General features: G+C 41.0%; 32 protein-coding genes and 5 long non-coding RNA genes across 61 annotated transcripts; 19 read left to right on the plus strand and 18 right to left on the minus strand.

Annotated features, from left to right (window-relative positions):
- Nucleotides 1–12122: 12122 nt before the first annotated feature.
- Nucleotides 12123–18515, minus strand: ackr3a (atypical chemokine receptor 3a). The gene is made up of 2 exons (XM_071475796.1): nucleotides 18376–18515; nucleotides 12123–15380 (listed from the first exon to the last, which is right to left on the minus strand). The coding sequence occupies exon 2, from the start codon at nucleotides 15304–15306 to the stop codon at nucleotides 14170–14172; it is 1137 nt and encodes a 378-aa protein (XP_071331897.1). The 5' UTR covers nucleotides 15307–15380; nucleotides 18376–18515; the 3' UTR covers nucleotides 12123–14169.
- Nucleotides 18516–30718: 12203 nt separating this feature from the next.
- LOC139620405 (NAD(P)H dehydrogenase [quinone] 1-like) lies at nucleotides 30719–32189 on the minus strand. Its single transcript, XM_071475907.1, has 6 exons — nucleotides 32031–32189; nucleotides 31749–31913; nucleotides 31528–31658; nucleotides 31330–31443; nucleotides 31157–31258; nucleotides 30719–31083 (listed from the first exon to the last, which is right to left on the minus strand). The coding sequence occupies exons 1-6, from the start codon at nucleotides 32032–32034 to the stop codon at nucleotides 30784–30786; spliced, it is 816 nt and encodes a 271-aa protein (XP_071332008.1). The 5' UTR covers nucleotides 32035–32189; the 3' UTR covers nucleotides 30719–30783.
- Nucleotides 32190–40619: 8430 nt separating this feature from the next.
- On the plus strand, nucleotides 40620–44402 carry LOC139620372 (helix-loop-helix protein 1-like). Its single transcript, XM_071475811.1, has 2 exons — nucleotides 40620–40908; nucleotides 41718–44402. Exon 2 carries the CDS (start codon nucleotides 41747–41749, stop codon nucleotides 42086–42088), a length of 342 nt encoding a protein of 113 aa, XP_071331912.1. The 5' UTR covers nucleotides 40620–40908; nucleotides 41718–41746; the 3' UTR covers nucleotides 42089–44402.
- Nucleotides 44403–45530: 1128 nt separating this feature from the next.
- LOC139620375 (vang-like protein 1) lies at nucleotides 45531–64770 on the plus strand. The gene is made up of 9 exons (XM_071475825.1): nucleotides 45531–45712; nucleotides 50725–50976; nucleotides 51739–51910; nucleotides 57323–57751; nucleotides 58452–58627; nucleotides 59687–59820; nucleotides 61668–61818; nucleotides 62673–62907; nucleotides 64367–64770. Exons 2-9 carry the CDS (start codon nucleotides 50906–50908, stop codon nucleotides 64625–64627), a joined length of 1629 nt encoding a protein of 542 aa, XP_071331926.1. The 5' UTR covers nucleotides 45531–45712; nucleotides 50725–50905; the 3' UTR covers nucleotides 64628–64770.
- A 3176-nt stretch (nucleotides 64771–67946) lies between these two features.
- casq2 (calsequestrin 2) lies at nucleotides 67947–73938 on the minus strand. The gene is made up of 11 exons (XM_071475892.1): nucleotides 73392–73938; nucleotides 71731–71815; nucleotides 71474–71574; nucleotides 71259–71370; nucleotides 70701–70774; nucleotides 70490–70620; nucleotides 70332–70377; nucleotides 70196–70250; nucleotides 69582–69682; nucleotides 69383–69457; nucleotides 67947–69286 (listed from the first exon to the last, which is right to left on the minus strand). Exons 1-11 carry the CDS (start codon nucleotides 73626–73628, stop codon nucleotides 68990–68992), a joined length of 1314 nt encoding a protein of 437 aa, XP_071331993.1. The 5' UTR covers nucleotides 73629–73938; the 3' UTR covers nucleotides 67947–68989.
- Nucleotides 73939–75042: 1104 nt separating this feature from the next.
- LOC139620408 (potassium voltage-gated channel subfamily E member 2-like) lies at nucleotides 75043–77104 on the minus strand. Its single transcript, XM_071475921.1, has 2 exons — nucleotides 76900–77104; nucleotides 75043–75495 (listed from the first exon to the last, which is right to left on the minus strand). Exons 1-2 carry the CDS (start codon nucleotides 76927–76929, stop codon nucleotides 75166–75168), a joined length of 360 nt encoding a protein of 119 aa, XP_071332022.1. The 5' UTR covers nucleotides 76930–77104; the 3' UTR covers nucleotides 75043–75165.
- Nucleotides 77105–93321: 16217 nt separating this feature from the next.
- On the minus strand, nucleotides 93322–100358 carry slc5a3b (solute carrier family 5 member 3b). 5 transcript variants are annotated; one of them, XM_071475838.1, is made up of 3 exons: nucleotides 100219–100320; nucleotides 99500–99595; nucleotides 93322–99009 (listed from the first exon to the last, which is right to left on the minus strand). In XM_071475838.1, exon 3 carries the CDS (start codon nucleotides 97555–97557, stop codon nucleotides 95425–95427), a length of 2133 nt encoding a protein of 710 aa, XP_071331939.1. In that variant the 5' UTR covers nucleotides 97558–99009; nucleotides 99500–99595; nucleotides 100219–100320; the 3' UTR covers nucleotides 93322–95424. The 5 variants fall into 5 exon arrangements, with proteins under 5 accessions (XP_071331939.1, XP_071331979.1, XP_071331948.1 ...); XM_071475878.1 differs by lacking the exon at nucleotides 99500–99595 and having other exon boundaries at nucleotides 93322–97851; nucleotides 98832–98915; nucleotides 100219–100269; XM_071475847.1 differs by lacking the exon at nucleotides 99500–99595 and having other exon boundaries at nucleotides 100219–100358.
- An 8594-nt stretch (nucleotides 100359–108952) lies between these two features.
- dop1b (DOP1 leucine zipper like protein B) lies at nucleotides 108953–130562 on the plus strand. 3 transcript variants are annotated; one of them, XM_071475934.1, is made up of 38 exons: nucleotides 108953–109177; nucleotides 112439–112616; nucleotides 113084–113265; nucleotides 113368–113538; nucleotides 114596–114785; nucleotides 114959–115057; nucleotides 115513–115636; nucleotides 115735–115844; nucleotides 116458–116569; nucleotides 116660–116780; nucleotides 116917–117036; nucleotides 117305–117413; nucleotides 117862–118098; nucleotides 118191–118501; nucleotides 118601–119001; nucleotides 119107–119378; nucleotides 119465–119617; nucleotides 119778–119878; nucleotides 120237–120427; nucleotides 120547–122143; nucleotides 122945–123041; nucleotides 123134–123325; nucleotides 123509–123631; nucleotides 123734–123868; nucleotides 123965–124020; nucleotides 124121–124225; nucleotides 124476–124542; nucleotides 125191–125350; nucleotides 126023–126105; nucleotides 126197–126306; nucleotides 126401–126550; nucleotides 127486–127547; nucleotides 127795–127923; nucleotides 128035–128171; nucleotides 128275–128330; nucleotides 128440–128583; nucleotides 128702–128834; nucleotides 129279–130562. In XM_071475934.1, the coding sequence occupies exons 2-38, from the start codon at nucleotides 112479–112481 to the stop codon at nucleotides 129534–129536; spliced, it is 6936 nt and encodes a 2311-aa protein (XP_071332035.1). In that variant the 5' UTR covers nucleotides 108953–109177; nucleotides 112439–112478; the 3' UTR covers nucleotides 129537–130562. The 3 variants fall into 3 exon arrangements, with proteins under 3 accessions (XP_071332035.1, XP_071332054.1, XP_071332044.1); XM_071475953.1 differs by having other exon boundaries at nucleotides 127834–127923; XM_071475943.1 differs by having other exon boundaries at nucleotides 125191–125338.
- A 1073-nt stretch (nucleotides 130563–131635) lies between these two features.
- On the plus strand, nucleotides 131636–141569 carry morc3a (MORC family CW-type zinc finger 3a). Its single transcript, XM_071475966.1, has 19 exons — nucleotides 131636–131830; nucleotides 133018–133090; nucleotides 133653–133785; nucleotides 134130–134356; nucleotides 134688–134844; nucleotides 135077–135215; nucleotides 135749–135877; nucleotides 136003–136122; nucleotides 136229–136326; nucleotides 136457–136564; nucleotides 136676–136804; nucleotides 137833–137907; nucleotides 138079–138121; nucleotides 138282–138371; nucleotides 138558–138666; nucleotides 138748–138814; nucleotides 138898–139990; nucleotides 140578–140780; nucleotides 140940–141569. Exons 1-19 carry the CDS (start codon nucleotides 131789–131791, stop codon nucleotides 141103–141105), a joined length of 3201 nt encoding a protein of 1066 aa, XP_071332067.1. The 5' UTR covers nucleotides 131636–131788; the 3' UTR covers nucleotides 141106–141569.
- A 1084-nt stretch (nucleotides 141570–142653) lies between these two features.
- Nucleotides 142654–152461, plus strand: chaf1b (chromatin assembly factor 1, subunit B). The gene is made up of 14 exons (XM_071475977.1): nucleotides 142654–142791; nucleotides 143191–143319; nucleotides 145256–145388; nucleotides 145511–145631; nucleotides 146505–146608; nucleotides 146754–146850; nucleotides 146940–147024; nucleotides 147401–147494; nucleotides 147605–147674; nucleotides 147759–147850; nucleotides 147969–148128; nucleotides 148470–149036; nucleotides 150791–150876; nucleotides 151814–152461. The coding sequence occupies exons 2-14, from the start codon at nucleotides 143194–143196 to the stop codon at nucleotides 151912–151914; spliced, it is 1836 nt and encodes a 611-aa protein (XP_071332078.1). The 5' UTR covers nucleotides 142654–142791; nucleotides 143191–143193; the 3' UTR covers nucleotides 151915–152461.
- Nucleotides 152462–155446: 2985 nt separating this feature from the next.
- LOC139620440 (uncharacterized) lies at nucleotides 155447–164655 on the plus strand. Its single transcript, XM_071475989.1, has 7 exons — nucleotides 155447–156893; nucleotides 157279–157352; nucleotides 157561–157789; nucleotides 159936–161947; nucleotides 162192–162410; nucleotides 163248–163388; nucleotides 163667–164655. Exons 1-6 carry the CDS (start codon nucleotides 156548–156550, stop codon nucleotides 163350–163352), a joined length of 2985 nt encoding a protein of 994 aa, XP_071332090.1. The 5' UTR covers nucleotides 155447–156547; the 3' UTR covers nucleotides 163353–163388; nucleotides 163667–164655.
- Nucleotides 164656–181859: 17204 nt separating this feature from the next.
- bcl9 (BCL9 transcription coactivator) lies at nucleotides 181860–209086 on the plus strand. Of its 2 annotated transcripts, none has more exons than XM_071476002.1 (10): nucleotides 181860–182026; nucleotides 184074–184243; nucleotides 198394–198876; nucleotides 201223–201536; nucleotides 202190–202297; nucleotides 202444–202630; nucleotides 203377–203473; nucleotides 203577–205758; nucleotides 206282–206554; nucleotides 206692–209086. In XM_071476002.1, the coding sequence occupies exons 3-10, from the start codon at nucleotides 198590–198592 to the stop codon at nucleotides 207729–207731; spliced, it is 4488 nt and encodes a 1495-aa protein (XP_071332103.1). In that variant the 5' UTR covers nucleotides 181860–182026; nucleotides 184074–184243; nucleotides 198394–198589; the 3' UTR covers nucleotides 207732–209086. The 2 variants fall into 2 exon arrangements, with proteins under 2 accessions (XP_071332103.1, XP_071332113.1); XM_071476012.1 differs by lacking the exon at nucleotides 181860–182026 and adding an exon at nucleotides 182061–182441.
- Nucleotides 209087–209422: 336 nt separating this feature from the next.
- acp6 (acid phosphatase 6, lysophosphatidic) lies at nucleotides 209423–216009 on the minus strand. Of its 3 annotated transcripts, none has more exons than XM_071476026.1 (11): nucleotides 215841–216009; nucleotides 214444–214669; nucleotides 214205–214333; nucleotides 213020–213150; nucleotides 212781–212860; nucleotides 212603–212690; nucleotides 212294–212426; nucleotides 211343–211443; nucleotides 211095–211187; nucleotides 210835–211000; nucleotides 209423–210738 (listed from the first exon to the last, which is right to left on the minus strand). In XM_071476026.1, the coding sequence occupies exons 2-11, from the start codon at nucleotides 214660–214662 to the stop codon at nucleotides 210604–210606; spliced, it is 1275 nt and encodes a 424-aa protein (XP_071332127.1). In that variant the 5' UTR covers nucleotides 214663–214669; nucleotides 215841–216009; the 3' UTR covers nucleotides 209423–210603. The 3 variants fall into 3 exon arrangements, with proteins under 3 accessions (XP_071332127.1, XP_071332137.1, XP_071332146.1); XM_071476036.1 differs by having other exon boundaries at nucleotides 215733–215848; XM_071476045.1 differs by lacking the exon at nucleotides 215841–216009 and adding an exon at nucleotides 215513–215675.
- Nucleotides 216010–216924: 915 nt separating this feature from the next.
- Nucleotides 216925–227351, minus strand: gja5a (gap junction protein, alpha 5a). Of its 4 annotated transcripts, none has more exons than XM_071476058.1 (2): nucleotides 227125–227351; nucleotides 216925–219947 (listed from the first exon to the last, which is right to left on the minus strand). In XM_071476058.1, exon 2 carries the CDS (start codon nucleotides 219845–219847, stop codon nucleotides 218690–218692), a length of 1158 nt encoding a protein of 385 aa, XP_071332159.1. In that variant the 5' UTR covers nucleotides 219848–219947; nucleotides 227125–227351; the 3' UTR covers nucleotides 216925–218689. The 4 variants fall into 4 exon arrangements, with proteins under 4 accessions (XP_071332159.1, XP_071332185.1, XP_071332177.1 ...); XM_071476084.1 differs by having other exon boundaries at nucleotides 216925–219886; nucleotides 227125–227345; XM_071476076.1 differs by lacking the exon at nucleotides 227125–227351 and adding an exon at nucleotides 221093–221576 and having other exon boundaries at nucleotides 216925–219886.
- Nucleotides 227352–243022: 15671 nt separating this feature from the next.
- LOC139620490 (nectin-1) lies at nucleotides 243023–279392 on the minus strand. 5 transcript variants are annotated; one of them, XR_011690827.1, is made up of 9 exons: nucleotides 278569–279392; nucleotides 275182–275523; nucleotides 274701–275003; nucleotides 267330–267423; nucleotides 262978–263132; nucleotides 262106–262205; nucleotides 261917–262034; nucleotides 254601–254653; nucleotides 243023–247811 (listed from the first exon to the last, which is right to left on the minus strand). XR_011690827.1 is itself a non-coding variant. In XM_071476109.1 (8 exons), exons 1-7 carry the CDS (start codon nucleotides 278699–278701, stop codon nucleotides 261938–261940), a joined length of 1224 nt encoding a protein of 407 aa, XP_071332210.1. In that variant the 5' UTR covers nucleotides 278702–279392; the 3' UTR covers nucleotides 243023–247811; nucleotides 261917–261937. The 5 variants fall into 5 exon arrangements, 4 of the variants coding, with proteins under 4 accessions (XP_071332210.1, XP_071332219.1, XP_071332197.1 ...); XM_071476109.1 differs by lacking the exon at nucleotides 254601–254653; XM_071476118.1 differs by lacking the exon at nucleotides 243023–247811 and having other exon boundaries at nucleotides 253841–254653.
- Nucleotides 246531–255622, plus strand: gja8a (gap junction protein alpha 8 paralog a). Its single transcript, XM_071476171.1, has 8 exons — nucleotides 246531–247803; nucleotides 248202–248210; nucleotides 248401–248449; nucleotides 252975–253061; nucleotides 253462–253767; nucleotides 254356–254482; nucleotides 255174–255204; nucleotides 255426–255622. The coding sequence occupies exons 1-8, from the start codon at nucleotides 246541–246543 to the stop codon at nucleotides 255528–255530; spliced, it is 1977 nt and encodes a 658-aa protein (XP_071332272.1). The 5' UTR covers nucleotides 246531–246540; the 3' UTR covers nucleotides 255531–255622.
- LOC139620536 (uncharacterized) lies at nucleotides 278752–295552 on the plus strand. The gene is made up of 3 exons (XR_011690831.1): nucleotides 278752–278885; nucleotides 294904–294951; nucleotides 295358–295552. It is a non-coding gene; the product is annotated as an uncharacterized lncRNA (long non-coding RNA).
- LOC139620516 (nectin-1-like) lies at nucleotides 279530–282683 on the minus strand (the record flags this gene model as incomplete). Its single annotated transcript, XM_071476156.1, has 2 exons — nucleotides 279530–282203; nucleotides 282404–282683. Coding segments are annotated over 2 exons (648 nt in total), but the record flags the coding sequence as incomplete, so codon positions are not given.
- Nucleotides 284014–288010, minus strand: LOC139620530 (uncharacterized). Its single transcript, XR_011690830.1, has 5 exons — nucleotides 287346–288010; nucleotides 286933–287250; nucleotides 286730–286826; nucleotides 284818–284905; nucleotides 284014–284668 (listed from the first exon to the last, which is right to left on the minus strand). It is a non-coding gene; the product is annotated as an uncharacterized lncRNA (long non-coding RNA).
- Nucleotides 288632–292677, minus strand: LOC139620525 (uncharacterized). The gene is made up of 5 exons (XR_011690829.1): nucleotides 292544–292677; nucleotides 292131–292448; nucleotides 291934–292030; nucleotides 289220–289289; nucleotides 288632–289118 (listed from the first exon to the last, which is right to left on the minus strand). It is a non-coding gene; the product is annotated as an uncharacterized lncRNA (long non-coding RNA).
- Nucleotides 293514–298546, minus strand: LOC139620513 (uncharacterized). The gene is made up of 6 exons (XM_071476141.1): nucleotides 298383–298546; nucleotides 295508–295619; nucleotides 295101–295418; nucleotides 294898–294994; nucleotides 293973–294042; nucleotides 293514–293871 (listed from the first exon to the last, which is right to left on the minus strand). The coding sequence occupies exons 2-6, from the start codon at nucleotides 295581–295583 to the stop codon at nucleotides 293770–293772; spliced, it is 663 nt and encodes a 220-aa protein (XP_071332242.1). The 5' UTR covers nucleotides 295584–295619; nucleotides 298383–298546; the 3' UTR covers nucleotides 293514–293769.
- A 4450-nt stretch (nucleotides 298547–302996) lies between these two features.
- Nucleotides 302997–323973, plus strand: fstl1b (follistatin-like 1b). Its single transcript, XM_071476222.1, has 11 exons — nucleotides 302997–303167; nucleotides 303314–303370; nucleotides 316082–316183; nucleotides 316377–316506; nucleotides 317741–317773; nucleotides 318239–318369; nucleotides 318892–319010; nucleotides 319442–319554; nucleotides 320238–320348; nucleotides 320489–320583; nucleotides 322456–323973. The coding sequence occupies exons 1-11, from the start codon at nucleotides 303165–303167 to the stop codon at nucleotides 322495–322497; spliced, it is 936 nt and encodes a 311-aa protein (XP_071332323.1). The 5' UTR covers nucleotides 302997–303164; the 3' UTR covers nucleotides 322498–323973.
- Nucleotides 323974–325058: 1085 nt separating this feature from the next.
- Nucleotides 325059–333869, plus strand: lrrc58b (leucine rich repeat containing 58b). Its single transcript, XM_071476208.1, has 4 exons — nucleotides 325059–325748; nucleotides 330863–330991; nucleotides 331132–331409; nucleotides 331978–333869. The coding sequence occupies exons 1-4, from the start codon at nucleotides 325291–325293 to the stop codon at nucleotides 332169–332171; spliced, it is 1059 nt and encodes a 352-aa protein (XP_071332309.1). The 5' UTR covers nucleotides 325059–325290; the 3' UTR covers nucleotides 332172–333869.
- A 5243-nt stretch (nucleotides 333870–339112) lies between these two features.
- Nucleotides 339113–350371, plus strand: gpr156 (G protein-coupled receptor 156). 3 transcript variants are annotated; one of them, XM_071476233.1, is made up of 10 exons: nucleotides 339113–339367; nucleotides 341729–341881; nucleotides 344626–344753; nucleotides 344838–344973; nucleotides 345058–345168; nucleotides 345735–345860; nucleotides 346154–346249; nucleotides 346705–346941; nucleotides 347569–347772; nucleotides 348836–350371. In XM_071476233.1, the coding sequence occupies exons 2-10, from the start codon at nucleotides 341765–341767 to the stop codon at nucleotides 350177–350179; spliced, it is 2499 nt and encodes an 832-aa protein (XP_071332334.1). In that variant the 5' UTR covers nucleotides 339113–339367; nucleotides 341729–341764; the 3' UTR covers nucleotides 350180–350371. The 3 variants fall into 3 exon arrangements, with proteins under 3 accessions (XP_071332334.1, XP_071332342.1, XP_071332351.1); XM_071476241.1 differs by having other exon boundaries at nucleotides 347614–347772; XM_071476250.1 differs by lacking the exons at nucleotides 339113–339367; nucleotides 341729–341881 and adding an exon at nucleotides 341923–342288.
- Nucleotides 342340–344472, plus strand: LOC139620577 (E3 ubiquitin-protein ligase TRIM68-like). Its single transcript, XM_071476270.1, has one exon. The coding sequence runs from the start codon at nucleotides 342725–342727 to the stop codon at nucleotides 344375–344377; it is 1653 nt and encodes a 550-aa protein (XP_071332371.1). The 5' UTR covers nucleotides 342340–342724; the 3' UTR covers nucleotides 344378–344472.
- Nucleotides 350372–352433: 2062 nt separating the features above from the next.
- gsk3ba (glycogen synthase kinase 3 beta, genome duplicate a) lies at nucleotides 352434–385653 on the plus strand. 2 transcript variants are annotated; one of them, XM_071476345.1, is made up of 11 exons: nucleotides 352434–354020; nucleotides 362599–362792; nucleotides 369771–369854; nucleotides 376962–377072; nucleotides 378660–378790; nucleotides 379511–379617; nucleotides 379873–379970; nucleotides 380110–380217; nucleotides 381110–381296; nucleotides 381928–382026; nucleotides 382375–385653. In XM_071476345.1, the coding sequence occupies exons 1-11, from the start codon at nucleotides 353933–353935 to the stop codon at nucleotides 382443–382445; spliced, it is 1278 nt and encodes a 425-aa protein (XP_071332446.1). In that variant the 5' UTR covers nucleotides 352434–353932; the 3' UTR covers nucleotides 382446–385653. The 2 variants fall into 2 exon arrangements, with proteins under 2 accessions (XP_071332446.1, XP_071332454.1); XM_071476353.1 differs by having other exon boundaries at nucleotides 380110–380205.
- On the minus strand, nucleotides 362145–372466 carry LOC139620672 (uncharacterized). Its single transcript, XR_011690860.1, has 3 exons — nucleotides 371878–372466; nucleotides 365856–365921; nucleotides 362145–362771 (listed from the first exon to the last, which is right to left on the minus strand). It is a non-coding gene; the product is annotated as an uncharacterized lncRNA (long non-coding RNA).
- Nucleotides 385654–386286: 633 nt separating the features above from the next.
- On the minus strand, nucleotides 386287–394644 carry nr1i2 (nuclear receptor subfamily 1, group I, member 2). Of its 3 annotated transcripts, none has more exons than XM_071476316.1 (9): nucleotides 394492–394644; nucleotides 392166–392362; nucleotides 390766–390896; nucleotides 390132–390301; nucleotides 389720–390051; nucleotides 389490–389635; nucleotides 387327–387443; nucleotides 387061–387166; nucleotides 386287–386972 (listed from the first exon to the last, which is right to left on the minus strand). In XM_071476316.1, the coding sequence occupies exons 1-9, from the start codon at nucleotides 394504–394506 to the stop codon at nucleotides 386819–386821; spliced, it is 1368 nt and encodes a 455-aa protein (XP_071332417.1). In that variant the 5' UTR covers nucleotides 394507–394644; the 3' UTR covers nucleotides 386287–386818. The 3 variants fall into 3 exon arrangements, with proteins under 3 accessions (XP_071332417.1, XP_071332426.1, XP_071332435.1); XM_071476325.1 differs by lacking the exon at nucleotides 394492–394644 and adding an exon at nucleotides 393444–393876; XM_071476334.1 differs by lacking the exon at nucleotides 394492–394644 and adding an exon at nucleotides 393392–393876.
- Nucleotides 394645–394789: 145 nt separating this feature from the next.
- Nucleotides 394790–398442, plus strand: LOC139620669 (uncharacterized). Its single transcript, XR_011690859.1, has 6 exons — nucleotides 394790–394923; nucleotides 395064–395296; nucleotides 395693–395849; nucleotides 396012–396184; nucleotides 396286–396449; nucleotides 397566–398442. It is a non-coding gene; the product is annotated as an uncharacterized lncRNA (long non-coding RNA).
- cfap91 (cilia and flagella associated protein 91) lies at nucleotides 394973–400866 on the minus strand. The gene is made up of 17 exons (XM_071476260.1): nucleotides 400513–400866; nucleotides 400357–400433; nucleotides 399520–399677; nucleotides 399309–399371; nucleotides 399081–399137; nucleotides 398803–398981; nucleotides 398438–398615; nucleotides 397445–397602; nucleotides 397146–397319; nucleotides 396895–397034; nucleotides 396704–396814; nucleotides 396535–396606; nucleotides 396253–396399; nucleotides 395944–396165; nucleotides 395674–395822; nucleotides 395485–395576; nucleotides 394973–395268 (listed from the first exon to the last, which is right to left on the minus strand). Exons 1-17 carry the CDS (start codon nucleotides 400745–400747, stop codon nucleotides 395072–395074), a joined length of 2409 nt encoding a protein of 802 aa, XP_071332361.1. The 5' UTR covers nucleotides 400748–400866; the 3' UTR covers nucleotides 394973–395071.
- Nucleotides 400867–400961: 95 nt separating this feature from the next.
- LOC139620653 (cell surface glycoprotein CD200 receptor 1) lies at nucleotides 400962–408190 on the plus strand. The gene is made up of 6 exons (XM_071476411.1): nucleotides 400962–403840; nucleotides 405751–406059; nucleotides 406543–406821; nucleotides 407167–407266; nucleotides 407361–407412; nucleotides 407503–408190. Exons 1-6 carry the CDS (start codon nucleotides 403771–403773, stop codon nucleotides 407569–407571), a joined length of 879 nt encoding a protein of 292 aa, XP_071332512.1. The 5' UTR covers nucleotides 400962–403770; the 3' UTR covers nucleotides 407572–408190.
- Nucleotides 408191–408322: 132 nt separating this feature from the next.
- On the plus strand, nucleotides 408323–417930 carry LOC139620644 (uncharacterized). Of its 3 annotated transcripts, XM_071476398.1 has the most exons (7): nucleotides 408323–409026; nucleotides 409151–409344; nucleotides 415471–415794; nucleotides 415890–415937; nucleotides 416020–416148; nucleotides 416247–416287; nucleotides 416544–417927. In XM_071476398.1, the coding sequence occupies exons 2-7, from the start codon at nucleotides 409263–409265 to the stop codon at nucleotides 416847–416849; spliced, it is 930 nt and encodes a 309-aa protein (XP_071332499.1). In that variant the 5' UTR covers nucleotides 408323–409026; nucleotides 409151–409262; the 3' UTR covers nucleotides 416850–417927. The 3 variants fall into 3 exon arrangements, with proteins under 3 accessions (XP_071332499.1, XP_071332489.1, XP_071332479.1); XM_071476388.1 differs by having other exon boundaries at nucleotides 408323–409344; XM_071476378.1 differs by lacking the exons at nucleotides 408323–409026; nucleotides 409151–409344 and adding an exon at nucleotides 412831–414617 and having other exon boundaries at nucleotides 416544–417930.
- LOC139620661 (uncharacterized) lies at nucleotides 409491–412662 on the minus strand. The gene is made up of 4 exons (XM_071476422.1): nucleotides 412540–412662; nucleotides 411799–411818; nucleotides 411677–411717; nucleotides 409491–411334 (listed from the first exon to the last, which is right to left on the minus strand). The coding sequence occupies exons 1-4, from the start codon at nucleotides 412557–412559 to the stop codon at nucleotides 411146–411148; spliced, it is 270 nt and encodes an 89-aa protein (XP_071332523.1). The 5' UTR covers nucleotides 412560–412662; the 3' UTR covers nucleotides 409491–411145.
- A 3540-nt stretch (nucleotides 417931–421470) lies between the features above and the next one.
- LOC139620635 (OX-2 membrane glycoprotein) lies at nucleotides 421471–431244 on the minus strand. The gene is made up of 7 exons (XM_071476364.1): nucleotides 430998–431244; nucleotides 430284–430397; nucleotides 429847–430167; nucleotides 428593–428922; nucleotides 424621–424905; nucleotides 423360–423461; nucleotides 421471–421861 (listed from the first exon to the last, which is right to left on the minus strand). The coding sequence occupies exons 2-7, from the start codon at nucleotides 430363–430365 to the stop codon at nucleotides 421854–421856; spliced, it is 1128 nt and encodes a 375-aa protein (XP_071332465.1). The 5' UTR covers nucleotides 430366–430397; nucleotides 430998–431244; the 3' UTR covers nucleotides 421471–421853.
- A 640-nt stretch (nucleotides 431245–431884) lies between these two features.
- Nucleotides 431885–437691, plus strand: LOC139620601 (Golgi pH regulator). Its single transcript, XM_071476300.1, has 14 exons — nucleotides 431885–432155; nucleotides 432715–432774; nucleotides 432955–433058; nucleotides 433145–433251; nucleotides 433372–433473; nucleotides 433666–433786; nucleotides 433966–434046; nucleotides 434170–434279; nucleotides 434871–434959; nucleotides 435807–435899; nucleotides 436080–436175; nucleotides 436557–436646; nucleotides 436759–436824; nucleotides 436947–437691. The coding sequence occupies exons 1-14, from the start codon at nucleotides 432114–432116 to the stop codon at nucleotides 437151–437153; spliced, it is 1368 nt and encodes a 455-aa protein (XP_071332401.1). The 5' UTR covers nucleotides 431885–432113; the 3' UTR covers nucleotides 437154–437691.
- pdzk1 (PDZ domain containing 1) lies at nucleotides 437688–443621 on the minus strand. 2 transcript variants are annotated; one of them, XM_071476290.1, is made up of 8 exons: nucleotides 443422–443621; nucleotides 441292–441501; nucleotides 440959–441172; nucleotides 439887–440219; nucleotides 439574–439770; nucleotides 439272–439496; nucleotides 438884–439195; nucleotides 437688–438135 (listed from the first exon to the last, which is right to left on the minus strand). In XM_071476290.1, exons 2-8 carry the CDS (start codon nucleotides 441496–441498, stop codon nucleotides 438082–438084), a joined length of 1542 nt encoding a protein of 513 aa, XP_071332391.1. In that variant the 5' UTR covers nucleotides 441499–441501; nucleotides 443422–443621; the 3' UTR covers nucleotides 437688–438081. The 2 variants fall into 2 exon arrangements, with proteins under 2 accessions (XP_071332391.1, XP_071332383.1); XM_071476282.1 differs by having other exon boundaries at nucleotides 443386–443601.
- Nucleotides 443622–449296: 5675 nt separating this feature from the next.
- Nucleotides 449297–471097, plus strand: cckbrb (cholecystokinin B receptor b). Its single transcript, XM_071476452.1, has 5 exons — nucleotides 449297–449759; nucleotides 459697–459948; nucleotides 463468–463729; nucleotides 466385–466512; nucleotides 469448–471097. Exons 1-5 carry the CDS (start codon nucleotides 449597–449599, stop codon nucleotides 469987–469989), a joined length of 1347 nt encoding a protein of 448 aa, XP_071332553.1. The 5' UTR covers nucleotides 449297–449596; the 3' UTR covers nucleotides 469990–471097.
- Nucleotides 471098–508986: the final 37889 nt, after the last annotated feature.

Here is a 508986-nt window from a genome sequence, read left to right on the forward strand (position 1 = left end):
ACAATCACCATACCAACTTAAAAGGTAAATGTCAGTGTTATGTTTACAGATTGTTTCCACTGCTCCCAAGTGGACAAAAAACTGTTATAGGTATAAAGGTCTAAAAGGCCACAGCTGTCCAGGTACTGTCAGATGTTAAAAATCAACAAATAAAAATTTCACATATGAAATGCTCTGTGAGGCCTGCACGTGTGTGACCAATGTTGTGACTCTCCTTGGACTGTAGTAGTATCTTTTTACTTTGAAAACTTTAACTTTATCATGTTCCAGAGACTGATTTTTGGGTTGTATGCACACCTCTGCTTCTCTTTTACAAGTCAGTATTGTGTCCCAGCAGAGAAACACCCCACCACCACTGTACAACACCACTTTCATCACCATATGAGAACATTCAAGTTACGACATTTAAAGCTGCAGTTGTCACTCCCTGGTTTGACTGTGAGTCAATGCTGCAGGACAAGACAAAAACTAAATGTGAAAACATGATGTAACCAGGCAAAAGTTTACACCTCACAAACTGTGACATTTATATGACTACTCATGATACTCAGTACTCCTGATACACTCATTGCTTGGAGGAGTGACTTTTTTCAGTCAGCACATGGCAGCTATGTGAGGACTGCCTTCACTCTCTGACAGTAAAAGAAATGAGGTAATGCTGAGGACCACTACTTCCACAGCAGTTAGTTCCTCACTCCTGAACCCAAACTGTCAACCTCTATATCTCACCTTCATCATGATAACAGGCACACACCCAAATACAAGGTCATACCCCCATCAATCATTTTTCACCAAAGAAGAATTAGAGCCCTCCACAAGCCCTGGTGCTAAGGTAGGAAACAGGACTGTAAAACAGACTGTTGCTCGCTGGAGAGGTGAGAGGTGAGAGGTGAGTGTCACATTTTGACCGACTTTACCCTTGTTTTGGGCTGAAGGGCTTTAATAGCACCTAGAACGCTCTATAACTGCCTCCTTGGTGAAACTAACTCATGTATTCTTATTGAAGCTCAACTATTGTTCACACAGCTGCTACAGCTCTACGCTGCAGAACACAGACCAGAACATGATTAAACCCACAAGAATACATCGTTAATATCAGGGCTTAATTAATGCTGGATCTTGCCAGGACATGATCCATGACCTCCTTTGTGACTTTCTAAATGTTGTGTATCATTTAATGTTATCTGTTCTGTCATTCTTTCATCTCCCACTGAGGTTACTCTTTAATTGCCTATTTTGGATGTAAAAGACAGAGAGAGAGACGTCAGTAACTCGGGTAACGTCTGAGGCTTGTGGAGCCCTGTTTGTGTGGGTGCTGCGCTGTGAGAGGAGATCGATAGACAGAGAAACAGAACATGTCACTTAGTATGGTTTCTTAGCCTGCCTGCTTGCTTTTTGTGGTTGTAAACACAACTTTTGGCTGCAATTCCATTTCCCCCCTATTATAGTGATCCACAGACAGAAGGGAAATGACAGGGAAGTGAAGGCACAGTCAACTAGAGAGAGAAAGAGAGAGAGACAGCTAACAGCTGTTTCTACGCACCTCCCCCCTGCTGATTCTGTGAGTGCTCTGATTTTTTTGTTTGTGATGACAGTTTTGTTTAGTTTTGTTTAGTTTCAAAGGCTATAACTATATAGCTATAGCTATATAGCTGTAGATGTCCAATTACTACAGGCACCAGAGTTGGGAGCACTGCATCAGTGTGCACATGGATTGTTAAAAAATCCATAAAGTTTTCCCGGCCCTGCCAGTGTCTTTACCAGCGCCCCCTCTGTCTTCTGGGACCACAGATCTACTTAGTAGCCACTATAGAATGATCCTCAAGTTTGTCCTTCACAGAAAACCTAATTCTTATAACTAAGACTTTTCATAATGCTATTGACCCTAAATAAAGCTGTTCTCTCAGCAAAATAAGACAATGCACTCTGCCATTTGAGAAGAACCAGGTCATGGGAATAGAATCAGGGAAGGGGGACCTGTATGTACACTAAAGTATACTAAAAGTCCCATGACTGACACTAATGGAAGAGCAGACTTGATAAAGTTACTGAGGATTGCATGTCATGAACACCTCAACCACTGTACTGAGTTACATTCTCATCTCTTTAAGTCGTTACCCCTCAGCTTGTGAATGAAACACGCTGACATTGTTGGATGGAAGCACAAATCCATGACAGAGCTATTTGTCTAAATATCCTCAAGCCCACCTGAAGCTTTTTTTTTATGAGAAAGTGTAAACTGTGCCTCCATATGTTCTGAGCTAGCATGACATGCATGCACATTTCCAGACGGGCTTGCATGGTGCACATACGCAGAAAACAGCACACATGTGCTCAGACGCATCTGTGAAACACAAGTCATGATTAATGTGAAGAGAATTCGAAAGAAAGAGGTTGAGCCTTTGATATCTGTATATCTGTGTTTCCATTACAAGGCCACCTACTCAGCACTATTTATACACTGTACTGCAAACATAATCCACATAGCGGGAGATGCAGGAGGAGGGGAAGGGTCTGGTGAGAATGGGGGGAAAGCAGAGGGAAAATGTACAAGGATTTAATTAAGAATGTGGATTAGGGACTGAAAATGATTGCACAGTGTAATGACAGAGAGGGAGGTGAAATATTTTTAAAGCTTGGAGCAATGAAAAAGGGCACCTGTGTGTCCCTCTAGGTGAACTGTGTTTTATGTGTGTTTGTATTTGTCCACCCTTAGAGGTGGTCTGTGTGTGTGTCCAGTCTGTGGCCTGGTGTGGATCAGGTTTGCTGCCTATGTGTGTGTCCCAGGCATGGACCCCCTCTGGTGGGCCAGAGGTGATGGATGATGCCTGGAAGCTCTGGAGCTGGAGTGTGTTCATGTGAGTGCTGTCTGAGCAGCTACCAGACAGTTATGGATAATGGATGGTTTTGAGTTTGTGTGCATGTGTGGGTAAGTTCGAGTGTGAATGAATGACAGCTCACTGATGGCTGTTGTGTTTCAGGTGTTATTCTAGCATTATTGATTACAAGGTGACAGGCATGTGAAGGAAAGCAATTTAATACTGAGAGAGTGGTGAAACACACGCCTACACACACCTCCTCCCTTAAACTTGTGTTTGTTCAACCCCCCCATTTCACCTATAGAATTACAAACCATATACTAAGTGTAAGAGCAAGATGGAAAGCCCGGTTTGGGTTGCAGCTTTTACTTGTGACATATCGACCTCGATGAAAATGTTCATCCATCAATCTAAAACACAGAAAGGTATGAGTTTACAGTCCAGAGGAAAAAAACCAGAGAACTTTATCACTTTTCAGTTAGTGAAATGTTTGACGCTTGGACAGCAAAAATGTGATTCTTGACAAAACTTGTCTGTCTTTTGAGAATACTTCTGCATAAAGTAAAACAACGAGTCGCTGTTTTGTGCAGGTGAGTGCTATAACATAAATCTTGACTTCATCTTTGCCTCCCACCCCCACTCCCCCAGTAAGATCAGACCTAAAACATGACTGAGTCTCTGAGGCTGTACTTAGGCACAGTGGCGGATTGAGCTAAATGCTAACATCAGTATGCTAACACTAACTAACATGCTTACAGCATTGACATTGGATTGTGTACAAATAACAACAACAAGCCAACATTGAATTTTAGTCACCCAACATTACAACCTACATTTGACCAAATATAGACATGTAATAACGTTGGTGGTCAGCTGTGTGCCTGCTGAGTCAATTTAGCATTTTAGCATGCTAACATCAGCTAAGTACAGCTAAAGCTGATGGTAACGTCATAGCTTTGCAGGTGTTTGGTCATGGACCAAAGCATTAAACAAATTAAAACTTTTCATCTAAAACAATTCATCCTGATGGGGACATGAATGTGTGGACCTAATTTATCACAATTCATCCAACAGTTGTTGAGGCATTCCACACAAAATCACATATGTTGACCTCGTGGTGGCGCTAGAGGAAACGTCAGGAGATCACCATGAATGTGCAAAATATCATTCACCCATAGTTGTGTAGATATTTAAGTCTGAGCCAAAATGATGACCAACCATCAGACTATTGTTACTAAGTAGAGCCATGTCAGTGGCATGGCTAAAACAAATAAGTAATGGGTAAGGTATTACCTTAGTTTGTACATGTATGTACGTTTTAGTGTAAGGTTTAGTTTGAAATTGAATCTTAATTTGGATGTTTGCTTTTCACATGAAGTCCAGTGTAAGAATGACAAGCTTCATGTCTGTGACAAGTAAATCAAAAGACCACAAAATGAAAGTGCAAAAAAAATATGTTCCTCAGTAATTATTTGTTTTCCCTTTCCTCTTTTTTCACTAAGGGAGTTTCCACTCAAATTAGACAATCAGACACAAAAGACTTACATTCCCTCTAGTCCTCATTCCCCTCCATCTTTCCTGTCATCTTTCTGGCATCATTTTAGCTTCAAGTCTCAAATTAGGGCCTTTGATGTTTCATGTTACTATGGTAACTTAATTGGACAATGCTGTAACTTATGAAGACCATATATTTTGAATAGATGAGATGACATGTCACAAAAGAAACTCTGCCAGCAGGGTCATTTTCCCCACATCTTCTTGTTGAATAGACCTTTCTCCTGTACTTGGCTAATGGCATTGATTTTCTCTTATCTTTCAGCTAATAAAATACCTTGAATTTGTTGATCCACTGCACATTAGTTTAGAAACATAATTGTGAAATAAACTTACATAATGAAAGATAGTTTTTGCTTAGTTCTCTGTAATGGTCAAGGACGAGTGATTCATCACATCTCTGCCACAGATCTCAGACCTCAGATAAACGGCCTTCTATAGTGATACTAGGTGATGTTTATTGCTACATTAGTCATTTTAATGTTTCTCCTACAGCTCTCTATTTCAAAATCTTTGTTTTGGAACAATGAAATAGCTGCAGCTGTGACAACAATGATGTCCTGAAGCAAATAAAACTAGTAATTGATACAAGGGGGTGACTCAAAACCACTGCAGAGGTGAAAAGGGGACAGGGGAGGACAAACCCAGTTCAGCTTCTGAAAATCTTCTATTCATAACTCAAGGCCAGAGGGGGAATACAATCCGTCGCATGTTTTCATTTGGTCAATTGCGTGAGTGAATGCTGAGATTTGGTGTCACACACACAGACGTTAGGCGGGTCAGCTCTCAGTTTCCCCACCCTAAACCGCCCTCAACCCCACCCGGAAACTACAACTTCCTCCCCTATTCATCTCACTATGATTTTGTTTTATTTCTCAGGAGCTGTTTTACAAACTCATTTGTCAAACCACACAAAAGTTTATTGAGCTCTGTGAAACCAAGCTTAGGAAAACAGTGACGAGGAAACTCTTTTTTATACAGAGATTACAGGATTACAATAACAGTTAGGTTGTGGGGTTATTGTATCGAAGCCAACTGCAGCAAGCCTTGGTCACAATGAGATACAGAAGTTTCAGTTTCAGAATTGAAATTACTCAGTCAGATGTTGTTGGTGTTGTTTGTGTGGGTGTGTACAAAATATGCATGTTCATTTTGAATTCCTTTTTATCACAGCAGCATGCATGGCGTGCTTGAGTTACAGCGAACCTGCAACTAAAACAAAATAATGGAGGAAGACTTGTGTGAGCTCCAGAGAAGCAGGGGAACTTTCACTCCTCTGGGAGGGGAGTAACTGGGGTGATATGGAGGAGGATGAGAGCCAAGACACTATGAGGTGGTTGTTGAATGATATACAGACATTCGTTTTCACCTCAGGGTGTGAATTGTGAGTGTGTGTGTGTCATTGATGATGAGTGAAACTCCCTGTAAACTGATACCATGAAGAGTCTCTCTGCCCTGCTATGCGGAGAAGAGGAACAAGGAAGGAGAGAAGGTAAAAGACAGAGATGTGTTCTTTTCTTTTTGGTGACAGACAAACATAAACACAATGACACATCATTAGTGACAATAACTGTTGCACAAAGTATCTGTATATACAATAGAGCGCTTGTGATAGACAACGTGAGTAGCTGATGGGAAAAGATAAAGAAATACATTTATACAAAATGAATGTAAAGTATTTGCAAAGTAAAAGAAAAGTCAAAAATGTCTTGATGCAAGAGACACATGGTTTTTCACCAACTTTAGTAAATAATCTTTTCTAACTTGAACAAAAGTGCTTCTCTTACCTAAGGTAAATGTAACGCTTCTTAAACTAGAAAAAAAAAGGAGAACATGAAAAGTATCAACTACTTTTCTGAAAAAACAAAATTAATTGTATATAAAAGTGTATATGAGACTGTTGGCAGGAGAGCGCAGGGTTTGATTCCGGTTGCTTTTTCTTTTTGTATGAAATGAAAAACATCATAGGCTTCCACAAAGCATGACACATGAATCACATATGCTCACCCCCATGTGTCTGTAATGGAATCTGCAGGTGTAGAGAATGAGCATAGGCAGTCACATTGCAATTATTTCATCCCACCTCTTTTTCTTTGTCTCCCCCATGATTTCTGTAGGAGAAGGCTCACTTGGGGATATTGCCTTACAAGGTGTATGTTCAAGAATTCAGGTGTTCTAATGACATTTAATAATTCCCATGCAAAACTCAAATGAGACAAATCACATTTTTGGCAACACGCAGTACAATATGCAGTTTTGTATTCTGTGGTGAATAAGTGGGTATTGGCATATGCTCAAATATTACATGTCATTTTAGGTTAGAAATGTTCAGTGATTGTAATGAGAATATCAGAGCGCAGGAAAACAGAATTGCTATTGTGTGAGCTGTATTAATTTGCGAAGGCAAAAGGTGCAAGCTCTAGCTCTGGGGATTTCCATGTTTTTATCTAAGTTGTCGAATTCCATGCTCCAGTGTTGTACAAAAAAATAACATAGAGGAGGGTAATATTTTCAGTTAAGTCTCACAAAGCCTGTTTTTCAGATAAAAGCTCATGAATTTAGCATTCCTTACAAAATAGAAAGAATAAGGAGGCAACTGCAAGTTTATGACGCTTATTAAACTGGGTTCTGGTGCAGGGATGTCATGTTGACTTAACTGAGACGCCCTGCTTTTGTCTGAATAAACAGGCTTGTTTTTCCAGCGGAATGCCAGAGTCTGACCCCAGACAGGAACCAAAGGAGGACATTTGTCTGCTCAAACATCATCACAGACAAAACATCACCCGCAGCCAGGAGCTGGTATTTTTTTTGTCACTTCCCAGAGGCACGTAAATCCTACTTTTGATTTAAGCTGTCACTGTTAACACATTCTGTCATATAGAGATTAAAGTGTCTCGACACCTCTATTCTGTCATTCTCTCTTTGGAGTCAAAATAAGCTATTATTACCTGCAGTCAGTCTCAAAGTGCTCTGGGTAAGTCAGTCATTATCCATCCAGGAAAAAGGGTGATTTGATGGAGTGAAGCACTATAATAAACATAACTATTCTGCGCACTAAAGCAAGATTTTTGAGCATCACACATTGTGGCTCTTTGGGTGTAGCTTTGTTCTTTGTGTTATATTGTTATGTTGGAAAACACTCGTGTCACACTATATGAAAAATAAGAACACAGAATAGTTAACTTTAACACAAAGTTATGATCAACTTCCCCCTGTCCCCAAACACATTACTGGGTGCTTATAAAATGTATGACAGATTCGTATATAATAACAGCCAAATGGTTTGTATGGATTTGTGTGCCTCTGTAAGCCTTAAAGCAGCTGCCTTCTCTACTCTGCCACGTCTTTGAAGTTTCATCATCGGCTCTGACACGAGTGTGCTGCTGAGCTGATCGAGTGGTGGCGGATGAACTTTAAAGTTGCACGTCAGGCTTGAGCTCTTAAAGCTGATGGGATGTTGGATGAATTAGGTGATGTCTAAACACCGGATCCATAGCTTGGGCACGAAGTGTGGTATAAATCAGCCCCCAGCCCACCTCCCCAAAAATCAAGCCTTCACAGAATATGTGTCCAGCCTACACAGTTACATTTGTGGATCTGGAAGAGATTATAGCTTTCACACTAACAATAAACCATGGGATGGCTTATGAGGGGTAAAAGATTATCAGACATGATGTGACAGGCAACAGCAAAGAACATCACAACCGATTATTCAGGGTACATAATTTTTTGGAACACTCAGTGTCTAATCTGTGTTTGGACCATAAATAAGAGTAAAAGGTTCAGTCCAAAGCAATCTGACTCTCTGGGTCTTTAACAGCCAGAGACCTAGTCTTCAAAGTCTTTTAACACTTTATTGTTTTGATTTGGTCTCACCGGTCTTATCAACCTGCTCTCATTTATCACGTGGCAAGAAACACGACTCCAAATTAACCCTCCTGTTGCTGCATGTCTGGTGGTTGAGTAAATTGGGAACCATTGGCAGGCACATTTGCCATATCATGATTAAAAAGTGATAATATGTCAGTGTTGTGTTTATTATACCTTCAAAAATAAATCATCTCAGTTTAAAAGCAGCTAAAGAATTTTAAGTTTTGCTATTGCTACATAGACAGCATTGACACTAACAGCTGTTTATTAGGAAAACCCCTGCAAGTTCATCATCAAACTTCATTCCTTTACTCACCATGATCTGGCTCCAGTGGTGGAAAGCAACAATGTTAACTCTTGTCTTGTAAATGTAATAATGGCCAAAGCTCTTGACAATCACCACTACCCACTCACAAAACCACATTCAGCAATAGCCCCTTTAAAGATATTCACTATTGTGATTGTTTTCTGCTAAAGAATGCTCTCTTCAATGTGATTTACCTTATAATTCTGTAAAGTCATGTAATGGACATGAAAAGAATTATGTTTGTGTTGATAAGAGCACAAAAAAAGGTAACTTCTCTTTCCAAAGACAATGTCCCAGATAACTCTGGATTACCCACAGAACCCACTGTATCTACACTGAAATTTGATTAACTTCTATTATGTGGGGGTGGAGTCAGACATTTCTGGATAGATATCGCACAACCTGGACAAACAAAAAGGTAAATTCCAAAGCTGCAGGACTTCTTGCTCTGTTTCCCTTGTCTGAAACAAAGTATATCAGGTGCGTGGGCCATCTGCTCTCAAAGACCTGTTCAGTATCATAATTACTCCTGAATGCAGCAACATAAATTCCAGCTTAGACCTCAGTTTCTGTTGATGTATTCCAGCGCTCAAAAAGAATCTGCCCTCAACTTGAAGTTATCAGGCCTGCTCTTGGAAGGTTAAATAAGCCGTGACTTTGTAAATTGACGTGTGCCATTGGTGTTGTTTGATCGGAATTCAGGCCGGCTATTTTAACTATTTTAACTTTTTCTTCGCCTGTTGACTGAACATCTGTCCAACATCTGGGCATAGCACTTGTCCTCCTCTCCTGATAGGAGTGGAGTCATGGAGTGCTAAACTAACTCTATCCTTTGACTTTATATTCACACCAAAAACTCCCTGGGAGCACAAGCAGCTGCTGCTTTCCCATTCGACGTCATTAATAATTCAAGAGCCTTTATCCACCATAAGTCCGCATGTGGAATTCCTGACAAACCAAGCAAAGCAAGCACAGACTTGATTAGGAATTGAACTAATTCAAAATGCTTGGAAATGGGCCAGAAATAATCTAACTTACATTTGCAACTACAAGGCCCTGCAGTGCCTGGGTGAATATATCCAACTATAAAATGAGTGTGCTCAGTAAAATTAAACAGTGTTCTTGTCCTGTAGAAAACATTTTGAAAAATCAGGTTGAGTTAAATTGTTCTCCATCTCTGTACCTCCTCCCTGTTTCATGATTCATTTACGTTATCTTTCCTCAACATAAGGTATAGAGTAACATCATGCTGGATAGCAACACTCCCTTAATCTAGTTCTTCTCTGGTCCATTACCTATGCTTATTAAATCAAACTATAATAAATTTCCCCATTAAGAATGTACTGTAACTCACATACAAACCAGCTGTAAGAAAAACCAGGACTGAGCTGGACATCACATGATTTAATCTCCCAGTTTTGGCCACTTTTAATCTCACAAATTTTGTTGTAAATCTCTCCTTTGGTTTGGAGAAAACAGATTTACAGTAGGCCTACTGTATGCATTCCAGCTAATGACAGCAGCAAACTGCAAACAGCTGAGACTGTCTCCTAGAAGTCGAGTGTCATGAGTGACAGAGCTCCTGTTTTGCTGGTTTTACATTTTATTAACAGTAGAGTGTTTGGGTTTGTGCTTGGCTCAGTGGTATGTTTGACACGTACTGTATGACTTCTAATGGGGAGAGAAGGGAATCAAAAGGGAATCATAACTGGCAAACTGTAAAAGGAACTTCACAGCATATGTGCCTGCCAAGTAAAACACAGGCAACCGAGCAGGCAGCAGCAGCGTTTTCATACTCTGTTCACTCTGAGTGTATTCAGACATGACTGCAGCACCTGGGTGGGATAGTCTGGGATATTGCAATGGGATTTGGTCTGAAATACAGTCTAGCACCTCATCTGGAATTATAATTAAAACTTACTTCTATAAGCAAGAAACTGCCTCGAGTGTCCAGATTTCTGAGGGCCCCAAAGACCCCAGGTGCAACGTGGTAATTTGTTTTATTGATTAATATATTGCCTGTTTTTACACCTAATATTTAGGCTTTGTAATTGGAATATTATGATTACATGGTTCATATTCTTGAATTTTTATTCTATCAACTTATAGTCATGTTAATATGGAGAAACACACAGGGCCCACAGTGCAATTTTTGGCTCTCATATTGTCAAAAGCAAAAGTAAATAAATAAATAAATCTGTCTTCCAGCTTCCAGCCACTATAAACCTGTCTAATTTCTCAGCATCTTGTTTAGTAAGTGAGTTAGTGGAGGTTCACTGACCTGCAGAAAGCCATCAGCAGGCTACAACACTGGAAGATAATGACAGGGCTCAGGTCAGATGAGTGGGTGTGAAAATCATTCACACAAGAAAGAAGAGGGATGCCCTGGTTGTGGCAGAGGTGACCACCACACACCAGCAGGAGTGCTAGAAGATCAAGGCAGAGTCATAGGAAAGAAGGGAGCTGGGAGGGCGTCATTAGCAGATCACTCACTTGGTTTGACCTTTGGAAATCCCTGTGCCATTTCCTCATCAGAGTAACCTCTGAAACCCTGGCAGCAAAGAGGTGCCGAGCTGCCCCTCACTCACCAATACAAACCTTCAAAACATTCCTGTGCTGTCTCAAGGGCGCATGAGACAGCTGTTGAAATTAGCAGATGTTGAAGGAGGCCAAAACACCACAAATCTGTAGGCAAGAGGTGAAAAACTAGAAAAAGTGGAAGGTCTCGTAGTGGCAAAGTAATGTGCATGTCCAAAATTATTTTCAGATGTTAGACAGAGGAGGCATACAAACAAGAAAAATTGAAAATTGTCACTGAGGTCCTGAATGTACTCCAGGCAACACTGGAAAGAGCTGCATCATCACTTCTGTTCTCAGTAAGTATGAGGGTTGACCTTGAAATGGAGGGGGAGATCACCACATCCCTCCACCCAGACATAGTGGCGTGGTGCCTTGGCCGCCAACACGGTCTTCCCCGTTTAATTCATCATCTCATGGGAAAAAGGGGAAGAGGCTGCGGAAGACACTGATGTACTCACATCTGGCAGTTGACTGCAAGAAGGCAGGGTGGGGGGTTGTCACATATCCTGAAGATAACAGTGGCAGGGTGTTGTCCTTCCCTTGGGAGAGCAGGTCACGGGCTGGGTTAAAGGCACAAAACACTCATGAGCTGCCATCTCCATGTGATAGTTCTGCAAGTCGAGGGTGCAACAAGCAGCAACGCCACACACCTATTACTATCAGCCTTTTTCTGTAATGAATTCAACAAACTGTTCAATCAATCAATCTCCTCGTCTTATTTTAATTGTCTAATGTCCTCCTAATTTCTCTGTTGTCTAAAAGAAAAGAAGTGTGGCAATAATTGAAAAATGTGTGTTTTCTTCCACACTAAAGGCTTACCCCATATTCCGTAACTGAACCATACTTGTCTAGAGTTCATAGTAGTCACGACAGCTGGGATAGACCACAGGAAGTTATGTCCATCCATCTATCCATCCATCCATCCATTTTTAGCTCATTCTTGATGTGTTTGTTTGTTGTGCATGCATTCAGTTCAAATCACAGAGGCAAAACATTTTCTCTGTATTTAATATATAGCAAAACACATGTTACACATTACAATACCGAAGGAATGCTTCTGTTCTTGTCAGCACATGTTCATGTCTCCAGTCCTCTCGAATCGCAACATGAAATATTTTCAGTGTAAAAACACCCATGTGTAACCAATCACATGACACAATGCGCTCAACGTCAACATATCAAAACATTATGTTGCTTCCTACAACAGACAGTGAGTAAACTCTACAGCTCTATGTTTATAACCCATAAAACATCATCTCTGGGTATCAAGCTTTGGTATACACCCACACCCACACACAGTGATGCGGTGATGTTTTCTGTTATTTGGTCCTTAATAAACACTTGGTTGTAGCACACCACAGCTGCTGCCTACAAGAGAGGAGTAAAGTTATCCATTCATGTTATTAGGTCATAAAAGTTTTAGCCCCCATGGCCTGTGTGCTGACGCAGCAGGATTATATGGACATATGTATCTTTTTACTGTTAGCACAGATGTAAAACAAAGAGAGTGCACGGTATATTGCATAAAATTGTGCATTACAGAAAGGATGGGAGCTACATGTATCTGCTCTTCAAGCTCAGTAGTCCCAGCTGAAGCCCTCAGACAATGTTTGGAAATATTTACAACCAAAAGAAAGTTAATCTGCAGTTTGGATGTTGTTATTCATTTGAAAGGGCAACATCATGTTTTTTTTTTTAACCAGTTTGACATTTTAGGAAATATACTTACTTGCTTTCTTGCATAAAGTTGGATGAGGAGGTTGAAACCACTCTCATGTCTGTATGCTAAATATGAAGCTAAAGTAGGCAGGTAATTAGCCTAGCTTATTTTATCTTTACTTCGCTTAGCTTAGCGCAAAGAACCAGCTAGCCTGACTCTCTCCAGAGGCAAAAAAATCCACCAACCAGCACGTCTAAATTTCACAAATTAACATGGCATGTCTTATTTGCTTAATTCGTACAAAAAACTAAGCTTAAATCGGACAATTTTAGACAACAGCTAACGTCACTGCCTCTGGCTAATCAATGGTTTAGCAAATAATCCTTGTATTTCATACAAATTAAACAAACAAGATATAATGTTTATATTAGAGATGCTGCTGGGTGGATTTCATCCTACCAGTCTTTTTGCTAAGCTAAGCTAATCAGCGGCTGGCTGTTACGTCATATTCAGTGTACAGACATTACAGTGGTATTATTTTCTCATTTAACTCCCTGTAATAAATGCAAACTGTATTTCCAAAAAACTCTTAACTATATTTCTTTCGAAATGATGCCCAGAACACAGTCACTAGCTAATTTACAAACCATAGTAGCATGAAAGAACTCAAAATTGATTTATATTATTTGCCTAAAGGATTCAGCTGGTGTGACATGAGGTTACCATCAATTAGTAATGAGACAGCAGGACTACAACATTGAGCCGGTCAGTTGCTCAACTAAAATGATGAGGCAGCATTGTATGAAGTGAAGCACTGAGCAGACATCAGTGTGTGAAGACTTTCTATTACAACTTGAAAGAGGCAACAGTTCAAAAGTTTATAAATACAACCTGATACAAAAAAGACTAACAATATTACTCTGCTGATACTGACAATATTCAATGCCCAACAGATTATGCACATCACTCACACAAACATACACACACAACACAATCCTATATACACAGTAAGGCCATGATTGTACACATTTACAGTCACTGTTTTACAAATGAGTGACAATATTCATATGATTTCAGTATCAGCTGTTATAATTAAACTGCTTTCTAAGTGCTTTGAATATGTCCATTAAACTGATATTAGCCTGTCTTCTAGCTTTTCTACAGGAAATCAAGCAGATATCTGTAAAAAAAAAAAAAAAAAAAAAAAAAAATTGCTGGATTGTTTTTTTCTCTTTCACTGTCATCTAATCACTGTCAAACATAATGCTGATGTCAGATTCTGATACAAAGAAATCAGTTGTAACATTAGTTTACTTTGTATTATTGTCAGTTAGATTTAGAAACAGCGTTCAAGAAATGTTCAGTGGGTTTTGTAAGTTTCAGATCTGTGGTGGGTTTTCTACAGCTACAGGAGAGTACTCAGTCTCAGACATGTTGGGAGCCTCGATGAGGCGCGCTAAGCCCGTCCTCGTGGAGTATTTAAAGATGAAGGCCTTCATGAGGTCATAGCGGTAGTTTCGATTGATGAAGTTGTAGAGAATGGGGTTGAAGCAGCAGTGGAGCAAGGACAGGCACTGGGTGAGGTGTAAGGCCACGTAAATCACATTCTCCAGGCCACAGGTCAGCGGCAGCAGGCCCAGCTGGGACAGGGCATCAGCCAGGAGGACAGCATGGTAGGGCCCCCAGCAGCCAAGGAACACAACGATGTAAGCCAAGATCATCCTGCGGCTCACACGACGCTCCTGCTCTACTGTGGAAGATGATGAAGAAGTAGAGGAGCGGGCGAAAGCGCTGGCTAGCAGGGCGTAAAACACTGCAATGATAGGAAAGGGGAGAACAAAGCCCAGCAGGATGAAGCTCAGCTGCACTCCCACCATCCACTCCCTGGGGTTGTCCCCTGGGTACACAGGCCTGCACATCATGGTGTCCCCATGTGCTGACTTCACAGTATGCAGGAAGTAGGTGTCTGGCAAGGAGGCCACCAGAGCCAGAAGCCACACCCCGACACACACTCCGCGGCGGATCAGCTTCCTGCGCACGCCTCCCTCGTTGTCTCTGTGCTGTGTCACACTTAGGTAGCGGTCTACGCTCATGCAGGCCAGGAAGAAGATGCTGCTGAAGAGGTTGACGGAGAACAGCAGGTGTGTGAGTTTACACGCCACCTCACCAAAGGGCCAGTGGCCATGCTGGGCCAGCGAGCTCACCCACACGGGCAGAGTGGCACACACACACAGATCTGCAACTGCCAGATGGGCGATGTACATGTGTGTCTCATGGCGGGGGGTGGAGTCTCTCTGCGCACGGATGTTGACCCAGAGGACCAGAGCGTTAGCAGCCAGACCGACGATGAAGATAAAAGTGTAGAGGACACACATGGAGTAGAGCAGAGCGCTGCGGTTGAACGCCGTGGCACACACCATTGCATCCACACTCGATATGTTGCTGAAGGTTTCGGAGAAGTTGAGCTCCCCAAACGACTCCCAGAGGTCCTCCAGCTCACTGGTGCTCAGACTCATTTTTCAGTGCTGCGAGAAGACTACAGATCACTGGGAGGTAACACACCACACACCACCTCTGGCTGGGAAAGATCCTGCAAAAAAAAAGACATTAACTCATCATTTCTTGCAACATAGATGGAAAAAGACCCAACATCTAAATGCTACCACATGTTTTTTTATTTCTGGTATAATACTTTAAAAAGTAATTTTCTGTTGCATAAAGCATGGTTTATTTTACCCATGTGGACTCAAACTGCACAAGCTAATAGAACTAAAGCTACTTGTGGCCTGCCACCAGATCCTGAGGAATCTTAATGTGGTTAACTGTTAAAACACCACGTTCATGAGTTAATAAAGGTTCCCTGTTGTGGTGCCACAAACGCAGGAGCTGTCTGTGACTGATGTGCAGCCAGGGAGCAGTGCGATAATGTTTACATTAGCTCCACTAGCAAATAGTGCAGATTAGACATAAGGAAGTGGGATTGAGAAGTCCAAACAGGGTGTATTTCCGGAGCGTTCCGGGCATTCCAAGATAAAGCGTTGGTCAGGGTGGGAAACCTGATGCCACTTTAAACACTGTTTTTCCTTAACATGCTTGTTATGGTAAAAAAATCCCATGTTTCCCTTCTTCTCTTGAGGCAGGCAAGGAGAGGGTGAGAGCGGAGCTGTCACCACCCAGATGATCAAAGAAAGTGCTGCTCATAACCTTGAATACGTCATTTTAGAACATCTGAATCTAATAAGACTTGAACACACGCACACAGTTTAAAATACCGGCTACAAGGGGTAGCAGTCAAGAGCAGCTTGGGATGCCAGTAACCTTTTGAGCCGAGAGCCACTGATAGGTCCGGCCCTGCATGGTGGTATCTGCCTTGTCTTCACTTTTCTTTTCTTTTTTTTCTGCTGTGATGTCTCTCTCAGCTCCTTTAAATGGCAGTGTAAAAGCTCAGAGGTGAAAGGTGATAGATCAAAACCAGAACACAAGTGTCTTAACCCCGCTCTTGCCCCTGACTGATTTGTACGCCCACAGAGTGAATTGTGCGCAGAGATCAGCGGGAGGCTTGACGCCTGCAAAATGGTCAGACCACGATTAAAACGAGGGTCACTGACCACTGGGTGACACAGCACGCCAGAAAGCAGTGAAATGTGACCACAGCAGACATCTGTCTGTGTAGGAGGCTTGTGCTGCACACAGGATAATTGGCACAAAGTCACAGATGATGATGAAAGAAAAAGGCAAAGTGAGAATAAGCATATACAAGGACACCTGGACCATATTAAGATGTGCAGCTCTCTAGTGTGTCTTATATCTGCCTTTCATCTACCTATATTCACTACTTGAATATTCCCATTTCATACTGCTCTATACTTCTGCTCCACCACATTTCAGGGGGAAATATTGTGTTTTATTGAACAGGTACAGTTAGACATTACTTTGCAGGTTCAGATTTATATATTAGTTATAGTTAACAGGGGCCAGGGTTGGGCAATATAACAATATATTCTGAGACAATATCTATTTTACGTCCACCAGATATTATGCCATACAGGTTATATCTTAATATTTCTGAGTGAACTAGGCCACTGTGGGCAATGTTGCACCTTATTAACGAAAATTTATTTATGGAAAGTCTTTTTTTCTATAAATGTGATGTAGGACCTTGACTTTTCCAGCTATTTAATACACTAGATTAGCCAAAAGCAGACATTCCCATTTGGTTATTTTATCGTGTAACTGTTCATTACAAAATAAAGTTCCATATGCAGTGATGGGAGATTTTGTTCTTACAGAAGCAAATGAGTAGCTTTACACTTTATATATATATATATATATATATATATATATATATATATATATATATATATATATATATATATATATATATATTTGGCTGATGAATATTTATGCTCATTTACTTGATTTTAAACCCAGGATTTGCAGTGGAGTATTTTTTACATCTCTACACTGGTTCTTCTACTTGGTAATGGCTATATCTCTTCCACCAATGCCAGTGATGAAGCTCTTTACAGAGATGTCAGATACCTCACATTTAATTTAACTTTCGATTATTTTGGCCCACTGGGGAGTGCTATTCATTCTGATGGAGGGATTTTCTATGCTGAGATAATCCCTCACAATGGTCTCTGTCTAATTCCCTTATATTATATGGAAAATACCTGGAGGTGCCAGGTAGCCCCACAGGCTTCAAGCTAATTAACCTTTTAACACCCACACCATCAGATAACAGAAAGAGCACATGTAGCTCATCCATCTCTCTCTCTCTCTCTTTCTCTCTCTCTCTCTCTCTGTACCTCTGTTTCTCCCCTTTTCAACCCGCTGGTATCCAGTTACAAATTGGCTGAAAACGTCTTTTGTTTCTCAATACACACAAAATAAAAGCAATGGAAGGCCATTTTCATGTGCTAATGCTGCCGACAAGAATGGTGCAGGTGCGGTATGTTTGTCACAAGTGTCCCCTGCCTGTCTCTATCTACGGGCTTTATTAGCTTGGGGATAAAATCTTTGCCCTGCAGGACAGGACGTCATGTTTCCGCGTAGATTAACAGCAAAAGTGTTGCCTTGTGCGTCATGACGCACAAGTCCCGAACCCAGGGAAAGATCCCAGACTGCAAACACATAGAGTGTCATTGTTGTCATTGTTGATTTATATCAGGCTGGAAACAAACCTCTCTTATCAGATGTCAGCTTGGTATACAGTAGCCTGATTCCGTATTTGAATGGGGAGGCAAATAAATAGCGCAGGGGCACGCTGGGAAGCTGGAGATCACTATAATATTGGAGAAGCACTCCTACAAAAACTCTGTTTCTGTTTGTGTGACACCAGTAACATATAGAATAGATTACAAGTAGCTGCAGATTTCATCCCGGTTTTATATCTGTAATTAATAATTGTTAACAAAGCTGTAAAATGTGACGCATTTCAATAAAATATTTTTTCGTATAGGACGTAAGCAGTTTAAATGAAACCGCGGGTATCGAGCATCTTATGCAGTGTGTTACTAGTAAGACGAGAAACTACGCTTTTCATGCACATGCATCCACATGAGCTCATTCGATCATCTTACCTGGTTTTGATTCTTCCTCTCTGAAGTCTCTTCTTGTAAAAGACCAGATGCGTTTTCGCTTAGTTTTACTGATGGATAACTTCGACTCCACTGTAGGAAACTTGTGCGCTGGTTTCCCTCCGACTCCGTAAATGAATCTGAGCCTGCTCCTTTTCCTGCACTTGCTGATAGCGTCCTCTCAAGAGTTACGCCTCCAAGGTTGGTCCCAACAGCAATGCGTATTGACATGGCATCCCCTCAGGCATTCAATAAATAGCGAGTAGCCCAACGAGTTTCGGCCAAGCAGGAAAAAAAACAAGAAGACGCTGTAATTCCAGCTTTCCATGCACCATATGCAAATGTAACACATAATAGCCACATCATAATAAAATATACAGCATATTGCTTCATTCAATATTTTGTATGGCATACACAGGTGTGTACATATCTATGACATGGCATGCACTGCAGTGTAAATATTGTTATTATATATATATATATATATGTGTGTGTGTGTGTGTGTGTGTGTGTATATATACTATATAGTAGTATATAAGAAAACTTAAGATATGATTTAGTCACTGCTATACATAGGCCAGTACTTATAGAATAATGATTCATACTACATGATAAAACATTCAATATCCTTCAACATTAAACTGTATGTTACCTCGTTAAGTTATATGGCATGCAGGTCTATACATGTACATAACCTATCATCCTGTAAAGTACCAGTCACAAGTCTAGTACTCTATGTATAGATTCTTATCATTCTTATTCTTATTGTTATTCTCATTCTCATTCTCATTCTTGTTCTTATTCTTATTCTTATCATTAACTTTCCAGAAAGTGGCTATCAAACTTAAGAAACTTAAGAAAGCACTTCCTTTAGATACTGCACACATGTTCTGTAACACTGATTTGTGTTTTTTTTTTTTTTTGTTGTTGTTGTTATTATTTAGTGCCTGCTATATATTGTCTGATAATACATAATAAATAATATAACACAATTATACATTTTACATCAAATCTCAGCTTTTTATGTGGCATTAGAATTTCATCATGATTTAGTGACTAGCGTGACTAATGCCAACCTTAAAACCACAATACATGGGGTAAATGCGTAATTAACGTAATACACAATACACATTAACCACATGAAATGATCTTACAAGGGCACCTCCTTGTACTCCCCCGCAGCACCCTGCCCCAGCTACCTCAATATGAAACCAGAGCTGCAGACAGTCAGTAAACCACATCTACAGTCTGCTTCCACCCAAAACTGAAAAATAGGGTTAAACCCGACAACCAGTGCCACACAGGTAACTGAATAATGAAAAAACAGGATATTTTCATGATTCAGTTAACATTTTAGTCTGGTGCCAGTTCCTGTTATCTAGAATCAGTCAGAACAATCTCAGGTGCAAAGTTTTGTTTTTTTTTTAAAACTATTATTAATGTAGTGTTTGTCCTGAAACTATGAACAACAACGTCAGCTGCATGAACCTTGCTGTTTCATTGTCGTTTGAGCGTTAGTCAGTCTCATTTCAGGCACATCCTCTGGAAGCAGCACAAAACTGTGTGGGAGGCTCATGTGTTTGCTGAAAGCAGCTGAAAGCTCACCTGCAACTCTGGTGGCCTCACAGCTGCTCCCACCAGGGCAATTAACCCTGAGTTCAATACAAAGACAGGATCATACAAAGAAGCAGAAACTGTAGAATATCCTTTTAAAACCCACTGACAGTCCTTTTGCGAATTGTAAAATATGTGATAATATACTTTGATTGAGCTCAAGTGAAAGTAATTCCTTTGATGTCAAGTTAAGTGATTGAAGTACTGACTAAACCAGGTACAGTGAGTCCAGCATGTTTGCTCAGGAGGAAGATATCGCCGACAGGTCACCTCACTGAAGTTTATTATGCTTGTACGCCCTGTTTTTAGTGATGAAATACAACCAGCAGGCTACTCTGACCTCATTAAAGAGCAGAGTAGTGAAGTCGGTTTCAATGAGGCTTTAAAGTGAGCTCCCACTACGCACGCATACCCATTGTCCTCCATATCAGGAGCATCAGGAGGGATTTGTAAGCCTTTCTGATAAGCATCCGTAGCCCTGCAGACTGCTGCCAACCTCTGTTCTGCAGTCCTCATTCACAGGGAAGCCAGACTGGGAACTGCAGGGGTGTACGTGCGTGTGTGTGTGTGGGTGTGGGTGTGGGTGTGTGTGCATGTGCGTGGTCTTGTTTGAGAAAACGCCATCAGCATTTAATGTGTAAAAAAAATCGAATGAAATGTAATTAAGTTACACAGTTGTATGACATTTTCTTTGTGATCCACAGTCGTCACTTCACACACTTTGCCCGAGTCTCATCAGTTTTTACTTCATATTATAGATCATGGCTTCATTTATTCAATAGTTTAAAATGTATAAATCAAGAATTATTACCTAACTCTGCGGATCCGCTCCGCTCAAGAGTATTTCAGCATCTTTCAACTCATTGTTGTGGTTTTCCGGCCCACAGCTTTACTGTTTTGGCTCGCTCTCAATACTCTCGTCAGAGACGCAGCCGAAAGCTGTTTTCATCAAAATGTTCTGATAAACCCACTGCGCACTACATCCCCAGCACCAAACAATGGACAAACAAAGTAAGCAACTAGCTGGTGAACATAGTGGAGGATGTAGTTGCTAAAAAGCAAAATATTTCCCTCTGGAGTTGGTGGAGACCAAAAGAGAGAGAAAAAAAGAGACTGAACACAGGACTCTTTTCTTCAGGGTCAGAAACAGGACTCAGAAGGAATGCTAATGTTTCTCTGTCTCTGCTGGATGTGTAAATGAGTAAACTGTATGGAAACAGGATTTCCATATCAGCTCAAAAGAATGAAATGTCAGTGGTGTGTTGACAGCTTGTTTCTGCTGCTCCCTCGCCAAAAAAAATGACGGCAGATTAACACCTATACAACACGTAATGCATGTGTGCCTGTACTGAAAGTGGAGTTCCTGCTCTGTTACTCTTGTATAGGTTTCTCCCCATCTCCCCCCTGCTTTTACTGAGTTCTTCCTTATCTGAACTGAAGATTTAAAAGTATGAGGGTCTTATATTGTACTCACTGTAAAGCCCAGTGAGACAAATTTGTGAATTTGGGTGAAAGAAATCAAATTGACTTGATCTGGTACAAGGTTTGACGAGTGCCATGTTTCTGAGGTGCAGGGTTTTTTCTTTTGTTGTATGTTTATGTGTGAGTTTTTATTTGTCCACTATTCAAACACATTCCCACACAGTATAGGCTGCTCTCATCTATTCTTGTGCTATTTCAAACAAGCTCCATCACACATGCTGTCACCGACAGGATAAACAGAATGATCAAGAGATAAGGAATTGGAAAATGGTAGGCGGCTGCAGAAGGAGAGGAGGGTAGCGGTGACGTAAAAGAAAGAGGAGGGTGGATGGTGGTGTGGGAGAGAAAAAGTTGAGGGAAACAGAGGAAGACAGATTGAGAGAGTTATTCCTAATGACTGCCGTTTCTATTGTCGTCTAGCCCTATGTCACGGTGGGGGGTCTGACAGACACAGGCCTATTTTCGTGCAAATCTCCATTCAGAGGGTCCCTCTCAAACTCATTCTCAACCACATCTTTACCATCAACTGTAAACCTCCATCCTGCCCTGAGGTTCCCTCCTGCATGTCTCCACTCCCTCACATTCCTCCGTGCCCCCCCCCCCCCCCCTCCGCTCCACTAACCTCAAACATCTTTCACTTAATTACTTATTCATTTACAATTATCTTTCAAGAGGAGAAGGGTCTGTGTGAGTGAAACTGAAAGCAGTGAGCAGAAGGAGTGGATGGAGCTTGCGAGGGAGTGTGTGAACATGAGGGACTGCAATGGACCTTTCAGAGAACAAAAGGCTGCGTTTTTGAGGCAGTTTTTTTTTTTTTTTTTTTTGTCACTGCAGATATTCTTAATGCTTGCGATGAGGTGATCTTTTGTGTCTCTCGGGGATCTGTTCATGCAGGTGCATGTTTGGCAGAAAGAGTGCGTCCTTGTTAGGAAATGTAGCAATCAAGGCATTCCTCACACTGACAGAGCATCCCTTACACCAGGCCATGAATGCGAGGGAAATCTGAGAGCTGCTCCGATGTCGAATTTGCAACAAAAAAAAAAAGTGAGAATACACTAAGAGGCTTTGTGTTGAAGAGGTATGTGAAATAGATTTATCAAACCTGCATTTTGGCCACTTGGAGGCAGCGAAAACAAGCTGTACTGACATATCAACAACCTTGAAGTTGATGTGGCAAACTTGTTAAAAAACAACAACTTATTTACACATCCAGGAGATATGGAGCACCAGGGTCATTCATAAGGAGATGTGTTTGTGGCCATGAAGCAAATGTAAGTTAAATATTTACTCTCTTTTAAATTCCAGGTTGTTTGCGCTGCACCAACTCCTGAGGGAAATATCCGGCTCTTAAAGCTGCTAAATGCTCCCCTATGCTCATCAGCTAGAAGTCTTCATTTTTGTGTGTCTGTCATTTGGAGCAGGGCAGGTAGCTTACAGTGGGCTTATTAGAGCTTTTGTGCTGAAAGCAGCTGCCTGGTGCAGCTGAAAACATCGCTGACAAGTGACGGTGAGAGTGAACCAAAACACTAAAGTTGTGGGCTGTAAAACCCAAACAATGGGCTGAAAGACGTTTAGAAAGCTCTGTAAACCCGGGGAGAACTGCAGGGTTGGGTGACAATTCTCTATGGGTTCATCAGCAGGAATGAGAGCTTTCAAATTACATTTAGAAATTTGATCTGTTGTTATTATAAAGATATTGAATGTAGTAGTTTTAAAATCTTGTCTCTTACGTTGTTTTTCTCCTGCTGTCTCCAAGAGCTTTCTCTTTGCTCTTTTTTCTCCCTGTCTCTTTATGACCTCACTGAATCTGTCAGTGCCTTCATGCTTAGTTGTTGACCATGACCGGCTGTGGTTCATACAGTCCATTAACTTTGTCTGTCATCTCTATACGCAGCAGTAAGTAAAACAAAATGCAAGTTCTGCTTTCTCCAAGCGTTACAGGTTGCTGTTCACCCCCACCCTCTCTGCATTCTTGCACACACGCACACACACTCACACCATGTTCATTAATATGAGTCAGGTCATGGGGACCATGAAGAAGATGGGTGATAGCTGAGGAAAAGTCTTGCTCCAGGGGACAGTGAGTGTCCACTATGGATTAGTGAATGACAGAATCTGTCCACAGGCTGCATGAGATGGTGTCTGTCTCACTGCGTTCCCTAGGGGCTGCAGCTCTAATCTAGAAATCCTATCCTGACAATCCTAACGTGTGCTTTACAACACAGTGCCTCACCATGCCGACGACATAGAGTTCACAGATAAGGTGGTTAACTTTCACCCCTATTGTCCTGTCACACTAAATGAAAAATGGACCATCAGTGCTGCTGGAATGCGCTGTGTTTTGGGGAAGCCTGCAGCAATAGTTTTACCAGCTATGTTACTTGTAGGTGTTGCCTTGTCCTGACAATCCATGAAAGCCTCAGAGCTGACGTATAGTCACTTGGATCAAGTTCATGGTTTGACTTATGTTTGAAACTTTTAAGTTGTATCAGTGGTAAACAGTCTGATTTTTTAGATGAAACAGTGTGATGTTTCAATTGAAAAAGTTTGAGTCTGAACACTGCAAACCAAACACTGCAGGATTTTTTGGATATAAACACAACTCCACACCACTCGAACAAGATGATGGAATAAGTAATGTAGATAAACATGCTAGAAAAATGGGCCCTGAGCCATTTCAATGGAAACAGATCTAACTGGCGATATACTGTAAATATCGTGTTTAAAAGTGACCCTGCAGCACAAAACTATTGATCAAAATCACCAGAGCAACATGTGACGGAAAATGACCTAGAGCCATATTTCTCTGTCCCAGGTGGTTCCCATTCATGGTCTCCCCACCGATCACATACACACAAGCGCAGCACTGCAGAGGGATTACGGCTAGGATGTGGCAACCCAGGCAGCATCTGGAGTTGAGCCCTCCGCGCCTGGAGCTCCTAGTGAGGGGCACTAGCACCAGTACTCCCATTCATCTAGTCTTTCCTCATAGTCTCATCTATAACTCTGAATGTCTACTTACATCTGTTACTCACAGACCAAAACATATGAGGCCATTTGTATCCTTTCATTGTTTATGCTGATGTATGACAGTGGGAATACATCGGTATTATATCAAGGGAAATATCCAAGTGAGATGCATGAAACAAGAGCCAGAGAGGAGATTGAATCAAAGATAGAAAGAAAGAGGAGTCAACATTAGAGCAAAGGATCAAACAGGAGTGAGGGACGGGATGTGCTGTGTTCACCATGTGTCTGTTTCTCCCGTCACTCTGCAGCCCATAGTGGAGATAGTAGGTATCTGCTTCTCATTACAGTATAGAAAAGGATTTAGAGAGGAGCGTAATGGCTGACTGCAGTCTTAACCCTGTCACACTGATGCACCAAACCACCAAAGGCCTTCCCTGAACCTCCCAGTCACATTCAACCACTGCTTGTAAATATGAAACAGCTTTGCTGCCTCACGTCAGCCTCCCACTACCAGGCACCCTATACATCAGAGCCTGAACGGAGGCCAATAGCTTTCTGTCCATCCATTTGTCAAAACCACAATGGCAGGCCTTCCGTGCAAGAGTTTCAAAGTTGCAAAGTGCAGGCTCGCCTGGGCCCTATCACTGCCATCCGAGCTGAGTGAAGTGCCTGTCAGGAACCTGATTTGTGAAAGTGTTTGCTTATATGTGGTAAACTACAGTCTGATCCCTTCAGGAATACGTCTCCAATGAACATTCAAATCCCCATTGAGTAAAAGATGTGTGAAAAGTCCCATTGTGGCAAATGTTTCCTGTGTATTTTCACACTGGTGAGAGGACAGGACCAACACAAAAGAAGGATGGAGATGAGGATGAAAAGAGCAAGGCATGAAAGACACATCCTGTAAAAGTTTGTGAAAGGAGGAAGGAGGTAGTGATTGTTATTATTTTTTCCCCCCATGTTTTTTTCTCCCCTTTTTTCGGACCTCGTAAAGAGCTCCTTGACTCTATTTGTGATCGTGTTCCTCCACAGCTGTTAGTCCACCCTTTTTATAATGTTTCTTTCCAGCTGTTCAGGCTGTGATCACCAACATAGTACCGTGAGAGATTTATCATACACACACACACACACACACACACACACGTACGCACAAGCATGCACACACACGTTCAATAAAGATACTCGCACAAGTGGTTTACACCCTGTATTTATGAGAAAATAAAACCATAAAAATATTTTATTTCCTGTCATGCTAAAGGCAGATCAACCTGGAATACTTTGTCTGCTGTATCAGGTATGCCATCAGTTAACAGCAGGATTTTCCCAGAGGTAAAACTACTTTAACAATGTTGTATGTTTGAGTCAATTGTGAGTAAAGAATTGTTTTGTTGAACTATCAATCTCTGAATTCCTCTCTTTAACAAGGAGTGTGGGAACCTATGGACTCACCACAAGAAAGGCTTGATTTAAGAGGCTACTGTGATTGGTCTAGTTTTGGGGGGGGATGATTGTGCTCAGATGTCAGAGTGAATTCCTCAGTTTCATAATGATGGGGAACATACAATGGACACTCTGTGATACGAAGGTAAAGAGGGCAGTTGGAACTTAAGCTATAGCATAAAAGTAAACGCCGGTAGTTCTTCATTACAAACCTTTCCTGCTGCCAATCTTAATATAACTGACCTGAACTGTGCCTCACTTTCCTCATGTATATGCACACATGGAGTTAGTAGCACACACACGCCAAGTTCGACAAGCTGTGGTTTGCGTTGAGATGTAATTGATTGGATTTTAATGAAGCTCCTGAAAGAGTGAGAGGATGGATGATATAAATAATTTGCCTCATTTCTCAGACGGCCTCTTTTTCTCCTGCATTTTACCAGCTCTCCCTCTCTCTTTCCCTGCCTGTTTGGGGTCATAGTGTTTAATAGCAGGCCTGCTGTTAACCCTGTGACATCTGGTGGAAACACAAGAACCCATTTACAGCCTAATCAAAACACTCAAAAGTCAACAAAGAACAATCAGTCACATCTGGCTCAGCCCCGATTCTCAACTCAAATCTCACCTCAGGTTTGATGAATAAAGACCTTTATAGGTACATGTAAGGTACAGGTATATGTAAGCTTTTCTCTGCTGTGGTTTTTTTTTTGCCAGGTGGTGGTGATAATGGTCACATGCCAAGAGCTTCAGCCATCTTTACGTTTACAAGACAAGAGGTTATATGTTACCTGATCAGCAATACTTCTTCATCCTCTCATGCTGATCTGACGGCATCCTGGATGCTGCAGGGATGCTAAGCTCAGTAGAAGAAAAGAGGTGATAGAAACAGAGACAAAACAAGAGTTTACATTGGTGTTGATTGCACTGCTGGAGACAAGGAATGAAGAATAATGCTGAACTTGCAACATTTCTTCTAGATTGGTAAGTAAACAGCTGTTAATGCTAACACTGGCTTTGTAGCGATATCAAAAACTTAAATATAGCACCTTTAAGGGAAACATGTTTATTGACACGTTACACAAGAAGATCAATAATACCACTCTTATGTCTGTACATTGGATATTAAGCTACTGCTAGCAGCCAGTTAGCATAGCTTAGCATAAACGCTGGAAACAGAAACAGAAACCCTGGCTCTTTATGAAGGTAAAAAAAAAAAAATCTGGCAAAAAGTAGGTTATGATTTGCAGTGTGGAGTTACATGCAGACACAGACTTTGGATTAAGATAAAAGAAGAGGATTTATTAAAAAGGTAGGGAGGAATGGAGGTGGAATGAGTGTGGAGGTAGCTGGCTGAAGCAGAGGGCGGGAGGGCTGGGCAGGGTGGGTGGATGAATGAGGGAGAACGGTGTGGGCCGGCTGGAGGTAGCACATGGTTGTGGGTTGGAGAGCATGCAAGCAGACAGGCAGGGAGGTGTGATCCCAGAGCACAGGACAGAGAGATAGAGATGAGCTAAGGATACAACACGAGGAAACAGTTGACTAAGAACACTAGAGAGCTCTGAAGCATTAACTACCACTGTAGCAGACACAATAATCCGGAGTGGGTGAAGAGTCGGAGTGGATATACAGCAGGATGATGAGCTTGATGGAAGGCAGGTGGTGCAATCAGCAGGGAATCAGGAGCCAGGAGAGTCAGGCAGGGGAGGGTCACGCCCACAACACACATACACAGACACAGAGAGACAGACAAGGGAGCACAGGAAACACAGAGGAGGGGGGGGGGACACAAGGAAACACAAAGGAAAACCAGAAGCATGGCAGTAGCCGTGACACAGCACATCTACAGAGTAAAGTTTCTTCAATGTGTGAGAAAACCAAAATGTGAAAACATAATTTTACAGAGGATTATGTGCCTGACTGTTTACTGGCTTGAAGGAGTTGGCAGGTACCCAGCAAAGACTCCAGGAAGTTAGACAAAGGATAGTTCCACACATAACCACCTGGAATAACACAGTGTTTCATTTTTTTCCTTTTGGGTTTTGTTCAGATTAAAAAAACAAGATGTAGCGTGTTAATTAATAAGCCTCACAGGTGGATGTTGTTGGCTGAACAGAGCTGTTTCCGTCTGTTTCCATTCATTATGCTAAGCCAAGCAAAACTTCTTCTCCCAAACAGACATGAGGCTGGTATCAATCCTATATAATTTTTGGCAAGAAAGTAAATGCATGTCTCAAAATGTCAAAGTATTCCTTTAATCCAATCTTAGCTGTGTGTTTGATGAAAAGCTGGGATTCACTCAAACTTCAGTCTTCCTCTAAACATTTTGTTGCTATTTTGTATCTGAATAAATGGGTCTATGTGAGCCTAAAACAGGACTGCTTTTCCGGATACTCTGTTCCCTGCCTGGTATAAGACGGTGCCCACTTCCGCCCATTGAACCAGCCAAAAATGGATTTCCCTACAGCCAGGGTGGGAGAACTGGGATTGACAATGGTAGAGCAGGATGGACACCAGATCAGATACTGTGGTATAACCCTTACATACATAAACACTGAATGCCCACAACTGCAGCAATTCTAACTTCAACACTATAGTGTATTCTGTCTGAGACAATGATGCATAAAAGTACTCCTTAAAACCTTCAAACTTATAATAGTAAGATTTAATCATGTTGTTGTGTAGACCTATTGATGCAGAATTGGTGTAAATACAAGGATGAAGCGAAAAAGAAAAAAAACAAATCACACATTTCACACACTTCACACTTCTGTAGTTTCTCGAGGCAGAATTTAATCACACTGTCATCTATGACTCCTCTCATGTTGTAAGAGAGCTGTGAGGTGTTTAGCTGTGAGGCCCAAAGTCATATTAGACTACAGAAATGAGATGGCTTAACCAGCTCAGTGGGTAACTCACTAAGCTTCTTCTGTTTTATGACAGCAAGAAAAGGAAATGATCTGAACATGTTCTGGCTGCAGAGACAGGTGATTATGAAACTGGACCTGACTCAACACAAACAAACACACTTGTGACCTTGTGAAACCTCAGCTGTGAAATATGCACACTGTCAAGTTCCTACATGTCACAGACTGTGGTCTGGACATCAGAGTGCAAGGCCATTTCCTTAAGTGTGCCCCCCTACCCCCCACCCCAGCCTCCATCTCATTTCCTCCATACCCAAACAAAAGCTGCTTCTCTGGGAAAAGTGCTTGGCCACTTGTGTTTCTGTGTAGAGCACAAACCTGCATGTGAGCAGAGTCTTTGGTCGCCAGCATGTCTGTATACAAAGTGGAGAAGGCTCCAGCTTAAACCAGGCAGCATGTGGTACATTTGTTTGATTTGCTCAAAATCACATGTCCAAAACAAAGTACTCACGAGAATATTAACTCAGCTCACCCTAACACGAAGGTCAAAACTTCCACCAGAATCAGCAAGAGATGAGGCTTTTATTGCAAGGGCCAAGCCAAAAGAGTAGTGTTCATCACCCCCCTCCAGCTTTGATGTGGCTGCTGGGTTGGAGCGGTTTACCCAGGTGGGTTCCCACTGTCAGAACAAGCTCCTTGTTTAACATGTTTCTCATAGACCTCAGGCTTCAGCTAGAATCCCCTCTCCCCATCAAAGCAGTGAGAGGGAGTGAAGGAAAGGGGCGTTTCTCCCAAGAGGCCCAGTAGATCTGAGGAGTCAGAAGCAAATTGGAGGATATCACTGAATATTGGACAAAAACATGTGCTTTGTACCTGCAATAAATGTTTAATTTTTTTTTTTTTTTTTAGTGGAAGCAAGATGTGAACAGAGAATTTACTTTTCACCTTTCAGTTGGTTGTTTACACAGCCTGTAGTTTGGAACACTTAGTACTCATCTGGGATTGTTTCTCACACCAACTGGCAAATTTGAGCTGTTTTTGGTCTCTACCAACTCCTTCGGGAAAAACAATATTTTTTTAGTTTCTAAATGCTCCACTATTTTCCACCAGTTAGTCACTTTCTTTGGTGCTGAGCAGGTCGTGTACAGTGGGTTTTCTCTTAACACTGAGGAGTGAGAGCGAACCAAAACAGTGTGCCACCACACAGCTAAACAATGAGCTGAAACTCACCCACAGGAGCTGAATATTTGGGTGATAAGTCTCTGCAGGAGCATCACTAAGAGCAACTACACTGATAGTGTCATGTTACATTATAGATGGTTCAATTTAGTTATGAATGCACCACACAAAAAGATTAATGTGCAGATTTGTTAAGATAGCCCATTAAAGTCTGAGTAACTTGTAGAGGCAGGAATTTAAGGTCAGAATTGGACCCAAAGGCTATAAAATAAAGCTGACATCCGAGGAGCACCTGGAAAGTGTTCACTTTAAACCAGGCTGAATATTTTAATCTGCCCAGCATGGGGTTTTGTTTCTTTTTAAAAAAAAAAAAAAAAAAAAAAAAAAAAAAAAATGAATATAAAATATCCCAATTTGTGGATTTAGAAAAGTTTTGGCTCTCAGTTTTGTAAAGACAATGTTGTAGTGTTGTATATCAGTGAAGTCTTTCCTAATAAGATCCCAGCAGAAGCTTGAAAATGGACAACATGTGGTGTAATACTTAATGCTTGTGGAGAAAATTCCCCATAATATATTTCTGTTGCCAGGGTGCTATAGTCCGTCAGTTCAATTTAAGCTGAACATGAGTCAACAACCCAGTGGTGAATGCTTTACACCCAAGACTGTAGAATGAGTGAAATATTGCACAAAGGATAATAAGTGCCTCTACAAGGAATACCTGGCTGTATGTGTAAAACTCAGGAACCATCAGGCCAGTTCTTCATGATGGAAGAGCAAGAATTGAAGTCTAGACAGTGTTACAAGAAGTTGTAATTTTATCATACAATTGATAGGTATGACACTAAATAAAGCCCTGCCATCTTCAGACTCCAGCTTTCATCTGGTTGTTTGGTGGCAGTGGTTTTCCGATGTGGATCCCCACCGTCAGTCCAAACTCCTTGGTGGCATGTTTCTCATGGACCTCAGGCTTCAGCTGGAACCCCTTCTCCACGTCAAAGCAGTCCAAGGGAGTAAAGCTAAGCGGCTCTTCTCCCAGGAGGCCTGGCAGTCGTTTACGCCAGGCCTCCAGCATGGTGCTGCAGGCTTCAGCGGGAACATGAGATGGAGCCCAGAAGATCTGAGGGGCCAGAACCTGGAAGCCACAGTAGTGCAGAATACCGTTCTGCAGAGAGATGTGTTAGTCATTTGTCAAAATGTTAAACCTTTGATTCAGCCGATTCATGCTAATATTATACCTGTAGTGGCCACAGTGTGACATTCATGTCTCCATTGATGCCATTTGCACTGAACATTGACTCATGAGAACCAGTGGTGAAGGACAGTATGGTTTTCTTGTCCTGTGCAGAAAGTCAAATTAAGAGTTGGAGGCTTTAGACTAGTAATGCAGATCTTTTGCTTGATCCCTCACCTTGAAGATCCCGTTGCTGTATCGCTTATCTTTCGAGTAGGCAAATCCCAGGGTGAGAACCCGGTCAAACCAGCCCTTCATGATTGCAGGAACAGAGAACCAGTACATGGGGAACTGAGGAAAGCAGGGGGTTAAAGTTAGTTTTATGTGAAGAACTTAGGGCTTAGCACAAACCCATTACTGCCACTCAGGCTCTACCTGAAAGATGATTAGGTCTGCCTCTGTGACTTTGCGTTGTTCTTCAGTGATGTCAGGAGACAGTTTCCCTTCCTCCCATGCCAGTTTGGTCTCCTCTGCGTAACGAAAGTTTTTTGCATTCTTAACCTCCCCTGCAGAGACAAAGTAAAGCGTTTCCTGTAGTGCTGAAGAGCAATCAAAAAAAGTATGACATTTTTAATGCCACTAGGAAATTTATCTACCGGTGATGTCTTCAGCAGTAGCAGTGGCTTTAAACTTCATAGCATACAGGTCAGATACTTCCACAGCACACCCCTGGGCAGTTAAAACCTCCACTGCAGCATCTTTGGCCGCAGCATTAAATGAGCCATCGCTCTGATGGGCGTACACAATCAACACTTTCTTTGCTGCCAAGAAAGAATTAAACACAAGTGAAACGGATACATATGTATGACATCCAACCTTAATCAGAGCATTAAATAAACACTCACATTTTTCAACGACTCCAAAAAAACAAAACTCACCCATTTTCAAACAAACTGCGGCTGATGGGCTCAGAAATTAGCTCATAAGTCAGCGAGAAGATCAATTCAACCATCTGCAGAACTCGAGATGCTGTTTTTATACACCAAGCCTTGTGGCTCATTTGCACTCTCATAGGTGCTGTCAATCAGTAATCAAGATCCTCAAACAATCAGCTGGCACTGTGGGGTTCTCTCCCGGGACTCTCGTCCACAAATCTTTCACTGGAACTGGAAAGCATTTTTAAACAGGGAGTGAGATTTATGCACTACTACTAAAAGCCAAGAATATGTAGGTTTTATCGGTGATGCAGCTGCAGATTTAGCCCACTCTAAACTTACTCTTGCGCATGCATCTCCTGCTTCAAGGTAATGTATCTCTTTTCCTATTTTAGCCTGCCCAGAAAGAGACTGTGTTTGTCTGGCCCTGTATTGTCTTTTCTATAGTATCAGTGTGTGGGTATTCGAGAGCGTGCGTGTCTGTCTTCTTCCCTGTCTACAGGATGTTTAAAAATTGTGTGCCACTCCTTGTGTCTTCAAACCATATCCAAGCAAATGTGGTTGAGTGATCCTCTCACTCTTGTATTACTGGTTTCCATCTCTGTTTTCCTTTACATTACTTTCCTCTAAAGAAACAGTTGCCTGCGGTCGAGTCTGCTCACGAATGTTGCCCTGTAAAAGAAAATAGTCTCAGCAATGGGCATCAAAGGCAGACATGAGCTGGCACACATCTGGGACCAAAATCACTCCCAAGTACCATCTCTGCAGCCACTGTGAGGGAGGGGTGTGGGTGATGGGTGGTGGTGGTTGGAGGGGTGGGGGGGAACAACTGCTACACATTAGCACATGGGCACACATGCATGGAGAGACACCGCATGAGTGAGACATATGGATACGCTTTGTCAGCTATCTTTCCTCCCACTGTCGTCTCACTTATTGAGACTGATTTGAGTTTTAAGGGTTTTTGCAGGTATTTGTCGAGTCACCACATGGATTGTTCAAATTGAAAATCATGAGGCATTCTGGTGTTTATGAGGCAGACTCTTTTCATCTCCTGGGCCTCTCTAAATTTTTTTTTATTTTTACGCCATCATCATCCCCACACACACACACACACGTATTTTCACTGTGTCTCATACTACATTCCCTCTGTTCTGACTGGAAGGGATCCTGTGTTTTGCTGGGAGGTACATTTTCATGGTTTGTGATGTATTGAGCTACATGACCCCAGACTGTTTTGTTGCAACAATGTTTGCTGTATGCTCACAACTATGTTTCCCACTGTCCTCCACATGTGTCAGATATTTGGTGCGTGCCTCTCAAGGCCTGGTTCACAAGCTTCATTTAGGCCTCCAGGTTTTTTGACACACAACATAAAAGGAACATCTGCAGCCCACTTTTAGGATCCCCTTTACATTACCACTAACAGGCAAATAATAGTTTACATAGGGGTATTAAAAGGTACAGACTCACATTAACAGAGGACTTCAGGATGTTTTACTTTATGGTAATGGCTGGATTGTGAGTTTTGAATCCATTTAAATATAGCCTACAGTGCCATCATGTGGCCGAGCTGAGAAAATGCTAGAAAAGTAAAATAAGAATTTTTTTTTTTCTCCTACAGCTGCACATTGCATATTATGGCTGCAGGAACACCTGCAATAAAATTGGTAAATAATAAAAATGGCAAAGAATTTTAAACAATTTTTGGCAACAGCAGTAATAAATAGTTTTGCCTTTAAGAAAATACCTGCATCACGGGTGTCCTCTGATGATTTACTATCATATGTTTATCCCATAATGTGTGGTGTAGCGTCTCTTCAGAGGGGTGTGCTGTGGCAGGAATCTTGGAGCAGGATTTAGACAACACCCTTTTCATCTATCACATAAACAGAGTAGTGAAGTTCACATCCTGTATAAAATGTTAAAATATCAAGACTGCAATGGAGTGGCCTGGCGCTGCATTTTTTTTTTTTTTTTGCATTTGTGCATCGCAACTCATTGTCCCATGCTCCAGACCTCATCCTTCCAATAACCACTAGATGGCAATAGTAGATGGTTGTCCTCCAGTCAAGAGATTAATTTGATGCAGTTTATGGTTTAATCACAGTTTGTGTATATCTGCCAGAGTGCTAGGAGGTTAAGGCCAAAGTGAGTAATAGCCATCCAGATGGTGAGTCGTGAATTGTGGCTATATACTGGCAGAACAGAGTCATTGTAAAGCATGCAAACTGCAACCTTTAACAGATTAATGTCACCGAACGAATCACTGGGATGTCTATAAGTAAACAGGGCACCAGAGTTTACTGTATTTCTTGATACTTTTGGCAGACTCTCAGCACTGCTGCTTGGCAGAGATACAAATTATAAGTAATTGAAATCATGGCAGCTGGAGGAAGTTTAAGTCTTGCAGAGGCCTCTTTCAAAATTGTGAGTATCTTTGCTGAGCAGGGGCCTTTCCTCTTCTTTTGCAGTATCATAAAGTGATCAAACACATAAGCATTCCCTGATTAAAGGAGCAAAAATACAAATATGATAACATGAGATGTTATCACTACATGATGGTGAATTTATTATCAGCATTGGACAAGGTAAATCACGTGTGACTGAGATTAAATTCTAAGAAATAACCTGTGTATTATGAGTCTTTCCTTGACTAAGTAGCTACAGTACATAGTTAGTCCATTAGAGAGCAGCTTACACTACATTCACTTTCAGCGAGGAAATCACCATCTGTCATCATTGTGGCAGCTGCACCATTGTTGGATATTCAGACAGCATTTGGAGTTGGAGGATGCAATAAAAGTTTGTTATTGGTTAAACATTATATTCATATCAGACAAGAGCTCAGTTTTCTTAGGTTATATCAAACAGCTGCCTCTGTGCTTTCCAATCTTAATCCAAAAGCTGATGTTATGGTTTTCTAATGAAACAGAAGTGGCCACAAGAAGGAACATCTGGTGTTTCCTTTAAGACTGAGGGTGTTGTTGAGTGAATGTTGACAGTGCTACAGAGAGCGCTAACAAGCAAGAGTCTGTCACTTGTCCACATATTCATTCCAAGTGTTGATTTAAACAAAACGTATCTAATCATTTTCTACATTTGAAATCAGATGCGTTCATTATCACCTGAAAAGCTGACAGATTCGTCTTCCTTCATCTCTTTTATCCTCTGACTCTTTTAACTTTTTCAAAAACCATGTAAACCTGAATAAATAATGTTTTATATACCGTATGTCACAACAGGCATGGCAGACATCATGCTCATTTTCTGTTCATTGTCATAATGTGGAAAAGTCTGAAAACATCCACCATGACACAATATTTCCATACCATAGATTCTTATTCTGATATACTATAATGATGGAGAGGCTCAAAATCTCTCACTTTCATTCCCTCATTCTACACAGTATGTGATTGTCTCCATTTGTATTAATATTAACATCTCATAAAACCTTGTGTATTACTGTGGTCAGTGCGTATTACATTTTATCATGGCCTCTGACAGGTGTTTTCATCAGTTTGCATTCCTGGTTGGTGTCATATCAGACCAATAAAGATGCAATAAGGGTTTGCTATTGTTATCAACTGATTCTGAGTTTCCTGGCAGCAGGTGGTCCTCAAATAAGGAGAGGTACACGCCTCTTGTCACAAGTAACAAAAAAAGGAAATTGAACTAAATAAATGCTCCCTGCCAACGAGGGTCCTATTGCCCTTTTCTGATGTCTCTTTTTACAATTTATAACTTCAGTTTGAAAATTGATATTTTACCTCAATGGACCAACAAATGCAAAACCTTCTCATTCTTTTCTCTTCTCTTCTCTTCTCTTCTGTCGTCATTGTGATAACAAGTCACTTATCATACGTTTGTCAGCCAAGTAGGACTTCCTGAGTCTTAATCCCCGAAGGCAACATCATAAAGTGATGTTCGCTGAACTCTGATTGTATCTGGCACTGTATTATTAATAGAGTGAATGACAGAAAGACCTTGTGCATATTTATTTAATGTTACAGCACAAGCATGAACTGAGATAAGAGTCACTGCTTCCATACTAAAAGCTCTGAATGAAGTGAAAATCTCCGTCTTTACCTCTGTCACATTAACATGTCTTACAGCTCTCCACTGTCCATTAACTGCCCCTGAGGACCTAGAACAGGTGTCCTCTGTAATGTCTGTCTCACTGAAGTGATTGAAAAGAAGTCCTATTTAGGTAAACAACAACGTGAAGTTGCTGCTTTTAAGTTTGAAGGAGACATTCTTGAATTTTAACTCACATTAAACATCACACAGGCATTTCCCCAGTGTAATTCTCAGGTGTGCAGCAAATCCATCCACTCTGCTTTTCCATTTAAGCTTCTCTGTACCAATTATATTTAGTTAAGGGCCCGTTTACTGCCTTGTCCTCCTCCTCAGAGTTGTTCTTTCAGTTTCAGACAGTTGGGAATTTTGTGCACGGGCCTGAAAGCAAAACTGAGCCAAGTACCAGATTGGAATGAAAGCTGTATAAAAAAAAACTCCTGTGAATTAAATCACGACACTTGGTAACACTTCTTCCTTGGACCCAAAAAGTTTCCCTCTAATTTCTTAAAACTTTCCTAACAAGCAATAAGTACATGGACAGAACTGTTAGCTCTTTTCTGATGAGTTTAAAGGCAGTTGTTGGTTTTAAGCAGAATATCTTTGGAAGAGCTGCTCAATTTAAAAAGTAAATATGTATAATCATTCATTTGTAGTTGCTTTATTCCTTCATATACAGTATGTTATGAAATTGTCTTGCCAGTAGATACACTGTATAATTTGGTGTGTTAAACTCACCTGCTGCACGCAGACAAAAAGATCCCGGGTTATGTTAGCTGGAAGAAATTAATTAGAAACGTAACGACAAGTCCGTCAAATAAAGTTACTACAAACTTTATTATTTCTGTGACCTGCAGTGAAATGGATAGTTGACCAAACTGAAGCGAATACATGAATGACAGGAATGTGAAACATGCTATACACAACTGGTTGATGTTGAGGTGTCGACAGCAGTAAGGTAAAGGTAGTGTGAGACCACAGCTTTCATAACAAACCAGTTCACGGTTTGGTAATTCTGTCATACGCTCTAAATCTTCATATGTAACCCTCATGCCACTCTAAAATCACACTCTGCAAATGCAAATGCAGAAGTAGTTTAACTATAATTTAATCCATCATCCCTCAGTTTTCCTCTCTGTCCGGTTACCATCTGCTGTCATATTTTGTTTCTGCTGATTTGGAATCAGATATCTAATCAATCAGCTTTGTCACCATGGTTACGGCGGTGAGGAGGAAGAGGGGAATGGAGGAGGGGAGGTGAGGTGAGACCATACAACAGCTGCATTTCTAAAGGTTTTTGGCACAACTTCTAAAAGAAGAGGAAGAGAGAAGCAAGAATCCACTTTATCCTCTTTAATTCATTATTGAAGGAAGATGAGGCACTTCAGAGAAATAATATCAATAACAAAGGCCTTTATCACAAATTACATTGTCATGGATAATGCATTTGTTGAAAAAAAAAATGTGCAAGAATTGAGTGATTGTATCAGGGCTGCAATGATTATATTTCATTGTTTATTTATCTGGTGAATTTTTTTTTTTTTTTTTTTTTTTTTTTGATCAATCAACCAGTGAATCTTTAAAATGAAAAGAAAATACAAACGAAATACAGAGCCCCAGTCCCTTGTTTTCTCAAATCAAGGGTCCAAAAACCAAAAGGAATTCAATTTGAAATGATATAAACGGAGAAAAACAGCAATGCTTATCTTTTTTTAATGTTAAATCATTAAACGAAATTGAAGAATTTCTGTTGATTGACTAATAGATAAGCAAATGTTTCAGCCCCTGTCAGCTAAGAAAGATGGGTTCAAAATTAAAGGCATCTTATTTAACACACACAAGTGCACATGTGCATGCATGAACTGACAAGGAGGAGATGAAAATGTGAGGCTTGTGGCTCTGGCCTTTAAACAGATGGTGTCCAGACTGAGACAGCTGAGGAAAAGAGGGAGGAGAGGGAGGAGAGGACACAAGAGAGACTATGTGGAGAGTAGCACAAGACATAGAACTGAAATTAGAGATTCTGCTGAAATCACATGGCTGTTGCTGTTCACCAGAGGTCCAATTTTACTCACACAGCTAAGACAGTGTGTTTTTTGTATAACTTATTTTGAATACAGGTGGGGAAAGAAACCATTAGATCATTTGGTTAATCTTTAAATCATCTTGGCAAGAGTTAAAGTTCTGACAGATGCGAATCATCATCTGTTCATTAGGCCTCTTTTGGAGGTGGGCTACAGTCAAATGAAAGGTAGATAGATGAAGTAGAAAAAGAGGAATACATACCATGTGTATTTCTTACCCTTTGTTGCCATGGTGAGTTGTTGTTTTTGAAAGGTTTTGTTACTTTTTTGATCCATTTATCAGAGACACAATCAGCACTGATTAAAATAACAATGTGTCCGAGGTAGCCATGCTTGACTTTCTGGAGTGCCTTCCTAAAATGTCTAAAAAATGAAGATTGGACCCATGAGATAAAAATCTCTTTCAGTGAAATAAAGAACAAGGAAAATTGTGTTTGGATTAAAGACTTAACATTAACACTTAACACTGTTTACTTTAAATAAAGTTTTCATCTGGACTCATTTTAGCTCCAAGAGCTGTCCCTACGCTGTCGTTTCAAAACGCCTTCTTCTTACTCATAGTTGGATTATAGAATGTGTATGATTATAATAAATATGTATACAGAGGATGTGTTAATGAGCCAGAGAAGGACATTTTCAAATCTCATGATATTTGCAGCAGAGGGCCAGAATTGTCATCTTATAGATGATATACTTCTTATATATGAGCTATTTAATGATTTATGTGATCTGTGTGATAAAACCACCCGACAGAAAACAACACCACAAAGATAATTGCTGACTGTAACAGTACAACCCTCTGTCATGGTCTCATGGTCTGGTCTGCTCTTGTTTTTGATTTCGATTTTTTTTTTTTTTTTTTTTGTCTCTTCTGCAATTACTGCAGACAGCTGGGTTACAGCAAAACACACACTGCATCCACTACACACACACTCCTGATCGTGTCAACATCACACCAGCCGACACTGACACAGACTGACAGTGTCCTTTCATTATATACCACAGAGCAACGCTTTTCTCAGCAGCTCTCCCCTGAGCCTGTTTTAAAGAGGGATGTGTCTCTTTTTCATAATTGTTGCACCAACCTTTTTTTTTTTTTCCAAAATTAAAATATACAGGATGATGTTGATAATTTAAGAGTAAATATGACTTCAGTGCTGCAGGCAATTTATATTGCTGACATATCCAAATCAATCAAACAGCTACATTAAGTCTAAACAGACTGAGGAAAGGCAAAGTAAAGGAAGCATTTCCTGTCCTCAAATCCATCAGGTCATCACTTAGAAGGACACGCAAATATTAATGTTTAATAACATAACAAGCATAACCAACATAACTGAGGAGTCATCTCCATCACATTACGTATCTTTTCTCCAGTGATGAGCAGCGTATCCAGGCCATTTCCCAGCTGACAGCCAGAAATGGTCACAATGATAATGATGTTAGCCATATGCCGAGGCCTTCTCAATAATCACACGTGATCCCGGCTGAGCATTTATGGTGCCATTTCTGACAGCGTCTGAGGAAACATTCTCCACCAGCGGCACAGAGGTGGAGGCCCATTGGTGATTTACTCACAATGATTATGTTAGTAATGATTAGCACTGACATTTCCCTCTCAGAGATGAGCAGATCAAAATGCCAGAGCCAAACGGCTACTCCCACCACATTTGATTGTACACAACAGACTACAAACACACAAACTAATCCACAATATTGCTTTGTGTGCTTTTTTATATTTTACATAGCTTCCATGGCAAAGGATGGAGTAACCTTTATTAAAGTTGGTGTCCATTTTTTTTTTTTTTCTAGTTTGGATAAATGAGCTGTTTTATGGCTCAGCTCTCAATTCATTTCCAACACAGACTGTCTATCTCTTACCAGTCTCCTAACCCGGTGCCTCTATCAGCACCGGGCCTATTAAAGCTCTGCAAATGGCAGAGCATGTGGTGAAATTTTTTTTTTTTTTTTACAGCTAATGACCAAACCAAGTGCTATCCACAGGCCCACTGCCCTTTTAAAAGCCTGTCTTGTCACCAGCCCCAGCTTGGCTTGTAGAGATACGATCTTCCTTCCCAGGCTACAGTGAGCTTCTTCTGCTGTGTTTGTGTTGTCTACTCCAGACACTGCTGTTTACCTCTTCTTTCTGTTTAGACACAGGTGCGCACTTGACCTTATACGCCAGCGAAACCTTGGGAAATGCGGCGTCAGTGGAGGTAGTTTCACGTCAAGTCGACTTTACTGAATTTAGTTAAAAAAAACAATAATAATAATAAAAACGTCCGCACAAACAAATGTGACTGTCAACGTCCCTCCTGGAAGTAAAAGTGAAAGAAGGGAGAGGTTCGGTCAAATAAACACCAGCTCATTATCCCGCCTTTTATGGAGAGACTGGGGGGGGGTCTTATCTTACGCGCATCCAGGAGAGGGCTTGACGGGAGAAACAGACAGAGCAAAAAGCCAGAGTGCCTCTCTCACCGAGGGAAGAGATGCGCACTAGACACCATGATGGACAGGGAGGAGGACGAGCCGGACCGCATGTCTACTACACCCGCTGCGTCCTGTTCGCAGCTCTTTAACTCGGCTTAAACGAATCAAACCCGAGGCAGCATGGAGGCTGACGGGGAGAAAACTTCACCCACCCGCGCCGACGCTTTGCTGACGCGGCTTTAATACATGGCATTTTCAATGAGCTGGATCTGGTTCTTTGAATGTGCAAGGTAAGTTCAAGTCGAAAGTTGTTGTATTACTTATCCCGCACACCGCGGCGATTTTACGCATGCTCGGCTGGTCGCACGGCTGGGGTGGTTTAAAACTTTTGTTAAGATGAAGCATAGTGAAGTTCAAACGCAAAGAGAATACAGAGAAGAGACTTCGAGCCATTCCTCGTAAATAACAAGTCTCACACGGAAAAGAAACACACAGAGAGTCGATGACCTACATGTGTTATAAACACGTTTTCCTTGAAACAAATTCAATTCGATCCAATCAACCTCCAGTGTAGATTATGCCGTTTTAAAAGGCAGAATATAATGTTCACTGTACGGACACTGTACACTGGTGATTCAACAGTTTTAACTGAACAAAACCACATTTTTAAATTTTCCTTATTCTACTGAATGACTTAACAGCGGACGAGCTGTCTGATTTGCGGTGGTGGTTTTGTTTCAGGACCCCGGACAGCGCCGGTGGCCGAGCAACAGTCACAAAGCACCGTCACGGGGGGGCAGCACCAGTCTCTAGTATTTCAGGGCTCTTTGTCCCATGGATGAAGTTTTTCAACTTGGCCGACAAAGAGTATAAATGAGATGTAACGAACAGAAAGAATCGCAAAAAAAACTTTAAAATGTTAAAACCTGCGTAAGATGTATGAGTTTGCTTGTATGAAATGTGCTGTAAAAACTGTAATTGCCTTATGAGCCATTATTTGTGTCCCAGTTCCCGCCACCTGATCATCAAGTTAGAGCAGAGGTCAAAGCAAATAAAGAAAAAAACGAACAGTATTTCAACTGATGTCGCTGTTCCTCAGGACGTTTGCAGCGTGAGGACAGGAGCACGATGCTCAGTCCTGACCAGCCCGAGCTGCCGTGGGGACACACGGACACGGAGACCCCTCAGGAGCCTCAGGAGCCTGTTGAGCGTGGCCCCGCGTCGGCCGAGCCCGTGCGCGTGCCCGCCCTCAGCAGGGAGGAGAAGCGGCGGCGGAGGCGCGCGACCGCTAAGTATCGATCCGCGCACGCCACCAGGGAGCGCGTCCGCGTCGTGGCCTTCAACGTGGCCTTCGCAGAGCTGAGGAAACTGCTCCCAACGATCCCGCCGGACAAAAAGTTGTCCAAGATCGAGATCCTGCGACTCGCCATTTGTTACATCTCCTACCTCCACCATGTGCTGGATGTTTAGGCCCGAGACACTGAGCTGATGATCCGCCACGACAGCTGAGTGATTTCAGCTGGAAAGGATACTGATACAGGATTTGAGGAGTACTCGTATGTGTGGGGTTAAAAAGGTTATATTAAACAAATGGAGTCGCCCCAAACACAGACGCCCTGCAGCCTACTGTGCATCCTATATGATTGAAGTCAATGCTGATATGGGAACATCAACGTTGAAACAGCTGTAGCCTGCAGGACTGTTACAGGTTTGCTGTCATGAAAAAGATGCAAAGAATGGAAATATTTCTGTATGATAGTTGTGTAGCTAAACTACTAAAACATTGCAATGCTTGACCTTGTATGCCTTGTCTTTAGTCTGCTGGCCTCTCTGTTGTGACTGGTCCCTGTTTGCACCAATTTGTAAATATATTTATTTCAAATGGCCTAGTTGACTGGTCTTATGTGTGCTTTCGCTATGTGGGCTTAAGCTGCAGCTGAAATTGCATTTGAAATCCGTATGTTGAAAATAAACAGTGACAGATGAAAATGTTAAAGAACCTCCTTGTTGCTGTTGTACTACAATATCTCTGAAGCCGTAAGGTTTGGCAGAGGCTTATTTCAAGGCCTTTTTGGATTTCATCTGAAAATGTCTTTTCTGAAAACATTAAGCAAGTATTTGAGTATATATATATATATATATATTTTTTTTTTTTTTTGAGTAGCATGTTACCAAGCTGTTCCTCTAACATGAGTGAGGTCTTTGTACTTGTTGGGGTTTCTCTCCCTCTGGATGGGGCAGGTGTTTCACCAGACGAACCACAACATTGGCCATCCATCTGCTACCTCTCTAGGGACACACACACACACACACACACACACACACACACACACACACACAAATGCATGTAAATACAAATTAGACAGTAATGTGAACGTATACAAGAGGCTCTCTTAGAGCCAAGGGACATTATACTATAGGTGCTGTGGTTGTTAGGGCTTTACGAAGGCAGCTGGACTTGCTTGAGGTTGACTTTATAAAGCCCTAGGAGATGAAGCAGATGTGGCAGTAACAGGCCAAATACATTTGAATTTTTTTTTTTTCCAACATTGGGTATGCAGCAGCCAACAGTAAAAGTCTAAATTTTTCTGTAGTAGGAATTCCTATTTCTAAAGACAACTCACCCATGACAGAGAAGTCATGTTTTGGTTCCATGTTTTTGGATTAAGATGTGAATGTATACATCCCCACAACAAATTATAGCAGAACCTGCTGTCCTTTATCATTTCATTTAATCAAATCAGATCATACGTAATTTATAGTAACATAAATAAATTTGAGGTTTTCCTCAGTGTTTTGACACACTGCCCTGTCTTTCCACATCACCAAAAGATGTCTTTTCTATCACATGAGATCAGACTCTGAATGTGAGCTCCTGCTTGTCCCTTTGCCTTCTCTCTCCATTAGTCAGAGGCTGTATGCGTTCCTTCTCTCTTCCCTTTATGTGAGTCTCCGCAGTGTAATGTGGCCCAGGGGGCTCTGGGTATTGTTCATGTCCACTCCAGCAGTAAGAGTGACAGCCCTTTGTCTACACACTGCACATTACACGCACTACGCACTGGTCTACACACTGGGAATGTTGGGAACTAGAGGGAGAGAGGCAATAACCTAACATCATAGTTTAAGATAAATGGGCCAGGGGATGTTATTAAGCCCCAACACAGAATATCATTTTTTAAGCCAATATGGGTAAAATACTAAAACTACACTGGAACTATGGACTATGTAAGTCTACCTGCAGCTCTGTCGTACAACACAGTGTCTGGAAATTATTGATCGTTTTCTTTAAGTTAAATCTACTTTCATGTGTGAAGAAGTTGTGGTTTGATGTTATTCTGGACATTCCCTCTCTAAACACCCTTCCTGCAGATGTGTTCTTCAGTTTAAAGACTTGTCAGACAGTGTTTGGAAGGAGCAACACTGCCCTCTGATGGAGTTTCACAGAGGGAACTCTAACTGTAAAAAGTTCGTGTCCACTTTTTTATATCCTTGGTATATATTTTGAAGGTATTCTTGCTTGTATGGGCATGTGTATCTGTATCATGACAGCATGCGCTGTCTCTTTTTTTTTTTTTTGCACATGATCATTATTTGATTTCACCTGGTGTTGCAGGTGCCCATAACTTAAAAAGTCAAGTTATAGCTTAATGTATTTTTGTGTGTGCCTTGATTCACTGAGAACATTGCTTTATTTGCATTTAGTAGCTGTTCGTCAATCATGTCACGTGAGCTTTATCGGCAAATGTACTTTGGTGAATTGTCACTGAATTCCAGGTGTTCGAATTCAGAAAGAAGTGCTCAGACAGAACAGCTTTACAACTCAACACTGCTATATTGTGAATTGCTGATCTCATTGTTGCTGTTTTTGTCGTTGCACTTGATGCAGACAGTAAATAAAACGTGGCAAACATTTCTTAAGCTTTTTTTCTTGCAGCCTATTAAAACTATGGCCTTTCTTGTATTATCTTCTTATATTATTATGCTGATATGTGTGGCCCTATTGTATGTGTGGAAACACAGTTACACAGAAATTAATTCAGCAATGTTGACCTTTCGAGCATAGTATCAGCTGAAATAATGAAGATCTTCAAACTAGATTTTAACATAGAAGACAGATGATCAGATATTTAGACAAGGACTCTAAGTCCTGTTTTTTTTTTTGGGCCCCTAGGGGTGGAGGGGCCCAGGTAGTTGCCAGCTTTACCTGGTTGGTAATCCAGCCTTGCAAGTGCTCAATAGTTTTTTTCCAAGACTCCCTGATGATTTCATTTTAGGTTACTGTAATGGTTCTGGGTGGAAGTTTCTTTGATCTTGATATGTTATCAAAGTATTATTGCATGATAATTTGACATAATATTTCAGCAAAAGAAGCTCAATAAGGTTCAAATTATTAAAAAAAAAAAAACACATGTACCCCTTCTCCCTTGTTGAAAAATTGAATAAGTCAGTCAAATATTTTTCATGTCAGAAGTTTAAATACTGGACACAAGATAACTGCTGAAAAGTGTATTCCCAGTGTGGGGTCATGGGAGGCTCCAGGTTTCCGCATCACATCCTCTGTAAGTGGCAAACTGGACCAGGATTGGCTTCAAAACTCCTGATGTACTGACACAAGAATCAAAGTCAGATTTAAGGTGTGCCTCTTTCTGCAGATGAACGCGAAACCAGCCCTCTATACACTTCCACCAGTTTGCACAGCGAAGGTTAAAACATGCCAGTGAAGTACCAGGCAAAAACACATGTTTATTGAACGGACAGGTATTTCAAACTTCAGGCACATTCAGGCTATCGGCTTCACGACTCGTCGCACCTTATCGCAGCTCTAAAGCACGACCTCTTGTGGGCTGGGGCTGAAAATAATCTTTTTAGCGCACTTGGAGCGAATTGTACCTCCGTGCTTCCTTCCTCTCCTCTCCGTGGTCCTGCTTATCACAATGGCCAGGCTCGTATGAGGGAGCTGCCTCACCGTGCGGTCCAGACGCGCCTCGCAGCAGCAGCAGCAGCAGCAGCAGCAGCAGCAGCAGCAGCAGCAGCAGCCTCGCACCGAGACGCAAGTGCAGGAATATGACAAACATCTGAGGGGGGAAAAAAAAGGTAGGTTTGATGAAATGTAATCGCGACGCTGGGTTCATTACATCCTGGCCAAAAGCCTGAGACACAACCCCACAGAAGAATTACTGATGAAGTTCAATGCTGTCGTCGTGGGGGGGTGGGGGGGTGGGGGGTTGGGGGGCGATGGTTTCCTTCAAACCAGACACCTTCCTTCTAACCCGCATTTATGTGGAGGTTAACCTTGTAGTTTCGTTTCATATCTGCCCCAGTGCCTCTCATGCGCGGATGAACTGACTGAACCAACAGAACGCACGCATTATTTGAGGTGATGGTCGCGGTGGTTCATTGGCTTCCGGATGAGACTGAAACGAGATCTATTGTAACCGAAGCTGCGAGCTGCGTGCCGGAGAAGTCGCACCGCTTGCCCTGCTATCTCTCGGACTCTGGAGCCTATGAAATAAAGGGCGTTTCAGATGAGGCTGCGGGGTGACGGCGTGTGTCGCCATCAGCAGCAGCAGCAGCAGCAGCAGCTGTGGACAGCTGTGGGCAGCTGGATGAGGTGTTACTATGGCTAAAGATGTTTCACGTGTTTCTACGCGACACGGTCGGCGCCGCCACCTTCTCAGTATCCCTCAGTCAGAGGCATGATGCTGCGGTGAAACTGTGCAGCACCCACAACCATGTATTATTAAAGGGTGCTGATAGGTGCTGTGAAGAGAGGCTACGGGATAGCCTTCAATAGGGCTAGATTAGTCAGCCCCTGGAAGCCAATCTTGCCATGAATGATCAAAAGAAAGTGATGCTGGTGATCATTGTTCTCTTTTAAACTGTGCTCTCTGGCTGGAAGGGCCGTGTGTGAGAGGTGTAATGAGAAATGGAGCCACCTTTTCAGCTCCCTCCAGGCTACAGAAGAGCATTAGGATCCTGTAAAGCTGGGGTAGAGCGTGTGTACAGCATGATGCATTGTGGAGTAGTGTACAGTAGTGACATAAAAGCACTGCTCTTACAGTAGGAATGTACCGAGGTATCTCTTCCACAACCCTCCCACCCGGTATCACCTTGCCCCTTCTCCCTGCTCTACTCTACTTTTACTTAGTTCCACATGAGCGGCTCAGAGGGGACTAAGTTTGCATTCCAGAGAACTGTGTCAGGTCTTAACTTTCTCCTCTTACTCTGTGGGTGTGTATGAGTGTGTGTGTGTGTGTGTGTGTGTGTGTGTGTGTGTGTGTGTGTGTGTGTGTGAAAGGGCAGCAGGGCGGGAATGATTGTGAGTCTATCCAGTCACTCAAAGGTCACAGGTTTAGCTCTCTGCACATATCTAACAAATATGTTTGTGCCAGGAATCAAATGTCAGATTGTCACAGTGAACAATGAAAGGAAAATACACAGGAAACAAGTGTATAATTACATCATGTGTCCTGGTGGTGAGGTCAATGAAATAAGTTTTATAAAGAAGGTCTGGCTCAGTTTTTGTTATTTGATTTAGACAGTGATGCTATAATATGTTAATCAGCATCTGCTCCTCTGGGTTATCCATGACGGGACTGGAGATTACTATCACATTTAATAACAGTGGGTGGCAAACGCTGTGTCAGTCTTTTTTTTTCAGAGGGGTTTCACCCAGCTCATTGGACTGTATTACTTGTGTGTGTGTGTGTGTGTGCACGTGTGTGTGTGAGTGTGTGTTATGTTGGGATTGCACAAATTTGATATACAGCTGAAATAATAGCTAAATGAATCGATTACTCAATCAATGGAACATGAATTGGAAACAATTTTGATAAATGAGTAATTTTTTGTGGGTATTTTTGGGCATTGCTTGGAGAAAACAAATAATTTGAAGAGGACTGTGTCCATTTTGACATTTTATAGACCAAAATAGAGAATATCAGTTTAATCGATAATGAAAATACTCATTCAGGTGCTACCTTAAAATACTATTTATATACTATGTTTTATATATATATATTTATATATTGTGCAGTACATGCAAAATGTGTAGACTGTGTTTAGATTGTGAAACAACTGATAAAGGAAATAACACAGCAGACAGACAGCTGCTGCATCTGGCAGATTTTGGCATGTTGCCACCAGGGCAGGGCACACATGAAGGAGGGAAGGGAAGGCATGAGGGCTAATGGGTGTGAGGGCGGGCACAGATGCCATGGTAACCAGGCCCCAGCATGTTCTCTCTAGATCAGCTATGAGACTGATTTGTGCCATTTAGGGTGCCAACTCTGCATCGCACTTTGATGGAATCTCAAATTCCACACCTCTCTTTCTCTGCCCAGTTTGGAGGTCACATGCCCCTGCAGGACACTGCACTACAATCCCACATTCTCAGGTTCATTATTAATTGATGAGCTGGATCAGCAGGGAGAAAATTCTGCAAAGAATCTGACCTATCAGATGTTGCAGCTCTCCTTACAGAGACTTACATATATTTGTTGCAATAGTTCGTCTTTCTTTGGAGTCAAACTAAAACAATGAATCCATACTGTTACATGAGCCTGTATTTTTGTGTCTGACCGTGGTGTAATTACAGTAGCTCCCGCTGCGACACAACCTCCATCCATTAAACAAACACATTAATGAGTGTTTGTTTTACATTAGTGTCACTTTCTGCCCTCGTGAATCTCTTCCCGGTGCAGCCAACCAGAACGGTCCACAGCGATGCAACTACGCTTCACCAGAGAATATATTTCTGACACAGATTCCCTCACGGAGGACGACTGAATTTTTTGGATGGGCCAGCTTCACAGTAAAAAGGGGGCATCAACACATCTCTGATGTACGTTGTTATTCCCGCATGCTTTATTCATAGTTATCCGTTGGTTTGTAACTGATAGTTTTTCTTACCCCGTGGCTGCGATTTTCCACATGGCCTGGTTCACTATGCCTCTTCATGCTCGTCTCGTGGATGAGTGGCTTCTCAGGGGGATCATCTTGGCCCACATACCACTGCCACGCGTCCGGAGATCAGCACTCAGGGGGTTAACAGCTTTTATTCAAATCATAGGCTCATTCATTTAACCATACTGGTGCTGGGTGTGATGAGAAGTCATTGTTTGCTCTTGTGCCCCCTCCCTGTGCCCCCCTGCTCACTCACTCACTCTCACACACGCACACACACACAAGAGTATAACACAAATTTACTCTCAGCGGGGGTGATTGATTATTGCTGCTAGATGGGGCCTCCTGCCTCTGGTGTTGCCAAGGCAACAGTGGACGCTCTAGATGTGGGTTAGAGATGAGAGATATGACTGTCCTCTGTCAAAACTCTGGTATGTGTTTAAAATTTGATGCTGCAACATCAGCTTTGATGCTGTGAGTGCTATGTTCTTCTGTGTTCAAGTGCATTATTCATTGACGTCCTGCGTATCTGCAGCTCCGTCTTCTTTGGCATTATGCTCCCCTGCTTTTAATAGCACAAGCAACTGCATCAGTGGAGAATGATGCCATATTCACTCTCAGAGAAAGTAGGCTTTCTGTCACCACAGCATCTTTTTATGCCATGATGCTGCAGGTCTGTGAGATAATGCAAACGCTAGCATTTGTCTGACATGATACTACAGGTAGTGGCAGTGTAACTACATAATTGATATGCATTATATGAAAACCCTAATGGAAAATCTGTGGTTTCTCATATGTACCCAGTCACATTCCCCTCCATGGGTAATGGAGGGAAAGTAAAACACTCATATCATCTTAATGGAAATCAGCTACATTGCAGTGTCTTCTTGCAACCATCACTCCCAGAGAAGGATCTCTATGCTGTTGTGTGGATTCACATCCTAATATGCTGAATGGGCTGATTTAGTATTTGTATGCACCACTGGCTGCAGAGATAACAAATAGCCTGTAAACAATGAGGGGAGTGTAATCCCAGTTAGGGAAAGGAGACTGGGCTGGGGTTTGGTGATTGGCAGGTGGACAGGGTGTAGATTAAGGTCTAAATGAATGGTCATGCATGGTGAAGCACTAAGGCATCCTCGTGCATCACACAGCATACATTAAGGCGCAGGAAGTGAGTCGGGTGTTCCCAGTCTGAACACATAATAACATACAATGTATGCATACAAACCTGAGAATTCATCTGAACCACATTTTGTTGAAGTTTTTATGCTATGAACTGAACTGAATGTTGTGATAGCTATGTCACAGATTATTTTCTATCTATTTCATTTTATTTTATTTTACTTTACTTTTTTGTGAATTAGTAGGTTTTAGCAAACTGGAGGGAAGTATCTTGCGGTCAAAAATGTACAGTTGGTGGGTGTATTATACAGTGAGTTCACTGGAAAAATCCAAATCATAAAAAGGCATTTGAAGACTTCCTTTACAGTAGATTTCTAAAATCCAGACATCTTGTAAAGGTAGATGCAATATTGTTTCAAATATGGCATTTCCTGTGCTTGTTGAAACTGGTTGCACTGGCCTCTGTTTTCTCCCTGAAGCTCCTGCCTCTGCATTGCTCGTAGGCTTCTCCACTAAGAATTTTATGTTTTATTTTTTATACCCTGTAGCTATAATTAACCAGGAAGTCTGCTGAGATGTATTATTCTTTTTACAAGAGAGACCTGGTCAATGTGGCAGCATTAAGACAAAGAAACAGACATGTGTACTTGGTGGCATGAAGCGAGTGTTTCCAAAGAAATCTGTCTTATATAGAACAGATATGTAGTTTTGTCAAGTTCAGAACCGACTCTGGGGATACTGAAGATTATCCACCCATTCTCAGTCTTGCAGCTGTTAGAGACAGGAAGGAGCATTATACAGAGGTAGACAAGAATAAACCTGCCCAGTACATACATTAATATTTGATCATGTCATGTATCTACCAACAGCCCTACAGTACAGAGATGATACAGCATATATTTTGATCACTGGTCACTCTGTTCTTCTTGGAAATGTAATTGAATGGTAAGAATCAGGAAACTCTTGTAGAGCCTGGTAGCCTGGCTGGTATACTGCATCTGATGCTTTATTTGTGAGGCGTTAGCAAGCTTTGAAGCAAACCACCCTCTCATCACCTCTATCTCTCCATCTCTCAGGTCAATGTGGCTACTAAAGCAGCTCTCTGGGGTAGAAGTCAGCCATCGTGGATTCCTGAGGCTCGTCTCTATAGCAACCCATTCCTCCTCCTGAGCATTGCTGCCAACCTACCCTCTCTGCCACACGACGAGTCTCTTCTCATCCCCCCTGCCCAATCACCGCCTCTGACCCGCGTTTGGAATGGACACTGAGTCCACCCACTCGGGCTACTCCTATCACTCAAGCCGCTCCGGGAGATCAAACCGACATGGGTATGTTTCCTGTCTGTCTGCCTTTCCATCTGATTATCTGCTCCTCCACTGTACCTGTCTATCCCTCCCTCTTTGTTGTTTTTGCTGGATCATCCCTCACCCCAGCCCCTTGCTGTGGTGATTTTTTTGACTGGAATGTCTGCGGTGTACGTTGAGTTTGTTGTGTTTGCCTTCTGTATGGGTGGGCCGCATGTTGGTCGTAGCCAAATAAATGAGACTAAGAGAGAGACAGAGCGGGAGCAAGCTAGAGGTTGAGACAGACAGAGCTCATGGATTAGGGTCGTCACAGATGAGTGGCTCTAACCTATTTCAGTGATTTACTCTGTCTATTCTGCAGATGAGACAACCATTTGATTCCCGTCCTGTCCATTCCTCATTGGAATATTCATACTCTTCCTTTTCTGCCAGCTTTTTGCCTTGAAGGCCAACAACAATTATTTTCATGTCCTTTATTTTCTTGATTTCTTTCTGTAGTCATAAGAACTATAAAATTTTGTGAAATAATAAAAACTTGAACATTTGAGATGCTGGGTCCAGCAATTAATCAAATATCAAAATTGCTACATTGAATTTTTGGTCAGTCAACTAGTAGACTTACTGTTTCAGCTCTAGTTTTGTATGTGAATTTGCTTGTTTGCATGAGTATATATACCTGAAGCATTTGACAGACCAAACAATTAATCAAGAAAATGATCAATAGTGAGCATGTTAGTACATTAGGTTTTCTGATCTTATGTTTATGTGTCCGTGTTTGTTTTCCAGGGATCGAAGCCGTGAGCGGCACAAGGCCAGTAGCAGTAAAGACAGCAGTCGCTCTGAGAGGTCTGTCGTCATCAACCCCCCTGACACGCCATCTCAGGACTCCCCTGTTCACAACGGAGAGCCGCTGCCTGGAGAACCCACACCAGCGGCAGATAATGGAGATGAAGTCCAGGTATTGATACTGAAGTTAGTTAAAATGCAGACTGGAGTGCCCTGTGAATTAATGTTTTTGAGAAGGATACTTTCAAACAGTCTCTGCAGTAATTACATTCCTGTAGAGGAAATCAGAAGGCCCAGTAATCCAGCAATGATCCACACCATGACCTTATAAACTCGTCCTCACACAGCTGGCTACACATTGCCATAGCGCCTGGCACATAATAACAATAGTAACGAGGGATCAAATAGGTCATAGGATTAGCATCCCTCTTGTATGGCCGGACGGATTTGTATGGACAATCCTGTGTTACAGTGTGTGTGTGTGAGAGAGATACAGGGTATAACTGTCATGCCCGATAGCTTTAAAGCAGAGCAAAATGGTACCAGTCATCCCATAAAGCTGATTTTGCTGAGCTCTGCAAGTAAAATAGGTTTTAAGTGGGCACAGGGAGGCAAAATGCTGTGATAATGCAGCTGAAAGACTGAGTGGATCTTTAGCTAAGTCATCTTCACAGGGATTAAAGATGCAGTCCGATGTTGTGATCACTGTTTAAAGAAACAGAAGTAGCGATAGGTAGATGAAAAGATCAGTACCGCTTTCACTCTCTTACGCTAAGCTAAGCTAATTCTCTTCTGGTTCCAGGTTCATATTCAACAGACAGAAATGAGAGTGGCATCAATCTCCAAGAAAGTGAAGAGGTGTATTTTCTAAAATATTCTTTTCAATGCAAAGGGCCAGGGAAATTGCAATGAAAGTTAACGAAAGCTAAGTTACACACAAAAAGACATCTAGAGGAGGAAAAAAAAGAGTTGTAGATATTCTTCTTTAGAAAGAACTCTGCCCGAGGCTGCCTTCGCAGGCTCTCTGACCTACTTGAAATCTATAGCAAGAGCAGAACGTTTCATCTTTGTGTACGTACTGTTAGTTTGTGTGTCAGAGAGAGAGAGAGGGAAGAAGTGTGTGTATGTGAAGTGGCTGAGTACAAGTCGCCTGCAAAAGGTGGACTTCCTCATACTGATAGTATTATTTAATGTGATTAGGATTTGGCCATGTTTTCAGCCAGACTTGCCAACACTCTGAGGCCTGACCTATTTTGCCGTCTCTGCTCAGCATCCCCTTCTGTCTGGGCAGCCACATTCCACGCTGTCATGTGATTGTCAGCTTGTAGCTTACGTCCATTGTCGGCAGCGTAAGGTAATCTGCCATTGTGTTGCATTAGCCCTCCAGACAAATGTTTCCAAATGGCACATCAGCACCACTGTTACCATCACTGCCATCACCATACTCCAGTATTCCCAGTGCTTTTTTTTTTTTTTTTTTTTTTTTGGGAGCAGCTCTGTTTGAAACATGCAGACAGACGTTCTTACAGACTGAGATTAGCCTTAGCATCCAGCCAAACGCCTCTTTGAGGAAAGCTAATATGAATAATCCTCCATGTTTACACGCATGCCTATGACATAAGGATACACTCTTGGACCACAGCTTCTGAGCATGTGTGTGTGTGTGTGCGTGTGTGAGTCATGCAGCGAGTGCCAAATCTGTTAGTGAGACTGTCCACACTGCTTTGTGAGACTTGGACGCTGTGACTTTGTGCCAGAGGGCAGTGGCTTCAATTTCCTCACAATGTTAGCTCCAGCAACACCGAAGCGTGTGGTGAGCAGCACATATCCTTGTTTTAGCGTTTCACACTTTACTTCTTTGCTCTTTTCTTTATATAGAGGTGGAGATACACCTACTCACAGCTACAACACCAATTTCATGTAAAAACTAACCACCACAATCAAAGGAATGGATTAAATTGAAAGAAATCTGTCTTGTCTCACAGGTCCTATGACTCAGTTTCACACAAATACACACACACACACACACACACACACACACACTCTGTGACACTAATACCCTCACCAACATCAGTGCAAACAAACCAACATGTTTGTGTCATTCTAACCTCCACCCAGGCCAGTGGGGCTTAGCCATTGCGTTTTCTGGTTGGCAGAGCGTTTGCTGTGTGTATGTGTGAGTCTCTGTGAGCAGTGCTAATCAGTATGTTGTTGTATTGTTGGGCTTTGTGAGGGTGGAACAGGCCTAACCATAATCCATATTCACCCTCTGCCAGATGAAAAGACTGCCAAGCAAGCAGGCAGCAGACGTGCTTCTCTCTCTCTCTCTCTCTCTCTCCCTCTCCCTCTCTCCCTCTGCTGTAACCCTTCTCTGTGTCATTCTCTCTCAGTTATTTACACTTTCCCTTCACTGCTGTATGTAGATTTCAGATCTGATTAGTGTAGCATTAATCTTTGGGATTAATCCACCAAGACTTAATGGCTGCTTTTAACAGTGTATTAGCTCAGTCAATGAAACACTGTCTTCCTCCACTCAAGGAGACATTAGTATGAAACCTTGTCTGTATAAGAGTCTGGCTGTATAAACACCTTGGCACAGAGATTGCGTGGGAGACTGAAATATTCAGATTGCGCATCCATGGAGGTTGATGTAGCATATGAGTTATTAGAGTGCATATGTTTAAGTGAACTGTAAAAAAAAAAAAATGTAGTTGAAACTTATTTAAGACTAAGACACAATAGGGCTAGTTGGAAGATGGCCTTTACATGGGAACAGGACAAGCATCCACAGGAGTGTTTTGAGGTTGTTACCGCACTAAAACAACAGGAAAATAACATAAAGTAAATCTCTTCATCTTCCTCCTCTTTCAGGCCAAAAGCAATAAAACTGTGCCTCATAGCCAACATCTGGTGAGGAGTGGCACAGACAGTCTGCTTTCTGTGCTGAGTCTGAGCCAGTTAATCCTGTGATGTGTCCCCTTCTGCTCTCTGTGAAGTGTTTTAAGGGAATAATTCAACATTTCGGGAAACACGCTCAGAGGCTTTCTTGCCGAGCGCTAGATGAGTAGATTGTCTCATACCGTGTCTGTCTATTCAATATGAAGCTACAACCAGCAGCTGCTTAACTCAGGATTGTTAAGTCGCCAGACAACCAGCAGGGACTCACACACCCACACAGCACCACCCATAAAAACACAAATTGTCGTTTTTTTTTTCACACTTTGATTTTTGTGCGAATGAAACAAAGGGGATCTAAAGTGTTAAACAGAGAGAGGAGCTGGAGGTGCCAAGCTGTTCTCCAGTCTTGCGAAGCTAAGCTAACAGGCTGCTGGCTCCAGCTTCGTATTTATCGCACAGTCACAAGTGTGGTATCAGTCCGCTCATCTAGATCTCACCAGTGAGGCGAGGAGGCGTATTTCACAAAATGCTGAGCTGTTTGTTATATGCTGCCAAACTCAATTTGTTTGCACCGCACAATTGCATCTTTTACTGTTTGTGTTCATGAATGCAAGTGCAATCACTATACCTCTACTTTGTGATTGGCAAAATTCATTGACATTTAAAATGAGTGATCATGGAGGGACATAGAGGCTACTGAATTTTGTCTTGTTATTTTTACTGCAAAACTGTGCCCAGCTGAGTCTGAGCAGGCTTAGATCCTAATTTTCCTAAAGCTTCATTATTTCCAGTCCACACAAAAAACGCAGGAGAGCATTTCCAGATTTATTCAAATTTTGAGTGTGAAAAACAAGATTTTCGGTGTGGAGGGGAAAGGAAGCATTTCACATTTTTCCAGCCTAGGACTAATCAGCGTCTGTTGAGGTGTGGAAAGCACAGGTCACACTGCAGTTTACAGATCCTCCTCTAAAGGTTGGGACCCTGTTAAAGAGATTTGGCTTCAGAGAGAAAAGGAGCAAAAGAGGAGAGATGTGAGCTGAATGAAAATGAGACTGGACAGTAAATGGAGCTGACATTACACTTAACACTTCATATATTAGTCTGACAGACAGATACCCCCACTGCTATCTTACACCTTCACCGCTGGCACCCCCCCTCACTTTCCCTGTGTCTCCTCCTCTCATTCATCTTCTGGCTCCTGTTGGCATCTGCTCCTCCTACATGGCTCAGTTAATTGTCTGTGAACAGTGATGGGGGGGCAGAATTCATATTTATGTTGAATTTTCCAGATTGGAAATATGCAAATGCAATGTTGATTTCATATTTCACATTTCACAAATAGCAGCAGGATCAACTTTATCTGTAGATGTTTATAGTAACTTCTAAATAGCCTGAGATGGCACAGTTTAGAGTGGGATACAGGCAGGAGAAAAATAACGTGGCAGTCGTTGCCCTGTAGGTTCATTTCAGGTTGCTTAGGTTTATGCGTATGTGTGTGTGTGTGTGTGTGTGCGCGCACAGGTTTGTCAAGCAATAAAGGCTTATTCTGTTCAGCTTGTCATTTTTTTTTTTTATCCCCCATCCCTCTCACTGCAGCTGCTGCTCCCGTCATTGGCTGCAGTTAGAAATATGCACAATACAGTGACACTCTGGGAGACAATGAATGGCTAATTACATGAATTAATGGCAGTCACACAAAAAATAAATTCCTCTTTAGAACAGACTTGTCATTAATTTATTCTCCCTGTGCCTCTTTGTCGGAAAGATGTATGCTTAAAATTACCCTGCTGGCAAGGAAGAAAAAAATGTGACTCTAATTTGCAATGATGGGCCTGGAAAGCTTCAGCTTTTGTTGTTGTGTTTCAGTTCGTGTGTGTGTGTATGTGTGTGTACTTTCGTATGTCTGCATTTTTAGCACATCCTATTCTGTCATCCTATATTACTTAAATGTTACTCTGAAGGCTTGTCATAATGAGGCAAAACTCCAAGAAAATCAAAGCTCTCTAAATAGCATGAAGAATGTGCATCCTGCTTTAATAAGGGAGTAAAATAGGAAAATAGAAGAATTGTTGTCCATGTGATTCAGGTTTAAATTTACTGGCTAATTTGCTAATTTCTCGTGAATTTAACCAGGTTTGGTTATTTTTCCGATATTTTAAAGGGCTATATTTGTCCAGGTTTTGAGACGTCTTTCTCAGGTATTTCCTTCTCTACCCCAAAACAACAGAGATGAACAGCATTTTGTTTTAGGGTGCTCAGAGCATTATAAACAAAAAAGGCAAAGCTGCGCTAAGCAGTAATTTTGTATCAGCAAAGGACCAAAAGACTGTGTAAAATGTGAAAGGTGTCACCCATAGAATCAAATCCACAGAAAATTGTCATCCAAATCTGCAGTTCTCCAGATCTCAATCTCCAGAGCATTTTAGCATCTTTCAGCTCACTGTTTTGGTATTCCGAACCACTAAAAAAACTTCTGATAAGCCCACCATATTCTGCCTGTCCAGCACCAAAAGACATACAGACAACTTTATCAAAAATATCTGTTGATGAAACTTTGAAAAAATCAAAAATCTTTTTTTTTTTTATTTGTTTGTTGTTTTTTTGTTTGGATTTTAAATTTCGGTGAACTGACCCTTTAAGCTCCGACATAGACAATCATAAAAACACACCTTTCTTTCCCTTTCAGGATGATAACTGGGGCGAAACCACCACCGCAGTGACAGGCACCTCAGAGCTGAGTGTTTCCCAGGAGGAAGTGGTTGGACTGGGGAAGGGGTTACAGGACCGGACCCAAGGCTTCCGTCGCTATCTTCCCCTAGCTGTGGGCTCATGTGTGGGGCTGCTGGTGCTGGCCACGCCCCTGGTCTTCCTGCTTCTTCCAGCTGTGATGTGGCCTGACAGACTGCAGGCCTGTGGTGCAGCCTGCGAGGGCCTCTTCCTCTCCATCTCCTTCAAGCTCCTCATCCTCCTGGTGGCCATTTGGGCCTTGTTTCTGCGACCGGGCCGTGCCAGCCTGCCCAGAGTGTGCGTGTACCGTGCCTTCCTCACTACACTCACACTCCTGCTCACCATGTCTTATTGGCTCTTCTACGGGGTCCGGATCCTCGATGCACAGGTGGGTTTGAGAGTGGGCTATTAGAGCATTAAAACGTTTTTTATGGTTATAAAGATTATATTCCTATCTCTCATTATTTACACAACATTTGTTTTATATTACTGCCATTCAAGCTTATTGATATTTTTTGTAATTGAGGACAATCAAGAGATTAAGGGATTCATTTTAAACAATGGTGAGGCCGATGTGTCAGAGCTGTGTGTTTGGAATTTGAAATTAATGCACAACCAAGGAGAATTAATCACTTTCTTGGGTGATTGTATGATTATTTTTCATGTTATATCTCATTAATTGCCCTAAGAAATGGCTGAGTTGACTGAATTTGGTTTTCATTAAGCTAATCCTGACTTTTATTCGCACATACAAGCACACATCCATTCATTGTATATTGTACATAAAAAGGACTTGGTGATACAAATTGAAGTTTAATTGTTTTAGATAGTTTGGGTTGTTTTACAATGTACACCTTTATGTTTGATCTATTGCAGTTGTGTTTTGGTTTAATTCTGATTTTGTGACATATTTCATGTCATCTGTGTTGTTTGTACGTAACTATCTCACTCATGACTGCCTTGAAAATGTTTCATCTCAGTGACACTTCCGTGGTTAAATTCAGGTTAGATAAAATTAAAGAAAAGGTCTGCTGTTTCATCCAACAGCAGTGAATGTTTCCATTAAACACGTGATATGGTCTAAGCAGGATGAGGACTACCATGGTATCGTCCAGTTTGCCGTGTCCCTCGTGGACTCCCAGCTGTTTGTCCATTATCTGGCCGTGGTGCTGCTGGAGCTCCGCCAGCTCCAGCCCTGCTACAGTGTGTGTGTTATCCGCTCCACAGACGGGGAGACACGTCACTACAACATAGGACAGCTCAGGTATGCATGCTCACTCACTGTAATTACCTGGTCTATGTGCATTCTGTGTGTGCAGTTCCTGAAGAAACCAATGAGGATATAAAATAAGCCTCTATAATTTTACATGTGAATATGACCTCTCTGTACAGTGCACACTGAGATACACACAGTGGCTCTACCATGTTGAAGTATGTGTGTAATTGGAGGCCCATGTCCGCAGGGAAGACTGACACAGGCAGTAATTGAGTTACTCATCAGTCTCTTCATCTAGTTTGCTCAAGGCGGGTTATTCTAAGAATCTGGGGGGAGGGATGAGAATGTGCCGGACACAGGCACTTGTCCTATGGCTGTCTTACTTTGTTTCTGCCCTGGACAAGTGTGTTAGAATGACAGGACGAGGAGACAACAGCGGTAATTAGATTAGGTTTGTTAAAAACATAATGGGTTTATAATTGACTGTCTTCTTCTTGGCGATGGTAAACAGGAAGTTAAGATCTGTACATGAAACAGAAACTATACACATTGTAATAACAGCTTCCAATAATCACCTTTTTTGCTTCAAGAGGAACCTTGTGAAATCTGATAAACTGGGGACTGCAAGTTTGAAACTGAAAAAAAAAATCTAGGGGTGTGGAGGTACAAAGAAGAGCACTTCCCAAACCTCTGTAGCCTGCTCCTCATCTCTGCTTGAGGCTACATTCACAGCTTCTAACATAATACACCCAAATCTCCAACCGAACATTGGAGTTGGATTTTGGGTAATGTAGCTGCCAGGTTTTGATGAGGAAGAAGAATGTGTGGAATGATAAAGACAATATCTCTGTCCAGTAAAAAAGTGCAATAGGCGAGCAATGCATTTTAGATGAAGAAACATTTTAATCACACAGAAATTTTCATCAGGCTTCATCAGGCAACGAACAAAACCAAGTCAAGAGAATGAACAGAACCGTTTGTTTGTCTAAAAAGTCACAATTTACCAGATTCAAGTGCATTATTCAGCGATTTAAATCAGCCATAATGTAAATCTTACTCCTGCTGTCTCTTGGTTTTCACTTTCTATCTCTGTCTCATCTTGCACAGCATCCAGAGGGCTGCTCTGTCCATTTTGGAATATTACTACAGAGATTTTCCACTCCATAACCCAGCACTCCTCTCTGCCTCGAAGCACCGGGCTGCCAAACACCTGGCTGGGTTAAAGGTCTACAACGTAGACGGTTAGTCGCCTCATCTCTATATTATATAATATTTCAGTCAATGTCTCTCACACTGCTTCACTGGTTCCCAGGGGCCAGTTTCACAAAGATGCTTTAGACTGGTCTGTAGTGTTAGACTAGTTTTAAGTTTGTGTTAAGTTAGTTAATTTAGACACATAACTGAGGTCCGATTATTGGTTAGATCTAAGCCATAGTCAGAATGTGTCTTTGTGATCCCAGCCCCTGGTTTACTATGTCTTCTGCTTTCTTAGTGTGATGTTTTTTTCTCCATCTCCATCCTCTCCACGAGCAGCTTTTAAAAACAAACTGAGAACATACCTTTTGGACAGTGAGTACAGATAAAAGTCTTCAACATCACTCTGCACAGCACTTGATCACAGGAAGCTGCTAATTTCACGGTTCAGTGGACTCCATCTTTACTGCACTCTAAAGCCACCATCCCAGACGTAATGTATATATTGCACCTGCAGAAAGCACTCTCCTGTACACACGTACAAAAACTGTGGCGCTACAATGCTTTTGATGTATTGCCTCCCTGCATTCTCTTCCCATCCTGTAATGCCACATATTGCACCCTATCCTGCAGTGAAATGGGTCCTCCACTAACCGCCCATCAATCCCCAACCTACACAGCACAGTGGGTTTGATGATCTATGGCAGGGATGCAGTAGAGGATATGATGTCCTCATAGCCCCTCCCACCCACCCCACCCCCTTCACTATCAAAGCGGAAAGCCCTCTAGAGGGCTGTGGAATTTCAAGCCTTAAATAATTCATCAGAGTAACGCTCATTTCACACATACTCCCACATCTCTCCTTCCTCTCGCTCAGCACCGTCTCCAGCTCGGCTCGCTCTTGCTTTCTTTTTCTTTTTTTCCCCCCCTTCTTTATTTCATTTTTTCACTCACTTCAAACCTCACCCACCCCCTCCATCTTTCTCATTCATAGTCATTCACAGATGCTTTTCTCATGGCATGAATATGTAGGCCAGGAAGTTAAAGAGGCTACTGTTTTCCTATATCTTCAGTGGAAAATATTTACAATGCTCCCTGTGCAAATGATCTGACATTCTTTCCACAGTATATATTAAGATGGCTTTCATCCATGTTTTATTACTACACTAAATGTCTCCATCTCACCTGCGCACACGCACAAACATGCAGATTAGATTATTAATGATTTATATCCTTACCTGACCTGCAGCGTTAACTCTCTGTAACCTCCCCCAAACTGTGCTGATCTTCATGAATATGGACCAGATCTTACAATGAAACCCCAGGAACTGTAATATACTGCTGTACAAGCTCCATTAGCTTTATGGGTTTGTCACACAAATCAGTAAATTCACAGATCAGACAAGAACTATGGCCTTTGAAGTGCAAAATGATGAATATCTAATCCATCCCCCACCCCCCCACCCCCACCCCCACTCCCCCAACATAGCCAGTGAAAAGGTTTTTGCATCACGGTCTGTGGAAAAATGTGGATGCTTCCAGTGGAAATTACCTCTTTTCTCAGTGCTATAATTAACATTCTCTGTGACTGAGACACATGATCTGGCAGGATGCCCCAGATAACTTACAAAGATTAGCACACAGAGTCCTTAAATCTTTCTCAAAAGTCTGTGGAGCACAAAATGGGCAAAATACTGACCAAGCTGGTTGATTTACAGTTGTTATACACCTCCTGTGATGTATAAGAGCTTAGCTCTCCTCCAATGTGACCTTTTGTTTCCATGCTTCAGATTGAGAAACAGCCCATTAATCAGAGCCTAGTGGGGTCAGGGACCACTTCTTCCAGCTCAAAGTGATATAACCAATTTGCCTCTGTCCTCTCCTTTCGGTGCAGCCCCAGGGAACGCGGCAGGGGCTCAGCCTGGTAATGGGAATCAGTCACGGGCGATGGTTACAGCTGCCGCCAAACGCAAAGACAGTGCCCACAATGAGCTGTACTACGAGGAGGCTGACTACGAGAGAAGAGTCCGCAAACGTAGGGCCAGGTGAGTCGCACGGAAGAAATTACAGCATGTGAGAGGGTGAATTATTGATCTATAGGCTCTGTCAGATGTGCTTCAGGACATACTGTGAATATGATTGTAATTTAACATGTCAGTCTATTCTATGTCGGATTAAACCCCGGAGTTGCTTTCAGCTTCACGTAGGAACGACAGTCTTTCTAGCATTTCTGTGATTCTTCCAGTTTGACACAAGTGCAAATTAAATGCAGAAGCTCCAGCAGCATAATTAGAAATGCAGTGAGAGACTAAATGCAGTCTCTGTTTCGCCTTCAGACCACTGTAAGTTTATCATCTAATTATCATCTTTTGTGCACAAAGCAAATGAAATTGGTTTAATAAACCATGAATTAATATAAATAACCCAATGTTTATGTCAGAATGTGTTATTTTTCGCCTCAAAGTACTGAAAAAAACCCTTGTACAAAATTAATTCCCTATAATTTTCATTTTTATTTGTGCCCAGTTTTATTGTGCTTTAGTTTAAATTTTAAAAAAGAGTTTTGACTTAACATGAAGTAATTCTATGTTTGTACACTTATAAAATAGCTAGCGGAATTCACTATCTAATATATGATTAAACTGATTAGAATTTATCTGGGGATTTACAAGTGAGAAACAGGGGCAAGCATAAGAATATGAGTGGACACTTTCAGTATGTCTGAATGACAAGAAGCCATTACTTTAACAGATGATGGGCAAAGCCATCTACTTTATGTTTTCTACGTCTGAAAAGGGCTTAATGGTTGCACTGGTACATGTGGTACGTGTTGCTGATTGAACAGTATGGATTAAAAGCAGTAAGCTCAACAGCTGACAGTAAGCTCCTTCTTTGGCAGGCTGGTGGTGGCTGTAGAAGAGGCCTTCACTCATGTCCGGCGGATGAAGAAAGAGGATGAGCGTGCGGCCCCCTCTGATATTATGGATGTCCGTGAAGCAGCTCTGGCCATATTTCCCTCCATGGCACGTGCCCTGCAGAAGTACCTCCGCACCACCAGGAGGCAGCACTGCCACAGCATGGAGAGCATCCAGAAGCACCTGGCCTTCTGCCTCGTCAATAACATGAGCCCTAAGGTCAGTTTGGGTTTTAATGTTTTACTATGGTCATAACTGAAATTCAGAAATTCAGGAGGAGTGCAGGAGGAAACCTTGGTGGAAGTACCACATCTATTCAATAAGTGCAAGGATATCAGGTTGAGAAGTGCATTGAAAGTGCATAGTCAGTGCTAGTCAGGCATGTTAGGGTGTTAAAGGTATTAGGAGAGGAGATGCTCATGGAAGAGATGAGTCTTCAAGAGATTCTTGAAGATATAGAGGGACGCCCACGCTTTGATAGCGTGTGGTAGCTTGTTCCACCACAGACAAGACAACAGCCTGGACTGCGATCGCCTTGTGTGCAGGGGTGGCAGTGCCAGACAACATTCCTTGGAAGAACCCAGGCTTATACTCTACAAGAAGGAGCATAAACCTGTATGATTGAGTTGAAGTAGATGGGTAGAGATCCAAAAGTCACACTGGAGGCAAGTATTAGTGACTGGGATTTGATTCAGGCAGCCATAGGTAGCCAGTGTGGGTCAATGAGTAGCGGAGTGACGTGCCCTTTTAGGCTGATCGAAGAACAGGCGAGTTGCTGCGTTCTGGACCATCTGTAAGGGTTTCACTGTGCGTGAAGGGAGGCTAATTCCAGTTAATTACACCTTGGGTCATTCTAGCCATCATCTCATCTCATCAGTTGTGAAAACAGTGCACTCCCCAGTGTTACTGAGACCAGGGAACACAATGACAGTGCTTCAACTAAGTCCAACAGGACAACAAACATGAGTGGTTTGAGATCAAACAGGTTGCATACAAGCCAGCACTTTGGTCTGATTATCCAAATTCCAAAAACACAATTAACCTCAGTTCACAGTTCAAGTTCACAGTTTTTGTCACTTCAGCAAAGAGTTCAGTTGACTTGCTGGAGCACACCTGCCTTAAACTGTATGTAAGCCACTTTATTTGAAATAAAAATAGGACTTCACCAAAATGTCACTTATAATGGTGGTCTGCAATGATGTCTGCAAAATTGTTTGGTGAAATCATTTTTGACTAACTTGGGGGTTGCAAGAAAAAAAAACTGGGAGCTGTCACATACAGAAAGGTGAGAAACTTTTATATGCTACATATTTTGAACAAACAATGGTAGACGGTCGCAGGGGGAACGCACAAAAGGCTTGGATTTGCCTGCAACACTCTTCCTCAGGCAACATCAGCATCTGGCCGCCTGTGTGTCTTACCTCGTCTAATTGTTGCTTAGTGCCGTTGCTATATACTCCAGATCTCAACAATTCAAGTAGTATTTAATAATGTTGTTTTTGCAATGAGGAGTTGTGGCCAAAACTAAGCAAATAAAACCAACCCAAGATGCAATGAACTGGGAATGTCCTGCAAACCATCTAACATGATTAAAACAAACTTCTGAACATCATGCTGTTAAATAATTATTGTGTCAGTGAATATTGTGGAATCACTGATTGTTTGTGTGTGTGTCCAGGCTTTCCTCGAGGCCTACCTGGCCCCTGGTCCCACCCTGCAGTACGGCCCTGAGCGCTGGATGGCTGATCAGTGGACTTTGGTCAGCGAGGCCTCTGTCACCAGTGGCGTAAAGGAGGGGACAGAGTTCCTGCTGAGGTGTCTCGACTTCAACTTAGCTGTTACCGTCAAGGGCATCCCTTACATCCGACTGACTGAGGAGTACATCGACCCCAAGTCTCACAAGTTTATACTGCTGCTTCAATCAGAAACCTCAGTTTAACAGACCCAGCTGACGAGTGCTGCTGATCTGGACTTGCAGGGCTGTTACAATTATCTGACTGAATTTTTCAAAAAAAAAAAAAAAAAAAAGCTTTTTGTACTGTTTTTTGTACTTAAGTTTATGTTATTTTCTCACATGGAGTATCTTTGTGTCCTTGTCATTGTCCCAGGAGACACGAAAGACAATAAAAGACAGAAAATAGGTGGGAATATGCTTGGATTTCTCTGTCCTGACATTTGCAGAACACAGTTCAGGTATTCCTCTATGCACCTGAGATGACCCTCACAGATGTTCCTCTTCCTTTATCTGCATGTGCCAGTGTGTGCCGGCATGGGAGAGATCATGATTTAGGAGTGTGTGATTTAGGATGCAAAAGTGTGCGTGCGTGTGTGTTAGTGTGTGTGTTGAGAGTAATATACACCCGGGATCTGTCTCAGCCTGTCTCCCCCTTTCTCCTTCGTGTTCCTGTAGTGACCAGGACATTTGATATACACTGAACCCTTTTAACCAAACTGCTCTTTTTCAGTCTTAGCAATGATTATTTAACCGTCCTGTATTACAGATGTATGTACAGTATTTATATGTGAATATACTGTAACCCTCCACACTTTTATATCAAAATTGTGTTTGGTTTGAATGATTTTCTTAACCTTGTCTGTCTGTGCTGTATTTGTGGAGGTAAGTGGACTGTAAATAGCTGAGGACGTGTGTAAATGTCAGACAAATCACTGGAGTATCTGGAAGTAAATGCCAAACACAGTGCAACTGAATACAGACGGTCCATCCAATAGGTTGTGAGCAAACACATCTGACTAGTCATTATGTTTGCGTTTGTACAGTGAGGTGCGTGCAGTGTACACTGATCTGTTTGTTGGCCAGCAGAGGGACTTAATGTTTGGATGGCTTTGTGGTTCATGTGACTGAAATTTAACTGTAGCCTGTTTAGTTTCAGAACATATGCCCCTGATTTTGGTCTTAATTCACCCTGAAAAGGGCACATTACTACGGCACCGCTCTTCATTCCTGTCAGCCAAGTGAAACATACTGAGCCATGAGGTTCTCAGCTGCATAAGACAATGCATTAAACATATGAATGAATAGTTAAACCCAGATTTCAGGAGCTGATTGGAAAGATTTTCTCTCTGAAATAAAATCCCTATCTAAAATTAATGGGCACTTAAATCATGCCGGCAAGTGTTTAAACATGTGTTGAGAAAATGAATAATTTAGTGTAAAGTAGCTCAACCCAGTGTCAGTATTTCTGCTGTCAGTGTTCTGTCTGTGGGAACTCAAGCGTCACAGTACTGCCACCTATCTACCACCACCGGAACAGGAGCTGCCCTGTGCGTCTGTCAAATTATTAATTTCTATGAATATTTGATCTGTATTTTTAGATCTTCTGTACATGGGAGGCATGTCATGTTGTAAATATATATTTACACAAGTGTTGCTGTGGTTACTGGCAGTGTAGTTTTCTTTAGGACTGTTTAGGAGTGTTGATGGTTGTAAATACTTATTGACTACACATGTGCCTCAGTTATACATATTTAGGATCTGCTCCGCATACATGTGAAGTTTTCAAGTGTGTGTGTGTGCGTGTGTGTGTGTGTAACAGAGAGAGAGAGAGGAGAAAAGAAAGAAAGGGAATATAATGAAGAAAAGATATGTCCGCCAGCTGAAAAGTCTTACATTGTCCCTGTCTTCTTTTATACTATAACTGAAAATGTAAAAACACAGCAGCTGTGTCAAAGTCACATTTGTAAAAAAAAAATAAAAAATAAATATTTGTATTGACCTTTTAAAGGTATTTGATTATTGTTGTATTTTTATGCAATGTAATTGATAAGCATGCCAACCTATACCTTTTATCAGTGCAGTGAATGGTCACTTTGGTAGTTTCAATATGAAAAACTAGCACTGTAGCTTCTACTACATTTTACAGTGGCTTGGTGAGGATAACTACTACTACTACTACTTGGAGGGGAGTTTGTCTTATATTGATTTAATATTATACGGATCATATAGAAATAGGAATTACATTTCCTTTTATTTCTTTATATGTTTTATTCTGATTAGATTTTTTTGAAATCTATTTTGTATTTTTTACACAACAAGAAAGTGAGTCTTTTTGTATATTTTGTCTGTGAATAAATCAAATTGAAGTAATTGGGTTTTCAGACAGGACAAGCATGTGAGTGCAAATGTGATGACATTAACAGTGAAAAGAGCATTGGTATTTATTACGCTACACTTTGTGTAATGCAGCCATCAGCTACAATGTTTGGCATAATTAACACAATTCACTTTTACGTCACTTGCACTTTCTTTTAAATAAAATGTTTTTGATAGTATTATGAGCAATGTTGTTCCTACAGTTGTGACTCTATAACACGGTGGCTCTTTAACTTTTGCACAGTGACACAAATTAGACCATGGATCCCCACTTCATTAGATTTTTTCCCCGGGTCCCCCATCTGATAAGATTTTTGGTTTCAGACGTTTTAATACAGGGAAGGTTTGAAACCTATTACCAAAATAGTCATGCATTCTTCCAATGTGTTATTTATGGATAGATGAATTATGGTGAAAATGAATTATTTCCCTTTTTGCTGGGAGCCCCCAGGAACCCCATCAAAGATCCTTGGGGGTCACTGGACCCCACTTTAAGAACCTACGCTCAAACAGATATACAGACGGTTATATCGAAAAATTTTTCAAAGCTGGAGTTATAAATAAAAATTGGGCCCGGTGTAGATTTGTGTTGAGGCTTATTCTGCTGCTTTGAAATACTGTGATACATTTTCAAAGCAGTTAACTCAACACAGAGTTAGTTGGAGGTCTGTGCGAATGCATATGTAAAACCTACCACCTACAAATGGATCAGGAAACCTCCCCTTGTGAACGCAGATTGTGTTTTCTCTGACTATGAGAGACGAGGAGCAAACAATGAGTCACAGCAGAGAGGAGAAAGAAACCAAGCAAAGCGCAAGTGCAGGAATGTAAAGAGGAAGAGAAACATGAGGAATTAGCATTCAAATGAGCTTTTCCGCTTCAATCAAATAGTTTGATGACAATATTATCTCCCTGTGCAGCTGCTGCTGTTGATTCAGGTGAGAATTAAACCTGATGAAGAAAGACAAAGTAGTCAGAGAGGAGAAGAAGAGATTAGAGGTTTGCTGTTGAAAATGGAGAGTGTCAGCATGTGGCTTTACAATTTAGAAGCTGTAACACCCCTGGGCAGAAAATGTACCTTTACTCCAAACATTACATTACTGAAGTCAGTTGTATTACCTGAAAGGAGGATGGAGAATCAGAAACACACATTTACCACCCAGTTTGGTTTATTGACATTAAGGGCAATGGGCCACAACTTATTTGATTGAACAGGTAATAACATTTCAAAAGTGCCACTGAGAGGTGGAAAGGCCTACTCAGATCCTTTACTTCAGTAAAATTACCAACACAACGATGTTCATTGATATTGACACTTGATATTCCCAAAATAAAAGTCCTGAATTTAACATTGTATATGTAAGTAAGATTACAAAGGTAAGCTACTTGTTCTGACAGATATGACATAGAGGGGTTGTGAGATGATTAATAGGATAGGAGAGAAGAAAAAAAAAGTTGGGCAACACAAATTTGTTTTTTTATTTTGGACCTTTCTCTTGTTTTTGCTCTGAAAAACAACACGAAACACAAATTAGACATTGGTTTTTGTTTTTTTGTTTTTGTAAAGGCTCCAAGTCACAAATACTGGAAACTACTGATTCAGTTATTAAATTATATTTTATTTTATCGATATGTTTTGTGTATGTCAAATCTTAATCTGAAAAGTAACCAATAAATACATGCAGAGGAGTAAAAAGTGCAATATTTCCTACTGAAATGGAAGTGGAGTAGGGGTATGGAAATACTCAAATAAAGGGCCTCAAACTTGTACAGTACAAATACAGTGTTGGAATAAATATACTTTTCACCACTTGGTGCTGCTTTTAGTATGAAAGTTTGAATCCACTGGAGAAATGAAGTGGTGTTTCTAATTGAGGACTGAAGCCTCACAGTGTACTGGATTAAAAGAAAAAGAAATTGTTGACAGTGCTTTATTATGAACAGTCATTTATAGCTGTATGAATGAATGTCACATAGGTCTGGTCCAAGCATTTAAATATATTTGTTTTATTTTTAATCCCAAAACCTGTTCCAGGCTTATTTACACTGTCAGGCACCTATTCATTACAAATTTGGAAATATTTCTAAATATATATATTTAAGTATTTAAGTTTACAGTCGTTTGAAGTTCAGGTTCAACTTGGCCTGAAGAGTAAAGACAGAGGAGTCTCAATTTATTATTCTCATAAATTACTCATCATCATCATCATCGTCATCGTCGTCGTCGTCGTCATCATCGTCATCGTCGTCATCGTCGTCATCCTCATCATTATCATTGTCGTCGTCATCGTCCTCATCATTATCTTCATCACCATCATCATCATCATCATCATCATCGTCATCATCATCATCGTCGTTGTCGTCGTCATCATCATCATCATCCTCGGTGTTGACTTTTCCAGACAGCACATCTTCAATCCAGTCCTCCAGCTCCTGAGCGCTGGGCAGATCCTCCTCGTCTTCCATGTCCATCCACACGCTGTCGGCCTGCTCACAAACGTACAGCGGTCACACAGTGTCAGGACAAACACCGCACAACATTCACGTCACGTCAAACAGGTTGTCAGGTTGTCGCGGACTTACGTCTGTAACGTTGACCACTCCAATCTGTGGTCTGAAAAGGTCCACCTTGAAGGTCTTCTCCCAGTAGGGGATCAGCTGAAGGGGAAAAAAAAAACAGATTGCATCAGAACTGCAGCTTGTGAGCTTTGGTCTGATGTTTCGCCGCTTTCTCGTCTGCCTGCCTCTGTGCCTGTCTAAGCCTCGAGGTGTCACAGCTCACCAGGGGAAAGTCATCAGGGTCAATCCAGACGATGCTGAGGTCGGGTAGGTGGGTGTTGTCCCTGGCCACCTCCTTCAGGATCTCCAAGAACTCATAGCCATCTGGAGGAAACACAACATCAATCATTTCAAAACTCCCTGATTAATATGTTACATTAAAAAAAGAAGGAAGACTGTCTCTTGGCCAGGAGCAGATAGTTCCTGAGCTAAGCACCACACTGACTGTACAGACATTAGAGTGGTATCGATCGGTATCTTATCTAACTCTCAGCTACAAAGTGAATGAGCACACTGCATGGTCTTGCACCAGACCTTTCAACTGATAATTCAACTGATAAAGCTCTGAGGCTCTGAGAGCAGTCGAAAGTCTTAATATGTTTTATTTTAGCTTTTGATTAGGATATTTTATGGGTATTTGGTTCTATTTAAAATGTTCAAATGTTTTAATTGTAACCTTTTAATGTCTTTCATCTATTCAATGTGTTTCATTATTTCATTTTTGTCATTTTTACGTATGCCATTAGCCTCTAAATGTTTTACTGTTTAATTGTATTGTCAGCCCTATTTCTGTGTGAAATGGTGTACAAAGCTTGGTTGATGTTCATGTTTTCTTACCAGGATCCTCCTCCTCTGCAAAAGCCACAATGTGAATTCCCTCGATATCATCCTCCTGAAAAACAAAAGAGAAACAGAAATGTAGGTTTGCTGTCAGGTGTTTAGGGAAAAAAATGAAGTTTAAGTTATCACTCACCCAGGTCTCAAACATATCTTCTGCACGCAGCTTTCTCAGAGTTGGCCTGTTGGCACAGAAAAGACAGTATGTGTTTTTTACAATAGACCTCAATCCACAGAAGTGTCACTTTTAAATACACATTTGAGTATTTAGCTCAATGTTTGGTCTTTGTTTACCGTCTGTGTGCGGTTATGAATTCCACCAGATCCTCCTCAGAGTGAGGTTTGCCTGGGATGGTGACAGGTTCCTCCATGAAGGGTTCATAGAAATCCACCTCGTTCAGCTTCAGAGTCAGCTCCTTGGCCACCTGAGACAGAGACAAAAGCTCACTCAGCAGTAATGATGTGTCTTTTGAATTGTTTGTTTGTTTGTTTGTTTGTTACTTACAGATTTCTCAAAAGTGGCAAAGAACTTAATGTAGGGCTGGAACTGCTCTGCGGCTTCTTTAAATGCTTCGTAGTCTGAGAATAAAAGCGAACAGGGAGGGAAAAGGAGTTATGTAGAGTACACAGTGTTGTGTTATCTTATGTGCGACAGGGTTTTGTTGTACTCCTGCTTTCTTGATCACACATCTGTTTATGCTTTCTTTGGCCGTTGTATACGTGACATTTGCACATCAGGGAGCGGAAATAGCTGAACTTTGACCTCCACTTAATGCTCCCACAGTTGGTCAGATGGGATGAAGCTGTGGCTCATCACCACAAGTAAACTACTCTAGACTCAGTTCTCCCAATGCATGTGAAAGGGGACCAGGCAGTGGCAGCTGTGTGTGCAGCAGTGGTAAAAATGGATCTGTAAATCCATGGAGATGAGGGGGTTAAAATGCACTCAGGTTTTAATGAAGGCCATGAGCCACGGACAGCCAATCACAGAGCAGTCTAACAAAGCAAAAAAAATACACATTTTACAAACATATCATTCATGCCGACAGCCTCGCACACTCACGCTCAGAGTCTTCGCTCTTGAAGTAACCAATGAGGCGGATTTCTTCCTCCATCCTATCAAAGGCTCTCAGCTCCAGAGCATTTCCTATCACCTCCACTGGCTCCTCTAGTAGCTAGAGGCAGAGAGAAAGTGGAGAGAGAAGTTCTGGGGTAAGCCTGTAACTCTGTTGATCAGCCCTGGCAGCTGGGAATCTGCCCTTAAATTAGTCTACTCACATCCAACAAAAACTCCACCAGGGTGTTAGCAGAGAGCAAGCCATCAAACTCGATCACTCGATCGGCCTTAAAAACATATACACTGCCTTCCTCTTCCAACCCTGTAATTGAAGGAAATCACACATCATTATATACATTTAAAGTTAGTCGTCCCTTGGCTAAATGTCTGTGATTAATGGCATTTCTCTTTCAAGATGTGCTAATCCCACTCAAATAGGTTATGCTAAATTAAGTTTATGCTGTATTCGAGTGCTCACCCAGTTTCTTTGCCACCTTTGCATCTTTGTGGGAGTCGACCATTCCAAAACCAATCTCCTTCTCTTCCATGACCTGAGCTGCAAGCTGCAGCCAAAAGTAAAAGATAATTTGGGAGCAAATGGTAAGAACAGGACTGAACATAAAAGATATAAAGAAACAACACAGAAGGAAAATTATTCATTTTAGGTTCAAAGTTCTGTAAATCTTGTCAGATATAAAACTCTCAGTTCAGTACAAATGTTAACTGAAGCTGCATTTGTGGGAGAAGAAAAAATGAATGGGAGCTTGACAGCAGTGTTAGGTAAGTTCTTAGGGGGAAAAATATTACCAAAGTTGGCAATCTGACAGAGGTGCCCAAGCTGCCCAGGGGCCATAAAAAACAGTTACATAATCATCCAGACTGCCTTGTTCTAAATATAACCAAAGAGTATAAGAGTATAATTATTCTGGCAGTTGTTCTGTGAAGTACAGTAGGTGAGGTGATTGAAAGTGGGACTCACAAATGATTCTCACACAAGTTTGTTTATCTTGTCGTCTTCAGTACATGAGGAGAAGCTGTGGACCAATACAGTTAAAGGTACCCAGTGGAATTTTTGACCACTGGCAGCGCTATGGATTTACGTTTGGTTTGTATTGTGTATGGGGAAGATCATGCACACCTGTGAACATGCAAACGGCGCAATTCACATCCTGCCACGAGTTTCGCGCTATTCCACTGATCTACAGTGGGGGGCAATAACGTGCCAACAAATGTAGCAGTGGCATTGAAGAAGAACACTGTCAATAAGCAAACATGGATGTAAACGATGCACGAAATATCCGAATTACATTGTTAATGTTTACAGAGCATATTTAAGTTTTTTCCACCAATTAACAAAAAGAAAGAAAACAGGTTGTAAGCAGGTTGCAAAAACACCTGCAAGCTGTTATATTTTGGACAAAGTAGCAAATGTATATTGTAGCAGTTACTAATGTGCAATAGACTATTCTTTGCACATGGTGACTGTCCATTGGTGCCTGACTCCATAGTAATATGGCCCACCTGTGCTGTGTAAAATAAGTAAAGCTTATATCAGGACAGTACGACTGGGCTCAGATTACTTCAACAGATCAAAGAGCAACTCACCCTCAGCCATGTGTAACACGAGACAGGGCACACTTTTACCCACTGTATGGGATTCATACAAAGAGGTTCATCTAATCTATCAATTACGTGCATATCCTGCTGCTTAGCTGTGCTTGAATGCAATATACCCCCAGCTCTCTCTTATTTTGGGTTTGACATGTCCACAAAAAGCCACAGTAGAGGAGAAGGCAGCTGTGCCCTTCACATATATGGCTCAAAAACATAAAACAAATGAGCTCTTGGCCTACTTCTGCCAAAACAGTAGAGCCACAGGGAGAATTAGTCTCATACATTTCTACAGGACTGAAGCACACATTGAATTAGGCTGAAATAACCTTAAGTGACAGCACTGCATCTCATTGGACAACAGTGCATGCATAGATTGCATACACTTACACACTGACCTTGAGGAAACCTCTGCCACCAAACCAATTCTTTTTTATCCCTGCTGTATCCCTCCCGTTCTCCTTTTTCCTGACCCTGCACCTTTCTCTACCTCTTGCCATCCTTGTTTGTCTCTTCTAAATACTTTACCTCCAGCACCAGCTCAGTCATCTGGTGTTGTTTTTGTAGCTCCTTGCTGTCTGGTATAGGCTCATGGTAGAGCAGACAAAGCATGCTGTACTTCTTCAAGGCTTTCTTGTAATTCTTGTCATTGATGTCTAGGACACGGTCCTTCCCGTCATACTGTGGGAACTCCAGGCCCTTCTCGGCCGGCACCAGAGGCACGAGGCTCAGGCAAGGAAGTAGGAACAACCACAGGGAGAGCATGGTCCAGCACCACCACACACCCCCAGAAGTCAAAGAATGGTTTGGTTTAACAATATAAAACTAGACAACCAGAAAGGTCACCTAAGCCCTGTGGAAGAGGAGGGAAGGGTAGAAATAGGCTGCAAAAAGTTTTAGATGTAAAAAGTGGTCCTTGAGTGGCAGTTTTCAAGCATCCCAAGCTGTCCACAGAAATCCAGTTTCTAAAGCATCTTCAGGACCCAGCAACTCCCTGCCCCAGTGTGATCAGCCCTTCACGCCTTCTCTCTGCAGACACAAAGGCGAAAGAAGAGTACTGTCGGTCCGTGCGAGGTACTGGGGGGTGGATACCATACATAGCAGTGCTCCTCTCCCCCTGCCCGTGCAGGACAGGCCCATTTTTAGGAGACCAGTTGTTTGAATGCTAAAAATAAAATGGCAAGTGAGAAAGAGAGATAGTAGAGGACAACAGTAGGGTTGTTTAATAGTACGTACTCTCTCCCTGTGATGTCCCTGAGGAAGTCAGTGATGTGGGATAAGAGAGTTGAACTCCAGAGATTTGGGGGTGCAGTTTTTTTTTCAAGTGAGGGCCAAGAGTACAGTGGATCTGTGGTTTGTTGCTAGAGAAGAAATCATGGAGATTTTTAAGCAGCAGCTCAGGAGACAATCTGTCAACAGGTGTGCAAAGGGCAACTTAAATAGCCTGTCTATAGTGGTTGTTCTGCAGATGTGGTTCTGTCTGACCATATATAAGAACATTTTGCTTTGATTTGGGTGTGATTTGCTTTTGCCTGTCGAAAAGCTTTGTCATAACTTAATCTTAACCACATACATTCTGCAGTACTGACAAAACAGCAGCAGCTGCACCTCTATTTTTACCTCCCTCTTTAGTCTTCTTCATCTCCACGCTTGTCTCAAGTACAATAGTTCTGTGGCTGCTTTCAATAGAGTCTCTGCTGCCCTCTGCAGGTAGAATCATATATGAGCTGCTGAGTCACAACACCAGGGTCCTGAAACTGGCTTCAGCCGTTATTATTAATTTTAATATTCACACATGTGCACATGTGTCCTATAACCAATGAACTACAGGCTATGATGGTCAATTGCACAGGACAAGACAACTGTGACAGCTGAACAGCAATGTTGGGATTGAAATGCATGAAAACTAGCTGCAAGTGAGCAGAGAAGTAAAATAGAAAACTGGTTGAAAGTAAAAAGTAGTAGTAGTACAAATTTAAATGTAATCCCTACTGAAAATGAAGAAAACAATACACTTACATAATTAATCACGTGTTACAGTTGTTACATGCAGTTTAGAACCAACTCCAATGAACAAATTGGAACATGATGGGTGGTATTGATGAGTTGTAACGGAACAATGGTCATAAAAGGTTTGGAGCAGGACAGTAATGGATTGAAGATTAAGTTAAACCACAAGTTGGATAATCAATTAGACTTTATTATTCTGATGCAATAGAAACAACATACAGTGTGTTATCCTGCTGTTTCAGTAACTGACAACAACAATGATTCGCTGTTAGTTAAGTATCCATGTGCATTATCAAGCTCCAAAATTAGTTATAACTCCACCCTGCTGTAACTGAGCAGTCCAGTCCTCCTTGATATATTGGTGGTAGGGGTCATTGGAGTGCTCCCCCCTCTTGGATTTGACTGTGTTCACAAGCATGGCCACAATGATGAAGGCAAATAAGCCAATCATCACTGCCAGGTACCAGATGACGTCCCTGAAGTTCTCCTCAGCCAGTGTCTTGTCTAAGGCGTTGGCTGCAGCAGTCTCATTACGCCTCCAGTTGTCAAGGTAGTGACCAAAAGCGCTGGTCAGGGATTCTTCCAGGTGAAGGGTCAGGTTTGACCAATCAGTGGCACTTATCTAGTTGGAGGAAAAACAGAGGATGATTTTAAAAGTTTAACACTGCTTGTCTCTCGTCTATGAAGTAAACTGAGTGTATTGTATCGAAATTCTTTTCATACAACTCAAGAACTTCAAATTGTCCAAATTCAGTTCCACAGCTATGCAAGAATAAAAGATGAGAAAGTAGATCTAAACAAAAGTAATACAATAGTCTACAAATGTTTTTTAAAAAAGTAATTTCACCAAATAGACTACTCATAATGAAAATGGCAATTTTAAAGAAATAAGCTCCATTAGTATGGATAAACAAATATGTAAACATTTTACAGGGACAAGTCTTAAAGCCCCTGAAAACTAAATGAGTAACAATCACATTTAAAATCAGGCAAACATCCTTAAAGCATCCTTTATTTATTATTTATTAAGAGTTTAACACTGAAAACTCAGCTAATTTGCTTCATCAGTGAGTGGGTGTAGTTTCACCAGATTTAAAAGACAGTGGGTTAAAATAATACATAATAATAATAAAAACATTTCACCATTTTTGTCATATTTGCTGTGTGAATTCTTGAGTAATTAGTATTTTGTAAGGTCACTGTGACCTTGACCTTTGACCTTTGACGAATATAATCTAATCAGTTCATCCTTGAGTTGAAGTGGACATTTGTTCCAAGAAGAAGTTCCTTGAAGTTGTTACCGAGACATTGCATTCACAAGGCCAAAAAGATGTTTTGTGAAGTTGCCATGACCTTGACCTTTGACCTTTGACCACCAAAATCTAAACAGTTCATCCTTAAGTCCAAGTGAATGGGCTGTCATCAGCACAAAGGCATAAAAACACACAACTGTCTGATCCTGATTCAAATGTTGCTAAAATGTGATGGGTGCAGTGAAATACAGTGATCTCTCCCTTTTAAAAGAAAATCCCACCCCCTCAAAGTCAACGAGAAAAGCACAGGGAAAAAATTCTCATGTGGAATAAACAAAACTGTGCTATTTTGTGTAGCCTATATGTTGGACCCAATCAGTCACAGTTAAAAAAAAAAACACATTGAGAAAATAGGCTTTAGGGCCTTAGTGCCTGCAGCAAACACAGCTACAAAGGTAGGTCATACTGGTCCAAATACAGATTGAAAATTCAAATTCAAAAGAGGCCTGATGCCCATCAGAACTGTGACATGCAAGATATTCAAGCAACATGTAATGAATAATAGACCAAATTATCATTGCCCACATTGATTTTATTATCATTAACTATCATTACACCCTTGTCATTTAGTTTGTTTTGCCTTATTCAAGCACATTTCTACAACAAACCATATGAAGAACAAGAGAAAAATGTTCAGTGGCCTTAAAATCATATTACAATTGAAGAAAATTGAGACACATACTATATTTTCAGTTTTTCCTCACTGCACCAACCTTCTGCCAGGTTTTCAAAGACCACATCATGAAATGAGTCAGGAGATGAAGAGTCCTCAGAGTGAGAAAAGACCAAAACAAAAATGACCAGTTAGAATAAGCTGCAAAGTCATTTAGCTCACTGCCTCACAGAAACACAGTCAACCACTGCTCATATTTTGTTGACTTTTTTAATCTTTTCAGCCTGGCTGAACAGTCGGTTTTGAATTTGTGTGTATGTGTGAGAGATACTGCAGCGTGACCTTCAAAATGTTAGGCACACAAAATGCTGATATCTCCTCCAGTTGATAAAGAAAAGGGAGTGCAGGCAGGAAGTCTTTCCACCCCTACTCACGCGCACGCACACACACACACACACACACACACACACACACACACACAAATACATTAACATCCAAATAACTGCTACAAATACATTGCAAGAAAGGGAATTACTACAGAATGACCTGACTGGTTTGAGAGTGGTTAGTTTGTGTGTTTGTTACGATTTGTAATTGTGAACCCCTGAGCAGATTCAGACATGAAACAAATAGCGTGGGTATTTAAAGAGTTTACTGGCACAAGAGTGGATGTTACTGAGTTAGTAAGAGTGTTTTTGTGGGGAAGCAATGAAGGGGAAGAGTTCCAGCAGGTAATGGAGGTGATCCACAGGTGAGTGTTGTGGTTGGTGATGGCGGAGCCGCGTGGCAGAGGCAGGTGTGTGGCGTGGCAGGTAATGCTGGCGTTTTCCCAACATGAGCTGGCTGCAGCACAGGAGCTGGAAATAATCCAGATAATGGAGGGAAGCGATTAATGAGACTTGCAAGAAACACTAGAAGAGTTAAGAGGCCTGGAGAGTCACCACATGGAGAGCAGACAAAAATCTGGCAATGAGTGAGAGAGAAGCTGGGGTTTTTCTACTGAGCTTGATTGTGAGATACATTGCAGGTGTGTCAGGGTAGCCAGCGCTGCGCCACACCCCTGTTGGAAAGCACACACACACACACACACACACAGAGAGAGAGAGAGAGAGAGAGCGAGAGAGAGAGAGAGGAGGAGACAGGGCAAAAGACACAGGAGAATACTGAGGAAAAACCCGATGCTGTGACAGTGTTTATTCACATGTACTTTCTAATCTGCTCTCACAGAGGGATGACAATGTAAGGGGACATTTACAACCTGCTCTTAGTGATTTTACTGTCGCTCTCACTAGATGGCAGTATAATGCTACACATTCACAGGTCATATTCACATGCACTCACATTTTTTTCAATGAAATACAGTGGGGTCCAAAAGCCTGAGACCACTGAAACTGTATGTCAGTGATTGCTTCATTATCAAGTTATCAAATTAACATTTTTTCTTCAGTAAAAAAAGCAAATGTGTGATATTTGGTGCAGTGAGGAATTGAAACGGGGTTTTCATTGAAGGTAATGAAAGGTATCAGTTTCAGCATCCTGCAGTCATTCGAGATCTGTTTCCTTGCTCAAGGACACTTCAGCGTGGTGTCTGTTTGCTGACAGGAATGTTTGAAACTGTGTTTGAAGAGGCGGCATTTCTCCCCCTCAGAGCCACGCTGCTGGAGTGGATGACTCCCACCACCAAGATCATTTATGTTTTGCTATGCAGTGCCAGCGGGTGGAGGCTTTTTTTTCTTCTGTTTTTTTCTCTGTAAAGTGAAACAAGAGAAAAATGGAACAGTAAGTACAAAGAGCACAGACACACAGAAACAGATGCACACATACGTACATACACAGAGAAAACTGGAACTGAGAAAAGAGTTGTAATAGGGAAGATTCCACAGCCTAAGAAGCAAGAGACAGATGACAAAAGTAGGGGAGAGGGAAACAATAACACCAAGACTCTAATCTGATAAAAATGTATGTGCAATATGTCCTGCAAATTGTGCACATCGTTCTATGTAAATATATACAGTGGGGTCCGAAAGTCTGAGTCAAGACCACTTTCCGATTTGGACCCCTCTCTGTTGTAAAGTGAAAAAGGGAATTATATCTGCATTGTAAATACAGGGCTCCCCTCATGCAAAACCTACAAGTTGGTGTCTTATGCAAATGGATTTTCCATGTGCAAATATTGTGAAGGGAGTATTTGCACAGTAAAATAGTCAAAGCGTATTAACAGTCTCCTCCACTGACACTGGATTTTTGGTTTGCCTTGGTCCCCATTTTCAGTATCTGCACATCTTGACGATATGGCATCTCAGTGATCTGATGTTTCACAATTTAATGTTTCTTTAAAACATCAGGACTTTCACTGTTGGCTCAGTGTGATGAAAGCATGTTACAACACAATGTGTGTTGAAATGAACTGACAGCAGGGGACCAGAACATCTGATGCTTTTCACAATAAAGAGAGGGATATTGCATCAACCAAAACAGCTCTGCTTTGTTCCACATATTATTTATGAAGTAAAATCATACTCCTAGGTATAGCAGACAACACTTTTGTTATGTGGCTAAAGCGGAAATACCCTGGTACAGTGTAAACATATATGTACGTACTATCTACTACAATTAATTTCACAAAAGTTAAAGTGGTTACTTGGGAGTTTTCTCTGTCACTGAACATGATTTCTTTCCAGGAGCAGGTGGTGGTGATGACCACTTGCCAAGAGCTTCACCCATCACTGTGTTTACAATACAAGAGGTTATAATACACCCCATGAGCAGTGCTACTTCTTCAGGGCAGACTGGAATCTACAGTGACTCTTTGTTGGAAGGCAGGCTGGTTAGCTTAGCCATAAACATCAGGAAAAGAAAAGAAGTGGTAGAAGCAAAACAAGAGTCAACAGTGACATTGTATTCCACTGCTGGAGACAGCGCCTGGTGAGTAAAAGAATGAAGTTTGATGCTGAACTCGCAACATGTCCTTTGAACTGGTAAGTGAGCAGCTTAGTTTCCCCCAGGAAGCGGAAATGGCAGCAGGTGGAACAACCAGAGTAACTGTGGAAACTTAGCCAAGCAAAAGAAAAAGAGCCCTGGACCAGGCTTTGTCTTGGTAGTCCCTATGGCTAGTCCGACCATAGAGAGAGAATTTGAGATCTGAGAAGGTTCGAAATCAAATTCAACTGGCGGTATTTGCCAGTATTTCTACTAGATCCCGCTAACCTAAATTCAATTGAGTACATTTAATTTATCTAAATCGATTTCAAAATAATCTAACTACATTTTTATTTATCTTACTTAAATTCATATTTATTATGAGTCTGCATTGATGTGGATGTGAACTGCAACTTGATGGGTTCTACTAAGATCGTAATATGAACTCAAATGTAGTAATAGTAAGAACAATAGCTACTTATCAGAATTTTATGCAGACGAACGCTAGAGGGCAGCAAATTCAAAAGGAGCATTCATACCCAATACAAACATGTGGACAAGCCCGGACAAGTTACTATTATCATCCTGTCAGTTGACAGCTGAGTGAATTCAAAACACGTCAAATGTTGTGAAGTACAGCTTTCCCAGGGTGTAAACAAGCTAAGGACAACAAAGCAATGTACGAAATAACCAGAGGTCATCTGACTTCATCACAAGCCTGGCTGGAGCACACGTCAAGGGTCAGATCAGACCAGCAACGGAAACCCCAAGACAAGGCTGGCATATGCAAAACAGAGGGCAGTGCCACCGGAGCCAGTGATCCATAAACCCCCTGCCGGGCTCAAATGTTACATAAAGTCTGAAATGCAAATTCACATACGGATACACACACACAGACTCAAACACCATATACTATGCCTACTTATTTATACAAACATAGGCAGGAGCACACTATACAAAGCATGTTCTGTTAATTCACAGTATTGTCGGTGTGTGTGTATGTGTGTTCGTGGCACAGTGAGGTTATGTTAACATAAATCAGTGTTCTGTGAGACACAGGAGTCAGCCTTCTTGATTACATAAGTAAATACAATCACAACATGTTGGTTGGCCACAATAGTCGCCTTGCATTAAATTAAAAAAAAAAAACCTGTCCATGTCTTCCAGCTTCAACAGTTCCGATGTTTAGAAATTATTAATCCACTTTCCAATACTCAATGTCATGTAGTGACTTGCTTCTGATATGAATCATCTCTCCTCTGTTTTCTTTGACCTTAGGTGACAGTACAGCAGTACTTTTCCACACATAAGGCTTCTTTACCACTCCCTACTCCTAGTGAAGATAAGATCACTCTCTCTGTTGTTTAAGTCTGAACTGACAAAGGCAGCAATAAATGCAGACTAGTATTAAGTATATAAAGTTCAAAAATAAAGTTAGGGTTAGACTCAAAACTATCACTTCATAATGGAACAGACGTCCACATGTACTATGACAGTTACATGCTCAAATCACACAATTGTTGTTTGGCAATGCAGCTGTAAGTTACGATTCATTTGACATGTCTGCATTGACAAACTTGGATGAATCTGTTATGCATGTTCTCAACAGAGATTGCAAAAGAGTTAATCAGCACTCATTGTGATACTTCCAACTTTCCTTCGTGAGAGGCCATTTTGTGAGTGGCCACAGCAACACATCTACATCGAAACCCACTTCATGTTTTGACTAACAGGCTCAAGACAAAGCACTTCTTGGCATTTGCAGTGCCAGTTGTTTGTTGATTTTCACTATCTTAATTATGCTATGCATAGACATTTTTTTCCCATGCTCCACCTCTGCAAATTCCTCCAGCCATGCTAAAGGCACAAAACAGGGGCCAACTGCATGATAGATGGGTCCCAAAGATGCAATTTTTCTAGTTTTCTTAACAGATAATTACTTTAATTTTTAAGACTATAATTCAAAATTTCATTCTACAAAGACAGGTCACGTTAGGCTGAACTGCTGATCAGCAGTTCATCGTGAATTGTTAAAGCTGTGTACAGTTTTGAAAGGTTAGACATGGGTGTGCCTAGTAGTAGTGTCAAAGAAAATGTGGTGGACAGCAGCTAAAAATGAGGTTGTCACGTCCCTGGATGACGACGGAGCTGCCCACTCTGAGCAGAATCACTCTTCAGAAACCTGTGGGTCACAGAGGCTACGTCCATCTTTATTTACAGTCGATGCATTTTATATACATCTCTCAACGACATGGACAGTCAGTCGTCATGGTAAGAAGGGAAGGAAAGGGGGATCAGAGAGCAGCAGAATAAAAAAGAGAAAGGCCTCAGGCGCAGCTGCAAAGTAAGCAATATGTTTGTCTGTAAGGGACCAGGTCAGTCTAAAACATGAGCTAAAACTGTTGATGAAATAGTTATGACTATCTTAATGAAAGATGAATGACTGAATGTGATGAATGAATGAATGTAATTAGGTTAAGTGCTAGTACTACCACTAATAATAATAATAATTATTATTATTATTATTATAACAAATACTCTACTAAACTAATCTCAACTGCTACAAACTCTGCTACACTGAGGACACACAAATCAAACTACCACCAACAAAAAACCCACTTAGTGCTGGGTGTTTGACACTTTCATTCAGAAACCGATACTCAAGAAGAAATAGTGACGTGTCCCAGGCAATGTGAGGCCTTGTTTGTCACATGGTTTTCTGCAAAACGATCAAGCCCCGAAGCGAGGCTTCATTTAGCCCAACCCATCATTCTCAGTACATGCCTCAGAGCAATCATTAATTAAAACACACACACATACACACACACACAACATACCCAGCTTAGGTTCTTGCTACAGTGAGTGTGTGTCAGGTTTTTTGGTACTTTTGATGTTTGAATATTAAGATTATCATTTTAATGGAGCATTTTTCGCTTCTTGGGAACCACCATCACACAGGATCTCAAATGGGAGCTAAACATCAGCTCCCTCATCAAAAAAGCTCAGCAGAGGATGTATTTCCTGAGGCAATTGAAGAAGTTCAACCTGCCAAGGACTATGATGGTGAACTTCTACACCTCCATCATCGAGTCCATCCTCACCTCCTCCATCACCATCTGGTACGCTGCTGCCACGGAGAGGGACAATAACAGACTGCAGCGTATCATCCACTCTGCTGAGAAGGTGATTGGCTGCAATCTTCCGTCCCTCCAGGACCTGTACGCCTCAAGGGCTCTGAGGCGTGCAGGGAAGATTGTAGCTGACTCCTCCCACCCTGGACACAAACTCTTTGAGACACTCCCCTCTGGCAGGAGGCTGCGGTCCTTCAGGACCAAAACCTCTCGCCACAAAAATAGCTTCTTCCCATCTGCTATTAGCCTCATCAACAAGGCTAGAGAGCCCCACTGTTGCTGATCAATTGCACCAATCACCAGAAAAAATTCCTTGTATGTGAAAACATACTTGGCAATAAAACTGATTCTGATTCTGATTCTGATTCTGATTTAACAATCCTGAAAAAACCCTGTATCACATTTGCTTTTTAAAAACATGAAGGCTAATAGTTTTGTGCCTTAACTTGTACACTTGTATGTGCTTTGATTGGTGTATTCCTAGTGAGTTTTTGAGGGTTCATCCATAGTCATAGCATACCATGAATACCCAGTATTCAGCTACTTGTTGGTCAGTCCCAAATGTTTGTATTTTGTAATCTGAATATTATTCCTCCCAGATGAACATAGTGGGTAGCCTACAAAATTAGAGGTCTGGTGGTTTGAGGGGTAGGCTGGGGTGGAGTCAAAATCCCAGTCTGAATTATTGTTTCAGTCTGTCCCTGGCATGACAGTCCATACCACAATGTTGATGATGCTGTCTTCACTTTTATGTTCAATCTGTTATTGGGTCAGACTAATTCTTTCAGTTCAGTACAAAACTAGGCCTCTACAAGCACTGTTTGTGAGGTTAATAACTTAGCAGCCAACCGTTTGTGTGTAATGACACTATGATTTTTGCTGTGGCTTTCACTGTCATTTATAAACTTGTAGCCAGGAAGTAACATAGTGTGACCAGAGAGGGTAACTATGGTAAAATAAAAGCTAAAAGCTATAGATTCAGTCCTTAACAATGGAGTGTAGCCAATTTGTGAAATGCCACAACTCAGCAGGAATAGAGATGCATTATTTAGTAACAAGGTAGTGACAATATCAAATTATAGTGGTATAGAGAGCAGACAATATTTTGATCTTTATCTTCACCAGGTCAAATACATTGTCGATTTCAACTTGACGAAGACCACCATGGCATGCTCAAGTTTGAACCTGAGCTGTTACTGTTTCCCTCTTTCTTAAATTCCTCCACTTTCACCTATTTTCTGGCAATGAGTTCATCGTCCTGTTTTATTACAGAAACATGTGAGAAGAGTGATAAGGATTGTTTTTGCTTACTTAACATTATGATTTACAAGAATGAGAACTGTTGATAAAGGTCGCTTCTTTGCATATAAACTAACCTCCTATTTTTTCTGAATCATATCAATAACTCACTATTTCCATATCACCAGACTCTATCAGCAGTTTACACTTGACACTCCAGCTGCCATGCTGTTGATTTGACACTGATCAAGAATGTTGTTGTCAATGGTCAGTGTGACCCAGAAAGACAGGAAGAGGCCTCACTGGCATATGCCTCATTGATTCACATTCATCATGTCGCGGCACTAGACAGTATTCTCCCTGCTGTTATTACTAAAGGAAGTAAATATTTCTTTTTGCCATTGAAGCCCTATTCAGTGGATTAATGCCAGAATACCTGGCATGCCGCCATAGTTTAGTCGGGGCCACGGATGGGGAATGACAGGAATGCATTGACTATGTGTTTGCTGTATATTTGAAAGGACACATCAAATTCCCTACATGGCTGCTTTCGTTGCCACCCCAACAAGAATGAATAACAGTGATGTTTTTAAAGTTTAAGAATGGTTGAACAGCCAGCGGCCCTTAGGCTGGGCTCAGAAAATCCCCAAAAGTGATTAGCTATGACTGGAAAACAAACAAAAACAGAAATATAAAGAGATTTTTATGTGCAATATGTATTTTGTTACGACACACTAATAACAGACACAGCTAGTTCATCAGAAATCAAATGCATCACTTTCATTACAGTTGCAGTATGGTCTTAACAATGATGCAATGCTTTAATTGCTATGATATTTGTAAGATAATTCATAGATGATAGGAATATACAAAAGGAGACATCCAAACTTGTACATATATGCATACATCAATATTCACTGATCATTCTGATCTTTAATAAGTTTCCTATAGATGCAAGGTGCTGAGGTGATGGACAGTTTTTGAGGATATTCTCTGCACTCCCCTTACAGGCAAAAGATTGGCATACATCTAACATGATAATGAAAAGCTATGCAGGTTATGCTTTTAAACAAAGACTTTTGTGAGCTGATTGACCAACTCCTTTAAGTGTAAGTATGATTATTAATTGTGGTTGAAATCAAGCAATCTGTTTAGTTTTCATGGTTCCACATCACAGGAAGAATGGTAGCGGATGACTTGTGTTGACATAGTCGCATGTCAGATCACCATGCATTATGACATGTCAAACCCTAAAAGATGGCTGGTTTCAACAGCATAGTTAACTGAATTTAACTGATAAGGTGGGCTGCAAAAGTTGCCTACAAGTTGCAGCAAAGGCAACAAGTTGCAGCAAAGGCAACAGCAAAGGATTTCAAAAAGTAACATCCTAATTTCTTTGAAATCCCCACACCCAAAAAAGGTGTGTTCAATAACAGCCTTTATAGCATAGCAAGTGCCACTGTCAGGAACTCAAGAGAACTAAATTCATGGGCATTAAAAAAGTCTGGCTTGACAAGACTGTGTTGACAGTTGTAATTGTTTGGTATGTTGAAACTGTTTGAGGTTTTATTGTTTGTTAGACTGGAACATTCATAGGACTGCATTCCAAAATAATATATACTTTTAAGAGCGTGTACCTCACCTCCACATTTGTGAAGTCTCATAGTAAGTACTAAACTCACACCAGGTAATGCAGCTACCTCAGTCTTTACATGTAAATGTATTATGGTAACAATTCATACCTGTTTTTATTCCCCTAATCCTTCACACCACCAGCCTAAAGACAGCCACTCTAAAATGCATCTGTTTTTTTATGTGCTGGGTGATATTTTGAGACCATTAAAAAAAAAAAAAAAAAATACAAGTGTATGAAAATGTATGAAGATAGAGCTGGGAAGAACTGTGCTTTCCAAAATGTGGAACTATTCTTTAACGTAAAGAGCACACAGACAATAAGATTCATAAATGTCTAAATGGGGCAGTAACAGGTTGCTACAACTCCTACAAGGATTTTTAACAAAACAGCAGTCCAACATAACCAAAGGAGTCTGTTTGTTGCAGCAAATAAAAAAAGCCTCTGTTTATTACTAGACAAAGAATAAGAGGAAATTACCATAATCAACAGCAGGAAAAAAAGAACAAAAGGCTTGATGGGCCACTCAGACCAAACCACAAAGGGTCATAGGATCTGGTGTCTTCCCCCTAAACTAAACCGAGCACCAACACTAACCTAACAGAAATAAAGCCATGAAAACAGGACTACAAGACCCATCACTAAAAACAAAAGGAACAGGAAAACAGAACCCTAACAAACGAGGACAACTGCTGCTGCAGATGGAGGACAGAGAGGCTTCCTCCCAATCAGGTCAGACTAAATCCACCTGACAAGAGGAGACAAAACATCATGAGACAAATCATTTTCACATCATAACTAGTATTTTCATCTACTGCAGGCTAACTAGCTAACTAGCTAAGGGTTACCTTAAAGATTTCCTGTGGTATTGGAGACATTTCTCGTGGTATTCATGTGGTATGACCTTAGTATGGTATGATCTATATCACAGAACCTGTGGTACTGTTCCATAGATTTACCACAAACAACATTTTCTAAAGTAACTAACCCACAGTACCACAGAGCCTGCAATACAGTCCTGTGATAAAAATCCTCAAATACCACACAGCAATTTACCACATAAGCAGGACAGTAACACAGGACATATAGTGCAGTACCACAGAACCCATGGTACAATACCACAGAATATATGATTCCAAATCACAGAATGGATGGTACAATCATAGACAGCGGAGCTAATAGGGCCTGTGTGCTCCAGCCTATTAGAAAGCAATAAACTCTGGTATCTAAACTTGTATTAGCTGATTGTGTCATGCAACGTGAATTGGAACACACCAACAATTCTCCCTTTGTACATTTAACATTAAACTGTGCTACTTCATTTTTGCACAGAAAAATGAAACGCAGAAAATTTAAAGATTTTTTCCCAACAAAAGTTGGAAAGGCCGATTGCTGTCACTCTAGCCAACCATGAGCTCTTTGACAAAACTTCAGAACAAAGCTCAATACCTGCTGCTGCTCCAGCAAACATTACCTCCTCCGACTTGGCTCCAGCCAACATTAGCCTTTGATGGACCTGACTAATTCTAAATGCATACCGCAGTCCATGGGTACAATAGGCCAACCACAAAGCCTGAGGTACAATGTCCCAAAATACTATACAAGCCTCTGTGTACCACAGGAATCAATCACAGGAGCATGAGGTACAGCACCACAGGAGCTTACGGGAGTAGTACCACAGACATTTTGTGTTTTTTTCACCACAGAAGATTTTTGAAAGACACTACTAAGTAATGTTATAGCTAATATTTAACTGTATTTTTCGCTTTATATAGGGTGTGTTAGTTAGTAGTTGCTAGTATCACTGCTCTTCTCATAAGTTTCAAGTATTGTTGATATTAGTATGTTTGTAAGCTCATGAAAACCTAAATGGTTTTCATTTCCTGAGTTTAACATCTCAGGCAGTCCTACCTGTTTTCAAGTGTGCTGCCCAAAGGTCATATTCTAACCTCTTGTCAACAGCTATTATCTGCTATTATATGCTGCCCACCACCACCACCACCAGCAGCTCCTGGGTGATAGCAACCCTGAATTCCAGCCATAAGGGTTATCTTAACCATACATCTAACCTGGACCATTTTATTAGTAGAGCTTGTTGCAGGCAGCATATGGACAGCATGCCAGGAATCACTACCTCAGGGGATCTGCTCAGGGCATTAATGAACTTATTGTGCATTTTATATCCTCTATCAAAAGATTAACACCATTAAAAAGATCCACTGATAATAAGAAGAGAAAATATAGACAGAAGGCTGGGACACTGCAAACACTGACAGTCTATTAACAGGCTGTAAATGAAGACTAACTAGATTATGTTTGCTTTATGGTTTAATTTGGGAAAGTCCTGTTCAGTAGGCCTTTAGGCAAATGAAATGGTTTCTCTTCACACAGTTCAGCTAGCACTGAGTGTTGTTATGCTAGAGAAGGCTGTATATACTAAGATATGTAAATTTACTCTTTAATCTTTGAGTAGAACTTATGCAGTGTTTATATTTAGGCTGAATTTACAAGCTATTGACAAATTGGGATGCATGAAGCCTTATTCATCATATATAATAAACTCACCATTCCAATGCTTTTAAGCCATGTGGCGCATTTGGTTCAGACTATTGTTCATGTTTTCACTGTCCAAAATAGACAATGAACAAAACATGGCCTGGATGCCAGTAGTTTTCCACAAGGACAATATCATTAGTTTTCTCTTGGGAAAGAGTGAGGGCATGAGTTGACTGGGGGTTGGTGGAGGAGAAAACTAAATGTGTAAGAGAGTTGAAATGATACATGACAAAGAAAATTCCAACTAGTTTGAATTACAGCACTGTCAAACTCAAAGTGTGTGTTTACAGCAGTGATGTAAAATTACACTAACACAAAAGAGATGAAGTCCTGACCTGCAGCTTTAATACAATTAGAAAGGAAAGACAACAGGTGGTGTATCCATTGGATGAACAATATTACATAATACCTATAGATTCACTACGACTTAATACACAGTTGTGGCATATTCAGATCATTTACTTAAGTTAAACTGGCAAAATCACACTGTAGATTACTCTATTACTAGTCCTGTATTCAAGGTCTTACTAAGGTAAAAGCACAGAACTATTTGCAACAAAATGCTTTTAAAATATAAAAGTTAAACGCACATTATGTAATTTGGTGACGTCATGAAAAAACGTGGGCTCATGGGAGCTGTTGTCTGTTGCTATCATTGCCATAAGCTTGTTCAAGTTTGGAATCCTTCAGGAAATTTCACCATAAGCCCAATTATTAAAGATTCTGTAAAGCAGAAAAACATATGAGTTCTGAGTTTGCCACACCACAGAAAAATGGCATATTAAACCCCCTGCCGAATTTGAATGAATAAAAATATTGCCAAAGATATAAAATTAGGTTTCAAACTTGTGAAAAAATATTATCAACTCTGGAACGTTGGGGGCGTGTCCGCTGAGGCACTGAAACCACGCCCACTGTCGGGAGAGCTTCTGCATCTCTTAAAGGTCTCACAAATTTATGCTGAAAAGAAACATGACTGCATCCAACAGCTACACTGATTTTACACACACCCACAAGCGTTGTATATATTTTCACATTACAAATTGCTCTAAATTGTCCGATGCCCTGGACCTTTTCTATTTCGATGCATTCACAGCCGGGTTAAATGAAACCCGCTAATTTTTCCCGCTGTAACGTCTCTCAGAGGACACAGACACGCACCTGTCACCTGTCCAACATGGCGCCGTTACACCAGAACCCCTGCAGCTACACTGATCGTAGGGATGAAAGCCTGAGCTGCAGCTCTGAAAGTTTTAAAAACACACAATCACAGACCGAAACATCTCATACAGAGGCTCCGACACTTTGACAGACTTTCACCAGATTACAGGGCGGCTAGCAGCTCGACTGGCGGTGGAAAAGGAGTGTATCAGCTTTTAAAAGCGGATTTACCCGTGTTTAAAAAAAACACTTATACCTGCTAATTTTAGTGGAAAAAGGGTATTTGATGAGAGGATGAAGCGGAACTATCCTTCTGGTCATGAAAAGAAGGGAAATGTCATGAGTGAATAACAATGATTATCTATTCATACATTATTCTCTAATTACTAATAACACCACACCGTTGGTATTGCAGCCTCTAGGAAAAATACATTTTGGGAAGCAAGGCTTAGCCAACCAGCAATAACGCGACACTGAGTGGGAGAACCACTGATGCTGGTACTCTCCATATTTTTATACCATTACCGCTTTAGGGGCGGGGTATGCTAAGGTGGGGTCCAAGTGCATCACCAGTACCCCATTTAGGGCCCGCCCAAAAAAACACAAAAATCATGAAACACAGTTTAACGGTATAACTGTACAATTCAGTACCACACAAGTTTCATGTTTCACACGTTTTCAGAAATAGTTAACATATATACTGATTTCATAAACAAATCTGTGAATTTGTTATTTATTATTATTATAACAAACGGACCAGGTGCTTAAAACCAGTAGCAAGTGAAACCAGTTTCACTTCAAAAATCAATGATTTGCCCGCACTATTTGGCAGACACAGGATGTCTCATAATGGCTAGAAACTTTAACTGCTTACTGTTGTTTCTTATGAACCAGACGTTCAGCAGATTTTTTACTGGAAGCTGAATTATCCACAGAGGTGTCCTTGTCTCCATAACATACGGACCAGCGGATTAAAACCCGTAGAAACAACAAATAAAGCAGTGTCGCTTTAAAATTAATGATTCCCTGACTTCTTTGGTTGAAGCAGGGCGTCTCTGAGTGGCTGGAAACTGAGACTGCTTACCTTTGTTTCTTTGATAAAGTGTGAACCAGATGTTCAGGAGGTTTCTACCAGCAGCTGAATTATCCACAGAGATCACCTCCTCTATGTAACTAATGGACCTGCAGAAATACCGTAGAAACAACATCAGTTTTATTTTAGAATGAATGATTCGCCAATGCTCTTAGGCTGACACAGAATGTCTCCTGGGAGCTGAAGTGGGTAACATTTGCCTGCTTTTTCTCTCTGATAATTTAAGATCCAGCTCTCCAACGACTAAAATCCTCCATTTGGTAAAAATATATAGTTGAAAATGGCCAAGGTGTAAAAATAATGTTTAAAATTGGATGGTTTTAAGAAGTAAAATTTGAGCAAATCTTAACCAATATTAAGATTATGTATTTCTTTAGGTTTGACAATAGCTGGAAACATTTGGGCTACTATAAATACACAACTCAAAAAAATATATAACCTAGGTCTAGTCATTTTTAGACATTTTAATGTGGAAAAGTTACATATTATAACTTTCAAAGTACGCGTTACTTTCATTACATCCCTCGTTTCAGTATTATATTATTATATTTTTGATATATTAAAATGCAAGTGGCACTCTATTGTTGTAGGTCGAGATGGAGCTAATTATGATTAATTTACTCATCATTGGGAGTTTTACCTTTGAAAATGCAACATATTTTATGAACTGAGAACAAATTTGTATGTAAAATCCTATTCAGTAGAGAAGCTACTGGCTGCAGCTTTTAAATGAATGTAGTGGAGAGAAGTGTACAATATTTTAAACTGGTTGTAAAGGAAAAAATGCGAATTGCTAATGGCATGGCTCAGACGGTCTGTCTGTGAGTCAGTTCACCACCTTAATCCAAGCTGAAATATCCTTACATCTACTCAACAAATCAAGGTGAAATTTTGTACAGATACTCATGGTTGCTAGAAGATGAGTCCTACTGACTTGGTGGTCTCTTGAGTTTTCCTGTTCTGCCACCAGAAGGGTTACACTTTTTGGCAAAACTTTCAAAAACATTCATGCTCCCCACAAAAGGTATCCTCATGGCTTTAGTGATTCCCTGACTTTTCCTCTAATGCCACCACAAGTTTCACATTTCTGTTTTTCAGTGATCTCAACAACAATTCAATGTATTGCCATGAAATATGGGACAAATCTAGTATTTAGCTTAAAAACCCATGACTGAGTAGAATTTGTTTTAGGGCTCCATATAAAAGTACAGTTCTTAAGTAAATGTTCTTGATTATTTTATACCACATAAAATAAATGCACTGATACCACAGTAGCAAAAAATAGAAGCAATTTTTTGATTTGTTCAGTAGCAACAATGTAAGGTGTTTCATCTTCAATAAATTTGTGACAACTGCATGTCTGAAGGACGTAATGGGGCATAGTGCTCTTCAAGCAGAGGTGAATTAACCTTCATGCATGTTGTCATGTCCTTCAATTGTTTATCACATCTTCCTGAACAGGTCAACATCACATTATCATGAGAGAAATGTTCTCCTCCTTGAATCAGGTAAGAAGCTGAAGGTCAGGCTTTCAAGGTGACACTATCAGAGAGGTTTCCATTTAGCAAATTACTAATAAAGTTAACTATTTACATTCCTGGGTCAAGTCACCTGCTAAAAACCTGTCAGGAAAGGTAGGTAATTTTCACAGTTTATTTCCAACTGCTACCCACACACTCCCCTTTGGAGTATGCATGCTACATTTGAACTTGTTGCTATGGCAAGTCATAGGACAGAACTGATATGAGTCACTGTCTCACCACTAATACAAATCGTGGCCTCTAAGTGCCACCCTCGGACTAAAACAGATTAATTCAACTGTCACTCTGATTGTGTCACTCTTAAAAACAGTGTATTAGTCAACACATTACCTAACCATATAAAAAATTATGGTACGGTTTAGTTTTGCATTTTGGCATCTGTGCATCTTAAACAATAGTGTGATGTGTTGAAAGTGTATTTTTATGTGGTAACCTATAATAATCGCATTCTCAGTTACAGAAGTTTGGTGAACAGGATAAATGGATGGTAAGAAGTGGTGATTTGAGCCACCGATCCTGGCTATTTGATTGGATGAATTTTGTGTTAAGATGCATGGAATCATCCAATTGTCTACAGACGATGAGCAGATTAATAAGGCCTTGCTGGGGTTTATGTAATCCTGGTCAGCAATAACAGAAAGCCCACAAATATATGGAAAACACACTGAATCGATTTTGATACTGTGCGACCCAGTATAAATTCTTTAGAGCTCTGTAAACAGCATCTTAATCACTGGTCCGCATACAGGTCAATAGGCCTGATGTTAAGCAACTACAAGTTGCTAAATGCCACTGACAAACAATGTGGTTAACCAGAAGTCATAAGAGTGTCGATAACAACATGACCATAAGATAAAATGACATGATTAGAGTCCACATCTAATATGCATGACTTCCTACAACTTCGATCCAGCTATTGCAATATTCTTAAGTACACCACAATTCAACAAATCACCAAAGCACATTAAAATGACACAAAAATTACCAGTAATGTTTCGCAAAACTAACTTTATGTTTGCCAGTTTGCTTCTTAGGTTTTTCTCTGTCACAACATAAAAAAATGAGTACACATTTGTCTTTTTTTGTTTCCATGGAAACTTTATTATCAGTCTCTAAAAATAAAATCCATAAAAATAACAATGTATAATCTCCCAGAAAGAAAGAAAGTTTTTAAAGCTCTTTCCCATACAGCAACCGTCACTTATCAATCCTCTTAACGTTATACATCATTTATGCTTAACATGGAGGATTGGCCTGTCACATTATGACATTGACTTTTTGCACTGAGGTCATTCAATACTGCTCCCAAATTACAAAATACAATATGAACACATTTTTTTTTTTTCCTTTTTGTTTTTTGAATTCAGATGTTGGGGGTGTGTTCATATCTGGACACCTTACACTGAGGAAATAAAGAGCACATTCAAGGTGGCTAGTAATTTTGTTTACCTGGTTGAATTACCCTTGATGTAATGTCATGAATAAACTCCAGTGATGTTCTAATCCTGCAACAAATGTCTGAAATGTCATTTATGCCTTGAATTATCATTCTCTGCTGATATGTAGCTAACTCAATAAGGAACTATCTATATGACAAAACTGATTTATTACATGGCTTTAAACAAATGTGGTATTCACTGCACAAAAATTAGGATGTAACACTTAACACTTTATTTTTTGTTTCCTTTGTCTGACCTTTTATGTTTTGTCACTTTAGCATTGCACACTAAGACACGTTTGGTAGGATGCTTATAAAAGATGCAGTTGAAACAAGATTAAATGATATTTCAGCACTGCAGTGCACTAAAAGTACATTGACACACAGTAGATACACAAGAGATAACCCACTAAAGAAGAAATGTATACTGTTTGTGATCCAGTGAGCAATGTATTATGTTGTACACAATGTTAACATAATGCAACAGACTTCACACATTTTTCAACAATGTAACAATAAAACATAAAACCAGATATGCATAAAATGTAAATTGATACAGAATAATGAGCCTTGGTACTTGTGGCTTTTTGTTATAGTTCTGTATAACAGTATAGTGCATAAAAAGCTGTATGTTGGTAATGCAGTGTAAGCGAATATAGCCACATAAAAGTCATAAACAACACAATAATAGAAATATAAATACCAGAAATATCAGTACAGCTCCAGATGTAACTGGAATGTGGTCAGTGACAACACATAACAGCCAATCAAAATTAATATGTACCACATAATAGGAAGTTTGGCTATTTCTTCTCTTCCAATGGAAAAAAAAAAAAAAAAAAAAAAAAAAAAAAAATCTTAAAAGGCTGACAATTCCTAATCTCCAATCTCTCTCTAGTTTCTGTGCCACAAAATATTTACATATTCTAAATACCAGGTATTAACTGTAAGCTTGACAAAAATGATTTTTGATACAATACCTCAAGTAGGCTAAATAAAACCAGTGGATATAATCATCACCGTAAACTTAATGTTCATATGCAACACCAGCAGAGAAACAATGCTTCTTAGGACTTAATATTAATTCTTGTTTTATAAACATCATAATGATCCCCTCATAAAAGATAGGCTTGGTTATCATACTCTCTACAGCATAACATTTGGGACATTTATCAGATGATATCCTTGAAAGGACTGTCCAGGGCATAATAATTAAATTATATTGTACTAACATACTTGAAATTCTACTGATATTAATGTAGTAATAACCAAAGTCTTCAGAGGCAGAAACTTGTACAAAACTCTCATGGGCTATGACCTTAAATTAGTTTTTTGAGTTACCATAGACATATGTATGCTACACCAGGAACTGAACCTACAGTCACTGTCAACAAGAATGGAAAAATAGCTCAAAATCACAGAATACATGTTTTTGTGTTTTGTTTTTGTTTTTTTCACAATACAAAAAAATAAAATAAAATAAAAAAGAAAGGAAAAAAATAGAAAAAAGAAGACAGACAGACAAGTGCATATGTCAAATAAGGCAGATATTAAATTTGTTTAGGAGTACCACAATTCTAAAAATCCCAGTTTATATTTTGAATGTAGGATTAACAACAAGCATTGTACAAAATGGACACACTGGTGCCAAATAGGCTTCATAGTCATAAATGAGTGCTGTTTTTTTTTCTTGTTTTTTTCACATGAATAAGCTTTAATCATTTAAAAAATGATTGGCATAAGCTTAGATCCCTGTTAGAGAGCTACAAAAGACAACTGTAAATATTACAGACACGGCTTCTCAAATCTCTGAAAATTCAACTGCTTGTTTGTAACGGCCCCCAGGCCCCCACATACCTTCAATCTTCATGAAAGCCCCCACACCAGTCCCCATTAGTTCAGTGCAGGGTTCAACTAAAGTGAAAAATAAACAAACAGGAGGATACCCACAGAGCAGACGCATAACAGACCCAAGTTGAGGAGAAGTTTCACTCTAGGTGGCTCGTACAGCATCTCTGCAATGGCTCTTGCATCATCTTGTGCCACTTTTTGCTGAGTGCTCTGTGCTCCCTGCTTAAATCCACAAAGCCAGTTCAGTAAACGTATGCACCTGCTACTCTCCCCATTCCCATGGCAGCCTTCCTCTGCTCTGATCATCTCCATCCTTCTATTACCAAATTGTTCTGAAGGGGTGGTTGTGGGGGATGTTTCTAGACTAGGGGTTGCTGGGTCATGGTCAGTGGATGGGACCAGGAGTTTGACATCCGCTCCATCCAAACACCTCTCCTTTCTGACATCTACGGGCATTTCTTTATGGAGGCTTGCATCACCATTACAATTCTTGTCAGTCAGCCTGTACATTTCTTTGCGGGCCTTTGCGGGAGCCATTTCAATATTGCGTAGCCCCCAGAATGTGGTGGTGCGAACCTGCTCCTTATCGGGCGGAGAGGTGCACAGGCTGACCACTACTGCCACCAGCCCTGAAATCCAGAACAGCCCAGCAGCAAAATACATGTAATGAACATGAATGATGAAGGCAGGCCTATTATCAGGCTGGTCACAGCGAGGCTGGCGGTAGATAAAAGCTAAGATTAGTCGTGTGGTACCTAGTGTGAAACCTGTCATTCCTCCCCAAAATGCACCCTTCTCATTACACCGTTCCCAGAACACACCTAGCAGGAAAAGGGCAGCAATTGGTGGAGTGAGGTAACCAGCAACTTCCTGGATGTACAGGTATGTCTGTCCACCTTGCATTTCAATGATAACAGGGACCCAAGCGATGCTGATGACCACCATGAGCACAACAAACAAGCGGCCCACAATAAGCAGCTCACGCTGTGATGCCGTCTTCCGAAAATTTTGGTAGATGTCCAATGTGAAGATGGTGCTTGCACTGTTGAAGATCGAGTCAAGATCACTCATCAGGGCAGCGATCATGACCGCCATCATCAGACCCCTGAGTCCCACAGGCATCACAGCCATGACCAGGCGGGGGTAGGCAATGTTTGAGCAGCCGGCCTGAGAACCACACACAGCCATGCAGTGCTCTGGCCCAATGCAGGCGATCTCGTCCGCAAACAAGATGCGGGAGATCATTCCTGGAATGACTATGACAAACATGGGCAGAATCTTGAGAAATCCAGCCATGAGTGTTGAGCACTTAGCGTGAGCAATGTTCTTTGCTGCTAGAACTCTCTGAACAATGACCTGGTCTGCACACCAGTACCAAATAGATGCAGGGGTCTGGCCAAGAATGAAGCCTGGCCAAGGGATGTCTTCATCCAGAGGGCCTCGAAGGATGCGTAGCGAGTTTGGTTTAGGCTCAATACGACAGGAAGGAGAATAGGTGAAATTTCCAGTAGCCATTATCGCAGAAACATTGGGAACTGCTTCCATGTACTTAGTTCTGACACCCTCCAGCCCACCAACTTTTACTAGGCTGATGATGGTTAAGGTTAGGGCTCCACCAATCATCAACACTGCCTGAAGGGCATCCGTATACAATACTGCCACCAGTCCACCGGTGACAGTGAGCATTGCAGTCATACTGATAAGCAGGACGATAGACAGATAAAGGTTCCACCCCAGGGACTCCTGAATAAAGAGAGCTCCAGCATACAAGTCCACAGACAGCCTGGTAAAAATGTAAAGTAACACAGACAAGAAAGCAAAGTAAACCTTTAGCCTGTTGCCACCGTAGCGTTTCGACAGGTACGCAGGCATAGTGTAGACTCCTGAGTGGATATACACAGGGATAAATACCCAGCCAAGCAGCTGCAGAAGTAGAAGTGCATTAAATTCCCATGCTCCAACAGCAAAGCCACTTGCTGCTCCTGATCCAGCCAGGCCTATGAAATGTTCACTGCCAATGTTACTCACAAAGAGTGATGCACCTATGACTATCCATGTCATGGAGCGTCCAGCCAGGAAGTAGTCACTCACAGTGTTGCGACTGGCTTTCCACATGGCAAAAAACCCGATGACTAGCACGAGGACAAAATACAGTGCTACCACCGCTATGTCTGCGGCTTCCATTCCAGGACCCATTTTTACAGATTACTTTTAAAAAAGACTGTCTTAGAAGTAAAGCTCACAGCTATAGGAATCCTTCCAAAAAATGGAATATAAATAGTCAAAGTTATGGATTTAATTAATAAAAATGGAGCAATGGAAATGCTCTGCTTTGGTTTGCTGTCTGGATGGAAGCTGTAGTATCCACCGTCAGTTCAAATTCGCTATAGGTGTGCTTCGGAGGGGGTTATCCACCAGCACTAAGGTCGTTCTACTTTTAGAGGGGGATGTTGTAGGCTTCTGGTCTCAAAAAACCTAGAGTTAACATTCCTGCAAGACAGCAAAGACAAAGAAAAACACCTCATTAGAGCTTTGATTTGAGAGGGAAAAACAGCGAACACAATGCTTCAAAGTTTACAACAGCCTGTCTGATAATAGGATATAAACAAAGTCATGTGTGAAAAAAATCAAGTCAATCTGAACATCATATCACAATCCATGACATAAAATCACAAATAAAATACATTGTGAAATATCACTCTAAACAAACTGAATTGTTGATTGTAATTATTTCAGTTTTACAACTACAGTATTTTTCCAGTGCTGGTCATTGGGTTTAGCCTGCCTATGACTTTCCTCCTAAATCTTTTAAAGACCAAGGACTCAAGCCGTTCCACTGTAAAAACATCAAAGAAAGCTTAATAACATTATATAATAAGTCAAGAAGAGTCAAGAGGCAATGTGTAGCCAAACACTATGTAGTTCCTGCTTTGCCTAATAATAATCCTGACTTATTTTATTTGGAAAATTTAGCACAATTTCAAACATGCCTGCATAGTCCCATGCATTTCTGGAAAATGCTAAAGGCAGACTTTCTGTGCTGGCACAAAATTGTGGCATTCCATTTTATGGTTTTGACCATAGATGAATAAAGAGTACAAGCCAATAGAACAATTCCCAATCACACAAAATAACCATGTCCAACTTAAAATGTCAGTTTAATATTTTATAATGCCATACCCCTTACACACACCTAATTTAGTTACATTAACAAATGTAAACCTAAACCCTTGCCTCAAATTGAAAACACCAACATTTAGTTGTATGCTAGGGTATATACACTTAACATGCTAGACAAATGGAATTCAACAGATACTTAAAGATAATAGTGAGATGGATCAAATTAAATCCCTATGTCAGCAAATAATACTATGCATGGCAATGCATGAGCACATCTGTTTTGTGTCAATGACACACACAAACAAACAAACACACACACACACACACAAACACACACTTGGATGTCTTGCCTCTCTTGAGGTTTCAGCCTGCCATGCATTGTAGAAAATACCCCACGCCTTCCATTTTCACAACCAGGCTTTATGCGTCTTTCTCTATAAAAGAAGTCTTTGTTTTTAATTTTATCTTCACACCATCCATGTCCATGTCTTCATGTGCTCACCATAAACTGGCCAAGAGTCCCTGGCTCTGAAAGACAGTAATGTCATTCACTAGAGTCATAAAATTGTATTTTCAAGTTATATAATAGGGGATTCAAACATAATCACTACCATCCCATTATGCCAGAAGCTACTTATAGAGCCCTCACCCAGATTCCCACAGGGACACTACCTTAAGCCCATTCATATAATTGTACTAAACAAAAACAGTAGGTTTAATTCTTTTAATCGTCCTCTTCTTGCAGCACACACCCATAATTAACTTCCACCAATGGTGATGAAACTGAAGCTATGCTATAAGAAGTGTAAGGGTCTGCTCCAAGTATTTCAAAGCCAAGAGAAATGCCAAAGGAAACCAGCACTGACATGCATGAAGCACAAGGAAGTCCATTAACTAACCCTTGAGATTTAACAGCATAAAGTACCAATTGCCAAAAACTAAAATTAAATTATAAAAATAAAAAACTTTTTTTTTTTTTTTTTTTAAATCAAAGCCAAACTTATGTTGACTAACTTACTTTCTACAGCTGAGATGAAATGCAGATGAATGGTACTCTTGCACAGGTCCACACAGTTTAAAAAGGTACAAGACCTCAATTCTGCACCTTTGTTTTCTGTTACAATAAAGAATACAACATGAAATCCACACTGAGTTCGCCTGCATGTAAGACCAACCGAAGCCATGATGGAGCAGTGGCCTAATGGATAGATGGTGTACAGAACAATGCCACTTTCATTGGTGGGCAGATGTATCTGACAGCTTGAGACTGCCTTTGTGAAGAGGCTCCACCAGTCCACAGCCGGGCGTGTAGAGCACAGACGCACCTACCAGGCGGTGGGAAATTTCTAGAACAGTCACTCATTCATCCGGCTGCTGGCGCATCTCAAGGTGCTTGTGTTTGTCTTATTAGCTACCTTAAATAGCCTACACTACAGGACAGACATGTGGATATTAAACACCACAGGCTCACACGCAGTGTTACTCGGATATTTGAAGCATTTCTGCCTGGCTGACGTCGGTGTTCAGAAATATAGGCCAGTCACAGGCTTTTGAGACAGATATCTGACAGAGATCTTCCATGATACATCAGCTGCCATAACCCGAAAACACAGTTTCTCCGGCTTTAACACTGACAAATGACCGAGTATTTTTTTTAAATATGGAAAGAGTGCCCAGGTAGTCACCACACGTACCGACTCACCGGCTTAAAAACACCAATGAACACTAAACATGTACCTTTTGTTTGCTCATGTCAGCGTTAAAGATGCTAAGCTCCCCACGCTCCAGAGGGGAGATGTGGATGAGGATGAGGATGAGGAAGAAGTGCCCCCCCTCTCCTCCTCCTCCTCCTCCTCCCCACGGTCACTGCCTCCTGGTACCACACACACGGTGCTCCCTGCGGATGCGATGGTCGGACGTGAGCGGCACCTCGTCCTCTCTTGCGCCTCCACTCTCGCAGGAACCGCGGACTCCGGCGGACCCTGCGCGCTCCCCTCCTCCTTATAGGCACCGGTTCAAGTCCACGCCCCCACACGTGTAGCACACCCGTGACGCGTTTCTGTGCTAAATACTTACGAAATACCCACTAGAAATCACTCTAGCTAATCATACCTGCACCGATTAACCCCACATGTTTATGTAAAGTTAAGAATAAGAAGGGGGGGGGCGTATATTTTTAAGTGATTGTCATTCAAAGGGGGAAACCAGCGACCATAAAACACACCCACTTTCTTCGGCGTGTTGTAACTGCGGAAGGGTTCTTTGTTTTTGTTTTTGTTTTGTTTTTTTTGCGTCTTTTAACTTCAAATAACAAATCGATGGCACCTATAAATTATATCGAACTGATCAGAATGAAGTAGTGACATCTCTTTTAAGCATCCTAATACGTAACAGACAATGAAGATGAGTTTTGGATATAGATATTTGTTTGGTGATCAACTGGAGAGAATTAACCACGATTAAGAGTCCTGTAATGTCTCTAAGCTGCTGCAAATGCAAGAAACTTCTAGAAACCCCTACTCTGATTTACAAGAGGATTAACTTCCAATCAGACTTTCAGTGAAGTTTATTGTTTACAAACAGTTGAGGATTAAACTTTTTTTTTTTTTTTTTGACTGAATGGAATTCCATGTCAATAGTATAAGAGATACTGAGTTATACTTTACTGTAGGAACAACACATGTTTTCATTTTACAAGCGATCTGGCACAGATAAAAATATTCATTGGAAAGCATCAGACTAGTGATCAAGAGGAAATGGTTTTAGTGGGAGGGAACTAATCCCTCACAGTCAACTACCACCAGCAAATAAGCTATAGTGCCATATTTGTATGAGGTTTCAACATAATGCTGTCTCTCAGGGTTAAGCCATATTAGGGTGACTCTCTAATATGATAAGATAAAAAAAGACAAGATAATATAATGTGAGATAGTCCTTTATTAGTCCCACACTAGGGAAGTTTGCTGTGCATTTGCAGCAGCGAAGTGGCAAAGTGGACAGTACAAAAAAAATGCAAAATGATAATATCAAATACTAAAAGTTTAAAAATTAAAAACAAATGAAAAAAGATAAACATTAGATACATAATATAGTTTAGAAACATAGCATGCACAAATAGATATTATATGAAATATGGGAGTAAATGCGTATCTCCAGACTGGGCTGCTGAAACACATGCATGGATAAACTACATATGCAGGTCTGGTGCGGGGCTTCACACTGAGACCCCCAACTAAATATTTCAACTTGCTTTCGTGTGCGTGTGTGCTACATAGGCTATTGTAATTACACACTTTGAAGTGCAACATTTTCTACCAGCTCTTTACTGCATGGACCCATTGTGCATGTGTAGGTCAACCTGACCATGGGAGCCCTCCAGTTCATTTGAATTTGACTCTGTGTGTGTTTGTTTGTGTGTGTGTGTGTGTCATGTAGGCTACATAATGACTGACACTGTTGTATTATTCCTCCTCCTAATAATACATACCTAGCCCACACACCTAATAATAACTGCCAGCGACCTCAGCAGTGAGATTAGCATTGTTATCACGGTTGTTTTTCAACAAAACATCTTGTGAGGCAGACACGACTGTGCATAATACAGAGGGAGGGAGGCAGAGTAAATTTCCACTCACTCTTCTGGACTGATATCTCGGAATTTTCCATTTCCATTTATAAAACCACATTTCCCAGCAAACCCTGCGTGTTTTTTGACGCGTATTTGTTACGCGACGGCGACCTGGAGAAAAATGGCAGCTGCCGCCCCAGAAAGCAGGAAGTAGGAATTAATGCCCTCGCTGTTTTCACTCGTATCGCTTCGCACTCGCCTGTTGTTTTCGCCTGGAAAACGATTGTAGTTTCACATAACTTTAGATCATCGTGCTCTCAAATTATGTATTGAATTATAATACTACATTGTATAATTGCATTGCTATAACGTTAGCCTCATACACAGTAGAGAGGAAATTAGACATATTTACAGTCACGTCTTTTGTACACAAACAAAAGACATCGCCTCTGCACTAATTTATCCCAGGTAAGACGGGTTAAACCAGATGCTATAAATAAATATTGTCTAGCTATAAAAGTCGGATGATTCAGTTTACCGTGTTATTTTCCCCACCTATTCCCAGCTTTAGGAAAATATTCTGAAAACACAAGGATATTATCAAAAAGTGAGCAAAACAATTAAAGCTCCAGCCTCACATCAAATCTGAAAATGTAAAGTGAACTTAACAGTGTTTGTCACAAGCCAAGACAAAGTAGAGAATGAGATGAATAAATAAAATAAATGTATTTTAAATTATGTTTTTTTATTACAGGGTCTATTAGAATCACATATAGGTAACATAAGGGGGGAAATGTTTTAATTCACTGATTTGTCAAATGTAAATATTACAAAATATCCATTACATGCTAATTTTCCAACAATCATAGAAAAAAAATGTAAAAGTGTATAATAAATGTACACTTTCAACAAGTATCTGGAATATTTGGAGTAAGTTTTGGCCTATGTAACACAGCGTTGTTGATCATGCATCTGAGTCAATGAGCTTTTAGGGGAAAGCCGGTGGTTTCCCATCATGTATTAAGGTTTTGTAGTTAGTGGAGAGCAACTGCAGCACTTGGATATAAAAACTGCTGCCACTTTGGTCTTGAGAGATAATGTTTCAAATAACTGCTGTGCATTGTGCAGGGAGTGAGTTGATCCTGTGCAGGCCTGGCCTCATCTCCAGAGAGCCTGATGATTGTCAAAGACACAGTTTCCGCATCCTGTTTAATTTGGTTATCCTTTGCCTCATCCCCCCAGTCATAAGACCCGTGGTGTCGATTAGCATCAAAGCTCAACAGCTGTCTTTTATGGTGGGTTGCACTGAGAATTCATGACAAACTGCCAGTCTGGTTTAAGCCTGCAGCAAAGAAGGCTATTTATAAGCAGGGCAAATGTAAGCTGTGGAGATGTTGGTTGATATCAAATGTACCTAGGCTATTTATTTTAAATTTTGAAAACAACGATTAATTGTGAATAAATGTAAAAAGTAGACTGAAGGAATTTTGAACACTTATATGAAGGGTCTGTGCACTTTGCTTGAGTCAAGCATCAGCAAGTGATGCCATTTCCTTCATGGAAAGTTTCTTAAGGTTCTTATGCAGTGGTATTTAACAATGACAGTCACACATTAACCAGCTCAGTTTGCTTGGTTAAATCCTTTTAAGATTTTTTTTTTTTTCATGACAACAAAATCATCAGATTTCTCAAACAGCCCACTACCACAAAGTGTTGTGAAGTCAAGAAACAGCATGTGTTCAGTACAAATTTAATGTGCAGCTTATTTCATGTATTGGTGTGCTTTTTTGTTTGTTGATTGGCGACATTTTTTTTTACTGTATATCAGTGGGAGTGTTCCCTCATTAGCATCTCAGCCAAGCTTATGGGGTGGAAAGTCACAAAGCCACAGCTCTCTTCTCTGCTGGCAGCAAACAGAATAAACTAGATCCAGTGGAACAGGAGCTGGCTTCACTGTGTTATTTTCAGCTGCCTTTTTTATTGTCTGATGTATTAACCTGTCAATCTTCAACCCTGTGTTTGTTTCAGCCATTTCATAAACTACCCAACGGAACTTAACACCCACATCTGTGATGACATTTAATGCATTTTTATAAAAGGGGTGGCCACTTAACATCATAAACAAAAGAATCATTTTTCCCCTAACTAGAAAACTAAGTTCATGATTGCTGTAGTCTTGATCATTGCGCTTCAACACTGCAAATATACACAGATTTTCTCCTTTTCGAGGACCAGGATAAAGGAGAAATGGGGAAAGGGAAAAGTGGAGTGCACGATAACTTTGAGTTAATGTTTACCATAACCTTCTTTTCCCAGTGAGGTGGGCTTGATTATCATTAGTGATAAATACTACTATTTGGAATCTTGGTACATAGGAGAGTTATGGCTGTGACTACTATTCAGTATGAATCCTCACAAGACTATTTGAGGGCAAACTTCAGAATAATAGGGGCTTATGTACAGGAAAGCACCTTTATGCTTTGAGTGATGTCACCCAACTTTGTTGTTAGTGCCAACAATCATGTGTAAGAGTCATATGAGACATAATACCCAGTGAAAAGCTCTGCCACTGGCTGTCATCTGCAGCTAGTAGAAATATAATAACATCTGTAAATTATTTTCTGGCCATATTCTACCAATTTAAGATGTTGTCCCCTCTGTTTAAAGTTAGGCTGTTGTTTTTGGTGTTTTTTTATAATCTGTGAACTCTTTTGTGATTAAAAACCACTGGGTAGCACCAATAAGTTTCTCAATAAATCTATACTGTCAACTTAGACACTGAGTAAGAAAATCAGAAAGCACTCAGAGTGTATTCTGCATAGTCCTCTAAAGCTGTATTTCAGAACATCCATCCATCCATTATCTATGCTGCTGTATGTCTGAATTTGTAATGTTGCCTCCCTAGGCGCCACCTACAGGCATAATGGCACAGAATTTTGTAGGATCACCTGAAGTTGCAGACGTCATACAATTTTGGTTAAAAGTGCTGAGTACGTTTAAGAACTATGGCACAAGGCAATGCTTACATGAATTTAGCAATGAGTTGTAGGTAAATGGTATATAGTATCAAAAATCAAAAGCAGAACTTTAATTTGCAAAAGTCTAACTTTCCACTAAATGTCACTGAAATCTGTGACAGAAAAATTACAATCTCTTTAACTGACAAACAGACAAACAGGGGAGAAACCACCCCCTAGGCCGAGGCAACAATAAACCCATTGTTTCCCCCTCCCTCATGTCCAACGTAGTTGTGGCTGATTAGAAACACCAGTGTCCTGTTACACAGCACTCTTCATGTGGAAAGTAGACACACATCACCAGAGCCCCCCGCTTGTGTCACATGGTACTGGCTATCATTGAGTTAGCTGACTTCACAAACACTAAACCTTTAGATAGTTATCTAGTGTTTGTGTTACATGTTAACCTGAATTTCCCAAACCAGAAATGGGCTTGTTTAAAAGATGTGGTATTTGTAACAAGTAGTCCGGTCAGTTTAGGTGAAGTGCAAATAACTGATCAAATAGCTAGAAAACACGAAAAGGCTGCACAGTCCAACAAAAAAAACCTAACCTTAATCTGCATCTGCATGCATATCCATGGTTAATGACAATTTTTCCAAGAATACTGAAAATTCTGGGAAGGCTATAGCTTTGTACAAGGATGAAAATGTTCGATTGAGTCAGGCACATAACCTTTCACAATTTTCATGTTGCAATACCAGGTTTCTGTCTATATAAATCATTTCTATTATTAGACATTCTTTCCATTGGTAAATACTGTATTATCTCATTGGGTCTATAAATAGATTTTCTCTTCTAAAAGTGAGCCCTTGTCTTCTGGTGTTGCATGGATGAAATGAGCAAAGGCCAAATCGATTAAATCCCTGTAAGAAATCCTAGAGCATAAAATAATATAGAAAATATCACTACAACTGATACAGGCAAGTCCAGCCATCACTGAAAAATTTGTTTTTAGGTCCAGTACCAGTAATTATGGTGGAAAATAACAACTTCAAAAAGACAAACCAACTTTGAGGCCAAACATAAATGGCAAATGCTGTTCACTACTAAGCATTTTACATGTCCTTACATGAAACATTCAGGAAAACATGGATAATAACTTGTTTAACTCAAACTCTGTTTGACTTCAATCCTGACTCACAAGGTATTTTTCCAACTGTCACAATACACAATGGCCAGTAACCTGTTTGTCACTTCATAAATGCCTTTGTTGTACAAACATTAATATTAGTTGGAAATTGTGCCGTCTGTTAATTAGAAATGCTTAGGTCCCTTTATCCCAAAAGACCCTTTGAGTTGAATTTTGCTAAAAACTTGGCAAATGATGTGACCACTGTAAACATGTCCCATCACTTAGGATGTGTGTCAGGACACTGCACTCTGTAGATTTATTCATTTGTAGTGATGCCTTAACCACTGCCACTGGCCACATTATTGTAGTATGGACAGTCTCAGAAATGTTTGCAAATGCAGGAGCTCCATCTACTGACATAAACCTGCACATACAAGCCACTACTGGATATAACCAGAGAAGTTATAGCTAATCAAGACTTAAAGGTTAAAAATACACAATTTTCACAATTATTACGGTACAATGGAGTTTTGTCACAATGTCAATGATAGAAAGTATCTACTATCAACAATCAAACAGGAAAATAGTACAAAACTGAAAGCGCATAGTATGTGACAGGTATTAGAAGGACTTACAATCAGCCTGAGAGGGTAATGCAGGACTTAATGTGGAACAATGTGGAGACAGTCTTTGAGTGTCCTACACATCTTTCATTGTCTCAGGAACTGGACTATGAAGAAGAACACTCATCATGTTGTATTTCAGTGAAAGTCTCTGCTAAATTGGATCTGCAGCACACGGACATTAATTTGAAGCAGAGAGTGGGTTCAGACGCAGATACTGGTGGTACTTGTGTTATATTATAAGTATAAGTCAGAGATCTGAGCATAGGAATATACCTTTACAGTAGACGTTTGGACTCTTTTTAAATATAACTATGACGACAGCTTGACATATATGTATATTTCAAATAGTGAAGAAAGGAACTTGTCAAAATGGATAAAATACACAAGAATATCAGCATGTAAGCAAAAGCAACAAAACCTCTTTTCACAGAAGACATTTTGATTTGCCTTTGCAGGAAAAACAAATCTTTGTTTCATTTCTTTGTCCTGGTACAGGCCAATAAGCAGCAGGGTCCTGACAGCAGAGCAGCCAAATGGATGAATCACCATTAATTAGTGCTTTTATTAATTAACTCTGTACTTTTCCTGCTGTGACATGTTCAAATATCCACCATGAGAATACTAAGAATTCAGACAAGTAACAAGAAACAAGGGATAAAAGTATCTATTCTCAAGGTGCAGAAAGAACAAAGTTCTTATTCAGGTCTCTGTTGCTAAGAAGAAAAAAAAAAAGAAATCTAGTAGAATAAATAGATGTTTAAGTAAAATGCAATACTCCAACACTGGAGACCACTGTAAATAATAAAGGTTGTTGTATAAATAGGTTTAACCCATACTACATTTCAACCTCATAAGTTCCAAAATTATTCTTATTGATAACACCCCGATTTAGTGTGTAATAAATACAAATAATTTACCTTAGGGATGTGTCCAAAAGTGGGTCTATACCTTTGAAGACCTTAAAGACCCCACATACTCATTGTAAACCAACACATTTGTTTTGGACCTCTTCTCAGACTACACTGACATATCCTGGACTCTCCTATTTGCTTTATTTCATAAAAATTACTTCTCTTCTACATTAATTTTTTATTTATTACAATTTCATGGTGCTTCACATCCTGCTTATTTCGAATGTCATTTAGGCTTGTCACAGCCTGTAACACTGGAAGTCACAGGTGTAATATTGTTAAGGATGACTCCATTCTGCTTGTGCGTCCCTGTCAGTTAGTCCAGTAAGCACGCATACAGGCAAATCACAGATATAGACCATTTAAAAGTCGACTGTTAAATAACCCACTCAGTACATCTTGGTCAGAATTCATTAATAATCAACTACAAGTGATATCTTTTTTTTTTTTTATCTATCTATATATATTCTATATTTATATATATCTATATATTATTATATTTTATTTGATTTTTTTTTACAGTGGTGGAATGTAACAATGTAGATTTACTCAGGTACTGGACTTAAATACATTTTGCAAGCACTTCTCTCAATTTTGTGCTGCTTTATACATTTCAGAAAGAAAATTTGAATATTTTTACATTAACTCAAATTTGGTATCTCGGCAATTCTTCCAATATTTATTTATTTTTAAACCCTCAGATATTGATACCAGCATCAGCCCCAAGAGCCAGTATGAGTGGAGCTTTATTATTTATGCACCTGTGCTTTTCAGGACATGAACATCAAAATGTGTGCTGTGAAAAGGGCGATATGGGTCTGTTAACTATGCCTGTTTTCAGAAATGATCATGGCCTGGTTGTATATCATATAACAATAACCACTTAAATACATATATTTCGTCTGATGTCTGAATTCAGTAATAATAAAAACTGCACGGACTGTATGGCAGCAGTACAGTGAGCTCATTGTCAAAAAAAAAAAAATATCTGACAGTGAGGTGTGAGGTTTGTAAACACTGCACATCCTGGACTGCACCAAGGCCGGAGGGCGGTGAGTCCACAGCAAAGTGGTGCATCTCCATTATGAAGCGGCTCGGAGAGAAACTGGTTTCTTTTTTTTTTTTTTTTTTTTTTTTGCTCCGGGTCAGAATTAGGTAAAACCCCGTCGTGTGTTGACTTTTTTTTAAGTGACAGTTTAAAGACAAACATCTCCTTTGCTGTCCAAAGTACCCCTGCCCCACCCCCTTTCTCCGGGCGGAAGTCAGCTCTGAATCAGCTGAGCTTTGCGGGTCCCGCCCCGTGAGTTGTGACTGTCATCTGGCGACGTTTGCGGACCGCACGCATACACACGCATCCTCGGGACAAATTGCGGGCTTGCTGCCGCTTTTCTTTGGGCCACATTTAGCGAGGGATACACACCATGAGGACCGGGCTGGCTCCGGTCGTGCTGCTCTGAAGCGACCGTGTTCCGGTTCGTCCCCGGTTCGTTTCTCAGCTGGTGAGTCATTGATGCACCTGATATCTGGCTAATGTTGTTGACGGCGGTTCATTTAACCGGAGGACCCTGTTATTCCCCCTGACAAGGTAACAATTAAACCTTGTTGTTTAAATATGTGTAACGTTACGTTTTTTAAAGCTAGCTATATCTTACTAGAGTCCAATTGCAGTATTGGTGAGATATGTATAAGCTAGCTGCACACAACCGTGTATGACTACAGTAAAAAAAAAAAAAAGATCCGGTCTTTCAGGGAGAGATGTTATCATCTAGTCTGTGGTCTGAGGTCGTGCAGTTACATAATCTTGACCAGCAGACACTGATGCTACAGTATGATCACAAGCTGTTTAAAAGTTGCAGCTGCCAACTGGTTATTTGGCCACTGCTCATCTCGAGTGCAAAGTCTGCTCATGTGCAATCTCACAGCTGAACACCGCCTCATTAAAGCCTGTTGTAGTGGTGGTGTCAGTCAGGTGACACAGTCCACAGCGGGGCTTGTTGTGTGCCATGGCGTCCACCCTCAAAGCACACACTCCTCTGCTCAACAACACCCTGCAGAAATGCATAGATTTTTTTTTTTTTTTATTGCACTTGCTGTTTTGCTGAAGCATCCAATGAGGAAGTGTGAGTGTACACTCACTTCTGCTTGGCCCTCATAATTTGATTATCAAGCTGTCACCTGCAACTAAGCAGGGTTTTTAAGATCCTCATTTGCTCGATGGTTGCGAACATTGGTTTTACTTTTTGCAGGAAGAATTATGGCCTGTGTGCACGGAAACATCTGAGCAAGATCTATGCAGGGTAGGATCAAGGGATAGTTGCTATTTAGACAGATTCATCTTTCACATGCTGTCCTCAGGTACTTGAATATTGATATCAAAGCTGTCAGAGGGGGGAAAAGCACGATGGAAAGTCTGATCCACCAGGAATGGGGTTGTAGCCAGGGTTTTACAAATGCCGAGGTCACAAGTCTTGCATGTGGCTTTCATTGGTAAGGATGGCTTATATTTCAACAATTTAATCATTTGTAGGCACGGTTTGTGAACGTGATGAAAGGCCTTATTTTTTTATGTAAATGGTACCAAAACTGGGTGCATGTAAGCGAAGGAAATCGACCTCTTTAAACAAAGTTGATGGTGAGACATATCACATGTTATTACATACTGTTAAATTATTTTATTAATCAAATATGGCACCAGTCACATTTTTAAACCACAAAAAAAAACCAAAAAACACATAATAATACAGCAGACTATTTTCAAACCTGCGTTCCCCCAAGATTAAAAGCACAAAGTCACAAAGCAAAGACAAAAAGAGTGCATGACCTCAGTGAACTCTAGACTCTGACAAGATATTCTTGGTCATTAACTCATCACATGTTTATCAATATCCATATTCACCAGTAAGTACCAAGGAATTGCAGTGTACCAATGATAGGTTTCCACCATTACGTGAAAGAGGCAAATGTATTTTGAACTGTAAAATGTCTTTGTTAATAACCACATTGAAGGAACCCTTATTGAGAACTGTTTTCAATGTTATGTAATTATGTAAAATCAGTGTTGACTGATATATCATTAGGGTTGGTTGGACTTCATGGTGGCAGAACTGGCTGATGAGTGACACATTTGAACATTTGCATCTTTAACACGGTACTCCAGTGTAATTGGTTGGTTAATGGAAGGAGTTTAAAGATCACTGATGAGGTTTACCTGCTGACAGTGTCGGGGCCAAGTCAGGAGATGCTCACTCCATCACGCTTCATCATTTGGCAGTTTAATTGTTCTCTCATTCTACTGGTTATGTCCACAGTTTTCTCCCACTCGCTTACTGTCTCACTATGCTGTCTTTTCGTAACAAGAAACAAAGCACCAAACTACCTCTTTCTCCCTCTTACTCCCATGGGTCTAGAACTGGGTTAGCCTCTTTTTGTTTTATTATTGCTCAGCGGGTCTGCCCATCACAAGTTTTCAGAGGCTAAACTTGTGCCCTTAAACTGCTTATCTTGATTGTGCAGCAAAGAACCCACATTATTTAGTTTGCAAAGATTTTAATCAGCAAATCCTCGCATTTTCAAAGCTTTAACCAGCAGTTTTTGTATTTTGCAAATGACCCGAAAGAGTGATTAAATTATCATTGATCATTTCTCCGTCAGTCACCTGTTTGTTGCATCACGCCATCCTGAGCATGTGTTGTTGTGCTTGTCCGCGATGGTAAAGCTCCTCTCAGCTCAGCCACAGGGAGACCAGATGTCTGTGCTCTTCTAATCCTGCCATCCTACTCCCCCACCCATCTCTCTGTTTAGCTATATTCAAATACACTACGTGCACACACACACACACACACACACACACACACAAACACACACCACTGCCTTTGCCATGTGCATGAAAGCAGGAAAGCTACTCTTTCTAGATCATTAAATGTATTTAGCTGTCAGGTACTTTGTAGCAAATTAAGGTGTATTTTTTGCCAATGTAGCCTAAAATAAGACTCTTCTCATATTTTAGTTTTTCCTCAAGACCCTTTTAAAGCTACATTAATCAGCATTACTATATAAACAAAGGATCAAATGACTGCATTTAATGTGCAAGTGGTTGCTTTTAGGGATAAACCCCCAGAATTAGCACAGAGTCGGTACAGAGCTTTTAAGCATCCAGACATTTCCTGCAGGAAGAGTCTGTATGAGTGGAGAGTGAATATTGGAATCAGCAAATGGGAGGAAACACAACTCCAAACAAATGGTAACGTTGGTCTGTGTCTGCTGAATGTCTAAGAAGGCCACCATTGAGTGACATCTTTGCAACAACAGCTTTGTAAGGTGATAATTTGTGGATGTTGCCCCAGTTTGGCCCCGAGAGGCCAAAAAACTCAATTAATGTGGCTTCAAATTTCACTGGGTAGACAAGGGAAACAAACTGTATCCAAGTGTATGTTTGTACCCAGTCCATAACTTGTTTTTCTCCAGAAGTACATACAGAGTTTGTGTTGGGACTCCTCCCTCCTCAGACTGAGAGACAGGTCAATCACACAAACACTGACCAGTCATGAATGAGGACATTTGTCTTCTTTGCCTCGGAGCTTGTGTATGTCAGTGAGCAGAGCTAAATTGGCTAATTTTATTTGCTATAAACAAGCCTCAGAGGCAGAGGGATATCCAGCAGGTTGTAGACAGATACTTTCGCAGAGCTGATTTTCTTTTGAGCTTGATAAACTCACCGTTTGTTTCCTCAAAACCTCTCATTTGTCTCGCCTCTTCTCCAGACACGTTGTGCTGAACATGCTGGGATCAGACTGATGTGATATGGATCCTGAGGAGTTAGAGCTGCAGAATGACTACCGGTACCGTAGCTACGCGGCAGTCATTGAGAAAGCGCTGCGAAACTTTGAGTCTTCGAGTGAGTGGGCAGATCTCATCTCCTCACTGGGAAAACTCAATAAGGTACAGTATGGTGCACTAAGATAACCAGAAACACTGTGGCTGCTAATGACGTAAAGGAATGACCTGTGCACATTAGTATTTTCTATTTCTGTCTCCACACTTTGCGGGTGTCAGCTTCACAGCTGCTGAATGTGTTTCAGTTCTCTGCAGTAATGAGGAAGTTCTACTGTCTCATCTTGACTCTCTGTGTTATACAACCTTATTGTCCTCTGGCCATTTATTTGGGGCAGGTATTTACTTTGGAGTGTCTGTGTGTGTTAATGCACAAAAATTGGTCCTTAAAGTACACAGAGAATTTGAGCGAGAGAGCTTTTTTATGTTATGAACAAAATCCTGTTCATCCAGTGTGTGTGTGTGTTTGGGTTGCTTTATTTTCTTTATTTTATGTCTTTGCCAAATTCTCTCTTAGTGCATTGACTCTTAATGACCAATCCAGCATCTCCTGATTTTCTCTCTCTTTCTATCAGGCCCTGCAGAGTAACCTCCGCTACTCACTCTTACCCAAGAGGCTGATCATAGGGAAACGTTTGGCACAGTGCCTCCACCCAGCCCTGCCCAGCGGCGTACACCTCAAGGCTCTGGAGACATATGAAGTCATCTTCAAAATCATTGGAACAAAATGGCTGGCCAAGGATCTGTTCATTTACAGGTGGAAATAAAAGCAGCCTAAATGTTTTACTGCTTCAAGGAGAGTGCTGGCCTGATTGTGAGTGCAGTGTTTTTATAACTTGTGTGTCTGTCTGGTTTTTAGCTCAGGGTTATTCCCGCTGCTGGGCCATGCAGCCATGGCAGTGAAGCCTGTGCTGCTGGCACTGTATGAGCGTTACTATCTCCCGCTGCAGAGGGCTTTGCTGCCCAGTCTTCAGGCCTTCATAACAGGACTCCTGCCAGGCCTGGAGGAGGGGCTGGAGGTCTACGACAGGTACACAGCACATACTGCTTTTGTCAGATGAAAGAATCTGCTGCTGAAAATAGTCCCCAAAAGATAGGCTATTGTACTCCCATTTGAATAAGGTTAGCTAGAAACTGCAGTGCCCAGACATTTAAGGAAATTACTGAACCTTTTTGTAATGAAAGTATACATTAGTGACTTGAAGGAACAATTGGGCTTGTTGCTGAGTATGACAGGGTAGGAAAGTCAGAAAGTATCAAGAGATGGACAGTTTTGGTTTTCTTATGGAAAAGCCTTGTTTTCTGAACAATATAATCCTATACTAACAGTGTAAATTAAATATTTATCATACTTCAAAATGTTCTAAAGATGAATTCTTTCATCTTTATGAATGATTCAGTTAGTGTCATGCAACTGGAGTGAACCTGAGTTAAGCCTAACTTTAGCCTGGAACTAAATTCATTAAATTCATTTTTACCTATACTGAGTCGTTGCAGGAGAGTAAGTTGTGTCTCACTTTGCCTTGTCCTCCTTGCTTATTCAGATTTGCACTATTAGCATTTCAATTTACAGGTGATTGCAAAAGTTAGGTCTCAAACATTTGCACGTGCCATAAAAAGTAAAAGTAACATAATAATAATAAAAAGTAACAGTGCATTAACATTTGAAGAAAGGCTCATTTCTAATGTCTGTTTGCTGCAGGCCTTGTATTTGCGTCTTTCCATTTCAAAACCCAGCAAAATATGTAATTTGCCCACATTTTTACATACAACTGTAACTATGATCTGACAACTTTCACTGTTTATTTTTGCACTTCTGTATACAGTAATGCATGTGAACAGGCAGTTTGGTAACAAATAGTAAACCAGTGACAAAGGTATCATCCAAACTGTACGAAGAAGTCACAGATTTACAACTATGCATCTGTATCTTTACAACTTTCAGCAGATGTGTCTTTAACAGGACGGCCTGCTAATTCACTTAAAGACTTGCTCTAGTTCTCTAAATTTTGTGCTCTCTCTCTCTCTCTCCCTTCTCTCTCTCTCTCTCTCTCTCTCTCTCTCTCTCTCTCTCTCTCTCTGTCCAGGACTGATGCGTTGCTGCTTAAGTTGTCACTGCTGGTGGGTCAGCAGGTCTTTTATGGTGCCCTGTGGGGCAGTATGGTGGTCAGCCCCATGGTGCGGCTCCCCGCCTCTGTCTTCATAGTCACACATTTTGACCGTACGACGTCCCTGCACCAGCAAACACACATGTTAGGCTACGACCATCGCCTAGTGGTGAGTGCGTGTTTGTCTTACTGCACGCACGTGACATGAGACACATTTAATGATAAAGATCTACAGATATTTTCGCGTTATGGACATATTTCAGTTTCAGTTTAGTTCTACAGTTTGCTCCATCACCACCTTCTGTCATCTGTATGAACTTCTCGGCTTCTGTGTGTGTCCAGGTGAAGTCAGTGTGTCTTTCTCTGCAAGATTCAAACGTCCTGGTGCAGAGGAACATGCTTGAAATCCTACTCTACTTTTTCCCCTTTGCCACATGCCTGGTAGGTTCGCACAGACACGCTTCCCTCCTGTTTTTCTGGACAGGTGTGAAAGGTGAAGGATTCTGGGGAACCAAGTTGAACTGGCCCTCTTTTGTCTGTGAAACAAAAGAACATTTAGTCTGAACCATTTGAATGGACTGAGGCCCAACAAACAACAACAAAATGCTGCTACATAAATCATTTGGAAACCCAAGGATTTTCCTGGAAAAGTTTTGGGATTTAGGGATGGGTGCTTAGAACAGCAAATGTGAAAACTTTTTTTTAACTGAGTCTTAGTTCAGAAACAGACAATAGCAAAACATATTTAATGAAAATATTGCGCACAACAGTTAGGAGTTGTCTGTAACATATCTCTTTTCCATTGAACATTGCAAGTGTTGTACCATTATGCTGCCTGTATTCTTTCCTGTTGTGCCTCAGCTTACTGTCAGTCACTGTGTGTGTTGTTGGTTTAGGACCCAGCGGAGACTTGTATTGCTTTGAGCGTGGAGGACATGATCACTGTGGTGTCTGCAGCTTCACTCACACTGCTCCGCAGAGACATGTCCCTTAACAGACGCCTCTACGCCTGGCTCCTAGGTGCTCACTTCAGTGATGAATCATATGTATCACATTACTGTTATTGGTTCTCTCAGTTCACTTGCTAATGTTTTCCTTGTGTATGTATGTGTTTTCAGGAACAGACACAAAAGGAGAAATGGTGGCACCACATCCCACCCTCTCCACCACCACGGAGGAACATACATCGTTCTACTTCAACACCTACTCCAGAGATTTCCTTGTACAGGTAACTCACTCAAATGTTAGCTCACAGGCACATGCCACACCCTCACAAAAAACATAAATATATCTATATTTTTATTATAAGCTGATTTGTCAATGTTGACATTTTTGGAAATATGATTATTCTTTTTTTTTTTTTTGTTTAGAATTAGATGAGAAGATAAATACCATTCTCATGTCTGTACGGTAATTGTAAAGCTACAGTTAGCCGGTTAGGTTACCTTATCTTAGCTTAGCATAGCATAGCAAGGACTGGAAAACGGGGCAAACAGCTAGCCTGGCTCTGTCCTGAGGTAACAGAATCTAGAAGCACCTCTAAAGCTTAGTACCTAGTGGTTTTACAAGGTTTATGTGTGGGACTATTTCTTGGCAGGGAGCAGTAACTTTTCACAGCGGATCACATAAGAAGACAATGAAAAAAGTAAATAAGCATATTTTGCCAAACTAATAGCTATACTAGACAATTCCTTTTAAAGAAAAGAGCACATTTCAGCTTGTACAGTAAATGCTAGGAGCCATAATTCATGTCACATCTAGCTCAGGGGTGTCTGTTTGAACTAATGTAAGTTTGTTGCCTGTTTCTCTTATTATCATCCGTCCATTTTCTGTGACTTCAGGCTCTGATTAACATCCTCAAACAGAAGGATGTGGAGAGTGACCCAGAGAATGTGATTGGATACCTCAGGCCCTTTCGCATCATCATCAGCCTGCTGGATAAACCAGAGATTGGTAGGCATTACTTGATCCACCTCGCTTTGTCAATGTCTCAGCCTTACTCTTGGCTTGTTTTACAGTTACAATAAAGATGTTTCTGCTCAGGTCCGGTTGTCTTGAGCAGCGTGTTGTTGGAGGTGGTCCGAGCCTTCTACAGCTACTGTCGAGAGATGCTGGGGGAGGACACCATCACTAGCTCAGGGCTCTCTGGCAACCAGCTAGCCAGGTGAGAGGCATGGATGGTGGCACAGATGCAAGGATGTTCACTGTGGAATGTATATTTAACTGAACATGTGACAAAATTGCAACCAACAAAGTGAACACAGACACGGATGGTGATGTTGCTTTGTTTTCTCAAACAGCAAGATAAAAGAGAACAAGAATGCATCAGAGATCATAAAGACGGTGAATATGCTTGTGAGCTCCATGAACAGTGAATACCTATGGGAATACATGACACGACGCTTCTGCACTTCTCTCAGGTACGGCACGGGTTGATTCTGACAGAAGGATTGACCACATGTTAACGTCTGAAGTGTAAGCCTATCAGGTGGTGACTATTCAAGTATATAGAGGTGACACAGAACGTGCGAGACCATAAGAAAAATTCAGCATTAGTAAAATATGATATAGTGCATTAACATTAGTAACATTAAAGAAGGCTAGAGGCTGAAAGAGTTTAGTTAAAGTATGTTGAATATATCCAACATATGTCTGGAGGGGTCATTTTATTCTATTCTTTCTCTGTAGTGGCAAAGATGATCCACCAACACCTCCTCGGCAGGACCGCAGTCATCCTGCTCCCTCTGTCACAGAGATGTCCAGTCTCATCATTTTCCTGCTTGATGTTCTTCCTCTGGTAAACAACACACACACACACACACACACACACACACACCTGCACCTCTGTTCGTCATCAAACAAAACTGGTGTAGGTGAAACTGACACCAGAAAAAGGGCAGAAGGGGTGTGTATTTCAGAGCCAGACCCCGAACAACAGGTGTCAGACCAACACCATGGTCACGTGGCAGCAGTGTGTGTGTGAGAGGCAGAAGTATAAAAGTGCTTTGGATAAAAGAATCATATAAATGCAGCCATTTTTTATGAGTAGAAATTTTCTTTGATTGTTTTCTCTTACTAAGCAAAACTGTTTCCCTCTGGTCATCAGTTGCAGTTCATTTTAAACAAATATTGACAGTTATTCAGCACTGTGTGTGACCCAAGTCTGACTCATACAAACAAATACAAACCTGAAGAAATGTTTATATGCAAACATGTATGTTCTATATGTTTGTTTTGATCCTCAGGAGCTCCATGCTGACATCCAGTTCCAGTTCCTCCCTGAGATGCTGGGCATCATGCTGCGGACCTTGCGCAGCCACATGGACTCTGTTAGCCTGGAAGATGTCACACACAGCCTGCGTGCCTGCTTCAAGGTCCTCAGTAAGATCCAGATGCCTGTGGCTTATTTAGACGTTGAAGCAGGGGCTCACACCGAGGAGATCGAGTTACAGACACCAGAGCAGGAAGGCAAAGAAGTGCAGGTTAGACATCTTACAATTTGTGCCAATGTGGTTTCTTTTTAATATTTTTGATGATTGGCTGTGCCTCACTGTAAAAATTGTGCTTAATTTAGGATGGAGAGAAGGAGGGAGAGAAAGATGTCGGTGTCGGTCAAGTCAATGGTCACCGTGGAGATGAAGAGCTGAACAGAGATGGAGGAGATGAGGCAGAGTCTGCAAATGGTATTTACCCAGCACTCAGGTCTGAGGACAGCGGATTGGGGATCAGTGCTTCACCGTCAGAGCAGCATCTCCCACCAGGGATGGGGATTGGGGCCGAAGGGAATGGAATTTGCAAAGAAGGTGAAGGAGTGTGGAGGAGGGGAGGCAGTGTAGACACAATGACCCTGTGTTTGCAGGATATACTGTCCTCCATAACCACAAGGTAAACTACAGTATCACAGTCAAATTAGTTGCAATATAAACTGACATCTCAATGGCCCAACTGTGATCTCTAAATATGTTCACCCCTGTGATGTTTCAGATACCTGCTCGTGCAGGTGGAGGATGTCAGGGGACCTGAGGGAGGACCCCAGCCTGACCTTACTGTTCCCTTTGTGGAACAGAAGCCTTTGTTGAGCATAGGGGGACGTGAAATTAAAGACAAACTGACCGGACTGTTCACTCCAAACAAACTTAAACCTCGCCCTACAGCTGACGCCCAGCTCTCAGCAGCTCCCGTTGAAAAGAAAAAGGAACGTGGCAATTTAGGATGTGTGGACTGGGCAGCAGGCTACATGCCGCGGGGCAGGGCAGAGATCTCTGAGGCCTGTCGACAGGCCTTCACCGCCACCTGCCACCTGCTGCTGGAGTGCACCACCTTCCCTGTCTACCTAAGTGAAGAGGAGACTCTGGCTCTCCACACAGACATGTTTGGCCACACAGGTCAGCTCACAGGTGTATTGCATTTATGGAGCTGAGTTAATATGACTGTCATGTACATGCTTTAACCAAAAAAAGAAGTAATTAATACATTTTTGTTTACCTTAGGCTGTGACGTGGACAGCCTGCCAGTATGGTTGAGGTCCTTGATGACGCTGTGCTGCCTGTCCAGGGACTACAACATCCAACACACAGCTGTGGCCTCCCTGTTGGAACTTATCAACCACTCCCAGTCCTTAGCACTGGTCATCCAGGACAAGCACAAACGCTATCAGACCTCTGACTCTAACCCTCTGAGTGGGCGACTGCAGATGGTCACTGTGCCACCCATCTACCCGGCTCTGCTGCAGGCCATAGAGGAGGGCACAGATTTCTATCAAGTAAGATAATCAAAATGTCAGAATAACTCAGAGTTGTGGTATAAATGTGGTTTTTAAAGATTCCGTGATTCTGTGTTGTGATCCAGAGGGTGTCCCAAGTACTGTGGAGCCAGCTGGACATGGACCGAAGAGAGCAGCACATTTCCTGTGTTGAACTCTTTTACAGGCTTCACTGTTTGGCTCCATCATCATCAATCTGTGAGGACATCATATGTCAGGCTCTGTTGCACAAAGACAAGGTGTGTGCGCCTGCACTCACTGAACTACAATTTGTTCTCACATTTGAATTTTCTCCCAGCATCTTTGAGATGTGTCAGTTTAACTGTGACACACAAACACACCTACTAGAAAATGTAATGAGTTGAGCATATATATTTGTCTTGTGTTTGTTTGCCCCAGGCTGTTAGGCTGGAAGCTCTGCACCGCTTCACAGTGCTATGGCACCTGACCCGGGAGATCCAGACAAATAGGACGATGTCTCTCAATCGCTCCTTTGACCGGTTAGTATGTAGTTGAAAAGTGCAGTTAAGACAAATGGAGGGTAGTGTCTATTTATGTATATAATGGATCTCTTTGTCATTCCTGAATACATTTATATTTTGTCTTAGCACTTGTGTTATGTTGTTTATGTACTTTACATCTTCTACATGTGGGTCAGTGCTGCTCTGATAGTGGATTAACCTGCTACACAAGAAGGCGAAGTGGGAACTAGCACAACAAAGTTGAGAAAACTTTATGCAAATGTCCTGTCGTGCGCGGAGTGAAACCTTCAGTGAAGCAGTCGCACTTTCAGTTGATTCCAACAGAGAACAAATATGCAACTGTTAACAAGTGTGTGTGTGTGTGTGTCTCTCTCAGCTCTCTGTGTGTTGTGGTGGACAGCCTGAGCTGCACTGATGGCTCAATAAGTGCAGCAGCTCAGTGCTGGCTCGTCAGGGCTCTGTCCCTCAGTGACGTGATTCGAATCTTGGAGCCTATTCTGTTGTTGCTGCTTCACCCCTCCACTCAGCGCTGCTCCATTCACAGCGTCAAACAAAATCTCACTGCTGGTAAGTGTGTATGTCTGCAGTACATATGTTGCATGAATAAATTAAATGTGAGTTTGAGAGTCAAGTTTTTGGGAGTGGGCTGTATGCATTATTAAACTGATATACCCTTTGCTTTAAAGGTAACCTAAAGGTTCTAAGCAGTAGAAGTCGAAGCTCCACCAAAACGTCTGGGACATCTGCGGATGCCATGGTGACAGAGGTCACCACCCTAGATCTCTCCAACATTGTGGACCGGGAATCACTGTGGACAGAGTTAGACAGTGGTCCAGAGCTGGTCAAACCACAGGACTCTTTAGTGCTGTCAAGGAGTGAGAGTGAGGCGACAGAGGAGGAGGAAGACAGAGCGGAGGAGGAGGAGGAGGAGGCTGAAAGTGAACATACAGAGTCAGCTGACACCAGTGGTGCCCAGGTATCCACGGAGAACTCCAGCTCTGGCTCCGTACCATACCGCAGCACGGAGGAAGGAGGCTTGGTGAATGGCCTGCGGAGGGCAGAGTCTGAGCGTACACAGGCGTCTGATTCACTGTCAAGTGAGGATGAGGAGGATTTAGAGCTGGAGGCCATGGCCAGGTCTCGTCTGTTAAAACAGGAGCGTGAGAAGAGAGAGGCTATCGACTCTCTGTTCCGACATGTGCTGCTGTATCCTGTGTCGGGCGGCTGGCGCCATCTGCTCCAAGGCCTGGCACTGTTAGACAGCCTGCTGAGGAGCAGTGCTGAGTGCCCTCTGGTGGATGCTCTCTCCTCCACCTCTCTTGACACAAGCTCTGCTGCACATTTAAACCTGGTTTCTAACCTTTTACAGCGACATCAACAGGCTCAGGATGGCAAAGGCTTCTATGGCTGCCTGCTTTCCCCCTCCTCCTCCCCCTCCGTGCCCCCATCCCTTCTCATTGAACTGCTGGTGTCCCTGTGCCTGCGATTCCTGCGCTCTCATTACCCTTCCTACCTGAGCCTTGGTCCTCTTGACCTGCAGGGGAACAGGGAGGTTCAGGTGAAGAGTGTGGAGGTGCTCACCCGGATTGTGAACCAGCTTACCTGCATGGCGCGAGGACAAGAGGGCAATGGGGCCAGTCTGGAGCCCATCCGCAGACTCCTCTCAGGATGTAAAGTGCAGCAATATGCTCTGCTAACACTCTCTGCATCCATGTATGTCAGCCAGAGGGGAACTGACAAGGGACCACCCAGAAATATGGAGCTCCTGGATGAACAGGGAGGCCTGTCAGAGGAGAGCCTGGTGAATCTTGGATCAGGAGTGGGGCAGGAACAGTACCCCTTACAAATGGAATTACTTAAACTCCTTCAGGCTCTCATAGTCCTGGAGTACCATGTGTGGCTTGGTGGGGCTGCCTCAACAGCTTGGTCTGGCGGAGCATCTGGGCAGCCAGCGGAGCCTCGTGAATCCCCAACTGCCAGCACCCCCCTTGCTCGTGAGTGGCAAACCGCAGTCCTTTTCCAACAGTCCATCAAGGCAGCCCAGTACGTCCAAAGTCACCCCATCACAGCCCAAGGGATGTTTGTCTCTGCTGCAGCCAGGGCTCTGCAGCCACAGTACGGCTATGCCATGCACCCCCACTGGGTGTCACTACTGTGCTCCTCTCTGCCCTACCTGGGACGCTCATTAGGCATCATCGTGGCTCCGCTCATCAGTCAGATCTGCAGGAACTTGGACGAGCTGGTAAAACTGTACGAGCATGATGGAGGCAAGACAAATCAGAGGTAAATTGCACCACTTAAAAACGAAGGCTCTTGCTTACATAGATTTTATACACTTGATACACATGATGATTTGACAGTTTTAAGTTTGTCCTGTTTAATGTTTAGGGGTTCCAGTCAGGTCTTAAGTATCAAGTAAACCACCAGTCAAACCCAAAAGGACCCATGACCAAAACCAAAGTACATTTTTGTAATTTGGGTTGATGATTTTGAGGATGATTAGGTTTTTTGTGCTGTATCATGATAAATGTCCAAGAAACAGGAGCAGCTATTCATTTATTAATCACCAAAGAAGAAAAAAAACATAAGTACCAAAATTCAGTCCTGTGTGTTGTAGAATTCTCCAACTTTTTTTTTTTTTTTACCTTCGTGACTAGAAGCTAATGAGATGATCAAAAATTTACAGTGAAGACATTAATGTGCTTTAACACTTTCAGAAACACCTTCCCACTTGTGGGATGCTTTTGCCTTGGAAGCACCACTTTAGGTGTGATTTGGTCTGTACCAGACTCAATCTTGAGACAACCTTGACAAATTGTATGGAAGTCACCAGAAAAGTTGTTTGAAGAGAATTAAATGACATGTCTTAAAAGCAGGACACCATTTTTTTACCACGAGATACCAATGAGCAAAATGCACCCAAGCTTTAGTCCAATGTGTTGTCATGGAGAAAAAGTCCAAAAGCTTGAGACCAGGGTTATGACTGTAATCTTTTGGATGCATTCTTTTTGGGCTTGTGCACTGTTGCGTGTCTGGTAACAGTTTACATCACACATTTGATTCATGTTTGTGTCTTCTGATCAGCCTGAGTGGTAGGAGGGAGAACATCGCCCCCGACTACCCTCTGACTCTGCTAGAAGGCCTCACCACCATTACACACTATTGTCTACTGGACAAGAGGGTGAGATGTGAGCATACACTCTCAGATTTTTTTACCTCTCATATCATGATAATGTCAATACTCATTTTCTCCTCTCTTTCTCTCTGTGTCAGTCCTTGGTTGCCTGTGATCCTGTGGATGTTCGTAATGCACGCAGCGCTGTAATTGAGGCTCTACCGGACATGCTCAGTAGTATGGCGTTGTTATGGGGCGTGGTCATGAGAGAAGAGTTTCAGAGACGGGCATCTGACTCTGGCCAGAGCAGCAGACACACTTCTACCTCTGTCTATTTTAAAAGCACCAAGGTGTGTGCTACAAACATGCAGGTTTTCTGCATGCTTTTATGCCAGCACAAATATGTAATGAGAGACCTTTGTTGTTTATGCTGTATGTGTTGAACCTGTAATATGCTCACATTTCTCCTGTTTAGCCATCCGCATGTATTATTATGGAAAAATGTTATCCATTCACTGCGTGTGCATATTTAGATCCTACGGCAGCGAATACTGGAGTTCCTGGTCCCTCTGACTGCACAGTATGGGGTTCAGCTGATGGCTTCACTGGGAGCAGTATGGAGCAGCAGGAAGGGTAAAAGGAGACATAAAAACAAAGTAAGACCTGCAGTGTGTCTACAAAAAAAGAAAGGACACAGTCACAGTCAAGGATTGGCTTTAGAGTACTTGTTTGCATCTTTACGGTCTTGTCTTCTTTAGGTCTTACCTGTGGCCAGTGAGGCTCGTCTAACCATTGTGGATCTGGTGAAATCACTGAACACCTTGCATACGGACACCATCCTACAGTTAGTCAAAGAGGTGGTGAAAAAACCACATCAGATCAAAGGAGACCAGGTACACAAACACACACGCACAGATGCTTGAACCTTGTAGTTTCTGAAGTTCTGTTTCACTCATTTTCAAAACATTCTCTGCGTTTCTCTCCATTAGAAGTCAACCCTGGTAGATATCCCCATGTTGCAATTCAGCTACGCCTACATCCAGAGGTAACTAGTAGAATAAAGTGTCAAAAGTCCAAACCTCAGGGTTTGATACAGCTGCTCTTCAAATGCTCACTAATGTAATAATCTCTGTTTCTGTCTGTAGTATTTCAGCTCAGGCTCTGCAGGAAAACATTGCTCCTCTTCTTAGTCTGTTGCGGGAGTCTGTTCAGCTCAACCTGGCACCACCTGGGCATTTCTTACTGCTGGGGTCAGTTTGTACACATTCAGTGCTTCTTCCACACTGATGCCTCTACATTGCAGAATAAGCTTAGGCACTGCTTACTCATACAGTATCAGGGCACACACATCCAAACAGCTCATAAGTGCGCTGCAAGCCCACTCAACAGTCAGACAGTCTTAATCATCAAAATATATTTTTATGACAACGACAAAATATTTCTCCCTGTATGCATTTGTTAATTACTTTTTGGAAAATAGTAATCGTTCCCATCTTGCAGAATCCTCAATGACTTCGTCAATAGGCTCCCCAACCTGGACAATAAGAAGGATACTCGAGACCTGCAGGTATGATCCATGTTCAGTTGCTACAGCTATGATTGAGATGCAGTTACGTGCACTTAAGAAACCAGGTTACGTCGGTAATCAGAGAATGCATTTCGCTGCACAGTAGTAAATGTAGTGGGTCAGGTCAATAACCAGATTCCTCCGCATCCTCTGACTTATCCTGGAAGCATGGCTTATGATTAGAGTTGAAAAAAACTGCTTCCAGACAGTTTTTTCTTTGTCTGTCTGTGTCAGAACAGACTGTGGTGAGAGAGACAGCAGGCAGACAGAAAGAACAGAGCTCCCCTTCACAGCATAAAGTGTTTGTATTCAACAAATTTGGTGGAAACTCACTTCTTTTGGCCACTTTGAGTTATTCTCAGTTTTAGTCTGATTCCTATTTTAAATACAAGGACGCATCACCCCGTGTAATGACCTCTCCTTTCTTTCAGCCAGTCTACTCTGCTACTTTCTTTGTCTGCTGTGTTGTATCTTGCACATGCACACTTGTAAAAAGCCAATTAGAAACCTTTCTCCAAGAGAAATCAACAGGGGTAATCAGGTTTCTTAATCCCCTACCCCAGTTACAGAAACCAGTTTTCTCATTTACATGACAGTTAAGAAATTACAGATCAAAACGCAGTCATTGATGGTGACGTTATCATGCAGGAAGTGACTCAGCGGATCCTCGAGGCAGTAGGTGGGATCGCAGGGTCATCTCTGGAGCAGACCAGTTGGCTCAGCCGCAGCCTTGAGGTCAAAGTTCAGCCGCAGGTGTGCCCTGAAGCAGCGGAACCTGAAGACGCAGACATGGATGGTGAACATTGCGGTAACTTTAGATACCTCTCACAAATACATGCATGCGTGACCTCAGCTGCAATTCCTGACCGCTGTTGAGAAAATGAACACAGGGGATCAATACAGCCCTCTGCCGGAATGGACCGAGTGGAGCTTACAAATCACTACTGTTGCCATGGAAACACTGCGCTGTCATTGGTGCACTTAACCTTAGTATTACATGGATGGACTTGATATTTTTTTTACTTTCTCTTCGAATAAGAGTAGACAGCTGTCCCCATGGTTGCAAAAGGCCCAGGTACCATCTGAAAGTTGCGCTTATAAGTTGTAATACTGGTTATTACAGGTTAAACTACTAATATTTGAAACATGCCAATGGTTTGTTATATACAGACAGTGATGGGTGACAAAAGATAAAACCTGAATAACTTAGGTAGAAATGTAGACGCTTCCACACAGGGGCACATCTAACTTGTTATGTGTAATGAATGCTGAGCTTGATTTTTGATCAAAATGGAAAAGAGGAAATGATCAATGATATCCTGAGTGATCACTGATATTCTATTATGAAACATCTCTATCCTGATTTTCGCATTCACAGCCCCAGGGTGCATCAAGCAGAAAGAAAATATTAGAATAATTAAATGTTTGGTAACACTCACAGGTGAACTCACTGTTCTTTCACTCCTTGTCTCCTTGACAGAGTCAGTGGCTCAAGCTAGCACCATGGTTTCCTCCTCAGCTCCCTCAGTTTACAGCGTGCAAGCTCTTGTGCTCCTGGCTGAGGTAGGATTCTGTGGTTTTATTTATGTTGAGTGAATTAATGGCTAAATATTAGTGTTTTTTTTAGTGTTTAACACATTTTCCCACTGTGTAGATCCTGGCACCACTTCTGGACATGGTGTACCGCAGTGATGAGAAGGAGAAAGCTGTTCCTCTCATTTCTCGGCTCATGTACTATGTTTTTCCATACCTGAAGAACCACAGGTAACTGCTGTTGTAGGTGTCTGATTTATCTCAAGCAGCTTTGGACCCTTCAGTCTTAACAGAGTTCCTCTAACTATGGCTTTCTCTCATCTAGTGCCTACAACATGCCCAGCTTTGAAGCAGGTGCTCAGCTGCTGAGCAGTCTGAGTGGGTACGCCTATACCAAAAGGGCCTGGAGGAAGGAGGTCTTTGAGCTCTTCATGGACCCCCTCTTCTTCACCATGGATGCTTCCTGTGCACCCAGGTTAGTTTGTTTGTCTGTTGGATGGGAATTTATTTCACAGCAGTTATTCACCACTCTTCTACAGCTAGGAACTTCAGGAATGTCAAAAGACATACACACACAGAAGAGTCATAATAACTTATATAGACAGAGGTTAACACAGTATTTACTTTTGGAATGCCCAGTTAGCATAATATGATTGATTTATGGCACCTATGGCAGCATACAGTGACATACAGTACTTGGGGCTTACTGCACAGGAAAGTAGAAGAGAGCCTCCTAGTCAGTCTGCTGCAGCAGATTGAAATGTCTGCTGGTTTGTTAAACAAATCCAGGAGTTGACAAGTTCAAGGTTGTTCTTCCTTCTTTTTTCGTGTCAGAAAATCACATGACCCTTGACAAATATGGTCAAACCAGTAATAGAGAAGGTTATGACCTTTATTTATAATTTGTGGACAGACCTGCTTTATATGACCGGTGATGATTTTAAGATTTTTTCTCCAGACACAAATTTGATGTGAAATATATGATGGCGTGTGTAGAACAGGATAGTTGAACTTGTGATTCCTTCTGTAATAAATGTGATGCTATCCATTCAAACTCACAGCTGGAGTATTGTGATCAAACACACATAACTGAACATAACACAAAGTGTGGTAGAGTGTTTGACTTTAGATTTTACAAATGATAATAAAAGAATGTTTTTGATTGGCTGCCTAAATGGATTAGGTCTTCTCATTTAGTATTTAGAGTGAGTTCTGGTTGATCCTACAGATGTGTATTATTATGCTTTTCAGAATAACAGTCTAAAACCAAAGCTAAGAGTATAGACCCTGCATCTTCATAAGAAAATTTAAGTATTTTGTCTGTCAGGTGTATTTAATTTTATCACACAAATGAACTGAAAAACACTCAATTTCTAATGTCCTCTGTTGACTTCCCTGTGTTCTCTATAGTTGGAAATCCATTATTGATCATCTGCTGACTCATGAGAAGACGATGTTTAAAGACCTCATGAGTGAGTACAGCCTCTGGGATATGTTTGCAATGCAGTAACGATGCAATTGTCTTCTAAAGGCAAGAGCACATCTGTGACACAGAACGTTCATTTGTTACTTTGAATTAATATGAAACATGTTAGGAAAGGGATATACAGGGGTGGACAGAGCCCATGATATCGCTTAAGGATGTGATGTGTCAAGGTCAAATTGCAAAGATGATTTTTATTTTTTGCCGTTACAAACCATGATTTATCTGTGATGTAGGCATGCAGAGTGGCTCCTTGAAACTGTTTGCTAATGTAGATCAGAAACCCATGCTGCTGAAGCGCCAGGCGTTTGCCATGTTCAGCGGAGAACTCGACCAGTATCATCTCTACCTGCCCCTCATCCAAGGTGTGGTACTGGTACTGTTACTGAATAATTATTGAGTTTTTTATGTAGCTAAAAACAGACATTAAATTTGACGATTTAACGATTATAAAACTTCAATCCTCCTCCTTTCAGAGCGTCTCACGGAGGCTTTGCGTATGAACCCCAGTCCTTCTGTTTTAGCCCAGATGTTCTTGATGTTTCGTGTTCTCCTGTTGCGGATTTCATCCCAGCACCTGACATCTCTTTGGCCAATCATGGTCACAGAACTGGTAAGATTTGAGAAACTGGGTTTAAACACAGGGCCAATACTGTACAAGTGTCTCTTTTAGTTATTGTAATGGATTTTTTTTTTTTTTTTTACTTGTTCTTCAGATTCGCATATTTGCACGTCTAGAGAAAGCTGTGCAGGCAGATAAAGATGTCTCAAAGTGAGTTCATTCTTTTGTTTTGTCTTTTGAATTCCTGTTTCATTAACATTTTGTTGATACTCTCACTCGAAATACTTTGGCCTTTTTTGCATTCTTGTGTACCACCTAGGCTGACTAAAGTGGTGCGTGGGGCCCTTGAAAGAAATGGACCAGTGAATTTCTCTCAAGGAGAGTTGGACATGTACCTGTCAGCCTGCAAGTTTCTCGACACCTCCCTGGCTTTTCCACCTGAAAGGATACCACTCTTTCAGATGTAAGAGCCCAATTTAAAAACATGACAATTTTTTTTTTGTTTTAGTTTTGGTGTTAAAAGTTATTTTGTCTGAGTGTTATTTTGTGTCTTAATTGTCTGTGTCGTTGTCCACGTGCAGGTATCGCTGGGCATTTGTCCCTGAGGTGGATGTGACCCGCTACAATGGCCCAGAGACTGCGCTGATGGAGGGCGAGCAGGATTGCATACCCCACGTTGTCAGAGTACTGGAAGGGATACAGCACAGATATGGGGTAAGATCATAAGTAAAATGGTAAAGTAAAATTCAGACTCACAGTCATTTCCATTTAAGACTACACTCTTCAATGGTCATTCTGATGAGATGCTTAAAATTACTGTCAGTGTACTAAGTTTAGTACTTAGTAGTAATGAATCTAAATACACATCACATGTTTATATCTGGTGTAAATGGGGCCGAGGTCATGCATTGTCACTTGGTGTTTGGTGTTTAGACATGCGTATTATTTGGTGTATTAGACTCCAAGAACTAACGTGTTTTCATGGAAGTGACATCATGTGATTTCATTTTCCAGGGTCGGTTGTGATGAACATGAACTGAAACAGATGTTTTTTGTGTTCATTTATAAGAAAAAATTAAAATCACTTAAGTTGTTTATTCAGGTTTTGTTTTGTGAAATGACCACATTTTGCTCTGATGTCCTGACCTGTCATTGCAGACACAGAATGGACTGAGTGAGGAATCGTCCACAGAGCACTTGGAGTTTCCCCTCCTCACACAACGCTCCCTGCACACCATCACCCAGCTGTTGCCTTTCCTTCGCACCCTTTGCTGTTCCTTCCAGGGCCCTCCCCCTTATGGTGACCCTGTGCCCCATTGCCCAATAGCAGACTACCCAGCAGCCAGTTCAGACACAGTCCTGAGGAAGCTGGAGCACATCACTGAAGAAGAGTTCCTGGACTCCATGGAAAGTTAAAAACTCAAGCATGAAGCTTTCATGAACTAAGTCCTCTTATTAAGCTTTTTGACCTGCAGCCAAGTGGAATACCTAAAATAGGCACAACCAGTGATAATGTTGTATGTGAACTAGGAAAAAAGGAAATGTTTTTTAATGTTTTAACTTGTCTGATTTCCACATAAATACACGTACCTCTGAGGTGCTCTCACACTGAATCTGTGCTGAAAAAGTCAAGGGACTTTGTTGTAGGTAATTCAATTGGCTTTTTGGATATCTGTTTTAAAAAAATGGTATTAATTACCAGTTCCTTAGGAATGCTTCTTTCTCTCTCAGTGATGTGTGTCATCTCAACTGAAGAGTGTCATAATGTCTACTTTCTGCACTTTGTATGATTTTAGACTAAAAGACTTTACCACAAAAAATAGTGTCATAATGTAAACCTCAAATTATTACCTTTTGTTATTGTAAGGCATACACCTTATAATAGAGATACATTCAATAGCAATTTTGTGTTTTACACCAAATAGCAGATTCACTGTGAAGAACCGTCTTAAGTACTGTTTTTGTTCTTTGTCCTTTGACTTTTTCATAACTCTGGTTAGCCACACTCTCTAGTACAAACGTACATACTGTATGTCTGTCTGACTCTGAGAATGTAAAGTCTATATGTCTACAAGACCCTGCTAAGTACATTCTCTTTGATTGTTATTGGAGTCATTATGGGACCTCACATATTTACATTGTTAAGAGTTTTATTAGTAAATTACTGAATGTGATTTGTGTACACCAGAAAAAACCCTGTGTAATATTATTGGGTGTGCCTCAGTAATATACATGGTTGCTATTGTTGGTGTTTAAGGGAACATCGGCCTTTCTTTGCAGTTAATCATGGATTGTTTTTACAACTGCCTGTTGACTTTGTTTTCCACAGTGCTAAATGTTAATGGTTAATCCTTTAATGATTGTTTATTTTTTATGTTTAAAGGGCCATGTCAAGTTTTGAATTAACAAGAAAAAGCTCCATTAAATTAAATATTAAGCTTTGGTACTGTGTTTTCTCTTTGCAGCTTCAGTTGCTTCTTTTCCTGCATTTTCATGTGAGGGACCCAGACCCACAGAAGCCATGAAAAATAACTGTACAAAAAAAGTAGAAAGTGATGGATATTATGCAGCTGTACAACACTGCACAAATGCCTATTTTCAATATCATTCAATTCAATCTTTGCATATAGAGTGATCCAAAAATGATGAAAAATGAAAAACACAAAACTGATAGGAACCAGTAATGCACTCTAAACAGATTGGGAAAAGCTTTTTTTTTCAGCTGCACTGTACAGGCCATTTGTCTTTTACATAAAGCTACAGGCAGAAACCCCTGAGATAAAAGTTACAATGCAGCCCTTTTTATCCCATGATCCCTGTAGTCCTATTTATACTAAACACAGCCTTCCAGTGCCAGCATCATTCCTGTCTGACATTTGGTTATTCAAATAAAAAAAAAAATCTGCTCTAAATAATTATTGTAGTTGGCAGCAACCAAAAGATTTCTTATCCTTACCATGATGTGAGATCTACTGCTTTAACTGACAAGCACACAAGGTTCAAACTTGGTATGTGATCATGATTGTGGTTATACTATTTATTTTATCATAGATATTGTCTGGGACGTCACATCCCGTGTGACTGGGAAATGTATTACGAAATCATTTACAGAAATGCAAACTTTCCAGATAAATGCAAACACTGGGGTTTACTTCTGGACTGTGATTAGTAGTGAGATAATGGGGCACTTTCAACATATGGTTAAACAGTTGGTATAGTATAGAAAACACAGTAAAGAATTCAAATAACTTATTGTACAGTAACTTTACATCAGTGATAAGTATTGTGATTTGTAACAACTTTTTTCTTTAAAATGTCGAACCGGAACTGATTATAGCAGAGTTTAGATTTAGGTTATTATGGACATCTACAGCATTAATACTGCATTATTGTGATAAAAATGACAATAAATATCAGTGACAATCCGGTGAAAACTGAGCTCACAGGGTGAAAGGAATCGACGCACTTGAACATTGGGAGGTTGCATTTTTCTGCGACAGCTGTCCAATCACCGCTTGAGTCACATGTTTCCGCATTGCAGGGTATAAATTCGACAACAAAGCGGGGAACGTGCAAAAGTTAAAGAGGTTCGTCCGACATTGTTTCCCGCTATCAGTGTTGACGTGCGCGTTTGGTTTTGACCGCACCGCGATCCGTACTTGTGAAACATGGCGGCGGCGCAGACGGACCGCGGCGTGCCTCTGAGCACTGTGAGTAGCGCTCCTGTTGTTTCACTCTGTCCACTGTTTCCCCGGCGTGTCAGCTGCTGTTCACGGCCACAAACAGACCAGCTCTGCCCGTGCGGGCAGTAGGGTTGAATATGTGCAATAATGTGCAGTATGTCGGCTGTAGGTACAGACTCTGCCACCCTCTACGGGGCTCTGTGGTCGCGTCTACTCTGTGTTTACTAACAAGTGGGTTATTGATGAACTATCGATAAATAAAGTAAAATCACTATTTACTCAAATCGCTATATCACCGGTGGCCCTGGCTGCCTGTAAATCACTCCTAGTGAATCCCATGTAAAAGGTTAAAGTTGACTTCCGGCTCGCTAGTTGACTGTCTCTCAAACTGATAATGGACTGGTTAAACCCGCAGTTGTGTCCCAATAACTATACAATTTATACACTTAATCTTCCCGGGACAAAAAGTCTAACCACATCTCAGAAGTGTCAGCGCCACACATCTGTGCAGATGGGCTGCTTAGAATAAAATGTTCACCTCCTCCATTTCCCGTCTGTCTTCATCATCAAATGTCAAATGACAGCAAAACACCCCAAAAACAAGAAGACAGTAGTTCCAAGCATGAACACAAGTGTTAAGATTCAGCTTGGTATGAAATAGAAGTTAATTGGTTTAAAGAACAGCCAAAAAAAAAAAAAAGCTTATTCTGAATACATAGACTTGTAAGTATAAACTTTTGGAAGAATTTATTTTGATTTTAAGGCTGTTCCCATATCCTCACATTCTCTATTTAAGAACACCAGATACAATTAAACATGTATTTTATTTGCACACAGAAAGATTAAAAACACCTTTTCATTGTTGTAAATCTCAAAGCCTCTACCTCTGTGTATTGATGACTCATAACTGGATAAGGAAACTTCAGGAGCTCTCTTGGATAACCTGTTTGTTGAGGCCGAAGTCTCAACAGTTAAGAATATTTACGTGTGGCATCTGCTCTTAATCCAGCGGTAACTAAACACATAAGGATCTGCTCTCTCTCTCTCTCTCTCTCTCCCTCTCTCTCTCTCTCTCTATGTATGTACCGCAATTAAATTAATCTCCCGAGAGTAAAGAAAGACTAATAAGCCACTTCATTAAGGTTACAGTGAGGACACGTTGACTGGTTGATTTGAACAGACTGATGGATGTGAATAATTCGCTTCACTTGCAGCTTTGCCCCAAGTTTCTTCATACCAACTCCACCAGCCACACAGGGCCCTTCAGCGCCATAGCCGAGCTGATAGGTGAGTCATACTCACAAGGCAGCATGTTCAAGTGAAACTGAATGTAGGTTTCGTTTGTCTTTTACTTACTTGACTGAGACTCTTGGATGATATAATGATGATCTTGTGCTTATGTTCTATACAGTTTTGTGACATAAATATGCTATGTTTAAATGCATTCAAATGCAAATGGGACTCACCAGGGCAGATTTCTGTCAAGTTGAAAAGAATGTCTGAAATATAAGGTATCTGTTGATGTTTATGTGGTTCAGTCACTCTCTGTCTGATATCATTCAGATGTCTGTTCACATTTCTTTTCCACACAGTTTTGTCTCGCTTAAATTATTGTGTGACCTAAGTAAACCCAGTCAAACGCATAATCAACCTGATGTCATATCGTCATCTATTATTTGCATGGTCATCCTTCGAATGCATATGCAGTAAGGAGAAAGGGTCACTTTACCAACGGTCACTAAAATGGAACAAAACCTGTGTCATCTGCACACTGCTTGCACCTGGGGAAGAGTGCACCTGAGAAACTGCCCCAAAATGCCTCAGCAACTCTTTTTTTTTTTTCTTACAGACAATGCCTATGATCCAGATGTCAGTGCAAAACAGTTCTGGATTGATAAAACGGTGGTCAAAGGAGAGGAATGTCTGAGCTTTATGGATAATGGAAATGGACTGGACCATGAAACTATGCACAAGATGCTCAGGTACAGATACGGCTGCTTGGTATTTCTGGAAGATTTTTCAGAATTCATGCACTTTTAATACAGGAATTGGAGAAGAATATATATCTTTGAAAACTCGTCATTCTTATTGTTGACATTTGTTCTTTTTTTTTTATTCACTGTAGAGTGACTGTAGACGGTAGAGTGTCATGGCTACTTGATAGTCTCATTGCACTTCCATTATTGACATACATGATAATGACCACTTCCTAAAACCTTTAAATACAAACTATAATATCACTATAATTTATCAGTGATAAATGTGATCTAATCATGATGCAGTTCAAATACTTGTTAAAGAATATTGAATTTTTTTCCCCCTTCAGCTTTGGATACAGTGATAAGACTGCTGTCAATGGTGTAGCGCCAATAGGTATCTATGGCAACGGCTTCAAGTCTGGATCCATGCGTCTTGGGAAAGATGCCATCGTCTTCTCCAAGTCAAGGAGCGCCTCATGCGTTGGGATGCTCTCTCAGACCTACTTAAAAGAAATTGAAGCTCAGCAAATAATTGTACCAATTGTCTGCTTCGAATACACAAAAGCAAACAAGTATATCCTTTATCTAATGCATTAATTCACATCTCATACTGATGGATAAAGTGTTAATATCTTATTGATGTATGGGCATCATTAAAATAATGTGTACTTAACTGAATTGGGTCCAGGAGAACTGTACAAAACCCTGATCTGACACATTTTTAATTTTGTCTGTTAATGTGAAAAGTTATTCATTTTCTGAGAGGATTCTATATAGGTTGGATAAAAATCTACATGTATCTTTTGAGAGTTTTGGAGAAGTATATTTTCTCTCAATCATATATTAGTCGTATTTGCGTTTGTCCTAATTTTTCATTTGAAGTTGTCCTTAACTTATACTTTTACTGACTGTAAAAGAGGAGCACAAAGCCAGTCTGCAGGACATCCTGCGTTATTCCCCTTTCAAAACGCAGGACGAGCTTTTTACTGAGCTCGATACTATCAACCCTCCCTTGTCCCCAGGAAAAACTGGCACACGGATCATCATCTGGAATCTCCGCAGGTCTGTCTATAGTCCACACACACACTACAGTCCAAACACATCAGTAAACAGAAACAGATATAGTATAGAAGCACATACACACACGTATGATTTATTTCAGAAGCTAAGGTGTGGTAAGTTTTAGTAGGTAATTTACACTGTGTTGTTCTCTAGTCAAAGTCTCAGATTTATAGAGTTGAACAGTGATAGATGCCCATATATGCTCGTCTTGTTTATGTTATGTTCTTAACAGGACATCTACATCAACACTAGAGTTTGATTTTGAGGCGGACCGCTATGATATCCGAATTCCATCTGATGTCTATGAGGCAATGAGTGACACTCCTCAACAGGTCACATCATACATCCCTGAGAGTGTTTACTCACTGCGGGTAAGGCGCAATAATGTGCATTTCCTAAAAAGAGTCATATGACTCTGTTATGCCTATATTATGACCCAATCTAATGCATCATTTTTCTGCCTTACCCTCACACACCGAAATGACATTACATTATATTACTTACAAGTCCCCTCCACTGAAAAATGTGTTTTACTTATTGTTATGTCATGTTAATGAGGAAGAAGGAGTAAATGTGGTCAGTGTAGTAAATCAATCAAAATCAATTTTATTGCTGAAAAACCATGTCAGTCACAATTTAATATTCAAAGCAGAGTATTTTTATGCATCTTTAAACATCTCTGGAGGTGGCCTGTAATAACTACAAATAAGTTGTTTGTTTGTTTTTTTCTTAATTGGTGAAGCTGAGCTAGTTGTTATTTAATAGAATACATTGTATGTAATCTCTTGTTTGTGTCTATCTAAGTGAAAATGTCATAAACATTATTTTTTTGTCTCTTAACTTTTAACTCTACCACTTTTCCTTTGCTTGTTGAAAAAATTAATAATTGTGTTTTGGGGCGTAGGCATATTGTAGTGTTCTGTACCTGAAGCCGCGGATGCAGGTCATCATACGTGGTCAAAAGGTGAAATCCCAGCTCATCGCCAAAAGTCTGGCCTGCATCGAAAAGGACCACTACAAGCCCAGTTTCCTGGTATCCTTTCATCACAAGTTCTCTAAAGCTGTGCTTTTTTAAAAAATAAATGTGTTGGGACAAATGCCTGTGGTCTCGAAGTGTTTATATCTCTGCTCTTGGGTTTTCCTTAAATGTGATTTTAGACTGAACGCGTTCCTATCATTTTTGGGTATAACACCAAAAACAAAGATCAGTATGGAATAATGATGTATCACAAGAATCGGCTCATCAAAGCCTATGAACGTGTGGGCTGCCAGCTTAAGGTGAGTTTCTGATGTTTACCATCAGTGTGTGTTGATTGCACATTTTCAAGCGTTTCTAAATGTTATTATCTGGTGTCTTTCTCTTATGAATCTTTGCCGTATATAGGCCAACAACCAAGGCGTTGGGGTCATTGGGATAATAGAGTGTGACTTTTTGGATCCTACCCACAACAAACAGAGCTTTAATGAGACAGATAAGTACAGGTAATAGCATCGATTCTGCATTCAGTTTTAATTAGTTGCATTATTTATATAATCTTCCTCATATTCCTGGTTTATTTGTCAACAGGCGTCAGAAATGTAGAGGTGTAAAGTGCCTAATTTCTTTGTACAGGAGAACTATGAACAGTTTGGGGATCAAACTGGAGGAGTACTGGAAAGAAATCCGCTACAGGTGGAGCAAAGACAAACCAAACAGCACCACACCAGTGGAAGATGCCATGTTAGTACCTTTACAGTGACTGCCAATTTGTTTTCCACATGGAAATTTGTCTAACAATGCTGACCCCCTACATGCTCTGATACTTGTCTCTATGTACGTCTATGTCCACAGGAAGCGACCAGATCAAAACTGGGTGCAGTGTGATGACTGTTTGCGCTGGCGCAAACTTCCTGACGGAATCGACTGCAGCAAGCTGCCAGAGAAATGGTTCTGTCGTATAAACCCTGATCCTCAGTTCAGGTAACCAGAACTTTATCAGGACACCTGTGGTTTCATAATCTAATGTCATAAAATAAACAAATATATATGTATAAACAAACCTAATAAACAGGCAAATGAGTGATAAATTCTCACAAGGCCCTTTTGTTCAGGCTGAGCTTGCATAGAACTAGCAAACAAGCTACAGATCAATATCTTGTTTTTTAAGTTAGCGGATAAATGACTGAAAAATACACAAGAAAGCTTTCAAGCAACTTTTACTTTAACAAGTAATATATATATCTATATATAGATATATTTGGCAAATGATGCTATTTGTAAGTATAGGATAGGTATCAGGGCACAAAAAACATGTCACGGGTTGAAACTAGATATTATCTGGAATTGTACTGTTGTGAGCTGAAACTGAAACTGTCTGTTTCCTTCATCTTTAAGGCTCCATTACAGTTTTCTTCTCTTGTTAAACTTTTCTACCTGAGTGAACTCCACCTGCTTGACCACCATCATATTCACATTACTGCTGAACATTTCTCAAAATGTTATTGTGTATGATCTTGGTCAAGGGACATGATTCATGAAAAGGTTTTCATTTGCTAACAAGTGGCTATTGGTAAGACTAGGGCAACTAGTCAGACAGTGATTGTGGACAGCTGAGCGGCCCATGGCATGTAGTTTTAATCTGAGCCGATAAAATGTACAAGGCCAGGTTAAGCTGCCAAGTGTCTACTTTTTGCTTGGTGGAGAGAAAGATTAAAAGACAGCCTGAAGGTATTTTAGGTCAGGGGTAGAGAATGGTGTTGCCTTTCAGAGGGCCCAGCAGATGAAGGCATGGTCTGATACCCACTGTACAGTCTAATGATTGGCCAAAACTTAATTTAGCATTAATACTGGATACTTCTACTACTACAGTAATACTTCTATAAGAATTCTCAACCACGAAACATTATTGACATCAAGGTGTTTGGTCAGAACTAGCCTAACCCACTCATCGCTCGGACTTAATGGATGTTTGCTGATGTTTTCCATCTCCCTCCAATTTGCTCTCCCAGGAGTTGCCAGGTAGAGGAGGAGCCTGAGGACTCTGATGATGACCAACCTTCATACTGCAAGACCTATAAACAACAGTGAGTCTAAAATTTCCATTAAAACACTGCCACACCTTTTGCCCAAAAATGTAATTCAGTATATTATTATTTTTTTATATTTTTTATATCAAACTGCTAAAATTAGACCTCACATGTTAATGGGCTCCTGTTGGGAGTTCTTACCTTTGTGATTCTTTTTTTTTTTAACAGAGAGAAGGAGAATAAAAAGCAACTAAAGAAGAAAAGAGAAAAGGTAAGTACACATGTTATCACCTGCCATCTTTCTCCCTGCTATTGCTAGTTCCTCCACGTAGTACCTGTAACACCCGATTAAATAGTTCTTTTACTGGTAATATTGAATTGTAATTCCAGTGGAAGTTAAGACATCATTAAAGTGGAATTTGTTTGTCTAGGATGAAGAGGATCGAAGGCGTCAGGAAGAGCAGCGTCTGGCTAATCTTGCCAGGCAAAACGAAGACCTGAAACGGCAGCTGCTTCAAACAGTGAGCTTTCCATTTGACACTAAAGGGGCAGGGGGTCCTGAATGAAGTTGTTTTTTATGATTTCAAATAAAGATTGTGCCTCCAGTCTCATCATTTTTATAAATATAGAAAATGGATATGGTTTAGGAATATGAACAATTGTAAATTAAAGAAATGTATCTGTTTTCTTATTATTCTTGTTGATAGACTGCCCGTTCTCCTGCCACTCCCACTACCCCAAGAAGGAGTTTTAACACTGAGTCACTACAAGGAGGTGCTGCAAGGGCTGAATCTTCCTCCACTATTTCACAGGCTGGTAAGAAAAAATGGTACTTGTGCTTGAGTGAAACCAAAAAAGTTTGGAAGATTAAAGTATGTCTGTTTTCTTTCTCTGTAGCTTGCAGCCCCTCCAGTAGCAAGGGTCTTCCAATTATTACTAATGTATGCTCTCTGTCAGCTGTGAGGTATGATTTTGTGTTGTGAGCCTAAATATGTCATTGTCACTTTATTGAAGAAGTATATTAACTGTGCGTTGTATGCACTGCAGGGGGAAAAGAACACAGGCTGCTACTCCCCAAACAACACCCAAAAGACCTCGAGTAAATGGCTTCAACAGGCGCATCTCAAATACACCCTCATCAGTGGATATGAGCCCACTGCGCTCCCCATCAGCTCCTGTTGTTGATGATGATGATGATACTGATGACGACATTGTCATCTTGGAGAATGCCAGCACGCCCAAGCCAAAAAAGCCAAGCTTTGATGTGACTAAAGTGAAGACAGAGAAAGAGCCGAGTGATCCTAATATCTGCATGGTGTTGGAGTGTAGCGACGGTGCTGCTGTGGACGTGGCCTCAGCAGGAACTAGCTCTACAGGCTTGGCAGCTGTGGGAACCAGTCCCTCCCCAGGACCTCCTCTAGAGATGACCAGCACCACCACCCAGACAGAAGTACCCAAAGTGAAGAAGGAAGAGGAGAGCCAATATGAAATAGAAGGGAAGGGCAGAGCAGAGCACAGCACATCTGATACAAACAATAATGAACAGAGATCACATGCGGACGTGGATGTCTGCAACGCCGAGCAAAGAGTAATTAAGCAAGAGGGAGAGGAAAACACTCATAGAGACACTTTGCAGAAGGGAGTGACACATATGGGAAGTGACGAAGCTGCGGGACCTTCCTGTGCAGGTGCCGGTGATAGACAATACTCTCCACATCACTACCCCAGTATTACCGAGGTACAGGAGCAACAGGACCAGCTCCTGGAGCTCATGCAGGTGACAGCTCAGGAGAGAGACAGCTTTAAAGAGCAGGTCCGTGAACTAACCTGCCAGCTGCAAGACATGCAAAGCAAACTGCAGGAGCTGTCTCAGATTAATGTAAAGAAGGAGTGCTCTCACCAGGCCAGCCAGACAGAGGAAACACTGGGGGGGAATGACTACAAAAGTCTGTTTGAGAAAGCCAAACAGAAAGTCGATGAATTGATTAAGGACAAAGAGGCTTTACTGGCAGCTACTGAGACCAAGCACTGTAATGGTCAAGGTGAGGCAGAAGACACTGACGAGATCGCACTGCAAGTTGACAGTTTGATCCGGGAAGTGGATCAAAGAAAGAAGGAGAACGATGAACTGCGCGCACAGGTCAGTGTTCCAATAAATCTGTCAGTGTACACATGGGCATGTGAGTATTGTTTTAACGTACTCAGAAAAATATGTAAACTTATCCTTTAATGTGGATAATATATTTAATTCTATTACCTAAATCATAGTTACAAACAGAAAATACTACTTGACATCTAAAAAAAACCTATTTCCAAGTCTTTATTAAATGTAACAAAATAATCTAAATTCGAAGGTTTTGGTTTTTGAAGCTTTGAAACAAGTAGGTCCTCTTCAGCTAATGGAGCTGGCTTATTTATCATCATGTGACGTAAGTGTGGACTTTGGAGATTGGAAGACCATGAGACGCACTTGATAGCTCCGAAAAACTAGCAAGATGACTTTTTGTTACACAGGCATCTAAGTGTGCCTCAAACACTGGTTAGAATTATGATTCATTTGTAGCCCACAATGATGCTCATGCTACGAATACAAGCACGCATACGTCACTGCACTCTTGAGTTTGTATGTTTGTACATTATGTATAATCCGTCATGTATCATTCATGATGAATATCATCATGTGTCATTTTCTTTCCTCTTGGGGTTCACTGCGTGCTGCACCGTCAGTTGGACCATCTGACAGAGGAAAGGACAAACCTGGCAGCCCAGTGTGAGGAGCTCAAGTTGAACCTGCAGCAGCAGAGGGACAATGCACAAGAAGGAGGCTCAACCGCACAAAGAGCCAGTGAATCTACTGTACGAACAGACAGAGGGGAGGCAGAGGGGACAGCAGTCTCTGGCACAGACTCAAGCTCGGACACATTCGGAAGGTGAGGTTGTCTGAAAAGTGCTCTCTTTACATGTTGTATGAACCGTCACAGTAACATCATATTCATGTATCACTCTTTCAACGACATTTATGGCAACACAGCACTACAACAATGTAAATCTGAGTTCCCCCTCTCTGTTTTTCTCTCCCTTACTCTCAGTTTGATTGCACTTCGGCAGAACATTGGCCGCCTTCTTGTCACCTACGTGCCTGCTCTGGAACTGGGCCAAGTGAATTATGAGTGTAATGTAATTGATGAGATCCTCGAACAGTATCTGTCTGGTATGGAGTCTGTCGAGGCAGAGGGGCAGAGGGACGAAGCATGAAATGAGTTCACTGCACTGCAATATACTTGTAAATATTTAATACAAACTCATGTGAGTGTGGGAAAATAAGTCATATTTATTAGAGGGTATGTACATGTTTACAGATTTTATATGAATGTACAATATTGAACTGCTTTTGAATTGCTTTGCATTATTTCTTTAAATAAAGAAAAAAAAGCAATAGAAACACAGCAAATACAGCATCAATCGAAGAATGTTATAGGCCACACATTATGATCTTAATTTTTGGGTAAGATTGGAAAAGTTATTAGTTCATCAGTGAAATATTAGATGATGTTGATCTGTTCATTGTAGCATAAAAAAGTCACTTTATTGCCCTGTGTTAACATCCTAACAAAATGCAAACAATCTTGTTGAAAAGACCATGGCTCTGCATCTGATTCTGTTGCACAATGACAGCCGATTGCTTTCTCTATGATTTGTATTAAATCATGTTTTGTTTACACTGTGTCAGATATATTTTTGTATTCCCTGTCTTTGGTCATAAAATGCTCTGTGGCACAATATCATTGGTATCCTTGTCAACATTTCTGAATGCATAAGATAAGGCTGGCAATGAGCACTTCAGTGTGTTTCTGAGTGATACAAACTGAAATGTAACTGAAAGAGTTATCACAAACTTCCCACTTGAACAGGCTGTGCTTGCTTGAATAATGTCCAGTAGGCAAGCGTAATAGAGAACTGAATTTGCATGTCCTACCTGCTGGCAAATAGTTCTTCCTCTCTGGGCCGAAAGGATGGTGAGCGGACTTTGCCATGACCATACAGCTCTCCATATTGCAGCGCTTCAGATGGGAGGGTTATATTTTTTTTTAAAACATCTGGGGACAGTTGCACCACTGGTCCTTAGTAAGCCTGGTCTTAACTTCTTAGTGGGTCTTCGTTAAGATTAGTCTTTAGAGCTGACTTTACATTGTTTGTACCAACTAGTCCTAACTGCAACAAGTCTTAGCAATGGGCGTTCATGTGACTGTGCTGCTAGGATACATTGTTAATGTCAGCTGTTTTGCTCATTTTTATTATTTCTGATTTTTTGTAAATTATGGAAATCAAAGAATAAAACAGGGATTTCACTCATTTACAAATGAAAACTGATTGTACAGTTAGGACAAGAAAACAGTGACTGTTTTGTTAATGAAACCTACCAAAAAGGGTGCCTTCCTATCCACACCACATCAGACCAGGCCTTGACTGGAAAATAAAGGTTTGACAAATCTGAAACTGTGTTGCTGGAAACTATGGTAAATAGGCCTAGGTTTGATAAGTCTATCATTGTCCATTTTTTATTTATTTTTTTATTTTTTTAACTTTCATTAAATGGGTTGCAATAAGATATATTGTTAATAATCTCAGCATTGTAAATTAAGTTTCCCTTAATTTTTCCCTTAACTGCCGAATCCGAGCCTGACTTAAGGTTTTCTCAGTAATTAGACAAATTCAATGCATTTAAATGTGTACTACACGTACTGAGCCGTGTCATTAGGAAAACTTCTGACTATAGACATATTCTTCGCATTTTGTGCAGAGCTGCATAAAGTCAAGGGTTACCCATCAGGCCCTTCCGTTTCCGCTTTTTCGTCCAATCACTGCAGCCCGGCCCCCCGGAAGTTTTGAACGAATAGTACGCGGGAAATTACTGCAGTCTTCAGCTGGACAACAGAGGAGGTAAAATACTACAAGACTTGCTTTGAGATAGCTAAAGTCCAAAGAATAAACAGCCAGAACTCGTGTGTATTCGTAACTAAAACGCTTCAGCTATCAATAACTTATGTTTACATGTATCTGTTTGTGCGAATCGTTAGCCACAAATCATCCAACAAACCACTTCAACTCGCTAAGTTTGTTGCTAGCTGCGTTAGCTCGTTGTAGCATTTGTTTCCAGTGACTGGCTAGCTTAGCTGTTTAAATCATTGTGTTATCATATGTTGTCCGTAATACAGCGTCTATATTTGTTAAAATAACTACAGCTCGTCTGTTGTAGTTACAGAATCAGTATCGGTGCAGTTGATACGACGTACAAAATTTACTTGTTTCTGTCCCTCCTGATTTCTGTGTTGATTTAAGGAAATGAAGGTAGTAACGTGTGAGATTGCTTGGCACAATAAGGAGCCAGTCTACAGTCTGGACTTCCAGCACAGCTCTGATGGACGCATTCATCGACTGGCCACAGCTGGAGTGGACACCACAGTCAGGGTGAGTGGAGGGCGAGGAGTGAATGCATCTGGTTGTGGGTGTGATGGACCAACTGTCTTGTAAAAGCAAATATAGATATCATCAGGCCAAGAATCACTTTAATAAAGCAACAGTGTTACACACATGGAAAAGCGCCAGTATCACTAAACCTGTGTGTATGAACTTGACCATTGGTCGCAGCTGTAAGGACAAATGTGCAGGACCAAAGAAGTGGTCTTCACAATATATAACATCAGCAGTGGTTTCTTAAGACATTAAATGTGTCAAACGCAGGATCCACCAAACTGTACCGATTTCAAGAATTTTACGTATTTAACCAATTAGTCCTACAAACTTTGTCCTTCTGAAATACAGCAATGGGCATGATGGCATGCGATAAAATGTTTTTAATAAATTTGTAATCAAAATATAGTATACTATATACTTCAGAGCTTTGTGGTTTCAAATGTTATTACACACCTCAATGTAAAGAGAAAAGCACAGCACTATTACTGCTGCAACTTTTGTTTTAAATGACATTATTACAACACTGGATAATAGGAAACACTGCGCAGCTCTTTTTATCGACCTCTCAAAGGCTTTCGACACAGTCGATCATGCATTTCCCTTGGAAAAACTGAAAAAAATCTCATCTGTGAGTATTGGTTTCGATGAAGTTACATATAACTGGTTCCAGTGTTGTCTTGTGGACAGACAGCAGTGTGTAGCAACAGGAACTGTTAAATGCAAATTTGCTCAAACTGCAAAAGGTGTCCCACAAGGCTCAGTCCTAGGACCTATAGTATTTTTTCTTTATTTAAATGATCTTGTCTCTGCTGTAACTGGCTGTAATATTAATTTCTATGCTGATGATACCATTTTGTATTGTACTGCAGACACCATACACTCTGCTGTAGAATCCCAGCGCTGCTTTGCTGATTTAGAGGTTGCACTCAATAATCATAGGTTAGTTCTAAACGCTGATAAAACTAAACTTATGATCATCTCCAGAGCCAAAAACACTAATTTGGATAACTTCATCATCACCACAAAAAGTGGTACCAATATTGAGTCTTGGTTTACAAATATCTTGGCTTTTATGTTGATGAGAAAATTTCTTTTAAAATTCATGTATCAAATTTGGTGAGTAAACAAAGACAAAAGGCTTTTTCTTTAGGAATAAATCATGTTTTCCTTTACATTGTAGAAAAACCCTTGTTGAAGCAATTTTTTTGTATCAGTATTGGATTATGGTGATATCTTGTACAGGCATGCTTTGACTGTGACTCTAAAGCCCCTAGATGCTGTCTGCCATTCTGCACTCAGGTTCATTACTGATGATGCTTACAACACTCACTGTTGCGTCCTGTACAACAAGGTTGGGTGGTCCTCTCTCAGAGACGTGACTTGCATATGCATTTGTTCATTTACAAGGCCCTTATTGGAAAGCTGCCCCCATATATTACATCCATCCACATTACACTAGGACCAATGACTGGCATACTCTCCATGTCCCAAGAGTTCATACTGAACTTGGAAGAACTGCTTTTAGCTTTTTAGCACCATCCATTCGTACTCACCACAAAACACTTTAGAAATTAATGCATTGGTAACTTTTGCTCATTTTAAATCCATAATTTCTAACCTTTTAACTTCTGTTTGTACCTGTTTTAATTGATTTCATGTACATTAATCATTAATTTTATTTATGTGTTTGTTTTAATTGATTGTTTCTCTTTTACCTTGTATCTTTTTATTATTTGGATTTGCTTGACATTGTAAATGAAGGCCTCGCCCTCAATGACCCTTGAGTTTAAATAAAGATAAAGAAAGGTGGTTTGCAACATATTAGTTTGAGTGGTAAGATTGATTTTATATACTGTTTAGAATTACCTGCAACATTGGTATATGTTGTCAATCCTGTTGTTTAATGACTTTTGTTTCCGTGATGATGCAGCTGTGGCGAGTAGACATGGGTGCAGATGGGAAGGCAGCGGTGGAGTTTCTGTCTAATCTGGCTAGACACACCAAGGCTGTCAATGTAGTTCGCTTTAGCCCTAATGGAGAACTGCTCGCCTCAGGAGGAGATGGTATGTCTACACATTACACAAATGCTATGTAAAATCTTAAGGGTTATTATTTAAAGGCACTGGTGATGTTCTCAAAACAGAACAGGAACCTTAAGTAATTCTATGTTTTTTATTTGATACAGATGCAGCAATTCTGCTGTGGAAGCTCAATGACTCTAAGGAGCCTGAGCAGGCGCCTGTGTTTCAGGAGGAGGAAGATGCTCAGCTCAACAAGGAGAGCTGGTCTGTGGTCAAGACACTAAGGTATGCAGCTTTGATCCCATCAACTTAGAATGTTTTAATGACAGTTTCCACCTCCTTTCCTGTAATCGAAAGACTCTTAGGCTGTGTTCTGACTGACAGTATACAAATACACAGCCGAGCCGAATGCGACCACATTGATGCCACAGTGTAGGGTCCCATCTAAACAGTTAAACCTGGTGAACCTTTGCTGTAATGGAATGACAACTTGTCTGGCAGTACACTGCATTGGCCAATTAATAGTGCACATTCCTGGTACATTCATTTATAAGAGAACTGTGTAATACTACAGTTCACCTCGCAGTTATCCAGACAAGACAGAATCCTCCCATAATAATAGTATTATACAGTTGTAAAAATCTTGCCCTGTGATATTATAAATCACTGTTCATTTTGTACCTTCACACTGGTGACTGCCTTGCCCAAATTTGCTTATCAGTTTGCAGCTGAAAAACTGAAAAATTATCATACGCTATATGTCAGACATTTCTCAGTATCTTTCCCTGCACTTAAATTACTAATGTTGAGAGAGACAGTTCACAGTTTTAGGCTTACAAGAGAACCATTACTTTGTTATGAGCAATCCTGTATGTAATTAGTTTATTTTTTTTACCTGCACAGATACAGCAGCATAAAACCAGATAAGAGATAAGACAGATGTGACAGGACAGGTGCAGACACCACAGCCTCATTATTTATTATATAACAACTACGCTAATTATACCACTTTAGATTCATCTGGGCATTGAAACCCATTTGTTCTGTGCAGTTTGCTGTCTGATGTGTTTTTATGGCTCAATTGACAGATGGTACAACCATTGTTTTGTAGCAATAGTACGGTTGTACACAGAAATATCTTATTTGATCTGTTCTCAGGGGACACATAGAAGATGTGTATGACATCTCCTGGACACGCGATGGAAACTTCATGGTGTCTGGGTCTGTCGACAACACTGCTATTATGTGGGACATCAACAAAGGTTTGTTTGTAATCATAGCTACAAAATATGCAGGTATTTGTATGAGTACTTCAGTGATGCATAGCATACTGTAAAACATGTGAGGATATATCTTATCTCTGCTTTGTATTTATTGTGTTGGTTGTGACTATTTTTGTGTTTTTAGGACAGAAGCTGTGTATCTTGAATGACCATAAGAGCTACGTGCAGGGGGTGACCTGGGATCCTTTGGGGCAATATGTTGCTACTCTCAGCTGTGACAGGTACAACAACACACTCTTTAGACTTCCTGTTTCAAACTAGTCTTGGCCTGTTATTCATTAAATCATTGTATTTATTTCCTCCTCTTCAGGGTGATGCGTGTTTACAGCACTCACACCAAAAAGAAGGCTTTCTGTATCAGTAAAATGAGCTCTGGGCCACTTGCAGAGGGAGAGGTCAGTATAAATTTTCTTTTGATGATACTCAAATGACTCAGATGTGACTAATGTCTTAAGTATAACAATTTTATTTCAATCTGTTTTTTGTTTGTTTTTTTTTTTGTCAGAATTAACCAGGTTTCTCTGCAGCCTGTAAATCCTTCAGCCAACCTAATACTTACCTGTACAGTGAACTCACCCATGCTTCTGTCTTGGCCACATGTTGACTAAAAATGTTTATAATGTCCCCAGATATGTCTTACAGTTCCTTATATTTGGTTTTAAAATTATGAGATTGAACTACATAATATCTTCTAGAGACTTGCTCTTCTGCCCCCAAATGAGTGAGACATGTTACATACATGTTCTCAGCCCCACACTTGTATCTTTGCAGGTTAAGCAGTACAGAATCTTCCATGATGATAGTATGAGGTCGTTCTTCCGACGTCTTTCATTCACACCAGATGGGTCTTTCCTGCTCGCCCCAGGTACATAATCAAAACAACATTCTGTCATAATGTGGCCTTTATGTGGTATTTTTCTGGTGAAACTTAGTGTTGGAATATCCCTCTTCTGCTGTCACCTTTTTTAACCTCAGCTGGATGCGTGGAGATTGGAGAAAACATCATAAATACCACCTACATCTTTTCCAGGAAGAGTCTCAAGAGGTAACTTTTCTGTGCTACTCAGAGTCAGTGTTGGCTACATTAACGCTGGCAATTCATGTACAAATCTCTGTTTGTGTCTTTTAGGCCTATTGCCCACTTGCCATGTCCAACTAAAGCTACACTGGCTGTGCGTTGCTGCCCTGTCTACTTTGAACTGAGAACCAAGAAAGGAGAAGGCAAGGACTTATGTCCCATTGGTTAACGGACAAAACGAATAAAGTTGTTTTTGATTGTCTGCACTCTTTATCTCTTCTTTTCCTGTTTTCTTCATTCTGCTGCATCTCTGTTCCACAGATGGTTCTGTCCAGCCTCTTCCCAGCGTCTTCCAGTTGCCGTACCGCATGGTGTTTGCAGTGGCATCAGAGGACTCCATCTTCTTGTATGATACTCAGCAGACCCTTCCTTTCGGCCTGGTGTCAAACATTCACTACCACACGCTCAGTGATCTTACATGGTAAGCTAACACTTCCCTCCATTAGCTTTGTTTGTAGTTGTGTTTTTGAATAGCAGAACACCCTTTTGAATAGTCATTGTTGGCAGAAATGAAATGAGATGTGACGTGTGTCCTGGACTCAATTGCCACTTCTTTTCACTTTTCACAGTCAGTCTGACATTTTGCTCATGTTAGCTGATTTCTTGTTGTGAGGGGAAAAGCGTGTTGTGCCTATTCAGATGATTTGAGATTTACACCCACAACAGCATTAAAGAATAAGTTTCATTCTTACAATGTCAGAGGGATGTGTCTCAATTATGTTTTACAATTCCACTGACATGTTTCTGTAATATCCTGTTTAGGTCTCGCGATGGTTCCTTCCTGGCAGTGTCCTCCACAGACGGCTACTGTTCCTTCCTGTCCTTCTCTCCTGGAGAGCTGGGCACTCCACTGAAGGAGCCCCCCACATTGGAGGTCTTTGTCCCAAACAGTGGTGTTGAGAAAAAGGGCAAGAAATCATCAGCAGGCAGGACATCGTCTCCTGTGTCAGCCCCGACTCTCACATCCCAAACCAGCCAAAGCAAAGATGCCCCCTCTGTCACCCCCCCAGAGGAGAAGAAGAGCACCCCTACTGCCAAGTCTAAACCTCAGCCCCGTAGGATCACTCTCAACACCCTGGAGGGCTGGGGGAAGCCCACAACCCCCAAAACCACCGCTCCTTCAGCACCTCAGACACCGACAACTGGAAGCACAAGTGCTCCATCAACTCCCCAACCACATGTTGTCCCCCTCACCCCCACCAGCTCCTCCAAAACACAGCTACGCATCACCCCCCTCACTCCCTCCACCCCTAAAGTCCTCAACAGTGCTAATACTGCTGGGGCTACTACTCCTAAGGGTCCAACCACCCCAAAGGGGCCCACCCCAAGGTAAATATAAGAGGAGCTGCCATGTGTGATTCTGTCAGGGTGAGTGAGAGGCAAACAGGGAATCAATCTCTTACTATACCACTGAAACATAGGAGCACACCTACATTTTGATGAGACATTTACATGTTCATTTGTCTCATCACGTGGGTGGGGGTGTTTGTGTGAGTTTTGCAGCCGCAGCTCGTGCTCATGTTATTGATTTAATAATTCAGTCTACAATTTTTCAGGAAATATTGAAACAAAATACCCATCACATTTTCCCAGACCCCCGAAGTGGCATCTTTGAACTGCTTGTTTTGTCTAAAATGCAGATACTTGATCCACAATTATTGAGGAAAGTCACAAATCCTCATGTTTGAGAGACTAGAAACAGAATATTAGACATATTTGCTTGTCAATCGACGAATTGAGATCAGCGCTGTCTCTGTGTACAGTTTGTGGATGTATTTTTCATTAATTATACCCACATTCAGCCTTTTGGATGTTTGTTTGTAAACAAGTGGTCCACACTGCAAAAATCACCCTTGTTATCTATGTGATTTCATATGATTTATATGAGCTGTTTCCTGTGTTTAAAACATGATATTTAATTACATAATTGTGTAAGTAATTAAGTTAAAAGGTTTGTTAATACAGCCAATCTAAATATTTAAATCAAAGACAAACAACAGCTCAAATAATGAGAACAAATCAGGGTAAAGAAGCATCAATAAAACTCCTTTGAGAATAAATAGGTTATTCTCAGAGATAAAAACTGTACTGTGTTTTAGATTTAAAACATAGTACAAACCCAGAAGGAGAGGGGCCAGGGAAGCAAAAGACTGGTCACCATGCGTCTTTAACTTTGATATCCTCACTGATATACAGTGGAGCTGCACTGTGTAACACCTTAAAGATAATTTAAAGAATTTTGACTTCAATCCCAACTTTGTCTAGAAGCCCTTATAGTGAAGCCTGCACCAATGTGATATGGTTAAGTTCTGCTCAGCAATTGTGCAGCAGAATTAATTTAATTTCTGTAGTAGTAGCAGTAGTAAGATTATTTTAAACTTTATAGTTCACTAAGGGTACTCAAAGTTCTGTTTAGATGACCTGCAGATGACGAATGCAGGTCTGCCTCGTAGTAGAGTACGTATGGTAATTTATGGAAATACATGAACTATTCAAATGAGTGTTGACTGCAGTCAGACTGAGGAAGTAACTCCACACATCCACCACCCAATTCTCAAAAGAAACTAAGCTCATTATCTCTACAGATGCAGTTTACAGAGATAGGTACTAAGAGCAAGTAAGCACTCTGCATAAATGTGTAAACTATTGAGTTTTGTTTTTAAAGGTCTTTAAAACATTCTACTAAAAATACCTTACAATTATAAGTGGCTGCAATGGGCTTGTGATGTTTTTGTTGGTTACCATGTGCGCAGTACTAGCAGTTAGAACAAAGCCCTGTCTGGTCTGAGGGATTCGTTGGACCCCCCACTGACTATAAAATAATCTCTCTGCCAGACTGTTTGTAGAACAATGGCAGGTCTGCACATGCATTTGTGTTTGGCTTGTATCTCTACTGTGGAGCGTTCGCCTTAACTAGTTGTGACAACTTTTGCTAGTAGGCAGCAACTGAATCAAACACGAGGATGAATGAAGTGGAACAGTGATTAACTTGGTTCACTGTGGAAGAGTACATTTTATTTTAATGTGCTTGTGTGTTTTCCATTGCTCTCTTCGCCATTCATGCTTTTTCTGTTTGTTTTCAGGAGAGTATCTTTGACTCCTGTTGCATCCCGATCTCCAGCTGTTAGTTCACTCTTCACTCCCTCCTCCACTGAGAAGGCCAAACATGGTTAGTGAGGGCAATTGTTTTTCGCCATTGTCTTTTTTTATTGTAAATGTTACAAGAGAAGTTTGACAATTTACAAGGAATGCATCAATCCAACTTTATCTCTCCCGGGATTGATTTGGATACGTCAACACTGGTATCTAATAATACAGAGTATCTCTCAAACCTGTTTAAATTGAATTCATTTGTATCATAGTTATGTGAGGTAACATGTGGCCAGGTGTAGCTGTGGCAATAAAAAAATGAGTCAGTGGCTCTCTAGGAGTGAATAAAACTGAAAGCAGAAAAGATTACATTTTTAATTCATTGACAAAGAAACTGTATTGAATGTGGATTGGTCACAACATGTGCCAGTCAAGTGTGGATGCTGCAGATCAGATCTGTGCACCCATAGTTGGGACAGGTGTGCATTCGCAGAACTCGTTGGTGTTGTGCTCCAATATAAGATTATTTCAACAAAAAAAAAAAAAAAAACATTCAGCACTTAAATGACATCTTCTGTACGTGTACTTTCTATAGCTTAGCAGAAAAGCTTAAAGACTCTTAACCTACACAATATTACCATTTACATTTTGTAGTTTTTACCATCATTTGTTTTGGCTATAATGAACTTGTTCTCAGCAAAGTAAAGGCAGAGATCTGGGAACACGGCCATATCACTACAAGACAAAAAAAATGTTTGCCTTTGTTTTCTTTTAATTACATTTGGCTTCCAGGTTGGTTTGTTTGAGGCCTGTATAATCATCTGACTGTCAGTACATGAAGAATGACCAAAACTATCAAAATAAGACCCAATAGTTGCAATGAAGTGGGATTAGTCTGTAATTTCAATGAAACAAACAACTTGACCTTAAAATGTTTGGAATACCACTGCGCCCTGTCTTGATGCTTGTCATGTGTAAGCCATCTGGTACTGAGTTCTTCACTTGTATTTCTCCAGAACGTCCTTCTCCTCCCACTGATCCAGTGTGCCAGCCTCCAGAGTCCAAACGGCCCAAGACCAGTGACCCCCCAGCAAAGACCAGTGTCACCCAGGCTTAGTGTTTCCTCAGAACAGTGTGTTGCTATATCAGAAAACAGTACATTCAACAGAGAGCAAAGACGCTTCAGGACAAAACCACTGAGGCTCCCCATGGATCTAATTCCATCGTGCAATAGCATAGTGTTTGGCTTTGATGGGTCTGTACTTGATCTAACCAGATGAGGCTTGCACCTCACATAATGTATTGTTATAAAACAAACTGCATTGCAGTAGGTGCCCTTGTTAATTCTTCTTTTAATTTTGTGTGTTTTATATCTTACAGTAAACAAGTTATGATTTAACTATATTGTAATTTGATTTGACTGACTTAGATTTAGATGCTGTTGTAAAAAGAAAAATTGTCTCGCTTCTTATCAAGAGCATGTGATTGTGAAACTACAAACCTGAAGAACAAAAAAAAAAACCACACACTTCGAGGTTTAGTGCTTTGTGTTTAGTGAGTAATGCGGAGTCTTAAATTGATGAAGACTTGAGTAAAAAGCTGAACTGTCAGGCATTCCAGAGGCATTTTCTTACTGTCTAATAAAGGACGTTTGGTATACAGTACATGTTAAAGTGGTTTGTGTTGAATTACTGTGGGATCTGTGGGATGATTCATACTTTCTTAATAACAAGCAGCTGACGGTTACGTAAAACGTTCATTTCTGTTAGGAAAATTATTCATAGGCTGATTTAAACTCAATTCATCTCTACAGTTATAGTGAGCACCAGGCTGAAGTAGCATTTATGCTACTAAGTTTGCTACGTAGATGTGCATCGATGATGTCAGGATGTATTCAGGGCTGTAGCCAAGATTTTAGAAAGTGTGAGGTCAGACAATTTTGACAGTAAACCAAAGAGGTGTGGATTAGTTTTCATATTGATTCGTTCAGGCAACCCTTACAATGACGTGATATTTTCTATAGATTTTAATGAATTATATGAAGGGCTAATGGGAATCCTTTATTTCTCCTCCTAAAAGAGGTTGAATTTAAACTGAGTCTTAAAAAATACAGTTCATTGTTCAGCACAAGTAGAGTGGCAAGAAAATTTAAGTGAACCCTTTGAAATCACCTCCATTTATGTATAACCCTGTCATAAAACATGGTCCGATCTTCATCCAAGTTCCAGTTATGAATAAACACAGTCCATATTACTTAATAAAACACCACATTGTTCTTGTCCACATTGACAACATGATTCAAATTCACAGAGTAGCCTGGAAAAAATATGTGAACCCCTCAACTAGTGGCATCAACGAAAGTTAATTGGAGTTCGTGAACTTGAGTCCAATGAAATGAGTGTGTCAGAGCTACTTTGACTAAAAGAAAAAAAAAACTTTAAACAATTTGAGTTTGCTGTTCACAAGAAGTATCTGATGATGTGAACCATGCCTTTCTTGATTTGAAACTGAAAGGGTAAAAAAGTCAAACCAAAGAGTTTAGGTATTCATCAGTGCACAGTCAGTCTATAAATGGAGATAATTTAGTTCTGTAGTTACTCTCTTTAAAAGTGGGCGCTCAGCTGGGATGACTCCAGAAGCACAACATGGAATGATCAGTAACGTACCAAAAGAACCTCAGAGTAACAGGTAAAGGCTCAAAGGAATCATCAGAGCTGGTTAACATCTCTGTTCATGAGTCTACCATACACAAATCACGGTGCATGGTGTCTTGGAGCATAGTGTCCTGCCATGGACACCACAGAGGAAGCTGCTGCTCCCCAAAAACACATCACTGTTGTGCCCCTGAAATTCGCCAAAGAGCAGCATGACACTCCACAACAAATGTATGATGGACTGATGAATCTGGGGTTTTGGGGGGGACATGCAGCACTATGTATGGAGTAAAAAGGGAGTTATCCCAAAGGCAAAGTACAGTGGAGGGAGCATCACAATTTGGGGCTTTGCTGCCTCTGGGCCTGGACAGCTCACCATCATCGAGGGGAAAATGAGTTCCCGGGTTTATCGAGGTGTCTCACAGGATAATGTCAGGGTGGCTGTCCACCTGCTGAAGCTCAGTTGAAGCTGAGTGATGCAGCAGGACAACGACCCTAAAGATCGACGTAAATCCACTACAGAGTGACTTCAAACAAAGAAAATCCACCTTTAAGATAAAACATTTACTGGATGAGGATTTGTTTTTTGTTTTTTTCAGTGCTTGTTAATGAATTCAAATGCAGGTCAAATTTGCCCTGAAACACTAAAAGGTGTAAACCCTAGGGTTACATTCAAGGGTTCACTTACTTTTTCCACCAGCACTGTCAGTGTTTAGTGGGTGTGTCCGATAAAGACACAAAATATTATAACTGTTTAGGCACATTGCGATCAGATCACATTTTATGACCGATCAATTCAGAAAACCAGGTCATTCCTAAGGGCTCACATACATTTTTTTTCTTGAAAAATGTAAACTACTCCACGGTTGATCAACTAAACTACACACATCTCATATTATATTAGCACCAATGTCAATGTTTATAACTAAGATTACAGATTACCAAATCAATGCTACATGTCTGCAACCATTTCTCCTTTTTTTTTTTTACATTATCCTGGTCATTCCTAATGTCTTCACCTGCCTCATGTGCATGGCCAAGTGATGGAAACGAAGAAAAGGGAAATATTGGGTGTCTACGCAGTGGTGTAAATTGTGTGGATTGGGGTTTAATGTATGTGCTCTCCATCATTACAGTGCAGCTTGCCGTTTTCTAACCTTGAAAGCGATTGAAATGCATAAGGTTTGGTTTCATGAGAAACTTGATGGTTGATATGATATGAAACTGAGTCACTGAACTGATGCAGTGAAGTACCATCATAACCATCATTTTGTTTTGTATCAATATTGGATTTAAAGGTTTTCAAACACCTTTGCTTTGTAACTGTCTTTCCAGTGTCTTTTGCATAAATTAAAATTATTTCTCATTAATATTTGTATTGTATATGTTGAGGAAATTACCACTGGCTTGTTTTGATGAGAGTTAGCCACTGTTTGGCAGCATCATTGAATAATGATCATTTTATTTCAAAATGCAGCAATGAAGATATAATGTTGAATGATGGGTGATGTATTCATTTGATGCGTATCTTCTCATTTCATGGTGACAAAATTCGGCTTCTAGCAGATTGTGTCAAGACTTTTGACATTTTAAACTCCTTTGTGAAAACTGAGCCAAAGCCATTGCAAAATCAACAATGCATTGCGATATTTGTGGCTGACATTGAGAAGACGGACGCAGCTAACATTTTAAAAATAATTTTAGTCCAATTTGTTCCGGCTGAATAACGTCATCTTATTTTTAAAAAAGATGGGACAAAAATATGACAATCTTTGCTTACACTGCGCCCTGAATGTGAATATGGAGACAGTCCACTGGGTGTATCATATTTAACTTGGCTGTGCAACTGAAGCAAACACTAGTACACTGGCATCGTGTGCGAGCAACCTACCTTGACAGCGATGGGGACGAAAACTAAATGAGTGGCAGCTCCATCAGCCAATCAGCTTTCGTCTGGCCAAAGCTCTTTAAAGCTTCTGCTAATGGCTTTTGTCTGAAGGCGGGGAGGAGGAGGCTCAGTTAGGCTGCTGATTAGCAACAAACAGAAGGTTACGAGTTTGAAAAAAACGGATTCTTTGACCACCGGACGGGCTTCGCGGTAACGGGAGCGGTGTGAGCCATGTCGGGTCTCTGACCGGAGCTTGTTGGCTCGCTTTTGAGAGGACCCGGCGGTGATTTACAACATTTTCGGACAGATCGCAGAGACAGCCTCGCTTTTAGGTCGTTGAAGTGGCGATGCTGAGCTGATAGCTGCGTCATCATGTTGCTTCCGACTCGAGTTGGCGAAAAGAAATCTCAAGTTAACGCCGGAGGTGAGGCTACCCGCCGTCATCCAGCCCCGGAGGCCACTCCCGACCTCTGAAGTGGATGCAAGCCGGACTGCTGGTGAGGGGTCGGCGGCGAAGCTTGTGTGCTCGGTCGCTGTGAAAACTGGTGACTTTACATCACTTGGCTCGGCGGCGTTGGCGCCTTACTCTCCTGGCTGAATTTATTATCTGCACTTGGATGGACAGTTAAACATTTCTGTTGACGTTGCGTAACGTTAGAAAACCACTAAATTGCACATTAAAAAAAAAAAAAAGGACCGAGCGTCTGCCAAACAGAAAGTGCAACTGTGGTCAAAATTTTAGGGATGTTGGTCACTTATGTTTTGGTAGTTAGGAAGTGATGCCCGCATTGACAGCCAGGGTACAAAAGCAGGACCCTCCAGTGAAATGCCGCTGACCCCCTTCTGACTTTCCCCCGAAGCCCCATATTCCTTTTGTGAGCCATGATGAGAGGCGGTACGGTTAATTGTAGCTAACTGACATAAACAAGGGGAGGGGGCTGCGGAGCCAGGCTGTGAGCGGGGTGTCGGGGGTGTTTGCCGGGGCTCATTGTTGGGTCTGGGGGCTGTTGTTTGCTGTCACCGTATCCACGTGGACTTTGTCCCTGGACGGTGGGTAAAGTTTGGCCGTGACGCACAAGGGGCGACCCGGCCGAGCAAAGGAGGGAGTGTTTTTTTTTTTTTTTTTTTATAACTATTCCGCCGAGGCTGTGGTTCCTCCTAGACTGGATAAAGTTGCATTTTTACATCAGAATATAAAACCGGTTAAAATGGCCGGCGATTGCACCCACACCAACACTCCCTACGCGAACTCCGGGACGTTTCGTGCGTCCAAACCCTGGTCGGATGGAGACAGAGACAGACCCGGGGATGTGGAGTCAGCCGGGGACTCAGACGGGCGTGCGCTCCCCGCCCGCTGGTCGCCCAACTTTGAGGTGATAGACGGACTGCTGTACCGCAAGAAGCTGGAGAGGGGCTTCATCAACTACCGGGAGGTTTTGGATGAGGACCGGAGACATGAGGCCATCTCCACCTTTCACCGGCGGCGGCATGGCCAGCACCACCTCTCCCTGGAGGAGACTTACAAATGCGTGGCTGAAAACTACTGGTGGGAGGGTAAGAACATCGCTGCCTGCCTTACATCTGACCAGTCCCTGACTTCTTACTAGTTATCTTATCTACATCTAGCTAGAGTTCATTTATTTATTATTGCTTGGAAGTATAGGCATATTTAAAGCAGTCACACACCCCTGATTGAATCAGTCAAAGATCAAGAAGCTTACTCAGACATGAATGATGGTTGTCGTGGACATGGCTTTTGTTGTTTTTGAGACAATATATTTCATCTTGTGTCTTTCATCAGGATCAAAAGTTAATTCTACAAGTGTTGCTGGAGCATTGAGCCTTTAAGATTATTGTGCTCCTCTGTCTATCTTTGAAGTTGTACTACCTGTCTTTTTTGTCTCCTATTCTCATCTTTGCATTACTGTTTTCTTCACAGGGATGTACTTCCAAATCAGAGATTTTGTCCTGGGCTGTCCAGAGTGTCAGAGCCAGCGCACCAAAAAAACCAAGGTAAGGGCAGGTCAAAGTCACAGAGGCTGATCTGACAAGTAATAAAACAAGTTTTCATCAGTGCCTAGTTTTTCTGCATCCCACACATTTTAAATTCACACTTTCTCACGCTCACTCTCACTTAATCTTGCTCTCACACTTGTCTCCTACAAGTGCTTTGTCCCGCATTATATTCCTGTAATGATGAACTTCTATCTACGTCTGCCAGAGGTTCCATGGCAGAGGATGTGTCACAAAGACGATGGCATCACACAGCGCTGACATGCTGAGCAAGCTGAGGAGTCAGCGGGAGGCGGGGCTGTTCTGCGACATCACCCTGCGGACAAACGGCCGATCCTACTCGGCCCACAGAGCCGTTCTGGCAGCTGTCAGCGATCACTTTCAGGAAATCTTCACAGAGATGGACTCTAGTGTGAAAGCAGACATAGATCTCACTGGTAAGAGCACTTACCTGGATCTAAAGGCTGCATTGAGCCTGTGCTCTTTGCCCAGATGAGTCAGTCAAGCCCCAAAGGCAACAAAACAATGCATTTTGGCATTAAACTGTTTCTTTTTAACTTCTAAGTCGATATTTCCGACCTGAACTCCGGGAAATGATTAGCGCCACCAAATTCTAAACTGAGGGAAGGTTAATGGTGCTTATGTTAGAGTTGTAACGTTTTACCTAAATGAATACTCCATCAGAAGTGCTTGTTAGATGGTTGAAATGCTTTGAACCCCCTCCCTCCCACACACCTTTACGTCGGTGGTGGTTCTCCCCATTCTGTAATCTCATTTCAGTCTTTTCTGTAACTGGAATCCTTATCTTGTTACTCAACACAGAAACATAGGACTCCCCTAAATAATGTGAGGATCATAATGGCTGATTTTAATTTCATTAAAAAAAAAAAAAGGCAGTTTTAATTATTTCAGCTTTGTTAATAACAAATCATGTTTTGTCCGACACTTTGTGTTGGTAATACAGCAGTACCCATGACCCTCTGGCATGGCTGTTGTGACAAAGCCAGTCAGAGCACGAGTTGAAGCAATAGGGAATTCAAAACGCTGTGTTGTTGCAGTTGCCACAGCTTGTGATTTTTATCAAAACTGAGACAATTTAAAAGTGAACTGATTAAGCTGTATAGTGTTTTCACTTTTCTAAACATTGTAATCTTGAGCTCTCACCCCTACATTGGATTATGTGACAGAATTTTATGCTCAATAATGGGATGTTTCTTGCCAAAACACACCTTGGAAGTCATAGTTAACTACACCCTGGCTGTTTTATGTACACAAGCTTGTACCTTTAACTTTTTATCACGGAATCTGATAATTTGTAATGCTGTTGTTATCCGTTTGGACTGATAATTGAAACGGAGGTGTTTCACACCAATCTAAGTCACAGAAATGTTTCAGTTGTCAGTCGCGAAACATTGTTTGCAGGAAAAATGAATGCAACTTTTACTTCTAGAATCAGGGGCACCCCAAAATAGTTCCTCCCACTTCACAACTCTATTTCTGTCCATTTTTGTGTGTACAAACGAGCGCAACTCTATGAACATCCCCCTGGAGAGACTGTCAGCAAATGTGCACTATTATCACAGTATTTAAACAATGTTGTGTCTCTTTCTGACTCTCAGGTTGTAGTGTAGTGTGAGTGTAGCCATTCAGATCTACTATAAACCCACTTGCCTTCCGACACACTCAGACGTAACCTAATTGTAATTTTTGTTATTGATTAGTCTCCAAATTATACAATTAAACTTTTTCTCTGTAAAATGTCAGGGAAAAAAAATGCAGAATGCCCACTATAATTTGTCGGAGCCCAGGTAACACATTCACATAGCTTACTTTATCTGCTCTACAGTGGAAAATGCAGATATTTGAAACAATTAATGGATTATTTCAATAGTTGCTGCAACAACTGTTTGACAACAATTAATTGACTACTTGTTGCATCTCTAGTTAATTATAAATTTAATTTTGGTCAATAATGTTTCAGTAATGTCCTGTGATAAACACAAAACAAACCGAGCTTCCATTATTTACCTTCTGCAGGGGCTTTTCCATTGGTCCAGTTGTTCATACATTTTCATATTAAACAGTGACCGCCTGAGTTCGAAAATCCAGTAAATAAGCAGTCGTGATATTTTTGGCCTTTACAAATTAAGGCTCATTTCATTATCCTTCAGACAATAACTTGTATGAAACTTAAAGCTGCATAGGATAGCGTGATGATGTCAGGCAGTTCAGGCCAAAAGGAGGCTGCCTTTCTCAGCTGCATTTAAAAGACATTTTGAAACGGGTTCAAATTGTGACGTTTTCAGTCTAGAAGTCTGTGGCTGGGGACTCCAGACCCTGAATTGGGACACAGCCATAGTCTGTTTTCTCATTTACTTGTGTCTTTGATGTAGGAGCAGAAGTGTCCCTGATTAAAGCAGTTGTTATATTGTCTCTGTCTCCACCGTCATGTTTACACTTTGCTGCCACTCTTGCTGTTTCTCTCTGATCCTCTATGCACCGAGTTGCTTTCATCTCACTCATCTCACTCACTGATTGACCAGGGTTCAGCATATCTAATTAAAGCCCCCTTTTCCCCCTCAGGTTTCAGTGAGGACAGCCTTCTGTCACTGCTGGATTTCTCCTACTCCTCCACTCTGTGTGTTCGCCAGGAGGACCTACCTGAAGTCATCGCCATGGCCCGCCACCTGGGCATGTGGCCTGCAGTGGAAGCCTGCTCTGCTCTCATGAAGGAGCAGGAACAGCAACTCCATCCCAGCAAGGGCTTTACCTCATCCTGTGCTGGTGCATGCCATGAGCGTCATCACCAGCAAAGGGAGAACAAGAGGAAAAAGGTTTTGGGACTAGGGGACAACATGAACAACAGCTTCAGTCTAATGCTGGATGCATCAGATAAGTCTTTAGCAGGGAGTCCCAGGCGCATTCTGCGCCGAACAGCAAAACCCCAAGGTCATAACGGCCTCCCTCTGAGTCCCTCGCACAGGATGAAGCTCATGGACTTCAAATCTCCCTCTTCTAAGAAAGCTGCTATACCTCGACACGCCATAGCCAACCTTCAGTCACAGAGTTACTCACCCATATCTCCATCAAACACCCGTCTTCTCCGCTCCACTCCTGGAGCTGCCAAGGAGGTTCAGAGATTGCTGCCCATGCCAGAGAGCCCCCGACGAAACAGAAAGCCTCACTCCATCTCTCGGCTCTCATGCACCTCTAGATCAAGGCCCAACGCAGCGTGCAGCCCTGTTAGGGTGAAGCAGGAAGTAGAGGAGGTCGGAGAGGATGAAGAAGATTATGCGAGAGCCCAGGAGAAGTACAAGTTAATGAATGTTCTGGGGCTACAGAGGACCGCTCTCCTCCCTAGACCAGAAGATCTGATTGGCTGGAGACAAAAGAAACGACTTAGGAAGCTGAAGGCCAACAACTATTCACTGACAAAGCGGCGGAAACCACGCTCCACCTCCCCAGGGCTACCATATGAGGACGTGACATTGTCACTTCCCCTCTGTACCCCTGTTAACACTCGCCTCCTCAACAAGTCAGGGAAGGCCAAGCCTGTGGGCCCAGCGAGCGCGGCGCAGATTACTGCAAAGAGGCCAAAGACCATCCTGCGACACGTCCCTCCAAGCGACAGGAGCATGCGGAGTAAAGGTGTGTTACCAGACATGTTCCAATCTGCATCCAGGCCTTCCTTCGGGGGGAGAGAACTCAGACGGTCAGTGAGAATGGGTGACAGTGCCCACCTACCTGCCCAGCAGCCTTTGCGACGGAACACCAACAAACCTCTCGTGAGAAACACAGTCAGGATCAAATCAGAACCAACTGAATTCTCTATCTCAGGTCTCTCTCTTTCATCAAGCGGTCGTCGTGGCCACACAACTCAGAGATCCCCACCATCACAGAGGACACAGGCCAGAAGTAAGGTCCCTGTAGAGACAGTCAAAACGCTGCGTTATAACAGCAGCCGACCAGCAACAAAGACCAAGCTGAAGCGGGGCTCCAAAAGAGAGGTTGAGAAGACCAAATGTAACCCCAGGGAGGAAGGGAGGAAAGTGGGGGGCCAGGGGCTGAGGGGGGTCATGGACACTAGACTGAGAGAGAAGGATAATGAATCTGGTGGGCTCCAGTTATCAGAGCATGGACCTCCACCCTCTATCTACAACCACCCTCTGTACAAAGTCATTAAAGAGGAGCCAGGAGAACCAGTGCCTGTTGGTGTACCTTTCCCCGATCCTCCCTCACCAGACCTGGGCAAGCGCCAGAGCAAACCTCCCATTAAATTACTGGATTCAGGCTTTCTGTTCAGCTTCTGTCGGCCAGCAGGGGGTGCCATGGCAGGACTGAAGAAAGAGGAGGAGAGTGTGGATATCTGCTTAACACGCTCTGTGTCACAAGTTGGGGAGAAATTTGTAGCCGAGGAACCCCCCCACCGGGCGCTGAGGGCCAGAGGGCCACCCACCCTGCCCGTGGTGAAGAGAGAGAGGGAGGAGAGGAAGGTGAGCCAAAACAGGGTTCAGAGACCCAGGGGAAACTCCAGAAACAACAGTCTTCATCTGGCCAAATCTGCTGGGCCCAAGGCCACACGGACCAAGCCAAAGGTAGATAATAAGGCGGATAGTGATGTATGATGATGACTGTGAGTTCTTTAGGGACCTTGAATGGGCAATAAAGAAACAACTCTAATGTCACCTCCCTGTACAGGTTTGCTTTAGAGTATCGCCCTAGGAATCAGAGTATTGTAATTGAGGAAACAGAATCTGTAATTGCAGTGCATTATTTGTAACTACGGAATTTGAGTCAACTCATCTATAATCTTCTTTCCCCCACTGTTCTTCTTTCCAGCAACAAGCTAAACTCCTCGCTCTGAGCAGCAAGAACTGTGTCAAGCTGGATGCCGTCCGACGTGCACGGCTAAAGCAGCTTCGAGGGCCTCGTAGTCAAGCCCCTAAAGTCCCAAAGGCGGCCCACGCCTGTCTGCAGTGCTCAGCCACCTACAGGGACTGTGATGCTCTAATCATGCATCGCCTCAGGCACATCGAGGGCAAGCACTGGCCCTGTCCGGTAAGCACTGGCTTTCATAAACAACCTAGAACAGAACTCTCGTGTGGAGTTGAGACAGTGGATAGACAACCCTGACATGGAACGCCAAAAACATGTACATTTCTTTTTCCCATCAAACATTTTACCAGCCAGTTTGACTTAAATATTGAAGGGTGCTTTCACGTCTCTAGTTTGGTTCAGTTACTTATGCATTGTCGTCTTTTAGCTCAGATCGAGTTTGTATTCTTTGACTAAGTTTGTACAAACAAACCATGAACTGTACACACAAAGTTATATGGATGGACTGGTAGCTGATGACTGTCATGCTGTTTCATTAATGCATGGACCAATGTGGGGAAATCAAATTCCTATGACTGACTTTACTGGACCTGGTCATGGTTTATTTATCTTCTCAGGTGTCAAAGAACTCACAAAGAAATAACTTGTGAGCAGTGTGACTCAAGACTGTAACTGGACTTTGTATATCATGAGTAAATAGACGAACAGACAAACGTCACAAAAAGAGTTATTATATCATAATATAAAGTGAGGAAGTGATTGTGTGATCCCTGTGTTGCATTCATTTCAGTCACTTTTTTTTCAGGAACTGCTAAAATCCACAGAGTAGGACACAAGCTCAGCACACCTGTTTTAATTCCTTTTTACTGTAGTTACTTCAAGTTGATTGACTGTCATGAACACAGCGCTGAATCTTAACACTCAGCACGTGGTTACAACTGATCTAAACACGATGGCATCACAGCTGTATCATCAGCACAGATCAAAGCTTCTGCCTTGTCATTGTCTGGTCATTTCGATGCTGTTAACTCTCCATCTTACCAACTCTACCCTCTGCAGCTCTGCAGTAAGACGTTCTTTCGACTAAGGAATGTACGGAACCACATCCGCACCCATGAACCGAAATTGTACAAATGCCGGAGCTGCATTGTTGCTGGTTCCTGAGGAGGCTGGAGGATCTGCTCAGCCAGTGAAACTCGGGTAGGTGAAAGTGACACCTTACAAGCCCGAGCTACACTCACTACACAACTGAATAGCTAATGTGCTTAATGTTTAGTTTTCCCATCGTATTCCTCCTTAGTGGTGCTGGCTAAACTTGTAAAAGGAGCAGATGACACATTCTACTTTCACTCTATAAACCTTTTGCTGAAGGGGCTATTAATATACTACAGTGCAATGTGATCACGTGTGTTCAATATCTGCATAGATTTTTCCTAGAATAGCTTGTCTGTTTCTTAACAGAAATTTGTGTTTTGCAGGATGAAGGCTGTCAGTGTCTGACACCAGCGAACAGAACTGAAACCAGAGGCACATGATCGATCAGCAGCTTGTACATAATGCATCTGTCTCACACAAGCACAACGGTCTGTGGAAAGGCATAATTACTCTGATTCTAATCATTGCTGTTGTCAGTGATTGCTAATGTTATTTAAATAACCAAACCAAGGTTGCTGTTCCTGTTTGTGTTTCCATAGCTACAGAAGGTTAAACTTGAACATTACACTCAGGGGGCGGGGAATGTGATGCCACGGTATAAAGTGATATAACATCACGGTTGTGTATAAAATGAAATGTAAAGTGATTGTTATAACTATTGCCGCTATCTATTGTTATCATTATTTTTCTATGTATAGATGAATTTCGAGTGCACTTATATCATAGCTTATGTTGTAAACCTAAGAAGTGGTAATAAAATTGAAGGTTTGGAGTCCTCGGCAGGAATACTTGAAGTGTTGCAGAAGTTAGAGGGAATACTTGAAGTTAGAGGCGATCATAGGAGTGAGATTGTCCTTTGGGTGTTTCCAGCGGGTCTTTGTCCTTTGGTGTGCTAACTTTTAAACGATTTGACTAGTCTCTCCCTCCTTTCGTATCGATCTGCTAGTTTCACACAGTCCACGAGTCGGGGTTTTGACTCGGGGCTTGTATGATGACATCACTGCATGTGTATTTGCAGGCCATTTGTTGTCCACTGTCTTTTCTAAGGCTGCCAACTTTAAAAAGGGAAATGTGTCTCGTTTTTAATGTGAATTTCTGAATAGTAATCAACACAACTGTGTCGTTTCTGACGTTTTATTGATCTTTTCTCCCACTTCAATCCAGGACACTCTTGTTCTACTTCAAATCCCCCTCCTACTGAGTAAATGCAATGTGTGCACATAAAGAGATGTTTCTTTCACGGACTGATTTTAGAAATAATTGAGCTGTCTCTTGCTGTCTGTTAAAAGACTGAATAAATTTTTGCCTTTTATATCCTGTTATTCTTGCTTTAATTACACATATTTGCTAGTGACAAATATTTTAACTATTAAATGAGCATTGTTTTCATGGTACCTAACTACACAATGTATGGAGAGTTGGAGGAGGTGAAAATGTGTCCAACCTAAACATCAAAAGCTTCTTCTCTGGATTTGTCTTGTTAAAAAAGTGTAATTTTCTTCCTAACTTATCTTTGTTTTTTACTAGTAATTACCTACTGCAGCAGGTGTCACCTTTTTCAAAAAACAGTTGTCATGCTTGAGTTTATATAGATAATCGTTTGCCATATCAAATTGAATTTTTTTAACATTTTATAGACTGTAAATGCACAGGAGATATTTGTCTGGAGTAGGGCTGCAACTAACAACTATTTTCTTTATGGATTAATCTGCCAATTATTTGCTGAATCAGTTGATTATTTATTCTGTCCTTTTAAAAGTTTGAAAATTGTAAAAATTATATTTCAGTTTTCCAGAGCTGAAGGTGACATCCTCAGATATCTTGTTTTGTTTGATCAGCACTGGAAGATATTCAGTTTACAGTTATATAAGACAGAGAAGCAGTAAATCCTCACATATAAGGAACTGGAACCAGCAAATCTTGATATTTCCGCATAAAAAGTAAATTAAACAATTATTTGATTATCGAAGCAGTTGCTGATTAAGTTTCTGTCATTTGACAAATCAATTCATTGAATAATCTTTTCAGCTCTTATCTGGAGAGAAGATTTCGATGCAGATTATGAACCTTTTGATTCTCTATTGATGTGGGGAATGATGGGAGAGACTGGACTGTTTGATGCATCTGAGGTTTGTTCAGCACTGCATCAATCCAGTCAGGATGAGGACTTCTGTCTGAGATGTCGTCATCCAAGAGGAATGAGGAAGAGCTTTACTCATGAATCCAGTTTTACATCCTTTGTAACTGACTCATCTGCAGCATGAATGGAGGTCTTTGTGTTTGTAACATGCTGTGCAGTGAGACCAGATCATTTACAGATACAACTCTTGATGATCAATTTGGGGTGAATTGGCCACTAAGGCAATAAATTAGACAGTTGTTCAGAAAATTGAATAACTAATAGTATTAGGATACAACATAGACAAAACAATAATAACACAAATTACAAAAGCAAAATGATTTACAAATTAGTTCAACTAAATGTCATTGTGTGAAGTGTCAAACAGCGATGGTATTAGTTCAGTGAAATAATTCAAACTTTTTGATGTATGAAATTAAAAATATTTGTATTTGAGGCAACGTGTGCAGGTGTGACTATGAAATTCGAATTTCAGATGTACGTCACGTGTACAGGACAGCAAGAGGCAGAGAAACAGAGCTCATATTTTTATCTTCTCTCATTAAAATCAGCATAAGAAAATACTGAGGCTGGAAGGGGCACATGCAGACAAATTGCACTGCTCAGCAAAAAGTGTAATGCAGACACGAAAGGGTCCAAAATGGTGCAAATATGTAGTTCAAACATGGATGGATAGTACAGAATGCAGACACCCAGAGCCAACAGAGACAGGATGTTTGGAGGGGGTTCAGGGTGCTGTCAGAATAAAAGCATGTAACGTAGGGGTGAACTGGAGGCTGAAGGTGCTGCATGGAGTAATAGCTGATTATAGCAGGTGGGAGGTGTTGTCTCAGATAGAGTTCGATTTAAATCTCATCTTCCCTCAGTGACTGTCTCTGCACGGTGCAGTCTTACCTTCTTCTTGAAGATAAATGGGTCTCACTGCTTGAGATGGATGAGTGATCGGAATCAGAATCCTTTATTGATTCCCAGGGGGAAATTAGGTTACGTTACAGTCGCTCCCTCAAGAAAAGAAAAACAAAAAACAGAACAGCTAAAGATTAAGAGGTAAAGATAAAAAGATAAAGATAAATATAAGTATAAACATAAAATGTAAAAATGTTTCCTTATGATATACAAACATACAATATAAATATAAATGCAACAATATATTGGGTAATTGATTCAAGAACAAATAATTAAATTAATGAAAATATTCCACATATACATTTTTTCAATTTCAAGTTCATTGTTCTAACATTTCCTTTAAAAAGTTTCTTGTGTATTTAAATAGTCAAAGACAAGTTTCATGGCAAAAATAAAATTTGCACACTGTTCTTTGCTACCATAATAAATGGTATTGGTGTATAGTGAGTGGACTTTTAACCTCATATCTACAAGTGCATGTTGCATTTAGGTTCGGGCGGCTCTGCTCTGTAAATAAATGAAAACAAAACTTAAAGAGCTTTTCAGACAGATTTATATGCACACAAAAAAATGTAAGATTTATTGTTTGTACATGTGTTGAATACTTGACATTTATATAAGTTGGGTTGTATTTGTTTATGGATTGGAGAATAAATTCACAAATTGTCTTACACGTTTTACAAAAGCCTTTTTCACTAGTATTTACACTAATTTACTTCTGTTTTCAGCAGAGAGATCTCACTGTTGTGTTTGCTGTAATTTGTACGCTCATCAGACCAGACAGACACAGGAAACAAGGACTTCTGTGTTCAGTCTGTGTTACAGCAAAAGCTACCGTGATTTACCTTCACATTTCTCACTACTTTCACGGCTTCTACAACTTTCGCTACCAGTGTGTCCATCACCAAAGCAAAAACAAATGATTCTTTCTTCTTTTTATCATTCCTTCCCTTTTTTTCTTTCTTTTGCTGGTGTTTCACTTGAATAAACAACGCTGTGCAAGTTGTGAAGCAGTGCTTATCCAAATTCAAGTTTTCTACGGAGCCCCCCCTGGGGAAAAAAAAAAAAAAAATGTGGTGCTTCATGAAACCAACAGTACCTAAACTCAACACTAGATGACAGCCTACTCTAGTCAATAACAATGGCTGCTCGATAACAATAAGACTAATGCAAAATGGTTCCAGCCATATCAAACCCTACCTCTGGAAACCTCAAGACACCCCTAATGTGTAGCACCTTAGAGCGAGGGGGGGAAAATGAGAAGGATGTGGTCATTTCGCGAGTGGAAACCTATCTGTGACTTCTACCTAGGCATAAAAATACTAATCACTTTCATGTTCGTACATTTAATCATCCCTTAAAGCAGACGAAATGATTTAAAAAACTGCAAAAAAAAAAAAAAAAAAAAAAAGGTTAATGATTGGTTCAAACTCTCACTCTCGGCTAACACCGAGTGACCCCATTTGTGAGTTGTGGTTGCTGCGCACAACAGCCATGTTACATGTGTGACACTGCTTATATATGTGCATATAATGAAGACTCAGACTAACAATAGTGTGTTGGTGTTTGCATTACTGAATTAAAAAAGGCCAAAAAGAGCGGGCATGTTTATGTTAACCTTGCAATACCATTAGCCTTAGTATCTGTTGCAGCTTATTATAGAGTAAAACTCCCGGTGCCTTCACACTGCAGCATTATTCGGGGGCCTTGGTATACTTTTTCAGACTCATAACCAACAGGGCTTACTTGGGTTACCCTTGTCCCACCAGCGACTGCATATGGAGGCTTATGTGAGTTTAGGGAGCCATGGAGAGTACGCCCAGGAACAGCTGACAATTTATGCTAGTGGGGCCCCCACATTCTCAGAGAGAGAGAGAGAGAGAGAGAGAGAGAGGGAGAGAGAGAGAGAGAAAGATGCGGGGGGAGGGAAGAGGGAGGAATGGGGGAGAAGGAGAGAGGAGGGAAAAGAAGGGGGGATGGAGAGGGTGGAAAGGGTAAGGAGTGAGGACGAGTGAGTGCAGAGCAGACCCGGGTTGAAGGGGTAAGAGAAGAAAGAGAGACAGTGAGAGAGAGAGGAAAAAAGGGGGGAGAGAGGGAATGGGAGGCTGTCTTGTTTGTAGCTTGTCAGCAATTGCTTGAGACAAGCTTCCCCTCCATGTGTGAAAGCTACTTGGCAGGAATGCTTGGGCTGTACCAAGTGCGGCCAGAAGAGAGGGGGGTTCCACAAGAGGAACAGACCCGGATTGAGGGGCCAGTGTGTGGCTGAAGTAATCCTTCGTCGGTGTCGGCTCTTTGATGTTGTATCTTTGTGGATGTGTGCGTGTGTGTGTGTGTGGAGAGAGAGAGAGAGAGAGGAGGGAGGGAGCAGTGTGTGGGTGTGAATGGGGCTGGAGAGAGCGTTCTGTATGGATATGTGCTCTCTCTCTCCCCAGCAGCAACAAAAGAGAGGGAATGAGACACCCCCCCCTCCCCCCCTTCCCTCCACCCCTCTCCCCGACTCTCAAGAGAAAGAAAGCGAAGAAAAAAAAAGAAGATGATGAAACCTGAAGTGGTCCTGCAGTGTGAATTGTGTGTGTGCGTGCATACACACACACACACACAGATGCTCATATGTGCATCTGCATATTTGTCTGTGTGCGTCTCCGCATGCCAGTGTGAATAGCTTCTCCAATTTAATCTGTTTACTAACAATCTGTGTGTATCCTGTTTGTGCTATTTATGTGTGTCTATTTCGAGCTCCGTCTGTGGGTGGGTTTCTGCATGCAATTGTCCCTGTGTGTTTCAGTGTGGTCATGTTATGTGTTTTCTCCCCAGTAGGGGCTGTTATTGTCTTAAGAATGTGTGTGTGTGTGTGTGTGTGTGTGTGTGTGTGTGTGTGTGTGTGTGCACGTGTGCATGGGGGTCAATCTCCAGTAGCCTGTTGCTTTCTGCTTCTGACTGCTCTCAGCTCTACATCAGGAGGAATGCAGACTGAAATGGATTCCTGCAGGATTCCTCTTCTCTGTTTTCACTATTCCCACTGCTGCTGCTGAGCAAACACACAGAAACACACACACACACACACACACACACATTGACTGGTTTGCTGACACAAAGGAGAAGATCCTGCAATTTAAACTCACCCCGATCTCAATGATGAACACACGACGAGCAGTTTACTCCTTTTCTCCCAAAACTCCCAAAACTTTCTACTCTAAATAACTGGACTTTATCTCCTCCCATTTCTTCCCTTTCACTCACTCCCTTATCTCTCTCACAAATGCACACACTCACACACTCTGCTGTTGGCAGTCACAGGCTTTTATTTCCCCACTCATCCTTTGTATTTGCGTGTGTGTGTGGAGGTAAGGCAGTAAAGTTTGAGAACGTCCAGTCAGCAGCTACCAAAGAGCAGCAGCCTCTACATTACACAAGGAACTGAAAGCTCCTCTCATCCCCTCACCCCCGCTCATCATCTGTTTCCAGCCCTGGTGGTAAAAAAAAAAAAAAACTGAAGGCAAGGCCAAGAAATGGGATGCAATTTTAAAATGAATTAGGCCGTGAATAATTTTCAGGATGTCAAAATGTATTGGGGTGAAGGCGTTTATGTAATTGGAGCACTTGGTTCACTGGTATACAGCTTAAGAGAGGAAATTCTTTATTAGGACTGGAATGCACCACACACACACACACACACACACACACACACACAACCCATAATGAATACACACACACTCACAAATTCATTAATTCAAATGTTTATTTTGTGCATGTGTGTGTCGGCGCACACCTACACCGACACCTGAATGATGTGGTTGATGTACTCGACTGTTCTGACCTCATTTACATGTCCTCTTGAGGTTGTATACTGTAAAGAGGAGAGGAGAGGAGAGAAGGAGGAGGAAAGGTAAGGAAAGGGAATAGGAGAGGAGAGGGAGAAATGAGGAGATGAAAGGAGAAGTGAGAAGAGGAGAGGGGATAAGGGGAGAGGGAGGAAAGGAAAGAAAGAAGAGAGGAGAGGAAAGGGTAGAGGCGGAAAGGAGTGGACAAGGAAGGAGGGGGTAGTGATGAAAGAGAGAAGAGGAAAGGAGAGGAAAAAGAGAAGGAAAGGAGAGGAGATGAGAGGTAAGAGGAGAAGAGAGGAGGAGTTAAAAGAAAGAGAAGAGGGTGAACGTTTAGCGAAGAGGTGATGATGAAAAGAAAACAAGCTGTGCACATTAGGTTAAAATGAAGGCGAGGAAAGGCTTAAGGAAGAGTGAGGGAAGGATGAAGAAATAAGACAGAGAAAAAAGAGAGAGGAGAAGTTAGGAGAGGAGAAGAGAAGGGAGGATGAAAAGAAGAAGAGGTAAAAATGAAGGGGAGGAAAGGCTAAAGGAAGAGGGAGGGAAGGATGAGGAAACAAGGCAGGGAAAGAGGAAGCGAGGGAGGGCGTTTGGGGCGGAGAAAAAGATGGGGTGCAAAAGGGTAGATGAAAGAGAGGGAAAGTTGAAAGGTAAAAAGGGGCGGAGAAATGAATGAAAACTGTGGCGAAGCAAGGCAGGGATGGAGAGAGGGAGGGAGGCTGATGGAAGAGGGAGGGAGGGAGGGGAGGGAAGGGAAGGGAAAGGGAGGAGGGTTGATCTCTGGGGTTTGAAGCACATTAGTATTCATGGGGAAGAGGAGGCCACAGACAGCAGAGAAACAGAGGGACCAGACTGAGAGCAGCGCACCACAAACACACACACACACACACACACACACACACACACACATACATATATAAATACACTCACACTGCATGTAAGCAAGGGCTCACACATCTCTCTGTATACGTGCCCACACACACATTGCTTGTGTGTTGTGTGGATTTAGATGCTACAGAGGGCCTAGCCACTCTTTGTGCAGATACACACACACACACACACACAAAGCATGAGACAATTGCGCTCCATCTTGTCTAATATCTCCAGGTTGCACACATTAATGTGCAAACAGGCCCCGAAAATCCTCCCAGGAGATGGTTTAGTGGTTGAGGCCTCTGAAACCCCATGCACCCCTGCTGGCCTCAGATCGAATCCCGCTTCAGAAGCGTCTCTCCTGTGTTTTCACCGCTTCGCATCCCTTTCCCTCCCACCTACTCTGTCAATAAAAGAAGAACATACTGGAGGGCTGTAGATGACGCCTGCCTGCTTTGCTTCTCCTTTTTAAAAAAGAAGACCTTAAGCTACTGTGTACCTACAGACGCGGAGAGGAGCGGTGGAGTGCAGGTGACTCATTTCACTGTGGGAGAGGAGGGCTGGGCTGAGCTCTGGGGAGAGGGTGGAAGACAGAAAAGATTCCTATCGTGTTGGAGGCCACTTGCAAAACACCGCTGACGGTGGCAGGAGGAGAGCAGAGAGAGGGAAGAGGAGGTGGAGGGAGAAGCGGCAACACTCTCCGGGTGTTCTATTCTTAGTCACTCTCTCCTCAGACTTTGGGTGTACGTGTACGTGTGTGTGTGTGTGTGTGAGTGTGTGTGAGCATGTGTGGGCGGGCAGGTGGTGTACAGCTGACAGTTGATTTGCTGTGACACCAGACACACTGGCTGCCTTGGACTCCCGTGGCCTAGATATCAGAGTCTCCTGGAAGCCCCTCACACTCGATTTCACACACACACATGCATGGTCACACACAAACACAAACACACACACACACACTCTTAATCACATGCACATGCTCATCTGTGTCATTTTCTTTTTCTTTCCTTCTCTCTTTTCCCCCTCTCTTTCTCTTAGACCTACATATTATTTTCTGATTGGCAAGCAGGTGGTCTCTACTGAACGTTCTTACGGGTTCTGGGGGGAAAAAACAAAACAAAAAACATGGCCTGGTAGAGATAACACCAACAGCAAAGCAGCAGGCGAGAGGAGCCAGGGACAGAAAAAGGGAGCTGGAGAAAGAGAAGAGAAATTGTGACAAGAGGGATAAATAGAGGGAGAAACAAGGAAAAGGGAGAAAAAAAAGGAGAGGACTGATAGAGTGCAGGAAGCTGATGGAGAGAGATGGAGTGAGAGGGAAGAAAAGAGTGAGATCCCATCATGTAAACAGTCTGAAGCACCGCATAGAGATGGAGGAGGCTGTTGCCATGGCGGCAGAGGCTGCATCCTTTTGTTAAAGATGTCACTCAGGGGGAATCAGGGCTAATGAGGAAGGACTTTGCGCCTGCGTGTGCGTGCGTGCGCGCACGGGTGTTCAGTCAATGTGTATCTGAGCAACACGGTCTACTGGTATTCTGGAGTGTTGGTGCTATAATGGTTTTCACTTCAGGAAATAAAAATGAGAAAGGAAAGGATGATAGTGGAAAATGGAGCCGAGAGCGGAAGAATGAGAGGGGAATTAAGAATAGAGGAGAGCTGAAGTCAAGCTGGGGTTACACAGTCCATATAGAGAAATGTCAATGTCATTGGCAAGGCAGTGAACTACAGATGAATGTGAGCGTGTGTGTGTGTGTGTGTGTGTGTGTGTCTGTGTGTGTCAGTGTGCCCGAGTGAACTCCATTGAGACTTGAGCAAGTGATGTGCACGTGCGGTTTTGGTGTGGCGCTGTGCTGCGTAGGTGGTTTGTTTTCTGTGTGCTCCTCATCTCGCTGCAAATTAGTGAAGAATCAAAGGGAAACAGGTTTCATTTAATCCCACCCTCTCCGCCTCTCTCCGTCTCTCTCCGTCTCCCTTTCTTTTTCTCTTTCTCCTCTCTTGTCTCTCCGTCCTCTGCAAACAGCCTTGAGCCTCCCACAGAGTGAATGCAGACATCTGCCTGCACTTTCTCTCTCTCTTTCTGTCTCTCCTTCTTTTCTGTCTTCAAACCAACACACAAGCAGGCACACACACACACACACACACACACATGGAGCATTTGTTTCGCTGTCAGCACCGTCATCAAAGAGAGTGAGAGAGGTCTTCGTGCCATTCTTCCATTCTACTCCATTTCCCCTCTCCTCACTCGCCCCCCCCCCCCCCCCCCCTTTTTTTTTCCCCCTGATCTTCCTCTCTACCCCTCTCTTCCTCTGCCTTTATAGACAGGGATAAATAATTTGATCTGGAGGGTTTTGAAATTCCACCACTCTGAGAGGCGTGACGTTAATCTTTTATTATCTGCTCTCTCATTCTTCCTCTCCCTTTCTCCTCCATTCCTTTTTCCTCCTTATCTCCCTAACAGACCCTCCCTCCCCTCTCCTGCCGTTCCCCCAGCCCCGTCCTTGCAGTATTCTAATGATTCATATTTCACATCCACTGCCTTTTCATTTAGCCTGTCTACACCGCTTCAGGGACAGCTACTCACGATCTTAATTGACTGAGGAGATAGACGGGCTGGGTAGGTGGCAGAGGCAGAGCCACCATCCAACCTCCCCCCAGTGTACACAAACAAATGTATGCATGTGTGAGGGTGAAAGAGAGAAAGACGTGCACTCTCTCTCCAGCATCCTCACATTTGAACAAAAACGCATCAGTGCCCGGGCACAGGCACGCAGATTTGCACACTGTGGTAATTAAGCTGTCGATTTTTCTTGGGGTCAAGGGAGTGACGCAGGAGAGCAGAGAAGAAATGATGATGTGAAGGAAAGGATGCTCAGATGAGGAGAAATGACTCCCTCCCTTTCTCACCTCTCTCTCTCTCTCTCTCTCTCTCTCCATCTCTGCCTCTCTCCTCCTCTCTCTGTCTCTGTATCTCCCCCGCCACCACCACCCACCACCCACCACCTCTCAATGCACCCTCCCACAACCCATCTCTCTGTCTGTCTGTGCCTGTCTTTGATCTCAGCCTCTGTCCCACACTGCATATTAAGATGCCCGGGCCCCTGTTTGGTATTCTGAGGCGGGCACTAGGATGCCAGTCTCCATATCCTCTCCTCGCTTCTCTCTGAAAGAGAGCAAAAACCCCTCTGTCTGTCTCAAGATGCTTATCCCGCTAAATGGGTCTGAAATAGCTGGAGAACAGGGCGGGGGAGCGGTGGTGGCGGCAGGGTAGAGAAGAAGAGAGATGCATGGAGGGGGAGAGGGCGGTAGGGGGAAGTATTAGACACACCACAGACGGGTGGTGGGAGAGGAGAGGAGGGGAGTGGGAATGGAAGAAAAGCGGGGTAAGAGAAGCAGAGTGATGGGGCTGATTTTTAGCTGAGAGGATAATTAAACGCTATTATCACAATGGGCCAGTAATACAGCCAGCTTGTACATAGAGAAGCCAGCCCTCCCATGTTTGCCTCACTAAAAGGAGGGAGGAAGGAATGAGGGAGGAGGGGGAGGAGAGGGAAGCACAGATTAATAGGCGGAGGAAGAGCAAGAGAAACAGAGGGATGGAGGGGAGAGAGGGAGAGATGGTAAAATAGTCAAACAGAATTAGAATGGGAGAGTAAGTGGGAGAGTTTCGTGGTGGGGTGAAACGCTCAGTGTTTGGGATTAGCATGACTCTCTCTCTCTCTCTCTCCCTCTCCCTCTCTCTCTCTCTCTCTCTCTCTCTCCATATATCGCCCTCTTTCTTTCTTTCTCTCCCTCTCCTTCTATAAGCCCTGGGGATGGCACAGCTTTAGTTAAACTGCTCTATTAAACGGCGCCTGCTGAGAAAATCAAATTATAACTTCCTTTAATCAGCGAGTATCAGTGGCCCACACAGGAGCAGCCAGCTCTGACAGCACACACAGAGAGAGAGAGTAAGAGAGAGAGAGAGAGAGAGAGAGAGGGAGAGAGAGAGAGAGGGAAGGAGACTGTGACTGTGAGACCTGAGGGAGGCCGATATGAACCTGTCTCCCGTCTGCTTTGGTTCCCATGGCAACAAGATAGAGTGAGGGTGAATATGGGTTGTGGAATGTCTGCATCTATCGTTTCCTCTCGGTAAGCATTCATACACAAAGATAGGAGAGGGGAAGAGAAAACACTCACTGAGTGAGGATGTTCTTCTTCTGTGTGGAAGTAGGCTACACATTCACTACTATTGTCGTTTACATCTGCCCCCTCCAAGACACCTAAACACGGGTGGAAAGTAACTAAGCGCATTTACTCAAATACTGTGCTTCAGTGTAATTTTGACCCAGGAGTTACTGCTACTTTACTGAAGGAGTCGCCACATTTATTCATCAGCTTCAGTAAGAAGTTACCTGTCAAATTTAGATGTTTCATTAAAAGATATGGTAGTATTATAAAATACAATGCGCTTTTTTTAATAGACAAGCCATGGATCCCAACCCAAAAAGCAATGTTTACTTGGGGCCCCTTGTTATGTTTCCAACCCTTTCTCCCAGAAATTACCTCTACATAATACCGAACTGTTTTCCTGCTTACATTGTGCTGACAAATGTGATCACTGCCTCAGTGTTCACAGGCAACCTTTTGTGTTTGAGTGAATGAAGCACTATATTTTTGAACCGCACCAGAGTCACAGGGAGGTGGTTGGGGTGGATGTAGGGCGTTAAAAAGCGCAGGGCTGTAATGCCAGAGATCAGGACTCACATCCCGAGTCCCATCTGTGGTTTGGCTTAGGCAATAAAAGCACTTTGGTTGAGGCCAGAGAAATATTGCGGTGTTGGTTAAATGTTAACAGTGTTGTGTCTCGTGAGTCAAGTCACTGCGGACTTTTTCTGTATTGAACCAGACCATAATCTCTCCATAACCTTAACATAGTGCTGTGAGCACCTAAACATAACCATAAATAAGTTTAGTCATGCTGCTGTCAGTTACAAGCATTCGACATTTTACTTCAGTGTCAACATTTTTGCAACTTGCCAGATATGTTAATTAAGAACTGTAATGTGGTCGGCATTACGCTTCCTTCAAAATGTAATTTCTAGTTAACAGGGTTTCATGTTTCAGACGTCTATGAGTTATTAGCAGTTCCACCGAAGAGACATTTCCCCTGTAAGCTTCTCAAATGGTGTAATTTAACTAAGTGTCTGAGGCCTAAAGAGATTATATTATTCAATATTTCACAAAACAGAAAAGTAGAAAAAATAAACTTGTGTACCAGACTTTCTTTTCTCCTCTCCTGCCCCATTAATCATCTCAGGACCCCTCAGATTTGTCCTGCGGCCCTGTGATGGAGTCTGACCCTTAGGTTAGGAACCACCATAATTAATTACCACACCATACATATATTTGTTAAAACTACCTCGAGCAGCTACATCTGCATCAGTATTAATAAATCAGTCTGTGTATTTTTACTTTGTCGTTTTGAATATATTTAACTCACAATACTTGTGTACTTTTTTGCATAAGCAAAGAACCAGAACACTTCTTACCACTGGACCTGAGCTCAGCCTCTGTGATCACTGTAAGGGCCTCAGCCATATGTGCATAATGGACTCTTGCAATCATAAATCCTTCTCGTTAGGAGGCGATCTAATCGCTCCTGCCTCTGATTAGCCATTAACAGTCCAGTTAGTGAAATGGTGAGATGCAGGTGGGTGGGCAACCGCTTAGATCTCTGGGGTCTGCCTCGACTCGTTAATGATCGGTTAATTAACATTGTTTCAGTCCTCCAGCTTGTTTACACTCACCTGCCACAGGGAAGAGTCAGAAAACACTGCTGCAGGGGACAGTAAACAAGAGGAGGAGGGGGAGAGACGACTGGGCACAAGGGAGGAAACAAGGTGGAATGATGTTGAAACTTCTCATTTATTTCATTACAGTCTTAATGTTTGAAATCTAACACAGGAAGAGGTGTTCAGAAGAGCAGGGCTGTTGGAGTAAGTGTAGAATAGGATAGATTTTGAATGGAATAGGCTAAGTGGTAGCATCTCGGTGCATGAGCCATCATTAGGGATCTGTGAGGCAGTGCTTGTCGCTGTTACTCATAGCAACACTGCATACCATGATAATAGGCTGACTGATGATTGGTCAGGCTGCCACACTCTGGCAAGTGACCTCACTGCTGTGTGAGTGAGCTCACTGTCTCAGTATTTTGATAACCCAGCCAGTCCTGGTGTTCTTCTCAGCATCGCCAACATACCTGTTAATGAACAAACCCTAACACCACCAGCCTCTACCGCTGCAGGACAACACAGGAGCCCTGATAATACACAGCCCCATTACCCTAACCCACAGCCACTGGTGTGAGACTAGCTGTGCGTCTGTTTTATAGTATTTTGTTAATATTCTGCCTGTTACTTTGCCAGAGTTACTGTCTTTATTCATAAAATGTATCACGCCTCCAACCCACCACCTCATCCTTCCTCTCCTTCGTCTACAGTGTCTCCCCACCATAAGACTGTTATCGAAGCTTTAAATAATGCAGATGGTAATATGATAAGTGAACAGTCAGTGTTGGTGTCCTGCTTAAACAAGCGCTCACACATTGATGATGCACGCACACCCACGCATGCAGGAGGCAGATGGGCGAAGGCATACACACACATAGCATACACAGCGCAATAAATATAACTCAGTTTTTCCAGTTGTTTTAATGTAACATCGGGCAGAGTCTGGATTTTGTTTTCCCATTTCCAAAGTATTCTGGGTTAGTCATGCCCGAGAGTTGCAGTGCTGGGGAGCCAGAACATCGACCTGAAGAGCTTTGCTAGTGTGCATGTCTAATGCAACCCAGTCTGGGAATACTGCCAGTCTACTGTTACTCCACCAGTGGGGTTTATCATACACACATGCACACACCCACACACTTACACGCACATACACAGATCTAGAGAGGGAGGGAGTGTATGCGTGTGTGTGTGTGTGTCTGTGTGTGAGAGAGAGAAAGAGAGAGAGAGAGAGAGCTTTGTGGCGTGTCACTGATCTCTGCTAGCATGCACAAACATGCCCAACGTAGCCATGGCCTGCTTGTCAAAAGTCACAAATATGCAGCTCTCATCCCGTGATTTCGTGTCCTGTGTACAGTGTGTCATCTCACACAGCTCATAGACGTAAAAAAGAAAGAAAGACAGGAGGAGTCTCTAATTAGGTTCATAAAGATATAGATTCTGGTGACTTCACATTTCAGTGTACAGACACAAGTGGAAACTCGAGTGGACGTTATTGGTTAACTAATAAACTAGTTGACCACAATTTAGCTGGTTGATTAATTTTTCAAATTCACTGGTTCTAGCTTCTAAAACATCAGTATTTGCTGTTCTTCTTAGTCCTCTGTGATAGCAAACTGAATATCTTTTGGTTTTTGGACTATTGATCTGATTAAGTGATTTAAATATGTGAACTTTGGCTTTGGGAAATTGTGATGGACAGTTTACTCTATTTCAGAAATTTTATAGACCAAATGATTAATCAAGAGAAAATAATTGGCATGTTTAATCAGAAATGAAAATAATAGTTACTGTCACAGCCCTAGATGTTACAAGTATTGAGCACAAAACATGCAACCAAATCTTTTGAGTATGTCATCGCGAGTTCAGTTCCAAATCTGCTGTTGTGATGGGTCTTTTGTTGCCATTGCCATCAAAGGAGGCCCTGTTGCTAACTCAAATCTAGTGACAAAACTCCTCATATAAAAGCTCAATAGATATAACACACTCATGATTCTATCCTTGTACATTTAAACTGTTATATGCACATAAAACTGTGCTCTCACCCTCAATACTGTTCTCAGTTTGCAAAAACATCTTTGAGAGTCTAAATCAGCTCTCAATGAGAAAGAAGCACAAAACACATACACATACACACACGCTTACACACACACACACACACACACACACACACACACACACACACACAACCAGGCCAACTAATGATGTGTGCACTTAAACACCAATTCATTCAATCCCCAGTTGTCCTGATTATACATTTGGGTTAGAATTGAAATGTATCTTGATTAAATATTGAGAAGGACCACTCTCACATTGCATGTCCTTAATGTTTCACTCTTCCTCTGAGGCTTATGATAGTCACTCTCTGAGCAGTGTGTGTGTTTGTATGTTTGTGTGTGTGTGTGTGTGTGTGTGTGTGTGCTGTAGCAGAACATAATTCTATTTATTTAGTGGCATCGGTCTATTTCTTTGGTGTCATTAGCTACATTGCTCACCATGAACACTGTTAAAACACTGGACTGAATGACCTTGGCTTAAATTTCTGTAACTTTCCAAAACCGTCGATCCGACATTCGTACCAACTTCACATCATGACTGGCCATCTGTGTTGAGGTGAGAAGTTACGCTGGGTTTGAACTTCTCTCTCTAGCTCTCTGTTTTCATTTGTCACAATTTGTGTGAACAACAGAGTGCAACACTATGAATGTCTTCCAGGGGGGACTGTCTGAAATTGTGTGCATGAACTGACCCTCGTGCACTATTCATTTGTGCTATTCACCCTCTGCAACAGTGCCAACTGTTGTATGTCCTCTGACGCTCTGAAAGGGACTTTGTAAAGTCTGAGAAAATAACTACTACTGATGTCAGCAGGGTTATTTTGGGTTGTGCTTGAAGATTACAGATTTACAACAGAAAATTTGTTATAAACTGGAAACATTGATTTTAAAAAACATGTGCATTTGCCAGGAACAAAAAATCTGTTATAAACATGGAAACATGGATTTTAAAAAACACATAGGCATTTGGCAGGCACAGAGGATCTGATGAAAATTCTCTATTGGTTTTTTATGGGAAATGTAGGATATATGAGGAGTATGTGGAACTTCACCCATAACATGAACAAAGAAATCAGAATATAATAACCTTTGCTGCCTTGGTTTTTACTGTTCTTTATCCAAATCTTTCTCTCATAACTTACATTGACTTTACAGAAGAGCAGTACTAAATTGCTCTAGTACCTCTTACAATTACATATAAATACAGGTAAGTACTTCTTTTAAAAAAAATGACCACCCACTTTAATGCGGCCATGGCTAAACTGACAGCTTTGTTGAGGGAGAAAAACATCTGGACAAAAAATAACCAGTATGGTAATTCTACAAATGGCTATGTATCAGCAGTGACTGTAACACCAAGCTGGCACTAACAATAATTTTCATTATTTATGAATCAGCCAATGGTTTTCTTAATTAATTCATTAATAGTTTGAGCTATGTTTTCAGAAGATACTGATAAATACCCATCACAAATTCCTAATGCCCAGTGTGGCACTGTTAAATGAATAAATGTTTTGTCTAACAGTCCAAAACCTTGAAAATGTAACTGCTGGGCCTGAGATATCTTTGTTCACTGAAAAGTCCGTTCTTGGTGCATGTGTGTCTGAGCAAGTTGCATATATAATTTAAGGTGAAGAAACTTTCCCCGTTCAGACAATAAAAACAGTGAAAACAGTTTTCTAGTATCAAACTCAGCACAAGAAAGGTCAAACATCCTATTAAGGTAACAATAAGCTTAACACAGTTTTGAATGGAGAGGGTTGACTTTGAAGTAGTCACTTCACTATCCCTAACAGAGAAGCTGGAAGCACAGATAACCAACATTTTTGGTTGAAAAATGACTTCAAGTGATTGACTGATAATCAAAATACTTATCAGCTGACTTATCAATTAACCAATCAACCAGCTCTAAACACCTATAATGCTATTTTAACATGATTGGACTGATTCCATAGATGCATTATGGGAAAATGGGCCCCTGGGCAGAGACAGGAAACAGCCACCTCTCCTTGTGATCACCAGACTGAAAGACATAGAGACGCATATATTTGTGTTTTTGCAGTTATTTTGTTTCTTTAGGGTGTCTCTTGTGTCTCTTTGTGGTAGTTTTGCATCTTTTGTGGTTGTTCTGTGTCTCTCCTCCTTTGCTTTGCGTTTCTCTGTGGCCTCCTGGTGTCCCTTTATGTCTCATAGTAATCACTTTGTGTCCCTTTGTGGTAGTTTTGCATAATGTCTGTAGTTAAGTCGTGTCCCTTTTGGTCACTGTGTCTTTTTGTAGTTGATTGTTTGTGGTTGTTGTGAGTCTATTTATGGTGGTATTGAGTCTCTTTATTATCCCTTTGTGGTTGTTTTGTGTGTCTGTAGTTGTTCACATTGTGCCTCTTTGTAGTTGTTTTATGTGTCTTTATGGTCGTTTTGAGTGGCAAGGCCTCTTAAAAAAAAATCCTTCTGTGGTCTCTTGTGGACATTTTGAGTCCCATTTTGGACTCTCACTTCATACAGATGCCGTGGCCCAGGGGCCCTGTGGCCTCTCAGACCCCCAGACCTGGGCCTGTGCCCGGTAGGCCGGTTCGGTGGCCCATCCATGACTGATGCCGACGTACATCCTGTGAGAACTTGCACAAGTTTGATGCTTAACTACTCCCGGGTTCTTTCACATGGGGAAGTCCGATGTCATCAAAAAAAAAAAAAAAAAAAAAAAAAAAAAGATTTCTTTTAAACCGCAGTTTTAGTGTGTTTTCATGTAATGCACAGTGTTTGCCGGGTCACACGGAGGAGGACGGCGGCGTCTCCCGGGCCGGCTGTCCGACAGTACCGCGCTCACTGGCACACAGACCTGACCTAGAATTGCTACTTAGAATTCGGGCTAAACCATCGCGCTGAAACGGAGGGGGGTGCGGGGGGGTGGGTGGTGGTGGTGCTGGTGGTGGTGTGGGGGGGGGGGGGGACGACAGGAAATCTTAACTGGGATGTAATGGAGTAGGACCACTGGAAAGCTCGGGCGAAAGGGGGGGAGACACATTTCTATTTTACAATGTTACCGTGATAATGTTGTGATTTGACAGACGCGCGGTATATATCCGTGGCTTGGGGGAGAGCGGAAACCGAGCCGACATCCCAGGTGAGTCCTCTTTTTTTCAGATCCAGGTGGAAAGTGTCGGAACCGCAGCTCGCCTCCTGGCAACGGGCACACGCGGGTCCTCCTCCCGGGGACATCTCACTCCGGTATCCGTCCTCCTCTGCCTCTGTCCCCGAAGGGCTGGCTAGCAGACCCACGTCGTGTCTGGCCTGGCAGACAGCGAGCACCCTTTCAACCGCGAATGCCGATTTTTCTTTTTTTTTTTTTTTTTTTTTTTTTTTTTTTCCAGCGCAACAAAAGCGGATTATTCACGATGTTTTCGGCATGGTGTAAAACCCGCGGAGAAATACTGGTTTTTACCCCATTATACTGGAGGACCGCCCGTGCTTCGTGAAAATGAAAAAAGGATACAATGCAGCATGCATGTTTTGCATTCTTCGGGAGTACCACACCGTCGGTATTGTATTTCCTTTATTAAAAATGTGCTTGATGTGAATTATAAACGCGTAGCGAGATTATAGGCCTCGGCTGCTGATTGTGTCGGCCAGCCCTATCATCTGCCGAGCGATTTAATTGTTACATTGTTAACGGAGCTAGCAGAACTTGAAAATGAGCGTTTGCCTAAGGAGGGCCTGAAATGTTTTATTAACAGACAAAACCTTGAAATGAATCTAATTTTCTATGTGTTTTTTGTGTGTGTGTGTGTGTGTGTGTGCTTGTGACCGACGTCGTTGTTCTCGCTCTCAGCCGCCGTCCAGTGCCTCCCTCTTCGGGGAAGACTTTGTTTGCGCTGGCCGAGGCTCCATGAATGCAAGTGCTGAAGTCCTCCCTTCCCCCCCAGTTCTCTGGCGAAACAGGAACAACTTCTTTTAGGAAAAAGAAAAAAAAAAAAAAAAAAAGTTCCTGGAGTTTCAAGCGCCATGGAATTACTTTGTCCGCCAAGAGTTGTCCAGTGAGGCGCTGAGATTTCAGGGGGGAAGTCTAGTCTGTGTAGTTGTTGAGTGCTTTACCTTTATTTGCAGAGTTTTAGCTTTGTAGATGTCTATTTTAGGACGACTTCCTCGAGTAGGCCCGTTTGAGAGAAACTTGTGTGGCATTGTGCTGTGTTACCTTGGCAAGACCAGAGAGCTAAACATGGCAAAGAATGTGTTCAGGCTTTTTTAGTAGTCTTGTATAACTTTACTTGTCCGTGGAAAAAAAAAAAAAAAAAAAATCCACAGGTCCTGTAGTGTAAAATATGTTAAGTAAAAGACATGATAGTTGGGAATTTTGTGAATTTACTTCCCTAATGAATAAAGCCTTATCCTGTTGCCTTCCATGACTTTTATTTAGCAAGTGGCCCTAAGTCATTTATTTTACTTCATTCAACATTTTGCAAGGACTCCTCAAATTTACAATAAATGTGTGTCCAGCATTACATTGGCTGGATGTTACATTGTCTCCCTCATAATTGTGAAGGGGGAATCTCAGCAGCTTTGGTGCTTGGTTGCAGTTTTCCTTTTAGTCCTAGCTGATGCTGTTATTGAGAGCGACTTGAGAGTAAGCAGGTAGAGGTTCGCTTTCTTGTCCAGGGACAGTTTCGTACGCATACATGCCAGTTGCTGAGATTGAACTGCAGACCTTCCTGTTACAGGACTTTGGTCTCTTCAATTGCTAGGCAACACTGCTGTCTGCCATGAACGTGCATCTGTTGCACAGTCTTGAGGCAGTTTCACATTTATCTTTTCTATGCTAACTGCTTCTGCCTTATTTCCTTTGCATTGTTGTTTAAAAAAGTCACTTTTTAGCTCCCACAGCTGATAATTAGTGGATGGAGGAAGTCCTCTAGGATAAGAAACAAGGAAGCTCTTGACAGAGTATCATACACTGTCTTGTAGTCCCCTGTGTGCACATTGGTCAATAACTGAAGTATGAATGAGTATCTGGGTTAAAAAGGCCAGTGTACACTGCTACTGTAGCCCCTAATGACACTGGTTACATGTGTTTGCTACATGTTGGTCTTGTCAATATGAGAAACTGAGTGCTTTTTCTTGCCTTTTGCTTGTTTTTTTTCACCCAATGAGCAAAGTTCTCTCTCTCCCTTATCCAGGTGTGAATGACTTGTGGCTGTAGGTAGGGTGTCGTGAGTGGGCCAGGATCCTGCACAGCCTCTGTGGCTGACTGGGAGGAGTCGAGTGGAGAGCAGACATCAGTGCCCAGGGGACCTGAGGCCTGGTTCTCCATATGAGGCCCTGCTGAAAGGGCAGGGGGGCTTCTGAGGTAACCAAGCTCAACTCTGGCTCTTTCTTTTTTGTTTCACACTTTATCACCCAGTATATTTCATGCTTGCACCCAAGACACACTGAAAGTAAATGCAGTTTGGTTGTCCGAATTTCTTTCATTGTTTCACTTCTCTGTAAATATAACTGTAGAAATGATAACTCACAAGTACCATGATGTGGCAGGAACTTTTGAGCTTTGTCCCTACTTACTAGTGCACTTATTTTTTTATGTTTGTGTGAAATTTATGCATCTTATAGTGCCCTTAAAAATTCCCACAATTCTCAGTCATGTGACAATATACCTGCCATAGATTATGAAAAATGCCGATGATTCATGAGTGTCAGAAATCTTGATTTTTTTTTTTTTTTTTTTTTTTTTTTTTTTTAAACTGCTCACTGTAGAGTAAACTACTGAGTTTCTACTTTTTAGGGAGTGGTGAATGTGTGAACAAAGGAGTGATTGGGACATAGACATTGTGCAGTAAAGTAATTCCCATACTTGGGAATGAAAAAAGCCAAATAAAAAGGAACGAGACACCTGTGTTTTCCAGCTTTTCCTTGCTAGCATTTCATGCTTTTTCAACTTTTTTTTTTTACAATATCAAGCGTGGCAGTAAACACTTCATTCTTGCACTCAAAGACACACTGGTCTGGTGCCCTAACGGGATAGCTTAACACTGCTATGATGCAACAGTATCAAGCCGAGCGCCGGCTCTTCCTAACATTGGTCACTATCTCTTTGACATTTATCTGTAGAGGTGTCTATGTTGATAGCTGCATTTTGATGAGAGAGGCCTTGAATTGTAGAGCAGCTACGCTGTACAACTGCTCTTGATGCTCAGGGAATCGGCTTTAGGGAAAGGACCTCAGAGCCGCGATGCTCTGGACTATCAGTGCAATGTTTGGTCTTATTCTCTGATCTGCACATGCTGGGGACACAACACGGTCAGGGCGCTCTTCCTGAGAACGCTGTGCACACTGTTTATTTATCTGCCATCTAATCCGAAGCGTGTTAACCAAAAACCACAGTGAGGTGAAGGATGCAGGGAAATGGATATTGATGTAAAGCGGCAAAGGATTTATTTTCTCCTCTGTGTATTAGCCTCTCATGTTTCCGTTCATTTGTTTGCTTCATGGGTTTTCTAATTAAAACTCTCAAGGCTTGCGTTGTGTATGACATGGAGGGATGTAATGGAGGGGCGGTTTGTCTCATCGTCTGTGTAGTGGGTGGCAGGGAGCTCCCCTCCCCATTCATGCAGTACATTATTTTTTCTGTTGCTTTAAATGTTCATTTTTTTCACTTTGTTGACTCATTTTGATATATTTTGTGATGGTTTGCTAATAAACTAACTAATTTCCCATTTACCTATTGTAGTGATTAAGAGATCCTTTCAAAATTAATTAAGGAAATTAATTTGTCCCCCGAATGACTCCCACAATAGTCAGGCCCCCAAAGTACAGTAATTATTTAGTATTCCCCAGGGAGCAAGAAAATACTACTTTGTTTTTAACATGTTTATTTGTGCAATTTTGTTGCCTTGATCTACCATCGTAGGTCTGCAAGATTACGAGACTTGTTTGAAAATGTAAGTGATTTTGAATTATTTCTGTTGTGCAATACAGCCGTTATCCAGCTACTCGATGAACCAGTACTGAGGCCTTCAGGGGAATTGAAACACTTTAACATTACTGAGTTACTGAACATAAAATTGTGATTTACAGTTATGTACAGTCCATTTTGACATTCCCCATATATATATATATATATATATATATATATATAAAAAGTATTTATAGAAAATATTTTGTCCCCTTTGTTGAAAAAAAAAAAAAAAAGATTTGTTACTAAATTCCAGGACAATATAGTTTGATAGAAGACACTTTTAAATTCTTCAGCTTATGAACTTTAGTTCAAAACTACAAGATTTTAACTCCTTGACAAAATAGGACTGTAGAAGTGTGACTATTGATTAATTGATTGCTGCAAATATTTTTCTCTCCATTTTCCCCTCTAGCAATCATAACGGGCAGCTGTTATATCTTCCTTGTCATTAGAAATAAGTGCTGATGTGATTTGATACATTGGATCAGTATTGGCGCCTATAGTGACTGATCCACATTACATACTGGCTATGCTGCAGAGTGATTTACAAGGCAGAAGCAAGTTAGGACCAATAACAAATGAAATGGGAGACAGTAACACAGTTAAGTATAAGACATGGGTGGATGGATAACAGTATGGTGGCAATAAAATAATACAAATATGTTCAATAGTGTAAGGCTCTTTTGTTACAGGAGCACAACACCAATTATATAAAACCAAAACTAGTGTTAAGTGCTTTAACTACGTTAAATGACTGAAGTAATCTATTAGTCTTACTTTTATCTGTTTCTCATTTTAAAGTCATTCATGCCACAGAGTGTCTTCAGCAAGCATAAGAACAATTGCTTCGGTTGTATTCAGTTTATTATTCATTTGATCAGTTTCTGTGCTGTTCCTTATAGACTAGTCCTCACTTAGAAACATGTTACAGACAAACTTAAGATAGGAGGACATCATTTCAAAATAAATCTCTCAGGACTCAAAGGACCAGGTCTGAGTAGTAAGTCTCTACAGCCTTTTGTGCCTTTCCAGACAGTTACAGCTGTAAATATGAATATGTTTTTCTAATAGCTGCATTTCATATCTTTTTAGTGTAGGAGGTCTTGGTCTCATATGTGTTGATCTGTGGTGGGATTGTTGCCCACACAGGATCCTAAGGGATGTGTCTGGCTGAGTCAGAATGTACCTATCAATCTGCTTTCATGTTTCTCTGCTGTGATTGACAGTTATGGCACAGACGGGCTGCTCCTCCTGCTCCGAGGGGAGGGGTCCTTGCAAACAGAGCTGCTCTCAGGTGGTACCTGGGGGCCACTGTGACCTGCAGTCACCTCAACTATTTTTGCTAAAAGCCGCCAGCGAGGCTGCAATGCTCTTCAGCAAGTTGTTATTAGTTAGCCTAGTTTAACAATGCACCATGACACAATGCTAACTAGCAAAGGTTAAAGAGAATAACATATTTTAAAGTTTGAAAGGTCTTCACAGGCGCAAACTAAACTAGATGCAAAAACTGGACAATCTGTCCACTCCATTGTGGCCATTTCAACTCCTGGAATTTAATTTTTTTATTTTATTTTATTGATTTATCTTTGTCCATGTGATTTTATTTTTTTTTCCAACAGGAAGAAAAGCAGATTCCTGATATTCTCCACTTTGTCAATTTACCATATAACTTGTGCATGTGACACAACTCAAAGAGCATGGTTTTAATTTGAAATCAGTCTGCTAATTTGATGAGCCAGTGATAAGCATCAACCAACTGTGTCAAATCTTCATTATCAAGTGTTCTTTGACTCAAATGTCAGTGTAAATGAGAGGAAGCTTCTGGTATGTTAAATCCTTTATGTTCTTTGGTTGAGCTTGTGATTAGTTATGGTGTGTATGTGTCAGTGCTTTGTAGAACATCTTCTGTCATCTTTCACAATAGTTTGTGAGAAAATTGGAAAAGTTTTACAGAGCTGACTATTATTCGTAGAACTGAAGTTACTAGTCTACTAATCAATTAGTCAGTATTCGTAAAGTGTTAATTGTTTTAAGCAAAAAAACCCAAAAAACCATAACCTCCCTAATTTAAGATAAGATGAACTTTATTAATCCCACGAGGGGGGGGTTTAGCATTGTAACAGCAGCAGCAGGATGTAGATGAGGGCATGAGAGGAAAACAGAAGTTTCTTGTTAAAGATGAGCTGCTTTTCTTTTCTTCTCTGATAATAAACTAAATATCTTTGTCTTTTGCAATGTTGGTCTAATGAAACAAGACATTCAAAGATGTCACCTTTAGGAAATTGTAATAAGCAAATGATTAACTCAGCCAGAAAATAAACAGATTAATCAATAATGAAAATAATAATGCATTGTAGTCCTATTTGATCGTACACTGTCTGTTAAATATAAAGTTTTACTCTTTTAAGAGTGTAGAGTGAGTTCAAGTCTCAGGTGGAATTTTGAAATGTTAATGTTGTAATGATCCATTCAAATGTGGTGGGCAATTCAACCGAGGCGCGGTTTCAAACTTGGGAAACAGATTTTTGTAATAGCCCAGTGTTGTTGGGAAAAACTGAATAACCTCTCACATTTCTAACTGAATGCTTTATTCCATGATAGTCCCTCCCATGGCTAGTCTTGTTGTCACATCATATAAACAGCCAAAATCAACAAATTTTATTTTCATGTATTTCTAGTGGTTTGATAACGAGTGAAACCAGATACAAACAGGCGAATTCAACATTGTTTAGTTAGAATTGTGTTAAATTTAGGTGTAACTGCAACCATTTTGCCACCAGTTTGTTGGCACTTCTGTAGTTCTTTTCACTAAGAAAACTACAAAACTATGGGAGGCTGATGTGAAATCTTTTTTCCACACTTGGCTGCTCGTAACTTTGGTCTGAACAATATCACATGAACACATCACAAATTACATGTAGTGGTATACGTCAGGACATTACAAAGGGTGGGACTCATCAGGGACCTCCTAATGAAATATTTGTTTTCTAATGTGCTGGAATTGGGATTCTTTGAGTACTGCAGATCTGTTGTGATTAGAAATTGAGGAATTCTGGTGTTTTCTGGTTGCTTTTACAAATATTGGATTAAGTAGGACAGTTGATGTAGGTAGTGGTATTCTATGTTTTATGTGGAAGGATAAGAGATGAGAAAAGAAATGCATTTCCACAATTATGTCACAACAATGAATACTACCATGTGTCTGGAGTCTGTTGAAGAGGTAAATCAACAGGTTCCTTCCCTTCTGTTTCTGCAGTATTAGTTCTAGTGGTTTTGAGCTGGATGCACTCTTGTGTTTGTTGTACTGCTATAGTTTTTGTTTACAAACCACTGTGGTCTTATGAAGATTCACGTCATTTATAAAAAATGGGGACGTCCAAAGTACTGCCACACCTCGGATTTGAACTCAACTTACCTCATCTGCCGCCCTCCCCCCCTCACTATATGGTAATTTGAGCTGCTGCCTGTGCTCATAAACAAAGGAGGTGAATGTTTTTTCTTTGTGCCTCAACTGATCAGTTTTGCCTTGAATGTAAAAAAACTATACCTCAGATATTCAGTGTAATAAATGTAAAATTAAGTCATTTGAAAGCAGCTACTAGAGCTATACAACTATACTGAGGTGTGACAGTGGGGTGTGTAACAACATTATCGTCTCCTCCTTCCTGAAAAGATAAGGTGTTAAGAGTAAGGGAGGAAGTTCACTGTGTCTCTAACATCAGGATTAATTGGCAGAATACATTTTACATGGGTTACACGAGCAATATGCTGTATGCTTTCAACATATTGCCCTGGGGGTAATCACAGGGTCAGAACATCTTGTGTAAAGCATTCACAGTTTCAGAGGAACCTGAAAGGAGGCTCAGACAAAAATACGTAACCTCTGACTCATGGGAACAGTAGATGCCATGAAGTAGTGCAGTTTTCAGTGCATCTTGGACATTATTGAAACAGCTAAGTACTGCCACACGTGGTTATTTCTATATATGATTGCATGTGTGTATATAATGCTCTGTGCCTGTATATTTAATTGGGCAGGTCTTAGCCAGTGTGTTTAAAATTCCATGGAAATGACACACCAGTGCGTGCTGGGGTAATTCAGGGACACAATCTGGCTCGTATTCTCTCCAGAGTGCTAATTTTGTTGTTTGATAGCAGAGAGGAGTCGGCACATGTATTGTATACTCTGTGAGTGTTCTGCTCGGAGTTAAATATATTTTTGTCTGTTGTTATGCCAGGTCAGTAGAGATGCCTGAGCTGTGTCACATGGTTTGACAGGTTGAGAAGCCAGTTGTTTCTGTTGCTTAGTGATTTTTAATGTACAAGAAGAATCTTATGGGAAGCACACGTTCACATTTCATTCCTTTCCTGCCTAATGTTTTAACAACTCTAAATTGAGGTTTTGCACAGCGTGGACTGCTGCTTGAAATGTGCATATGTAGTGTTTCTGTGCTGTTTGCTGTGAGGTTCAGTTTGGAGACATTGATGACATATGTTAGTTTTTTAATTGTGGCAAGTGGGTAGTGTATTGGCAAGTGGTTTGAATAAACCTTTTGACCAGAAAGCCAGTAACGCAAGTTTCCTTTACACTTTTCCTCAGTGGTCTGCATGGCCTCTGAAGGGCCTGGCCGTTGGGATTTCCCACAATGCTTTTGGCTACAGGGAGACGTCCTCCCAGCATGAGCAAGGGAGGAATGTGGCCCGAGTGTGGGAGCGACCGTCTGGATGGAAGGAGGGAGTCACGGACCAGAGAGCACGGTCAAGGGAAGGGAGGAAAGAAGGGGTCTGCAGAGAGGGCAAGAGTTTCTCTTAAGCAAATGGTGTTTCTGTTTGGTCTGTCATTTGATCCACCAACGAGAGAAACCTACTGTATGGAAAATCTTTGCATATTTGCTTTGCGTCTATGCATTTACACTAGGAGTGTGTTTTACTATATACTGGTAATATCACTGAAACTGCTGTTTATTACAGTGGACACAAGTAACACAACACAGCACTGCCTTTTTAGCAGTTTTATTTTGCTTAGCCACAAAGAAGCACTGTTCCAGATGTTGTCTGTTCATTTTGGTGCTGTGGATAAAGTAATATTAAGAAAAGACCCAATACAAAAGGGATCTGAAACGCTTCAGACCCAGACCTGTGGATAATTAGGACTGGATTTGAAATAAAGTTTATCTGAACAGACCCAAATAGAGACCACCAGCAGTTAATTGGTGGTGCAACATAATGTCCCCCAATTATAAAAACAGCCATATTCCAAAACAGGAGCAATATATAATTTGGCCCTGTGCTTCAGTTTTCTCTTGCATCTGAAACACTTTTTGCTGTGTAGAGTGAAACACACCATAATCAGAGCTGATGGCAAATTTGCCAAGATCCGTTCGTGTATAAGACATAGCCATTCATAGAACCAAGACCCGACCCAGACCAGGGAGAATAAGTATAAGTTGGGCCTGGCCCAACTTGGGTCTATGATCTGGTCTCTATTATTAGTGTCTGAGTTGACCTATAAAGACCTCTGCTTTCTACTGGTCTACCGTGGCATGGCTTGCTATGCTAACATTTGCTAGTGGACCTACTGAAGTGCAAGCTGTTTGTTGGTGCAAAGTTGCATTGTCACCCAAAAGAGAGCATGATTTTATGTGCCTGACGAGGGAGAAGAAATCTTACTGCCTCACGATGGCACACATTGATTAAGTGTTTGTCCTCACTGCTCGCACTAGCCCTGCTAGCGGAGGAGCGCAAGACCAATAACTTACTTGTTGCATGGTTCTAGTGGCAGAAATGTGGGCAGTGTGAATGTCTTGTAAGAGCCCAGTGTAACTGTGCCATTGTCTGTCACAATTGCATTTTGTGTAGTTTAACTTGTTTTATTATTATTATTTTTTTTTTGATGATATTGATTAGTTAACACGCAAAAGAAATTAGAACACACTTGGAGCATGAATGGATGTGTAAAGAAAAACGGATACTTTGCTTAATTTAAAGTAACTTCAGTAATAAGTCAGTCAGATGTTGCAATATACGGTCTAATATCAAGTTTCACATCTCATAAAATCCAAGGTAAAAAGTGTGAAATAATTGTACTGTATTTGGCACTAATAGCAGTATTTCAGTAAAGTGTGAAATGTTATGAAATACGATTATATTTTTGGTCACAATAATCGTAGCATTTGATACTGGCACACCCCTAATTTTCACCCACGCTTGCTGTGTCAGAAATAATGGCACATTGTTACCAGTTACCCGGTCTCTTTGTCTGTTATTGAGTGGCAAGGTGTGTATGTGTTTGTCCGTGCGCACATGTAAACAAGACACACCCACTTAACCAGAGATGCAGAGACAGGGGGCAGATGGACAGAGATGGAAGTGTGGGGTGAAGTGTGTGAGACGGAGATCAGAGCAGGCTGGAGTGCTGAGTGCCAGTCCTGCTGCTGGAGCTGGCCGCCACACATGGCACTGTGCCCAGGCTACGCCAGCAGATGTGTCACTAGTGAGTCAGCTGTGTGTGTGTGTGTGTGTGTGTGTCTGAGACACAGACACTCACCCATACTCTTTGTGGAGAGATCAACTTGTGTAGTAACCCCCCTTCCTCCTACGGGTATATCTATATCACACCCCTTTCCCATCCTTCTGTTTTCATTGCCTCTTCCATCATTGTGATGGACATGGCAAGGCTTCTGTCACCACGACATGATGTGACAAAATGTGACATTACACACATGTTGCCTCCCCAGGGATGGAGGGGCATCGTCTGCCGACCAGGGGAAAGGATGAACCAAGGATGGTGGAGTGGTGACGGTTGTTATAGAAATGCAGGACAGACAAACCAGTGGAGAGACAGCTGAGTCTGGGGGTAACAGAGGAAGTGAGAGAGAAAGGCTAATACAGTGAACAGAACAGAGAAGCTGGGTGGAGAAGGATAGAGATATGTAGCTATTGTACTTTGGGAGTAGTTTGGAGAATGCGGAAAGGTTTAAATGTTCATTGTAAATATTTGTGCTGCTCAGTTTCAGTACAAATAGCAGCTCAGTCATACTTGTGTGAGTATCCTTCCTGTCCACAGTAGATGTATTATGTCAAATGTTACGTCCATAGCGTCACAGCTCTATCTTTAGTGACACTCGGCATTCCTCACATTCTGTGTGTGCCAAGCGAGTCATGAGTGCTATCTGCAGGGTGTGGCAAGTTGGGATAGTGCTCTCAGGAAGTCACCTTGGCAGGTGAGCACGCAGATGTCTCCTTAGCCACGGTACTGTGAGATATCAAAGAGATATATATTTGAATTGGAGGGCAGTGAAAGTCTGGCTGCTTAAAGTAGAGTTAATATTGTTTGCTGTGTTTGCAGTTAGCTTATTCTTCACTAGCAGCCTGGCATGTATGTGAAGGAACTAGTTGTATAAGGAAACCTGTTGTGTTCAGGGAAGTGTTCTGCTTTTGTACTTGGTTTAATACTACAGAATAAACACTGGATCATATTAGCCTTTCAGTGATTAATTATGTACTGAAATGTAGAGCAGCAAAGATTTGTTGATTAATTAATTGATCGACAGAAAATTAGCCAACAGCTATTTTAACAAGTAACTATAATAGTCATTTTTTCCAAGTGAACATGGTTCCAGCCTCTCAGATGTGAGGATTTGATTCTTTTTAGTCATATGATAATAAAGTGATTATTCATGGGTTTTTTTAATGTTTCAAAATAAAACAAATGAAATGAATACATTACCTCAGGCTGTTAGAAACCTTTCACTACTGACATTTTATAGACCATGCTTAATTGATTTAATGAAAAAATAATTGGCAGATTAATTGATAACGAAAATAATGGTTAGTTGTAGTGCAACTAAAGTTTAACCTGTTGTAAGTTTTCAGTGTTGATTTAGGTTCATTAGTTTTCATACATATTGGGGCTTATCTTTGTGATTTTTTTAAACAACAAAATGCACCAGTCCACTATGCAATACACTGTTGGTTTCTTTGTGTTTTTTTTGTGTACAACCACTAATGTTTTCTGACTGCAGCTTGATGTTGCTGCATAACTGATGTCCAAAAGGCAGTTTCATTTGTTCAATCATAAGAAGTTCTTGCACACCAGAAAGTTTTATATGCATTAGATCAAAACCTCCCGCACACTGTCGATCATCTGTACTCACTTTATTTTCAATGCTTTGGTCCTCAGGCCCTCATCAAGTAAAATTCATAATTCATATAACAGGAGTAAACAGAAGTAAACACACACAGTACCTCGCCTGAAGACCTGATTGTTGTTTTCATCTTTTGGTCCCGTTATACTTGCTCTCAGGACACTGATGGCGGCATTAAAGCATACGCTCAGAAGGATTTTTGAGAAGTGTGGAATTTCATTGTCCGATTTATCCCATAATTACCACCTGTGGCTTCTTTTCAAGAAAAGTTACTTGGCTTGCCTCAAGATTTGTAATTATTCCCATCTTTTGAAAGCAATTTTTTGAAATAGTTTGACTCACCCTTCATAAGGCAACCGAGGATTTCAGTGTTAAAAATTACCTCAGTGTTGCATTTTCACAGCAGAATTTGAGGCATAATTTGAGACTAGAAGCCCATCCCAGACCTTTGAGATTATAAAATGCTTTCATTGGGTTTCTGTTGCAAAGGTTTGACTTTAGATTTCATACATGTTGATTTGATTTGAATGAATATTGGGTACATGTAAATTGTATCCTTGTGTAAGGCGATGGAAAGGCTTTTCTGTTTGAGAGAGCACGCTGCAGCTTCTTCAGACTGAACGGTTCCTTGCTGATGGCGCTGAGTTTTTGTATATTCGTGCAGAAAACTGCAAAGAGGGGTGGAAATAATGCTTCTGATATTGCCCTAAACAAATAATGGGCTAAAGAAATTCTTGAGATGGAGGCCGAGCAGACGGAGAGCGGGTAGGGGAGCTAGAGAGCGAGGAAGAGAGAGCAATACTCCATTGTGACTGAACTGCAAAATGGGATTTGCATAAATAAGACTGAAACATCAGCAGGCCCTTTTACAGCCAACAGCAGGGCTGAGATGAGGGAAGAGAGATGGTGTGTGTGTGTGTGTGTGTGTGTGTGCGCACTTGTGAGCTCCCCCCCATTTTCTTTTTTTTTTTTTTTTTATGTTTTTTGTAGCAGTGTTGCATTAAAATTTTAATCAAGTGGACTAGGTTGGCAGAAAGGTGAAGGTTCCTCTCTTGTTGATCCCACTCCTTACCAGTGGAGTATATCAGTGGATACTACACTAGTATAAATCCTCCCATCTCCCCCTCAGAGGAATTTGGGTGACGTAGCTGGGAAGGGTCTACTCTCTACCCTGCACTCAGCCCGCGTACGATGACTGTTACATAAGCATGAAATGAAACGCTCCCTTTTAGTGCCACCCGCATTGGAAAAACCCAAATCTAATTGAATTGAACTATTTTCTGCCCTCTTTTCATGTGGAACCTCATATTTATATCAGAGGCAAAAAGCTCAATTTTCAGAGCCTCATTATACTGTTTTCCCATTAACTTGCATGCACTGCAGCTCCTTGTGTGTGCTGTGATAGACAGTTCAACGTCTCTACTGGAGATAGAGGAAGAGAAATCTCTGAATACCTCTACGTTGGTTTGTTGTGTGTGCGTGGCTGGCTGCAGCGTGCACGCCTGATGTGTGCATGTGTGTCAGTGCATTCCTTATGACAGTCATGTCAGCAAGGTACCCAATTAGTGTCTCATTAGCGTGTGATTGGAGGGAACAGTTGATTGACAGGTCCTGCTGTTAGTTTCTGTGTGCATGCACATACAGGCATTACATGCATTTGCGTGTGATTGGGGTTTAGGTTTAGCTAACACCCCTTTGGGGAATACATGCCAGCTGGGGCCCAATGAGGTTGGAGGCTGGTTCTTTGATATAGAGCAAACAAAGTTCAGCAAACTGAACAGATTTTCTAATGGATTCTACCGGTGTCCGTGGACAGTTGTCCGCCACGTCGCTCATCTCAGTCAAGGCTCTTCTGTCCTCACCTAACAGTGGAGCAATCATCTCTCCATCTCAGTGAGGACAGCAGAGTGTGTGCCCTTACACATCTGTCCACAGCAGGCCAGAAAACTAACTTTTGGAATACACCTAGACACCCGATGCTAAAGGGGGGACTATGCTTCAAGCAAAGTGCGTGCTGAACTCTCAACTGAAGAGGCTGCATTAGACTATTTTTGTAACATTTCAATCAAAACCATTTCACGCAAGAACTGGTAGGGGTGCGCAGAGCTGAGGTGGTTTTTATTTATTTTTCACTGCTACAGCTACTTCCGTCATTTACATTTGCACAAATGTGACTTTGAGGAAAGATTTTTCTTAAAGTATACATCCTTCTCCCCATTTGAACAGCAACTGGGGTCTCTGTGACAAGTGACTTTTAATCCCGCCTTGAGTTTGGCCATTCGGAGACTTTGGCCTTCAGATGTGGTCGGACAACATGTATGAACTAACACTAGCACTTACTTATGTCTCATTTAAACAAAGACAGCAAAACTCTAAGCATGTGCACTGTAGCACTAAAGACTCTCTTAGTTTGTTTGGGAGAGAGCTACGCAGTTTTTGATGACATCTTTGTATTGCACTCATGGAGATTAATTGCATTTGATTGTAAGTCACTTTGGACAAAAGCTTCCCCCAAATGAATATAATGTAGATGTAATATATGATGATGATGTCAGCGTGCCACTTAGTCTGCACTTCTCAAATGTGTGTTGTAAGGAGTGAGGAGTTTTGTCCACACTGTCCATTTTTGTTCCATTGTCTGTGGCAGAAGCTTCAAACCCTGCATGCTCTCATTGACAGGGACTTGGTTCAGAGCGGCTCTCTGGCAGGTCTCTCGCATTGTGACTTACACGAGCCAGTGTTCACTTTGATGAGCAAATAACAGTCAACAGCAAAATCAGACTGCATCTTTGTTTTTGACACTCTTTCATCTCGACCTCCCTCATACATTGTCTTCCTTCCATAATCCAAACTCAGCACTAAGAAAAATCCAGACTCTAGAAACAACAGAAAGGGTGGTGGTGGTAGTAGTAGTAGCAGTAGTATTAGTTGTAGAAAATGTGTGAAAGCTGTTGTGTGAAATTTAAGTTCATCTCTGTGTGCTGTATATCACGGTGGCAGAGTTCCTTATGTATAATTGTGCGTTGCAGTTCTTCTTTCCACAGTTCTTTATCAAAGCGTCTTGTATCGTAAAATAGAAATATGTCATTTCACTAAGAATGGAGTTTCTTTTAAGCACTTCTGTTGTAAATGAATATGCAGCCAAATCACTAGTTCAGCAATCAATAATCGGCACGCTACAGCCTCCTCTCGTGACACAAAGTGTGTGTTTTGTTTTTTTTTTTGTTTGTTTTTTTATGTATTCAAAGGTTAGGCTAATCAGTGTAATGTGGATACACAAAGCTCTTCGCCCCTCTCTATTCTTGTGTGGAAGCCAGCTTCTGCTCGTGAGCAGTAGTGATCTGTGGCCCTGAGAGTTGTAAATCACTTCTCCTGTAGACCAGTGAGAGAGACGAAAGTGACACCCCTCACACCCCCCCCAATAGCCCCCCGAACTCTCCACCTCCCTCTCCCCAGGGGAACTCTGGAGCCAGTTACAATGTTGAGTGTTTTTGGAAGAGCTCCTAAATATTTTCAGGATGACAATGTAATCTGACTGACTGGGCCGCTCTCTCCAACAGGATTCTCATGCAAGTTTTGTGCTCACTCACCAAAAACACACAAAAACAGAAACACACAGCGGTTGGTTGGTTTGGACCAGAATACTACCTATCCCTCTCCACCATCACACTTCAATGTTTGCCACACTTACAATGTAGTCCTGGTATTTGTGTAGTTAATATGATACCCCACCCAAAATCTTTATGGTTTCAGTGACTAACCTGACTCACTGGTAATTTTGTTTTTGGGCTAATACCAACTTTTAAATGTGAGAGACTAAATAGTCATTATTTTACAGAAACACATGAAAAATATACATATTTTTGACAAGACATTCCTTTTTTTTGTTGGAAAAACAAAGATATTTCTTGTTACTTTTTGGCTGGCATAGACACTGATATGGCAAATCTGCAATAAGCTACTATCGGCCAGTTTATAGCTCTAGCTCCATCAGATTCAGAAGATTCAATGGAGGATTGAATGGTAGCTTTTGTAATTGTCACTTTTGCGTTCTTAGTATTTTTTAAACACAAAATGTGGTTCAATACACTGCTGCAGGAGAGTTTTAGAAGTTCATGTGAACATTTGAAAACTTATCATAGGTGTTTTTCACAGGAGATATTTTGACCGATCATAGCAGAAAAATCAGGCGTTAATATTAACATAAAAATTGGCTGCACTTTATTGAAGTGCCAAGTTTTTTATTCTATTATGACCAACTGTGCCACGTGTCAAGCCTACGCTGGTAGATTGGTACTGAAAACATTTTGGGTGGGGTGTTGTTTTAAGTTTGGTCAGACTATGGCTCTCTTTTTCAGTTTTGTTAACTGTCCTTTTTCCTCTCTTCTCTCTCAACAGTGTGCCCAAGGGCCGTTGAAAGCCCCCTTGGGGGAGTTTCGTAAATATACACTGAACAAGAAAAGATTCCTGGACTATTGTTATTGTTTTTACACACTTTCTCACACACACACACACACACACACACACACACACACACGCATTCACGCACGCACGCACACACACACACACCCACACAGACAAGGACATAGAGAGAATGTTGGAGGTCCAAGAGGAGAGGCCAGCGGCGGCAGGTACAGCAGCGACACATTTCACCAAGAAGGAGCGAGGGAAGAAAGAGCGAGAGGAGGCCAAGGACGGTCGGGGAAACCTCTCGAACATCGGGAATCCTGTTCCTGGGTCAAGGAACGTGCGCGCAAAAGCGCCGCTCACGCACACAGGCAGTCCTCACCAGCTCATCACTCCACCCTGTTCCGTAGTCCTAGGAGCCCCATCAATGCACTCCAATAGGCTAAAGAACTCCCCGTCCACCAACACACAGAGGTGAGGTGAAAACATGTGGGTCTAATGCAGCGATACTGTTGTACAGTGAGATAGTAATAATAAGCTTGTGTGTGTATGATTGTTTTAATCAGTTTAGCCTAATCAGCATATACTGATCTGAATGTTGATTAAAATTGTGCGTTTCTCTGAACAGCAGCACGGCATTTCTAACTGCACAGCAAGCAGAAGTAAAATTTCACCCGCATTATGTTTTAACAGATTGTTCTTATTGTTCTGCACAGCATTGTTATTACCTGTAAGTGACAGTAAATCAAGTTTTTATCCTTCATTGTTTTTATGTACTACTAACAGCTGATGACTGAACCACTTAGCCGCATCGTTTCATATCAATAAAATATAAACAGACTGGGGAAACACAAGCTTCTGTCCAGTACATCAACCCGTTTCAAGCAATTAAAAAAAAATCACATCACACAATATAAAAAATGAAGAAACATTAGCTGCCAGTGTTTATTAACAGTTGGGAAGAGAGAAATGCTAACACTCAACCCTTTGTTCAAAATAGAATGAAGTGAAATAATCATGTCTCACTCAGAAATCAGAAACACTGAGGCTACTTTGAAAAATGCATGTGCCCATTTTCTGGAAAAAAAAAAAGCTCTTATGCAGTTCAGCCAAGTATAGATGCCAATTTAAGCCATCTTGTGACTGATGCGATTGGTTTCAGTGTGATCAGTGCATCCCTCATTTTAATGTTTGGTATGTTGTGAAAACTCTCGTATCTTAGCAGTTGCAAGGTGCATAATGTGCTGAGTTTTGAATTTTGAAAAAGCTGATCAGGAGCGAGTTTACAAAAAACCTCCAACCACGGCCCTTATACAGCATTTTTTTTTTTTTTTTTTGTCATATTTTATTAATCCCTGTGGGGATTGGTAAAAACCCATCCTAACTATTTAAATACAGTGAGCAACCATCTCTAAGGCCGGTGGTTTGGTCAGTAGCAGAAGGCTGTATATTACCCAACATGCATGTTTTTAATGTGGGGTGAAAATCAGATGACCTGGAGGAAACCCATGTAAATTAAAGGAGAACGTGTAATCTCCACACTAAGGACCAAGGCTGAGACCTGCTTGTGCTGGTGCTGGTGCTAGTTTTCTATCTCTAGCCACAGAAAGTTTTTACGCAGTGTGTGTAGATGGTTTGTGATCAATAGTGAAAGTGAGTCTTGATGATGTGATTGAAAGGACACAAACCTGAGCTTGTTGCTTTGGCCTTATCGGAGTGTTTTGAAAAGCAAGTGTTGGTTGGGGGTAATGCAGATCTAAGATCAGCTCCTCTGCTCCATTATTTTACCTGGAAGGTCTTGATGTGCGATCCAGAGCTGTTCTAGGGTCAGGGAGTACACTGTGCTTGGAAGTTTTCCCTGCTGACTCATGGTTCTGGAGCCTCGGGAAACGGCTGTCTGGACTGCCAAAATTTTGGCTTTGCCTTCTTTTTCTACTAGCTGTGTTTCTGTGTGTACGTACATACAGTGTGTTAGGTTGCGGCTCTGCTTTTTGGACATGTTGGCATTTGTTTAATGCTACTTGTATGTGTGTGTGTGAGGGGAGAGAGAGAGGGAGAGGGAGAGAGAGACAGAGAGACAGAAAGAGATTAGGGTGTGGTAAGGGAGTCCTCTGCCAGTTGGATGTGTCCTGCTTGCATGAACTGAACTGCTCTCATAACTAGTAAGCAGCAGTTATTTGTTGATGGCCTCTGTCTCTGCAGTCTGTTCCTTAATGTTTAACTGTGTGCATTGAATTCCCAGTACTGGTAACCTGATCTTATGTTCATAGACATCTATGCTAACTGTTGGATGTTATAATGATATTGCATTTAGTGGCTGCAAAGAAAAAAATGCAAAAAGAACAATAACATTGTCCTTTTGGTCCTCTCCCCACCACTTCTACGACATTGGGTAACAAGGGTACATGTTATAGTGGGGAGCTGGGAGATATCAGACTTCATGGATAGCCAGCTGCAGGAGCACCCCACCCCCAGCCCCCCATATCTGGCTTATGCCCAATTCCAGAGCATGATTACTGGGTAACCTAACTTCAAGCCCCAGGCTTTTTGCTTGATATGCCCCATTTCCTCCTGGTTGTGTGTGTGTTTCATAAGTGGAAACAAGGTCACAAATACATGTAGGAAGACAAAACATAACATTTTGGAAGTGTGCAGAATGTCATGTTCCATTTGAGGCTTTTTTAAATGGACAATTATATTAAAATTTGTAATTTGTTAGTGGTTTAGCACTATATTAATGAAAAAGACTATATTTTTTGTTGTTCATTGTAAATGTATTAAGTATACCAGTAACCCTTTTTTCTATCCTTTGTCTGTTAGCCCTAAACCTAAGACGGAGGCCATGGTACGATCACCTCCCGTCATGTCCCCCTCCACTGCCGCCCAGATGGACTCTAAAATGCCCAATCAGGGGAAACCAGGGAGCACTGGCAGCCAATCACAGCCCTCACCCTGTGATCCCAAGACCCTGGGCACTAAAGGGGCTCAGAATGTGGCAGGGGGCATGGGGCTGAAGAATGGCCAGGGCTTGACCTCTGGCCCAAGCTCCAAGGTTAAAGTCAAAAGGGAGAGAAGCACCTCAGTGGAGTCATTTGAACAGCCAGAGAGTGGCACGCCCACCAGTGAAGAAAAAGGTAAGAACCACTATAGCCAGTACTAATTATTGTCAGGCTAAATAATTGCAACCGGTAGCTGTGGTCAGAAATTGTCAAATAGTTTTTGTCAAGTGCTAGTTTGACAGTATGAATTTAAATCCTTAGACTAGACTAAATCTCCAGAGACTATTATAAATGTTTTTTTTTAATATTCCTGTCACACTTATTGAAATAGTTGAACTAAGGTAGTTGGGCAAGGTGCACAAGTTTCTTTATTATGTTTTTAGGAGGGTATTTAGTATCTGTGCTCTCATAGTTTGTTACTTTGTTACTCACATAGTTTGTTACAGCACGTAAACAGTGTCATGTCTATAGGGCTTATGTTGTATTTGTTCTATGAATCTAGTAGTTATACATATACAACTTCTTGCAGAGGCAGCTCCTGCCCTGATTAATGAAGGAAAAAGCACAGATAATTTCTGATTGCAGACTGGTTGTGTTCTCTTTGTGGTGTGCCACTTCTTAAAAAAGTACTGTACATATAGTTATTTATTGTCTCTTTGGTATACAACACAAGCTGCCGAGAGAAGGCAACAGCTGGCCATGTGGCAAAATATACTTTGTAGTTCCTCATTGTCACTCACAGCGAAAGACCCAAGCTCACTGATGGCTGTGTGTGTGTGTCTGTACAGACAGTAGCAGGGTGAAGAGGATGTGTGTGGCTGAGAGGAGGCAGCCGTATAGTGGAGCTGACTGGTGCTCTGGGGGAGAAAGTGACGAAGATGACAAAGGATTCTTCAGTAAGTGTGTTAACGTGTGCATCCAAGCATGTGTAGCAGTCGCTCCACTGATCAACTTGACTTGTGACAGCTTCTCAGTAAAACTACATTGCCCATAAGCCTGTGCTGGTCCTAAAGCCACACTTATTCCTGTTGTCTTCCTGTAGACTGTAACTCCACTGATGTGAAGCCCCAGGACTCAGTCACACATTCTACCTCCAATGCTGGACTCAGTCGCTCCTCCACACCCTCCCACAATACACTGGGAGGCCAGGGCTCCACAACAGAACCTGCTAGTGGCCAGAAACCAGGCTCAAAACTTGTTTATGTCTTCACCACGGAGATGGCCAACAAGTAAGAAAGCTGGGAGTTACCATTTGTATTTGTTGTGGCTAGGATCTTCTAACTATTGTAGCTGAGCCATGAAATGACATCTAAATCCTAAATTTGTAGTACATATACACACACTACATAATGATTAGTATTTACTGTTTAAGTTTATCACTACAAGTTTTAAATATTAATGTATTCAGGCAGGCTAATTAAATCATCATTTTTTAACAAGCAAAACATACACCCACAGAGAAACCCTATGTGTAAATGCAGTTCAAAATTTAATGGAATTACTAACAATATCAATTGCCTTAAGTATAACTCCTGTCATCAGCGGTCGTTGTTAAGATACCCGCTCCCCATCTCTTCTCTTCCTTGCCCCAACTTTCCCAGTTATAGCCTAAATCAATTTTGTGTGTCTACACAAGCATGGGTGTTTCTCAGTGGGAGCATACACTTGGGTTAGATTAACACTCTCCTTTGGGAATTAGAGATCAAAGATGTGGATGCTCAGGGAAGGTGTGTGTGTGTGTGTGTGTGTGTGTGTGTGTGTGTGTGTGTGTGTGTGTGTGCACGCACAACAGTTTCCAGAATCTGTTGACCTTGGGATTTCCTTCATGGTCCCATCTAGTACTCATTCATCTGGCCCACTCTGTGTACGCACATGCACACGCACACGCACACACACACACACACACATGCACGCATGTACACGTACTTATTGTGTCTGATGACTGATATCTGACTGTCTGCCTTCTTGTCCTCAGGGCAGCTGATGCAGTCCTAACTGGCCATACAGAAAATATCATTGCCTTCCACATGAAAAACATCTCCAACAGCAAGGACAAAGCTCACCTCCTCCTGGTAAAGACACACAGAAGCTTTTTTCACTGCACACATAGGCTTACATGCAACATCACATGAGCAGGTCACAACTTAATCTTATTTCTGTTACTCTCTGTTAAAGAATAATGCAGCAAACGCCCTCCGAAATGACTCCAAGCCTCCCCAGCAGCCCCCATCCCATGCCCAAGATCAGAGCCACCAGCCTGGATCCAAGCCGTCCTTACCTGGCATGTCAGAGCCAGCCCCACCCCAGCCTTCAAACCAAGGGAGCCAATCGGGTGTTCTTCCACAGGAAGGGTCATCTGCAGCAGGCATGGAATCCAAAAATCTTCCTGGCAGTAGTCCCAGTAACACTACAGCTACAGTTGACCAAGCCCCTGTCACCCAACCTGAGGCAGGCCTCAACCCTCCAACAGCAGGTGAAGGAGGGCAGGGTGGAGGCTCTGGTGGAGCGGGTCTGACACCCCAGCAGCAGCAACAACAGCAGCAGCTGGCCCAGGAGCTATTGAACATGGAGGCCAACACAGAGGGTCTGTCCCAAGAACAGTTGGAGCATCGGCAGCGCTCCCTGCAGACCTTGCGGGATATCCAGCGCATGCTTTTCCCTGATGACCGTGATGCCCCACCAACTGGGCCCCCACAGTCCCATGGTGGACCCCATGATGGAGGCCCTGATGGTGCACCCCGGAGGCCTGAACAGGGCCCCCTACAGGCTATGATGGCGCAGTCACAGAGCCTCGGACCACCAGGTGGGCCAGGAGGCCCCCGTCCACAGGGTCCACCCTTTGGCCCACCCCATGGTCCCAGGGACATGCCTCCATTTCCACAAGATGAAATGGGTCCACATATGGGAGGTCCAGGGGGCTGTGGAGAAGGAGATCAGATGACCCCAGAACAGGTGGCTTGGTTGAAGTTACAGCAGGAGTTTTATGAAGAGAAGAGGAAGAAACAAGAAATGCAACACCGGCCACTTCCTCCAGACATGATGATGCACCCACATGGTCCACGTGGCATGATGCGAGGGCCCCCACCTCCTTACCAGATGGGCCCGGGAGAGATGTGGGGAGGACCAGGTGGTCCACCAGAGCACTATCAGGAACGCATGGGCATGGGCCCTGGCCCCAGAGGTATGCCGCCACATATGCAGAGGATGCCTGGCTTCTCTGGAATGATGAACCCTGAGATGGAGGGACCCCCAAGACCTGGAATGGGCTGGCCTGACGACATGCCTCCCCGGATGGGAGATGCACGGGGCTTCCCTGGAGGACCTGGGGGAATGTTTGCTGGTCCGGGGGGTCGTGGTGAGCGTTTCCCAAATCCTCAGTCAGTCCAAGAGGCAATGTTCCACCAAGGAATGGGTGGAGAGAAAGGCCTCCCTCCTGGGATGATGATGGACATGCAAAGGATGATGGGGCATCAAAGAGGTGGAATGGAACCTGGTAACGGCATGGGTATGTTTCCCAGAATGCCTGGTGACGGTCCTATGAGTCCATCATCTAGACTCCAGGGAATGGGGGGCAGGGAAATGGGTCCTGAGTTTGGTATGGGTCCTGGCCCTGGGCCAGGACCTCATATGCACCCCTCTAAAATACGAGATCCTTCCATGAATATGAGTCCAGACGAGATGATGAGAATGAGAGGGGGTGGAGGACCTCCAATGGAGAACATGGGTCCACAAGGCAGGCCCATGCAAGGTCCTGTCTTCTCTGAGCAGACACAGCCAGGAGACTTTCCTATGGGGCCTGGGCGGCCCTTCCCAGGGGGTCCTGGAGGAATGAGGGGTCCACATGCAGACCAAGCCTTTGGTCCAGAGCACAGATCTACACCAACAGGAGGTAATGGCCGTATTAACCACCTCCCCTCTGCTGGTGGCCCTTCACAAGGTCAGAGGGGCCGGAAGCCAGCAGATCTGAATGTCCAGGCAGGAGGGGGGAACTCTCCTAGTGTAAATCCACTTAAGTCCCCACCTCTGAGGCAAGTGCAGTCCCCCATGATGGGCTCTCCCTCGGGAAACCTTAAATCCCCTCAGACACCGTCCCAGCTGGCTGGCATGCTCACTGGTCCCACAGGCCCCAATGCCCCCCCAGCTCCTCCAACTTCAGCACCAATGAAGTCCCCACACTCCATGATGGGATCAGCAGGTGCCTCTCCTGTTCATATGCGATCTCCTTCTCTTCCCAATCCTTCCCCAGGATGGGCCTCCTCACCAAAACCACCCATGCAGAGTCCTGGAGTACCACCTCAGGGTGGCAAGCCTCCCCTCAGTATCACCTCACCAAATATGATGGGGAATATGGAGCAAGGTACAACAAGCTTTCTTGTCTTCTCTATGTTTTTCAGCATGTGTCTCTGCTTTTTCTTTCAATATTTAATTCTCCATTTTTTATTTTTTTTTGCAGTGCATGTTGATTACATTTCACTCAGTTAATATTGGGAAGTCTTTTGAAAATGGGTTGGTGTTGAATTTTTGGTCTTGGTGAAAAGTTTAATGTTTGTCTTGGTTATTTTTAATATATCTAGTAAAATATTGGACTTGTTCTACCCAACTACTACCTTTGAAAACAGAACAGAAAGCTGAAAATAAGATAGATGTGGAGGCTGTCTATCATGTGCATCACTGGAGTGTTACCACATCTGTATGAGGGGTGGGGTTGGGTGGGTAATGGTCCAGTGGCTCCCTCTTGTGGCTACTGGACAATAACCCAGTGGGTTAAATAACACGTATTGCAAAGGGTCTCACTTTTGCTCACATCATCAGAGAATGAAGTCTCGACTTCTCAGTTTCATCATCTCATCACATATCTTTCTCAACATTTCATCCTCTAGGTGGTAATGGTCCTCCTTCAGCCCCTCCTTCATCAGGGGCTCCATCTGGCTCCATGTCCCTCCCAGGCAACGTCCCGTCTGGCAGTCCATACACCATACCCCCTGAGCCAACACTATCCCAGAACCCTCTCTCCATCATGATGTCACGTATGTCCAAGTTTGCAATGCCCAGCTCTACCCCACTCTACCATGATGCCATAAAGACTGTTGCCAGCTCTGATGACGACTCGCCTCCGGCTCGCTCCCCTAACCTGCCTTCAGTAAATAATAATGGTAAGACTTCTGAAGTGTTTTTGTTGTTGTAGTTTCAATTCAACCTAACTTTGGCCATATTTATAATAATCTTCTTTTGATATGCTTTACAAGGGCTTGTGCTGAATATATTGTTTTTTTTCTCTCTTGCAAAACAGGTATGGCAATGAACCACCAAGGAAATCCACGTATGATGGGACCTGGAAACGCAGGACCCATGCCTGCCCTCAGCCCTCTGGGTATGAATCCAATGGGATCCCAGCCCCTCTCGCATGGCATGCCTCCACAGATGCCCTCTCCCAATGCCCCTAATATGGGCCCAGGAATGATGCCTCATGGCATGATGATACCACCAAATCCCCAAGACCCTGGTATGGCAAACCCTCAAATGATGCCCCAGGGACGCATGGGTTACCCTCACCGAAGCCAGGGATACCCCCTTACCCAGTCCCCGTCGCAGCAAGGCCCCTTCTCACCACACAACGGTCCTGGTCCTCAAGGTTTCCCTGGCCATTCCATGGGCTTCCAGGGAGAAGGAGGACCTATGGGAGGACGGATGGGGAACATGCCTCATGGGGGAGGGGGCGATGGGGGTATGTGCAAGCCCAATACCCCTGGAGGACCAGAGTTCAACAACATGCAAGGTGGATTCAGTGATGCAGACCTTCATGAGGTGATGCGGCCGGGAGCCTCTGGCATTCCTGAGTTTGACCTGTCCAGGATAATCCCATCAGAGAAGCCCAGCCAGACTCTATCGTACTTCCCCCGAGGAGGAGGAGACAACCCTGGGGGGAAGCCACCACACCCCTCTGGCTTCCCCATGCAGGGCATGATGGGTGATGGCCCACCAAGGATGGGTATGTCCATGCAGGGGATGGGGGGAATGCCAGGGGGGCCTGGTGGGGGAATGGGCCCCCAAGACATGCCAATGGGCAACCCTGGCCACAACTCAATGCGGCCACCAGGATTCATGGGCCAAGGCATGATGGGCCCCCAGCATCGGATGATGTCCCCTGGGGGTCCAGGAGGGATGATGCAGGGGAGACAAATGGCCCACCCAGGCCCTGGTGGCTCACCTAACATGATGATGTCACTGCAGGGCATGGGCGGCCCTCCACAGCAGACAATGATGATGGGGGGTCAGATGAGGCCACGTGACATGGACATGGGATTCAGTCCGGGCCCTGGAATGTTCTAATCCAACAGAAACCTTGTATCTAGAATGTTCTTGGACAAACTGCAAGGATGGAGTAAAGACCATGGCATTTAGAGAGTGTTCAGAAAACTCTGATGGACTCAAAGAAAGGAAGTATAATACGAAACAGTCATGTCCTGTGGGAACTATTCCAATGGAGACTCGGACAGGCCCAGATTGGAGTACTTTTGCCACAAGAACATTTAATTTTGACTCATGAACTTCAGAATGTATGGGATTGTTGTGCATCAATTTCGCAAAACTGTTCTTGTGTTTTTTGATTATCTGACTATAAAGATGACTTCATCGTCAAAGAGGAATCAACCTAATTAAAAGTCAGCGTGGAGATGCTACAGTATATGTCTACTTTTTTCAAATTAAAAAAACAAATTTGTCATGAAAGTGGTATGGAACAAGAGAAAGGAATAAGAAGAATTTGTGCTTTGTGAAGACTTTAGTGGAACTCCATCTTGTCTCTCGCTCCATTGTTTTGACTGTTTCTGTACAGTATATACGTGTGAGAGTGTGTATGCGTGCTTGACAGACTGTATGTTTGTGTGGTATGTATGTATGTGTCTGTATGTATAGGCATTCTATCAGTGACCTCTCAACTCCTCTTACCCAACTTTCATTGGGGGAGGAATGCCCCCTAAAAATACTGTACTGTTTACCATTGGTGGGCTATTCGAATTTTAGTCTATTTTAATTTCCTTTGTAACTCCAGTGTATAACAAACCAAACTATGACCTCATTAAGATAATAGTATTATTAAAAAAGCACAAACATGGACTGTCTGCAGAAAGCGTCTTCTTTCTCTATTTTTACCATTGAGAGCAACACATTAAGTGTGAGGATCCTGGGAGCTTTGCAGCACAATGATAATCTCCAGTCCATTTCAAGTTGTGGATGATATTTGATTTCGTGCTCCAAAACTTTCAGGACTCAACTTTCGCCAGCGTGAATAATACTGCTAATACCCAGATGTGCTGTGTGTTCTTCTTGTTCCTGTTGTGTTCTTGTTTTGCTTTGACTCTCTTGTTGACTCTGGGTAATAATCATTCCCACAGCAATAAACCCCCAATGGTCAGCAGAATGGGACAGGAGTGGCCGAATGCCACAGCAGGTATGCCAGGTATTATAGAACTAGAGTTAGGTAGATCTGGTAAAATTTAGTAAGGCAGGTGTGGTGTCCAGAGTGAGACACAGAAATGTAAACACGTACTGCTTACCATCCAGTTGACTTCCTCTTTTCTCTATTGTATAAGCTTGTCATGTGTTTCTCCATTGGCTTTGGTGCAGAATAGCCTACCAGGGCTGTGGTGATGGACTACAAATAAAAGATATTGTTTTGGTATATACATGTTGTCCATGTAGTGTGTGCGTGTGCATGTGTCCATGTGGCTCTTGGCTATTCACATCTGGTCAGCTATGTGGACCAGGTGACGTCTTTGTCATTATACACATCAGACCAGCTTACCAACGTTCAGCTAGAACAAGTCGTACCAAGAGGCAGCATGGCCAAGTTGACATTTTATCAGGAGGCACTTAAGTGAGAGCTATTTTCAGAGGACACCACACTTTCAAAATAGATGCAAGCATGTTCATGCATTTGAACTCTGCTAAACTAGTTTACTTTGCTGGTAGGAATATTGAAGCACCTTAATGTGACATGAGCCAAAAAAAGAAGACTTAACATTGATCAACTTATTTATTTATGCCTCAGCAATCCAAACCAAACTTAACATTTTAAGCAGCAGGTCATGGGAAAATCTGCCGATGAGGTATGTGTGTTATTGTAACACAGTAACACTCAGTTCTATGTAATGGGCATGTATTCATACATAAATTATACTGTGGTCTGGTACTACCATCAAATCCCCACAAGAAGGCAACCTAAAAACACTCAAACATACAGTTGCATCATAATTCTCCCTCTGCAGGTTCTACATGATTAGTAAGACGTCTATCGACACACTAATATACAATCCACTTACTGCAACCCTTTGTTAATAAACATCAGATACAGTACATGAAATGCTTGGCATTCTCCTGAGGAATGAAATGACTGAATTGCATCAGCAATTACATACAGACTGTTACAATGCCACGTTGTCCATATGGTCCAGTGTGAGATTAAAATGCAGAAATTAACTGTGACAAAAAAAGGCTGGTAATATTCTGTACTTTTCTTGTCAACAAATCACAAAAAGACCAAAACCAACAATCACCTGTGCTGGCAAAGCATGATTTAGTTCCCTCTGTGCCATACATAACCATTGCCATCTAAAAACTGTTAAAACACATACAGAAATCACACAACTTCAATGGGTGACATGTTCCTTCATTACAGTGAAGATGGGCAAAATTTACTCTTCCCTATGTCTGAGTAGCAAAAAGTAGTCCAGTCGTTTTAAAATCTGAAGGTAATGAGAGATGGGCAAACATTATTGGTTTTAAGTCTTTCGGGATTTGTTGACAGTAAGAGAAACAGAGTAATGCCACACTTCATCACTAAACAAAACTAAATTAGGCGCATCCAAAGGAAACCTACGCTTTAAGCATCTGATTATCAGGCATACACTGCACAGCAAAATCGTTATGCACATGCGCTTGTCAATGTGCCATTACCGTTAAATTATTCAGCTATAGGGAACGATTGACTGCAATGGGTACATGGTGATGACAAATCATGAAATGAAAAGTCTGATGTAAAGTAAAAGATCTCCAGAAGAGGCTCTGACAGTGAGGTATAATGACGGTGGTGGCTGGATGGAGTGAAAACTGAGGACGTTAAAAAGAAAAAACATGATGCTTGAGTGTCAGAGTGAATTGTCCTCGGTAGCACTGTGTTCAGATGTGAAGGTCTGTTGAGGGTTCAGGGCTCGGTTAAACCCTCTGTGCTGTTACAAAGTGACTGGTAGAGTTCAGAGCTCAGTGAGTATGCTGAGAGGGCCTGTTTAAACTCCTGCAGGGGGCAGTAGACTCCACTACAACCCGGAATAAGTTGATCCTATAGAAAGACAGAAAACTGTAGTAAAAAAAAAAAAAAAAAAGCAGAAACTGCAACAGCTTATCAAATTAAAGTAAACATAATCTCACCCCCTACCTGGCCTATGTATGACACTTTGACGAAGGCTTCATTGGTCTGCCGGTGTTGGTGCAGCTCCAGAGTGATATCAGCTGCATACGGTGGCCATCGCATGTCAAAAATCCCCATGGCCATCAGACAGGGAATCAAAGAGGTGTCGTGTGCAGAGTACAAAAACAACTTCCTGTTTGAGAGAGGATTTTAACAGCGGGCCATTTAAAGACCAAACATTATCGCGTATCTGTAAGAATGGGTGTGTTCACCCTGAGGTGTCCAACCTTTTTGACTCTGGTGATGTGCCCTGTAGTTTCTCCTCAAAGTTGGCTAACAATATGTGCAGAAGAGGTCCCACAGACAGCTGCAAGTTCTCCCTGCACAAAACAGAGCAAAAGAATTAAAGGTGGCCTGTTGAACTCGATACATAACTGGTAAACTCTCCTTATCAACACTGATAGAGGGTTATTGTTAAACCCTGAATCAACCATTTCCAAACTCTCTGCCCTCTGCTGACTTTTTTTTATCTCACCTCTTGCTGGGTTCATAGATATGGCAGATCATGTCGACAGCTCTCTGTTCTACTTTATTCCTCCAGGCGTCCAGCACTGGTGGGCAGGGCAGGCCATGTGTCTGTTAAGGTACAGAAATAAGACAGTATCAGCTGTGAAGTGCTGAAGTGAAGTTTCCGCTCACTCTTTTCCAGTGCTGTCGTCACATTTTGAGCTAATTGACATTTTCCCCCTCATCATAATTATTTTCCAAAAGCTTGTCTAGTAAACAGCGTCAATATTAAATCATTTAAAATCTTCAAGTGGCATTTATTCTGTTTAAGTGAAATACGGCTTTACTGAGAAATGTGGTGTTTTTAATCTGTCTGGTAATTTGAACGAGTTTTAACTGGTACCAGGTGGATCTGTATATAATTAGCAAGAATGTTAGGCATGTTTTCAGTGGTAGGCTTTGGAAAGGAAAATGGAAATGGTGGAAAAAAAAACAACAACAACAACAACAAAGATCTGTAAATTCAGTAAGGCTCAATAATAACACCCCTTGTGTCTTGTTTCACATCTTGCAGGGGTCCCATTGTAAACATTTATGAGGTATTTATTTGAGCATCTAGAAAGATGCCCCTCTCAAGTCTGATATCACCCTACTCATTCATGAATTTCTTTCACTGACTGAATTAGAAGTCTTTAGATTTGACATCTATTTTAAGATATCTTTAATTATGGCGCAAGTAAATACTCAGTGTTTAACGTCAAATTCTGCTGGATCAGCTTTTTTTTTTTTTTTTTTTTTTTAATTGTTCAAATCTCTAGAAACTTAGTGAACTCTGATATGGAGTTTCATCTTGCATAACAAGCAGCTTGCTAGGTTGCAGCCTAGGGTAAAGCTGAGTCTTAATAATAATCATATGTATTCTGATAGCTAGTGGTGAGACCTAATAAAAGTCATATGAGTCATGACATGGCAGTGTCACCTCTCTGGCAACCATGTCGTCCCTAATGAGGATGAAGTCGACGTGCTGGTGAGCAGCGATGCCCAACGCGTCCTGGATGCTCTGCAGGTCTGCTGCAATGTCTGGCAGAGTGGACGACTCTGCCCAGCGGTGGCTGCACACAACACACTCCGTGTCAGCCACAAAACACAGATAGACCACGACAACCTGTCAGAGGCATCTCAACTCTGCTTATAATTTTGCACAACACATTATTCAAGATTCCAGTTTTGGGTAGCATTGCACAGGACGGTCTGGGTCTGACTCGGTATGAAAATTTACTCTACGTACCTGCCGAGGATTTTGAGCAGCTTGCATCCATGATAGTTTGGATAGAGGATCTCAGATTCTGCCTCCGTTGTTAATATATGTACAATTTCTTCAAGTAGAACAGAAAATTACACAAACAGATGAGATGAGGAACAGAACAGAATAAACAGCATCGTGTACATACGGGTTTCTATCCTACCTTTTTGTTTTTGCTGGAAGAGCCCCGCTATCAGGCACTTGGCAGATTCAATGGTCCTCACAATGTTTGTGGAGCGCACACTAAAAATGGAAAAAAAGAGGTCTTGGAAGGCAGCCAACTTAAAAGTGGGGAAGCATTTCGGCTGATATCTTTTGTCCCGCACTCATAAACCCAATGTGTCAAAACTGTAGAGTACAGAAAAGTGTTTGTTGCTACCCATCATGATGTGCGACACTTACTAGACCTCAGCCGGGCTAAAGCTGGGGCCGAGGAAGGGAATCTCCTCAATGTATCTCCTCCTCAGCCTCTTGCCCAGCTCATACAGCTGCTGCATCCCCACTGTGGTCAGCTGACCGGGGAAGGTGCCACCCTGCCAAACGTGAAAAACAGGATCAAGTTTTACTCACAGGTGTGGCTTAGCAGACACAGACACACACCCACATGCGATTGCACGCAGCAATCCACAGTGAATGTGGTACAAGCATGGCAGGAGTCCAAACTGTGGGATTTAGTTTGCAAAGCTGAATCCAGTGCGGTTAAACCTCTTTAGCAAAAGCAGCTAACTCAGCACAGGAAACTAAGATTTCCACGGACACAGTGGCTGGCAAATGGGACACAATATCTCACAAGCTCCACACACTGTTCAGCTGTAATACAGAGAGAAGGTGAATGAACGAACCCGGTTTGGTGCCATATGTCAACTTTGTAGTGAATCTTAAAGGCCACTAGAGGGGGAAAGGCTAACAGAATGGGGCGCAGACCTCCACTAAGCCTGATGTCAAACAACACACACCAGACTTTAGAGAAAGAAATTCATATTAAATGATCCAGTCTTTGTTGTTTCAAACTTTTTCCATTTCAGAATTATGGAGGCCACTGTGCTCTTGGGAACTTCCAACAGTAGATTTTTTTTTTTTTTCAGCCCTCCCCAGATCTATGATTCAATTCTCTGAGCTCTGCGGGCTGTTTCTTCGATCTCAAGGCTTGGTTTTTTTTTTTTTTGCTGTGATATTGCTATGATATGACACGATTGCTCATAGCTGCTGAAGAGAAATGGGAGGAACCTGAGCTAAATTTGAAGTGTCATAGCAAAGGGTCTGAATACTTATGTCAATGTGATATTTTCAGTTTTTTCCTTTTTAATTAACTGCGAAAATTCAGTTTTCCCTTTCTCATTGTTGGGCATTGAGAGAGGATTGATGAGGGAGCATTTTATCTATTTATATATTTTATTTTAGCTGGCTGCAACATAACAAAGTGTGAGAAACGGAGGGGTCTGAACACTTTCTGAATGCACTGCACCTATTACCTTCTCACAAAGCCTCTTACCAGGAAGCAGCTACACACGTTTCTACATCTGAATCTGTTCCGTCGTCGCTTTTGCTGTCTGCTTCAATTCAACAACAGAAAACACACCTACTCACAGTCAGTATGTTTCTCCGATAGCTGTCTTCTACAGGAGCAGAGGGTCTGGGGCCACCATGTAGATCTGTCACTACATAGTTGATTTGGGTGTGTGCTGGAGGCTCCAAGAGTGTTGGCACCCACTGGACCTTTGAGACAAACGAGGAATTGCACAGTTGTTATTTACAGATACTATGTGGCACTACTTCTTTTCAAGACACAAGCAGTTGATGAAACGCAGAGAGTCAAAAAGTTTTACCTCCATCACATCAGGTATTGACTTAAGCGGGGTTCGAGCACCATGTCGGAACAGGACTTGGACCAGTTTGAGTTCGTAGGGGGAACTGGGGTTTGTGTCAGCAGGGGTGCTACTCGAAGCAACCTGGTCTGAATCTGTCTTTTTCTGTGACCACAGCAGTGAGCCAAAGGCTACAGACGCTGAACCTAAAACACCTGCTTTGGTCCAAAGACTCTTCATGGCTGTGCTGTGAACAAAAAACGAAGATTGTCCTGGTTTGTATGAATTAACTGAACAAGCCTTTAATAATCTGCTAATATTAAGAGGATGATAAAGACATACTTTTATCATAATGACAGTACTTTTAGCAAAATAATAACTTTTCTGGTGGTGTTAATAAAGGCTCAGTCGGCCTCACTTTTACCCAACACTCTTGACACATCAGCTTAAGCTTCCTCTGTGCTATGTAGTAAGAGACTGCAACCAACGATTAATTTCATTATCATTTCCGTACCAAATACGTTGACCTATTCAAATGGCTTGTTTTGTCTGACCAACAGTAACTATGGTAGTTCAGTAAGGCAGTAAGAGTTAGCACTTGTGCAAGGTAGATAATAATCTACCTTATAATAATAAAATAGGACATTTTGCATGTTGCAAGTCGTTGTGATGGGTTTAAACCCAAGAGCATATGCTGCCAAACAACAATACCGACAGTTTTGGTATTAAACATGACAGACAGAGCTGTAAAACCACTCAGTCAGTGTGGTGTACAATACTGATAAGAGCAAAGCTTCTGATTACCTCAAAGACCCACTGTTTTTAAAGGTCACTGGTGCCAGAAATTAGAATAATCTGCCTTGACACATGAAAAATATGTTGCAACCACAATTTAATAATAAATAAATAATAAGGTCAAACAATGGCTAATAGGAAAACTAAAGTGTAAGCCTATCCTATAACTTTGGTTATAGTTTGTTTGTAGTGTTTGATTTGGAGTGTTTTTTTCTGATATTGTCAAAATACCTACACAGCTTCATATTGCTTTACTGCTTTTATTATCATTTTTTTTTTAACTTTAAGTAATCACCTATCTGCAGCCCTGCGGTTGGCGTAACGTTTCCTCAGTCGGTAAATATAATAGGTTCATAAAAACTTAGCTGTGCCAAACACTGCGACATTAGGACCAGGCCCTGCTCACACTGCGGAGGGTTTTGACCAACACACACCGCTAAACTCTCTCCAACACAAACACAAACACAAACTCGTCGCTAACCTAAGCACATTAAAAACAACGCTATTCGGCTCACTCTTTCGAAACTGGCACAGCATGAAAACATGAGGTTGACCCATCATCAGCAGTCAACCCGGGCTAACTGCACCACGACGCCTTCCTGACACATGTATCCGCGACTTACTTTTTCTTATCGGGAATTTAATTGAAGTTCTTCGGCTGCTCTCAATGAAGACACAATTTTTTTTTTTTTTTTTTTTTTTTTTTTTACGTTAAAAGATAAATTCACTCGTCATTCACATCCAGCAGCTTTCACAACCGGTTAAAACCGACAGGCGTGTCGGGAAATGTAGGGCAACAGATGCCGCTCTGCAATAAAGGTAAACGTGAGCGCTACAAATGTAAAAACTACATTTCCCGACAGTCACATTGGACGCCGACGTTGTCCTTCTTCTTCGTTTATAAGATTTGCCGTGGAGCTGTATCAAAGTGTATTTCTGCCCTCTAGAGGACGTAAGTATATTTGCATGTCAAAAAAATTATTGGTTGCAGTTTCTTTATGTAAAATATATTTTGTTTTTGGATTGTTGGTCAGATTAAATAAGAATCTTTAAATAAGTTACTTTACCCTCCTGGAGCGAGTAAGTGGTATTTTTTGTTTTTCTATTTTTGGCACTGTCCAAAAGTCATGATATGTTTATGTGTACTGGCAGCATATAAAGTACTTAGAAATAGCTCCTACTTGACCTGCTGCAACATCTCTCCATTTCATTGTACTGATACTTGTCTTTGAGTAGTGACAATATAGGTGGGTTAAATATAAATGAATCTAAATGCTTCTCATATGTTAATGCATAATAATAATAATGCACTGATAATGATATATAATAGTCTACCACACTCTGAAATGAGTCATTCTGCATACTGAGTAGTTTTATTTGTGATATTGTAATAGATTTTGCCACTTATACTTATAATGATTATAACATAACTACAATAATTTTTTGATTCACTTTTGATTTAGTAAATGATCTTAATACTTCTTCCATCATATGAGGAAATATACTCACCATGCAAGTTCTTCTAATTACCCCTGCTGTCAGTCAGTTTAAATGAATCTTATACACTTTTGTGCAGCATTGTACAAACTGAGAGAGCCAGAGAACGCGAGAAATCAATGTCCATCTCAGTGTTCAAATAAATAAGGAGAACAGACAACAAGAACCCCTACCAGGGCGTGAACACATCACCTCAGCTTTGTCTCTTCATAGAGAATAGAAATGTATTTTATTGAACGGTAACACAGATGTACCACTCTGGCAACTGCTGCTGGTTAATCAGTGATGAAATGAGGGTAACTTTGCAGAGGAGGAAAAAAAAAAAAACCCCAATAAGAAAACACACAAAAAGAACAAAATGGCAGCGTCTACTGTAGCTTCCAATTCAGTTTCAGCTTGTGGAGGATCAAGTTGGATACCAGCGCTCAGCTTCCTGGCAGAGTTTTTGTTTTATGTAAATACTCCACATCTTCCCCAGTCTGTCTTTTGCGGGCTCTTGCTGAGGACAACAGGCTGGAAAATCAAAGTATGGATGGGATATAGATTTTTTTTTTTTTTTTAAATGCAGGAAACCTTACCACATTATTTTGTCTAAAATATACATATTTATATGTTGACATAGAAAACAGTGAAATCCAAGAACAATGACAAATTACTTAAAGTACTTGAATTAATCACACACCTTGAGAACAACAGAGCAGAATGTTCAGTTGATGATTTATTGATTTGTGATGGGTTAGTGATGACATTTATTGCATAAAGGTCTGTGTGACAGAACCAACAACTGCAGTGAAAGTACAGTAGGCAGAACAAGGTGGCTGTTTTCTTCAGAGAATATTTGTTGTGTGGGTTTGTAGGATATAACTTCAAAGATCCATTTGCAAGAATGTTCATTCACAATTTTTTTTTTGTACATCTTTCTACATACAATAAGAACAGACAAAAGAAATAAAACAAAATACATTCAAAGACCTCAGCTAAAACATACATTGCATAGGGACAAATTCAGTATTTACACAATGGCTCCAGGAGTAAAACTGAAAAACATAAGTGCAATGTTGCCACCAAGTGGCTGGATCTCCTCATAACCAACATCCAAGCATAAACCTCTTCCTTTGTCTTTTCGCCGTCATCGGGAAAAGCCTCAAACAGGCTGCAGTCTGTCACCACCTCTGTACACTATGGCTCCTGTCAAATATATGAAGAGTTTTACTCACATTGTTTCAGATTGAGTTATTGTTCTTGAGTTAGATTTTATGTTTGTTGACCTGCAGTACTGTGTAGTGCAATCAGGTTAACAAGTCAACAAGTGGCTTTGTTTTAAGTTACTTTACTGTGGCTTTTGGAAAAAAATGATACAAAAACATGTTATATGGAAATAGATGTTTTTTTTTTCTTGATAAGGCACTTCACCTTGATTCACTGCAAATGTGCAGCGAGCTTCACAGTTTATTGTATCTCTTAATTTTTGCAGTGGAGAGTTGAGCTATTTAATGTCATAGGCTAATCCATAATTAGTTCAATAGTTGAGATATGAGGAATATTTTGCTTTATAATGAATAATTCCCCAAGTCAGCTCACACCAAACAACATGTGTCACATCATTCTCGTCCCTTTCCCTCAGTTAGTTTCTGTCTTTTTAAGTAGAAAATAAAATGTGCAATAGTCAGGTATCACACCTGTTACCCTGTTCGCATTTCCTTTTGCAGTTTTGTTGTAAGAGTTCACACATATCAAGTTTACATGGTCCACTCACATATGTTAGTGTATCTTTCTAATGTGGACATTTAGTCCATCTCCTATAGTCAGGCCTAAATGCCAGAGTTTGCATAATTAGCCTGTGCTCACGCTCTGAAATTGTCACTCAGATATTGCATTTGTCTCTTGCTAAACTGATGTTTCCGTCACTTCTCTTTGGTTCTAAAGGTCTAGCCCTTCCTCCTCTCCTGCTTGTCAGCCCTTCTTTCTGCAGAGCCTATACTGCTAGGTCGTCTTGGCGAGCACGGCTGCTGGTCCCGCTGGTCTTGCTCAGGCGGCGTTTGTCCTTCATGTAGCCAGAGTGCAGCAGAGGCGATGGGGCACAGCTGTTAGGCAGCTCCGTGGGTGCCTGGTCGTATCTCATCCTCAGGAAGTCTTCCTCATCCTCCAGGTTGTCGCAGCTCTGGTGCAGCTCAGTGGCCAAGTTGACTGAGTTCTGCTGCAGCGCCATCCTTGTATTGAAGGGGTGAGAGGCCATAGAGGTCATGGGGGTCATGGTGTTCGGGGCCGCCAAGCACTGGCTGAAGTCGGGAGGTGGGGTGCAGGCGGCTGAGGGCCGTGGTGGGCTGCTGGGTTCCAAGGCAGCAGACACAGACACTGTTACCGCTCTGTTGTTGTTCCTCTGCATCATCTTTTTGTGGACACACTTTCTGACACTCTTCCAGCCAAGGTGGTAGAGCTCCAACACGGAGAGCAGTAGAGACACACCAGCCACCACCAGCATGAAGATGATGAAAACATTTTTCTCAGTGGGCCGAGACATGTAGCAGTTGACTGGGTTGGGGCAGGGCCATGCCTTGCACAGGTACAGCGCTTTGAGGAACACCCCATAGATCAGGTACTGCACTACGATGAACGTCACCTCCATCGCTGTGCGGATCAAGATGCTCAGGATGTAAGTCTGCAGCAGTGCCCCTTTTAGGCGAACACGGCCAATCCCATCAGATCCAGATCCCATCTCCTTCCCGCTCTCCTTCTGCTGGAGGTACTCCTTCTCCTGCTCCAGGTCTTCCCCGCCCTCATCTCCTACCTCCTTCTCTTCCTGCCCCCTCCTTCGCCGCTTCTCCTCCCTGCGCACTATGTGCATTGCGTGGCCCATGTAGATGAGGGACGGCGTGGAGACAAAAACAATCTGCAGCACCCAGTAACGGATGTGGGCGATGGGAAAGGCGCTGTCATAACACACGTTGGTGCAACCAGGTTGCTGGGTGTCACAGAGGAAATCGCTCTGCTCGTCACCCCACGAGGACTCAGCCGCTGTTCCCAGCACCAGGATGCGAAAGATGAAGAGGATGGTGAGCCACACCTTCCCGACCGAGGTGGAGTGTTCCTGAACCTCTTCTAGGAAATTCCCCAGGAGACTCCAGTCCCCCATCACTGCTCACAGGCCGGACGCACACCTGAGACACAAAGACTGGAGAGGGCGGAGGGAAAGAGTGAAAAGAGGGTGTAGTAGAGGTGAAAAGGTGAAGTCACTGAGGTGGAGAGGATGGACAGAGCAGGAGAGAAGGACATGAAGGGAAAATAAAAATACAGACAATCAGTCACAGACAGTCCTCTATATTCCTGCCGATGGAATGACCTCGGCGTGTTTGTGTGTGGCATCATATGTATAAAAATAGCTTCTCTGCCTGTGAATTGCTTGAGGACTGGACACCGTGGCATGAGAACGACTGTTTTCCCATGAGAGAGAGACAGAGAGAGAGAGAGAGACTGAGAGAGAGAGAGGAAGAGGAAGTTCAGGAGTCATGTAAAAGTAAATAATGAGGTTGTCTTAAGAAATATTATGTTATGTGTGTTTGTATTCCCTCTTGTCTTATTCCAGATTATATGTGACAGCGAGACAGAGAGTAACCTGCTATTACAGGGCAAATCAAAGCTGGGAGACTTTGTCCTTTTAATGCTGTGACCCGGCATGAGCTGCATTGTCTCCATCTTGCCTGTGGCACAACCAGCGGACATCACTCACAACAATGGAGCAGCGGCTTTGATGTCCACTGCCCTGCCTCTCTGCAATGATGAAACCCTCTCACATTCTGCAATCCCAAACTATCTTGAAGCGTCAATCACGTTTCTTCATTTGCCCACTGTTTGTGTGTGTGTGTCTACGTATGAGTGTGTGCTGTCACTTTTTGACTCCACCATTAGTGAGAATTTGGAAAAGACCCAAACATGGCAGTGACAGGCTGGCGAGTCTCAGCCGAGAATGCCCCTATAAGGCAGTTCACCAGGCAGCTTTATGGGTGCTGTAAATGACCCCCATCATCGAGGGGTTAAGAAAACCCATGAAACCCCATTGAGGGGTGACCTACGACATCTACATGCACTATGTTGGTATGCCTGCTTCCAGCTTTTACTGTGCAATTAGAGATCAAAGACACGATGACATAAGGAAGGAGGACTGAAAGTAACAGTTTGACAGGTTTTTCCAACACGTCACACGTCTGAAATGATCGCCCTACTTGGCATGGTTATAGAAAACATATACATTCCTAAATAGCTGTGTGTTAAGACAAACTGTTACTTTAATGGTGTGCCAGGTAGGAAAGGACATACAGTATAATCACTACAATCACAGAGAGTGAAAACAGCCAAACAGGGACTTGATGTTCTCTCTTACCACCCCTCATCTCCCTCCAAGTGTAATCCATAAGCGGTTGCTTCCATTTCCCCACAGAGAAAAGTTACTTCTACTGCTTAGTCCACTGTGCAGGGCTCTGTATTTCCTGGCTGACACTGGTTATGCGCGAGAGAGATGGTCTAAATGATCATGACCATCTGTCTCTCCCCCTCCCTCAGTGTCTCTATGAAGTGTATATATATGGCAATAAGATGGAAAATCAGAGCGTTGTGCTCTTTATCTGTAGAGCATGAAGAGGCAGGAAGCAAAACACCCCCATGAGAACACGTGGGAGAGGAAATGTTCAGACTCTCCACGCCCAAGGCTGATACGCATAGCATAGGAAAGTCTGTGCTCTGACACTTGTTTTCCAGCATGCACCTAATACCCGCTGACGCAAGACTGGTCACAGTTGGAGACCACTTGGATCATCAGTTAGTGAAGCGGGTCCCCGTCCCACCGAGGGAACTGGCTTAAAGCCATGACTAGATAAAGATGATGATCTTTACTGGAAGTAAATCGAAAACAGACTGGGAGATGGAGGAGGAAGAGTGAGAATCCTGCCAGCACAATAGCAGGAGATACACATTCAAACGGCCATGTTTTTACCGACAACAGACCTTCCTCACCTGTGCAGATCCTGGTAACCATACATGTCCCTCTGGACTAATTTAAAGTTAACATAAATATAAATTAAATACAATCAAAGTTATCTAGATGGGAGATGGTCGAGGGTTAGTTTAATCTATAAACAATATAACATAGTGGATGTAAAGTATAAGGTGATATATATCATTATTTTTATTTATATTAATAATGTGGTCATGGAAGAAAACATACAATACACACACCTCTGTTTATACCCAGTGGTGGGAGTGGAAGCTTTCCTTTTTGGAGGAAAACAAATAAACTGGAATTCAGATCTGCCAGGGGAAGACGTCGGTTTAGTCTCTGTCTCCTTCCCTCAACTACATCCTCCTATTCGCAGAGGAAGCAATCTCAAACTATGATTTCCGAAGGACAAAAGGAGCAAGGTACTAAAAGGAGTGGGAGGGAGGGAGCCGGGTCAAAGAGGATACAGCCGAGCTATAGCAGTCAACTTCTCTGCTCTAAAAGCACCTTTTGCCACTGTTGGCTCTCTGTGATACCTGTGCTCCTGTTGGTTTTTCTGGAAGCCTGGCAATAACCAGGGATTAACTGAGACACATTGTGCCCTTTGCTGAGCGGTCTGGTTTGCCTGTAGACCATCATGGCTGTCATTTTTGTTTATAATCTCTGTGGCAGAGTAAAGGAGAAGTAATGGACAATCTGGTTATGAGGTATTCAGAACGGGGAACTGCGCAAATGGAATATAATGCAACTCTGAATTATTTCTCTTGACGTTGATCAAAGCGTCAGGGATGAGCTCATTAGTGTCTGTGTCTGTGTGTGTGTGTGTGTGTGTTTGCATGTCCGCGTGTGTGTGTATGCGCGTGTGTGTGTCGCTGAGTTATAATTTCCATAGAAACAAAGTCTGCGATTGGTGTTGCAGATATATTAAGATAAACTAAGTGAGAAAGTAGACTCTATGTGGACTATAGCCAAGAACTGCAGTCATTTCCCCACTTCAGGGTCAACTCAAACTTAAACTGGACTATCTGGACGTGGCTGTATTGGAATCTCCAGTCCGATCTGCATGTACCGACACTGAGCTGGTCTGGACAGCAGCCAGGCAGCTCAGAGAGGTAAAGAGAGAAAGAGCAGCTTCTAAACTGCATCAGTGTGAAGTGACGGCCGCTGCTGTGACTTGCTGCAGAGCAACAGGGATAAAGGCTGCGTGTTTTCTCTACCCTGTAACACAACAATAAATCCTCGGGCCTGTTGGACCAGCCTCAGTTTTACCTTAGAGGGCAGTGACTCTAGTCCAAGAATCAGAATCAGATGAGACAGCATCTAAGGCCAGAGAAAACCCAGCCTGAAGCTTTATAGGACTATGAAGCTATGTTTTTATTGCTGTACGGTGTCACATGAAGCAGCGGTTTCGGATTTATGAATCAAATAATCCCTGAATGTAATTTTTAATTGTCATAACAATAATAGTTTGATTTTAAATTCTCAGAATAGAAAGAACAGAAAATAAAAAGCTGCTGATGAGTTTAAAAACGTAATTGTCTCGTCCCGTCTTTGCCTCCATTCCCCAACAGCGGCTGCTTCCTCGCAGCCTGCAGTGTATCCACAGACCAGCAACAACAGGGGGCAGGGTTGATTTAAACATTCCTTCAGTCGTCTTCACCTTTCAGCACTAAACCATGTTTGACAGACCCCGGATCCTCATAGAGGACCAGGATACACTGCCTGGTCCGTGCTGTCCTCATAAACATACAGGTAATTAGGTGGCGGGGTATACATTTTCTTGGCCTGGTTCCCTTTAAAGGGGTGTGTTTAGACTAACATCAGTGAAAGGAAAAAGTATTTACACTGTGTTGTGCATTAAGTACAATTGTGTTATTATGTGTGCCTGAGAGGATTTGCTGGAGATGAAGTAGATTTTTCTGCAATCTCACATATGATCTCAACATGCCGCCTTAAAAACCACATTACCTGACAAACTAATGTATTGTTTTCATTAGAAAGAAAAACATAGTAAGGAAACTAATTTGTTTCCTAGAAAAAGGTCTACGGTATTTGACATATTCTAGAGGGAAATATTTGGCCACACTGGAGGGGCCTGAAGTTGGATTCTTAAAATATTGTACAGAGCCAAATTTGGCTTCAGGAGATGTTAGTGTAGACCACCTTTACTTGTTCCTATTATTGGCTTTGGTTCAGAGAAACCTAATTTTTGCTGCATTTTTGCTAATTTCATTTTTGTGTATTGACAAATGACTAATGCAATGCCTGACAAATTTCTAAATCATCCGTGCTGACCTGCAGGTTTGTTAATCATTGCCAATGACGCAGTATTTGATTACTGCAAATGTTCTACTGGTGTTTTTTTGGTTGTTCAAAATAAAAGTAAAATCACCCATTAAAGTTTTACTGCATCTCTGCTGATTTAAACACATTAAAAGACACCTTAGTGCTTATCTGGCTGCGCTAGAAAAATATAAAAAAGACACATATTCATATTTTGTATTCAGCAATAACAATGACAACAATTGTACATTTTAACCTGAATCTAAAGTCTGAGTGAGTGTTTTAATAAATGGGAAAAAATGGCAGTAATTTTGTCAGTAATGACAAATTTCCCAACCATCTTCACTCTCCATATCATAATGGTGGATTGACTTTCTTACAGATGAGAAGGGATAACAATCTCATGACATTCATCTATAAAACTCTACTGTTAATACCTCCAAACTACCTAATGTCTTTTCTCTCACCAATAACACCACCAATAACTACATGATCCAATAACTACTTAACTTCTGATCAAATGTTTAATATTTGATGCTTTCATTACTCTTGAAATTGTTTTCATTAATTCTATTGGTTTCTTGATTGTTGGTTGTCTGAATTAGTGAGTTGTTTCTTGTATGCTGATTGTGAAGAGTTACTAAGATAGAAAAACTGAACGTTACAGCTCATATTGAATGACCCCAAACAAGTATGCCAGGACCTGTATAACAAAAATATATTTGCCATTAACAGTTAATGTTGCAGTGTTGGGACAGCTCAGCAACGTCTCAGTGGAACAGCAGCACGAGGAAAATGTCAAACTAAACCACACAACTGCTCTGCGCTTACACATTTATACACAGGTTTCATCAGTCGCAGTTGAAATCAACAGACCTGCACACAAGATGCCAAACATACCCCGGCTGCAGTTGTTCAGTTCACTGATGGCTATTTTTACTTTCTGGTGGATTCGTGCTGTTTTATGAGAGGATTGAGATATAATAGAGAGAAATAATGCATATTAATTCCTTTAGAATAACCACTTGCACATATGTGTCAAAGTTCAAGCGTTATATTTGAAGCATGGCTTTTGAACTTGAACTTTAACGTGTGGAGAGTCAATCCCAGTATGCACCGCAGCAGCTGTTTAGCTGCAGGGGTCGAGTGCGCGTCACTCCCACGAGTGCCGGGATTACGATCAAGGATGAGTATGTTTAAGTTTAGCTGTATTGGCTTGGTTGTGGGGTGAGGTAGGGATAGTGTGACCTACAAAGTGGATCTGATGCGGGATGAGGGGGAGAAAACTTCCCACTCATGTGAGTCACCTGTTGTCAGCACTTACAGGCCAGCATAGATCTAGGCTGCCATGTATCAGTCACACCAGCAGAAGCCAGCGGGCCGATGTGCTGCCTGCTACCTTACATGGCTGTCTGGCTCTTCATCTGCCCACTACTGTACACAGACCCACAGCCCTGTTATGATCTATTGTTTATCTGCATAGGGCATTACATTGGAACTGTCAGGGCAGACAGCTGCAAGGTGTTTCATAGAGGAAAATTCTCACTAACATACTCCCGACTGAAATCCCTGGATTGTTGCTATTTCTTCATGGTGACAGATTAGATGTTTGGCATTTTTTTAGTTTTCATTTATTTATTTTCTATCTATCTAAATAGTTACCTAAACGCATTCTTGGCAGTGGATTGGATTTGTGATTGTAATCTCATCTGTTGTCTGGCTTGTTATATTTTACTCCACTGAGATATAAAGTCGTTTCTTTATGACTGTGCAGGGAGTTTATTTTCACCCTAATGTAACAGTGCTGGTTACTTTCAGTGTTGACGTGTCTTCAGTGTCAAATAGAAAAAAATCTGACTCAGGTTGAATAACTTATTACCTTGATATTAGATATTAGATCGATATTATAAGCTATTACCTTGTCTATGGGTTTAACACATTTGCTGACAACTCATTTTTTGGCACTTTTTTGACTTTTTTTAATGTTGTCTTGAATCACATCAAGTTATAAATCAGCTTTCTGGAGAAGGCATGATGATTTATACTTTCCTATACTTTACTGTATTCTAATTTTTTTTCTGCTTTCATTACATTTCTGAGAGAAATATTTTGCTTTTGATTCCACTACATTTACATGATGACTACAGTCAGTTGTTTTATTGTTAGTCAGTAAATTAAACCACTCAATAAGTGGGCAAAGGTGAAATAGGTTGAATCACCTCCACCACAGCCAGTCATAACATTAAGTTTCTCTTTCTCAATGAACCAGCAATATAGTATATAATCATGTTTTACCTACGTATAGGGTATGCTTTTACTTTTATACTTGCAGTAGACTACATACTGCAGATAAAACTTCTTCTGTTACCGCTTCTTTACTTTTAGAGAAGTAACATTATGAAGGCAAGTTTTTACACTGTGATATTGATTCTTCTTCACCTCCTTTGTTTTGTACACCCCTCTACAACAAAAGTGTTTTTTTAATCAGTGTTCTAACATTTTTCAGTCAATCAATAGGATTTTAGCAGTGCATTTTGTCGATTGAGATTAATGAACAACAGCATTGGCTCTGCCTTTGTCAGAGCCAAAAGAAGGCTCAATATTTACCCCACCTCATCAAAAAACAATAGAAACTCCTTATGTGTCTTTTTTTTTTTTTTTTTAGATATGGTTACTTAACAGTTAAGTAGCTTCAACTTTCCTTGTAGAGACAGGAAACAATGTCTCAAAGTTTTCATTCAGTACATACACGTTGCTGGTGGCTCTGTGTTTTACGGTCTCCAGTGCTGCACTTTGTTTGAATGTATTGTCTCTCCTGAGAGTTATGAGGAGAGAAGAGAGAGTGAGAGGTAGACAGACAGAGCGAGATGAAAGAAGTGAGAGCGAGGAGTGTGACAGCTGTACCTGCCCGGGACGACAGGGACAATGCTAACACACACCAGGCCTCCCACGCCATCGTCCCAGCTCTCGGAGAAATCCTCTCCTCCTTAGAAACTGCAGCCTGAGTCCACTACTGTGGTTTTGAAGTAGGATGCTCACACTGTTTACCCAAATGTCTACATCCATTTAGTTTTTCATCTTAAATAAGAGCTGTTTTGTGACAACCTGTCATATCTGATGTTCATTTGGTGGCTTACCTGCTGTTCTGCTTGAGGACAGTTTCTGGAGGGCTGCTTCAAAAGAAGTAGAGGCTCCTTGCCTGAGCCCTGCTGAGACGGGTCTTCCTCTGGACAAGTGGCAGGTGAAGATGAGCACACGACTAGAGGCTCTGTGTGATGGTGGGGCTACCTTCTTCTCTTGTACGTCAGTACCTCTCAGTTACTGCATTTGAGCTCAGTGTTGTCCCAACACCACTGTTAGTCCACAATGGGGGCACGAGAAGAAAAAGCAGGGGCATCACGAGAGCCCCCCCCCCTCCATGGCCCTCCCTTCTGTCTCTCCTCCTCCATCTCCTCCTCCTCTTCCTCCCCCCCTCACCTCCCCTTTCTTCTTACATCCCTGGTGCTCTATTTTTTGCTAGGAAGCATTCTCCAGCAACAGGAGGGGAAGTGGAATTGTTTTCTGGGATCAATGGCAAATCCACTCAGAGTAAACTTCCACAGTGCTCGTATAGCTCCCTCACTCTGTTGTCTCTGCTGTGCTCCAGCCACGGTCAAATTCCTACAAAGACAGATTTAAAAAGAAAGTTTACCAAATATTAAGTTCAGTAACTGATTTTCTTTCTCCCTGTATGATTTTTCAAAAAGTTGATGTATTTACTGAGGTTATGATCATTTAATTCTGAAGTAAGTTAAAGCAAAGTCAAACTGATAAGTGAATTAAAAAGGTGATTTCAACATTACTTCGACGACTCATAATTGCTTAAAATGTTCAAAAGCTAAAATTAAAGACCAGCAAAGACAAAAGAAGAAGTGATATAGTAAGATACTACATAAAAGCCGTTGGTGGAAATGATGTACCTACTTTGTTCATGATTTCTTCTCTCTGGTTTCACTCCTTCTCCTCTCAGAGCTCGTGCTGGTCTGAAAGCCACTTGCTGAAGTTTGGGAGACGCAAACAAAAGTAAAAGAGATCATCCTTCTTCTCTTTCCTTCCTTCCGCCTCCTTTCCTCTCCCGCTGTATGTGGTGTGAGTTTCAGCCCAGGATTATCTCCCAGCTCCCGCAGCCTGCCTGCAGAGACACGCTATCATTATATAATGGGAATCTTTTGGGTTTGATTCCCCCTTGCTGAAGGCTGTAATTATACGGTGAGGGCACACTGACATACAGATATATTTTCACAAACAAATGTGACTTAACTCCTCCATTATCATCATTCCTTGACTTGGCCAGCATCATATTTTCCTTGTCCTCAAGGTGTGTCAAACTCTCTCCCTAGAAGAACGATACCACTCTCATGTCGTTATGGTAATGTAACATGAAGCTACCACCAGGGGAGGGTTAGCTTATCTTAACTTGTTTTTGTATGCATCAAACAAATGGGATAGAAAATGTTACTCAGTGAGCTTGTAGAGGTGTTGGTGGGTGGATTTTTGTTACTTTTGGACAAAGCCAGGTTTACTGTTTCTCCATCTTTGTGCTAAGCTACCAGGCTACCGGCTTCAGCTTCATTTTCACTATACAGACGCGAGAGCGGTGTCAATCTTCTCTTGTAACTCTTGGCAAATGTCAAACCACTCCTCTAAAGAGTTATTTCCATTTGTCATTTCAGAGATGATAACTTTTTTGTTTTGTGAAAGAGATGTCCACCATTTTGCTGCTGTTCACTGACTCAATTTCCTCCGTCCTGCTAATGTCACGGCCTAATCTGTGATCTAAATGGCTAAATTCTCCTCTCAAACAACTGCGCCTTTGACCACGAAGAAGAGACAATGTTTTTGCATGTATGAGTATCAGTGGAGGCCAAGTAATAAAGATCTCATGACAAACCCTGCTATATCTCTGGCCTGGAGGAATGACCTTGCATCCTCATCTCTGCTGCATCCCTTCCAAAACATTTAATCTTTCTATGTCTTGGAGTTTCATTAATTAATTTTGTCCTTTCTTGCTCTTACAAGACAAAACAAAACCTTCTTCTCATGTAAAGCCTCTTTGCGTGGATTGTGTCGGTGTGCTTTGTGTTATTGCTACCTCAAGTTGGACTAATGCTAAGAATAAAACGCGTTTTTCCCTCCGGATCTTGAAATATTTTTTGCTGGTCATGAGTTCACTGTGATTTCTGTGGTTCCTTAAACAAAAGCCCATGGAGCATCTAACATCCCCTCAGGCCTCATTCAGTCATTTGAAGGGATGGAAAAGCTGTTGCAAATTCCTAATTACAGAGCCTTCCTGAGTTTAAAGGCTACTCTGACGTTTCCATTGTGCTGCTCATCAGGATGGATTTAGAAGTGGAACAACATTTACACAGAATAACAGAGAAGAAGTGATGTTGCACGGCTTCACTTAATCTCATCACTTACAGCTTCTCAGCAGTGCCAGGATGAGGTCTGAGTGTGTGTGTGTGTGTGTGTGTGTGTGTGTTACAGAGAGATCAAGAGCAACAGAAGGGGGACAGCAACTGCATGTGTTTATGTGTGCCTCTGCGTATGAATGTAATATATGTGTACTTGAATGTTGGATGAAAAAAGCCCTCACTGCCAGGATATATTAGTGTAACCCCCCCCCCCCCCCCAATCCACCCACCGGCCTGACCCTTGCCTGCTTGTGACATGAACCCATTTCAGCCCTGCCTCACCCAAGTCCGAGGGAAGCCAGGCTTGATGGACATGTGCTCTTGAACGGCCATCACAACCTCACATACACCCTGCAACTCATCGCTGTAATCCACAGGCCTGAACCACGGACAGAGAATGTGACAAAAAATGTTGCAGTGAACTTCAGAGTGGGGAGAACTGAAAATAGAAACTTAAAGGTTGTTTCAGTTGAGTTCACGTATGTTACGTGCACAAACTGTAGCTCACTTGTATGCGTCAACACGAACCTTGCCTTAAGTTACTGACAATAGTGATCCATTGCACTGGCATGTCATTTTGTCACAGACTTCCTGTCAATCAGACCCATTTACCGCACTTTGTGCTGAATGGTGACATGTGGTTGTCAGTCAAAAACATCCTGTAGCTGCATTTGAACCATTCTCAGGCTTCATTGAGACCTTCTTTGGGTTTTATTCAATTATTTTGCCATTTTTTCATGTTCTTTGCTCCTCTTCATTTCCCCCTTTTTAATTTCTCTTTAAAAATATAATATATATATATTTATATATACAGGAGTAAATTGTGCATCTATTGCGGACTATTTTAGGATGAGGATTAGGGATTAGCATACATTCTGTGCATTAGTGAGTATTTACAGCAGCAGAATGGTGTATATTGCTTTCACTCATCTAAACTACAGTGCCCATGTTCATTGATATGAAGTAACATGCCATCCACTGCACCCACTGTGAATCTTTTATGTGTTTTTAGTCATTTTTGGAAAACTGTGGTACATATAACTATATCAGGTTTTAACTACATAAGTAATGCTTTAATTTGCTGTTGTTTTTTAAAGGATTTTTTTTTTTGTCAAAGATGAGAAAAACACAGAATATCACCTATCTTATTCATAACATTTAATATAGAAGTGATTGATTTAACAGTTGATAAAGCCATTAGTTTAATTTCTTAACCCGAGATGTTTTTGTCAGGCAAGCGACATACTGTAGAAGTGTTTACCACTTTGGTCTTAGTGTAAAAGAACACACAACAAGACCATCAATCCTCACTCGCAACTCATCAACATCGTGCAGGTTATTATTAAATGAGTGCTGCTCTGCTGACAAGTCGACTCAGAGAGGAGAGCACGTGGTTACAGGCAGTAAGTGATTAGCTGTGCTGTTTGCTCATTATAGGGTGACAAGGCCTTGAGCCAACAGGTGAGGGTCTGTGAAAAGCCAACATGGCAGACAGTGAGTCAGTTCTCATGTATTTTAGACCTCTCACGACTCCATCTGTTCCCAACACTGTTTATGTCTGCACTTTTAGACTGATGCTATTCTTGCCAGCTGCACTCTGACCCTGACTGAAATGCTGCCCCAGACTGGAGGCATTGACGATGACTAGGTTATGGATGCATACACTATCTGGGTCATACATGCATTATTATGTGTGTCATGGATGGCTGTTTCCATGTGTTTTTCCTTGTATAGGCCTTTTTTTCCCCAAATGAAATGAAATGTAACTTACATTACGAAGCAGCCACTGTGGCTACAAGAGACTAATTACATTTATCTTAGATTTTCAAGATTGTTTTGATTCCATAACTTTAAAGACATCATCAACCTGACTGACACTGAGTGGAAAGACCAAAACAAGGAAAACAACAAACACGTCTCCTGGAGAACATAAATACCTGTATAAAGTTTGCTAACATCAGCCAGCATTGGCCACCAAAATAAACTGGCCATGGCAGAGCAAGTAAAACAGTAGTAGCAAAACCTCTCAATGTACATAGTCGAGCAAAGATGTGTTTTATGGACATGAATTCAACTTTATTAATTTGAATTGAATTGATTTGAATTAATTAACTTTAATTAATTTAAGGGATTATCATCAGAATTATATGTTGAAAAGAAACAGTGGGTGATAATATATATATATATATATATATATATATATTTATACACACACACACACACACACACACACACATACATACATATACATATACATATATACACATATTTATTTACATATACATTTTTTAAGCTTTCCAATATAAATAAAGGCTTTTTCCATGGAAGACATTTTGACACGTCACAGTAGGACAAGCAGGGTGTAAATGATAAAAATGTATGATGATTCAAGTCCAAATTGGTTGTTGAGTCAAAATGTCTGCTGTGAAAAAGGCCTCAAATACACCGGCGGGGGCGCTGTTATGACCCTCTATCAGTGTTTTTATTCTAAAAGGTTTTCATAAGATAACTGTCTGTTCCTTTGTGCAGAGTCATTAACTGATGGTTTAACAAAATGAAAGCAAACAAAACTCATACAGTTGACCTTGTCAGTTCCTCCTCCGCCCTACTAAGAACAAGGTTATCAAGATGTGGACAGAGTTAGAGGAAACATGGACCCTTAATGCCATATTTGTCCCCCCGTCACTGCTGTGGAGTTACAGCATCCCACTGAGCAGCCGCGGAGAAGGAGCAGTCAAACAAACACAGGAAGGGGGAGACCCCTCAACCAAGACAACCCCCTAACTCAGACATGAGGACAGACAGGTGCTGTGTGTGTGTGTGTGTGTGTGTGTGTGTGTGTGTGTGTGTGTGTGAAAAGATTGACTTTGTCCAGTGTATATGTTTTATGTGTGTATGATGACTGAAGACAGACGAGGGGTGTATGTACGTTCATATGCGCACCATACATCCCTGAAAACAAACAATGAATGAAAGGACGGTATTGTTCATCAGGTTCAGTAGATGTGCGACATGCAGTCACCAGCCAAGGGCAACGACAAAGCCATTCAGGCTTTCAATTCAGCCTCTTCCTCTCTGCTGAAGCCTTATCTGGGATTATTTTAAATCAAATAAATAAAATCAAGCAGCAATTTTGCAGCCGATTTCACAAATTAAGTAAAATCATGAATGGTTGTTTTGTAATACTTTGGACGGGGGGGGGGGGGGGGCTAAGCATGGTTTCTGTCTTACACACTTTACTGCGGCAATGTTTTATGACTTCCTGTTTGTCCTGGTCATTGTTGAGGTGACTCTGTTTCATTTGAGGAAACATCATTAAATCATAAGTCATTTCTCTTACCCTCTCAGCGTGTGTGAGAAACTCTTGTGGGTGTTTGGCAGTAGATGGTTGACCGTGTGTGCCGGCACTCCTATCCGTAGATAACATTGTGTTGGGCGGCTGGCTGACTGAGGGGACCTGGAGGCATGAAATCATCCTGTGTCGGGCCATGTGTTCCTCTGATAGAGACACAGAGGGTGCCAGCCCTTCAGACAGCTCTTCCTGCCCTGAGCGATACGTACACCCAATGTTCCCTCTTACACTGCATTTCTCAGCACCTTAGTCACCCTTAATGAACTTTTATCTAAAATCTCCCTATTCCTTTCATCCTCTGTTTGTTTTGTTTCCTTAGGAGTTTATAACATTAACATCTGGCTGACTCCCAGTGTTCTGAGCACCATCAAGTAATTCAATTTAACATATTAAAGCAGCCGAAAACTTCCTCTCAAATCTTACAGCTGCTCTAATCTAATACTCTAATGTTAAAAAACACTAGATTACCGTACTCGTATGAGAAAGGTGTAGCCAGTAACAATAAACACACTAGCTGTATGTATTTTAGCACACTTTGTAAGTAGTGCATTTGAAAGGATTGATGAGAAATGGGACAATTTGCAAAAACTTCCTCAGTTGCTCAAAAAACGTTTATGCTCACTTGAGGGTTTTTTTTTTTCAATTTTTCAAAAAGGGTTAGCTCTGCAGACTGTTTTAGTGCCTTTTGGCTCCTTGTTTTAGTTTTACAACACATCAGCATTACTGCCCTGGTTTACTCTCATTGTTCTGATCAATGTCACCTCCAGTAAAAAAGCTCTAAAAACCCACTGTACATGACCTGCACATAGACTATAAATAAAGATGTGACATGACCCATAACTTTCTGAAGTGCAGTTTTGAAGCTCAGAGTGAGCTGCTCCCCTGACGCCATCTTGCCAGTGTCTGACTTCGGTGAACTCCCAGCTAATCCAAAAATGGGTGGGGCGCATGTGGAGCCGAGACTTTGGTGCATATCGCTTTGTGGCGTACGCTCTCTCACCTGTCACTCAAAGCGGCCTGCAGAACTTTAAGCCTTCATAAAGTTGAAACAGATGAGATTTAATGTATATATGCAAATGTATTTAAACAACACATATACAAATTCAATATGCTGTGTTTTCTAAATTCTAATTTCTTATCACTTCAGTGCCCAGGAAAGTTGTCTCAGACTTTTGGATCCCATTGTATACAAACATACACATACATATCTGTATGGACTAAACATATGTCACTATACAAATTTGTTCTAATTTCTAATAAGTTTCATGTATAATTTTTACTTATGTGCTTTTATTTTATATGTACATATATTCCATATATGAAAATGGAATATATGTACATATATTCCATTTGCATATGTGAAATTGCTTACAGTCCTTCAATCTTATCAATCTGACTGAAACAAGATGATGGTAATGTGAGGCCTTAAGAAAAGCATCCAAACTCCTGATGCGTAAGCAAGAAATACTAGCTCCAGTGGTGATAACTGAATTAGCCTGAACTAAAGCAAATAACTTTGCTAAATTGTTTGCTATCTTAATTGCTAACACTTAATAAGCCTCTCTATTGCCTTAGTTAACATACGCAGAATTAAGCACTCGGTAACTGAAAAATGAAGTACTAAAAATACAGATCGGTTGGTCCACTTACTCTCCGTCAGCTATGCACACAACAGGTATGGTTTGTTTTGATAAGGTTCTCTCACAACGACCGACAACTGCGTGACATGGGGGATTTCTCCAGGCTGTCAGCTCTGGCTCTGACTGGAGCCGTTACTACACATCCACTGGGCTCACGTTAAGACAAGTGAGTGCAGTTTTGTATCATTAATGCTGCATGTTGACAGAATGGGAAGAACAGAAAAAAAACCACCCCTCTTCCCTACTTTGGGGCTTTCATGCATTTGTCTGAAGTGGTCACGCTAGTGCTAACCTTGTAGCCACACCAGATTAACAAGGTAAATGATCATATAACAGTATGTGAAACCAGATACGAACAGTGACTATCTGATTTGCTTGATGCACTGGTGTTAATATTGGATTTTATTTTGATGTTACTGGAAGTGGTGGTGGAGTAGTTCTTTTCAACAAGCAGGAGATATCATCAGCTTCAGAAATTTCTGATATCTCATACTCGGTATTACAAGTCAAAGGCTGATATTTATGCTTTTTTGCACTAAGCTGAAAGTAACTATGCTTCAAATGATATGGCATGAGCTCAGCATTAGACTAGTTACTGGTTTGGTGTCACTGTTTGTCAGAAACACCCTGTTGAGGGTAAATATGCAGATACACATTTGTGTATATTTAGAATATATATAACCCCTTTACTTATTATTTGTTCATAACATCCACTTTGGTAGTTTTTCATCTGAATTATGAGTCAGGTTCTAGTTAAACTCAGCTCGGTGTGTGGAAATAAGTATAATGACGTGATGTGTTCATTTAGGACTCAGTCATATTCAGAAACTGACTGAGACTTTATTTTCATGGACTTTAACACTCAATCTAATTATTCTGTAATTAGTTAATGAACTCTGAAAATTATTAATAAAAAATATAGTGGTTGGCTAAATATAGTATCAGTTATGTAGCTTCAGAAATAAAGTATGCCTTCTTCAATCACGATTTCATATTGATTTCCAATCATTTTAAAGGGAGAAACGACCCAGTCTCTCATCGAGGAGAATGATGAGAATGCAAATCAGTCATAAGGCATGATGCATTTCAGGAAGGTCATAGTCAGACTGTGGGAACGTGGGTTCACCAAAGAAGACAAAATAATGCAACACATACACAGCAGTCTGACTGGATTTTTTTTTTTTTTTTCTCCAGCGTCATCTCAGTGTTGCAAAAGTCATCCAAAACTTCAGTCTCTCTCATCCAGTCACACACAGCACTTACATCCTCTCTCCATTAACGCCTCCTGTCTGCCCTCGACCCACCCCTTCTCCATTGTGTGCATGTCGATTCTCCTTTCCCTCCCCTGGTGCCCAGCGTTACACAGAGGGGAAGCTGCCCTTCCACTTCCTTCTTCAATAGTGAGAACAATTCATGCCTCGTCTCTCACCTCCGTCTCTCCCTGTCTCTCTCTCACAGGCCCAGACTTCATGAAGCTGCCAGGTTAGCTGGTTTCCTGATACAGGGCCTGGTCCTATAAAACACACATACATACACAAACTAATAAATAAATGAATAATTATGATAAACTCTATCTAAAAAATACTTTTCTGAACAGAGGTTACAAAGAAAATTATGCTCTTTTATATCATAAAAACATAAAAACATGCAACAGAAGTATGATGAAAAACATAATTATAAAAACCAAAGGCTGTTAGAAACAGCTGGCTAAAATGTATAAAATATGTGAATTCAAATTGAAATAAGGATAAGTTATACAATGAAAAGTGTGGTTTCTGAAGTTATCAAAAAGGTAACTGTTCCAGCATCTTAGGGTCAGTCACTCCTGGTCTTGAGCAGTGACTCTAGGTTCATAGTGACTAGTAACAGTTTGGTATTGAACAGGCAGCCAGCGTACAGTGTCTAATACAGGTGTTAAGTGAGTGGTTAGTGAGGGCCCCTCATATCCACCAAACTAATAATAATGTGCTTTGCACGAGTGCTAGAGCCTCAAAAACTGACAAATCAAAATGCTGCACACCATGACTTGTAGCACTGAGTCCTTCTCCAGCACAACCCATGTCAGACATCAGACCACACACAGGTGGCAGCAATACACAAGCACTGAGTCCATTAGTCAACAGGATACATCTGGTGGTATATAAACAACAGACATACAATATACCAATGAGTTTAACTAATGACCCCTATAGGCTGGCAGTGCCCACTGATGAACACTTGTCACATGTTGTATAGTAAACAAACAGAGCAGATTTGTTGTTTACAGGATAAGAGTCTCCAGTTGCATCATTCATTTCATTTTTAAGTTGACCCTGACAAGCAATTCATTATATGTCACCAGCTATTGGCTGGTGCATGTATTACTGAATGTGTCAATGAGACAAAAAAAACATTACACCATTAGAAATAAATATACCATATATTTATTAGTTGTGCGCACTTCAACCCAAGAGTCCTAAATAGGTCAAACTCCCCAGAGTTTCACAAGACAAATGTAAAACTCCACTTGGTTGTGGGATTTCTTTTCACATTATTTCCTAACTTGTTAATAATTTCCTAAACTTATCTTTATTTATCTTGTGACCCTGCTGTGGGTCCTCACTCCAGGTTGGGAACTGATATATACTGTATACAGTAATTTTCTAGACCCTTTGTTGATCTTTAAGAAATAAATGTCAATAAAAAAAATTAAACATGAATTCAAACTATTTGGTGTGGGAGTAATCAGTGATTTCAAAAGGCTTCTCTCTTCTCTCATTTTCTCTGCTCTCCCCTTGATTTTATGTCTGAGTTTGTGAGGACCACACTTACACCCATTAATCCCTGTTTTTACGCTTTCTAAGTTTCACCAACAAAAATAAAAATACTTTACATTTTTTTGTAAACTGGAGTTAAGGGGTGTTTCATAAATTTTAGGGTTAATATACTGAATGTATATGTAGTAATATATACTACTTTGAGATCTGAACACCAGAGTCATCCACCCAAACATATACGCAAGACAATAAATGTCCCTTTAACAATTCCCTCACAGACACAGGAGGGTGTGCGCTGGTGTTGTAACAGGACATGGAAGGGGAAGCCCTGGTCACAAATGCAGGTAGTGACTCCAAACAGTTTAATCTTCTCACCATTTAAACACACTGCTCTCTTTTGTAATCTTACCAACCATCAATCTGTATTTACCTCTTCAACAAACTGTCATACAATAGCCGGTAAAAAATATTTACGGAGGAACATACTATAATTTTTAAGTGCTACTTTTCCTTCGTAGTGACGCATTTTACTTTCTTAGCTCTCAAAATTTTTATGTATGTGAGTGTTTTTCAGCGCCAGTTCCTGCAGTAAAGTGTATTTAACAGGCCTGGATATACACTTCCAGGCTCTACATGACCCTGTCCCGTGAGATTGTCGTCTGTGTGAGCAGTTGAGCACATGAAGGACAGCGGGCTGGTCCAAATTCAACAAATCTGACCTCCCAAACACAATGGTCAAAGTCCAAGTCCAGCTGGGCAACAAGAACTCAGCCCTCAAAAACACAATGCTATGGCCCCGGCCCAGATGTAACACATGTTGTAGGGCCTGTGGGTGTGTGTGCATTCATGTAGCTTATGTATGTATGTGTCTTCATAAGTATATATTCAAATTTATTCTGTCTGACTGGCATACATTTCTGTCTCAGTTTTAAGATCACTGGGTCAAGCTTTTAGACAGCAGCTTTTATCAGTCCTCTCATCAGTTTCCACTGGCTAATACTAAAGCGAGTGGCTGCAGTGTCACCGTTGTTTACTCAGTGAAGTTCGGATGCCTTTGTCAATGGTTTCAAACTTTCTCACCATTTCAGGAAAGAAACGACTGCTTGGTTCTCAGAGGAAATGAGAAATTGCTGGAAGTGCAGAGAAAAATGTCTGTGTAAAAGTGGCGACAAAACAAAGAAAGCTTCAGTTGAATTACTGGAATTTCGATGTCTAATACCTCCATTCAAAGCAGAAGAAGTGGCTCTAAACAGATGACTCATGAAAAAAAACAAAAAAACATACAAAGACGAACTGAGGCTTTGTCACTGAGGCAATAGGTCACAAAAACACAAAACAAATTGATGAAACTCACACATGTGCACAAATATGTATGGACTTAGGTTTGCACACTAAACAAACAAGTGTGTAGACACAAGTGTATCTCTGTCTTTAAGCATAAGCCTTGTGCCATTGAGGTCTTAGTGTCGTGCTATGTCATGGGACTCAGCTCTGTCCCCAGGTCATGTTATATCAGTGAAGAGCATCGCTGATACCATCTCTTTAAACCCACTGTGAACGCCTCCTTTCTGTGTGTGTGAAACTATGACACAGGCGATTCACGTGACGTGATTAAAAAAGTGAGAGAGAAAAATATGACTTAAAGTCATAAAATAAAAATAGCAATACCTCAATGTAAAAGCACTGGATAAAAAATGTAAGTATAGAATAAGTTACTAACAATGACTTATCTTTGCAAGCAAATCCAGGGAGGTGATTGCGTTAATTTTAGGCTTGCACATTGTTGGACTGTGAGTTCAGTTCAGTTTAGGAGCTGTATGTAAGTTTACCATTTACAGCCGTTTCCTTACCAGTCTAGAAGAAAAGTTGTGAGTTCAGCCTCAAACTTTATTCCTTTACTCACCAAGAGCTGTTTCCAGTGGTAGAATGCAATAGCAATTTTAATTCTTGTTTTTCTTCTATTTCTGTCACTTCTTTTATTTGCCACCCTTTGGGCAGCGCTACCACAGTAACTCACTATGGCCTTTTGAGGTAGCCTACAAAATGGTATTACCATGGCTAGCTGGTTAGCATGCTAACTTCAGTAGATATCTCTATGAGACATTTTTGACATGTCAAAACTGTTGTTTTCTGCACATTCTGTTGACATTTTTAGTTAGTTTTTGAATATTTTAAACTAAAAAACTTTCATATATACCTTTTATGGCTTTTTATGACTGAAGTTTAGATTTGTCTTCCTGTGCATATGTAGACTACTTCTTTGTTTTGTTCAACTCAAGTATCCTTATTACAGTGATTGTAATTTTTACAATGTAGTTATCATAGTCATGCCTGGAAGAATCTTGTAATAACATATATAATGTATAATATAATAATATAATAATTTCAGACACCCCTAAAGTGGGCCATACCATTTCTTAACCTTGATGTTAGTAGGACGTCTAATCTCTCGTCTTTTTAAGTCTATGCTCCTGTGCATTGCACAAGGAAGTTGTTTTAATAGTCTTTCTGACATATTACAAAAATCAATGTTTAATCTGGCTCAGATTTTGTATGTATGAGTTCCAACAAATATCTTACATGGTTGCAATTTGGTTAATGTTCAAATGATCCAGTATCTAACCCAAAATCCAAGATCATCAGCCACAAACTGCAGACATTACGTTAAACAACTGAGATACTGTTAGGATTGTAACACTTCAGATCACTGAAACATGTGCCTACACTGTACTGAGTTCCCCTTCGGCCTGGTTTACCTGGTGTTGAAGTGGACTACACTGTATTGAGATATGTTCCTAATGTTTTGCCCACAAACACGATGGGGGCAGAAATCAGAAACACATTTATTTTTGGTGTCAATAAAAAAACATAGGATTTTGTTGAATTAACACTTCTCAGAAAGTTTTAACTAAACCTGGCTATTTTAAATTTTGTAAAGGTAGTATATGTGGAAGAAGTGGATTACATGGCCAGAGTGTGTGAGTATCCTGGTCTAATACAGTCTTATATAAAATATCTCTAATATTTCATAAAATGCAAAACCTTTACTTTGCAAAGTTACTGGAAGAGTAAGACTAAGATAAATAAGAAAGTAAAATTATATTTGTTGGATCATGTGTTTGGCATATCACTCCTATGCTGCAGCTCTAACCTCTGCTTAGAGGATGAAAGCACATGCAAACTTAAATGAAGGGCGAGGAATCACTTCGACTTCGGTAATCTCAGTCTTTGTCATCTTATGTTTACAACTTATATTAACTCTCATTCTGAGAGGGCTCAAAATAACTGAAGTGTCTGAACCTCCTTTGCTTGTGTGCACAGGCTGAAATCCGCTGGTTGAACGTCCTCTTCTGAGTAAAGGTTGCCCCCTATCAGCTTCAGGAGATTATTCAAATAAAGTGTGTAATACATGAAGACTGTTACATCTTATGACCCCAGCATTTGCAGCTGTCAGCAAAAGCTCCTTCACTCTACACCCTCAAAAACAAGTAGAGCAGAATTGAACATTAAAGAATAAGACTGGCATTACTCTGTAGTTTCAGTTCACAATATGTAGCTTCATGTTTAAGAAGGTTTAAGTAATTCCCTAAAACATCTTGTGGGCTGACAAATGAAAACAATGAATGAAAACAATGGTGCTATAAAGTTGCATAGAGCTGAGGCGAACAACAGAGTCAGGTGATCATTTTCTGTGTGGTCATTTCTACAAACTATGGAGCCTCAAAGTCCTGAAAGATTGGAAGTCTTTTTTTCCTGCGCACACAAGTTATTATCTTGTTCCCAAAAGTTATTAGTTTGTGTGCACAAGATAATTACTTGAGCAGTTATCAAAATGCTACGTATTAGCATTTTATTCAAAATGTCTCATTCGGCAATACTGAGAATTTCTTTTTTTTTTTTTTTTTTGCTCTCTGTCCTTTTGCTTACCTGAAAACTAAAGGTGATCGGGCTTTTGCTGGTGTTGCTCCTTCAACCCTCAGAGAAGCCAAATTTTACACCAAAGTATTTTAAAACCTGCATGTTTTCTTTCTTTTAGCTTTCTCTTTTATGACTTAATAATAATTCTATACCTTGTTGTTGGTACTTGTTTTTACAAATTGTCTTTCCAGTCTCTTTTATCACCCTCTTTACCCTCTTCTTCTTTTTCTTGTAAAGCACTTCATTGCCTCTGCTTCAGAAGGTGCTGTGTGAATAAAGCTTGCATGCTTGCTTGCAGTTCGGAACGTCCAGCTCCCCCTGTGCTGCAGTCCTTGTTGTTAATAACTCCCGCTGTCGTCCTGAGGAGGCACAGTGTAGTCAGACCAGCCATGTGCTGTGACAAGGACATGAGCCCTTCATGGGGCCAAACCAAGGACCCAGAACCTCTAAACTATCAGAAACTTCTTTCCGGTGGATCTAGTGGATCAAAATGTATGCCTCCAGTTCATACAAGCACCCATTATGGTACATCAGCAAGAAAAAAGGTTGTTTGAGTACAATAACATACTGTTTTTTCTCAGGGAGTGGTGGGAGATGTTCATTGTATGAAAGGTAACCATGAGGCCAAATCAAACCAACCCCCTGCCAACGTGTTAGAATCACATAATACATATTGTTAGATGAAATATGTGTCTTCAATTGCATCACATTGATAAGGTCGTTACAAAAGTAAGATTTCAGTTACTTCCTGTCTTTCAAAGGCCCTGCGAGCAGGAAGCGCGTGGCACCACCGCGCCGTAGGCAGATCGCCGTACGATATGTTTGTTAGCGTGTTAGCATTCTGATTAACGGGCCAGTTGGTGCCCTGCTTCAGGGGTCTAATCTGGCCTCACGCCTCACTGCATGTGCTCAATAGAGTCCGCACCCTGCATCATGACATCATGTCTTTGTGCGAAATCCCGGTGCCATTCACGGGCCCACCGTGGGGCTTAGCATGCAAGCGTCCTCTATACCAACACACAGCTCTTTAAAGGGAGTCCCCTGGTCCCCCAGCTCAGTGGATACACCCTGATGCCTCCACAGAGATCTGAACATGGCTTCTATCCTCCGACACAACGGGCTGAGCCCATGTGCCATCCAAGGCCCAGAGGAGAGACAGTGTTTGGGCTTTTTGTTGGGGGACATTTTTATATGAGAAGATGTCATTGCTTCTGGATATAATGGAGACTAGTTCTAGCTATCCAGTAGACGTAATGTCATTCAGAGGGAAACTGTAGCAAATGATTTGGGGACACTCAACACGGCAAGATAATGCCACACTCTGGCTTTTGCTCTAAGATTACATCATCCATTTTAAAAAGCTGCGGGATCAGTGGTGCTCAGTTTTGAGGCCAAATCTGCCACTAACCAACAGATCAGAGAGCAGACATCAAGAGGTGGGCTTTCTAGTTTACCAGCCCAGTGATGTCACCTAGGACTGTGAACGCTATTGGTTGAGAGACAGTGAGGGAGTGCTGTAACGAGATGGGCAGAGTGGAGATACATCCATAAAAGGAGCGATGACTTCTATTGATATGATGATTGTTCATTTTGACCACTGATATTTCTGTTACATGTGGCCTGGTAGTATGAAGTCACGTCAATTGTCCATCTAGGAAATTGAAAATAATTAATTGAAAAAATAAATAAATAAAAAATAATGTGCGTCTTTATTCCTCCTTCCTATTTATAAATTGAAATGGCCACTATTATCTGTAAGTTAATTCATACTATAAGGGCTGTAATTAATCACAGTTTCACAAACACTCAATTGATGCAGTGGCTCACTCGGCCTTAAAAAGCAGCAAAACCTTCAAAACTTTCAAGTTTCCCCTTCAGATTAAAGAAAAAAATTTGAATGAATAATGACATAGGTATAAATACATATTGTTACTTTTTAATGAAAGATTAAACATGAATATATTTAACACGAGCATTATATATGAGTTTACAGACATAGCAATATCAACATATTAGCCTTCAAAGAAAAAGCCATCTTTCAAATCTTTTTCACTACGTGGTAAAATCCTAGTACTGGGAACACAAAACAATTGTGGAACCTGGAAACTAGACTGTGCAAAGGGAAACAAGTTGTGTAACTATAAATAAACTGTTTCTGTCTGTTTCTGACCGCCATGTAATTGTTGTGTTCTTTCCTTAAAATTGGTGCTTCAGTGTTTTACTAGCAGAACAAGTTTTCAACAGTTTAGATGACAGACTAACAAAAGCTTTGTTCAAATAAACATTTATTTATAAGTCCAAGAATGGTTTGTGATAAAAGTGTTAAATGTTGCCACAGAGAAATCACATTGCTGATACACAGTGGTCAGTTTTTCATGATGGTGAAGTTGCGATGCGTTTCAGCACAGTGTACTTTTGAGACAGACTAACACAGGAGCATGTGGACATAGGACCTCTCTCTCTCTTTTAACATTTTTCGTGTCAAAACATGAAAATATTTAGCTTAAAAATGAGACTGCAAGTTGTCGGTCCCATTTTCCCAGTTTGACAAACAAGTCACAATGACCGCCTGTACTCCAACACATGTCTGAACTATTTTCAAATATGACAAGCAGTGGTTTGTTTTATTTGTAACATTATTCTGTTTTACCTGGGGGAAATACTTTTATGTGCAAATTATATTGTATATATTAGATAAAAAAAACACTAATGTATAATTTCAGTCATCTTTTAAGTTTGTTACACTTATATTCAGGTATTTAATGATTTAAAAAAATATTTTAAGTTAAACTTACAGAAAACCATATACAAGTAAACAAAATCTAAAAAAAGGGAAACGTAAAACAGTAGCAATCATTACTCATGACAAGTTAATTAGAGCTTATTAATCTAACTAAAACACCTTATTAAAATATGAATTGCATTATTTTCGCAATATTAAATTCAAATCATTACTTATTGTTATCATTATAATAGAATAATTATAATAAGACAAATAAATTGTAACATCATAAAAAATGAAAATCATTGAGTAATATAAGGTAATATAAGAATAATATTGCTGAGCTTGTATGTGTTCATAGCCTCAGACACTCGCACAATATGTATTTAAATTATATATTTAAACATATCTATCAGGTGATGAATCACTCAGTTTATTGTGAAGTTATTTAATGGAGTTGTGCAAACCTGGATTATTATTATTATTATTTCCTAATGAGAATTCAAGAGTTGTGGAAACAAGCCTCTCTGGGCACTGCGGTGACTTTCCTTCTCTTCAAACATCTGTGGAATGATTCAGTGATCAAAGATTGCTGCTGAATGTTTTTCTTTCCTGAGCCAGGAAAACGTCCCTAATAGAGACATTTCAGTAGGCTAGGTGTCTGGTTCACATTCTTCACATTCCAGCTAAGTGACACAGATATGATGATATATACACACACAAACGGACACAAAGCGTTGGACAGTTATCTACTATGTGAAAACATTTGATAGCACTGATCTTTAAGCAAAGCCTTACTGAGGAATTTGCGCTGCATATAAAGCACTGCCACGAACAGAATGCGTGTATTTATTTATTTTTATTTGTCTACACCGGTGAAAGTTAATAATAAATAAAATAGTAAAACTGAAATGATTTTATATATTCTTCTTTTGGCCATTGAGGTTTGCAGATTCAAAAACATTCATGAGGAAAACAGAATATGTGAGCTGTGTGATTTGAGGCAATTGGAGAATGAGACCCATTTTCTTTTGCACCGCACATACTATCAAGAATGTAAATTCTTCATGAAACGGCTAAATAACACCCTGAACTATTCAGGTATACAGGTAATCAGAAATATTAATTGTAAATTGTTTAATTTTGCAGTAGTATTTAGTTTAATTAATTTTGTCTGAAAACCTGGGACAGACGGTGAGATGGTCTGTTTCTGGGTATTTACCCTGATTTCTCCAGTATGGTGTTGTGAATGTCTTCAGTTAGTTAGTAATTTATGAGTTTTGTTGTAGAAAGGAGCATTTTATTGTGAAAGTTATTCAAACTGGATTAGACTTTGTATGAAAATGAACACATGGCCTTCTGGATGCAGCATATGTTAATTAATGATGTCCTGTAAAGCCCTAGCTGTATATATGACAGTATAATAACAAAATATTTATTTATTAATTTATTTTAAAATAAAAAAATAAAAAAAACTGTGAAAGAGCAGGCCATCCACTCCTCAGGACAAAATAAAAACAAATATTTCCATGGTTTGACATCAGAGGATTTATCTTATTTAAATACTTAATGGTTGTTTAAATAAAGTTACTGCTGCCTCCACTGAATAGATGTATGAACAACAATGTCCAGTGTTAATGTATGAGGACATAAACTCTCCTTGATCCCTGCCTGAGCTGATGGTTCATCACTGACCTGCCTCTCTGCTCTAATGTTGGCTATGGCAGTGCTAGCTAGAGGCATATCAGCTGTTGTTGTCTCATCTATTGTATCTGTGCTTCTACATACAGTATACATGTGTGAGGAAGTTGCACGCATGGAGCTGGACTTGGTCTGCTGTGGACCCGGTGCCCCAGCTGTACAGTGTCCATGCTGGTGTGGGAGCCTGAGGCCTGCTCCCATACATCCCCGCTCTGGCTCCGTTGATCCTATTGTCTCCTGCGTCACCACACGTCGCCCGGCAAATAAAGGCCGTCTGGCTCCAAGCTTAAATGTTGCAGCAAACTAAAAACCAACCATCAGAGCCGATTCATTCACATCTGCTCAGTGGGGCGACAAGGACAGGGCTTTAGGTGGGAAAGAGGGCAGAGAAAAGTTCACTATTCCCTGCCGGGTGCCAAGAGAACGGGACAGGACTCAACTTCGCCGGAGCCGCAGCTGTGGCAAGTTGCCCATTTGATTACATTTAACCTATATTATACCTTATAGAAGAGGGGACTAGATATTACTTATTGATCTCTTTTTATTGGCTTTTTTTCATGAGTTGTTGTGGGAAATATTTTTAGAGCTAGAACAGGAGATTTTTTGGTTTGCACTTTTGTTGATGTTCCACAGTTAATAATCTTTACATTGAGAGCCAGCAGCCTTTACAAGAGCTAAGTCAATGTGTCGTTAAAAGTTTTAATTTAATATTGGAGAGAATGTTTTTTATCTTCTTACAGTGGAAACAGAATAGACTCAAAAGCCTGGATTTCAGATCTTAAAAAGTTTCACATTCTCCATGTTTTCTAATAGAAACGTGCGATAGCATGAAATTAGGGCTTTGGTTTGGTTTTTGACTTTTTCGAGTTTTCCTCTCCTGCATTTCTTACTTTTTGGCACTCTCTATTCCCCTCCCCCTGTCTGTCCTGCCTACCCCACCCTCCCTGTCCATCTGCACCCTCCATGTCCCTCCCTACCCCACCCTTCATTCTGCAGTGCTACGGACCGATCATGGGTGACTGGAGCTTTCTGGGTAATATTTTAGAGGAAGTTAACGAGCACTCTACGGTGATCGGCCGGGTGTGGCTCACGGTGCTCTTCATCTTCCGTATCCTCATCCTGGGCACGGCGGCTGAGTTTGTGTGGGGCGATGAGCAGTCCGACTATGTCTGCAACACACAGCAGCCCGGATGTGAGAACGTGTGCTACGACGAGGCCTTCCCCATCTCCCACATCCGCCTGTGGGTGCTGCAGATCATCTTTGTGTCCACACCTTCTCTGGTGTACGTGGGTCACGCTGTCCACCATGTCCACATGGAGGAGAAACGTAAAGAGCGTGAGGAGGCAGAACTTAGCCGGCAGCAGGAGCTGAGTGAGGAGCGTCTCCCTCTGGCACCAGACCAGGGAAGCGTCCGCACCACTAAGGAGACCAGCACAAAGGGAAGCAAGAAGTTCCGGCTCGAGGGCACCCTGCTGAGGACCTACATCTGCCACATCATCTTCAAGACACTGTTTGAGGTGGGCTTTGTGGTTGGCCAGTACTTCCTGTATGGCTTCCGCATCCTGCCGCTGTACAAATGCAGCCGCTGGCCCTGCCCCAACACGGTGGACTGCTTTGTGTCTCGCCCCACGGAGAAGACCGTCTTCATCATCTTCATGTTGGCTGTGGCCTGCGTCTCACTCTTCCTCAACTTTGTGGAGATCAGTCACCTGGGCCTGAAGAAGATCCGCTTTGTCTTTCGTAAGCCAGCCCCAGCCCCAGCCCAAGGTGAGGGGTCGGCCCCCCTGCCGCTACAAGGGAAGAGCCTGCCCCCCCTAGCTGTGCCTTCCCTGCAGAGAGCGAAAGGTTACAGGCTGCTGGAGGAGGAGAAAGCTCCTCCCGTAACTCACCTCTACCCGCTGGCTGAGGTTGGCATGGAGGCTGGCAGAGGGGCCCCACCCTTCCAGGCGCTGGAGGAGAAGGCAGAGGAGGTGCTGCCCATGGAGGACATCTCTAAGGTGTATGACGAGACTCTGCCCTCTTACGCCCAGACCACCGAGACAGGGGGGGTGACATTACACGAGGAGGAGGCAGAGGAGGTGCAGCCGGCAGAGGTGGAGGCAGAGAAGGTGGAGGAGGCTGTGGATGAGGATGTGGAGGTAGAGGAGGCAGTGAACAGGGAGGGGGTGACTCCAGCCGAGGCAGGGTTGGAGGCCACGGATACGATAGAAGACACCAGACCGCTGAGCCGACTGAGCAAAGCCAGCAGCAGGGCCAGGTCAGACGATCTCACCGTATGAACCTGTGAGAGAGAGAGCACATGTACACCTGCACACACAAAATGTTCACCATAAGAGAGCGCACACACACACGCACATGCACACACATGCACACACACACACACACACACACACACACACACACACACACACACACACACCTAACTCAACAACAATGCACAATCTTGAAAAGGCAGGTCAAAAACCAAGTGGATGAAAAACAGAATCAACAGGGATAGATTAAAACCTTATAAAACCTTGAAGACACGGGCAACCAATCTACCAAACGACAAAAAAATCTGAGTGTTTGTGATAAAAATAAATACCATAAAATGTAGAAGTTAAAGAGGGGAGGAATAGGTTTTTTATTAAGCGTGTTCTTATATTTAAAAATGTGGAAAGGACACATGCAGGTGGGAAATGTTTTTACTTGATGAAAATCCATGTTCAATTTTTAGAAACATCTTTTTCTATTGAAAGAGTTTTAATCATATACAATGGAGGACATTTTTACATGGGGTTTGAGTGGATGGGGAAAAGAGAGTAACAATATACTCGTGTGTCTGCAAATCAGTAATTTCGCTGTGGTTAGGCACTGACTTTCATTCCCAGTCAGACAGTGACATACTCCAAATGCACCATGTGGCTGCAAAGGTTGTGGGTGAGATGGCCGGTACATTTACAGGTATAAAGCTCTTTGAGAAGAAGAAGAAGAAGAAAAGTCCATTTTCAGGTTGAGAAGAGCATACCTTTTTTTTTTTTTTTTTTTTTTTTGCACATTCAGAGATTTAGACTCTGTGCAAGGCCTTTAACCCTCATAACACCTCATCTATGCATCCATTTACACAGGATTCTTTCAAGTGAAGAGAGATGTGCATGAATTTCAGAGCATTTCTCTCCTTTTCATGTTTATATACCAGGTAGCACAGCCAGAGCTGAGTTAGTGAGGAAAAAAACATACAAACAAAAAAAAAAAAGACCACATGTTGAATGTCTTTTTCAATGTGAATCTGCATCTCTTCATTTTAGATTTGCTTATGTGTTGTAGCTTTTATGTAGAACGGTGTACTGTGATATCAGTTGTCCATGGAAGAGAGCAGGGCTTATTTTGCCCTATCAGAGAATGAACTATAGTAGCGACCTCAGGCCAAATCCTCTCTTTTCGTGCTGTACAAACAGGCGTCCGGGCGATAAAGATCATGCACCATCAGCACAAAGTATTGTTGGAGGCGAGACAATAAAAGAAACCGCCCTCATCAATGAAAACAAGCATCCTTGACCTGGCTGTGAAAAAATCTTTTTACTTGATTTTATGTGACCATAGCAGGTCCTTACCCTGCAAGAAAACACCATAGTTGTGACATGCTTTCAAATTCAGAGAGAAACAAACAACTAGGGGCGGCTCCCCCTGTACATAATGCCCTATCTGATGTCTAATAATGTACATAACGTGCAGAACAGCTGTTTTTAGTTATTTCACTGTCTAGAGGAATCACAAAAGTTATAACTGTGATCACAAGATTGATTTAATCTCACGAACCCAATAGAGTAAAGACAGAAAATGCCTATGCTGTGGTATCGTGCATCAATTGGAGTAAAGAAGATTAATTTCTTTGCAAATCATTAACAAGTATTTTATAACACAAAGTGCATTAAGCCTTAAAATATGCCTTAGGTTTATCACAACTCTTCCCCTCACATTCTCTGGCTTGTTTATTCATATAGCTGCCACTGTATGATTTCCTGTGTGCCTTATCTGTAAATGTAACTTCTCAAATGTTGTAAGATTGTAGCAAGAGCTGTTGTTGCTCTGGGACCTATGTGAATTTGATGTTTTATTTTCTATTTTTTAAATCTGAGTTTCATTTCTGTATGCAGCCCCTCAACACACACGCACACCCACACACTCACACACACACACACACACACACACTCACCCACACCCACACCCACACATAGGAACATGCCTTTATGCAGCTCAAATATTCTACTAGTGCATAGGGCTGCATGAACACATAGAGTGCAAGCTTACGTTCATCCATGTGCCTTTGAGTGCACGCGCACGCGCGCGCGCGCACACACACACACACCTCACAGTGTCGGTTTTGGGGATATGATCAAATGGTTCTAGAGAAACTCTGAGAGAGAAGGCAGCTTTGACCCTTTTGTGACCCCCAGCCATCCCTTTGCCTCCCATAATCCAATGCTGTGAAATCGGAATCAAAGAGCGCCTTCAATGAATCACCAAACAATTGAATACATTAAAGCATTTAACAGTGTTTCAATCAAAGCATGATGCTGGTCCTTGTGTACATCAATATGACTGGTGATGTATAATTTTTTGTATTTTAAGAATATTGCATTGCCTGTATGTTTGTAAGAAGACACGATTAATCTTTGGAAAGAAAACAAATCCTTTTTACTAACTTGTAGTCTTCTTTGCTGATAGATGTGTGGCAGTATCTTCTTTTGGGATGTGAACCAACGCAATAAAAAGTCACACGTGGTCTAGAAGTATTGTGCCAGTGTTTCTCTGCAAAACTCACATGTGCACCCACAAACACAGATCCATGCACACACACACAAACACACACTCAAAAATCATTAAGGTTAACAATCCCTGTATGTTTAGATAACTGAAAGACAGATATGTTCTGTATAAACACATTAAATTAAAGATTTTAAAGGGGTCTTGAACAGTGGCTACACCTGTGGTAGAGAGGGTAAGGAATTTTCATACAACTCGACAGACACACACACACACGGGAGGAAGATGCATGGTACATATAGTGCTGTGCAAGTCTGGCAAAGGCCTAACACACATTCACATCTATAGGCAACACATTTACATTTGACCAAGTATGCATTTCTTTGGACTGAGGAGGCAACATCAGCTTACAAACACTCATGCATAAGGGTTTACGCAGTTAACTTTAATGAAACATTTATTCACAGTGTATAATGACTGACTCCTGAGGAATAATGAAAGGTTGAGTGGACTGTGATCAAATCACCACTAAGGGGCAGTATTGTAAAAAGTATTTTCACTCCTGGAACCACGCGGCATTACTGTCATTGTTTATAAAAATGCTTCTAACAAGGTGTCAAGGGGTGGTTTTGACATTGAAAAGTGCCAACCGCAGAGGCAAAGTAAGAACTAAGCAGAAATCTATTTGAGTGGCTGGGTCAGTTTATCATATCATATAATTTATAGAAAGGAGAAATGAGCTGTGTATGTGTGACTCTGACATCATTTTCCATACAACAAAAGCTCACTGGTGGAAGAAGTACTCAGATCCTTCACTTAAGTAAAAGTACCAATACAGTCATACAAATATACATCCAAAGTAAAAGTCCTGCATGAAAAATCCCATTTAAGCAAAGGGACATAAGTATTAGCATCAAAATGTAGTTAAAGTAGGCTCTTTAATTAAAGGTACTGGTTTGGTTCTTTTGAATAATATATTACTGTACAGTATATGACATAATTAGACCATTAATACTCACACATTAATGTGTTACAGCAGCATGTTACTGCTATAGCAAGTATATATAACAAGTTTTACTTATAGGGACACCAATTAACATGAGGAGTCGAGAGATGATTAATGGATAGTTTGAACTTTTATTGAAATAAAACCATGTGAGAAGCTTAGAGGGGAAAACCACGATTTGGTGGAGCTATTAATAGATCAGATATCTGAGATAAACACCGCTTTATGAACGATGTCAGAGGCCTAAAATTTAAAAGCTTGTTATTCTAGCCATTGCGTAGAACCATGTGTGTAAAATGGAAGTGTAAAGTAGCATGAAATACATGAAAGTACCGTACGCGAGTGAGTAAACTTTCAACTACTGAAAGAGATGCTTCATGTTTCAACTGACAACTGCAAGTCAGGCCTTCAAAAGACATGTAATTCAAGAAAACCCAATGAGACAGATGCACTCTAAAAAAAAAAAAAAAAGACAACACCCACAGAAAATATGTATTGTCATTTCATTTTATGAAACTGGGCATGTGTTCATAAGAATGTTGTGATGTAGCACTTGGAAACAGTACGTCTACTGTGTGCCTGGGCTTTGTTTGACTACTTGGCCATAACTCAAACTAACCAGACAGGGCAACCTTGACAAACAATGGAACAGCAGTTACATTATAACCTCCAGATCCGGTAGATGACATGTAAAACAAACCCGTTTTGTTACCATGTTACCACTGTCTGAAGGCAAACAGACATCTATAGTTCATGTTTATGGGATATGGGCTGATACCATGATCTCAATTTCATTTGCAAATGCCTCAGTTTGCATTTTCATTTCAGGGCACACAGTGTTAACGCGATGAAGTGACAAAGTTCATTCTATTTTCAATTACAGGTTTATATACCTGGTAGCAGAATGAAAACCATTTGTCAGTAGATTTTTTTGGTGCATTTTTTTAAATATGAAAAAGAAATTCAAAACATTTAATTTGATCTAAGGCCTCTTGCACTCTGGAGGTCATATGACTTGGTAAGCGCTGTAAGCAAGTAATGGCTCTCAACATATTCTTCAACAACCAAGACGCAAACAAACAAACAAAAGAAAAAAACCCACTTACTTATATGGCCACTAAGATCATCACTTCCTGTATGGAAACAGTTCGTGTCGTGTGGGTATGAGGGGTCTAGCCAGGTTTAGTCTTAACACTTGTCAGTACACCACCAGAGACGTAAGATTTAATCATTATGTTAATTTCACTTTTATGTTGGCGTAGTAACATAAATAAATAAATAAAATAAATCTGAGTAGCTGAGAAACTGAGAACTAAGAACAGGGGAAGAAGATCAAACAGCTCATACACTCACTACCGGTAAGTAAGCGGTTACTATGATTATCACATGCTATGTGGGTCAAGAAAAGAAGTGCTCTTCTTTTACTTTTGTTTTTGGAATTTTTAGTTATGATTCTATAATCACGTTTGTTTAGTTCTGATCTTGTGACAGATTTTGTGTCATAGCTTATATTATGTTAGTGTTTGACTCTCAGTGGGGCTTTCATGGATAAATGAGTTAACTGAAAATAAAATATTTGGGAATAGAATCACTTGTAACTACAATATTTTCATTCAAACTCTACTTTCTGGTTGACCACAGTGTAAACCCACATGGCAATAATGTTTATAGTAAAATGATCTTTGTTTTAAGGTGCAATGGAAGATTTTTGTAGGTATTTGGGCGTCAACAGGATATTGTCTCTGATATGCTGCATGCTCTGGATTTTCTCACCAGCAGGTAAAACTAATTTTCAACACTGACAATGAGTATGAACTGCAAGAACAGGCTAACGTGTTGGGAAATATGCTAACTCGCTTTTCTCTGAGTATGAACTGCAAATTAGAAATTCTTGTTTTAAGACCTTGGTTTCGCTTTTTTATTAAATAAATGAAATATAACATGTTCAATGGTGAGCATCAGAAGTGGCTGTAGCTGGATACTATCATGTCTAGACAGAACCAGGGTGGCAGTTCCCTCTTTTCCAGTCTTCATGCTGAGCTAAGCTAAGCGGCTGCTAGCAGTGGCTTCATATTTACAGAGCACGTACCAGCAGTATGATCCATCTGACTCTCAGACAGAAAGCAAGTAGATATGTTTCCCAAAATGTCATAAAAAAAGCTTTCTGTTCTGCTCTCAGGGGGGAATACCATCTCAGAGGTGGTTGATAGCAGAGTGATCCTGCACTGTAACAACAAGTCAAACTACACGCTCCACCAGCTGACATGGAAAATGAATGGAGATTTCCTGATCAGCTTCAAACCACCGAAAGACATACACGTCACTGAAAAAGCTGCCAGTCTGAAGATGAATATATCTTTGTCAGAGAACCAACTGTATACACTGGTCATAGAAAGGGCCGAGAAGTCTCATACAGGAAACTACACCTGTGACACAACCACATCTGAAGGAGTGCGGGAGCAGAAGTGGGAGCTGATAATAACAGGTGTGAGAGTCAGTCTTTAAAAGATCAGACTAAATATAAGCAACGTGTGTGGCACAGCAAAGGCAACAGGATGTAAAGAACAGAGTGAATGTGAGTTTATTGAAGACACATGACAGGGTCAATAATTACTATGCTAAACTGCACCTCTACAAACAACGCACACCTAGATAATCCAGTGAACACAACACAAAAACACTCATCTATCTTCTAGAAGACACACACAACAGCTACAGGTATTAAAGCACTGGCATTGACTTCTTATCTCTGAAGGTGGTTCATGCAATATACCAATTACTAAGACCCCAGAGGAGCCTGCTCAAACCTAATGTTCGTTTAAAAGAAAGCGTCTTTAGTTTTCTGCTTAGACAACATAGTACAACTACACATAATTACATTGTGACATGCAATGTTAGTGCTCGGGGTATTTTCAGAGACCACAATCCATGACTGCACCACCATGGCATCCTTTATGAAACAGTCAACCCACATACACAAAGTTTCAATGGTCTTTACATGACTGTAATCGTAACTCAACTGCATATTTCACCTGTAGTGAAATGCATTGTAACTTTTTTTTTTCCCTCCCAGGGCATAAGGAAGCAGAAAACTCGAATAAGCTAGTGATTCCTGTGGCAGTTATAGTTCCTTGTGTGTGTTGCATTGTTTTTATAATTGCTTTGACCATCCTGCGAAGAATCTACAATCGGCATGCAGAGTAAGATGTTTTTGATGTTGTATTTTGATTTTAATTCTTTCATTTGATTCTATTCCTTGAATTGTGAAGCACTTTGTGACTAGTGTCTGTGCTATATAAATAAACTTTAATCACTTACTTTTCTTCCAGTCTTTCTTTTACAGTGGCCCTGAGAGCTCAACGCACTGCAACCTAAGAAAACACATGCAAGCAGACAAAACAAAAGCAAATTCACAAAACATAATCAATCATCAACAAACAACACGAGCTAATCCACAAATGCGCTGCAAGTAGCAGAGATGACAACAGAGGTGTTCACAGAGGACACAAATAAGTAACGAACCTGCCTGGGGCCCTGCTGTTGTTTCCAAGGGACATAAAGAAGTGATAAACCTTTGTTGAACAACTGTTGTTGAACAACAAGTGCATCCCAGCTGGGTTTGTCACTTTTTTTTATGTTCCCTGGAAACACTTCCCTTGTTGTCCATGCTATTTGCAGCGCGTTTCTGCATTTGGCTGCATTGTGAGTATTTGTTGCACATGAGTGTGCATCTGTTTTCTCTATTTGCATCCGTTTTCCTGAGTTGCAGTGCGCTGAGCTCTCAGGGCCACCATATTCTTTAACACTTGACATGACTCTGTGCTCATGAAGATGTATGGTTTATGGCATTATACTGCAAGAATATAAACAAAATGTCCCTCTCCTTCACAGAAATAGAAATCGGTCTCCCACTGCAGAAATGGTAAATACAAAAATTATCATCTTATCGTTATCATAATTTGAGAAATTACAATGTCTGTAGCTTTATAAGGAGTTTTCAATCGGACTCCATTACCAAAGAAGTAAAATAAAAACAAATTCTGTTAGGATCTGTTCAGACTGAGCTGACTGCAGTAACTGTAAGCTGTGATGCTCACTGTTTAATTTTCCTCTATTCCTGTTTTTCTTTTTTTCCAATGGCAGGACCAATCAGAGGATATTTATGAGAACTGCCTGGAAGCTAATGTTAGAGAACAACAAAACTATCATCAGCCTCACCATCACAGGCCCAGAGCTCACAGATATTAAGATAAGTGCCAAAAGGGAAGTAAACTGAAAAAAGGAAATGGGTGGTGAAATACATCCATACCACAACCGTCTACAAACACATCACAAAAGAAAACTTGTTACACAGTCAGACTTAGAATTAACAGTTGTTTTCCTACCACTTTTATCAAGAGCTTCAGCCATTGTTGCGTTTCCAACACAAGAGGACATAATATGCCCTCTGAGCACTACATCTTCAGGGCAGGCTGCACTCTTCAGAAAGTGGCAAGACAGTTTGGCTGGACCATGGCTTGCTCATTAGCATGTTAACTTCAGTAGAAGAAAAGAAGCGATAGAAATACAGGAGAAACATGAGGGTTGCTTTCTACTGCTGGGGACAGGGCTTAACAAGTAAAGGAATGAAGGTACAAAATGTACGGTAATTGTAAACAAACAGTTGCCTATTTCCACTGTAATGTGAGTGACATGATTCCCTGTGGATCTGTCTCCCTTTCAAGTCACACAGTAATTAGATCTATTTTAAGATAAACTTGATTATAGTACAGATTTACTCTCTTATTTTGAAACAGACCAGTTTGGTAACAAACGACCCGCTATGGGAAAACTAAACATTGACAGTAGCTTTTTCTTTTTTTTTTCTATTTACAGTTTTACTGGCAGCAGCTTTAGCAGCTTTTAAAGAAATACTGCAAGGGGCTGTATATAGTTCCAGTATCAACCTCAAGACTTTTAGTTCAGTTTCGGTCTACTGATTTAGATTGTGAAATGTATATTCTCTGTTTGTTATTTGCTATGTCCAAAGTTATTAATATTTGGAGTGGAATGCATAATAACAATGGTATGTAAACTTACTGTATGTAAGGAAGGTAAACTGGGGTATTTCCGTCATTTAGTATCACACTTCCATAAAGTTGAGGGACTCCCAGAAGACGGATGATTAAACAGATGAGTTGTAGTCTGGTATGGGTTAAGCTCCGAAACACTTAATTCTACACTTCTCTTAATGGTTTTATTTGACCGTCCTTGAATAATAAATGTCCATTTTTTTCAAGTACCACAGCTCAAGGTACCAATTGGACTTTTTGACCGATAGCAGCATGATGGAGCAAGAAACCCTCCACAGCTTTGCTAGTGGCCTAAACTGACCTTGATCAGGACAGTTCTTATTCACGAGATTTTGACAGTTGCAGCAACAGCTTATTTTTGATTCCACAAGACTGATCTTGTGACAACTGCTTCTTCTGTTCACATGGTCAGATCTATGTCATGAAATTCGGATCCCCTTTTTTGTCAATTTGTCCTTGCTGTGGCTGTTTTTGCTCAGCCAATAAAGTGCAAATAGAGTCCTGAATCTCTGACATACTGTGTGTGATGTGGGGGGGAAACTGTACTAGAGCAGATCAGATATCAAGGGTGTGTGTGTAGACACTGTAAAGACATAAATATTTGAGTGCAGCGAGCCTGAGGCATTTGTAATGTTTATCATGTTTTAATTAGAATAAAATGGAAAGGAAAAGCAAATAAGTTTACACAAGATATAATTCAAAACAAGCAATGGACATATTTAAAATGAAAAGGCATGAAACAATCAAAAATATTTTTCATAGCAGTAAAACTACTGCTATTCTAAACACTTAAATAAAAGAAAATGAACATAAATGGCTAAACACACAAGAAACTAGATTAAATATATGCGTATAAAAAAATGTGGGTAATGAACCTACATTACCCACTACTCAACTGAACTCAACTGAACTCAACTGAACTCAACAGTTCAGTCAGAAATTTTGGGTGTATCACGCTTATAGCAGCTAATGTAGCCTCAAGCGGAGATGAGGAGCAGGCTAAACGGGTAGAGTCACTTTTTTCTAACTAATTGTCAAAACTGAGTCCAATTTATTGTTTTATGCACATTTACTTTTATTCTGGATATAATTTATTTATTGAAATATCTTCAGATATAGCTTCTATATCTTCTATATCTGTGTTCCATAAAAATCCCTTTGAGTTGCCGATATGAAATGCAGTATATAAATAAACTGGCTTTGAATAGCTTTGCATCCACAACAGAAAGTAGTTTGGCACTCATTATCTTACTTTATATTTTCTCATTAGCTTATTTTATATCCACCAAATCCAAAATTTGGTGGATATAAAATTTTGCCGCAAAATTTTATGGGTTCTTTTTCCCAGCCAATGCCAAACCAACCAACCAACAAACAGACATGGGTGAAAACATAACCTCCTTGGTGGAGGTAAGCACACATACCATTTTGGAGTTATCAAAATAAAAGATTTATATGATAATATGATAACTAAATTTTGTCCCGTGTCCAACTCTTTCATCTTGATCTTGCCCATTATCTCAGTTTCAGTTTCTTTTGTTGATTTATATTTTGAAATTAAAGGCTCCTTGTAGAGTTTTTGAGCACAAGTAGTCTTACAGTGTTGCAACTCTAACAAATTGAAAAAGAGGAGTCTAATGTGAACTCCGAGAGAGTGAAGTCAGTTAGTTAGTTAGTTAAACGTTTGTGTTAAAGGTGGAGTAAGCAATTCTGATCAATAACAGTTTTTGTCAAATTCAGTGAGCATCTCCTCATGGTCCGCTAACTGTCCATTTAGCGCTCCTACACAGCCCTGGCTCTGTAAATGGGAAATAAACAAAGTGGCTAAGACCAAGTTACAGAACACTACTCTAGTCAATCACCAACAGGGGGTGTTCCTGCCTGTGCACAGGACAAGGAGAAGTGGGGAGATGGAGGAAAGGATTCACTGGGAGCAAGAGATGGTAAATCTGGCCCTTGCTACTGGATAGTACTGATTTAAGGTCTACCAGGGAAGGAGAAGGAGAAGTCTCCCTTTCTGTCATCCTCAGACAATGTGAAGTTTTGAATGGGATTGATTAGGACTGCAGAAGAGAGAATGGTGGACATGTTAAGGTGAGTCCATGAAAGGAATTTCAACTGGTGCCGGCATGATGGTGGTGTTTACTCCGCAACATAATCGCATTGTCAAGAAGGAGCGATGGTCGAGGAACCGCCACAGAAGGCTGGACTGTGCTATCAGACCAGAAAGTCTGCCCTTGACTTCTCTGCGTGGAACAGCCTGCAACGCAAACCTCTGTCACTGTAGCTGTGTAAAAACAATCTAAACATGTTGTTTGTCTGATGGCATTTTGTATGCTCTGGTTTGTTTTGCTTCAGGTATAAGAAAGAGGATCCACCTCCACGTTGTATACAATTTTCTGGGTTCCACCTTTGTGTCTTTGCCTCGGCAATGCGCGTCCATGAATTTAGGAGGCGGAGCTTCTGAAGGAGCACTGAAGGGAGGGGTGTATTTGTTTTGCTGTTGAGCTAAATATCAACAGTCTTCCTCCAGAATTGCTTACTCCACCTTTAAATGTCATGTTGGTGTTAATTAAAGGATAAAAATGAAAAAGAATCACTAGTCTAATCATGAGCCACACCCAAAACTGACTGAAGAATAAATAAACACATAAACACAAAAACCTACCTACCTATTTCAGGTTTACAGGCGTAAAAATATACATTTTGTGTGTAACTAAAGCTAAGGATGACGAAATATGACTAAAACTTAATGGTCCCCAGAGGATGAATCCCACTTTCTCTAGTGATTCTCTGATTCTGGATGAGTTGCAATGAAATTTGGTTTAGTCATCCAAGGTTGTCTTTTCAGCAGGTCTGCTTCATGGATGGTCCCTAGATGATATATCCTAATAACTGTAGTGGTACCTTAATATTTCCTCTAGTGCTATTAGCAGATTGGTATTTTTAATTTACAATGAATTGTCTAAACAGCAGTTAGATTGATTGCAAATATATTATAACTTCTTTCATAGTAACAACTAATTTTTGCCATGCTCACAGTGTGGGCATTGTCAAACACTTCATGCTTTGTGAATCCTGGTAATTATCAAATTTTAGCATGCTAACCTACAGTGGCATTTGCAGCATGTTTGCTGTTAAAGTATTTGTTATTTTTGTGTATTTGTCTGAGATTGAGACTGTGAGCATGTTAGCATGCTGATTGCCAAAGTTTAACAGTAACAAGACAGGTTGTAACACAGAACTTTTTTAAATAAATAATTTTTTTTAAAGTTTTTTTTTGGGGGGTTGGGTGGGGGGCTTTTTAGGCCTTTTTTTTTTAGGTACAGTGAGAGGGACAGGAAAGTTGGGGAGAAGGAGAGGGAGGATGACATGCAGGTAAGGGCCTTGTGTCAGATTTGAACCCTGGGTCGCTGTGGTTAGGACTAAGCCTTAATGAACATGTCATAAAATCGTATTTTTGCTGACTTCAGTCTGTTCAGTGTGTATACTAATAACTGAGGAGTTAAAAATACAACAGCCGACACACTTAACGGACACACCCTCTTACAATGCGTGTCTGTTAAGTAACAAATAACCATGAGTAGAGAGAGAATACATACTGTATGCAGCAGTAAAAGAAATTTCAAGACATACTTCTTTTTGCCATTTTTGACGAAAACTGTTTCAGCAGTTTAGACGCTCGTAACACTGATTGTATATGTTCAGTATTATCGTATCTTCAGAGTAGACAATGACATTTACTTAAATACATAATTAAAGACATTTAAGTTGAGTTTTGGTTTACATACAAGCAGTTGGTGACCTGGCAAATGAATATGTTCTGCTGTAGCTAATCAACAGTGACATAATGACATTTTAATCTCAAACATGTATGCTGACAGTAAAAATATTACATTGACAAATACACATCATGTCCAGACACACCTCAGGCTACAGGAAATGTGTCTGCCAGCTGTCAGACTAGTATTGACTTGAGAAGCAGCAGCTGAATATTTCTACAATTACACACCCATATCAGTATCCTCATACCACTTCAAATGTGATGGTGTAGACAAGTGTAAAAGCAGCATTGTGTTTTATATATGAAACATGTGGATCTGAAAGTTAAGCTGCACCAACTTAATGGAAATTTATATTGTGTATAGTGTATGTTTGTTTTATGGCTTATATAGCCTTGTGTGTTATTTATTTGTTTTTGCATTTCAGAAACTGGAATTAAAATCCGAGGATCTCATAAAGCACTTGGGACTAAATGCAGCACTAAAGGGTTTCATTTTGAAAGATAATATTACATCTAATTTATGCAAATGCAAAAAAGAAAACCAATTCGATGTTCATTTTAAGAGACATGTTTTCTTTTCTCTTTTTTATATTATTTATTGCTCTTTAATAAGGCATAAGTATTTCTTATTACTCCAGTGATCGATGGAGTATCGGTATACTACTTGATTACTAAAGTAATCGATAGGTGCAGCCCTAATATATAGCATCCAAATGTGCAATAGTTAAGCAAAACAAGGATATTAAAAAAACAAATTTTTCTTAGTATGGGAAATTTATGTCATGCTGAACAAAATAGCGTTTCTGTTTTTGTTTGTGTTTTCTATATTTGCAGTGCATTTCTTATGCTGTGCCAACGGTTGAATCAGCACGTTCTCGTAGACTTCAGCATGCTGAGACTCCCCAACCACAATATTGTCAGGCTTTAATTCCATAGTATAGATTTTTCTATCCAAATTTCTCATGAATCACTTCTTGGTCCTCACTGCGTTTAAATGCACTTAAAGAACAAGGTTATACTCAGCTTTTTGTAATCTGATTTTGTAAAGAGTCTTTAGAGAGAGATAGATTTAGCTAATTGAGGCAGGGATTAGAGATACTTCATTTTCATAACCCGAAGCTTATTGGACAACTGTGTTTTTTGCTGTGTACATTATATATATATATATATATATATATATATATATATACACACTCTGACTTACACAGTACCACAGTGTGTATTAAACTAATATACTAATCTATTTCTATATCACCTAATTTCTTGTCTATGTGTAAACATGCCGAATGAGTCACTGCTAATACTGTTGTTGGAAATACCTACAGAAGTTAAGTACTGTTAGCTTGTGGGTCACAAAATGTAGCCACATCCTACATAAAAAAAAACGCACAGGCACTAAACATTTACTGTTTACACAGTGCCTGTCAAAATAGACAAGAACATGCAGTATAAATCTGGGGTAGTACACACCACCTGGAATTTTAACCAACAGATGCAGATTTCTGAGGGACCATTTAAAAAGACAATTAAAAAAAAAAATCACAAATTGAACACTTTAACTGTCCAACCTTTCCAGAAAAGCAAATCCAATTAAATTTGTTGTACCTCAACATAAATAAAATTACATCTGCAAAATACATCTAATAACTGTATTAGGGATAGTTGTACTTTTAAATAAGTCATTAATGCAAAAAAGAAGGCACCCAGATTTAACTTAAGGTGAATTAAAGAGCAAAATAGTATTTTACTAAATTAAGTACTGCATGTGTTTTTTGTACCTATGTCAGTTGTCCCACAACTTATAATTCGGCTTCATTTGGTTCTTCTTGTACTCTGTCAGATTCACTGGAAGCTGTTCGGACCTTCTGCCTCTTCCCACGTGTGTCCTCTTTTGTCCTGAACAATGAACCATCAGTTAATATACCAAAAAAGACTTATATAATATGCAGTACTACTGTACTTGGTACCTTGGACATTTCCCAGATTTATAAAGGTACCATGCTGAAACACCAATGACAATCAGGAAGAGCAAAAGACCAAATATGGTCCAACAAGCAGTGCAGGTTCCTGTAGAGAGAACAGAAGAAGAATACAGTAAGAGAAAATACTGATCTCCAGTGCTAGTTTATTAAACCAAATCCAATGCATACAACAGTAAGACAACATAAAAAGGGGTTGCCTGTTTTCAGTGAGCCTAAAGAGTACTGTCACCTGAATGTGAACCTGGTAAAAAAAATCATTTTCTTGTCCTGGCAGGCCTGGCAGTTACAAAAGAAACTGAGACATGAAAGACCATGACCGGTACACAAGATTTTACAAGACAGGATATGCAGCATGTAAGTTTTAGGCAGTTTGCACACTTATTTCCTGTGATACAGATGGTGTAGTATTGCATGTGAAGAAAGACATCCATTCATGCATTTCTTCCACTTGAAAAGAAGGAGCCTGCTGAACAAGCCTTGCCTTTCAGCTCCTAGCGTGGATGCGCCCCAAGCCATTTCATAGGCCTAATGGGATATATAATTCTCCTGTGTGTTTCGAGTGTGTCCTTGATTGGGCTTTCAGTTGGACGTGGCTGGAATACCTCTACAGACAGCAAGTACATGCAGCAGTTACACTCTAGTCCAAACTTATCATCTCCTTAAGAATCAATCTATATTATTTGCTACAGAAATTCATTTTGACTCCAATTTCTTTCTTTTTTTTTTATGAAGAAACACACACACATACACCTACACACAAAAAAAAACACACACAGAACAGGATTACAGTAAATGCACAATAACTATCAACATAACTTTTCGACAGAAACCCACAACCACATCAAGCCTGACCTCACCTGATGTCAAATGCACGTAGAGGTAACCATGGCCTGTTCCATAGCGATTAGATGCTTCACACTGGTAGAGGCCATTCAGGGCAGAGCCCATGCTCAGAAACTGCAGTGTTGCACCATCCACTCTGACAGCAGACTGAGGCAATGACTGTCCAGATCTGAGGCAGACAAACAAGACAATGCAGGAACAGGCCTTAAATAAGAGATGGGCTCCCCTGAAATTTTGGGGGGGGGGGTGTCTCTAAAAATATTAACAGTGCTATTTTGCCATGCATGTTCTATTTTTTTGTATCTTCATCAGCATGGATCTTGCATAAAGTGAATGTAACATTCATGCATGATGCTGATTTATCATAATTTCACTTTAATATAGATAAGGTTATGTGTGGTGTGGCTCCTTAAACACCGGGGAGATGCACTGGATGCGTGGTGTGTGCGATGTGGCTGCTGTTATGCTGATGCACAGAAGACTCCAGTTAAAGCTAAAAGTATCAATTAGACATGAATTAACATCAATTAGAACAATGTTGAAGTTAAAGTTGAAGCGATATCTCTCCTTACATCTAATCTCAGAACAGCATTCTGGCCCATAAAGGATCTGAAGCCTGTTTGGAGGTTTGCACATTGAGGATAATCAATGGGTCTTTCCCTGGTGGTTAGCTACAGCTAAGTGTGTTCTGAGATCAGTTATGATATTGCATGCATCATGCTTTAAGTGTTAAGAGGCAGCAGTAGCAAGAAAATGAGCAAATTAGCAGTTAGTAGTGCAGCTGTGAACATAATGTATGTGCACTTCAGGTTGTTTGGCAGTAAATAAATGCTACAACTCCTCAAGACCAAAGTTCCTTTATCTGAGGTTCAACTACAGTCCAGAGGATGAGCCAGGAAAGATGAACAAGACTTAGACTGGAAAATACAGGATTCTACATTGTCACTGTGTCACTGTCAGGTAATGGTAAATATGTTGAAGATTACCATAGAAGTGATTTTAGATTTATTTCCCTCTATACTACACATTTTATGTGTTTAGTGTCAGTTCACAAAATTAATCCTAAAACTTGTTCTTACAGGAAGGAGAAAGGTGAAGATGTCCAGGCAGAGAGCAAGATACAGGGGAAACAGGCAGCACAAAATCATGAGACAGAGCAGGCCCTGAATTTAAGAGAGATTTGATTTGCTACTGTCATGTAAAGGTTTATTTTAGACTGTTACACATATTTGGGGTTAGTGTAGTACACAGCTGAACTCTGCTTCCTCAGAAGGATCTTGAAAAGCAATGGAAAACCCCTTTGTCCACGTATTTCCAACTGAGGGATGGTATTTCTGGGAGTTTCCTAAATCAACAAACTAGCACTTTCACTGACTTCATGTCCTGATTTTGAAGCTGTGCGAAAGAAGCGACAGTTTGAAATACTCTCACTCTCACTCTCATTATATATATTTTCTTATATATTTTTTTTCTTTTTTTTTTTTTGAGTTATTTTTTTCAGGCTTTTTATGTCTTTATTATAGTTACAGTGAGAGTGAGGGACGGGGGATTCAGGGGATAACATGCAGCAAAGGGCCACAGATTGGATTCTAACCCCGGGCCACTGCGGTCAATGGTATGTGCTCTACCTGTCAGGTCCCACAAAGTGGCAGGCAAGAAACCAATAGCACGACACAGAAACACTTCAGGTGAAGGAACAGTGTTTAATAAAAAGCCAAGGTCAAACCAGGTAGTCAATCCGTGTAGCAAACAAATCCAGTAGGAGCAGGCAAAAGGGAAGGTCCAAAGTCCAAAAAGGCAGGCCAAGACACAAACAGGCAGGATCAGGATCAGGATCAGGATCAGAATCAGAATCAGAATCAGAATCAGAACCAGAACCAGAACCAGAACCAGAATCAGAATAACAGGATGCTGGAGAGCTAGGTAAACACACTAGACAATCTGGCAAAGAACTGAGGGAAATGGACCGGTACATATACTAAGGGCTGATTAGCTGATGAGGAGCAGGTGAGTGAGGGGGCGGGGCAGGCCGGGTGAATGAAATCAGCAGGTAATGCAGAGCAGGAGGGAGTGACAGAGTCTGAAATCACATGAGAGTTAGTGTGGCAAAACAGGAAACAGACAAATGAAAAACTAAAGCCTGGCTGAAGTTGTGACACTACCAGGTGAGCTACCGAGGCACCCCCCACATATTTTTTCCATTCTGTAGCTGTCTATCGCATCTCCATCTCTCCAAAATTCCCATTTTATGGTACTTTTTACTTCTACTCCACTCCAATTAAACTGAAAAACAATTTAATTTAGCCTGTGGTACAGCTGGAGTTAGAAGTTAATTACGAATTAGGCTTATACATACAACACGGATGACCTTACAAAATATAATGCATTTTCTGCATGCACATTAATGCATCAGCAATAAAACTTTATATGGTATAACACTGTTTCTGCATTAAATACTTTTACTTTTGGTACCTCATGTACATATTCCTAACAATACTTATGTCCTTTTACTTTTATTTGTAAGTATTTTTATGTTGTGGTGCTGAATACTAATGGTTCCACTGGCTATTAACAGCTTTATGATTGACAAATATGATTTTATAATATAAAATATATAATATAATCTTTGATTTTGAGTTTAAATATTACTTGTGAACTATAGAAATGTTATGAAAATAACCTACTCTAATGAATCATTCATTCTGCCAAATCTCACCTGACCAGAAGATCATCTTTACTGAGTGGCCACAACTTATACAGCTCTAAAGCAGCCCCAGTGGTCAAATGCACTCTGAAGGTGTTTTCTACATACTTGTATAAGATTTTTTAACACCACACAATCAGCCACCACAGTTTCCAGAAAACCGACAAGCAAGTATTGACCAACACTCCTTGTGTTTAAGGCAAGTTGTGAAGTTCTAAAAATTACACCTGTGCCTTCAAAAAGTGGTGCAGTGGTAATTCCCTCTTTTGAAAAAGAAGGCTATCAGTCTGTTTGAACGTTAAACAATAAAAGGAGGATCAGAGACCAAGCTACCTACTTATATTTTATGGTACTGTTTCTAATAGCAACACCTAATGCACAAGTCAACAGAACCTCATAAATAGTGGGATTAAACTGTCTTAACTAGACTGTAAATCTAGTCAGACAGGTGCCTTTGGGGTGGGTATAAGCTATAAATTAGAAATGACTGTAAACATTTTGATGAGGTCTGAACTGAAAGGCAGAAAGGCCCTTTCTTTCAAGCTCTATGTGATGCCATTTTCATACTCAAAGATTTACTTTTAATACTTTTAATACACACCAGCATGTAACACAACTTCACATCTCCACATTAAGCTAGCTAATACTGAAAATGCATATTTTTTTCCTCTGTCTTGTCCTTCTGTCCACACAAAGCTGCTGTTTTCAACATACAAATATCAGTACAACAGGGTCATGTCATACGCACCACTCTGCTGCTCTTTTTTTTTTTTGGGCATTTTTGCCTTTATTATACAGGACAGTAGAGAGTGACAGGAAAGGGGGATGACGGGCCAGTCTGGAGATGAACCGGCACTCACCTGCTAAGAGCATCAGCTCATGCGGTACGCGCCCTAACCACTCCGCCATCAGGCCACTCCCTTGGTTTTTCTTCTTTAACAGTCATACTGCTCTCATTCATCAGTTAATTCCAGTTCAATAAGTGACATCAGTTTTTCCTGACCAAAGTTAAGCTTCTGTGAATACATTCTTTAAATTTAGCACATTTTTCACATTAAAAGCTTCAAATGTGAAAAATATACTAGGTGTTCAGTTTCATTGAAAGTAGAACTTAACATAAGTAGAATTAATAGATGCATGAAGCAGGTAAGGTACACTACAGGTAATTTCACCAAGCCTTTATTTGATCATGCTGGCAGAGTCAAGCTGTGCATGTATCTATGTGCTAAGCACAGCACAGCTGTTGTCGTTAACCTGTGCTGACTTTATCACTTCACGATCATAAAACAAACACCTATAACCGGTTTAACAGTTTTTATGAATCTGACACTAAATCATCATTGGATCATGGGACAGGTCTCTCAACATAAGAAAGAAAAATACGTGAATGAAAAGAACTTAATAATCAGTTTGGTTGTATTTCAACCAAATTAAATTATTATCTCATTAGTTGTGAAAATGAAAAAACCAACCAGGCTAAATTTGAATTTAAAATTCTACACTAAACTTGAGAAAACAAGTGAAAGACAACAACTGCCAAGAGCAACATTGGAGCAAACTCAAGCTAATTCAAATTCATGTGGCTTCAAAGTGAATGATAAAACTAATCTTGTTTGGTTAAGAAAATTTGACTATGAAACCGGTTCACTGTAACAATCTCACCTTCTCCAGGTAAATTTTGCAGTTGGGTTGGCTTCAGTCACACACTGAAATGAGTCTTTGGATGTCGCACTAATGTTCACTTCCATAGGTGAAACTGAAAGAAACAGAGAAAGAGAATTCGGCTGTGTTACTGCAGTCACTGAGAAAGTACTAGCGGTACTAAAATAATAATGAACACAATGTTTGGATCCCTGATACAGGGTTATCTGTATCAAGCTTTTTTGTTTCAAGGTCATTTTGGATTAAAAAAAACTTGAACTGTTGTTTTTGATTGCATCTTGACACTGCTAAGTAATGGACATTACAGATGTCTTGTTTTTTACTCACGATCTTGTAAAATCATGATGAATTCACTGATTTCTTAATGGCTGCTATAGAAATAACCCATTTGTGTACTGCAACTGATGAATGTATATCCAAGATCCATTCATTTAAAAATCTTCTAAAGCAATTATTTCTCGAATTCAAAAACATCTACCATTCAGAGGGACCTTTAACATTAAAGCCATGTACACTCACTGACCACTTCATTACTTCATTATTGTCAGCTGCACATCCATGATGCAACTCTCCCATTCCACCACATCTCAAAAGGTGCTCCATTGGATTAAGATCTAGTGGCTGTGGAGGGATGGTCAGCAACAATACCCAGGTACCTAAAGCATCCCAAGAAAATACCCCCCACACCATTACACCACCACCACCAGCCTGAACCGTTGATACAAGGAAGGATGGATCTATGCTTTCATGTTATTGACGCCAAATTCTCGTCAAATTCAATTCCGAATGTCGCAGCAGAAATCAAGACTCATCAGACCAGGCAACGTTTTTCCAGTCTTCTATTGGCCAATTTTGGTGAGCCCGTGTGAATTGTAGCCTCAGTTTCCTGTTCTTAGATGAAAGGAGTGGCACCCGGTGTGGTCTTCTGCTGCTGTAGCCAATCTGCTTCAAGGTTTGACATGTTTTGCATTCAAAGATGCTCTTCTGCATACCTTGGTTGTAACGAGTGGTTATTTGAGTTAACGTTGCCCTCCTATCAGCTCGAAGCAGTCCGGCCATTCTCCACTGACCTCTGGCATCAACAAGGCATTTTTGAGAGCTGGTACCACATTCAAAGTCACTTAGATCACCTTTCTTCCCCATTCTGTTGCTCAGTTTGAACTTCAGGAGGTTGTCTTGACCATGTCTACATGCCTAAATGCTTTGAGTTGCTGCCATGTGATTGGCTTATTAGATATTTGCGTTAAGGAGCAGTTGAACAGGTGTATCTAATAAAGTGGCTGGTGAGTGTACATGTACATACATACAGTCCATGCATTTACAGCAAAATAGCTGCATTTGAAAGGTAGATGTTTTCAGAGTTTTTAATCCAGGCTCCTCTTTCTCAGAACACTGAAAGAGAGTAAGTCAATTAAGGTCAAGGTTACACATCACACAGGCATGTTTCAATAGCCAACAACAGGTGGGTGATACTGTATGACTCAGCTTCTTCACAATGTCATAGAAAAATTCAGTGTTCAATGTGTAATGTGAGTGGATGAGAAAGTTGACAAAGCAGCTCTCCCTGGAATATGATATGATATGCCTATTTTGGTTGCTAGACGGTTGTTGTGTGGGTTGTTCCCAAAATGGTAAATGGACGTCAGTTATAAAGCAACCACTCAAAGTGCTTTACAGTGGAAGCCACATTCACTTATCCACACACACATTTATACAGCACTTTTCCACTTATTAGCTTCCAGAACAAAGTGTGATGCTTTGGTCATGTGAAGAAAGGTTGAGTAAAATTAACTTTAATATCCTTAAATTACAACAATAATAATATATTACAAATGTCAGTCCCCTCAAGGTCGCCATTGGTTGTCTAACCTAGGGCACCAAAGTATCCAGAAACAGCCCTTGGCCTCTTGCTCTTTCTCCCAGCATCCTCTTACCCCTGGTTGATGACTTTGATCACTCAGTTGAACATGTAACTGGTTACTTGTTATTACTTAGGTTGCATAATGACACCTCAGCTCAACTGAATGAAGCTCGTGTGAGGCAGTTGAAAGCTCTAAAAGATAGGAATTGGACCTCTGAGTAGACAACTTTGTTACCTTTACTGTACTATTTCCAAATGTCAAGAAGGAACCTTGAATCTGTAATTCCTGGTCTTCAGGCATTTCCACACATGGGTGGATTAGGGAAGATTCCAGACTGTTTGTGTCAACACAGTGTGGGTGTGTTTTCAACTTAACTTAACACTGTGGCTTTTGGTTGACTTTAGTCAGCTCTGGTATGTGCAGTTCCCAACAGTACACAAACCAAAGCATCGTGTTTTTTAAAATGTACGTTTGTATGGAGCGTTTATTTCCGTTTGTTTTGTATGTGTGTTCATGAGTCAAAGACAATTTTCCACTCTGGAAGATTTATTCTATTCTATTCTATTGTATTCTAAAGCAGACTAACATGATTGGTTGAACAAGAGACAAAAATTCTGTAATATGACATGCCAGATCCCATATTATGTAACATTAATGAGAGAAGCAACTAAATTTGATCACTTTTACAAAAACTACACATTTCACAGTTGTGTTGTAGATGGCATACAGCAGTCACAACCTTTCCTCCAAAATGAGTGAAGAAACACGTGCATCTGGACTGAAGGGCAGTACTTGATTCTAGACTCAAAATACCAAAAACCAATACCAAAAATCTTAGACAGCAAAAAACAAAAAAAAAGCATCCATGCAGATACTAGTGGAACAGTGCAGTGTATACCAGCCTCTTATGTGGTTGAGTTTGTCTGGTGGGTGTGGCAGTGAAGTTCTGCACTGCGACTTAACAGTGCCATTGTCTGGAGGGCAAGATGATGAACCTAATTTCTTACACTTCCTCGCTGGAAAGCAGCCGGTAACCGGCATAGCTACATCTATGTAATTACCACAGCAAACCATGCAGATAGGTTGCTGATGTCTAGACACACAAATCCAATCTGATCTCTTGCACATAACAGTGTGGGCTGATCTGACTTGAGAAACAAATCAAATTTTCCTACAGTCTGAACAAGAAGCACACAGTACACAACATTGCATAACATCATGGCGACTGAAAAGGTGAAAGACGAGGCTATTTATGCATTTGACTAACTGACTCCAGACCAGGATGGATGTCAGAGGTGCATGTCTGAAAGTGTCTGTAGCCACTTTCAGACCTGCACCTCTTTATACATATGTGATGGCAATTCAACATGTTGGTGTCACGTCTGAGTAAGTAACCAAGCCAGTCATTGCCATGTCTGAAAAGTCACGACAATCTCACAAGATTGGACCATAACACTTTTCAGCAGAGCGAAAGTTTAATCCGAATGCCATCACGTTAACATTAAGACCATGATAGCAAGAGGTCAAATACACACACACACACACACACACACACACACACACACACACACACACACACACACACACACACACACACAGTTCTGCCTCCAAGATCACTGCTCAAAGAAAATGCAAGTAATCAGTTAAATAAACAGGGAAACACCATAAAAGAGATGGTTGAATTTACATGTGTCTTTAATAGTCCAGACTGCAATTATTAAAATGAATGTCTTTCCTCACTTACTGTATCAAATAGAGATGCTACCTACCTGCCTTAAACAAATACAGGTAGGTAGCATCATTTAATGGTGTAATTCATAGATTTGTTTGGAAAAGTGAGTGCTCCAGCAGGAAATGACAACAGCTCCAATCTCTCATAAAAACGCGTGGCTTAACTAATTTGATGTATTTTCACTGGGCCTCACAACTGAGATTTATCACTGAACGGTTTAAAGACGGTCACTTCTCTTTTTCAGATTTGGAAAGTATAGGTTTAGATCACTGTTAGACCTTCCTTTTGTATGTTCCGCAGAGTTGCAAGCTAAGATAAAAGATAATTTTATATTAGAAACATATGCAAGTCTTTGAATTGCATATGTAAATACTTTGGACTAAGCCAATATTCATTCATCTATTCCTAATGACCCTGCCTTGAATACACTTGTATAGATATGGAAGAATTTAACGCTTATCAAACACTCTTTTATCAAAACCTACACATCAGGAGTGATTTGAATTCAATTACTTATTATAAAAGTGGCAGAAAGCTGAATATTCTTAATACTTTTATTGTTTTTAGTAAGACAATAATGATACATATGACCAGTTGATAAGAATACAATGAATATTAAACATGGCTGGGAAAAGGACTTTGATGTTCACTTATGATCAGACCAGTCAAGAAAAGTTACTAAATCAGATAAATCACACAAAAACACAATATCAGAAAATTAATAAACTGATTGTGATTCCATTATAAATATGCTGATTCATGTTCAGTAGTAGTCAGTCTGAATCCAGAGATTTTATACTGCCATTTCATTTGAGAAAAATGCAGGAGGTTTTAAATTAGATGCACCTTTCAGCATCACACTGCTTTTTTGCATATTATTTGCATACCCATCCTGATGTCAATGTAGAAACCACTGTTTTTCTTCCTTCATATGTAAAATAGGACACCTCTAAATGCGATGAGCAACGCCAGAGACACACTTAATGCCTGGCATGTGCATTGTGGCTGCTGTTGCTGATCTGCTGCAGAAAAACACGCATGTGTGTTCACAGACACTGCATCTGTTTACATCTGTACATCTGTTTACATAAAGTTTGCAGGACTTGGATGATGGATTTCTCTTCATTTTCAATCCATTTCTGATTTATTTTTGACAGAAAATATCTCTAAAATGCCACTGTCTCCACATGCAGCTGCTAAAATGGTTTTTAAAAATATATTTAATTATTTTCATGTCTTTGACATGTTCAGATTCAGTCTAGACATAGAGACTATGGTGGAAGGTGTTAGTTTTGTGTAATATTGCTGTTACGATGTAGAAATCACTGTCATGTCTCATCTTTGTCAATTTTTGCTGCAAGATGCACACGTCAAGCGTAAAAAATAGGTGAGACGCCAAACTTCTAGATTCCACTACACAAGAGACGTGCGTCTCTCACAGGCAGTGTCCACTCTAATCTGTTAACACAGGCGTCGAGGTGAAAACCTATATGTTCTGCACACACAACGCATCAAGTGTGTATCCAGCCTTAGACTACAGACATTTTGAACTATGCATTATTCAGTAAAGCTGAATCATCTTGCATAGCCCTGGTATGATGCTTGTTAGGGACATACTTGGAACATGTACAGCATTTCACTGCAGATGTCAAAAGACCTGAGCTTCTTGAGCAAAAAGAGCCTTTGCCCCTTCCAGTAGATGGTATCTGTGTTCAGGTATTTGTACCGTATTTTCCGCACTATAGGGCGCACTGGATTATAAGGCGCACTGTCAATGAATGGTCTATTTTCGAACTTTTTTCATATATAAAGCGCACCGGACTATAAGGCGCATTACGCGAAACAAAACAGTCAGATAAGTCAAACTTTATGAAACGCGTTCACAATAACTCTCAACATTGTTCAAACGTTAATGAGCGTATTCACAATAACTCCCAACCTTGTTCAGTTGTAACACGTAAAAAAAACACAGTCTGATACCGCTAAATCAACCGTTAGCGTATTCACAATAACTCCTTATAGGTCCTTATACACACACTGTAATATTATGGCGAAGCACAGTATGTATTACTCCGCGACGCTCCTGACTACGGTAGCCGTAATGCTTCAAGCGGTGCGGCTTTGCAGTTTACCAAAGTCGTACTAAAACATTTTGACAGAGCGCCGTGAGCGCCGTGTACCACACTAAATCGCTTCGAGGTCAGTAAACACAACCAGAATTAATCCATATATAAAGCGCTCCGGATTATAAGGCGCACTGTCGTTTTTTGAGAAAATTAAAGGCTTTTAAGTGCGCCTTATAGTCCGGAAAATACGGTAAGTGTGCACCACCCCAATTTCCTTCCCCTGAACACTAACTGGCTGAAGGGTGGGCCTAGACCTGCGAAGGTCAATGACCATCTCCTTGATTTTGGAGGTGTTCAGAAGGAGGCAGTTCTTGTTGCTCCATTCACTGAAGGCCACTGTCAGATCCCTGTGCTCTGCTTCCTGCCCATTCCTGATAAATGCCACAATAGCTGTGTCATCGGAGTATTTCTGGATGTGGCAAGACTCAGAGTTGTTTTTAATGTCCGCCCTATACAGGGTGAACAAGAACGGAGCCAGAGGAGTCCCCTGTGGAGCCCCAGCGCTGCTTGCCTCTGTCCCTGACAGACAGTTACTGCCAGATATTGTGCAAACCACAATACAGGATGTGAAAGAGGGATCCTGCCCCATATCATTGTAGATCTATTTCACAACACTCAGGGGGCACATTTTCTCATTCAAAAGTAAAACGTTTGCACAACACTATGTGTGTAATATACAAATTTTTTTTCCCAAAGTGATGTTTCTTTGTCTCCTGGAAAAAAAAAGTACTATAAATAAATACACAGTGCATTGAACACAATTCAAAGTTAAAATGTGTGCTAAAGCAAAACCGTGATGTTTGTGTCACATAATGAATAAGGTTACTAGATGCTCCATGCTAACAAACACAATCTCAACAGTATAGGCTAATGTTACAAGCTACAGGGCAGCACTGCCTTAACATGCTTTTCCGTATAGAATTATCATAAATGTGCAATGTAACAAATAGAGCTCATCAACATCAGCCTACTACGTAATGCATCTTCCCCTTCCTGCTGACATTTGTGCTGTGCATGTTGCAGATAAGTTAAGCAGCATTTGCAGTCAGTAAAAGTGGCGAAAAACATGTCAGCCATTTAGCTAAAAATAAAACTTTTTTGCAAACCATAAAAATTATCATAAATTCCAGGTGAAAATAAAATAAGGTTCCTTACCTTAGTCGACCAGCCAACTTGAGTATTCGCGAGATGCCCTCTGCAGTCAGCGGTCGCTTTTCAAATGTCTTGCTGTAAGATGATGCGCTGGTGCAAGCACGCTTACACAGCAAGTGCTTTTCAATTAATAACTACCTGATTACATTAGGTTTGATTCACTCAATGCTCTCTGTATTTGGAATTACATGAACTGAATACTTATGTCTTATTTAACTGGAATAACTGGATTTAATAAAGGCTATCTTATCTTATCTTTATTTAATATTGACTTAAATAATTGACACAAATCAAAAACACAATTATACTGAATATATACTACATTACTTAAAATCTACGTGACCACAGAATCATTTATTACAGTGAAAGGTTTGTATTTAATTTGACCATATGTGTATGTTGCTCTCCTGACATGCTGTTTCAGGGATTCAGAATGAAAAAAGTGAAAAAAAAAGATTCTTCATCAGTAACTGATATAGAAAAGTATTTGTATACTCACAGTAGACCTGTGTAATGAAGGGGATCGTTTCCTCTTTCGACAGGGCTGGACTGGTGATGACACACTGGACCGAGCGTTGGTTGATATCTCTGGTAGGGACTCCCAGCAGCAAGCTGACGGTGGTAGTTGTACCATTGGCATGTTGGGTGGAGTTTGTTGTTGCCCTCACTTTTTCTGCCAAAGTCCCGGTGAGCCACCTCACCCCTGCAGGAGGCCTGGAACCGGCAGCTGTGCAGGTAGCGAGGGAAACTTCTTCATCACCCAGAACAGGAACATTATCCTTCACATACGTAACCGGAGGCACTAGGAGAGTTAACATATTGTAAAAAATGAAAGTGTGAGCAGTAGAGGGGTAAAAACAAGGCACTATTCTCTCTCTCTTTCACACTCACTCACTCACTCTCTCTCTCTCTCTCACACACACACACACACACACACACAAAATCCAGAGCAATTTTTAAAATAAAATGTTGCATTATACCAAGCACATTTAGAGGTATCTCAGTCTTGTAATTTCCAGTGGGGAACAAAGTGAAGATGCATGTGTAGACGCCTTCATCCACCAATGTGACATCAGATAACTGGAGAGATCCATTCTTCTCATTCAAGCTTCCAATAAATTCAAATCGTTTATCATATCCGTTAACGAACTTTGGTCCATCTTTGGGCAGGATTGTAAAGAAATTGTCATTGTGAGGTTTTCCTCTGGTCGTCCTCTGCCATGAGATCTGGGTGAGGGCTTCAGTGGTGTCAGTGAGTTTGCAGGGTAAGACGATGGTCCCTCCCTGCACCACGGTCACGTTTCCTCCAATCACCTGGGGAGCTGTAAGATGCATAAAATCTCATCAGGCTATTAGAAAGCAAAAACATGCCTGGAAGACTTCACACCAGGTCTGAGCGCAGTTTCCGGAACAACCCTTGGCGATCTTCTGATCAGATCTCACTTTCCCGCTTCATATGCAAATAAATAGTTATGCGGTGTCCATTGTCATGCGCTTCTGTGGAATTTACGGTGGAATATGGTTTTATCCATTAGAAATAGTAAAATATTTTCGATTCATTATGCAACTGTGACAGGACTAATGAGACCACCGAATGTGGTCTGAGTGATCGGATCTCAAAGGACGTCCTGGGTGCGTTCACACCTGTACTTAGAGCTTTCCACTTGTGATCGGATCACTCAGGATGGATTTTAATACCAGGTCTGAACAGGGCCTTAGTGTCCTTGTGGGAACAAAGCCTGGAAAAATTTGAATTTCACAGCCGCTAATCATAGTACTCCAGCATTAAAAATTGGGAGTGAAGGGTTTCAGCAAAGCAAACATTTAGAAGGTAGAAGAGGTTTAATTGATGATTACTGTGTAGCATCTTTGGCATCATACTGCGTTGGCCAGTTACATATGTGCAAGTATACATTTCTGGTCAGTGTAATGCTTGTCAGTTCAATTTTTCATATAAAAAAAACGAATTTTGAAAGCATAATTCAAAATTAAATAATAATACTGATAGTGACAGAAGACAAATTTTATAAATCTGAAAGAATTACTTGGTGAACTGATAAACAAAAATTAGATAGATTAACAGATACAATTCAAAAGAGAAACTATATTGTAAATTTAATTGTTTGAGTCATTTTTTAAGCAAAAAAATGGCAACCGAATAAAGATAGTAAAGATAAACGATCTAGGGCAAATGTAGCAACTTTCTGGGACAAATCTTACTTTGCGTAGATGCGAGTCACCATTATTGACCATGCACACCTCTCTATGCTGCACAGTGTGGAAGCAAATCTGTCACTTTAGATTTTGAAATTGTAAAGCCTGTGAATTTCTAGCACATTGAAATTGTGCATCTGAATTTGAATGACTGGGGACTCAACTTGTAGATTTTTCAAGAGGTATTTTTTCAATGTTCACAAATTCAGAATATAAAATTCAAGCATTAAAATGAATTTAGACCATATATAATAATTCAAATTTGACAGGCTAAATTCAGATCCCAAAATTCGAGTTACAAAATTCAGGTTGAACATGCAGGACACCAAGGATAAGCAATCGATTCTGTCTCTAATCAAATCAACATCAGGCCAATCAAGTTACCCTCCATTGGTTGGGTGACGTCCGCCTGTGATGTGAGGTGGGTATCTATGGCAACTAACAATCACGCAGAGATGCCAGGACCGAAAAGCGTGGATGTATTTTTAGAAGGTCCTTTAATATCTCCATGTCGAAGACTGGCTAATGGTATGCTGCTAGTGGAGCTAGTGGAGCAGTTTATGCCGATCTCTGCTCGTATGCTGCTGATGATCCACCGGCACCCACCGTTTCCCAAAGGCAGGTGCCACTTGACAGTGGTCGGATAGCTCTGGGTTTGGTGGTGATCATACATTACATCAAATAAAACTCCACAATGCTGAACATTAACCAGGCATACAAATGACATATTATCCGCCATGACTTTGAAGGGTAACCGGTTGTTATCATCATAGCACAAACCATTCTTTACCGGGCCAGACATGATTGGCTTAGACCTCAGGGTATTTTCTCATGAAACCTATCTTTGGATAGTCTGAAAGGGTTATGTATATAATGATCACACCTGATATGGTTATACTGTAAATGCCAATTCAACAATAGAGCATTCGAGACAAACTTATCGGTGTCAGTCTGATAGTGGCCGACCACTGCCAAGTGACACCTGCAATTCCCAGGCTTTACAATTTCAAAATCTTGTGAGACAGATTTGGTTCCATACACAGAAAATGACATGAATGAATTTCTAACTTTCTCTCTGAGTGATCTTTTTACAAATGAATATAGCTGAAAACACAGCCATTGTCTTTAACTTGTGTGTGTGGTGACCTCTCAGTGACTGCTGGTTAACATGTAGCTTTAATGGGCTACATTTCAGCCACTATTTCATACTTACTCTGTTCTCTGAAAACAAACAATACATTTACATTTACTCATCTGGCAGAAGCTTTTATCCAAAGGGACTTACAAGTGAAGGACATTAGTAAAGCATGTAAGTGTTGCAGTGGTCAGCCACTGTCAAGCTGCACTGTCTGGAAATGGTATGTGGCCTTAAAACACGTGTGGCATAGCACTACAGATCAGCATAAGCCGCAACACTTGCAACATACCACCGGCCACTTTTGTCTCTTCAGTCTTGCAGCTGTTGCAAATTATTCAACAGTGGTATGAGAGCTATTTAGATCTTTTAGGTGAAAAAATTAAAAAGTAGTGTGAGCTAGATTTTTTCTAGGTAAATGTAAGTGTAGAAAAATGTGCATTTTCATTGTTTCAGTGTTACGTATTACATCCTTTATTATCATTAATTACTATTATTGTTACAAGTTAGCAGCATAAAGCACCTGGTAGAGAGGCTGACGTGAACTGCTGTACTTTGGGTACTTTCCATGGATGGATTGGGCCCCACCCCCGTGTAAATTAAACAAAGGCGGAGTGACATGTGGAAGGTGCGAGTACAGTCTATAGTGCGCTCAATAACAGTTGTATCTTCTTTCAATTTAAGTCCCTGGATCTTCATCCTATGTTGCAACACAAGGTGCAAAACGACCAAAACAAAACATGATCACAAACTAAACAGTTAAACATCGGCCCTGAGATTCATCTGCTTTGTTTTTGTTACGTTTCTATAAATACCGTTAACCTGTGAGCGTCTGGTGCCGCACAAAACGTCGGCTCTCGCATTATTTCTGCTCATGTTGTCTTTGTTAAATAGGAAATTTCCGCCTGCTGCGCTTAAAATGCGGTTTTCGATACGTGGCCCGTCGCTGCTTCCGACACGACACCGAAAGCGACATAAAACCAGCGTCTTTACAAATGAGAGCGTGGACGCGTCTTACCGTGTGAACATCTGCTCTGGATCAGCACCAGCACCGACATCACCGTCAGTCTACGGCAGAAGCGGAGAAACGGATGCGATGGCCGGACTTGAGGCCTGTCCCTGAGGGACACAAACACCATGTGTGGCTCCATCCATCCATTCGTTTCGCTTCCCAGCGAGCGGTCACGTCTTCAAACACAGCCCCGACAAGTACAAGTGGAGAGAGCCGCTTGCACACATGGATGTTAGGCTGTAGTCGCCATTTCAGGAATACAGCTGCTCCTCCTCCTCCCTGCTACGTTTTTGGTGAGAAAGACCAATCGGCTGACGATGACAGTAAGATTTAGGTTATTGATTTTCACTCTAGGGTTAATTAATGGACAAATTAATTGATAGAGTTGTTTTTTTTTTTTAATGCAGTATTTGCACAGCTAACAGCATGGGTTTCAAGGGGCAAAAGCTGTATGAGCGAAAAGATTCTATTAAAACCAGCTGGAGCCAATATTACAAACAATTAATTAGCCAACACATATTTGGGATTAAACTCTGACTTAAATCTTGCGCTGAAAAATTAAGGTCGTCTTTTTAACCTTTCATTAATCTTTTAATCTTGCCTAATGTCAGTATAACAAAAACTTCATTTTCAAACCGAATGCATGTGTGTGGTTGGCCTCCAGAATCTCTTCATATCATAAAAACAGCCATCACAATTAATGCAGTACCTGACAAATGAAACATATCTGCGGTTCAAAGGTCAAAGAAGAACTGAAGAAAATACTACAATAGATTTGCTGATTTCCTCTCAACACAATGTGAATTAGACCCATTCCTACCACTACGAAGCTCCATGGTGCCAAAACAGTAAGAAAAAATAAGAGTAACTTCAAGTAGCTGGTCCTCATGCTTTCTCATATCAAATATGAAAAACACTGCGGCTGTGCGGTCAAGGAGGGCAGAAGATGATAGAAGAAGAAGACAGATCCAATTGACAGTTTATTGCCAAATTTGAACACTGGTGATGGTTGTTTGTTGACTGTTTGTGGACTGGTTTTATATCTAAATAAAGGGGACACATCTTACATTGCTTCCATATAATATAAACAACTCAATATACATAATTAACTAAATATGCATGTGATAGTATAAATATATACTCAATGTAGTGTAAAATGGACGTTTCTAAAAAAACTGAGTACATTACTTTAAATGCATAAAAGGAACAAAGGGAACTCATAATGAAAGTAGCCAAACTACTATCAAGCAAAGGAGCTCAGTGCTCTACTGCTGAAGGTTGCAGAAAAGGAGACATGATAAATTTTCCCACATCAGCTGCCTTGACCAATAACAACGTCCTCTTCTTTCCTTCACAAGCAAGTCAGTCATTTCAGTTCCACTCCTCACAGCAATTTTAAAGCAACCTCACTGTAACTCAGCAAATCACTTCACTAATTAGAGGACAGAATCGTACGATGTTGTTATGCAATGTCTGGCCTTAAAAAGACTGAGTGCCAACCAGAGTGACTGATGTTGAAGGTTGCATGGCAGTGACTGCCAATGGCCCGACCTCAGACACAGGAATGTGCAAGGCTCTCATACAAAGACACATTGTAGTGGAGCTGCTGTAGAAACAAAGCTGAGCTTTCTCACACAGTGCGGGAAGTTCAGCCCCATCTGGGGGCAACTGTTCATTGTTAAGATAATGAAGAAAAGCAGGTCCTACGAGCGGGACTCAAAAATTAGCCACTGCAGTTAGGTTTTTATGCATGAAAAGCTATTTGTTTGAATCTGCGTGGTTAGACATTACACATCATGGGACTGGGCTGGTGAAATATTTCTAAGGAGGGCTGGACTCACAACCACAGTATTTCTAGTTGTTGTCAGTTTTTTTCTATCCACTTATCAATGGAAAGACTGTTTGTATTCCTTTTTAGGTCTGGTCAGTTTGTCTGAATTCGTTACCAGTCTTGATTTTAACCACCATTGCATATTTCCTTCTTTTCGTGACCAATAGCCACAATGACCTTATAGTATAGCATGGCATCATACATGAGATATCCATCTCAAACATGTAAAGCATAAAAACAGGTCTAGCCTCTGTCTTTAAAAACGCACATCATCCACACTGCGGATTCTCATAACATTCATAACAAAACTTTGCCACCACCTGCTGCTGACTTGCCACACTTACATGTATTAAATTTATTATACATTATATAATAGAACAGAATCTCAGTTTAATTTCAGCCAAAATTCAAATCAAATATAATTAACGTGTCCAATCGGAACAGGACCATGACTGCTCTATAACACCTTAGGTCCACTCAGCAACACTCAGCTCAAGATGTGACTAGTTTCTTGTTATCACTGAGCTGAGCTGAAATAAAGCTGTTCCCAAAGGTCAACAAAAAACTTTCAAGATCTAATTTTTTTCCTCCTTTTTTTTCCTATGTAAAATCTTGTTATTCTATGTTTGTGCAGGATGATCATTTAAAATAGACAATAGACCATATTCACACGGCGGCCATTTTCCTCTGACGTCACGGTCTGGGTGGGAAGCTCAAATTCTGTCACTGAAAGGATAATGTGGTACTGCTGAGCTTCTTCTTACTGCTAACTTAACTAATTACCTGTGCCCTGCAGGGAAGCTTGTTTTTAGGTATACTGAGGTACTCTTTTGCCAAAAATAAAACTGTTTGTAGAACGTCACTTGCTTCCTGGCTCTGTCATTAAATTTTACCTCGCAACATGAAACCTGGCAGAAACAAGTGGAATAATGCTCATTCATTTCACAACCAACATAGAAATGAAAGGTTAAATCAACAGAGATGCTCTTGTTCTGCTGTCATAATATTACTGTATCATTGATGCAGGTTAATCATGAAACTCTATTACATTAGTTACTGTTTATTGTTTGCACAAGTCAGTGGATTGATTTGTCATCGGACAACTTTAGTAGCTCTAACGTTGACTTTTATGTTGTTGTTTTGGAGATTCTGACAGATTCATCCGCCCATTTATCAGAAGTGATGGTAAACAGGTCAAGTTTTTCCACTGTCTCACTATTCTCACACGGGATTTATTCAGAGACATTAAAGTGTTGAAGGCTTCCCACCCTCAGCGTGAGGTCAGAGGAAAACAGCCAACCAGTGAATATGGTCTATAGAGTTCGCTCATGGATTGCATGGAGTCACCTTAAAGTAATCTGCAGCACAACCTTGATCACCTTCAACCTGAGCAGAGATGAGGCTTAAATAGCCAGCTGGAAAGACCCCAGTGTGCGGGGCCTTTAGAGGTGGGATAGGAGGATCAGGGTTAGGGTTATGGTACTAGTAAAAGTATTTGTATAGCCAGAGGAGACCTGTATACTGAAGGGTATCGTTTCCTCTTTCAACAGGGCTGGACTGGTGATGACACACTGGACCGAGCGTTGGTTGATATCTCTGGTAGGGACTCCCAGCAGCGAGCTGACGGTGGTAGTTGTACCATTGGCATGTCGGGTGGAGTTTGTTGTTGCCCTCACTTTTTCTGCCAAAGTCCCGGTGAGCCACCTCACCCCTGCAGGAGGCCTGGAACCGGCAGCTGTGCAGGTAGCGAGGGAAACTTCTTCATCACCCAGAACAGGAACATTATCCTTCACATACGTAACCGGAGGCACTAGGAGAGTTAACATATTGTAAAAAATGAACGTGTGAGCAGTAGAGGGGTAAAAACAAGGCACTATTCTCTCTCTCTTTCACACTCACTCACTCTCTCTCTCTCTCTCTCTCTCACACACACACACACACACACACACACACACACACACACACACACTAAATCCAGAGCAATTTTTAAAATAAAATGTTGCATTATACCAAGCACATTTAGAGGTATCTCAGTCTTGTAATTTCCAGTGGGGAACAAAGTGAAGATGCATGTGTAGACGCCTTCATCCACCAATGTGACATCAGATAACTGGAGAGATCCATTCTTCCCATTCAAGCTTCCAATAAATTCAAATCGATCACTGTTTCCATTATCAAACTTTGGTCCATCTGTGGGCAGGATTGTAAAGAAATTGTCATTCTGAGGTTTTCCTCTGGTCGTCCTCTGCCATGAGATCTGGGTGAGGGCTTCAGTGGTGTCAGTGAGTTTGCACCACGGTCACCTTTCCTCCAATCACCTGGGGAGCTGTGGGATGAATAAAATCTCATCAGACTGCTAGAAAGCAAAAACAGGTCTGAGCACAGTATCTGCAGGTCACTCTCGAAACGTTTCCACGTCAAAGTCTGGACTGTGACCATGTGTCAATAAGTGGGTGCTGCTCAGGAAAGTTGGCGTTCAGTGGAAACATCTTCGCAGGTTGTCAGAGGTCTCTGTCTGCTGTCAAAATGCCGCTCACACTAAGTTCGACATAAAACCAGCGTCTATAAGAAAGATTCAACAATTTAACCATCTTACCAGAGGTTCAGTCTTCAAGGACAGCTCGACATAGTGCAAACAGTAAAAACAGACGTCGTGCTTTGCCTACAGTAGTCGCCATATTCTGGCTTGCAGCTGCTCCTCCTCCTCCTCCCAGCTACGTTTCAGTGAGAAAAGCTAAAAGGCTAAAGCCTCACCCGTTTGTTGAGTTGGACTTCAAAGGGATAGTTCATGGGTAAAAACTGTGAGTGGATAGACTCTATTAAAAACAGCTTTAGCCTTTATTACAAAAAATTGGGATTAAACCCCAACTTTGCCCTCGCACTGAAAAATTAAGATGATCTGTGGATGTATTTGACTGAGAGGAAAAAAAATCGACATATTTGCCCCCAAACAGCTACTTTTTCAACCCTTAAAATCAGGTGACAACATGCTATTTTTGAATGGGACTTAAAAAGGGATAGTTCACGGATAAATGAATAGAGTGTAAGGTATTTTAATGCATTATATAGAAAAAACTGGTTAATCATTAAATATCTTACCTATGGTCAGGATAACAAAAATTACATTTCTATCTATTTTGCAATTTTTCATTCTGCACAACTTTAGGGCTGAGGAGAAGCCATTTTCCTACTATTAACAACACAAATGCAGGATGATGTCAAAGTGATGTCTGTGGTTGATTTCCAGAATCTCTTCATATAGAGTTATTTACATAGTGATCACAATTATCACAGTACCAGACAATTATTAATATCCTCAGTTCAAAGGTCTCAATCAAACAACTGCAAAACAGAAGACAAATATCATGACAATTTTTAATCAATTATAATTAACATGTGAACAAGTCCATCAGAAAGAGAAGCATGGCTATCACCTTTAGTACCAGTATCTAAGCAAAATGATTCTGAATGAGAAGGAAATGGTAGCTGACTGCTGGACACCTGACTGTAAGTCAAAGTAGAATATGTGAAATCCATGAGTAGTATATCCCAGCATCCATAGATCAATCTGAACTGTAGGAATCAGGTTTACTTTAAGCTTGGCCTTTTAAAAAACTAAACCAAACTAAACTAAACTAAAAAAACCAACAACAGTACAACAGGGATCAGCTGGGCAGCTGTAAACAACAGTTGTGATCTTCTTGTGACAAACTCTTCATCAGATTATCCACAAACTTAACCAATCATCATCTGGTGCATGATTAACAGACCTATAAAATATTTCTTCATTCCACAGACACTGTTCTGCCTGCACAAAAAGCAAAACTTAACAAAACAAAGCAAAGCAAAGCAAAGAAATGAAAGAAACACCAACAAAACAATAGGCTTTAAACTTTTCAAGATTAAATGTATTTAACATGCATGTTATGTTCATATACCCAACCATGTACAGTAAGATAATATGAGGTGTCTGGTTCCAAGAAATTAAAATCTACACATTGCCTTGTGTTATTTTTATAACAACAAATATTTACATTTTTATTTATTTATTATATAAGACTTTCATTCTACTGACTGGATTTATTTATTTTTCAAATATATCCTCTCTCTTGTACTTTCTGTCCCAAAAATATCTCTTGTTTCTTACTGAGCTTTAATCTGAAGGTCATACTCGTCAGCTCAGTAGAGGCCATGCATTTAACTCTCAAAGTGCTGACTGCATCTGTTTGTGATTTGTCTGTATTCTGCACAACTTCGGGGGTGAGGAGGAGCCACCTGTGGGGATCAGAGAGAAAACAGACTTGCTTTAACTCCAGAAGAGAAAAACAAAGAATCAGATGGGCAGGAAATAGTAGAGACTGCAGAAATTTGCTTAATTTAACTTGAGAGTGTGATAGTTTGAGTAATGACAAAGTTCTTCTGACCTCTCCTCCCAGCTGAACATGAAACTGGGTGTAACTCAGCGTCCTGCTGTCATATTGTTTCTTTTCTGGGGTCTCAGTCCAGCATTTTCTGCAGCGATAGAGTTGAGACACCACACAGCTCATTGCAGTTGTTTCAGACATTAATATATGAGATCAGGTTGATACTGTTTACTGGGAACCAGTGGTGGGTCTAAAACTTTTTACACTGGTGATGTTACAAGTAAAAGTCCTGCATTTAAAATCCTACAGAAGTAAACGTACAGAAGTATTATCAGATACTATCAAATGTAAAAATAATTCTTCTGCAAAAAAGTGGGTGTTATATTTTTTTATATGTTTTTATATTAAGAAAGATTTCTTGTCAAAATGTATGCAACAGTAATTCATTTTTTTTATTGGACAGAGGAATGTAGCCTACAATGTCAAATATATTCAGTAATTGTAGAAAATACATTTAATTTAACCCGTTTTGCCCCCTTGCAACAATTGTTGCCAAACTGTATCACTGTCACTTTCGACTCACAATAAAAAATCTCAAAGGTACTAATGCAACTTTTTCCACTTATATGCTAGTAGATAACTTAGACAAAGGTTTTGATTTTTAAAAAATTGTTTCCAAGTGCTTCCTATCGCATGACATCATCTACTTCCTGCTCCTTCCGGCTGAAGACATGGCGGATGCAAATCTTCCTGGAAAGAGGTAATTTTCATAAATTTCTTATGATTTTCCCCCCAAACATATTTATAATTATTTAATCATTCAAGTCTCTAGAGTAACCCTCCCCCCAAAAATTGTACCAAGGATAAATATTTTTTTGTTCATGGGCTTATTTCTGTGAGTGGCAACAAAAGTTGCCAGTGGGCACAATGGCTCATTTTAGTCCTCTTAGAATACTCTTCCTAGCTAAATAAATTCACAGGTACACAAGGCTGTATGTTATTTAGCGATATCACAATCGAGTTTGTGATGTTTGACTCGAGGTCATCGCTAGTGCTCTTCGGTCGACAAGAGCAACAGTGATGATATCCAGACCAACATCACAAACTCAAGTGTGATATTGCTTTTACAGAACATTCTACATGTGGGGCATGATGCTGTAGAAAGGATGATATTGATGATTCATCAATAGCATCATATGCAAACAAAAACATGGCCCATTCATGCATCTATCATGCTTGTTTTGTCATTCATTTAGGTCCTGGAAAAGCGGGCAGAAGGATCTCCTCTCCTTCCAGAGGCTGGTAGCCCAGACCCTCCTTCTGCGCCATGGAACAAAGCCAAGTAGGCAGGGCAGAAGATCTTCAATGGCGGTGGCGATAACTGATGCCACCAGGTTTTTAGAGGTTCTAAGAAAAAACTGTTTGTTGAGGTTTTGAGTATAAAAAAAATTGAGAATAAAGAAACCAGTTCAAATTGTTTGTTGTTTTGAATTTTATACAGGGGGAACCTGAGGCGCCACCTTTTTGTTATCATTTATTATGACCATATTATTATTTTGTTATGACTATATTATTATTATTATTTCTCTATTATTATTAGGTGACATTTGACCTAGTGACAAGCTGTGTGTCAAAAAATGCTATTTTCTTCAAAACTAAGTACAAAATGGAAAAAATAAATACATAACATGATTCAGAGGGACTCAACTGATAAAATGATATGCCTTACAACTCTGAAAAAAATCTGGGCATAAACGGGTTAATACATACAAACACATAATTTAACAATGCAACAAGCTCACACCACGGTCACACCTTGACAAATGGGGGAAGGTAAAGGAAGTCATTGTAGGCAATGATGAAGACAAGGCACAGTTTTAAACCGTAGTTTGAACGGTTTAAAACTAAAGCACATGCAAGATGTAACTTTTGCAATGATAACAACTTTCACACAATGAAAATTTTTACTCACATGCCGAGGCAGACAGCTGCAGTGATGCTGCCGAGAAGAAATGCATACACAGTTGTAAGAATGTATAGAAAATACCACGAATGGAAGCCGATGATTCCTGCAAAGAATCAGACGTGAATTAATTCAGGAAGTCTGCAGTTTGAGCTCTGAAATGCACTACGCCTGGTGTAGAAACGATTAGCCCTGCTTTGTTCTCTACCTACCTTCAGGTTTCTCAGACACTGATAAATTCCACATAGCAGTCCTTGTGCCATTTCCACCTGATACTTCACATCTATAGAGTCCTGCATCGTCATGCTGAGCATTGAAAATATTTAGATTTGAAGGAAAGCCAGGGTCTATTTTCAATCTGTCAGATGTGAAATTTGAAAAAGTCAGATTGAGTGAAATTGTATGAGCAAAAAGAAATTTGTCTTTGATCCAGTTGATTTGTGTTACATTTATTATGGATATGTTGCAGGTGAACATGACGGGATCTCCCCTGGACACCGGTATATTACTGTGCTCCAGCAGATGAAGCTCTAACATGGAAGGAAACAATCAGTCAATATAAAATGAAATCCGTAATTACATCTACAGAATAAACATGCATCAAACACACAAATCTTCACTGTACCTGCAAAACCATGGTACACAAGCAGTAGCTGAATGGAGAACAGAGCTGCTTGGTCTCGCCTGTACATGATAGCCATCTGACAGAGAAAGACAGAACTTCACCATCACGTTTAAATGTATTTGTGGAGGAGGGGCAGAGAAAAGGAAGTGGTTAGTTGCTCTTAAGCTACCCGTAACACTAAGATGTCTCACACTTTTCATGGAACATAATGTTATGTAGGAATCATAAACACAATTATTTAATGAAAGCTAGAATATTGAGAATTCAAGCTCAGTCCTTCTTGGAAATAAGTTAAAAATGACCTAAATTTTATTAGTAATGTGATAAACTGAAATCTAAAATGAACATAATACACACTGCAGGAACACCACATCTGCATGATGATGACGACACTTTACCCACATAGTGTGACCATACTGCTGAGTTTGGTTTCAGAAGATGTCAGAAACGTGTCTTTGGTCCAGTTGATTTGTGTTATGTTTATCATGGATATGTTGCAGGTGAACATGACTGGGTCTCCCCTGGACACCAGTATATTCTGTCTGATGACCATCAGACAGAAAAGACTGAGAAGACCTCTAAATGTATTCTTGTAGGAGTGGAAGAGGAAAGGAAGTGGTTAGTTCAACTTTTGTTGAGCTTCAACAAGTCAGATCTTTCATGGAACAATGTTATACAATTATTTAATTCAAATCAGGATATTGAGAATTCAAGCTCAGTCCTTCTTGAAAATAAACTAAAAATGATTTCATTAGTAGTAATGTGATAAACTGAAATCTAAACTGAACATGATGGACATGCTCAACTACAGGAAAAGCACATCTACTTGATGATGAGGACACTTTACCCACAGTGTGACTGTACAGCTGAGTTTGTTTTCACAGCAGTTCAGAAACATTCTGATGCTTATAAGAAACATGATAACCAGGTCTTAAATCACTCTGTTGTGGTACTCAGTGAATTTCATATGTGTTTCCTATGACGAGTCAACAGCTTCTATTTTGGAATAGTTCACTTTTCATCACATGACACTTTGGCTCTGTTAACACAACCAAATCTGTTGACCTACATTCACTAAACCACCCACCTCTCTGTGGGGGTCCACAACATGAGTCCCCTGGTGACAGACAGTGCATAACCCCAGCCCTGTACTGCAGACTTACACTATGGAGACATCCTCACTGTCTCATTTTATACAGTTTTGCATGTCAGCATAGTTAGACTATAAATCTGATGTGTCCATTGAGTAATTGTGGAATAAGTGAAAATAAAACTTTGCTTGATTTTAGTCTTTAAAACATAGATTATTTTTATTGAAGGGACCCCATGTAATTCCATCACAGATCACTAGAGGGCACACACCTCCAGTTAAAGACTGTTGAGTTGAATTAACAACATTACAACAAACATTATTAGGAACTTGCCTTGGTGAGCTCATAATGCAGAACAGACAGGACAACATTCAACACAACATACTGTTGATAAAAGCACTGTATACATGAAAAATACATATTGAAATACACAGTTTGATGAATATAAAAGATAAGATAAAAACTAAGTTTTTCTTAAAGTGAAGGCTGTGGTTTCGTTGTATTAATGGTAGATAAGTCAGAGTCACTTGAACCAGCTGGTTTGTCTCAGTTGTCAGTTTCATGTGAATGGCCTGTCAGCTCAGTAGAGACCATAGACTGAATTGAGCCTCTCCATGTACTGACTCCTCCTCTTGTTATTTCTCCTACTGTCTGTGTCAGCCTGCGGTTGAGAGAGAACCACCTACAAAGACAAAAAGTGAAAGTAAAGTTCATTGATTTCTCAGAGAAAGAAAAGAAAAGCAAAGAAACGTGACAGTGTGAAAATGACAAAGTTCCTCCGACCTCTCCTCCTGGCTGAAGATGAAACTGGTCCTGGACTGGATCCTGATTTGGTGTCCTGGTCCTTCGTATTCTGTACAGATCAAGCCGTGGCACACAATGATAATCATCCCATTCCAGGTGTTGCAGGTATTTTGTTTTATGAGAGTTCATACATGGGACAATGGAGAATAAAAAAATGAAATAAAAGTACTATATAAAAGAAAGCAGTTAAAAATAAAGCACACACAAGTCTTGTAATAACTGAAGAGCTGGAACAAATAGCTGATTAATCAATTAGTTCATTGACAGAAAATTAATTGGTAACTGTTTTTGATAATTGATTAATCATTTTGATCATTTTTCAAGCAAAAAGACAAAAGGCTCTGTAGTTCCAGCCTTTCAATGTGATGACCTGTTGCTTTCTTCTGTCTTAAATCATTGTAAACTGAATATTTTTTGGTGTTGGGCGAACAAAACAAGATGTCAGAAGACATCACCGTCTACTGTGGGAAACTGTGAAGAATATTTTTGACTGTTTTCTGACATTTCACAGACTTAACAAGAAATCAATTAATTGAAAATGTAATCAGATAATCAGTCATTAGTAATAATCAGTCATCAGTTGTTTATTAAAATGGCACAAAGAAGCTATTGTTACCTTTACAAAGACATTCTGGACAGCTTTTTTTCATTTAAATTTTATTCTTTTTCAAATTTTATATCACAGTGACCCGCCTAATTTATTTGAGAGCAGTTACTGAAGTCTGTAAATGTTGTAAAGTATTTTTTGGTTTGTTTGTTTGTTTTGTGTGTTTGTTTGTTTTTCTACTATTTTTTGGTTACTTTTTTTAATGACAGAGATGCATTTGCTGGCGAAACTAAAACTTAAACATCAGTTTGTCTGAGCTCATTGCATGAACGGTCATGACCTTTACAGTCAATCTGTTTACATGATGTTACAGTTACACCAAAGCATCCACCCATTCTCTGTGCACAACGCTGTAGCTGCCTAAGTCACAAGCTCATGCTTGTAACCACATTGTTGCTATGTGCATTAGCTCTGTAGCAACAACAGCCAGGGCCAAAGCCAGGACTTCAGTGAGTGCCCTGTCTACCAAAGCCAATAAGAACTTCAAAATGTTTAGAGCATTAACTTTTTTCATATCTTGTTCCATTACATTCACATTTCATGTTGAATTATTTTGTGTGTAATTTTTATGTCCCAGCCTAAATGCCTAAATACTGCTACAAGTCCTGCTTCACACTGCCAGGTATAGAAATAATGATGGAGAAGTAGCTGATAGATCTGTTGACTCTCCTGGTTTCAGGAAGCCTATTTCCTGAAAAGGTTTTCCTGTTGAATTTTTTAAATGTCATTTTTCAGTTGATGAAACAATCTCACAACTATATGGGATCAAAAATCTCATAAGTCTGAATAAATAAATCAATGAATACATAAATATACAATTAAACACATGAATAAATACAAAATAAAAAAATTGCAAATGAAGGATGTTTGTCTGCTCACATCCACTCTGCTGTCTTCTGTTTACAAACTGTGTCACAATCAATCACATTTTTTTCTAAGTTCATACGGAGTATTTGTTTGCACAGCGCTGGTATTTATGAGGGGATGTATGGAAGTGTTTTGGAAGTCACTAGAGTTGTTGTTCAGTGCTTTATGAGAAAAACGCCACCAAAGAGGTTTGAAGAGTCACTAACTCTAGTGTCAAAGTGGCTGAGTTAACAACACTGGAGAGGCAAAGCTCCTATGTATCAGTCGAGGCAGTAAAAGAGCTGATCCATCCAATCACTATAACCAACCTAATTAACATACGGTCACTGAAATACATAAATGAATAAATGTAGAAATATAGAAATGCAGAAATAAATAAATGTAGAAATATAGAAATAAATGCACAAATAAATAAATGAATGAATGAATAAATAAATAAATGAATAAATGTGGAAATCCTGAAATAAATAGATTTAGAAATTTAGAAAGAAAGAAAGAAAGAAAGAAAGAAATACAGAAATAGCATTTTTTTCATTACAGTTCTTTTAAATTTTGCATTCATTTATGTATTTAATTATTTATTTCTGCATTTATTTATTTATTTATACTTATGTCATTTTTGGTCCCTCATACACAACAGTGTCCATTCAGTAACTGTTCTGGAGCTTGAAGTGAGAATTATAACTTTGGAAAGATAAAATAACTTTTTCTTCTTCAGACTCGACCCTCCTGGTTTCAGGGAACCTTTTTCTTAAAAAGTCTTGCTGTTGAAGTCGTGCTTTTCTTTCCCTACTGTTACAATACATTATCTCATAATGGTAACCTTTCTGCCATTACTGGCTGCTATTCAGCGCAAGTTAAACAGTCTTGCTCTGAAGACTTCAGAAAAATGACAATGTGAAAATCTTCATTTCCGAGACAACTGGGGAACTCAGTCCACAGCTACGAAACATCTACTGAGCAGGCCTTGTGGTGAGATTGTATTGTTCATTGTTTTCAAGTTCAAGGAGGAACCTTCAATTCTAATAAAAACCTTGATGGCAAAATATCCCGTTGGGGTAAATCCTTTTGGGTAAACTGACCCTTTAAATGTGGACATACACAATATCTGTCAATGAGCTTTATAGTCACATCAGCCTTAGTTCCCAGTATTGACAACTGCTCTGCAGCAGAACTGAAAAGAGTAAAACAAATCTGACAGCTAAAAGGTGTCACTCACCTGCAGAGGTAGACAGCTGAAGTGATACCACATAGGAGCAGTCCAGTTACAGCTGTGAGTATGTATAGAAAATACCACGAGTGGAAGCCGATGATTCCTGCAGAGACGTGAATTAATTCAGGAAGTCCGCAGTTTGAGCTCTGAAATACACTACGCCTGGTGTAGAAATGATTAGCCCTGCTTTGTTCTCTACCTACCTTCAGGTTTCTCAGACACTGTTAAATTCCACATAGCAGTCCTTGTGCCATTTCCACCTGATACATTACATTTATAGAGTCCTACATCATCATGCTGAGCATTGAAAATATTTAGATTTGAAGGAAAGCCAGGGTCTATTTTCAATCTGTCAGATGTGAAATTTGAAAAAGTCAGATTGAGTGAAATTGTATGAGCAAAAAGAAATTTGTCTTTGATCCAGTTGATTTGTGTTACATTTATTATGGATATGTTGCAGGTGAACATGACGGGATCTCCCCTGGACACCGGTATATTACTGTGCTCCAGCAGATGAAGCTCTAACATGGAAGGAAACAATCAGTCAATATAAAATGAAATCTGTAATTACATCTACAGAATAAACATGCATCAAACACACAAATCTTCACTGTACCTGCAAAACCATGGTACACAAGCAGTAGCTGAATGGAGAACAGAGCTGCTTGGTCTCGCCTGTACATGATAGCCATCTGACAGAGAAAGACAGAACTTCACCATCACGTTTAAATGTATTTGTGGAGGAGGGGCAGAGAAAAGGAAGTGGTTAGTTGCTCTTAAGCTAACCGTAACACTAAGTTGTCTCAGACTTTTCATGGAACATAATGTTATGTAGGAATCATAAACACAATTAGTTCATGAAATCTAGAATATTGAGAATTCAAGCTCAGTCCTTCTTGGAAATAAGTTAAGAATGATCTAAATTTTATTAGTAATGTGATAAACTGAAATCTAAAATGAACATAATATACACTGCAGGAACACCACATCTGCACGATGATGAGGACGCTTTACCCACATAGTGTGACCATACTGCTGAGTTTGGTTTCAGAAGATGTCGGAAAGTTACTGATACTTATAAGAAACATGATAACCAGGTCTTGAATCACTCTGTTGTGGTACTCAGTGAATTTCATATGTGAAACCTATGACGAGTCAACAGCTTCTGTTTTGGAATAGTTCACTTTTCATCACATGACACTTTGGCTCTGTTAACACAACCAAATCTGTTGACTTACATTCACTAAACCACCCACCTCTCTGTGGGGGTCCACAACATGAGTCCCCTGGTGACAGACAGTGCATAACCCCAACCCTGCACTGCAGACTTACACTATGAAGACATCCTCACTGTCTCATTTTATACAGTTTTGCATGTCTGCATAGTTAGACTATAAATCTGATGTGTCCATTGAGTAATTGTGGAATAAGTGAAAATAAAACTTTGCTTGATTTTAGTCTTTGAAACATAGATTATTTTTATTGAAGGGACCCCATGTAATTCCATCACAGATCACTAGAGGGCACACACCTCCAGTTAAAGACTGTTGAGTTGAATTAACAACATAACACAACAAACATTATTAGGAACTTGCCTTGGTGAGCTCATAATGCAGGACAGACAGGACAACATTCAACACAACATACTGTTGATAAAAGCACTGCATACATGAAAAATACATATTGAAATACACAGTTTGATGAATATAAAAGATAAGATAAAAACTAAGTTTTTCTTAAAGTGAAGGCTGTGGTTTCATTGTATTAATGGTAGATAAGTCAGAGTCACTTGAACCAGCTGGTTTGTCTCATGTGTCAGTTTCATGTGAATGGCCTGTCAGCTCAGTAGAGACCATAGACTGAATTGAACCTCTCCATGTACTGACTCCTCCTCTTGTGATTTCTCCTACTGTCTGTGTCAGCCTGCGGTTGAGGGAGAACCACCTACAAAGACAAAAAGTGAAAGTAAAGTTCATTGATTTCTCAGAGAAAGAAAAGAAAAGCAAAGAAACGTGACAGTGTGAAAATGACAAAGTTCCTCTGACCTCTCCTCCTGGCTGAATATGAAACTGGTTCTGGACTGGGTCTTGATTTGGTGTCCTGGTCCTTCGTATTCTGTGGAGATCAAGCCGTGGCACACAATGATAATCATCCCATTCCAGGTGTTGCAGAGAATGTGACTAACTTTGGATTTAATTTTCACAATGGATTGAGCAGTTTGATGTTTTGTAAAATGAAAAACAAAGAGTCAAAACATGTTTATAGTCCTGATAGTAACATAGTGCATTTGGACCCTTGTTTTTCCATTCATAATTTCCTGGCATAAAGTTGTGCTGGACTACAAGTAGTTGTAATTAAGAAGTCTAAACATACAGACTGGAAAATAACCACCAGGTTTACGTTTTTAATTGTAGGACAGCACATTGTCACATATACCAAACAAAAATACAAACACCATGACCCCTATGATAGCCCCTATGAAAAATTTCCAGAGTCCTGGCTGAGTCCTGGCTGGTCTCAAGAGAAACTTTTTCCTGAAAAGGTGTTGCTGTTGAAGTTGTGCTTTTCTTTTGCTATTGTTAAAATACAGTATAACTTCTCCAAATACTGGCCGCAATTCAGAAATGTTAAGTCTTGCTCTTAAGACGTCAGAAAAAATTGACAATGTGGATATTTTAATTTCCAGGATGCCTGAGGAACTCAGTCCACAGCTACAAAACGTCTACCGAGCAGGACACATGGTGAGATTGTATTTTTCATTGTTTTCAAGTTCAAAAAGGAAACCTTCAATTCTAATAAAAACCTAGATGGTAAAACATCCCTCCTGTAAGTCAGATATCCTTTTGGGTAAACTGACCCTTTAAACGTGCACATACAAAATATCTGTGAATAAGCTTTATAGTCACATCAGCTGCTCTGCACCAGAACTGAAGAGTAAAACAAATCTGACAGCTAAAAGGTGTCACTCACCTGCAGAGGCAGACAGCTGCAGTGATGCCACATAGGAGCAGTCCAGTTACAGCTGTGAGTATGTATAGAAAATACCACGAATGGAAGCCGATGATTTCTGCAAAGAATCAGACGTGAATTAATTCAGGAAGTCCGCAGTTTGAGCTCTGAAATGCACTACGCCTGGTGTAGAAATGATTAGCCCTGCTTTGTTCTCTACCTACTTTCAGGTTTCTTAGGCACTGTTAAATTCCACGTAGCAGTCCTTTTGCCATTTCCACCAGTTACTTCACATCTATAGAGTCCTGCATCGTCATGCTGAGCATTGAAAATATTCAGATTTGAAGGAAAGCCAGGGTCTATTTTCAATCGGTCAGATGTGAAATTTGAAAAAGTCTTATTGAGTGAAATGCTATGAGCAAAAAGAAATTTGTCTTTGATCCAGTTGATTTGTGTTATGTTTTTCATGGATATGTTGCAGGTGAACATGACGGGGTCTCCCCTGGACACCAGTATATTCCTGTGCTCCACTGGATAATGTTCTAACATGGAAGGAAACAATCAGTCAATATAAAATGAAATCTGTAATTACATTTAAAACACGCATCAAACACACAAATCTTCACTGTACCTGCAAAGACATGGTACACAAGCAGTAGCTGAATGGAGAACAGAGCTGCTTGGTCTCGCCTGAAGATGACAGCCATCAGACAGAGGAAGACAGATGGAACTTCACCATCAACCTTTAAATGTATTTGTGTAGGAGGGACAGAGAAAAGGAAGTGGTTGGTTGCTCTTTAGCTAAGCTCAAACCTGTCTCACTGCATCAATCCTCCGTGTTATTTGGGAATCACATACACAATAGATCTTTATTGAAAATAACCTGGGAATGTAATCATATTACAAATAATTTTTCCAGTTCATTTTTGTTAATCATGTGATCAATTGCTGTTTAAAACGCACAAATGAAATGTATAGTGTTCAACTGCAGGAAAAACCCCTCTTCATAAAACCCATCACACTTTACCCACACAGTGTGAACCTATATTCCTACAGTTGACTAACATTATACCATTGCTCAACATGTTGCATGCTTTATGATGCTTACAACCAACCACAAGAACTAGGTCTTGACAATAATTCTCTTCTGTTTCTCAGTGCACAATAAAAAATGTTCAACCACTACAGTGATCCTGATTCATGGCTTTCCTTAACAAAAGCTTTTATGTCAGTTGAGCATGATATGATAAATGACACGTGCACAGACTTGAACCCTCAATAAAACCTTACATTTTTTAATCTGAGTCATGATGATCAGCTGTGAGTAGCCTCATGTAACCAGCTTTAAGGTCCTAAATTCCACCATTTAAAGAAATTTAGTTCTGCCATTATGCACTGTGTAATTAAAATGTTCAGCCACTTGCCTCTGAGTTTCATACTTTACTACTCCTACTTTGGAAAAGTTCACCACTTTGATAACAAGACAGTTTAACATGATTTACAAGTATGAAATCTGCTTAAATTTACAGAAAACAGGGTCCCATATAGCGCAAATACTATATCTATATCTATATATCTGTCTCATTCTCTTTTCAGTCCTAGATCTGGAGACTTGGTTCTGTTCTCCTGTGAAGGTCTGATTGGAAACATTCTGATGATCTGATATTATTTTAGTAAACTGAAGTTGTTGAATATGTATTACTTTGATTGAAAAGACCTCCTGAAATTCCATCATAGTACTTAAGGGGATGAGAGGTGGTGAGGGTCACACAGACCTCTAGTTGAAGCCTGTTAAAGACCCTGCATCAATGTATTAGTGTTAGATAGAACAGTTAGGATACCAATCAATCATGTTTTGAATGTCACAGCCTCAATCTGAGTATTCTTACTGACCCTGTGCGTCCTTTCTTGGCCACAATCTACCATCTTCTAATGCTTATTTCCAACATGATAGTCCATAATGTCACAAAGCAAAAGTTTAAAGAACATGACAATGAAGCCAGTGTATTTCAGTGGCTTCCCCCTGTCACCAGGTCTGAATCCAGTAGACTACTCAGTGTATACAAAATAGAATTGACATGTATGTATATTTATTTTAAATAATTTTGACCTCCTAAATGGCAACTGATTATTTCAGAGGGTATTTAAGATAAGTGTTGTACAACTGAATTGAACACAAATCAAAATTAAAATTAAATGTATAATTCAAAGTGGAAAGGGTCTGATATTAAGATATTTTTAGAATATAAAACAGAACATTTATCAAAAATGACATCCCCTATCTCATAGATAGATGAGGGAGAGGATGATGACCAGCAAAATGTGCTCTATAATTTACTTGAAATGTCACAGTCTGATAACCTGTAGATCCCATAAGCATTCATCTTAACAATTAAGAAAGTTGTGTTGTGAGCTAGGCCATAGCTTAGCTTTGATACTATTATACATGGATTGTATATATATCCAGCGCACACATACGGAAAGTCGCTAACACAATACAAGATGACTCTCATTTCCTTAATTTCTGCTTGCAAACACACTGCGCAACTCACAGACTCAAATGTTACAAAGGAAGAGGAACAGGAAATTCACACTTTTCAAAAGTGTTAAAGACAAAAGGGCATCAAATGATAATCAATATTCTACAAGCAGATCCAGGAACGTGTGCTCAGGCTTTTTTTCAGAATGTTGTACATTTTACAGCCTCTTTAATAAAGAGCTGATTATGTGTGGGGAGTAGGTAGCAGTATTGAAGGTGCATAAAGGGTAAAAATTGAGATGGCTTGAAAACAAGGAGTGGTGAGGGAGTGCGGTAATTGTATTGTACACCAGCAGGGGCTGCTGTAATCGACTTGTTCACACTTCTAACTACTCCTGGCATCAGCAAAGCAGTAAGCAAAGTAAGTGTGTTTGTTTGCATTGCATTGCTAAAGAAGCATAGAAATCTGTCAAGCAGACAATAAAGTGCCGATTGCTGTGAGTATGGATGCTTCATAATATATCCCACAATATGAAGTTTGTTAGAATTAAAATAGTCTAATTTTTATTGTTTGGTGTAGCTATCTTGTGACCCGACATAAAAGGTGGTCGGGATCAACTCTATAAACAACCTAAAACCTAAAAATGGAATCAACCCCTCTCAACAAAAATGAACATTATTGCAAGGTTGTTGAACCATGTTAGTTTTAACTAATGCCCAATTGTTACAACCTTGTTCCCCCCATTGTTTCGAGTTCATCCACAGTCCACTGATTTGGGGTTGGTTCATACAAGAAAATGACACCGTAAATTGTGGGTTGTATTATGAAATGCTATCATGGAAGCTTCTTTGTTGTCATTCCTTCCTCTCTCTCTCTCTCTCTCTCTCTCTCTCTCGCTTCTTTAATGCTGGGCTGACGGAGCAGAATTTGATTATAGGCTGAAGATCTGTTTAAAGAGTACAGGTTGACAAAAGGTCTGCAGAAGGCTGGAACTGCCAGAAAGAAAAACAATTCATTTATACTCACGCTTGTTTGGGCACACACCTTCTCCCACTCTGTATGAGGTGTTGAGCATATTTCCTTGTTGCTATCATATGCATTTGTATGTGCACGTGTTTGTGTGTGTGTGTGTGTGTGTATGTGCAGCTCTGAAGATTTTTTTTTTTTCCAAATGCCAGGTTAATGAATGAGGTCTTTGGTAATGGCAGTCCTCAGGCGCCCTTGGCCATATTCACCAAAGATTGAGTGAGAAGAGGCTGGACTAACAAGCAAGAAAAAGGAACATTGCTTTTCACCATCAATGTGTGAATCCTTCCATCTGTCTTAACACAGCCATGATGAGCACTGATTAGCTGTTTTGACCGCATTCATTATGCCTTCTTCCCTCTCTTCAGTACATGCAACTGCGAAATTATGAGGGCAGACTGATGCAGTACACAACACAGTGAAACAAGAGACCTGATTATATTATCAGAGTGTACAGGACACAAATGCACCTACAGCAGGAAGCCTCAACCCTCAACCCTTAACCACACAGTTTCACATGCACAGTGTGTGTACTAGAGGGCATTTCGTATCAAGACACTAAGAGTGCTTGAGGTGTAAACACATACTTGCACACATGCACACACACAGTCATGTCTTCATGACTTTAGAGGACATTACATTCATTTACGTTAATTTCCTGGAGATTTATGCTAAAATGAAACATAACTACATACTACTTACCCTAACCTTGAATTTAATCTAACCCTAACCCTGTCCCTTATCTTAACCTAAACCTAACCTTGAAACATGTCTACACCTTAGGATTTAATTATTTATATAATGAGGACCTAAATGTTTTTATATAAACACAATATGGGGACTTGCCTCCCTTATGGGGACTATGGTCCCCACATTGTGTTTATGTAAAAACATGTGGGCCCTCACAACATATGTAATATCTGGAACAAACATACACACACAAGCATACACACAAGCACACACACAAGCACGCGCACACGCACACACACACACACACACACACACACACAAACATACTTCAGCAGGCCTCAGAGAAAGACATGATAGAAAAACTGTGATTAAAGAAAACTCCAGGAGCAAAAAATGGAGCTAATTGAATGTGTATCCTACATTTGAGTGTGTGTGTGTGTGTGTGTGTGTGTGTTTCTTTCCTGCGAGTGTGCCTGTAAGAGCAGTTCTGTGTGACCGTGGCTAGTCTGACCCTTTCAGGCATTGATGGATGTTTGTGAATATTTGAGATGCCTCTCAGAAAGCCCCTGGCAGAACACAGAGAGACATCAGAGGAGCTAATACTTCTGTTCTCCATCCTGAATACTGCATGGTTCGCTCGTACATACGCGCACAGTGCATGAATTTAAATCAGTGGTAGCTGAGCTCTGCCTTTTGCACTGACGGCTTGGAGAGGGAGCATGTATTGTTTGTTGGACGTTGCAGCAAGAAGAGAGATTAAACAGTTTGTCTGATTAAGTATTCATCTTCTCCCAGCTGCCTGCAGAACATGGTGAAAGCAAGTCTACCGTAAATGTGGGCTCTTTTCTGAGTCAGAGTTTAATATTTCACACATATCTGTGTGTATGTATATGTGCATGTGTGTATATGGCACAGGCAACGTATAATACGAAACCTAAACTAGTGGATGATAGGATCAACTGTCTATCAGCGTTTGCAGCAGAAACTGCTCTTAGAAACATTCTGTTTGCATTTTTATCATTATTTGTTTTAGCAGGTGGACATAAACGGGGTAAAAAAAATACATATACTGTATATTAAAGGCCTGTGACACTGAAAAAGGTGTATCAGTGGGATAGGAACAAAGATGTCGATTGTTAATCAATTCAATTTTTGTATGAAAAAAAGCATACTCTATGTCAATACAGTTTATGTACAACTAATTTCCTCTGACAAAAATGTTGAGGCCAGGGTTTCAGATCTTGAATTGTACTTGTGGTTGAGCTTTTTCCTGCCTTTAACCAAGTGCTGTGACCATCTGACCAAAACCATGAGAAATATTGCACACACTTTATTTACCACAAGCATTGCATTGCAGGAGAGGAGATTGGTGGGAAAACAGATAATTTCCTATAAAATCATCAGATATGATCAAAACAGATGCAGCCGAACCAGAAATATTGTCTCCTTTTTATTCCATGCATTCTTTTCCAAGTCAAAACTGGGTGCCTACATTACTCACAATTTGTCAGGTTCCTTGTCGATCTCCTCTGAAGCAACAAAAGGCTTTATATAAAATTTGCATATGCAGTTGTATTCCCCAAGACGTCTAAACAGTCTTTGATAAAATCAGCAGTGTTCCCATTTAAGTATTAACATTTAGCATTGTAGCAAATATGTTCTAAAAATGTTTCCTAGTCTAAATTTGATTTGTAAGAGTCCAGGTTGGTTGTCAACAAGTTCTTACATTTAACCTACATTTTAGTTCAGTCGTCTCACCAAAGCGCTAAATTAAGTTTGTCTGTGTTGCAGTGTTGCCTCGCTTCACAGTTGAAAAATTGTATTGTAACTCCCAAAGGGAAGCACAAGAAACAGAAAGAAAGAAGAGAGAGAAGAAAACGCTGTTACTCTCCTTTGATACAGCTTCTTTCATGCCAGCAAAACAGGGAGGCAAAGCTAAGGTTGACTGAGACAATTTGGCAAAATATATACATCAGCAGTAAAACAAAAACAAAAAGCAGCAATTTCTTCATGTTTTCCACTGCTTGTTCTTCAACTTTGGTGCAGGTAAAATGAGAAACGCCAGAACACACATTCTCAAGTAGCGTACACACACATTCAACAAAGAATAATCAAATAATCACAGCATCTATTTAAACAGATAGATTCCCTTAGAGGGGATAAAGTTATATATAATTGATAGCTTGCAGTGGGAAAAAAAATCCTTCATCCTCCTCTTTCTATTCAAAATTCAGCGCGCTGTGGTGTTCGGTGCCTTAGACCGTCCTTCTTAATCACTCTTTAATTACTCCTCGCTGGAGCATGCACACCAGTGGTGGTTTGTAATCCTGAAATACTGAAATCATAAGAACCTTTGAACATTAATCTTTCAACGCATGGTTGAAAGAAAAAAAGTCTTTGTGTACAGGGCTTCTGTGGATGAACTGTAGGTCTGAATGAAGGACACAGCAAGAAAGTGACATTGTATGATCTAGCTTGAATTGCCTTGTAGATCAACGATTTGACATTGCATATCACATGGAAATTATAAGAAGCATGATGGGTATAGGCTACAACCAAAAACTTGCAGTACCACAAATTTGATCCTCCCATCCCTTTTGGTGTTGATGAGTCAGTTCAGACAAAAAAGCCATGTTGTATTTCTTTATACAGTAATGCCATCTAACTGCATACATTTTAGGTAGAAGCTATTCAAGTGTCACAGTAGGCATTGTTGCTTGATTATATCCATGCAACAATTCCCTTTCTTTAGTATTTTTGTCAGCAATACAAATACTTTACAAATTCTAACCTCCATTAAACTTCCCATGGAACTATATACATACTTGTTGAGGCTTTCAACTGAGAAATTTGACCATACTCTCCCTATATTTGCTTGTGCATAATCAGAAAATGGTGAATATATTTTATTTTCAGTCAAGTAATGAATAGCAACTTGTGGTCAAGGTACTTTGTCAAAAAGAAATGTCATCTATGGTCAAAAAGAAATGTTTTATTATGTTCAACAGCACATAACCACTGTGGATATTAAGGTCTGCTTATGTAGCTTTTGATGTTCCACATTATATTAATCAAAATTCAAACATTATACAAATGTATATGACCAAGTTAAATCACTATAAATGGCTGCCTGAATGATTTTTTTTTTTTTTTTTAAATCAGTTGGTGTCAGTTTCTGCATAAACTGAACTTATCAGCTGACAAAAACTCAGGTCAGAAAAGGACACTTTATTCAATCCCACATGATTAACAATTGCATCATAATGCCCAGATGAGAACAAATATTTACAAGCTTTGATTTCTACACAAGAGTTCCAGCTGATAAAGTATTACAGAAGATGAAGTAGATCTAACGTGAATATTTGTTTGTTTTTTTTTCCCCCGGAAATCTAATGTTACACCATGTCCACGTAAAACGCTTAAACTCCACACATAACAAATGTATTTAAGAAGCTAAGTCTGTCAGCTCGGTTTGAAGTTCTTCAGCCCCCTAGTGGCCGAAAATCAATATCATACAGCTTTAACTAGCTGGTTAAACCAACTTCACCAGTGGTGACCTAAACTGAAAACAACCATTTAATGATGATGATGATGATGATAACAAGTGCTGCTAGATCCGTTGGGTCCAACAACAGAAATAGATGTTATAATAGATAAAGCTGGAACCCCCCCACCCCCCACCCCAAACAAACACACACACACACACACACACACGGTGGTGGTGAACATAATCCAGGCAGCAATAACGCTGCTTTATGAAAAAAAAAAAAACACTTAATAATATAGAGAGGTAATTTTGTTTTAGGAGACTGTGGTTGCACACACACTTTCCACGGTTCCTCCTCCTCTACCCCTTTGTGAACGTCCTCGGAGGACTCCAGACATTTTCATTGGCCGCGGCGGTGAGAGAGGAAAGGAAGGAGGAGGAGGAGGAGGAGGAGAGGCTGACGGACTGGCAAGAATTCCTCAGCGCTCCTCAGATTTCTTGAAATCACGGACCTCCTGCTCGACTCCGTCCCGACAAACATCCAGACCAGCTCCCACCCTCCGAGCAGATTTCCGAGCCGAGCAGCTTTTTTTTTTTTCCACAAAATGGTAACGTAGAACACGGAAAGTAGGAAATTTCCCCCAAGTTTTCTCAACCTCCGAAGGAACCGGTGTGGAAGCGGATGGAGACGTCCTTTCTTCCTTCACTAAACATTACTTTCTCTCTCTCTCTCTCCCTTTTCCTTTATGTCCAGATGTTGCGAAGCGTGGCTGCGATCCTTCTGCTCTCCGCGGCTCTCTGCAGCGCTGAGGTAAGTTCAGCTTTCTGTTCCTGCTCTGAACTTCACGTTATTTTCGTTGTGGGGTTTTGAAATTGGCACCAAATGTTGCCTCACTCTTGTACTGTACGTCTGGAGTCACATTAACATACAGCGAGCCTTGTTCACAAAGATACAACCAGCTGCACATCTGGAGTCAGTCGGTCCATTGTCCGACTCTGCGCGGGGCTGTGGTGAAAACGAGCCATTTCCATCCGTGTTTCCAGGGCTTGTTATGGTATTTGTCTTCTGAAGGAAGAACCAATCATCATGTCATTATTGTTGAGACCCTGCCCAATTATGAGCTTCATTATGGAAGCAATCAGACTCACAGTTTATTTACATTTTCCAGCAGGGAGATTATCCTCATTCCTAAAAAATCATGGCACATATGAGAGGCTGGTTGTGTTGTCTCTGAACTGAAACAAACACTAATATTTTTGTATCTTGCTGGACCGCACACACACACACACACACACACAGAAATACTCTTCCTATTCTCAGTTTTTTGTTATGTTTTTTTTTTTGTGGAGTTGTGAAGTTAACAGCACGGCAAAAGCTGCCACAAGGGAACAATAGTGACACAGGGGTGACAGACAACTGTGAAAAGAGAAGGAGGGAGGGGGCGAGTGTTTGTGTTCATCTCACAAGCCCTGCTCGCCTTGGGGTTTGACGGCCCTTGTCATCAGTATTGTAGCATGCCTAGGTGCAAAACGCTCCGCCAACTGGCAGCTGCTCTAATGGCATACAAACACCATGTTTGGGTGGTCGGCCAGAGAACATGTGTGTTTGTCTGGGTGCTCAGGGGTGGTGAGTGTGCTCAGGGGTTGGGAGAATACTCACCTTTTGGGTCTCACACTGCGGCGCTAAGTAGTCCTGCCTCTGAGTAAACACAGAGATAATGTGCTGTTAGATTAGCTGCTCTCGCACAGGGAGGACCAACTCAAAAAAAACCAAAAAAAAAAAACCCACAAAGAATAAATTTGTGGGTAATAAATAAAGTTTCAGCGCAGGAATAGTTCAGCATGTTAAGAAATTTGTTTACTCCCTTAGCTAATGAAACTTAGATGAAAAGATTGACCCCCCCCCCCCCCCCCCCCCCATGAGGGTAAGGTAAATATAAAGCTACAGCCAGCAGCCTGTTAGCTTAGCTTAGCAAAAAGACTGGAAACAGCAGTTTCATATTGAGTGTACAGACATCAGAGTGGTATGAATCTCGTCATCTGGCCCCTGGTTAGAAAGAGGTTACGTCTTGTTCCTGAAAATGTGAAGCTATTCCTTTAAGAGACAGAAACCAACATAAACACAGCAGGTGGTGTTTGATGGTCTTAACCTCACCGGACACAGCTGTTGAACACCTGGCTTTGTGTTGACTCCTCTGTTGACCTGCACAACAGTTACAGGCTGAGGAAATAAACAGGGAACCGACTTCCTTTCATTTATTCTTCCAGATTAGCTGTAATTAGAGGAGAAGTTTTTCAAACACTCAGCGCTATGGCAGCCTTGTCTATCTTTACAGCTTCATATAGGCGGCCATTAGCGTCTCAACTGCCACAACATTGCTCACAGCCCGGCACGCAGGCCCCTCCCAGCTGACCTTCCACTGTTTGTTCCTACCTTTGCTGGCTGGTAAATGTGCTATTGTGTGCGTCTCTGTTGGATTCGTGGCCATGATGTGTGAGGTATGGCATGGTGAGGACAGAGCACACAGCTGAGCCTTGAGTGTACCCATGAAGTTAATGGGAAGGTATTAGAAAGGCATCTATTCTCCGAAGGTAATTACCCTGATAATATATGGCCTGTTGACTGGCCGTGGGAAGGGCCTGAACTGGCATACCAGTGTGCTGTCTCAGGGAGGTCAACAAGTTGGAGCAAAACCCTCACAAGAGTGAATCTGATGAGGCTTCAGGGTAGGTGTTTAGGTTATGTTTGGGTGGGATGCGTTAAAATGACTGTATACACAACATAAAAGAGGCTGATGAAAACAGGATTCTTTGTGTCTGACTTGATGTTTTTATTTTCTGGTATGAGTGTGGGCTATTAAAATCTGGACGCCAGCTCTTGATTTAATATGAAGCAGAATGTCTGTGTGCTTCCTGAGGTGAGAAATTGCAGTGTTTGAAGATAAGCGGCTCAGAGATGTAGTGTGGCGGGGGGGGGGGGGGTTCTGAGGTCGAGGCTCCGTGTGGAAAACTCTGCGTTCATGTGTGCAAGCTGGAAACGAGATATGCATCTTGTGAATAAAATGTTGATGTTTTACTCAAACACACCGGGAGCTTGATATGCAAAGGAGGTCGAGATGCAGGCATAGTGAAAGTCATAGGAGTTTGCAGCCTCGGGGGACATGTGTGCGCGCACACTTGCATATAAACAAAGAGAGGAGAGTCTTTATTACTGTGTTTTACGGCATGCAGTGTTTATCGTGCTATCCTGCATCATCTGTGGCGACGGGGCGGAATGACACAGTGGTTAATTTATCTATGGGCAGATGTCAAGAGGAGGCCACCAGGACCACCAGACAAGCTCTACTCTTTGCTAAGACAGTACAAGAGCTGAGAGGATAAATAGGAAGATGACGATGATGTTTCCCTTGTTGAGACCTTGGATCTGTAGCAGGCCCTGATTGAGCCACAGCCGCTCAAGCACCCCACCGTATCACCATGTTCATGCCTGTGCTCTCTCATTCAAGGTGGGCTAAAAATATCTGCCCAGGTGGAGGGAACATGAGCATGAGGGGGACGCTGTGTCCTCTGTCTGTATCAGCCTGCTCTAATTACTGTGGCTCCACTGACATCCAGTCATGGATCCTGCGCACGTATTATAGAGGGTGGCGAGATAGAGTGATGTAAAACAGAGAGGAGATGGAGCCACAATCATGCAATTACAGCAGGGGAGACTGGGGTTTAGGTAAGACTTGGCTGTGTAGTGAGGGGGTAGAGAGAAGGAGGGAGGAGGAGGGGGCTGCACTGTGTTTCATGTCCCTGCAGTGTGTTTTCTTCACTCTTGGCTTGGCTTAAAAGGAGTCCTCATTTAGCTTACCAGCTGTACTGGTATCTTATCATTAACGGCACTCTGCACTTGAAGGCACTACACATAAATTAACTACACACACACACACACACACACAATGACAAAGAGCAGTACTAAAGGCTACTCACAGGGTTTGTGAGTAAGAGATAATTAATATGTAACATACTAACATGCACACTAGTAGTTAGGCAGTTAAAAACATAAAGGTGGCCGAAATTACAATTTCCCCATTGTTTTCCTCTTTTCTGCTCCCTGCCAGAGGCAATAAATCAACAGATAGGTCACTTTACTTTAGTTCACCCTGACCCAAACATGTCACGGAGATTTCTGATAAGGTTAACTGACAATGAAACTTTATATCAGCCATTTACTTCTGCCAGAGATCATCCTTTGTCCAGCTGCCTGTGGAGAGGGGGGACGCACCAGGAGATCAGGTCCTGCCTGTAAAATGCAGTTTGCTAGGTGTAAAAAGGATCACTGTGAGATGAATGAATAACTAGCAACAAGTGAGCTCTCTGATGGTCATTATAAATCCTTCTGCTCTTAAGCAGAATGCCTTTACCTCGACTCAAGCCTTAAAGTGGCTCATTTACACTTTTGTAAGTTGTGTTTCAGTAATTTTGCCTGTCAATAAGTCTGTCTTTTTTAGAGCTGGTTAGTCAATTGTCAGAAAAAGAATCTGCAGCTATTTTGCTTTTCACGCTGAAATGCCAAACATGTCCTTGTTTCAGCCTCTGTGTTGTTAGGATTTGCTGCTTTTGTTTGTCCAGTGATACTAAACTGAAGAGTGAGCCTGTGTATTTGCTATTAAAAAAAGTGTAACACCCATTTATGTGAGGCATTGGCTGATCTTACCTGTGTCTAGTGTAAATGACTTGACACGGGATAGTAAAAGAGTTTGACAGAGGTCAGGCCTCGCATTGGGCAAAACGTCTTTAACACAAGTCCCCAGGGGAACATTACTCAGTTTAATTTGATCAGCACACTGAGCGAAACAGCCACTCCCATTAAACTATTTTAATTCCTGACCTTTGGGTGTAGTAACGAAACGATCTAAGCTTAAACGTCCACTTACTGGCATTTCTAAACTTTCAGCCACACATTATTGTCTTCATTTAGCAAACAGAACATGTCGTTCCCGGAAATGAGGTTCTTTTCTTGAATTTTATTATCTATTTAGTGTGTGTGATGAAAGATATAAAGCAGAACAAACTATGTGACTGTGATTATCCGAGACCTCAAGGATAAACAGTTACAACAACAAGGTCCATGAATTAATTAGTTCTTATGCACAAGAGACACTGAATTACAAGTAACAATAATCTGCTGATTATTTCTCATTTAATCAATACATTTTTTTGTCTGTAAATGTCAACAATAGAAAGTATAATAGAACAGACATTCTAATTTCCCACAGCCAATAGTTAGAAATTCTGAGAAATAAAATAAAATATATATATATATATATATTATATATTACAAAAAAAGTCATCACTTCAGTCAATTTAAGTTTCAGTAAATATTTGGCATTTTTGCTTGAAAAAATAACAAAATATTTATTATTAAAATAGTTGGTCAGTGACTAAATGACGGATCTCAGCTCTAATTGAATCATGCCTTATTATAAATAGTTTGTCTATGAGCTGTGTGGAAAAAATAAGACACTGTTGTTTTTAGTCAGCACTTATTAGACCTGGTCTGCGTCCCAGAATAAGGTGTGTGGGTGTACCGTCAGCGTACCCTGTCTGAGACGATAGAGGTTGTGGAAACATGCATGTTCGCAGTTCAACAGACTTTAAACTGCTGCACGCCCAAATCACATCCTGCTGTCTGTAAGTTGGCCTTTTTCTTCTACAAACGTGCTCCAGCCATTAGCCCCAATACTGGCCTCAAAGAGGGAACAGAGAAGAGGGCAGGGAATATACTCATTCCCCTGGCCTGAGCTTAGCATGGGCCCTCCCTCCCTCTTTCTCTCCCTCCCTCTCTCTCTGGCAGTGGAAAATGCCCAGAACAGACCAGAGGTGGGAGACAGGGGGAGAGAAAAGTGACCAAGTGGGCAGAGAGAGACAGTTAGCACGGGGAAAATGTGGGGGGCAATATCAAGGTTATTGGGTCAAGAAGGAGTGAGAGACGGAGAGAGAAATCTAAGTTGTACAAGGTGACAAAGTGTGCACTTCATACAGGAAAGGCTGACAAGACAGGAATGTGGAATAGAGGACTGGACGGATGGAGGTGGGACTAATCTTGCATTGATGTGGGACGGATGTAGGCAAGGTGACAGGGGACAGTTTTGTCTCAGTGGTGTCACCACATGGTGAACGGGGGGGAGGGGAGGCCAGGGGTGGTGCTGCGTTCATAGCATTTTATGTTCGCTGGTGACGTTTTTAACTGCTAGCAGATGTGGCTCTGCTCAGTCCAGGACCTGTTTCCTGCTTTTCTCTCTCTCTCTTTCTTTCTCTCCCTCGCTCTTTGTGTTCTCCTCTCTCACTTTCTCTCTCTTCCTTCCGTCCTTTCTTTCCGTCTTTTTCCTCCCTGTCTGTCCTACTTTTGTTTCTTCTACTTTCAGGGTGTAGTTGCTATATTTCAGCTCTTGAACGACGAGGCTGGTGGGTGTAAAACAAGAGGCTGCAGACTGGGGGTGACATCATCCCGTCCGTTGGTGCATTCCTTTCACACTGAATAAGAAACAGGGAGAAGAATAACAGGCAGATCAGTGTAAACTGGTCATTACCCAGGGTCCTTTGTTTCTGCAGGTTTAATCTCAGACCTGGCCCCCCTAGAGAGTGTGTGAGACCACCCGTAGAGCTTTTACAAAGCGCTCATAACTTTATAACACACTCACATTAGTCTTACTTGGGCCTCATTACTCCAAGGACACATCCTGCCAGTTCCACTATCAGCTCGCTGTCATATAAGTCCATGAAACGCTAACCAGGCATTTCATCTCAAAGGAAGCATGTCGGTAGATTGTGTCATTTTGGGGGCTGAATGTGTGTTTCTCAGTGGAGTGCTTTACTGTATGTCTGATCTCAAGAGGCTGTCGAGTACAGAGGAAATGAGACTGAACCTGATTTGGTATGTATGAAGATACAGTCAAACAGATTCAGAGGGAAGAAAAGGCTAGATAGTTTGAGAATGGAGGGACGTGAATTATTGAGGGCGAACGCTACAGCTTTCTGTAATGACTCAAAATCAGAGACGACGAGGGTCTGTGATGTTTCTCCCCTGTGCGATGGATTTAGCCACAAACTCGCATTAATTCCATAAAGGAGGAAACTGGCTTATAGTTAAGTTACAGTGTGCGGAGTGCGAGTGGTTCTCATTCCTCTCTGGCTGAGCTCCACTTCTCTTCTGGTAAGGCCCGGCGAGAGGGAAAGAGAAGTGAGAGGGAGGCGAAGGAGATGAGCTGTTCAGTTTGTGTTCTCCTCGCCCTCTTTGCTCCTGGCATGAGTCCACATCTCATGGTGCTGAAGAGTGTTGGACAATCTGGAGTTGGAGCGACAACACGGCGGAAAAACGGGAATTGCTTGGGGAGGGAGGGAGCAGGGGCACCTCTCTGACCTAGATACTGAGGAGATTTTGGCTCAAGACGAGTTCTGTCAGACCCCAGCTGAGGCACAACATGGCTCAGGAATGTACCCCTACCCCACCTTCCCATTCTCCCGATTCTGTCTCTTGTCTGCGTCTCTGCCTTCACTTCTAGTTTGGCGTCCATTATTTCACCTCATTATCATTAAAAACATGCTTGTAAAACACCTTAAGGTTGAGAGGGTGAAGTCGCCGTGCTGTGTGTGTGTCAGCCTGAGTGTAGAGTCACTGTGGGTAAGAAAAGCAGCCACAGTGTCGTTCTGCTTTTAGTGACATGATGTTTCACACATTCAAGATAGGCTTAGACGTGTATATAAAGATGAATACCTCCCTCATGTCTGTAAAGTAGATATGAAGCTACTCCAGCAGCTTAGCTTAGCATTAGCACTAGAAACAGGGGATACAGTTAGCCTGGCTTTGTCTAAAGCAGGGGTTTTCCACTGATGGTCCGTGCCCCCCCTAGTGGTCCATGAAGGCACTGCAGGTGGTCCCTGACCATACATTCAATCACATAGTTTAACTGCTGGGATCATTATTTTTTTTTCTACACATTTCCATGTATTAATTATTGTTGGTGAATAATCAGATTTCATTCAAATGCATGAAATTTAGACATGAAAAGCCAAGTTGACTTGGCTTAAAATTAAAATGGTACTCATCCTAGGTAGCCTGTGCTTTGCCACTGTTGGAATGCGTCCCTAATGTCATATGTGTATACGTAACATACACAAGCACCTGAAAATATTAGTATACTGACCCGTATCTAAAAAGAGTTAGTGCTTGATTTTGCCCATAAAAAGTTCTTGTTGCAAGTTCCAGTGAAAAATAAAAATAGTTTCTAAAGCATCTAACAGGTGAGAAAAAATCTTATTTCAACCCCTTTCCTCCCAATATGTCACACCCTACAATAGTAGTCCTCAGGTTGCTTCTTTGTCAGAATAGTGGTCTCTTGGTCACAATCAGTGGAAAACCCTGGGCCAAAAGGGAAACAAAATCCACCTCTCACGCACAGACAAAATGTCAAACTATCCCTTCAATACTTAAAGTACAAATAGTATCTCAACAACTGTAGAGACAACCGCATGCAGTTATATGTTGAGTATTATCCATCTGTTTCAAGCTGATTTTGAGGTTTAAGTTGATCATAAATGCCAGCTGCAAAATCTCTAAATGGAGACGGATTGATGCCTTCAGGCCGCAGCTGGGGGCTTTAACGCCTGCCTTGTCTTGGCTGCTTCATCTGCTCATGTCCGCGTCGTTGTTGTAACCCCCTAATGAGTTCTGAAATGTAATTTCTTCGATGAATAACTTTGAGTTTTTTGAGGGGTTAGCTGCCAAATTAAGTTTTTCAACTCTCATAATCGTTAACGCTTTTTGTTTTTCTCAATTCAAAAGTCATTATTTGGCAGTGTTTCAGTCATAACAAATAAAAAAATAAACACAATTAACTGCTTTCATTCCAATTGTCATTGTTTTATTCCAATTTATTGTCTTTTGCTGTGACAAATCTAAAGGAGAAGCACTTTTGAGAATAGAATTCAGAGCCTTTTTTCTTGGTTGACACAAACTGTAAATGTTATATTAGCCAGTAGAACGAATAGAAACATCATTACTTCCATCTCCCTCCACCCTACTGAGATATTTTATAACATTTCAACTTGTTAAATATCACAATATTTTATTCATGAATACACACAGACTTACTGTACCTCAGGGGGAAGAAAAAAAATGTTTTGTCAAATGTTTGTATCTTTTACGGTGAGGTGCGAGCTTACCAGACACATCTAATAAACCTGACACAACAACCTATAAATCCTAAATTTATGAACCTTGTCACGTTCATTGTCATAGAGATGTTCATGCAACTCAACTTGAACCACCTTTCACCTTTTTCTAATGCAGCACCATTCAGCAACGCTGGAAAGTACAGGCTCCGCAATGAGCATATTGCTGAATCAACACCTCTCTAACACCGACTGAAGAAAAGCTCAATATGAACAGGATTTGCTGTAGGGCTCTTGTATTGGATTGCATGAAATGAAGCTTGTTATGCCAGATAAGCTAATCAAGCTGATTAAAGTGATTGTGATTGCGACAGAAATTCATATTGCTTCAAAACTCATTAACAGAAAGGTTACATTCGGTGTTTAAATGCACTTGTTTTTTAAGCATCTTCCAATCAATGTTTTCTATTCTAATGATCAGCAGAGTGCATTGTGGGAATGGATCCACGGTGGCTATAAAGTGACACGTACAGCAAGGAGAAGCATCGATTGGTCTGCTAGATCAGTGGAGCGTCTCCAACACACACAAACACGTACATGCACAAAACACAAAACATGCGCATGTTAGCAGACAGGCTCCATTACTCATACTGTTTTGTGTGTGTGTGTGTGCGTGCCTTCAGCCTTGCTGCTTTTTCTTATCAAAAGCAAGAGTATGTTCGCCTTTGATTCTAGTCTGCCTCAGCACTGAGCCGTTCAACATGTGGCAGGGGAGGAATCGACTTCAGCACACACACAGCCCCACCCCTCCTCTTGTATCTTCACCATCTACCTCATTTACAGTAATAATCGGTCTGTCTTCAAGGCTTCCTCCTCTTATTCTCCCTCTCACTGCTGCTCTCAACTTCCACCTACCTCTGCAAGGCTGGTCTCGGTTCACTGGCACATCTCTTGCAGCCATAAAAGGGCATGGCGCTGAGGATAAAATGACAAGACAGAATTACAGCACTGGGGAAATCAAAGGACAGTAGACTTGAATTTTCAGGCACCACGCAGAGATAGAAAGACGAAAATGATGCATTGGGTGTCATGAGAACAATACCTTAAATCTTTAAACCCTTTAAACTCACAACACAAATTTATTGAAATTGAATTTACGGGGTAATAAAAGGACAGGAGTCGAGGATAATGAGCTGTGAAATGTGTATATGCAATAAGTAGTGTGTTTGAGGCAGCTTTTTGTACGAAAAGGCTGTGTTTAATCTGTTAGGATTCACCGGTCACTTATCAGAACTCTGGCTTCTGTGATTGGTTTCAAATGGGAGAGAAGGAAAACAAGGCAGCGTTTGTTTGGCTGCAATGACAAACTGATGTCATTTAAGTAGGACACCCACAGTGGGTGTGTTTGTTTTTGTTAGTGCTGAGTTTGCACATTTTTTCTCGTGTCTGCACTGTTGGTGATTGATGATTAATGAGCATGTTTACACACACTGTACTGTCTCCGTTATGGTGAGGCCTTTGGAGAGACCTGGTTATGTGTTTGAGCATGTTGACATTATGTCTTGGTTTTTTTATGCTAAGCTAACCTGCCGCTGGCTTCGGCTTCCTGTTTAGCATACAGATCTGAGGACAGTATTGATTCTAACTCTCACAAAGAAAGCCTCTCAAAATGTCAAACAGACCCTTTCAGCTTATATTTGATTGCTTTTTGTTCTCATCTTACACTGGTGAAAATATGTCAAACCCATCAGAGAGGGGTGCAGATACAGATGATCCACAACCTGGATGATGCTACATTCATATGAATAACAAGCGTTCTCTATAGTGCATCTAAACACCATGTTCTGAATTATGACCAAAAACCAAACGTTCTCAGTGATGGTACATGTAATGGTGCATGTCTGCCCACTCACGTTCATTTTAACAATGAAGGCTCCAGGCTAAACACAGACATGATTTATGACCACATAAGGTGAATGGGCTACTGCTGCAATATTTAGCTTTTGGTCGGGTCACATTACAGTCGCTTTGCCCGTTGTTTTCTACAATCTTGTGTTGTGTGGCTGTGTAAATCATGAAGTCTGAACAACACACTCTGCTCTGATCTCATTATGGGACTTGGTTCCTTGGTTTGCCTCATTTGATTGACACGTCTGTGATCTTGCCACAACAGGAGCCTGTACATGCTCTCACCATAGCAACAATCCACTTGAATCAGCTGAGAAAAAAAAGGGGGCCTTGTGCCTCTGTATTTATTAGCTAAATGTCAGGGATCCTCCGCTGGTTCTATAGTCGAAGAGAAATGGACAGACAGAGCTGTTCGATTATACCAGAGTCATGTAAGGAGCCCATCCATTATTCATGTTCTCACTGGAGGTTTCTACAGGTTTCAGCGGCCCCTAGCCCATCTGTGTCTAACAAACTGAATTGTCCAACACGCTCAAGGCCACAGGGATGGCTTTGAAGATTTACCATGACCTCAGCTTTGCATGTGTGTGCATGTGTGTCTTTAACTTATGCATAGAAATGAACTGAAACCTACAATCCCTCTCCTCTCACCAGTTCTCAGTTAAAGCTGCTACACTGCAATGCTTGCATGTGACTGCCCGCACCCCCATCCCGCCCCCCTCCATCCATCTTGTTATATTCTATCATTAGTGAGCTTATGAGAGATCAGTCACGAGAATCCACCTTCATTTTAACCTACATACCAGACTCGGCGCTCACAAACACACACACACACACGCAGAAGCCCGGAAGCCAACTCACGTGCAGTCGTACACAGAAGGCCAACTTTCTGTCTCACTCTTAACAGGAAACAGTGACTTAGGGAGGAGGAGGGGAGTCTGGAGAAACAGGGAGGAGAAAAGATTTCACGGAGCATGGGAATGGACCCAAAGGAAAACACAGCTCAGACTCCAGATGTGGAAACACCCTGTACACACACGCAAGCTCAAATACACACAAACAAACCCACACATATACAAAGACGCACAGATATGCGAAGGAGGGGGTAATGAGGGTCATAAAACAGCTCTTGGAGCTCCGCTTGGCGTCTTGTGATTGGTTGGTTTCTAGTTCCAGTGGACTCATTTTTTGGCAAGTCCACTGTTGATCTTCCACAACAAACAAAGATAAAGAGGCACAGGCATGGAAATGTAAACAAGAGAAAATGAGACTGATTAAATGAACTAAAAAAGAAACTAACTCAGACAGAAACACTTGAGACATTTGAATATAAAGAATGAGGATTTTTAAGATGTGAGATGTAATTTAGAAAGGTATCACACACAGAGAGAGAGTATCGTTTTTATCCTTCCAATTTTTAATCTGCAGTATTGTCTTGTTTAAATGAAAAGACGTCAGGTCCACTATTTCAATTCTTTTCTAAGTGGAGTATGGTCAGCTGTCACTTCTGGAGCTGAGGTTGGTTGTCGTTGACATGGCAACTACTGGCAAACATAAATGGATCTCCAGAGACTTCAGTGGAAGTGCAGACACTATAGCATGAACTAGGTATTAAAGAGGGGATAAGGCTATAGTACAATCATGCAAAGTAGTTGTTTTAATAATAGAAATGTTTGGATTTTTTTCTGTAAATCTGCCAAACACACATAGTGACAGACAGCCAGGCTGTCACTGTAAATAAGAATCTGTTCTTAATGTCTTGCGTGGTAAAATAAGGGTTAGATTAATAAAAGAATAAATAGACAATCCCACTGACTAAGAAATTACAGTCATAATTTTTGGAGAGTACTTGAATTCTGCCTCCTCCGTTTGTATAAGGGTGAAATGTGCAATACTGCGAGTGAGTCAAAATCATTACCACAAAATTAGGACTATTTAAATTCATCATGTTGCTGGAAGTTGTGGAAATTCATGGCGTAGCACCACCTGGAGGAGAAATGCCATGCCATCAAATCTTGAAGGACTGCCATGATGTTTCCTTTACATTTGCCTCCAATTACACAGTGTTTTTAAGAAGCAGTTCATGTCAAATAGGCCACATTTAGTGCTGGATTTTGATTTCATGCAAAATGTCAAGTTATGTCTTGGTATTTTTCAAAATAAAGGGAATATCTGTGTAGGCAGAATATGTATAGATTGAATACATAGCATACATAACCTCTTGTGGGAGTTTAAATCAGTGAGCTTTCTATTTGAGTATCATCAGGAGGAAGTGAAATGTTTGGGGTTTGAGCCTGTTCTGCAAATTTGTGATTGTTATGTCTTATTTGGTCAGCGCCATCACAGTGCTTTCAGATGGGCCTGTTATTAATGCAACAGTGCCGCCCTGTGCGTGAAATCAGTAGAAGTCAATGGTATTTCTAAAGCAGCAGCCATGTGTTTTCTTTTCTTTCAGGAGCTGCAGAGCAAGAGCAAAGTGTGTGCCAATGTGTTCTGTGGGGCAGGCAGAGAGTGTGCTGTCACTGAGAAGGGGGAGCCCAGCTGTCTGTGTATAGAGGTGAGTGTTAAATGGTTGGTAATCCTGCCTTGACTTTAGTCGAGGTTTTTTTTTTTTTTTTTTTTTTTTTTTAACATAGGACATAGGAGTTGACAAGGAAAACACAAAGAAAATTAAAACCACTTTTGAAATTAAATTTTCCTCTACTGATCACTTCATTCTCCTCGATCTCTCTTTCACTCTGTGTGTCCAGAGCTGTAAGCCCCACAAGAGGTCAGTGTGTGGCAGCAATGGAAAGACCTACAGGAATCACTGTGAGCTCCACAGAGATGCTTGTCTGACTGGCTTGAAGATCCAGGTGGCCCATGATGGACACTGCCAGGGTACCAGCATCAGCACGTAGCACCACGACACAGAATAAAACTGCTGAACAAAACTCTCCAACCACAAAGTCCACTAGTATCACACAATCTTCCTCCGCAAATGAATCGACGATTTTTAAGCCTTGCGAAGCTTTAAAGCTTGGTTATTTTGGTAATAATCTTATCAGATGCTGTTTTCAAGTTCACTTTTACAATCCCAGTAAATTACACCTTAAGTGTGGTTATCATTAATAATCTATAGTTAATAGTCTTATCAAGGGCAACAAAGTTTTCTGATAGACCTGAGTACTTTGTCTAGGAGAGGTGCCAAATCTGAACAGACTTGACTTTAGTTCAGTGGCATCGTGTTTATGTGCGGTAGCATGAGACTAGAAACTGAGTTGTGGGCCTGTGATGACTGAATTAATGTTTCTGGTGGAAACAATTTATTGCCATTTCCCAGGAAACTGTATTTACGATAGACTGATCAAAGGTCAGTCAGGTCAGTAGCGACACCAATACCAAAGCATCAGTGCATCCCTATTCCCAAATGCTCTGTTACGGGTTGTCAGTTGTCAAGTGCAGGATGGAAACTCATATATCTTAGTCTAACTTTGTTTATCTCAGCATCTTTCTACTTTACATTCTCTACTGGCCTTGAGCCGTAACATCATTACATTACATCATCATTACAAGCATTGCACTGAGGATATCAAAGTCTCACTAAACTCATGATTTGTAAAAGGTGTGAGGTGGAGAGGCAAAGAGCCAGTTTGGCCCTCTTCTAGTGGGATGGCATTGGCTCACCTAACAAGTGCTGATAACTGTATATAGTAAATTGAAGTCATATCTGGAACTGATATGTGAGGTGACCGGGTTGATAGGCAGCCATATAAGGCCAATCACATGTCACTGCACTGAACCAAGCTGACCTTACATTCACACTCCTGGCCTTGACTTATCTATAAATACATCTAATATTAAGCTCATATCTTGACTGAACTTGCTCACACTTGGCGATGTTGCACTCTTTGTGTCCCCGCTGGCCTGAACATTGATCAGAGCTGTGGCAGAAAAGTTAGTCAAGGAGAATAGTTATCTCACACTGTCATCTTCACAGACCTTTGGCCAAGTGTGCTGTCACAGCCAAGTTTAGCTCCATTAATCTGAATCAAGTCCACACTGTTCAATTGATCTGGCTCAAATGTTGTAATCTTTCCCTCTTTTTTTTTTTTTTTTTCTAAATCACCTTTAGAGAAGAAAACAGAGCAGGCAGCTGCCAGCCCAGGTGAGCTTGTGTGTGTGAGTGAGTGTGTGTGTGCGTGTGTGCGTGCATGCATATATTGTATGTATATATGAAACTATATTCTGAGGATTTAACAATGTGTATACAATTTTAGCGGGAAAAGGAAAAAATCCAAGTGAATGGTTTCACTGAATTGTTTTTATTGGTGTTCACTTCAAGAAGGTCAACTCAGGGATATTTTGATTATTTTTGGATTAAGGTCACAGATGGGTAAACTCTGGGTCTTGCATATTAAGATTTGGCTTTTATCTGTCTATCTTATCTATTTATATATCTGTGCAATAACTCTAATTTATGGTCTAATGGAAAGAGCACAATGAGCATTGTACTAGTGACGTACGCACAGAAGGACAGGGGTCAGTGTTGAAATAGCTTTCAAGATAGATTTTTTTCCATTGGATTCTTCATTAATGTTGTTGACCTATGGAAATGTTCCCACCCCTCAAGTGGTATGTTATGCTGCTGACCGCAACGAGCTGAGGAGCCGTGTGATCCAGTGGCTGCAGACTGAGGTTGTCCCCGATGGCTGGTTTGTCAAAGGATCCAACTTCTCTGACATCCTGCTCAGATACTTCAAGGTGGGCTGCTTTCCTCTGTTAGGGTGCAGGAACACAAAAAGGACCCTGGTCTCAGTTACTGCACCATGGCTCCTACACAATTCTTTTCATCAAATACCCAAATCCACCATGTGATTTTTTCATGTGATCTTACACCTATTTCTGCTTCAGGTCCATTTTAAAATATTGAAAAACCAATATGACTGTAATTAGAGCTGGTGCTTGAGGTGCTCATGCTAAATTGAAATCACTTAACATCAGGGCTACAAGGTGGTTGTCACGGCAACTGGTGCGCTCTTGTACATGTACTTAAGACGGTGACTGCAAATTTGCTGGCTGCCTGGACTGACCTGTCTATAAAAAACAAAATGATTACTTTCAGAAGAATATCTGCAGTACACACGTGCACAACACGAACTGACAAATGTGTAATGCGACCCCCCCCTGATTGTGTAATGTTTGCATCAGACAGTCTGAAAGTCTGTAATCCAGCGTACATAAATGTTTGCTGTGCCTCTCCTATGTCTTTCTGTGTTTCTGTAGTCTTATGACAACGGTGACTCTCAGCTGGACTCCTCAGAGCTCCTCAAGTTCATCCAGCACAACGAGTCGGTTGTGGAGTTGCAGTCCTACGCGGACCAGGAGAGCAACAAGCTGCTCAGGTCAGTGTGTTTGTGTGTGGATTTGCCTGCTTATGTGAGTGTGCACGAGAGACGACAAAAATGACTACTGTTTGCATTTCCTTGTTTTGTTTTGTCAGTATTTCACTTCCCCTCAAACTACGTGAACATTTTCTTCTGAGGTACATACAGGCCCTTATCTGTGTCCTGCGGTGCTATTTTAAGGTACACAGTGTAAGTCGTTGAACCCTATCTGGGTCAGGGCAAACTTTACTGAAGGCCTCCTGTGGGAAGCCAACACAGGCATAAACACCTGCGCTTTCTAAAATGGAACACTCTAAATGAAAGATCATTTCTAGAGTCGGCTTATTAGTTTCTGTAATGTTTTGTTCTCACTATACAGAGTAGCTGATATTTATTCTGTCTTTGCATGTGTATGTGTGTGTGTGTCTGTCTGTGTGTGTGCTTCCCAGGAGCCTGTGTGTTGATGCCCTCATTGAGCTCTCTGATGAGAACGCTGACTGGAAGCTGAGCTTTGATGAGTTCCTCAACTGCCTGAAACCTGGCTTCAATCCACCAGAGAAGAGTGAGCTTAAACTGATACTTTGGCATAATGCAGCATAAAGTTACACATCAGTTGATATAGTATAGGGATGCACTGACATAAACCCAGCTGGGCAGTTCTGGTGTTCAGTTAATTGTGCACATGAGCATATTTGTGGTCGTCACTTCAGTCTGTTCAGTCATCTGACACTGACATATCTGCATTAAAGTTCACCGGATGCAGGGGCATTGCTCCATTTCTGAGAACTAACATTCACCATGGAGCACTGCACCCTGGAGCTTCACTAGACTCAAGGACACACAAACACACACATTTGGCTGACCTACTGGGGATTTTTTTTTAAACTCTGGGTTCAGTGCGCTTGCAGGGTTTAGAAATCATGGCTTTGAAGCCTGGAGATTTGAGGAGAATGATAGACATATTAAATGTTTGGAAAAGTCCAGATTTAAAAAAAAAAACTTGTTTCTCCAACACACATGCTTAGCAGGAATGTTGGCAGATTTGTTGACTTTTCACTAGCAAGCCAAAACTAGTCAGCAAGCAAGGCATGGTGTTTTAAAATGAAGATACTGGAAAAATGATGTGGCATTTTGAGATGCTGACAAGTCTTGGTCATGGAAATTGATATCATTAACACTGCTTCTGTTATCATTCTGCTACAGTCTGTTATCTTGGCCGAATCATTTTGTTGTGTGTTTCTGCAGAATGTGCCTTGGAGGACGAGACATATGAGGACGGAGCAGAGACCCAGGTGGAGTGTAACCGCTGTGTTTGTGCATGTGGCAACTGGGTCTGCACTGCGATGACCTGCACTGGTAAGATAAAATACTGGAGATGATCTTTGCTCCTCTTCAGACTTTAATCATTTTACACACTAAGACAAATACCCCATCCTCATTGCCATTTTTGTGTATTTATTTATTTTATCTTTATTTATTTTATTTTATCTGTCCAGACAAAATGGCGGCTGTGGATGAGTCAGCAGATGCTGGGGCAGAGATGACTGAGGAGGAGTGGAACGTCCGTGTGGCTGAGCTCAACAAGCACCAGGTCTGTCTTTGCAATCTGGAAACATTTAAAAAAAATGAATGTAATCAAACATATTAATATCATAATAAAACAGAACTGTACCTGAGAATTTCTCTACAGCAAAGGACAAAAAAAGCTCCATCACTGTCCACTGGACATAGGATTCCACTTGGTTATAAGGTCCATAAAATATCACTGACAGGAACCCTGACCCATGTGTCTGCTGTTAGATTCCTGCAGGATATAACTTTGATTACTAGCAATATGTTTCTGGACAAAGAGTATTGGGACCAAACGGCTTAACCATCACAATACAATTCACTGAGGAACTGCAAATTGTGAATTTTTATGTGATTGTTTACCACAGCTCAGTGAGCCAGGGTATCAGCAGCTTTATGACTCCTGGCATGAAAAGTGAAACAACAAATCAAACACTGTGAAATAAAGAAATGTTTTCTTAATTAGATCAATAAAACTATGAAATGACCATGGATATGACATAGATGGTAGATGGCAGAGAAAAACAGCCAAATGAGCACCAACATTTTCCTTCTTACTCTCTATTGTAGAAGGGTAGGGACACCTTGAACTAAAGACTTGGTGTGGTGCGGTTATCAGGTTATACAGTGTATTATACAGTTTATTCCGAAGAGTGAATATTTCGGAAAAAAAGGGAGCTTACTGGACCTCTGTAGCTTCTCATCTCTATTTGAGGCTAGCTGCATGTAGCCAATGTAGCCTACATTAGCCACTACAAGCATAGCACACTGGAAACTCTGACTGAAATGCTGGCAGTTGAGTTGCACTGTGGATAATGTAGAAGCCAGGTTTTGACAATGAGGACAGATGCACTGAATGAAAAAACTGATATCTCTATTTCTGCTGCATTCATTTTGATACTTCTTGTTAAAGGAGTGCATTGTTAAATTGGTAAAGTACTATTAATTCCGTAGTCTGTTGTGAGGTCGATAAATGATAGAAAGACAAAAATGCCAAACAAAATGCCTGTCAGTTCACCAAGAAAATAATGGAAAGATGCCACTAGTATGAAAAGACAAAAGAAAGTACTTGAGATAAATATTTTAGTAATAATGAGTAATTTACATAGATTCCTCAAGACCTAAACACTATAGAATTAAATTCTAAAATCTACCAGACTGATGGACAGTCTTGAAATGAGAGGCACATGGTACTGCAGACTAATGTTTGAGCTGGGACGGTACAAATTCCTCTTTGTGATGCAGTGGATGGCCACGTAAGACAGTCACTGCAGTCCAAGAACCTCTCCAGACTGCCAGCACAATGCTGCAGTCTCTGCTATCACACAATAGTTGTATAGTCTCTCCAGGCAAACACTAGCAATAGTAACAGCTCAGATAGGACAACTGCCACAGCCTCTTCTGAAACTCTAGAACCTCCCCAGACAAAGAATAAAGATGTGCAACCTCTCTAGATGTTCAGTACCATTCTAGAACCTCTGTAGAGCATGAATAGAGTTCTAGAACCTCCCTGTCCCAAGAATTAGGCTCTAGAACCTAGTTCTAAAACCTTTCTTGAAATTCAACATAGTTCTAGAACCTGTGCATTCAAAGTGTGAGAAGTGTGAGTGTGTGTTTGCTTGCTTATATCTGTATGAGAGTAAGAGGCTCACAATGTAGTACTAGGGCTCTGGCTTGAGGCCATGGCTGAGTCAGCAAGGTCATGTACTCTGTCCTCCAGAACGGCAGCTTATAATTCCACTGCAAACAAATGCAGCTCTGTGGATAAAGTTTAGTGGCTTCAGAATACAGTGCTGCTTTTGATGGATAACGCATTCAAATGATGTGTTTACTTGCAAAGATGTTAAAAGAAACTGATCTCATTTCTCAACTTTCGTCATCATTTTAAACACAGGAAACAGTTGAGAAGATGAAGGCCAGCACAAAGGAGGCCTAAATAAGGGCACCATGAAGAAGAGGATGCGCGCCATCACCCTTCTTCCATACTTGATTTACCTTGCGGCCGTGCGTTGTTGTTAAACTGACTTTTTCATGTTTCTCTGCTATGTTAATTATTATACATTTTTTACATTGTTTAAGTGTTTGTGTTGATGTTTGTTAGATTCAGGGGCTATCAAAGAGTATTATAGGATTCCCTTGTGTTCAGTACTGTCATGTTTGATTGTGTTACTGTGCCCCTACACTAGCCCTGGGGCTATTTTTACTACAATCCTTATATTTTTACAGTTATTCTTAAACAAACTGTCAAGTTGTCACTGTTTTGGAATGTGGAAGTCACTGTTTGAGAAGGTAATGAATTTAGGAACCTGGAGAATCCACCTGTTGAAAAGAGGTAACTGCTGGAGTACGGAGAAAGCTGACCACTTGTCATCTGGTGCGGCATGTTTCTCAACACCCTCAAAGGTTTTACAGTCCGGGGGGTTGGTTGAAGAAGCTGGGGAAAGAGGGTAAAGTTATAAGTGATTTTGTTGCCAATTTAACTGCCACAGTAGGCCACTACTTGACCAATGCACTTCTCTTTCTTTCTCTCTAGCTTTCTTAGGCTTTAGTTTATCACAAGCCTGAAATTTGTTTGTATCTTAGTGCTAAAGTAATCATTCTTTCTACAAAAGTGTTTGCTTCTATGTACAGTATGTTATTGGCTTGAGTTGGAACTCATCTTGTTCCCATGTTATGCTCAGGCAAGTCTCTCTGGTGCTTTTCGGGTCAAACATTTTTCTATCTGTGTCGTACATCTCTGAGACAAAAACATAGTGGTCCAGCTTTCAGGGTGAAGCAGCACAACTGCACCCAGGTGAGACCTGATCTGAATATAGCATGGTGAAATCTGAAACCAAAGTCTTGATGATGTGTTTGAATGATGTACAAAATTCTCCAGGTAAAACATTACTCTGGACCCAGCAACAACACTATACCTGTGCTTTCAAAGTCACTCTAACAGCAGGACTAGCCTCACTGTCAACTAAAGTAGCTTAGACGCATCAATAATTGGGTGCATATAAAGCGCTTGTGTGTGTATGTGTGTGTGCGTGTGTGTGTGTGTGTGTGTATGTGTGTGTGCATGATTGTGTGCGTGCTATTACGTGTGATGCTGAGAGTAGTTTGGTTTGTTAAATGTGTTTATTTGTTAAAATCCTGTATCTAAATTGGGAGATATGACAATAAAAATCAGTGCCTTAGACCTGCAAACAGTACCTTTGCCTGCACAAAGGCTATTATGCCACATGGCATAATGAGAATGAGTGTGCTTTGCTGAAGTTTAGCAGTAAACTAGTGCTTTGTGACTCTATCCCTGATAAATGGCTGTGTGAATGTTGCATTACTAGGTTTCAAGCTAAACCTTTATATTTCACTACAAGTGCAGAGACTGTAAGGAACATGTATGTATGCCAATAAAGCCCATACACCACAACACAGCTTTCTCATTTTGTCTTTGGGAGTGTGTGTGCACTTGGAGAACAATAAATAACTATCTGACTTAGAAGGTCTGTCTGAATTAGAGGGTAATTTGTAACATTATTACCATTAGAATCGTTACTTAAGGTCTCTCAGTTCAGCTAAGCAGTGTCTACTGGCTGTTCCCAGGCATAGTTTAACAGCTCATTTCCTGTCCTTCCTAGTAAACCGTGGAGCAGTTCACCTCACACAAATAGACTATTTAATCTAAACAACCATTTTTTAAGAGCTCTCTCACTTTTAACTGATGTTTTACTACTTGTTAGGTTATTTCAGTTATTTCTTAATTTTATTTTGTTGCCTTTGAGTGCATGATAATCCTTACTGTTTGATATTTTGCACTAAGTGCTATTTATTGTGCTACCTTAATAAACCTTCACATACTTGACACCATTAAAATACTTTGTAGGGGTAAAAGGCCAGTGGTATAATACATTTCCAGGCTTATCATGTAAGCAACATTCGTGTTTTAGCTTTCATATACTGTTAAGTTGTTTTAACAGTCACATGTTATGTTGTGAATACATGTCATGTTTTGACTCTAATATCTCAGTATGCACTTTAAGTTTCTCGAAACGGTACAGTACACATAATGTAACGCTGGCAGAACAGAGCTGTCCAGTTTTACTGATAGGTCTGAATACAGTGGGTGGAAACCAATTATCCTGTACCTCTTTCCCATTCTGTGCACATCTAAGTCAGCAGTGCATTGCATAATGTAACAGAAGGGGTACGTTGCATAATGGCATATGGAGCTGGGCAGCTGGCATTACGCATCATCGGGCACCACTCACCCGCTGACGCAATACTTAAAAATAATTAATCAACGCGACTACACCCAACAACAAGGTAGTGTGAATGCTATAAATGTAAATAAACTGTGCAATAAACCTGCTACAAATCCCTTAATTAGAAGTTTAGTATTATGACAGATTGGGAGACTAACCAATCAGTGGTTGGGTGGGCGGGGCTTGTCACAAGAATTAGCCAATCTCTAAACATGGAAGCAGATATTTCCCTCAAAGACGGCATACGTCCATGGACTGCTGTATTCTGTGTAGTTACGTGTAGCTGGTGTTTAGTACTAAATTAGTGACCTAGATTTTCACGAGAGATGCGGCTAAATGTTTCGGGCGAGTGTAGAGAAGTATTTCCCCTCTCCACGTTGAAGGCAGAGTCCTGGAGCTAACTCGCGGGTTACGGGGGCGTTCAGCCTACAGCAAAACTTCTGCGAGGACTTTGTTCGGTTTAAATTCACGCTAAAATAGCTAAAATGGAGATTCACGAAGGAGCAGCGATGGTAGGCGACGGCGTCCTCGATTTTTCACGCTTGAGTTTAAACACGTTTAACGCCGACGGTATCAGCGACGAGAGGAAGAGGGACACCAAGCAGCTCTACTTGAACTACAACCGGTTAGCCTCGCTGCCCTCGTCGGTCAGCGTTTTCTGCAACCTCGAGTTTTTGGACATCAGCAACAACGGACTGACGACCATCTGTGAGGGCATTACGCGGCTGACCAGGCTGAAGACGCTGATAGCCAAGAACAACCGCCTGGACGAGTTCTCGCTGCCCAAGGAGTTCGGCTCCCTGCAGCTGGAAGTGCTGAACTTCAGCGGGAACCGATTCGAGGAGATCCCTCTTCAGTGTATGAAACTGCTGCGTCTGCAGTCGCTTTCACTCGGCGGAAACAGACTGAAAAACATACCCGCAGAGATAGAAAACCTAACCAGGTAGGTAATACCACAACGATTGATGATCAGCTAACAGGATTAGCTAACGTAGCGGCACCACTAAGTGTCAGAATAAGCACAGTGAAATGTCCGTTAACTTAACGTACATTCACACAACTGACCTCCATGTGTAGCTAGCTCAGTGATCCACAACCACGTATCCTGATGCACCACAGTGATGGTTTGTGTAGAGACGAAGGAGCCGCTTAATTTCCCCATTGAGTCCATTATCCCACACTACCACTGTATTGTCCTGTTTATTTTAATATCAGTTTATGGTAAATATATCGGTTGCGGTTGAATTAGCATGTGGTTCCGTACTAGCATAGTATGGAACCCAAGTGTTGTTGTCATGGTTACCCACTGTTAAATGTCAATTTAGCACGGAAAGTTTATGTGGAGCTGTTTTGATTATCAATTGGTCTGTTCGAGTCATTTAGTCGATCATCATCTCATAATCAATCATTTCTAAGTCATACAGGCAATGATTAATCAATAGTGCCGAGTTCCATCCACATATTTTGGGGGTTTGGGGCCGTTTGTCAAACAAAAGAGGCAATTTGAAGACCTTCAGCTCTGGGGAACTGTGAATGAACATTTAAACATTTTTAGACATGAAACTATTCAGTGTTTTGTTTTTTTTTCTTCTTTATTTAATCACCAGGACACCTCTTCGGATAATTTAGCACCCAGTAATGACACTGACACTGAATGAACCCTAACCGTGAGACAACTCCCATCATACTACACTACATCATGACATCGTCAATCTACACCTATTGTTATCGTTTTGATTGAGAGACCCCTGGTCAGAGAAAATTACATATTGTGATTGTTGACAAAAAGATTAGTAACATAACTGAGAATATAATCAGCAGAATAATAAGTTGTGAAAAAAGGTTTTAATTGCAGAGCTTCATCAGATGTATTTGGAGTCATATTAAGTATCGTCTTCTGAGCATACACCCACATCATGAGCAAAGTTCATCCTGACATTTAACATGTTTGGCGCTGTCTTGGTGGGCATGTACCAGAGTCGGCTTTTATCTCTTGCAGTTGCTATCTGTATGCTGCATCTGCTTTGAATCCCTTTTTATCAGTTGTGTTAGAGAGAGTACTGTAAACCCACTTTAGTCACACTTAAAAAGCTGTTGACATGAGTCAGAGGAGCCGACCCACCTGTTTAACCTGGCAAGAATCTTTTATTCAAGTGTTTACAATGTCCATAATCTTCACCCTGAGACAACATGTGTAATGAAAGGGTGGGGGGGTTGGGGCTGGTGCTGTGGTTTTTATGTGTTTCCCGATGTGTTGTGTTCATTTCCAGTCAGTTTATCATCGTCATTCATTGTGTGTGTGTATGTGTGTGTGTGTGTAAGATAATTGTGTACTTGAAGTGTTCCAGTAACTATCCGGAAGTGGTTCTGGCAATATACGAGCTCACAGGAGTTACTAATTGCAGGAGTGAAGAAAACATTTGAAAGTTTATTATTATAGTAAAACGTATTCAAAGTTAGTAAACAAAACCACACAGGTGAGTAAAATAGACACTCAGTATGTCTAACAATCTTCTGTAAAGAAAATAGCATGAGCCATGACTAAACAGACTAGAGAACAAAGACGCAGTCAGTTTAAAGCTTTCAGAAGATCAATGTTTGAAGAAATTGACCAAGAAAGAAGGTCAGCTATGGGCTATATAATCTCCTGAGTTTAACAGTAGCAAGTCACCGTGACATTTGACAGGCCAAAGGTCAACATCCAACCCTCTTCATTTGATTATACACTCAGACTAGTGTGACTCATTCCGTAGTGACGTGAAGAAGAGGCAGAGGATTAAAGGAATTTTAAAAAATCTATACATGGATATTTATTTAAGTATCAATTTAACACATAAATTAATTCATTAGCATAAGTATTCACTCAGCCTGAAGTCATTACTTAGGCTGGGAACTCACTGGCTGTGTGGCACGGCAGCTGCAGAATGTCTTAGTTTTCATTTTGGGTTAACGGGTTAGGGTACACCTCACAGCTGCCCCGTGTGATCTACAGTCTCACCTGTTTTTTTTTTTTTTTGTTTGTTTTTTTAAACATGTGTTCCCGTTGGTTCTTACCATTATTATTGTTAAGGTACCTCTAGCAACATTTACAGTCTGGTGATTATGTGGATAGGTCTATACCAGCAGTGTTCCCTCATTCCTCTTTGCAAAACTGCTCAGGTTATGTCAGGTTGTGTGGTGACTGAGTCAACAGCCGCAGGTGACTGAGTTCTGCCCCTGATTTGTCAAATATTTTGAGGTCTAGAGTCAAATTTTGCCACTGGGATGTTTATCAAGCAAACTAAAACTGATAGGCTTTATTGCGAAAAGCCTGGCTTGGTCAACCTAAATAAACTCTTGATGTCCTCAGTATTGCTGAGCTCTCCTTTTTGCTCGTGTTTAATTTCAGTCTCCTGGTATGGTGTAACATTTGTCAAGCAGGAGGTGAAACTTGTTTAATAAAAGAGGATTTCCTAAAATGAAGAACAATTTATAGATGTAAGCCAGACCTTACTTGTAATGCTGCATAATGATATATCTTAAGAACATTAACATTGTTTTTTTTAAGCCATTGTTGTGTGTCTTAGGCTTTGTGTTTGGGGTACTTATCATGCAGTTGTAGCAGAAGGATCCACATTTCTCTTTCTGTGCTGTTTAGTATCATAGCATTCATCAAGATGGCCAGAAAGTTCAACTTTGGCCTTATTAGACCTAAGAACCTTGTTCTGCTTTGTTTCATTAACCATGGTTTTCCTTTGCCACTATATTACTACTACTATATTTAAAGCTAAAACCGGTGCTGAGGCATTTGGGCAACAGCTGTTGTATACACACATTGTTTCTCAGGACAGTAACTTAATCCTGTTGCTTCTTCAAAGGGTCCTTAGGTGTCATCATTGCAGATGTTTTGTCAGGAAAGTCATAATAATTAAATAAATGACAGGGTCTGGTTCAGGGTCCTGGCATTGAGCATGCTGACATTCAACAGTTTTCCTTTTGGTCAGTGTTAGAAGACATACATACTCAATTTGAACCAAAAATATTAATAAGTCCATGCATGTAGAAATACTTCATAACAGTATAAGCTCAAAATGAACAGAGAATACACTTTGACCTTTTTTTTTTTTTTTTTTTTTTTATGAAAATAGGCTATAATTTTGTTTACTAAAGTTTTTCGATTGGTGTATTGTCCTTGGTAGAACCCAGAACCAACCATTCTTAATCTCCGGTGGCTGATTTGTGTCACAGTGTCAGTGAGGGCAGTTAGCGAACTCTGAATGTCTCCATTCCCACCACAGAGGGGCTTGCTCAGTGCTCAGCCACCAAGGACAGCATAATGGCTTCCTGTCTCGCAGTAGCTGTGTCATCAGTTCCAGCCTGATGGCTTACTTTCACTGACCAGCCATCCATGGCTCTCTTCCTCTCTCACTGGTTCACTCCCTAATACCCTCCTGCGTACCCCCTACCTCCACTAACCTACCACGTTCCTTTATTGTCTTAATACAAACATTAACATCAGTTTTGCTGTTTACCAAAATTTGATGCAGGTCATCACATAAATCTCAAAATTCATTTCATGTGTACACTTTTCCTGTGAGTGGGTGATGCATAAATCCATGTGTAATACAAACCACAGACCATCTTGCATTGGTGTCAATCCAGCCACAATGCCCGTCAATATGTAGACGTTCTAATCCAGGAATGGTCGATAGTCATTACTACATTATTACATGAGTAGTCGTTACCTATGGGTATCCATTTTTGAACTCAGACTTCATTTTGATGTCAGCTACACACCTGTAAAATATTGTGACCGTATCTTTCACGGTTGTGATGTTACTGTGGTGACAAATTCTGTCCGCAAACAGACATGCATATAAACTCCTGCCAATGTCCTCCACACTGCCTCTGTGAAAGTTCCAGCTATAGTAAGTGTCTCCTGGACTAAGTTTCCCATGATGACACACAGACACACACGGGCTCCAATTTGAAAACAATACCAGGCCCACTGTCGCGGCTGGTGAAAATGTCCTGATGATCTGAGAGAATTCTGTTGCTTCTGTTCAACCCTGTCTTTTGTCTTTTTGTTACTTTCTTTGTGTACACACAGAAACACAAGCACAGCCACATGAACTCTGAAGCATGTAGCCATGCATCTTTAGCTCCCTCTTGTGGTTTGTATTAACGTTTAACTGGTTGTCACTCAACTTTGTTGGCTAGAGCAAATTTCCTTTTATAGCTTCTTAGCCCCCTGAAATAGAACCACATCTACCACAATATTGACAGTGCAGCAAATGTAAGTTACAAACTGCAGATGTTGAAGTTTAACCTCTAAAAACCACACATTGGTAAATCACAACCACAACTTGTCTTAGACAATATATAGGTTTACATTGTATACCATTTTCTCTGGTAATAAAAAATAAATGTTCAGTTGTCTGTCTTCTCGCTCCTAATGTACATTTGCTTTCAGTGTCTTGGCATCTGTTTAAGCTTCAATGAATTATAAATATTCACACATTTATGTTTAGAAGTAGAATAAACACATTGCTAGCAACTTGGACATAGGACCCACAGCTCCCACCTTTCTCAGTCAGCTGTACCATTAAACAACATATTCTGCAATTGTGTGTGTCAAAGCTCTTCAGCAAGCAGAAAAGTTGAAATAGATAACTAAAAAAAAATGGATAAATGGTTGTAGACAGCATCTGCCGCTCCAACAGGAAGTGGTACAGATGCAAACTTGACCAACCCTGTAAAGGAAAGTGAAAAAGAGACCCACCCTAAACATCATCAATTGTGTTTTATAAGACATATTGTAACAATACTCACTCCATATGATTAGTAGTGTAAGGAAAAACATAGTTTAACAGGAATTTGAATTCAGACATTTGGAACATGAAGAGTGGGTACATGGGGGTTCACCAGACAAAAAAGGCTGGGAATCCCTGATTAGGAGCATTTACGAGCAAAGCAAACTTTAATGGTGTATGAAATCGGTGTTAAATTGTACTTTAATATTCAGTACTTTTTAAACACATATGTTGATTTATAATGAATCCCTCTCTTTTTTTTCAGTCTGGAGCTGTTGTATCTGGGTGGAAACCTCATCTCAGCCATTCCTCCTGAAGTGGCTAACCTGCCCTACCTCAGCTACCTGGTCTTATGTGACAACCGCATCCAAAGTGTCCCCCCACAGCTCACCAGGTAATTGCAGCCCTTCACTACTGTCCCACCAGTCTGCAGTCAGAGCAGTAATAGTTGGACTTGTATTTGCTGTTTCCCTTGCACATTCCTGTAGTCAGATTTTGCAGATGGAAGCAAAGTCCCTCTCTGTCTCTCTCCAGGCTCCACTCGCTGCGATCTTTAAGTCTCCACAACAACTTGCTCACTTACCTGCCTAGAGAGATCCTCAGCCTGGTGCACCTGCAGGAGCTCAGTCTCCGAGGCAACCCACTGGTGGTGCGCTTTGTTAAGGAGATGACCTATGACCCCCCATCACTGCTAGAGTTGGCAGGACGTACAGTTAAGAGCCGAAATATTCCCTATTCCCCCTGTGACCTGCCGTCAAATCTGCTGCTCTACCTGGAACTGGCCAGCAAGTGCCCCAACCCCAAGTGTGCTGGTAAGACAATATGTTTGAGAAAAATGCAGATTTACACTGAGTGGTTTTAATGTATGAGATGTAAGTGAGGGTTCATCTTTTTGTATTGCAGCTCTGCCATTTTTCCATCAGTATGTGATAACTTTTAGATACAGACTTTCAGAAACACCAAGATGTAAAATCAAAAAATTAAAAAAAAATTTAAAAATAATCTAGTGATTCACAAGAAAAAGGCAAATATGTGAGGAAAACCCATAAGTCCAGTCTTTTTTTTTTTTAACATAAATGTTCTTTTTTCTGTTTTCCCCCTCTGGTAATGATCTGGCAGCCACTCAGTTTTTTCTTGTAACCTTTTGTGGGCATCCTAATCCCCAGGTTCAGAACCACTGTAATAACAATTCCTGTACTTTCCCTTTCCTGTTTCCTGGCTGCTTCTATAGTCTGTCTTACATCTGAGTTTATGGCAGTGACTTGATGTATTAATAATGTTATATAAAGCTGATGTATATACATCTGTCACGCAGAACAATACAAGTCACTGACCTGCCACTTGACCCTGACTTGGTTTTTCACTCTCAACTGTCTGCAGGCGTCTACTTTGATTCATGTGTGCGCCAGATCAAATTTGTGGACTTCTGTGGGAAGTACCGGCTGCCCCTCATGCACTACCTGTGCTCTCCAGAGTGCACCTCTCCCTGTAGCTCCAACCCCCAGAGCGACGCGGAGTCGGAAGACGAGAGCAGCGTACCCGCTGACCGCCTGCAGAGGGTGCTTCTGGGATAGCATGGCACGGAGGAGAACCTCTGACCTTCTGGCCAAGCCCAGCCTCGTCAGTCCATCACTGTGTCCAGCATTTAAACAGACATGAACTTTGGCTGTCAGACTTTGCTTTACATAAACACACATACTCATACACAATTGTGCACACACACATACATGAGACTTTTCTATAGAGCCACTTCAACACACAAAATGTGAGTGAGTGGTCCTGACTGCTGTGGCCCTGAAAACATGTTAACTCTACTTTCTGGAGAAGAAATCTGTTCCCTCTCTCATCACATGTTGCTCCACATAACATGAGTAAAGGAATTACTACCTTTGTAGCCACCTAAACCCACAGTCTGCCACTCATGACTCCATCAAAGTGCTGGTCTCATGGTGGAGCATAGGAGGGCAGTAAAACTCCAGTTTGGACTGTGAACACTGAAGAAGCAGCAGGCTTCTTTTCATCTCCAGGGAAGCATACTTTATCTATAGTACTACACCGGGTACTCTTTTGTAACAACATCACATTATTCTGTATTTTCTTCAAGTTTGGATATGAACGAAGTGGTTTTGTCCTGCTACTGGAAACACACAGTAAGCTTTCACTTGTAGTTCTGTGACCAAGTTAGCATCAAAGCTGCTGTGCTAAAAAAGAAAAAAAGGTCTGTGGCTTTCCTTAAGTCAACAGAAACAGTAACACTAGTTTTACACTACAGTACTCTAACTTGAATGAGTACAATGTGTGAGGTGACCTTATTTACACTGTGTGTGGTGTAGTTAGGCTGACCCACACAATATTAAAAGATCAAGGTTAATCCATTTTTTTCAGCACAGTGGTCAATGCACACCAGCCTTGAAAATCTTTGCCATGATGGCATAGTAGTTATAAATTAACCCAGAATGAGGGTTATGCGCAAATATGGAAGAATGCTTGTCCAGGCTGGCTCACAGGAAGTGGATGTGGGGTGGACCAGGGAAAACGATTCAGTGTGTTAGCTCAGAAACAATAGCTATTCAACAAAACACATTGGCAGCCTTCATGTTTATGTTCATGGCCGTCGGTTTTCTCTGGGCATAAACATATAGATGTGTCTGACTGGAGCCTACAGTCAGAGAGTTATTTTTGGGGCAGAAACTCATCTTCATTGCTAAACAGAGAAGATGGTGTTTCTGTTCGTGGTTACATCACTGCTGCGTCTTTCAGCTTGTGTGGAAGGCTGGGAGGTTTTACAGCCTCCCAGATGGTTTGTGTCCATTAGTGAAGAGGAAAAGCGTCTTCACATTAGAGCTTTAGTGTTTAGAAAACAGAACGCTCCTCTATGTTACAGTAGCTTCTATATGCGAGCATTTAAGTGCCTTACTAATGGTGGCTTCTAACACAGTGAAACAAAGTATGAAGAAATGTGATATATGCACCCTTCAATGTGACAAGATTAACACTCTGGACTATAAAGTCCTTTATAAGTGATTTTCTACTCATCATCTTAACCATAACAAAGAGAAGTAACCTTTCATAACAAAATGAACAGTTTTTATACAAATCCCTTTTCAAATGTTTCAAAACGCATATTTGAATGACCTGCAGAATAGATGGCACTTCAAACAGAAAATATATTGATATATATTAATTGTATCTACTTTCACCCCATTCAGATAATGTATGTAGACTGTACAGTATATATAACATTAATAAAGACTGATTGTAATATCTTTAAACTGTTGGTATTGTGTGTTTATATGTGGAGCAATATAGCATCACTGAGCATCACTTGGACTCAAGGATGAGTTTGTGATCAAAGGTCAAAGTCACTGTGACCTCACAGAACACATTTTTGGCCTTAGCTCAAGAATTAATACACCAATTGTGACAAAAGTTCACAAAAATGTCCAAAAGGATAAACTGATGAAGTGCTGACATTTTTTTATCCTCAAGGTCAAAAGTCAACTTCACGGTGACATCATAATGTTCTGCAAAAACACTTCTGGCCATTGTTCAACACTCAGGAACAGACGGAGAGACTGACCATATTTCACATTTGGTTGAACACTGAACTGGTGACACTAAGCCTGGATGCCCACCTGGGGTGAAGATGTACATGATGCATCCACGTTATAGGATCTGTAGCTTCTTTGCAGCAACATGTATATTTGAATTATGTACTTTCATGGCTAAAACTTTGTGTTCTATCAGAATCCACTCTATTGACCAAGCATGTGAACACATACAAGGAGTGTGACTGTTTTTTTTTTTTTGTTTCTCTCATTGAACTTACACACCAGACACACAGCAGAACAAGAACAACAAAGCTTAACAAAGTCAAGTCAAATCAGTTTCATTTACAAGTCCCTATATCGCAAATAAAAAATAAATTTGAATACATTTTATCAAATTCCTTCAAAGTCTTCACTACATATCTGAGTCTGGACAGACATGGATGCCAACTGCAACTTGACTGGCTGGTGGAGGCATACAACTGTGAGGCGGTAATTCTGTTTTTGTGCACAGAAGATGCACAACAACTGCTGGAGAGTTTCAAGTGTGTGTTTTTGTGTGTGTGTTGACACGAACCAGTCCAACCATTTTGTAGTTTCAATGTGTCCAGGTTTCATTTGCATATGAAGGTGACTTCATTCGCGGGAGTGAATACTGAGAGACCTTTTCTGCAACCCAGACCCAAGAGATGCCAGGGTGAGTGCATTCTGCCTCACACAATCTGCTAATCCGCTAACGTCACCTGCCAAGAGCCACTATTTTGTTCCTCTTCTCTCGTCTCTTTTCACACTCTCTGCTCCTATCTCATTCAGCCTCATTCAGTTTCTTTCAGCCTGGCTGGCAAGAATGATGCTTTGGGTTTCACATATTTTGTTTGTTTTGAATGGTCTTTAACCAAGTCACAGCTGGGTTCCTGTGTTTTTGCAGTGTGTCTCCTCTCTTTCTTCACTCTCCTTCAAACTTGTGTGCACGGGACCTTGCTAGCAACAGCAGGCATCTAGGAAACACTGCGGCACATGGTGTTGATATGTAGATTGTGTAGATTATGTTACATCTAAGGCTGAGCATGCACACACACACACACACACACAGAGTGCTTTGTTAAACAAATGTCACAAATGGAACCTGAGATGCAACTCTGATGCAACCATGATGAACTGGAAGAAATGAGTTGTGACTGGCAGATGGGGAGAGTAGCTGTCACCAACACTCAGGAGTCAAATCAGCTTCAGCTGAGCTTCCTCTTAGTACTACAAAATAAAATCAGTCTGAATTTGGCCCTTTGAAACCAGGATTTGAAAATCGATTGATCTCCACAAAGAGAGATGATGATGTTTCAGTCGTGTGCAACTCTGCAAGGTAAATGCGTCTCTGTGTGATTACGTTGCACACACATGTAGTCATCATCTGAGTCTTAAATCCATGTAAAATGTGCTTTGGTTACTGATTTTCATCAGTGTGCCAGTCTCTCTACCTTCACAGTAACTGTTAACAATACGTACAGTGTCCTGGCTGATCAGTGGATCAAAGAGCAAAGTGCTTTGACATAAGGGTTTTTTGATACTCTAAGCCTCTTATCACCCTAAGTCAGAGACATACCAGCCCGAATCAGCTCACAGTATGGCCAGTGTGTGCTAACATGCATGCCAGACCTCACACATGACAAGTTTCAAATTTACACTTGGCTGAGCCTTTGCATATGACAGCCACACATTGCAACAATCAAACCTTGTCTTTGCACTGCTAATCCCACATGGAGAAAGTCTGGTTGGAGCACACAGCAGGGGAGGAGGTGGAGGTGGAGGTGAGGTGCTTAGAGGGGAAAGGAAATAAGTGGTGAATAATCATCCATTGCAGTGTAACCATGTTTGATTAACATGGTGAATAACTTACAGTACTTACCTTTTCCATTCTTTTTCTCCATAACTTAAGCTATTTCACAGTCAGTCTTGACCACAGCCACATTATTCTCTTACTCACTAATCAACACAGACTCTTAGTCTATTTGACACTGTAATAATATGAAAATGTAGGAAAATGTTCCCCCAGCTGGACAGCGTATTGAAAAAAACATAGTGTTACAGTGTAATAGCATCAGATTGTCAAATGAACCTGAGATTGTGGTTTCATGCATTATTTTCTGAACATTTTTGCCTTTAGCTGATGGTGTAGAGTGGCAGTCAAGAAATGCAGGGAGACCAATAGAGGGCCAACTAACTGCAATGAGCTCGAATCAAACCGCAGTTCATGTGGTACATGTCTTAGCCTCTACACCTCTGTGGGTGTTAACAGTTCTAACCTTCAACCACATCTCTTGGTCTTGCTCAACTGCAGAGCTTTCAAATGCATCTCTAGGTCTTCCCCCATTACAGCTGAGCAAGATATGGTTGAAAGTGCTGATAAAAGTTATTATTATTATCATTTATTTATTTATTTGTTCATTTATTTATTATTTCCTTTTTTTTTCTTTTTTTTTTAAATCAAACTACTGTTCAAAGCTCCAGAAAAAGCAAGTAAGTGGAACTTGAGTTAATTTTTTCTTCAAACTACAGTTGGAAGTTCTCCAGGAGGCTAGAAAACTCAAACTGCTGTTTAAGGTCCAGAAAATGCTCATCCATGAATTGTGTTTGTTTTTTTCTTTTGTTTTTGGTCAAACTGGTGTTGAAAGCTCTGTAAAAAGTGGGTCTCATCAGTGAAAGCTCTGGAAAACACCGGAAAGTTGACTTTGAGTTACTACTCTTGAAATTAAAAAAAGTATACATTAGTAGCAATAATTATTACAACCTCAGTAAATCATTGATTGATGTAATATATCTTGATATATAATGTTACATCAACATCGACAGTCTTTAAAACTGAAACTCATTCATGGGGTCACCTATCAAACTGGCTGGCAGTTATTGCATCATCGGTTGCTATGCTTCTTTTCAGCACCTAACCTGGTAAATCATTTTTGAAAATAGCTGTTGCTGATGCTACGCCCCTGCATTTGTCATAATCACTGCCTTCAGTAGAAACGCCATGACTGGAGCCTGCTGGGGATCCAGCGCTGCTAATCCAGGTCCATGGCAACACTGCAGGAGGAGCTGCAGCGTTCCAAAGAGGGATTTGTCTCTGGGTATGTTAGTGGGCAAACCTGGGCATGCCACAGGGGAGCGTCCAGGCTCTGGCAAGGATTGCGTTGGGCTGGAAGTGGTTGGAGATGCTTCGCACACAGAACAATGCTTTTCCACCCACACAGTCTCAAACACTACAGAATGGTTGGACTCGCTGGCACTGTGGTCAGATGTTGAGTCACAGCTGCAGATGCCTCCATGTCAGGAAACGCTGGTGCTGCCTGTCAGGAGTGGTTCAACAGGAAGTTATGTGTCACTGGCTTAAAAACTTTGCTTGTTTTTTATTTGGATTGGTCAACTTCCAGCTGATACATGTGCACAATATGCTAGTCCAGAAAAAAGACACCTGTATTTGGTAATTATAACATCCTAATGTTCAAATTGATCCCTGGTAACCTCAGTAGAAAGATGAGTGTCCTGTTTCATCCAGTTTACCCTCATAGGCAGCTTCTCCTCTTTGACTCCTGCTTTTTGAATAACGGCCCCGTGCACCCAGATAAAATATTCAGGCTCCCAGTAATATGAGCATCGGTGCAGTCCACCTGCTGCTGGTGCAGTCTGTCTTGAACCTGATCTTGAAAGAAACCTGAGAGTGACTGCCACGCTTTGGGTGTAACAGAGCTGGCAACAGTGAAACAGTTCGTCAATGGCGTGCTTACGTGGTGTCATTTGACCTCAACGCACGAGTGAAAATAGTGAGTTTACAGAGCTCTTCTGCGCCTCTGAGCTTTTTATATTCGATATGCTGACAGATAGTTTGGTTTGGACTAAAAGATCCTATCAGTTAAAAGAGAAAGTTGGCATCAGTTTTATATTAGATTTTAACACCAATGTTGGTAGTTATCAATACACATAATGACGTGTCAAAAGTTGGGTAAGCATTCAGAAATCTGAAATAAAGTCTGATAGAAAGCACTGGTGCTGGTTTCACCTGGTCCCCCTTTTCCCCTCAGGGACAATGACGTTAAGTTGAGGTTGAAAATGAAACTTTTGGGTGACTATACTGTGAGCTTTCCTGTCCTCATAATTCTGTGTTTAAGCCCATGGAGAAGACAAGAAGGTTCTTTAGACAGGTCTTAATGATAGGAACCAGCATTTTTGATGTGGTGAACATCCAGGAGGAGACAGAAAAGAGTGTGCATGTGTGTGTGACTGAATAGGGAGTTGACAAGCACATTGAATGAGTATCTTTAATAAACTCTGCCTATGTCTCTGTTCCCCCACATACATCTGTCAGCAGTGGTGACACTCCCTCATCAGGAATGACCCGCTGTGTAGGCTCACACTGTAAATCTCTGTGACGTCTTAATAACACCTTCATGCCTCTTATGGCTGGCGGAACAAATGCAGAAATATCTCTGCTGGCTCCGCTGCACTCAAAGAGAAGCTGCTCTTGTCTTATAATGTGATTTACCAGCCTGCAGAACTATTGTGCCAGTCTCTCTGCCAGCCCTGCAGTGGAAATCTGCTTTTGAAAAGCAAAATATGATGAGATGATGTGTATTTCTGTTTCTCTTTCCATTCCAGCAAGTGCTGTTATTCAGTGTATTTATTTGCTCTGTGCACACAGAGTGTGCCGCCCTGTCCCATATGCCACCCAGTCCCCTGGGGGCCCCGGCAACACCATGCACCCACACTGTCACAGACCTTATGCACATGTACTACATGGGCCACATCGCACTCTGAGACCCATTTGTGGAGCAGTTGGAGTTGGAAAGCTTATAAAACACAGAGAGAGAGAGAGAGAGAGAGAGAGAGAGAGAGAGAGAGAGAGAGAGAGCGCACACACACCTACCTCCTCTGACACACACACACACACACACGCCTCCCTCCCTCCCTCCATGCTCAGATGAAAACTCTGGCAGTCTGGTGAACTGAAATCTCTGAGTGACAGGATCTTCTCGGCTGACAGTTTGATGGACGGATCAGTGTGTGGAAATCATTCTAAGTAGCTATGCAGCTATGGGAACTTTGCAGCTAGTTAAATAACACGTTATTGTTCAGTCATTTGCTTCCTACTTCAATCAAACTGTTACTGAGTCTTGCGCGATGGAGTCTGGAGCGGGACGAGGCGATGGGATCCACTCTGCGCTTTGGAGACCGAGGTTTGCTCTTTTAGACTTTTCTTTCTTTTCTTTTTTTTTACGTCTTAATTTCTTCTCAAACAGTCGTATTGATTATTTTGATTTTTTTTTTTTTTTTTTTTTTTACCGTGCACACATTGCAACGCACAGATGCAGCTGTCAGTGGGCGCATCTTTTTTTTTTTTCCACCCAATTTCTACCCAAAGTCCGTTACGGGTGGAGATCATGCAAGATGTCAAACGTGTTTTGTTTTTTTTTTTGTTTTTTGTTTTTTTTTTTTTAGAATGAATATTCATATTAGTGGCGTTTTTTTTTTTTTAATTTATTTATCTATTTATTATGTCCCAGAGCATATCGTCTGTTGTTTGGTTTGAACGGGACGCGCCAGGCTCCTCACCTGAGACCAAATATGTCTTGATGAAATTCATACATATGTAGATGACCAGTTTCTGTTGACCCAGGCTGTAAAATGGACATGCGGCGGGCCTGAGGCGGGATTTCATTGTCAGTAAATTGCATTCTAACTCGGCTTAAAGAATAAATCTATAAACGGATTACCGGCTGAGGAGGAATGTTTCAATATTGGCCCCTGTCTTTACATGTGGCAGCGCCCGTTGGTTCGCTGCCCTAATCTTGAAAGAGAAACAGAGAGATTGACAGGACAATAAATGGGTTTAACTCAATTTTTTTGTTAAAAGTTTTATGGGGGCCATGCACAGCTCAGGTCTGTCTGGCTGAGCTCAGAGGCCTGTGAGGAAAGGCTGATAGTTAATATTATTGATAAAAGGGACATTACCTCACTGTAAACTGAAAGTAAAGTACACTCAGGTTTTACCCGCCCTACATTTAGACTTCCAAGGCCACAGGTTGCTCAGGTATTACTTGCGGTTTACTTCAATTCTTAAGAAGACACTCCTGTCAAAACATGTCCATAAAACCTAACTCAGCCTGCGGACGGGCACTGTGCTCCTTGCTTACACACTGACCAACACGCTAGATGCTGGCCGACCTTTGTTGACCTCTGCAGGGTGGCGGGTTTTCTCCCAAGCTGAAATCTACAGAGGCAGGATTTTGAAAAACTGGAGGAAATGCCTCTCTCAGCCGGCTTTTCCTGCGGGAAGCAGCAGAACTGTGATCTAAAATTGGAAAGTGACGAAAGGACATGAACAGGAACTCCAGACATTTCCCAGATATGCTGTCCAGAGAGCTTCATTGTTCTGTTGACACCATTAAATTTTGGAAATAGGTCACTTTGGATTTCACTTAAGAAGTTAGACCTGCAACACGTATCAAATGGAATATCTTCATGTCACATTGGGTGGATTATTGTAGGCTGTTGTATGTTTCTCTATCATTTCCAAGTCCAGTTTAGTTTGCGATTACAGTTTTCCCACACATTTTATGATGGATCCTATAATCTAACTATGACAAAGCCCTTCAGGTTATTTTAGTCATCAGACACAATGACGAGACATGATACCTAGTAAACCCTCAGCTGTCTGCCAATTTGTATCAATACAAGTGATCTTACACAGTAACTTGCGTCATTGCAGCATTTAGATTGATCAGACTCTCAGTCTGCACTAGTTACAGAGAGTCAGAGTATCAGGTGATATCATGCCGCATAATTGAATCTGTAACATGTCAGTGCAGCACAGTTAGCCTCATAAAAATGCCTGTGGCCAAGAGTGACAAACAGTAGTTCGGTGATACATCCCAAAGTTTACATCTTCTGTCTCAGATGCTTTAAATAACCGGGCTGATTGCAGATTATGTGGCCCTCGGTGAAACTGTAAATGATAGCTCAGGTATATTTCAGTTGCAGTATTTTTTCCTATAGTCTCGCTCTGTCTTGTGCACAGATGTGTGAGACAGCAGAGTGTGATCCTGTGTTGGCTGTTCACCTCTGTGATGACGCAGTGCTTGTGGAAACTGAGGACGAGCAGAAACACACTAGCTTCCTGTCACACAGGCCAAGTCCTGGTGTCTCAGTTTGTTTTGTGGTGGGAAATAATTAACTTTATTAATACATTTTTATTCTGACCTTAACTTAATTCTAATTTTAGTGTCTGTTGGGTTTATTTGTGCCTCTGGTCTTTTTCTTTGTTGGTTTAATATTAGTGCAGTCCAAAATGACTATTTCTCCTCTCAGAGGTCTCTGTGAGAGCACCACACAGTGGTGGTCACAAGTCCTACAGCAGTTCAGTGAATTAAAGACCTGGAAATAGAAGCAGACTCCACATAAAACGTGTTTCCCTGGTCACCAGTGTCTTCTGTTTTGGGGTTCAGTGGGTGCTCTCGTTCTGTTTTATTTACAAAGAAATGTGTGTTTAAATTTCAAATGTCATCACACCCATCATATCTTTTTTTTTTGCTCCTCAGGATGTGTGTGTAAAAGCGGACAGACTGGAGCCAGTCATGGAGCCTGAGCTGAACTGCAGCTCCCACTGTGATTCCCCACTTTGCTTCATCCACTCAGGAGTCGACAGGCAGGAGGGCCTCGACATTCTGCAGAGGCTATGCCATCTCAGCACGGTAATCTCTTTCAGTCCCTCGTGCACATGCACCCTCACGAGTTTTGTGTCCACTTTTCTATTGATGGTGGTGAATTTTGGGAAATGGTGTCTTATATCACTAAAAACACCCACTGAAATAAGTTGCATCAAAAAAAAAAAACATACTAGAAGCGTGGTATTAAATTAACCCAAGAAGTCAGTTCAGTGGCAGAGAACCCGTAATGGGGAAGGACTTGTGAAGCTATGTTTAGTATCGTTGCAGTCAGTGCAGTGGTGCCTTTAAGAGAAGAGTGAGTAGAGATCAGCAACATGATGCCGACACAAGAGAGTGTAATGCGACTTTCCAAATAGAAACTAAAGTAGCAGAGACTCTGTGTCAGGGAACACAAACACTTTCCTCTCCGTGCTACAACACACAGGAACGAGGTGAGTTATCTCTTTGATTTCCTTCATGCTTTATGATGTTAATTCATGCGTGCATCGGTCTCAGAGTGTAGATATCTTCTTCACCCAAAGGGAGTTGAACAGTGAGAAGCGCCGTGTTTGCTTTGTTATGGTAATAGATTAAGTGACAAGATAGCATTTCAATGTACTATTTTATTTTAATATCCAAATAATCCCTCTTTATTATTGTCTGTTTAACTCAGCTGACACGAAAACTGTCAGTTGAAATGAAACATCCTTTGATGTAATGTAACACCATACATTTGTTACTATTCATGGACGCAGACAGCTCACCAGGCGCAACTGTTTCTAGCCCTAATAGTAGAGTGGAAAGAAAGGAAAAAAAAAAAATCACGGAATGTAGCCGACGTATTCCCTAAAGTCCCACCTGGTTTTCTTTCTGGATGTGTTTCCAGATATGGCTACTGTTGGCAGTGTGCTGTCCAAGGAGCAGCTTCTTTGCCCCATCTGTCTGGATTTGCTCAACCTGCCAGTCTCCACTCCTTGTGGGCACAACTTCTGCAGGGACTGCATACAAGGATACTGGCAGAGCGCTAATCTGTCGCAGTGCCCCATGTGCAAGCAGAAGTTCTACAGGAGGCCTGAGCTCAAAGTTAACACCTTTATTTCAGAGGTGGCCTCTCAGTTCAAGAAGTCATTGGAAAAAAAAGAAAACGACGCCAGTACTGTGGACCAACATTCAGGTCATGAAGGAGAAGTTTCATGTGATGTGTGTGTGGGAAAAAGAGTCAAGGCTCTTAAATCCTGCCTGGACTGTTTGGCGTCCTTCTGTGAGACTCATCTGGAGCCCCATCATGTTCTAGGCACCTTCAAAAAGCACCAGCTGATTAATCCCACGATGAACATGCAGGACAGAGTGTGTAAGAAGCACGAGAAACTTCTAGACCTGTTCTGCAACACTGACCAGACATATGTGTGCCAGATCTGCATCAAGAGAGACCACATGGCTCATCACACTGTTCCTATAGAGGACAAGAGCAGAGACCTGAGAGCTGAAATTGGAAGGATAAACGAAGGGGTGGAAAAAATGATCCCTGGTCGACTGCAGAAAATCAGAGATACCAATGAAACCGTTAAGCGCAGCAGAGGGCACACTGAAAGAGAGATAGAGGAGAGTTTGCATGTCTTCACCAAGCTGCTCCACCTTATCCAGAGAGGCCAAGCTGAGGTTGTGGAGGTGATTGGTGCAAAGCAGAGGCAAGTTGAAAGCAGGGCTGCCGGACTCATCGCGGAGCTGGAGCAGGAGGTCGATGAGCTGAAGCAAAGGCGCACAGAGCTGGAGCAGCTCTCGCGCACTGAAGACGACCTTTATCTTCTCCAGAGCTTTCCAGCTTTCTGCACACTACTAGCCACCAAAGACTGGTCTGACACGCATGTAGAAAGTGCTGTATATGTGGGCATGGTGAGGAGAGCAGTCAGGAGAATGGTGTGCCAGCTGGAGGAGACGGTCAAGGCTGAGATGAAGAGGCTCTGTGAGATCGAACTTCAGAGGGCTCAGCAGTGTGCTGTGGATATAACTCTGGACCCTGATACAGCCCATCCCAAACTGGTGCTGTCTGAAAACAAGAAACAGGTCTATCATAGTGATGTTGCGATGAGCCTCCCTGACAACCCAGAGCGATTTTACCCTGGCGTTAGCGTTCTGGGAAAGGAAGGTTTCTCCTCTGGCAGGTTCTACTTCGAGGTCCAGGTGAATGAGAAGACAGAGTGGGATATTGGAGTCGGGCTTGAATCTATCACCAGAAAAGGAGGGAATATGCTGAACCCCGAAAGAGGCTACTGGACCCTGGGGATGAGAAAGGACAAGAGCTACTGGGCGCTCAGCAGCACTCCTATCTGTTTGCCACTGGTGGAGGAACCCCAGCGAGTCGGGGTGTATGTGGATCTGGAGTGGGGGCAGGTTTCTTTCTACAACGTGGACTCTGCTTCTCATATTTACTCATTCACTGGATACTCATTCAATGAAAGACTTTTCCCCTACTTTAACCCCCGGCGTAATCATGGTGGCATCAACTCTGCACCCCTGATCATCTCGCCTGTCAATGTCTAAAATCAGCTTGAATGCTTTCATCAGATTAAAGTCAGCAAAGCTCTGGCATGATGTTTGTTGCTCTGTTTGCCTTAATAAAGTTTTGGTTACTCAGATGCACCCTGTGTACTCTGTTACTTTTACCTCAAAGTGAGAGTTTAGAATACTTATACACATTTATTAAACAATGTAGCTGTCTAAAGGCTACATCTGCAATATCTCAGATGTGATTTTAAGGGGTTTGCATTTGCATGTGTGTGTGTGTGCAGATGGGAGTGAAGCTTCCAAAGCGGTCCCTCTCCCCGGTGCTGAGGGGTGTGGTGTGGACGCTGCTCTCCTGTGGCATCCTGCTGGCAATCTGTTTCCTCCTCTTTACCCTGCGCTTCAAAAACAACAGGTATTGTGCAAAGTGAAATACATACAGTATGTAAACACAAAGGTATGAATTATGGATTCATTGTTGCACTTGTTTTATCCTCAGAATAGTGAAGATGTCCAGTCCAAATCTGAATGTCCTGACTCTCTTTGGAAGTCTCCTCACTTATAGCAGTGGCTTCCTGTTTGCCGTTGATGAACGAACACACTCACATGGTGGACCATCCACAGCCGTGCTACAGGTAAGCACCCACGTCACCATCAGCGCTCTATTATATTGTTGGATAAATCATTGTGAGATAATAACCCGGTACTTTCTCCCACAGGCTCGAATGTGGACTCTTTGTATCGGCAGTACCCTGCTGTTTGGCCCGATTTTGGGGAAGACATGGAGACTGTACAGAGTGTTCACCCAGCGAGTGCCTGATAAGAGAGTGGTAGGCATGCAAGTCTAGGACCTTGTTTATTTTTGTTATCCAGTCACTTCAGAATGCACTAATTGGATTAGTTATTATTGTGCTCCACATTTTATTCTTATTGTATTTTTAAAGGTTATTTTAACCTTTTTAGAAGTTATTTTAATGTGTTTAATGAACCTTTTTAAATGACTAGTATTCATGGTGTAGAAGCAAAGCAGACACAGGTTGAAAGGGGTTAAAAGACACACTGGTATAAAAAAGAAAGAATAAAGATTTGAATAAAGACAGCAAAAAAAATGCATGAGAGACATTTTCAGGCCAAGGGTGCGTTGATATCATCTAGTTTTTATTGCTATCTTTCATAGCTTCCTTAGTCAACATAAGTTATGTAATTTTCATGTCACATCCTTGGTCTCACGTGTTTGTGTGTCTGTTTCTTTAATAAATAGCAGAAAATAATGTAAAGAAATTTCAGTGGAAATGTGACGAGGGTAACACGGAGGCATCTCCCAGAGAGCGATGATGTGTGGATGAAAAATGCTGTATCGATAAAATAAAAAAGCTTGTTTTTTGATGCGTGTCAGATCATCCGAGACATCCAGCTGATGGGCATGGTGGCTTTGTTGATCCTGGTGGACATGCTGGCTCTCGCCACCTGGAACCTGACAGATCCCATCAGGTGTTCACTATCTGTCGGAGCTGTTGTCAAGGTAAAAATTTAATGGTGATTTTGTGAGGCTGTAAAGCAAGTCAGGTGATTTTATTTTGTTTGATCACAGAGCCTTGTGGGGACCATAACACAAAACACATAGTGCATAATTGCTGACCATTCCTCTTGGTGGTTCTTGTCAAATTATGATTATTTTATTTGTATGAAATTGCGGGAAAGTTTGATCAAGTGACTACAAAATCACAAACTCCTTCACTCTCCTACCTTAATGTAATTAAGTGATACACATGTTGGTGTTATTACTAAATAATGATATTGTTTTCTCTGATGTAGGTGGTGGAGAGAGATGTTTCCTACTCGTTGTCTCGATTGGACTCTTGTTCTTCTGTATACTCAGATCTGTGGGCTATCATTATTGCCGTTCAAAAGGTAAGTAGTCTTTGTTTTTTCAGATGCTATAATGGCCGACGACAGATGATAAAATGATTATTTGAGTTATGATAACATGATTTGTCTATTATCATAGTATGTGATATGATTTCTTCATGCAGAATTACTTGTTCAAACTCACGTTTCTTCATAGTACTTATGTACTGTAGGATTTCACATGGTTAAGTCAATATGTAACGTGAAGAAGATCAAAACTAATATGTAGACTAAAATCTCTGGCATTAAATGATAATGGACGTGTACATTTTTGAACCACAGTAATTGTTTGGACCAACTGGAGAACCAACCAAAGCACTGTGTAAAGAACAAGGACTGCTACTAAGTGCTGCTTAATTCATTAAATACGCCTAGGAGAACCCAGCATTAAGAAGGGGATGGATTTGAACATGTTGCTTTGTGCCTCATCTTCACTTTGTCCCTACATCTCTCTTTAGGGTTCTCTTCTCCTCTATGGCACCTACCTGGCTGGGTTGACCAGCAACGTCAGCCACCCTCCGGTCAACCAGTCTCCCACCATCATAACAGCCGTGACTTTGGTCACCCTCTCTTCAGCTGTGGTTGTCCCTGTGTCCATCTTCCTGCAGGCCTGGCCCAACCTGGTCTACAGCACTGTGGCTGGAGCCATCTTCATATGCACACTGGCTACTAACTGCATGCTATTTGTGCCTCAGGTTAGAAAAAACCATCAGAGGATACACATAGAAGATGCAAAAACCTGCTGAGGAAGAAGGTGTCTCTGAAAAAAAAACAACATATTTATTTACTTGATCCAAAAAAAGGTTATTTAGTCTTTAGAACAACTCTGACATCTGTTCCTTTTGTAGCATCTGTCAAGAACAAACCACTTAGGCAGGCAAGGATACTCTGTCTAGAAACCAGAAGCAACCATCAGAAGTCAGACAGCCAGAAACTGTAGATAGACAGACATATGACAAACCGCTGAATGATAGATGCGTGTATGACTTTCTCTTTTTGTTTTGACAAGACTAGTAAATTCTGTGAGTGACTTTGATGCCCACACCTACCTTTTCCATATGCGTGTCAGTTTGCTGTGTCTATCAGTGGAGTGTGACTCACACAGAAGGTGTTTATGAGTCAAAATTACGTAGGCTGTTGCAAACAGGTTTATGACTGTTAGTGTCTGGCAGTGGGTTTATGTTATGATAAAGGAATGCAACTACAATGGAAATGAAAGGAAATATCTGAACAGTGAATAATACGCTCAAGCACACCTGGTCAAAACGTCCCATGTCAAATGACCCTGATAACTTCTACTAATAGTGTGTGTATTTCTATAGGTGACAGTGAGTGTAATGATCTCTACATTCATCTGTACCATGCAGCTGACCCAGTGGCGGCAATTTGAAGAGGATCAGAACAACCCGGGTCAGATGGCCAAGTATTTCAGCAGTCCCAGTAAAAGCCAGGCATCCGTGTACAGTCAGGATGAGATCTACTACCTGCTGGGGGAGAACAACTCCATGAAAAAACTCCTTAATGAGGTACTGCATCTGTCTATCATAATACTATCCGTCGTTTAATAAGAAGGTCTTATAGGACATTCAGTTTGTGTGAGCCTTTGTGTTGAATTATCTCATAATGCGACAATACAGATTAAAAAAAAAAAACTTTAAATAGTTGTCACTGATCTAAACGTAGGCATAGTTAGAATTAACTGAGCTTGTTTTTGGGCATAGTAGTGGGATGGCCAATGGCAAGGTGGCAATGTCGATCTGTCGGTCAGTTGGGCCACCACTTTGGTCCAGATGAAATATCTCAGGAACTATTAGATGGATTGCCATGATTTTCTGTTCTTCACGTTCCCCGGCAGATGAATTCACTTTGGTGATCCCTAGCCTTTCCTCTAGCGGCACAAATTGAATTGAATTTGTCCAACACTTTGGTTTATGAACAAATAACTGCAAAACTGATCATATTCTCATCAGCATCAGTTGTTCTTTGTGTTTAGTGCTAATTTACCAACGTTAGCACGCTAACATGCTAAATTAAGATGCTTAACATGGTTAGTGTGATACCTGCTTAACATCAGCAGTATGACAATCATTGTCGTTATGCTAATGTTAGCATTTAGCTCAAAGCACTGCTGTGCCTAAACACAGCCTCACAGAGCTGTTAGCATGGCTGTAGCCTCTTAGTGTTGTTTTACTTTCAGTCGTCTGCTAACACTGGTTTTCATACAATACAAAACATGTCCTCAGGCATAAAATATTGATAATTAATTTATACATGAAGCCGTTTCAAGTAAGGACAACAGAAGAAAACTGTGGTCTAACAATAGCATTGAAATAGCATGCATTGCAGATTGGCTGAGATTTATTTATTTTTTTTATTCAAAGACTCAGAATGAATCTAAATGACACCAGCTGTTTAACATTATGCTGACAGTTTTATCACAGAGCTTTACCGTGCTATTTGTCTCGCTTTAAACCATCCACATCCAGGATACTGTGCAAATTCTGTTCAAAGGGAGATTTCTCTACCAGCATTTTTTTCCCCTCTCATCTCAAAATATTTATTCTTGTGTTTTGTCATTACAATTTCCAGAAAAATGCTGTGATTGACAGTCTGCAGGAGCAAGTGAACAACGCCAAGGATAAGCTCCTACGACTCATGTCGGCCAGCCAGCTCTGTGAGGACCAGGACATGGATTCCTCTGCCACCAACCTCAACTCCTCCTCCACTCAGACCACAGAGCTTCAGTCAGACGGCCCCTCTTCTTCTTCTCTACCTCAGAGAGACACCAAGTCTCAACTTTCACCCCCTCACCTCACTGCTGCTGCTGTTTCATCATCTGCTGTTACACCATCTTCAGAGCATCCCACTGTTCCAAACTCCTCAGACCCCATCACTGTTTCCTCCCCTCTCACTGATGAAAATCAAAAGAGTGTCTCTATCTTTGGCCCTGTAGACACAGACACAGCTGAGTCCAGAACAGAGGAGAATCTCAAACAGCTTCCGTCCCTCCCACCCTCTGGATTACTCAGGACAGCAGAGGAGACCGTTGACTTTGTCACTTCCCTACAATGCCGCAGAGGGTTAAAACCCTTTCAGGTGGAAACCTTTGGCAATCACAGTGGCCTAGCATCTTCGCAGGGAGCAAGTGCCAGACCGACTGGTTTTGTTAGCAGCGAGCAGTTGCAGGAGATCCTACAGGAGCTGAGCTTGGATGCAGTCATAGAAAGCGCACTTCGATCTCCTGGTCAAACATCCAGGACGCCCTCTCAGCTTAAATTTACAGAAGCCTCCACATTTTCCCCTCTCTCTCTCCAGATGCCACGGTCCCCTTATCCGCCCGTTCGTTTCCGTTACCCCAGCATCTCCCCCTACGCAATGAGGAAACGTCGGCCGCCCTTCAACTCAGCTAGAAGAGGTTTGACTCCTCCCTGCGTCTACACAGGCTGTGGGAAAACAAGGGAAGACAGTGAACACCAAAATCCAGGAAAGCACCATGATGGGGACACTGTGGATGGTAATCTCACCCAGGTTCGCAACAGTGACCTTGAGCTAGAGGAGGACGAGGAGGAGGAAGCAGGAAGGCACGGAGTGATAAGAAAAAGTCGGAGGTGCGTTTCAAGGTCTCACAGATGTCCAGCGTTGCACTGTGCGGAACACGATCACACAGCTCAACCTGATGTGGAAGTGGGTGGTGATAATGAGCAGCACCACAGACATATTAGAGACTCCTGTGGGTACTGGGACTCAGACTCTAGCAGCTCAACGGACTACTGTTACTACCACCGTCCATACTGTGACTCCTGCCTGCAGCGGGGCTCGCTCCTGTCCTCCTCCTCAGACTCCTCCGACAGCGAGTACGAAGGCTACACCAGCCTCTACCACTCGCCACGCCCTGTGGTATTTAAAGAAGACCTCAAACCCACCTTTGTATGAACACACATTTACTGCACTTTACAGGGTCATCCATTTCCACCACTTGAATTCATGCGCTAAAACATTATTATAAGCCTTGAGTATAGACAAATTCAAAATCAGTGTGCATGAAGCTAACGTGCATCTGTTGTGGGAGATACTTTGACTGCAGCTTTCAATACAAATGTGTTTTGTATTCCGTATGAAGAGATGTCAGATGAAAATCCCTTACATTCCAAACCCATCTAAGTCTGACATATAGATTAAGAAAAAAAAAACCCAGAAAGCAAAATTAAAGGTTTCCACAGAACAGTTGAAAATTGCACTATACTAGCTATTATGCATTTGCTATATTTATTTTAATATTTATTAGTAGATGTTTTGGTGGACAGAATTACTTTCTGTGTCGTTTTCACTGTTTTACATTGTCATACACATTACTTAAATTTCATTGCATTGTCTGTAATTTGTTGTTTGAGTTTTGCTGTCGTTTTCAAATGACCTACATTGCCTACACAATGCTCTACATTTGTCGTCTGCTTCTATAGTCTGTGTGACACCACACCCTGTCACAGCAAGTGGTGAAAACAGGTCACTGCTATGACTTTTATACACTTCATTATTTTCTCAGTATTATTTGTCCTTATTCATTCACAGCATTTAAGACATGAAGGTCGTAGTTATCAGAAGTATATGTCTAATGTGTATGAGTGTGTGTGTGTGTGTGTGTGTGTGTGTGTGAGAGAGAGAGAGAGAGAGAGAGAGAGAGAGAGAGAGAGAGAGAGAGAGAGCCCTGCTCATCTTTAAGTCATCACCTGTTTTTTTGTTTTTTTTTTGTATACAAGGGGAAAAAAAACACATGGTCATTCTGCATCTTTTCCTGTTTTATACCTTATATTTAGCCATCACGGCATGAACAGCCAAACAAAAAGAATATAAAACACTGGCTCGATGCAGGCCTGGATTAGCCTGCAAGAGGGTCATGGGGTGCAAAAAGGAGCCCCTATTAAGCTTAACTTTTTCACATTCACAACACATTTCACCCAGAGAGCAGGAATAATACCCTCCCTCAGGTTCACTGTGTGCCCGCTTGCTTTAAGTTTAGATGAACAGCACGTAGGCTTTACATCAACAGAAATATTAAAAGCTGATTTTGACACCAGGCCCCTCTACAAGACAGGGCCTCATGTTTGGCTCTTACCATGTCAGTTTCCAGTTGTACTTGGTGGTGGTTTGCAATACTATACAAATTTGTAACTGACCAAATTAACACTGAGTAAGTGTCACAAAGACAACCCGAGTAAAAGTGGTAAAAGCAGTGTCCTTCCAGGATTAGAGTACTTGTCAGCCTCCATGTCATGTGACTTAAATCAGGACCAAAACACTTTGTAAAGATGGATCCAGGAGTTTTTATGATATCTCTGTGACACAGACAAAAACAGAACAGTACCTCTCCACACTCTTATTTTAAATTTCTTTTTCCTGACTTGTCCTTCTCTCTCTCTCACTCCCTCCCACTTTCTCCTCTTGGTATTTTTTTCTTTCTCTAATGGGAAAATGTGCGTTTGCCGGGGGAGGTGTTGCTATGAAGAGAAAACAGCGTCTTGCATTACTTCTGCTCAGCTGCCTGTTTTTAAGACACGGCTGCTCTCTATTCTGCATATAAAGCATTGAAGGGCAGCCTGGGAGAAATTCCCTTTGATATAGAGCAGATTATAAATAAACCACACAAAAGACTGACTACCAGCATCACTCTGCAGAGGGAAAGACTTTCCTGCCAAGCCGTGATGACTGGGATTGAGATGAGGAAAACTAACATATTGATGAATTGTGGAATAAAGATAGTTGTCAATCACACACAAATTTCTTTCTCCAAATAACACAATAGTTTATGGTTACCCACTATCATTCAGCAGTTATTACAAAATGAGAAATAGATGGAGGTAAGTTCTGATAGACTTCAATTGTTTTAGGTCATTAGAGAAGCATGATGGATTTCAAATACTTTGAAACTAATCCATTTATTAATGGTTAATAAATCATCAACTAGTGATTTCAGTTGTTCAGTTAAAAGCCATTATTAAGAACATTTTCAGGGGAAGCCATATTGTAAAAAAAATATATATCTGTGGCCGATTTGACTACTTAAAGAGCTGTACAGGATTGGGACCGAAATCCATCTGTTAACAACTTATTGGGGATTTTTCACAACTTTGAAACACAAACATTGCTCCTATTAACTGATATTAAACTAATTGATGAAACATGAATAAAGGTTCAAGACAGTTTTATTGTGCTTGGTGCAATACAGGAATGCAAGTAGTGTGCCACAGCATAAACAACAATAAGAAGGATACTAAACTTTATTTATACAATACAGCTTAAACTGCTTCACAAATAAATCAGAATAAAGCTGTCAATTTAAACAACGTCAAGAATACAATACATAAGGGTGTAAAGGTAAAATTTACCTGGATAAAGGTTTGTAGTGACAGGGCAGCCGGGCATACAAGTTACATTATTATGAATAAAGTGAAGAGGTGTAGAGGAGAGACAGAGGATTGGCTTTTGTGACTAACATAGCAACAGTGCTGCATGACCACCGGTGCGCTGTGACAGCTGGGTCCGTTTGAACTGGCAGCCTGGTTTCTGCAGCTCCATTGGTCCACGAAGTCATCAATCCCGGGAGCAGCCCCGCCCACTGCCCCTGTCGCGGCACGGGAAAAAGCCTTTGAAGTCCGGAGGGCGGTGCCAAGCAAATTATGCCATGTGGTGCTCAAGAGCAGCGCTCTCATTGGACCAGAGGAACACGGTCAACGCCCATTTCTGAAGGATCCCCTCTTTGATTGGCTGAATCGGCCACCCCAGATTCGCCGTGTGCGCGTTCACAGTTTTCCTATTCTCCGTCGCCGGTTACGTCGGCGGCGTGAACCTCCTCCCGCCGCGGCGGAGCGATCCCTGTAGCCCTTTACGCAAAAGGCGTAGCTGAGGTGCGCAGCGACAAAAGACAGCGAGCCCGAAACCTATGGGGAAGGAATAAAAAAAGAAATTCGGTATCGTCGCACTCTGTGCTTGAAGACCCATCACTTTCTGAAGAGCCCGCCGCCCCGGAGCCCCGGTGAAGACGCCGAAAATTTGACGGCGGCGAGGGCGGATCTTTGAGGCAGCGTGAAGCCCGTGGATCCGCTGAAGAAGACCGTGGCAACTGGCAGATTTTCCGTTGGACGGTCTGTAGGCTAGGGTATAGCGAGGGAGCCGCCATGGCAGTCGGATCATTGAGCCTCCACATCGGGATATGAAGAGGAGCCGCATGCGTCCCCAGTCCACAAGAAAACGCCGCATTTACCTGTGATCCGCGCCGGATCGGCACTCTCACCACCTGAGCTCACCCTCCTTCATCTTTGTGAAGCCGATTCTGCTCCCAGAAAGAAATCGCAGTCGGTTTTAATCGAGGGGGGGGGGCCACAGGGAGAGGCCAGATTCATGACTATTTTAGTCGGAGACGTGTATCCAAAGGGCCGCTGAGAGAGAAAACCTGGGATATAAGGAAGAAATGATGCTCTGATCGACCGCTGCCGGGAAAGAAAGGGTAGTTTATTAGGTGATAACGAACTAAGTGTGATCTTGGGATAAAGGGGTCTCGTCCTGCCTGTGAATTACGGTGATATTCATTTACTGGCATCCTCTTTGGATGAGAAGGGTCGGCGGATCGATCAGCCCCGCCGTTTAAGCAAGTCACAGTCTCCGAGTCGAGAGGATCAGAGGGATTGGATCATGTCGGGTCGGCCCAGGACCACATCTTTCGCGGAGAGCTGCAAACCAGTGCCGCAGCCCTCTGCTTTCGGCAGCATGAAAGTCAGCAGTAAGTACACCGCTGTAAATGTAGAGTAGCATACCTTTTTTTTTTTTTTTTTTTTTTTTTTTTTTTTTCCTGCATGCACCAGGCCCGGGGTGGGCTGCATGTCCTGGCTAAATGTCTGCTCACTAAAATGTGTCCGGAGAGTATGACGTTAGCTCCGGATAGCCTAGCCCTGCCATATATCTGTGTCACTGACTGAGATTGGCCGGTGCTGAGTGGCACACACACACGCACACACACGCACACACACGCACGCCACTGCGCTCTGATGCGCCGCCCCGGGGCCGGTCAGCCTGGTCGGGGTTAGCAGGCCGCGCCGGGCAGTGCCGGGCCAGAGGAGAGTAGTGCTGGCACCAGCCCAGGTCATACACCGAGCCCTCTCCTTTTACCGCAGATCCGATCTGATTATGGTGCCTCTGAATGTAGATCAGACCTCATAGCGGTGTTACTACACAGAGCCAGCCATATGCGTAATAGGGTTAAAGCGATAGGGCCGGTCTGTTACGCAACTGCCAAGGCGGAAGGTGCGCCCGTAGTTGAAACTGACGTGATCCCGGAGTGGGCTGGTTCACTGATCCTAGAGTCTGTGGGTCGTGTCGAAATCAGACGTCGCGACGACTGGAGGGGAGTGTGACACACAATATCCTGCTCATGAGGTGGCACCGTGCAGACCGGCTGCAGAGCCATGGAGCCATGCCACTGTGCAGGCCTACCTGCCCAGCAGTGTTGATCCACCGACGAAATCTCCTTTTATTTCTGCCTTATATGATCTCTGCTTGGCACCTTGCACTCATTCACCGTTCAGTGCCTGTTTGATGTCAAAAAAAAAAAAAAAGCCTCTATTTTCAGCCTGGCATCTTACTGCATTTTTGCACAGTGTGTGTGTTTCACAGACTGCAGATTCTGCAAGTTAAAGTGATCAGATGTCACTATTGGAGCTCGATCCCTTTCTGATGTGGCGATATGAGACTAGATGTCATTTAGGGATATATCTTCATCAAGTTTGCATTGCAGTTGCATAACACAAATTTGAGTTTATTAGACTGTTCTAGCTTAGTAGAATTAATTTTTAACTATAATATCCTCATTATTAATGACTAATGTCTGCTCTGGCTGGAAACGTCTACCTAGCTAGCTACACCCTTTTCTTATCTTGCATGCAGACACACATCTGGGTGTGTGTGTGTGTGAGGAAAAAGTGAGGCGGTTAAGGAATGTTGGTGGTGCTCCGGGGCTCTGATGTGATCATGATGTGTGTTAGTGGGGTGAGGCCTGAGGCTGAGGCTCTCTTCTGGGCCTTGGCACTGAAAACCACTTAGGGCACACACACACACACATACACACAAATGGAGAGAGGCACTCCCAGCTCCCATCCCTAACCCAATACCTCTCTTGCCCCAGATATGGGTGTTGAAGCTTTGGCGTGTTCCTGTCAGTGTGGATCATTTATGGTTATGTTGCTGTTCAAAGGAAAATTCCTGTTCACTTCAAGAAACGTCGTGCTGGTCAATAAGTTGGCTAAATGCGAGCACTCTAGGACTGAGAGTCTTTGGCCTAATTGTTGTGCAGACATAAGCTACTGAATTAGCAGAAAATGCGAGGCTGACCCTGTGGTCTTAACATTGCATGCGTTTGACACCAGTGTTTCGCTGAGGTTTCTCAACCTGAAAATATTTTTCTCCAAGAGACTCATCTGGTAACTCAATACATCATTATCAGTCATTAAAGGCTGAAGCTGATATTGCCCAATTAACTAGGTGTTAAATAATCCGATTTCTACGAGCAGGTGGTGTCCAGGCCCACAGAGAAAAGAAGAGTAGTTGATTGCTCAGTCGTCCCCTGTGATAAAATGTCAATACATGAAACATTACACGCATCATCATCATCATCTCTCCAGATATATTTTACACAGGAAGCTTGTTGGAAGTTGTTTACATTCAAGAAAATGTGAATGTTTAAAGAATAAGCGCACTCATTTTCACTAAGGCTTTGGTTGCGTACTTTCTGCCGTCGTGACAATTACTTGTGTTCAAAAAAGTTGGTACTGGGGGGTACTGACATTGGTGGGTTCCCAGCTATTTTTACCTTTCATCTTCATGTGGTCTTCCCAGTTTGAAAAAATAGGCCCAATAAAAATCTAACTAAACTATTTTTGGGCCGTTCACGTCTGTGGAATTGCCAAGAAATCAACGGGTTCAGCCAGAGAAGGACTATAATTGGATATTTTATAGGCCAAAAAAACAAGGAAACCAGAACAACTTTGCCTGGTGAGCAGCTTTTATTGGTTTGAATAATGTTGCACCGTCAAGTTACTCAGTTAGCTCTTAATACATTCCAAGAGCGAAGTGGGTAAGTCACATATTTTAACACAATCCATTGTAATCATGGTAAGGACCTTGACAAAAAGGCACTTGTTGAAATAATCAGATCTGGATCTACAATCTGGTGTCGAGCTGATGAACAGGATTCAGGATTTGGTTCGATACCTGCCGTCCTGTCTGGCACAGACCCTCTGGGTTTGTGGATAGACAGATAGTACATGATAGAAACAATGACACTTGCTGGATTAAATGAAACCTGTAATGTAGAACTGGGTGAGGAAGCTCCTGGACATTATATCAATCGTAAAGATTGTAGATTATGAAGCACGAGACTAGATAATGGCTTTGACTGTTGTAACATTGTGATGCACTATAGTTTAAATATGTCCTGGTCTCAAAGGTTGAATTACATCTGAATACAGTTTACGGACTATATTTGCAGCTCTGAGTCTACAGGGAGTTCCCTCTTGGTAATCACATCCATAGTATTAAAGACTTTTTTGATACCATATATCACCTACCCTTAGTTTAGCCTAAAAGCAGCGTTAGAGCACAAATAATCAAACCTACATAAATATTGTCTTATTTAACTTAACTTACTGGTTAAGTGCTAATTCAAAACTATTATCAGACTGATGATTTTCTTTTTCCGTTGATTTACTCAGTAACTGGTATAAAATGTCAAAGAAATTGTGAAAAATATCCAAGAGACAAAGTTGATGTTGTAAAGTTTTCTGTCATCCAAGATGAAGGAAACCCGGAAATCTTCACACCTGAGAAGCTGGAATCAGCAAATTTTTTGAACAAATTATTTAAAACCAAAATTAATTTTCCGTTGAATCAATTAATTTACTAATTGTTTCATCTCTACTCCCTTGTAGACTAAGGATTAGTTTTGCGAAGATAATGGTCTCCCCATCAGCAAATACGAACCGAAACTTAAAAGAAAGAACGAGACACTCAAACGCTCACATTCTTCTGGCATTTCCTTTTCTAAAATAAGACCTGTCATTCAGAGGTGCATGGTCTGCAGCGTCAGCTGTGTCTTGATTGTACTTTGGACTGAATTTATATAACAACAAGTTGATATCTACCTGGGCTAGTTTTTTTTTTTTTTTTTTTTTCCTCTTGTGTGTCACCAAGAGTTAACCTGACCTCCACTGTACTAACACTCTCGTGTGTGTGTGTGTGTGTGTGTGTGTGTGTGTGTGTGTGTGTGTGTGTGTGTGTGTGTGTGTGTGTGTGTGTGTGTGTGAATAACTTGGCTGATGATCTCAAGCAGCTGGAGCCAGTGTGCTTGATCCTGGAGAGAATACTCCTACCCCTCCTACACAGGCAGACGGAAACACACACACACACACGCATATACATACATTCGCACACCCACATGAGCACTCTTAGGTTTTGTTTTTTTGGGGTGAGGCAGCTGGCCAAGAACAAAAAGCGGCTTGTTTAGCATTTCAAAGCTGCAGCTCTCTCTCCCTCTCTCCCTCTCTCTCTCTCTCTCCCCCCCTCTTTTCTCCACTTTCCTTTTTGTCCCTCTCTCACATTTAGCAAGTGATGATGGGAACAAAATGAACTAATTACAGTCTTTTGATTCCAAATGAAACAGCAGGACCTGCAGACGAGAGAGGAACAATCCGAATCACACAGGATTTAAAAAGAGAGCTGAATTTTGAGGGAAAGAGACATGAGCAGATGATCAGTCTCTGCTCCGTCCACTGTGTGCAGCCAGTGTGGTGTCAGGACTGGGCAGCCACGGCTCTGCGGGCTGCACGCCGCTCTGATATCTAGAAATCTACGCACCCACACTGTGTCTGGTTAACAACACACCGATACCTTGATGTCTCCGTGTAAGCGCTGCTCGGCCGAGCTCGCCGTGTGTCAGCAGCGACATTCCTGTGACGAGATGTTCCAGCAATGTAGTAAATTATCTCATCAGCCTTGCAGCAGCAGTGGAACACTTTGCGTCAGTGTGTGTGTGTGTACCTGTGCGCATTAACACAATGCATGCATGCCTGCTATAGCTGCTGGAACAGTCTGTTTTGTTGTTGAGGGATTTAGCAAGTCTCTTCATTCATTCCCCACAAATATGACTCTGACCTGCAGTCCCCAGCTGTCATGTACCAAACTCCATTCACATTTTCCACGTTTTGTGTTTTTGCGACCCATTAATACATCCAGCATAATAACCCCGAGTGAGAAAGTGAGGAAGTGTTTTTGACAGTTTGAAGTGATTAAAAGGGTTTGTAATATCATAGCAATTAGCCTCAGTGTTTGATCACTGTCTCTGTGGTTTTATAATTCAACTGTGCACTGCAATATCTATGCATGTGATTGTATGTATTTGTTTGCCAAATGTCAGGGAGGAACGGACATATGGACGGTTTGGCAGGTGCTCACTCTGTGACATTCGCTCGTAGCGGTGTGAAAAATATCCCTCATCTCGCAGTAAATACATGAATAATGTTACCACTACAACCGGCTCATATTTTACCACTGCAAATTTTTACCCTGATACTAGCAACAAAGTGGGTGGCCCATCGCGACAGGGAATTCAAGTTTGAAATCACTTGACTTGAGTGAAGAATTTCTTTGTTTATGTCAGACAAAACGCATCAACTCCAGAGGGGCAGACATGCACCCAGAGGATTCATGTTCCTCTGGACACAAATGAAAACTGGTGTCTTGTTCAAAACTTTGTAGGAGGACAGATTGCAGAATATTTGACTGTGTTGACAGAAACTGGTTTCCTCAGTTAAGAGATGTTATCTTGTGCTTCAATGCTTTTCTGTTCTTTAACATCATTTCTTAAACACCCAGTCAAACTTAGGAATAACAAGGTTGGGTTATTTACGTCGGAGCATGACCGAATGTTAGTTTTAGTCTAATACTCTGTTTGTGGGGAAGTGGATAACAAAAGATTTATGGGCTCAAATAAGGGTTAGGAAGATTTTGAGATTGTGAAATGATGTTCAGAAATAGTTTGAAAGTCTGTGATTGTGCACTGTGTGACCCTTTGTAAACCTCTGGAAAAAAAATTCAAGATTGTGAATGTGTAGAAAAGATTTGCAGGTGTAGAAAAAAAAAAAAATGTCGTAGTAGAATTTCCCAGGTTACAGACACAAAGGGAAAAAGAAATACTTTTTTTGAACATCTGAGTTCAGATTCAAAGCAGAAAACTGAGCGTTCCCACACTGTGTGCGACACCGGAGCTACACGTGCCCATGGACATTTCAGAAGACATACAGGGTCAGACTTGGAATATTCAGAACATCATTCAAAAAGCTCTATTTGATTTAAGCTCATACAAACAAAGTAACGTTAATAAAAACAGAGCACCCTAACTTTTCCTTGTGGTGTGTGTGTTTGTGTTGTCACACTTTAACATGGCATCGGTGCATTTGATGAGACTCGTAGACGTCGCTCAGGAAAGTGCACCAGCTTTTTAGTACCAGCAAATGTTTGGTCTCGTTTAGGGCTGATACTAATTTATTATTATTATTATTACAGGCATTTTCTTGATTAGTTGTTTGGTAGATTAAATGTCAGAAGATGTTGACATCACATCACATGATGTCTTCTTTTGTCCAGACTACAGCCCAAAACCCAAAGATATAACATGGGAACTAGAAAATCTAATTGAATTAACCCAGATTCTTTTTTTTTCTTTTTTTTTTTTTTGTGACCGACAAGTCGATTCATTGACTAATAGTAACGGTTCTAGTCTTGTTTCGTCATGTGCGGATCATGTTGCTTGATGTTGTTTTTTTTTATTTTTTTTGTAGAAAAACATGCTCACACATTTTGGTATCAGAGACAGACCTGCTAACTCGGTTACATGTGTCCTGTAAGTGCTCAACAGCAGTGTTGTTTTGGCCTCAGTGTGTGCACGCATTAGCCGTATTCAGTTGTGGCCTGAACCAGCCTGGTGACCTGAATTAAATATTGATGCCTCTGGCTAAAAGTTCCAGCAGCCGTCTCTACAGTCTCACTTTTTCAACCGAGTAAATTTGTCATGCTAGCTGTATTGTTGTGGCAGGCTGATTGACAAAGTAACCATGGCAACGCTGCAAGCACATGTTGCAAGGTCGGCTCACTTTGGGGATAATTTACTTTAATGGAAATTTCATTCCACGTGCGAAGTGAAGATAATCCGTCACCACTCGTTGGTGGTGATTGCGACAATTCTCTGTCTGCGTGAAGATTGACAGATTATTGAAAATGATTTTTCAGCTTTAGCAGATTAGTGTGTGAGGGGTCGTGCTTCACACACACTTCCAATCAGTCACTTACAATGCAAAAAAATGCTATTTCTGATTACTTGGTCTTATTTGCACCAGTGTGAAATCATGCTGTGAGCTGCGTGTGTGTGTGTGAGTGTGAGTGTGCGCGCAGACTTTTCTCACGGTTTTGAGGAAGTGCAGAGGCGTCATAGAAATGGCCCTGCTGGAATACGTAGGCAGTCACATTTCTCTCTCTCTCGCTCTCTCGCTCTCTCCCTCTCTGAAAGTCTATTTCTGTCGTTACAATGTCTGTCCTTAGTTTTTCTTTCTGTATACGGACCTGGAGATTGAAGTTGTTCCTGTTGCTCACTTCTTTTTTTTTTCCCTCGTGCCCTTTCCTCATTCTTTGATCATAATCACATCTTCAGTAAATGGTCACACAGAACACTAACAAACAGGAACAAACACACCTATGAAACAATTATTTTATGTCTGAGTTGGACGCTGAAAGGATTTATTTTTTTTTGTCTTTTGCCCCTGTGTGAGAGTGTGTGTGTGTCGACAGAGGCACTCTTTGTGTCAAAATCAATAACCCTGCTTGAAAACAAGCTGAGCCAACGAGTCTGAAAAAGGATCCCACCTCCGGGTTGACTGGTTTACTTTCCAGTGTTAAAATAATTCAGACCATGCACTGTCACACGAAGACCAGTCCCCGGCTGGTACTTTGCCAGAAGGCAGCACGAGATGGTCACTTCCTCCCCTCATGGATAAGACCCTTTGGCCTGCCACTGTCCTCTGTGTGGAGGTGGTCTGCTGGCCCAGCATGCTGCACAACATTTCTATTAAATAACACCATGACACGGTCATTAAGCAGCACTAATCCACTATTCAGCATGAGTTTAAGCCCACTACGAGCTGCTGACAAATGTCTCAGCAGCTCACCTAAGATTAGACTCATTTAACCAGGATGTTTTGATTATTTTTTTAGGTTTGTGGGTCTTTTAGCTCCTGCACAATTTTATTTTTTTTCAGCTGCAGTTTGTGTGAAGGAGACGTATGCTAATAAAGTGACCCCCGCCTTTTAGAGGAGATGCAGGTGTCGTGTGGAGGATCTGTGGCATGTAGTTTGTGTGGAAGTTTTGGGGGGGGGGGGGTCTATTTGAGTCTGTAGGCAGCATGTGTCAGTACGACGCACGATCTTGCGTGGTTGTCGTTTAACTGCCAGCTAATGTGAACTTTAGTCCTCGACACTATTATGGATTGGTGGTGTTGGTGGTGGGGGAGGGGGGGCATTGTGTGAGGCAGAAGGAGAGAACCCACTTTAACAGGAAAAAGCCTCCATGTCGTAATCTCAGGGGGCGGAGCCAGCTCCTGACTGAGTGGAGAGGACGGTCTAAAGAGGAGAAGGGGTGGGGGGGCGTGTGGAAAAACAAATTCCCATCTATAGTGCATCAGCATCCCAAACATACAGAGTCTTGTTAGACTTTTCACTGATAATAATCCTGAGTATTGCATTGGTTTGTCTCTGTGGTTGGTGAGTTTGTCCACTGGGGACAGACTTAGAAAGCTAGTCTTTGCAACATCTTTAGTTTTTGTTTATTTCCCGTCAGTCAGAGTAGACAGAAACACTACAAACATATTTCACGGTGGTTTTCAAACAGTTGCAGAGTTTTTTTTTAGTTTTTTTTTTAGCTTGGATGCTCTGCTTCAGCTCAGCCGTGATTCACACTCAGTCAGTCTGTTGGGAGCAGATCAGCACGACCACAGCTGTTGACCTGTAGGAAGTACTGCTGGAACCAGTGCGGCTCAAACTGGCTGTAATTAAAGAGGGACATGAGATTGTTCTGTTTGTTTGACAGCAGACATTCAAACCTGAAATCTGTCAGTCACAAATTAGCTTCTCTGACAAGGCGGCTGTCACGGCCTTAAATGATCCAGTTTGACTCAAGACGAGCAAGACCAATGTTGCAAATTTGCCAAATTACTACTTTATTCTGAGCATCTCCTTTTTTTTCTCCTCCTCTCCTTCTTTAGGGGACAAGGATGGAAGCAAGGTAACAACAGTTGTGGCCACTCCGGGCCAAGGCCCCGACCGGCCACAGGAGGTGAGCTACACAGACACTAAGGTTATCGGCAACGGCTCGTTCGGCGTCGTCTACCAGGCGAAACTGTGCGACTCTGGGGAGCTGGTGGCCATCAAGAAGGTCCTGCAAGACAAGAGGTTTAAGGTAAAACATGCACACAAACAATGCACAGTATCTGTCGGCTTTCTCAACTTTCTTGTCAATAACAGAAAAGAAACAACAGGACAGAAAAATGCAGCGTGTCCTGTCTGGAGGCTGACGATGCACACAAACATACACTCATGATCCCTTTCCTCCTGGATGTCCTTCTCTCTCTTTTTTAAGAATATAACTTTAAAGTATGTGACTGAGTAACTGTGAAAGAGACATATATGGAGCGATCTTTTACAAGAAGAGTGAGATCAGAGAAGCTGCACAACAAGAGAAAACAAAGGCAAAGCTTCATCTGTTTTATGCTATTGACATCACTGCTTTAATGTGTGTATTTTGTTCCAGGAAGTGTAAGTGTAAGTGTAAGTGTAAGTGTAAGTGTGTGTGTGTGTGTGTGTGTGTGTGTGTGTGTGTGTGTGTGTGTGTGTGTGTGTGTGTGTGTGTGTGTGTGTGTGTGAGAGATAGTGGTGGGAGGGTCTTCTCTCCCACAAACAAACTTGAACCCATTAACTCTCAGTCAACTGTCAGGTTTAGCTCCGCTGCCACCGAGGAATTGTCGTATTTCCTTCCAAGCAAAGCTCTGCTGGAATCCTCCTCCTGAGCTTTGAATAGATCGACAGATAGACAGACAGACAGACAGACTGACTGACTGATGGCTTGTTGTTCCTCGGCTGGGGCAACATTGTCTCTGCTCCCTTGGTCAGGGGGGCCTCAGTCAGCGCCCCTGCTGCTTTTTCATAGCTCACAGATAAAAGAGCTGAGACTGCCAAGCCTGCGGGACAGCTGTTCAGATTCTCATTAAGTTTTCTAGGCTTAGGGGTGCACCGACATGATCAGGCTTAGGTGAAGCTGGATCTGTGTCCCTTATCTCTCCAGGACCAGTGTCAAAATTATGCCGTATATCCAAGCTACATTTATTATGTACACCTACCTTAATTTAAGGCAGTGTAATGCAGCTGCCCTGCAGTAAATCCTACCTTCATAAAGGTAATATTAAGGACGGTCATTTATATAAATGGAGAGGAAAAATTATTAGTAATATATAATATAATATAGAACAAAAACACCACAAACTACAGACTCTAAAACATGTTAAATCAACACCTCTCTGAAACAGTTTCCACAAAACTGAACGTTATGCAGGCCTCATTGCAAGGTTGTTGTGCTAGACTGCATTAGTTTTAGATGTGACTTTCACAAAGAAACAGATACCTCTTGAGGACTGAGTCAGTTTTGTATGGGGAAGCTTCCAAGGAATCACCTGCCATAGGAAAAAAGAAAAAAAATTCCCTCCTGTACACTTGACTCATCAGTTTGTTCTGAGTTACTATCACACATGCCCTGGCTTTAACAGAACAAGACACATACACACACACACACACACACACACGCACACGCATACACAAGTGCACAGTCCAGATGATGCAATACAATGTGTGCCTGATGTTTTCCACATGTGCGCTGAAAAACCTACACAATTCTGCTCTACACAGGATTTCAGCTCATTGAAACATCTTGTAATTATAATAAAGGAGAGCAGACATCGGTTAAGTGGTCCCTTAAGCTTTCAACTGTTTGGGAAGTCGGCTTTTTTGCTTTGCTGAGTCACATGTGAGGATCGATACCACCCTCTGTACGCTAAATACAAAGCTACGGCCGGCAGCTGGTTAGCTTAGCTTAGCACAAAGAGTGCAAACATTGGGAAACAGCTCACCTGACTCTGTCCAAACATAACAGTCTACCTACCAGCACCACTGGCTCATGAAAAGGAATAAACTGTGTACTAGTTCTATCACCCTCACCACTGTGAGGGTGGACATTGTCTCTCCCACATTATCTTACGTCTACTCAGGAGAGTCGGGGTGATTTGGCAAGAGATGATGAGAAGAGCGATGGCAGGACAAGCTTCGCCTCCCGTCAGAGTCAGAAGTGTAGTCACATGTGTTTGCTGGTAGTGTCGCTGGGACTGCTGTGCTGAGCCAACCGGTTCAGCGAAGTACTTCAGCCGCTCACTGCCCCGGGCTTAACCTTTAGGAGGTTCAGCACAGTTTTTCAGCAGGTGCTAGTCCTCAGCTACCCAAAATCAGGCAAGATAAATGATGTCACTTTACGGTGTGGGGGTTGACCATCTGTCATAAGATACACAGTGTTTGTTAGGAACACACACACACACACACACACACACACACACACACACACACACACACACACACACACACACACACACACACACACACACACACTTGTCTTAGCTCAGTTGTGAGGACACACACTGACGAAATGCATTCTCTAGCTTCTTACCCTAACCTTAGACAGCCATTTGAAGTTGTGAGGACTGACTAAAAAATGCCTTCACAATAGTTTCAGGCCAACATTTGTCCACACAACCATAGGAAGACATGCGCACACACACACACACACACACACACACACACACTGCGACTCTGCATGCTGGCCACAGTGAAGTCATATCCTGCTCTTCCTGTTAGCCCTTGGTTAGTCTGTGGTTAGCACAGGCTAGCAGGTGGCATGGTAAACAGCTCGGCTGAAGATCACACAGTGTTTTCTTCTTGTGGTGCTCAGTTTCCTCTTTAACGCGGACGCTCTACCTCGGCAGCTCTCTGCGTGTCTCCTACATGCTCGGCCTGTCCTTCCTTGTGAACAGCTTGTTACGAGAAATGAAGCAAACGAGAGCGAAGGCTCCTCACATGACTTCCAAACGCACGCCATCAAGCGCGTGTACCCCGTCACCCACAAACACGTAACACCTGCGTTCTACTTTTTTCTTATTCCTCCACTTCAAAAGCCTTTTCTCCACACTTCTGTTTTTTTTTCTGTCTGATTGGGTGCTCATCTGTGAAGCGAGCCTGTGTGAGCGGAGCCGTGCTTGCCCAACATGTGTGAATGCTTTATTTTCTCTCGCACACACACACACACACACACACACACACACACACACACACACACACACACAAAAGTCAAACATGGTGATCATGTGAATAGGCTCTGTGTTAGTGTGAGGCTGATGAATGTATGAGACAATCTTGGTGGGCTTACAGTCTGCTCCTGGTGCATTCTGGGATGGTTCCTTCTCCTCTCCCATCTGAGGGATCACATATCAGCCTATTGGAAAATGGATGCTTGCATTAGAACCAACACTCACTCTCGCACACCGCTGTTATGCAACGTTGCTTATTGTCAACAGAACAGAACAATTTAGTCAGTGTCGTCAAAACCTCGTATAGCTTCTTGCCCCTGTGTGAAAGACCTCCATTGCTATTATCTAAAGACTATTAAAACACATCACTGTGCCGCACTGATGCACTGGGTGACATGCTTTGTCATTACAATAAAGATGAACAGTGTTGTTAATTTTGGGTACACAGTTCTGCTGATGTAAATACTCACAGGAGACCCAACTGTGTATTAATACGACGCTGAAAATAGTTCCCAATAAATGCGCTATTTACTACACTATGATTAACATTTAACTGCAACACCCAATTCTTTTAGGAAACACGTCTCTGTCACGCATTTTTAACCATTTACGTTGTATTTACCTCGTCGTATGTCGTTGCATTTACTTCAGGCTTTTTCTAGTCGAGTTGAACTTGACACGTGAATTTGTGACATTGACCATTGACAGGCTGCATCGACTGGGCTGACTCATGAGTGAGCTCATTAGCTTTGTCCAGAGAGCAGAGTGTGCAGCCAGCTCAGAGAAAACACACAGATGCTCACCAAGTTATTGTAACCGACTAGTGCTAGCATGTTTCTGGCAGGCTAGTGTGTTAGCCGTTAGCTCGCCAGTTGTAGTAGTTCACCACCTGCAGCTATCTGTGCGTTTAGTCACCACATTATCAGGTCTGTAGAGTGACATATTTTTTTCTGGTGTGAGCCAGACTTTACACATTGTTTGTGTTGCGGTTTTCTGAGGTTTATCGACAATATGAAAAATATAGAATAATGTCAGTCTTATTTTGAGTACACAGCTGTGTAGAACAGTAAAACATTGTGTGTGGGTTGTGTGCCATTGCTCTTTGATGATGTGGATTGGTCTGGCAGAGTAGATCAGCAGAATGAAGTGCTCAGGTGTTGCACCTCTAGCAGCCTGCGACTGAGGCATTCGGTCTCTCTGTCTCTCCATCTGTCTCTTTCTGTCTCTCTCTTTCTCTGCTGGCTGCTCTGCTGACACACTGGAGGATGACAGGTCAGCAGGAATGACTGCAGTATAACTGGAGCTGGGCAGGGCTTTACTGAACAGCCCATCTCGCTCCTCCTCCATATGGTACCACCTTTCTCACAGATAACAACACACACACACACACACACACACACACACACACACACACACACACAGACACACACACACACACACACAGAGCGAAACACAATCTCAAACACTACCACTAAGCCACTGCAAGAAGATGAGGGCGGTGTCTGCAGTGCATGATGGTTCGATGGCCGGTCTGTGACCCGCACGCTGTGATGTCACTTTACGATGTGGGGGCTGTGTATGAACGTGTGTGGCGTGTATAGTGTGAAAAAGCAGGGGAGGACGGTGGAAACCACATGCGTCTGCCTGTAAGTGAATTAGGCTGCAGGGAAGCGAGGTGGGGTGATTTTCTGCTTTGCTGCTGCTGACATGATGAGGGTTCCTTTAGTGGACAGACTGCTCACTCTGCTCCGTTAAAAATGAATGACGGGGGCTTAAATCCTCATAAAGTGGCAGAAAAGTGTGGAAGGACAGCAGCGTGCCTCCCCGCGCCAGCCAGCATGGTCCTGACCCACATAATGAGGGATCTCATTAGTCAACCAACCAGTTAGTCAGCTGGCATCACTGACAGTTTCTCACTATTTTGACAGCTGCGTTCAGGCAGTCAGGTACTCGGCTCGTCATTTTGTGAATCAGTCCCATAGCTACTGTATACTATCTGAAAATAAAAGCAATTTTAGTAATAAAATGGTTGGTTGGAGCTTTGCTAATGTGAATATTTGAGTTTTTTGATGAAGGTAAAGTGATTATCTGTAGGTTTTAGGTATCTCACAGACAGCTATTGTTTATTGCCTGCAACTGTTGAGTAATTTTATTGTCATTTCATCTGCAGATTATTTTCTCGATCTATAAAATGCCAGATAATGGAGAAAAATGCAATTCGCAGTTTCCTTAAGCTCAAGGTGACATCTTTTTTTTTTTTTTTTTCAACCAGCAGTCCAAAACCTTAAGATATAGTTTATTATCACATAAGACAAAGAAAGGCCTCACAATCTAAAAAAATTGGCATTTCTTTCTTTAAAAATACTTAAACAGTCAATCGATTTATCAGAATTGTTAACAATTACTTTTTAGTAATTTAACAAATCATTTCAGCTCTAATTGAATGAATCTGTAAAATGATCTTCGGATTAATCTTTACTCATTCTACAACCGTGTCCCTCTGATCCAAAACAAAAAACTGTTCCACATGAGCTGCTAATATCAAATTGTGATTAGTATTGTCCATCTCAAGTCTATTCTGTTTCTTCAGACTCTGAATAAAGTGTGTGTATGTATAGTGTTCATTACTGTATAAGTAGAAAAAACCGCCGTCTAGGTTGAACAGTGGTCTGCCAGCTTATTAGTGTGCAAGACAACCACGCAGCTCACCTGTTTGCTTGGTAGCCAGTTAGTTCATTATTCAGTCTTGCAACCAGAGAACTCGTCAGTGGGCGAGTGCACTGGTGAGTCACGTTGTTAGTTGAATTACATACACCTTATTTTCTTGATATGAGTTGGCTTTAAGCTGATTACACTCTGGTTATGTTCCTTATTTAAATTCTGAGTTCCTGCATGTAAACACCAGGGTGTTCACAGAAACCGCTGAGCACAAATACCAAAAAAAAAAAAAAAAAAGAAAAAGACTGAATATGTTAGTTTGCATATTATGCTGATAGTTATTTCCATTTATGCAAATTTGAGGGAAAAACAAGCTTGTATCCTGACTAAAACCTGAGTCGCTGTAATAAATCATCATCAGAATATAAAAATGCACGTCACTGCGCTCAGCATGGGTGCTCTGTGCTGTTATTGTGACCATGCCAACACGCAGGACAAAGCCCTTACTATCCCATTCAAATTGCACATGACTTCTACAACAAATGTGATGTAATGACTCCCCAACTCTGCCACTGAGTGATTTTTACTTTATCCGCTGTGTTCTGCATCCTTCCTGACCATCCTCCATTCAGTCTCTAAAGTGCGAGTCCACGCTCTCCAAATGTTACACAAGCACTTTAGATCAAGTCAACACAAAGCACTGTGATAAAGAGGGGGAGGGAAGGAAGGAGAATGGAGAAGGGGGAGAAAATGTGAACTATAATGGAGCTGTTAAAGCTTTATGTAATGCTTGAAGTCCTGCCCACCCTTGAGAAAGTCCATATGCGCAACCATTTTCTGCATGGACACACTGTATATGAATATAGATGGAGTGCTCTATCAGGTTTCAGTGCTTACATTTTGTTCGAGTGGCCCTGTGAAGGCCTGTGGCTCATCACACTACAGGACCGAGATTTCCTGGACCAATTTTGGCTTCATCACATTTATTTCTCTCAGAACTGTTTCTGCTGTACATCTGTGTTGCAAACTTTTTTTTTTTCTGTAGCTGTTGGTGCCGTTGATGGGAAGAGGCAACATGCCACACAGTACATAATTGTGTCGTCATGTTTTCTCCCATGGGATCCAGCCTTCCATGAATTTCTATTTCTTTCAATTAACATTCTTTTGCCGCTACGACATCCAAATGTTTTCAAATCCTGATTCCTGACAAACTGGCACATCGCGCTTGTGACGGTGACTCGGCTGACAGCAAGGTGGTTGTTCGGCAAGATTATTAGTAGCAAGTGTGTGTTTTGTCATAGGACGGTGATATAAAATGTCTGTCAAATGCCTGAAGCTTGAATGTAACGTGTCCTTCATGTTTGTGTTTTGTCCAGAACCGTGAGCTGCAGATCATGAGGAAGTTGGATCACTGCAACATAGTCCGCCTGCGCTACTTCTTCTACTCCAGTGGAGACAAGGTCAGTTGGCTGAGTGTTCTTCTTCTTCTTGTTCCTCATTTTGTGTAGAACCCCATGCTGCAATTTTAGCTTTACAAGTTAATATAGAGTTTTGGTATTTTGTGGGAATATTTACTCTATGAAAAGTCTTTATCTAAATGTGCATATAAATATCTTAAAGCAAACCAGGGTTAGTGATGTAATAACACTAACCCTGGTCCATGATACAGAAAGAAATGAAATGAAAGTAAGGGCCATACTGAAACATATCACTGTAACGTAGCCTGGTCCATGGTTTATAAAAGCCATTTCTTTATTCGGACGCTGACATAATATACAAAGGCATCAGATTTGAAGATCCAGACACCTCCTCCAGCTGGCTGTGGAAACATATTCAAGGATGTCAGAATTCCTCCTCTTGTTATAAAAAAGTACAATCTAATCTATGTATACACAATTCATTCATAGCTGCCTTTAGGTCTTTTCAACCATTGCAAATCCTTAACCATCACTTTTAGATGGGAGGTAACCCAGGACCTACTGGTTGTAGATAATGGGTGTATGCCTGTAAGATATCTTAGTCAAGAGGAGAGCGAGAGGAGGTGTCCATCTCTATATTTGTTACTATTTCTGTTCTTCAAATGGCTAAATTAAGCCCCTTTTCGACTAGTCAAAAAGAAAAACGCTGAGACCCTCTAACACTGGGCTTTTGTCAGCAATGGAAAAGGCTACAATCGGCATTCACTCCCGGGTCAAATTACTCTGTAATAGTATTTATCGGCTCCTGCTCTGATCAGCATCGATGTAAACACAACCCACGGGTGAACCCGCTAATTTTCGCCCCTTTTCCGTCTGTGATGTGGTTCGGAGCACAGACACTGTAGACACACCTGTCACCTGTCACCTGTGTGGTGCTGTTAAACTTAAAACACCATGTCAGACCGAGTGAGCTGCTGCCCCGGGAATAGATTTTAAAACACACAATCACAGATCTGAGGCTGAGACACTTTTACAGCAGCACCAACCCGGAGATAAGACGTGACGGATCTGTTTTGGCTGCCAGCCCCCCCCCCCACCCCCCCCCCCACCCAATACCAGCACGTCTGTGTGTGTGCTCTGCTTCTTACAGTTGTGTGTGTCCTCAGTCTGAATAGAAAGACAAACTCGACTGGCAGTGGAAAAGGGGTCAATCGGCTTTTATTAGTGGGTTTACCCATGTTTAAAAAACCTAATTTTGGTGAAAAATGGTTAATAACTCTTATTGATGGCCTAAAAAAGAGGGAGAAAGATTGTTCCCTTCTCTTCTTGCTTTGCCTGAGTGCCTGAAGAACATTTGTTTTTAGTACTAGGATATATTTTTTTTCATCTTCAAGAATGGCTTCCTGGTTCCCTGGGCTTAGCGCGTGTTTAAGTGATTGAGCCCTTGGCTTCAGTAAGAGTAGTAAAATAATTTAGCTTTCCCTCACGGTCATTACACTATCTAACAAACAAGGATATGTTAGCATTTTTACCATTACTGTTCAGCCACTGTCTATCTTTTGTTTTACACAACATTTTCTGCCTATTTTAGTTTTTTGTGTTTCCTGAGTTGCTCTCTGAGACAGTCAGCTGTGCTGTCTCCCATCACATGTCTGCCTCCTGGCCTGTTTGGCCGTGATAAATACATTAGTACATACTGTACATCATGACAGGGTAGTCCCTCTCCCTGCCTTTCTGTCTGTCTCGGAGGTCCCCTGGAGACTACAAGGCTGGACTATGTCATTCAGCTAGCTGACAAACAGGCACACATGCTGCGGGACTATACCCATGACGCTGCAGTCAGGAATGCTTCCCTGTTGCACACCTACCGAGGCCAAGGAAAGCTGTGGGGGATTATAGGGGAGAGGTGACGGTGGAGGGATGGGCCTGAGGAGAGAGGACGCAGAGATGGGCAGTGGGAATTTATTTGCCAGACTGGAGGGTGTCAGTTAATTATAGACTCACCCAAGCCCTCCCCTCCGTGCTCTAAGCTCCACCCCTCGCGTCATGCCATGAGCCCACTTACCTCTGGGAATCACGGCTCCTTCTTGGTATACTGACACAGTGGCAGCGGGGTGAACGACCCTGCTCCTATCCAACTTGACTTTTGCAATCACAGGATCTTGTTAATTTTGATAATCCACAACTTTCGGTTGTATGTCCGATCGCTATCACCTTTACACCCTTTAAATCCCCCCTCCTGTGTCCCCTTTCATGTATCCATTTCTTCTCCCTCCTCTTCCCCCTCGCTGTATGACTCCAGGCTAATTATGGAGACTGGCACCGCGTTGTTGGTATGGGGATTTACCACCCGTAGAGCTCAGAGAGAAGAACAGTAGGGGGGGGGTTAGTGAAGTAGGCAAAAGGTAATGTCACCTGGAAAAGGAGGTAAGTGGAAGGGTAGCTGTAGACAAGTTGATGGATAGATGACAGTTGTGTTAAAAAAAAAAAGGACAGGGTGACGGAGACAGATCAGGTCAGGTCAGGTCAGGTGTGTGGGTGCTGTTCGTGTCCTGATGTCAGGGTTAACGCTGGGTGCAGCTGTGAGAAGGGTTAGGACTACTGCAACTGTCAGCATGTGCACAGGTAGTCTTATGTAACTGCTGGCATGTGGTGTGCTCGACACACACAGTGTGCTTTTGCTTTTACCCTTTAACCACTTGTATAATACTGTTCAAACAGAAGGCCACCGGTCCAAACAGCGTAGGCAGGTCAGCAAATAGCAGGTTGACTTTTACCTCCTCAGAATATGCAGTCGCATTGAGAGTGCACGGAAGACATTCAGCTGACGCGGAGCTTCTCTCCGCTGTTTCTCAAAATCATGTCTGTGTACACATGAACGCACACAACTGCTGTCAGTAACGCACCTGGATTCTCTGTTACACAATCGCACATTATGCTATACGACATTCGAGGAAGCAGGTTGAAGTTATCGGGTCTTTCTTCAGTTGTAAAAAAAAAAAAAAAGTTTTGTTGCGTTTATTTCATGAGCATTAATTAGAAGTCATTAACTAGTGGATGCATGAAAGTGTAAACCTATCAGGGGACTGTGCAGCATAAAATGTTGTTGGCTTAGTTATCTTTCCACCAGTCCTCCTATGGAGTAGAACTCTCTGATCCCAAGTTACCACAATGACTAGTGCAACTTTATTTAGTATGAAATACTAAATAAAGTTCATAAGGAGTATGAAATGTGCGCGTAATAAAAATAGCAGAACAATAAATCTCTTCTGATTACTTTACACCAGGCCTTGATAAGGTAACCATGCTGCTCCCACCTTTTTTAAAATGCTATAAATATTTCCGATCAATCAAATTACATGCCAATAAATGATGCTCAGTGAACTTTGTAGGCTTTTGGGATCCTTGATCAGTTGCCCGATTTTTTTTTTTTTTTTATATTTTCATGTTTGATATGGTGAAGACTTACATTAGGCTGGATTAGCAACCAGCCAGATAGCCTCATGGCCTCTGGTTCTCTGTGTGGCAGTCACTTTGTGGTAATTTGATTAATTGCAAATTAGAAAACTGAAAATTATAAGGGCCCTTGATTCACAATCTGTGTCTATCCTCTGACTAGTCTTAAATAGTCTTAAATCCTTAATTAGTTTCAATTACAACACAAGTACAACAAGCTAAGTGATTCACAGCGAGTGCGGGGCATGCTAGTGTTGGTTGATTGGTTTCTGGGGCCCCTGGGAGAGTAGGAGGAAAGGTAATATTCAGGAAATGCATTCCACATATATATACATACACACGCAAATGTTAATAGACAGGGTGTGGCTGAACAGCATTGCCTCTGGGCATTAAGTGAGGTCTGATGAGTCGTCAGTGGAGCTGCCGCTGGATTTGCCAAGAAACGGTGAGAAACAAGTGAGAGTGTGTGTGAATGCCTGACACGTAACTGGCTGTGGCCCCTGAACATATCTATGAACTTAATCTTAGATGTGCAGTGTGGTGTTGAAATCGTGTCAACACGAGCTGTATGCCCCTCTGCCTCTTTCTGTCGTCTTCCTTGATTTCACTGATTCATTCACATCGACTGTTCTCTCATCATATGGATTTACATACATTATGTCAAGTGCAGCCTTATGTAATATGTCAACTGTGATTGCCATACTCAACAAAGGCCACATGACCACGAAGCAGAGACACACGTGTTAATATATAAACTACTTTTGTGGAAAGTGACATGCACCCTGTCTATCACACACTGCACAGACTCCGTCAGTCCACCTCTTTTACTCATCGCAGCGCGGTGATTGTTGTTGATGGATAGCTGAGCCAGTTGTTCATGTGCAAGTGATCTCCTCAGCAAATTAGAGGCTGAATTATTTAGCCGAGGGTGAGCAAGGAGCCAATCACGTCCCCGCCTGGCTAACCATCTGGGAACAAGCCAAGGAAGTGGCTTTGTAGTGAGGCAGGAAGTGAGTCATCGCTGTTGCTAGGCTAAATATAGCTTTGGTGGCGCTAGCAGGAGGCGTAGCGGGCTGTGTAGCCGTCACAACCGTTATCAATGGGAGTTTTGCTGGTGAGGGAGGAATGGGCGCACACACACAGACACATACACACTCGGATAGAGGAAAGAGAGACACTGAGGAGGAGTGTTATGGGGTGAGGGTGACACCAATGACAGACAAGTGTGTAGATTGCTCGAAAGCTGTTTAGAAAATGCTGTTCTTTGTCACCAGTATCTGCAGCCCTGTGTGTGTGTGGCTGTCTCCGAGCCCTCCTGCTCCTCTTCGTGTGCGTCTAGTCGTCTGAGGGTGAGCGGGAGAGAGCAGTCACTACAAAGCGGGGCATTGAGCTGACAGAAGTCTACCACACAGTCTGTCTGGGAGCTCTTCACGGGCCCGGCTCTCTCTCATTGTGCTTTGCGGACCTGCAGGGAGCCAGCTCTGTTCCCCACCTAAGCTGCATTTTGGGCATACCGTTAACACAGATGGGAGGAGAGGAGGCAAAAGGACACAGACACTGATTTGCTGACCAAATGGAAAGGAAAGAGAGAGAGAAACAGCAGAGCATTACTTAATTAATTTAATTTGGAGGCCCGGATTTGTTATCCCCGGGGCTGTATGTCTCACAGGTGTGTTTTTGTTGGTTGGACACTGGTTAACAGCACTGGATACTTACACAAATCACATGCAATACAAGGTGTTTACTTCCCACTGGTGCAATCCAGCTCCCTGGTGATATCACTCCAAAGATTTAGTGTCCATTAAACGCATTATGTTCCAGATATGTTTCCTACAAGCCAGAATAACTCTAAATTAACAGTGTGGGGGTGTAATCAGTCTGGGTAATGGGGCCAAATTTTCCAATGGGCCATAGTCACCACTTCAGCTGGTTATGGCAGATGCACTTGGTGTGTGGCACGTACAAGAGAACAGTTTATCATGGGATTACAAGCACCTAAACAGAACATGTATCTGTGTCATGTCTCCTGAGAAGCCACAGTAAAATGCTTGCAGGTGGGCTGTTGTGATACTTAGTAAAGTAAAGGAAGTCCCATATTGTCAGTTCCGTTGCAACTACTGAATCCATACAAATTGTGCTTTTAATGGTAAATTATTTTAGTAAAGTTCAAAACCTTAAAGGACAAAGCTGGTGATCTTGATAGATTTCTCTTTGTGCCAACAAACCCCATGAAAAGAGCAAAACCATCAATGAATCCATCCTGAGAACAAGTATTTCCTTTGCAGCCAAAGCCTGGTATAACTCATTCCTTTGTGCCATTGAGCTCCACTGTTGTCAAAAAGCTTTTGGAAACACATAAAGGAGCCACACCATTACACTGGCTGACATATTCATATTCATATTCATCATTATGACCCACACTGGTATTGTAGTTTATTTTAAGTCAGCCCTACTGCCATAAATACTGACTAGAGGACCAAATGTATATCAGTCCTCTGCTGGAAATAGTCCCCAACAAAAGTGCAGTTTCCTTCTGTTTGACTAATGCTTACTAAAGCCTTAGACGGCCTTCTCTTTCAGCAATTATTGAGCTTAAAAAAGAAACAATTTACAGTAAATGTGGTTGAAGATTTTTTTTAGCGGGAAACAGTGGTCTTGTGTCACAGACACAGTGGGGGAGTCGGAAAGTAGTGGTGATTTAGATCATCCAAAAACTGCAGTGCTCATAGATTTAGCCTCTTGCTGGTAGCTGACGTGTTCGTCCCACCGCCCGACCCTTAAACAGACCGAATGTGTCATCTGAAGGCTCTGCTGTTCTTTCTCTGAACAAACTATCAAGGACCAGCAGGCGAGCTGTGAATGCATGAATAAGTATGTGATGATTTCCTATAAGGTCAGTCTTTAAGATGCATTGTATCTAAAAATATTTCCCAACTGCTGCATGTCAGCACGAGCCATGGGTGTGATTTGCCGTCGTGACCTACATGGCTTAAACAATGGTTTCACAAGAAACACCCGATGACTCAGTGCTGGCTAACTCCGGTCCGAATCAAAGGAAAAAGGAAGTCCTAGAAAATTGGGTGGAGAAGCCTCAGATACAGCATCCTTTCAGGGTCAGTGTGCTCCAGAGTGGAGCGTGCACAACCCCGCCCTCCGACATAGGCCTCATCCAACCAGGAAATGAGGAAATGATATCATTGTCTGCTGCCGCTGTTGGAGTGCAGGCCATTATGACGCATGCTTGTGAGTTTCCTGCCTTTGGGGGGGGGGAAGAGTCCTGTACAATGGATCCCCAGTTAGACGGTGGAAAAAAAAAACACGACAAGGGGCGAATCCCATAGTGACACACTGCAATGAGCTCTATGAAAGAGAACATGAGTGGCAGTGATCAGCTTGAAAACAGCTTCTTTCATCAAGGGAAGATAGGGAGAGGGAAAAGAGAAAATATACCACAAAATAATACATTTACATAATAGGCAGCTACATGTGCATGAATGTGTGAATATGTGCGTCATCAATGTGATTTTATTATTTTTTAAGGAGCTTTATTGCTGGGAATTGAAGATATTTTCTAGTCTTACTCATAGGCTTGTAACATGTTTTTCTTGACTCAACTTGACTTTGGTGGAATTATAATTTTTGTGCTTGTGCATGTGTAACCTCTTTGTCCTTGTTTGTGCTTCTCTTCAACAGAAAGATGAAGTGTATCTGAATCTGGTCCTGGACTACGTTCCTGAGACTGTCTACAGAGTGGCCAGACACTACAGCCGAGCCAAACAGACCCTGCCCATGGTTTATGTCAAGGTATATAAGCGTGTGTGTTTGTGTGTGTCTGCAACCATCGTGCATTTCACTTTATTAACAAGACCAGGGGGAGGTGGTATTTAAGCAAACTCCCACACAGTTTGTAATATGTAATGTATTATGTGATAATTATGAAGTTAATCACATCTTTGAAAATGTATATAAGAAGTATATATTAAATAAAAGTATCTTGGTATAAAATATGTGATTGATATGATATCAACATGATTTTCTTTCAGTATGGTAGTAATTCTGTGTTTTAGACATCTAATAACACGTCTCTGTAGAGTCTCAGTGAATTTGAAGGCGTAGGATGTGTTCAAACATCTAGCAGTAGTGCAGCCTCCTCGGACACCTGTACATGCCCTCTATATTTTTGGATGAACTGTGCAGAGTATAATGATTTAGTTTTTAAGACCTGGAGCCTAAAATATCCATAAATGAAACCACAGATTCTACATCACGTGTCTGAAATTCAAACCCATTCTACAAAATCCTCAGATGATCCACGGTGAGATGTTAACAAAAAAGAAATAATGTACTACTTTGATTTGAATCCCTATTCAACACCTGCTTAATAAGTAATTTATAAGCAATTTCAGACGCAAAATTTTCATCAAAAGTCTCACTGGCAAATTACCCTCTGTAGACACAATTCAATTTCAATTCAGTGCACTTTATTTCACCAGGCTAATCCACTCAGAGTCACCACTGCTACTGGTTACTTAAGGCTGTATTGATTTCCGCTGGGACTAGTTTTCAGTTTAATTAACTTTGTAAAATTAAACAGAAAAATAAATATCATTAAGAATCATTTGTAAAACAAACTAGGGAACTAGTAAACTGTCTGCTGTGTGTGTTTGCATGAGGTGCACACAGATCAGTTGTGGTTTTTGAAGTGTTTCTCTGGCTGTGACTGATATGTGAAACAAATGTGAGAATAATCTGCGAAGGCAAAACAATTCAGTACACATTGCCCATCTCTTCAGTCTAAATGAAAGTCCCACACAGCAAAAGAAGTACACGCAGTTACCTTTGTAACTACACACCAATATAAATATTCATTAGCACAGGAAACGTGGGATGAGAAGACCCGACACAAAGATGCAATTTTTTTGTCATCTCGCAAGAATATAATGACCTCACTATTTAAAATTCTGCGTACTTTAAAAGATTGGAAATGAAAGGTAAGCTTGTATTGCACAAGGAACATCAGGATCAGTTTTTGTGTACACGTGTCCCAATGTACCATCCAAAAAAACCCCAGTTTCTGATTAAATATGAGGAACTGCCGTGCAGTTGCAGAAACATGTTTTTATTTGACCTCTACCAGCCCTGGATAACAAGATTCAGGAGTTTGAAGAGGCAGCGAGTGACTTTGCTCTAAAATGTTATGTGCTTGACCGGGCTGAAATCGATTCTCGAGTGGTTGTTTCCAGACTTAAACCCTGTAGTGAAAACTGAGCTCGCTGTTTTGTGTAGTCATAACCTGTGTGTGTGTGTGTGTGTGTGTGTGTGTGTTTCTGTGTGTGTGTGTGTGTGTGTTTCTGTGTGTGTGTGTGTGTGTGTGTGTGTTTCTGTGTGTAGTTGTACATGTACCAGCTGTTCAGGAGCCTGGCCTACATCCATTCGTTTGGGATCTGCCATCGGGACATCAAACCCCAGAACCTGCTGCTGGATCCAGAGACTGCTGTGCTCAAACTCTGTGACTTTGGCAGGTGAGACGCAGTACGCACGTCTTGTCAGGTTTAGGCAGCAGTGGTTTTTCCTGGCAGTTAAAGGAACAGTGTGACATTTTGGAAAATACAACTATTCACTTTCTTGCATTAGATAAGGAGATCAGTACCACTCTCATATCTGTATAGTAAATGTGAAGCTACGACAAGGCCAGGAAATAATCTGACACAAGGTCGTCTGTAGTGCTGCAACTTTTACACTTTTTAATTAATGAACTTCAGAGGTGCTGTGAGGCAGATTTCCTCACCTGAGGATGAGCCAAGTCGCACGTTCCCAGGCTTTATACTAAGCCAAGCTAAGCTAACTGGCTGCTGCATGTAGCCTCATATTTACCACACAGACATAAGAATGGTATCAACCACAAGTGTATTTCCCAAAATGCTCAACTGTTCCTTTACAGACTCTGATCCTTAAGTCGACTCTGTAAAATGTTAATATTGTCGCAGGCCTATGGGTAATGATGTATGCACCAACTGATGGCTTCAGTGTGAGTTCCTGACGACAGCTGATACTGATACAGCCAGTATCATTTGGAATAAACATGTGGGCAGTATTTTAGCTCTCTCAAATCAAAAGGCTTCTCTTTGGGTTCATATTTCCTTTCTTTTGGCCCAAATGCAACAGAGTATTGTGATGGTGATGCCGACGATGACGATGTCGACGATGATGATGATGATGATGTGCTTTGATTCTGTGTGCAGTGCTAAGCAGCTGGTCCGTGGAGAGCCAAACGTGTCCTACATCTGCTCTCGCTACTATCGCGCCCCTGAGCTCATTTTTGGTGCCACTGACTACACCTCCAGCATAGGTAGGCTGACTCCAGCTGTCACAGTCATCCTTTAACCCTTAAGCCTCTTACTGAGCTGAAGCTCCACACACAAATGAATTTATTGCATGTTACATGTGATTTATTTGGTTGTAACACATACTGTCAAAGAGAATAAAATGTCGTTCATCCAGACTGTGCAATAATAAGATAAGACCAGTGGATTATGGTCATGTCTGCCCGTCTTTTGCTTGAATCCTCCTCTTTTTCCTTTTGGTGACCTGCCTTTTCCTTTAGATGTGTGGTCAGCCGGCTGCGTACTGGCAGAGCTGTTGCTAGGGCAACCAATCTTCCCTGGTGACAGTGGAGTGGATCAGTTGGTTGAAATTATCAAGGTAACGACTGGGGTAGCCCACGGGGCGAAAAGCCTTCATATACCACACTAAAGAGGTCTTCTTCTTTTTCTAAAGTGACGAGAGAATTCAAGTTAAAGACGTTAAATGTTCCATCTCCCATCTGTCGTGTTCTGTGCAGGTCCTCGGCACCCCAACCCGAGAGCAGATCCGTGAGATGAACCCCAACTACACTGAGTTCAAATTCCCCCAGATCAAGGCACATCCTTGGACTAAGGTGAGTCAACAGGTACAGGAGCCCTTTTATTTCTCTAAGATCCACCGCTACAGCACATTTCCATGCCTGCATGTCACTCTACAGCCATCCAACCTCATCACCTCCATCCAACAGAGCTGCATTCGGACTCAACAGCCCCACATTTGCCTTGAGTTTTTTTTTTTTTATAGACCCCTTGAAGAAGGACTAATAGAAATAGTGGATATGCAGTTTCTAGGATAAAGACGGTTTTCATCAAACTTTTCTAAATGAAAAAAACTTTAAGAAACTTTAAAACTTTAATTTAGCTTCTTTTCATCTTCCATTTTTCTTTGAGAGAAAGAAATCCTGCAGCCACAATATTTTTAAAAGCTTTTCAGGTCCTGTTGTTGATATTGACAAATGCGTGTCCATCAAGCTCCCTTTGTTGTTAAGAATTTGTTGCACAACATTTTCTCCCATGAAAAGCAGCATGAGGGAGGAACGTTTTTTATATATCTAATCAGTGTCTTTACCAAGGCTGATCAACACGTTTTAGCGCGGGTTACTGAGGACGAGAGCCTGCTCTCCTTCAGTCTGATAATAACACCTGAACCCATCTTTGACAAACTGATGCATGTTTTAAGTCATGCAGGGTATAAAACAGGTGGTAAAAGGGACATCCGCCCCTCCTGACTTCCCCTCAGCAGTCCAACCCACAGCTCTTCCATTGGATAAGAGTCATCCAATCAGCAGGCAGCAGCGGGCCCACCTGTTTGTCAGTCTGCCTGCTGTCGTCGGTCTCACTGATTCATCCCCAGCCCTTCATACAAACAGCTACATTTCATGTGTGTGTGTGTGTGTGTCAGTAACACTGAAATGTCTGGACAACACTGTGAAATAGACTCCGCTGACTCCATCTCTCCTGCGTCTGATTGGCGTTCAGGTGTTCCGGCCGCGTACGCCTCCGGAGGCCATTGCCCTGTGCTCTCGCCTACTGGAGTACACGCCCACGGCCCGCCTCACCCCTCTAGAGGCCTGCGCACACTCCTTCTTTGACGAGCTGCGCGACCCCAACGTCAAACTGCCCAACGGGAGAGAGAAGCCCTCCCTCTTCAACTTCACCACCCAAGGTACGCACACAGAAGCGCCACTGAAAACACATCCATTATATATGTACTATAGAGGAAGAAGAGGTGCCATTAAGTGTCATTTTTGCTGTGTAAATATATTTGAAAACAGTTATTAAAATTAAGAAGGCGTTGTGGGCTCATTCTTTCAGTGCTGTCTAGGGTGAACAATGATTGACGGAACCAATTTATATCCAAAGATCTGCCTTGTCATTTACCTCCAACTGCACGTCAGGCTGAAATCATTCTTAGTGTTCAATAAGAGCGGTTGTCTGCAGGAAACCCTCAGCCCAGTCTGACACTAATCTCTTTAGATTTTAGTTCAGGGTTTCACTCATAATTATTTATTGCAACAACAAAATAAAACTCTGGGGGGAACTCTGAGTGTGTTACTTGTATCACAAGTCAGAAATGATCCTTGTTGTGAGAGGTGAACACTGACGGCTGTGGTTCCGCAGTCTGCCTCAGCCTTCTTCTGTGAATGGGTGTTGACATGTCGTGCCAGAACTAGCTTATACCTGCACTTTAGTGTCCGACTTGTTACTTGTAACTTGTATGTGTCTGTTATCCAGGAGTCACAGGTAGCTTCGTAAAAACATGACATGACAACATATCTCTTTCTTCCTGTTTTCAGAGTTATCCAGTAATCCCTCTTTGGCCTCCATACTCATCCCGGCCCATGCTCGCAGCCAGGCCGCCGCCTCTACCCCAACCAACGCCTCTGCCACTACAGGTCAGAGCAACGCTTCCTGCAGCGGGCGACTGTTTTCTGTGTTTATCAGTTTAAAGCGCTGGCAGTGGCTTAATGCTGATGTGTTGTAGTATCACACAGACAAGCATTGTGAGCACTAAATGCTTCCATGCAAGTTTTTTGCTTTGAGCAGTGGACTTATCTAACATACTGGCACAGTTTCACATATTTACACCTGGGAGCTGCTCAGTACACGGTGTGACTGAGCTCACAGCAGTGGTACATTTTCCCAGTCCACTCTGGGAGTGTTGTAAAGGTACTGATGAACACACTGTCTTTTCCTTTATGCCCTCATTGTGTCTCCTAACAAAAACCTCTTCCTGTCCATAGACGGTAGCAGCACAGAGCGAGGTCCCAGCACCACCACCGCCTCTGCCTCGGCATCCAACTCCACCTCCTGAGCCCACAGACCACCTGCCCCGCCCCGGTCTCAGCCCCAGCCCACGGCCTCTCCATTGCCCCGGCCAGGGGGTGAGCTCTGCTCAGCTCTGCTCTGCCCTGCTCCCCTCCCTGACGGCAGTGGAGCGATGCTGACGCAGTCCGGGTTCAACAGCTAGACAACAGCCCTACGCGACCACAACCACAAACCGAGCGTCCCTTATCTGCCTCTTTTATCCCCGACCGGCCCCTCCCTCCAGCTGTTTGAACTCTACTCCATCCTCCATCAAAGACGTGTCTCCGTGCTCTTTCAACGGGGAAGCAATGCGCAGGGCCAAAGGTGTTGTCGACTGTACTATTGATAAAAGTACACTGTACATGTATACACAATGCTAGCCTGCTAATGTTTGTAAGAGGACAATCTGTAGAAAAAGTCCTAAGCTGTTCCCCTTGGCCCTCTCCCTGACTCCTGGTGTCCTCCCCTGCATCGTTCCATTTTTCTGCATCCCCGTCTTCTGACCTCTGACCCCTGTGTGCCCTGGCCCGGCCCCCAGCCCCCCCCACCCCACCCCCCTCCCCCTTGCCCCCGCCCCCGCCCCCGCCCCTTTGGTTCCTCCTGTAGTGCATGGCCTGAGTATGGTTAGGATCACCTGGGGGGTCGCCACCCTCTCACTTCTCACCTCCACTTCCGCAGACAAGGCATGAGGCTCACGCACGCGTATACACACAGACACACTCACGAAACACACACTCACTCACACACACACACACACACAGCCCTCACACACATGGATGCATGACGATCCTGATGTATGTGGAAAGAAGCAGTCCACTTGCGGGGATAACGTTTGGACAGGTTGTTGTAATTTTTTTTTTTTTTTTCTTTGCCTGGGGTTGTTTTTAAATGGTTAGCAAGCTGTTTTACTCGACCTTGTTTTTAATTTTTGTTTTGTACTCCAGGGCAGATGTTTTTGGATTGCCATGTGCGATGGATGTGACATGTATCTGGTCCTGTGTGCTTGTATAATATATACATACAATACAAAACAAACATGCATACATACACAGTTTATATATTACTTTTCCCTATGTATAAAAAGTATATATAGATATATGTATATTAACTACAATGGTTCAGAAATCATTTATGGTGAGCTCATATCTGGCAGAGCAGTGGCAATATTTGCTGCTGCCTAAAGACAATAGATATAGATATGGTGGTGTTTTTTTTTTTGGTTTTTTTGTTTTGGTTTTTTTTTTTGTCTTTTGTTTGTCGCTGGAGTGTGGTTAGATTCCAGCCGTCACTTCCCTGGTCTCCTGTGTCGTCTGTATTAAGGCTGTAGATGGGTTTAGGGCACTGCTCTATTCCCTGTCTTTGTACCGACTCTGTCTGTAACAGTGTTTCTGTGACAGTGCAGCGTCTAGACAAACATCTTCCTCTTTCTCTCTGTCTCTGTGAACAATTTCAAGATGTCTCTGAACACTTTCCTTTCCTCAACTCTCTGAGAAGTCTCAGCGGTGGTCCTCGGCTCGCCACTGACTTCCTCATGTGTTGTGACCACTGACTGAAGTGTTAGCCTAGCGTTCTTTCTCCTCCACCTGCCGCACATAGAGCCACTTGGTACAGTCTGTCGAAGCGTCTTATTTACAGAGAATACTCACTACATTTTAAAGAAAAGAAAAGAAAAGAAAAAAAGCTGAATTTGTATATACAGTATAAATGCTCCTCACCAAAATTCTGACTTGTATGACTTGTATGTTGTTTTTTATGTTGTTATGTTGATTATTTTTTCCATGTTGTGTTCAAGGTATGTATATATGCAGACCCATGTACTGTTTATCAGCAAAAACAAAGATGACAAAGGGTAGGGAAAGACATAAAAAAAGATGAAAAAAAAAAAAAAAAAAGAGAATCAGGGCAAAACTGATGTTGTTTATGGATATTGTAGATGATGATAATGATCAGCTTTATCCAGCCATATGTTCAATCTTACCTGTACAGTACAGTAGATGACAGCTGTATTATTGTAACAAGAACTAGTCATGTATAGTGTAACTATAGTTTGGAGTGCCTTTGCTTTCATACACCTTCGCCTTGTCCCCCCCCCCCCCCCCCCCCCCCCCCCCACCCTCACCTGGCCCACGCCATCACCCACCCCCACCCACCCCGATATTGTGACTCTCCCTTTGGTGCTGTTGAATGTCCTGCTATCCTGCAACACACTCGCACATGCACACACACGCACGCTCTTCCACTTGATTTTCAACCCCCCCTCCACCCGCACCTCTTTCCCCCTTTTTCATTGCACACTTAATGTAATATACAGACATTGTTAATTGTAAGGATATTTTCCTTAACTGAAGATAAAGTAGACAAGTGTTTATTTTAATAGATGTTTTATCTTGGACACACAAAATGCACGCACAAACATGTATACCACAGTCCTGGCACGGACTCCCGGGCATGAAGTGGGTGGGTGGGTTGGCGGGAGGGGTGGTGTGGATGGCAGCAGGGTTTAAAAAAAGGCCTCATATACTGTATATATATAATACAGTACAGTTTCTGTATTACTCACAGTGTTGGTTCTGTTACCAAAGCCAAACTATGATGTAGTTGTGATGAGCCATCCTCAGAGGCAATAATGTATTCTGACTCTCTTCTTCTTCTTCTCTGGATATTTTGTTGTTTCTCTGTCCTCTTGCTTGTTTCTCCTCCCTGTCTGCATATTTCGGGGGGAATTCAGTAGCACCTAAAGGGGTCGAGTCATGTAGCCTTTCTCCTGTCTCCTGCTTGCTGTAATTTTGCATTCATGAACGTGTTGCTACCCTCCACCAGCCAGTCTGACCACTTCACCCTACCCCTAACTCCAGTTCAATGAAAACACCACAAAAGTTACCAAAAAAGAAGACATGTGTATACATACTAGTATATTATTATACTGGCATGTATACCAGTTCATTATGCTAACTGGGTTAAACTGGGGTTAAAGAAAAGAAAAGTCATAGAAAATACTACAAAAACATCCTGTATAACAGTACTACTACTTGAATGCCTCCATTTGTGACTGAAATTTTTATTTCATTTGTTTTTTTGTTTTTTTTTCTTTTGTTCTGTGAAGGTATGCTAAATGTGCGCCTCTGTAAATACTCCCTCTGCGTGCTCTGAGGAATAGTTCCCTGGTACTGTAATTTGCATTAAATAAAGAGTAGGATAGCCTGGAAATGATATAACTCTGTCTGTTACATCTTCTTCCAGTGAGTGTGCTTTTGTCTCTCTATAAAAGCCCATTAAATTAACTTTGTAAAGCAAACTTCCTGTCAGGGCCGATGTGCCTGAAGTCACTCAGAGTACAGTTTTGGTTGCAAGTGCATCAAAATTTGAAAGAATGAAGTAATTTTGCTCTTATTCTTGGATATAAAACACAATCAAATGGTCACATTTGTTCACAGCCTCTGACACATCACCCCTGGACACCTCCTGTTAATACTAACTCTGTACAGTACATACTACATATTATTTGGCATAGTTTGTCCTTCAGCAGTTTACAAAAATATCAACTTTTGTCACTGCAGCCTGCCCTGAAGATTCATGTTTATTAAACTTAACTAAAAGTTATGTTAAGCGTCTTTATAGAAAGCTTCTAAGCCCCCTCTCCCTTCTTCTTTTTTTTTTTTTTTTAAACTAATAAGTCAAATTTTAGAACCAATCTTAAAACTTTTACACGCACTAGATCTCTGCAGTGGACCAACAGACCAGACCTTATTTAATGGCTTATCCTTTGAGTAATTATAACCACAGGGGGGCACTGTTTTTCTTGCTGCTGTTGACCCTGAAGGCACCATCATTCGCTTCACTCTGAGGAGCACTTTTAGTCAGTTTTATTTAAAATAAGTGCAGAGCATTTTTGTTTTACATGATCAAAACACAAAACTAAACACAACCTGAGGTAACAAATGTAAAAAGCAAAGATTGTCTTTGCAACTGCAGCTCTTTTTCATTCTCTGAGAAAATAAACACTTCACGGTCTTGGACAATTCTGTGTGAGGTTTCCAAAAAAAAAAAAAAAAAAAACATTAACCCTCCCAAGTTGAGGTCAACAGTCATTCATTGACCCACAATATGTATTTAGTGTAAGTTAAAAAAAATAACAGAAATAACAAATTCCCCACAATCCAACAGTGTTGTAACTAGTTAAAGAATTTTTTTTTAAGTGTTTTCTTTGACCTGCAGTTTGTGTGCAGGGGACAGGTGATAGTTTGCATTTCAGCGGGTTATAACTAACTTCAAGAATACCAAGGAGCACTTTCGGCTGGTTTCCAGTTTGAGGTCTCCATCATTAGATAACAGAGGTGGACCCAGAGTGCTTGAGCTGTCCATGTACAGTAGGTGTCTGTATCAGAAGTCATCACAGGAGTTTTTACTGACCACCTCCAATATGAGAGGAGAGATGTCGGGCTGGATGTCCTGGATCTGCAGAACCTGTTTGCTGTACTCCTCAGTCATTGTTCTCATCTCTGTAAGGCAGGACATCACTTTCGGGTACAGCAAGCTGGAGTAGCAGAGGAAATAAAGGCAGATCAGTATGTGAAAGGTTTCCGACTGAACTGACTAAGTGTGACATTTGGTATTTCTCTCACTGTCTTTCTGGGCCAGTTCTCTTGCAGTCAATCCAAGTTTTTAGTGTCAGCGCCAAGTTTTCATGAAGTTCATCAATCACACTGTGTTGCTGCACACCAGGACGATCTGATGGGCCGAATAACAGAAGATCTACTTAATAACAAATCTCTGAAAGTACATTTTTATGCTTGGCTGGATACAAACGCAAACTGTTTCTGGGGTTTAAATATTTACAGGGTTCATAAATGATTTATTAGAAAGGACTGGGATGAACTGATGCCGGTACCTGGAGAAAACAGGGACATGGCCTGCATGAGAACATACTCTTCCTCCTGCAGGCCCAGTTTGCGTAGTGTGTGGTGGAATTTGAACAGAGGCTCCAGCAAGAGCGGCTGGAAACCCGCTACAGAGCAAAGGAGAGCAGAGGTCAGTTACAGGACAGCAAAGCTTTTATTGTGAAACAGGAAATGCGGATATGACTCACTGAGTGCAATTAACTCAACAAACAACAACAAAGTGGAATCAGTTTGAATTAATAATGAGTGAGAACAGCATTTCTGGCATGACTGCCAAATCACCATCACACCCATTACTTTCTTTCTTCCAGCCTTTTTTGGGACTGTGCACAAAGAACATACACAGTCTGCTGCTGTTTTGTGAAAACAGCCTTTTCTTTGAGGATTTCAAGATATTCAAGTAAGTAATATAATAGAGATGTAACAAAATAATTGTTTTCTTAATATCATTGTTTTCTTAATATCAATATTCTTGTGCCAAAAGTTAAATTAACTCTATTAGATAACTAAGTGTTATGTAAGGCTGAATTCCTGCACACTCTCACCACTGAGTTTATTAGTAGTTCAGTGGTAATTTAGTATGACAATTAAACATTGTTGGTATGGTTACATGTAGTTTAATACACCTTCAGATTACATATGATTACACTTCCTTTAATGGTTGTTTCTATGCATTTACATAAATAAAAACTAAATAACTTTTCTCTTTAAAAACATCAGACAAGCAAAATAAAGTGCAATAGGCATTAAATAGAATAATTGGTAACTGGAATAAATATGGTTGATAAAAAGGTATGTATGTGTAGGCCTAAAAAGTACCTAACACACTGACCTAGATTTGTGGAAAAATCGAGAACATGGCTATGTTTATTTTAAAATGTCCAAACTATTTCATGTATTCTGAATTATCACCTAATCCTAAATATCCTGTCAAGCTTTTGAGAGACAATGCACAGTAACAATGTTACAGGGAGTATCTGCATTTTGTTTTATTTTTAGAAACAGAGCAGGCAACACCAGTTTGACCACATTATGGCGAATGTTCCTCCAGGAGTCATGTTACACTTGCGATGATAAGATAAACATACATTATCTATAAACATGTCCAGAGCATGAAATTTGCATTTATATTAGTGTTAGAAACTTCACATATAACTTTAAAGGTGCAAGGCAAATGGAAACCAACACAAATGAGCTGAGAAACGCCTCCACAGTGACTCCTTCATGAGCACACAAAAAAACGTTTTTGACAAAGATCACGCAGGAATGGAAATTTCAGTGTGCAGGCGTTTCTGTCAGATGAGCTACATCTGCAAATCAAAGGTGCCCAACATGTCTGAAGCTCCTTTTGTCTACATTACTTTCACAATCTGTCAGCTATAACCTAGATTCCTTACATACAGGACTTAGTGTTCCTTTGTGTTGCTGCTTTTTTAATCGACAACCAATAACAGTTTTTTTAAATCCAATCCATGCCAGGTAATTGAATGTATTTTATGTTAATTAGACTTGATCAAATTTACTGTGGCACTGTCTAAATCGGAAGGATGCCACAATTACTGATACTTCTTTACTTATCACTTATCGCACACTAAAATGTGTTTTGACCACGACGAACACTGACAAATCTAGTGACACTTCAGCCTCCACATGATTCCACCTCTTTCTTTACACAATGGACCAAATTGCTACTTGTCAATGCAATTAGTCACTTGTCGTGAAGAAACCACATAGAACCCCCCCCCCCCCCCCCCCCCCCCCAATCCAAGCTTGTTTCCAGCAGCAGGTACTTAGCAGCAAACAGCAGACAGACATAGTGGTGCTAAAGATCTAGAGAATTCCCGCTACAGAAGAAGGAGAGCAAAAGGGGGCTAAGGTAAAATTTAGACTTACACTAATTAAGTTTCTAGAAACACAGCCCCAAATGAATGCTATGCTTGCTCTGTGTCTGTGTTAAAAAAAAAAATTAATGAATACTCTCAGAGGTTAGTAAATATTTTAAAATTACTGAAGAATGTAATGTAGTTCCTGTTTGCATCCAAGCAAGGGTTTTTTTTATATGCATGTACTAATCTGTGTGTTTTCAAACAGGACAGGAGAAGCGACTGAGCCTGTCCCTCTAAATAAAAAGGCAGGCTTGTGTTCAGTCTCACCTCGTACAGCGTCATCTATACAGTATGTAATATGGCCACATTCCCAGATGCTTGTTTTTGCATTGAACACCATGTTGAAGCGGATCTGCATAATTTCAAATGTGGCCCCCTTCAAAAGAGCAATTTGGTCCCCCATGGTTAGAGACCTGGAAGAGACCAGATAATAGACATTAGTCATAAAAAACATTACGTGCTGAGACATATCTGGATATGCAGGGACATGCATTTACCTGAAGTCCTGTAGGCTTTTGGCAAAACTAATGATGTCATGGATCATATAAGTGGTGAGGTCAGTCACGTGTGGAAGAGCGGTAAAAACAGTGCTTTTTCTAACCTCTTCTTGTTGGTTCTCTTGCTTTTCACAGGAACCACAGAAACTGGAAGAGGAGTAAGAGGAAGAGGAGGAGGAGGAGAGGGAGTTGGCACATGGGGATGTTGTGGGGTCTGTGACAGATTTACTAGTTTTAGTGCAGATGTTTGTAGGGCAGTTGCTCAGAGGGTTGAAGGGCTCCCTTGTAGGCTGGTTGTACTCACTCACAGAGAGGATGATTCTGTCCATAGGCTACAAAAAAAACGTCAGACAAGTTAAGACAATGTGATGGGTGATGAACACCCTAAAGATGCTTGCAGTCATTCACACACCCTAAAGCCACTGAAGCTGGAAAATGTTGAGTCAAAAGTGCTGCGGTGGCCACAGAGTAGCTCCTGAATGGTTTCATTCTGCTGGGATGAAAGCTGTATTGGGGTGTCAATCATCTTTTTCTTCTTGATTCGGATCCTCCTCTCCAATACCTCCTCCTCAGACATGACCACTAGGGGGACACAAAAAAACCTGTATGTACCGTATGTCACCATACAAGTACAGATTACAGTGTAGAGTAGATCCAGCTTTATATTTTTTCATTACTCCTGCAATGACATTTTAAATTACACTTTTAATGCTGGATTGTGCTGAAATATTATAGCAAACAATGCAATTCAAGAAGTTTCTCTCTACACCAAAGAAGGTCTGAGGCTCAATTTTAAAAACTTTATTTTATACTCTTTATTTTACCTACTGCACATGATCAGGATGCTTATTGTCTTTTAATCAATCAATCAATACAAATGTATTGTTTATTACTGTTAAACATAGCATAATATGTAGTAGGCCTAATAATCAAATGATGAGCTCCTCACAACATCACATACTTTCTCACAGTACAGCATAAAATCACAAATAAACATTTGTCTTAAAACAACAGGGGATGATTTATTGTGTCTGGGTGTTACTCACTTTCTTTGCGCATGCCTATGGCCTGGCATTTTCTGAAGCGACAGGCCTGACATGACCGGCGGTTGTTTTTGGTTATACTGCATTTATTCAGGAGTGGACAGCGGAACTGCGTTGACCTCTTTATGGCACGCCTGAATTTTTTAAGAATCCACTTAGTAGCAGCTTATAAAGCATCAATCTGAAGTTAGAAATCACATTACATTAAAGTATTACTTTGGCCCATTCATGCGTCAGCCAGCACGGAAACTATGAGAAATCGAGAATAATGAATGGAAAACTAAAAGCATAGAATGAAACATATTCTCCCACACCAAATGATAACATCACACCATCTTTTGAGAAATCTATTGGCAACGCTAATGATTATATGATGTATATATGCATGTGAATGGTGGCAAAAACTTTTGTTCAGTTTATTTTCACCATAACATGACTACAGGAACTTGATGTACTGTCTTAAAAAGGTTGTTTTTTCTATTTTTTTGAATCTGACAAAGGGGTTAATAAAGTATCTATCTATCTATCTATCTATCTATCTATCTATCTATCTGTCTATCCATCTATCTATTTCCCTGTTATCTTTTACTATCTTTCAATATGTAATTTTGTTAATTGTATGAAAAGCTTTGATAACACCACATAAACGTGAGCATGTGTTTGCTGCTTCGCAAACTGGGACACAGTAAAGTTGTGTTGTTTTTTTCTCATAATTGTGCCTTTTGTTTCTAACAAAAAATGCATCTGAACAACTTAGTGAAAACTAGAAATTTACACGTGAGACATTTCTCAAACGTACTTACACTGTGTCTGATTCCACATCCTGTCAGTGAAGGACAAAAACATCAGGAACAGTGTTTTTCTGTTCAAAGACTACTGGAGTCAAACAGCATATTAATCCTACTCCAGCACTTTCAGCATGTGACCGTGCTTTACCTGGTTGCTGGAGTAATCGTTACTCATTCCCTCTGCCATCTATCTTCTCAAGTCTCAAGTCCCTCTAGTTAAATTTTGGCGCTTTTGTGTGGCTACATTACTTTGTGTATTTTTCTTAGATATTTAAATGTATTTATTAATGTATTTACAATTCCACATATGCTGTGCTGCACAGTATGAATTTCGATGAATGTGATGATTGAGGTTTCGTCCTGAGAAAACTGTAAACCAGTCTTCATGGCGAGTGATTCAGTTTCTTAGATTCAAGCCTACATACACATTTACAGCATATTCAAGACAGGTGAGCAGCATTTTCTCACCTCTGCCTAATATCACAGATGTTCATTTTGATTGTTAATAATTAATGCCAAAACCAGGGAGTAGAAATACAGAACAGAGCATCAGTGACTGGGATGAGGGAAAAGCTGCAGCTGATGGGTGAGAGCGGCGGAGTGAAACAACCTCACCTGAAGAAGCCCTTGCAGCCTTCGCATGTCAAGGCATTGAAGTGGTAACCTTTGGCCAGATCTCCACACACCCCGCAGGCTCTAGGCTCCTCATCGTCAGTCACCATTCCCTCTTCATCCTCTTCATCCTCTTCATTTTGCCTTGTGAGTGCCTCACGGATGGTCACTGCTCCGGTGGCCTTCTTGCTCATTCTCGCCTAAAGGGATCATTACACAATTTTACCATCACAAACTTTATACCGACTAACTGATTAAGTGCAACACTGATGCTGGAAGAACTGGCAGTAATTGTGGGAAGGGAGGTTTCAGTGTTAACAACCACCAGTACAAACAACACTGTGAGATCAAGCTTAGGCCTTCCCGCTCCTGGAAAATTGGTCTCAGTTTTTATCATACCAAATTAATTAAGAGAAGACATATGATCTGCAGCCCTGAGCTGTGATGCTCTCGCCTTCAAATATGATTATGATTTATATAATCATATTTTTTAATGAAGGTGCAGTGAAGCGTAAGAGTACAAGCTCAGCGGGGTCATTTAGGTCTATAAAAGTCTTTGATTCTTATCAACTCCCTGAGGCGAAATGGTCACAGTGAGGAACCATTTCAAACTAACTAACCAAATAACATTAAATAACACCAAGTGCTCTGTATTGCCTGGAAACTGCAGTAGTGCAGTAGTGAACAGTGCAGTTTTCTACAGGACTCAGCAGCCATGCAGTAACACTTCATGATGAAGTTGCCTGATGCTGTTCCACTGCTTGTCGAGCCTAGTTTTAGGCTTGTATCCAACACTGAAATCAGGTATAGAAATAGGACAAAGTGGCAACATGGCAAAAGAGGTTTTGATGAATTATTAGTAGAATTTAAAGCTTGTTGAATGCAGCTGAAGAGACAGACCTGAAGAAATTTGTTTTATGTAAAAAAAAAAAAAAATTAAGTGCTTTCAGTGTTAATGAATCAAAATGTAAATGCCATTATAAATCAAATCGCCCTGTGATTTATGACATGGTTATAATGTGCGTCTACCAACACAGCCGTGTTACAGTGTTTCACCCTGTCGATTCACAAGTAGCTTTGTTAAACCTTATTTTTGCCTTTGACTTTGCAGTCAGCGATAAGTTTGTGACACAGCAAATTTACATGTTTCATAACTTAAAAATAAAAAGTAAGAGACTCTCTGTCAACCTTTACGTAAACACCTGCCTTTACTAGCCCTCCTCTTTTACCTGGTGCAAGGCCGAGTGTTAATCAAAGCATGATCGAGATCATTCAACTCACTGATCTGGTGAGTCCAGATGTCCGAACAGCTGTATATGCAGTCCACAGGATTTGACCAGACAGTGGATCATGGGATTCGCTCAACACTCAACAGGCGACAACGAATATGGCATTGGCTCTTCCTGTTCTGCTGGATGTGCTGCTGCTAGACACTGGGCTGGCTGCTACATGCATGCCCCTCTGCAGCCCGCGGGGAGGCGGGGTTAGACGTCCAGCACCGCCCGCATCGTCTACAATCCGTCAGCTTGGCACCACTCGTGACCTCGACAACCCCGGAGCGGTGACGCGGGTTGTACGGATGAGTTCAGACCGGGTTACACTGCGACCCCGTGTTGAACTGTGCTGACAAATGGACATCTTGGAAATCTTTAAAGTCCTGCCCTGTCTCTGCCCTGTCTCTGCCCCACGCTGCATACGCCTATCACAGCAGCAAACGGTGAGATTTCTTCTTCTGTAGGCTGCATTTCTGAGAAGAACATTTCATGTCAGCTGTAGTTCAGACAGGTTCTGTGATCTTTTGATGGGACTTTACCACCATTTACTTTGCCTTTGGTTGTTTGAAGTCTTTCTGCCTTTAAGTGACAAGACTGTCTTTTGTCCAACAGTTCAACAGCATCACAAAGTACATCATGCAGTAGTATGATCATGCAGTTAAATAGAAAAAACTAAACATTACAGTTCCTGAAAGCGGGATTTATTGCAGTGTTGTGTTAGACTGCAGGATAATGACACGATGTCCCTGTCGGTGTGAGAATTGAAGGTCTAATATAAGACCTTCTTCAATCCCCACACCAACAATGTACACCGACAGGTGTAGTTTATATACTACAGAGCATTTTCTTCTGTGTCAATAAATGAATCAGTCACTCAGAAAGAAATTAACTCCATATGGGCTTAGTGGAGGGAAACTAACCGCAGCACTGATTTAAATATATTATATCATATATAATATAACTTTACTAAATATCCAGAGTGTAACCTGTGCCTTAGACGACCTCAACACCACTACGTTTTAGTTTTAAAGTGAAAACGATCTCTACACTGTCACCTGAGACGCATACATGTGACCATTCACGTGTACTGGGCCTGCGCAGGCCGGTGTAAACAGGAAGCAGACTGTCTTCTCTCAGTACCCAGCTGATTAGTTTCGGGAAAATACTATGAAGGAGAAAAAGGCAAAGACAGTTGTAGCGTTAACTCGCAGAATTTCACTGCACATTAGCAGCTAGCAAAGACAACGAGGCCAGTAACACCTGTAACTCGTTACTCATGTTGATTTCACCACTGGTCGTCGAGGCTGATAAGAACCAATCAGGGAGCGAGTGGGTGTGACTACGTCATCGTTTTTGCCCGTCCAGACCTCAAAACAACCCCGGAGCTTTCAAACTTAAAAAGGGGTCAGCACAGGGCACTTATCAAGCTCCGAGTCCCCAGATGGAAATGTAGCTTGTAGTTGCACAGCAAAAGTGGGAACAAATATGTAAGTAGTAATAATCAAAGGCTTATAATTAACTCCAAAACTCACAATGTTGATTATGAAGCTTAAACTTTAATAATATGAGTGAACAACAAATTTAGACATACTGCATCTGAGCACACTTCTTTTTTTCATATTTTCAGTCCATTCTTTACTCAGTTTGATGGTGGTGCTGCTGCTGTGGCTGATCTCGGCTGATCATCTCCTCCAGGGTTCGGCTGGAGGCTCTTTCAGAGGGACGGATCAACTGTGAGGCCCCCAGAGTATTAGGAAGGATCCCAGAATGCTCTGCAGTCCCATGAATGATACGGCGAGCTGCCTGCAAATGTCTATGCTGCCTCATGTGCACTGGGAGAGAAATCATAGGGTCAAATCAGTGAGTATTTTCTGCCTTTTCATTTATTTAAAAGTTTTGCTGCAAATACAGCTTGCTTTGCATGTAAATTCTAATACATTTTTTTAAAATTATAATTTATTTGCTATTATTTTAGCATTTGAAAACATTTGTGATGGTAGTGCAGTTGCATTCTATGTGTGGAAACAAAAAAAAAAAACCTCCCAAACCTCTTTGCCTGAAACTGATCTTCTCGACCTCTGGGATAAGGAAGCTGTACACGAGCTCTGACACAATCTCCTCTGACTGAAGATTGTTCCGGCTACTCACACACACATACAAATGATTTTTGTTTATGATGCTTGTGGTTCACATTTCTGAATACAAAGCATTAGCAGACATGCTGAAGTGTCTTTTACCTTTCCTCCCTGGCGTAAGCGATGTCGTTGACCACCTTTGCCCTCCTGTGAATCTCCTCTCTGGCCTGCTGGTCAGCTGTCTGCTCCAAGGTCTCCAAGATGATGTCCTCTAAATACAGATCTACAGTTTCCTGGTGTACCTGCACCACCTATGACACAGTGTTGAGGACATGCAGGTGATTACTCCATTAAAATGTGCACCACCTGCACACACATATTATTCTAATAACAAGTTCTTTTGTACACTCGTTGGAGAAAGCATGCACGCACTTGTCTAAAGATCTCATCTTCTTCTCTGCGCCTGCGCTCCTCAACCTGTCTCCTTCCGCTCTCCTCAGCCTCTCGAAGGCGGCGGTCTCTCTCAGCCAGTATTGTAAAGGCATGGATCCTGCGCTCTTCCTGGAGACGAATCAGCTCCTTCGACAAGGTCTCAAACAGGTGTTCAAGCTCTGAACCTACCACTCTTGCCTGAAAGGCCTCCTCTTGAGAGGTCTGGGAGGGGAGAGAGAAGGTGTAATGACATTGTATAATGTGTAATGTTTGTAAAATGTTCTATGTGAATGGGTGTCTGTGTTTCACCTTGTGTCTATGTTTGTCTCTCTGTTTTTTCAGGGTGATTATGAGCCCTTTGTCAGCTTTCTGTAGCTCCTGCTCCTCCCTCTGCAAGGCATGGACAGTCCTCAGTTCCTGGATAAGCTCCAGATGGTTCTCCTTGCCCTTAAACATCTGTATAACAACACAGACAGGAGGCCCTTTCAGGCATAACAGATGTGCAGGTGACACAAACAAACACACACACACACACACACACACACACACACACACACACACTCGTGCATGTGCATACAGACATGTTCAGACCTCGCACTGGATACTTCTTCCTCTCAGTAGTTTCTGCAAGTGGATGACGGCAAGCTCTATCTCCTCATCCCCCTAATGAGGGACATATAAATTAATTAAGAAATACCATCTCTCATACATATAGGATGAACAGGGTCAGTGTCAATTAGACTCAGGCACTTTAGCTGACCTCTGGTGGCTCCTCCACTCTGGGAGTGACAGGACGAGGAACAGGCTTCTCCTTCTTGACAAGAAAACGCAGGGACTTCGTTGTCACAGTCTCGTTCTCCTCCCTCAGGGCCTGTGGAGCCACAATTTCTAATCTATGTGTACCTAGACCTTAAGTGGTATGCTTAATGAAAATATTTCCTCCTGCTTTACCTTGTATTTCTTCATCAGTTCTACCACTCTGCTCGCAGGAGGTTGCATTTCATGCTTGATTATGTTGACTTTGGGTTTGGGTCTTTTCACCCATGGTTTGAGGACTGATGCAGAGAGTCCTGCCTCTAGCTCTAGCAAACCTGTGAGTGAGAGAAATTTAAAAGTTAACTTAACAATAAAGGGATACTGTTGTCTCAGAGGTGCTATTATGAAATAAGATGTTGTTTGTCCAAAGGCCTTTAGAGTCAGACCTTCATATGTGTCTAAGTAGTGGGTTTTTAACTCATTGTAGCGGGCACTCCTGGTGAATGTGCCTCTGCGAGTCTGAGGGGCATATTTCTGAGAATCTGTATAGTCTTTGACTAGGCCATGTTGTTCTAGCTTCTCCTCCACATTTCTCCTCTTAGCTTCCAGTTTTCTCAGTGCTACAAAATAAAAAATAAAAATAAAAAAAGAGATCGGTGAGAGGGGGTGAAACAAAACCTTGAATAATACATTTATAATTATCATAATGGATATTATGCTAGTTCAGAGGCTGCAGTTGTCTTACACCTGATGTAGTCATTGTTGATCTTGTGTAGCTTGATCTCCTTGTCTTTTTGGTGCTTAGAATATATTTGGTTAAGTCTCTCGTTTGTGACTTCTTTCTGGACCTCATCCCTCTGCCTCAGGACATCCTTCAGCACAGCAAGACGGGTCTCTTGCAACCTGGCCACCACCCACAGAAACAAAGCATTGCAGAGGGGCAGATTTTTCATGATAGCGACAGCAGGAACATCAAAGGGGAGGACAGGTTGGGGCACCTCGGTGGCTCACCTGGTAAAGCGCGTACCATTAAGGCTTTGTCCTAACCACAGCAGACCGGGGTTCGAATCTGACCTACGGCCCTTTGCTGCATGTCATCCCCTCTCTCTCCTCCCAACTCTCCTGTCACTTTCTCACTATCCCTATCTAATAAAGGCACTAAAAGCCCAAAGAAATGATAAAAAAAAATAAAAATAAAAAATAACAAAAAGGGGATGTTCACCAACATTGTTTAATAAACCTTGTCATGCCAATGTCTTTCTTGGCTGTACTTTATTCTAACTTTGTTCAAATCCATGTGTCAGCATTTAGTCATTCTGCCTAAATTTCCAGTCACTAATTCTTTTACCACTTGGGGGCAGTGGAAACAAGCTATGAGCACAAGATTCATACTGAGTGTGCAGTAAATGATATTAATGAGCTGTGAGAGAGAACCAAAAAACACTGAACTGAGAAATGCTAAAAGGTTCATTAGAGCTAAGGATAATCACATTGTCTGGTGATAATTCCCTTTGGGCTCACTGCAAGCAACCCCTTTCACATTTACACATAGTAAGTTTGAGAGCTTTATGGACACTTGTGAGGGCTGATGGTTTAAGATATAATACCACTTCCCCAAGAGGTACCAGCAAATGGTTAGATTAAATATGTATCAAACATTGCAGAATTTTAGATAGGTGGTGGTTTCCTTTACTGTGTATGTCTTTTGAGATAAGGGTAGTATCACAGTATCACTCACTTCTGGATTTCTCCTTCCCTGAAAGCCCACTCTTTGGCCTCCATCTCCTCCATCATGCGCCTCCTCTTGTCAAGCTGACTCAGGTCATCCAGTGGAGGAAGGCTAGCCTCCCAAGCTCGTTTGGCACGTGCCCGCTCTATCATTTCCACTTCTGCCAGACTTGCAGGCAAACCACGACCTGAGGTGAAATGTCATCAGAGGGTTAAGAATTAAGTAAAGGTAAAGGTACAGATAGATTATTGATCTGGTAGTTACAGGTGGACTATTTAGCTGAGAGTAATAGTAGAGGGCTGGACATTTATGACTTTAACAAGGTAATAATAGAGTATAGTCTATGGTAAAGATCTGAACAGTTGCTTTTGTACCCCAAGTCAAAGCGGCCAGTTGCAGGAGCTCTGAGGGAGTCGTCCCAGGTTGTATCACATACTCAGGGCTATATGGATCTGTCTGTGTTTCACTTTCCCTGTAATCTGTCTGGACCCCCACAGTAAAGTGGGATGGCTGTTGTTCAGCATTCTTTTCACCAGTCGTTACAAAGTCTTCTCTAAGGAGACAAAAACAGAGGGTATTCCCTCACCCAGTTAAAGGGGCACAACAGAAATGGGTGAAAAATATATTAATGTGAGGAGCCTGTTGAACGTACTGTGGCAGAGCAAAAATCACATCTGGGGGAACCTGCTGTGCGAAGGGAATTAGAGGGCTAAGGAAACAGAATGGAACACCATATCAGAGACTATGTCAATATTTACAGTCGAAATGTGAGCAGCATGGCAGTTGTCTTTTGTAAACGGTCATAGCATCAGGCAGAAATAACTGTATGATCTTATTCCACCATATTCACAGCTTCAGATTGTAGGTTGGCTAATCAAACCGTTTAAAGTATTTCCAGCGTTCAGCTCCAGTCACATGGCACTCCTCCCTTTTAGGAATAACCCTGTCAAGAAGATAATCAAGAATCATAGCAACAAACTGATAAATATGTCGAATGAGACAGTTTATATTTGTAATGAGTAACAAAGTTAACCTTTAATTAATATAACTCAGTAACTGCTGCTTCTCTTTAAAATGTCTGTTTGTGTTACCCAGCCAGCTGCTGCAATGCCTCTTTGCGCTGCTCTGTGTGGCCTTGCCAGCGACGATCAATAGATGCAGGCACTGGGTCTGCAGGGTTCAGCTGAACAGTATACTGTGGGTGGTGGGGCAGGCTACTGAACATAGACCCAAACTGAGGCACTCTCCGCTGATTAAGGGAAAAAGAAATTCTGTCAGCAACTGCATTTCACTGTCAGTCCATTTCTTTGTTCTCATATGTAAACACAATCAACTAAGAAACAATACTGGCTTCAGGTCATAGTTTGGCCATGGGATACTTCAGGGAACAACCTGTATCTAGTGGATGAAAGGTAAACAGAAAGTTGCTAAATTATGACTTGCTTATGTTCAATGTTCAAAGTGCTCAAGAAAATGTAACTGAAAACGCTATACAACACAATATTTTGTACTCTACATGCTATTTTTTAAACAAAAGCATTTCTCAGCTTAAATATTCTAGGATGAAATGCTGCACAAAGCTTCAAGGTGGTTTTGTCTTGTATAGTAAACAACTGAAGATAACCAGTGTGCAATTCTGAGAAACTACAAGCAGCAAAACGTAAACAAAACAAAACACAACCAATGGCAATAACAAAACAAGTTAATCAAAGATGATATGTCTTGTTTATAAGAGTTACTGAGCAAAAATGACAGCTGCTTCTGACTAAGAACTTGTACTAAGTTAGTGATGGTAAAATTACTCTCTTAATTAAAGAGCTACAACACCCTGCTAGATCTTAACCTAATTATTAGTTACATTTATCCCAGGACATATCTTTAATGGTAGAAACACATGTCACCATTGGACAAACGTGGACATATCTTACCAGTCGGTCCTTGGACGCATGGGCCTTGAGACCAGCTCTGGCATGGTCCACCTCCGATGAGACGGTGTAAACTGGATCTGCGGCGACAGACACGTCGTTCTTGTCAACCAAGTAAGCTAGCACTTTTCAACTTCAGCTAGCGTTAAGTCTACTCACCATACAAGTAGTCATAGGCCCGTTGTCGCATAACTACTTTATCGGCATAATTATTCTTAGGAATGGTGCCGGTGACATATACGCTCATTGTCGTGATACGATTAAAAAAACCGTCTTTTTTTCCAGCGAGTTTCTGTCGCAGGCTCCTCTCTGGTACCCAGCAACGTAACCATGGAGACGATAAACCTGCAGTTTGAGAGTGGGAGGGGTCACTTCCGCCTGGAAGTTGGAGCATCAAAGGCTTGTCAGGGTTTGAGACTCAACAAATGACGAGCAGCTGCGTTAGAAAAAAATATGTGCTTCTTTGATTAACCCATTAAGCACCATAATAATAGATATATTTATTAAAACGCCTGGTCTTTTTTTTTTTTTTTTTGTCTATTTTTGTCAATAATTGTGTCAAAAAAGGCCCTATGTGTAAATAATTTACACCCTTTTTTCCAGGAGGAGTAGAACTTACCATTACCATTCTTATGTAATTCAATACCTAAAGCTGTGTGTTATGAGAAGAAAAGGACAAAAACGGAATTGAATTTTCTTCAACTTTCTTTTTATAAATTCTTGAAAAGTGCAGATTGAACATTTCTGAGATTGCAAAAATCTAATTCAGGAGGAGTTACCAATACATCCAACTGTTTGACTCAGGTCCCTTTCGCCCTCTAAATCGATGGTAGATGAATTTGTGTGAACTGTGCTGATGTTTTATTCTCGACTGCAACAATGAGGCGTCCTAGATGCAGCCCAGGCTCGTTCTTGCGACTGGTTTGTTCTCCATGGCAACGGGAAAAACAAACAAACAAAAAAGGAAAAAACAAACAAACAAACAAAAAACATGTAGTCCTAGTTAACATCTGTTAAGACTTGCAGAATGTCCCCACATTTTAGTGTAGACTAGCTGAAAATCCAACAACTACCAACAGATTCTTAAATGTGTGGGCTAGAATGGTTTTGCACTTTAGACCAATGTGCAGAATAGAGTGCCCCCTTATTCATCTGACTGTTATTAATTTTAATGAAGACATATTTATTAATTTGCTTCATACTCCTCGCTTTTTTTCTTTACTCTCTACAGCATATTTTTTTGCGTAGCTTAAAGGTTGATTTTGACATAAACAGGAAGTTGGTGTTATCAAGGGGAAACTGACACGCACACATTAACAGACACACACAGTAACAGACACTCACACACACACACACACACACACACACACATACACACACTTGTACCTCCTATCTTTGTGAGGACACTCACTGAGATAATGCAGTACCTAACCCCTTAACCTGAATCTTAAAACCAAGTTGTGTCAGAAAGTGAGGAACAGTCAAAATGTCAGTACTCCCAATGTATGAAACTAAACTCAGACTTGTTCTCATAAAGAGAGTGATACAAGTACACACACACACACACACAAATGAGCGTGACACAGAGAGTAGTTTCCTCCTTCTTAAAGTCCCTAGCCTGTCAACCCATCCCAAATTGGAGGACCGCTGACCAAAGCGACATAACTTCACTAGTTCCTTCTTGCTAAGTGTGCCAGCTCACAGTCAGCTGAACTTCTGCTGCCTATTTGTTTAACAATCTGTCTAATATTAGATCTTAGAAAAAAAAAAGAGAGCAGCCTTGTGGCTGGCTATAACCTAGATTCCTGCAGATTTTACGTCCTCACGTTAGTGTCAGTTCTGTTTTTGAAATCCTCTAACCATTAGCTGTAGTAGATTTTGTGAGGAGTGAATAAATCAGTGTGTTAAACCGCATGATATTCTGTATCTGCATTAAGTGTTTGTTCTTACTGTTTTTCTGTACCGTACACTGACAGAGGGAGAATGAACTCTAGAAAACAAACAAGAAAATGTATGTATCGTTCATCTGACCTTTGTGGTATTTAATGGGACAGTTAATATCAAGATCTGTTCTTGCAAGATGTACTCATGAGCCGCAAACTCCTCATAGGCCTTGCAGATTGTAACCACATATAACTAAGGTAGCTACCAAATCTGTTACTGACAGTTATTCTCAAATCTGCAAACTGGTGATACAGTCAGTGGTAATGCCTGCACCCACATTAACACTTCATAAACAGCACATGCAAGCAACTTTTCATTGTGTAACCCTTAAACAGCAAAAGGCTGTAACATAAACCCACAGTTGACAGCTTGCATCAAATTGAGCTTGCTCAGCATAAAAGATTTTGCATTGAAATCCATTCTACGTGACAGTTTATATAAAATGATATCAGTCTAATAAAACAACCCTGAAATAAATTCTACCCTCATGAAGGCTGTAATGTTCATTTTTAAATTTAACAGTTTTAGAGAGGTGTTGATTCAACCTAATGGTAATTTTGAATGCCGTATTGTTTGTGGTGCTGTTACATTTTATTGTCTCATACAAAGACATGTTTCTGATATTTGGTCCACTCCATTATATCAATGAAGATGGAATAAATGTTACAAACACCTCTCACTATCGTGCAAAACAATGCAGCACAACCCACAGGCCTCAGAATTTCCATAAAGAGTCAATATGTCCGCCTGAGTTTCAACAAAAACTGAACATTATAACTTTCAAGGAGATGGGATTTATTGCAGGACTACTGTTTTACACTGAACTAGTTAAGTGAACCCCTGGTAGCAAGGCATTCACGTAGGGTGAGGCTACTGAACAGAGAAATCCATGCTTGATTTTATGAATATTTTGACACAAAAACAAACAGCGCATGTGTACTTATAACATATGGTTTTGGTAATAGCATTACTTTATTGTGTGCTCAGCTTATACCTGCCTTATAATGTTGCCTAGCTTGCAGTGTTCATACATGCTGCTTTGAAAGAGTGTGATCATGTGACTGGCAGGAAAGGAAACCGGTGTCTTGACTTACCAGATGACATCCTGTGTGGGGGAAAAAGGCAGATGTTTGAGTGGAAAGAAGTTTGGAGAGGGGGAAGAGTAAAAAGGAGGGAGGGATTTGTTAGTCACATGTCTTTTTCATTTATGTATCATGCGGGGTGTTTGGCATATTCAGTTTTACTTCAACCCTGAGCTTAAACGGCATAAAGAGAGAAAGTGAAATAGCACAAGGAGGTTACATGGCTTGATAACAGACGACGAACCACACAACCTTGATATAACTCCAGATATCAAACTACTGCAGAGTTCAGGATAGAGGATTTACTTTAAGACTAGACTTGAAGCTTCTCTCACTCGTGCGAGAGGCCCCATAGTAGCAACTTAACGGAAGAATCTGAAGACAACTGGAGATGAGGGACGTGATGTGGATTTATGTCATGATGATCTTCTTGGTGTCTGAGGCATGGAGCCTGGAGCCAGGTTTGAACATAACCATATTTTACTCGCATATGGTTATTATTTATATTTTTTAGCCTTGATAAGATACAGGTTTTAGATACAAACATGGCTTTTTAGAGATGCACACACCCTTTACAAAGATGACCTAGTTGACCTTCTTGACAGATACACTTCTAGACAACAGTGTACATGTTACTACGCAATTTTTATGCTGTATGAACATGTCATTTTTGGTACTTTATACTGTATTTTATACTGTGTGTAATTATGTTGCGTGATTGTATTGCTGTCACCTGTAATCTAACTCTTAATATAATGCTGTCATAATAATTAGATTCACTTTCATGTAATCTGTGACATCTTGGTCATACTTGTAGGAGTAGTTAACTGTAACTGTAAGTGTATAAGTGATGTGAGATTTTTGTTAAATTGTCGCGGTGTGACTCACAGTGTAGACTGTCAGTGGAAAGAACATGCATGGAGGGGTGGTAATGCAGAAGCTGACAAGGGAGGAAAATGTTCCACAGCAGATGTGTGAAAAGATAGCCCCTTATTTTCTGAGTCAGAAAGCAGCACGTTGCTACTTGGTTCTGTAGTGGAAACCACGCTTTCAAATCAGGGTAACATGATGCAGCTTTTCCCCACTGTGGGGTCTCTGACAGTTGAAAGAGGGACTTCTGTTTCCTAACTGTGGTTTTACAGTCCCACCACACACATTGTTTTACTCAGCCCTGTCAGATGTAAACACGTCTCAGCCCCCCGTAACACCCTACAGCACACGACTGTCCGTGAAACCTGAATTTTCCAGTTCACTTCTTCGAAATAATGATGGTAATGCCATGAGCGTGTTCTCCTGTACAAGAGAATTGAATGTATAAGATTATGACAATAACATTTGCCTGTTTCATAAGTTTAGGTTTTACTGTCAGAGATTTCACTTTTTCAGTCAAACCCAACAAACCTCACAATTTTTCTACAACAGGAAATAGTGCAGTTTCTCTGTCGCATCGCTTCACAGCAAGACTAACTAACTAACTATTGAAATTAAATGACGAATAATAGATAAACCACAGTGATCGCCTCTCTGCTGGTTAAACGCTTCTGAATCAATCACTAGCTGCCGCCTTCTGACTGAAAACAAGACACACTATTTTACTAACTTTTCCCTTACGTTCACTATCATCTCTTTCAGGAACTAATCAAAGCACCTCTGTGAACTCCACCTATCCTCATCTTTTAAAAGTTAATGGTAATCTTATTTTCCTGTTTTTCTCTCCACCTGTTTTGCTCCACTAAGAAAATTACTATCAAGTCAGTCGAGTGAAGGCAAAGGATATGCGCTGTTTAATCCCCTCTTTAATTAATCCTTATTTCAATCATTAAGCAGCTGTTATATGAATTGAAATAATGAAAACATGCTTTGGACCAAGTTACTTATGAAGTAGAAATGTTCAGTCATTATTGCTACTATTATTATTTTTTGGAATGTCATTATGAAACAGTAAGAGGTTATACCCAATGGCTACTTTGAAAAAATAATTACAAAACTTTTGTCACTCAGTGGTTCTCAAAATACATGCACCCTGATAATTAGTTAGTGATAATTTCTTTTCAGAGATTACAGTTTATAGTTTTCAGTACATTTCAGATGAAATGTAATCATTATAATTTTAGACTGATAGTTATCAAATGTTTAATCCAAAATAGTTGCGAGGACGATTTTCTGATGGACAAATCTTACATAATAGCATCATAAACTGTAGAGAATTGAATCTGTTTTGGGGTTGTTTTGTTTTTTGTTTGTTTTATATAGTGTATATAAGAGCATACAAACCGTGTATATTGTGTATGACAGAATAAACCCAAACCAGTTAATCAGCACAACACACTACAGTAAATAATGCAACTATTCTATCCTGTTTTTTTTCCAGTTACCAGAAATTTTGCTTTCAACCTGGGGAGTGATGTTAACCTGCCTTGCAGTGATAAGACACTGAGTGAGACGATATATGTTATCTGGAAAATAAAGATGAAATACAAATCATGTAAGATAGCTTTTAGTAATAATGGTGAAGCCTCTGAAGACGACTGCAATGATGGCAAGTCACTCCAAAACACAACCAGATTTCCGTCAAACCTGCACATCCCAAACTTCTCAGCTAATGACGTGGGGGTCTACCTGTGTGAGCTGGCTTTCAACGGGGGAGTGGAAAATTATGTGACCACCGTGTCTATCACAGGTAGGACTTCATTTATTTATATACTGAAATCACACTACAATGGAGAAAACAGTGCATTCTAGTTACTTCCAATTACATACGTATATATGAGTGCAAATAGTTTCAGATTTTTAAATGTCTTCCACTGACCCCTCTCTCCCACATAATGGGTGATACTGAAAATTAATTTCTGTTGCTCTGCTAGGCCTTCAGTGTAAATTTGAAAAACCTAACAGCAGTAGATACTTTCTAGATACAATTTCCTTCTTATTGTGGATAATTCATCAACTTTATTGTCAACAGTTTTCATCTGGAAATATTTCATATTCAGTGTAAGAAACAGTAAAATTCTAAAAAAGTAAAACCTAGGCAAGCAAACTAAAACTACTTTATCTGCAATTGAAAATGCTACTAGGTTTATCTGCAAATACACTTTTTGTGATTTGGCTGAACGGCAAGCTGTACTATTTGGAAAATCTTATTCCTCCTATTTTGTCTTCCCAGTTCCTCCCAGAATATCAGCCTGGATAGAGCACAGGGACAACAAGATGGTGGCTGTGTGCAAAGCTGAAGGGGGGAAACCAGCTGCCAACATCAGCTGGAGTTATAACGGAAATTCAATATATAGGGAAACAGCGCCTGGCTCAGATGGATTTATTACAGCCGAGAGTCAACTGGATCTTCCCGAGGGCATGGATACAGAGAACCTGACCTGTGCTATCAGGCACCTGTACTGGGAAAAGGCGATGATTTTGATACCAAAACCCAAAAGAGATCAGACGAGTAAGTGTATATTAATGTTGTGACTGATGGGTGTATACCAGTGGTCATTCTAAACCATCAGTAATTTGATTTGAAACTATTGTTGTCGTGTCCATTATTTTCCATGGCTTCATAGATACACTAAGTCAACAAATACACCAATCAGCTACAGCATTACAGCCAGTTAGCTGTTTTAACATTGTGGCTGATTGGTATAAGTTTTTTACAAGTTTAATGTGTTTTTTGGGTAAGGTCTGACTAGTTGTTTTATGTTGTTGTGGTATTTATTCACTGTTGATAGATGTCAAATGTCATGTTGAGGTCTATTAGAGTATAAATCAACCTTTAATCTTCTTTCTCCCACAGCAGGTAATTTTCGTTGGCTGATGGTTCCTGTTGTTGTGGTAGCCACTGTATTATTGTTGGGATTCTTATTTTTTGCACAGAAGAAACTACCAATGTTGAGGTGAGAAGTTTAATTTGATGAAAAACTAATTACGACTACTTGCAACCTTTGTTGTTGAGTCGCTGAGCTGGTTTGTGTGACCACCTTTTCCCAGGCGATGCCAGCAGTCTGACATGTCATCATCCACACCATCCAAATCTCCACCGGTGGGAAATTACTTCTTCTGTATTTTATTCTCCTCTGTTTTTTTTACATTTTTATGTTCATTATGACAGTTTTTTTTTTTTCTTTTTCAGACAGAGGATGTGGAGGAGGTGGAGCCCTACGCCAGCTATGTTCAACGTGTGAACTCGATCTATAACTGAGTAGCTGCAGATTTGTTCACAATAAATCCCGCACATGCATCACCCGGGCACACTTAAATGCACATGGGTCTTTTTGAGAAACTGAGGGCTGTGAAACTGAGAAGTGGTGAAATAGTAGAGAAGAATGAGATGACTTCTGATAAGGGAGGGAAGCCTCTCAGTTCTCTCCTAACAAACACTTGACTGATGGAACAGGGGATGTACCTAATGTCACACACTGGCACTCATGCACAATACAGGCAGCCCACAACTCTGTGTGTGGGTCTCATGGAGAACCGTATTAATGACTACAAATGCAACTATTGAATCGGAAAGAATACCGTCCTCAGCTAGATGCAGCATGCCTACTCTACAGAACTACAGACTTTCGATATTGCTGATGAAATATATGGGCCGTTTATAGATTAGCTGCAAAGAGTTGATCACCTTTTAATAGATTCTTGTTGTAATCATCCCACTAAATGTGCCAAGCAAAGAACACATGTAATTCACTGACACACTTGCTTCAAGATAATGTGGGCAACATGGTTATTATTCTTCTCATTGTTAATAAAATGTTTGTATTATATGTTAATGTATAATTATGTAATTACATATATTAAAAATACCTCTAAACACATTGATCTCATTTCAGATATGCTTTAAAGAATTAATGAGAACTCTAAAAATAGTACATAAGAACAAAGAAACAAATGCAAAGTGTACTTGTTTTCATTTCAGAGTGAATTTGAATTTTCCAGTGCTGATGTGTCAAAAGTTAAAGTAGCGTGACAGTGTGAAAAGCAGTCAGTTGTTTACAACACATTTTTTTTCACATGTGGAGATGACTTTACATTCTTTGCAGCAAAAACACAACTGATGCCTCACCACGTGTTATCTGGCTGATGATTATCAGCATTGAGCCGGTCAAATAAAGAGGATTATTAGGGGGTTTAGAGGGATATGAAATGGAAAATGGAAAAAGAGACTCTTCTGCCATCTACTGGTGGAGATCTGAACATATTCCTTCATCATGATCATGCACCGCATCACAGTTCATGTTAGCCGTCAATGTACACTCACCGGCCACCTTATTGGCACATCTGTCCAACTGCTTGTTAACGCAACTATCTAATCAGCCAATCACATGGCAGCAACTAATAGGATTTAGGCATGTAGACATGGTCGAGGCAACCTGCTGAAGTTCAAACCGAGCATCGGAATGGGGAAGAAAAGTGATTTAAGTGACTTTGAATGTGGCACAGGCTGGTCTGAGTATAACTGCTGATCTACTGGGATTTCCCCACACAACCATCTTTTACAAAGAATGATCAGAAAAAGGGAAAATATCCAGTGAGCAGCAGTTCTCCTGGCGAAAATGCTTTGTCGATGCCAGAGGTCAGAGGAGAATGGCCAGACTGCTTCGAGCTGACAGGACGGCAACAGTAACTCAAATAACCACTCGCTACAACCAAGGTATGCAGAAGACACGTCGAACCTTGCAGCAGATTGGCTACAGCCATGTCACAAAGTATGAATCATCTCAAACTGGTTTCTTGACTATGACAATGAGGTCACTGCACTGATCTCCATCCAGCAGAGCACCTTTGAGATGTCGTGGAACGGGAGATTCGCATCATGGATGTACAGCTGACAAATCTGCAGCAACCGCGTGATGCTGTCGTGTCAATGTGGACCAAAATCTCTGAGGAATGATTGTTGAATCTATGCCACGAAGAATTAAGGCGGCTCTGAAGGCAAAAGGGGATCCAACCCGGTACTATGAAGTGGCCGGTGAGTGTATATATAATTCTATTACATAATTTCCGCTCTGAAATGTAGAAAATATTCTTACTTAAGGTTTGACCGTAAGTCAAAGAGATCATTACTGTGACGTCTTTCAGATACTTTCCAATGTGGAGTTGATTAATGCAACAGAATAATGGACAACTTTGGTACTTTTAATCAGTAATAATGATCAGTTATACCACAATGAAACAAAGACACTACTGTAGCACTTCATATGTCTCCAGACAAACATAAATAATCCTGTAGCTAGATACAGGCTTACACAAAAAATGAATGTATTTTCTGCATGCACACAAAACATAAAACATGCAGCTTCTCATGCCTTAAATATGAATTTGTAGTATATTAGGTGGTGTACAGTAGCTCTCAGGAGCGTTATGCTGCAAAATGAACAGAATGTATGTATTGTGGATTTGATAATGTGACAATGGCACAAATTGCACACACAATTTTACGGTTTTATTGTGCAAACTGTGTTGATTCTATGTTATAAGTCTGGGCATGTAAACCTATGTGCTGGCTGATGCAGCGTAACATGGGCAAACTGAAACTTTGGTTAGTGGTGGAGCAAAGCTTTTGCTCTGTTTCAACAAAAATAGACCACTGAAATCAGGTATAAAGTAATAGAAACAGCAGAGGTCCTATTATTAGCCAGCAAAGTCACTAAGCCTCTTCAGTTCCACTTTCTCTTCATAGTGTTACAGGACTGTTTTTGCTAGAAAACAAGTTCTATTTCTGTAGCACATTCTCTCATTGAAAGCTGAAAGCAACATACTTAAAGCAACATACTCAATATACCAATATACCAATTTGGATGATAAGTTGTTGTTTGTTTGGTTTTTTTTTTTGGTTTTTTTTTGTTTACATTATCAGAATATTTTAAAAAAATGACATATAGTGGGTTTAAAATTCTTAAGTCATTCAGATTGTGTTGTAAATAGCAATAGCGTTTGGCATGCTGGTGTTCATGGAAAGTTTAAAAATGTCGCCTGAATAGCAAAACTGTTTTCTTTGACTTCCAGATAACGTGCTAATGTCACTGTGTTTCAGGAACCCAGACACCAAACACAGACAATATAAATTCTTAAGCCTTAATAATCACTTTGTAGTATATCTTGGCAGTGTGCAGTAATCCTAACTAACACTGTAGTCAGTGTAATCAATCAATTTGTTGACAATTTTTTCCAAAAACAAAACTTATGCATTCAGAATCATTTCAAGGTCACAATAATTCAACACATGGTGGCTTTAAGATTTCTCTCATTCAGGTCATGGTGGAAGTAGCATTTGTACTGTATATCAGACATTACTGGGTTTGCTGGTTTGGAGATTCTGTTGTTCTTGGAGATGGACTGATGAAAACTTCAAGTGTCCTTGAGTTACTGCTTCCATATATTTAGTTAATGTTTAAGGAATTCAGGCACATCAGACCAAAACGTTTAATATTCTCCCAAGGTTGAGTTTCTTCTGTAAAGAGGTCAAATGCCACTCAAGTTGCTCTTCTTGAAAAAGGAATACCACAGTCGTGTGCAGACTTGAGGTTCCCACAGACGTGAAGGGAAACATCTTGGGGTTTGTTGTTTCCACCTGGTGCTGTTGGCTGAGGATGTTTTTTTTTTTCTTTTTTTTTTTCACAGTTGAACTGAAAACTTGACAGTTCAATTGCAAACAAAATATTGCACGCCATTATAGAATTTTAGACACTTATTTCCTGTTTTTGATATTATCTACTAGTCCTGCATCTTGCAACAGCCCGATTAAACTTTTCCTCTTGTTTATACAGTATTTACCCCATAAGAACATAGTCATCTGCACATTCCTCTTTAGATGAGCCGTCAGATTCATGTTCAGGTTGAAGTGCTGCTGGGACATTAACTGTGGCATAGTCACAGTCATTATCAGGTAGAGCTCTGCTTGTTCTCGATCCTTTGGCAGTGCTGTGGTCAATAGAGGCGTACGTTACATCCTCTGTAGGCTGTCGTGAGATAAAACAGAGTGAGATGGTACCTCTGCTGTCCTGAACATATGTCACGAATGAATTATTCTGTTTTTTTTATACAGTGCTACTGCAACCGGCACACTTTCTAATGTGCTTAGTGGCTATGACTTCTGTGGATAAAAGAAACAACCTCACCATTTCTTTTACAGCAGAGGCCTCACACTAATGTTCACCCAGTATGCAAATCTAATGAGGCAGCACCTCTGACTGGGCTTTCATGAAGTAACATACTCATATCCTATGAAAAGCTGTAACTGATAACTATGAAGATTTATGTGCAACAAAAATAGACTCAACATTGGTGTGGTGCAGGCCTACCTTATTATCTGCCCTGCTTCTATCATCTGGTTCAGAGTCCCCTGAAAGAGAAAATGTCAATTTATAAATGTATCAAATATATAAACTAAATACTACAAATATTGTTATAAATATAGTTTTACCTTTCCTTTTCTTCTTTGTCCTGACAACAAAACAAATTGAAATGATGAGACCCCATCCAGATCAACATAACATTAGATACAGAATAATACAATGCACTAGTTCATCCATCTAAAAGCCAGGAAATTTTAATTCAACGTCCATTTAGCTGGTAATTATGACTTCCACATCATAAAATACCATAAAACTTAAACTAATATCCGCAACTGCATTTCAGATGTGTAGCATTTGCCCCACAGCAGTGTTTCCTTGACAGCTTAACAGATGACCGTGTGTGCTGGAACAGGAAACACTTTGCGTATGTCTACAACCCACATCTGTCTATGCCAACTGTCTGTGTCAGTGACTAACAGCACAGGACATGGGATTTTGGATGCTTCTGGGTCACCGACTCAGATTATATGAAAACAAATACATAATGTGGCGCACAGCAAAGCTTCTGCTAATTCTTTGTGTTTGTTATTGAGAAAGACATCGGCTGAAACTATTCTCGTCAAGTAACCGCTATTTCCTTGAAACAAATGCTGCAGCCGCTTGCCACAGGGCCAAATCGCACCACTGACTAAACAAGTATCACCAGCCTTCTTGTGTTGTTTCTTTTTAAATGCTCTCGCCTCCTAATTTAATCAGTGTTCTGCTGTCATGTCGGTGAAGTTTTAGAATCTAATTATCATAGGCTGAAATATTACTTTGTAGTATGTGAGAGTGGCCTGTGCTATGCTTATCTAAGGATGATTACTTACCCTGAAGTGCAGTTTCCCATGATGATCCCACAGAACCTGGATGTTGTCAGCAGGTGACAGGTAGAGAACAAGTGCAAGCCTGACACAGGAGTAGACTCTGATATCAATGATCTGCACACAGGCCACAGTGGAGAGAAAGAGAGAGAGAGAGAGAGAGAGAGAGAGAGAGAGCGAGAAAGAAGAGACTGCCATTCTGATTTCCTGTGTATGTTGGTTTCTAATGCAACACACACACATACACCCACACATCCGTGCACACGCGCACGCACGCACACACACACACAAATACACAAATACATGTACTTGTGGTGCTGTAGGGATAAACATCAAATTTAAGTACTTTAAAGAGTCAGTTCATGTGAATTACAAAAAAACACAACAAACAGAAAATACTGTAGGGCAGCTATTCCAAAATAATAAAGTAGCCAAAAAAAAAACCCAACAAAAAAAAACAAAACTTGGTGAGTGATGACTGCTGGTTATTCTACCAAGACTTTGCTCATAAAAAGACACATTGTTGAGTTCAAACGTAAATTCTCAGTGCTTTGCTCCCACTGTATGGTGTTGGTGGCAGAGGTATCAGCACAAGATCATCTGCACTGCTACATACTGCGGGGGGTAAGCAGATCGAGGTGAGGAGAGGTAATCTTTAACTGTAATGTTTGCTTTTGTTGCTGTATTGTCTCATTTGCATGATGGTGCAAATTTTTTGATGAGCAATATGAGGAAGTCACTGACCTTTTTTCACTCTCAATGGAAAGTCCTGTTTACTTTACAAACCATGTCTTTGTCAAGAGTAAAAACAGACTGCAAGTAAAAATAGAAATATCCTGTATCGTAATTGTAATATGCACAACGCAGTAAAATAAGCTTGGGTATAAGTCTGAGAAAAACAAGTCGCAATGAGGAAAATCTACTGAACTGCAAGAGTTCGTGTTAGGTGTCAAACATCCAATGTTTTAGAGATTTTACAGTTTCACCTGTACATTCATCAATTTTAGACTGCCATGCATCCATATGGCTCTTTGCTGTACACTGGAGGGCGCTGTTGGAAAAGTCTGGGTGTGATTCACATACCACAGAATATGCCCTTGGTCCAGACAGAAAAATGACTGTCAATTTACACCATCTGCTGGTTGTCTTGAAGGAAATAAAAAGCAAAAAACAGCCACTCTTGGTATGTGCACATACCACATCTTGTCCATGCACAAGCTCTGTGGCCTAGAGAGAATACACAAAGTTAGCCATTAGATGTGAGTTTACTTTGAGGAAAACTAAGTAATTGTCATATATATTTAGTTTTTTAGAAGGAAGCCCATGTTGAACACTGTTTCTCCAGGCCACAGTAGCTGCTTGTCATTGCACTCTGGCCGACTTTCTGTTATTTCTAAATCTGAGAGAGCTACAGATGTTTGCACAGATTGGATAAGAGAAGCAAGCAAGCATCTTATTATTTTATAAAGATGATGGGAACATTCAGGCGGCCCCCACTGCAAGCTGTTTACAAGACTGCATGTAGTCTCTATAAGGTGGAAATACTTTAACACAATCCCACGTGTAATGGATTTGATCCCCTTTCTGTCACTCATGGGAATTACATGCACCTATGGTCACATTTGACTTTGAAGCCAGGATATCACAAATTCCTGCTGGGCTTTATGTCCACTTGATCTGCTTTAGAACAATGATTGCGTTGTTTGTTGAGATGTTGAATCTATACGCATTACAAAGGTGATCCCAGGGCATACTTGTCCTTACAAACCATTTGCCTCTGTTTCTGGTATGAAGATATCTATGAATAACATAGACAATATGTATAGTGTAATTTTCACACAAGCTCATCGGAAACAGTTATTTCGTGACATACTTAAATACTCACATGCAGGAGGGTCTTAGAAGGTGTGTGGGAGGACAGGAAGTGGTGAGCTAGTCACGAGTCAAATGAGTCCCGAGTAGGTACAGTTTCAGATCACTGCTGAAGTTTCAGGTTATGAACATGTTGAGCCAAATGGCTAAACTGCCAAACATCTATGTGATAATATTTTGCTTATTTGTCTCCATCTATGGAAGAGGTGAAGGTAAGACTTAACACGCTTTAATCTGGTGATATGGACTTCAAGACAGTTTGGGTGAACATTTTGAGTATTGTATTGAGTTATTAATTGGTCAAAAGAAAATGTAACAATTGAGATTATTATTATAGAGTTACAAATAAAATACGGGTACCTATATGTAAGTACAAGGGAGGATGACAAAAGCTTTTAATAACAAATAATCACTTAAAGTATTTTAAGTGATTATTTGTTAACTAATTATGAATTATTTGTATAACTAAATATAATGAATATATCGAGGGTATAGTAATGTTACTACAAGGCCATGACAGAATAAAATGGTGAAAATGGTTTAACGGTGCTGATATTGCGATGAAATTATTAATGTTATAATTTATTTAAATTCAATTTATTTGATTTGAATTATTTTATTTTATTTTGTACAAATTACGTAATTTTAATTCAAAATAGTTTTGACAGTTTTTTACATTGCTGGGAAACACAACAACAAAGGGTGAGACTTGAAAGTACCTGTATTTATGTTTTGTGTTGATAAGTTATTGAAGAATTGTGGGCTGTTTAATATAATAATAAACAAGAGGTACAAAATATAATATGAATGCGTATTACTGGTTTGTGCCATAATCTATGTACAAACCACAAAAGTTAAGTTGTACATTCAAAAATAAGGTCCTGCATTAAAGGAACAATCAAACATACTAGAGATATGTCGTCAGAATCTACTATAGCACTGAGAGAAAGTTTTCCATTATCTTGTATCAATTCCTGAATTGAGCTTCTGGTCAAAATAAGGGTGTTTGATCTGAAGAGAATGACACAATACAACATTTGGAATAACTTTTCTTTTTTTTTTCAGACTCGTTTCCTTCATGTGAAATTGAGCTGATGGTCCGCAGAGGCACAACAGTGAAAAGAGTCCCACAGCAATCTGTGACCGTCAGGTGTCCCGTCAAACACTGTGGAAAATCACTAAACATCACCTGGTGTAAACTCGGCACAAACAACTGGGAACGGATCAATACAACACAGAACGTACAAATAACACAGGATGATGTTAGGAATGAAATGATCTCGTATTTAACTTTCAAATGGATTTCTGTTTATGATGATGGCCTGTACAGATGTGAGTTAAAAGGAGACAAATATTTATACAGTCATGCCATCAACATCTCAGTTTCAGGTAGGCAGTTTTTTTTTTCTCCTGTGCCAAAATATAGATGTATGTATGTCACATTTCAAGTGTTAATCCTATGTGCTATCTGTCATTCCCTAAAGACATGCACCAGGGGGCTGACACAGCTGACGATACTCAAATCTCTACAGGTAAGCTGTATTTGTTATATAATATACACACATAGAATAGATACAGACTTGGATTATTGATGTGGTTCTTCTTCTTTTATAGTTGTGCCACTGAGTGCTGCTCGTGGTGAGGCCTTGTCCTGGCTGCCCTACCTCTATATCTGTGTTGGCATAGCTCTTCTGGTTGTCACAATGATATTGTTAACCTTGCTGAGATTTAATGGCCACAAATGTAAGAGCATTAACATGTATTCGCAGTAATATTTTGGGATGCTGTGACAAAATTTGTGGATTTTATAATGTAAATAATGGAGCCTTTGTTATTTGTAGCCTTCACAGAAACACTGACCTTCCAGCCAACAAAGAGACAGGTAATATGATGCAGTCTTGCCAGCTTAAAGGAATTTTTCAACATTTTATGTTCTTGCTGAGCATTAAATGAGAAGATTGATCGAGCAGCCACTGCAAAGAGTTGAATCAATCTTCTCATCTAACTCTTGGCAAGAAAGCAAATAAGCACATTTCCTCAAATGTTGAACTATTTCTTCACTCCAGATGTTTACGAGTCATAATGGAGTTAAGGAGGAGCATTTCATTGCCTTATTTAATCTTGTTCATGTGTCATAGGAAATGTCTTCTCATACGATACCTGACCTCCCCAAGGGGAGCGCTCCATCTACCCCTGTCCTGCAAGCCCATTTTGTCCTGAATGAAATCTACTCTCCAAGCACTGCCAGGACACCACCATTACCACTCTCCTTGATCACCGATAGGAACCTGCCTCTGGCAAACACCGGAGATGAAAGTCAAGGGTCAGACAGTGCAGTGTATGCTGTCATTAACCATACACAGTGTGGGACAACCGCCAGAAAACAGCGTGCTGCGTCTAGACAAGATAAGAGCCCTGAATATGCCACTGTCAATGTTTCCTAAACATTTTTGATCTATGGAAAAATGTTTACAAGTTCACGGGGCCGTCATGGAACAGTCAAAGATCAGCCAAACTGTAGAAGAGGTAGGTGGAGGGGGCTTGTGGTCATGAAGATGCACAGCGTGTCATCTTAGATATGATGGCTACAGCAGAGAGGAAGCAGTGTTTCATTTGTTCTCTCAACCTCACATGTATTCCAGCTGATGCTGCTTTCTGTTATTCATTTCTTGTCATTTTTCAATTATGTATTTCCCCCCTAGTCATTTCATTTACGTGACTTGGAGAGCTTTTTTGACATATTTAACTGTTGGCCAAAGCTTTGATGTTTTGCATAAAAAAAAGTAACAAAAAAACAACAACAACTCAGTGAATACTTACCATGCATTCTTCTGTTTGGTTTGCTTATATGAAGACTGAAATTTGGGAGGCATCTACATCTCATCAGAAATTTCAGCATTTCAGTATAATCAGACTGATCTGTGACTGTGGATCATTTTGTTCTTTGAAACATAGCAAATGTGTGTAATATTTATTTTTGCACTTTCAGTTGAGATATATTTTAAAGAAATAATAATTTGGTCCTTTGTGAAAGAATACTACCTGAGAGACTAAGAAATGACAGTCCAGTGTTTTATCTCACAGATTTTCTGTCCCACACACAAACCTCAGTGTTTCTTCACTGCTGCCGCCGGAAATACAATACCTGGTCTGTTGATCACATGTGGTTTAGCTTACTTATGCAGGAAGTAAAAGAGCAGATCAAAACTTTTTGAAAATGATATGTGGTAGCACATGTTGTACCCCTGCCAAACCATTATCTTTATATAATGTGGCTCAACCACATATAGCTTACATACTGAGTATGGCTTGTGCTATTTAAGGTCACCAAAAGTGAACTTCTAGAAACAAAGGGAGGGCAGGAATGAGAGGAACAAGAAATTTCCCAAAACCAATTTCAGATTTTATTAAAGACAATATGTCACACTAGGCTACTGGTTCCCACTCTTTTGAGCTTGTGAGCTCTTAAAACAAATCAGTATTTACCCAGAATGCCCAATCACAAATCATAGCCTTACTGCTGATATGAGTTGTGAGCAATTCAACTGATAATTTAAGGGGCAGAAAGAGTTGAGGATATTCAGCATTTCACAAGAAAACAAGGCTAAGTCAAACCCTAGTATATGGCTGGACCACGCCGTAGGCCACATGTTAACTTCCAAGCCATTAACAAGCTGCTGCTCTGCACTGCTAAAATCCTGACTTTCTAACTGCGACATTGTCTGATATAACCACCATTCACACAACCTAAAGACATCAGCTCTGCAGTGATTTAGGCTTTATTTAATTATAAAATGATGACTCAGAAAGAAAGTTACAAGCAATTGAATATAAGGGTGTTTTCACATACAGTCCTTTTAAAATGAACCAAACTCAGGCCTGTGAAAGTTGACCATCAGAAAAGAGTTCTTTTTTCGCAGAGTTAATTTGACAGAGGACTCAGTTCTCTTTATGGTCAACTTCAGCTCTGATGTAGCCCCAGTCCTCTTTCTGTTCACACTTTAGTCCCTCTGGAGCTTTCAGACATGTACTGCTTTGGATTATGGGTAGCTTTCATTTGGAACAATTTGGCTAGTGCGTAGATGCGTAGTAGACAGTTGCCTTTTTATTTGTGCCGTTGTGTGTTATGTATAGAAACTAATACATACTGTTTGTAACAATTTATTTTGAAAGAGCAACAGCCAAATGGGAAACTCAAACTCAGTCACATGGCATTTGGCTGACCAATGGTGGAATTATGATCACTCAGTTTTTTTTACATTTAAATTTAAATTTACAGAAAAGTTATGGTAGTAATGCCCTAAGTTAGGAACCACAGCCACAGACGACATAGAAGACCTATCTAATCATTGCTGTTGAGAAGCTTGTACTAAATGAAACCATTAGTACCATTTAGTAATTAGACACAACTATATTTTATATGTAAGCAGCTGTGTCTGATAGTCACAGCCCATGTACAAGTTACATGGACTCTCTCTCTGTCTGTCTGTCTCTCTCTCTCTCTCTCTCTCTCTCTCACACACACACACACACACATTAGTAATTGTATTTTTTCTCTAGCGGACAAAGCTTTGGTTCAGACATCAGAGAGCTGGAGAGTGTGGAGGCATGTGCGAAGGCAGCGTTTGAGACAGGCCTGATTAGATCGAGCCTGAGGTCACCACTGTGTGGATGTAGCTTAAAAACCATTTGACAAGGTGTGCAGAGATGCTGAATGCTTGTGGTCCTGTTCCATAATCCAGTCTAAATATACAGAGATTGATTAGACAAAAATATGTTTGTTGGGATTCATGTTGGGGATAGCAATGACATTCATGATACATTAAGAAATCTAAGGGACATTTTTTAGTGAAGTGAACATGTTATTGGTAGCTTTTACATTATGTGGGGGGGTCACTTTGATCCATGGCCACAGTAAAATGTGTGTTTTCACGTTTTGTTTAATAACACTCTACTGGACCAGAGTGCCTGTCCCGGCCGTTCAACCTGCAGTAATGGGACAATTTGTTCAAATTCTTGTAACTTTCACACCCAAAACCACTATCAACACCTCTCCAAAGCGTCATCTGCACACTCACATCCCTTTCACACTATACACACTCAGTAGGACACGCATACCTTTCAGGGGTACAGAAAAGGTTTCAGCATTTCAGCCGTGGAATTTAACATTTAACAGATGCCCACATACTCTTTCCGCTGACCCCAACCAACATGCAAACAGACTTTGAAACTTATAGAAATGTTTGAGTGAGAAAGGATTTGACGGCATCTGAGCGAATGGCCTCAGTCTGCAGCGCCGCATCTTAAGAGCCTTTTGCCTGGCTAAGCAGGAGTCCGCTGTCTGATATGAAGTCTAGCTGTAAGCTGATATGCACTGTATTTGTGCTATGTATTTATACAAGTGCTGAGTTAAATATACAAACATATATGTAACAGAACTAATAAACACTGTATGTTATCCCAGAGCGTATGAATATGTGCAGTAAGCTGTGTGTGTGCACAACATGTGGAGTTTTTTTTTGTACTGCAAGGTCCACCATAACCCGCCTGGCTTAAGATAAAAAAGGCCTTGAAAAATGTGCATCTGGCAGGCAGGTGTGGCACACCAGAAAGGAATTTTATGTCTATGAATCCAATGTACAAAGCTGAGCTGAAAAAACTGGAAGGGTGGCAAGATTTTCAATTTAGAAAGATTCAGAAACTTATTATGTTTTATATTTTTATTAATCTGTTTGTGGTATTTATTATATCAAGTTTACATAGTTGGTCGTAATGCACTGTTTCATCTTTTCTTCATTTTTATCTGGACTACAGATGCTCTATACCAGACTGGATGCTACAACACATTTCCATTTATTTAAGAAATAATCTGAACCTACATTTCGGAGTTGTTGTAATGTAAGATAACTGATCTTAAAGTCTGAAGTCTGGTAACCTGGATGTTATTCTCCTATTGATAAAGTAGATGAGAGACAGATTCAATCCATATGCTTTGATATTTCAGAACGAAGTTTACATTTTTAAATGCATGTATAGATACAAAGATAATATATCCCAGAAGCATCATTACATTATATTTTAGACATGTAGGTGCCACTTTCATCCACCAGACACATGAGCTGGCCTTTAAGCTTTTGCGTATTTTTAGAGGAGCAGAGTGGCTCTGCGGGTGTTCTGCCTACAGCCCCAGATAATTTCTAAAACCAGTAAGCCACCCTGCCTCAAAATCCCCATCACAGCCCAACCTGAGCTCACACAGGAACTCATCCAATTCTATGATGTAGAGAGGCAACAAGACAAACATTCCTTTCAGAGGCACTGAAAAGGTTTCAGTGTTGCTTCCTCAGAGAAATGATTCAAGCTATCTGTCCATGGAATTTAACTTCTACACACACATACACACACACACACACACACAAACACACACACCACGCACAAACAGACAAAACGTGGGAAAAAAAGACATAAGCATGCAGTCATTTTAGTTTTTCTAATGAAGACTACCCATGACCCCACCCTGCGTTCACAATACACAGGTACAAGAAGAAAAACCTTAAAGGGAAGCTCATACTGCCAATAAGCTATGTTATTTTAATAAATAAGGCTAGCAATATTCTATAATTTTCCTATAGTTACATATCCCATGAAAATACCAAAATTATCAAAGCATTAGTCTATCGCTACAATACTGGTTTGACTTGGGAATTACCTTAAAAATAAGAATAGGTGCATTCAAAATTAAAAAAAGCTAAAATATTTCATGATACAGCTGAGCACTGTAGTTTTTAGTAAAGGTTACTCAGCCAGCAGTAAATAGTGCATTTGTTGGGGACTATTTTCATTCACGGATTAATACATCTTTGGTGCACTAGTGAGTATTTATGGAAGCAGAATGGTGCCTATCGCATCAGCTTAAACTAAACAACAGTGCCCATGTTCATGTCACGTTTTTGGTCTTGTCATTGGATTTGTTGAATAAGAAAACTATAAAATAACACCAGAGTTATTGTAAGGACCAGGTAAAAGACAGAGACAAACAGAGGAAAGTGTTTAACAGACATGAAATGTGTTGTAACAACAAAATCGCTGTGCTTTTATTTGCCGTACAGTGACTCTGCTGTTCGTTGTGAAATCTGTAGCTATCGACTCAATCAGCTACAGAGCCAGAGAGAAAAACATGATCCAGTCAACATTTGCTCACAGACTTGATGTGAGGACAGCCTGGATATTATATAAGAGTCAGGTACAGAGGCAGAAGAGCAGAGTTGAATGTCCTATGGTTGGTGCTCATAAATAGGATTGTATAGAGGTGTGTCAGAACATCTTCCCTTTGTACCAAGATGATGATGATGACGATGATGATGATGATGATGCAGGGAATCAGTTCTGCAAGGTTGGCTCTGAGAAGCACTGCCTCTTCTTTTCAGGCTCTGGTCTGTTCTGAAAAATTAATCCACTGAAAAGAAATGCATGAAGAGAGCAGTAATGACACAATTGAAAAATACATCATCACATTTTGAAGCACTTAAGTTAAGAAAATGCTTTTTCAAATCTGACTTGGTGCAGCTGTGAGAGTATGACAAAGCTGGCAGCCATGGAAGGACCATCAAAGTAGTTCAATTGAGACCCCCCTTCATACTTAAAACTGTTCAACTTTGGAAAATAGAGACGTCACAGCTGCGCTTTCATAAGCTATATTCATACTGGTATGGAAAAATATTAATTAAAAAGAATTGTACATTGTGGCACTTGCAGATTCTGAGCTTGTATAATAAATGATTTGGAGTGATGAAGTCTGGAGCACACAGTTATAGTTAAAACTAGAATGAGGTGCATAGGTACAGGGCAAATAACATTTCAGCTTAAAACATCCTCATCAGAGCAAGAGCAGGCAGTGGCAGTGGGAACCGTGGACCTCATGTCTGAGGACCCAGGTCTGTGAGACAACAGGAAGAGAGAAGAGAGTAGGGCACTTCCTAAAGTATAAAAGCAAACCGTTTATTTAACTTTCACAAATCACTTTGCGCACCAGACCTCATCACTACACATAGTGTCTCAGTTATCTCTACTGAGGCACCGTTTGAAGCTCTGCCTTGGCGAATGTGCAGAAAGCAGTGATTTGACATGTGAGTAAAGTGCAGATGGAGTGCAGGTAGAAACAACATGGTTTTGATGAGACTATGAAGCTCTGTAGAGCTGAGGGGAACTGCAAGGTCAGGTCATAACCTTTGGGTTTTTCACTTTTATGCATAGTAATCTGATACAGTGTTAATATAAACATATGATTAGTGCAACTGTAATGTTAGCTCATGCTGATATTACTGCCTGTTTAACAAAACAGCAGATCTCAGGGCACAAATGAAGCAGGACACACCTTCTGTCCTCTGAGTCGTGCTTGTCTGACTTCTATTTAGTAGTAAAACCAGTGTTTATAGTTAGTATTGGTGCACACCCCAACAGGCCACTGTTCCTTTTCATTGTTTCTGTTGCACCTAGGCAGTATGCCATAACCCACGGTGGGGAGGGAGCACGAAACATAAAATTTTATTAAGCTTTAAATGATTTCATGAGTTCATTAGAATGACAGTGGTCTGGATGGAAATCAGTGGAAACTGTACCGAGTAAGCCAGGAAAATACTTCAGCATCAGGAACGGTGCGGTACTACTGCTCTAGTTTTCTGCTCTGTATGGCTCCATGTCTCCATATTCTCTGAGACTTTGCCTCCACAAACAACATGGACTGCTGTTTCATTGTGTCTTTAATAATTCTCTTTATTTTCTCTCTACTATTTACTACACATTACTTCCTGAATGGTCAAAAGGGTGTGTAGACAAATCTAATTGGGTGCACAAAAATATGACACCTGGCAAGAGAATCTGTCTTCCATCAGTGCTCGATGTGAACCCTGACGCTGGCAAAACCTAAAAACATACAACAGGCATCACACACTCACCTTCTTTGCGCAAAAAACACTTCCAAAGGCAGAAGCAGAGGGACATGACCAACAGAGCTGCTACTGTGGTGACTGAGATCAGGATGGTGAGAGCCGTCCCAACTGGAGGGGAGAAAGACATAGAAATGATTTGCAGTTTTAGCAGTTTTAGCCAAGCCTCGTAGAGGCCAGATTAGTTACAAGAAGCTGAAAGTACATGTTGGTATTTGCGTCTGTGTGTACTGTCAGGCCTGTGCTAATCTGGATACTGCTTCACTTTTATGTACCATCACTGAGATAATTTGAGATATAATCTGAAATTTTACCGTTTAAATTCTGTAAAATGTGCACTCATGACCCATGAAACCAAGGTAAACTCAGCCAAATGAACCCATAACAGTCGCACACATCACATCACATTACATTCTGCACCATTAGCTGCATTGAAGTGTGTATACTATGTATACTATGTGTATGTGTGTGACTGTGTGCATATATATATATATATATATATATATATATATATATATATATATATATATATATATATATATATGAATCTAGCCAGTATCCAGCCATCTCAACATAGCACAAAGACTGAAAAAAGAGGGAAACTCAAAAGCTCACAAAACAAGTTATAACATACTAAGACATGTCTTCTTGTTCAATCCTTATAAAACCTTAAGTGTTAAAAATTCAGTAATTCAGTCATTTTACAGGTGATATGTGGTAGCAGCTGCAACGTTGCGGGGACTCCAGGAAGTTGCTTATACCAGCCAAAAAAATAATCTGGGTTTTTGCCTGGATTAACCAAACAAAATATATTAATTAGTGAGCTTTAGAGGTGCTGGTTGTTGGATCTTAGGGCAGGGCCAGACCAGCTGTTTCTCCTTGTTTCTCTTCTCTTTGCAGCTAACCGGCTGCTGGCTGTAGCTTCATGTTATTGGACAGAGATGAGAGTGGTATTGCTCATCTCCTCTAATTCTTTGCCAGAAAGTCCAGATACCAAAAACTATGTCTTTCAGCCTAATCACTTTTACAGGGGCAAGTAAACAGAGGCTTATCTGAGGACTTCTGTAATCATGGCTGTCCTCTAGCTAAGAGTCAAAAACAATCTCTTTAGACTACTTTAGTAGTAGTCTGGGTTGCTGGTAGGGTTCTTGTAAGGTGGGTAATGATGATATAAAGAAGGCTAGATATAGGCTTTGACAAACCGAGACACTATGCTAAATTTCGAAATGGCGATCCACATGGAAGTGACGCTTCACTGACACTAACTCACTTTTAGTGTTCATGGATACAGCAATCGGTGACTCAAGCCCTCTGTGGTGCACCAAGCATTTGACGGAAACGTCTTTGAGCAGCCCTGACTGGACGGTCAGTGTACTGATGACCAGAGTGGTGCCGTCGCCCTGTGGAAGCTGTGTGGTCACAGGGGGGCCCATAGTCCGGTTATCTCTCTCCACGTTCCACACAATCTCTGCTGGGGGACGCGACACACAAGTGCAGTTGGCCTCGATCACACCTGGAGAGGTGGTCTTGTAGCTCACCTGGGGTTTGGGCAGCACTGAGGGAAATAAACAGAAAGAGTTTGAGCTACCATCATGACACACTAGTGCACATTTATAAACAAACTGCACAGAGATGTATATGGCAGGTTCACTGAAATGCCCTGTGCTAAGGTATTAATACATTCTTTCTTCTTCCTTCGTTCTCTTGTACTTTGTGTGAAATGTACAAACCTGAAAGCTCTGGAAATGTTATCACATAAGGATAAAAACACTAAGTGAAATAAATAAAGCATGCAGACAGGAGTGGACATATGGGACATTATTATTTTAATCCACAAACGGGACAAAATTCAGAGTTTGGTTAGGTTTGTGTTTGTGCATCTTCAAAGTGTCTTTGGATAAACTGCTAAGAAGATACCTGGGGAAAACCTTGAAGCCTTTGGATCAGTTAGAGTATGTGAATTCCTGCACACTTAAGATCCATAAGTGAATCTGTGGCTGTTTTCAATTCTCTGTGGCTGAGTGAGGAATGTGATGCACTGGAACCAAGAACATTTTTGTTGGCAAGAACACATTTAGCCACAGATATTTGGCCCTCCTAGTTTCAGTGTCCTCACACAGTTCTAGGTGATGAACTTCACCCACTATCGGTCTGGATAGTATCAGATTTTGGGGTGGGTAAAACCACTACAGGAAAAAATTCTGATAACAATCCAGACCATAATTGCCTACGAATGAGCATGAAGCTGGTGTGAAATTTTAAAGAATGATGGCTCCTACTTAGAATTACATTTCCATATGGTTGCTTTTCTTTATCTTAACACTGAATTTATAACATTCTGTATCCTTGTAAGTAATATAAAAAGGCATTTACAAATGGGATGGTATCAAATGGATTTTATTTCTATTCGGCTCCTTCGAAATTATTTAATTTGTGCTGCATTTTGCAATTAACTTCACTAACATGCTGTACTTATGCTGTAGTTAAATTTTGAGTATGTTCATGCTATATTATTTTGTACATCTACTTCACTTAGTTTAAGTACTTTACTATAATTACTAGTTACATCGCAGAATAATATCTTGCACACTAAAGAATTGATGAGCTCATAAAATATGATGATATAATTTTTATGGATTAAATTACACAACATGATCTTAAGAAGCTAAATTTATCTTCATCATAACCAACTAGAACATTAAAATTCTGCTTAGTGAAAATCTGTCAAAATAAATTAAAAAAATAAATAAAAAAGTAAAATATACTGTATAATAACACTAACTGGGGGTGTTTCTATGAATAAAAAACTTACCTTTGATACTTATACATGAGTATATTTATGTACTTTTATTCAAGGAATATTTTAAATAGGTATTATTACTATTATAGGTGTATTTTTACACTGGTTTACTAATTCTTTTCTACAAGTAAAGGATCTGGACAAGTCTTTCACCACTGACATTTTGTATGACATAACATAGCGTGAAACTGTACAGTTGCGTTTGAGGTGCTCCCTTCATCCCATGCTGAATTTAACCAGCTAATTGAATTGTCACATAATGACTTTTGCAGCGCAATTGCATTACTGCACAAATTACAATTTTTATGACCTTTCCAAAAACTTAGTGATGCTCCTAAGACATTTTCAGCCTTGGATAATATATTTTCAACTTGCATAAATCCTCAAGGACATATAAGCACCTATCATAGTAAATAACAAGAAGAATGTGTGTGTGTTTTTGTGCGTGTATTGGCGATCACTGTTTTTGGACAGCATGTGTGAGTGAGTGTGTGAGTAAAGGAGGGCGGCATCACGTCATCCAGAGTGGGATGAGGGTGGAAGACTGTCGGCAGCAATGAGCAACAAGAAAAAAAAACAACACATTAATGCTAATTGAGCCCCACTATTAGAAACACCTACTGTACTGTACAGTTCAATTTCCAACAAAAGCACATCTGTTTGCTGAGATGACTGTAAGAGAAAGGGAGCAGGAGAAAAGTGGGAAAGCGAATGAGCAAAAGGAGAGAGAGACAAAGCACAGAGGGAATCACTGTCTGCTGCAAACACTGACACAGTCATGCATCAGGACCTCACTCCCTGCCTCCATCATTCTTTCGAATGGCCCATTCTTCACATGGACACACTGCTCTGTGTTTGTGTGCTAACAAATCATCCGACAGCTTAGCTTTGCTGCTGTATCATGAAAACATTCAGCAGCTACTTTCAGGAGGAAAAGAGGAGCATTCCTTTCTAAATCCCGAGGGTACCTGTCTTTCCTGCAGACATGAGGCCTTGGGTTAAGTCTCCCTGCATTCGCACTAAGGTCTGCCTCTGTTATTTCTCCCACAAGAGCCGCTCCATGCTCACTCATATCTACCCTGCAAGAATGTGCAGCTGAAAGACTCGTGCTTATTGTTGATAAAAACAAAAAGAAATACTCTCTCACTGAGGTTATTTTTGGAACATGACTGTAGGGCTGGAGGTGTGTCTGTCTGTTGGTCTAACAGTTAGTTAACACTAACTATAGTAAACCGTCATTTTGATGAACTGCCTTAAAATTTGGCATGAAGTGTTTCTAGTTGTCACATAGGAAGGCAGAGTGAAAAGCCAGGGTGATATATTTTAACGATGTGCATTTTCACACAGTCCCTCCTGGAAGACATTTACAGTGTTTCACTTGGTTGCTCACACGAAAAGTGCCACAAATAGTGGTCACACATTTAACTAATGAAAAAGAGAGCTAGGGAGAGAGTACGTACAATGCCTGCCCCAACTCTCATCCCTGCAAAGCTGTCCAACGGTGTGACGTGCGTGCGAATGTTGGCTCGTTGGTTTTGGAAAGTTACAGAAATGGTCAGACACAGACACTCCCAATCTGATGCCTGGAAGTAGTTGGGGAGGGGGTTTCTGAAGCTATCCGACCACCTGACAAACAGTTCGGAAGGAGCAAAAGTTCCCTTAAGTCTTCCACTCCTATTGACCTTATAGATCCCCTGACTTTTGAACTAGCGCCACCAACAAAACCATGTTTTTACTAGTTCAACAATTTGTTTAATTGCAGGGTAACCCAAAAACTAACAACTGGATTTAAAAAAGCATTATAGAGTAAGTTTACACATTTCAAGAAGCTAGTGTGAGACTAATGAAGTTACAGGCAGTTCAGTAAAACTACAACTGACTGCCGGATCCCCTCTTGATTTGGCAAATTTAGACTGCAAAAGCCTCATCTTAACTTCAGCTGAATGTTAAGAGAATAGTTTGACATTTTTTTGGAATCTTTGTTAAATTTTATAACCTTTATGCAGAGCCAGGGTAGCTGTCTTCATACTGAGGCATCTGGCTGCCATACAGATGAGAGTGGTGTCGGTGTTCTTCTGTAACTCACAGCAAGAACGTGAAAAAGCTTATTTCCTAAATAAGATTTTGTGTTCAGGAAGCATTTTGCTCAGTATGAGGAGTTTGGATTTTGTCTCTCATCTTGGAATTGTGATAGGAAGGGAACAACCTGAGCAGGAGGAAAGATAAGAGCGGCTAATAACACTTTTAATGCACATATGAGCATGTTAATCAGTGTGTATCATGAAAAAGTCTGAACATATCCTTTAACCCAGCTTTATGGCCAGTGTACTGAACATATAGAACCTTAACTTAGCCTTAGAACCTTAACCTAAACTTTTATAAAGCTTATTTGCAATGTAAAACCATCACCAGTAATAGCTGGTTAGGGAAAAAGATGTTTACCATAGGTGGAGAGGCAAACCGTGGAGCTCTTTGGTTCCTCAGAATGTGTGTTGTACAGGCAGGTGTAGCAGCCCTCGTCCTGGATAGCCACAGGTTGGATTGTGAGCTGGCTATGGGACAGGGAGGCACTGAGCCAGATCCTTCCCTGGTACGGTGGCTCAATCATGGGGTCACTCCGCTTCGCGAAGGAGGCCACTTCTGTGGAGCCTCCTTGGGCAGGAGTGTATCTCCATATGATCTGCTGCACCTTTTCAGGCAAACCGTAGGAGCACGAGAGGGACACCTTCTTGCCGCTCACTGCTGTCTTGTTGCTCTCAACAGTGACATGCGCTGGGAGTTAAGAAAAAAAAAAAAAGGCCACCATCCAGTAAAAGAATGATGGACAGGGAGGAAAGATAAGGAGAAGAAGAAGAAGTTAATATTCAGAAATATGAGGCACCCAAACAAAAACCAGTCACTGGAATCTGCACCAGCTGTTTCTGGTTAGCAGAATGAGCCCTCCTTCTCCCTCTGCTCCACAGCTCTTTATTAACATGACTGGCTGAGCCTCAACAGACTCATCAACTTGTGTTCAGGGGTTAGGGGGTGGTTAGGGACATCTGTATGCACATATTTTCAGTAAATCCCTGCAGCAGATTGATGTTCAGGTTGTAGGGAGGAGTACCTATCCCTGGAGTCTATTGGAGAATTGGTTTTCTTTAATTCTCATGGGTGGGGGCAAAAGGCGGGCATCCAAGTTCAGTTAAGCCAAACATCAACAGGGGCAGAAACAATGGAAACTGAACTAAGAACACTTGCTAGGTTGTGTAATTCCTCACCTATATTGGTAGCTTTCTCTAACAAGTCTCTCAAACTCAAAACAGCATGATGAGAATGATATTGATTCTGTATCAGACAGAGGACACCTCATCTGATTCTAGATATTTGAGGTCCTTAGGTCGTCTCAGGGATGAAATCCGTCTGCCTATAGTGTGTCTCCAGGATCATTGCTCAACCTGGCCACAGTGTCAATTTGAGTCATTTTCCTGTCTTGCAATACATAGTCTTTCACTGAACTTTCAAGTGTGTTCAAAATTTTTGTCCCATTTCACACTGTCTGTAGAGCACCTAGTGTATTTTTAAAAAGCAGTAAATTCTCAGATCAAACATATATAGGTATTATCTAAACAATAACATATTGGCATTCTTCCATGTGCCAAAACTGCATTTATGTTCATTAAAATAAAAGTAGTTGTTGTTAACAGCTGTACTTACCAGTAACAGTGAGGCAGGTCTGTCCCTGCTTTGAACCAGAAGGATGCATGTCAAAGATGCAGGTGTAGCAGCCTTCATCGCGGAAGCCCACCCTCCGGATTGTGATAGCCGAGGTGTCCTTTGGGGAGGTGGCGAGCTCCACATGCTGCTGTCCACTCACACTGTCTCTGTGGCCGGGCTGGTAGCTCAGCAGGGTCTGGTTCTGGACATCCAGCCAACGCACCTGCTTCAGGGATTCACCTCGCTCCCTGGAAACACTGCATGTCAGAGTGAAGGGCTTCTCCACTGGAGCTTCCAGACGCTCTGGTGCAGTTACCCTGCCTGATACATCCACCCTAATGTCAATTACATACTGTACATGAAAAATACTCCACTTTGGTGTATTTATGAGGTCTCATTTTGACTTTTTCCTTCTCATCTTATCTTTACACACTCACCCTGTAGTCCTCCCACCAGCAGCAGGAGTAAACACACCTGCAGACTTTGGCTACAGGAGGCCTGGATCATCATCTTCTTCATTGCTCATTTAACATGGAGATAGAAGAGTGGTACTGTGATATGGAGAAACATCAGTTATCATTAGTCAGGCCAGCATGAACTTGCACTCTCCTATGATTTATACAACTCGTGATCCAGCAGTAATACAGAGAGAATGTTCACAAGCTGAGTTAACCTCATTTTCTCTACTCCCGGGGCCAGTTCAGCTCCTGTGGTCACTAGATGCTGTCCAACATGTTTAACTGCATTAAAGCATCCAGAAAACTGTACCGTGAGGTGTAGTGTGAATATATTCAATTTAAGTGCAACAACGTCCAAAGTGCAAAAATGTTCAGATTAGACATAAATTTTAAGATAAGACATAAGAGCTCTTTAGACACTGGAACTGATTTTATTTTCCTGCCACATCACTGACTAAATCGACTCTAGGGTGAATTCAAGTCTTCTACAATGACTTGCAATGAACTGTGGAATGAAATAAATAAACTCTTAATAAACTAAATAAATAAAAACCTATTATAGTTAATTACCAAAGATATACAAAAATTATATAAAAGATCCACAGTTTTTTTTTTTTTTTTAATTAGACCATGTGTAGCCAGGTGAACTGAAAAGAACTGAATTATCTTTCATACATAAAACAAGACACTCACCTCTACTTGCGTCCTAAAGCAAAAGTTAAAAGCCAGCAGTTGGGGATGTTCTACCTCTGCAACATCTTGCCCACCCTCAGGATCCAGCAGTCTTCTGAAACTCCACTCCAGCACAAGCTCCAGTCAAAACTATTTTTACTCATCCGAGTGTTTTCTATTTTGTGGACCACCAACACAATGAACACCAGCCGGTGGCAGCTCTGGACTTGACTTGACTGGAGGTTGTGGAGTACTGAATGCAGGCAAAAAAAAAAAAAAAAAAAAAAAAAAAAGGCAGATCACGTCTTGGGCTCATAGCGCCCTCTAGTGTCAGCCAATGCGCATCGCCTTGTGAGGCAGGTGGAGCCGTGTCAGTGTGTGGGCTGCACTTCCTGGTGAAGCCGATCTGTAAAGATGAGGTGGAATAATGTGGATCTTTAGATCTAAGTATCCTTGCTTTGATTACTACCAAAGGGGGAACAAATTCTCATGTGAAATAATCAAAACAGTTCGAAGTTGGCAGACAATACTGTGTTCATGTAGGACTCATATGAAGGGGCTCACAGTGGTGGTAGTAGCAGAAGAAGAGGACGTAGTAGCAGTAGTAATAGTGGTTATTTCAATTGTAGCTGTACCAGTAGCAGCGGTAGTAAAAGAGGTAGTAACAACAGCAGAGTAAGTTAGTAGCTTTATCACAACAGTTCGCTGTTTTGTCGCCCTCTGCAGGTTCACACGCTAATTACAAATATCCTCACGGAAATAAAGGCATACAGTAATTAAGCTCATGATTTACTGTGAATCAAATATATATGAGTTTTTCTAATATAATCAAAATCGAATATATGAATCTTTTTTTGCTCATTCTTTTTTTATTTTTTATTTTAGACGTCACAGTTTGCAACGGAAGTGTGCTGGTCGGACTCATATTAGCGACGCACCTAAATGGGATATCGTTTGTAACATGACAGCTGAGCAACAAATCCTCCGAAAATGAGCTCATTAGGAACAAAACAAGCGTTTCAAACTTGATTGAGGCTGATTGTATTTTCTATCAGCATGAAGTGAAGCTGTCCTCGGTTCTGCTTCACCTGTACAGTGAGTTCTCGACGGACTACAGGTTTATTTAAAACAGACATTATGTCGTTCTTAGTGGACTCAGTCATCATGTTCACCTCGCAGGTAATGTTGAGTTGGTGAATATACACACATGAACCATCAATTTCTTGAATTGAAAAAGAACATTCAGGGCATGTTGTAATGATAATAACATTAATATAATATAATATGAGCAGTATGGATAGCTTACATTCTTGGTAGAGCGTTTTGCAGAAGTTTTTGTTCGTTTCTCGTTATAGTATTGTCGATTTTAAAACTACTAGCTATCCAATAAAGACATCTGGTAGCTTTCATTGCTTTGGTGTAAAATTCATTCAATTCAAATTTCGTGAATTGTGGCCAAAATGCAGAAGACGGTGTTGACCAGCACTGAGTAAAAGTTTCAGCTACTACAAGTGAGGGTGCTTTCAAAAAAATAATACCATGAATAGTTTTTTTTTAAATTTGTGAATTAACTTAATGCAAAGTGTTGTAAATCAAATGCTTACAAAAGTGGTTGCTTGATGTAGCACAGACAGGAAAAATGCGTTTTTATAAGAGGTATTGCTTATTTGAAAAACAGGACCCTGTAATGTTCACTTTGTCTTCCTCCTCCACATATTTCCCATTTAATCCATGACAGGTGCTGTTCTTTGGATTTGGCTGGCTATTCTTTATGCGGCAGTTGTTCAAAGACTATGAGGTACTGTGTGATCCCTGCCATTTATTTCCAAACAACCACAAGGGTATATGTGTAGATCACTGGCATTTTATGATAATAAAAATGCACAACTGCACATAATCTGATCTCTGAGCCTGCATCAGCGCCTGGATATCTTCCACGATAAAGTTTTCGACTGTCTGTTCATGTGTTTGTTGACAGGTGAGACAGTATGTCGTCCAGGTGGTTTTCTCCATCACTTTTGCTTTTTCTTGTACCATGTTTGAGCTTATCATCTTTGAGATTCTGGGTGCCTTAAGCAGTAGGTAAGTACATTTTCTATTAGATAAAACAATTTTCTATTGCAGCTTATCTGTGATGAAGAATTTAACCTCTCATGTCTTTGCCACAGTTCCCGGTATTTCCACTGGAAACTGAATCTGTATGTGATACTGCTGGTTCTAATCTTTGTGGTGCCTTTCTACATTGGTTACTTTGTTGTCAGCAACATACGCCTGTGTAAGTACAGGCAGTTTTAACTATTGAATATATAATATTTTAACTTAAAATATCTGATGCTGTTGGAGAGATGTTATTTCTCACATGTCAAGGTAAACTCTTTGCTGTGTGTCTGTGTAGTGCAGAGACAGAGGCTTCTATTTGCCTGTATGGTGTGGTTTACCTTCATGTACTTCTTCTGGAAGTTGGGAGATCCATTTCCCATCCTCAGTCCAAAACATGGTAAATGTGCATCCTTCTCCTGTCTGGACATTAGTCTGTCATGTTTGAAACATTGTGCATGTGATAATTTTTGGATGTCTTATTTCTCATAATGTGAGAGTCCCTTATCTGCAAATAGTGTCAAAAGGCAAGTCAAACCGTGGTGTTGCTGTTTTCAGTCTGTTGTTGTCTTTTTTCTTTTTGTTTTTTTAGGCATCCTGTCCATTGAGCAGCTCATCAGCCGTGTTGGTGTGATTGGAGTCACTCTCATGGCTCTGCTGTCTGGTTTTGGTGCTGTCAACTGTCCCTACACTTACATGTCGTATTTCCTCAGGTAAGCTCAGCTGTGCGTTTTCTATGACAATACCCACAACTGCTGTATCACACACCCTATTAATCTGAGTTTCCTCACATGTAATTGTTCTAGATGGTAATTGTAACTCTGTTTGCATGGCATTACTCAGACACAAGCTACTGTGACTTTTATGCTCCTTGCTTTTGTTATGTTCACAGAAATGTAACAGACAGCGACATCCTTGCTCTGGAGAGACGGCTGCTCCAAACTATGGACATGATTGTCAGCAAGAAGAAACGGTGAGCAAAGAAAACAATCTATTTATTCTATTTTATCTTTGAAGGAAATGACTCAAACAAATCACTGTGCCACCACAATGTGCAAAGTGTTTGTTCTCTGTGTGTGTGTGTGTGTGTGTGTAGAATTGCCATGACACGAAGACAGATGTACCAACGTGGGGAAGACCAGAACAAACAGACGGGATTTTGGGGCATGATCAAGAGTGTAACCTCCAGCCAAACAGGCAGTGAAAGTATCCTTTGAATTAATACCCAGTTTGAGGGCAAAAAAGTCCGTATTTGTTTTTTTGTTACCTCAGTCAATTCAGAAAGTGATGAGACCCCTTCAGTTTTTTTTCATATTTTGTTATGTTGCAGCCTTATGCTAAAATAAAAAAAAAAAATCAATGAAATCATCCATCTGAACTCAATACCCCATAATGACAAAGTGAAAACTGAATTTTAGAATTTCTTGCAAATTTATTAAAAAGGGGAAACTGAACTATCACATTGACATTAATATTCAGACCCTTTGCTATGACATCTGAAATTCAGCTGAGGTTCCTCCTGTTTCTCTTGATCATCTCAGAGATGCTTCTACACCTTCTTGTCCTTTTTAAAAAAAAATAAAAATAAAAATTAATTTGCAAAAATATCTGAAAATTTCTAATCATGGAGTATTGAGTGCAGATTGATGAGTGTGTGTGTGTGTGGGGGGGGCTGCAACATAACACAGTGTTAAAAAATTGAAGGGGTCTCAATACTTTCTGAATTCACTGTAGATAACTATTTACTGCTAGGTATTACATGTGGTAGATGTCAGCCTTGACTACCTCCCCCTCCAGACCTCTCTCTGATCCAGCAGGAAGTCGATGCTCTGGAGGAGCTGAGTCGACAACTCTTTCTGGAGACTGTGGACCTGCAAGCCACCAAGGTAACACCTGTGCATGCACATGCGCAAACACACAAGCACACTATGTTCCACCTAACTATGGAGAAACACAGTTTTGACCTGCACAGTTTATAGCTGTATTTTATGACTCCTGTAAAGGCTCAGTTGAAGTATAATTTGTGGTGCAGTTTCTTCGACTACCAAGGACTGCCCATCCCTCTGAGATTCAGTCAACAAAGGACCATCTCTCAAACAAATTCACAAACAATTGCTGAATGTTAACAGCTTACAGCTTTATCACCCATTAACCTGGGTACAGGTGTCTGTGTTTTCCATTCAGTTGTTGTGCAGCTTTATTTGTGTTTGAAGTTTGTATCACCCCTAGCTTCTCAGCTGATTGTTACGGTGGTGGTAGAAGTGCTGCTGAAAGAGGCCTGTTCTGGTACTATAAGGCACCTATTTCACCTTACACACTCAGTTGATTCAAAATTTGCAGGATTTCTCCTTCTGTAATTTGAACCAGGTTTATTACCATCCAACTCTAGATCTTCACATGCAGTATTGCATCACACGATCTAATAAAAAAAAAATTATCAAGAAAAAAGTGATCATAAACTTTTGATATCATGCGGTCAGGTCTGCCCTAGGCCATTTCCATGGTTCATTGAGACTATATCAATAGCATATCATTGATATCAATGGTTTTCACTCAAATCAGTGCCTGATTACATTGTTTAAACTTAAACCAGCAGTGACACTTAGACTAAGAACCATTAGCCCATGTCACACACATTTATCTATACACACTACGCCCGTTTTAATTTCCTCATTTGCAGATACATGATAAATGATTTGCTAATTCTTTACGCCCACCTTTCCTTATCTTTAGGAGCGAATTGAGTACTCAAAGACATTCCAGGGGAAATACTTCAACTTCCTCGGCTACTTCTTTTCCATCTATTGTGTTTGGAAAATTTTCATGGTGAGAACATTCACACTTGTTTTCTAGCATTGTGTAACTGCCTCACACTCGCACATAAATATCTGTAGGGCTATGGCCCTTACAAAGTTACATAATCACTCTTTGTTGTGTTTTGTATTGTCTAAAATGTGGTTAAAAATGACTGATTTATTTTGAAAATCCCTACCTTGTGTATCATAGGCCACAATCAACATTGTGTTTGATCGAGTAGGGAAGACGGATCCAGTGACGAGGGGTATTGAAATTACAGTGAACTACTTGGGTATTCAATTTGATGTAAGACACACACACACACACACACACACACCTGCACACATGTCATACAGCATGACCTCCTGTAAAGATAATTGCTGGCCCATTATCATCTCTCTGCTTGCTTTCTCTGCAGTAATCCTGGTCATGATTGTTTTAAATCTTTTTCCACGTAGACAACTTATTTGATTGAATTTCCACAGCTCGCTCACACACACACACACACACACACACACACACACACACACACACACACACACACACACACACACACTCAGAGCATGACATTACATTTAAATTTGAATGAATAAATGATGAATATAAAGTCAAAGGAGTCATCCTGTTTCCCTACTCTAATTTCCCTCTCCATTGCTTTCCTTTTTGTTCTCGATCTCCCTGTCACAGGTTAAATTTTGGTCTCAACACATCTCTTTCATCTTGGTGGGAATAATAATCGTTACATCCATTCGTGGCTTACTCATCACCCTCACTAAGGTAAAACTGTCTTATGATACATGTTGAAATGGCTACATATCTCAAGGATAATAAATCTGTGAGATTTTTTAACAGTATGCTATTTAACGTTTAAACTTTTAATCATTTTCAGTTCTTCTATGCAATATCAAGCAGCAAGTCTTCCAATGTTATTGTGCTTGTTCTCGCTCAGATCATGGTGAGTGTTGTTATTATTATTATTATTATTATTATTATTATTATTATTATTATTATAAGAGAGAGCACGGCCTACAAACAACAGATAAATCCGAAATGTCTCTGTGTGTCTTATTCTAACAGGGGATGTATTTTGTATCATCTGTGCTGCTGATGCGCATGAGCATGCCACTGGAGTACCGCTCCATTGTGACTGAGGTTCTAGGAGAGCTGCAGTTCAACTTCTACCACCGGTGGTTCGACGTCATCTTCCTGGTCAGCGCCCTGTCCAGCATCCTCTTTCTTTATCTCGCCCACAAACAGGCACCAGAGAAACACATGACGCTCTGATCCCCTAGTGTGCATTTCTCTTTAATGTGACTCCTGGCCCTCGGGGCAACTTTTAATCTGGGATTCAGGGATATCCAGAGATCCTGTTTTTTTTTTTTGTTTTTTTTTTATATATACAGGATATAATTATCTGTACTGCCTGTTCCTGAATCAGGAATGGCTGATTGTTGGATACAAGTGATGAGAAACAGAGCACATCAGGAAACAGCTTTGAAGATGTGCTCTCTTGAATTAAAAGGTATTTTGAGAAAAACACTTCTACAAGGAATTTAATTTTACCTGCAAATGCAAACACTTTGTTCTCTGTGCTCTTCTTTTGGCCAAAATGATTTTTTTTCCTTTATCTGTCTGAACACACTGGAGCTGTACTGTTCACGGCACATCCCGGCTTCGTTCTCACTGAAGTGTAAAGTGTTATAAATGAAGAAAAGATCAAGATGTCACCCGTGGTCTCCATCCTGAAGTGGCTCTTATTTTCATCAAAATATGTCATTGAATTGGGAACACAAAATGATACACATAAAGAAAGCTTAATTCATATGGTATGTGTTCATTTATTTGTGTTAATGGAAATTGTCACTCATTTACATTCATTTTAGAGAGGTGTACAACAAAGTTTAATTTTTAGAGCATTAAATAAAGGCAGCAGTTTCTTCATAGAGGAAAATAATCCATGAAAGGCCATAGTATGTACTGGCAACACTGATAGTGTTATCTTAAGGTCTGTATGTAGTTTTAACTGGAACATGTTTTTGCTCTCAGCCCTCACATACAGTTGATGACAGTCTATGATTTAATGATAGAGTCGATATGTCTCTTCTATGATCTTAATTGGAGGAAGTGAAGCCCACAGAGCTGATTTTAAAAAAGTGGATCAACGTTAGATTGACAAAGGCCAAAGCAGGAAATGTGTCCTTAAGGTGGCTGCTCAGAGTCTCTCATCAAAACTTTCGTGAGATGAAGATGATGAAACAGATGAGACCTACAAGAGGGAGATAATAAAATCACAGTTATTTCAAAGTTTATTAACATTTTTAAAAGTCAGTTTTAGTTTAAAAAGGTAAACAGAGATTGACATGCTAGGTCATGTCCAAGCCCTAAATAAGATTCAGCAAGTACATGGCCACATAAACGAGACCAAGAGTCTACAGTCATGCTAGTGGCTCTGTGAGGTTGTACTTGGGCACAGTGTGGAGTTAAAAGCTAATGTCAGCATGCTAACCTGCTAATGCTAAAATTTAGGTCTGATCGTGGTGCTCGATGAAAAGCCAGAGGTTTTCCTGAAGTTGTTACAGTTCATCGTATCCAATAGTTGGTGAAACATTGCATAAAAACCCCCCCCACAAATGTCAACCTCGTGGTAGCATTAGAGGAAAAATCAAGGGGTCACCAAAGTCTGTAGGATGGATGGTTGGGGAATTTGTGTGCTAAATTTTGAGGTATTACACTGGTTAAGTGAAAAGTTGAGTTGAGGGTAACTAACTCCAAGAGGCTTCTTTAGGTCTGACTGACTGATGAGGAGATCCAGACGTTTAGCCTTTGAGGCTACGACCAGTCCAGTTGCCCTCGACTCAACATTTCTTGGATAACATTTCATAACAATCCAGTTGTTGAGCTATTTCAGTCTGGACCAAAGCAGTAGACAAATAAATCAACATTCCCATCCCAATAGTGATGCCACCGGCATGGTCAAAAACGTTGTGTGTGAACATTTAAAAAGCACCACTCACTCTCTCTCTTGATAGTTCAGTTGGGGTTTCAGGTTTGGCCTCCTCATGATGTCTCTCCTCTGGAGTTTCTGCAGTGTGGACTTGAGCATAGGATGTTTCCCCAAGCAGCAGGCGTGTGATAGCTACGCCTTTAGCTTTGAGCTGGTCATAGACGCTCCTCTTTGCCACCAACATCTCCAGAGAGCTGCCACTACTGCGAATAATTGCCACCGCCTCCTCATGGCTGCTCTGCTCTACATTTACCCCGTTCACCTCCACCACAATGTCCTCGTCCTCCAGGCCTGCCCTGTCAGCCGCTCCACCCCTCACCACCTGTAACAAAAACCTGTATTACCTCTTTGATTTGAAATAGTGCTGGTCAAATAGTGGATGTCCTTTTGAGTCTTACCTCCTTGATGTACTGTCCGCACACGCCTTGGATGCCGTTAAGGTGAAAGCCGTATCCAGCAGAGGTCCTCTCCATCTTACAGAGTTTAGGCTTGAGCTCCTCTTTCCTTTCCTGAACAGGTGTGGATGGTCGGACAGGAGCAGGTATCTTAATGGCCTCTGTGTAACTGGGCGGTGAGGTGGAATCCTGCATCTCCTCCCAGAAAACCATTGGAGACACCTTCCCCTGTGAGGGACACAACATGAGAATATATAGATCATCTGTAAGATATATTCAAGTTTGACAGTGGTGTCTTTACTCACCTGTTTATACATTTGATCTGTCTCTTTGTCCACCACCATGAGGCAGCAATTGTTGCCACTCTGCCTGATCCTATCCACCACCTGCTCATGGCTCCAGCTCTCCACCTCTTTGCCATCCACAGCCACGAGTCTGTCCATGTCCTTCAGACATGCTCTTTCTGCTGGGCTCCCTCTGTCTATGTCCTTGATGAAGTGTCCTACACGGTGTTAAAGAACACATTATGAAAATGCAGCCTCCTCTCTGTAGATTGCAGATTAAATGTTAATGTAAACAAAGGTGTTATTTAAATGATTGTATTGATTATGGGCTTGCCTGTTTGCTTGGGCTCCTCTCTGAGCAAGAAGCCATATCCATCAGGTCCTTTGGTCATGTTGATGATGCGTGGCTTGTGAGGGAGGTACTTAGCTGTGGCTAACCATGCTCCTATCTTCATACGCTTGTTCTGATAGTACCTGTCTGTTTCCTCATCAGCCAAAAGGAACATTATGTTGCTGCCCGCCATCTTGATCTTGTCCACAACCTGATCGTGTGTGTAGTCTTCTACGTTCTCCCCATTGACTTCCAACAGATGGTCGTTGACTTTGACTCCAGCTCTGTCTGCCATGCCTCCTGGGATCACCTCGGTCATGAACAAACCCTGCTCGCCTAAAGAGGATGATACAGAAGATATGAAAAACAGAAAAAAAAGAAAGAACATCTTTTGGTCGCAAGGTGGTGAAAATAATTTTCATGCCTTTCGTTTGGCTCCTGTTTCACCTCCCAACTTTCTGGAAAAGAGCTGCAGAGAGCAACTAGACCAAAACAGGAGCAGTAAGATGAGCTGCACCTGTTTTAGTCCAGTCTCTAATTTTACACATTAAAGAATGTTTGTTTAAAGGCACCGGGGAGTACTGCTGTATATGTGAAAGAGGTTGTATAAAGGCTTTTGCAGATCCCGAGGGGGCTTAATTAATGGATTCTATCACTTTCTAATAAGATGTCTTTTTTAATAATGGGCTCCTACAAGTTTGCAGTTGTAAGTGTAAGTACTTAAATTGGTATTAAGATGTAAACCAGCAAAATAACTTTTTCACTCCCTGGAAACCCAAAAGTTGTTCTTATTAATGTCATATGGCTTATCAGTTAATAAATAGAAAATACTCCTTTAACCATTAATGAAACCATTAGTTCCAACTTATAAACCTTTAGAAAGGGTGTCCTCTTGGCAAGATCAGCAGATCCAAAGCTACCAATTCCAACATCAGATTTTTTTCTTTCGCTATATCCACAGAGGTAGTTTATAGGCTATATATTTGTGCTATCATTTGCCTCTCTTTAAAGGTTTTCGTAGTTTTATCACCAGTTGTCCTAAATTGCTATTCCCCATCCTGTCTCCTGAGCTCACCTTTAACTGAGCGAATAGAAAACCCAAAGCCTGAGCTGGACTTGACCAGGTAGCAGAGTTTGAGTTTTTGAGCCTGTTTGGCCACACCATTGGCAACTGGTGAGCTTTGAGGGTCGGACAGGTTTACTCCGTTGGCTTTTTCTTGCTTGTAGGAGGCTTCATCCAGGATGTGGAACGTAACGGATGCTCCGCTGTTTCTCACCATGTCCACCACCTGTTCCAGGGAAACAAAGACGGGTCAGAGGCAAGATGCTTGTCACAGGATTATTCCATCTTTCAAGGAGTCATTATTGATTTCATAATTACACTTTAGTATTTCCACATCCTCCTCACCTGTGAATGGGACAGGTCATCAACAAATGTTCCATTGACCCGGAGGATGCGGTCTCCATCTTTAATTCCAGCCAGTTCAGCTGGACCTCCCATTTCCAGGCAGCGGATCAGGTGACCCTCCTCACCATGCTCCACCCTCAGATAGAAGCCAAAAGTCTGACCCGGCCTCTTGGTTAGAGAAATCACCTTCGGCTTGTACCCGGCCATGTCCTGACACAGAGACGACTTTTAATACCACACAGACAACAATCACAAATAAAATCTTGGATGTCTGTCGTAAAAAGTGATAAATTGTTTTTTTTTACTTAAGTTAAAATATTTTGCTCTCTTTAGTCATAACATTCATCTCCAAATGCTAGGCTACCAAAGTGGTTTAAATGAACTTAGAGATAAATATAGAAAATAGTCTAACGAGTAGATGTTTTGGTGTTTTGACGCTTTGCTATACACAGATTGCCAAGAGACAGACATAAGTGCTATGTTTTTCATTTTTCTTAATGTAACCCTTCACCAAAACAGCTGCAGTTACTGGATTTATTTTTAACCTTCAAGATCTGTCCTCTGCCTCTGCCTTTACCTGTCCCTGCTGTCACACTTTAAACATATTCATTAAATAGCAGAGAGACCTGGCCCTAAAGGAGTCATAGAGGTGCTGATAGCACAAGGATAAAACGTTAATCTTGCATGTCAGTGTTGCAGTGGCAGTTAATGGTTAACAGCAGGCACAGCTGACTGTGGTGATGACTCTCTTTTAAAGGACAGCTTGAACTTTGAGTGTCACTCTAATCCTCTTATTAGGCTGTTACTTCTACATCAGAAGGTCATAAAATGTGTGTTGGCATGTAGATAGGTGGATGCGCACTGATGTGCTTGGGCCTTATTTATTTATGGAATAACTGTAGTATACTGTCTGTTCTGTTAGTCTCATACACCTCTTCCAGTTTTGTCTCCGTGTTACATTTTGTGTTAATTTTGTGTTAATATTGTGCGCTATAGCAGTTTAACAGCAGTTTAACAGATGACAAAGACAAAACAACAACAGCAAAAGTCTTGTAATCCACTGCATTACTTGTATGTAAAATTGACAAAATACTAAATCACATGAAACTAAGTTACATTACTCAGCAATGTACAAGAGCACACATGTATGAAAAAAGCCTTCACACTGACTGCTGACTGATCTAAATGGCCCAGACAGGATCAGGAGTCAGTGCACAATTTCCTCCCTCAATAATCTCCTTAAGTCAATCAGACTTAAAAAAAATAACATTTCCCCTAGTGCAAAGGGGTATAAAATATATACAATAATTCCTGTTTCAGCTTGTGCCAAATGTAGCTGACTGAAGCTTACATTAAATGCAACATTTAAAGCCAAGACAGTTTTATGACAAAGATGTAGACGTCTTGAACATAAATTTACCCACATTTACCCCCATGTCATCCTAATTTGTACCTTTGGAAACTTTTTAATCTGTGCTAGAATTTAAAAACAGTGTTTAACAGCACACTGCTAATTTGCAAGAGGTTTGCAGAGATTATAAACTTAATAGGGCCAGTATCAGAATTACACTGGAGATAACATAAACAAACCTCAACTTCACTTTATTGCCTTCATGAAATTTTACTCTATTTAACAAAGGAAACACAGCTCACCCTCAACAAATAAACGCATACACTGTGTTAATCTACAGTTGTAGTGGAATTTATATTGCACTATTTGTCAGAGATTCCCAAATTTTTTGGCTTGTGTGACCCTTTAAAAGAAGCAATGTCACCCTTTCAAAAGTGATACTTAGCTTTGTTTTAGAGGCCTTAAGAGGAAAATTTACAAGAAATATTGTAAAGATTGCAAAAATTAAATTTTTTTCCCCAGGTTGCTCTTTTGTTCATCACATCAAATCATCATACGATGTCGTTAGATTTATCTTGCAATCACTTGTGCGGGTCCCAACTGCTGTATGATACAAACGATATTGGATAAATTTAGCAATTTAAAACTGGCATTTTTTTTCCTCTGTATGCTAAATAAATAAACATATGACATCATACAGCTCAGGGACATCAGTATGGTAGAGCATTTGAAATTAAACTCACCAGCTTGCCTCTGCTCAGTCCAAAGGAGGAGCTCACCTGTCACTGCTTAGCTGTTGTCTCCTGTAGCTTCAACCTGTCCTCCTCCTTCTCCTCCCTCCCCCCTCGCCCACCCCTTCTGTGCGGGGACTTTGACAGGACAAAGGTGAGCCTAAAGGATGAGTTATTTAACAGTGTCTCGTGTAAGGAATGTCCACGGAGGCAATGGTGCTGTGCAATCTGTTCTGAGAAAGAGAGATGGAACTGTGAAGCAAGTCAACTGCATGGAGGACAAAGGTAGATGACGCAGGTGGGGAATCATTACAGTACACACATCACAGACAGCACTACATCATGGGAGTTACATCCTGTGCATAAATACTTATTTAACTTAAGAAACAGTAATGGTCCTTAATACTTTACCGAAAAGTGGCCACATCACCTTACAGCTACACATCAGTATTCCAGTTGGTCAAAACTTGCTGATATAAAGGTCATAATAAACATTAGAAGAGTTCAGTTAGTTGGCTAAATTAATTTTAAACAAGTTTTCCAAGAAACTCCTCAACTGTTTTCACCTTAATGTCATCAGAGGTAAAGCTTTACCTCACTGTAGTCTTACATCTATTACAAAATACATTTTCCCTATTATCACAATTCAAAGTAAGAATTAAAAAAAAACCTTGCACCCAACCCAGTACCACAACAAAGTGTTTGTTCTTGAGTGAACAACAACAACATCCAGATGGTTCAGAAAGTTCAGGATAAAGTCAGGTGTTATTTAATCTTCCAGTTTTATGGTTGCTGTGCTATGTAACTATGGGAGAGTCCTTTGGTTATAAAAGACGTATTATGATACTGCTGTCCTCGGGATGGGACAAAGGTGACAAAAACTCAACCAAAGCCAAGAAAATCAAAGCTGCAAACATTAAGAAAGTTAAATAATTACTGTGCTGATGTCTACGGCAAGGCTTTTTTTTTTTGTCTCTGTTTAATAATTGTTCAACATGCTATCCTTCATTTCTCACAGCCTCCAGGAGGACTGTAAATCTTGCTAATGTTATTAATTTACACCATTAATTTACACTGCTCTGGAGTCTTGAGGTTTTCAGTTCAATCCTCAGCACCAACTGAGCCAACTACATTATTTATCCTCATATTTTCACCCTCAGGGGGCAGTTCTATGCAGTTGGTAGGTTTACTTTTACTGTAAGTAAAATTTTGAATGTATAATTTTTACTCTTATTTTAATATTTTTTTCCATAGTGGTAGTGCTACTTTAATACAAATAAAAGATCAAAATACCACCACTGAGTACCTCAAGAACTGTACTTAAAGGCACCATATGAAAGACTGTTTTTGTGAGACCTCACAAATATTTCCTTTCTCATAAAACAATTACAAACCCTTTTAGCTGATGCTTTGAGACCTGCATTAGTTGCACCTTTATATTTCCTTCTCTTTTTGGCACACTGCTACTTCTTACATAGCATTTCAGCCATAATGAGTATCGACAGATATGCATATTTCTTGTTTGAAAGATGAGCTGATACCCATTACTGTCCTTCAGCGGCCTGCAGAAATGTGTATTATGTTGCCCCATGCTCATGCTGTACATACAGAATTGGTGATACAATAAGGTCAACCTATTCCTATACAGGAACCTTATCACTAAACACCACTGAAAGAAGTATTCAAAACCTTTACTTTATTGAAAGTACAATGTAAAAATACTAAAGTGCAAGTGCGTGTCCTGCATTCAAAATTTTACCGGAATAGAATAATATCATCAGCAAAATGTGCTTAAAGTATCAAAGTAATTGTTTTTATTTAGAAAAATGGCTACTCAAAAAGCATTTCATTAGTACACCTGCTCTTTCATATCCAGTTTAGCCAATCACGTGGCAGCGGAGTAAAATCATGCAGATACAGCTCAGGAGCTTCAGTTAATGGTTACATCAAACATCACAATGGGGGGGAAAAAATTATCTCAGTGCCAGACAGACAGAGTGTTTCCGAAACTGGTGAGCACCTGTGAGAGTTTTTACTCACAATGGTGTGAAAAACAACCAAATTTAAAAAAAACAAACAAAAAAAAAACATGTGCAGTTGAAGATTGAAAAAACACAGCCTGGTCCGATATCTGATTTCTGCGGAGCCACACAGATGGTAGGGTCAGATTTTGGCATCAACCTGCCTTGTGTTGAAGGTCCAGACTGCTGCTGGCGGTGTAATGGTGTGGGGAATGTTTTCTTGGCACTCTTTGGGTGTGCCAAGAAAACCTGTAGTATGTTGCTGAGTATTGTTGCTGACCATGTTTATCCCTTTATGGCCACAATTTACCATCTTCTAATGGCTACCACCAGCATGATAATGCACCATAAAGCAAAACTGGTCTCAAACTGGGTTATTGAACAGGACAATGAGTACAGTGTAATTCAGTGGCCTCTCCAGTCACTAGATCTGAATCCACTAGAATACAAAGGGAGGCACTACCTAGTTTTATCATGGGGCTCCTAATAAAGTGCTCAGTGAGTGTATTATTATATAATTTACTTCTAATACTAATGTATCACCGCAGAAGTATTCATACTAATGTTGAAGCTGATTGAAGTGGAGTTAATTGTTTGGTTGTTTAGTTCAGTGGCTATAAATGGTAAATGGTCGGCACTTATTACATGTTTCTACTGTTTTCCACCACTTCCTTTCCTTCACACTATAAGCCACATTCACTCATTCACTCACTCATTCATTCAGCGCTTTGTCTATGCATACAGCGCTCTTCTACTACACACACACTCACTCACACACCGATGGCATATTAAGGGCAGTTTGGGGTTCAGTATCTTGCAGACTGGAAGAGTCAGGGATCCTCAGATTAGTGGACCACCCCCTCTATCTCCTGAGCCACAGCTGCCCTTTCCAGAAACTCACAAGATAAATATTTGTAGTCATTTTTGGTACTTTTCGCTAATTTTAGTTTATATTTGATATTTTCACCTCTTTGGGACTCAGCAGTTATTTAAATAAAACCATGTAAATGTCTCCTGATGGCACGTCCAACTACTCTTAGACATCTGAAATGTGACAAGAGGCCCCAGGAGACAGTGGGTTTTTGTAAGCTGTTATATCAAAAAGTTGGAGCCACTGGTTAACTGGTCTGTGATTTGCACTTTATAAGATCATCATATGTTTTGAATGTAAAATCTTAATCCATAAAGTAACTAGTAGCTACAATTGTCAGATAAATGTAGTGGCATAAAAAGTACAATATTTGACTCAGTTGTGATGGAGTATAGTAAAAGTTCAAATATGTACAAGTATGCCAAACTGTAATTAAATACAGCACTTGACTAAATGACCTTTGTTACTTTCTCATATTGGCTTTCACAGGGCACTCGGGTAAAAAGCATGAGGTGCTGGACTGTCTGCTATGAACTGAGAACAACAGCAGGAAATGGAAGAATCTGTGCAGGCTCGGGGGCGTCAATCTCCCTGTTTGTGCACATAGACACTCAGATACAGGTGTGTGTACCTGCAGACTGGCACTTACGACTACTGATGATTTGGTGCTCTGAGCTACCCCATTATAACTCACACACAAACACACACACACACTCACGCACCTCTAACCCTGCAGCCACACACTCACCTCCAGCCTGGAGCCATGTTTGAACAATCGATACCAGGGTTCCAGGAGCCACAACCAGAGGGGAGATGAAGTGAGTGGAAGGAGACAGGAATCTTCTTCAGCTTGGCTTAGCACTGATGCATTCACTGTCCATTACCCTCAGTCATCACCTTGTGTTTGCCAAAAGAAAAGTATTTCCGTGACGTTGAATCCTCCAGCGCTGCAGGTGTTTATTTGATGAGGAACATCATCTCAGTGTTGTTTACCGTAGCAGCAGCAAAGCATGTATATACTGTACTATAGCACCAGAAGATACAGACATGAGCTGTAAAGTGCCCCTCTAGAAGTGATTATCTGCGACCTGTCTTCATCAGCAGTGGAGCATCAGTAATCAACGTGTCATGCCAGTTTGTGATTACTGCGCTCAACAGGGAGCTGTGGTCTCTCTCTTCATCTTGATTGGCAGCCTCACATGGCTTGTTTATCTGGGGTAAGAGGCTCCGCACATGACCTGCCCGTGCCAGCTAATTAGACCAGGAGCAAAACGAGAGGTGGGCCACTTGAAATGATGGGAGCCATGTGCTGGAAGTCATTTGAGCGTTCAGAGGCCAGGCACACGGCCCCACCTCTCCACAGCAATAAGCAGGAAGCAGCGACATTTAAACCTCCCAAATGTACAGGTAGACATGATTTCTCCTTGCCTTCTAGGAAAAACAAGGATAACCTGTCCAGGCCCAATGCACATATGTCTATGGCTCATCTCTAGCTCAGTGCAGCACAATGATGCAACTGGACAATCTGGCTATAACATATTACCTTAATATGTAAAAGATGGATGAAATGATTGATGCTGGTAAAAGGATTTTCCCAATCAGAGCAATAATTTAGAGACTGCTAGAGACTCACTCATAACAGACCAGCAGAGACATTCTGTCATTATTTTAATTTTTTTTAAGATAAAACAGAATTATAATGAAAAGCTAAATAATCAGATTATTGATCAAATTAGTCCCTGTTATGATCATAACTGAAATAATCAAATCGGTCAATATTTACAATATAGAGCATATCAATAAAATTCACTGAAATTAACTACTAATAACCACAATAGTACAGTGAGATCATGCTTTTTACCTCAGAGCAATTTCTTGCATTTACGCACAGGTTATATATCATTATAATGAAGGACAGATTTGAATGAGTCATTCAGACTGTCTTGCCAGTACTGAGCTGATTAAGTATCTTCATGTTTGCAGTACCATGAAGGACGGAAGGAAGGACAGGGGGTACTCATCTCTTAAGAGTACTGTCACACTCATGATGGATAGTTGGAAAAATATGTGAAAATCGATGATGCAGAACCTGAGATATGAGCCACTCTATTTCAGTTCTACCTCTTGCAAGAACTGAGACAAAAATGCAGACCAGAACCTTCTTCATCAGCGCAGTGCTCTGAAACAACTTGTTGATCCTTCACCCAACTGGCAAAGACAGGAAGCGCACTCGCACCACATGAGGGCAGCAATGTGTATCTAAAACCACTACAGTTACTTTTACTTCTAGATGACTCAGATCATCAAAGCTTGAGTAAGGTGTGGCCCCTGCACCTAGTTTCACTTAAAACCAAATTTGTCAGATGTTTTTAACCTAACATACCAAACCAAACCAAACCAAACCACATACCAAAATGATGTGGACAAATGTTAAATGATCATAATGTCAGGGCACATTGCACCATCTTTTTTTTCTCTATGTATTCAAATCTCATCTTCTCAATGTCATGGATTTAAAATGCCCTGCAGTTTTACAATAGATAGTAAAACTGAAAGTAAATATCTTAAGTGTGTTAGTTCTGTCACTATTTATATATATATATATAAAAAAGTTTATTTGGATTCAGATGTGATAAAACATGGCAGAGAGTGGGAATAAACTCCATCATTACTTTCAGCCCATATTGCCATCTGTTCTTTTTTTCCCTAAGAAATTTACGACTTGTGAACGATTTAATAATGTTGTTTCAACCAGTCCAAATAGCCACACAGGGCAATGTTTCATACAGGAAAAATATTAGGTTTTCCCCATTTTGTATTTTCGACAAAAACAATAAAACTTTCTCATCTTTATGACCCTATAGGCTATTTTCAGTCTGTGCCTTAGTTTACGTGGTTTCAAATATTTATAACCAATGTAAAATAATGTGGCGTGTGTCCACTTTTTTTTTTTTTTTTTTTTTTATCTATCCACCCCTCACCCCCCCACCCCCCACCCACCCTATATGACATTAGTCCTCCACGCTCCCCTGCGCGCACTCGCTCTCTCCACGCGGTTCACTTCGCGCGCTCCTCTCTCCTCGTGCGCACAGATCCTTGATTAGCACGTGAAATAAAACCGGAAAAAAAAAAAAAAAAAAAAATTAGTTAAAGTAAAAATTTTTTCCTTTTCGTTTCGGACGCTGGGAAGCGATGGCTTACCTCATCCTGCGGGCCGAGTGAGACCCGCTATGGACGCGGAGTCCGGTTATTTCACCACTTCAGCGGCTCAGACGAAAATCGACAGGAGGTCCGTTTTGAACTTTTTGCAGCTCTAGTTAAATCAAAAAACATGGATCTGTCCGCGCAAAATGGCACAGCTGGTTCCCCCGAGTGCGTCGGAGCGCAGGCTGACGCGCTGCGCAGCGGAGCCGGTAACGGGAGTTTGGAGACATCAAACATCACCTGCGGCAACGCCTTCACACTCCTCATACCCCGGCGTGCGAGGCAGAGAGGTGAGCCGACACACACACACACACACAGCCCAACATTTATGACCTAGAGGTGCATTAAAGGCGCGACCATTGCCTCATTTAATCGTTCAGCTTTCTCTGTGCTGCTTTTTTACTTTGAAGTGAACTGATTTCACTTGCGTTCTGTCAGAGATCAAAAGGAAGCAAAACTATAACAGCTAATGCAGGAAAAGTTCACTGTGGCTTCCCTTCAAAAGTACCCTGATTCAGCTGATGGTTGGGCTGTCAGTGTAAGATCACTGATCACTGAGACAGGCAGATAATCTCTCATTTCAAAGGAGGGTAAACAGATTATTTAGACTCTGGTTTTTCATTTCCTTCAAATTACTAAAAGCCTACATAAAAGATGGAAGAGACAAGACTGCCAAGACTATTTAAAAATCCAGTGTTGAAAGACTTGGTGACATACCACTGTGGTAAATCACTGAGACTAGGTTATGACTGATGTGCCAGCCTAATAACACAGTAGAAGTGTTCTCTTTTTCCTTTTACTTTCAGGGGAAATCAATGGCATTACAGTGAAATACAAATCAGAGAACACACACGCATGCACATACACACAGTCACAGTCAGGAGTAAAATCCTGGCCACACAGTGGATTAATTCAAGAAAAAAAAAAAGATGAGTCAGATATCTGGACTGTGCCTCATGCTGCTGCATCCTGCTCTTTCTGTACTTTCAAAAGCACTTCATCCAAATCCAGGGTCTAAGGTCAGAGGGCGTTATTATGTTATGCAGATATTAAAACCCAGTGAGGCAAATCTGTAATTTTGAGCAATATAAATAAAACTGACTTGACTTGAGCTTGAGCTTGTGAACACGAGAGAACACCGAAGTGCGTCATCACTCCTGCAATTTCATCTCAGCCCTTTCTCCACCTGCTACTTTCTCAATCAACAGTTGCTATTTTCATCCCTAAGAATCGTTTTTCAGTGTTACCATGTGTTGATGAGGTGTGTGTGTGTGTGTGTGTGTGTGTGTGTGTGTGTGTGGCTTACATGTGTAGACTGCAGAGACTGAGCAGCTTCATTTTGCCTGGGACTGCAGACATGTCAGCATCATAAGTGAGAGACAGGAGCTTCCCAATTGTTGACACACACTGTATTATATATACTTCCGTCATTCCCACCTTTACCTGAAACCTTCTGCACATGCCAGTAATTTCAAACACTCATGACTCATTATGCTGAGCTTAATCAGTACTTTGCAAATTACCCAACAAGGACACATCTGACGAGTGCAGATGTCTGCCGAGAATTGCAGCAGCACAGTTAAGGTGGGAGCTTAATCCATTTCTATGCTTCACTATTAAGTTATTTCACACATATGCTGTGTCAGTCAAAGATTATCTCTTCTTTCCAGTTGAGCCATTCACTGCTTTATATCTCTCTATTTTGTATTCCCACTGTATCGTCTAACAGGACTTCACACCTGTCATCTAAAGAGAAAAAATGAGGATGTGTTACTCTTTTATAGCTGCTGTCACCATCATCACTCGCTCCAGAAATCGATTGCTTCTCTACCACGTTCATTCATTTCTTCACATCTACTCTTTCTGTCCATCACGCCTCCCTTCTGTCTTTGCGGAGAGATTGAGTTGTGTCACATTCAGATTCCCACCTGGTCACGCTCATATTTAACTTTACCAGAGAGGTCAGAGTGTGTGGCTGTGACTATGTCACATTTCATATTTTTTCTAATTAGCGAAATAACATGTTCAGAGTTGCCAAAACACATCCATTCAATGTAGGCTAGTTTTCATAGTTGCCACTGTGGCAGAAAATATACGCAGCTTTGTCTTCGTGAGGTTGTAAAGAGCATCTTAAATGTCTTTGATGTCGTCTGTAGCTCTGAAGGAGCTTTGTCAAGTTGGAGTGAATAACCCTAAAAATTTCACCAGGAGAGACTACAATTTATTAAAGTAAAGCTGGCATTAGAAAGTGATGTTGGAGTTTGAGAGACATTTACCAGACAGGGCAAGTCAAACACAACCTTTTGTTAAATCTGCCAGGGGCACATTCCCTCCTTTTTATGCTAGAGCAGCTTGAAATCCTTTTCAAACGTGCATAATGCACCCAATGTGTCATTGATAACTCTGCAAAACATTTCAGCATTTAAAAATATGACACCCCCGATGTAGACTTGAAATCATAGTGTCTTTAACGGATGCCTGTCACACCCTGATTACTGCACAAGACACAGGTGAACAACGATATATTTATAGAGTCAGTAAAAATGTTAGGGTTATCTAGGACGCTGGCTGGTTGCAGTGCAATTCATTGTGGGCTTCGGCAGTGGGAGATCGTTACTTTGGAGATGATGATGACGGAAACAAGGGAGGGAAAGGGACAAACAAGAGAGAGGGGTTATCAGTCACTGCCAGGGATGACCCACCCTGTTCAATTGCTGAACACAAAGCAGTTTATTCCTGACAAAAGGCATTTAGACAAAAAAAAAAAAAACGGCCCTGCTTGATATCCCCCTTCTCTGCCACTATTGTGCTCTAATCTCTCTCTTTGTGTGTATTTCATCACTCACACTCTCTCATGTCACTCTGCCTGTTGAGACCCGAGGTGTTTAATACACGCCCGCACTGTACACCATGTTGTTTCGTATTCTGACCGCCATGACCACAGGCACTGCGTGTAGTCTGTCAGTCAGCAGAAAGTGGTTTCGTTCAGCGCCTCTATCAACTGTTCGGTGGTGCACTTGGCTTAGTGACAAGGTTCAGATGACATTTACCATGCTGGATTAACCACTAGCTGTGACATTTACCAATACCTTGGTCTTGCAGGAGCAGAGCCAGCCTCTCTCTGATAGTTGAAGCCACGCGGGGGCCAACTGGGATAGACAGTGACACACACTGCATATGTATTAGACAGAGGGAGGGAGTGTGATTCATGGTCAATATAATGTCTGATATACTGAATATATGAATCCTTAAATATTCATGACTGGAATACGAATGTCATTATTAATTCATTAACTATTTTGCTGCATATGTAATAATCTCTGCCACTCCGGCTAACTTTTCATGTTTGGATCACTTTAACGTTACTGTTTGCAGGGAATCTGTTTAACAGTCTTTCACATCCAACACTGAAATTTCTGATAAAATAACAGCAATGAAGTGTTAGAATTGATGTTACACAAGAGATGGAAAAGTTTGCATTTGCACACTTGAACGTAACTTGTGTAAAATGTGTATCACACGCAGTCGAGTCCAAAAGTCTAAGACCACTTTCCCATCCACTTGAATGGGAAAGTGCGGGTACAGATGGGCGTTCAATATCACAGACTGTATGTATATGATGGAACCAAATGCAGATACATTACTAAGATAGTATATGCAGGTAATGGTGGAGACACACTGGCTGTGTGTCTGCTGCATTGCTGCTACTGCCAGCTCTGTCTGTCTGCATAGAGTTTGCAGGACACTTGAACTTGAACTTTTTGACAGACTATGCCTCTAAAATGCTACTGTCTCTAGATGCATCTGCAAAAATGGTTAAAAAAATATATATATTTTTTTTCCTGTCTATGACATGTTGAGATTCAGTCTAGACATAGAGACTGTAGTAGAAGGTGTCTGTTTTGTGTAATGTTGCTGGTATGATGTCAACAGTCTCAAACAGGTCTTTTCTATGTCTGTTTTTGCTGCAAGATGCGTGCGTCACGGTTGAAAAATAGGTGTCACTGCCAGAGTGTCACGCAGGCAGTGTGTCCGCTCTAACCTGTTAACACGGGCACTGAAATGAAATCCAAGACATTCCACAGCTGCCGCGCACACACGACGCATCCAGTGTGTCTCCGGCCTAATGGATATCTAATATTGAAACAGTGAACTTGTCAAGATTATTTCAGATAATTGCAAGACAGAAAACTCTAGAGGTTGCAAAGTCATTTCTTCCCACAACCTGCTCAGCTGCTCTCGGTACCGCTAGTCTGTGAACAGAGACCAGACTGCGTTCCAGAGCCAGTGGTCAGACACGGCTGATGCGCACTGCACACACACTCATGAAATGACGACCCGCAACTCCAGTGCTACAGGCGTCCCTTCTGTCATTTGGCTCTTTAAACTGAAAATAGCACCCTAAATAATTGACGGAGCTGAGCGCTAACAAACTTGCCAAATAGTCAGTTTTGATTTCTGTGTTCTTACCTATGAAGATGTAGCAGTCGGCAGTAGCTACAGTGTTTAATTAAACTTTGAGCCTCTAGTTTCATTGCAGCGTGGTTCAGAGATGTGAGCTGGCAGAAGGAGCAGCGATGATGCAGGTGGCAAAACAGCCTGGAGAGGAAGGGATGTTTGAAAATGAGCTTGTGGGTTACCTCTGCACCAGCTGCTCAGATACTGCTATCATGAAACTCATCAGAGTTTAAAGGAATAGTTTGAATAACTTTCTTGCCAAAGATTAATACCACTCTCGTGTCTGCACGTTACATGTAAGGCTCTAACCAGCAGCTGATTAGCATAGCTTAGCATAAAACCATAGAAAAACCAAGGTGTTAAATCAACATTTTGTGGTTTTACACTGGGTTTCTGCTGCGTAAACAGTGAAGACAACCAACATTGTATGAGAGTGGTATCTATCTGTTCATCTAACTCTTGACAAGAAAGCACGTAAGTGTTTTCCCTAAAAAACTTTTCCTCCATCATTAATTTATCTAAAATGTGCTAAATATCAGTCGACCACTAAAATTGATCCAGAGAGACAAATTATTTTTTACCTTCACCTCTTGAAAATCTGAGAAGAGACACTTTCATCCTCTTACAAATAAGGAAATGTGTTTCCAATTCTATAAGCATACAAAACAAATTTGTAATTGATTATGTGCAATATATTTCTGTGTCATAAAAGCAGAAGGAGCTTCATTATATCCAGGGGGAGTGACTCTTTAAGCGTAATCCTATGTACATATAATCACAAAAAAATCCAGAGCTCTATTTCACTCAGTAGTTTATCTGACCCTGTATAATATTCCTATAACACTACAGGGATTTTGAACATACAGTATCTTTAGACTTACAATGATCTTAATAACTTGAACATTTTAAAAACAATCCCACAGTGGGTTCTGGGAAATCATAAGTTTATGAAAAGCTGATTTCTCTGTCGTTAGCTTTGTAGTTGTATGTCATGACTCTCTCCAACTTATTTTTATCATATCATATAGTAAAGGATGCACAGTTATAGCTACCCAACAGTGAGTAATTAAGTGTGTCAGTCTGTACATCTGTAGGCAGAATATTCATTACACAGCACCAAACAGCAGACAATTCCAGTTAGCAACTGGCTGATGAGTTAAGTGGAGCATTTAGCAGCTAAAGAACCAGACATTTTGATCAGGAGGATGGTGGAGACCAAAAACAAAGCTAAAAGGGATTCCTATTTGACTCACAATCATCAGGTGGCCAGAAGCATGACTCCAAATGTTGCTCCATAACTGCTGGATAAGTGAATATGCAACTGTCTCCTAACATTCATATCAGTTCACAAGGTGATGATATGTCAGTGTCAGTATTGGGTTCATGACTTGTTTCCTTTGCCTTTAAGTGGCCTCCAAACAAAAAAAAAGCAAGGTAAAGTAACAGACCTCTCTGTAACACCCCCTTACAATTACAAACACTCTGAAAGCCTGTGGAGAAACTGCAGATCTGTCTGTGTATCATACCTACTGTACAGCTCTGTCAGGAAGGAAACACTCTGGCCAACCCCCGGGATGTAAGGCAAAAATATTAATTTCAGGATGTAAACTGTCTTGTTGTTGTTATGCATCGGTATGAGTCTGTCGAGTAAGGCTTTGGAACAGAAGACTACAGAGCGCTCTCTTTTTATAGATACATTTTTATCTGTCATATTGGCCAATGAGTGCAGGTTAAACAGTGGAGAGGTGAGGTGATTAATACAAATGCTTTTGCCCTAAACACATGATCATTAGCAGCTATTGGAAGTTCCTGCCTGAGGGAAAGAATAAATGTGCTGAGGGAGTTATCAGTGTTTCCCACACAGCCAGCGAGCACGCAGGAAGGCTAACTGGCTCTGATTAGGCGGAAGCTAACATATTTCATTTGAGAGAGGGAGAGACAGTAATAAAGGAGCGAGAGCGCTGGTTCTTCTCTTTTACCAATCATCTGTCTGCACATTTTCATTACACCCGTGCAGATGCATGTGCATGCTCATACCAGCACAAGCACAAAATTAAACACTTTTAGTTGCTGACACTTACAAGCCTATTCTTGTGAAGAAACTCCGATTCTCTGCCAGTTGAACAGTACCCACCATATTAGAGGTTACTGCTTTTTATTTGCATGGGAGTGTGTGAGACAGATGGTGAAGCCACATGTCACTGGATGGGGAGACTTTATGTGCATGAGTGTCTGCGTAGAGAGAGACAGAGAGGGAGGGAGAGAGAGAGATGAGAGAGACAGACTGACTTACTGACTTTTGCTGACCGCGCTGAGCCCGAATCCATCACTAAGCCTGCAAGTGATACAAAAACATTTCTGAGTGGCTTGGTGGAGGCAAGAGCCTTAAATCAATTAAGTGACAAGCCATCATCCTGCTTTCCGCACGGTTTTGGAGAAGCCAAATCCTCTGTTTGATGTTCCTCTTTCACTTCATGCCAGCTCTTGTGCAGCAGACCTTTACTGCTCCACCAGAACTTAATGCAGCTTTTTGATAAACAGGCAGATAAATGGAGCTCAGATTATGTGCCCCAGCCAGTTGGCACAATTTGCATATTTACATCCGAAGCGCATTACTGTAAATCAGCATGAGTCAGATTCAGGATTACTTTAAACAGATGTGACACAGACCAAGGGACAAACGGCTGATATATTTGTTTGTTCTTAATTCCATTTGTGATGCTGTGAATCAGTGATGCATGATCCTTAAATAATAACCCTAGAGGTATTGATATGGAAAAAATTAATCAATGATGGTGTAATTACCCACTGATTCTTTACAAATAACACGTTGAGAAGGCCTGTGGCCAAAAACCAACTCATACTTATTGTTAGCACAATCGGAAGAGCAGTTTTTTTCCTGACATGATGAAAAATGTCATCACATATGAGTCACGTAGCTGTGCGGCTGGCATTGCTGCTTTGTTCCTGTGTTTTTTTTTAAGGCTTTGTGCTCTTAACTGAGAGTGGAAGGAGAGGAAATTGACAGGGAAATAAATTTAGATAAGGCAAAGGTTCTAAGATGGAAAAGGGTACAGATCAAGCGAAGATGCCTAAAAAATGAATTATGCTGTCAAAATAGTATAGTAGTAGTAATAGTATAGTACCATTGCCTCTTAGGAAGAGATTAAGGTTTGCATGTGTTTGGTTGTGCATGCATCTACAACTGAAGTTTGGTCTTATGTGTGTGATGTGATTTACGTGCTGTAGATGTGGTGCACATGGGTGCCTCTAATCCCCAGGATGCAGGCGCAGTAGGTAACCCAATAAAAAGTGTTGTGTCTAAGCAGGGGGTTAGGTGATGATAAGAGAGAAAGCAGATAACATGGACTTTATAGGATATGATCCAGTGAAGCCGCTAATGGCTGAAAGCACCGACAGGCCTTGGGCTGCACGCTGCAGTATTTTTGTACTTTACAGTATTCTGTATTGACAAGAGGGTTCTACTTTGAGGGTGGAAAATGTTAATTTTGGTACTTAAATTTGATTCACAACAGAGGAATTGGTAATGGCACTTAAGGACAAAACATGGAGCTAATTAATACTAATTGGCTCCAGTGGGCTGCCTTTTTACCAGCTAGAAGCTATTAGCTGCTGATTTGACTTTTTATCACAGGTAGATGAAATGTTTTTCAGTGTTCTGTGATCCTGCAGCCTCAACACAGATCAAAACATAAAATAACTAAATGTGCATGCAAAAGCATAATTAAAATAAGAAAAAAAATTATGTATTATTGTCATCGTTATACCTTAAAATATTAACTATTGTTTATCCCCAGTGGATTTAGTTACAATCATATTTTTAACTTCCTGTTGTAATCAACTGTGTTTATTTATTTTGTAAAGGGATCTAATATTAGCGTGTTAGCGTGTAGCCTACTTCTATTAATGTAGGCATGTTAATAACATGTTCCCCTGGCTTTTACTTCAGTCTCTGCATCCTAACGAGATATTCTCCATATAAAGAGGAAAAGATTTGTTGGCCATTTGGATTCAGCTGACATAGGGAAGAGTAAATTAGTGACAATGTATAACAAATCCACATTAGGAACACTAAAGCACCAATGACAATACTGTACTCAAGAGTGCGGGAACCACACCAGGGCACCTCATTAGTAATCATCACTTGGTGATAAATAAATGTTTTACCTGTGGGTCGCATCAGATAGTCATGTTATAACCAACATGAGTGACCCCCCTCTGTAAGGGGGTGGCAGGCAGAAGCATGGCCCAAGGTAGAGGCAGTGCAGAGACACAGTTTCCCCAAACACTGTGTGCTATTAACACAATTAACAGTACACACTTTGGATGTTTGCTTCAGGTGCTGAAAATTCACTGCAACTCCTGAGGATCAAACTCCAGTCCTCTTACCTCCTGAGCTATTTGAGCAGAGTCACATGAGCTGTGTTTCTTTTAGACTTCAAAATGCAATACGCCACACAGGGATAAAACCCACAAGCCGATAGCTACCAAACAGTCCTCTTAATCTCTGAGCTATCTCACTAGCAACACCTACTCCATTTCTCGTAGGATTTGAGGTTCTGGGTCGAATCCTTAGGTAACTTATTGAATTTTGATGCCTGGCTTCCAAAGGATGGACACAAGAGGTCTAAGAAAGAGTGGTCAAATGACCTGACCAACCGGCTCAGGGGGTCAGAGGACTATTAAGAGGTTGTGAGGTCAAGGGTTCCATCATTGTAGTTCACCGGAAAATTCGAAGGCCAATGTAATCAGTGCAGGGTGTTAGATGTCCCCCAAGTTTTGAAATATTGGGTTCAATCCTCACATGTTGTATTGAGTTTTGAAGGTCATCACCTAAAGTAAACACTCAAATGCTTTTTTTACAAGTAGCTCAGGGGGTGAGAAGAGTGCTTTGAAGTTTTGAAGTTGTGGGTTCAATCTGTGGTGAAATTGAAGTCCAGCACCCAGATGACAGACTTACATTTCAATCCTTTTGAGGCTCAGTGAAGTGAAGTCCAACCCGAACGTGAAGACTGAACAGCACTCAGAGAGAAGCTCCTAATACAATCAGTGGTGTGGTAAGGCAGCAGTAGTACAGCAATCATGTCCTTTTTTGATACCTGGAGCGTTAAAACCAGTCTACTGTTGGTAAGATAGGAATGTATGCTTGTGTGTGCATGTGTGTGTGTGCGTGCGTGAGAGTGTGTGAGTTATTTTTCAAGCAGAATATCCAAAATGTCAACTAAAAATAAAAGTAGTAAAGCCTCAATCTTCATTTCCTGGGGTTATGTTGGCCTCTGTACTGTTATGTGCCTGCTGAGTCACACTTAACTGGTAGTGAATTGACAATGCCACATCTTGGGCAAGGATAGTTGCTGTAATGTCTTTATTGTGACCGTGATGTGTAGTCTTTCACAAGCAGGTGGTGTAACTGATGTTTTCTTAAAGTAAAATGGCAGTTTATGGTAATTAAAGTCAAGCATTTCATAATTTTCAGTAAAAGCCACAGGGCAGCAATAACAATGGGACATTGTTTTTCCCAAGCCAGCCGTAGTGTGTAGCAGTATGATCACAAACTCCCCTCTTTACAGACAAAACTAACACCAAAAAATGTTTTTGCTTTTAAAGATTACTCAACGCACACTGTTGGCTCCAGGCTGTTAGGATCAATAGAGGCAGAATGATTGTACTGATCACCATGTAAAACAGAAGTGATGACAATGTTTCACTCTCTAACATCCCCTCTCCTCCTGTCTTCTTCTGTACCAGACGAGGACCACACCCTGCAGATCCTGCTCTACTCGCTCATCTTTTTTCTGAGCGTATTCGGCAACCTGCTGATCATTGTGGTGCTGACGGTTAATAAGCGAATGCGCACCGTGACCAACACCTTCCTGCTGTCGCTCGCCGTCAGTGACCTGATGATGGCTGTCTTCTGCATGCCCTTCACCCTCATCCCCAACATCCTCAAGGACTTCATCTTTGGAGCCGCCATGTGCAAGATAGTGTCCTACCTCATGGGTGAGAGAAGGAGTGGTGAGGGGAAGGGGGGAGTGAGGGGAGGAAGGTTGATGAGTGATGAGAAGGCAAGAAAAGATGATAAGATTTAGAGGCGAAAACAGCAGCTAGACTAGAGATTAAATGTGTCTGTCTATATATCTGTCAACCGACCTCTGCGATAACGTCCTTGTTTGCTTAGTCACGATTGCACCTAAAGAGAAAAATACACCCGATAGTTTACATTAAGTAGTAAATTCAGATCTCAGACTTTTTTTCACTGAAAGGTTTGTGGGCATTTAATATTGCATCAACTTCCCCCTCAGAAAATGACAGAGGATAAATGCAGGGTGCGTAGGTAGTAAATTAAGTGTGATGTCAAACACTGCCCTACACTCAACTGTTTCACCAGATTCATCAAATGTTAAAAGGAATAAAGGCTTCTGCACACTTTTTACACAGCAAAGTTCACACTCATTAGTCCAATACCTTATTCAGAGCAATTCAGTCATTTACAATATACCAAATAACCGATTATAAGGAAGCACTTGTTACTATACAGGGTTTCTTTTTCTTTCTTTAAATTAGTTTCATATTAATGGTTATTATCTGCTCTTAAATTTGAAGAATTGAAGTCATTTCAGTCAGATCAGGTTAAAATTGCCTCTTTGTCAGTACATGGAAAACATAATTTATGCTAGAGCTAATGCAGTGATTCACAGATACTTGCTGTCATAAAAAGCAGAAGCTTTCATTTATTTGTTACAATGAATACAAATCCAACAGGGAACCAACCAATTTCTGAGGTTGGCATCCTTTATATTATGCATAAGCTGTTTGAGGAGAATAAACACATCAGTTTCAGTGTAATCTTTATATAACAGGATTGAGGTGCATATGTGGAAAGGGCTGATATTAAAACCCCTTTTTTGATAGAGCACAGCTATATATATCTACTGTACAATGTGAGTGATAATCTTTTTCCTGAGACCTTTGCTTCATAGCAGAAGCTGTTTCAGTGAAGTCCACTGTGAAATGCCATTCGTCTCTGATCTGACTGAATTTTTCACAGCTCAGTCATATTTCGTATTCATTTGGGGTGAGCACTTGCAGATTGGAGGTCAGCACCTTTTGATGGAGGTTAGAGGTACATATGCGAATGGGAATTTAAGTCAGTGGAAAAGATGTGTTTGGAATAATCTTCTTTCTAGATTATGGGGAGAAAGATTCAAACCTGCTAAACTGCCTTCAAACTCTGTGGTGCAAATGCTGTTTTTTATCAGACTTCATGAATAGTAACAGACAGTGAAGTATGGAAGCTCATAAAAAAAAGATTCAAAAAAACAAACTCATAACAACAACTTAGCATCTCATAATTCCTTCTTGAATGAAGCATTTTTTAAATATTCACATCAATGTTATATTTTATTATTACCCCCACAGCCACACAAGAATCCAGGCAGGTAACTGGTAAATTTAAATATACTGTAGTGTCCTATAAGGTAACATTTGTTACACTGTAAACTGAATATCTTTGGGTTTGGACTGTTTCTACAAAAGCCATTTGAAGATGTCAGCTTGGGCTCCAGGAAACAGTCACAGGCATCTTTCACTACTCTGTTATTTGACAGATTTGTTTATGTAATCAAACAGAATTATCCCCTGTTGTTTTGACTTGCATCCAAGAGACAATAAAAGGGAGCTTGACACTTTGCAGCCCATTATTATACAACTAAAATTAAACTCCATTCAGCTCATGTATTGATTTAATTCACTTGTTAACGTGAACTACCACAGCAATGGAAACAAGCAGAAATCAGGAAGTTAACCAGTTCTCTGACCACCACTTTACAAAAAGTATAGATTACCATTACTCGGCTTTACAACCACAGACCACCATCATTATCTGTCCCATTTGTGGGAGGTTTAATGGTGTGGATTCTCTGTGTTTTTGCTTCTAATATTCACTCAAGTGACAAAGTGGTCATTTTCCCACTTCACATCAAGGGAATATTCACGAGTTCTCTTCCATGTACAACTTGATCTGTCAACCAAAGACATACGTTTATCATTGGTTTTCAGTTCTTGATGTAAAGTTAAGCTAACCTGCTTCTTTACTGCGCTCCCAGCAGAAAAAGTAAATAAGCACATTTCCTAAATATTAAACTATTCCTTTAATGAAAAGTATAGTGCTATAACATAAGAATACTCTGTGACAAGTAAAAGTCCAAATGTGACTTTAGAAAAAAACTGAGGCTGTATCAGTATCATGTACTTAAAATAAATCAAAATCAAAAGTGAAAGTATCCTTTTTGCAGAATGGACACTTCTAGAGTTTTATCTCATAATATACAGTATATCATATCAGATCAGTATTGACTGATGCATTAACTGGGTGGACAGAGCTAGTACTACTTTACTGTTGTGTTAAATTTACAACAGTATGTTATATTTTATAAGTTATTAGGTTTTGTATATAAAAAATTTACATACAAAGTAAATGGTAACCACAGAAAAATGTAGGGGAGTAAAAGTTTATTTCGCCCTGTACCATAGCACAGAAGTTGATTTAATGTACATTGTTACTCTCCACCACTGACCTTTGCAATAATTCAAAAGGAGAAGAAAAACTTGTAGGAAACTAGAGTAATCACTCAAAGATAAACCAAGATCCTTGGAGGACATAAAGTATAAAGTAGAGGTAAGATTTCCCTGCTGCTCTGTACTGATCTACTGATATGAAGACAAATACCAGCCAATGTAAAAACATAGCGTGTTTAAAACGTTGAAGTAAATAAAACTGTTGAACTTAGCAATAAAGAAAATACCAACAAAATCATTAATATTGAATAAATAAGACATTTAGAGACAAATACAATGAGAAAGAACAGGAACACGATGCTGCTGCTGAGAGAAAATCCTATTGAGAATTGAAAAGAGAAGGTGGATTAAGCAAAGCACAGAGCTTGTGAATAAAGGAGAGCCATCAGCATGATGCACTGAGTGAAAGTATAGACAAACCCCAGGGAGAGTGTTGGCTGATTGGTGCTTCAGTGGGGTCTGCTCTTAAGCTTCCCTCAGACAACATAGCGCACCACTGGGTCCTGACTCTCTCTCACATGCACACACACACACACACATATATATATATACACACACAAAGGCACACATACACAGTTTGTATTCTTGCTGAGGTAAAGAGTAATTTCCCGTCTTGCCCTGTCAGGAGGGAGATGGCAGATCACATCAGTGGCCTAGGCCAACATGATTTCCTCTACAGAAGACTCAGATAACCATCTCCCCCTCCACGCCTCGCATTATATTCATTTGAAAGCACGTCTCCACACATCATCACATTTTGTTCTCAGTTATGATTGCCCATATTATGCACACATCAACAAACATGTTTTTGTTACTTCTTATTATAGGTCCAAACTCTGAATGGTTATAACTTTTCATTCATCAATATAAAATATATCTGAGAAAAGACAGTCGCATCTATGTTTATTTACTTTCTGAATAATCTGTTTCGTTTTCCTTCAGGCATATCAGTGAGCATCTCCACTTTTAGCTTGGTTGCCATAGCGATTGAGCGCTACAGCGCCATCTGTAACCCCCTGAAGTCACGGGTGTGGCAGACCCGTTCCCATGCCTATCGGGTGATAGCTGCTACGTGGGTGCTGGCCTTTGTCATCATGATCCCCTATCCAATCATCAGTCACCTGGAGTCTTTTCAGCGCCCTGACAACACCACAGGACACCAGTGTCGCCACAAGTGGCCCCTTGCAATGGCAGAGCAGACCTGGTGAGTGGTTGGACTTTCAAATGGTGTGTCTGTTTCTTTTCTGCATCCTTTAACACAGATTTACTACTATGCTCAGGATAACTGACTTTATCTGCAACAATGGGAAAAAGAAATCTGCTCAGTTTGTAATCATAATGAGTAAATGTCATATCAATTTATTTTTTTAAACTCTCTCTCATAAAAAAAGATTAGAAAAATAAGCGAGACTGTGTAATTTACTGAACAGCAGCCACTCTGGCCATAAATGGCAACTCTAGGATAATGGCACAATGTATTTGCCTTCATATTACTATCTATTACTATCAAGCCCTTTTCTTATTTCTTACCTATATGTAGCCAACAGTAGCCCATACAACTCTATACCTGAAGCACTTTGTTGTTATATGTGTTATACAAATAAAGTTGACTTATACATTACATTACAAATTAATATATCTAGGGTCACATCACTACGTTGATGACTTTTGTATAAAATGCTGTTATTGCTAGTTTGTACCCCAGGGCAAAGTAAGCTCTATGCTGTCGCTGCGGCAACTGAGTACAATACGAGTCACTCACTCAATAACAAATGGTCCACTCATCGCGATGGCTTATGGGATCATTGATTTTACAATCTGTGTAGCAGCATTTGACTTGGGAAGAGAGTACTGAGTAACTGAGACACACTGCTGTGTGACTGTAGCCTATTTCTGGCATGAATATAATTCATTCACAAATAACGGTCTACCAACAGAAAATGACGTGAATGCTGTGACTTGTGTATCAAACGGTACTTTCTACAGCTTTTCATGAGCAGAATCTTCTACACTATCCCACATTCGCTAAAATGTGCGACTCAAACCTGCCTTGAGAACATGACAACATTCAGCAAGTGAGCAGCCTACTGTAGGCTCACTCAATAGCTGGTCACCTCATGCCATGTATCTTATAGTGTGCATTGTATTCATAAATAACAATTTACTTACACAAAAGACTACAAAGTTGTGACAAATAGCACAAGGCTATCTGTTGGCTGCAACCCTTTTATGAGCAGAGTCTTCCCAATGCACATTTGGTAAAACGTTACAGCTGCACATGGGATCACCTCAGAACCTGGTATCAGCATTTCGGCTGTTGGTGTGTCACTGTCGGCCTCGACTTTCTTGGACGTCTCAACTTTCTTGGACGTCTTTTACTCCCATGGTTCTCATGGTTCACTGTTTGAGAGTAATGCTCACAGTAGGCTATATTGCCACCATAGACACAAGAGGCACTAGACGACGAGGAGGCTATGTGAAAACCATAGAACAAATGGTCTTCCTGCCAAGACTTTACTAGACTTAGGCTATGTATTTGTGCATGTGCCATGGACGATTAAAGAAAACAATATAAATTTGACAACGACGGATTCATTTGCTGTTGCCACCCAATTTCACTGGCTCAGGGAAATAATCTCAGTTCAATGAACTGAGATTAGGGAGCTCAACCAAACCAAACATGTATCCATACATCACATATCTCCTCGTAAGGCTGTGACTCGATCTACTCCCTGTTTTATTAACAACTAACCTTCTGTGATGAGAAAAATGTTTCCTGCTGCAACATGTAAATTAGTTAAAGTCATTTAAAAGTTTGGGTACTTGAATTTCTTAATGGGGAAGATTATAAATCATTACACGCAAACTGTAACTGGAGATACACAGTGGCTGAGCTTCATCATTTTGATTTCCAAAGTAACAGAACAGCCCTCAACATAACAGAAAATGCAACTTATCATAGAACTTGCAGTCAGGTCTTACATCTTTTTTACTCTCCCAGGGCTTGCTGTGCTCACAATCTGCTGTTTTGTATCAAATGAACTTTAGATGAACCATGTCTGTGTCTGAGGAGTGTGTGTGTGTGTCTGTGTACTTTCAACAAGACGTATGATAATGTAACATCCCATTTACTTCCATGTTTGGTTCTGTAGCCTTTTTATAGCAGCTCTCACTTTCTGTGTATCGGCTGTTTTCATGGAAATGTTGGGACAGATGAAGAGAGCTGGCGGATGAGTCTGTTTTTTTGTTTGGACCTAGGATGGAACAGGCTTTTGGGGTAACTTCAGACAACTCTGTATCTGTGTGTATTTGTGAGCAATTGAAAATGGTGATTTTTTTTTTTATGACTGTGTGTATTTTAGCACCTGTGTTTGATTCTATGACTTTAGGCTTGATTATGGGTGTATAAATTTGCACATGGGCGCCAGACCCTGTTTGTGTCTCTAGTTTATCACTATTACATTTGACTTTCAGAGCTAAGCAACATTTTAGCAACAGAAAGGATCATTTTTCAACATTTACAGCTGTTACTTGCAGAAGGACGGGGATTTTCCTGCCAACATGGATTTTAAAAAAATCTTTGTTGGCTGCCTGATACAAATATCAAATACTAGATAGGAAATACCTTTACCTGTGGTAAGTTTGATTGAAGGACATTCTAGTCATTCTAGGTTTGTCAAAGATTGCTGGATAAATATTTTTCTGATTGAAACAATAATCTGCTCTGCGCCTTGAATGCACAGGGAATGGTAATGTATTACACATGAGATATATGGTCTGGGGCTACGTGAGTTTCTAGATGCACCATTTTCCTTACGTATCAACACTGAGATTTTCATCTCTCTCGTTTCTCTTTTAGGTACATTCTGCTTCTGCTTGTGCTCTTCGCAGTCCCAGGGGTGGTGATGATAGTGGCTTATGGGCTGATCTCCAGGGAGCTTTATAGAGGCATCCAGTTTGAGATGGGCCACAAAAAAGACTCAGCTGGTGAGACTGTGTACACAACATGTGGAAAAGATTAAGAAAATAATTCCCACTGGGCTGTGAGGGAAGAATACTGACAAATGCAGCAACAAGTGAAAAAGTAGAAAGTACAGTAGACGTTATAAGTGTTGTTTAGCAGCTTGTCTAGCTACTAAATAGGGTTGCCACCAATCCCTTATAATATAGGATTGTCCTGTATTTGAAATTAAAATGCTGCTAATATTCCAACTATTCACTTAGATTTGGTGCTGAGTTATTTATCTATAATTCGTAAATATCACTGATAGCCTACATTATTGATATGACCATTTCAAATATCTGGGCCTACATAAATAACTATATCAATCTACCCTGTATAATTCATTAACATAACATACACATTTAAAGAAAGAATGTTTTAAATTAGCTGTGGCTAAGGAATACCTTTAATAGCCAAGGGGTCAACCCTACCACTAAATAAATAAATATGTTTTTAATATGATCTATGAATTAATAAGTAAAAAGCCAAGGCATGAACCTGAGAACTGGGTCAATGAAACTGGCAATAAATATGAGATTAAACCTTAAAAACAATTGTGAAAACAACATATATACATATGAAACAAAACATTAAAAAGTTAAAACATGTCATTAATTGCATGTCACATGTCAATGAAAAGTCTAATAGCTGAGGACATAAACAACCTTTATAGCTGTTACATGGAGCATCAATGCACTTTTTAGACGACTAAAACACCAAACAGAAGATGACCTTTAAACTTCAACTCTCTCTCTTTTTAATAAACTTGTTATAAACCCAGTTCCAATAATTGGCAGTAATACTGTTACCTCAACATACACCATCATAAAACAAGGCAGTGGTCACTAAACTCTAAATTGATTTAAAAGTCTCCCAATGACCTTAACAGACCTTAACTGTATGTTTCCAGGTGGAAAAACAACCTAGACTGTGCCTTTGTAAACACAACATTAAAATATTTTACTTGTTCAACACCGTAGTGTATTGGCTTGTTATTTTGATAATATAGAAATACTGTTAACATAAAAATATGACTTTAATGACATTTTAATTGCAGTGTCATTTAATTGTTGAGTCTAATTGTGTCTCTTATAATAAACAAATGTCATCCACCATCCAGTCACTGTCCAACTGGACTCTAATGTTAGCATTTTTGCATGATTTATGTTAAATGATGAGGAATTTAATTTTAATCCCAAGAATTTCATTAGTGCCCCAATCACTATAATGTGCGCAGGTTAAGTGAAACATAACCTTTTGTGGGCATATGAGAGTGTGTCTGGGATGACAGCAGCGTGGAGCGTGTTTGCTGGTGCTCCATTAGAGGATGGAATTGGCTGGCAGCTGCTGGCCTGGACATCACCATCTGTTTGGTCTCACAGAGAAAGAGGTTGTATATAAAAAAAAAGGGCTTAAGAGACAAGAGCAAAGGGTAAAAAAACAAACAGGAAATTAGGGGGGAAATGATGCAGAACTTCCTTAGAGAATAACCTGTGCTTTATTTAATAATCCAGAAATGGTGAAGCAAATTGTATAAACTCTCTCTGCAGTACCAGTTCCTGTTTATATTTTCTTGCTTTAGGGCTCTTATCACTGTATTCAGTGTATTCTGTGCTTTGTAGAAGGAGAGCAGGCTAACTAAATGTTATCAATAAACTGCAATATCTGCTGACAGATGATTACTGCGGGTCAGCAAGAATTGCTTATCACTTTTCTGCCCATTAAGTGGAGCAGCTGCTCTTTAAAGAACTAAAGTGTGATGCACTCAAAATAAACCTGATAAATGGATGCATTTGTCATCACAGAGCTCTGACGATCTTCCACTAGAAGAGAATTTTATTAAGATGAAAAAGGAGCCTGGAGCCGATAATTTGGGCAGGCATGGGGGTCGTTGCATAGTCACATGTTCAACACACAGTACCATCTTCGTATATGTCCGTGTCGTATCTCTAACACAAGGCAGTTCATATAAACATTGAGCACTCACTCTATCTGCATATGTCAAACACTGAGCTCTAAATCCTCGCTACTTCAAAACTGCCTGCTTTAAGCACTTTAACTCCTCCTGCCTCCCTGGCCTCCTCTTTTATTAGCATTCAGTTACACGTGGATGTTTCTTTAAATATATGTTCATGCTCATCACACCTGAATCTCAGCTTCTATGGGGGAGTGTTTGTTAGCTCAGAGACAGTTTGTGTAACTTTTGGTTAAATTATGGCAAAAGTAAAATATATGTCATTGGTGCAAAAAGTGGTTAAAAAGCCAAGAAATTGTTTTAAATGTTTGGTTTACCTGAATGTACTGGAGTCTAGTCATACAGACAGTGTTGGTTTGATGTGGCTAGGTTTTAAGATCTTCACCACGGACAGACATGCTGCAGCTCATAATGGGTCAAAATTTATGACCATGCAGAGCGAAGGTGCGGATAAACAAGTGTGAATACATCTGTGTTTGCAAACTCCCAATCTGGTAAAAACAGAATCATGTCTGCTTGGGATGGACCTATTATAGTAATACCAAGTCCAGAATCACTGATATCGATCCCAGCTTTTTATTATTAAAGCCGCTGATGCACTATCCAGTAGGCAAGGGCCATGTGAATACATCATTACTATGCCATTTCGAAATACATTTTCATTGCTACTGAGTGATAAACATGAAGCATTTCTTGTGTTTATTCTCTGTTAGATACTTAACCCCATGCATGTGAAAATAAGACAATTTTACTGGTAAATTAGAAATATTCATCATGTGAATTCCCTGATTGCTGCTCACAAGCACACAACAGAAGCACAGGAGCAGAGTTCATACATTAAAAAGTGCATGCTCATGGGCCCCGAAAATATCATGTCATGTATTAGTATTTTGTTACATGTAATTCACGGATACCTTCCTCTTTCACTCCGCTCTCCCATACAGATGTGAAGAACGGCCTGACGTCCACTGTGTCTACTGGCAGTGATGATGGAGATGGTTGCTACGTTAATGTCGTCCAGCGGCCACACTCAATTGAGATGTCCACCATGGCTGCATCAGGCAGGTCAATCAAGGCCGAGCGGCCACGCAGCAACACATCTGAGGCCAAGCTGGAGGCCAAGAAGCGAGTCATCCGCATGCTGGTGGTCATTGTTGTCCTGTTCTTTCTCTGCTGGATGCCAGTGTACTGTGCCAACACCTGGCGGGCTTTTGATGACAGCTCTGCCAAAAATGCCCTCTCAGGGGCGCCCATCGCTTTCATCCATTTGTTGTGCTACACCTCTGCCTGCGTCAACCCAATTATTTACTGCTTCATGAATACACGTTTCCGCAAAGCTCTTCTCGCCACGTTCTCGTGCTGCGCTGCGCCTTGCCATCGTTGGCGTCGCGGCGGGCTACGGGACAACGAAGAGGATGTTATGGCAACGGGAGCGTCCATGTCCAAGTTCAGTTACACTACCGTCAGCACCATGGGAACCTGCTGAGGCAGATGGATGCAGGCACCAGGAAAGACAGTTACTACGGCAACACAGCACCCAACATCCTTTGTCTTTAGGCCAACTCTGCGCTCATAGTGACTGTAATGTGGAGTGAAAAAACAGGCCCTATAATGTAGCAGTATAAAAGCTTAATGTGTGACTGTGAATAAATTATGTAGGTATGACTGAATGAAGCCCAGTCTTACAGTGTAAATACCACCATAGCTATATTGAAAAGCACAAAAAAAGAGTAGACAGTTATCTGTTGTCACAGTGGACCAAGGCAAATTGTTTGCTTAGATGTTTACGGCAGGGCGTGCACACGTGCGTATTACCAGTGCAGAGGATATGAGTAGTGGTGAGTTGTATGATATGTGAGGGAGGCAGGCTTGATAACTTAATAGTCATTATGTAGCTGTAAAAATAGTGTTTTATATTTTGCTGTCAGTTGTTAATGTTTATGTGTGTTCATGATGATACACAGTTGCCTTGTGGACTAAGTGCCTGCTACTAAATATTGTGTACTGTGTTTGTTTGCTGTTGATGTGCCTCATTTATTATGACGGCAGCATAATCACAGGCAAGATGTAACCTGAGGGGGTTGAAAAAAGAGTTTACTCAAAAGATCAGTTTGTGTTGGAATTTCCTCTACATGGGAACTGATAAAAAATTGTAGATTGTCAGTTCTACTTGGCTACATGGGTCACAGAAAAAAAGCTTCAGAGGTATAAAGTGTTTACAGTAGATGGGCAGTGTTGATGCCATGTGTTGTGGTTGCAAACTGTAATGCCAGCCACCTTTGTGTTGTTTAGTTTTTAGAGATGGATTTCTCTGTGTATGCTGCAGTGCTTGTTTGTATTGCGTCTTTGCAGCTGGACACAGTAGCAAATGTGACAAGGGTGACTTCACACGTTGAACTGACTCAACACTTTCTTTGTTCTTTCTTCCTTGTTTGAGGGTGGTAAAATAACACAACCGTAAACAAATCTGAGCTTTTTTAAGAGACAATTTGACAGCCCCTACATTATTTTATTGCTGATGTCATCAGAAAAACTCCATTAACTCCATTCAGTATAACAGAAAGAACAAAAACGACAAAAAAAAAAAAAAAAAAAGTTTTTAAAGGATATATTCCAGTATTATATATTATATATGACTATATTATGTTCACTGAGCATTTTGGACACTTCTTAAGTGCATCTATGTAGGTATACAGTATTTTGATTTAAAAAAAAAAAACATACTACAGAGCTTAAAATAAAAAAGCTCTGTAGTATGTTAATATTTTGGAATATATATATATATAATAGTGTGATACATGATCAGATTGTACCTTAGAGCTGCACAGGGCATAGAAAACCCACCACAGCTCCCCTCTATGTCTCTGTGTCACATCTGTGAACCCATTTTTTTTGCAGCCTCTGAAATGAAATGTGACTTACGACTTAAAAAGTAGAGGCTTAGGGGTAAAAACTTACTTATGACACCACGTTCTAGCTAACCTAAACTGTGTTAAGAGGGATTAACCTTATTCATGTTACTGTGTTTGGCTGAACAATAGTGTTGGGTGTGTTAATTGTTAATCTGTTGCATTTCAGTGACTCAGTGACAGTCTTTGTGTTGAGCATGTAGTGCTTAGTGAAGGCAAAACTTAATTATAATAATATACCAAGCAAGTCATTTGACTCATAATGACATAATTTAAAACAATTTAAAACAAGGAGTACCATGCATAGGTTAATTCTGTCGTACAGTCGCTTTTAAATGTTACTAATATATTTGTTACTATATACTGTATGTACTGTGTGACGATATCAAAGAGTGACTGTCATAAACAATAAGTCCACTGCAGCCTTACAGTGCATTTTAAAAGAAGTTACAAGAGTTTCAAGTACCTACAGCTTTTATGAATAAGCTCAGTGACTCGCTGTCCCTGTGTAGCTCGCCTGCAGGCCACAGAATGACAGCCAGGATTCAGAGGTCTCTGTTTGTCAGGCCTGACTCTGGCTTCCCCACTCACCTCATAGTAATTGCGTTATGGCCTCAAACCTGCCTGGCTGATAGGATGAGTGTGTTTCACTGAGTGCACCAAAGCACAATGCTGTCAGTCTCACAGCAAAGAGATGTATGACCTGCACTTGTGAGCATGTTTTGGATGATTCTGCATCTGCCTGTAGCTTTTGTGGTTTATTGTGTATACTGTTTCATTTGTGTACAAAATATAAATCATACTGATACCTGACTGCAGGAGCCTTTACAACAGTAAGGCAGAGAATTTGTTTCCGCTAAAGAAAACCTGACAATCTTGGTGACATACCTGGACTAGGACAATAAAATCGTACACTTATGTGCTAATTAATTAGTGTCTGCTACCCCTTCTACAGTCACAGAACCTTACCTCACACATGTCTACTGTAGAGAGGAGGAGAAAGCCCTATCATCTTTAAAACGCAAGATACAGGCCTTTGTATGTATGGATTTGACCTTAAAGGTGCACATACAGTAAAACCAAAGTGAGCTCATGGTAGATAGATGGTGCTTTTCACTGCGTTCCCAGTGTTAAATTGTGGAAAAGCAGATATTTTCTTACTGTGGATATTGTCCTGCAGTAAATAGAGTGTAGGTATTTGTGTGTCTGCCAGCATTTCCCAGATAGAGCAATACTATCAGGCAGCTGTCTGTGTTGTTGTTTATGAGTGACACTTGGAAAGTGTTTTTTTTTTTTTTTTTTTTTTTCTGTGGAAAGCTTTGAGAGGCTGATTTCCCTGTGGTGTCACAGAGGCCATTTGATGTTATGACTTTCTCCCCACCCCACCTCATCCATTCAATACAAACACACACACATACACATACACACAGCACTCCAGCTAAACCTCGTTATTAATGCACCTGCTCACAACCAATTACAGATAGATACCAATAATTAATTATTTTCCTTCTTCACAAAATGACTACTGGCCGTGAATATGAAAAGACCTGTGATGATGACTTCCCAGTAGTTAATGGTTTGATATCCAATTAGCATATTCCACTTATGTAGTATAGGTAAATGTCAGCGTGAACAGAAGTACTAAAGGTTACTGTAAATGTTACCTTCAGTCCCAGTTTAAAAATGGTATGTTGGTGTTCATATTCATGTGCTTCGTAGTATATGTAACACGTATTCTTCAGGTAGTAATGGTCATGGGAGAAATGTCTTTTTTCAAATTCACACATACAGTAGAGTCAGGGATCAGGGAATTCGATTTGGGTAAGGGCATTACATGTTCAGATGTAAATGTCATTTAAATAGGCATGGCAAGAAGAGACAATTCATTTACAAAGAAAAATCCATCCTGAACAATATTCACAGATTGTGTTGCCCAGTCCTCCATGAGGTTAAAGCTTTTTTATATTTCCAATGGGGAAAATTACTACTTGTATTTGATCATTAGTCATAATAGGGCTACGGTTTTCAACAAATAATATTTCCCTGGTGGAAACCAAAACAGAGTTAAAAGAGGAGAGAATAGTGGACCAAGGTTCACCAGGAAAAAGACAATAAAACTCCATACAACTTCTAATGTTGTCCTACTGGATGTTTCAATAGGCAACTGTTTGCTAACTTGTTAGCCATAATGCCAATATTGTGTTTTAAGCTTGTAACATTGCCCCAAATCAATTACTGCAGCTTTAATGTTGGCGTTGCTGTGAGCAGCTCCCACCAGCAAATGATGCAGAGTAAATTTGAACACTTTGAGCATGACAAGCAAAATTCATTTAATTCCAGTGTATTCCTAATTCAGAGGTAAAAATACTAGAGACATCTCAAAATGTGGATATATATATATATATATATATATATATAATATATATATTTTACAGTTGATTCGTTCAAATTATAAATTGTCCACACATACTGAGCACGTCAATCTCGCAGAGGGTTTAGTGAGATAAATGTGACACTTTAGGTTAAGGTACAGATCTTTCAATGTAAATGTCAGTTTTAATGCTATAGAGTGTGAATGTATAAAAACTGAAATAGAGATAGAACTGTCTTCACCACAGACTGTGCATGCTATTGACTGAACACTGTCAGGAACTCTTCTCACATTCATACAAGTAATCAATCATGCCAAACAAGACAATGAGGTGGTCTTTGTAAAATGACAAGCCTTCACTTCTTCTTTTGATTACTATACCCCTGCTGCTGGTTAAGCTACCCTCTCCTCTCCACCAAGACTACACAAACCTATTACTTGTTGTGCTGATTAATTTCTCTGCTTGCACCCTAACCTCCCCCTGTTCTACCTTCTTGACAATGGCATCTCTTACCTTTAACATTATGTGTTCCCCTATCTCACTGAAATGTCTAGGTGTCTTCGGGTGGGGGGGCTTTATTGGTTCTCATGCTGAAACTCTTACCACTGCTCGGATTGCAGGACACCCTCATGAGCAGAACCCATTTCTCCAAACAAAAGTACAACTATTTGTTAGAATACACAAGTGTCACTGACAAATATTGCAGCTGTGCTCAGGGGGAGCGCTGCTGGTGAATGACAAGGACACCATCCACAGGTGTGGCAGAGGAAGGCTGTAGGGAATAGGGGTTAACAGTTTGAGTAGGATCATAATTGTTTATTGTGAGCAAATCTGATGTGTGAGGAGCAAATTTGTCCTACTGGGCAGCGCTGCCAGGTGCATTCATGACAAATCCGCTCAGCAGTAGTAAGATAAATTAAAAAAGTATTTGGTTATCCGAATGGAAAATCCAGCTTATCCTGGCGATGTGAGATAGTGCAGATTCCCTACTGGGTTGTAACTGTTAGCATTGTAATTGATTTGTGTTACTTTCAGCTTGCCATTATATGACTTGGTATTTGACAAAATTACCATAGTTTTAAGTAGGATGTTTATACTGACCCATTAAGGAATATTAATCTTACTCTTCCATGGCTGAATTAACCTGTTAGGGTAAAAGATTGCCAGGCCCCAGCTGATTTAAATATTAGGAATATGCATCATGTGAGCCAGCCCTGTCTCATAGAAATTATGTTTATAGAGAGCAAAACTGTTAACCCAATTTCATTGTGATGGCAAACTTAACTGTTGCCTGGATTATGTTTAGGGTGAATGAAATATTGTATTTATGAGCCACACTGGGGATACATGATGGTGGTCATAGGGTGTACAAATCACAGGTCTCTGACAGCACAGACTGGGACTCCAACCAGTCTCGCGTCTGTGTTTGGGTTTAAGTAATAAAAGATTCATTCAGATTAAGGTTAGGAGAGACTGGGGTTTCAGTGAAATATTAATAAGCACATTGTTTCTCTAGTCACTATGGACTTTTTCCATATTAAACCAGACCAAGATTTATCCCTCACCTTAACTAAGTGCTGCCAGTGTCTAAACATAACCTAACTATGTAAAAGTTAAATAGTGCTGCAGTCACTATGAGCGGATATTATATTGCAAGACTGGATATTTTGATGGAAAACTAATTAAATACATTGTCAGAGACCATTTTACTAATGCATTAGAAAACAATATTTTTTTCAATTTTTCAGATATAATAATCAACAACATTTCCTCCAAGTGTTAAAAGAGGACGTAATCCAATTGGCATTAAGTGTCATTCCATATTTACTGTTGCACATTCATTGTATAGGAGAGAAATCAGAATGCACAAAAACTAGATTTTCATACAGAGCCTCTCAACAAGAGGGCCAAAACATTAACTAATCAGAGACCATCTTGCGATGAAATCACAGCAACCGTGACACACACGTAAACATGTTGATGTTCCGACCAAGACAAGACCTGCTCAGTAGCTATTACAATGTTATCACTTGAGCGCTCAGTACTCATGGGTTGGATCACAGTCATCTTTGAACTCATTTGCCTTCATTTTGATGTCACCTACAGTATACACCCGTAAAGTTCTGTGACTGTATCTTGCATGGTTGTGACAAAATCTGTCCACTGACATATAAACACCTACCAACGTACTCAAAACCGCCTCTGTGGTAGTTCCTGCTACAGTAGGTGTGTCCTGGACCACATTTTACTACGATGACACATAAGCACACACATACATACACACTCACAAGGTGGAAACAATAGCAACCCTGTTGTCATGGCTAGTAATAATGTAGGAGATGCCTTTGTTGATTGGACTTTTGTGGTGCAAATTCACAACAAACTTCAACAAATTTGCAATTAATCAAACTACCAAAGCTAAGCAGTGGATTTGGGGATTTCAGGGCCCCTGGGGCTCTGGAGCCACAGGATAGTTGTCAGCTTTGCCCTTCTAATTACTTGTACACATTTGCTCCTTTCTGCTACAAAGGCTTCATTGTCCTTTGAAAGAGCAAGGAAGAAAACACAATGCAGCCTTTTTTAGGGCCGTCCCTAGCATCTTTGCTGTTGAGTGGTCAAGATGAACAGAATTGGCAGTTCTCAAGCACATACACAAGAAGTTGCAGTGGGAATTACGTTTTAATATAGTCTTCAGGGTTGTAATGTGATGAAGATGTATTAGTCATATAAGTCATCATACCAATATGATCCATGTGGACTGTAGAGATCATATTGTGGAACATAATAATGAAGATTAAAGGCCATGTCAGTTGAAAGTTAATCATCAGGGTATTGTCTCATTAGTGTTGTTGTTTACTGTCTCTGGGGTGGATTTTGGATTAGTGCAGCCATGTTGCTGTGAATGTCAGCGACAATATGTGGAGACATAAAAGCTTACTCTCAAAAGAGGCAAATTTAAATGGTATCCGCTCTATATCTGTGTACATCTGCTTATCTGTATCATTGCTAGTATACACTTATTATTCTGAATTGTACCAAAATCAGGTGTCAACAATAAAGAATGAAATATTCTCTTGTATATTTGCTTAGTGACATTCTGTAAAGGAACATAGTGTGCCATGTGTCTAAGCAGCTTGTTCAGGCCGTAGGCTCATATGGGATGAAGAGGGATGAAGAGTTAGAGAAGCATACAAGGACACATTTAGATTTACTCGAATGGTCACAGTCGAAAGGCCACCATTGCCTTAAGTGTGTTTTGAGTGTACAGTATCTGTATGTCTGTATGTGCAAATGTGTGTGTGTCCCTCATACATTTACTGTGTAAATACATGAGTCACTTTTGTGAGAGGCAAAGCTAGAGATAAGAGCATTTGGCAGTGTTGTTTCTCCATCCATGGAAAAGCATATGGGCAACGGCAAGTACTCTTGATACTGACATATTTAGGGTTGGCCTGACAATGTCAAATGTCTCTGGGTAAATGGTGATGAAACAGGGCTTATCGCAACTATTGTACTTTCTGAGACAGTGAGAACTATGAGAAAATACTCTGTGAAAAATATTTAATGTGATTTTCTATGTGACTTGTACATTTGTGCTGCTATGACGCTGTAAGGCCTTAGGTGTTTACTTGTGGTCTGGAATGTGCAGTTTTCCGTTCTGGTTTATGCTGTAGATGGAGGAGGTTCAACAGGTCTACCTCCCTTATGACAGTGCCGATTCATTGCTATTATGACTGTTGTCACAGCCACTATTCATTGCTTCTGACTTGGCAGAAAGGAGAAGTGTGCTATCTATATCTGCATTTGTATATTCTATGTATGGAAAGTGTGTGTGAGTCTGTGTGTTGGAGAGAGAGACAGAATCATAAAGTACAGGCAGGTTTTATGGCATTTGTTGTATGTGATGTTTGAGATTTTATGCTGTCTACTGTGGCTTCTAAAATGAATGATCCTCATGTCTGACAGATGCACATTTTATGTTTTCCTCTGTCTCTGTCTCTCTCTCTTTCTCTCACTCACACACATGCACACACACGCACACAAACAGCTTTAAATGTGTATGTACAACTGGGTGATTATCCAGCTGGTAGTGATTTGCTTTTTGTGTGATGTTATTTAATTCCAATAAAGACAAATTATACCAAATGTCCTCATTTAGTCTTTGTATTACCTACATCAATTTGTTCTGTGCTTTTGGATGCTTTTCATGAATTTGAAAGTACTTTTGAAAGACAACAAATCCTCGCAGTCAGGCCTCACCTGAGTTGGTCTCAGCCCCACTGAGCACTCTAAGCTTTCAGCTTTAAGTAAAAGACAATGCTGAAATGCGAGAAGGTAAAGTGCACAGGCGTTGCCACTGACCCATTCTCTTGCTCACATGGTAGTTCTGCTTAGCGTGGTCTTAATGGAATCAAATGGATACTCAGTGTCGGCTTATAGGCACTCTTTACATAGCTCCTGTGTAGCCTCTCAAAACACCAGCGGCACATAAAATGTAAATATATCTATATCATATACTTTAAATCAACCACTTGGCCTTAATGGACAATAAAACATACAAAAACCTCAACAAGAGCATTCCATTTCACGCAGTCATGAAGGCATTCATGCCTGTTAGCTGAACAGAGATGTGCTGATTTAGCACTGCTAGCTTGACCTTCAAAACGCAATTTCCTTCCAGTTATGGACTGACATTTCTTGACAGCATTTTAATCTTAATAGATAACGCTGTGTAAAAAGGGATAACCAGTGCAAGCTGAGTATAGTTTAGATGCTAGGGCTCTGTGTAATGGATGACTATTGATTAAGGGAGAACTTGTTATCAATACTGTAGCGCTGATGGGGATTAGCACTGCGTGGCTAACTGGAGTGGATGAGCACTCATTCCAGAAATCAATGTTGGCTTGGAGGGTTTCATCATTTCATCATTTCTACTTGTGAGTAATGACAAAAATTATTTACATGTTTACATGTTCTCTCTTTGGATGTGTGGGTTTCCTCTGGGTACTTTGGCTTCCTCCCACAGTCCAAAGACATGCAGGTTAAATGGTAACTCGAAATTGCCCGTGGGTGTGAACGTGAGTGTGAATGGTTATGTCTCTATATATCAGCCCTGTGATAGACTAGCGACCTGCCCAGGGTCACCCAGTGCCAGCTGGGATTGGCTCCAGCCCCCCCATGATCCTCAAAGGACAGCTAATAGCTAATGGATGGATGGATAAAGTTGACCTCTGCTGCACTTATGAGAACCAGATTTTACAAAGTGCTTTACAAGGACAATAGAAAATACCCATGTTACATGTGTAATTGTCAACCTGCATACATATATAAATACAAACATGCTAACAAATCACCTAAATTAAATAGAGCTATAAAAGAATGTTAAACAAAAGTAGGGTTCAAGAAGTGACCTAAAAGTTGATACTGATTTTGCGAATCTCTGTTTGTCAGGCAAGTCATTTAAGAGTTGAGGTGACCAAACAGCATGGTTTAGTCCCCTTTAGTCTCAAGCGTGTCAAATGCAGAAAGCTTTTCAGTTGCATTTTTCAGTCATCCCATCTCATGCGTGTCTGATATGCTTCTATTTTAATTCATCCAGCTGTCTACACAGGCTGCATAACAGCTTATGTTTTACTTGCACTATAAACATATAAATGCAGCCTGAAGCTTATTTTTATGTGCTTCCAAAATGCAGGTGACTTACAACTCACGCAGAGCCTGAATGCATCCCATGTAGACACAGCTGTAGCACCTGAGCTGCTGCTGCTGCTCTGCTAATGTGTTGCTCACACTACTCCACCTGTGTAGACATGTGCTATGATACACCTTGGCATGTGAACAGCCAACAGGTTACTGCTTGAGGATGTTAGAAAGCAAGGAGCTTAGTAAGGGGAGAAAAATTCAGAGGTATAATCAAACAATTAAAATAGATTTTGTAACATTTGGCTGCTCAATTCTGCTGCATGTGTTGAAATACAGTGCCTGACCACCAGCAATGTCTCTTGAGTTGTCTCACAGCCTGGGCTATAACCATTGCAAGCACATGCAATGAGGCACTCTAACACACAAATATGCTTATGCACCTGTAAACGTCGATGCCTTTTCTACAAAATCTGCATTTTTCAGACCCGTATAAAACTGGAATAACCCTTCCTAAAGCCATCATTCAGCCAAAAATATTACCTCCAAAAATATCACTTTGAGATCATTGTGCTTGCAGACTGTTTTGGAGAGAAATGCATTTATCACAATTGTATTGCTTTGTCATGCCATCAGATATTGGATTTCTTATGCCTGACCCACAATACACCTAAATTAAATGTCAAAACAAAACAATGATTTGGCTATTCCTGGCACAGACATGTGTTCACGCCAGTGTGAGTCATGTTTCATGCATAAATTATCTGCCCTGAATGTCAGTTTTTACCAGGGAAATGGGAAATAAATGTAATGGAGAGATCCATAATGTTGGTCTGTACTGGTTTTCTGAAGGCAAGGGCTTACTCTTTAATACTGTTGTATGAGCAGGTCCATACTGATGCTGATATTTTTGGTGATGTTCTAATATTCATTTGGTCAATGAAATTCAAGTCAACTATGTGGACATCCCCACCCCCTTAGTTACAGTCAAGAGTAATTTAATGCTACAGAATGCAATGACAATAGTGTGCAATAGTGTGCTTATATTTTCAAGGCAATAGTTTCCTGTTTAAAGGAGCCATTTGTAACTTTTACTATTGCTACATAGTCAACATTAGCATTAAGCTGTTAACTTGTGAGTTTAGAGGGAAGTCGTGGGTTCAGCATCAAACTTCATTCCTTTACTCAACAATAGCTGTCTCCATCTGTGAAAAGAAACCGTCTTGTTTTGCTTCTCATCACTTCCAATACCGAGTCAGTGTGGCATCCAGGCTGTCTGACGAAGTGGTGTTGCTCAGAGAGTGTATTGTAAACTTCTGTCTTGTACATGCAACACTGGCTGCAGCTCATGCCAGGACTGGTATGTAAACAGCTACTAATGCTAACATTAGCTATGTAGCAATAGCAGAATGTAAAATTAAACACAGTGCCCTGTGTACATCTAGAGCTCTGAGACACAGGCTGACAGCACTGGCTAAAAATGTAGACTCCCTAATTCATTTCTGTCAAAACACTGCATGAGCACAGTTGTGGTGCTGCTACGCATTGTTTCAAAAACAGGTAGGGTAGTCCAGCTCCACTTTGTCCTGGCTTAATTTTTTCCACAGAACAGTACAATCTTACCATAAAAATAATGTACTGCAGTAGCCATTCAGCATGTGTTCAATATGATATATTAAAGTAGAATACTTTGCAGCATGCTGCTTGTAGCATTGTGCTTATATGACTGTTCACCATGCAAGCACTGAGAGAGCACATTGCTGTCTTGATCATTTTCCAGATATGTGCCTGCCACAAAGGAGTACCACAAAGTGTCCTTGTGTCCTTTAAGCCTTAAATTGCCTGGTAGAGATTTTATATGGTATCCTGTGGCAACACACCCTCACACACCCACAGACCCTTGCAGTGACTTTGTTAAGAGGTTATTGATGGTCTGATGAGGCTTTGGTTTAGTTATTTCAATGTAGAAAAATTGAGCTGTCTATAAGTCAATGTGCAAAGGGCTGATGAGCAATCATGTACCTCTGTGACCCTATGTGTCACATGGGGCATGTCCCTGGATGAAATAATCACTCCCCCTAACCTTCCTTGTCCTCTCAGCATATTGCATACTGTGATTAGAACTGCCTCTCTGGAAAGAGGAAATCAGCAAAGTGACATGATGAATTACCTTGGCAGCAAATAAGGGAGGCAGATGTGTATTGGAAAGCAGTGTGGACTTCATGCAAACAGGATGTATTAAGAGGGATGCACAGTGCTCTTTTAATATAAACACAACGCATGATACACATCGTTGATAAATAATGAACAGAATAGGGATCTTGCAGCTTTACGACAACCCACTGTGTGTTCTGAGACGTTACTGTGGACGTAGAAGCCTGTAAGGGTTTGAGCTTGAATTGCCTAAAAAATACATCTATTAGCTGTTACCTACACTTTATTAAAAACCTTCTTTACAGTGATTGTAGTCATCTATACTCAGTGTTTTACCTACAGTAGATTTGCATCAGCACACTCCAAGTTTAGAGAAGAATTTGGAGAACTGGCACAGAAACTGAGTAATGTGCTTTTGTTTAGGGGACAGCAAAATATATGTATTTTAGCCACTTAAAAACATGCCCACAGAAAAAAGGTAATATCAGTTTAAGTATACAATTTATTTTTACTATTTTCACCTCTTTATCTTGCCCTCAAACTGCCCTTTACTTTGGAACTACAATTTTTCAAACATGGAACTCCTGTATTTCTATGTACAAATGCACCTATACTTAGCTCTCTCTGACTCGAACAGCTCATTGGCGGAGTTGTGTGTAATAATATGGCAGTCAACAGTTCACAAACTGTGATTCCAAAGGAATGGGCTGTTTGATGGCAAAATGAAGCACTGAAAATATTTAAATTATTTCATAAACTTCAACTGATATTAGTTTTTTTTCTGTGGGTGTGTTTTGTGTGGCTCAAACATTTTTTTGCAGATGGCCCCATCCACAGCAGCACATTTCTCAGCTTCTGTGCTGGCTCTCCCAGCTGCTTCTTTAAACTAAGGTGACCAGATTACTGAAATGAAAACCGAGGACATTTCCAGTTCTGCAGTCAATATGTAATTGAAATATCTAATGTTTTTATCCATGAAATGAAAAAGGGGGACAGTCCTGGTTTCATGTACCTCTATCACAGTAACTGTTGTACTGTAGTTGACTATGGCGACGATTAATGACTAAAACATGTTTTGTATTAAAACCCACCTGGTCACTGGTGACCAGTTCAAAGCCTGTCCAAACAAGTGCAGCAATACACATAAAAATATACATGTTTAAACTTTTGTGATTATTGACATGCTTCAGATTTATCAGTATCATAAACCAGCAAGACGAAACAGTGGTGACTCCCTACCTATGAAGCAGTCATTAAGTCTGACTGTCCTTTGCTCGATATTTATATTCCTTTAGTCTGTAAGGGTCCACAGATGAAAAGAAGCTAAAGGGTTTTTCATATAAGTAATCCAGGTTGGGAATATTATCAGGTGAAGTCTACTGCAGACTATTGGACGACTTTTTCTTTTTCACTTCTTCCAACATGAACACAATGTTTTTCAAATTCCAATTCGGGGGTTTGGGTATGTTTGTTTTTGATAGTTTCCTGCATGGTTGGAACTCCTAACCAATGAGTGAGTTAGTGACAAAAAAAAAAAAGAAAATGTGATTGGATAACTCTATTTGGATGGTTTTAGCTTCATTTCTGGAGCTGCTATAGCTAGCACCCAGCCCCCTCTGTCGGCCAAAACAAGCCCAATGCTGGACGGCTGCCTGTCTGCTCTGCTGCCTGTTTTTCTCTCCAGTCTGTTTTTAATTCACAGTAAAACATAGGGACATTTCCGGGAACAGTTTCAGCCAGGGACAGGCTGCCAAAAATGAGGACTGTCCCCGGAAAACAGGAACATCTGGTCGCCCAGACTGGGAGCGTGTTGATCCGAAACAACTGCAGGTAACACACCGACTGTGCATAAGTACCTCACACAACCCCATGTCAAATAAAAAAAAGGATAAAGGATTCACTTAAAAGGATAGGCTTGATTTATGGTTTCCACACACCAAATCCTAATCACTTTGATGACCTAATGACTTTTCTTCTAGTGTACTTTTATCTACTTTCTGTGTTGTGCTAATTAGTAAATATTAACAATTTAATCAAAGCACTGATGTGTGTCTTTGATTAATTTATTATGGACTCAAATTTAGTCTGATATATACTTTGTTTATGGGCTCAAATTTAGTCTGATATATACTTTGTTTAATCTGTTGTTATCTGCTTGGCTTGGATGTCACAGTCAATCTGTCATGATTGAAGTCCTACTCCCGTTGGTTTCATCAGTACCTCTGCAACATATGTAGTCACAAGTGAGGCATTGGTTGATGCAGTTTTCTTACAGTGCAAGCCACGTTAAAAGTAATAGAATGAGCGAAAGAGTTTGTGTTCTCAGACAAATGTCAGCACTCTTGTGTACAGAACCATAGGAAATATGCAGCGGAAGAAAAGGCTTCAGATGCTCTTATTCCTGCTGTGAAGTGACATTTTAGCTCAAGAACCACTTGAGACCTTTCTTCTACTTCTGAGTAACTGCTTTGTTGGCTGAGTTACTAAAATTAATCTCTCATTTTGTGCTTCATCTCATTATCTACCTGATTGGCCCTTGGTTGACAAAATATTCATCAAATTTATATTGCAACTGGAATGAAATGATCATACAATACATATATGTAAAAATAATAACATGGCGTATTAAAAGGCATCAACAACAAGTCAAAACAAAAGGTAGAATTCCATAAAATAACAACATCATCAGATCCATGATGTGGCTGTAGTATCCTACATCCAAGCAGGGAAATAGCCACAGAGTCTGATGCAGGCATGTAGTCATTCTGATGGAGAGACACTAACAGGCAGACATGTAGACAAACAGAAATACAAAGCAACACAACAACACAAATCACTTTTACAAAGCAGCCTGTAGCTCATGGAGGTAAGTACAAGACGACCCAAAGAATAAACCAACCAAACCCCCCAAAAAAAGAGAAAAAAATATAAAAAAAGAAATACAAAGCTTTTGGGTGAGTCTTTCTATCAATAGACTTGGTTTTCAATGGAACATTTCATTAGTCGATTTCAGTAGCTTAGCAACTAACTCTGTGATAAATGCTGGAAATGACATCTCTTGTTTGTGTCACTGTGGTGGGATGTGAGCTTCTTATGAGACATGGAACATTATTTGGCAGCTTTGACAAATACAAGCAGTAGCGGTGTCCACTACCACTAACACATGCCTTTAGATGGATGGATGGATGGATGGATGGATGGACAGATAGATAGATCACAGGTGCTCCATGTGTCCTGTTAACTTGCTAAAGCTGACAGTTGTCAGTTGTCTTTCAGCATGTGTTTAATGCAAATCAGGGAATGCATCATAAACACTTATCTCCATTAAAAACACCTTCCCTTTTCTCTTCAACCTTATGTAGTCAAGCCTGGTAAGCATATTGTAATTCAGAAAATTACTTAAACTTCAAACAGCAAAATGCTAGTTTGTGCCACGATTTCCATTGAGGGGAACAATGAGTGCATTGAGATGGTAAAGTAATGATAGCATGCTTTAGTTGAACAAATACAGTGAATGAACTTTGAAAGGATCTATTTGTAAGTTTTTCTATTGCAACTGAGTCAACGTTATTCAACAAGTTCAGCATCAAATCTCATTCCTATACTCACCAAGAGCTGTCTCATGTGATTGAAAGGAATCCTCTTGCTTTGCTTCTATTTCTATCATTTCTTTTCTTCTACTGAAGTTAACATGCTAACCAGCTAGCCCTAGCCCAGTCAGCCCATCACTTTCCAATACTGAATCACTGTAGCATCCAGTTTGCCCTGAAGAAGTAGCACTGCTCAGAGGGCTTATTGTAACCTCTTGTCTTGTTCTCCCATCAGCAATGATGTCTGAAGCTCTTGCCAAGACTGACAGTAGACAGTTGTTAATGCTAACACTGGCTATGTAGCAATAGCAAAACTTACAAATTACTCCTTTAAACAGTGTATAATATAATTACGACTACAGATAAGAGAGAAAATAGGCCTCATGCAAGAACATTTTTGTGCTCTTGTCCTAAAATTCTCTTACTTGTTTCTGTGCGGCCTGTTTGTAAAACTTGCCCAAGTCAAATTCTATTACCTGAACAAACCTGTCATAAATAAACCGCTTGCTTTAGACTTATGAATACCACATGCTCATATGGAAACATATATTCCACACATCAGATCATTGTCACCACCACTACACTTGCCATATTGTAAGACTGCCTGTTCCACTTCATTTGTGGGAAGTCTCATTCACAAAAATGTCACAGAAAAGTTAAAAAAACACACATCACATTAGAGGATGCAAAACAATTGGAAACTGTTAATAGTACATCTGTCTGTGATGTACAGAGCAGCGGTTCACTGTTACAGAAACAAAGACAGAATCATTTAGGCAGGCCATTAGTCCATGGCTAATTTACGAGGTGTTCAAGGGGACGGCGATCACTGAGATATTAGACCAGGGAATATCACAGCCTACAGTAGGTGATGTTACACTGTCATATGCAACAAAGAATGGACATCAGCCTGCATTAAGGTCCAAGAGGAACAGCGAGAGGAGTGAGAGAGTTTTCCTAAAAACTACTGAAATGTACAGTATACAGGCTCGGACTGATAATCTGTGCAACCGGGCAAATGCCCGGTGGGCCGGTCCACATTTGGGCTGGTAGCCTCTGATGTTTCTATGCAAATGCGAAATTTTTAAGTTATTTATTTCTGTAGGCTACATAGGCTATGTTCAGTGGCCCATGAATGGCCCCGCGGCCCGTCAAATTCAGTTGCATCCATTTGGCTTACGGGGTTGCACAGGCCAATATACCTTATTTGCCTCTTCAGGTCAGGTTAAGAAGCAGGTGCATGTTATGATCGCGCCCCCTACCTCCACCCCTTAAGTGGATTGGTGTATGGGAAAATTTTACAGTGATAGAGTATTGGAGTGAAGAATAATGAGAAAATAAATTACGGACGACAGAGGCTCCAAAAAGAGGAAAGGGGGAGCGGAGAAGGTCCGCGAGAAAAAGCAAAAAGCCCTACAGGCCGATGCTGCCAAATGTTTAAAAATTGACAATTTGTTTGCTGCTGCCAGTAGAAGTGCTGCTAGCGTTAGTACTAGTACAAGTAGAACTAGTGACAGCTATGACAAAAACGTTGCTGGAGATGTCATCCCGGACCCAGGGCCAACCGAAGAAGAAGGTACCGACGATGAGCAGGAACCTGAAGAGGTCAGGGGCAAGGAGATGCAGGACATTACAGTACCTGAAGGGGATGTTCATGCTGGCACTTCTAGTGAAGCTAACGTTAGTTCAGAGAGGATTCCGGATGAGGCTGAGCCGCTGCTGGACTATTTCACCCGACCTAACCAAAACGACCTGTGTTTATTTTTTTAAAAACACCCAACTGAGAATACAAAAAAGGCACTAAATAGGTGGTTATTTTGCAGGAATGGCACTGAACGTTCGTGGTTAACCTATAATGACACCACGCAAGCAGCATTTTGTTCACTCTGTTTAGCTTTTACCACGCAAGATAATTCGTTCACGAATGGTATGAGGGACTGGCGTCATATGAAACAACGTATCAAGGAGCACAAGAGAAGTCTCCAGCACAGAGAATGCACTGATGCCTATCTCTTATGGATCAGCAAGAGGGACATTCGATGCTTGTTTTGTGAACAGCAGATGACTGAAAGGCGTGAGCAAGTAAAACGGCGGCAGGTGATGTCTTTGATGCAGGTGATGTTATTTTGTCTTTAAGCCTACATTGTAGCTTATGTTTGGGTTCAGTTTTTCAAGTGCTGCTACAACATGACTCACATTGAGCATAATATTGTGTGATTGTTATTTATTTAAATACTGTTAGGATTAGGACTGTTCCTGTTGTGTTTGTTTGTCCCCAGTTTGTTCTCTGTGTTTGTCTTTGTGTGCATATGTGTGTGTTCATCTGGGTGTGGCTTCCTGGATCCTGCTCCCACTAGTCTCCATACTCACTTGCTGGTTGTGTAGTTTATTACATCAATCTTCTCATCAATCTCACCATCATCATCACTCACCAATCTTAGCCAGATCGTTCCATCACATTGTGTAGTATAAAAGCTATGGCCAGACTCTGACTTGAAACCTTTTGCTTTGTGACTTTTTGGTAATCCTGTTGTTCCCTGCGCTTCAGGTCCATACCCCTGCAATCCTGCTGCCTACCACTCTTAGTGGACTCCTGTCTGTGTGCCTAACCTCTGCCATTATCTGCCAGCCTGTCTACAGCCTCTCGCCCCCATCACCGTCACCAGCCCTATTCCCCCACATTCTACAAAATTTACAATCTGACTTGCTTTTCACCACAGACCTGTGTTCTGCTTGGTAATCCGGCAAGCCATGATGATGATATAGTGTACAGAATATTTGCTTTGGTCTCATATTTAACCTCCAAATTTATTTGGATTACACCGTTATAATCCTTAAGGCAAAGGAGTGTTGTTTTCCCTTTTATACAAGTTGGTACAGTTTTGCTTTACTGTAAAACTGCACACATAGCATCAACACAGTAAGTTAAGTAAAACACTTGTTGAAGTTATTAGTTTTATGTAGCCTGCACTTTTAATATTTTGGGAAGATAATGAAGCATATTGTTTTACCTCCACTTATTCATGTTAGTATATCCAACACTCTTGTGGCCTGAAAGGTGCACGCCACTGGAAAACTAACCAGGATTATGGGGTGAATTGTAGCATTTCACTTCTTGTGTTTGAGACTAAACCATGCATTTTCTGTTTGTACTGCAGAGATAACACCTACCCCATTTAATTGCTGCATATACCTTGTATTACATTTTGAACGCACTGGTTTAAAACAGCTTGAGGATACAGACAGAAATGTCAAAAATGTTACAACCATCCCTCGTCTACCCGACAAGAGAATTGATGAATGCCACAAATTCTCTTAAATTGCTCGTACACACTACTTATGAATGAATCTGCTGGTATGACTGGCTCTTGCATGCGGCCCACTGACTTAATTTTGAAGTATATTTGGATAATTTTTGTTTCATTTGTACTTTGGTGTTTGACAAATGGGATAACAAATCCAGCTCACTCAGAAAAGACAAACAAAAAAAAAAGACTGACAGTAAAGGGACAACAGAGCTGTGAAAAGGAAAAAGGGCAAATAGGGGTGATTGGTCGGCGACTCTTTCATCTGCTTTTACCTGATTGCCACATTAAAAGACAGGATGGAAAAATGGACAGAGTGTCCCAAGGGCCATGGAAATAGACACATGAGTGAGTTTTAATGCATAGTGCAGCAATTTCCGAGACATGGTGGAGCTCTGCATAGATATGATAACCAAATGGCTAAAAGCCTACCTCAGAAAAGAATGAGCTCTCTTATTTTCCAAACCTACTACTTTAAAATCCATTAAGGAGCCTTTACGTTTCCTTCCTAGAATATAGTAATACTCCAATGACTAAAGGTAATTTGCAAGATTAGTCTGTTTGAGGAATTTGACAAGTACTCTTCAAAAATAAGTGCTTAAACAAACACAAAGTGACTGTAAATTAAGCTTTTAATTATAAAGTTCTTTATGATGAATGAATCAGTTATTTGACCACAACTTATTTTTAAGGAACATAACACACTGGAATTGGAATTTGGAAAAAAAATTTAATAAAAAAGAAGAACGACTGTTTCATATTTGAAATTATGTTTTAAAATTATGTTTATAAAGACATGACAGAATGGTAGTAGGTAGCAGGCTACTGGGCCATCTTCAAGGTCAAACAAGGACAAACAATTTCTATCAATGAAATTGCCTTACAACACATCACAATATGATTTGGATAATTAAATCTGGTTAAACAATGTTAAAACTGTTAGTTGCTATTCTCAATTTGTTTGGATTTGTCATTTTTCTTATTATGTCAAAGGTGCCTAATTTAGCTATAAACCATTGCTACTGGATAATGAATTGCTGATTTGATTCAGCGTCACATCATTGGTGGGTCTAATTAACCCAACCTACCTATCTTAATCACATTAAAGTTATATTTTTTGGTGTGAGATTTGAGAGAGATGAGAGCATGTTGACAACCTTATAATGTGAATCAAAATTGTAAAATTATGTTATATTACAAGACTTCAGTATTGAGGTATGATGACATTCATGATTTTGCAAAGTTATATTAACTTACCAAACCTGTTCCTGTGAATCATTTTGTCTCTCCGGCTCCCTCTCACATGGCGCAAGTGGAGAGAGAGAGACGCTGACTCCTCTGAGCGGCACGCATGGGATTAAATTACAATATTACAATAACAGATTTGTGGATATTTCTCACTTTCCCTGGATGTTCTGAATAACTTGTGACGCTGCTGTTCTGTGATGCTTCATCTTGTCTGCCCATGGCAGTGTCTTCTTTTCGCACAGCAATGTTATCAGTTATGAATTAGATTTTCAATGTGTGAGCCCAGTTGATAGTTTAAAAGAGCCGACTTTGATTCGGTTCCTTTGTGAAGGTCCCATTTTCACAGCCAGATCCTGTCTGCTCAGCAAGGTAACATTAGGTGGACGGGCTGGTAAAGTTAGTTATGTCGCTCAGTTCGCCATTTTGTTGACAGTACACTGCTACTTTTTAGCTAATGATCATTGATATAGGCTGCTCAAATATAATCACTTGATTGCAGGGATTGTATGATGAAAAGTTTATTTAATGGGGTAGCAAAACCACAACTTTGCTCCCATTAAACGCATAATGTGGATGCATTTGCAGGCATGAATCTTATATCTAAATAAAACTTGGCCTTAAGACATCCCACAAAAGTCATCAAATACACATACACTACAAATAGCCATTACACACTGGTGAAATCAATTTAAATATTACCCTAAAATCCTGTTACTGCAATGAATAATACCGCTAATGGTTTTCCCCCAGAATAACCTCTTCACATGATGAACACAACGTTGAGTGTTGTAAAGTTACAGTAAAGAGCAGCATGTAAATTACCAACCTGTTTATCTCTCTGAAGGTCTGGCTTGTGGAGGCTACTTTGAAGTGGCTCAGATTTGGATGCATTCTTTGCCCAGACAAGGATGTGGTCAATTAGGGTTGCACAAATCTCATTAGAAACTGTTTGTCTCCTCGCTCTTCCCCTTTCCTTTCCTCTTCCTCTTCCACCTCCTCTCCCGTGTCTTCTTCTTCTACCTTCAGGTCTTCGCTGATCCAAACAAGGGAACTGACCCATGGCTCTTTTATTTATCTATCCTAATTGCTGTGTAAACACTTTTGACTCTTTAGTGTTTACACCTGGAGAATTGTGTGTTAATTGGGTTCCAGCTGTGATGCCTGGAGTTAATAATACTAACGCCAGCTCTTTCTAAATGAGCACATGGGTGCAGCTTGTGATATATGAAGGGATTTGTGAGGTTTTTTTTGTTTTTTGTTTTCAACAAAATCTTAATACATGAAAACAGGGGAACAGTGATTATAGATTTGGGATCTGTCTTTTGGTAGGTGGTGTCATTATTTTGGCTGTTTCATTTATAGGCCCAGTTATAGTATGCAAATTAATTGACAGTTCTCCGTCAATGACATGCAGGTATTCAGCACATATCCACGTCTTAGCAGGGAGATTTACCGTATACCTACAGTACATAAAAGGCCACATCTTCCAGAGCGAGAACATACCAGTGTTAATAACATTTTGCTTCCATTTCTATCACTTTATTTCATTATACTACTTTGCAATAGTGACTTACTGTGGCATCCAGTCTGGATGAAGAAGTAACGTTGATAAGAGGGCATGTTCTAACCTCTTGTCTTGTAAACCCGGCGATGGTTGAAACTCTTGGCAAGTGACCGTTATAACCACCACCACCTACTAGGAACAGCATTTGGTGGCAGAGAAAAATTACATAGCACCTTTTAGTCTGTTGGCATCAGTTGCCTTCACCCCACTGCCCCAGCACACTGCTGCATAGAAGATGACAGCACATTCAACATTTATCATGTTTTTATAAACAAATAGAAATTCTAAGATCTCACCCTATATCTAAACAAGTTAAAAGTAAAAGACAGTGGCTTGCAGTTCCACAATGAATAGTTTTCAACGGAATTATTCTCTCTTCTTCTCAAGGATGAACGCAAAACAAAGAAGCTAAAATAAATTCAGCTTGGCACATTCCTGCACTTATTTGGTGTGGCAATGACACCTAATTCAATTTCAATAAATCTAAAAGAGCATTCATCTAAAAGTATTTGCTTGCTCAGGAAAACTGGACACATTGATTGTGCCTGAGCTCCAGTGTCAAAGGATAGGCCTCATGGGAGTTGGAGTTGTAGACTTCTACCAAATTTATGACTAGGCGAGTGTTTCAGATTTCACCAGCAAACTGTTGATCTGTTTCCTGAGTTCCACACAACTGCCTCACTACTCAATCCCTAAATATACCATTTCCAGCAGAGCTCCAAGATGCAGCCTTTTTCAACTTTCAAGTCATCGTGGTGTGAGTATTTGATAATCAAAGGATAGTGTTGCTTATATTTATTATTGATTTTTAGATTTTTTTTCCCTTATTTTTTAGAGTTTCATTTAATGTATGATCTCTAGATTTCCAGATAAAATGGTGGTGTCCACTAGAAACAAACAGTGTGACTCTTGTTCAGTTATATGGCACAGGCTAACATTGCTGCCACCCTTACCAGTGGCAGCTGTCTCATTTGGGGAGTTCGTTTCAAGAAGGTTGAGGAACAGAAACAGACAGATGACCTTTGGGTTGTTTCATCATGCTACCAGGACATCACCATGGCGAGAAGGCTAAAGTGCATCAGAGTCATGGCTGCCATCATCACAGCCGTGATGTGAGGAAACGGCTGATTACTGGGCCGATCAATAATTTTCAGCTACTTTGAGGTCACAAGGTCCAGGGATGCTGACACTAGAGCTCATCCCTTAATAATGTGTTCCCAAGGCATCCATTCATTCAAGTCACTGTAAATTAAATTACCAACATAATGAATAATTCTGCTTCTGTTTGATTTGCAATTAAATTTTTTTTTAAATTAATTTAAAACAATCATTTCTTAATTGTCACACAGCAGTTGTTGTCTTCAGTACGAGGTACTGTATTTAGCAGCCGTGGGAACAAAACATATTCCTCACGTACAACAGACAATTTAACTGGGATAATGTTTTCTATGCTTCTTAATGTGTGCTTATACTTTATTTGTTGAATTTATTTTCTAAATGTGAAGCATATGTATTCTCATACCTCATAACAACTGCTACACTAAAGGCCACAAAGCTTTGCAGATTTCACCTATAAATAGATGACTCCTGCCCTCACACTTAATTTTTCACATTTCAGATAAAATGCTACTGAACACCATGGAAACATTTGACTCCTTGCTCTATCAATGACAGAGAGATCAAATAAAGAAGGTGGTTTAGCTTCACTTGATTGTACAGAAATACACTATAATTTCTCATATTCACTTACTTGATATTTTGTGACTCTTCCAGGGCATACAGTTTGTGTTAAGGTACCCACATTGCACAAAAATTTGTATATGAACAGCTCTGGTGTAGAGGATGTAAAGTCCCATCGAAGGCAAACATTTCCTACTATGTGGGCTGGGGTATATCAGATTTGAAACATATCAAACTCAGCGGACAGCAGCTGAATTCTCTATTTCATTTCTTCTGTCCGTGCTAGACCAGTTAAGCCAGGGTCAAGTTCCTTATTGAATAAGTCAAACTTTAAGGTTAAAAGATGAAAGATGACAAGTGGAACTTGGAACTCTTCATCTAGATGATTTGATTATGTGAAGCGAATACCAGCCAGCTGAATGGACGTTGAATTAATTAGTGTCCAGGGAGGCAGAAATGTTTGTGTGTGCTTACATACAGAGACACACACACATACACACAGAAATCTTAATTTTGGTAAGAATTTCAGCACATTAAAATAGTTAAAGGTAATTAGTGATGCCGCCTGCACCTCATTCCCTAGTGATGACTGATGGAGAGGAGGGAAGGAAAGGAAAGGAATAGGGAGGAATGAGCAAGTGCAATACTGCTGCATGTGTTCAACATCTTCTCGGTCTGCCTGTGGGATGTTGGTAAATTGCAACAATAGAGCTGAATTCTAACGTGCTAATCAAAGAGTAAGACGTTTCTACCAAAGGGAAATCAGTGGTTAATTTAGCACCAAACAAAACATGCACATACACCGTAAACTCAGGCAAGCAGTCATTCTGGAACACATGCACACATTTGATGGCACACTGAAATTTGTCTTGTGACAGAAAGCTGACCCACAAAGACCTTGCATCTCCAAATTTCATACTGTATATCAGGCCAAAAGGCTGTGTTTCAATGCTTAAACAAATGTCTCATCATGCTATATGGACTCTCAATGGAAGTTAACTCTCTGTAGTTACAGTAACCACCAGCCATGAATGTTGCTGACGTGATGACTGAGCCAAGGTGTCATGTTTTATTAAACATTAATATGTGCTTTCAGCCTCAGGCATGAAAGATCTCATCAACCTTCAATTAACCTTCCAGCTCTTCATATCCTCTGCCCCTTCCTCTTGTGCTTAGAGGTGTGGATGACCGAAGGTCGTCTTCGTAGTCACACTGTGGGTTGACAACTCAGGTAATCAAATCTATTAGCACTAATTGCTGGCTTCCCCTCAGTGCCTCCTGCTGCAGGTGAAATCAGTGCCCCAATAAAACAGAACAAAAAAGCAGCAAGGATGATGCCACCAGTCAAAGTGAAGGAGGTGTCTTTGTTTTTCATCCCTCTGCCTCCTCATTGCACCTCTGGAGTCAGCATTTTCCATTTCTAACCCATTAGACCTCACTTCCTGCCACTGATTTGATTTGACTGCTGCAAGTTTACACTTACTTACACTCCTGTTTTCATCCTTGATAGCTTGCATGGGGTCTGTGAGCTCAGAAATAAAAACACAAACATTTAAACTCAATGAGCTATTATCTTAGTTTACCTAGTTCATTTACCTGGCAACAAAATTATATTTCTCGCTCTTCAAGGAAGAAGGAGTTGAAATGGTAATCACATAAGATAGATGCAATGATTTTTTTATTTTTATTTTTTTAAAGAGCAAGGCTGTGGACAGGTTTTTTGGGACAGTTTTTGGTGGAAGTAGAGCAGAGAACCTGAGGTTCTTATAATACACATTTTCTATATCGGAAGCTTTAATATGTTACAGGAATCATCATGGAAACTGTAATAAAGAACACTTTATGTAAAACCTTTATGAATTTTTTTGACCAATACAACTGCCCACTGGGATTTGTCCTGGTATGCTTGATGGCCATTCTAACAGTGGCTGCTCTTCTTCTTCGCCAACGAAGCATTCTAGCCAAGGGGTGTCACTGGTGAGTTATATCTTTCCAGCTGTTTCCAACTGAGCCAGCCCTAATTCCTCGATGCTTAGGCCCAGCAGGGAGTCAGCTTCAACCTGGTAGGCTGCTGGGCCTGGAATACACTGGCGGAAACCTTACTATAAACCTGTGTTGCAGCCATGCTCTCACTGCAGTATTCCTCCACTCTTTCCCCAAGCTCAGCTGTTGATGCTGCCGCCCTTGCTCCTCTCCCTGGTGTTCCTCAACCTCTCACGGCCCATCCTTTACCTCTGCCACCATTACACCTTCCCTGTCTCTCTGACTGGGAGCACTGGGTGTGGAATCGTCATCAGCAGTCTAACAATAACTGAAGAAAACAGCCTACTAGTTACGTAATCAGACTGAGAGGTAAACCTGTCTGGAAAACATTATTCACCAATCCAGTCAGTCAAACCTGCCCTATGCTGAGTTTATTCAGGTGAAATTAGCTCTACCATAAGTTAGACATTTTTGATTTTGTGTGAAATAACTGTTTTCATGCTATGCCATATTTAGTTAAGACATTCGTGGTCTCCAGAGGTTAAATTCTTTTCATTATTCTGTGCTTTTTCACTGATTACCTACTTACTTTACAAATAGACAATTTAGCATGGTTGACAAAAGCAGCCTTGCTAGCCTTCAGCTGTCGAGCCTTAGCATGCATGTCATAGCGGTCCTCCAATAAAGGCATTCATCTTTGTTACCTTGATGCATCCACAGACAGCTGGCTAGGTTTCATTAGGGATGATGACTGGATGCATGCAGGAGCTCAATTGGGTCACAGATTAGGCTTAAACTGATCCAACATAGAGTATACACATTCAATTTGATCTGGATGTCAGCAGGGAGGTATAACATATGGTCAATTGTGACCACATGTTCATTATTGTAACCATAACAACAAAGATCCTCTAATCTAACGAAGTAATAATTTAAACCAAACTATGATGTTTTAGTAAACCTAAACAAGTTGTTTTTGTACTTAAAAGTAACCAAGCTTTAACGAGGATTAACACTTTTTAAACAAGAAATAAATGTTACGATGTCCTTAAATTACATCCAATCTGAATTTAATCTATGTTAGTGTCTGTAGGAGAGCTTGGAAGCAATCGCCTCACTCAGTTGAAAACCCACACTGACTTTGTAAAGTTGGACAAACAAATACAGGAAATTATTTTTTGTTATGTTGTGCTTTTATTTTTGAACTGTACTAACCACTCTCTCACTTTCATGGACATGAAAGTGCAACTCCAGGGGTTCAGCTGATGCCAGTTACCTTGTTAGGCTGAACCAAGTGGTCAGAGAGGAGAGAGGGGAGAGGGTTTTGGTTAAGTTTGGACTTTTGTTTAGCCATTATTTGGGTTTTTGACTCCAGGTATACATACCTGGAGAGAAAGCAGCACTGAGTGTCAGCGAGAGGCGGCCAGGTTGTCACCTCTGCAGTTGGAGCCTGTTGCACCACAAAAGCTGCTTTTGTAGTCCTCCAGCTGGCTACATGATTATAAGATCTGTACCATATTTTCGTAACCTTTTTAAAACCCTTTTTTCCCAGAGCTCTGGAACAAAAACTCTGTCTTGTGCTGTTCTTCCCTCCACCACACCCTACACCTCAATCTTGCTGGCGTCCATCCTGTTTGTAAGGGTTTACCACCATCCAAACCTTATAGTGTCCATTGCTTTTTAACAACAATCTCACCACCTAGTAGGGTATAAAAAATGACAACTTAGTCTGAGTCTGTGCTGAGAGCCACTCTGCACTGCTGTGCTGACGAAAACTCCAAATTAATCCCTTCTCTGCCATTCTGGTCTTTGAGCCTGAAAGCCAAAGAAAAAAAGCAAAAAATAATTACTATGGAGGCTCCTTGCTACTCCTCTGTATGAAGGAAAGAAAAAAAAAACAGTAAGTAAATGAAAAACATCCAATGCTATTTTGTTCATTGAATTTTTTATAGACTTAAGTTTTGGCACTCAGCTGGTGTAAATGTAAATATATTTTTTATGTGCTATGATTTGATGTGTGATATGACATGATGCGATGCCTGACTGTGTCAGAAAAACAACTCAAGAGATAAAGTTTTAAAAATAGTGAAATAATTGATATTTCTGTTTATATTTACATCATTGGTAGAGGGATGTTTTTTTTTTTTTTTGTTTGAACTTACGAGGACATAGTTACTGGAGATGTCCCAGGTGATCCGGGCACCTGCCACAGAGACTTAATAACACAAGCCTCTGATTTCTGTCTTTACCCAACACATAACAATAGCCTGGCCTTGGAACCTCTCATCAGCCTCTGATGGAAAACACTGATGGTAACACTACAGGGTTTGATAAGGACTGGAAAAGTGATAAAGACTCCACTCCTGGGTGGAAAAGTGCGTGACACAGACAACGCTCAGCCTTGACAGGTAGGCGTCCACCCACGGCAGCTTAACTGATTGGATCCCCTGTTGACGCACTGATCTAGTAGGGCTCAATACGGCCAGTGGAAGGAAGAGGAACTTGTCCTGGAGGCTTTATCCACTGTGTCTTTTGTATTCTGCTCAATCCCACACATCAAACGGTGTTTATATGTGTGTGTGTATGTGTGTGTGCATGTGTGTGCACACATACACATATAAGGAAGATGTTCACGAACTAGCAGAAAGACAAGTAACTCAGACACAGGAAAGCAAATAATGAACAAAGTACATCCATTCATAATACACAAAAGAATTAGTAAGACAGCAGGAGAGAGAGAGTTAATCTTATCAAGATTAAAAAAAAAAAAAAAAATTCTCAAAATGCAAAAAATATTAAAATCTGCTGTGGATGACGCCAGGACGACTGCACCACACCACTTGGATTTCTGATGTCCTTTGATTAGGTTCAATTGACTGTTGCAACAGTTAACACAGATACACACTGAATATGTGTGATTGATTTGTGCTGTTGTTTTTTTTTTACCTTTCCTTCAAGACAATTAAATTCAAAAGATGCATTAGGCTAAAACATTTAAGTACATCACTTTATTTCAAAAGTGCGTGACATCAATTAAGCAGCAGGGAGCCTAAAAAGCAAATGATTTATGTATCAAACAAAATGGAGTATTGGTGTAATGAACTGAATGTTTTGAAGTTATGTGAAAAGGCCTAGTTGTGAGTAAAAACAGTGAGCATAGAGGCAAACTGTGTTTCCAGCACTGATATTTAGAAGGTCTGGGACGGAGAGCACTTCACTTTGAGCACAGTAGGGGTCACAGCAAATACACTCGTTGCTATTTTTACTCACCAAGCCGCTTAGAAGTATTTCATAACATCAGTTCATATTTTTACACCACTGAGCACACATCTGTTTTGATTCAGTTGGTTCTGAAGATGAGCAGTGTAGGGTGGAGGGTCATATGTTTGCCAAAATGTTTCTCACCCTTTTTTCCTCTGGAATTAATCAGAACTGTCTGAGTTATGAAAAAATTATGAAAAAATAAAAAACAAGAACAAAAGGACCCAAACTAATCATTATGATGGAATGTAGTCATAATGTTATTAGTTAAATGTAGTTTTGACAAGTTAGAAATAAAAAATAGCTAGCAGCTGCTAAAATGGTTTTAAGGTGGTTTATATTTTTTCATGTCTGTGACATATTCAGATTCAGCCTAGACTTAGACTTAGTGAACACTGTCAATTTTATGTAATGTTGCTTGTATGATGTCAATATGACTCCCAACAGGATTTTTCTGTCTAGGAGCATTGCGCGTCATGTGTAAAAAATAGGTGAGACCGTGAATCTCTAGATCACATGACCTGTTTCTCATGCAGGCAGTGTGTCCGCTCCAACATGGGCACTGAATTGAAAACTAAAATGTTCCACAACCACCAAGCACACACCACACATCCACTGTGCAGCTGGCCTAAGAGAAATATTGATGCCCTGCACACTAAATACTACACGGCTTGTTTCAACTTAGCTTATATAAGTGAATGAATAATTTTTTACACACGGGCTTCTGTTACAAAGCAGGCTACTAATTTACCCAGATAATTTAGCAAAGAGTAAAAAGTTTAAAAACCATGTTAACATGTGACTAAGAGCTCTTGTGGCCAAAAGAAAGTCAGCTGATGTTATAAAGTGATCACGTCTGCATAGTTAGGAGTCTGAGGTTGAGTGTCAGTGTTGTTTTTTTTTCACAGTTTGGTCTAAACAAGAACAGCAGCAAAACACAGAAATGAATGTTATAATAGTACTATTAAGAGATTGAAGACTGTCTGAGGTGACTTGAGGACATTCAATCTGAGTTTTAACCTCTTTTGTGAAGTATCCATTGCTTTGTGACAACAATCTCACCACCTAGAGGGGTATAATAAACAGACTTAAAGCCTAGGTGGCTAAATAAAACAGCTTAGAAGCTTTCTGGCATTTTGAGTCTGTGCTGAGAGGCCCTGCACACTGCTGTGCTGATGAAAACAACAAATTAATCCCTGCTCTGCCATTCTGGTCCACTGGGCTAAAAGCCTCCAAAATCCTCTTTTACAATCACATCAGCCCATACAGCAGAGCAGGCTCCATGTTAAGAAACTAGAGGTTTGTAAAGGATCCAATGTGAAGACCAATATTTGCTTCGTGTGGAGGGTTTGACACTGTTCTACTTGATTTAGTGATCAAATAGATTTTTTTTGAGTAATTGTTAATTAAGCACCGATCAGACCCAACTTGTCTTGAAACTTTATTGTATAAACTCACAATGCTGATCTGATTCTGAAATAATTGGATGTATCTTGTCTTTGATGAATTCAGTATATGATTTACATATGTCTAATACATATAGGCTTCAACACATCTTCACAGAGATTTTCTTCACCTTTGTTAATTCTCTCATTCAGAGGGAGAAATTACTCTTTTTACATCTGACTAAAGTCGGTGCTGTGCTGATGATAGTTGCCTGACATCACGTTCACATGGGATCAACTGTTCTAATTGTTGAACATCGTCACTTGTTGCTTTTCTCCCCCGACTGTCGTCACAGCACTGTCAGACTCAGCCGTCACATAGAGAGACGCAGTTTCTGGCTGTGCGGATACGTCATGTACATATACACACCCACAAGATTCTGCACACAGCTCAGTCTGAGTCAGAGCAAACGGCTGTAGATGCTCCAGACTCTGCTCAAATTAAAACTGAATTCTGACAGCGGCTTTACAAAGTGTGACAGGTATTGTGAGTGATCACAGTTGTGTTTTTGAGTGTCTCATGGTCAGTTCTGCACATGCCTGATAGACCTGGATAGGTTTGAAACATTTTTAAGATCCATGACATTAAAAAGAGAAAAGCAAAACTAAAACAAATTTGAACTTAATAAAATCAAAAGCAGAATGAAAGATGTTTTCAGTGACTCCGGTGGATTAGACCTCTGCCCACACTGATGTTGGGTTGGGCTGAGCTATGCTGGGATTGTACACAAAAACATCAAATTTGATAAATTAATAAGAATGATAAAGGTGTAAAGATTAATGTTCTGCAGTGTTGTAAAACATCACAATGAAAGCTTCACACAGTAAATCCAGTATGTATAGAGCAGAGGCTGTCATATGCTGACATTTCAGATTGTGCAGGCTTTGTTAAATGCATTTTAATCATTTCATTACTGATTACTCTAATTAGCACTACAGATGCATGTGCTTTCTCGCTGATTCAGTTAATAGTATAGAGCTGAGGCAATGGATTAAAGGGAAAGGGGAGCGAGGCTTTGTTTGTGTGGGGCCCAGATTTTTGTGCCATGCCACTGGACACACACTGCACATGTACACATGTCTTTTGTATGTTCTCCACATCACTGAAAGCTAATGTATTCTACTGTATGTTAACACATTGCATTAGCTTCCCTTTTACAAAACTTTGCACATTATCACATATAATATTCCCGACTTTGTTGGGGCCTGACATGTGCAGCATTGTGTGTAGCACCTGTGTGCTGTGTCTAACAAAAGAGCTGCATGTAATCGATGGCAAACATCCACCTGAGTTATACATGAGCACATAGCAAATTTAGAAAGCACTTCTACTAAAAGCCTCCAAGACAAACCTAATTTTGGTTTACTGACCATTTCCAAATACATAAAGGGTAGTGGCAGACTAACCTTGAAGACACCATACCTGGTGGAATCAGATAATATTATTCTACTGATTGCCAATGCAATTGCCATTAAGTAATATCGGTAAAATGACAATATCAAAAACATCATGGAGCAGAAAAAAAAAAAAAATCTCTGCCTGCCAAGGTGATGTATGGGAAGAAAAGCAAAAAACACAATCAACCTGATTGAACCAAGAGCTTTGTTTATGCAGCTGAATTCAGGAGTCCTCTGCTTTCTCTATTATTAGATTTTCTTTGCATTAAGAAAACACTAATGCATCAATACCATGCCTCTTGACTGCAGGGAGTGAAGCAGAATAACTAGGTTTTTGGTATCTGCCGCTCTGTGTGATGTCATTTTATTTGTTTGTACTCACATTATTCTGCTATCGACCGTTAATTTCAATTGAACTTTTTTTAGTAGCAGCTGTTACATGCACTGTTCTGTAGCAGTTTTAATGACATTGTTATGTATTTAATTTTGTCAGATCTATAACCAAACAAATACTACAAAGCATCTTTTATCAACCCTCTAAACACACTTCCTCACTCAGTTAAATTAGTGTTTCTGAGATTAGTTTCGTCATTATAAGATAGCCAGTAGCTATACAGTATTAATTGTCTGAGTCTAAAGTGTATTGCTAATACAACCATTTTTTCACTGTTAAACTGGCTAACTATTACAATTACAGTACTAGTAACAAGTTCTCCAGCATAAACAACTATATAGGTTGTTGAAGTCCCCTCCCGACATGATAGGAGATGTGCCACAGATAATCTGTTAAAAATCACTGTTGGTAGGCTAACTTGAAATAAGAGGACCTTGGTTGTCACGGTTACAGTAACAAAGAAATGGTTAAGGTTATACAACAACTGTGGTCATGGTTAAAGAAAACAACACTCACAACAATGTCTGTTTGAATGGAGAAACAAAGGTTTTGTTGAGCCGTCCATTCACCCTAACCTCCTCCCTGTGCAGACGTTTACTGTTGTATAATGACCTTACCTGACTTCCTGCTTCGCTCTGGTCATAATGGCTGCTACAGGGCTTTGTCACTTTAATGGCTTGTTCTGGGGCATTTGCTGAAACACTTGATGCTGCCTCACATGACCTACGGGGTCATTATTTTTTATGTTTATTATGACAGTCTCTACTATGTATTTAACTCTTTTTACTTTTACTCTCATGGACTGGATTGAATCTATCATTGTACCTTCTTTTTCCGCTGATACTGAGGAACAATGTAATTTGACATTATACTTTTGCAAATGCAGTTTTATTGTCTGTACTAATTCATTTTCAGCAATGCTTGCCGCATGGCTCTATGGGTGATTGTGTTGGTCTGTCAGCTAGTCTCGCTGTTCGTCTATTGGTCCACCACTATGGTCCAGCTGAAAGAATACTAACATGGATTGCCATAAGATTTTGTAGAGAGTCTCATTTCCCCTAGAGGATAATTCGGTCTTTGGTGATACCATGACTTTTCCTATAAAGCCACTAGCAGGCATGCTAACATGCTTAACTAAGGTATGAACATGGTAAGCATTGTACCTGCTTAAGCATATGTTAGCATTATCACTGTGTGCATGTTAGCATGCTGATGTTAGGATTCAGTTCAAGACACCACTGTACCTAAGTACAGCCTCACAGAGCTGCTAGTATTGCTGTAGACTCTTGGTCTCGTCACATTACAGTTGGTCTACCTGTGTGTTTCTTACAGTAACCTTATCTTTTGTCTAATTTCACATCACCATCATTGAAATGTTGCATTTCAGTTTTTACAGTCTCAGAATTGCTTCCAATAAAAACTTCTGTCCTGTGTGGAAATGTTTTGTATGTATCTAAGGACAAGGGTGATCTGCATCAGTGATAGTTGGCATACATTCTTTATGCAGGGAAAAAGTGATGATGTCTCTACTGTCTACTGAGGTCATGTTATATTGATCAGTTGAATAGTTGTGGGTATATGGAAAAGCAAATGGATAACAGAAGAATAAAATAAAAGCTAAAAAAAAAGCTTACCAGGTAAAATTCAGGGTCTTAAAATGGCAGAGGTCCACAGTCAGTTGATTCAAATCAAATTATCTTTTCATCATTAATATATTTAAAATTCCTGGTTTGAATTTCCAAGGGCAACTTAAATCATCCTGTTAAAATAATTTTTTAACTTATGACTTTTAAATCTTAAAATGATGATTTGGTTACATGAATGATTGTTCGCATAACTCATCAAATGAAGTTGTTTAGGAATATTGTTCATTTATAAAATAATGGAGAAACTTCACAAAGGGGGAATTTCAATTTGGACAAACTTAAAAGTGAAATTTGAGAAAATAAAGTTAAACTGTGACACAAAAGTTTTGTGTTTTAGTTTTCTTGACTTTGTCATTTTTCACTTTGTCATGTCAATGACTGATTTTTTACAGACATATACCATCCCAACTTTGAGGTAGTTTGGCCTTGGTATAATCCATATATCATTTATCGTTTTTTTTTAAACAACCCTTTTTCTTCTTTTTTTTTTGTTTTACCAGTTTTGAAGGTGTGGTTCAATAATATTGGCCGACACAGCATTATGGTGTAGCATAATTAGCATGGCCTCATCATTGTCAAGGCTCAGCGTAACCAACACTTTTGTGTTGGTAAAAACAAAAGTTTTTTGTTTTTTTCCTAATTACATAACTAACAATTTTTGCTTTGGTAATGAGCTAATACAACCTGGGAAATATTGACCTCTTATCAACATTAACAAATTTTCAAATTTGAACCTTTTACTATAAAGCACCATCATCGTGTGAAATCATTATGCCCTCATACAGGATACACACCATGTACAGATACACTGACACATCCACAGAATGCACGAGTCATATTCTTTGCCATGCTCACTCTTTCCTGCATACCTTTCATGACTCAATATAAGGTGAAGGTTCAGCCTTTGCTAATGAATTAAACAGGGTCAGTCATGCCACCTCATGATTTAGATAATATTCTGTCATCAACTGTGCAAAGTCTGAAAGTCTGAAAAGTGCATAAATTGGTTTGCATGTATAGGTGTAAGGGTTTTGTATGTGGAAGGTTACGCTGAAAGGAAGTCCTTTGACAGATGGGAGAAAAACATCCTCATCATAAACGTTCATGACAGAGCAACCATTAGATTCATGACTGATTGTTTCATTTCCTATTATAATGGTTACTCATACCCTTGGTGTGGTGTGTTATTTACAGTATGTGATTCATTGTTAGAAACACTTCCCCTGAGGCCACAGATGTTGATTACTTCTGAGGCAGCCATCCCTTAGGTGTGTTCCGGGGCAGACACAGTGTATAGCCTGCACAGTATGAGAGCTGTGCTTTGTCTAATGAACACCAGGCATGCAATCAAGCTCCCAGCTATCAGTGAATCATATGTACTGACCAGTACATTTAAACAAATTCAGTTTCCAGGTTCCTTCAGGTCGTTATCTGAATTGGTAGGCAAAACCCTGAGAGGAAAACATGTCAGTGTCTACGTTGCCAGACATAAGATACTCTGTCACAGTTCCTCAGAATATGAAGCGAGTCACAGTGTTGCTATTAGAGGAGAAGGAAACTAGTTGGGAACGGCTGTTGTGGGACTCAGAGTGGAGGCTTGTTTATGAGACCCATGCAGACCCTCCATGTATCAACATCAGACATTTTCTGTGCAAAAGATTTGTTCTGACTGTCTGTTGTGTTAACAGGAGTTAACAGTGGTAAACAGGAACTTATCAAACAACGTTAGTTACTAGCTCTAAATTTTCATTTTGTTGCATTTATTAAAGGTGCTGTGAAATCAAAGGTTCCCAATGCACTGAAGGCTCAGTCAGTGTTGTGAGACTGAATGGTTTATTGTATATTTAACTATAGAATTACCAATCCAAATTATTATAAGAAACAAGCAATGGAGTAGCTCTACATTAAATCAACCAGAAAGTCAAGCTTATTAGATGCGATAAATAAATTAATAAAACACTGTACAGTGGTTTATAATCCGTGAGGAAGGATTTCCTAGCTCTGGAAAGGGCTCTGACTGCATCGCTGGCTGTAAATGATATTAATTATATGCAGTCAGTGTAGTTTGTTTTGTGCAGAAACATCTCCCAATAGGCCTTTTTCACAGCAGACATTTTGACTTGTTACTGGAGGTTATAGGTTGTCAAGATCACACCTGTAAAAAACTTACAAATATGCACTCACATTTTTCTGCAGTGTGGAAACAATGTTATGCAAATCTCACAGTGAATGCTCCCTGTCTATTTTTTGTAGACACGTCAGCATGTGGCTGATGTCTGTGGCAGATGGCATTAGAAACAGATGCTATCAGTCAGGGTTCAACTCCATTTGGGTCTAATCACTGATGCTCTACGTGACCTGTGTACAATGGCGTAACCACCGGCGGTGCTAACGGTGCGAGGGCCAATCACAATTATGTTACGCCTGTGTGCATGTGGTAATACATGTGTATAGGTGTGTGTGATTGCGTGTTTGTGTGTGTGTGTGTGTGTGCGTGTGTGTGTGTGTGCGACAGAGAGAGAGAGACAGACGGCTGAGTATGTGTGAGTGTGTGAGTGAATTTAATCCCTCTACTTCTGTTAAGACAACTAAAAACTGCTTGTTACTTCTGCATGCAGATGTGGGTCTGTTTGTTTGTTTATGTTTGTGTGTGTGTCTGTGTGTCTGTCTGTGTGTGTGTCCAGGATTAGTGAGTCCTAAAAGTAGCCATCCCAAAGCAGAGAGCTTTACCCCATTACACAGTATCTCTGAAATCATCATCCCATGTGTCTCCACAATGAGCATAATACAGCGTGCACATTCACTATCCTCTAGCCACAGTATAACAGTGATAACAACATTTACTGCAGCTCAACTTCAGTCTAGAAATGTCTTGTTCATTGAAGAGCATTGTAGCGAGAAAAAGTCAAGAGACACTTAAAAGATCAGAATGAAATTTGATTCAGTGGTCTCGCTCTGTGCTCCTTCACATGTTTATATCACCCAAAAGTGACAAAAGATCAAAACAGCTCAGTAATTGGACAGAGCTTTTCATCTGAGCTTTGAAGATTTTAACTCTCAGGAGACACACAGCTGTACTGGGTGAGGAGAATCTGATGGTATGTGGCTCCACTCTCCGATATACCAACATGGTATGCAAACATTTTCAGGGACAGCTTCAAAACTCTGCATTGCTGACAGGCTTAACACTGGTGATATATTAAACTTATGGGACAGAGTGCAGTTTCTGAACTGTTGGTTGAAACTGTGAATTATAAAAGCTGATTCCTTTTCCCAGTGAATTCATCCATTCTCCATCCATCCATCCATCTTTGTTTTCAAATAGAGCAAGGTAGAAGAATATACTGTTATTTGGAAGCTGTGCAAATTTATAATCTTGTCTCTGTCAAAAAACATCTGTCAAAAGTGAGTGAGATTTTAGATCTGAAATGGCACCAAAAATGCAAATGTAAGTTGTATGTATTCACAATGTGTCTTGTACTCGTGTGTCTACAGGAAGCTCTTACAGCACATTAGAGCTTCAGACCAGCTCTTTGAAGTGCTGCCATGGCAATGAGATGATAGGGATGAGGAATGGCCGGTGCTGGGTGTGTGTGTGGATGAAAATATGTGGTGACAATAGACACCTCCTGTCAAAATGATGTGTACATTTACAAATTCTGAATACCTGCTCCTATCGGTGGTCTCCTCAGCCCTGGGCTCCTCACACCACATCTGTGATGTGTGATGCATCTCCTAGCGATTCATCAAAGGATTCCACAAATAACACGTTGGATTATTAGTAATGCCACTGTCTCTCGCTGTGTCTATGTCACCTTTTGATAATCCCATCAGATCCACTGAACTATCCAGTTCTGAAACAAATTTCTAGCCCATTGACCAGCTGATGAATAATAATAAATGGGACAGGAGGTAAGTTCTTACTTTTATGGTGGGCTGTTCCTGCTGTGTTTCCAACTGTGGTGGATGTAAAGGTGTAGTATTTTATACGCTTGCTCTTCCAATAAAAGACATTCACATGAGCTTTCTTTTCACATTCAGGATCTCTGTAACGCACAGCCATTCAGTTGATCACAAGACAAGAAAATAAGCATAACAAGCATTTCCCATTGTGATTTAATGCTTTATTATATGTGCTGATAGTCACAGCAATGGTAGTCATAGGAAACAAGAACTGTGAATGGAAAAATTGCTCCATTCATTTGAGTGCCTGTAAATATCAGCATACCCGGACTGAATACAAATAAGCTATATGCCCTAATAAACTCTTTAACAACACAAAGAAACAAGACTGTGAATGTGTGTGTGTGTGTGTGTGCGTGTGTGTGTGTGTGTTTGTCTTACAGGGTGTTCTACTGGACAGTCAGAGCACAGTTAGTAGTGAAGTAGCAAAATGTTGGAGCTGTAGTGTTTTTAATTGAGTCTTGACATCATTCTCCTCGCTGTTTACTGCACGACTGTACTGCTTTAAAAAATATAAGGTGCTGGTGGGCTGTGGGCACTGCGTCATTTGAAATTCTACCAGAAGCTTAAATCTCATGGAGCTGTTTATAATACCACAGGACAGGATTTTACAACTCTGCAATGTCATCATGGCAACAATTTCCCCTTTGCTGAGGTAAATAGTAGAATTACTCCATTCACGTTACAAAGTGATCTACCAGCAACGTGAGCTTGCTGCTTTGAAGCAAAAGTTGTGACGGTTCTTTTTCCCTTTGTGTTTTACCTTTAGATCCTCCTGGTTCAGTCCCTGATCACAGGGCTTCCGTGAGCCTTTTTTCTTTTATTACTAATCAGTTTGGTGCAGTTCAAATAAAACATTTGTTTGATTTGGCTTGACCATCAGTTCAGTAAGTAGAGGGCACACACACAAGCGCACACGCAGCACCATCCATGCAAGCATCCTCTTTGATGTCCAAATAAGCTTGTGACAAGTGCTGTCCTGTTGAAAACGCGTATCTCCTCTCTCATTCTCCATCCTGAGACCCAACTGCAAGGCTGCTCATAATTTTTTATCGTCTGCAGGCTCACACTAGCTGCGCGGAGGAATTCAGGTGCTATGCTCGCATTGCATAATACTGAGTGATGTTGCTGTTGCATTATGGAGGAGAAACGCAAGGCATGTAAATGTCTCCCCCATTATATCACCTCTTGACAGTCTTGGACCAAAGGCAACTGTATACTGCACAGTGCCTGTGTATCAAAATGCATATGTGTTATTTCACATGATTTTGTTCTCCATGTCACTGAAACAACAGACTGGTGAAGTTAGAGACAATAATTCTCAAGGTAGCTCCTTAGACTTAAACTTATTAAGGTCATAACATTTAGCTGCCAGTGGTGGGTTCCCTCTCTTTCTTTAGTGAAATCCAGGGGGACCTACAGATTGGATGCACCTCATCAATAACTGAGGGACAATAAGAAACAATTAGTGTGTAATTCGGCTTCCCTGTCTGACTGACGCTTGCCACACAGATACTGACACTGCTGTAAGCAACATTCACAACCCAGTACCCAACTCTGCTCATCTAATCAACTATGCTCAAGCATCTGTTTAATTTTGCCTCATCCATTAAGCCCTTAACAGTGACCAAACTGTTGCTCATGGATTGGGAACAGTGCAGCACAACAAATAGCTTCAGCAATGATATGAACGACACTGGTCTGTCTCATGTGTTTTCCACTGAGGCAGATCATCTCCTTAAATCCCTGTCATCCTAATGTTACTTTCCTCCGCTCCCTCCTGTTATAAAACCTGGACACACAGTACACACACTCCGCTGCAAAAACAAGCAGGAAAAAAAAAATTACAGGAGGATGTGCCAGAGACTTGGCTTAAAATCTGTTACGAGGGGCTGTTACATAAGGACTTCAGACGCTTTAACTTTGTGAAA

Source organism: Trachinotus anak, unplaced genomic scaffold (genome assembly GCF_046630095.1).
Source record: "Trachinotus anak isolate AG129_WGS33_773 ecotype Australia unplaced genomic scaffold, CSIRO_AGI_Tana_v1 ptg000001l, whole genome shotgun sequence".
Taxonomy (NCBI): Eukaryota; Metazoa; Chordata; class Actinopteri; order Carangiformes; family Carangidae; genus Trachinotus; species Trachinotus anak.

Coding starts and splice junctions, on each gene's coding strand:
- ackr3a (XM_071475796.1), bottom strand. CDS start 15,306: ATGAGTCTGAGCACCAGTGAGCTGGAGGACCTCTGGGAGTCGTTTGGG.
- lrrc58b (XM_071476208.1), top strand. CDS start 325,291: ATGGAGATTCACGAAGGAGCAGCGATGGTAGGCGACGGCGTCCTCGAT. Junction 325,749..330,862: donor GAGATAGAAAACCTAACCAG/GTAGGTAATACC, acceptor CTTTTTTTTCAG/TCTGGAGCTGTTGTATCTGG. Junction 330,992..331,131: donor GTCCCCCCACAGCTCACCAG/GTAATTGCAGCC, acceptor GTCTCTCTCCAG/GCTCCACTCGCTGCGATCTT.
- dop1b (XM_071475934.1), top strand. CDS start 112,479: ATGGATCCTGAGGAGTTAGAGCTGCAGAATGACTACCGGTACCGTAGC. Junction 116,781..116,916: donor TCTGGCAACCAGCTAGCCAG/GTGAGAGGCATG, acceptor TTTCTCAAACAG/CAAGATAAAAGAGAACAAGA. Junction 123,326..123,508: donor TCTATTTTAAAAGCACCAAG/GTGTGTGCTACA, acceptor GTGCATATTTAG/ATCCTACGGCAGCGAATACT.
- cfap91 (XM_071476260.1), bottom strand. CDS start 400,747: ATGCTCCAACTTCCAGGCGGAAGTGACCCCTCCCACTCTCAAACTGCA. Junction 397,035..397,145: donor CTACTTAGACACATATGAAG/GTCTGACTCTAA, acceptor TCTCACTCACAG/GTTTGCTAGAGCTAGAGGCA. Junction 396,166..396,252: donor GAGACAAACATAGACACAAG/GTGAAACACAGA, acceptor CTCCCCTCCCAG/ACCTCTCAAGAGGAGGCCTT.
- LOC139620661 (XM_071476422.1), bottom strand. CDS start 412,559: ATGGGAAACTGCACTTCAGG. Junction 411,718..411,798: donor GACAAAGAAGAAAAGGAAAG/GTAAAACTATAT, acceptor TTTCTCTTTCAG/GGGACTCTGAACCAGATGAT. Junction 411,335..411,676: donor GAAGCAGGGCAGATAATAAG/GTAGGCCTGCAC, acceptor ATCTCACGACAG/CCTACAGAGGATGTAACGTA.
- LOC139620408 (XM_071475921.1), bottom strand. CDS start 76,929: ATGATGTGGTCTTTGAAAACCTGGCAGAAG. Junction 75,496..76,899: donor CTTTGAAAACCTGGCAGAAG/GTTGGTGCAGTG, acceptor TCCTCCAACTAG/ATAAGTGCCACTGATTGGTC.
- pdzk1 (XM_071476290.1), bottom strand. CDS start 441,498: ATGGCCGGGTACAAGCCGAAGGTGATTTCTCTAACCAAGAGGCCGGGT. Junction 441,173..441,291: donor ATGACCTGTCCCATTCACAG/GTGAGGAGGATG, acceptor TCCCTGGAACAG/GTGGTGGACATGGTGAGAAA. Junction 439,771..439,886: donor AGAGGAGCCCAAGCAAACAG/GCAAGCCCATAA, acceptor AACACCGTGTAG/GACACTTCATCAAGGACATA.
- acp6 (XM_071476026.1), bottom strand. CDS start 214,662: ATGAAGAGTCTTTGGACCAAAGCAGGTGTTTTAGGTTCAGCGTCTGTA. Junction 213,151..214,204: donor ATCGGAGAAACATACTGACT/GTGAGTAGGTGT, acceptor CACGTTTGGCAG/GGTGGCACCTTCCCCGGTCA. Junction 212,861..213,019: donor TTTAGCCCGGCTGAGGTCTA/GTAAGTGTCGCA, acceptor TTCCATTTTTAG/TGTGCGCTCCACAAACATTG.
- gpr156 (XM_071476233.1), top strand. CDS start 341,765: ATGGAGCCTGAGCTGAACTGCAGCTCCCACTGTGATTCCCCACTTTGC. Junction 344,754..344,837: donor CTGCGCTTCAAAAACAACAG/GTATTGTGCAAA, acceptor TTTTATCCTCAG/AATAGTGAAGATGTCCAGTC. Junction 346,250..346,704: donor TCATTATTGCCGTTCAAAAG/GTAAGTAGTCTT, acceptor ATCTCTCTTTAG/GGTTCTCTTCTCCTCTATGG.
- LOC139620490 (XM_071476109.1), bottom strand. CDS start 278,701: ATGGAGCCACACATGGTGTTTGTGTCCCTCAGGGACAGGCCTCAAGTC. Junction 275,004..275,181: donor GATACCTCTAAATGTGCTTG/GTATAATGCAAC, acceptor TAACTCTCCTAG/TGCCTCCGGTTACGTATGTG. Junction 267,424..274,700: donor CTTCATTACACAGGTCTACT/GTGAGTATACAA, acceptor TGTTTCTTTCAG/TTTCACCTATGGAAGTGAAC.
- gja5a (XM_071476058.1), bottom strand. CDS start 219,847: ATGGGGGACTGGAGTCTCCTGGGGAATTTCCTAGAAGAGGTTCAGGAA.
- LOC139620635 (XM_071476364.1), bottom strand. CDS start 430,365: ATGAAGAAGATGATGATCCAGGCCTCCTGTAGCCAAAGTCTGCAGGTG. Junction 430,168..430,283: donor GCTGGTGGGAGGACTACAGG/GTGAGTGTGTAA, acceptor TGGATGTATCAG/GCAGGGTAACTGCACCAGAG. Junction 423,462..424,620: donor TGTATCCATGAACACTAAAA/GTGAGTTAGTGT, acceptor TCTCCCCTCCAG/TTGGGACGGCTCTCACCATC.
- gsk3ba (XM_071476345.1), top strand. CDS start 353,933: ATGTCGGGTCGGCCCAGGACCACATCTTTCGCGGAGAGCTGCAAACCA. Junction 379,618..379,872: donor TGACTACACCTCCAGCATAG/GTAGGCTGACTC, acceptor CTTTTCCTTTAG/ATGTGTGGTCAGCCGGCTGC. Junction 380,218..381,109: donor GGACTAAGGTGAGTCAACAG/GTACAGGAGCCC, acceptor ATTGGCGTTCAG/GTGTTCCGGCCGCGTACGCC.
- gja8a (XM_071476171.1), top strand. CDS start 246,541: ATGGGTGACTGGAGCTTTCTGGGTAATATTTTAGAGGAAGTTAACGAG. Junction 253,062..253,461: donor CTGGATTTTCTCACCAGCAG/GTAAAACTAATT, acceptor TTCTGCTCTCAG/GGGGGAATACCATCTCAGAG. Junction 255,205..255,425: donor GGTCTCCCACTGCAGAAATG/GTAAATACAAAA, acceptor TTCCAATGGCAG/GACCAATCAGAGGATATTTA.
- LOC139620513 (XM_071476141.1), bottom strand. CDS start 295,583: ATGGCTGTCATCTTCAGGCGAGACCAAGCAGCTCTGTTCTCCATTCAG. Junction 295,419..295,507: donor TGTGTACCATGTCTTTGCAG/GTACAGTGAAGA, acceptor CTTCCATGTTAG/AACATTATCCAGTGGAGCAC. Junction 294,995..295,100: donor AGTGCCTAAGAAACCTGAAA/GTAGGTAGAGAA, acceptor GATTCTTTGCAG/AAATCATCGGCTTCCATTCG.
- casq2 (XM_071475892.1), bottom strand. CDS start 73,628: ATGCTCTCCCTGTGGTTGTTCCTACTTCCTTGCCTGAGCCTCGTGCCT. Junction 71,575..71,730: donor AAAGGTGGCAAAGAAACTGG/GTGAGCACTCGA, acceptor CTTCAATTACAG/GGTTGGAAGAGGAAGGCAGT. Junction 69,458..69,581: donor ACCCTGATGACTTTCCCCTG/GTGAGCTGTGAC, acceptor TTTCCCCTTCAG/CTGATCCCCTACTGGGAGAA.
- morc3a (XM_071475966.1), top strand. CDS start 131,789: ATGGCGGCGGCGCAGACGGACCGCGGCGTGCCTCTGAGCACT. Junction 131,831..133,017: donor GCGGCGTGCCTCTGAGCACT/GTGAGTAGCGCT, acceptor CTTCACTTGCAG/CTTTGCCCCAAGTTTCTTCA. Junction 138,815..138,897: donor TGCTCTCTGTCAGCTGTGAG/GTATGATTTTGT, acceptor TATGCACTGCAG/GGGGAAAAGAACACAGGCTG.
- LOC139620644 (XM_071476378.1), top strand. CDS start 414,530: ATGAACATGTTGAGCCAAATGGCTAAACTGCCAAACATCTATGTGATA. Junction 415,795..415,889: donor CATCAACATCTCAGTTTCAG/GTAGGCAGTTTT, acceptor CATTCCCTAAAG/ACATGCACCAGGGGGCTGAC. Junction 416,149..416,246: donor GAGATTTAATGGCCACAAAT/GTAAGAGCATTA, acceptor TGTTATTTGTAG/CCTTCACAGAAACACTGACC.
- LOC139620405 (XM_071475907.1), bottom strand. Junction 31,259..31,329: donor ACAGCAACGGGATCTTCAAG/GTGAGGGATCAA, acceptor CTTTCTGCACAG/GACAAGAAAACCATACTGTC. Junction 31,084..31,156: donor TCACACTGTGGCCACTACAG/GTATAATATTAG, acceptor ATCTCTCTGCAG/AACGGTATTCTGCACTACTG.
- LOC139620577 (XM_071476270.1), top strand. CDS start 342,725: ATGGCTACTGTTGGCAGTGTGCTGTCCAAGGAGCAGCTTCTTTGCCCC.
- nr1i2 (XM_071476316.1), bottom strand. Junction 390,052..390,131: donor CCAGCTTCAGTGGCTTTAGG/GTGTGTGAATGA, acceptor TTTTTTTTGTAG/CCTATGGACAGAATCATCCT. Junction 389,636..389,719: donor AAAAGCCTACAGGACTTCAG/GTAAATGCATGT, acceptor GGTCTCTTCCAG/GTCTCTAACCATGGGGGACC.
- chaf1b (XM_071475977.1), top strand. CDS start 143,194: ATGAAGGTAGTAACGTGTGAGATTGCTTGGCACAATAAGGAGCCAGTC. Junction 147,025..147,400: donor GGCCACTTGCAGAGGGAGAG/GTCAGTATAAAT, acceptor GTATCTTTGCAG/GTTAAGCAGTACAGAATCTT. Junction 147,675..147,758: donor TCCAGGAAGAGTCTCAAGAG/GTAACTTTTCTG, acceptor TGTGTCTTTTAG/GCCTATTGCCCACTTGCCAT.
- LOC139620375 (XM_071475825.1), top strand. CDS start 50,906: ATGGACACTGAGTCCACCCACTCGGGCTACTCCTATCACTCAAGCCGC. Junction 51,911..57,322: donor ATAATGGAGATGAAGTCCAG/GTATTGATACTG, acceptor TTTCCCTTTCAG/GATGATAACTGGGGCGAAAC. Junction 58,628..59,686: donor TACAACATAGGACAGCTCAG/GTATGCATGCTC, acceptor CATCTTGCACAG/CATCCAGAGGGCTGCTCTGT.
- fstl1b (XM_071476222.1), top strand. Junction 303,371..316,081: donor CGGCTCTCTGCAGCGCTGAG/GTAAGTTCAGCT, acceptor CTTTTCTTTCAG/GAGCTGCAGAGCAAGAGCAA. Junction 320,584..322,455: donor CTGAGCTCAACAAGCACCAG/GTCTGTCTTTGC, acceptor TTTTAAACACAG/GAAACAGTTGAGAAGATGAA.
- LOC139620601 (XM_071476300.1), top strand. CDS start 432,114: ATGTCGTTCTTAGTGGACTCAGTCATCATGTTCACCTCGCAG. Junction 433,787..433,965: donor TACATGTCGTATTTCCTCAG/GTAAGCTCAGCT, acceptor TTATGTTCACAG/AAATGTAACAGACAGCGACA. Junction 436,647..436,758: donor TACTCATCACCCTCACTAAG/GTAAAACTGTCT, acceptor AATCATTTTCAG/TTCTTCTATGCAATATCAAG.
- LOC139620653 (XM_071476411.1), top strand. CDS start 403,771: ATGAGGGACGTGATGTGGATTTATGTCATGATGATCTTCTTGGTGTCT. Junction 403,841..405,750: donor GGCATGGAGCCTGGAGCCAG/GTTTGAACATAA, acceptor TTTTTTTTCCAG/TTACCAGAAATTTTGCTTTC. Junction 407,267..407,360: donor AAGAAACTACCAATGTTGAG/GTGAGAAGTTTA, acceptor ACCTTTTCCCAG/GCGATGCCAGCAGTCTGACA.
- LOC139620440 (XM_071475989.1), top strand. CDS start 156,548: ATGGCCGGCGATTGCACCCACACCAACACTCCCTACGCGAACTCCGGG. Junction 157,353..157,560: donor AGCGCACCAAAAAAACCAAG/GTAAGGGCAGGT, acceptor TACGTCTGCCAG/AGGTTCCATGGCAGAGGATG. Junction 162,411..163,247: donor GCAAGCACTGGCCCTGTCCG/GTAAGCACTGGC, acceptor TACCCTCTGCAG/CTCTGCAGTAAGACGTTCTT.
- LOC139620372 (XM_071475811.1), top strand. CDS start 41,747: ATGCTCAGTCCTGACCAGCCCGAGCTGCCGTGGGGACACACGGACACG.
- cckbrb (XM_071476452.1), top strand. CDS start 449,597: ATGGATCTGTCCGCGCAAAATGGCACAGCTGGTTCCCCCGAGTGCGTC. Junction 459,949..463,467: donor GATAGTGTCCTACCTCATGG/GTGAGAGAAGGA, acceptor GTTTTCCTTCAG/GCATATCAGTGAGCATCTCC. Junction 466,513..469,447: donor CCACAAAAAAGACTCAGCTG/GTGAGACTGTGT, acceptor TCTCCCATACAG/ATGTGAAGAACGGCCTGACG.
- slc5a3b (XM_071475847.1), bottom strand. CDS start 97,557: ATGGGTCCTGGAATGGAAGCCGCAGACATAGCGGTGGTAGCACTGTAT.
- bcl9 (XM_071476002.1), top strand. CDS start 198,590: ATGTTGGAGGTCCAAGAGGAGAGGCCAGCGGCGGCAGGTACAGCAGCG. Junction 205,759..206,281: donor GATGGGGAATATGGAGCAAG/GTACAACAAGCT, acceptor TTCATCCTCTAG/GTGGTAATGGTCCTCCTTCA. Junction 206,555..206,691: donor GCCTTCAGTAAATAATAATG/GTAAGACTTCTG, acceptor CTTGCAAAACAG/GTATGGCAATGAACCACCAA.